The sequence below is a fragment of the Lepisosteus oculatus genome, chromosome 1 (assembly GCF_040954835.1).
Source record: "Lepisosteus oculatus isolate fLepOcu1 chromosome 1, fLepOcu1.hap2, whole genome shotgun sequence".
In the NCBI taxonomy this organism is placed as follows: Eukaryota; Metazoa; Chordata; class Actinopteri; order Semionotiformes; family Lepisosteidae; genus Lepisosteus; species Lepisosteus oculatus.
The window spans coordinates 75,056,909-75,588,607 of record NC_090696.1 but is presented as its reverse complement, the minus strand read 5'-3'; the positions used below and the strand labels follow the sequence as shown (position 1 = coordinate 75,588,607).

The 531,699-nt window shown below is 43.5% G+C and overlaps 17 protein-coding genes, 5 long non-coding RNA genes and 1 pseudogene across 65 annotated transcripts; 13 read left to right on the top strand and 10 right to left on the bottom strand.

The window, feature by feature from the left end:
* The first annotated feature begins 2,757 nt into the window (after positions 1 to 2,757).
* LOC102691794 (EF-hand calcium-binding domain-containing protein 6) lies at positions 2,758 to 36,477 on the top strand. 3 transcript variants are annotated; one of them, XM_015345902.2, is made up of 18 exons: positions 2,758 to 3,744; positions 7,505 to 7,614; positions 9,408 to 9,508; positions 10,460 to 10,537; positions 11,400 to 11,573; positions 12,687 to 12,824; positions 13,323 to 13,459; positions 14,391 to 14,533; positions 15,049 to 15,245; positions 16,986 to 17,093; positions 18,968 to 19,033; positions 19,579 to 19,689; positions 27,873 to 28,011; positions 29,048 to 29,172; positions 32,290 to 32,533; positions 33,936 to 34,108; positions 34,387 to 34,555; positions 34,834 to 36,477. In XM_015345902.2, the coding sequence occupies exons 1-18, from the start codon at positions 3,441 to 3,443 to the stop codon at positions 35,104 to 35,106; spliced, it is 2,790 nt and encodes a 929-aa protein (XP_015201388.2). In that variant the 5' UTR covers positions 2,758 to 3,440; the 3' UTR covers positions 35,107 to 36,477. The 3 variants fall into 3 exon arrangements, with proteins under 3 accessions (XP_015201388.2, XP_015201389.2, XP_015201390.2); XM_015345903.2 differs by having other exon boundaries at positions 2,762 to 3,744; positions 13,326 to 13,459; XM_015345904.2 differs by lacking the exon at positions 2,758 to 3,744 and adding an exon at positions 3,863 to 4,078.
* Positions 36,478 to 42,136: 5,659 nt separating this feature from the next.
* On the bottom strand, positions 42,137 to 45,050 carry helt (helt bHLH transcription factor). Its single transcript, XM_006630099.3, has 4 exons — positions 44,795 to 45,050; positions 44,037 to 44,141; positions 43,637 to 43,733; positions 42,137 to 43,040 (listed from the first exon to the last, which is right to left on the bottom strand). Exons 1-4 carry the CDS (start codon positions 44,819 to 44,821, stop codon positions 42,562 to 42,564), a joined length of 708 nt encoding a protein of 235 aa, XP_006630162.1. The 5' UTR covers positions 44,822 to 45,050; the 3' UTR covers positions 42,137 to 42,561.
* Positions 45,051 to 52,519: 7,469 nt separating this feature from the next.
* acsl1a (acyl-CoA synthetase long chain family member 1a) lies at positions 52,520 to 90,441 on the top strand. Of its 8 annotated transcripts, none has more exons than XM_069193099.1 (21): positions 52,520 to 52,622; positions 68,465 to 68,669; positions 74,109 to 74,223; positions 75,049 to 75,113; positions 76,002 to 76,103; positions 76,832 to 76,931; positions 77,598 to 77,773; positions 78,187 to 78,219; positions 78,350 to 78,401; positions 78,802 to 78,875; positions 80,121 to 80,198; positions 81,292 to 81,426; positions 81,651 to 81,785; positions 82,549 to 82,644; positions 83,511 to 83,583; positions 84,626 to 84,714; positions 85,169 to 85,285; positions 85,558 to 85,701; positions 86,741 to 86,842; positions 86,995 to 87,066; positions 87,915 to 90,441. In XM_069193099.1, the coding sequence occupies exons 2-21, from the start codon at positions 68,475 to 68,477 to the stop codon at positions 88,053 to 88,055; spliced, it is 2,094 nt and encodes a 697-aa protein (XP_069049200.1). In that variant the 5' UTR covers positions 52,520 to 52,622; positions 68,465 to 68,474; the 3' UTR covers positions 88,056 to 90,441. The 8 variants fall into 8 exon arrangements, with proteins under 8 accessions (XP_069049200.1, XP_069049202.1, XP_069049190.1 ...); XM_069193101.1 differs by lacking the exon at positions 52,520 to 52,622 and adding an exon at positions 63,287 to 63,397; XM_069193089.1 differs by lacking the exon at positions 52,520 to 52,622 and adding an exon at positions 63,779 to 63,924.
* Positions 90,442 to 91,455: 1,014 nt separating this feature from the next.
* Positions 91,456 to 102,324, top strand: cenpu (centromere protein U). 3 transcript variants are annotated; one of them, XM_069193154.1, is made up of 15 exons: positions 91,460 to 91,559; positions 91,747 to 91,823; positions 91,931 to 91,985; positions 92,899 to 93,016; positions 94,461 to 94,659; positions 95,562 to 95,682; positions 95,957 to 96,118; positions 97,252 to 97,506; positions 98,174 to 98,249; positions 98,741 to 98,837; positions 99,120 to 99,198; positions 99,728 to 99,775; positions 100,801 to 100,862; positions 101,233 to 101,389; positions 101,642 to 102,324. In XM_069193154.1, the coding sequence occupies exons 2-15, from the start codon at positions 91,819 to 91,821 to the stop codon at positions 101,765 to 101,767; spliced, it is 1,560 nt and encodes a 519-aa protein (XP_069049255.1). In that variant the 5' UTR covers positions 91,460 to 91,559; positions 91,747 to 91,818; the 3' UTR covers positions 101,768 to 102,324. The 3 variants fall into 3 exon arrangements, with proteins under 3 accessions (XP_015201150.2, XP_069049255.1, XP_069049260.1); XM_069193159.1 differs by having other exon boundaries at positions 91,462 to 91,559; positions 91,750 to 91,823; XM_015345664.2 differs by lacking the exon at positions 95,957 to 96,118 and having other exon boundaries at positions 91,456 to 91,823.
* On the bottom strand, positions 102,245 to 111,927 carry primpol (primase and polymerase (DNA-directed)). 7 transcript variants are annotated; one of them, XM_069193142.1, is made up of 14 exons: positions 111,646 to 111,927; positions 109,985 to 110,142; positions 109,378 to 109,593; positions 109,177 to 109,271; positions 108,342 to 108,531; positions 107,776 to 107,923; positions 107,129 to 107,419; positions 106,796 to 106,958; positions 106,169 to 106,254; positions 105,512 to 105,598; positions 105,309 to 105,417; positions 104,643 to 104,725; positions 104,513 to 104,559; positions 102,245 to 102,930 (listed from the first exon to the last, which is right to left on the bottom strand). In XM_069193142.1, exons 3-14 carry the CDS (start codon positions 109,558 to 109,560, stop codon positions 102,640 to 102,642), a joined length of 1,773 nt encoding a protein of 590 aa, XP_069049243.1. In that variant the 5' UTR covers positions 109,561 to 109,593; positions 109,985 to 110,142; positions 111,646 to 111,927; the 3' UTR covers positions 102,245 to 102,639. The 7 variants fall into 7 exon arrangements, with proteins under 7 accessions (XP_069049243.1, XP_069049246.1, XP_069049239.1 ...); XM_069193145.1 differs by having other exon boundaries at positions 109,985 to 110,012; XM_069193138.1 differs by lacking the exon at positions 111,646 to 111,927 and adding an exon at positions 110,472 to 110,641.
* LOC102691196 (caspase-3-like) lies at positions 110,804 to 120,388 on the top strand. Its single transcript, XM_069193166.1, has 7 exons — positions 110,804 to 111,018; positions 113,592 to 113,670; positions 115,129 to 115,262; positions 116,222 to 116,350; positions 116,806 to 116,981; positions 118,359 to 118,476; positions 119,427 to 120,388. Exons 2-7 carry the CDS (start codon positions 113,597 to 113,599, stop codon positions 119,651 to 119,653), a joined length of 858 nt encoding a protein of 285 aa, XP_069049267.1. The 5' UTR covers positions 110,804 to 111,018; positions 113,592 to 113,596; the 3' UTR covers positions 119,654 to 120,388.
* A 2,137-nt stretch (positions 120,389 to 122,525) lies between these two features.
* On the top strand, positions 122,526 to 128,124 carry LOC107077147 (caspase-7-like). Of its 4 annotated transcripts, none has more exons than XM_069193066.1 (6): positions 122,526 to 122,674; positions 124,523 to 124,611; positions 125,140 to 125,268; positions 126,104 to 126,279; positions 126,848 to 126,965; positions 127,459 to 128,124. In XM_069193066.1, the coding sequence occupies exons 1-6, from the start codon at positions 122,640 to 122,642 to the stop codon at positions 127,686 to 127,688; spliced, it is 777 nt and encodes a 258-aa protein (XP_069049167.1). In that variant the 5' UTR covers positions 122,526 to 122,639; the 3' UTR covers positions 127,689 to 128,124. The 4 variants fall into 4 exon arrangements, with proteins under 4 accessions (XP_069049167.1, XP_069049164.1, XP_069049179.1 ...); XM_069193063.1 differs by lacking the exon at positions 122,526 to 122,674 and adding an exon at positions 123,352 to 123,478; XM_069193078.1 differs by lacking the exon at positions 122,526 to 122,674 and adding an exon at positions 123,501 to 123,635.
* Positions 128,125 to 131,236: 3,112 nt separating this feature from the next.
* On the bottom strand, positions 131,237 to 131,813 carry LOC138241010 (uncharacterized). The gene is made up of 2 exons (XR_011190199.1): positions 131,531 to 131,813; positions 131,237 to 131,435 (listed from the first exon to the last, which is right to left on the bottom strand). It is a non-coding gene; the product is annotated as an uncharacterized lncRNA (long non-coding RNA).
* A 105-nt stretch (positions 131,814 to 131,918) lies between these two features.
* Positions 131,919 to 153,268, top strand: irf2b (interferon regulatory factor 2b). 5 transcript variants are annotated; one of them, XM_015345698.2, is made up of 10 exons: positions 132,221 to 133,234; positions 133,329 to 133,397; positions 140,632 to 140,724; positions 142,554 to 142,653; positions 144,487 to 144,663; positions 145,915 to 145,958; positions 146,636 to 146,732; positions 147,493 to 147,657; positions 148,836 to 148,879; positions 151,239 to 153,268. In XM_015345698.2, the coding sequence occupies exons 2-10, from the start codon at positions 133,392 to 133,394 to the stop codon at positions 151,551 to 151,553; spliced, it is 1,041 nt and encodes a 346-aa protein (XP_015201184.1). In that variant the 5' UTR covers positions 132,221 to 133,234; positions 133,329 to 133,391; the 3' UTR covers positions 151,554 to 153,268. The 5 variants fall into 5 exon arrangements, with proteins under 5 accessions (XP_006630159.1, XP_015201184.1, XP_015201185.1 ...); XM_006630096.3 differs by lacking the exons at positions 132,221 to 133,234; positions 133,329 to 133,397 and adding an exon at positions 131,919 to 132,189; XM_015345699.2 differs by lacking the exon at positions 133,329 to 133,397.
* Positions 153,269 to 153,441: 173 nt separating this feature from the next.
* On the bottom strand, positions 153,442 to 163,103 carry LOC107077184 (uncharacterized). The gene is made up of 3 exons (XR_001478268.2): positions 162,661 to 163,103; positions 161,882 to 162,419; positions 153,442 to 154,037 (listed from the first exon to the last, which is right to left on the bottom strand). It is a non-coding gene; the product is annotated as an uncharacterized lncRNA (long non-coding RNA).
* On the top strand, positions 156,785 to 163,831 carry LOC107077185 (uncharacterized). Of its 2 annotated transcripts, XR_011190197.1 has the most exons (4): positions 156,785 to 156,883; positions 157,530 to 160,950; positions 161,162 to 162,442; positions 163,097 to 163,831. It is a non-coding gene; the product is annotated as an uncharacterized lncRNA (long non-coding RNA). The 2 variants fall into 2 exon arrangements; XR_011190196.1 differs by having other exon boundaries at positions 157,530 to 162,442.
* Positions 163,832 to 170,953: 7,122 nt separating this feature from the next.
* enpp6 (ectonucleotide pyrophosphatase/phosphodiesterase 6) lies at positions 170,954 to 186,315 on the top strand. The gene is made up of 8 exons (XM_006630095.3): positions 170,954 to 171,271; positions 179,261 to 179,440; positions 180,138 to 180,249; positions 180,790 to 180,931; positions 181,837 to 182,016; positions 182,907 to 183,044; positions 183,907 to 184,030; positions 185,751 to 186,315. The coding sequence occupies exons 1-8, from the start codon at positions 171,022 to 171,024 to the stop codon at positions 185,954 to 185,956; spliced, it is 1,332 nt and encodes a 443-aa protein (XP_006630158.3). The 5' UTR covers positions 170,954 to 171,021; the 3' UTR covers positions 185,957 to 186,315.
* A 3,771-nt stretch (positions 186,316 to 190,086) lies between these two features.
* On the top strand, positions 190,087 to 199,676 carry LOC138241006 (uncharacterized). The gene is made up of 3 exons (XR_011190188.1): positions 190,087 to 190,363; positions 198,930 to 198,969; positions 199,424 to 199,676. It is a non-coding gene; the product is annotated as an uncharacterized lncRNA (long non-coding RNA).
* On the bottom strand, positions 195,133 to 293,128 carry stox2a (storkhead box 2a). 6 transcript variants are annotated; one of them, XM_069193023.1, is made up of 5 exons: positions 250,152 to 251,408; positions 248,852 to 249,101; positions 217,694 to 217,846; positions 205,990 to 208,270; positions 195,133 to 198,696 (listed from the first exon to the last, which is right to left on the bottom strand). In XM_069193023.1, exons 2-5 carry the CDS (start codon positions 249,015 to 249,017, stop codon positions 198,498 to 198,500), a joined length of 2,799 nt encoding a protein of 932 aa, XP_069049124.1. In that variant the 5' UTR covers positions 249,018 to 249,101; positions 250,152 to 251,408; the 3' UTR covers positions 195,133 to 198,497. The 6 variants fall into 6 exon arrangements, with proteins under 6 accessions (XP_069049124.1, XP_006630029.2, XP_069049135.1 ...); XM_006629966.3 differs by lacking the exons at positions 248,852 to 249,101; positions 250,152 to 251,408 and adding an exon at positions 292,018 to 293,128; XM_069193034.1 differs by lacking the exons at positions 248,852 to 249,101; positions 250,152 to 251,408 and adding an exon at positions 292,718 to 293,126.
* A 2,169-nt stretch (positions 293,129 to 295,297) lies between these two features.
* Positions 295,298 to 317,702, bottom strand: LOC102690591 (organic cation/carnitine transporter 2-like). Its single transcript, XM_006630094.3, has 10 exons — positions 316,878 to 317,702; positions 312,912 to 313,015; positions 312,285 to 312,439; positions 311,438 to 311,609; positions 310,538 to 310,679; positions 307,455 to 307,555; positions 305,731 to 305,945; positions 304,714 to 304,896; positions 302,048 to 302,183; positions 295,298 to 297,475 (listed from the first exon to the last, which is right to left on the bottom strand). The coding sequence occupies exons 1-10, from the start codon at positions 317,235 to 317,237 to the stop codon at positions 297,364 to 297,366; spliced, it is 1,680 nt and encodes a 559-aa protein (XP_006630157.3). The 5' UTR covers positions 317,238 to 317,702; the 3' UTR covers positions 295,298 to 297,363.
* On the top strand, positions 306,549 to 306,681 carry LOC138241458 (U4 spliceosomal RNA; annotated as a pseudogene).
* A 2,327-nt stretch (positions 317,703 to 320,029) lies between the features above and the next one.
* trappc11 (trafficking protein particle complex subunit 11) lies at positions 320,030 to 343,192 on the bottom strand. 3 transcript variants are annotated; one of them, XM_069193012.1, is made up of 30 exons: positions 343,121 to 343,192; positions 341,505 to 341,731; positions 339,675 to 339,844; positions 339,398 to 339,468; positions 338,574 to 338,688; positions 337,474 to 337,573; positions 337,134 to 337,207; positions 336,379 to 336,475; positions 336,103 to 336,236; positions 334,562 to 334,709; positions 333,813 to 333,906; positions 332,992 to 333,071; positions 332,280 to 332,358; positions 332,117 to 332,171; positions 331,612 to 331,757; positions 331,168 to 331,229; positions 330,732 to 330,864; positions 329,576 to 329,706; positions 328,930 to 329,085; positions 328,053 to 328,240; positions 327,461 to 327,609; positions 327,035 to 327,156; positions 326,330 to 326,449; positions 326,110 to 326,175; positions 325,159 to 325,315; positions 323,881 to 323,992; positions 323,090 to 323,181; positions 322,272 to 322,405; positions 321,400 to 321,567; positions 320,030 to 320,493 (listed from the first exon to the last, which is right to left on the bottom strand). In XM_069193012.1, exons 2-30 carry the CDS (start codon positions 341,706 to 341,708, stop codon positions 320,449 to 320,451), a joined length of 3,402 nt encoding a protein of 1,133 aa, XP_069049113.1. In that variant the 5' UTR covers positions 341,709 to 341,731; positions 343,121 to 343,192; the 3' UTR covers positions 320,030 to 320,448. The 3 variants fall into 3 exon arrangements, with proteins under 3 accessions (XP_069049113.1, XP_069049105.1, XP_069049110.1); XM_069193004.1 differs by lacking the exon at positions 343,121 to 343,192 and adding an exon at positions 342,545 to 342,696; XM_069193009.1 differs by lacking the exon at positions 343,121 to 343,192 and adding an exon at positions 342,567 to 342,696.
* Positions 343,104 to 350,802, top strand: rwdd (RWD domain containing 4). The gene is made up of 7 exons (XM_069193016.1): positions 343,104 to 343,380; positions 344,471 to 344,551; positions 344,693 to 344,802; positions 345,215 to 345,365; positions 346,574 to 346,691; positions 347,917 to 348,331; positions 349,064 to 350,802. The coding sequence occupies exons 1-6, from the start codon at positions 343,357 to 343,359 to the stop codon at positions 347,991 to 347,993; spliced, it is 561 nt and encodes a 186-aa protein (XP_069049117.1). The 5' UTR covers positions 343,104 to 343,356; the 3' UTR covers positions 347,994 to 348,331; positions 349,064 to 350,802.
* A 209-nt stretch (positions 350,803 to 351,011) lies between these two features.
* LOC107077192 (uncharacterized) lies at positions 351,012 to 383,509 on the top strand. 11 transcript variants are annotated; one of them, XM_015345841.2, is made up of 33 exons: positions 351,012 to 351,154; positions 351,444 to 351,496; positions 351,959 to 352,125; positions 353,493 to 353,558; positions 353,945 to 354,070; positions 354,485 to 354,562; positions 354,732 to 354,851; positions 355,961 to 356,381; positions 356,876 to 357,075; positions 357,589 to 357,992; positions 359,691 to 359,845; positions 360,149 to 360,357; positions 361,003 to 361,142; positions 362,017 to 362,127; positions 362,947 to 363,105; positions 364,388 to 364,511; positions 364,602 to 364,805; positions 365,504 to 366,384; positions 367,086 to 367,225; positions 367,809 to 367,937; positions 369,657 to 369,985; positions 370,650 to 370,783; positions 372,623 to 372,751; positions 373,503 to 373,750; positions 374,456 to 374,621; positions 374,991 to 375,192; positions 375,438 to 375,568; positions 376,443 to 376,603; positions 377,310 to 377,464; positions 378,348 to 378,554; positions 379,248 to 379,342; positions 381,154 to 381,278; positions 381,537 to 383,509. In XM_015345841.2, exons 3-33 carry the CDS (start codon positions 351,997 to 351,999, stop codon positions 381,797 to 381,799), a joined length of 6,141 nt encoding a protein of 2,046 aa, XP_015201327.2. In that variant the 5' UTR covers positions 351,012 to 351,154; positions 351,444 to 351,496; positions 351,959 to 351,996; the 3' UTR covers positions 381,800 to 383,509. The 11 variants fall into 11 exon arrangements, with proteins under 11 accessions (XP_015201327.2, XP_015201325.2, XP_069049073.1 ...); XM_015345839.2 differs by having other exon boundaries at positions 351,936 to 352,125; XM_015345843.2 differs by having other exon boundaries at positions 351,019 to 351,103.
* Positions 369,947 to 377,311, bottom strand: LOC138241002 (uncharacterized). Its single transcript, XR_011190180.1, has 4 exons — positions 377,000 to 377,311; positions 374,470 to 374,635; positions 373,513 to 373,695; positions 369,947 to 370,325 (listed from the first exon to the last, which is right to left on the bottom strand). It is a non-coding gene; the product is annotated as an uncharacterized lncRNA (long non-coding RNA).
* A 964-nt stretch (positions 383,510 to 384,473) lies between the features above and the next one.
* On the bottom strand, positions 384,474 to 389,309 carry ing2 (inhibitor of growth family, member 2). Its single transcript, XM_069192988.1, has 2 exons — positions 388,906 to 389,309; positions 384,474 to 385,765 (listed from the first exon to the last, which is right to left on the bottom strand). Exons 1-2 carry the CDS (start codon positions 389,042 to 389,044, stop codon positions 385,077 to 385,079), a joined length of 828 nt encoding a protein of 275 aa, XP_069049089.1. The 5' UTR covers positions 389,045 to 389,309; the 3' UTR covers positions 384,474 to 385,076.
* A 17,086-nt stretch (positions 389,310 to 406,395) lies between these two features.
* On the bottom strand, positions 406,396 to 478,466 carry LOC102689985 (protein WWC2). Its single transcript, XM_069192962.1, has 23 exons — positions 478,172 to 478,466; positions 447,103 to 447,212; positions 441,881 to 442,084; positions 441,171 to 441,247; positions 440,612 to 440,691; positions 437,764 to 437,893; positions 437,249 to 437,392; positions 435,896 to 435,969; positions 431,053 to 431,295; positions 429,133 to 429,222; positions 427,278 to 427,846; positions 423,898 to 424,021; positions 422,805 to 422,888; positions 421,863 to 421,949; positions 420,139 to 420,331; positions 419,776 to 419,943; positions 418,091 to 418,197; positions 416,428 to 416,626; positions 414,378 to 414,542; positions 413,821 to 413,913; positions 413,208 to 413,438; positions 411,308 to 411,435; positions 406,396 to 409,392 (listed from the first exon to the last, which is right to left on the bottom strand). Exons 1-23 carry the CDS (start codon positions 478,297 to 478,299, stop codon positions 409,326 to 409,328), a joined length of 3,495 nt encoding a protein of 1,164 aa, XP_069049063.1. The 5' UTR covers positions 478,300 to 478,466; the 3' UTR covers positions 406,396 to 409,325.
* Positions 478,467 to 489,878: 11,412 nt separating this feature from the next.
* dctd (dCMP deaminase) lies at positions 489,879 to 519,334 on the top strand. 2 transcript variants are annotated; one of them, XM_069192956.1, is made up of 6 exons: positions 489,879 to 490,048; positions 494,612 to 494,723; positions 500,771 to 500,906; positions 504,624 to 504,740; positions 512,448 to 512,544; positions 518,792 to 519,334. In XM_069192956.1, exons 1-6 carry the CDS (start codon positions 490,008 to 490,010, stop codon positions 518,871 to 518,873), a joined length of 585 nt encoding a protein of 194 aa, XP_069049057.1. In that variant the 5' UTR covers positions 489,879 to 490,007; the 3' UTR covers positions 518,874 to 519,334. The 2 variants fall into 2 exon arrangements, with proteins under 2 accessions (XP_069049057.1, XP_069049058.1); XM_069192957.1 differs by having other exon boundaries at positions 489,882 to 489,977.
* Positions 519,335 to 531,699: the final 12,365 nt, after the last annotated feature.

Genomic DNA, 531,699 nt, shown 5'->3' with positions numbered 1-531,699 from the left:
GCCGGAGAACTGCTCAGCCAGTGTGCCTGTGAAGTCAAACTAGATGTAAAGAAACACAGAAGTAAAGTAGAGCAGAGCCACTTGCACATTTGCCATTCGCTCTCCCGTGTGCATTTCGTGTTTAGAAGTCAGCTACTCAGCGTTGCTCTCTTACAATTTCAGAGCGGAGAATTTAAAGAAAAGAAATCAGGTATTGTATTCGATAAAAAGAAGAAGCATACAGTTCGAAAGGCGAAACGTTTATTTGCAATTATGAATTAATTCACTTCAGAAACACTCGAACATTTCCCGAGTAGAACATTTGGCGACACTGGTTATAAGATCATGTAACTGTCCACTTGCACATGACCCTGTTTTATATTGTGGCCGTATGAATGACATTCCAGGTTTGAATGTATCTCATATTATTTACAGCCTGCTTCAACTTTTTTTTTAATTATACCGGTGTGTTTTATGTTTAAGCAGACACCGGCAACAATACAAACATATAATCTCAGATCAACTCGATCCGGACATAAAGGTGACATTGACTTTTAGTACACCGTCATAGGGGTGGTCTTGTCTGGTGTCTGAGGCCCCTACAGTGTGAAAGAAAAAAAAAGTGAAAACGAAGAACCATTTATTTGCATTAATTGCTGGCAGTCTCTCAAGTTCTAGCATATCAAGGGAGTCTGGTGATCGAAAGCTCAGCAATGATATTGAAACGAATCCATCGGCCAACCCGAAGTTTGAATAGTGTGTCACAGGGGGGCGAATTGGAGAACACGCGTACAGGAAGAAAGGAGGGACATTTCATCACCCATCGTTTTTAAACTTGACCTCCTACCAATGTTGCCGTGGCGTCACGAAGGCCGGCGGACCACTTGCATAGTGATAACATTCGTTTACATCAATTTACGCATGTGAAGACTTTTACTGCGTAAACTTTTAGAACTTTTAGAATGTTGATCCGCCGTTTCTGAATGACTGAATTACTTTCAATAAGAATCTTTATGGGTCGATTTACAACATCAAGGAAAATCGCAACTCGAGTCCCCGCGAGGTTTAAGACGGTAATCTCTCACAGAAAAAAAAACAAAAGCATGACGTCCGGAGACGATCATGGCACACGGGCGCTTGGCGACATGGAGTTTCTTCTAATTGAACCTCGGGGCTGTTGCAAACATCCCAGGCTGTCTGGAGCCACAGCAGTGCCGGTCCTCCAACTGTTTACCTGACTGAATACACCTGATTTCCCTTTCCTGACAGGTCCCGTCACAAAGCAGAGATTTCACTTCCACGCACGCTCCATAGTGTTTTGTTGTATTTTAAGCAGAAGCCTGGCTGGGACATTCAGTCTTCCTCAGGAAAATAACAGAGGAGGGAACCCTGTCGTTCTGAGGCCGACCTGACTCGACTCTGCCCTCTCTGTTACTATACCCGTGTCAGACTCCTTGCTTTGAGAAAGAAAACCGCAAGATGGCCTTGCAGGCATCTTTGTCCCTGTAATTAAACTGCGAAGAGACGCTTGAAATGTTTCTCAGGATCTGATTTTAGCAGCCCAACCCCCTTGATTTATTTACCTGCTTTTTGGGTTTAATTTGCTGAGAGACATTTTGTAAGGTACTGCCACCTATAAAAGAAGGTTTACAAGCAAGAACATAAATCTATCTTCGCACAACGTCCTCTATTTATTGACCTTGGCGGAACAGAAATTCGATTGCTCTCTTTTCATGTTGAAGCAACCATGGACACAAACCCACCACACCTTGCGCTCTGACTGGGCAGGGTAGGATACGAATTAGGACGTTTTGTCTCTTGTCGTGTCCCATGTGAGAATACAGCACTGTCGGGAGATTGGTTCTGTCATTCTGGCTTTATAATCTGGTAATGCTGATTAAAAATAGTGCTGATGACAGCATGTTATTCTTGTTAAGCCTCTATAAAGTGCAATGTTATATATGTGCGTATTTTCCACAACTTTCAAAGGTAATTAAAAAACTAAAGCAATCATACATAAATGCTAAAAGATAGTTTAAGCATTATAAAACAGCTTACAAGAAAAAACACACTGATACATCATATCCAAAACCTAGTTACTTTTGCAGGCATTAAAGTAACAATCCAAAGTACTCCGTTCTCCTTTTTTATCGATTTCTCTCTTAATTATAGCCATTTCTAATCAATCCTATGAAGAAGAAAGCTTTCGGTTTGTGTGTGTTTTGCAATCTGAAGAATAAATTGAGTTTATTAGAATAACCAGACTCTGCCGAGTGTTGTAAGGCTGTAGTACCAACAGACCCTTTCCATAACTGACAAAAATAAGATTGCATGCACATTTGTGTGGTTGATTAAAATAACCAACTACAAGTTTTAGAAGCGAGTGAAGAAATACCACTCGGCCATTTCTCAAATGTTCTTGGTATTGCTGAACAGTCTGTTTCACAGCTGTTTGTGTATCAAGTGCTGCATAGCAACGGTAGAATTGAACATGTTTCTAAGGCTTCACTTTGAGAGTAACCTGATATTGCAGCAGTTCAAAAGAACAATTTAAAGAACGCCCTTCAATTACGGAGGCGGAGACATTTTCGTCAGGTGCTTACAAATGAAGATACTGTCAACAATTACTTCTTAAATAGAAAATCGTATCACCAGACAAGCGTGATTCTTTCTGTGCACTCACTGTTTATATGTTAACTTTCTTCACATCCCATTTTATATATTTTTTTGTGTTTTGTTGAAATATTATATTTCTAGGTTATGCAAAAAATAATGTATGGCATACATAGATTCTCCCAGTGACCGGACTGAAATGAAATTAATTAGAATCTGTAAAGTAGAATAGAAAATTCAGATATCTGTTTTTGACTGCAAGAATAATTGTAGTATCTGATATTCATACATCGGAACCGCTGTAAGAATGATCGGGAATGCACCGAGATTTATAACTGGCTAATGAAGGAATGTCAGTTTTTTTCATTTTTATGTATTTGTTTTAAATACATGCATATTAACCCAGAGCTTTTAGATGCAGGACTCTGCATATGTTAATTTTGAAAGATTTCTCAATCCAGCGTGGTCTGCATAGTTACTCCCCACGGCGCTAACTTCAGAGGGACCGGGCCGCTTTCCGTTGCCCGTAGCAACGTCATACTTATTCAGAGGAAGAAAACAGAAGGAAGAGGAAGAGTTTAAGGACAGCTTTCTTCGCTACTGGGATTACGTTCGGTCAATATTTACCTTAAGGCAACAGTAGCCGATCGATTGCACTTGAGCAATACTACTGTACACACGTTTGCGCAGAAGCCGAATCAGTTCTGCATAAACCAAACTTCCTACATAGAAAGCTGGACATTAGATCGTCCTTGACTGCAGTTTGGCGGCCTTTCACGGCATAAATATACGTAGAAAAAAAAGCTCCTAAATCTCTGAAGACCGTCAGAAGCTCTTTCCATGCGAATATGTCAGCGACGGAGATCTCCGCACGCCTCCCGGCTATCCAGCACCCGCTGTCCAGGCTGGGGGACCCCGACTCCATCTCGCTCCGAGGCGTCGCCGCGGACAGCGCCAGAGCCCCGCGGGAGACGGCGGGCGAAGGGGAGAGAGCCGAGGCGCTGTCCCGGAGCCAGAGCAGGAGCCTCCGGCCGAGACTCGAGAAGGGGCCGAGGCCGGAGAGGGACAGCCCCTTCCCCCTGCACCAGATCCCCGAAGGGGTGGAGGTGGCAGCGGCTCCGGCTCCGGAGAGGCCCCGGCTGCCCGTCTTTGGTGAGTTCCGCAGGGGCGAGGGCGACGAGGCAAGGTCTGTGGGAGGAGGTGCGAAACCGGCTGCAGGTTTCCCCCCTCGCAGGTGAGAGCGATTGAGATCCAGGTGAAAATGTGCGCACCGTGTTGAGGGTTTTTGTCAAGTCGTGCGGCTGTCGCTCAAAAATGGTTAAAAAAATCACAAGTTTGAAAACACACAACTGCATGCGAAGTTCCCTTGTTTCTTGGCTTTAGGGCCAAATGCAATGATACTGTTGGCCATACTGTAGGGGTAATTGTAATGCTGTCCCGCAAACGGCACAAGACTTGCTCGTTGTATACGCCACTTCAGGAGCAGGTGAGAAAAGGCAAAATACTGGAAATTTAAAACAGATTCAATGTACTGTAGATACATTGAAAGTACCGAAAAACGTTATTTTAGATGTTTCTGACTAGTTGGGAGACATTTGGGTGACGTTTTGAACACAGTATTTGTTGACGTGTTTGTTGAGACAGTATGTGTGTTCCAGACAGAAGTGCCCGCGCTAGGGTTAGGGTTTCAGTAAGAACTAGACTTTTTTTCTGATGCATTTGCTGTGCTTTAGGGGGTATTTGAGAGGCAGGAAAAGTCTCGTTTTGTTGTTTCCTCGAGAAAACACTTTGGCAAACGGAGTGGTCAGCAAGTTTTAAGGGGGAGTCCGTCGAGTGTCGCTTGTTTTCGTTCGGCGTTCGCGGACCCGGACGCCCAACGCTGGATAGATGTAGCTGGGCATTCTCTCGATTTCGCTTGACATGCCCAGGCAGTGTAGAATTCAGTCTGCCGCAATGTTCTCGGTCCTTTTTCCGAAGTCAGATCTTTATCGCGCTGCTTTCCTTTTCCAGCAACGACTTGGGAGCAAAATAGCGTTAAAACGGACACATTTTCCATGCCCACGAATCCTGTAATTCGGTGGGATTGCCGATATTTTATTTCCCGGTGTCACACTCATTTCAGCACCACAAACAGCTCCAGAAAGTAAATTCCTATGTCTCTCTGTTTTTCTGGAATGCATATTTATATTCTTAACTAAAATCCACCCTTAAATCTGTCACTAAACTAAATGCCTCCTTTGGTTTCTACGGGTGAATGAGGCTGTTTTCAGACACCTTGGTGTTGTGGGTAAGTACGCCATCTATAGGATGTTCATACTACAGTATAAACCGAGTAAATTAAGTGAAAGTATAGGAAAAGGAAGGATAGTTTGTTTCCTCCAAAATACTTTGGATGGGGATACGTGGATTTTTCATCCTTTAAAATATTGCAGACGTAGCCTAAACTCGAAATAGTGATTGTGTTACATTAGTACAGTCTATGATTACAGTTGCGAATTAAATTTGATTAATTATATGTAATGTCGACTCAGTGCATTACAGTCAGAGCGGTTTCGTTTACTAACCAAGACATAAAAATGAGTTTCGCGTAAATAATAACTACAAGGGTACAGTGGGAATGCCCTGATTTCGCGTCAGAAGTACTATTATTCTGAGCTGACGATGTATGTACCCGAGAGCAATCACCTGAGGGTCACCTGGTGTGAAAAACAGAATTTGAATGGAGTATGTTTAATGATTATGTACAATAAAGAAATACTTGGAACGAAATGTTCTCTTTCGAATAGTTATACGTTTGAAAGTCTGTTTGGTACCCATTCGCGTTTCAGGCAAAGTCTGTAGAATTAGTGCACTCTGGACCTAGCAGTGCATTAAGGAACTAGTCAAACTCATTTTGGGGAGCAAATTCTCAAATATTTTTTTTAAACGGGAAGTTAAGTTGCAAGTTTAAGATGCAATAAAAGTTTAATATTTCCTGGAATCATACTACAAATGGCAAATTATGAAATTATGATGAAATTTCCGAATTCCACTTCTGTCACTTCTGAGATGAGAAAAGAGAAATGTTGCTATTTCGGTTCGTCCTGTCTGCTTTTTGGATCTATGCATCCGAAGTAATAGTTGAAAGTATGGTTTAAAAGTTGTTTTAATAAATAAAATATTACAGGGAAAGTTATGTTTCCAGGAAATATTATGACCAGCAGCAATATACTCTATAAAGATATCCTCGGTCTGATTGGTTTGTTGTATTGGTAGCCTAGTGTGTCATTCCATTTTGATATGAAAGCTGTTAGTTGGAATATTTGTTTTGTTTAAATATTATTGCCGTAGTGGCAGAAAGGTGGGAGCGGTTTACCAGATGAAAACACAAGCGTTATAATTACAAGGGCTTTACACTCTAGTTTAAGCTATTTTAATGTTTGCCCCGTAATACTTCAATATAGCAAAATACACTGCAATTACAGATAATGGCCACAGGAGGACAGCGTTGTCCAATTGAATAAACCGAGTTGCCGCGTAACCGAAACACCGTGGAAAAAAAATCGAAAACCAAATGTTCTCGGCAGTTTAACAGGTCTATGCCTGAAATTTGGGAATCGATTTTCTAACTAGGGACAGTGGGGGGTAATCTGTTATAAACATGCCTGAAAGTCATGCCGCCTTCTGTGCACCCACCCCTGATCGGAGAGCGGCGTGTCCGGGTGGACAAACTGGATCACCCACACTGAGAGAAGAAGACCCGTTCCCCCTGCCTGTCCATCACAGAGGGGCAGAAGAATTGCACGGATTTATACATCACACACGGATTTATGTATGCAGGACATCAGGGTTAAGACCCCTAATATTTTGAGCGGTGCCAGGGGATAGATAGATATTTTATTAATCCCGTGAGGGAAATTGCAGTGCAACAGCAGCCTGGCACAATCAACACACACAGAACAGTACAACTTAATAATACAGAAAATACACAAATAAGCCACAATGTACAGTGCACAAAGAAGATGTATTGCACAGTATAGATATATTGTACCATCCACAAATGTAGATATACACAACACAATTATAGATGGACTGCAAATCCCTTAGATCTCTATTGAGGCAGGACCTCAGTGTTATGATCATCTGAAAAACTTCACCTCCTGGAGCACCCTAATATAGTGTTACTATACTGGGGCACAGGACTGGAAATTCTGGTCCAGAGAGGTAAGAGCGCCACCTACTGGCCCAACAGCACCATGTACAACAGGATCCTGGTTTTCCTTAGAGCTCTCCCATCCCAGAACCGGCCAGGTCCGGTCCGGCTGAGCTGCTGTGATCTGACCAGATCAGCTGTAGGTTGGCTCCCTCAGATTACAATGCATGTTCTTGCTCTGCGTCATGACATCACTTTCCAGCATCAAAACCAGGGGTCCCAGTTAAGCAATCGCTCAAAATGACCTCATAAGTTTTCAATGAAGGGAACACTTATCCTTGAGGGCTGAAGGATATTCTGTCTTTTCTTCTAAATGATTTGATTGAGCACGGGACCTGTTTAAGTGATCGCAGGGGAATTGTTCCAGGCCTCCAGAAACTGGTCATTTAAAGGCTGCCTGTGAAACCTGCTTTATGGCCGTCACTGGGATCACGGGGAGACCCCGAAACTAAATAAATGCACAAGTTCGTAACCGAGCTGTTTTGCAATGAACTTGCCGTCAGCGATTGTTTTTTCTTTATTCGAGTAAACTGTTTTTTCCGGTGCTGCAGAGAGCTACGTTGTGAACGGTCCTCTCGCTGGCCGCTGTGACGTTTAGCGTGCAGTGGATCCAGTCCGCGGCCTGTAGCTTCTCCTGCAGCTGAAGAGATGTGCAGGGGTGGGAACGCCCCTCCCCGCAGGGGGTCGCAGCTGGCTGACGGTGCCCCTTGCGTGCCGCAGGGCTGCGAGCGGAGATCGGGGGCCGAGCGGAGAGCCGGGGGAGCGCCTGCAGCAGCAGAGCCAGCACTGCCTCCCGCCCGGGGACCCAGCTGCAGGCTGAGGTGGACGAGGTGAGGCAGCTCGCCGCTGGCCTGGCGCAAGGGCGCCGTCTGTTCCGTCTGGGGTGCACCCGTGTCTAACCCTTAGTGGTGTCTCATTCTAACCCTAACCCTGTCACGGATGTCAGAAGGGCATGCCGTGGAACCACAAGGAGAGCAGCACAGCACTGGGGGGAGGAAAAACCTCATTTCACTGAAAGGAAACCTCTGGGAGTCCACGGCTAACCCCTCCTCTGGGGTAAAAAAACCTTTATTGAGGAAAGGAAGGGGGGGGGGTCGGACTGGGCTCCGGAGGAGAGAGACAAAAAAACAGACCGAACAGGTAAAAAAAATCACACACAACAAAAAATAAACCCTGATGGAACCGGGGAACCAACAACACATAAAAAAATGACCGACAACAGATAGGGAGACCAGCGGGCATGGGAGCCTGGGACAGACAAAACACGCAACAAATATAAACCGTGATGGAACAGGGGAACAAACGACAAGTAAAACATATCTCTCAACGGAGAGGGAGAGTAGGGGGCATGGAAGCCCGGTTCCAGGAGTAAAAAAAAAAATTCCCAAAACCAGGAAACAACACAAAAAAAAATCGCTCGCAGGGTCTGGTGTAGGCTCAGCATTCTGTTACTGATGGCAGAAAGGGCAAGCTGTGGAATGGCCAGGAGGGCAATAAAGACCCTATGCGTTGAGGTAAAAGGGGGCAACACAGAGGTTAGCCCAGGCTCAGGGGGTCAGACGATGTCAGTATAGAAACCTATGCCCTCAGGCCACAGACGTGGGGCGACCTGGTGCTAGGCGGGTGTCAGGACATTGTACCCTCAATGCTGAGCCAGGAACAGCGCAGACACAGGAAGTACATAGGCTACACAACAAGACACACCGGAAAGACATGAATAATCACAGGGAACTAGGAACAGGACAGAAGAGCAGCGCCCTCTAGGTGTACAGGGCGGGACAAACCCTAACCCTAATGCAAGGGTGCAGTCTGTCCGTCAGAGGGCGTGCCGTGCCCTTAGTGGTGTCTATCCCTAACCCTAATCCAAACCCTAACCCTAACCCTAAACCTAAGGCAAAGGTGCAGTCTGTTCCATCCAGAGAGCGTGGCATGCCCTTGGCGGTGTCTGTCCCCAACCCTAACCCTACACAAGGATAGCTTCCACCCAAAACATGCTTTCAAAGTACTGGTGAAATCATAATCCTGCATTTCCACAAAATCTGTACACAACAACAGGACTTTCAGGAAGCCAGACACACATTCGTCTAAGCAATACGCCTGAGAGGATACACATGAAGTTTCCGTAAAAATGTGGCAGAAACATTTCTAAATATTTTAGAATATAGTGTATATTTTGATTTATTCCGGATTAACACCTGAGGGAAATATGAAACAGAAAATTCTGTTTCATGATGGAGAAGTTCCTCATTATTATCCAAGATAATTATTTAGTTATAACAATGAACAAAAACTTAATCTTAACAAAATGTTTAATTTTATTTTAGCCACTGTTGTAATCTTGTGCGATGTTATTGTTAGAGTAACAGATTATTATATTGTTACCTGGTGTTATTACAGTACAAAAGCAGTAATAGTGGTGCCTATCTTGGATATATACAATCAGTGTTCAGTAATTAATTTAATGTAAACCTAGTAATGGAAGTGTGATCTCAACTTTATTTTATGCAAGCCTGAAGTTTCTCGTACCGTTTTTAGTTCTCACGCATGTTTAAGGAAAATGTTTTAATAACAGCCCAGTATGTTTTAATATTTAATACTTTGTGTTCTTTCTGGGAATCGGCAGCTGGAACATCTCCTCCGTGAGAAACTGCGAGCCGGTGGGTATTTCACCATGAGGCAGCTCTTCAAGAACAATGACCCTGAGGGCAAAGGACAGGTGAACAGGTACAGAACAAGTACAGGCGAAGAGGTACAGGTGAAGAGGTACAGGGGAACATAGACAGATGCAGAGGTAGAGGTGAGCAGGTACAGGTCAGCAGGTACAGGTGAAGAGGTAGGGGGGAACAGGTACAGGTGAGCAGGTACAGGAGTAGAGGCAGGGGGGAACAGGTACAGGTGAGCAGGTACAGGAGTAGAGGCAGGGGGGAACAGGTACAGGTGAGCAGGTACAGGAGTAGAGGTAGGGGGGAACAGGTACAGGTGAGCAGGTACAGGAGTAGAGGTAGGGGGGAACAGGTACAGGTGAGCAGGTACAGGTGAAGAGGTAGGGGGGAACAGGTACAGGTGAGCAGGTACAGGAGTAGAGGCAGGGGGGAACAGGTACAGGTGAGCAGGTACAGGTGAAGAGGTAGGGGGGAACAGGTACAGGTGAGCAGGTACAGGTGAAGAGGTAGGGGGGAACAGGTACAGGTGAGCAGGTACAGGAGTAGAGGCAGGGGGGAACAGGTACAGGTGAGCAGGTACAGGAGTAGAGGCAGGGGGGAACAGGTACAGGTGAGCAGGTACAGGTGAAGAGGTAGGGGGAAACAGGTACAGGTGAGCAGGTGCAGTAGAACAAGTACGAGTGAGCAGACAGGAGAGAGGATATAACACACCGACAGATCTGAAGACAGCAGTCTGATGTGGATTCAACATTGCATCATGTTTGTTCATTTATGTAATTTGAAAGGCAATTATTGATTCCATCTTAGAAAACACTAAACCAGAAGACATGAGTCCCTGGATGGGCATTGAAGAAAAAAATGTTAATACTTAAACCTGAAACATTTACGTTAAAGAAACCTGAGATCAGTAAAACTTAATCTTATTCAAGGATTTTATAATTTAAGTTGACCTACACATTGTTTACCTATTTCTTAAAGTTATCTTTTTAAGATCACCCTGTTGTCTTTGCAGGGATGTCCTGCTCATGATAATCACCAAGTTTCTGGGAAGATTCATAAGCACAAAACAGTACCAACAGCTGCTGTTAAGGTCAGTGTTCTTTCACTATAAGCACTCTTTCGGGTAGATGTGTGGAGTCAAGCATTTATAATGACGTACACAATCGCGAAGAAGAAGAAAATAAAGTCAGTTAAAGAAGATAGACTAGTACTGGCAAGCTTCTGTAGCTCCAGCTGATATTTGCCTGAATGTAATGTAACCAAAGGTATCTGCCCAGTAATTTGATAAGGCAGCTCACATCGCCAGTTCAAGAACATAATAAACATTGCCCACTCTGGTACATGTAGGACAGTGGAAGACCCATCCATGTCATTTTAGCAAGGTGCAAAAAATAGAAAAGGAAAAATAATGGTGAGAAAATGAAGGCAAATCCCAGTTCCATAAGATCAGCTGATCACTGAGGTCTAAATAAGGACAACAGACTTTCCTGCCCAGAGTTCCCTGCTTGACCATTCAGTGGGCTCTGTAGGGCCGCCCAACGGCCTCGTCCACACGGCCAGGCTGTCGTCCCTCGGGTCACGCAAGTTCAAGGCTAACCAAGGCCCCGCCTTCCCAACAGTAATTCAACTCTTATGTGAAATAAGCTTTTTACTTACTTCCCGGACTGTCCCACACAGGACATTTTCTGTGCGGGCAGAACAGCTGAAAAGACATGTATTCACAAAACATAACAATCTAGCACAACAGGAAACCATAACCAGATAAAAAATCTGGCCCGCATAAGATTAAAAAACGAGTCAGGAGCTTTAAATAAATACAATCACAGCTCCAAATAAACAAGACGCTGGGCAGGGGTTTGCCTGTGTCACCTGTTACCGGTTACCCTCATGTGATGTGTCAGCCTGGCCGCCTCTGATCCCTGCTGCTCTTGTGTCGGCTCGGGTCCCCGCAGGCTGCAGCTGTCCCAGAAGGCCATCGTGCGGTTCGAGGAGCTGCTCGGGGCGGTCCGAGAGCCGGCCGCCGACGGGGCGCCCGCCTGGCTCGGCCCGCTGCGCCGTCCCGGCGACGGAGGCCCGCTGACCGCCGCCCAGGTCCAGGCCCAGCTCCGGGGCAAGGCCGGACAGAGGTACCCGGGGGGTCTGAGTCACAGAGACGCTGGCGCCGTCAGAGACAGCCGCCTGGCGTTAAGACTCCCTCAGCTTTCGAGTGGAGACCCCTCCCCGAGACAGGCCTAGTCTCTTTTCGCTTTTAGCCGCAGCCCCACACACAGGTTCTGTGTGTATCTGTTGAAATCGGGGGTTTCATTCCCTGGGTGATTTTTTCTCCATAGCAACAGATAGCGAAACCTTGGAAATCGCACAGCAGTTCGCTAGAAATAACCCATCACCGCCGTGCCTAAATCATTGTTTTATTTGTTTCAGTCCAAGCCAGTTAAACACCATCTTACTGACGACCTCACATCAGTAATGGAAACTACCTGCAGTAGGTTTCCTATTTGGGGGGGGGGGAGTGGAATCGAGGAATTAGCATCTCATTGTGGAGCCATTTTTGAGTCACTAAAAGCAGACAAAGGGCCAACTGTACGTTAAAATCAAAAGAAAATAACTGCTGCTGTACACGGCCGGCTCCGCGGCGGACGAGGCTGCGACCGCAGGGGAGAGAGTGGCCTTAGCTCCCCACGTTCAGTCACAGCAGCCCGTACGAAATCCCCGTGACTAATCGGGAAGACCCGGACAAGCGCAGTAACGGAGTCAAAGAGAGCAGAGCCGAGCGGGCTGCCTGAAACCAGTGATTTCAGTTTCTGATCTAATCTCATTATCCCCAAAGATTTTTTTGGTAGATCCGAGGCTTTGAGGTCTGCTGTTTTTAAGACTCTTGAAGCAGCAGGTCCCCCAAGCCGTGAGAGCCGTTATCTTTTGAACTGCCAGGTCCTCACTTTGGACGCTTTTAACAGCAGGGGGCTGGGGTGGGGGCTGTGCTTCGTGGGGCAACCGAGTCAGATAACTGCACAAATGTCTGTTTTCACTGCCACTGTCAGGTATGACAGCAAGACGGGTTTATCTTCCTGTACATTTTAAACATGTATTTTTTAATATTAGGAACGTGAATCAAATATAGATTACTAGTAGTTGGTAGTCTATTATTATTATTATTATTATTATTATTATTATTATTATTATTATTATTATTATTATTATTATTATTGTCGCTATTATTATTTTGCATGTGCCCTCCTCAGGTTTGCAGATATGGCCGAACAGCTGGTTCTGAAGAGCCCAGACGGGCCCGGCAGGATTGTGGCCCCAAAACTGAGACACTTGCTGGAGGAGATGGGGTTGCACATGGAGGACGAGGAGTTCGAAAAGCTCTGGAAGAGGTACTCAAATACTCAAATACAGGATTGCAGAAATATGCCCCTTTGATCAAAAGCTAGAGAAAGTAGTCCGACAAACCCCAGGGTGAAGACCTCTGACCATTAAAGGCCTAATAATGCATGAACTACAGAACCTTATTCATAACCAGGCTCAGTGGGAGACACAGTATAAGAACAAAATTCGATTCTGTTATCCTATTTTTAACATTAGTTAACCCCTCTACAACCCTACTGGCCAGTCACAGTCATGGGTATTGCAGATCTTACTAGAAAAGAAACTGGATAATTTCATTCTGTTATCTCGGTGACAAGTAATAGTGATTTCAAACTTTCAAATGGATGTTGCGTCACACGTCACACGTGTCATTGAACTCTCGATATGTTTCTTGGCACCGTGACGCTGTGCTCTTCTTACTAACTGGCTTCTTACTGAGCTCTTGATAAGCTACACTACACGACGCCGTGGTCTTGATAAGGTAGAGCTCTGGGCTTTTGTTCCAGCAGATATGACCAGGACGGAACTGGGGCCATCAGAGTAGGTGCTCTACTCAAGAGGCTTGGGATCGATTTTGGAAAGGATCCCTTGGAAAATGTGGGCCGACAGTCAGCAGACTCTGTGAGCATGGAAGACTCACAGAGTAAGTGTCCGATTAAAATTGTTGGAAACGGTGATTAGGCGTAAAAATAAGTTGTTATTTTGGTGCGCTGTGACAGTTTTTTTTTTGTTTGACAGTTCTTTAATTTCTCACAGGCATTTGAGCAAACTGGCTTGTACCTACAGTATCTCCTACGCTGGGCACTCCCAGTCTAGGTTTTCTACAGTACGTCTTCTTAGATGATCAACCTCTTAAAGCTGTGGAGAAGGTTAAAACCCCCCTTTTAAAGTCTTCCTGTTAAGACCTTCAGGAGACACACAAAACCTGAGGGATTTGGGAACCCGTGCCTTACATTGTAGGGACTCAGGAATGTGTCATAATAACAATGATCTGCAGTTCTGCACTGCTGGTGAGACTCTGGATGCTCTTGCCTGAACTGGATACCTAAGGGATTCGTAAAAGAATACCTTGCCTTATTTTACATCTGCTCTGCCCTGGCCTTAAAACAAAATTTCTGGTGCTTTACTTTTTGGACAAGAAGCAACCATTCTCTCTGCCAATATGAAGTGTGGGTCCGTTCACGTCTTGCAGAAATCATGTAAAACTGTAATTACCGTAGCCCCCCACAGAGGGCGCTATTGTACAACAGCTTGTGTGAACCTCAAGGTTTCTGTTTATCCCTACAAGGCTTTCTGACGCTAACGTAATCAAATGAACCTGAAGATGAACCCTAGGTCTAATCGTTAAGTTTTAGGTTACTTTTATCAGTTTAATACACATTAATATCTAGAAATAAAAAAACAGGTTAAAAAGCCAGGTGTCGCCAAAGCTACAGTATGACTGTTTCTCTAGCATTGGCTGAAAGTAATGCTTGACAGTCTAAAGGTGTAGCACAGCGCCTCAGAAGAACGGAAGAGACGCTCCTCCACCTATGAGTCCCCTGACCCTGTCTTGTGTGTGTGTGTGTGTTCAGAGCAGTCCAGGATGCTGTCCAAGGCAGAGGAGGAGCGCAAAGCCTCCATCACCATAGAGCAGTGGCTGAAGGACAAGTTCAGAGAAGGCTTCCAGAGGATGAAGAGCGAATTTGAAAGAAGCAGCCCCGGAAAGGAGAACAAGGTACGAGCATGCCGGCGGGGGGAGGAGACGGCACTCGGGCTTTGGTCCTTCCTGGGGTGGTGAGGCGGGGGAAGAGGACAGGCAGCATGTGTCCACTTGGAAGCAGACGGGAAGTGAACATCAGCAGGACTGGGTTGCCATTCCCTTCTGAGATCGTCTTCCGTCACGTGACCCTATTACTCGTCTCCAGTCTCATCTTCAATCAGTCAACTTACTGTACGAGGTGGACTGAAAGCTGGAGGGCACAGTGAATCAGACACATCAGACACTGGAGCGGCTCGTTCCTGATCTAGATTATTAGTCAACGGATCAGAGCGTCTCGTCAACCGGTGGAGTGAAAATTAGAGTGAGCGGACAAATCAACTGCTTGTATTCATTCCAAACCCAAACGTCCATGGATTCAGTTAAAAAAAAAAGTGTTTCTCCTTTACACTGTGTGCATTTGACTCTGAGAAAAAAAACGGTTTTATTCTAAATGTTAATGTGATTTTCTCATGTCTTTTTCCCTCATAAAGGTTCCACTGGACGAGTTTCTGCGTGTTTTGGCGAAATTCGACTTGCACTTGAAGAAAGAGCACCTGAGTCTTTTCCTGGCTCGATGTGGTCTGGAAGGCAGCAAGGCTGGGATTGACTACATCAAATTCCTCGGGAGATTTCAGGACCGCAGTGAGGAAGGAGTCACCCACAAACTGCTGTCCAACCCACAGCACAAGTTAGTATCTCTGCATCCGCCTCAGAGGGATCTCAGAGCTCCAGACCTAACACTTCGAACAACAACCTGCTTTATTCCTATATTTCAAGCGAAATAATACCTCCTCATTTTGCAATTTAATTGAAAAAAACTATCAAGAATCTAATACTGTGCAATATTTACTCATCCCTCCTAAACCAACCCTTACTGTGTGAAAGGCCTGCTCTTGGTGTTTAGAATAATACAGTATATTTTTGGAAGCAGATGCCACAGGCTTTATAACTTTTGTGGACAGGGAACGCAAACAATATATAACAATGCTAATACACAAATGTTTATCCGTCCTTGGAGAAACAATAAAGTGGTGTTGTGAAAGTACAGATTTCACCATTTACAGCCTGCATCTGTTGGGAAAGAGAGACTGTTGCAGACTCTTTGGGCTTCCTGTCCCGGGCGCATGTTTTCATTTGTGACAGTCGTGTAAAGTGAGTGGGTACCCTGTGCCGGCCAGCAGCTTAAGTAGTGCTAATCACCCCGAAGAGGCTGAGAAAACACTATACAGTACAGTGAGTCCCAGGGGGCAGGGGGTCTAACACAAGGCCTGGCTGTGTACACAGCTTGCAGGACAATTGCCCTGTTTAACCCCAGAACCCAAAGAGGTCCTTGGTGATCTCTTGGCTGTTTTACAAATGGCAACAGGAAGACCGCTTAAGATGCAGACCCAGATGCCAGACCAAATTAGTGCAAAAGTTGAAGTCTTGCCAAATGTTACAGAACGTGTTCATTTTGGTAATGAAAACCTGCAACAGACATGATCAAGGTGGAGTGTGTGCAGTTTACACTGGAGCAGCTGCAAATGTTTCGGAAGTTAAGTCTTCGGGGTGGTTATGTGCTAGTGTGCAGCTCAGCAGCAGATACTCACCTCTGTACTCTCCACTGAAGGGGCCGAAAGAAAACGGCTCCTTCCTCTCGAGACAATTCTCACACTAATGGGACTGCAGATCAGAGGACTGAAAATACAGAAAAATGAGCAGATAAATGTCTGTGTGTGTCTCTCTGAGTGTGGGTAGCCATCGGAAATGCTCCACTAACACCATGTGAAATCAGCATTACCGGCCTCAACACGATGTGTTTTTCCTGACTATATAGCTGCTTGCAGCCTTTAATCAGAAATAATGTAGCCCAGGGATCACCAATCTGATCAATACTGGGGACAGAACTGCAAGTGCTGAATCATGACAGAAACACCAGGACAGCTCTTTCGTTCACCCTCCTGTGTGATGCTAAGGCTATTTCATTTCTGACTGTTTGTGTTGCTGAACACCACAATTTCAGCTGTGCTCTACCATCCCTGGATGTATCAGCACCTATTTTACAGAACAAAACATGAAACCTGGGATTTTAATGTGTTTGATTTTTGTATGCCTAGCAGACACCCATATCCAGCGTGACTTTAAATATAGAACACAACTTTGTTAAGTTTACGACACAAACGACGCTTCCAATAAATATTGCCTTGGATTTTATGAAATCCCAAAATATCTAACATGGGATTTCAGATTTAAAAAAAAAATATTCAGATGTATATCTAAGAATTGAGATTTGGTGAGTTCCCTGAGTAAATATGACAGTATTTCTGAAATCCCCGGTTTCGTGTTCTTACTGTAACATATACAGTGTCTGTGGTACAAACGTATCATAATAATTAGATTAGATTTCTGGAAAATTTGTTTTCTGACACTTCACACTGTTCTTTTTCAGATTCAATCGAGAGGAAAACATCAGCCTGGCCTCAACAGTCACAGCGATAGAGGCGAAACTTGCACACCTGTTTCAGTCTGATTTCCTAGCTCTTTTAGACACATTTCGGTAAGTAACACACTCCCTCAAACTGGCTTGTGTGTGAAGTAATAATCCCAACTGATACTGATGCACACTCTCAAATACTCAAATTAAAATGGCCAAACCCAGCAGGCACTTAGAACTGAGTCACAATTCTTCACAGAATGTTCACTAGAACGATAGGTAGTACAGGTGCACAGGTTTGAAGAAGATTTGAAGTTGTTCTGTTGACAATAAAATATATATTTTTTAATTTTTGAAACTGGTAATCTAATTACCGGTTATGGCAAAACTGACTGTAATATACCTTCATGGCTGTCCAGCTTTTTTTCTTATGATGCACATGAAACTAAACCCTTTTGTTTCTGAGAGCTCTGGGAGATAAGCGTGTTTTGTTACAGGGTGCCTGTTGGCAGGTCTATATTCTGTTCATACAGTATATATGATAACCATATATAATCTATAAATCCTTGACCTTCCTCTCGCTGTCTCATGCGAACAACTATACTTATTTTATCCCAGAGAGGTTTATGAGCCCCACAACTGCAGTGTAAACTAATACACTCTAAAACTAATACACAGCTCAGAGGGACAGCTGCTCCGTTACAGTGCCATATCGGTGAAAGTCTCGTAACCACAAATCTGCTGATATTAGTGCCGTAGTAAAACGGTGTTCATATATACTCAGGGTGGAACCTAAGAGAAACAAGTTGAAATGGTGAATGAAAAAAGATGAAGGTATTTTGGTATCAAACCATGCAAAAAGGAGGAATAATTGACTCTGGACTTTGAACTATTCCTTCACAAAAATAATGATGTCAGAACATGCCACTGAAAAATGCGAGGGATGTTTCGGAAGAATCTTTTACTACATGCAGAAGAATATTTATGAAGTGAAAGTCAAATACTGGCTGAGTGTCAGGTTGACTGTCATTAGCACACGAGAAATGCAGACTTGACTGTTGTGCCTGAGAGGCCGGTTTCAGCAGAGACTGTAGTTGAATTCCTCACAAAGATGAGCAGAAAGACTGAGAGGATGTTATGGGAGGGAGTGTTTGTGGCTAAGTCCAGGTACAGCAATGCTTCAAAACACACAAAGTTCTTCGCTACCGTAGCTCAACAGCAAACAGGACAAAAAGTGTTAACTTGTTCAGACAGACGTCAATCATACTAGAGAAAACACCGTGTGTGTCTTCCCTACAGTAAAGTCTGTGCTTGAAATCGAACTCCTCTGAACAGATGTGATCTGTCTTGTGCAGTGACTTGGTTGAAGCGGGAGAGGATATATGCCCTTACTTGAGACGAGTCAGCGATCTGCCAGGGTTAAAAACCTAAACCTTACGGTAGAGTGTAGAGGTGGCCCTGCTATTCTGTCCACCACTGAAACTGTCCAGAATGACCTCCTCAGCGTTAAACGTCGTGGTAATCGCTATCCGAGATTAGCGTGGACCTCTCTTAATTGGCAGCCACCAGTCCAACGTCACTACTTTTTGCAAGTCTTCTGTGTGTGTCTGTGCTCCTCCACAGACTTCAGAGGCATCTTTCCCCTTCCCGACAAAGACTGATCACATGGCGAGAACAAGACAGAAAAACACTATGCCATCCAGCAATCAGGATCTAGCACAGTGCAAGCGCCGGCCTTCAGTTTACCTGCTGTTAGCATGTAGCCTTGGGTGAACAGCTTGCCGCATAATCATACCAAACCAGCAGGGGGCGTCCAATTTCTTGGTGGAGGGAAGCATTGCGGTAGATGGGAATAATATTGAAACATAAACCCATGATTATGACGCTTGTCTGTTACAGTTTGAGAGGAATTGGTCACATACATTGAGTTTTGAGGCTTTATAACGATTCGTATGATTGTGTTACATCTTCATATGCCTTTTGTTTCTCTTTTCCAGAAAAATTGACAAATTTGACAGGAGAATCATAAGCCAACAGGAGTTCAGAGCTGCGATTGAAAGCAGGTATTATCTGTGGTGGCGCTTTTTCAATCTTTTTGTTGACTCGGATTATTTTTAAAAAGATCATTAATAATTTATAGCTGACTGCAGCGTTGCATACATAAGTATTGGAATTTGAAATTAATTTTCTGCCATGTGTATTGTAATTAATCTAAATCCTTTTTGAACTTGTTTGTATTGCACAAATTAATTTATAGCAAGACACGCGTTCGTTTTTTGTATTTATTTTTAAGAGTTTAGTTTAGAACTAGAATACTCTTGCTGAGACCGGAGAGGCAGCGGTTTGGCTGAGGTCCTGGACTGCAGGGCGCAGGGTAAATCCTTTGAGTGAGAGCTAGACGCTGTGCGTTTCGAGACGCTGTGGCCGGGGAAGCCCTGATTAACCTCTGACACTCATGTGTGGGGCATCCACTCTTGAGCTGCGAGGCCCTGACAAAGAGTTAATGACCGGCATATGCTGAGGGCATTGTTGTCCGTGTTGACCCAGCAGTGACCAGGCGGAACGGCCGAGCTCCTGGCTAGCGTGGCTGCCTCCCTCTGCCCCGCAGGTTCAGCATGGAGATCGACGATGACGAGTTTGAGCAGCTGCTGGACAGGCTGCCCCTCGACGAAGAAGGGAATGTCCAATACCTCCAGTTCATGGCCGCCTTCGACTCCCGGTAAAGAGCCCTGCTCGCCTTTCTCCCCCCTTCTTTCTTGTTTCCAGTTCTTGTTTCAGTTTGTAGCTTGGCCCGGGCCGTGTTTGAATCTTCCTCTGGCTGTTTAAGGGGACGACTCCTGCCATTCGCTTCTCGGCTTACGACATACAGTAGTCCAGTTCTGCTCAGAATCTTCTCTTCCATCAGTGTGATGAACTTTTCACCCCGCTGATCATCGAGCCTGTGAAAGCGTGTGGGTGTGAAAAAGAGTCTATCCTCCTTAGGAGCTCAGACTTTTCCCTGTCACGACCTCCCTCTGAAATCCAACTCGAACCTCAGGCTGTCCTCCTGGCCACATTCCTTTGAGCTCGCTCTTGGAAAGGTCAAGGGAGCAGCTGTGGCTGGGCTCGCCCTTCTCTGGGCAGTAAATCCTTGCATTTGCTTGTAGGTGTGAGAAAGAGTGTGGTTCCACAGGCAGAGCACTTTATATGTAGAAAGACGCTCCTTTGTCCTCCTCTGATCAGCAGTACACACCTCAGTGACGCTCAACACCCTGTCGGCGCCAGCGGCCCTTCTACACCACAGATTAGAAAGGAGAAATGACCTCACCTTTTGAATTTAGGGAATAAATGTATCAGTAACTTCACTAGAATGAGAAACCTCTTTATCAGACAGGAGCTGGAGTCTTTTCCCCAGCAGCTTGACAACAGCAGCACTGTGTAACATTACTCACATCTACAGTTACATACCCCTGACACCGATATTTTTAAACATCTCGGTAAGATATAACTTACCGAGGGGATAGTTCTGGATGTGCTTTTCCATCACAGTCTCCAGAGCTTGCATCCCAAGAAAATTGATTCCAAACTTAAAAAAAATACAGAGTAGTTTTAAACCTCTCTTTTCAGTTCCTAAATTTTTTAACGTTGATCTGTACTGGATACTGCTCAAAACCTGCTTTATCGTGATATCAGTTTACAATATGAGCACAGAAGTGGGAGTTAAGACACACAAACAGAACCAGATCGAGCAGCTCAAGTGTGAAAACAGACTGACACTACATCAGGAGCACTGCACGAGCCCAGAAGTGGCAACCAAGACAACATTTAACATTAGCAGCAGCGGTTAAATTAGGCTTCAATTAGGCTTAACCCAGCAGAGCCATGACCTGTCATGTGCCCATGACAGATCTGCAGAGGCTATCCACTTAGTTTGTGGCTCTGGGGCTGCCTTTTTATTAAGGTGCTCTTGCCTAATCCAACTAATCTTAATATAATCGGTGCAGAAGCAGAAATCTTCACTTTCTTTGCCCAAGTGCTCGTCGATCCACACGATTCTGGGGTGTGGACCTGACCCAGAAAGGAAGGACAGAGAGAACACAAAAAGAGAAAAGCAGTACAGCTGGATACCCTCATCATGCAGTATCGGCACTGAGTCACCGTGCAATACAGTCGTAGCCCCAGGCTTACACCCATTACACATTGAATAAAAAATGTACTCAACATTTGTTTTCTGTCTTTAACTTTAAAAACAACAGCGGCAGTGCAGCTGAGTCTAACCTTGACAGCCTCATTGGGTATCATGCCTAAATGGCTTGGGGGAGCTGACCGAGAAAGACACATGCAAACTCAGAACAACCCTTAACTATTGAATGAATGGTGACCAAAACAAACGGCTTGCAAATGGTTCTTAAACGACGCAGGGTAATGAATTTTAAAGTGCTTCAGCAGCAGATTCCAGACATGTGGTGCTGGATTGAGTGGGTGTGTGTGGACAGGGAGAACTCTGTGTGTGTGTATGGGATAAAGACCTATACAGCTAGCCTGGGCTTAGCTGACAGGTGACAAGAGTTACACTGAATAGGGATTTTGTAATAGCAACAGGCAGGAAAGCTAGGCTTCCAAAGACCCTCTGAAAGGAGAACAGTAACAGTTCTTACACCCTGAAACAAAATGACTGCAGAAAATAATGTAGTTAACATAGTTGTCATTTTGCAAATCAAAGTGCCCACTTGTCTCTTCTTCCGAAAGGTATGAAGGTTTAATGTATTAATTACGCACGTCACAATCTCAGTAGCTCCATACCCACAGACCCTGGGTGTAGGGGTTCTTCCTAGTGTGTTTTATGATAGAAGCAAGTTAAAAAAACAAGGATGTTTATTGCGTTTTCCTAAAAAAAAAAGTTACCTATTTCTAAAGCTTAAGACGTACAAAATGGGTCATAGTTACTCAGACTGGAACAAACGTCAGTTAACAAGCCTTATAGGACGTTTTCCTCTTCTAGAATAGGGGAAAATTTTGCATATATTAAATAACTTATCTGGGCAGACAAATATGGCAATATCTGAAGCTCTTGATATATAAGTTAATGAAAAGAGATAAGGAGAAGGAGAAAGAGATTAAAAAAAACAAAAGTCTGTGTACCACAGTAAAACTAGACAGAGAAAATGCCAGCTAAAATGTTTCAGCCTACAAGATAAATGTATTGGGAAAAGGTGCTATGTAGATTCAGCAGTAGCTATACCAATGAGAAATTGTACTGATGAATAGAAACAAGGGAACTGAAGCAATATAATGACACATTGTCTGTGGTGAAAAGCGGTGTTTTCCAAATAAGAAGAGCAGAAAGCAAGATTACCCTTCTAAGAGCTCTTTAAGCATTTGGGTGGACAGAAAAAATAATTTTAGAGACCCAAATATTCCTACTGTGAAAAGAAAATACAGTCTAACTGGGCCGTTGAGAGTGACGATAAAGTTCTTTTTTTTATTCAATCGATCTCTTCACAATATGGGCTCTGTGAGCGGGCAGAAACAAAAAGGGTGGCATGTTCTCATCCACGGGGGTGCTGAAACTCCCGGCCGTCAATTAAATCGTCTTCTGCCGGCCGCGGCAGCGGAGCCCGAGTTTGTGTGGTCCTCTCGGAGTCAGGCGGCGGAGTGGGAGCGACCGGCCGGGCGATGGGGTCCGTTCCTCCTGGGTGACGGAGACGCCGGGCTCTGTGTGGGAAATGCGAGGGGGAATCCCAATTCAGTCAGAATTCAGTCTGAGTTCTTCCATTTGTCCTTTAGTTTTTATTCCCAGGGTGGCAGCCGGAAAGGAGGAAAAAGGTGACGTTAGGGAGATACTAGTAAAAGTTAGTGCTGGTCAGACCTGGGGACAACAATAGCGCAGTGTTGTTGAGGGCTGCATCCAGGACTGGGATATTCTTCCCATGTCAGTATAATCACTACTGGGAGGTAGCTCGATTAAGGATTACCATATCATTAATAGTATCCATGACTTTTGTTCAAAGGCTACTTGTGTAATGTTGCCTTGTGGATGAAGCAGCCTAATCCTCTGAGCTGCAGCTGTAGAAGAGCAAGATTCTGAGAGCCGCCCACACTGACTTCCCCGTCCCTCCGGATCAGTGCTGAAACACAGATAGAAACAACAGTCATCTCAAAGCCAGGGGTGGGGAAAAAAAAGAGGAGACATCCATTCTACATTTCCACATTTATCCCCGAGTTCCAGGCTTTGCCAATGTCTCCCATTCATCCCTTTCTGACATTCGGATCACCGCTCAGATGGTGGGCCAGATTAAAAAAGAACAATACAGTTTTAAATGTAAAAAATGTGAATCTATTTATTCCCCCGCCACCACCACCACGGTCCCATGCATGAGAAAAAAAAACAGAAGCATTTACAAGTTATCTCTCTGGGTGTCTGGTCTGTATGGACTCTTATGATTTTTAACAAAGGTCACTGGGTTAAGCATCTCTTTTGTAGCCCTAACTGAACACAGATCACGTTCCTCTGAAGGATAATCAATTAATTACGTGCCATAAAGATACATAACATCCACAACTACCATAAAGCAGAGGATCATTTATCATCAAACTAGTTCAACAGAAATAGTTTCACGAAATCTGTCCGACAAAGAATCGACAGCAGAAATTGTTGTTTCTTCTTTCCGAATTTCAGCGTGGAATTGCTTGATCCTCTGCAGCCTTCACACACTGAGACAGCTCCCCAATCTGACAATCTTGCAATCTGACCAAACACCTTTGGGCTGAGATTAAAGAGTAGAATTTCTAGCATTACCATTACACTAGCGATTTGGTATTTGGTAAATATCTGATAGCTCATCTTGTCAGTTCAGCTCATTCCACAGACGGTTCAGAGAAATTGAAACACCCCAGAGAAAAGCCTGGTTCTGCAAGCACAAGGCGAAGGTTGAACCTTAACAACCTGCCAACAGCTTGCAGCAAAAAAAAAAAAAGTCAATAAGTATTTAGGCGGGGTTTCCTGCTAAAGCTGGGGTACTTGCGTTAAGGAGTGTTCTGCCCATGCAGGGTTAAAATCACGTCATTGGAGTTAGATGACAACTCGTGCATCAAGATGAGTAAAAACTTGACTTGAAAGAGGTATACGATCTCTGTGTCTGGCAATGGGTTCTCATGCTGCTGATAGAAAAGTGACAAAACGCAATTAAAAGAGAAGGCTTTTGGTGGAAACAGGTTTCTTAGAATGTGATGCCAAATAATTGTATAAAAATGGCTTTGGCATTTATCCTCTAATTCCTTTGATTTATTTAAAACAACTCTTCTGATACCAGAAGTATAAGGGTGACACTTTACTACGATATACACTTTGCAGTTAGATATGAGAGCAACCTAACAGTTCTTCATAAGCCTGCAGTTTGTCATGAGTAAAAGCTCGTATCAGGTTGTTGACACTCTGTTAATGCCCGAGAGCATAGATAATTGAACTTTGAAACCTACTGTATAACCTGATGTGTTTCCATCATGTCTATCTTCCTTTTGGTGAATACAGGACCCCCAGCTAGAGCCATGACTCGCATGTGTAGTATGTGACTTTAAAAGAGCTCCGCCAGAGCGTTCTTTTAGTGGCCAAATCCAACAATCTCTGCTGTCAAACAGCACTGCCATTCCACTCAGATCTACTCCTAAAGTCCCCTTTCCCATAGTGTGTGGGACCAGCCATCCCAGCTAGATCGTCTCCCAGAGCAAAGTGTTTTACAAGCTGCTCATACAGCAGATAAGCGGACCAGAATTCAGTGCAAGCCGGTCTTTAAATCCACTCCTTACCTTTTTTTTTGCCTGTATCTGGAAATCCGGAGAGGCAGTTCTGAGAGACTAAACTGGGTGGTTGGGCTCTGTCTGAAAATTAGGGTGAAATACAGTACAGTACAGACTCTCTCCTACCCAATTCTGACCCCCCAGAAAAGAATAGAAGCAATAAATGCTTGATTCTTATATATATATACTCTATATTCCTGGACTGTATTACTGTCATGCATAATACAACTGAAAGAAATAATCCAGTGATTCAAAACTTTTATTTCAAGGACTCAGATTCAGTTTTCTCCCTATCTGCTGTAGCTGAACTTAAAACAAAAAGGCCGATATCAAAATTGTTTTTAAAAAATCTGTGATCTTCAGTTCAGTTTTTACTCCAGCTTTGAAATGGAAATGGTTTTATTTCTTAAGCTGTGCATGCTTCAATTTTTAATTAAAACATATGTATTTTTAATTTGTAAGTAAAATAAGATATTAGTTTTCAACTTTTAAAAGGCGTAAAATTGTGTGTGTCAATTTTCTTGTTCGACTTATCCCTGACTCTTCCCAAGAGAGCAGGTAACATCTGTCCCAGGCCTCGTTTCCTCAATCTGTACTTGACTGTGCCTTACTGGCACATTGTATGAATGTGGATTTGGATTGACTTAAGGTGGATAAAGACTTTATCAATCTTGAGCTTGAGAAGTAAATCGACTCAAAATCAGAAGCAAAATTTGATTAAAAACGTAAAACGGTGACAGAAAAAAAACCACTTTGACAGCGTGAATCAGAGACCCAGAGGAGTCCAGATTCTGTAATGTTTTTCTAGGGGAGGAGAAAATCAGATGTTGAAAAACATTGTCAGAGAGGGGCCGCGTGTCTGGGGGTGTGATCCTCAGCACAGCGGTGGTACAGCTGTCCTCAGTGACTTGTGCCCCTCTCTAGTCCTGCTGTGCTGTTGTTTTCTCTGGCCATGTCAGACACAGAGATCCCACTGAGATGTCCACTCTTGGGTCAGCAGAAACATGGGCTCTGATTTTCCACCCGTTCTTTCATCACTGTTGCAAAAACACGCCCTCACCAGCTCCCTGTCTGTGTCTTCCGGCTGCTGAGCGCTTGACCTTCTTTCTGTCTTGTCACTGTTTATCTGAGACGTTCCCAAAGTACACATGGCAGAGCTCTTTTTCTCTGCTTCTTTCTCAGCTTAGTGAATTTCAATCTACTAGTCAGCTGTGGTGAATAACAGAAACCTGTATTCTCATTCAGTGCCCATATTTACGAATACCAAAACGCCGTCCGGAAAGCACTAGCTGTGTGGGCGGTGTTGAGATTGACTTACTAAAATCTCTTGTAATTTTTTGAAAGCAGTTCACTTGTGAACTGATGGCCGTCCAGGAGTTGTGCTGTTTGTCAAATGCGCGGCACCCACACTTACTGTAATAGCAGACATTGAAAATACAAGGATTCTGGAATACTGTGGCGGAGACAGAAAGAGCAGAGCTCTCAGGGGAAGAATAACACGAGCCTGATTTGCTGGGTATCGAAAAGGCTTTCTTTTCTGTTTGAACTAATCAGGGATTATTCACATGTTTCCTTTAGCATTCATTTGCTAATTTTTTTTTCTGAAACTTTGTGCCGTCGCCCTGATCTCCCTGGTGAATATTAAACGCCGGGACCCTGCCTCTCGTTAATCGAATGCACATGTTGCTCTCTTAGCTCTTTGCAGAAATGCAAACGAGAGAGTTGACAGTGCAGCGCTTTCGGGTCGGGCCTGGAAAGCACGCTGGTTTGCAAGCTCTGCAGCACCTGTGAGAAGATCTAGGAGCTGGGTGCTTGCATGGAGAAAGGCTCAGACGATGAACAATTTATTTCTGCCCCTTGCCAAAGCACCTTGCAGGTTTTATCCCTGCCCCGGTGACTGTGAATTTGACCGCTCCTGTCTCGTTTGGATAAAGTTCTCAACTGCTTGCCCGCTGTCAGGCTAATTTTCTTATTGTTTTCGCTTGATTGGTTCTGTATGACCCAGGGGGCAACCTTTAAAACCCACATCACTCTTCAGGCCTCACATGGCCCTCAGTTCCAAAGGGAGTGGAAAGTGGCTGCTGTTTCTCTGGACAAAAGCCTGGAGGTTTCCAGCTAATAGCAGCCCCAAGATCAGCAGCGCTGTCCACCCAAGCGCACCAGGAACACATTAGGGACACCTTTTTGTTTGGGACGTTTTATTTAGATATTATAAGGTTGACTGGGATGTCAAGTTTGTCAGGTGCTTGAGCTCTTTGCCGGTTCCATTTTTTTTTCCAAGCCGTCACAAGTATTTATGTGTTTTTCATTATCCTCGCCGTCAGCTTCCGTGAACGTGTGGCTCACCAGTGAAGCATGGTCTTTATGAAAGCGACAGGAGAGCAAACAGCACATCTCAGGTTTAGCCTGAAGCCGTGAGCTGTGTATCTTGTGAACCCAAGAGGAGTTTTTGCTCCTTTTTTAAGTCTGACCAGTACTGGACTCTAGAAACTGGTTTGATTTGACTTACTCAAACAGAGTTCACAAATGGCTGTGCGCATTCGGTGTGCACTTGTAGTACTCCCAGGTTCCCCCTTAAAAGAGTTTCCTTGCTTTTTGTTTGTATTTCAATTTCAAGCCATCAAATCTTAAATATGTGACTGTAGCACATTATAGAGTTTCTAGGTGTCATAAAATTGCTTTTACAGAAAAATATTTTTGTTAAATGAAGAAGTCGAATTTTAACAACACAGGGAGGTGAAAAACGCACTATTGATCTGTCCTTGCCGGAGAGAAATGACTTTATCCTCCTGAATATCCAGAACATGTACGTTTTTCATAAACGGTATGATAAAATGAAGATGATGTATGAATTTGAAGTACAACTACTGGTGTGAAAACATGACTGAGCTGAAAGATTTGTATCTTAAATACAAGTTAGAGTAACAGAATATTTAAAATGGAATCATGAGGGCAGCAACTGTGTTACACTGTGGACCCATACAATAAGACACAACATTACACAGCGTCATGAATCGATATAATAGTTTCAGAACGGCATCCTGATTTCATTTACAATACCAGGTGATGAGAACCCCAGTTAAGAAACGGGACAGAAAAAAAGTGAGCTCCTCTTTGTGTTTGCAGCAAAGGAGCCCCGAGCCTCTTCGAAGCGAGTTCGGAAGCCGCGTGCGAGTCCGTGGAGGGCGTCCCCAAGGAAGCGAGCGGGCTCCGAAGTCTACAGGAGGGAAAACCGGGACAGGAGTCTGGCAGGAGCGCAGGGCAGGTAAAGAGCTCCGCGCTGGTGGGCCTTGAGGAATCGTCTGTGGCTTTTCTCACTGCTGCACTGTGAGGTCTTACAGTTTTTGTAAACCATCTAATCTTGATTTGCTGAGCCCAGGTGTTGCATCTTTTTATTCAATTCCCCTGCTCCTGAACCAACAGCACAAAGAGCGTATCTGAGCACCCCCCCTCCATGTGACATGGAAGAATGTCAGCTTTCTCTGAGTGGTTCTCAATGTGCTACCATGCCTCATGCCTTTTGTTGGCCTGGCTAGCTGTGTGTTACTTCAGCTATAAATCATTTTTGTCTATACATAGATTTTCAAATGTGTAAACATTTGGAAATAAGAGATAAAAATACACATGGGGTGAAGTAGATGTAATATTTTATTAAATAATAGAAAGTTTTGAAAATAATTAGTGCATTATTGGAAAGCTTTCAATAATAATTATAGTTACGATTATACAGTATGTGAGTCATCTAAGGTCATTTTAGATACTGTTAAACCTTCAGAAAGTAGAACAGATGGTTATAGCGTGTGTTTTGATAGTCTTCCACTGATCTCAGCTTTTAATATTTTTCCCGTTTTGAAGACACATTCCATATGTCCCCTACAAAATAAATGAAAACAAATCAAAATGTGGTAAAAGTGCCTTATGAGACCTTGATCAATGTGTATCATTTCACACTTTACAGACTGTTACTTTTCACTGGGTGGTTGTGCCAGTCTCTTGGCTGCCCACGTCATCTACTGTGTGTTACAGGTGCATGCTGACAGTACTGCTTCAGTGCTTTAATGAAGCCATTGAAGGCGGATAGTTTGTATTTACTGCCACTTTTGACTTACTGACCAGTGAAGTTCAGGAATCGCCCAGAAAGTCACCTTGTATCTTTTATTCTCGGTCAGAATGTAGGGTGTCAACAGTCTGTCCAGTATCTCGGGGCGCGAGTGGAGAAGTTCGTTCTGTGTAGTTTCCTCCCGGCGAAGGAAGGTGTACTGTATTTGTGACCTGTGGCTTTCTGCCTCTCCTTCTTACAGCTCTTCCGAATGATCAAAGTGCTCCTGAATAAACAGTACCAGACAGTGGAGAAAGCATTTGAGCAGCTGGATGAAAAAAATACGAAACGCCTGACCCAAGAGACCATGTATCAGCTCTTGAAACGGTAACACTGCCTTCACACTAAAAACAGTTTCTGCCACTTTCCCTGTTCATGTGCTGCAACACACAGTGCATTATACACACACACACACATCTACATACTGTATATGTGTGGGTGTGCAGATAATGACTGTTTCTGCTTTGGAAAGCATTGTTGAAACTAGTGCTGCTGGAACATCAAATATTATTTTCAAGCCATCATTTTTTGCAGGCTGGTTCCAGGTTTCAGCTTCTGTACGTTGTCTGGGGGAGACTCTCGATCTCCTGGTCTCCTGTCAGCATGAGGCAGCATATGAAGGGGATGAGAAGTTACACAAACGCACACAGCCCTCTCTCGTGTCATGTGAAACGTTCTTCCAGAGTTTTCTGTTAACTGTGTACTCTAAACAGACTCTAAATCACTCAAACCCGCCGCGAACTTTGTGAGAAGGCTAGTAAAGAAGCTGGATTAGCACTAGTTTTTATACGATAACCCTTTAAAAGCATGCAGTGTTGTAATAGTCACATTGGTGGGAGTGTGGAACAGGCTGATCAGCCGTGCTTTCAGAGCTGATACCCTGGATTCTCCCAAGAAACAGGATGATCTGGACAAGATCATTGGATCAGTTAGCGATCCATAACCCAGTGAAGTAAATGGGCTGAGTGGCTTCCTCTCATCTTTGGCCCCTTTTTATAGTCTTTTAATGTACAGTGTTGCTGAACTGTAGCAGAGCTGCAGTACATCCACTCAGCTGACAGAGCGACTCTGACACGAGATCTGTGCTTGCAAACTGCAGATAAGGTTTGGAAGTCATTTTTAAATAGACACCACCTGTAAAATTTTACTTGTGCCTTTACTATAATGACAAAGATCTCCTCGTGAAAGCAGATCCAGGCGATACAGTCTAAATGGAGTTTATTTAACTAAAGTTCGGGAGGGATGACAACAACCACGCTCAGTCATTCCCAGCTGTCAGCGATCAGTGATCACTCCCTTCGCCTTCCTCCACCGAACACTATAAATACCATCCCACCTCCACCCCAGCTCCACCTGCAGCGGCCCCTTGGTCACCTCGCGGGGGGGGTCCTGGCCTCCTCGTCCTACGGCCCGGAGGTCGGCCCTCAGCCAAGCGGGTTAAGCCAAATATTCGCTCCACCATAGTTCGCCACGCTTCGATTTTGGGGCGTTGTCATTCCTCGTGAACTATTAAATGTCCGCGAGAGAGTTGAAGGAAGAGGTTTAGTCAACGGCAGAGCTACATCCCCCCAGAGGACAACCACAAAGACGTTTCCTCTGTCGAAGAAAGCGTCATCACATCCCCCCAGAGGACAACCACAAAGACCTTTCCTCTGTCGAAGAAAGCGTCATCACATCCCCCCAGAGGACAACCACAAAGACCTTTCCTCTGTCGAAGAAAGCGTCATCACATCCCCCCAGAGGACAACCACAAAGACTTTTCCTCTGTCGAAGAAAGCGTCATCACGTCCCCCCAGAGGACAACCACAAAGACTTTTCCTCTGTCGAAGAAAGCGCCATCACATTCCCACAGAACCTTTCAAGCCTTACAGGCTGGCACACCTGCAAGCGGAAAAAGGTTAAACACATAGAATATTGTAATCCGTTTACATATTCATTTCTATAAATGCATAAAAACAACCGACTAATCTTTGGAAAATTCGTTAGGAAAGATGCCCTTTTTAAGACGTGTGAACCTTATAAATGTGTTTTTGTTCCAGGACAACAGATCCAAAGAGCATTCTGTTTTTCGTGAGAATGGTGCTTTGCCCATGCAAGTTAACAAGCTGTTTTTTTTCTCATGATTAACAAAGCATTTACTGTGTTTTTTTTTCTCCAATCTTCCCACTAAGCTTCAGAACACGCTGCTTTTTTACATTTGCACGGCTATTTACGTTTTCCCAGGCGGTGCCTGCGCTGTGCAATCACTGGCTACCCAGTTACACTGCGGTAGACATTTAATAAGTGTGTTGGCAGCACAATAAGGTGTTATTTTTTAAAAAGCGGTGTTAAATGGGAAAGTGTGTGTCTTTGTGGGTGGGGGGGCTCTTCAAGAAATTTGTAAACCAATGATAAGTCTAAACTTTTCTCTCCTTTCATTCATCTGGGCTACTGTCTTTCTTTGACCCCCAATCTTTCCTTTTTATTCTTCTTTTATCTCTCTATTCATTTCTGGCTGGAATATGCTGGTCGCTGCCCTAAATAGAGTTTGAGATGAATAGGACATCTCTGGCGATTTGCATAATCAAAGCTGTGGCACTAGTTTTCAGGCTGGTGAGCACATCAGGACTGTGCCAACTTCAGGAAGGTAAGCCCCTGCAGGACAGCCTTCGAAAAGATTAGTGACACTAACAGGCTTAATCAAGCAAGTGCATGGAGGTTACCCAGTGTATCAGGGCTATCCATGCCTATTAGCCTTTGAAGCACGATTAGTTTTCACACATAATTTGATACTTGATATCCATTAGAAAAATCCACAGTAACAGTCCAGTGAATATTTTCATACCACCTAATATGAGGACAGTATTTACAGTTTTGTTTCGTCTTACCGAGCCTTGGAATTGTAATGAGCTAATCATTAACAAAAAAATATTTGCCAATTTTTTAAACTGGCATATAAAAAATATACCTTCATGTTCACATGGGAGTTGACTGTGCATATTTAAGAACCTGGTGTTCAACGATACTATCACGGCTCGCTCCTGTACAAATTCCTGATGCACCTTTGAGGAGAAACTCCTTCAAATAACACGGTTCAAATTTATCACATACTAATCTTTGCATTTTTGTGTTTTATTGAGCGTCTGCTTTTAAAATAATTGTGTCCGCTTCTGAAAGTGGATGTGTTTCATGCTTATCGATGGTATAATTTTTTTAAGATGAAAGCACACCAAATATTCCTCTCCCCCTTCTCCTCCATTGTGATTGGCTTACTTTTGCTATGGTCTAGATTGCTTCTACATTCATATGGGAAACAGTATATTGCAGGTTGTCTGCCAAGTTCTGGCATTGTCACTCTCAAGGGAAGGATGCAGACAGTCTCTGTCCCCTGCTTACTGTGAGACACTGGTGTCCGTCTGTCAGGAGTTTAACCCACTTTCTAAAGAGCTCCTTCTTATCTTGCAGATTTGACATCAACCCAGAGGTTAGCCGTGGGGAGATCCGAAAACTTTGGGGAACTTTGATTACAAACCAAGACAAAACACTCGATTTCTTCGAGTTTGTGAGACATTTTGGCTACTCTCCCAAATCGGCCTGCTTTCCCAATGCCAAGATAAGTCCCCCAAAGAAGGGGGACGATAATTTCAGGCTCCGCTCCAAGAAGCTCAACTGCGCCTCCGACATACTTGTTGATAGTGTGCGCGCCAAGGTAAGGGTCCTAGTAAAGAGAAAATTGCGCATTTCACGGGTTTTTGTTTGCTGGTCTCTTTGGGGTTTTTGTGATTAATTAAGTGCTTGTTAAATGTGGCAGAGTGACAACCCAGAGGACTGAAGCCTTTTGTTTATCAAGACCATTCCAGTCCTCCTCTGTACTTACTGTACCAGACCCCAGACGTCAAGGTAGCACACTGCTCAGGTTGGGGAGACTTGCACTGCTCGTGCAAAAACAACCAAGGCAGTGATCGCTTCCTAAAGTAAAGTAACATTCCTGTAAATACAGCCTTTGAAGTCATATCAGTTAATGGGAACATAATGACATCTGCTTATCTCAGCTAGGAAATGTACAAAATGCTTTAAAGTAAAGGTGGATGCAGCAAATGTTGGTACGTTGCTTGCTTCATTGCTGCTTTTGTTCAAATATATCCTCTCGAAACTACGTCAACACATTTTCATTTAACATGGTTTCTCCACTAATTTTGATTTTATGAGAAATCTGTAGCATTAGACTGCTTGAATAAAAAACATGTCCAAACTGGAATTAAACTGAACTCGAACGACAGCTTATATTTTGTGATTATCTGAACTTTTTAGCACAACCAAATTAAATATGAATTAGTGTAATTGAAAATGTGCCATCGCATTCTGTGAATTACATAAAAACATTAAACAACCTGCAGATTGGGTGTTTTTTTCACATAGGCTAAGCTCCAATGCCACATTTACAGCAATATCAAGAGAGTACCTGTACTGTGATTGTAAAATCAATCTCTCAGTTGGTCGTATATTGCAAACGGTGAGCAAGACAAGATCGCAAAGTCCAGATGGAAGAAGTAAGCGACTAGAGAAGAAACAGCTGAGAATTTCCCAAAGACTTTGCAGTCCTAAGCATTTTGGATTATCAAAGCTTGTCTAACACTTGGCTTACTCTCCCTGTGCTTTATCTGTAATTGCCAGTTAGTTTTATATTCCTACCTACCCAAACTGACTGGACTGCCTGGGTGTCGAGGGGATGGGAGAACATGCTCCTCTGACGCTCCCACAGACGGAGTCCATGTGCCCGAGAGAGCAGACGGCTCTTCCTGGAGGAGTGCTTGTCACTCCTCTTTCTTCACTGCACCACTGATGTTTTACTGTTGGCTGCAGCTAACGATATTGTTCATCTGCGATCCGCCGCTGATAAATATATCAGTGCTCTTCAACTTTATTCAGCTTCAGCTGAAGTCAGCTTTAGGACTTCAGATCACGGAGATAAGCGGTGCTCATCTCGAGTGCTGGCAGCAGCGCAGTTCAAGGGCCACATGCGCTCCCTTCAAACAGCCTTTCTCACGGCCTGCTCGTCCCTGCTTCTGCACACGTATCCGAGAAAACGAATCGTTTCATTTCCCTTCAAGGTCGAATTCCTGTTCGGCGACCTCCAGAAGGAGTTTGAGGACCTGGATCCATACCAAACCGGATTTGTGAGCAAGGAGGAATTTAAAGACATCCTGACCGAGCTCTGTGCGCATCTCAATGAGTACGAGTGCGACATCCTGGAAAAGAAATTTGAAATCCATGGAGATGGAAGGTGGGTTGAGCATCACATCCAGGATCCTCCAGAATCATCACCTGAATCCCCTGTTTAAAATGGGCTGTGGCAGGTCTGGGCTGTGAGGCAGTGGTGTTGCTAGCGTTGCTTCTATCCTACAAGACAGAAAGCTGGTGTAAGGCCACCTCCTGTCTGTGCGAGGCCCAGGGGTTGAAATGTTTAACAGGAAAAATACTGTGTTGGCGAGTTATTTTTTTCCTGATGAAAAGGATAAATAAATTGCACTTGCTAAATCACCACATCGCCTTTTCTTTCAGGGTATCTTACGTGGAGTTTCTGAAGCCGTTTGCGTTACAAAGGCAGATGCAGAGACATGGTGCCAGCAACATGGCGGCAGTCTTGCACCACATACCCAGACACGAGGCGGAGACACCAGAGAACAAGGCCACGGGGCTGGGTACTCTGACCTCCAGGCTCAGGAACAAGGTGCGAGGAAATCAGACTGAATACTGTTAAAGCCATATCAATCTGGCGTCCACACTGGCAGCTCTTGATCAGTTCTGTAATTGTGGTGTTAGCAATATCGGACGCGTCGTTGTTTGATGTCAAACCTGTGTGTAATAAGGATAGACGTGACCTGTGTCCCTGCAGACGTGTCTCAGGGAATTTGCCACTCCAGTCATGAGGTTCCTTCCACTGCGCCTCAGGAACATCAGCTGGCTTCTGGGCTGCTGATAAAACGGCGTGTCTGCGCTTCTCCGCAGCTCCAGGGCGAGAGCGGCAGCCTGCGCAGGGCCTTCAAGAAGCTGGACAGCGGCGGCAGTGGCTTCCTCTCCCTCGCAGAGTTCCGGTCGGTCCTCAAGCTCTGTAACCTCGTCCTGGACGAGGAGGAGGTCTACCACATCCTGGCCAAGTTCGACGAGAACATGAGCGGTCAGATCGACTACAAGAGATTCCTGAAGGAAACAGCCAAGAAGCAGGCGACAAAAACGGAGAATGTTAGTGCAAGAGCACAACTAATGTCCCACTTCCAATAATCATTCTTAATGATCTAACTGGTCCAAATGTCTTCCTCTTGTTTGTTACCTTTCTTTCCTTCTTTTTTCATATTATTACCTGCCTGGAGTCACACGGAAGGCAGCAGCGGATTTCCTGTTGACTCCAGTAAATGTTAAACCCATGAAACTCAGTCCATGAAAAACCTTGAGAAATAACTTAACTTGTAGTTGGCAGGCTGGCGTACACTAGGCACCCACAGAGGCTTATCACTTACAATTTACAGTTTACGATATACCAAGTGCGACTTAAAATCGCAACAGATACGCAAGGTTATCATGAAAATGACAAAACCAGCAGGTGCACTAACTTTTTGCAGCAGGTGCACTGGAATCTGTACTGAACAGACGTGAGACAAGTCGACTGAATATGACTGGAAAAGCCACAGGCTGGTCACTGGAGCAATGAGACCCACACATCTGTGACACATGCTTTTACACCACGTTGCAGTCTTGTGTGATTCCCATTACTGCTGTAGGAGACGTATACTGTGTGCCTGCACACTAGTCTCTGAGCCCTGGATGCCTAGGTATTCCCAGCTCTTCCCACACATGTTCATTGTGAAATCGAGTCAGGCAATTAGTACATCCACAATGTCTCCTATTCTCCCAAGAAAGCTGCTCTGATGGTTACTACACAAGCAGCATGAGAACGCGGGGTTGTTTCGTCAGGATGAGCTGGCAGGACAGATCGTGTCTGAGGTCCAAGGGCGTGATCAGTGCAGCGCCATGCGGTCAGGGTTACCGTCGAGCCCTGCAAGCGGAGCTCTGGAGAGGCAAGACTCTCCAGCCCAGACCATCACAATCAGTCTCTTGTCTGCCACAATTAGCATTTCTCTCGGCAAGTCTGAGCCACACTTACAGGGTGGTCAATGCGTCCCTACAGAGGGGAATTGTCTCCACTGCTGGGGAGAGCACCTGAGCTTTTTAGCACCACAGCCTCCAGCTCCCCGGTGGAATTAATGGCTTGTTCGCTTGATGAATCTTTTCTTTTGCCGGACTTGCAACAGGCTCAGCATTCAACAGGTGAAATCCCCTCACCACCTGTTCCACAGCTCTCGTTAGCTCTCTCACTAACGAGGTGATCTGGTACTTATGCAGCTCAAGGTCAACGCCACTGGAGTTTATTGTGGTCAGTTCACAAACGACCAATTAATCAAAGCTTGCAATTAATATCTAAAAGCCTTTGTTTAAAGCTTTCTTGCACATGTGATAAGTTTATTCTGATACTTAGTATTGATATAAAATAATACAGTAGGTGTTAATAAGAAGATCAGGTCAACCAGTTTGCAGATAATGATATGTTGTTATAATATTTCAAACACGTTTTAATAAATCAGTTTAGAAGCTGGATCACACTTTTGCAATCTCTGACTTAATGCAAAATGTTGTATAAGTTTTTCACCACATCATTAACAAACTGATCTTATAAGTGGGTTAGTTACAAAATATAGAATATAAAAATATATAATTTTCCTCTAAATGAACACCCCAAGTGGTCCTGGAAATTCACGTATGCTTGTAAAACAGAATTCTTAAGAAAGATTAAATCCACACTTGTTAACCTGCATCACTGCTGTTGAATCTAGGCGGTCTTGTATCAGTAACAGATCATCATCTACACCAGCTATGCGGCAGCTGCATGTTTTTGGCCCAGCCACAGAGTGTAAAACGAGGCTAATTCAGGGATAGCCAAGACAGTGGCTGTTCCTTCTGCAGTAGTGGTTTGGAACCCTGGTCCTGGAAGAACACTGTTTCTGCTGGTTTCCATTCAATCTGAGCTCTAAATCTCCAGTCCAAGTTGATGATGTAATAAATCTGACGGTTACAGTAACTTGTTTCTTCGGCCAGGCAGCCATTTCTCACTGAACAGCTGGCACTAGTTGATTAGGTGACGGTGAACAGACACAGGTGGGGCTGACACTATCGGAGAGGCTCAACGACGGTGTTTCGCCCTTCTGAAGAGGTCCAGTCAGTAATGCTTCACGCAGGACGAGTGGACGAGGGCAGCGCGGAACCTCGCAGCTCTGAAAGCAGGACAGGGTTGATACCAACTGCAAATCCCACCTGACCGTTTAAGAGCTTTAAAACCATTTTACAGATGGGAAGCGCAGATCGATTCCCCGGTAGCCAGAAGCCACTGGCTGAGGGCGTGAAGGCACAGCAGACCGGCCGTGTCGTGTGACCAGTGTTGCGGTTTCGCGGATTTTGCTGGGGAACCAAGCGCTGGGAGACGCGCGACAGCCCGAAATCCGACCGTGCACCTGGCGCTCACCTGCACTGCTCGACGGGGACAGGTCGTTTATGGCCGGCTATAGATCTGGTAGAGGGGAGAGGAAAATACGTTCCGGCGGACTTCCTCAGAATCAACAACGACATTTCAACCAGGGGGCGGAAGTGGAAACGACTGGGAAGGGCATTAAAACTGTGAACAGGAGCACCTCTTTACACAAAGGGTTGTAGAGGTCTGGAACAAGCTACCCAGTCCTGTTTGTGGATAGCCTAGCTTATTTCAAGAAACGGCCGGGCTGGGCGAGACCCTCAGCTTAGTTAGCTACTAATTACCAGATCAGCTACGTGGGGAGAAGGAGCCCCTCTCGTTCACAACCTTTGCCATGTTCTTATTTTTCCGTGATACACAGAACGTTTGCTGCGCAAGAAACGTTGTGGTGAAAGCGTGAAGGTAACACAAAGTTTCCCCACGTTTTCTCAAACCTTAGGTGCCTGTGTTTGGATGTACAGTAGATGACTGGTCGTCGTACGCTGTAGCGTCACCTGCACTCAGGCAAACAATGAACGCCGCATCCAGGAGGGGGAACTTGGTCAACCTTAGCAGAAATACCACTCTCCAGGAAGCCGTTTTGAATGTTTTGCAAATTGTCCTGGTTGTGCACACGTTCACAATCCCACTTCCCCTCGTGTTAACAGCAACACCACGGTCACACAAAAGTAAAGGCAGGGCCGTCGAAGCCAAAGCGCGCTTTCACGACCGGCTGCTTTTAGCTCCTTATCACTTTTCCGTCTGCATGCTCCTTTCTCCGGCCTTTGTTTTTTGCTTTTATTCCTAAGGTTTATATTGGTGTCTGGCGATCCGCTTAACGTGTCCATCCGCTGTTTTGTTTTGTTTTGGGTTTTTTTTTTCCTCCTCGGACACCTGCGTGTTCCGCCTTTACAATGGCGCGGCGCGCAGAGGGGGGCTCGGTGATTTGCGAGTGTATGGATGCGGCACCGCGGTTCTGTTTGCTCCTGACGCTCGGGAGCACAAGTGAGCTCTGTATTAGGGGAAAGCGCAGCCCAGGCAGACCCGCCTGAGGTCTCCTTCAGCCGGGCTGGAGGAACGAGCGCGGCCGGCCGCACCATCAAGCTGCTTTGTCCTTTCCTTCTACAGAGAGTCTTTGATTTGATGGGGGTGATTATTTTTATTCTTGCCCACTCAAGGATGAAGCCCAAGGAACCAGAGATTGTCCCCCTTTCAGGACCTGTACAATGGGGCACCCCCAGCAAAAACCACTATGAGTTTTTCTGTGTTTGTCGGCGCTCTCTTGGAAACCACATGCCATACAACTTACTTAAAGAAAGAGCGAAGGGAAGAGGAGAGATGAATTAATTCATTGTGGGAGAGGGAAAAACGCATTTAAGTCGCAAGCTGGACTGAATCAATTCCCTCCTGGTTTGAACGGGCATTTTTAATCTTTTGGAAAGTCAGACTATCCGGAGGTTCGACTTTTGGCCAAAGTTGGAATATGGAGTGAAAGATGTTAAAAAAAGAGACGGGAGGGAGATTTTATTTGAGTTAGAATTGTTGTTAATGCGGGTAAAGGGTTTGCCACTGCGAGGTTTGGGGAGGAGAAGCGCACGTACCAAAATTGGAGGAACAAAGGCAGTCATGGATGAGCGGAATTTTTGCAAAATTGTATGTAAATGTTCCGAGTTTTAACCACGGCGGCCCTTTATATTTAAAACTTTAATCCTACATACAATACGGTCTGCCTAATTTGCCTAAATATATGGAAATTACGGTGCTTGCCAAAAGTTGGGGCAAAAAATCTTTTTGGGGTCTACAAGCTAATTTTTTCCCCTTTCAGTCGTATACTGCAATCTTAATCCCCACGAATCCTATGCGACATGCAAATAAAACATTGCACGAACCTTTCTGCGGATAGTGTATTTCCACTTCATTATCAGCGAACGTCAATGGACTTAAATATTTGTTTCTGCCGGGATAAACGACAAGTTAACACCGGTATTACCAGAAATGCGCTCAAAAATGGGAAAATGAGGTATTTAAACATAGTGGAAGTCGAACTGTTGTCTTACACTTGGGTTAGAAAAAAATGTGTAATGTTACAAATCGGGGGTCGCTCTGGAAGAGACCTCGGTAAACAGTGTTGCAGACCTCTTTTATGTTGAAACACGGGGATTAACCCTTGCTGTCGATCCTCCTCTGTGTGAACGTATTTACAAACCTTATTTGTGTTATTTGCATTTTATTTAAATATAGGTGCCGGCAAGCAACTCGAGGAGCATACTGTGCACTTTCTGGAAAAGTGTTTCCACTCCGGAAGAAGCTGACGCCTTAATCGGCAGAACACGTATATTAAAAACTGACAAAACGACGCAATCAGCAGGTTGCGTGGTGTTCTTGCGTTGTGACGACTGATCCGAATAGAGGTGTTTCTAACAGCAGCCGTTTCTGGATGCTGCTGTCGTACAATTAGCGCAATGTTCTACAGCCGCGTTACAGTTCTTAGAAAAGCGCACGGAGCATTCATTTCTCGCTACACAATAGTTCAGTGCTTAAAAATACCACCTGTCAGTGAAGAAGCAATTAGACGCATTTTTAAATGGTTGGAAATTAAAATACAGGCACAAATTGTCTGTTTATTCCAAAATAAATCATTTGACTATTCTTTGGGGAATTCCCATTTAAAAGTAAAATTCGTTTCCCAGTTTTCACCGAAGCCTTTAAGATGGACCAGCAGCGATACAACATCCACACGTTGTTTCTTTCGGTACCTGCGTCTCGCTGCTTTCACTGTGCCGTCGGCTGCTTCTAACTGGAGCTTTGCGCGTCCGTCCCGCCTGGCTGTTAATGCAACACCATGAAGCTTGTTTAAAATCGGAATCGTTTTCATTAAAATGTAATTCTGTTCCACAAATAAGAGACGCGTTGTAAAATAAACGCAAATTGATTCAGCTGCGCTGAACCTGGCTATGTTATCGCTGCGTAAAAATAACGCCTTTTGACAAACGCAATGAGCAAATCTATGGCGTAAAACCTACCAAACTACAGGTTTTTGTACAAAGTTATGTGACGTTTGTTTATGGTGTAAGTTTACATAAGTGTTGCAATGTGTATGATATTTTTCATAAAGAAACCACAGCTTTAAGTAAAGACGCTAGCACCCATGACGAGAACTTCTCTATAGATCTGGCAGAGGGGAGAGGAAATACGTTATGAATAAAAACTTAATGAACTGAATGATAACGTTTTCTGAAACCTCTCTGGATTTCCAAAGTATAGAAACTGATCCACTCATTTTATAAATGCCGATCCGAGTTCACACTGGCGGACATGACCACACCAGGCAACTTAAAAGGTGGAAATGTGCACTGCGTCTTCCGGTGAGCCTGTTTCAGGGATGAACAAGGTGCAAAATCTCACACAGAGTCTGTTTCTTATTAATGTTACCACCTGGATTAGTGCATTATCCCCCAATATGAAATATATGTGTATTATATATAGTACGTGATGTGCCTCATCTGCTATATAAATGTTAGCTTATGTCATGTGTTATTGTTGTTCGATTCAGTTATGCAGTTTAAAATATTTTGAGTAATATAGAATTCTCTGAGGAACAAGCAACAGGTTTATTCCATTCTGAAAAGAGAAGAAAGAAAAAAAACGTTTCGGCTGTAGAGCCTTCTTCGGGTGTGATTCAGTTTGCAGATGGGTTTACGTTAAAATATATCGTGTACAATGTCTTTGTTTTCTGGTTGGTTATACGGGATAATGGGACTAGGAAAGAAAGAGATCGGAAAGAGAGAGTGAGAACGCAGCCGGTGGAAACATGACAATTAAGAAATAAACTGAAAAAAAAAACAGAATATCCGTCTCCCTTCAGTTCCTCTCAGGCATAACCACCACGCACGATCCCTGCGGTTACGTACAGTATATCATAACGTTTACGTTAGCTAAGTTGGAGGTGCGATCGCGTAGTTCGCCTTTCTTCTGACAGCATTGGGAAAGGGAGACGCTTTCTTGCGTGTAAACTATAGTCCGTTGTGAAACTGGTGTAAGTCTGGACATGTGAGGACATCTGCCCGCTGCTCTCCAGTCCTGCTCCACATGCGGCGGGCTCGTCGACAACCTCCCCAGACCTCCTGCACACGATTTCCACCCCCAGACAGATCACATTTTTCCAGAAAATGGGAGAATTTGATTTTTTTTTTAAAGAAAGTGCTGTGAAAGAAGGACGCGACGGAGCGTCGTGGGTGAGCTTGGGGTTTGGGTGTTTGGGGTGATGGCTTCAGCCTCCGCTCGGCCCCCTGTTGCTGTAACCTGAGTGAGGTACCGCACCCCCGTCCTTTCAGCCTGTCCTCAGCAAACCACAGACTGACAACGGGATAGTGGGTTGCTGCAGACACCCCTGGTTTTCTGATTGGTTTAGAAAGCGGAAATAGGTTCCCATCGTATTCGTAAAAAAAAAACATTCTCCAACGACACGCTGTTTTGTCAATTTCGAAGTTAATACAGAACTGTCATTAGAATCTGCAACAAATGAGTAAGACAGGGCTCGGTTTGACCACATACAGGCATTTGAACAAACTCAGCTGTACTACAGTAGATATTTAGGGTATTTTCTGCTAAAGCAGAAGTAAAAAAAATGTTTTAAAATAAAACTGTGGGGGGGTCGAAACGCACAAATACCAACGCGAATGTATTTTATTACCGTCTTTGGTAAATAAACAGAATTCTCGTGTTAGAAAAAATAATGCATTGTCCTTTAATGGTTTCAGCACACCATAACACCTGCTGCATCCGATGACAAAGTGTTTTGTTCTCATCACACCGGCAGAAACGAAAGACCAATGCTTATACTTTTTTAGGCATAAATGCCACAACAGTTTCATTTTCTCAATGCATTTGTCTTCGAACCTCTCCAGCGCTGTAGTGTTCGGGCCCCCGGTGCTGGAGTGCGGGGGCCTCTAACCCCCCCCCTCCACTACCTGCCCCTCTCCCCCTGTGAGAAGAGGGGGAGTCACCACGTACCTGTTGACTTTTAGGGACAAAAAACCTCAGTGAGCCCGCTTTCCTCTACACCCCACACAGATGCAGGGCCGCCACACCACAAGTGAGGGGTAAAAGATCATTTACAGTAGTTGCTCTCCTTTATAGACCCTTTGTATAAGTACTGTAAGCGACGAGCCTCTCGTTCACAAAGCGGCGTGCTGCGCGCCGTGCAGACTGAACGCGTTGGCGTGCGGGTGGCCGATGAAGTTGAGGTAGTGATGGTGGTCGAGACCCTGAACCGGCGACAGGTAGCCGCCGTGCTGCGGGGGGGAAGCGGATATCGGCACGGAGGGGTAAGGGAGAGAGGGGCTCCGCGCAGAGCTGTGCCAGGAGAAGTGTCCCGGGGCCGGCGGGAACACGGAGTCGGCGGGGCTGTGACTTTGATAGTCCACGGTCGAGTGCAGTTGACACAGGTAGTCTGAGGCGTCGGGCAAGGTCCCGATCGAGCCGAACACGGGCTCGGTTACGACGCGGGACTTCGACTGCAGGAAAGCCAGTATCCGCGCGTACTTGGTGTCCTTGGTTTCCATTCTTTCCACTGTGGTTAGGTAATGCACCAGGTTCTTCATGCATTCGTGATAACCGTAGTGAAAATAGTTAGCAAACTCTGCTAGAAGCTCCCCTGCAATAAAAAAAAAGAAAGAAATGGAGATCAGTGGTCCGATTGGCCGGGCATTTTTTTACACATCTAGTCCACGAGGAAGAGTCACGGGATTTGCCCGAACTTCCAACATAAAAATAAACGTGTTTTTTTTTTTCATTTCTGTGTGAACGTGGGGACAATGTTAGTCACCCTCATTCACAAGAACCAGCCCACGTGCAGCCATATTTAAAGCCACACACCGTTAAATACGGTATGTTGGTTTTTGGTGGCGCTCGGCACTAACGAAGCTTAACCCGTTCCCGGGGACCCACAAACGCACATTGGAGTCAAAAGAGAAATGCGTGCATTTTAAACAACATGATGGTGGTACCTTATAAACACACCAGGTGCCCTCTCGTACCACCTAAGGGGTCCCTCATTGCGGTCAAAACGCTTTTTTGGGGAGCGCGGTTCAGGATGGGTGCAAACTTGCGCGAGTGCGTGGATTTTCTCCACCCGAGGCGCCCAGCACTCAACCAACATCACACGCTTGTCTCGAACAAACATTGCCGAGTCCTGAGTCACTGGAGCGCCACAGGGACTGTGAACCCACGAGCATTTTCGAACAGCAGTACCTTTCTCTCTGCCTCTGGGGAAGTCGGCCGAGTGGAGCGCTCTGAGGTACTGGACAGTCATCTCCAGGATCTCCGCCTTCTCCAGCTTGCCGGAATTCTGCACCGCACAAGAAAAAAGGGAAATCAGATTACCACTAAGAAAACGAGTAAGGTATTCACTTCAGGAGATCTGAACCAAAATAAAATCGACATTTGCAGCAGGCCGACGTATATATCTTTTGTAGACTTGCTAACTCCGCCTATGATAACGAAATGTGACACAGGTGTAGGTGGTACTGTTATTAACAGCCAACAACAGTTTGACGACCGTAACTACCACATATTAAAGTCAAATGTCTTCAAACAGAGCGACGGAAGCGATGAGCGCTGTGACAAAAAGAGACCCGAGTCCTGATCTTACCTGCTTCGCTAGGGCCATCGGCACAGTTTTGCCCAGCTCGTTGAGACACCTGTTAATGCGGTCTCGTCTTCTTTTTTCTATCACCTTGTGAGAAACAGGAGTTTTCTGTGGAAAGGAATTCAGAGAGAAGGGGATAAGGATGTTTAATTCAATCGCTTTAAGCCAAAACTAATAATACGCGTGAGTTATTGCGCAAATCCCTCTGCATTAGCAGGACTCTCCAAGCCTGTAGTAAGAACTAGAATACAAGTCAAGCGAAACACGGATATATGGGGGGGAAAGGGGCATTTATCAATCATGACATTTTTACATGTAAAATGAAAAGGTGGAGTCTGAGAACGGGCAGATACCGTAGGCAAGGGGCTACACCGCCTCGGAAGGAGAAGAAAAGGTCAGGAAAATATCGCCGTGCCAGTGACGCAGTCCTAAATATAACATACGACCTAATCACACGAAGGTGAACGTCCCTAGGCATGTTCATTCTAAGAACAGTGCGACAGGCTGCCTAAATTAAAATTAAAACATCGGAATTAACATCGAAATGTACTCGCCCGCTTGGAGCGCAGATCTTAAGCGTACATTCATGTTTTTTTCCGTTTGTAGCGCTGCGTATGTTTTCCAGACTGGATAAAGGTGGGTGATAATTACAGCGCTGGTCCTGCATGAAGTAGTTAGATTAACGGTGATACCCCCCTTTTACACCACAACGTTTAGAGTTTATCTTCACACCCTGTGCGACGCATGCAGAATGTCCTTACCTTGCGCTCTTTCATCCTGGATGTCATCGTTTGGTTTGCTCAGTAAAGGACAAATGAGGGAAAAAAAAGATGTCGATAAGGAGACGGACAGTTAGTTCTGTGTTCTGTCCTAAGTGGAGCAAGATGGACTGGGGTTCTCTGGGCGAACGTTGCTCCTTATAAAGCGATCATTTAAGGGGACTAGGGCATTCATAGCGTAAATTATTCCACGGGATTAGAGGACGGCTTTTGGGAAATGTGTGCATTTAGGATCAGTTCAAGAAATAGCAAAAAAATCTGTAGCCACGGGCTGGCAGGGGGGCACAGCATCTTTGTTAATCCACGTGGCTCTTCAAAGGACACGTGATCGCTTGTAGAATAATATTTGCATAGTAACAACCCAGGCGGGAAATGCGAACTGAGCTGTGAGTCTGCCCTGATCCTCTGGAGCGCAGCGCGCAAAACACAACAAAGCACAACACACACAAAAAAACCTCTTTCTCCCCGCTCGCGTTTCTCACACGATCGCCTGTTTACAAATCCCAGCAAGCGATCTTAACTTCTATCCAAGCTCAGTCTGAGTTTTAAGGCCTGTCCAGAGTCATTAAAGTAATTAAGTAAGCCTTTAATAGGCTGTTCCGCCAAGTTCAAGGGAGATCTTTTGGAGATGGAGTCCCCCCGTTTGTTCTCGGCGTTTCTCACACGACTTGGTGACACGTCCATCTTTCATGAGAGATGGCTAGCTTTTTGTTTACATTCTTTATTTGTGAGAGACCCTCGGCAGGTGTGGGCCTGGGACTGGCACACGAGCCGTGCCTTGTCCCGACCAGCGGCTGCAGCAGCCTTTGGCACACGAGGGTTACCCACCACTGGATTCTCTATGGAGAGGCTCAATTTGTAGCCTATTATCCTATAAGAAAATGTCTATTGAAGTGAATGAATAGTTTCATTGGCCCAAATTTTAATAATGCTGTGAAAGAAAGGCAGAAATAAAGAGGAATGCAGCTGGTGCTAACGTGCATTATTCCCTGTCACCTGCACGAGGGATTGCCCGGGGAGCCCCATTCATTTGCTTAATTTTGGTCAACTTAACAAACTTTGGGAGAACTTATTCTGGCATTGTTAGGGAGGGTGAAGCTTTCTGATCGAATTAACAGCACGTTTTGATCCGGTAAATGTCATTAGAAAGAAAGAAACAATCGCGTTTAAAGGGGTCTGGGTAATGCGCCAAGTGGAGACGCCATAGCGCAAACATCACAAAGGAAGCAAGTAAATACCACAGGGGACTTTTGTACCGTCACATTGCTCAAGTTTTCCCAACAAAGGGCATTATTTTATACTTGAATACATTTCATACAACAATTGCCTATTTTCTTCAAACATATTTTCACAGCAAGGTTAACAACAGGTTTATTGTGTCCGCTCCCTCTCACAGTTTCAAACTTGGTTTCATGCGCCAAAACGGTTTGGTCGTCTGCTTTTCTTCCTTTTCTTTCTTTGCCACCAGCCACTGTTTTAAGCTTTAAAGACTCGCCGTGTTTTAAAATAAGAGATCGTGTGTGCGATGTTAAAGAAAAGACATAAAAGATGCGAAGAGTTTATGCAGCATAAAGGCTCCCCGGACTTCTAAGAGGATGGAGAGTTTGCTACCACCGCAGAAAGAAAGGCTCTTGGAGCCAGACAATAGGCTTAAATCCTGTTACTTTTATTGTTGCGTTTATCACAATTTTATAACAAACAGGGCTTTGGAACTGAACAGCAAACACGTTAAAAACGCTAAAACGTCTAAAAGTTTGTTATTTTTTTGTGTGGATTTTTTAAAGGGCATCATTTAAAGGGGAAATGGGTGGCGTGAACGGCGGTAAATAAATTTCTTTTATTGCATTGTCTTGTCAGAAAAACAACGTTAATGTTTGTTTTGGGGGGGAAATGTGTAAGTTACAAGTTTATAGTTGTAGATCCCGTTGATGATTGACATACAATAATGGGTTTTGTTCCTCGTATATCTTAATGCTTTTTCTTGAAAACAACATATTTAGAGAGAGAGAGTTTCGGTCTTGCAAAGAGAAGCAGTCATGCTTGTACAACATACAGGAAAGTCAATAAACAGAATGATCATCGAGATTCAGATATATAGATCTCTATTAATTAGTGACCCATTGTCCCTTTGCCTTCTACGTTTAAATGGGCTACGTTCTCTGTAATTCAAACAGTGTAACTGCTGTTCGCAACACGCCAAGATTAATTTCTTTAAATCGACACTTTCTACAGCTTACAACAACGTTACCTCATGCATCTTGAACCAAGTCCGAAAAGAAATACTATACATTTCAGTTTGTGTGTGTGATAACCATATTTGAATGTTTTTTAAATTATGCCTTCAAAACCTGTATATATATATATTTACTGTATACCATGACTGTTCTGTGCTGAGCTAAACTACCAGATCTTTGCACCACCAAGACTTTGTGATTTTTGTCATTTAGGTCCGTAGAAAAGCTTTTTAGATATAAAAACGACACTTTATTTAATTAAAATTTAATTTAATTAATTAAATCTTAATAAAGTAGCATCGAATTATACATATATGTACACTTATTTTCTATATATAAAATATATTTTTATGGAAATTGTGGAACGTAGAATTATATCACTTGAACAGAACCAATCAAATGAATTACATTTTTACTGTAAGTGTTTAAAAAAACAGTTGACACTATAAATTGAATTATTTATTCTGCATTTTAAATTACAATATTAAAGAAAAAAGTTTTGTTGTCTATACAAATAAACGCCATGGGATTAGGTATTTCCTTGGAATAAAACGTATTCGGATATTTTGAGAATGTTTTCAAGAAGACTTTATGAATTCAGAGACGAGATCCTTTAACAGTAATAGTATTTAATTTCATATTACTAAAAGCTGAAGTCTGCGTCATGTGTTTTTTAGAAAAAACATGGATGGTTTGAGATAGACCAAGTACGATTCGCTCTTCAGCATTTGGTTTATGCCTGTTATTTTTAACAAATATACGTGCAAATGATATACTGTATACTGTACCTACAGTATAACAGAAATATGCTTAAAACATGGTCAGAAATTTAACTCGACCTGCGCTACAGCAAGGACTCCTGGTTCCCGAGTTTTAGAAACTTGGACGAGAGCCTCGTGATTTAAGACTGAACGGATGTTTCTCTACCTGTGACACGAAGACAGAGTGTACAGTACTGTATGTAATGAAAATGACAGCAGCAACAATGCTGTCACGCACGCCACTCTGATTATATGGAAAGAACGCATTGCCTTACTTTCTGCGTAAAACTGTGTATGTTGGCGAGTCTCTACTGTAGGCGCTTTGATTGATTTTATTCTTTTGTTCAACACTACAACGTTGGAAATGCGTCAATAAAAGACTGGAATAATCAGATGTATGTCTGTGTACATTTATTTTTGACACTGTACTCGCATTTACACTTTCTTTAATTGATGCTTTTGGAGTACAAACTGCTTGGCCGCTAGACAGTTGTGCTCCACAATACACGTCGCTGTAATTGTAAATTTCACTCAAAACACACCCAACTAATTCAGAGCACAGTTCTGATGCACCGAAGAGTCTTATACTGTAGCGCGAATCTTGTAGACTGCCGATGTAATTCAAAACCAAGATCTTATGGGATTTTCGTTTTCCGTTTCCGTTTCTCTACATCAGTCTCGCTGAAGTTTTCTTTTTTTTTCATTTGCTGTTTATTGTCAAAAACAAACATTTACTTTTCTGAAAACAAATCAGTTGTTTTAAAACCCAGAACAAGTTCACTACTGGGGGCGCAAAGGTAATTCAGAGAGACGACGGCATCCGTTTACATTCGATGGTAACTACTGTGGATATACAGCAACCAGAACAGGCATACATATTCCTGAGCTCAAACTTTTGTTTAACTTTAGATTTTGGGGAAGATTCTACGCATAGTGCAATTAAACATTATGATTTAGGTTACAGGACAAGGGAGGTCATAAAAAACATAAAACGTTATCAATAAAATTTCGATAATTGATCAGAAACAGCAATGCAAGGCAATCTTTGGATAGTGTCTAATAAAGGAGAGCAATAAACCATCGTTAATAAAAGACAGCTATAACAAATCAAAGCGCGACTAAGAACATACACGTTATTCCAGCATCAGGTTTTCATTGTTTGAGATTAATAAACCTGCTCTGCGGGCAAATACACTGTCCTGGAGCAAGTACAGGTTTATTCCCCGCTGAAAAGAGAAGAAAGAAAACACAACGTTTCGGCTGTGGAGCCTTCTTCTTCGTCCTCACCCGAAGAAGGCTCCACAGCCGAAACGATGTGTTTCTTTTCTTCTCTTTTCAGCGGGGAATAAACCTGTACTTGTCCCTTTGCAGCCTACGCATGCTGACGCAGCTCCATGCTTGAAATGTATCTGTCCTGTTGATAAACTCCAACTTGTTTTCGTCCCTCTATCCTTGCGCCCCCTAGTGGCGATGTGTGGGGGTCAGGTTTGGAACATAATTGATACACGTAAAATTGTTATGGACATATTTTCTGAACAAAGATCGTTTAGTTATTACTGTCTGTTTAAAAATATCCATATCTTAATGGTATATAATACATGATAAAAACACACTTTTAGTCTATGTTTTTTTAGCTTATACGTATTTCATTTATTTTTTGCTTGTACGAATAGCATTAGATATTACGCATACGAATACAGTGAATTAATTTCTGGCTCGTCGGTTCCAGGCCGTTCCGTGATTCGGGATGAACGGGGAGGAGAGGCTGAACACAGTCGGTTCAGGACTCGCATCAGAGGAAAGTCATTTTGAGCCGTGAGCGCCACCGTGTGTCCAGTTTGCAGTACCACCGGCCTGCCAGACTCTCAGGGCCGACCCAGGCTGGGAATAACTGGGGAGTTGGGCATCTGAATACTGAACAAAGAGCCATTTCGCCTTTCCTGCTCTCGTGTTATTTGCAAGAGTTTGAAAAACAATAAGTGAGTTTTGGGGTCTGGGATATGTCAAGCAATGCCTGCATTTATTTATTAGGTTTTCTGTAGCGTATATGTTTCTGTATATACACTATACTATTAGTGACTATAGGATTCAGACAGTATTAGAGGGGAAAAGAGTACTTTACTTAAGCAAGCAAGGAGAAAATTGAACTATGATTATGGCTTTGTTTGGGGTTTGTGTCTTTTTCACTGCTTTTTGTTCAACATTACCCTTTGTGCCAAACATCAGATCTCCCACTTACAGCTCGGGTTACATTGGTTAAGCCTCGTCATACAGTCATACAGTGCTTTTCAAACGGCAGTATACAAATTCACAACACGTTTTAAACCATAAACAGTACAATTTCAGTAAAACCAAGAGCAATGCCAGAGTAAAAGAATATTGATAGAATTATAAAATTGTCCAGCGCTAACATTTAAAGTTCGAGGTGCATATGGTAGACCCATTGATCCGTAAATTCACGTAATTCCTTTTAAACCCTTCAAGTGTTGTTGACGTTTGTAGATTCTCTACCTTTCGAAAATGTAAAAGTAACCACTAGGGGGAGCACCTGTAATACACTCCCAAGTTCAGGGGCGCTGCAGTCCGTACGTCGCTGGATATCGGAAATTGTATTAAAAAGTCTAAATCGGGTCTTCAAAACATCAACAGATCAAAATGGTATTAAGTTTAACGCAGGTCCAGTCCATCGTTTATTTATGTGAATCTTTTTTTGGGGGGTGTCCTAAGTGATACTCTCTACTTCTGTAGCATGGTAGTGATTACTGGTAATGCTGATGAAGAAATAACCTGTTACAGGAGTGTGACCAAAATGTGTTGTAATGGCTTCACAAGAACAACTGAAGCAATCAATTTCCACAGTTTAATTCTGGTCATCATTTGCCAATAAGCAATGTTATGCATTTTAGGTTGCACTGAACCCATTGATGGAAAGAACTGTACCAGATATTTAGGATGGTTTTACATCATTGATTTAAATTTCAATTATGCATGCTGCACACTACAGGTAACAGGGCTGCTGGTAGATCTCAATAAGACCATTGGGATAAAGACGTCAAGCAGTCAATGGGGTTTCAGAATAGATAAAACGTGTAAAGATGCTGTCTTTGGTAGTCCTGGGCCAGGTTAAGTAATTCCCCTGCTCCTGAACATCTCTGTGATCTCACATGTGTAAGACCCCATACAAATCCCCTACAGAGATTTTGTGGTATCAGGAGGGTTTGCTGACAACCATTTTAAACCTTGTGTGTTTAGTCAGTGGGGCAATTCGCTTCGTATTGACAGCTGTGGGCATTTCACATACAGTACATGTGGGGGTTTGGGAACACGGAAGGTTTATACATCTCATTGCTTTCACGCATTTTGTATGTGAAGGTGCTGTAGGTCTCCTTAGAGCGATCTGTATGCTGTGACATGGAGCACAGAGCAGTATATCTAACATATCCGCACAGGATACCCCTGAACTCTAAAGAGTTACCGGACAGGAGAAAAGGCTTCACAAGAAAGGCCTTGTGTCTCACGGTGCTGTCTGTGCATTGAAAACAACAAGAGAAACCCTTTTCTTTTGCCTGCTGGGAGATTATTGGTCCCAGGATCAATAATCCATGTGAGGCCCAATCCATGCAGGTGACCAGAAAGTTCAGCTGCAAAACATTCAAACAGGCCTGCATGGAGTTTGTCCGAACTCCCACTGCGCTGTCCGAAGTTGCTCTTCCTGTTTTCTGCCTCACATAAACAAACTCCTGACATGCTCCAGCCCCTTCGAGTGGTCATCAGGCTCCGGGCTGGTCTTACGGAGGATATCGAAATTTTGACATGAAAGTATTTGGAAAACCCGCTTGAAGTCCCTGTGTCATGAAACCCCTTTTCTCTTCGGCGCCCACAGAAATGTGTCCAGGTCAAACGTTTTTGCACAACATTATTTTCTTGACTGAAATCTTTTTAATGCACAAATTCCGTCTTTTATTCCATCTCTGTCTCTTGAACCCTCCCACAAGCCTCACCTCATGTAAGTGTACGTATTTAAGTGATAGGGTCTGGAAATCTGGGTTTGTAAAAGATCAGATCAGCGAGTCAGACTCACGCCAGCTGCTGCAGACACGTGGCTCGTAAACTGCAGGGACAGGGGGTGGAGTCATCACCTAACTGTCAAGGTTAAATCTCGCATTTATACTTTTAAAGGCGGTGTTTGAAGCACGTTTGCCACTGTAGGTATATCCCCCAGAGCAAAATGCTTACTGTCTGACTCTACCGAGCTCACTTAAAATTAGCATTTCAAAAATAAGGCCTTGAAACCACGCGAGGTTCACTGACTTGGTTCAAAAGCGTGCTTCCCAACCTCCGGGGATAGGGAAATTTATATTACTAAATGGAAGATTGTTCCCTTTAAAAATTCATATATATATATATTTCTTATAACATTGCAGTCGTTACAATATTTTAAAAAAAACACACGCAAAAAGCCAACTCCAAAGACCTACAAAGAGAGGTTTGAACGTTTCTAGACCTGCCCCTGTATTTAAACCACAAAGGCTTCCATATCTACCCGGTCGATTGAGATAAAGTTTTGCTATGACCTACAGCCGTAGTAAGGAGTCTTTAAAAGCGTGTACAAAGGTCACGCCGAACCCTAAGCGTGTGTTGCACAGGCGACAGCCAATCGCGGCGCGCCTCTCATTGAGGCCGGGAGGGAAAGGGTGATACGGCGCCTCTGATTGGCCAAGGGCCCGGTTTACACGGCGAGCACCTCCCCCCGAAGCGCTGTGTCGCTGGCGGAGATGCACATGGTCCCCATCGCTAGCAGCTGCAGCTGGACAGGTTAGTGGTCGGACGCGAACGCCTCTGTCGCAGGTGTTGATTTTGAGCTCGGGTCCCCCGTGAATTTCGTGCCTCGTCCCCCCCGAGCGGCGCAGCAGTCTCGCGAGCGATGACATGTCGGGTGAGGGTTTTTTTTTTTTTTTGAGGTGCCGCTTTGTGGAGAGGTGGGGGGGGTGGGTCGATAGTGGATGTCCGCCCAGAACGGAGCTGATGGTCTTCAGGAACAATGTGCATTGCCGTTTGAGCATCCTGCCTCCCGGAATATCCCCACGCTAATGAATGAAACAAATGCAACGGTAAAAAAAACCGGGGTGCGCTGAGCAGTGATCGCTACAGGCGCTCACTCGGACGCGACACGCTCGGCTTTTCTGCGTCTTCATAAGTGGAGAAAGATGATCCCCACGGGGAGCGATCACAGCGGGTCAGCGGTGGGCGTCGATGGTTTGAACAGGCGGCGAGGTCTCGGCATGACTCTCCCTCTCGGTCCGGGGGCAGGATCAATGCAGTGTGGGCTGGGCTGGGCTGGGCGAGAGCTCTTCGGACAGAGGATGGCATGCCGAGCAGACAGCCGGCTTCCTTGAGCCGTGAGCTCGCCGGCGTGCAGGAGAGGAGCCGGGGCCTGGAGCCTGCCGGCCACGCAGCCCGCTGTAACGCAGAGGGTCCGGTTCACAGCTGCAGCTCGTCACTTCACAGTCAGTTTCATTTTAAAACGCTGCACGCAACGCAGGTCCATGCAACATCATACAGTGTTCCATATCTTGGGTTTTTGTCGGGAACATCGTACTTCATGATGAAACTGTCGTTTTCGTTGTCTTATCGTTTGCTGTTGAATTCTTCTAACTTAATACCTATATCTAGAATTACTGAGTTACATTGCTGGAACCAGAATGTGCCACAGCATATGCTATGTGAATGATTTATCATGAATGATCTTTTTTTTTCTCATAGCTTCTTTCTTTAAGGAGCCTCATGTGCACAACTGCACGTGTGTGCATATCGGCAGATCAGTCTGAGCCTGGAAGTACTGGTGTTTCCAAAACCTTAGCAAGGGCGAATGAACGTGAATCAGATGACTTTCCACTGCATGTCTTTCTTAAACGTGTTACAGAAGTCCTATTCTTTGTTTTTTCCATCTTAACATCTAAACTTACAGACAGCACAGCATGGTGTCCCTGATTTTCATATGAAAAGCTGATCAACACATTTGTATTCTCCCGAGTTGACTACTCGCTGGGGTATCTAAATCTACTCTGAACAAACTGCAGTATGTCCAAAATTCAGCAGCCAGAATCCTGAGCAGGTCTAGTGTTCACATTACTCCTGTCCTGGAGTCCTTGCACTGGCTTCCGGTCAAATTCCGTGTAGACTTTAAAATCCTCATGCTCACCTATAAGGCTCTGCATGGCTTGGCACCTCAGTACCTGTCTGAACTATTATCGCCCTACTCCCCACCTCGCAACCTCCGCTCTTCAAATTCTGCCCTCCTTACTGTCCCCCAAGCCCGTCTACATTGTATGGGCGACAGGGCCTTCTCCTGCTATGCCCCCAAGCTCTGGAACTCTCTGCCCAAGGATATCAGAGAGTCACCTTCTCTAAACTCCTTCAAATCCAGACTAAAAACCCTCTTCTTCAGAAGAGTCTTTACTGAACTGGTTCCATTCTTCACCCCTCTGCTCTTCTTAGTACCACCATCCACGGTCTCCTCTATATATTGTAGTTGTGTCTTATCTTGTGTATTCTCCTTATTTATTGTTGTATTCCTCTTATTTATTGTTGTTGTCATCCTGTAGAGTGCTTGAGAAGCCACCTTTAAAGGTGCTATATAAAATAAAGTTTATTATTTATTTATTATTATTATTATTATTATTATACGGGGGCTTTTGTTAGTGAATTCTTGTCAAGATGGAAGAGTGCCACCTACTGGTCACCGAACACCACTGCCACCCGCAGGCTGGTTTCCACTGAGGACTCCCATTGCAATACTGACCCTGCCCAGCCATGCTTAGCGTCTGAGAGCCGGAGAGAAGTGAATGGAAATTGGGCAGCGCTGTGGTGCCGTGGCTCAGGATCTGTGCCTGTGGCTGGAAGGTTGCCGGTTCAAAGCCCGTGGCCGGCAGAGGAATCCCACTCCGTTGGGCCCCTGAGCAAGGCCCTTAACCCCAGCTGCTCCAGGGGCACTGTATAAATGGCTGACCCTGTGCTCTGACTTCTCAGGCTTCTCTCTCCCCATCTGTGTGTTTCACAGAGAGCAAGTTGGGGTCTGTGAAAAGACACATTCCTAAGAGAAGATAAGTTGTCTTATCTGAATGACGTAGCACCATCTAGTACAGGCCAGCCAGGTGTGACTTAATAGCGTCTCAGAATTTCTTGATCCGTGTTTTTGGTTCCTTTCAGAACTGGAGTGCAGGCGAGGTGTGATGACACAGAAGTGAGTCATCAGCTGTCTATTCTTAAATGCGCCAGAAAACTCACAGAAAAAAAAACAACAACAACTCCCAGTATGCTTCTCTAAGTTGATATTTCGGGAGCTAACTCTTAGGGCCGTTTTGAGGATGACATACAGAGTGTCTCAAGTAAAGCCAGATTATCGCGGTTTAGAGCCATGTACTATGAAACTACAAACGCAAAAAAGTGAAATGTTGACAATACCACACAGCAATGTTTAGACAACTTTAGAAGACAGAAGGCGCTTTCTTCTAGAACACGTGGCCTTGGTTTTCAGATGGTCGGTACATCTTTTTTTCTCCTTCCTGCGTTACTGCTGATAGGACCCTACGCTTCATGAAGCACAGCCTGTCCTACCCTACATGACCATGGTGCTGTTTTCTGGCTGGGAGCATTAAAGGTTTGTTTCAGTAGCGGCTGCGAGAGACAGCCGTGGGGGGTGCGTTGAAACGCCGGGCAGTTACCTCCGTCAGGGCTGGTTCAGCTGCCCTGATCCGTCAGGGAACGTTGTTCGCTCAGGCGTAAGTGAACGGTTTTGTTGTTATCGTACGTGTGCCCGAATTGTACGGTGTGTCTTTTCAAAGAAATTAGAATCTCAGCCAGCTGAGAGCCTTCAGTGACGTACCCGCTCCGCGAGTGTGTCTGGTGGGTGTCGCTGACTGTGTGTTGACATCGATTTATTTTTATTTCTTTTTGGATCGGTTCCCTCGGGGCTGGAATGTCACGAACGCAGTGGCGGTGGCGTGGTGACGTGCACCCTTTCACTGTGCGCTTGGCGTTTTTTTTTTTGTTTTGTCTTTATTCAGTATGGCCAGCACTTCAATGGAATTGGAACTCTTGTAACTTTTCCCTTTTCCTGGGACCTATATCCCGCTTTGCATATTGTTATCGGAGAATTACAGTTCAAGTTGTGCGGAATTCTCTTATTGGGTGTGAAGAACAAAACTCTCAGATTCCAGGAACCAAGGCCCCCTGTGAAGTAACGCCTCAAAGTTCGAATTGCTTCCCAACTACTCGCCAGACTGACCTGGCCAGAGTCTTTTGCGGTTTTCGGGTGAAAGGTGACTGGCGCTCATTGGCTCACCACAGCACCACCCACCTGTAATTTGCTCTCCTCTTAATCCAGCTGTAACATAACCCCCCCACGGTGCTTTTTTATACACCACTTCTATGTGGTTCAGTTCTCTGAATTGCGGCTCAGTTCAATAGCCTTCAGGTGTGCATGTTCCTATTTTTAATTGTCTTTTGTCTCTTTTGATTACAAAGGCGATGAACAAAATAAAGCTTGTGCTAAGGTTTCAATCAGTTGCACATAGTGAAACCGCAACAGTGCCCCTTTTTTAAATCGCAGCAACAAAAGCTCTTCAGTGTCTCCCTTGATGCTGATACGACTTGTTACTGTCAGTGCTGTGTGAACGATCCATTAACGAACACGAGGGGAGTGCAGGGTTTTTCCTTGATCTGGCTGCACATCTAATGGGTTGAAGGAAGTGAAACTTAATATTAGTCTAATGTTTGTGCTGCAGGCATGGTTTTGGCTTGCCAAAGAATGCGTGTTATGCATAATACTTACAATCTGTGATGCCCATCAAGAACCCCGAGTGTTACAGGGAGAGGATGTGCTGGACGGTGAGAAGTTAGGAAATGGGCTCCACTCAGTTGTGAACCTGTCCAGCTCGTTCGGTAGTTAGTAGCTGACAGACAACTCCGGAGGGCTTTTCTGGTGCACAAATGTGTTTTTAATGATCTTTACTGGGTGTGATGGGCTGTCAGGCACCCGCACCATTAAATGAACTGAGCTCAGCCTTTCACAGGGTGAGCCAGAGGCCCGAAAGCTAATTCCGCTTCGGTGATTTCCGGATTCCCGCAGTGCCGAAAGCTGCGGTGCGACTGACCGTTAAAACGTCATTCCCAGACCCCTGCAGTTAGACGTTGTGGGATGAGCAAGAGCTGGTTCTGGTGAGCAGTGCAGTTCATGAGTCCACAGGAGGGAGGGGTTTACTGCAGTAAGGCCGTAACCTGCACGAGCAGTCGAGGAGGTGTGCGCGGCACTTGGGCAGTGGTGAGGTGGAGAGCAGAGCTTGGGTGACATGGCCACAGCGCAGAGCCCCAGAGCAGCTTGCAGGAGAAGAGCAGTCCTGCTGCTCACAGCCCCCGGCCTGACCGACGCGCAGCAGGACAGGCGCGCTGACGCACAGCTGAGCAGGAAGGTCTTCGCACATTTCCGAACAGCCCCGTCCACGTCAGGGTCACGGGCGAGCAGTGGGCACTCGGCAGGGTACGCTCTGGACAGGACGCCAGTCTGTCGCAGGACTCGCACGCAGACACACCCACTCGCGCCAGGGCCGGTTTTCCCAGAAGCCAGTGAGCGTGCCAGTGCGTCTGTGGACTGGGGGAGGAAAGCGGGGCACCCAGAGGAAACCCACACTCCATGCACATAGCACCTCGCGAGTCGCACCCATCTTCATGCCATGCTGGCATCTTTAATCCCCCATGCGAGACAAATTATAGTCACTTGTAATGAGCTCTAAGATTTCTTCAAAGTTGTACTGACAAAAGGGGTTTGCTCGTTTCTGATGGCCCAATTAATTTCTTTTGGCTTGTGATCCATGTGCCCTGGACTAATAATACTAATAAATGAGGTTAACTTATTTTGCTCATGCTTTTAGCCGGAGCGACTGACATTTGTACCCAGTTCTACAGCTGGGCAATTTACTGAAGCATTCCAGATCCCTGCTCCTGGGTACAACAGCAGTACCCCAGCTGGGATCTGGACCCAGGACCTGCCAGGTGTAGGTCTGGAGCAATCAGATCTTGTGCACTGCTGCCCCTGCCTGTTTTCATTACAGTTTTGAGCAATATTGTCCTCTGCTGTCTCATTCTGTAAAGCACTCCGTGGGAAAAACTATTGTAAAGGGCACTGTAGAAAATTAATTATGGGTTTTAAGTTCCCTCTTAATTTGTTTGTTGAATCCATTTAGGTCTCTTCTCTGCTTGTTCTGCTGTGTTATGGAACAGCTGTCACACAAGTGTAAAAAAAAAAGTGACGAATTATTCTAAAACCATTAACTGCTTTTAGATTCGCAGGTCATTTGCTTTAATTTGTTTGAACACTGTGTCGCTGTGTTTTTCGTGTTGTTTTTTTTTTTCCTCGAGGGTGCATGTTTTGAATCCCCATGGAAACACTCAACATGGGAAATAAAAACACAAATGGCATTTCTGGGCCTGCTGTGGCCTGATGAGCCGAGAATAGTTTCTCTGACACAGCCCACCTGGTGCTCAAACATACTCTAGTAGTGGCAGCCTGGAAACAACCCCGGTCATCTCAGTTGCTCATGTTGGTGTTTTTTTTCAAACCCCAACTCGAACGAAAAGGACGGGTTCTGGTCCATAAGGACCGTTCAGAATTGCACGGCCGCTTTCCAGGCATTCAGCGTCTATGCGAATATAATATTTGAGTCGATAACGGGCAAAGATCCTGAGCTACATCTGCGTTTTCTCTCTTGGCCGCTTCTCTGAAAGCCTCTGAAACCGGCGCGCATCTGTGTCTCCTTGCAGCTTCCCCATGTGTGAGATCTGGTTTGAGAAATTACAGCTGCTTGGCTCCTTCGTGCCACGTTGAAAAGACCCCTTTGTTTTTGCCTTGCGCTGACGGAGGCGCTGGTCCACGTTTTGGATACTGGGGGGAAATGTCATGTGAGCTCTTCGCCTCTGTGCGAGTTTTTCCGGAACTCTTTCGTTTTCTCGTCGCAAGGAAATCAAGAGGAGAAACGCACTAAAATAAAATACAATCTAAAGCGACATACTGTACTATGTGTCTATGGAGGCGTGCGTGCGGAGAATAATGCAGAGCCAACAGAATCCTGTATTTTGCGCAGCTCGAAAACGAAACGCCAATTGTTAAAAAAAAAAAACATTGTTCCGAATTCCAGACTGATAGTGCTTTTTTAATATAATCAAGAAAAGTCACCCCCCGCCCCCCCAGCACTGAACACAGTCTTCCTTCCCGTTCGCCCGGGCGCACGGCTCCTCGGAGAAGCCGGCGCGGCGCTTGCGGGTTCCTGTCCCGGGACGGCGGGGGTGTGGGCGGAGCGCCGAGCCGGCACACTCCGGAGCTGGACGGCGCCCAGTCTTGACCTCGCCGCTCCCGTCGTGGGGTTACTACAGGACAGACGCCTGGGTTTTTCCGCATGCTCCGAAGCTGTTGTTTTTTTTATTATAGAATTTATTATATATTGTTGTTTTATTATAGAGTTTTCCTCTTCTATAATAATAATAACAACTCCTCACACTTATATCGCGCTTTTCTGGACACTCCACTCAAAGCGCTTTACAGGTAATGGGGATCCCCTCCACCACCACCAGTGTGCAGCCCCACCTGGATGATGCGACGGCAGCCATAGTGCGCCAGAACGCTTAACACTCATCAGCTATCAGTGGGGAGGAGAGCAGAGTAATGAAGCCAATTCATAGAGGGGGATTACTAGGAGGCCATGATTGGGAAGGGCCAATGGGAAATTTGGCCATGACACTGGGGCTACACCCCCTACTCTTTTCCGAGAAACACCCTGGGATTTTTAATGACCACAGAGAGTCAGGACCTCAGTTTTATGTCTCATTCGAAGGACGGCACCTGTTTACAGTATAGTGTCCCCGTCACTATACTGGGGCACTAGGACCCACATGGACCGCAGGGTGAGCGCCCTCTGCTGGCCCCACTAACACCTCTTCCAGGGCCAGTCTTCCCATAAGCCAATTAACCTCCCAGTATGTCTCTGGACTGTGGGAGGAAACTGGAGCACCCAGGGGAAACCCACATGAACACGGGGGGAACATACAAACTCCACGCAGACAGTGCCTCAGCACTCTCAGGCAGCAGAGCCAATGACCGCTCTATCATGTAACCCTACTCTTAAATCATATTAAGCTGTATTTGTGAAGAGTTCAGTATTTCTAATCCTTTTCAGTTCTGTATGCCTTTGGCTGTTAGAAGGATATTGTAATAGCCTTTCGCAGCCTGGTTATTTTATTAAAATGGACTCAGCTGGGTGTTGGAAGGAATGGCGTTGCAAGTTCAGGAGGAAAGGATTTGGATTGTGTTCTTATCCAATTTAATTGGCGTGGGATTTAAATTCTGTAAACTGCCGTTCCAGTTTAAATGGTTAACTAAACCCTCCAAGCATCTGGATTGTGAGGAGTGGATTACGGCCATTATGCACTAATTAGGCTAAATGATCTCAGCTTTCCTGTATTGTTCGGAAATCAAGCTAAATCCAAGTGTGAAGCGAAAGCAGCTTGTTCCCTGTGTGACTTGCGGACCGAGAGAGCGCCGGGCCAGAGCTGCCGCTGAGGCAGTGCTGCTGGGGTTGTGTGGAAGAGCGCTGCTCCACACCGCGGGAGCGACGCTCGGCCGTCGCCGGGTGGCCAGCTGTCCGCTCGGCCCGTGGTGTTCGGCTGGACGTTGCCGCCAAAGCCTGGCTTTTTTCCACTCCAGCTGTCCTGCACTTCGGGGCGAGAGCCTGACGCCCCCTCAGAAACATGCTTTCTTTCTCTTCCGGGGTATAATTAACTGCAGGAACAGGCACAGCTTGGAAGTAGTTTATTTTCCTTTTAATTGTGCATATTCACAGACAGTGGTGGTTCTGTTGTCCTGCATGCATCCACATTCCTTATTTTTTCACACTCCTCATCGTGTTCCTTCAATGCACATGTGATTGCATGCTCATTGGCTCTGCGGCTCAGGATCTGTGCCTGTGGCTGAAAGGTTGCCGGTTCGTATCCCGCGGCCGGCAGAGGAATCCTACTCTGTTGGGCCCCTGAGCAAGGCCCTTAACCCCAACTGCTCCAGGGGCGCTGTATAAATGGCTGACCCTGCGCTCTGACCCCCAGCTTCTCTCCCCGTCTGTGTGTCTCACGGAGAGCAAGCTGGAGTCTGTGAAAAGACAAATTCCTAATGCAAGAAATTGTATAGGGCAATAAAGTGATCTTATCTTATTGGCTAAGACGTCTCCTGTCGCTTACCAACCTTTCATGAATGAGGCCTTCAAGCGATGTTGGCCGCCGAGATCTTCAGTGCCGGTTCACTCCTGGTCACACTCATACTGTACCTCAGCACAGGTACGCATTACACTTCGTTTATTGTAGAAGTGTTTTTAATTCCTCTTTTCCGCCAACCGTAGTGTGTCTTTCTGTTGTGTGGGCTTTGCTGTTGGTGTGATGCGACAAGAATGCGTTTGACCATCTATCTGAAACTGAGCTGCAGGGTCTTGTTGTGTGACACAGTGTGCTCTTAAGGTAGGATCTTCGGCTTCTGTGGCCAGAAGGGCTGAGACCTGCTGAAACACAGGTCTGTGCAGCTTTTCATTTATTGTGAGGAGCAAGCGAGCAGGAGTCCTCATGGTAGTAGATTGGTATCGTTGAGGTGAAGGCTAGGGTCAGTCGGCAAGGGCTGCCCTCTCTGGAGTCCAGGAGAAAGAGTGTCCCCTACGTTCTCCTGTGCGCCTGTAGGCTGACAGCAACATCATTAAGGTACACGATTCTTGTCCTGTCGGTGCTGAGCTTCCTGTCTGCCCCTGTGGAGCTTGTGAGCTTTTAAAAGATGATTGGTGAATGGGTGTGCATAGGGGGTCATCTGCGACACTCCGGTGGGGTTGGCGTGTAGTAAAAAGCTGTCAGCTCTGAATTCAGAAAACAACTTCAGCTTCCCTCTCCTAAAAATAGGGTAGTTTCCTACTGCCATGTGACTTTTTTTAGGAAAGTAGGTGAAAGGTCGTACCCAGTCCTCTATTTAAAATAAAAGATGGCACGTTGGCAAGGAACATTTTATTAAAGCAATTTAATCTTTTCAGCTCAGATTGTCCAGGCTGTGCTTCCGATTGGTTAAACAAAGTGCTCTACACTGCATAATCTTTCCATGTTCTCTATTCATAGGGTACTGCACGTCGTCTTTTTCACTGCGCTGTTAGGATGCGTGAGTGTCTGTGCACAGAGGCATTGTGGCCCCCTCTCTGTTTGCGTGTCTTTCCTGAGTGTGGAGTTTTGAGAATTCTTCATTCCGGATGTAATTATAGTTAATTATTGTCTTTGTAAAACCCGTTAGACATAAACATCCTTGATTCTGTGGAGAATGGTGGAGAGAATACATTCTGAAAAGATTTTTGTTTGTAAAACGCTCTCTGTCTTGAATGGTCCCCGCTAGATTCTTTACACAAGCATCTTAAACAAGAGTACTAGAGATGCACAAAAAGTTTATTTTTAATGTCGTACAAAGTGTATTTGAGAAGCTCTGGCCCACTGTTTAATATAGATGCTCAAGGCGGATGGTTTGTCTTTCCTGGTGTTGGGGTCATAGTTACAGAGACACCAGAACCAGGACTGTTCATTTAGTCCTGTTCATTTAGAAGGAATTAAAGGCTTCATTCCTCGTCAGTGTTCTTTCAGCTTGTTTAAAATACCAGGCTAGAAATCTTTCTATTCATTAATGCCATTAAGGTTTGCAAAATGCTGAAGTACTATGAGTTAATATGGTCAACAAGAGGGGATTTGAACAACATCAGTAATGTATAATTGCCATTATGAACCCTTTTTAAAGAATTACATACAGTACTTCAACATTTTAGAGGGATTAAAACGCTTCATTTACAAAGAATTCACTTCCACCTATCTTTGAGGAAAAAGTTCTTCTTTTATTGGGGAGGTTTGTGGTCAGCAAGCTGAATGTTGTGTCAGTTCTGTTCCTTTGGAGGCAGTTCTGCTGTGTGCTTTATGGTGAGAACCGTAAAAAATTAAACTTTTTGCCAACAATGTGCAGAAAACTCTTGGAAGAGTGGGCGAGTGCAGTTCTGTCTGTATCCTGTGGGAAGTGGTGCATGCTGGGATGTCTGCGATCTGTCATGCGGCGCAGCTGTCCGTCTGATTTTTTTTTTGGGCTCTTTTCTGACCCGTGCTGTCCATTTGTACGACATTGTGTTTCATAAAGCTGCCTCCCCCTTTCCACTCGCTGCTGGCCACTGTGGGGTGGGGTGACCGTTTGGCTGGCCTGTCATTGGTTCGTCCTCTTTGCAAGCCAAGTATGGCCTGTCGCTGGCTGTCATGTTACCTTTACCCTGGAAAGCAGTGGGACCAGTGAGGTGGTGGGGGGGGGGGGGGCTGGCCATGTGACTCCTGCCCCAGGAGGCCTTGACTGATGTGGATACGCCAGCTGACGGGCCTCACAGCCGATGGCTGGAGCAGCGTCGCGTGCCTGCCAGACTTCCTGTGTGCTCTCATGCTGGTGCGTGCTGCAGCAGGGAATATCTGCAGGGCCCGGGATCAGACGCCGGCTGTGGAAGGTGCTGTGAGAGAGTGCCTGTTTATTGTCATTAATGGAATTTTCCATAAGCGAGAGATTTGTGGCACTTTGCGTTTCGCTGTGGGTAACTGTTCTTAGATGGAATGGCATGTCAGAAACGGTCTGCAGATATCTCATTTACTTTGGCCTCCTAGTACGTTTTTTGTTTCAGCCATCTGCTTCCTAAGTACAACCCCCCATTCCCAGAGCTCTGGGAACACTCGACAGCAGCCAGAGATGGGACAGGGTCTTGGTGTTGTTTGTCCAAGATTATTTGGGTTGTACATTAACTGTGCTTAACGACTGTTGTGTTCTGGGGAATGGGGCAGGACCATACCTGGGTTGCTGGGTTTGTCTGACCTTTTAAAACAAACAGCACAGTCCAAGCTGAGGTGCCCCATGACTTCACAGGCTCCTTCTGCTGTCTTTTAAGCTCTGCTGCTCAGGCTGACAGAACATTTGGGTTCGGTTCTCACAGCGAGAGAGAAGCTGCCCACTGTGAGAGACAGGAAGCGAGTGCAGAATATTGTGAGTTCGTTGTGAATGCTTTCTGGGGCACTAAACAGATTTCATGTTGCTTTTCCTTTCTGTGCAAGTTATTTTAAACTGTTTTTTTTAGCTACGGACGGCGTCCTAAAGTGCTTTAAAGAGATTTTTAGTATCCAGTATGTTCTTATTTTGTGCGGATGTTGGGAAGGCTGTTGAATACAGTTTGAAGCATGCCTGGGTCTTTCCCTTTATAATCCTGAAAAAAGGAACCAGGGACATTGCTTCTGAGGACCATCAAGAATTAGCCAAATTTAGCATGAAACTGGAGCGCACTGATTGAAAAGAAGTTTCAGTTTCGCAGTGATGTATTTTAGAGCAAGAGCAAAAATTTGTCTTGTATGTTAAGGCTTTTGCAGATTGGTCTTTATAGTCTGCATGAAACATTTCTTGCCATTTTTACAAGGTGGGGGGAAGGAGTGTGTCACTGCCTTCATCCACTCGTGCCTGTAGTAAGAAATACGACCTCAAGGTAGGGGTGAGCTCTTGACTCATTCATGCATCGCAGAGTCTCTCTGCCTGGTCCTGGACAGCTCCGGTCTGACACTCTAGATCTACTAAAGATTTGGCCAGTTACGCAGAGAGCTGAAGGAGGCTTTGGCTCTTGAGGGCTGAAGAGTGTTTACAGATTTGCTCCAGGTAATCCCTAAATTTCTGAATGTAACAAACAGCTGGCTTGGCCAAACGCACAAAGACGATGAGTGGTTTCTAGAAACTGATATGCCCTGCCGACCTACAAAACCTGCTAGACTCATTAGCTGAATTTGAACAAGCTGTTACATTTTATTTCCACCATGTATGCGTCTTCTGTATCGATCTCAATCACTGACAGCCCAGCTTCTTCATTTATCTGTCTCCGGGTCGTGAGGATCATTTAAAGCTTCTGACGTGTTTGTTAATCCTATGCATGTGTAGCTCTCGCCCGTTAATGGATTCACGTAGTGTTAAATGCACTGTCTTGTGTTGCGTCTTTTACCTGCCTGTAAAGCAAATGTCCCATCAGGGGCCTTGAAGGGATCGCGACAGTGGCTCACCAGGACAGCGTTTAAAGATTCCTGGAGACTTGCCTGCTGCTGCACTCCAGACACTGAAAGGACACGCTGTACCTCGCACTCCAAGAGCAGCAGGGCATCAGTCACTGGAAGAAGCTAGAATGCAGTTGGTTGTACCCGTATTCGCAGACAAACAAGACCGCAGCGCGAATGCTGCAGTAAATATAGGCTAGCGGGCTGGACCCAGTGGAAAAGTAGGTGAGAAGTCAGCCGGTCAGTGTGTGCATGGGGTCGGTGGGCAGGGCAGGCGGAGGGGAGGAGTTGGTTAGCCTGAGAGCTGGTATTGTGTAACTGTGCAGTTCTTTCTTCACCTCCGCCCTCCCCTTGATGTCTCAAGGTGCCTCGGTAGGCTGGACCAGGGTCCAGCAGCTGCAGAGCTAGCCTAAGAAGTCCACCGCTGCCTGGTACTGTGCGTTTCGGTTTTTCTGTGCTGCCCAGTGTGGTCGTCCAGCGGGGCTCCTGCGCAAGGTCAGCAGCACTCAGCTTCTGTTGGGGGTCTCCTAAAGGTTCACGAGAAACGGGTCGCTCGCTGTGAAACACAGCTGAAACGCACTCTGTGCCCTGCTCATCCTGTTCAGTAAGTGCGATAGGCACTGAATTACAATCATCTTGTGGTAAATAGCAACCTGTGGACCACCATTTTAACCTGAACTTTCCCCTCTGGACAGGTGCTTTTTTGTTGAGGAGAGTGCAGGGCTCATTCTTGAACAAACAGGGTTTGAATTGGCTGCACATGTAGTGGGTTGAAGGAGGTGAAACTCAATGTTGGTCTGATGTCTGTGCTGCAGGCATGGTTTTGGCTTGCCAGGGAATGTGTGTTACGCATAATGCTTACAATCTGTGATGTTCATCAAGAGCACCGAGTGATAGAGGGAGAGGATGTGCTGGACAGTGAGAACTTGTCTTCGACATTGTGGCTGGGCTGCTTGTTCCCAACTGTTCCTTGTTAAATAACCAAATGAGTTGCTGTGGATAAAAACAGCAGCCGACTACGTGAGTATAGTTATGACTGTTACTGATTAGCTAGCTCATGTTTCCATATGAAATTGCTGCTGTTATAGTCAGTAACAGATCACAGCACTTTTATTGTCCATAAGTAGTTGTTGTTGATTTGTAAAGATAATTGTCGCTGTGTATGTGTGTTGTCAGTTTTAAATTAAAGTTGGTTGCAAAACTTTGTGTTGTGCACGTTAGTACATAACGGTACTTGAAAAAGCCAAATAGACAATCAAGGATTTTTTTTCTTCCCTCTAACACTATTGCTAAATGCATCGTTTTTGTGTAGTCTTAATATCCGTAATATTGAACTTGAACTGATATTCTATTAATATCCGTAATATTGAACTTGAACTGATATTCTATGTCATGATTACATTGTTTTAAATAGTCCATAAAGCTGTGTAAATGAGTATTGTTAAGGTCTGTTTAATGATATTTAATGATTATTTGTGGAAAACTAAAAACGGGGATTACTCTGGACATTCTGCTAAGAAATGTTTTTTTAAGTAATTATTAACCAGTGCTCACTGACAAGCTGTCTGCTTGAACATTGCTCATTTAGTAGGTTTCTAGCTGATGTGAATTTATTTTCCCCGGTGTTCAAAATACAAAGTTCAGGCACTTACGTGGCCTTTCTGATAGGCTGCACCTTGGCAGGGGAAAAAACGGTGATCTGTTCGTCTGAGTGTGCTGCCCTGGTATAACTGAATGGGACAGATGTGGTACTGTATTATTACATCTTCCATGAACCAGGTTTACCCCCCATCCCTGACCGTCACAGGAGAAAGCCTTAGGAATGTGACGGAGGCAAGATGACTTCACGCTTGACTGAGAGACTGAAAGGAAGCTGGTTCCTCAGTTTGCATTTTCAGTAACCGAATTCCCCTGTGGGGTTTCAATTGTGGGATGTTCTGGTGATCGTGCGGGCTTCCCGGTTCGCTCCCGGCGGCTTGTAAAAAAAAAAGAGCAACCTGGTTGAAACGCAGCCCTCACTCATGAGAAAATATCTGGGTTTCACGGTCACGTTGCCAGTTTTATTTTCTTTGAGGCGTCCCGGAGAGTCAGGAGCGGCCCTTCCGATGTGTAGAATCTGGCAGCCCACAGAAGCCATGAGCTGATTGCAGAAAACTCCTTCTCGATTTTGTAAGACGGCGGCGAAGAAAAAATGGAGTCAGAGTGGCTTCTGACCGAATGCCTCTGACGCCGGCTAAAGCAAAGACTGCCGTAACTGAAAGGGAGAATGTACACCTTAGAGTCTGTAGAATATACTGAGAATCCAAAGAATCTCATCATTCTGTGCCTGTATGTTTTTTAGAAAGACAAAGAACTTGTAGTTTTGACATCGGTGAATTGTTTTGATTTTTCTGCAGTGAGCGGTACACTTGAGACACGTTTGACCGTTTCGTAAGTCAAGTTAAGATCGCTTTATTGGCCCTGTACAATTTCTTGTATGAGGAATGTGTCTTTTCGCAGACCCCAGCTTGCTCTCCATGAGACACACAGACAGGAAGAGAAGCTGGGGGTCAGAGCGCAGGCTCAGCCATTTATACGGCGCCCCTGGAGCAGTTGGGGTGAAGGGCCTTGCTCAGGGGCCCGACAGAGTAGGATTCCTCTGCCGGCTGTGGGATTTGAACCGGCAACCTCCCAGCCACAGGCGCAGATCCTGAGCCACAGCGCCAATGAGCATGCGCTCTGGTGAAGACCAAGGAAAGGAGCCTCTGTGCTCCTGTTCTCAAGCCAGCAGCTCCCCCTTGCCAGGAGACGCCTTGTCTCTCGCCGCCTGGAGCGCTCCGCGTTGAGCTGCTGGCCGCGGGTCCCAGCATGATGCAGCGCCCGGTGGTGCTGGCCACAGTGGGTCTCCTGCAGGTCGGCACAGTGCGACCGCCCGGTGTGGTGTTGGTCAGGCCCTGAGACCTCACTTCCTGCCCTTGCTGAGGGCTCGTCCTGACGCGACGACCGCATCCCAGCAGGGCCTCGCCCCTCGCCTGGCTTGTGTGACCTCGGCTTGCTTGGAAGACGAGTGTGACCGGAGCCTCTGTCCCTAGAAAGATCTGTGGGATGAGCTGGGGTGACCAGGTGGCCTCTAGGGCTCTGAGCCCGGAGAACAGGCACGTGCTTGTCCAGACTCTGAGGAGAGGGACGGGGTCCCACCAGACCACCCCTGCAACCAGGCGCAAAGCATGAGCTGCAGATGTTGGTCTTGTTCCTCCCCGCGGGGGCGCAGCAGGCTAGGTGCATGCGTCTTTCACAACACATCGCTGATGCCTGGCGTCGGTCACCATAATCCATCGCCCAGGTCACGTCAGCCCGGCTGAAGGTCAGCGCGCCCTCAGCAGAAGTTTCAGGCCTCATCTTCCTGATGGTCACTCCGGTGCCGCCTTCGAACGGCAGGTTGCTTCTCGTCTCGTCGCGTGGTCTGTGGACTTTGAGGGCTGAAGGGCTGTTTTTCTGCTTCCCTCCCTCCATTGCAGACGGTGAACGATGCAAGCTCACGAGTTGCTGAGGCAGCTGCGCGTCCCGGAGCTGGGAGAGCTGAGGCAGTATGTCCGCAGCCTGCCGACAAACACCCTGATGGGCTTCGGGGCCTTCGCTGCCGTCACCACGTACTGGTATGCCACGCGCCCCAGAGCCCTGAAGCCGCCCTGCGACCTGTCCCTGCAGTCTGTGGAAATAGAGGTGAGTTTCCATCGGGGGCTGGGAACTCTGGTTTGAGCTGATCCCAGGTGTTGTGGAGTTTTACCGTCATTCCTTTTAGTCTCTTTTTCCATCTGCACCTAACGATCTCACGCTGTGTCCTCTCAAAATTCAAATTCAAATTTAATCTGGGGGATACATTGTTGTTTTTCTTGTGTGGCCCCGGCTTTAGAAACACTGAGCTGCTCCAAGCAACTTCTGTCAAGGAGTAATAAAAATGTTTCTGTTTGAAAGCAAAAGTACATTTTATAAAGCTCTTCTTCAGTTGTGCTGTGTTTGTAGCTCTTCTGACATGCAGGACGGGTGTCGGTACTACTGTAATTCCCTTTTCGTTTTTATTTCTCGTTTTCTATGTGGGTTTTCCGCTTCATCAAGCGTTGTTACACAATATCCCCAGTCATTTCATTAGTCCTATAAATTCAACTTCAGCTTTGAAGTTCGAGTCTGAAACCTCTCAGGATTGGTCTTACCTGTTCTTGATTAAGGCCTGTGTTTTCGCTGTGCCCTGAGGGACATGGTGTCTTTAATATAGTCTAGTAACCAGATGCGTTGCTGTCTACACTCGGTTTCAAAAACATCAAATTTTAAAGCACCTATTATTGTGTTGCAAACAAAGGTTGGATTTCAGACGTAAATCCCAGTGTGTGAGATTATTAGTGCTTTAAGAATATGAGCCCTGATCTAGATGCTTGCGGTATCCGAGTTCAGAACAAACCTGGAGATCTGTGTTGTCTGCTGTAGGAGTTCCTTAATGTTGGTGTGTCCGTGGTCTAGATTGTCAGGTTTACCTGCATCACAGAAAGCCTGTGCACACAGCTTGACTCAAGCCAAGCAGGTAAATCTGAACAGTTATCAGCAAAGCCTTTCCTTCAGAGTACCTCCCTCAGATACACACACACAGATTTTTTTTAGCCCTCCATTGTGGCGAAAAGATCCTACACGTTCTGAACCTGTGGACACCAGCTAACTGTGCATCAGCTGTCTATCACATTCGTCCACATGTACTTTCCTTGTCAGAAGGAAAATTAGCCAATTTCCCTAGAAGCTAAACTGGTGAGCCCCCATTTTTTTAGTTTGCTAAACAAATTACTTTGTACACAAATCTGTATACAAATACGGCAACTGTAAAGAACAGAGATGTCGCCGTCTGGGGGCTTTCTGCTCAGTGCGAGGCGAGGACAGCATTTGAATTTCACCAAACGAAGTTCAGATTTGTTGAAACAAACACGTTAACAGGTTGAAATAACATTTAACCTCGTGCGCTGAAAAACCAAAATGCATCTGTTCGGCTGTACCTGTTGGCATACCCAAAAATAAAAACAAAAACCCGCTACCACGAGCATTTAAACCGATTTTATTACAATTGCTTTGACTGTGTGTTCATGTCAGACCTACAGAAGGCCCGTGTAGGGCACTGTACCATCAGAGTTCGGGGCTTTGGTTAAAGACCCGGGAGGAAGTTCTTAACCACCACTGGAGGTGTGTAGTTACACCCATCGTTAGTGCAGCTTAGTTTTTCCACATTTCTGTTGTAAACTCTAATTGCAGGTTTGGAGGGGTGTTGGATTACCTTTTTATTTTTTGTGGCATTCCACAAGGTCGAACGAGCGGATATGTAAAACATGACGTTTCCCACACTGGGTGGGAGCGCTCCCCCTGCAGGGAGGCCAGTGGGAACAGAGGGCTTGGGCCTGGTGCGTGGCCATGGGGGGGGGGGGTGTCACATGTCGCTGGTGCTATTCTCAGTCTTCCTGAGGAACAGGCATGTGATTCACAGAAGGTTGAGCGAGTGCAGAGACGCGCGGTCTAACTTGGGTCGCTTTCTGTAGGGGGAGAGAAGAAGAAAAAAACTTGGCACGCGCTGGTAGCATACAGCTGTTCTTGTAATCCGTGAAATGTGCCACAGTCCCGGCTGCATAACAGGGCCTCTCCGAGCCCTGACGTTGCAGTAGTCTGTTTCCAGTTGCTTGCCTGTTCCTGCAAGTGTGACTGCTGCTCGTTTGGGTAGCCCAGCTCGCAGATAAAGGAGACGTGGCGTTCGAACCTACAGTTTCTTTTCATGTTGTAAAGCCGAGAGGTCTGTCGAGACGTAGTGAGGAATGTTGTTCATGCCTGCTTTTAGGTGGGTTAGACGTCTGTTTACCAGCAGGACATCCTGTACATGGTAATTGAATTGACCATAAAAAGGCGTTCTGAGCTCAGCTACCATAATTTTACGCATTTTGAAAGCGACTGCTGTGCTCTTTGTTTGAAGTAGCTGTTCAAGCCCTTCGTAAACTTGAGTCTTTCATAAAACAGGAGACAAAGCACCCCTTTGAGAAGTGACCCTATCCTCCAGATATAAAGGCAGGTAATTATCAGAATACCTGCGCGTCTGCGGGAGTTTTCACTAGTCAGTGTAGTCAACTGTATGTTGAATATCGCTAGGGTTGTCAGCGTGGTACACACACAGTATACAATAGCGGTGTTCCAGGTCAAACAGGACTCTGGCAGGATTATCCTCCCTCAACTGTTGTGGTGTGACACACCTGTTAGTAGTAAAACCAGTTAGCCGAATCCTAAAACCCTCTGTTGATGTGGGACACGCTCTCCCACCGGCAGCACTATAGTGCTACTGCCTTATAGCCTTACAGCTTAAACCCTTCAGTTCAGAAACCCTTGGAAACTGCTGTCTTCTGACTGGTTAAATCAGTCGTCGATTCTCTTTGATCCTCAGCCTCAGGGCCGTGGTTCTGTGTGAACAGGAAGGATCCCCCTCTTCCGCAGTGACGGTCAAAGCAAAATAAAAACCTTCATCCTATTTCCTTTTTATTCTTCATCCCATTTGTTTATTTGATGGTTTAGCACTCCCTCTAGTGGTAGGGTGTGGTTCCCAGGCTGTTGATCTTCTCAGTCAAGTGAAATGAAGATCCCCTCTTTGGTAGTGTGTCAAAGTGAGCTTGGGCTTTTCGGATACTTGGAAAGCCCGGACTTTGGAATTTCCCTCGAGCCTTTTCAGATCAGGGGTGTTGTGGAAAACAAGGGGAACACTCGGAAGATTGAAAAGTTTGGGATAATTAATGGTTCTTGACATGTTTTTTTTTTTTAAAGGCAGTGGCTCCAGCTGTTTCTCGGTTAGCCGTTACAGAGTCCCTGCACAGCCCCTGAGGCAGTGCAGTGCCAGCTCTCCCACGCACAGCTGGTGTAGACGAGGCCGCCGTGTCGCCCCTCCTGCACGGAGGGACAGAGCTCTTCTGAGAAGCGCACAGTGCTGACAGTGGGGATAGCCGCCTCAGCCACACCAGCCTGAAGGGGCTCTATTGTTTGCTGTTGGAGGGGGCGGCCTGGTTCGCATGGAGAGAAAGTTGCTCTGGCCGTCGGCATCATAAAACAGTCATTCCTAAGTGTCAACAGGCATTTTTCTGTTTCTGTCGGGGTTTTTTTTTCAGCCACGCGTCTCTTGTCTAGATTTAAACCCCTTGTCTTCCCATTTTGTTTGTTCTGAAGTCCTTCTTTGTCAGTGACTGCCTCCCCAGACCGCGCACTAGGTCCCGTTCCTGAATGCAAGCTCCGATATGCGCCTCGCGTTGATAATTCAGCCTTGCGCTGGAGCCGAATAAAGTAGTTCAAGTAGGGAGCTGCGTCAGCATGTGTAGGCTGCAAAGGAACAAGTAAGGCTTTCTTCCCTGCTGGAAAGAAACACAATGTTCCCGCTGTGGAGCCTGCTTCAGGTGTGTGTAGTTAAGTCATTTGTTTTCTCACAGAACCTGTTTAAGGGGTAACTTACTCAGATTTTGATGGTCTTCTCCAAAAAGCCCCAGTGTTAAAGGTTAAGTAGAAAGAGCTTTGGCATGATGACCTGCTTTCCTGTGCTTGTGGACTTGGGCTGTCGTAGTGTTATAGTCTTGTGATGTTTGAGCAGGAGGTATTTCTAGAAAAAAGGAGAAATGGTCTGGCTTTTCTGACTCGAGAGTCAGAACTGGGACAGACAGGTGTTCATTGATAGGATAAAGCAAGGAAACAAAACAAAACATTACACAACATACAGAAATCAACTTTTCACTACATAGAAAACAAGAGATGTGCGTCCTGCAGGTCTCCAAGACTGACCAGAACAAGGTCCTCTCGCATGACGCAAGCAGGGTGAAGGTGTTCCCTCTCTCTGGTTTCTCTGTTTCTCTCTGTTCCTCTCTCAGGTTTGTGCTGTGTTCTACAGCTCTTGAAGACTCAGAGGGTTTACCAAGAAGTTAATGAACCAGAGTAAATCTCCAGAAAAAAAAAAACGCCTTTGTTAATCTGTGTTGATCTGGCCTGTAAAATCAGCTTGCAGCTAAGCAAACAGCTCAGAGGAAACCCAGGGCTTCCCCAGAGTTTCTCTTGAAGCCATGAGTAGAGCCTGACTCCGGAGTCCCAGATCTGTCTGGGGACCAGCCCTGGAGCAAATGATTGATTGTAATACTTATGTACATCCCCTTTAAAAGTGTTACATTCAGGATTGCATCGATCTTCAGAATGAGTCTTCCTTGGAAAGGGAAGACTGTGATAGTATTTCCTCAAGCTCAGCTTTCCTTCACACACACACACACACACACACACACACACACACACAGCTGAAATCTCCGTTCGTTCAGACGGTCCTGCTGGGAGAGCCGCTCCGTTACTGTTGTGGTAACGGCCGCCTTGTAACCACAGCAGCCCACTTCTAGAGCGCTCTTCTGCTTCCAGTTAGGAGCCGAGTGGAGGGAGCGCTCCTTTTTCAACCCACTGATCCACTGGCATCCTCCGTCGCGTGACGTTTCTTACTGAGCTCGCCGCCCCAGCACTCTCGGCTGCCCGGGCAGGGGCTGTTACTCGGGATGGTTGTTTCCTGAAAACAGCTCCTCTGACCTGTTCTTCCCAAGTGCTAGAGGTGCCCTGCGTTCAGAACTCAGTACACGGCCCTGCTGCTGTACCAGATAAGCACTTTTCAGGCTTGTGGCCTCTAGGAATGTACATCACTGCTTTGGGTGTACAGGGCTTCTCCTGAACCTCATCCCTTACACCCTCCTCCTGTTACAAGTCCTGCTGCTGTTCAGCGATCTGGGCAGCAAGCAGTGTTAAAAGGCAGCACAAAAATAACACTGGACACCATCCGCTACAACACAGGATTCAGGTTCTGTCAAATAAGCAACAAACATCCAGATCATGTCTTGAATATAATGATGCACAATCTGTCCCTGACTTTAAAAGCACGAGACTGGGGGGTCTTGCAATATGTGGGTATAACTGTGCAGCCAAATGGGTTTCCACCAGTTTTCTAGTGACAAGCGAACGTCTGATTTTCAGCACAGCTGATTTTCGCACAGCAAAAACGTGACCTTTCTCATCTCAAACAGAGGTGTTGGATTCTGCTGTTGTTTGAGGGAAAGTTTGAGTGACCAGTTCCTCCTTTATTTGCCCCAGGGCGGTGAATATGCCCGAAGATCAGTGCTGAGTGACAGTGGGAAGCTCATGTCCTTCTTCTACAGTGAAGCCAAGACCATGTATGAGATCTTTCAGAGGGGCGTCCGTGTATCAAGTAAGTACCACAGCCACGTAATAATCCTGATTTATAGACTGCCTGTTGTATCGAAAATATCCCAAAGCGCTGTAGAGAAAGCATGGGTCAGTAATCATTAAGAAAGATATAAAACAAATATCTCACTGCAAATCCGCCAGTGGAAAATGAGTTTTAAGGTGAGGTTTGAAAACAGACTCGGGGTGGGATCAGGATGGGACAGACCTCTGTGACCATTTTGCCAGTATTACCCATAGTTCCTTATTTGGCAACTGGAACAAATTGGGGGAGTAGAGATGGTTTATACGTAGAAAAGAGGAGAGAGATCCTTCAGGGCCTTTAAAAATAATTTTAAGGTTAATCCTGACTTCTACAGGGAGTATGAATACCAGAATGATTTTTTTGGGGCTTTGTCAAGGAACTCTGCCTCGGCTCCATCCATACTTGATTGGATTGTGCTACCGAGTTTTCTACATTAATACATTGTTTTTGTTTTTTTTATTTGATGTGGAGAAAAATGTTGCGTTTCTTTTTTCCATCAGTGTATATATGTTTTGCATTAAACATTTAGTTACAGTCTAAAATGATTTCTGCACAAGGTAAATTTCAGCGGTGGGTCATTTGAACTTTGCAGATGGTGTCATCAGCTGCACTGTTCCTGTTCCAGACCCTCCCTTACAGGGAGCCCTGGCTCGTGGGTAACGGGGGTGTAGGTGTGTGTGGGCAGCTGGGAGCTCGGAGCAGACAACCCATTCCAACACCAGTTCTGGGGGGGGGGGGTTGTTAGGCAAATGCCTGTTTTTAAAAAAAGTGCATTTACCCCAAAAATGATCATTTTCTTCAAAGATAATGGCCCCTGCCTGGGATCGAGAAAACCCAACCAGCCTTACGAGTGGCTGTCCTACCAGGAGGTAAGGCTCTCCATCCTCGTCTCTACGGTGGTGCTGGGCTGGTCCCATCCCCCGCGCTGGGAAGGAGCTAATGCAACATTGCAACGTCGCGTGCTTTGGTTAAATCCCCGTCATAAAGGACACTCTTCTTCTGCGTCGTAATAAGGAGCGGTCTTTTTCGAAGAGTTTCAGAACGCACCCCAAATGAAATGTTAGACCGGACAAAGGCGCTCTGCAGCGTTTTGTCCGCCCTGCGGAGAGGCTCGTTGGCCGTCACCCGCCCTCCCATGATGAGCCGTGCTCTTCCAGGGCAGAGAAGCGGGCAAGAAAGATGGCTGATGACCCCCTCCCACCTAGGTTACCACTGGTTCCATAACATTCCCTAACCGAGACGCTGCCAGTCTGTTAAAACCAGAAGCACCTGGTACTTGACCAGCTTCTTTCCTGGGGCTGTCGTCTTGCTTCACCTAAAGTCCTAGTTCTATGTGGACTGTCTTAATGACGTCTGTTGTCTTTTGTCTCGGAGTAGAATGTCTTACTGTATATGTAGAATGTTCTTACAGCACCAAGTACACCAGAGTAAATTCCTTGTACATGAAATGCGTTTGGCGAGTAAAGGCGATTCTGAATCTGATGACATCGCATACAATACTTGCACTGTGAAACAAGATCCACCAAGACAGAATTGTTTCAGTATGGCCAGTGTGAGACACCTGCTTCGGCTCAGTGGCCTTGTCATTGCAGATCATACTGGAAACTCCGGGCGCCTGTTCGTCAGTGACTGGGACCAGTGTTTTGCTCTGGGAGCAGGGTGTTCTGCTTTAGCACATGTGACTAGTGCCCATGTCATGTGGCTCTCCTGTGAGAAGGAGATGAAAGAGCCTACCCTTTTTCTTTGTTGTATGTCAGGTAGCGGACAGAGCAGAATGGCTTGGGTCTGGGTTACTCCACAGAGGTCTGTCGCCTACACCTGACCAGTTCATCGGAATATTTGCACAGAACAGACCAGAGGTAACGCATTGTCACCTTCAGCAGGATTTCACTGCAGATATTGTCCCAGATCTTGATTAGGCTTTGTATTTTAAATTGGTAACTGCGTTCATGTAGTTAGTGACAGGGACACTCTGCTGTAAAAAGGCCCCATAAAAACCAAGTCCCTGACTCTCTGTGGTCATTAAAAAGCCCAGGGCGTTTCTTGAAAAGAGTAGGGGTGTTACCCCCAATTTGGTGTCCTGGCAAAATATCCCCCTGGCTCCTAATAATTCCTGTCTATGAACTGAACTGTCCTCTTCCTCACTGGTTTGGCTCCAGCCTGGACTAAAGGTCAGGACTGTAGTTTAACCTCTTATTCAAAAGGCGTCACTCCCTACAGCACAGTGTTCCCCAGCCATCACACTGTGACATTGCCTTGGAAATTCTGGTCCAGAAGGGAGGAGCTCCCCCTGCTGGTCCACCAGTATCACCTACAGCAGTGACCTGGTTTTCCTCAGAGGTCTCCCATCCCAGTGCCGATCAGGCCCAGTCCTGCTTATCTTCTGAGACCTGAGGTCACATCAGCTTACAAGTTGGCAGTTGCAGTCTGTTGGTACAGAAACAGGGCACAGAAGTGGTTTAATAGCTAAGTGTTGTCTTGCATAAAGAGCTGGTACACTTTATTCATCCTTGTGCACGTGAAAGCTGTGGAGGCTGTTTTTTTGCAGTTTGTTGTGTTAACGCCATGTGTGCTTCCCTCTGTACAGTGGCTGATAGCTGAGCTGGCGTGTTACACTTACTCGATGGTGTCGGTGCCCCTGTACGACACTCTGGGAACTGAAGCCATAAAATACATCATTGAGAAAGGTAGGCTTGTGTCTTCGAGAACCTCTCCTGCCGGTTATCGTGGGCTGGAAACGGGACTTCCTCAGCGGGGGGCCTCGCAGTGCTTTCACATGTTTCTCAAACATTTGACTGATCTACCTCACCCGAGCAGCTCATCGTTAGGAGCTGCCCAGTCGTCTGAAGCCACACAGGCATGCACCCGCAGGTTGAGCTCTGCGATCCTGGGTTCGAGCAGGTTGTGATCAGGGGTCCCCGAGTGGTAGTGTAGCGAGGTGGAATTAGGTGGCCAGGGTGACGCGGCGAACCTGCAGGCCCGACTCTCAGAAAAGAGTCAGTTTTCGCCTGAGTGATGTCCCCTCAGGCATTTTGTAGTATCTCTGGAGGTTCATACAGAAACCTTGCTTATGGCTTAAATTAAAGCTAACAAAGTCACTGCATGTCTAAATGAGCCATTTTTTAAGGACAGTTTGGTTACCTCAAACTGTATCCTTTCTCTGTTAAAAGATGTTTTGCCTGGATAAATTGGGTCTTATCCTTGTAATTTGTACATGCAAAAAGACTTGCTGTGAAAACGAGTGCCAGTGAATCTGCTGACATTCTAGTGATTTGTGTCTTTTGATTTGCTTTGTTTTTCGGCCTGAAAGCATCCAAACTAATCTGATAACCCCCCCCCTGCCCGATTTTCAGCGACTATCTCCACGGTGATTTGCGACGTTGCCGACAAAGCCAGGCTCCTTCTCGACTGTGTCTCTGGGGCCGAACACCCTTTGAAAACCGTCATCCTCATGGAGGCCTTCGACGCGGAGCTGGTGGCACGAGGCCGGCAGTGTGGGGTGGAGATCCTCAGTCTGAAGGACGTGGAGGTCAGCTCCTGTGAAACCTCTACTTATTTCCAGTAACCTGGCTGAAAGGCACTCCGAAACCGTTTCCTGTCCTCCCATTTAAATGAGCAGACCTTCGCTTTCTTTTCTGTTTATCAATGGCTGCGGGTTATCCAAACTTCACAGCCAGTTTTCTCTGCAGTCATGGTAAACGACTGGTTTCCTGTTCTTTGGCTGCTCTCTACATATGAAAGGCTTTTTACTGGGCTGCTCTCTTGTCCTGGGCTATTAGAGGACTGTTCGGAGGCCTCCAGTCTGTGCATCCTGTTGTCCTGAATCTCGCCCGTAGGACTGTGAAACATGCGGATTTGAGCTCGATTTGACGCTGCAGTAAGCTAAGCCCCTCCTGTCAGTCCCCTTGTCATGCATTGTTGTCCTCTCTTCGTGTGTCCTAGGCTCTTGGACGGGCAAACCTGAAGAAGCCAGTGGTGAGTAGCGTTTGAGTGAAGTGGTTACATTTTCTCTGGAACTCCTCCAGGAGCAGGAAGTTGAAACGCGGCGCAGTACGGCTCGCGACAAAGTGACAGCTTTGCTCTCTCGTTTTGCGGCTTCTTTCAGCCCCCGAAGCCCGATGACTTGGCGGTCATTTGCTTCACCAGCGGAACCACGGGTGAGAGATCTGTGTTGCACCTTGTCCGGTTAATACAGGATTGAATGGACAGCGATACTGAGAGAACATCACTCTGCGCAGGCGCGTGCGAGATTCTGGAGTGGGAAATGTGGGCATCGCGGCTGTCATTGCTCTCAAGTTTGGGGTCAAAGAAAAATCGTAGTTTATTTTCGAAGCTGTTCTTTAAAAACAAAATCTGTACGCCAGCTCGTTTACGAAAATGACCCAGCTTCATCTTCAAGGCACTGCTTAATTTGGTCATGTTTTGTGTGTGTATTCAGAAATGTCTTACAGAACTGTACCACCACAGAGCTAAGGCAGGTTCTAATTCAACAGCACGAGTATTGTAGTTGCCCAGGGCACAAGATAATATCTTCTTAAGCTTTTTTTTTCTTCACAGGAAACCCCAAGGGTGCAATGCTTACCCATGAAAATATTGTGTCCAATTGTTCTGCATTTACTAAAGTAACTGAGGTAAACCTACTTTCAAGGGCTTTGGCATTATTGAATTTCATATGCACATCAGCTACATTTATACTACACTGATCATCCCCATCCAAAACTTTCAAGGACTGATTTCATTTGTCCACATAATCCTTTTTGTAATCTTCTTAGACATTGAACATCCAGTTAGAACCTAATCTCTTTGTTTCCACAGAAAGTGCTGTAGCTTCTTATGGAAACTTTAGGAGAGGAAGTGCTGTGGGGACATTTAGAACTGTTACACATGCCTCTGCACAGCAACTTCCTGTTTATAATCCTGAACTTTCAACTGACTTTTTTCCCTAGAGAAGCCAGTTTGTACAACCAGCACTGTTATGTTAAACTGTAATGAAAAGAAACCGGATCACTAGCATGTTGAAGGGTATGCAGCTAGTAACAAACAGAGCATTCAGTTCAGCCAAAATTATTGCTCCCTTAAAGTCTTGACTTCAAAGTGAGCCATTTGTTTCAAGGCCAGTTTTAACAGTATTGTTTGGTCATCAAGAAAGCTCCACTCTATTATTTATATATGTAATTGTTAGTGAAAAAATGACACAACTGTGTGCATCTCATCTGCAGATGTTCATATTTTAGGACACGGAGCAAATGTTTGAAATGATAAATGTAGGTGCTTGTCTTTGCTATAAACTATAAAGCCCCCCTCAAGAGAGAGTATTACTAGAAACATCTTGATTTATGTTTATTTATCTTTTTCCATTTTCCGTTGATCAGTAGAATCAATGGCTAAACGTTGGAACATGTAGATATGTATTTGGAGAGCACCGACCCTAACACCTGCTTCCGAAGTGAAGTCATTACAGCCGGTTTTTAAAATAAATCTAAAAATCGAGCTGCACAGGACAAGCAAGACCCCCCACACGAACGAGTCCAGTGTGAGATTTCAGTTCTGTTCTGTACTGGTGTCGCGTAGAGAAGACACTCCAGCAGTTTATATCGGTGTGGTCTTACTGGGGTTGATCTCTCCTCTCCTTTATTTCCGGGACTTTTCTCACCTTGTACTTCCTCTCTTTTTCCGTCAACTTTCCTTTTTTTTCCCTGTCCTTCTCGCTGTCCCTGTCTTCCTCGGCCGTCTCCAGAGCACCTTCTTCCCCTGTCCTGACGATGTCCTTATCTCCTTCCTGCCTCTGGCGCACATGTTTGAGAGGGTGGTGGAGGTAAGAGCCCTGTTGCTCACCATCCCCCTCCCCTGTCTGTCTGCTGTTTTGTTTCTTTCAGATGATTTGTCGCTTAAACACCACCGACATTCATGTTTCCTACTTGCCTCTTGCCCACATGTTTGAGAGGGTGGTGCAGGTATGTGTTTAAAACGAGTCACCTGTAAAGCCATGTCCGTTTTGCCTGTCTTGTTATATCTGGGGAAAGTATTAAATCCTTGACGTAAGTGAAATGTCTCCGAGGTTTGAAAAAACAGACTTCTGCAATCAGAAGTAGCACTGGCATGTTCTCATTTACTGTGTGCAGGTATGTTGTTTGAAGTATAACCAGTCACACCTCTGCAAAAGGAAATACAAAGCACCTGTGAGAATGTCTGGTTCGTTGTCTTTTCCACCTGTAAATATTCATCATAAATTGATGTCATAGCAAGAGATGCTTTGTCAGAACTAGGCATGTTCAGCATGACGAAGGTGTTGGAGATTGTGCTCATGGAGTAAGGATATTTGTGAACTCAGAACTGAGTGCAGACACTAACCAAGTCTACAGAAGCAGATAAATTAAAGGTGTCAATCAGCATTGAAGATTGAAAGCTGGCACACTCACTGGCCCAGTGGTCCCTCAGGATCAGTTACCGAAGTCCCTAATCTTTAGAAAAAAACGAGAATGTGCTTAGCGGTTGGGGGATCCAACATCAGGTGGGGCACCAGTGTTGTACCTTGCTCGAGAAGGTACCAAATGCAGAAGATGACCCGTTGTTTCTACACGACTGATTTCTTCAGTCCAGTAGAAATGCCCTTCTTCTGTCCGTGTCAAATGTGCTTATGTATCTAGATACGTTAAGGACTGTTAATGTTACTGTTGCAGTTAATCCTACAACATGTTGCCCGTGTAGAAGCTATCTGCACGATTTAGAATCGGCACCTACAGTACCAGCTACATTCACCGTTTCTGAATATGCCACAAAGTAACTGCTTTAAATTTGACTGTACCGATTCTTCATTTCATCCAACCTTACCTGCTGCTTGTTACCTGGAACCTTGTTAACATTATGCAGCACCTTTTTAAAGGTCACGACGCCAGTCTCGCCATTAAGCTTGTGAGACTTAACAGGTGTGAAAAGTGCCTAACTCGTAACAAAACAGAACCACTAGAAACTAGAATTACTGCTCAGTTCCTGGACAAGAAATCGACAGCGCGGCAGCACGGACAGTAATGTCCCCTCTGCTTCCAGGCTGTGATCTTGTGTCATGGAGCCCGGATAGGATTCTTCCAGGGTGACATCAGGCTCCTCATGGACGACCTCAAGACCTTGCGCCCCACTTTGTTCCCTGTAGTACCTCGTCTGCTCAACCGGATGTTTGACAGGGTGAGTGATGTCCTCTTCGCTGACCGACGTTTTCAGCCTCAGCTCTTATGTTCTGTTCCGCTAATCTGCTGCATCCCTGAGCAGAATGCTGTTGATAACCTTCGGTTGGCCTTAGCATACCAAGAATCCACTTGGCAAGGAGGATCAGAAAGTGAACCCTCAGTATTGTGCTGTTGCTCCATTTCTTCCCACTTTTAATCGGTGATCTTGGCTCCCGTGTTCAGATTTTCGGCCAGGCCAATACTCCTGTGAAGCGATGGCTACTGGAGTTTGCCTCCAAGAGGAAGGAAGCGGAGCTCAGGAGTGGCATTGTGAGGAATGACAGCATGTGGGACAAGCTCATTTTCAGCAAAGTGCAGGTGGGGCCCGTGGTGGGGGTGCAACTGCTTGTGCTGCAAACGGGAGTCATGAACAGGAAAGGTTACCAGGGGGCAATATTCAGGCACTGAGGAAGTCATCCCAGAGGACTTCTTCAGACTTGACCGTGAAGCGTGAAGCAGAGGGATCCGGGTGGGAGCTTCAGGGAAGTTTCCCAGCCATTTCCTCAAAGCTTCTGGCTAGCTTCGTGAAGCAGCTCCACGGCTCATTAAGCCACAATCGGCCAAACAAGCTTGTTTGTAACCTTTCTTGTGTTCTTACAGCAACACAGATTTCTGTTGTTCCCTCTCACACCAATTTAACGCCTACATTTTACAGCAAATTGGTCAAACTTAGTTCACAGAGAGAGTAGCAGAGAAACATGTGGATGACAACAAATGACTGTATTTTGTTTTTTTTAATGGAGAACTGATTTGGTTTTATGACCGCAACCTACTTTCTCTCGCTGACGTTTTCACTTTGGAAGCAGTATCAATTAGTACAGTATATTAGTATCAATTAGTAATTGGTATAATTAGCAAATTCTTTACTTTACGTCCTAAAAACACACTCTTTGAAGGCCTTCACGCCGAGGATTGAAAGGGTGTGCTGCCGGTAATGTCATCAACGTTGGAGACACTAGTTCAGAATATCTGAGGATGCAGCTCTGTCCAGTACTAGAAGATACGGAAGTGATTTAAGTGGTGGAAGTGGTGACTGTGTAAGAGTGGTGCTGAGCTCCACCTTTCCCTGTGCCCCATGCAGGCCAGTCTGGGTGGCAGGGTGCGTCTGATGATCACGGGGGCCGCGCCAGTCTCTCCTGTGGTCCTGTCCTTCCTGAGGACTGCCCTGGGCTGCCAGGTGAGTGCGGCACAGGCAGGTGCCCTTCTGACTGGATCCCCAGCCGTTGGGCTCGGGCTTGACCTGGCCTCTCCTGGCAAGAACATGGTTTTAAAGAGGCTGAGGGACCTTAGTTCTGTTTGAGGGTGGTGGGGCCTTATTTGAATGAACTTTGCATGGGCAAAATGTTGATCGGCCAATCGTACAGTATATTTGGCTCAGTCCAGTGCAAGTTGTGTCGGGTTTTTGATTACGTCGGGCAGTCTGTGGCGTGCGTGCATTTCAAGCCTTGCACTGTGTGGGCAAACTGTTTGATTAAATGGGCGTTTTGGGCAATTAAGCTCCTTATTTATCATGCACCCAGTATAAAACACGAATTTGCTCTGCTGTTGAATGAAACTTCTCCTGCAAGCAGGGCTATGATATGAGGCAGAAACTCCTGAGCATGTTCTGATCGCCACTTTTGTAAAGGAAGCCCAAATGTGTCACAAACCTTGGTGTTCTGTGGATCTTGTACATAGCACAGTTAAATCTTAATTGTAAACAAGGGTGTGTTATTAACCAAAAACTAGGGCAATGGCCGAGATTATTCCAGATATGCATCTCCTGCATCAGCAGAGTGAAGGGGTGCATAAAAACCAGCTTCTCAGCAGACCTTAGGGAAGCTCTGGGAAGCTCCGAACTGCCCAAGGGCCTCCCTGCAGAGGATGAGAGGAGAAAGGAGGCAGTGTAGCTGGTTAAAAAAAAGTAGTCCCAACTTTTGCACCTTTGGCAGTTTTAAAACGAATTCAGCATTTAAAAGCAGGTTTTATGTTCTGTCACTCTCTCTCTCTGTCTCCTGAGTTGCTCACCGTGTCCCGCCTGCCTGTTCTCTCTCTCCCTGGCAGTTCTACGAGGGCTATGGCCAGACGGAGTGCACAGCAGGCATCACTCTGTCCATGCCAGGGGACTGGACCGCAGGTAAAGGCCGCGTCGCGCCCGTCTCCCTCCACTGGCTTGAACTTCACCAAATACACAAGGGGCTCTCTGTGCCCGAGTTCCTCGATGAGTTGTTGAAGCACAAACCTGATACTAGGCTCCGCCTCGGGTTATAGTTTAATTTTGGTTACTCGTTTGAGAGGAATGCCTTTAAGGAAAAGGTTTCAGATTTGCATTTCACTAGCCTAGGATGTGTTCCCAAACTTGTGTTTCTAGTTTAGAGCCCTAGAACATGTTTGATAAATTATGTAAAAGTTTGTGATGACTTGTTTGTTGTTGTAATATGCAGAAGGATGGGGCATTTTTCAAGCCGTGTTACATAGGTTTAATTAATCAAAAACAATGGTAAGACAAGTGCAGCTGTGTACAGCTGTGTTTTCAGTATTATAATATTATTTTGACAGTAGCATCTTGGCAAGGAAACAACTGGGGTTCATAAAGAAAGGGTTTCAGGTTTCAGTAACCTATGTGAAAGCCTCATAGCCTTGACGATACTCAGATATTGAAAAATTATTTTGGGGAGTATTTACATACTGTAGATGGAAGTATTTTTCTGTGAAGTGAAAATATTTTGTGTTAATATGCCTAAACTCTCATGCATGGCACATTCAGATAAAGAAGTACATGCTGAGCTGCGGGTTTTCCTGTCAGTGCGCTCGAACAATTTTGTGAAGAGGTGAGAGGGTTATCTGTTCAGACCCTGTGAGGAGCAAAACGGCAGCTGTGAGGCTCAGCAGTCAGGATTCTGGACTTGTAACTGTTGTTGTACCCTTGAGCACTGAAATTCCCCAGCTGTAAAAATGTGAGTCACCATGGATTAATTAAAACAGCGGTAAGCATGTTGACAAAGTGCTCTGAAGGCCCCGAGCTCTGAGCGGAGAGCCCCGGCTTGTTCGTGTGTGATTGGTGAGGTCTCCCGTGTGGGAGCTGTGCGTGGTTCAGCCCAAGACCAGGTCTCCTGGTTTCCAGAGCTTGTCAGCACGCCGCTCGCTTTTCCGTTGAGCTTGTATTCCTTGTTCCCTAGGACACGTTGGAGCCCCGCTGCCCTGCAATGTCGTAAAGCTGGTGGATGTGCCAGAAATGAATTATTTTGCTGTCAACGGAGAGGGCGAGGTGAGCGCGAGGGTGCTGTATTTCTATGTCCGTGTCTGTTACATTGTAAGTTTCACAGAGAGCTTAAAATAGTCCGTGCGGTTTCCGAGCCCTTGAATTTCCCGATCATGCACTCAGCTCCGAGAAGAGTCATGGGGTCTTGTCGTATTCCCCCTCTGGATGAGTGTTTACCCACGCCGTGTGTCCATGTTACAAATCGCATGGTTTATGATTCCTGCCGCTTTTTGGTCACACTCAAGTTGTCGGCACCCCAGCAGCTCCAGCATAATGGTCTCCCCTTGTTGGCTCATGCCCAGAATCGCAGCCGTGCTACTATACACCCGCATTGGAGAGAAGTGACATAGCTGGGCGTGGTCTTCGTCTCGGGTCCAGTTTCCCTCTTGGCAGCTGACGATGTCCTCCTGTCTTCTCTTCCGTGTGAATGTTCGTCCTGTCGGTGCGTGCCGGCGCGCAGGTGTGTGCGAAGGGACCAAACGTGTTCAAGGGCTACCTGAAAGACCCGGAGAAAACTGCCGAGGCCTTGGACCAGGATGGCTGGGTCCACACGGGGGACATCGGCAAGTGGCTGCCGGTAGGTTGGCGGTGCGGTCAGGCCAGTTTTCCGCCGAGCGCCAGTCCCCGCGTCCCTGCCATCGGTTCCGCCCGACCCGGAGGGGCACGGCTGCTGCGCGGTCTGGGCCATCACCCGTCCCGTTCGCGGCAGGAGGGCGGTGGATTGCCCAGTCCGAAAAACATCCGCCCGCCCCGATTGAGCTCCGTCTCGGTAACCCTGGGGACAGGAGTCTGCCCCTCGTCGGACTGGCACTGTGGCGCGGCGCGAATGTGCTTGTTTTCGCTTTGCAGAATGGCACGCTGAAGATCATCGACAGGAAGAAGCACATCTTCAAGCTGGCTCAAGGCGAGTACATCGCGCCAGAAAAGGTGGAGAACATCTACAACCGCAGCGAGCCGGTGGCTCAGGTGTTCGTTCATGGAGACAGCCTGCAGGTGAGACCGCGAAGAAAGAACAGGCTTTTCTGTTGCAGACTTTTGAGCAACGTTCCCTCTAATTGTTAATGGCCTGTGTGCACAAAAATGTCAAGTTGTGCATATTTTACCCCCGTGGCAAAAACTTGTGCGCACTAAATTGAGTGGTACAAAATTGTAAACCTGAATTTTTTTTTGTTCATATACTGTAGTCATCCTCATATAAGCATAGAGATCCAAAAGACCAGGACAGCAACTCAACAAGGCCAGTCATAGAGACTGAGTGCCGAGCGAGCATGAGCAGGGAGGTATGAGACTACAGGACCATAGATATTGATGATGGAGTAGCAGTAATAATGCACACAGCCCAGTTGGGCCTCTCGCGCCCTGTCTCATGTGGCCAATTTAGCATTTTTCAATTGACAACCACGTTTGTTTTATTATCATCATTTTTGGGGGGGATTTTTTTTTTGGCACAGTTCAATTTCCTATGTGTGCTGATTGTCATAACTGCGCACAGTTTAGAGGGAACATTGCTCGTAAGCCCTGTGGTGTTTTGGTTTTAATACCTGTGCAAGAGTAGCAGAGAGTGGTCCAAACCGGAAATATATTGTGTGTAATCTCTCTCTCTCTCTGTCATGCAGCAGACAATTAGAAATTGTATAAAACGTTTTTCATCTGTTATTTTGAATTTCCAAAGGTTTCCCCTTTTCTGTATTTTATGCTTCTGTATTCAGTAGATGTGAAAGGGGGGATAATGTTATTGTGTGTTTCAACACAAGTACAATAAAGTGTAAAAAAAGAGTGAGTGTCACAAGAATAACCAGGCTGCTTGCACAACATTGAGGTTTGTAAGATTAGTACTGAATGTCTCCAGTGACTCCAGTGAGATACACCCCAAGAGAGGAATGACATGTGCTGTTTGCACCTGGTCTGCAGCATTATTGGATAAGGATTAGGAGTGTCCATCAGAACCAGTGATCTGTGGGTGATTGATTATTGAATGCCCGAGATGCAGACAGAGTTTGTACCATGTTTGTAAGGGATCTGTCTTGTGCAGGCGTGTCTGGTGGCGATTGTAGTGCCTGATCCCGACGTATTGCCAAGCTGGGCCAGAAAGAGAGGGGTCGAAGGGTCGTATGCGGATCTCTGCAAAAGCAAGGTAAGCCTGTGTTTGGCCCCTGGTCATTCTCAGCAGCCTTTCCTGCTGGAAGCATACAAACAGATTAAGGGAAGAAAACAGAAAGGGATAACACAGAAAGTAGAACCGAAATCACTCTTAAATGTTTGCTCATTGGCCATTCCTCATGACAGGAGGTGAAGGGTGCAATCCTGGAAGATATGGTGAAGCGTGGGAAAGAGGCGGGACTGAAGTCTTTTGAGCAGGTGAGTGTTGCTCGTTGGCATCAGAGCAGCGGGATTTGTCACAGCACACCCAAACAAAGGTCCTTCTTGCATGGCGACTGATGGGAACCGCAAAGCATAGCAGTTCATTGGTGTGGACCAAGCAGAGCCCAGCGGCCTGACAGTGTAGTATGCTGAGGAGAGCCCCAGTCCTCCTGTGCCCTCTGCCCTCTGGCGGCTGGCCTTTCTGCCACTTCTGTCCTTCTCATGACGTGACCGGCAGTGTCCTGCTGGCACAAAACAGAGACTTGGGTGGGTCTCACTGTTCCATCTTCTGGATCCCGGAGCTTCTTTTCAGTGGGCAGATGCGGAAGAGTGTTCTCTGGTATCCCAGCAGGATAGCAAGGGATCTCGTTGCTGGATTTTCAACACACTTCACACAAATGACATGGTCTTTTTTTTTTCTTTTTTTTTTTTTGCACGGAGCACATGCTAATATGATGGGATTGTAAAATTATTTATGCATTATTTTTTGTTTTGCTTTTGAATGTGTTTTGTCTTGTAAGGAAAAGGACCACAAAAACAGGGCAACTTTAGCATTGAGCTCTTGGTCTTATCTATTAAAAGACGAGACAGCAGTGTGTGAGTCTCCTGCATGTCACTCGTCTGACATCCAGAGACCGGGAGCCATGCAGTGTAACCGATAGACGGACCTGAAGCAGATCTTATTTTTAATCTGCCTAAGCATAGGATTTACCTGGGCCTTGGTGTAGATATCAATTTACCAAGTGAGGTTGGAAAACCTCCCCATTGCTTTGTTTGAACTCTGTTGATATCCAGCATGTGTCTGTCTTTAATGAAGTTGCATGTTGTGTTTCTGTTTTGAGTAGGTGAGAGACATAGCCCTGCACCCAGAGATGTTTTCTGTCCAGAATGGCTTGCTCACCCCAACCTTGAAAGCAAAGAGAATGGATCTGAGGAGCCATTTCAGGGAACAGATAGAAGAAATGTATGCCAGGATCAAAATGTAACCAGGAGGGAGCTCAAGGGAAAGACCCGGCAGGCAATTGGGAGCTGGGGGGGAAATGCCTTCATACTGATCTTCAAGCTGTCAGGAAAATTTAACAAGCAAACCAGGCCTGGGTGTTCCTGCAACATTAAGCCTGTCTGTGGAACTGGATGTGTACGACATAGGAATTAATGAACTACAGGACTGCAAAAAAAAGGAAAAGCTGCCTTATTGCTTTAACGTTAATACCGTTTACCATCTGCTTCTTTAATCAATGCCTTACTCCTTCAGTCATGTTGTAGAAGAGCCCTACTAGGTCTGTTCTGTTACACAGTCGTGCATCAGTGAGTTACCATGACGGATTCCCTTTTATTGCTGTTTTTAAAGACTATCTCGTTCTTAGACAAAACATGTCTCCTAGGCACTGTGTTCTGTGACGTAAGAATAATTTGTGAAGTCCCATCATTGCACGAAGGGATATGCTTCTGAGGAATGTGAAATACTGCTTAAAAACTTGTTAAATAATTTTACAGTCATGAATCTTCCAGTTTTTAATTTTAGTATGTGTATAATATATCTATTGACAATGTCATTTCTTTTATAAAGATTTAATGACATCCTGAAAGTAAATTATACTACAGTATATATATGTAGTAGGAAGAAATCAGTTGTTCCAGGTTCTAGTAAATGCATTCCCTGTTTTTTATACGAAATCCTCAGGACCTGACATCAGAGCAGTGAGAGGAAGGGCTCCAGTATATTAGAGTGTGGTTTGGCACCTTTAATGCAGTACACTGAGAGTTTAGATGTCTTTCAGTAGAGTTAGGTCAATTTTGTTAACCTGAGTACATTTGGTGCCACTCTTCTTTTGTCCTGTTCATGATGTGAACACATTTTATCAAAGACAAGTGGGACTTGTTAAAGGGGGGGGGGTTCAGTTTTCCTGTAAAGACAGTGGCTTGAGCCAAGTGCCATTTGTTGTAATTTGGCACGTGAAGGGTTCTGCCGAATCGTGCTGGCTGTGGGTGAGCCGATTCTTCCAGAGGCCTTCCTTGCCTCCAGAGCAGGAGTCTCCAAGCTTCATCTCCGAGGACAGCCATGCAGAAGGGGTTTCTAGCCCTCTTGAAAATCAGCAGCTGCTTGAGACCTGTGGCAAACAATTCAAGTGAATCGAAGTCTTCAGAGGACCAGTTTAAACTTTGATTCTTTTGGCTCTTAGCAAAAGACCCTTCTGGATTACAGCTGTTGAGTGACCAGGGCCTGCAGTTCACTAATGTTGTAGGCTGAAGTCTCTGGTCCTGGGCTGCAGTCTAGTGATGGAAAAGCTGGCTGTGGTCTTCAGGCTAGTCCTGGCAGCTGACTCTGGTCACTTAACACTGACACAACTCCTACCAGTATATTCAGGCAGCTGCCGTTCTGCTTTTTCCTGGTAAACGTTGAAGCAAACGGAAGCTTACAGATCTGGGAGATCTCCCAGACAGAATCTTCTTTCCCTGTTCCACAGTTATCCACACCTCGTGCTTCTTTCCTTCTGCAATGTGATTAAGACCCCACACCTAAAATATGTTTTCACTGACCTTGGATGTGGAATGCCCAGAGGCATGTAAACAAACTCGAACAAATGAATGGGGGAACCAGTAGTATCAGTTGTGTTCTTGCCTGCCAGATTTTATTTTTGCGTAAATATGTTTGTGGAGCATTTAAAATTGAGACGGTAGTCGTACTGCAATCCGCAAGGTACGCAGTTTAAAAATCTTTGAAGAAGTAGGCTGCTCAATTTATGTAAAGCAGAAAGCTACTTTCAATATTTAACTCTCCAAGAAGTAGTTCAATGAAATGAACTTCTTCAATGAAATGGCATTAATTACATTTTTCCAAATAGTCATACTAAAAGTATGACCATTAAGTAACCACAGTAGATATGAGAGTCAAACCAGTAAAACTGTGTGTGACACCAAGCCAGTTGTAGCTTTAACCCTAGTGATTTTTGTTTAACAAGACCCATTTGTCAATTTGTTTTTAAATTTTCTGGTTACAGAACAAATGCATTATAGGAAAATAATTGATTTATCTGATCTTTGCATATTACACATTTTAAATGTAGGAATTATATATATACAGTTTTAATGAAGCACAACACAGGTTGCACTAGCAGAAGCAGTGTAGTTTTGGGACAAAGCACTAATGTGTGGAATTATCCTACGTGCACAATTGATGTATACTTGTGGTGTTAATGAAAATGTAACACTAAACATTGTGACTGAAGCCAAACTCTAATTTATATCTTCTTTCACGTGAAATGCCTGCTTTAATGTCCTGGCTTTGTACATGTTTTGTAAAGATAACAGATACATATATTTCCAAAAAACAAAAGCCAGCAATACCAAATAAACATTATTTTGTGTGCATTTCTGTGTCAGTGATCCTTCTACCGGTTCAATCAGGCTCATGCTGTATTGAACTTTTTTTGAACATTGAAAGAACAAAAAATGAAACTTCTCTCCCTCCCAGTTTTCACATTGCTATACATTTCCTGAGCGTTTCGACAACAAAGAACTGATGCATTCAAATCTGATGAAATGCGGACGGTTTCAAATTGTAATTACCAAGTGCAAAACCAAACCAATCAAAATAGTCTTAAAAGGTGAGTTAATAGCTTAATATGAGTCTTGATACAATTTGGAAATGATGTGACAACACTGTTTGTCTCTTTAATTCCGAGTACAGTAATACCATATAGTGTTCAGATTTTATTAAAATGTGTTGCGAAGCTCCAGAAGATATGGGTGGAGAGGTGTGTTTTTTTTTCATTCTTACAAAAAAGGATTGGGGGGCCAGAATATTGGAAACTACAACAGCGTCATTTCGGTTTACATCTGCATTGATGGAATCATATTATAAATTGACACAGTGCTGATATTTTAGGGATACGTGCTGATGTTTTAGATGTAAAGATGGGAGATCCGTGTGATTTTATAGGCTCTCAAAAGGGTCCTGTAAAAATTGTAATTGCTTTAATATAACAATGAAAGTGCTATTCAATGATGCATTGAAAATCCAGAGAGACCAATCCGCCCCCATGAGTTTTTTAAGCCAGAGCAGCGATGCTCCGCTCCGGTAGGTGGCGCTATGAATTTCTGGGAACCCTGTGGCGGAAAAATGGCGTCTAATTTCAAAATGGAACAGTCCATGTCCGGTGGGGGAATGGGGACGCTTGTAAACGAGCAGTTTTTTATTCGTCAACCGGACATTTACACTCCAGCACGCTTCTGCCGTGTTATTCTCGTCTAGTAATTACAGTTTATATTTTACACACGCCATGACCTTCACTTGCCTAACTCGCATTTTCTCTCATGGTACCCCAGCCCTCCCCCCCCCCCCCCCCCCCCCCGTTTTGAGCGGCGGGAAGTGAGGTTTCCCAGGCGATTCAGAAGTTTTCGCGGGAGAAAGATGAAAACATGAGCAGCTGAGTTGCCGTTTCCAGTTAACCTCAGCGTTAAAGGCGAGGTTGGATAAGACCAAGCCTGTACGTGTATAAACCGATATAAATGTCAGGCGGCCTTTCGTAGTCAAGCAATTTCGGTGATCGGAAGAGTTGAGTCGTTTCCGATTTGTGTAAAAAAAAAAATACAGATCAGTAAGGTCGATTTGTGTTGTATTGAAGCGAAACTAACGTCTCCACGACGATGTGATAAAACTGACTATTTATTCAGTAGACTTATTGCCGACGCTTGTTGGACCTCTCCAGCGCTGTGCTCTTTATGCTGTAGAAACGGTGGAGTAAAATGAGGTGAGATGATCGCCTACTGTGGGTTTTGGTGGGATGAGTTGTTTAGTTCACAGTGCGTCTGTCCGATGATGGTGACAGGACGGGTTTCCTTCTTGTGTCTGTGCCAGTGCGAGAAAGAGACGAGCTGGGAAGACGGTGAAAAACGCCCAGGATGGTTCTCCAGTAAGTTTTCTCTCGTCTGATACGTCGTTCCCGATTTGTTTTTTTGTTTTTTGTTTTTAACTCCATCGCCCAAGTGCTAGGCAGCGAGGAGGGACATGGAAAAATGAAGACCGATTTATTGAATGAAATGGTCAAATCGCCTCATGAGCTCTCTCGCGATGTGTTTTATAATAGTAATGATAAACTTCATTTTATAGAGCGCCTCTAACGGTGGATTCTCAAAGCGCTTTACAGGATGACAACAACAATAAATAAAAAAAGAATACACAAGATAAAACACGATTACAATATATAGAGGAGACCGTGGATGGTGGTACTTAGTATAGTAGGAGCAGAGGGGTGAAGAATGGAACCAGTTCAGTAAAGGCTCTTCTAAAGAAGAAGGTTCTGAGTCTGGATTTGAAGGAGTTTAGAGAAGGTGACTCTCTGATATCCTTGGGCAGAGAGTTCCAGAGCTTGGGGGCATAACAGGAGAAATTTGTTTTCCACAGATGTGCATAGGAAGTCTCTAGTCGGAAATGTGGGAGTCTTAGTACTGTTTCCAATCATTGTTTTTCGTGTGAATCTCTCCATCAGCGTCACCTACTATATGCTGTGTTAACAACCAGTCTACTAGGGCCGTATCCTTTGCCAGTACAGTTCTGCATAAAATGATTGGTGATCCTCAGTACTGTACTTCTGAAAATTAATTCATATTGCCAATGTCAGTAAATGCCGTAGTAACTTTTCTTCTGCAGCAGTTTTCTGTTCTTCAGCAATAACGGTATCTCTTATAATCTCATTAATCCGCGAATTCCCCGGCTCTGACCGAAGTACTCTTAAACCGTTGAGTGAGTGAATGTGTTTAACAAAGGCGCTTTATGACACCTTCAGACAGTCCTTTCTGGTGAATATTTGTATATCGTGTCTTCAGGTGAGCGACGATCCTGTTGATCTGCTTCCCACCCAGAAGTTTACATCTCCGAATATCTCCAACCTGTCGTTAATCCCCAGAACCAGCTTCTTCGATGAGGAAGAGAGCGTCCCTTCTGGTCTGTCTGTGTTTTGTACTACAGTAATGACACCCTGGTCATGTCACTGTCCGAAGTGTTGAATTCTGGGGTGGGGGAGGGGTTATAAATAATTCCGGACTGCAGTACCTGTGTGGAGTTTGTCTGCTCCCCTGTCATCCATGTAGGTTTCCTCCAGGTGTTAGGATTTTCTTCCACCTTCCCAGGGACAGGCAGGCTAAATGAATTGGAGTCTCTAAACTGTCCTGTCCGGGGTGTGCGTCTGTCTTGTATCCTGTGACGGACTGGTGTCCTGTCCAGGGTGTGCTTCTGTCTTGTGTCCTGTGACGGACTGGTGTCCTGTCCAGGGTGTGCTTCTGTCTTGTGTCCTGTGACGGACTGGTGTCCTGTCCAGGGTGTGCTTCTGTCTTGTGTCCTGTGACGGACTGGTGTCCTGTCCAGGGTGTGCTTCTGTCTTGTGTCCTGTGACGGACTGGTGTCCTGTCCGGGGTGTGCTTCTGTCTTGTGTCCTGTGACGGACTGGTGTCCTGTCCGGGGTGTGCGTCTGTCTTGTGTCCTGTGACGGACTGGTGTCCTGTCCGGGGTGTGCGTCTGTCTTGTGTCCTGTGACGGACTGGTGTCCTGTCCGGGGTGTGCTTCTGTCTTGTGTCCTGTGACGGACTGGTGTCCTGTCCGGGGTGTGCTTCTGTCTTGTGTCCTGTGACGGACTGGTGTCCTGTCCGGGGTGTGCTTCTGTCTTGTGTCCTGTGACGGACTGGTGTCCTGTCCGGGGTGTGCGTCTGTCTTGTGTCCTGTGACGGACTGGTGTCCTGTCCGGGGTGTGCTTCTGTCTTGTGTCCTGTGACGGACTGGTGTCCTGTCCGGGGTGTGCTTCTGTCTTGTGTCCTGTGACGGACTGGTGTCCTGTCCGGGGTGTGCTTCTGTCTTGTGTCCTGTGACGGACTGGTGTCCTATCCAGGGTGTGCGTCTGTCTTGTGTCCTGTGACGGACTGGTGTCCTATCCAGGGTGTGCGTCTGTCTTGTGTCCTGTGACGGACTGGTGTCCTGTCCAGGGTGTGCGTCTGTCTTGTGTCCTGTGACGGACTGGTGTCCTGTCCAGGGTGTGCTTCTGTCGGACTGGTGCACCTCCAAAGAAATAAGCCTCCATAATGGAAGGAATGGAAGAAAATGTGTGTGATGTTTAGTTCTGGAATAACATGTCTGGTTACTTTCTTTAAAATGAAATACTTATTTAAGTGTAAAATATTTTCACAATGCCGCCCTTAACACCTCCTCCCAGGCCAGGTGTGGGCTCTCCTGGTCTGGGAGGGCCGGTGTGTGTGCACACAGCTGCTGGGAGAAGCCCTTCTGGTCCCATTAAGCCAGCAGTGAGCAGCAGCTCCGGGCCCCCGGGGCCTCGGGCCCCTCAGTCGGCTCGTCAGCAGCGCGGTCAGCCTCCGGGTGACTGGGGACGTGTCTCGTGCAGGCGCTCCCCTCCACAGCACCGCGCTCGAGGAGGAGCTGAGGAAGGGGGGGAGAGGCCACAAGGGCCTGGCGAAGACTAAGGCGCCTGTGAAGAGACTCGCGGGGTCTCTGAAGAAGCGCGGGGCGGGCGCCAGGACAGGACCGCGCCCCGCCGCCAGCACCGGGGCCGGGCCTCCGAAGAGCCGGACGTCCAGCCAGCGGTGAGTCCGCTGCTAACGTGTGGTGCCCATTCAAGAACTAACAGCAGGGTCCTGGTGGAAAGCGATAGACTGTTGTCATTAGAAAAGGATGGCTAGGCAGGGCTGGGAGAGCCTTGGGCATCTTTATCTGGGTGTCAGATAATACGGAGTTGGTTATTACATCCTTATAAAAGAGCTCTGCTTTTTCGCGAGATGTTTGTGCATGCTCTGGGCACAGGGAGGACAGATGGATAGTTTCCCCCTGTAATCTGCACATTCCACTTCTGCAAGCTGGGGCCTGAACCTGGTCTTCTGCATTTTGAGGACCATTTCACATCCTGACAACATGCTTTTCAGAGAGTTTGAGTGCCCCTTACTTAGCTGAATTTTCCTGGATGTGCACTAGATTGTTCTCAAATCACCAACTTCAGGTTGTGTCTCCAGTTTAATTCTAAAATCAGTGCAGTGTGTCAGAAGTGATGGAGCTAACAATGGTGTGAATATGTTCTCACATTTATTCAGGATGGTGTTCAATTTTATGTGTCACAAAATCAGAACAGGCACACATGTATTGCAAGGTTTTTTCAATTACAGTATTCCTGTGAAATACACTACATTATAAATAGGTCCAAACATGAGTCACTATGGATAAAAGCATCAGCCAGATTAATAGTAATGTGCATGCAGTGAGTGGCACTTTAAGGTAGATCCAGACCCATGAAGCCTGGAGGTGTGCTCAGAGAGGAACAGGTGAGCAGTGCAGTGATGTGATCGCAGACAGGGTCCAGCACGCTGAGCAAGCCTGCGACCCGTCGGCGTCTGCTGACTGGCATTTCGGCAGATACTGGAGCATTCGAGTTGGGGACTGGCAAAACTGACTTGCAAAGCCGTGCTCTCTGTGGCGTTCATTCTGTCTTTCCTAGGTCACATCCACCAGCAGCAAAGCAGATCCCGGAGGAGGAAGACTCCAGCGGCGAGGAAGGTGGCTCAGCAGAGCAGAAGGGCAGATCGCCTCCTGTCGAGAGTGAAGCTTCAGAGAGCTGGGTATTGCTTTTACTCTCACCCTTCTGGTGATTAGTAACGTGTTTCTCGACAGAAACCAGAGCATCGGCCACAACCACGCGGCTGGGTAGCTTGTTCCAGAGGCCGTTCTTTCAGACTTCCTGTTCTTGCGCTCTATTTTTTTTTCTTAGTGGTTTTCTGTACTGGTGCATTCGGATGAAGACCAGGGACTGGTGTACACTAGTGTTGGTGTGCGACCTGCCCTGTGCCGGTGCTGGGGTGGGGGTGGTAATTGTGTGCGTGGCTGCCCCCCCAGGCCCCCAGGGCTGATGGCTCGGAAGCACGAGTGCTGCGCAGCAGGCGGTCGTCGGCGACGCCAGGGGGCAGGGGGCAGGAGCAGGCGCGAGCCAAACCAGGGCTGCGGCAGAGGAGACCACCTGGGGCTGCCGAGGAGCCCTCTGCCCCGCAGAGCCCGGAGGTACCCCGCAGAGACTCTCCCCCTTGCAGCGCAGGTGCACTCTTGCTTTCGCTGGGCCCAGCGTGCTTTGCTGCCGCATTCGGTCCCACCTGCGTGACAGTATGACGTGCTTTGATTTCCACGAAGAGCTCGTATAACTGTTGTGAAGTTACTGCTGTTCCCGTCCTTCGGTTTATGTTTGTGCGTTCTGAAGTCCTCTGGGTTAGTGGCTTTGAGGATTTTAAATACTTTGCAGCAGGTGCCCTCTCGATCAGAGAAGACGAAGCCTTGAAAGATCGAGCTTTTTCCGTGTAGGACTTTCATTTATGCCCTCGTTGCTCTTCTCTGGTCTGATTCCTCTGTATCTCACACGGTGACCACATTTGCCTTATGCCTGCCTGAAATAGGAGTTTTGTGCCTTTTCACTCTTGTATCAATGTGGAACGTTGCCCGATTAATTGTAATTGACCACGCACACAATAATGGCAAGTTAATTCACCATATTCGCACTTTTCCAAAACCTGATCCTTCCCTGGGCGTGAATTAAAAAACGATTTTTCTTCTCTGGTCTGATTCCTCTGTATCTCACACGGTGACCACATTTGTCCACCATATTTTACATGAGAGCATGCTAGTCCTTTCAACAAGTATAACACAACGTCCCTTGGTTTACATTCTTCTCCAAAGGGGCAGCTGGTGTATAAAGAGAGCTGCCAGGTAGGCTCTGTACTCCAGTGGTGTAAGAGGTGGGTCCCCCCCCAGACAGGGATCGCTCGTTCCAATCGGAACCGGACCTCCAGTTGTGTGAGCTGTCCCGGGCTGGGCAGTTCGAGTGTGGGTGTGGTATCCTCCTCTTGCTGCACAACAGGGCCCCCTGTGGCCTGTCTGGAAAGCAGGGCTCTGGTGCTCAAACTGATGTGGGAGCCGAGAGTCTGCAGAGGAAGGCCTGACAGGATGAGGGCTGTAGCAGTCCGTTTCTTTGGTTCTGAAAACTCCTAGTACATACATATATGCCCCTTCCCCCGGCTTATATAATAAATAAATGACTAAATATTCTTTTTAATCTACTGTAACTTATATCTATTCCTGTCTCTCTTGTGGTGCCCCTACAGAAATTCGGTGCCTTCTGCTTTTAACAAACCTGTGATTCCCAGGTCTCGGCAAGAACTAAATCCAGCGTCGCTGCCGAGTCCAGAAGTCGCACTGGAGGGATTTCAGAGGCCAGCCGGTCCAGAGCAACCAGTCGAACCCTGGACCAGTCTGGCCCTTCGCAGGCTTCCGTGAGCGAGGAGGAGGGGGCTGTGGGCGGCCAGTCTCCTGCAGCGAGGAAGGGCACGGGCCGGGGGCGGCAGAGAAGGCGCCTGTCCCCGTCTTCAGAGGACGACACAAATGATGAAGACTCCGACTGCGTACGCAGATCCCTTACCGTAACACGCCCGAGCCGGTTCAGTGCTGTTTGCAGGTTTTGATGCACACCACTGGTGTTGTACACCTTCTCGGCCAAGGACATGTCCCTCCGGACACCCTGCGCCTGCTGGTTTCCTTTGCACTCGAGCTCCGTTACATCCCTTAAGCCTTAATTGGGGAAAAATACTGTGAGTGAAAGGCTTTTAAAGGCTTTCACCTACTCTAAAAGGGGAGATTTATATTTACATGTATTTTTTACAGGTATTAAGTCATTACAAGAAAGTCTGCCAAGAACCGGGAACAGTGACTCCTGACTCGAATGGTCTTTTTGGTTCACATGCGTAGCCGAGACCTCCGCAGGAGTGGGGAGGGCTCGATGTGCAGGCAGTGGGAGCCCCAGCGCTGAGCAGGTCGTGCCTGGCTGGGGAGTCGTATACCAGGCGTTCCCCTGTGTGTCACACGCAGTGGTAATTGGCAGGTTGCTAAACCTCCGCAGCGTGCAGCCTGGGCGCTGACTTCGCTTTGAGTGTAAAATGGAAGAGGGTGGGCATCGCAGTCCGCACATTCAGGTGCTGCTTGAGTAGATTGAGTAGCGTTTCTGCGCCGGAGCCTCGGCCCTGTAGCTGGTGTAGCTGTAGCTGCCCTGTAACTTTGTCTGCCTTCGCGCAGGAGAACAAACCAAGTGGCAGCAGAAGATCGTGGCCGTCTGACGGTGCGCAGAAACGGAAGTCCTCCTCCTCCTCAGGTAACGAGGCCGGACTGTAGCGGGCTGTTAAAGCGAGTGAATGTGCTGGGGGGGCTTCAGGTCCACGGAGAGCCGGAGAAAGAGGGAGGCTGCACTAGTTCAGTGGAAGTGCATTTATAACCGAGAACAGGAGACACTTCTTTACACAAAGGTTTGTGGGAGTATGTAGCCCCCCGCCCAGCCATGTTGTTGAAGCCAGTAACTCGTTGAGAACAGCAGGGTGGGCATCCCTGGATCGGTGCGCTACTAGCTACCAAGTCCGTTCAGGGGGTTTTCAGGAAGGGTGGGAGAATCGCGATGCATGCAGTTGAAATAGAAATGAACCCCCTGAAGCTTTCCTGGTAGCGAAATGGCTGCACCAGCGCTGAACTGGGGAGTTGTCTAGGTGCCGGGGAGTCGGGGGAGTGCCTCTTGGACGTGCTGGTGCTGCGTTCGCGCGAGATGATGGGGCCCCAGGATAGAGTGGGACTAATTCAGCTGCTGTTTTTTAGGCAGCGACGGGCCCCCCCAATCCAAAAAACCCCCGAAGGACCTGACCGAACTGGACGTGGTGCTGGCTGCGTTTCAGGATTTTGTGTCAGAGTACAAGTGAGTGTATTTGTTTTCAGCTGCTTCCATCTGTGGCTGTAACAGGGGTACCTTGAGCCTGCCTGTGACGTGTCACGTCTCCTGCTCTGCTCTGACATATTGCCGGACAGCCGCTGGGTTTGCTTGCATCCTCTGCTGTGGTATCAGTGGTGATTGCAATTGCATGAGATGTCATAATGCTTCAGGTCCCAGTCCGTAAAATAATTGATCTGGAGCCCCTGCTCATAAACCTGCTGTTTGTCGCGTAAGCCATAGGCCTGATCTGCTCTTGTTCTGCTTCAGGGAGACTGGGGGAAGGGATGTGGCCAAACGAGCAATAGAAACCCTTTCTACGAAGTTTGTGGATCAACTTACCGACACGGTGAGTCCTCATAGAGCAGATGAAATTCAGTAACTAGTCTGAGATTTCCAAGTGTTGTGTGTTTTATGTAGTTGCTTGCTTGTATCCTGTGCCCTGGTATCAGCTGTGAGTGCAATTGCATGAGATGTCTTCACTGAAGTCTTAATGCTTCAGGTCCTGGTCCGTAAAATAATTAATCTGGAGCCCATGCACATCCAGGTGGGGCTGCACGGTGGTGGAGGGGATCCCCGTTACCTGTAAAGCACTTTGAGTGGATTTGTTTTCAGCTGCTTCCACTTTTCAGAAAAGTGCTATATAAGTGTAAGCAATTAATTAGAGTTTGGACAAAACCTATGTTAAACAATGTGAACAGCAACTGTTTAATCACAGCCCAATTAAATAACACCTTATACCGTACTCCTGTAATCGGCACCTCTCACCTCTCAGAGTGCAGAAGCTCGTAGAGATACTAGAACTGTCCAGTCATGTGTACATTACAGTTAATCTCTCTGGTTCATGCCTGCAAGACAATAAATCTTGTATTTTTTAGATACACATGACAAAGGAGCTGAAGCAGCTGAAAAGGGAAAACAGCAAGGTGATTTTCTTTTTATTTCATCTGGAAGGGGGAGGTACTTCTTAGTCATTCCTTGGGACTTTTCACACACAAAAAGAATTACAGATGTTGTGTCAGGGAAGGAAGACATCTTTTTACACTTGCAACTGTTGTAATAAATCAAGGTGGAGGTTCGATCAAAGATGTTCGGTGCCCTGTGGTGAACTGGTGTCCAGAGTGTTGTGACCCAGAGGGATGAGGTGTTTCTCATAATGGTGCTGTAGGTTGGCTTCATCTGCTCAGCCAGGCTCTTTTGCTGTTCTCAGCAGTACAGTCGTGAAGTTTTGTCTCTGACAGAGATGGAAAGCCAGCCTTTCCCTGTTTACTCTTTCAGATGTGGCCTGTGCTTACCCAGCTGTGCAGCCTGTATAACTGCAGGCTGAAAAAATACGATCTCACTGAAACTTTCGCACAACATAACTCGCTTGTTTATGCAGCTAGAAACACGTTTAAGATCAGATCTAAGATAAGATCACTTTATTAGCCCTATACAATTTCTTGCACTAGGAATGTGTCTTTTCGCATACCCCAGCTTGCTCTCCATGTACCCACTAAGACACACAGACAGGGAAAGAGAAGCCTGGTATCCGACTGGTATCCCTGAGCGGGAATCGAACCCAGGCCGCAGCAGTGAGAGCACCGAATCCTAACCACTAGACCACCAGGGAAAGTTTAGACTGGGGTAAAGCACTGTGCAGCAGTGGAATTTTTCAAATGAAGTTTCCATCTACACACAGGTATTGAAAATTAGATTCTAAATATTTGTGTATCTACTAAAGATGCCTCCATGACTTTCCAGATGCTTTCACGATGCTCATGGAACTGGTTCTTTTATGTTGCGTTTTGTGTACAGACGTTGACAGCCTAGATTACTCCAGTTCGGTCCTGTTAGAGTGATTTGCCTTCTGTGTTCCTCTTCTTTCAGTAGTCCGACTGTTAATGTAAGTGAAAGGTACAACTAACTATCCGTTGCTTTGTTCCAACATGTTCTTTTCCTCCGGATTTAGACCAACAGTGCTATTAATCGTAAAAGATCACGGCTGCTGGAGGTCAAACACGAACTAAGGAAGTAAGTAGAGTTTGCGCACCAGTGTTGGTTTTGCCACGAGTTGCCGTGTGTACGAGACTCGGCATTATTCCAGTTTCCCGCAGATTTCCGAAAGCAAAATTCCTGTTCTGTGAAAGAAATGAAGAACTTGGGGAAAACTAAGCCCATCTTCATTTGTATCAAGATCTCAAATTTCTCCGTTTAATTCCTCTAAAGTTTGTATGAAATAAAATACAAGGATGGATCAACTATATACTCTGAGTTTCCAGGAGCAGGGACTTTTATTTAAAGCACGCAAGTAGTAGTACTTAGCAGTTAAGTATCTGGCTGTAATTATTTCTTATAGTACATCAGACTTTAATTATATGGATGCCTTTGCCTGCTCCTGCAGGAGACAAACTGAGCTGCGCGAATTACAGAAGGAACACGCCCAGCTGAGCGAGAAACGGGCCAGCCTGGAGCAGGGCACAGCGCTGCTCGGGTCTCTGAAGGCCCTGCAGCGGGCCTACCTGCGGCACAGGCAGGCTCATCCTGCCGAGAGAGAGGAGGTGAGCGGCTGGGCTGGAGGGGCGCTTGCCAAGAGACTCGCCGTTCGCGACAAGAGCTAATCTGGCATGAATTTACACTGCTCTGGGGGGGGCACAGTGATGGGCATTTGTGCCTCACAGTGCTGGGGCCCTGGGTTCAAACATGCACAGCTGGTAGGACACATTGTACAAACTTAAGCCGTATCAGAAATGCATTGATCACCCTTAAGCTTGCTCTTGAGTTCTTCTCACTGGGCCTTTTCTGTTTCACAGTACGGCCCCTCCAGCCTCCCCTCTTTACTCCTGGAAATGCGGAGTGTGTTGGGAGTCGAGCACCAGCTGCTAAAAATCAATACGCAACTGCAGGACTCCCTCGAGCAACTGAGCAAGAAATCATGAAAGCCATACACTTGGATGCATCTCTACTGCAGATAGTGACTTAGTCTTTTTTTTTCATATGTTGATTCACACGGTTTTCTGTTTTGTTTTGGGCTCGTGTAAAATGAGTTTCTGTAGCTGGACTGATGACTGATGCGGTCTTGTGCTTTTAGAGGGATTCAGGGTGGGATACTGACAGCGAAAGGTTACAATGTTGGCTTTTATTGAGACACCTATTAATCTTAATGTGACAGCGAGCAAGCGGTCTTACAAATAAATTATGAATAAATGTTTAAATTTAGATATGAACTTAGATTTAAAGCTGAACATCCCAGTAAACAGCAGGAGGGGATATAAATAGAAATGGTGCAAAATCATCATCCAATGTGAAATTTTAACAGATGAAACAGAAGTGACCTTTGCAGTATCATATTCAGCAGTTAAATGTTGCAACTATACAGGAACAGAATTGAATAAAACCCACCATAACCTCTTCAACCTTGTATCGCCATGTAGTTAATTTAATAAAGTTTCTGTAATGGTTTAAAGAAAGGGGTGAAATCTGTTATTCATTCATTTTAGCCTGATTAAGGAGTGCCATTTTCTTTCAGATTGAGCGTGTAGTCCAGTTGTTACAGTGTGATAATCAGGTGGAAGGATGAGATAACAGATTCCAAAGGCTATACAGGTGTTTGTGTCCTCTCCTTGGTGATACACTTCCTCTGTTCAAGGTGAGGTGCCTGGGGAACAGCACTGGAATCAGTAATTATTAACAAGGTGCTCCTAGATAAAGGCAGGTGCCATATCTTTTACATGGTCAAAAGGTATGACCAAAGTGAAGGAGGCTCCTTTCTCCAAGCATGTGCGCACCCATCATATAACACATACTAATCTCACCGAGCCTGAGACTCGTATTCAATGAGGGTGTCCAGTAAAAGTTCGTCTGGGATTTCGTCGGCCAGTGTTGCTCCGGGGCGGGGCGGCTCGCCGGGCAGGAAGGCCCTCAGCTCCACCTCCTCCAGCGCCTGCAGGCAAGCCTGGTCGTCAGGGCCGGGCTCCCAGCCTGCGGCCCGGCCAGTGGGCTCCACCGACGCACACGGGCCGCCTGCCTCGGCGGCGTGACGCCCCTGGCTTGGCACGATGTTCCCAGCTTCGTCCATCGTGAACGCAAAATCATTTTCATCCTTGGGAAAAACAAAGAAAGGGGTCACTTACTTATACAAGCTGAAGAGCATGAGCTAGCCAGCACTCCATCCACTCTGTCACTTTGCTTTGATCCGCTCCCACAAAACATCCACAACCCCACTCCCCTGAAAGATTAGTCCGCTAGCATGGGGAGTGAGAAGGCTCTGGAGAGACTTGGAGAGTGGCGTTACCAGAAACAGTCACATAGGTGGCCTAGGATCCGATGCACATGCTCAGGTGACGTTCCTGAAATGATCGTTTTCTCAAGTGTGAGAAATAACCCAAACCCCAGCTCTAACCTGAGCTCATACTTCTGAGCTCATGTTACAACTGCTGGAGCCCAGATGACTTCGGTAACTATTATTCTGTTGTAACAATACGCACCACTGTTTTGTTTATGCATCACGTAGCCTAGATGAATGTTTTAAGGTTGCCACGTAAGACCCCCTTCACACAGCCTGAACTACGCTTCTGCGAAACTGTATTCTGAAACAGGCGTGGTAATAATGACAAAAGAGTGCATGTAACTTTGTGAGCTACTCCGCCACAGCGATCCTGACAGATCACACACACTGCAGTTTTCGCTTCCCCAATACTCCTTCTTTCAAACCTGAATTGAGGATTTAATACAAAGCAGTTCCCCTGAATTAACTTGCGCTCTTATGCCATTTCCCCTCCTTGTTTTCTGGATAAGAATGCAAAATGTCCAACCCAGAACATTATATGAAGCTTATGTGCAGTATTAGTGGTTCATTTCTTCATTTATATGGAGCTTTTCTGGGAGGAGTATATCCACCACTGAAGTACAGCACCCATCTGGGTGGCATACAGCAGCCCTACCACACAGCTGCTCAGGCGAAGTGAGAAATAAGAGAAGATCACTTCATTGGCCATATACAATTACTTGTAGTAGGAATTTATGGTGACTTTACCAACTGAATAAAGAGGGCACCGCAGGTAGACTAGATCAGACAAACGCAAAGTGGAATTGAACCACAACGCTGCAGTTAAACCCTACTCTTATGAACAGCAGAGATCATCAGTCAGGACCTCAGTTTAATGTCTCACCTGAAGAAAGACCCCAGACAGCGACCCCAGTCACCTACTGAAGCGTTGATTTGGAGATTCTGGGCTAAAGGGAGTTGCCACCACACCCAGTAAGCACTCTGGATTACAAGGTGTGTTTTAAAGGAAATAAAAATGGAAACTGTTCTGGAAATCGAGCTGGAATTTCCAATTCAGCTAAATTAATGAGAGGTTAAATAACCTAACTTCATCCTGTCTGCGCCTCTTCAGGCAAGGAAAGTATTCCACTATTACACCAACTGTAAAAATCACTGCAGCCCAACATTGCCATCTTATCAGCCGCCATTATGGCGCACACTGTGCCAATGAAAATGTAAACACTCAGGACACGTTTATTATGCGCGGACACTATGCGAGGCCAAAAACTAACGGTGGGATAATGAGCAGGCACTCACTTCATGCCAAAGTGAACAACGCCGGCGAGGTTGAATTCAACACGAGAGCAATCATTAACAGTGCAAGCGGGAAGGGAGAACGTTTTCACCATTTACTGACCTCCTTCACGAGGTAGCCGAGACACACCTCACGGGGCAAGGGCAAACCTGTGGGAGAGACAGCAATAAAAATCACATCTGGAACAGACAGCGCGGGGGCCGTAGAGGAGCCTCTGCTCGTGGGAACCTACTTGGAGATCTGTAATTCTCACTCCTGCACACAGGGTCGTGGCACTTCTGATACCAGACCTCCTCCTTCAGATCCACCAGGATCCTGGAAGGGAGACCAGATTTGGATGCATTAACCTAGAGACGCACAACATCCTTCGGAACGGTTTCCTCTCCAAACCGACCGCGGCCTCTCTGATCCGCCATCCAGTGAAACCCTCTTCAGAGACGAGCAGTGAAACCCGATATCCGGGCGGTGTTTTTTCATTTCCGATTCAAAGCTACACACGGGCGCTTGCAGTAGTTTCTTCGTAAGCGTGCGTGTTGGCGTCTGATGTAAATATGCATGGTGGGGGGGGGTGATTTTTGTCAAGTCCTTCTGAAGCCAGAGGCTGTATCGCTCAGAAGTCTCCCTGCGGCACAGACTGTTGCATTGTGGATGTTTTCCATTTCCTAAAGGTTTTTAGTCAAATTTGAAAGTTGTTCCTTGCTGGTGTAGAGGGGTAGAATGCTTCCATGCTCACAGTACAGCCAGTATTAACTACAGGATACAGAGACATGGAACTCAGTGGAGCACAGCAGGGTGAATGGCCTCCCCTTTCTGTATATTGCATGCAGAAGTGTGCTACAGACCCCTTCAGAAACAGAAATGTAAATGGTTGAAGAAAAACAACAGAGGTACCACTTACATGATATTGTTGCTTTTATGGAACCTGCCTACATTTTGGCACCAGCGATACTTGGAGATGTCATAAACCAGAAGTTCCTCAGAGGAAAAGTAATTCCACTGCCGTATGGCTGTTCAGGAGCAAAAACAAGACAACACTATCTCAGGTCTTGATCTCCTTACACCCATTGCAGTGTGAGTGTTTAAAGGATAAAGAGGCCTTACTGCCTTCAATGCCATCTTTGTTCACCAGAGAGAGCACAAAGTTGTCCACTTCTATGTAAGGAGAATACTGACATCCACCAACAGACCCTACAAACAAATTAAAAGAAATAATTCAGATAAGAAAGAATTCAAGTTCAAATCAATGAAAACACTAAATTTCTGTATGTTTACAGTTTTAAAAACATCTTTAAACAATTACTTTGGTACCATTTTGTACCTACATTAGTATGTTACATGGTTAAATGAAAATATAAATAATGCCATCACATTTGTGGTCTTTGTGGTCATTAAAAATCCCAGGGCGCTTCTCGAAAAGAGTAGGGGTGTAACCCCGGTGTCCTGGCCAAATTTCCAATTGGCCCTTACTAATCATGGCCTCCTAATAATCCCCTTCTATGAATTGGCTACATTACTCTGCTCTCCTTCCCACTGATAGCTGATGTGTGGTGAGCGTTCTGGCGCACTATGGCTGCCGTCGCATCATCCAGGTGGATGCTGCACATTGGTGGTGGTGGAGGGGAGTCCCCATTACCTGTAAAGCGCTTTGAGTGGAGTGTCCAGAAAAGCGCTATATAAGTGTAAGCAATTATTATTATTATTATTATTATTTCCATTTCTAAACATTAATTTCAAGTCCTCCAGACTAAGACACATTACCTGATTTGGGAACTGCTGTATGAATGCACTTTGTTTTTGTAGCCTCGGGAACATCACAAGTTAGAATAATCAGACCATCTGAGAACCTAGTGTAGAGACAATAAAACAAAGTTACATACTAATACTGTATATCCCATCTTCCAATAAAATCAGACTGAACCTTTTATTGTTTTCTACTTTAAAGTCATTTTCATATATTTCATATATGTAAGCAGACTTCTGAAAGAACTAGTTTATTCTTTTAGCTTGGCCAGTAGCTACACCATTGTGAAACCTGACATCACATTTTGAATGACACTGGGATTAGAGTTGCCTACAAACTATTTTGTACGCTTTTCAAAAACTTTACAAACAAAACATATCCTTTCACTCTGTGACACACAAAATCTTGTGGCACACTTAAAAAGAATGGTCAGAAATCCCTAATGATTTCTGACTGAACAGCCAGGATTAAAGCCGATTCCCTGGGAACTTTCAAGAAAGCAGCCGAAGGAGATCCTTGGATCAGTAAGCTACTAGAAACCACTGCCTGACTGGGACTGAATGGGATAAATGACTTCCTCTCATTTGTAACCCAACTGGATGCAAGTGTCTTTGATTTCACCAAAGAATTACGAAGAGCAGTACCGAACATTGCTGACGAGGGAGGCGAGAAATATTTGTTCTTCGTGAGACAGGTGCTTCTGAGGCCTGGGGACAAATGTGTTGTCCTCCGCTACACTGAAGGCAACGTTCTTCCCAGCTTTGGAAGATTTGTACAGGCGGAAATTTCTGTTCTTTGTGTACACTCCTAACAGGGAAGGAGGACAGCAATAGATGAGTAACTCTTCAAAGTGAGGGGTATGCAATTCATAAGGCAGTCACAGTCTGTAAACTGATAGATACTTCAGAGCGCCGCGTGTAAGACCCAGAAAAAGCCGTCGGTGTTTGCAAACGGAAGCCGAACAATGTTATTCATACCGACATCAACAAAGAGCTGATCCTGTCCATCTCTGTCTTTCACGAAGAGAAACAGCAGGCCCCCAGCCTGAGGAGATGGGGAGGTTGGACCCTCCCCGGTTCTCTGTCTCTTGGGATATGGATTCCTCAGCCTCTCAGCCTCCGGTTCCTGCCCAGGTCCAAAAGACGGAAGAGGGGATTGGCTGCTTGCAGGCTGTCCATTGCTCTCCAGGTGGGTTTCTGTCACCAGACGGTGTCTTCTCCTTCTCAGCTCCTCCAGCGCTGGCTTTAACACCTTGTGGACAAAATGGCCTTCAAGTGGAAAATGAGACCAGTAAGAACGTAATATCACACCGAGAAACGTCACACTGCTTTATAATTCAAAAACTAAAAAAAAAAAAAAAAAGGAGTTAAGTGATCTAAAGACCTAATGAGACAGGCAGACACACGACACCAGAGAATTAGCAGAATAATGGTGTAAGCTGGGCTTGTCTTGTTTTTTTAGAAGTTCACACAGCGCTACAATTCTTTACAGGTGTGACCCAAAACTTGAGGCGATTTTGCATTACATTTTCACAGAATTATAAGCCAAGTTAACAGGGTATTTGGTCATTAATTATCTGAGGCTGCAATACAAACAAATCACCAGAAATTATCTAAATACATACCAACGTGTATATTGTCTTTAAAAGCTGCATTCGGAACAAGGAATATTAGATGTCGACTGAACTTTTCTTCTGTGCTGGAATCCAAATTCAGAACATCATCCCTGGAGATTTTAATTCCATATTCCTCTTCCAATTTCAGACATACATACTAGGACACAAGATAAACCACAGATCAGTTTAAAATCAGTGCAAAGAAGGTCTTGTCTGGGACATGCTCACATCCAGGGTCCGGGAGCCCGCAGCCAAAGCCCTGGGGTGTCTTCTCTTGCCACTGCTGCTGCAGCTTCCCGCAAGGACTTCATCTCAATGGGGCTTTTTGACTTCACAAACATGCATGAAAATCAGGCACTCCTCATAGCTGCCAGAGTACCGTGGGCATCTTATTACCCTGTCTTCCTGTCTTTCCACACCATTTGCATACACTACAGCCCTAGTGAAGTGACTCTGCACAGCTCAGCGCAAGGGTTTCAGACCCTTCTCTCCTCGGTTAGAAACATAAGAGGATAATGAAACGCTGTAACTTTCGCTCACACACTCTGAATTAAGAAACCTTTTGTGAACTGGACCTGTAATACGTCTGTGCTGCTCCTACGCCGTGAAGACCGCTGGCTCCATACCTGAATAAAAAACGCCACCATCTGTTTTCCATCCCGACCTTCGTTCGAGGGCCTGTGGAACTCCAAATCGAAGTACAGCTTGCACACTGCACCTTCGGGGATGACCTCATAGCAGTGCATTAGAGACCGCCTGTAAGTCCTGGGGTGAAAACCAAAACACGCTGTGCTGGCAGCAGACCAATTTGTGCAAACAGCTCTGAGTGTGTAATGTGACATGAAAGCTTTTGAACAATAAGTTGTAGTCCCTTGAATTTATTTGCTATATATTCACACACTAGATACAGTACATGAAATAAAAGTAGGCCGCTTCACAAAATATTAGAACTTCGATCTACTGTATGTGGCTAACAAAGACTGCTCTTGAAAACAGTGTAGAGAATTTTTTTTACCAGCATCATGACTGTTTTAAGGGAATAATAATTAGGCATCTTTGTTTTTTCGGGACTTGATCATATTGCCCTCAAAGTTGTATTCATATCTGAGCAAGGTCCAGATCGTCACAGGTGTACAATTAGGCGTCTGGTTATACGACTACTTCTCCGCCATCAGTGAAACAAAGAGCGCAGGACACCAGCGGGAAGTACGCGGAAGGACATCCAGAACTCGGAGAAGGAGCCGCCAGTTTACACAGAGGGATGGGGCAGTCGGCAACACGCCAGCCCGTCGCGCTGATGAAGTCGCCACCCTGGCTTCATTCCCCGCCGTGCCTGGAGCAGTTATCCCACAGCAGCTACGCGGGCTCCCCAGACCGGACGCCCCCCCCCTCTCCCGTCACGGGACTCACCTGTAGTAGTGCCAGAGCTCGGCATACGTGGTCACCAGGTAGATCCTCTGCCCGGCCTCGGTGGGGCCGTTCTCCAGCGCGAACACGTGGACACCCTTCGGGGGGCAGAAGCACACGGAAGCTTCACGCCCTGTTTCACAGCAGATCGCGCTCCGACTCCCCCCCCCAGACGAAACGGCCCCGCCGACCCCGGCCCCTCACCTCCGCGCGGCTCTTGGCGAAAGCGAAGGCCAGGCCCTGGCGGGGGAAAACCCGCCACAGAGTAGACGGCTGCCAGGGCCTGGACAGCCTGGGCTTGTACGGCGAGGACAGGGGCCAGTGCTGGTACCACTCGGCCCGGCACGCCACCCTCCTCACCCTTTCGCCCCACTCCTGCCTGATCATCCCTCACCAGCAGGGCGGCGCCGGGGAGACACCCTGGAGAGCGGCCGAGAACAGGAGACGATCAGCTCCCGCGCAGCACATCAACCTGGGTGATAAACTCCTCCATCTGCCCTCTTCCCCAGGTCATGGGGATCCCCTCCACCCCCAGCAGTGTGCAGCCCCACCTGGATGAGGCGCCAGTCCGCTCCCCACACCCCAGCTCTCAGTGGGGAGGAGAGCAGAGTGAGGGAGCCAGTTCAGAGAGGGAGGTTATTAGGAGGCCATGAGGAGTAAACGCCAATGGGAAATTTGACAAGGACGCCGGGTAACTAATACTGGTCATAGAAATATTTTTTTTTCCCCACAGGGAGGAGAAAAAAAATGAATGATTTCCACCACTCCCATAGTATATAAACACAAACACTTCACAGATAGTTACACTGACCTGGATTAACAGCACAGGTCACCTTGACCTGGAAGAAAACGGCAAGACAGATGAAACGCAGGCGTGCCTCCTTTTACGTTTTGAAGATGTTTTGAAGATGGACGACAGCTCACAGTTAGGCTGGGTCGCACTGTAAACTCCTGTCCGCCTATTGAGCTCTGAAGAGGCATTATTTAAAAAACGGAAGCCTTACAATTCTTGCTTGAAGAATAAATAATGTCCAATTAAGCAATTCAAACAAGTTGGCTAAATACACTGTCAAATGCAAAGGGACCGATACAAGAATATAAAACACCCCGAAAAGACGACACCCGACTTTAAGGTTTATCTAGACCTCATCATAAGAAGATATCAAGCGTCTGACGATCATTTTTCCTTTACATTTATATCAATTATATCATTTTATATATAAATATTAGGTCTCCTCGTCACGTCTCGTATGTGCGTTCACAGAAAGGTATAGTAAATACACACATACTGTACTTACCGAGGGCCCAAGTTTTTTTTTTAATTTCGGCTATTATTATTAATAATAATAATAACACACTGCAAACTCTCTCTGGGTAACAAATTAACCCACAGACGCTGCCTGCAATGTTTGTGTCTCCTTTTCCTTAAAGTTGCCGCCCTTTTGCACAGTTTCCGTTTCGTGGCCCGGCGGCTGGGAGATGTAGTTTTTTTTTTTAATTCGTTTTTATATGTCGGTTTTTTTAAAAAATTTTACGTAAAAAAAAACGCGAAGGGTGGAGCTCAATACCACCACATCGTGGCTCTTAAAACTACACAAAAGAAACAAAAACTCGACGGTGCTTGTAGGGCGGTCCTTCTCCTTTGCGGTCTTTTGTTGTTGTATGTGTGTGTGTGTTAGTTTCACGGCCCGTTTCAAAAAGCGGGGAGGTGTTGTGAGCCATATAAAAAAAAAAACAGATATTCAAACTGCGACCCAACCTTTGAAACGGGGAAAAAAAAAGAAAGTGAACCCGCAGAAGATTTAAGTTTTTGACAAGAGCAGTGTGGAGCAGAGAGCCGCAAACGTAAGTCTTTCTTTATTTTGCTTATTACTAGCTGGAAATTGTGGTTCGTATTTTTATTATTTGTTTTTATTATTATTATTAACAACCACCCCGTGTCAGTTTAAGTTATATTCATTCCCTCGTCGTCCCGAGTTTTGATGTAAAACCATATGCACTTGTGATACAAGTTTCTTTCGTTACCGGAAAAAAAAAAGGTCTTCGGAAAAGTGATCGATTATTTTGTTTCATACCAAAACACGAGTTCGAGTCGCCTGGATGTGGACGGTGAAAATATTCAACTGTTGTTTACAAACTTGTCAAGATATAGACGGAGTCTCTGCCATGAAGCTGTTATTATATCGGCAGACTTGGGCTTGAAATTGCACAGGTATTTCATGTCGAGAATGAGCTGCTAACAGCTGGTATTGACTTGTTTGGTCAGTGTCATTCAGTGGACGTTTGGTCTTTCCTAACCGGAGCATTTAAAGGGTATTTCGGTCCTTTTTTTAAAAAAAAAAAATCTCCCTCACGTTCAAGATTGCAATATTTGATTTGTATTAAAGAATATACAGACCACAGACAAACAGCCGGACGCCTCTTGCTTTAATTGCACATCTGTCAAAACGAGAAAAAAATAAACTGGCTTACCAAGTAGAAAGATAAAGCCGTGATTTTGAATTATTTGACGTTTCCACTGTGTTTTGATGTGGCTGTTTTAAAGCACTTGATTCACTCGTGGGTGGGTACAATGTTTCCTGTAAGTTTTAGGTTTTCCTCGAACATATCGCTCACTTCCTGAACTTGTTTTTTTTTAAATAATAATTCCTCCATCGAAGGGGATATCTTGCTCGTGTTCAAAAACACTGTGTTCATCAGGGGACAAACTTTGGAAATAAAAAGAATTCTTCAGATTTGCAAGTAACGTTTTGTTCTGGCAGGATGTTTAAACTTGAAGTGAGCTTTTAGAGGAGTCAGTGTTTGAATAGGAAGATGACTGTTTTGCACTACCTTGCTGCTGACTAAGCTATGCCACGGCTGGTGTGTCAAGTAGGTTTTAATTCCAGCACAGCTTTTCACAGAGAAAATATCAGTATATTATTAGAATGATTTGGCTAGATCGGATCAATCAATCAAGCTGATCAGAGTTCTTCAGGTGCTTCTACACATACTATATAAACCCTCCCGAGTCCAGGCTGGACATCCCTGCTGTAGGCACTCAAATTTCAATGAGTCACGGTGCGATGTAATTCTACCTCAAGGGCAATACCTACCTCTGCCTATTAAACTAATGTCTAATGCTTTTGCTTAATTGTCAAGATGCCCAAATAATTCAAACAAAAGCAAACATAAACGAATAAATGTGCATCCTTCTGTTGAATTCTAAGAATTGTCTTCAAAATCCTTTCCTGGTGGAAATGTACGTTTTCCTTCTTGTCCCACACAAATATAAAAATTCCCTTGGATTTTAACATCTTTTTTTAGAAAAGCAGGATTTGACATCACAAAGTTGTAATTATATTATTTCTTTTTCGTTTAACTTTGAGTCTAATTTTTTTTTCTCTGGGTTTTTTTTTAAAGTTTTGAGGGAAATACCAATTTGTTGTCATGTGTGAAATGACGAGGCCATGGAAAACGTTTGTGTGTGCCCCGGTTCCTCATGAATTTCTGTTGGAACCCCTCTGGGACATTACAGTATCATCCTTCCTTAATTGTGATATTTTGCTGGAAAACGGGGCTTCTTTTCCCCCAGCTCAACCCGACCATGAACAGGCCCAGTAATGTGTGACAGTAAACCAGGCCATAATGCCTACATTGCATCTAGCATTATACTGTACAGTTAAGGAACAAGTAATAGGTTTATTCCATGCTGAAAAGAGAAGAAAGAAAACACAACGTTTCAGCTGTGGAGCCCTCTCTTGGTGTGAGCCTTCTTCCTTACACCTGAAGAAGGCTCCACGGCCGAAACGTTGTGTTCTCTTTCTTCTTTTTTTTCAGCATGGAATAAACCTATTACTTGTTCCTTTGCAGCCTACGCATGCTGACGCAGCTGCCCACCTGAACTACTATACAGTTATACTGTTCATAAATTCATCCTTTTTTGTCTTAAAGCCAAAACAGTTAGGATCCCTGCAGTAGTACACAAACTAATGGGGGGGGTGATATTTCTTCGTATTTCATCAGGCTGTGTAAATTTTTAAAACTCCTGGAGGGTGGGTGGAGGGGGTTCTTTTGTCCGCCGGCCGGCGTGTGTGAGGTCATCGCCTCGCGGGCTCGAGGGAGTTACGGGCTCCAGCCTGCTCTTGACAGGCGATGACGTCATCGAGCCCGGCCCTTGGCAGCGCGGGCTGCTATTGGCCGAGCAGGCGGTTAGCAACACAGAGCAGGCAGGCAGGCAGGCAGGCAGGCAGGCAGGCAGGCAGGCAGGCAGGCAGGCGTATGTGTATGTGTATGTGTATGTGTATGTGTATGCATGCATGCGTGTGTGTGTCTGTACAGTATGTATGTGTGTCTGTGTGTGAGCTGCCACTGGCGAAACCAGTGACTGAGCGGAGCCCCAGGTGAGCTTTGTGGTCCGCTTGTTTCCCTCGGTCTAGGGACGATGTCTGAGGCGACGGAACCCGTTCGAGGCGCCGGAGGAGATGCTGTGGACGCCAAGCCGGCCAGTGCCCCCCAGTAAGACTTTCTTCCGTCCAGTCTGCAAAGCCGTTGCGCTGCGTGAAACACCGGGTGCCCTTTGAACAGTACTGTCACGACTCTTGTCACGTGTGAAGAGACCCTTATACGCGAGTTATTTATGTAGTTCGGTGTTCTTTGAAGAGAGATTATTAAATAACGTTCGTATTATAGGCTGCGTGCTTTCAGTTTCTTTTGTGTTTGAACGTCGAAGACTTGTTGAATCAAGAAACAATATCTCTCTGCATTGATACCTGGATGTGGTCAGTTCTCTTCAACGAGAGAGTTTGTTTGTTTTTTTTAGATGGAAATGACTTCATTTAATTTGAGTTAGGCCGATCTGTGTTTATCTCCATGTGTGACACACATACCCCCCACACCATAGTAGCAGATAGATTCTCGAAATTGTATCATGTCGAATGTATTTTTGGCCATATGGAATCCTGTTCCATTAGACATGCAGGAGATTAATGTTATTGTACACTGAAAATAAAAACCATATCATGTATTTCAAAGCAAAATCAGCTCGCAGATAACAAAACACTTCTTTTCTTGGTATCTCTAAGAAAGAAAAGAGGAACATAAGGACACTTATAAATGAACTTGAACTTAATCGCCATATGTAACTGGTACATGTACTGGTACGATGGAATTCTTACTCACAGAAAGTCTCTGAAAGCACAAAAACACAAAGTGCAGAAAGTGCACAAAATGAGAGGCGGTCTTTCAGGCCAGACTACCGTTGGGTCGTTGGTAGTTTATTGATCTCAGGATCTCATCCACCAGGGAATTGGCTTCAATAACTCCATGTCCTATTCCCCCAGGTCCTTTGAGTGAAGAAGCTCCTCCTGTTCTTGCGTTTAAATGCCCTTTCCTGTACTGTAGTTTCCACTGGTGTCCTCTGGGCTGGGGCTTCACTGTTCATTCTGAGGTCGATTCTGAAGCCTTGTGTCGGGTCCCCACGTAGTGCTCTTCACCGTTCAGACATACAGAGTTCCCGTTCCCTCCGCCTGGTCAGTGCGGGACACTGCTTTAAGCCCCAGAACGTATCCAGGCTGTGCGGCCGACTGGTCCTTTTGGCTCTGGGTCCAGTGTTGATGGTGAAAAGGTCCCTGGTGTCTTTTCTAGAACCCTCTCTATGCGGAGGTTTCTGTTTTAAGACGCTGCACTCTTTCTAAAAAATAAGATCTGCTCATAGGAACTAACAGCGAATGTAAAGGAAGTTATTGGTATGTCTACGTTTTTCATGTCCGAGCTGCTGCTGCTGTGAAGTTCTATATCGGCTCTCCTGTGTGTGGCGTTCCGGTGAATTTACTTTTTTCAATGTTATGAATTTGAATGCCGTCATTATGAATGTAATTTGGGGTGGACGTATGCGGTGTTTGCTAGCAGGACGTAAACGCTGACTGAAAGAATCCTTTGTGCGAGTCATTAACGATGGATTCATGCTTTCTCCAGCCAGGGTCCCGCAGTTCCACCTAAGCAGGTGGACGCCAAGCAACATGACTCCCACACGTACAGATATAAAATGAACTACCCACACCTTGGCCAATGCATCATCATTAACAACAAGAACTTTGATAAAAAGACAGGTAACAACTGCATGGGGTTTGTGTTTTCTTTCTGCTGAGAAATTACAATTCAGCATTGTTCATTTGAACGAGAGCAAACAAGAGGTTTGCTACGAAGGGTGATGCTACAAGTGGATGGTTTTATGGAGCACTGCAGATTTCTGTGCTGTTAAAATAGAGGCATGTTTATCGTAAGCATGTCCAAACACTGTTTTTCTTCATTTTGAGCTGTATTACTAAGCTTTGTTTTCCAGCTGCACAGTGTTTTTAAGGTATTTATTTTGAAATAGAATAAAAGCTTTTGGATATTTGAATGGAAATATGAGTTAAACTCAAGGAAGTGAAGTTAAATTTTGTGCAGGGATCTTTGCAGGTTCCTTGGGTTTGGGTGCTTATTATATCTCGCCCATAGTATCCACTTCGCCGCTCCGGACTGATGAATAAATATATAACCAGACTCAGAATGTTTGCATGTGTTCTCAGGAAGAGGACATTAGTTATTCGAGATTGTGTGCGGTGCACTTGAGTGACTTTTGTTTCATAAGAGAGGGAATCTTTTCCTGCTGTTTCTTGGAAGGACCCAGGATGTTGGCTTCAACGCCGCAGTTGGGACCCTTGTGCCAGACCCCCCCAGTCCGTTGTGTAAAGAAGCTCTTCCTGTTCTCAGATTGAAATGGCCAGCTCCCTAGTTTCCACTTGCGTTCTCTGGCTCAGATTCGTTTCTGTGTCACTCTGATCAGTTGAAGGTAGATTCAGGTAGATTCCTTACAGTCTTATGCAGTTGGAAGTGTTATCATTCAGTACATTTCAATCTTGCGTGGTGTGGGATCCCTTTCTACATACAGTGAATGAATTTTTGTTAAGCTTGTTCTGACATGAATTGTAAATGTCTTGTCTCTTGATATTGGGTTGTGGTACGGGCCGACCCACTTGTATAGTGGAATCGCTGTAACAGCTTGCCTTGCTTTATTTCTTTACAGGAATGAATATCCGCAATGGAACGGACGTGGATGCTGGGAATATGATGAAGGTGTTTAAAATGCTGGGATACAGCGTCAGGGTTGTCAATGACCAGACTTGTGCACAGATGGAGACGTGCCTGCAGTCGAGTGAGTGCTGACCTCGCCGCTTCCCAGCGCAGTGCACGTAACAGCCACGGCTGTGCTCATCAGGCTTGCAGCTCTTTTTCTTCCTCTCTTCCCAGCAGCGTTCAGTCACTGAACTGCAAGCAGCCCCAGCTCTGTTTAGTCCCACGCAGTCGCTTTCGTTTCCGGACCGTGTTCAGGTTTAGTGCAGGTGAGCAGTCTGGGAGGAGAGAGGCAAGGTAACTGGGAGATCTCCCCCAGCCGAGCTTCTGTCTCGGAGCGCTGCTCTCGGCCGGGCGGGGTGGCGCGGGAAAACGGGGTTCAGAGCTTCTCCCACTGTGAAGCCCCCCGGGGGGGCCCGTTCTCAGGCTCGTGGTGGGATAGAAGCAGGGGTTAAAGGCCCGTGCGGCGGGCCGAGGGAGTTTCTCGGGCCGGGCCGGTGGCCGCGCTCTCACCCCGCCGTCTCTCCGCGGCTGCAGTCTCCAGGGAGGACCACAGCAAGGCGGCCTCCTTCGTGTGCGTGCTGCTGAGCCACGGTGACGAGGGCGTGCTGTTCGGGACGGACGGCTGCCTGGAGATCAAGAAGCTGGCGGGCTACTTCCGGGGGGACCGCTGCAGGACGCTGGTGGGCAAGCCCAAGCTGTTCTTCATCCAGGTACAGGGGGCCCGGCCCGGGGCCCGGCGGCTGCACCCGCAACACCGCCGAGTTTCGTTCTCTTCTTCTTCTTCCTACCTACCTACCTACCTACCTAAGACGCGGCTCGTGTTGGATGAAGTCTGCGCTGAATCGAAGCGGGCTCGAGCCTTGCGCTCCGTTTCTTGACCGTGCTGCCTAATCTGTCCCTGTGGAAATGGTCCGGGGAGGGGGGGTAGACTCAGTATCTCTCTTCGTCTGTCCTGAGCGAGTTACGCTGCCCTGAACCGTTTCCTAACGGGAGGTGGACACGGGCAGCGGTTTTGAAAGCCCTCCAGCGAAATGATGTTTTGATCGGTTTGTGCTTACCGGGTAGGTAGAGAGTGTTTGTTGCACTCTCTCCACAGCATAGATCTCCACAAAGCTGCTACCTAAGCAAACCACAGAGACGAATGCTGATCACTTGAGGGGTTGATATTTAAGTTGCGTTCTTCACCCCTTTCTTCTGCAGAAGAGTCTGTAATAGGTAACGTTATGTAGTTGTTTCTTTTTTAATTTAGAATTGCAAATTGCAGTTTCTGGGCTTGTATATTATTTCATAGTCGACATAGTCAATAGTTAAGTGCCAGACCTGGGGTGCCGTCTGCAGAGAGTTAGTGTGCTCTTTCCGTGTGTTCACATGAGTTTCCTCGGGGTGCTCTGGTTTCCTCCCACAGTCCGAAAAACATTCTGGTAGGTTACTTGCTTATGGGAACATTGGCCCTGGTGTGAGAGTGTGCGTGTCTGTGTGTCTGTCCGCCCTGTGATTGACCAGTGTCCAGTGCAGGGAGTATCCAGACTTGCACGCCCTATTTGCTGGTTTAGGCTCCGTCTGCCCTGTGGCCCTGTACTGGAAGAAGGAGTAGGAAAATGGATGAATGGGCGGATTATTTTGTTTATGCAAATTACAAGGGGGGTAAACAGACAGACATGCACACTCTCACACCAGGGCCAATGTTCCCCTAATGAATACCAGTCCACAGGCAAATGAATTCCATGGAAGTTATCTTTTATCAGAAAACCACTTATTCCTGTGGGAGTCACTATGTGGGACCCATACAGACCGCAGGGTGAGCGCCCCCTGCTGGGCCCACTAACACCACTTCCAGCAGCAGTTTTTAGCTTTTCCCAGGAGGTCTCCCACCAAGGATACTGACCAGGCTCACACCTGCTGAGCTTCAGTGGGCTGCCAGCTGGGAGTTGCAGGGTGACGTGGCTGCTGGCTACATGAATCAACAGGACTGCTGTCGAATACCTTGGCCTGCAGCACTGCAGAAGGAAATGGACGTACTTGTGCAGCCAGAGGCTGAAGATGAAGTGTAATGGTTGGTCTGTTCTGCGTTGTGTTGCTGTTGTCAGGCCTGCAGAGGTACCAGCCTGGATGGGGGCATTGAAACGGATGCCCTTGGTGATGATAACAGCTCAGAGAAGCTCCCCGTGGAGGCTGACTTCCTGTATGCGTACTCCACAGCCCCAGGTACACTTCCTGCTCTGATCACGGTCTCTTTTAGGCGCGGTGCAGACACGGCGCCGCTCCTCACACACCGGCAAACTCCTCTTGGCCAAAACACGGCCTCTCCCTCCACGGCAGAGATCCGCACTGTCGGGGCGTGAAGGGGGCTGTCTTGCTGTGAGCCCTGTTGCACAAGGGGGCAGTCGTTAATAATCACTTGTGACGGATCGCTTAAAGACACCTGTCAAGGTTTGGGATGGGCTGTACAGAATAGCATTTAACGAAGCACTGCTGAAGAGCCACTGCGGCTCCTAATCAAGAGTGCAGTGCTGTCGCTCTGCTGAAATGGGCCAAAGGGTCTCTGTCCTGCAGAACCTGTTTCTTAACCACATTAACAGGTTTGCGCTGCTGGTCAGTTTACATTCGATTTGTCTAGAACCTTATCAGTCCAGGTTCCCTGACATAACCACAGGCCTAAACGCTCGGCCTGTTACAAAGCAGAAAGTACAGACCGAAGACTTAATTCAGTGCTGCAACTTGATAATGGGTGATGTTTCAGAGTAGTACTGTAATAACAATAAGTGAAAAGTGTCTTTTATATCGTTTGAGATGGTCAGTTTAAGTCTTATATTCAAGTGAGAGGTTTATTCCGTGCTGAAAAGAGAAGAAAGAAAACGCAACGTTTCAGGCTCCACGGCCAAAATGTTGTTTTCTTTCTTCTTTTCAGTATGGAATAAACCTATTACTTGTTCCTTTGCAGCCTACGCATGCTGACGCAGCTACTCACCTGAACTTATATTTAAGTGTATCAGTGTCATTTATATACTGTACCTACATGTTATCTACAGTATACGCGTGCATAGCATTCAGGCTGATTTCTCCCTATGTAGTGTGTGTATATACTGCAACTACTTGTGTGTCTTACCTGTGTATGTGTATTATAAGGGAGTGCCATTGTTTCTTTGTCTTTGAAGGTTACTATTCATGGAGGAACACAATGAATGGCTCCTGGTTCATCCAGTCCCTGTGTCACATGCTGACAAAGTACGGCAGAGAGCTGGAGCTCATGCAGATCATGACTAGAGTGAACCACAGGGTGGCGCTGGATTTCGAGTCCATCTCAAACATTCCAGGCTTCGATGCAAAAAAGCAGATTCCTTGCATCGTTTCCATGCTGACCAAGGAACTGTATTTTCCCTGATGTATTTATTGTTGTACTGAAGAAATGGGATTTCAATTTTTTTAATGGCTTTTTGTGAAATTCTTTAGTAAGTCACCTGTTTAATGTCATTTTTAATAGTTGTGAGAATGAATGCCTAAACTAGGAGAATCCAACTGGAGAACCACAGTTCATTGATTTTATGTCGCCCTGACTCACTTGTTTCCGTTACTCGGACACCTTGTGCATTAAAGATCAGCAAATTCTTTGTTCAGTTATAGGAACTCTGATCTTTGACTGAAATTGAATACTTAAAGTCTAGATCACCCTTCTTCATCATTGCATAGACTTATACAACTGTTTATCAAGAGGGTGGAGAAAAAAACATTTAAATTAAGCAGCACAGGCCCTGACAGCTAGGGGATTCATTAGCCTCTCACAGTTGTTAAGTGTGTTTGTAGTAAATGACGAGGAGGATTAAAAACCACTTGACAGTGTCATTGACCATTTGGCAAATGACAGTCACAGCATCAGCTAGGGGGGAGAACCAGTTGAGCATTCATTTATAGATTTGAGGCACAAATGCTGTTAAATAGGAATAAAATGATTTGATTTTGGGAGGGGGTGCAGATTGTTAAATAATGGGGACCCACTGAAGACCATAGAACTTTTTTGCTAGTCATACAATACCTCAGGCAGCTCCTAAGAATGCATTATCCCGTGAACATTTCCTTGTGTACCACTAAGGATTGAAATAAACTTGTGTTTTCAAGTGAATTAATCGTTTCCAAGCTGAAATGAGTGTGGAGTGCTGCATGTATATTTTTCTTCATGATGGGTGCTTTGCATTTGAAGCAAAGCAATTCCTGGTGCAGAAATGTAGTAAGACAAAAGAAATGGGGCTCTATACTACATCAGATCTCTGTAACTGTCAAGACAATGTGACAGTGTGCTGCTGTTCTAACATTCTGGAACTGCTTTGTTGGTTAATACCACTGGCACAAAGAAGTGAAGTTCTCAAAGCCTGATTAATGCAACAGAATTGACGGCATTTTTTTCATAACAGCCTCTGTGGATTCCGGAAGTGACCTCATAAGTTCTTCGGGGAATTTCCAAGTTCAAGAAAACCTATTTCCTTTTGTGGTGTTAGGGATTACAAAAACTAAAGAATGCCACACAAATCACATAGTTTGTGAGGATGGCAGACTATTTTAAGGAAGTAACCAGAGGCTGTATGAAAAGGATAAAAGAATAAGATGCCAAACTGCATTAGACCTGAATGAAAACTTGAGCATGAAAAGGATTTTGAACGGGATTTGCAAAGTGTAAATGAATCTGAATGTTCAAGAATGAAGCATTGAATTCTATAAAATCCTGTGGATGAAGGGTGTATTCTCACCGTCTTCAATTGAATTGTATCGATAAACCTAATTAAACAGAATGAAAGCCTTGTGGATGGAGCTACACCTTGAAGTATCAGATGTCTGGTCTTTTAACAGAAGCCAGAAGCCATCAGCCTTTCTAATATACATATAATGTGACCAGGTTTTGTGGCCGTAAGCATTGCTGAGAGTGTAGGGTCCTGAGTTCAATATTGGCACAGTTAATTTCAAAATTAACAGGAAGTTAAATTTCATGTGGCACAGTGCCACTCTAGGGTCTTAGAGTTTGTACACTGTCCCTGTCTGTGTGGCTTCTCCTCCACATGCTCTGGTTCGCTCCCAGTTTCCAAACATGCTGGCTGGGTTCACTGGTGTCTCTATCCTGTGTGAGTGTCCACCATACAACAGACTGATGCCCAGTCCACAATCTACTCCTGCTTCGCACCATGTAGGCTTCTGGGAGTTTCAGCCCTTGACAGAACTGCAGTAAGTAGCTTTTCTGATGATGGACAGACAAACGGAAAACCTTTTATTCAAGGTAGCGAATGGAACTGCATCTTTCAGCTTAATTCACTGGTATGGATGTTGAACTGTTCTTTTTATAATCTTAGAATTGTCTGCAGTCCTATGTTGAGGTAAAAATGCCCATGGCTTCAGTTTCAATGTTACTGAGTTGCACGCAAGTGGCTGCTGTGGACACACCCTCACGCCTATCTGACCTTTGAACCTCAAACTATGAAGCAGAAATCAGCAGTTAGTACAGACTTTATACTATATACAGCAACCTGTGATGAAACCACATTATTAATCACAGACAGTATAACATTGACCAAATAGAGACACCCGTCACAGGTAATTTGTCAATTTTGAGATGCCAGGTGACCTTGACAGCATGTTTTAGGACTGTAGGAAGAAACCAAAGCACACGGAGAAAACCCACCCAGACACAGAGCGAACATGCGAAGCCCAACATTGAACCCAGGATCCTGGAGTGCCGACGTGCTACACGTAATGTAAATTTTGAAATTAACTGTCCCAAAACTTCATTTTTTCCTCAGACTGACATTCTCCTAATTATTTTTAAAAGGCAGTTACGGAAATCCTGAGAATTAGATTTCAACATTACCCCATCAGAACAAAACCCAGGGATTGTTGAGTTTGTGAGTTTTTTTATATTGTGCCGACCGTTATCTTTTTTTGTATTTTTATCAACCAAATCACTCTTATGGCCTTGTATCTGGATTCATGGATACCCTACTTTGCTACTTCTAAAGAAGGTAATCTGTCTCATCAGATCAAATCTATCAATATAACTATTTTGAACCGTGCCTGCTATCGTCATGTACATCTATTTCTACGTTTTCCTAATTAGACTGTTAAATCTCCACAAACAGGGGTGAGGACTCAAGGATTGTGTGCCTCGCCCCTGTTCTGTAAATCATTAACCAGAATTCAGACTCAGGGAGCCTGTAGCTTGCCATTGATAATATCTGCCATTGATTTCTCTTCCTTGTCTTCTGCAAGTAAGAGAACACAATCGCTTCTCAGAAAGAGCAAACTGTGTGCTCAGGTCTCTTAAGGGGGAAAAAGCTTTTCCGATTCAGAAGCACCCGACTCACAGAAACGGCCCTCTGCTCCACAGTTCTATGGACTCCACAAGGCCTAGCAGGGAAGATGGAAGGTAGGTTGTGTGACTCAGAGGAGAAAGAATAATAATAATAATTATTAATAATAATAATAATAATAATAATTTTACTAGTATTTAGAAAATACTCATACAGTATCCCAACGATGAATACTTTTGCTAAGAAAAATCCACATTCCTTCAATAGCAAATTGATCGAATTGCTCACTGACGTGTACAAAATGTCAAAACTGTCTTGACAGAAAATTCTTTTTTTTTATTTCGCAAAAAGAGATGCACAGAAAATTTTCAGTATATACAGTATGACTGATAAAAATTCCTAAGCAATTATGCATACATGTAATAATCTGACGTTGTGTCAGAACAATATAAAACCGTTTCAGCTCCTGAGAACACAATCTGAAGCAACTTGTCCAATGTCATTCAGATTCTGGTTTAGATTTTTATTTATTGCATACATTTACATCAATTGTAAAAACATAATGTTGTCATTTACTTAACTGTTGTATGAAGTCATTAAACCACTGACCCAAAGAGGTCGAGTGGACCTACTTCTGGAACAGAGGACGTTCTGTGCGCCGCGAGATCTGGTGAAAAGACGCTGGCCTTTAAGAGTCACTGCTGTGTGGAGGAGGCAGTGAAATATGATTCCCTGGGAGGTTTGGTTCACTAGTACGCAGACCCATATCCAATGACAGTGTGTGACAGTGAAGTCTTCGCTCCTCAAGGAAGAAAAGCCACTTCATTGCCATACATGGAGTTTGAGGGCACAAATGTACAGCAGGGACATGTCACCACAGCTACGGGTGTAATTATAGGTTTTGACACTGGAATGACAAGGTAGGTGACATCAGCTGCTCGAAGTTTCTTAGAGCACATCCATCACTTCACAAGCTTTGTAGATATTTGGAGGAGTTATCAGAAGGTTCGTCTGGTGGCAAGAGAACTGGACCTCAATGGAAATAGGAACCATGCCCGACAGATGAGTTTTTATCAGGTGAAAGTCCCCGACTGTAGTGGTGGTGATCTCATTGTCAGCGAAATGGCAAAACAAAAAGACAAAGGCATCTGAGGCACACAAAGCCACAGCTGTGTGCTCAAGAGCACAATGATCAACAGCTTCTGCTTATTGTTCACTTCACCCTCATGTGCGTGAATGTCTGGAAAAACAAACATTCAGAGGGTAGGTTTTCAAGCTTTATTTGACTTCTTATAATTCTCAGCCTCTCTGTCAGGGTTGGTTTGGTTAAGGTGTGTTTGTACCTTGGCATTTAGGGTATATAAACAATAAAGGTTAGAGTGCTGTCATGTGGACTGCAATGAAGTGGTGTGTTTATCTGGGACCCAGTGGCCTCCTCTAACTCCTGGCCTGTCTGACTGGAGGTGTTGCTGAAATCGAAATCACCGCCATCACTGTTCATCACGAGCACAGTGGTCTGGAAGCTACGCACTGAAATACAGAAGACGGTCATTCTCTCTGCTTGGCAAAACCGGAGAGCAGTCTGACTCCGGCTTGGACGCCTGTTACAGTAGGTGGCGGGTTGGGACACCTGAGAGTGACCCAACCAGCTCAGGCCAGGCAAGCACAACGTGCCACAGGCTGTAGAAAATGGCGCTGTGCTGTGCTTGTGAGGGTGGAGGGTTTTGAGGGGACGGGGTAGTGGCATCTTTCTGCAGATGAAGTGAGTGAGACCAGCTCCTCCCTGGACAGGTTTCTTCAGTGGCACACAAGGGCGACCGGCCCAGCGCAACGATGCCCATGCTCTGCTTCCTGCTCAAGCCCCTCTACTATTGCCAGGAAAGAGGCTGCTGAGGGCATCTGGTGGACATCAGCTAGTAGAAATAAATACTAATTGCAACCAATTACACATTTTATTTTGGCAGCGTTCAAGCACATTCTAGTATTTACAGATACAGCCTGAAGTACAAGAACATCGGCAAGTGTGTCATCATCAACAATGAAAATTTCTCAGGTAAGCTTCATGGTGTTTGTGTATCGGTTTCGTTTTTCTTTTGACCAAAATATTGTGTTTGCAGCAGCAGGAGCCCTAAAACTTTCATTTAGTTTCAACAAACAAGGTTCTTTGGAAAAGTCGGTTCCAGAGCAATGTGTAGATCTTGAATTGCTCTCTTCTGTTGTTCTGCTGCTTAATGGTCTACCTGCATGCCAGCAGCACTGTGCTGCATTATTTAATTCTAGGAATGCCCTTACTGTCCTAAATACTGTAGCACGGCAGAGCAAAGGCAATGCAGGATGACCACACCAGTACTTCGAGTAACCCTGGCTCTTCCAGGCTTGTTGTTGCAAGACTTCAGTTCAACCTGTACTGTAATTATGCAATGAACTCTTAATTACGTAATTGATTCTGCTGCTGAGGATCTATTAAATAATCAAATTGATTCAGGTTAGATCAGAATCTTGCAACAGATTGAAGAACAAGGAACCAAGATTGTCTGGCCTGGCAATCTACGCACCTCTCACAGTTTTCGTTGATTGTCAGGAATGAACAAGCGGATCGGCACCGAGGAGGATGGGAGGAAAGTGAGGGAAGCCTTTGGATCGTTGGGCTTCACAGTGCAGATGGAGAAAGACCTGTCATGCGCTGAAATGCGGCAGGTCTTAGACACAGGTACCGGCCTTCACAAAATGCAAAATATTCTCCATACGTATCGCTAAAATTAATGTTCAAATAAAATGAAGGGAAGCAGATGAGATGCAACTGTAGCTTTGTTTCCATTTCACTTACTCGCTAATCTGTAATAGTGTCATACACACAGTTTGAGAAACTAAATCTCTTTAGTGTCAAAGCACACAGCCGAGGTGCTGTGATCCAAGCTCTCACAATCCTCCGAGACGTTTATCACTTCTGAGGGGGCTTGTGAGCCTGTGGGCTTGTCAGCTGGGACCCGCTGGCGAATCTCCTGAGCAAACACTGCAGGACTCGCAGCTCAACAGCAGGTGGGAGCGTCGAACCACTGCAGCTGTGAGGAGGAGAGAGGAAGGGGCAGGAGGAACGTCTACATCTCCCCAAACTTCCAACACAGCACAGGAATGGTGAACCAAGTTATTAACAATCGGCAAGTCCGAAGAGGCATGGCGTAATTAAGACACTGAGAGGTTTTAAACAAACCACAGAACTGTATTGGAAAAGCATTTGTTGCATTCTCAAGGTCTTGCTGTGTGTATATATACAGCATACAGTACATTTAAACAGAACAACTGCGTTACGCAAAAAGAAGCACTTGGCATCTTCAACAGATGTGCTGTAGCTGACACTGTAGAATCCTTCCCTAAGCAGACGGAAGTGATTTGGGATCAATTAGCTGGCAGCAGTCAAACAAGGCCATGATGAAAAGCCTCCTGCCATTCACAGCTCTTTGTGTGTCTGATGTGTGCTGACTTGCTTTGTGGACAAGAATCTCCCTGCTGTGATATTAACACAGCTCTATTTTCTTTGTCTTCAGTTTCTAGAGAGGACCACGGTGAGATGGCATGTTTTGCTTGTGTAATTCTTAGCCATGGGTATAAAGGTCACATTTATGGGACAGACAGAGAAATTAAAATTAAGGAGCTGACTGCTCTATTCAGTGCACAGGACTGTCCAAGCCTAGCTGGGAAGCCCAAACTGTTCTTCATTCAGGTAAAGCATTTTAATTCCAGGGAAAGACAGAATGAAAGCAGGTGATGCAGAATATTAAAATACACCTCAAATTTTCTATATACAGTACAATGAAAGTAAAAAGGATCAATAGTCAATGTTCAAATTCTATATTACGTTTCTAATAACTTCATGAAAGGGAATATCTAAACTGTTTTTAAAGCGACCATAGTTTAAAAGCACAGAAATCAAGACTTCAGTTTCAATATTTTGAAACTTTAACAGCATTGCTGCTTTAAAAAGCATAAATATTTTTAAAGTACAGTACCAAGGACAATGTGCAAAATGTTCAATACGTTTTTATCAAAGGAAAAAAGTCATTGTAAATAATAATAATAATAATAATAATAATAATAATAATAATAATAATAATAATAATAATAATAATAATAACATATATTTACACATACTTTGACGTTTTATTATGTTTGTGTCTGTTGGAGAGTGTTTTGTTTCAGTTTTGTATCTTCCTTCCCGGTGTATTCATGGAAAATAACACAGAAAAAAAGCCGTGATCTGTCACTTAGGCTCCTCTCTCTCGCCCGCCCAGGCCTGCCGAGGAGAGGAGTACGACGGCGGCGTTGAGACAGACTCCACAGAAGCGGAGGACATTGACATCAGCGAGATCCCAGAAGAGGACTTCCTGTGCGCTCACTCCACCGCTGCAGGTACCGTCCCTGCGTCTCCTGTGCGGCCAACGCGGCGGAGCGCACACCTTCCTCTTTAGGCTGTGCACCTGCTCTGCGGCCTCAATAAAGGCAACTTTGATTGTCCTTGCCCGATTCATAGTGCTAGAAAGCCCAGGGTGTCATTAATGCAAGACCGAGAATGTCTCGTTTACATTAAAAGCAGGATACAACTTCTGGTTGACTTTTCGAAAGTTTTCTCTGCCATTTATCATAGCGGTATTACAGTCCATCAAAGTTCAGAAGTCTGTTTTGCCGGCTGGCTGCCCCAGATTGTGAAGAAGTGTGCAAGGTGCATCATCTTTCGTTTTCATCCTTATGTTTTTTTTTATTTTTTAATTAAAAATATAAAACATGTCTATTCCTGCTGTGATCCAGAAAAAAAAAGCCAGACATGAGAACTCTGGTTCGCTGCCGGTTTCTTTTTTCCCAGTCGTCTATAAGCAAGAAAGTCACGGTTGCTTTTTCTCGCCAGGATATTATTCATGGAGGAACCAGGTCCGGGGCTCGATTTTCATCAGAAGGCTGTGTGAAATGTTAGATCAACACGGCAGGGATCTGGACCTCGCTAGGATCCTGACACGGGTCAGTCACTGGGTGGCCCTCAGGTTTGAATCTGACACAGGTGCCTGGTTGTCTCATGGGAAAAAACAGATGCCATGCATCATCTCCAGACTGACAAGAGACCTTTACTTCAGCGAATAAATCACCACTGAATGTAATTCTTCCTGCCGGACATGCCTAAAGGAAACCAGATTGGATTTAACACAATTTATATGGACGAGGAATCATGTAGGGATTTTTTAAAGGTTACAGCTACACGCATTGAAAAAGCGCTTTTCTCTTGTTTTAGTTCTATCATATCCATCATATTTCTCTTCTGTACAGTATCTACAGGATCGAAATATTCTGCATATAGTCTTTCCATGACCTCATATGTTGTTTTTTTTATGACTGTTAGTTGTATTGCATCTTTAAAGACAAAATATTCCTTTCTTAAAAACGTTTGAAATTACAGCAGGGATTGTAAATAGTTCAAGTTTAAACCGCTATTGTGTGTTTACAACTGGATTTCTTTCTTAACTAAAATATCCTGAAAAATAAAATATTAAAATACTTACACTATAAAGTACATGAAAACGAGATGGACAATGCAATATCGTGTTTTTTTTAAAAAAAAACTGTATTTGGTGTGGTTGTGTACAGTATAAAGCACATAGCTTGAAAAATAGACTATACCCTAGACAATACACCCTTACTGAAAGTGAGAGACCTGAACACTACACAATGGCTTTATCATGAAACTCTCACGCAGTAAGATACATTTTCACGGCAGCAGACGTCACTGTGTCATCTTAGAAAATGTACTAGGGCAGGGTTTAGGGGTCTCTAGACAGGTGACTGGAAGGGTGTACAATAGGTTCAAATTACATGCTGAGCAAACAATGTCTTTTACTCAGAATGCTTCAGTCAAATGCCCAGCTGTATGAACAGGAACATATCCAAGTTTCTATTTTATAAAAGTGTCAGTCAGGTAAAATAACAACACTCACTGTGCTTTGAGCTCCCTCACACGTGGGTTTTTCGTGAAGAAAGCGCAAGCGGTATGCTGGCCTTGGTGTTTACGACGGCACACGTAACTGATTCATCGCTCCGACAGGTACGGCAGGAACAAAGTGCGATTCGCGCATTTCACAATCCGGCTGCGGAACACCTTGAACCCTGAAAGCTCAGGCAAGCGAGGCAGGCTTTACACCCTTATTGCTCCTGGTTGTAAAACCTGTCCCACCTCAGTCCTCGCCCCTTCCTGACTTTAGAAACCCAGGCGAATTCTTCGGTGGTAGAAAACATTATTGTACGACCAAGCCTGCCACACTGATAAGGCCAGAGCATGACTGGAGAACAAGAATCGGCTTGGAACAGGGAGATTGCTGCGCTGTTTTCCCTTAGAACTCTAACATTCATGTGGTTACACCCGAATCCATTAGATAACAATCACTATACATACACATTTATTTCTTACACTAAAATTCAGGATATAGTGCTGTTCAACAATTCAGTGAGATGGGATTTTAATATGGATTCACTGGGGGCCAGGTTTTTAAGGGTTACTTTCCGGACTTTTTCAGGAGCAAAATATTAAACTTTTTGTCGACGTCTTTTGATTCTTGAAAATACAAAGCACGTCTGCAGTTTCATATAAAAATGTTTAGAGGGGACAGATTTCAAAACTTAGAAAATATGTTACACAAATGTGATCAAATACGATCGTAAAACACAAACGGCTTGTAATGCTACATTTATAAACTTGTTTGTGTGTAAAAGACGTATATGTAAGTTTATATGTAAAAAGACTCTGAGAGTATCAGGATCGATTGTACAAATCTATTACTATACAATCATAATTACTATTTATATTAAGCACTATCATTTGCATGTTTGCACCATCAGACTGTTTGAAATAGTAACATACAAGACATCCCATAAAGTTGAACTTCCTTAAACTATCAAACAGGCTCTTCTTGTTTTTCGGATGTTCACACAGTGCTGCTGCTACAATTCTTTACAGTTGTGTAATGTGTCAGTCTCCAGTGTATTGACTGTTGTAGGGTGAAGTGCACACTATAGACTTTTGTTTTGCCAACTAGAACACAAAAATAATGTACGAAAGGGACACAGAAGTAACATTGAATCCTGTGCTAGTAATGGAAAAAAGAAGTCGCTTGATGACAACAGACTATATAAGGTTACAGTGTTTTTAAAAAAGCCTCTTTAGCCCAGAGCTCTAGAACTCAGGTCCTAGAGAGCCCCATTCCAGTTTATTTTATACAGCGGATCACCTGTTTGTATCATCTGGGAACACCTGTAAGTTACTGATCACCTAAACAGCTAATCTGTTCAATTAAGAACATCCTTTGCCCACACTGCCACTTGCCTCGGAATAGCCTCAGAAATGATTGGAAATGTTCGGTCGAGCACTACCCACAAGCCCCCTGCAACTGCTGCTCAACGGGCCTCCACTTTCTAACCACTTCATCCCACACCTTCCAACTGAATTACAGCCCCAGGGGCATCTGGGCACCCTGCTTCCACGCAACCTGAATCTCCATCTGATAGATCGATAGTCACGGGACACCATGGAACTGACTGGTGTCCCAAGAGCCCAAAAGAAGTGACCTTATTCCTTGTTAACCTGATGCCTTTGTATCCTCTTTGTTTGACAACGTTGGCAGATGTCACTACAATTTGTCTGGGTTGATTAAGGGTGGGGGCACGGACCCTACAGAACACATGCCGTATGCGGTCATACACGTTTTATGGAAAAGCCACGATTAGCAACTCCAGGTAATACACTGTCGCAGGGCCACTCCGAGGAAAAACAAGTTATGACACAATGTCCATCTGGAGCCCTTAACGGATTAATTGCATTTTTATTGCAGTTTCCACTCATGGGGGCCCAGCTTATTTCACACATACTGTACATGCGGACCCACAAAATGCTGCACGCAGAATATTCCTAGAGTGATGTTCTCAGAACAGAGAAAACAACGGGACACTACCAAGGAGAATCCCCAAGGCATTATCACAAAATCCCATAGAGAGAGAGAGAGGAATTCAGGGAAGACCTAGTTATGTGGGTGGTACAGTTTAAATAAAATTTCATGCCTTATTCTTGTTATTAAAATAAGAACACCCCCCCCCCCCAAAAAAAAAAAGAGCAATCAACAAACCATCGCAACACACATTTCATTCCTCTGTAAATGACAGAACTGTGTCGGATAAGGTGTTCATCTGCACCTCTCTCAGAACAGGAAGGAAAAACATCAGTCGTCTCAGGATCTGAAGAGAAAAAGTTCCAAAGTCCCTGTAATCTGTATGAGTTTATTAAACAGTTAACAGACTCCAGGCAATGTTGTCAGGGCATGCAGTTTTAAACCCGGAAGGCAATACATATAACTACGTCATTATTCTGATGATTTCTTTCCCCTATTTGGATTATTATGATTTTTTTGCTGTTACTATATTATATATACATACAATGATAATAAAGCTCCGAACAACCAGCGGCTCTGTCATTCTTAAGGTTGGAGGAGGGGTCTGCAGACCTACAGTAACAGCTGACCTTTGATCAAGGAAAGGCAGCGTCTGAAAACGAGCCCCAATAACGCAGCCCCGCGTAGCCATGGTCGTAAGCACGTGTAACACAACTTCCACCCTCTCAACTCGCTGAAGCCACGGGTTTTTCTTCTCTCTTTTTTTTCCCCTTCCGTTTTAATGTTTTACACCGTGGCTTCCGACTGCCTGCTGTGCGTTAACGCCGGGACCCGCACCTCTGCCGCTGAAGGCAAGCCGATTGCGAAACCAGCTTTGCGTGCGTCTGTCCCTCTGCCTCTGTAAATATTTAACTGGACGTCGGGCTCGGAGCACAAAGGGGGTCCGGTCCTGCAGCGCCTTTATGGACAATTAAAAGTGGGAGAGAAAAAAAAAATAAAAGAAAAGCGACTGACAAACACGCAGCGTGTGTGTGTGTGCGCGCACACCCGCACCGTCACAAAATACTCCGGTAAACAAAACGACGTGTCCGCCTCAACAAGCAACTCCCGAGAGCGGCCGGCCGGCCGGCCGGGGCCACCGCCCCCCTTTTCAAAAGCGCTGTTCGCCCAGGCAGCGCGCAATCTGGAGACGGCCACCAGCTACAAACCGGCACTTTGTAGCGCCAGGCCCGCTCAAGAGTGCGCAAGGCGGGGCGCCCCGGGAGGCACGGCGATGGCGAGTTTCCTGCCACACCGCCGGGCTTGCTCGCCTCCTTCCCCGGCGCGCTGCGCACACGCCAGCCGGGCCGGAGGGGAAGCGAAAATGAAATTTCAGTTTCCGAGAAATGATGACAGCGCCGCCGTGCACCAATGAGGGGGCGCCTCTGACTTCGCAGCTCCTCGGCTCGCTTCTGCACGACGCCCTCTAAAGGTTCAGGCGAAGGCGAAACAAACAGTCCGGGAGGGGATTTCCAGGCAGCTCGCTGTTTCCTCTACTTGTTTTGCTTTCGATCTGGACACTGAAAGCGGCCCCGAGTTAAGTTTTAGTTTTGTTACTGAGCGCCGCAAACTTTCACGACAAACTTTTCGGCCCCGGGGGAAGGACCTTTAAGGTTTGGACTGGGTCAGAAAGCGAGCAGGCGGGGTGTTTTTTTTAAAAAAAGAGAAATCAGGTAATGATGGTTCTTGTATATGTTTTTTTTTATTTATTAAGAATTATGTTTCCTTCTTGATATAAACAGGAAGTCCTGTCGCAAAAATGATAGACAATCAGATCAGGGATGTTCGGAGCATGTGAAGTTGGGAGAGGGACTGAGGTTTAATTTCACTTTTGGATTGAGAGACCGATTATCTCCGAGTACACAACTTGAACTTGCACAGCTGTCAGTGTACAGTATGACGCGCTCCAGCGAGGAATACGTGCTCGTCTTGAAATAATAACGTGCCCGATAACGATTGGCAAAACGTGTAACGTCGTACCACACCAGCCTGCTAATAATGCCAACAATCGTGTAGGGGTGATATTGATGGCTTTTGTCGAAATAAAATAAAAAAAAACGTTTCGTGTTTGCGAGAGGGTACGTTTCGTAAGAGAGTTTAGGGCGGTCGGTTACGGATGGCATATCTTTTATCTAGGCTGCAGTAGTAAGATCAGTGTCGTGAGCTGCAAGAAGCTAAATGTGCGGTTTATGTTTTAAAATGACATTTCTCCACATGCCCAGAAGCATACTGTACGCATTTTTTATTTTAGTTACGTGAAAGTGGTTGTATTTTTTTTACGGTATGGGTACGGCTGTTTTTATTCGGGGGGAAACCCTATATCGGACTTGCTGGGCGAGACGCCGCAGCGCCGTGGCTGGTGTCGGGCCTCCCGAGGCTGGGTGCCGTGCTGTCGGCAGGCTTGGGGCTCCGTAACTTGTCGCTTTAATCGGGCTTTCTCTCGGTTTCCTCCTCTCCTCTCCCCCCTCCCCGGCTGCGGCGAGCGGTGACGGTGCACGCTGGGCTCGCCGCCGCTGAAGTGACAGGCGGCGCAGCCAACGGCGGGGCGCTCCGGCCGGGGCTTGGCGTGAGAGGCCGCCGCCGCCGTGCCCCCATGTGCCGCACAGGCGTAAGCCTATCGATACATTGTAGTCTGCCAAGTCATACGACAGGCAACCCAAGTTGCACAGCAGGTGTCCTCTTCGGGCCTCGGTTCCGTCAACACATGCCGCCCTCTACGTAAGTTTGAACCGCTGTTAACAGTGCTTGGAAAAAAAAAGGGTTGAATTCGAGGCGTGCTGCTTTGGATACATAGCCCGTGTTTTTCTTGCAGACGTTGCAGTGAACGAAGGCATCGCTGTGGTCGTAGGTTAACTCCCATGTGAACGAGGCAGATATGCAGGTATAGGCGCTTGTTTTCCTAGAAAAAGAACTTGCCTTGGGATGAAGTTTTAATTTGACAGAATGCACATTTTAAACACAGTTGTCTTTATTCTAAAAGGGGGTTAAATACTGACGTTTGAATAAAGACTTGATCACGATCTGTGGTTTTAGTTGGTTTGTGTTTTGTCTTCCTTGGATCGACGCTGTGTTAATAACTAAAAAATGTACACCTAAAAGCAGATTCCTAGATATATAAAAAAAAGCTGATCAGGTTCAACTCCCACATCCCTGTTTTTTTTTTAAAGGTGAAGCAATCGCTCAGTAGAGAATTTCTTTCTCATGTTGCAGATGCAGTTTCTTAAAAGTTCTTGAAGGTGTGACAGCATAGCTAAAGTATGTATCCTCCCTGTGCTGTCATTCCTGATTAAACGTCCCAGGGGCACCTCCTAAAGATGTAGGATCTCTGTCTTCTGAAGCACACTGTAATCCAGCTTGGTCATAGTGTACAAGACTTCTAGCTATAGGGCAACTGTTTGTGATTTAGGGGGACATGCTGTGTGGTAATCGCTTAGATTTCAGGTTAGCATTATTCATTTTGAGGAGCCCAAATTAGAGAAGACATTTATGTGTTCGCTCTTATCTGCTTCTGGGTGACTAAGTTTCTTCTAATTGTGACTGTTGTTACCATATCTGCTCTGCTGCACATTGGGGGCTGAATAATCTACTTGCACATGCCTTGAAAGCATTTAGATATTAGATTGAAATCTCTGAGACCAGTACTATCTCACACGGGGGTAAGATGGAAATCAGATGTGTGTATCCCTCATTGTGGGTTACATTTAATCATCAACTGGCAAATGTTTATATAGCACTTAAATGGTACGTATCAGTGTCTGTGTCTGCTTGCCACATCGAGAGAGAAGTGTTCACAGATTAAATCAGACTGCTGTATATTGAGGAAGAAGTAGGTCTTTTCAGAGAGTACAGGAGAACGTAGATGTTTCTGTAGCTTTAATGCTCTCCAAGCTTGTTAGTGTTTAGTTTTTGACTCTTAAATGAGGTCACAATAGCATATTTTGGGGTTTCTGGTTGGTAGGCTACTCATTTCAGTTTATTTCCTTATAAGAGAAGCAGTTTTTTCGCTTTGTCCGTAAGAAGTTGTTTTATTTTAGTTGTTTTGCTCTGGAATTCCAAACAACAATAATGAGATGTGTGTGTGTTTAATGTCAAGGGTTAAAGTTAACTGTAGGATATAATCTGACCACCTGGCAAAATAAATCTGACCAATTAAATTACCTAGTGTGTGGTGGAACAGTAACTTGAAAAATAGCTGGCTTTTTTTATTTGTGAATTGCAAGGCAAAAATACGTTTTTTTAACTTGGCAGTTTTCCAAGTTTATCATTAGGTTTCCCTTCAGATAAATGTAACCCTCTGGGACTTTCAAAAAAAATATTAAATTCTCTGAGACTGTGTGTACAGTAAGTGAAAGATTCAAATATAACTGCGGTTTCAGGTGCCTCTGACATTTTCAAAAGGCAGTACATTTAGGCCGAAAGCTGTGTGTGTGTGCTTCTAATTACAGAACCTTTGAAGTGTTTCAGAATCAAGCTGAAATTGCAGTTTTAATAGTGACCAACGTGATCCGGAGTGTCACTAACGAACACGATGGCGTTATGGAGGGATTAAGTGTTCATCGTGAAATAATATTACCTATGAAAAAATAATGCTCATGCAGTTGCCAAGCAGGAGGTTGTTAATGTTTACAATGTTTTAATGTAGCATGGCATCCTTTAGGAGGAATGTAACCCATGGCCATCCAGTGAATGTGGAGATCGATGCTCTTCTGTTGTCTTCCACCAGATACCACTTGTACTTGTACTTGTACCTGAGACCATCTTTTCTGAGCTTCATTCAGTATGACCCCCACACGGTGATTCCTAAAAATAATAGCCTTTTAGTCATGAGATAGAAAATTGTCGGCATGCAGAAATGAAATAAGGGATGTTATTTTTTCCTCAGTTTCTGTCATTTACTTTCACATGGTGGGAAAGAAACTGCTTCATTTTGGATGCACTTCTGACAAGCCAGCATTCAAGGTTTGAGCTCCATTGCAGTGCTCTTATGTGGTGCTTGTAAAAAACCCAGCCCCAGTTCTGGCTTTGGTTTGGAGATTGTGGCTCACATTTCATTGAAGTCCATATCTTCACATAAATGCCACTGGAATTCGATTTCGGTGTGAGTGTCTTATTTAAAAGTGAGTTCATTTTTTTCACATTTGCAGAAGACAAGCAGGTGTGGTGTGCAAAACGAGCAAGTTTCAAATCTCAAACATTTACACTCGCCAACCACGCACACACACAAATGGCAACTCTTAAATCAAGAGATATTAACTTTGTGGTGTGTTGAATTTTACTGTTTATTTAAAAAATATTTCTATTATTGTGCTATCATGTTCTCTTAATAAATAATAAAGTTGTGAATTCTCTAAAAAAACAATTCCTGCAATATATTCCGTAGAATGCGTCTAGAAAAAAAATGTTCTAAAATTTGTGAAAACAGAGGAGGGGCAAAACATATTCCTTTTATTTGCTTTCCCTGATAAATTAAAGGTTTTAGAGTTCTGAGGCCAAAGATTTGGAGTTAGAGCTGGGCGGTAATTTGATAATGATAATTATCGCGATATAATTTTCCTCGATATAATTTTAACAAAAGTGCGATGAATGTTCGATATATATGTTTACGCTTTGCTCAAGATATGCGCATGCACACAAAATACTGCGCGAGTGCGCGTGTGTGTTGCAGACCGGGCAGCTGACAGATTTGTTTAAGGTTTCTGCTGTTTGGCAAGTGTTTGTTGTGTTCTTAAAATAAAAAGTTGTTTAATTTACCAGTTAACTGTCTGGTTTCTTCAACTTTCACTCAGGAGAAAAAATCTGCCTTTAAACTTGAAAGAAATAATGATTTGACAGTTATTGTGATAATTATCGATATCGACTGATATGAAATTTCTTGTCGTGATGTTTTTGGCCATATCGCCCAGCCCTATTTGGAATCACAGTTTTTTCTGTTTTGCCTCATGGTTCTCAGTGACAACTCCTGAACTGTAGGGGAAGAATGGAGAAAGGAGGCCGAGCTCCTCCATTAGGGTCTCTGTCGTCTTCTGACTCTCTGCAAGCTCCATAGCGACTGACATGAGAGCTAGCACTGATTGGAGGAATGGAGCATCTCTCTCACTGATGTCATTGAATGGTGCCTGGGTCTGGGAAGTTGTAGGAAGTTCATCTCGGAGAACCCTGGTTAAATAATTCCAGCGCTTTCCCTCACAGAACTGTATCAGTTGCACTTTACTGCTTAGCAAATCCCAACAGGACTCCACTAGGAAACCCTTGCTCTTTAACAAGTTTAAATTTAGTGATTACATTTTGTGATTAGATTCAGAGTGGCTCTGTGCAGTATAATAGCTACTAACGTAACATTTTGATTGTGCAGCGTGTGACATTTTGCGTTGCTTGAAATTATTTTCATGTTGTTATGTAAACATAAACATTTCCTTGTGCAGGGTGGGTTTTTAAAATTCCTTCTGAGGTATCTCAGTCAGTATCTTGTTAATTGAGATTTTGCCAAGAGTTTTTTGTCTTTTAATGTATCTTTGATGAGATAAGTAAGTTTACAATAAAAATACAATAATAACTAGATTATAATAAAACTAATGATAACGTAACATATTTTAGAGCTTTATTCATTTCTGAAAATCAAAGTTCTGTTGATCAAATTCCTGTCTGGAACCACAGGAGAGATAGGTTTCGTGTCTTTTTGTTTTTTCCTTGCACAACTGACTGCATTTCTATGGCAGGCTGATCTTTTATGGTGTTTTCTGAATATAATAGCAGGTCAGCCATTATGATCAAATATTAACCTTGTATGCAGTTTAGTGCCAGGGTCTTGAAACTGTCTGCTCTTTATAAACAAATCAGAGGACGTACTGTAAGTGGACACTACATGGAATTTTATTTAAACTGAGTACAGGAGGAACATCCTTACACATAGAGTTGATGGAGCATGGAACAAGCTTCCCAACCATGTTGTTGAAGCCGAAACCCATAGAAAATGAACTGGATGGGTGGAATGACCTCGGCCTCCTGTCTTAGATGCCCAAGGAGACATTTACCCAGGTAGCCAGAAAAGAGACAAAATTCAAGACACCATTACCCCTAGTTAAATCTGCTCTGATATGTTTTTGGTCATTGGCTGCATCGGTTAAGACTGATGGACTTTGACCCAGAGAAATGTTCCACTAGCAAGTGAATAGTAAATATTGCAATAAACCACCTGAGTCTGAATTTTTGTTCCTCCTCATCTTCTCACAGTCACAATAAAGCAAAGCGGAATCTGGGAACATTATAAATTAAGAATGTCTGCTCTTTGTCATCATGTTCCTTTGTTATGCAGTGTCCCAGCCTTCCTACTAACAGGGAAAGGTGATGGACTGAACTGGCCCACCTCACCCGCTCACTGTTCAGAGCAGCGGATGAAGACAGATCTGTGTCCAGCCTCCGAGGCGTTCCAGAGATGATTGTGGGGATTCAAATCGAGGGGCTGGAATTAGACACGCGTCTTTGGGCGAGCGCTGCTCAGTGCGGTCAGGAAGGTCGCCGGAGTTGTCCAGCCCTCTGTCCTTCTGCTTTCTGGGGCCGTGCAGAAGCGACACAGTGTCGCTGTGTGCATCTGTGTGGAGGGCGATTGCAGTCACGATGGTTGTACAGGAACAGCACACTGCATCTGTTCGCGGACACTTTCCACAGGTGCGGGATGCAGCCTGGGGTGCTCGCATCTGGAGTTTCGTTTTCTACGAGCAGGATGTCTGGGTAGGAAAGCAGCTGGTGCTTTTGCAAGTGCAGAAGAGCCCCCGTGCCCCTGTGTGGAGGTGATCGCGCCTTGTCCTTCTCTCTCCCTTGTGCCACTGCGGAGCTGGTCAGAGGACTGCTGTGGAAGTCCTGGTGTCACTGGCGAAGTGTAGGTGCCAGCTGTGCAGATTATTTTTGATTTTACAGTGGAGTTCGTGGGAAGGACAGGACACTGAATGAGAAGGGACATGATGACAAAATGCAAGGAATAATCATAATAAATTAACAAAAAATATTAATGTTGGCATTATTACATAATTTAATGTACAATGGGTTGTGTATTTAAATACATGTTTTCTTGGGGGCTGGCAGTGTGTGGCATTGGCTTGATACTTCAATCTGAGTGTGGATACTCTACACATTGCGAGAGGCATGTCTTCCAATATAGAAATCTTTCAGCACCCACCTTCAGGACAGCCAGTTATACTCCTGCTGTACTGACATTCAGCACTCCTGACTTTCTCTTCCTGGCCCAATAACAAGAGATGCTGTTACTAACGTGGTCTGAAGATAAACAAGGAGAATCTGCTTATGAACTGGATGTGAAGAGAGAGACCGGACATGTTTTAGATTTTAGAATGAAGGATAAAGAAGTCTATTGGTGATTGGAGTAATGTGTTTGAAAAGGAAAAAGGAGAGTTTCTATAAATTTGTATTAAGTTTAGTACGGCTTGTCAACTTCTGTTGGTGTCCTGCTTTCATTGTTATGGAAATTGTAAAACTTGAATCGCATTACTGTGCAAATTGGTTTTAAAATGTACTCTACTTTATATTGAAAGCTAGTTCAACCTCTTTACCTTTAAGCTGTAAATTGATTTAGTAAGAAATGTTAGAAACGATGAACAATGCATCCTAAAGTCAGCCCCAGCATGAGACTGAAACCTGTTGATAAGCTGTTGGTGTAATTTTCATGATTAATGACTGCAGACACACGGTCCCGTTTCGTAAGTAAACCATTCCAGAGTGCTTCATTTTGCCTGGCCGGTAGAGGAGGTGTGCTGGAAGTCAGATATTCTTTCGCTGTTCCTCAATGTGACAGTGGTTTCCTTAGTTCTGATGGATTTAATGGAGTTTCTGTGTCGTTAATCTAAAAAAAGGAAGTTCTTGTAGCCAAAAAGAGCCCCTTTCCAGCCATCTATTTAAAAGGCTGTGCAAAGTCTTTCCAGAGACAGGGGTAATAGGACTGATCAGGCTCAGAGCAAGAGTATAAATCTTAGATGTGCTGTTTGCCATTACTTACTGCTCCTGTGGTGTTTAGTGTGGTTTCTTACGAGGAACGTTTGCTTTGTGTTTTTCAGTGGTGTGTTTTCCAGGAAAATTAGGAGGAGGTCCCATAGTGGGTTTTAATTTTTTTACACATGATTTCTGAGCACCGTTATGCCATTATTTGTTCAATTATTCATACAGTGCTTTTGTTGAAGTAAAATGCTCTTGAATGCAGACATACTTAATTTTAATGGAGCAACTGCAGACTCACGGTCATTTTCAACTCCCAGGGCTGAGGGCTGTGGGTCCGAGGGTCCCAGACATGGGTCAGAGTGGACAGAGATCAGGGGAGGTTTCTGGAATGGACTGTGAATCTGTAAATCTGTGGGGGGAAAAAGAACCACAGGGCCATGATCACCACAAATAATTTACAGAATCAGTGAATATCATTTTGATAGATTTCTTTGTGCCCGAAGGCATGTTTTAGTACAGTTTGTGCACACTGCTGTTCTTGCTTCGTGTTCCATTGCAGAAGTGCTACAACACTTGTGGCTTTTTCTTGCCCGTACCTGGGAACGCGGTGTTCTCACTGTTGTGGTATTTCTGTAAATAACTGAAGACTGTCTTGCGTTTCAAGACTGTTGACATCTGCGCGGTTTACAAGGCTGGGGTTTCTGTCCTAGCCGAACACCAGTAAATGGGGCCTGTTTATGGCTGTCATGAACAGAGCGACTGTTCGAAGTCCAGAAGATAAAAGGTCAGCTCACTCGGCTTTGAAAGGATGACGAAAAAAATGATTTGCCTAAACTTTCCACTCTTAAAATATCTTCTTCTCGGCATGAATGTAGTAGTTGTAAACGCTGAGAAATACAGGAGATGTTCTTAAGGAGTCGGGTGGGCACTGAAAGCGTGGGGATGGAGTCTAATGTAAACAGTGTGGACACAACCTCTTCCTGAGAGTTGCCCGTTGACTGCGTGAGGGATGAGAAAGACGCCTCTCATCCCCGAAAGGCCGCGTCTCCGTCCCTGCAGTCAGCTTCCCAGATGGGTCGTGATCTCTTCCTGCCCCGCCGCGGCCTGTGGGCCTGCTTGTCAGCGGCGCAGGGTAACGCTCTCTCTCTCTCTCTCTCCCTCCCCCGCAGGGTACCATGCCAGTCGAAAGAATGCGGATGAGGCCGTGGCTGGAAGAGCAGATCAACTCCAGTAAAATCCCGGGACTGAAGTGGCTGAACAGGGTGAGTGAGGCCGGAGACGGGAGCAGGCGCCCCCCCGCCAGCGGCCTAGTTTCCCGCGCGGGCGGAAACCAGAGGTGAAAGCGTGTCGGCGCGCGCGTGATGGGTGCGCGGTGACCAGCCTCCTTCCCACCCGGGAATTTCGGAAGGGGGTTAAACGGACAGGATTGGCGTTTTCCAGATTCCGGCGTTTAGCACAGAAGCTCCGCCTGAGGCTCCCGTCACAGCAGCAGGCTCCGGCTCAAGGTCCTGTTTCAGCGCTACCGCCGCTGGTTTCAGTTTATATTTGCATGACGCCGCATCGCAATGAGCGTCCTGGAGGCCAGAGGCACTGCTGCACATACAGTAGCTCTATTTAAATCTCCCTGGGACTGGCCTGCCCCAGTATGAGTTTACTAACATGAAGTCAGGCTTTCTAGGCTACTAAATTCACCTTGTAGTTATCCCAGAGCTAGGAACAGGAGTATGCTGCAGTCATTCATAAATCCTTCCCAGAGATGAATAGCATTTGCATTTAAAATGTGTTGAATGTGGGTCTGTTTATTTAAGACGTGCTCGTTCCATAAACCAGTAAAACTAGCCGAAAGGCCATGAGTTCAGATTTCAGCCTGTGATTTTGGAGAAACTTGCTGAAGAACTTTCCACGTGCTGCTTGACTTTAAAACAAGCTGTTCAAGTTCCTGATTGCTGCATTACTATTAACTTTTGTGTATTCTTCTTGGCCAGAACAGAAATGCCATTTAATGATTGTTTGATAAAAGCCTGGACCCTGATTGTATTTAGTGTTGACTCAAGGCTGTTAAGACCTCGTTCCTATTCTTGTACTGTACCTGCAGAAAGCAAAGAGATCAGCTTTACTGAATAACACTCCCGTTGCTTGAAATACCCAAGATGTTTGCGGCATCTGCTCCCCTCCTCTCAGTAATTATTTTGGTCTCGGTGTATTTTTGGCTGACAGAAATGTTCTAGGATCTGGATTAAGCTCCAGATTCAGGTTTATCGTCGAATCTTTCTGTCCTCCACAGCCCTGTGCGGCGCTGTCTTAATGGAGGCAGAGTGCGAAGCAGGGAAAACTCCACTGACAAACGCCAGAGCTGGAGAGCTGCTTTAGTGTTCGGAGGGAAGAGAGAGGACACCAACTCAGTCCAGTCGGTAGCACAGGCCTCCTGCGCATACCGCGGTCTCTTTATTTGGGGTTCTTGCTGTTAAGGGGTGACACGGGTGCCCTTGTGGGTGTACTCTTGTGTTGTGCGGTCCGAAGGGGGGCGAAACGGAAGCAGGGAGCTCGAATCGAAACAAGGCAAGCAGTGCGTCCACCCCGATCAGCGGATCTCAGGAGCCACACGGGGCTGCGACCAGACAGTCCCGGGGCGAGAGGCCCTTCGCGGAAGGCTGCAGTTGCTGCCGTAAGCGTTGACGGCGCAGCGGGAGGGGGCGCCGGACCAGAGGCTCCCAAACGAAACCTCAGTAGGGTGGCTGGGGACACTGTGCTGTAGGAGATGCCATTCAGGGTCCCAGTCTGTCCGGGCAGAATTCCACTCTGGGCTTGTCCAGTCTGCCCTTCCGAAAGTCCCCCCCCCCTCAACGTCTCCCTCTGCTACCCCCGGCTCTGCTGTGCAGCTCCTGTGTAGCTGCCCTTGCGTCAGCCTGGAAGGGGCTGCGCTGAGCCAAAGGATGGGGGGCGGGGGGCGCTCCCCCAGTTAACAGCACTTTAGGATCATCTGTGAGAGGAAGGGCTGTGTAAGTGCAAGGGGATACTGTAGTGACAGGGCTGGATGGGGGTGAACTTTAAACCCAAATAACAAGTTGTCCTCCGTGTGCTTCACTAACAGGACAAGAAGATTTTCCAGATTCCATGGATGCATGCAGCTCGGCATGGGTGGGATGTGGAGAAAGACGCCCCTTTATTTAGAAACTGGGCCATTCATACAGGTAAAGGCCTGAAGGCGTGGAAGAGTGTGGCGTGCTGGTTAACTGGCTGTAGGGTAAGACAGACGGGCGGATCTGTTTCTCAGGGTGCGAGGAAGGAAGTCACTGCCAGATGGCTGAAAGCAGCTTGTTTTCTTCTCTGAGCCATTACCAAGTGAAATGTGAGTGCAGAGTCTCCCCCTCGATTGGTTCGCGTGCGGTGCTCAGCAGTGTGATGAGACCTGTAAATAGCGTTGTCCTCTAGGGTAGGATGAGGCTGCTGGTAATTGACATTTTCCATTTCTAGTTCTGGGATTGTGAGACCTAGCCTTGATCTTCAGCAAAATATGACCTCGCAACCCGCCCTTTGTTATCGTCTCTGAGTAGAAAAACTGAATGGTAGTATTCTTGCATAAATGTTAGCTTTTTTACGTAGCCCTTCATTGTAGACTACGTTGTAATGAGTTGTGTGATGTCGCGTTGTGAAAGGAAGTATAGAAGACTTCTGCAATTGTGGTCAAAATGCCTTGGCTGAATGATGTGAGGTATTAGCTCTGATGTCTCACTACGCTTGGGCTCGGGGTGCACATGGAGGGCTTTCGTGTGTGTGGGGATTAGTCACCCTCACAGGGGTGCAGTCCGAGCTGTGTGCCCTGTGATTCCAGTCCAGGGGAGGTTCTGGGACCATGTGATCCTCAGTAGGAATAAATGTCTGTGATGATGGATAATGGATGGATGGAGCAGAAAGGGATAAAAAATATATTAGTACTGAAAATGCCCAAAGCGCTCTTGTCTACGTAATGCCCTCAGGTGGTAGAGAGATGTCCTCTGGGAGGCACACAGAGGTGTCCACAAACACCACAAGTAGAGAGGGCAAACGCACGAGGCTCTGGGAAAGAATCGGCAGGAGTGTACTGGACGTGGTGGCAGGACTCCTGACTTTCCTTGCCAGCTGAGGGAAGAGTGGAGGTCTCGGCGACTGACAGGGTGAACCCCTCGTTCTGAGGCCCAGTTAAATCTAAGCTTCAGCCCGATTTACTGGCAGGGCTTGATTAAGAAAATAGAACAGTCCTTGGCAGTGAGTTTCCATTCAATAGAAACAAGAAGACTCTGTTGCAAGAAGCGGGATAAAGCCACTGTAAAGAACTGAATTTAGATTTCCATTTGCGATAGAAAAAAATAATCTGTGATTTCCAGGTGGGTTTAAGGTTTGATTTCATCCAGGCCCAGTGCTGAATTAAGACACAGCTGCTGGCCTGTAGGGAAGAGCTCAGAATGGTGGTGGCCCTGTTACGTGAGGGTTGTAGGTTCAAGACTCCCATCGCACACCCTGCAATGAGTGAGGTGTTATACCCCTTCATTGTCTCAGTGACCACCAGTCTGCATGATGGAAGCAGAGATCCACCATTGCAGGGAGATCAATTGGCCTCTTGTGGCCTGGTATCCAGAATAGCAGAGTTCTGTACTGGAGAAACAACACTGGCTTCTGGCTCCTCTGTGATTCATGAAGGACTTTTACCTTTACCTATAGGGGTAAACCACACAGGGGTAAAAAAAAGTGCTGCCTTGTTTTCTGAATACAGTGCATCCTGGCAAACAGCTTGAAGAAGGGTTTTCAGATGCTGTTTGTCAGGGGTAGTCGGTGTTCTTGTTTTTATGTTATTATCCCTCGAAAAACATAAATGGATAAATCTAAGAGCTCATAGCAGAGATACACAGAGAGGGCTGTAGAACACATTAGAAAATGAATATCTGTAACCTGCGGGCTGTAAAGTCTCCACCTTTCAGGGAACAGGGGCCTGACCTCTCCTACGAGCAACTGGAATGAATGTAATTCCTACTGTGTGACCTCTTTAGGGAAATATCAACCCGGAGTGGACAAACCAGACCCAAAGACATGGAAAGCCAACTTCCGGTGTGCGATGAATTCCCTGCCTGACATCGAGGAGGTCAAGGACAAGAGCATTAAGAAGGGGAGCAATGCCTTCAGGGTCTACAAAATGTTGTCACCGACTGAAAGACCCACAAAGAAAGGTGACCCGTCATTCATCCATCTTTAGCTGAATTCAATTCTGTAACGCGGAGCTGTAGACATTGAAAAACGGAGACAGAAGCGCTCCTTCTTTTCAGAAGGTAGGAAATGTTCTCCTTTAGTACGGGAGTGCAGGCGTATTTGTCTTGGAGTTGTTGTTAAGGTCAGCTCCTGGCTTTTAACTTCCAGTCCAAACAAGGTTTCAGTTTCTATAGAAATACAGGAGATTGCATCAGCAGTTGCTGTGTAAACATAGGAAGAGTTTTGTGCTCTTTGTGGTGCATCCAGAAGTAATCTTTCTTTGAGTCTTGCAGACAAAGGTGACGGAGGGGTCGGTTTTGGTAGGTTTGTTGTTTTAATCCACGGTAGACCTTACAGTTTAAAGCTTGTTTATTATTGCTGAAGCTCGTTACAGCGTTAACCCATTAAGAAAGTGCTGAGCAGGTACGGGATGTGGCCCAGGCTTTCAGTGTTTGTGAGACTTAAATAAACAGAGTCAGGGCCCGGATAATTTGATTTGCCATGGAAACAATATAAACAGTGTTGCCTGAAGCAAAGCAGATACACAGCTGTGTAGTAATCGCGTTACAAGCCTTGGTGGCATTCTCATTCAGTCTTGTAGGCCTTCACCTTGGCAAAGAGCGCAGTGCCATGGACAGGGGTGCCAGGCACTTCCTGTGATGGGCACAGAACCGCCGGCTCAGTGTAATGTCCTGTGGCTTTCACTGTGGTTTGTATTTCCATGCTGAGTCTGGACTGTCTTGTTTCCAGCCGAACAGCACCACATATCGACTTCTTTTCCTGCTTTGATGTTTACTAAATATACACTCTACGAACAGCGTGATCTGAAACGCAGTCTTTTGTTCACTAAGTGAGGATTAAAGGATGTTTGTAACATGTTGTGCACGGAGGGCACCACGGGACAAATGTAATGGTAGACACACAAGCTCAACCTTACATGTTACATTTTTCTTGGTTCTCGATTGTGTGTTTTTGGACAAATCTGCAGTTTGTATTTCAAAACTTTTAGTTTTGATATTTTTATTGTATATTTTATGTTCTGAAGTGACACCATTTGAGCTGGTAGTGAAGTACCTCTTTTGTTGAGAAGAAGAAAGGAAGGAAAAAGATCTTAAAAGCCCCACTTTATCCAGATGGTTTCCATTTGCCGTCTGATGTCGTTTGGGTTGGGGTCTGGTTCATCCGCTGGCATCTTCTCTTCCCGTTGTTACTACTGTCGCCTTTTCTTTCAGGAAAGAAAAAAACTGAAAAAGAAGAAAAGCCCAAAAGAATAAAGGTAATCAACTGCGTGTGGGAGAGCTGATTTTGTCTCCGAATGTGTGCTTGAAGCATGTACTGTACAGGGTAGAGGACGGGGCCCAGTTCCCTTTCCTCGGGAATGATTGCGAGCATGATCCGAGCTTCATTTGCTGTGTCTTAAGAGAGCAGCGTCTGAGGAGCCATTAGCCTGAGATGGAATGAAATTTCTGAGTGTGAGCTCGCTGTGCGAAACAGCTGCCACCACAGTCCTCCACAATTGCTCCATTTATTCCCGTTATCAGCAGTCACAGCATGTAGACAAGGAAAAAGTTTGTTTTTTCCCCCCCCTGTACGGCTGAGTCTAGTGCGGCTCGATAACAGAAACCTCCTGTCATGTGGGTTTGCGTTCCTGACGGGCCTGGATCACGAGTTGAGCAGCGGTCCGGGCGGGAAGGCCTCTGGCAGTTGGGGACAGTGAGGTATAAAACGGCGCTTGTCGGGGCCGACCAGTACGAGCCCTCCCGGCGCGGCAGACAAGGCCGTTCGCGGCTGTATCCCCGCGGGCGTCTTTGCGTCGGGGAGAGGGCTCTGATCCTGCCGGCGGACGGCCGACGCGTGGGGGGGGGGAGCGAGTCTCCCCGCGGGCCCTGTGAAGGCTCTGAACGGGCGCCCCCTCTCTCTCTCTCTCTCTCTCGCGCGCGCGCGCGTCCGCAGGTGGAGGAGCTCGTGCCCGCCTCCGAGGACCCCAACACGGCCGCCGTGGCCCTGAAGGTGGAGGAGCTGGTGGACAGCACTGTCGTAGGCCTCACCGGTGAGACTGCTGGCGCCCTCGCGCCCACAGCCGCCGCCGGTCACCTCCAGGTGGCTTGGGAATCGCACACGAAGGAGAGCAGGAACTGAGCTGGGTGAAAATGGGCCGTGTGTTGTTGCTGTGGCCCCCTGACCGTCACGTACAGTATGTATACAGTCCCCTCCCAGTGTGTGGGGACAGCAAGGTCAAGAGCTTTATTTTTGCTCTCCGCAAGCAAAAAGTGAGGTTAATATGAGTGAGGAGGACAGTATTACATATGCTGTGTTTTATTCTTGGGTATTTCCTCGGTTGGCCTTACATCTAGGAGCTTCCAGGGAGGTTGAAAAGAAAAAAAAGTGCATTTTATGGCGCACAGAGCAGCCTAATTTAGGCAGGAAAAGTACATCTGATCAATAAATGAATATTACGGGTGGCACTCGCAGTGTTAGAAGAAGGGCCTTGTTGTCCCTCTTGGTGTCGCGAGGCCCTGTGAGCGGAGGAGGGACTGTTGGAGAAAACGGGGAGCACTGGCAAACCCCATCTCTAAACACCACTGTCGGATGGGGATTTTTAGGGTCCCCAGTGTTCGGGGAGGGAGGGATCAGTGACCACCCAGGGGGGTTTGGGGGATGGGGAGAGGGTGATGGGAGAGACAGTAGGAATGCATTTCTCAGTGAAATTGCTTTTCCTTTCCTAAAAATCGCAGCAAGGGCAATGGGGCTTTCACGTTTCATTCAACTCTCACCTTAACCCTACTCCCCCAAAACCCTTTTAATTGAAGAGCCCCAGAGCGCACTGCCCCGCAGTCACCTGGAGGAGCAGCTGATCATCAGCAACCCCCCGGACGTGTGCCAGGTCATCGAGGTGACCACGGAGAACGAAGACCAGTCCGTGAGCTCCAGCCACGCCTACCCGCTGCAGATCTCGCCCGTGTCTTCCTATGGAGGTCAGTAGTAAGAAGTAAGGGGGCATCACGTTACACTGAGGGATTCTCTCGCTGGAATCGACGTGGAGGTGTTAACTGGAGCATTTTAACCCCCACAGTGAAGCAGGTCATTATTGTGAGCTGAAGCTCGAGGCATTTTTTAATTGCTTGTGGTGAACACCATGTGTTAATATTTGATACCCCTATTCCTTTACCTGTTCAGCATTATCTGGGTAGCTGTTCTGCGTTGTTTTCATCTCCACACACACTGGCACAGGTCTGAAGAGAGCTAGTCATTGCATCTCTTAAGTAAGCCCGCAGTAGAGAAGTTGGAAGTCTGTGCCGCCTCTTCCTCTTTTAAAGAGACATATTTCTGCGCGGCAGACGGTGCAGTGCCTGTGTCTCTTCACCAGGAAGAAAGAAAAGAAAGGCCATGCTTTACAAATGTGCGTCATACGTAAAAGATGTTCCAGTTTCTCTGAGCAGAATCTAAAAATTTAAAATGTTTTGTGGAGTCAGAAAAACATACATCTGGAAAATTGTGTTTACAAGCTGGGAAGTACATTTCTCAGGCAAACTACCTGATATGATCTGTACTCGGTACTGTGATCAGTGATGGTCAGATGGTCAGGGATTTGCTGTGTCAGCACTATTGTAAGAGGAATGAACATACTGTACTCCGATTTAAGCCAGACACTTCAGATTTTAGGGGGTAACTTGTCTTAAGTTGTTGGGTCTGAACATTATAAAATGTATTTTTAAAATACATTTCTAGTATCTTTATTTGAAAAGCTACCAGTTTCCAGCATAACAAAGTTATTAACCTCTGTGAGTGCTGAATTTCAGAATTTATACATTCAAAATAATCATCCTCAAAATAACCTCATGTGTTCTCTCCTCAGTGGAGAATGTGGTTTAGGTGTGAGAATTACATTCAGGGACTGGAGTTTTAAATAACTCGGCTGAAATAACTGACACAGTTACAAATAGCGAATTCCATGACGTGGTAAAACAAAGATTTAAACAACCGTTTGTTTTATTAACGTTAAGAAGAATTTTTGGCTGCTGGTTTCTCTCTTTCTGTTCTTCAAAAGAGGAAGTCCTGTCTTCTCCATTCTTAGGTTATTCTGCCATAACCTGCTAAACTGGAGACTGCAGTTTTTTTTTCTAGTTTCATTGTTCTTCTGTTCTCCCCACAGAAAGCGATACTGACAGTGTGCACAGTGATGAAGACACTAAAAAGGTAAGCAGCTCTGTAATGGTCACTGTTTTCACAGATCCACAGCTGCAGGCTGTAAACAGCAGTGTGTTTGCGAATGGGCGTGTTTAAAATCAGCCGTTTTTCATCTGCATAGCTGTGGCACTCAAATAAGAATGCTAATTGGGCCAGTTTGAAGGTGGCACACTGTACTTTGAAGTGTATGTCAGATATATTTTGATACAGTTTGTGAGAAACCAGTTGACCCCCAACATTTCTGGTTCATTTTATGTGCCTACTCAATTGGCTTTGCTCACTAATTCTGGTCAGGGCTTCTGCATACAGACTTAATTGATTGCTTACTTATGGACATCTTGTCCTTTCAATAGCAGCAGCTCAGGAGTACAATAAATAAATTATTTGGGGTTTGCAACGCTCTAAAATGATATTAGCTCCAAACATTAGTTCTTAAAGATAATTGCAAAGACTTGCTTTCAACCTGAAGAGAAACATGCTGTACAAGGCTGTGTAATAAAAGTGCAGAACATAAAACTGACCATTCTTGGCAATTGTATGTTGTGCTATCACATCAACATCATCAGTGCTATTTTTCACAAAGTCTTACACTTAATCCATACACAATAATAAGCCCCTTGTATCGATTGTTAGAATAGCAGTTTTGTACTAGGTTATTTTGAAAGGCTGTGGAATACAGAAAGGGATTTAAAACCTTCAAAATTGAAGGTTGCATTTTTTTCCCCTTCTGCTTTGTATACCAAACATAACATGTTGTACAAAACACAGGAAAAGGCAGGAAATATCTAACATTAGTCATATTGAAACACTTGAAAATCATTGATTTGTCTTATGGCTGGGGCAAATTGGCACTCCTGTCCTGCTGGCCCACACCTGTGAGTTTTTATTCCAGCTCAGTTGAACTACTTAATTAAAGCCTTAATTGAAGTTGTTTGATTGGAAGTTTTTTTTTTCAACTCCAATGTTAGGGATTTTATTTTACTTCTGAATTGCAACAGTTAAAAAGCAACCTCCTACATGTTTAGTCACTAAAAACAGTTCAAATGAATCCTCTTATTCAGTTAACAGATGAACTGAGTAACAGACAGGACCAGGATTGGAAACCCCTGTCTAATGGGACAGTGATTTCCCTCTTTTGCTAGTGCAGAGTAGATATTTTACACACTGCTGTGAATCTGAGTGTCATTAGAACAGTTAATGTTCACTGCAGTCTAAAAAACTGAACCGCAAGCATAGTTGGAGAGGTTAATGTGTAACCCCATGACCTCTCTGATATCTGAGGGAGGGACACCAGCTTTGACATGAACTTCTGCGTATCTTCTCCTTCTGGACTATGGCTGGCTGTGTCATATATCCGGGGCTCACTGAACTGCTGATTCTTGGCTGCTTTTTTGTCAGACAGCCTGTAGATTCACATCAGGCCTTACAGTGAGCTAAAAACAGGTGTACTCAAAACAGGCCTTGTCTTTAGAGAAAGCTGGGAATCAGGAATGCTTTGTCATCTTATCTTCAACACCCTGGTTGAGACTTGACATCCAGTTCAAACCTGGGAGCTCAGGGAGACAAACGGGTGACTGAAAACCAGAGGAAAGTGTATGTTTGTAAGAGGTTTATACTGCTCACGAGGCAGATCAAGTTAGACAGCAAAACTCGGGATAGCTCACACTGTGAACAGTGCTAAAACACGTGCACGCAGAAGAAACCAGCACTACACAAGCTGTGTTTGTATTTGATTTTCTCCATCTGCAGAAAATGCACCATTAATTGAGTCTTTGTGATACCCGAGACGGACAAATTGAAAGGGGAAATGGGATGACGAGTGTGGGTGGAGGTCTGTGGTTGTTTTAAATTCCACTGTGTTGGTGAACCATTCACTGCAGGGCTGGCTTTCTCCCATACTGTGTGCATGGGTGTGTGCTGTTCCACTAGAGATGTGTGTGTATACTTCATCTCCACTCTACTTCATTCATCGAAGTTCTAGCTCATTAATGTAGCCGTTTCTGGTTTCATGCTCATTCGCCCAGCGCTGCTTTGTTAAAGGAAGTGGGACGGGAGACTCCTGGAGGGTTGGCGTCGCTCTATAAATTGGAGCCAAGCTCCCTTGGCAAACCGCAGACATGCAGCGCAACAGCGTGAAACCATCGGTTGTGACGTAAAGTCCAAACACGATACAGAATTCATCCAACGAATCCATGCTTTGGCTGTAGATTTTGAATCTTCACCTGGTGTGAAATTTAAGAGGGATACGGTTAAGCCGAATTCAGCTTTTGGCCTACGTTAAGCTCCTGCGCACTTGGTTGCGCCCGTATGGAAAGGCGGGCTCTCTGTCCTGGCGCTCCTCGCTAACGCCCGCTGCTCTGCCCGACAGGACACGCGGCTGTGGCCGCCGGCGCCGGCGGAGGGGAAGCCGCTCTTCATCGGCGCGGGCGCGAAGGCCACCACCTGCCAGCTCCCCAGCATGGCCACCTTCGTGACGTCGGGGAAGGCCAACTTCAAGGTCATCAGCAGCCGGGAGGAGTCGCCCCTGATCGCCTACACCAACAGCCCGTGGGCGGCCCTGTCTCAGGCCATCCCGCCCCCCGCCCTGCCCGCGGCCTCCAGCAGCCGGCCCGGCCACGAGACGCGGGCCAGCGTCATCATGAAGACCTCGGACGTCTCCAAGTCCACGGTCAAGACCTGCTGAGCGCCTCTTCGGCTGGGGACCGACGCCGTGAAACCAGGAGCTCCAGGAGCAGGAGGCACGGGCCCGGGGGAGCCGGCGCCACGCAGCCCTGATCCGACCGGGCGAGGAGCCCCCCCCGCCGACTCTGAAGCTCCGGGCGAGCTCGGGGCCGAAGCACCGGTCGTAGGAATGCCACTCTTCACCCTCCTTCGGCCTGCCGGGGCATGTATCCTCAAGAGGACCAATGCAAACCTGAAGGGGAGGGAAGCTCAGATTTCTGAAGAAACTGTGAACTACTAACTACTACAGTACATCAAACTGCGCTTGTTGTTTCTCTGTTGTGAATATGTACATAGTGAGATATCGGCCTAAATGCGTCCAGCTTCTGCACCTTACAGAAAGCGCCTGCGCCGTTTGTGGTATCGAAGGCACTCCCAGGACTTTCAGGCTTCCCAGAGGCCTCTGCTCATCGCATGGCCCTGCAGAGAACGTAATGCGGCTGTACTCGGTTCAGAATCGCTCGGCTCCACCCCTCCTTACAGGGCAGGTGAAGAAGTGATTTAACGCAGTCACACACACACACAAAAAAAAAAAACTGCTTGAAGCCTTTTCCTGAAGCAAGCTTTTGTATTTTTATAAAGGGAATATTTTATTCAAGATAAATTCTAAGTAGATGTTTTATCTTTTTTACCAAAAAAATGTAATTTTATGATTTTAATTTTGGAATTTCAACATTGTGTTGCTTCGCGTGGCACATTTCCTTCACAATTTTTTGCAACGATGTACAGATATTGTGAGGCCTCTGATAGCGTGTAGATATAAATATATATGTGTGTGTGCGTGCGTGTGTGTGCATATTAATGTATACACACATATAAGCAGCTGTTAATCCTGTGGATCAATAAATATGCAACTATTAAAGATTTTCTAGGATCATTTATAAAATGACATCTTTATTGGCTCTGTACAGGGGTGCTTGTCTACCTTTACCTCGCCTAGGAGCTGGCTGGCCTGCTGAATAAGATACTAACCCAGGACTCTATGGATGATTCCTACTGGATAGCATACAAGTCACCAGGAGGCACAGTCAAGTAATGTGCACTGGAGGCTTTGATTTAATGTAAGAGTCTTTGTGAAAAGATTTGTGAAGTCAAGGGAGGCAAAAGTTCAGTGGTCTGTTTGTTGTTGGTCTGTTAGTTATGAGGATTCCTTGCACATGCAAAATGACAGTTCTGGCCTGAACTACATTCCTCAGAAAACGGTGGGGAAATGTCCCGCCACCCTCAGTCACCTGACCAGTTGCTGGAAGGCGATTGGTCAGGTGATGCTTGAAAACCAGGAAGTCCTGTTTTACAGAAGTTACCACGCTTCTGTCTTTGTAGATACAGCCCCCAGCTGTACCGTCAAATGTTGTGTGTTTACAGCTGGGAGCTGGTACTGCTTTCATTAAAAGGGTGAGGATACATCCAGAAATCCTCCGCCATTGCATGAACAGAAGCACCACTGATGCGTTATGTGTAGGGAGAGAAGGAGGGAGGTACTTCCTGGGGGAGGAGGTGGTTCCCAGAATCCTCTGCTCTTACGTTAACTGATGCACTACTGGTTCATTAAGCGGAGAGTAGCATTACCTTGGCACTCCATCATGTATCCCCCTTGATAGCACTCTGATCCCTCTTTATTCAAGACTGGCTGATAAAATAGCTAATTTGCTTAATAAATTAATCTGTTTAGCACTTGCTGTTGTGTTTCGCTTCCCTCTCTCTCCTTCTTAAAAACTTTCTTTCTAAAACTCGACTGGAGCAGGGTCTTCCACCAGTAAATAGCAAAGTTCTAGGGGCGCATTCAGTGTTTCTACTCGTGTTAACAGATAGTTGGTCTGGTGGCAGAAAGGGACACTCGAGGACCAAGGTCTTGAACCACATTTTTATTGAATGGCAACTCTGTTGCTCATGAATTTTTGTTTTTATAGAATATTACAGTACAATATACAAGTTGGAGCTTGCCGTTATGTTTTTTTTATTGATAATTAAGCTAATGCCCGAAAGCTGTTGGATCCTGAATATATAAGAAGCAAGTCTAAACTAGAAGAACGTGGGATTTCAACAGGAAGTTTGCATCGTATCACATATGAAGTAACACAAACAAATATATTTGGCTCTTGAAGCATATACTGTTTACTTATGAAGTTTTATACAGTTTGAAAGTTTAACATTATTCTAAATGTCTACTGTTTTTTAAATATACAGCGATCTACACTTCGGTGTTTCACGGACAAGTATTCAACATCTTATTTAATTACAAATCTTTACATTGCTTGTCAGCTGGAGTTTTTTTTTCATTTAACACCTGTCAATGGCAGGTCTGGTGATTAGCTTTCATACTCCTCCCCCCCCCCTGACTTTGGTGAAGTTTTCTTTCTCGAGCACGAAACCCAGCTTTCAGAGCGAGAACTGGAAGTGGCCCAAAGGTACGCTGCTCTCTCGGCTTTCGTCAACGGAAACAGAACTGTGAACGAGAGGAGGAAGAGCTGAGATGAAAGAAGAACCGAAAAAAAGTCAGCAGCCTTGCAGAAGAGTGTGGACCAGGCTCTCTGTCTGACACTCTTTCAAACAGACCCTGACCTGCCCGGCTGACCAGCCCTTCGGCATTTTAGGAATCATATATGATTGTTTATAATCGTTACATTACTTCAGTCTGATTCTATGGTGGGATTGGAAGCCCTTCTTAAGAAGAAGGATTCGTTTGGAAGACCACGAGTCCCAAGTTTGAGAGACCCCTGATCTGAAGTCGTGTGTCCCCAGTTAATGTTCAAGCCAACAACTGTGTACGTGCAGTACAAATCCACCCGTACAAAAGACAAGTACACCAACGTAAGAGAGAAAAAACAAGCTCCATCAACTCCCACCTGTCCTTGGGTCAGCAATGAGGAATTTCCAAGTCTGGATTCCTAGGGAATAATACTGCTATAACTTCTGAACTTCTTATTTTGCATACCTGACAGCATCAGCACCTGAGAAGATGTAATGGTGATTTATTTTCTCAGGTACTGTAATTGCAAAAGCTTTTATTTCTAAAAACAGGTTGTCACAGCGTCCTAGTCTTAGTTAATAAGTCTTGCAATAACACTTTACAAAGCTTTTTCGTTACAAGGATGCAGAAACATTGGAAGTCTGGACTTCATTGCTGTATCTTCTGTTTTTTTTTTAAGTGCTGTTGGTGGACCAGTGAGAGGCCATCCTCCATCTGGCCCAGTTTTTCTACACCAGTGCCCCAGAATAGTGCCCTGAGACCTTGTGCTCTATAATGTACTAGGATGTGGATGAAATGTGAATGCAAGGTCCCGTTTCCATGCTCTTTTTCTGTTAATAAGAGTAGGGATCATAACCAGCTAAACCGCATCCTAGGCACAATGTGGTCTTGCCAAATTTCCCCTTGAACTCAACTGGTGAAGCAGATTCTAACTGATTTGTAACCTCATCTGCTATGCAATGAGGCACCGGTGCAATCTGGCTTCAGAATATCGTTGACAGGGCTCCGACACTTCAGTGGAGGATGAAAAGCACTATACAAATGACAACAAGGAATTTCAGTTCTTCCAGAAGTGGAAATGAAAAATCAAAACACCCCAGACATTCTGTGTTTTTTTTTTCATGTTGTAGCAGGAGACGTTACAAGAAATTAGATTTAAGACTGTATTTTTTCATAAGGAGGAAAAATATAAAGACCTATCATCAAACAAATCCAAATAGTTAATGGACTTTTTTTCTGTGTGGAAATTTCACCCAGAATATAACCAGGTGTTCCAGTACAGGGAAGTGGGGGAGCCAGACCCTATCCCAGCAAGCAATGGGCACCAATCAGGATGCACCCCGGACGGCACACCAGTCCATGGCAGGGTACCCACAGACAAACACACTCACACCAGGGCCAGTTTCCCAGACGCCAGTGCCTTTGGACTGCAGGAGGAAACCTACACCCTGCAACTCACAGCTGGCAGCCCACTGAAGCTCAGCAGGTGTGCAGGACCTGGAGGGGAGACTCCCAGGAAAAACGAAGGCTGCTGCTGGAAGGGGTGTTAGTGGGGCCAGCAGGGGGCGCTCACCCTGCAGTCTGAGCGGGTCCTAATGCCCCAGTATAGTGACGGGGACAGTAAAATGTAAACAGGCGCCGTCCTTCAGCTGAGACGTAAAACCGAGGTCCTGACTCTCTGTGGTCATTAAAAATCCCAGGGAGTTTCTCAAAAAGAGTAGGGGGTGTAGCCCCAGTGTCATGGCCAAATTTCCCATTGGCCCTTCCCAATCATGGCCTCCTAATAATCTCTATCTATGAACTGGCTTCATCACTCTGCTCTCCTCCCCACTGAGAGCTGGTGTGTGGGAGAGAACTGGTGCACTCTGGCTGCTGTCACATCATCCAGTTGGGGCTGCACACTGGTGGTGGTGGAGAGGATCCCCATTACCTCTAAAGCAGTTTGAGTGGAGCAGTTTAAGTGTAAGGATTATTATTATTATTATTATTATTATTATTATTATTATTATTATTATTATTATTATTATTATTATTAACACGGGGGCACCCCAGGACCAGAAGACTCTTTAAAAAGAATCTTCTGGAAAACAATTTCTTGTGTATTGTGCACTGTAACTTAAAGACGCACTAGCATCTCCTTGGAAGGAAGAAAAAACAGGTTTCTTTTCTACATATCCTAAAAAAATATGACTAAAAAGAATTCAAAGTTAACATTCATTTTTGGACTGACGTTAAGACACAACACAGTTTCCTGACAGAATCTCAGTGTGAATGAAGACAGAAAACCAGCAGTTTCGTTTCTGAGAGAACCTCCTCTGTTAATTTCAGTTCTTTAAAAATATTTTGGTTTGAAATGCAGTTCAGTTTACGTTTGTGTAGATCAACCAGAAAAAAAAACTTATTAAAAATAGACATCACCACCTGTTACTCAATAATGGTAAAAAAAAACTAACCACATCAGTATTTCATAGGGAATGAGAAGATGGAAAATGCATACAATATGAATCGGAATCTGTTGTCACAGAAGTGCTTAGGAAAGGCTCTCTCATCTGATAGGGAAAATTTGAATTTACACTGCTCTGGATGTGCACACAACCATATGAGAAAACTCCACTGTGTAATCGCCTTGCCCTTTTAAAAATATATACCACAAGCATCATATACAATTCAGAACTACATATATAGTAAATTCTCAGTTGCGACGCTAATGTGGGTTACAATGTCTTTCGGGTTTTACAATGTCAGAAGCAGAGTTCTAGCCACAGGATACAGATGAATGAAAGTGAGAAACGAGCCTGTCATTCCAGTACGTTTTTTTCTCGGTAAGAAATGTTGATCATATCATTTTTGGTTTTGAAGAAATAACTGTTTCAACGATTCTACAGAATCAGGGTGTAGTGTGTACGGCTCACATGTAACACAATTCTCAAATTTGTGTCTGTGCACTCACGGGGACATAAGAGATGCTTTTGCTACAGGTTGTTATTATTTAAAACGAAAAATTGCGGTTGAAAGTCATCCTTTTGCCATCGACGACCCCGGACATGGAAGAAAGATCAGCTTCCCCAACCTTTTAAAAGCGGTTTGGTGTTTCTGCGAAGTGGAAAGGTGAATAAATTAAGCTTCTTGCAGTGAGATCTACTGCATGATAATGTATGACACAACTGCACGCTGTCGCATTTCCTTGTCGAGGAAGTCAGGCCCAGCCCCTCCCCCCTTGCTTGTTAAAATAAAGATCCTCCGCTACATTGCTGCTTTCTTTCACATTTTCTAAGAAACGTCAATAACGCCGAGGACAAAGAGCACGTAACTTCACTTTCCAACTGCTCAGCGTCTGGAGGTGAACTTGAATTCTTGCATTAGGGATCTCTCAGGACTCAGGTTCCACAGCACGTGTGACTAGCTGCAACTTCAAGGTAAACATTAGGCCATACCTTAAAAAAAAGCTATTCAAGTGTTTTTTTTTAGTGCAAAGGACCATTACTGGCATGCCGTGTGCAAAACATCACACCACATGATGCTACAAGCAAAGGTTACAGACCACCAGCAACCACCCAGCCTTACCAACAATGAAGCATTTATTGACACAGTCCAACAGATAAGTAAAAACTTCTGATTTGAATATAAAAGCATGCTGTTTGGCACACAGGACAGGCTCTAGTATTATATAGTAGGGTCTGTGTCTGCACGAGACAGATGTCCTCCAGTCTCCAAGCTGTGTCACAATGTGTGATTGCTTCTCAAAAGTTTCAGTTCATGAGTCTGAGAGAGAAAAGTCCCTGATTTCCATAGCAAATGAGTAAGTTCAGAAATCAATGATTTTCACAGCACAGCCTCTTCCTGAGTTTCCACAGCATGTTTTTCAAGAATGGCTGGCTTGGAGCATACTTGCATTATGTTTAACGCCAAAGAGGATGATAACAAAATCGTAAAATTTGAACAGCCAACTGATCTTCATCAACCTGAATGCAATTGCACTCTGTGAATATAACCAGGTGTTTCAAAGGTTAAACTTTGTTATGTTTACATAAGTCACTTATTAAAATGCACCACTTTGCATGTCTATTTCAGTAGTATAAAGCTTCTTGCTTGGAATTGAGAAGCACCAGCATCTGAAACACTGGAGATATCGACAAAGATTTAAAGCAAAGAAAAACAGAAGCACTGCTTGGGTCCTACTATTTTTCTGTGCCTTCAAATGTAGTTAAATCCAGTGTTGTTACTCATTTAAATAACAGGAAAAGACACAAAGTACTTTGGTGTTGCTGTCCTGTGGCCGTTGGGTTCAGGACTCAATTGGTTCATCCTCATGTGCCTTCTGTTGGGAGTGTGCATGTTTTCCTCATGTTCATATTGTTTCCTGCAAAGGGGATCTCTAACAATCCCTGTGTGCCATAGACCTACAGTGGACTGACATCTCTGCTTTTTTTTGTTTCAGGGATAAATGTAACAGAGATGTTCAGAATTACTAACAATTAGTATTTCTTTTCAAGGCTCTTGTAGGATGTTGTTCTCGTCGTTTGAAATGCACTCTGGACCCGTGCCAGGTTTCTGCTCTGGGATTCCTCGGAAAGCTGTTCTCCATTCACAGTAATAACTGCTGCCTAACGAGGCGTTGCTGTGGTTTCTGGGCTCTGTCTCCCAGCCGCTCGGCCCCAGGGAGACACAAGAAAGCCCCCAGAGAGGGAAGAACTGGTGGAGCTCTCATTTCTATCAATTACACAACCAAAGGTGTCACCCCAAGACACCACCACAGGGCTCTCTGCACTACTGCACTCTCTGTGGTAACCTCACTCCCTCACAAAACCTGGGCTGTCTGTGATGAGGGAACACTCTTCTAAATTCAGTTGGAAAGTCAGTCGATAAGTTTCCCCTGGCTATGTTTTCATGACCCAGCCTGTTTGTGCGCCTGGTTAATACAGCCTGAAAATACGTAATTGCAGTGTTTTAATAAGATTATAGAAATCAAACCGGAAAGAGAAAGCAGGAGAACAGTGGATAAATAGATTTTGTTTGATCAGGCAGGCAGAGTTTTTCTTACCAACTGCACTTTCTCAAACATTGACACATGGGCATGCGTCGTCATATTTATTTTTGCTATTTCAAGGTTCTGAGTGTTCTGTCGTACACTATTCTTGCCAACTCACTTTATGTCCCAGAAACTTTACTGTCAGCAGGCACTGCACCAGACTGCAGTGGTTAGGGATCTGCACTCATACTGTACTTTTCCAGTAAGATACCCGACAATATGTACCATATGGAGGCAAATGTAAGTCACTTTGGATAAAGCATCAGCCAAATAAGTTGGTACGTTCAACTCCCTGATATACTTGTGTGCTAAAGCTGTTTAATCAAATTTAGAAATATTCCTTACAAACAATAGCTTGGCAGATCTGGTCATGAGGAAATGCTGGGAAGAATGGTACTTTGCAGTGCCTTGGAGATAGGACACAGGGTCTGCTTGGAATCTCAGCTGATACCTGTTATTTGCTCGTACAGCTGTTCACATGTCAGCGGTTATGTCCTGTGAGATCTAGTGCTCAGTTGCTCTGTATTTCTTTCTCCTTATACCACAGTCCCTGGGAATACAGGGTAACCATGACCGCAGTCCACCTGCACATGTGAACTCCGTACTCGCCCTGTAGAAGCACTGTCCACTGAGCCCTGGGCAGGACTGTCTTTCCCTACACACCTTCACATGGGATGGGGTTTCTCGGGAAATACAGGTGTCGGAAGAGCGCGTTCACAGCGACAGCCTGAACATTCAGAAACATGGACAGCAGGAGCAATACAATTTGAAAGACAAGAAAACCCCTGTCCATGCAACGTTTTTCTGCCATCTTTAATATAGTCATTGTGGCGAGTTTTTCAGTTCTCAGCAGGTCTCAACAGTCAGTCACAATGTCTTTGTTGTTATTTTTTTGAGTCCTCAATTTCAGCTTTGTTTTAGCTCTTTTTTCTTCTTTATTTGTTCATAATGAATATACATATGTGCAGCTACATTTTGTAGGTATATTTTGAAATCGTTTGTATCCCCTATTGCTAGTGCAGGTGTAAATCTGAAATACTGTGTGTTCAGCTGTGACTTGATTGTTACGATCTGGTCTGACCTGACTAGTAGCATTGCAGAGCTGTGCACAAAATATAGGATTGTTTTCTTTCATTCTTGATATTCTAGTTCACAACTGAAATGGGTGTGTTTGTTCATGTTGCAGCAGGTCAGATTTAAACACAAAGTAGAAGCTTTAGAAGATATTATTCCCTATTCCTATACCAATGGTTATTAAAATAGCTGAAGAACATTTTTGTGCGCCAATTTGCCAGTCACAGCACATACAGTATAATCTAGTATGTGTATTTACGCATTATTATTTTAAATGTTGTTATTTAAAAAGTAAACTCTTATCTGCTGCCAAATGTAGCAATACTTCCACAGTGCTTTACAGAAGGAAACTAGGACAGTGTACCAGCACTTTCATGCATTTAAACCAAAACACAAGCCCTTAAAACATTCACAGCAGTAGGTTTAAACTGTTGTGATGTTGCATTTATGCTATTCTTATCTCTGTGGGAAGATGTTCCACTTGTTTGTCTGAATCCAGAGCAACAGTCCCCAAGGAGTGTATGGCCAGCAGGTTTGCTCTGTGTGGGAGACGACCAGTCTTTTGGTTTCACTTGTTGTTTTCAGCTAGTGGACTTCCTGTTACTCCGAAGGCCTGCATTTCACAGTGCATAACAGTAGCCTTGACAACAGCACTGTAGATAAGCGATTACACAAGGGAAAGCAGAATTAACCCTGTACTGCCTGTTTTTTTCTTTCCCGCAATGGAAGTCTGAAAAAACGATGATGTGAGAATGGGCGCAATTGATTCAACGAAGATGACACCAGGTTAATTTTTTTTTGTACTTAGGTACAACTATGGAAGTAAAAATGAGGACACACTAGACATATTTAAAAATAGACACAATTGTTACAAAGGGAACATGTTGATGAAGTTTAAATTGGAAAATGCCATTTTTTTCATGGTTTGCTCCCACTTATTTTTTTTGTTGTGCTTCATTTCTAACGCCACCCTGTTTGTCTTGTTCTCCCATGGCAGGACAGGACATGTTGGGCCTTTCAGAGTTTACTTTGCACGTGGTTCGTATTCCATCATGTGTGTGTTTATACACTGCTGTGCAAATGTTTTACCGTTCAAAACGTGTATGTTACGAGGACATTACTGACTCAATGTCCATGAGTAATCAGTTGTTATTGATTATAACAAGTAAAACGAGTTTTGTACGGTTGAAGCAACTTTGATACAGTAGTTAATAATTCTGCTTGGTTTGAGTGAGAATAAAACAAAGCCCGTTGTTCAGCTGTTTTTAATTCAAACTGAACAGAACCTTCCAAAACCTAATCACAATACATTGAGGGAAAATATACATTAGCAGTCAAAATCCAATTGACTGAGACATATTCATTGCAAAAACATTGCAAAAAACAAGTCTGTCAGGTTTACTTGCCGCTCCAAACAAAAGAGCAGATGTTTCAGTAGAAGATCAACATATATAGTGTTTCTCTATAAAGAAAAGAAAAGAGTTGAAAACAGAAGAATAATGAAAAATGTCCGAGAAGCATTCATCAGAAGAGTGAATAAAGAAGAGAATGGAAGAATGTCAATTTGAATGAATGGGTGGATTCACTGCATTTAGTGAATGAATGAAATAATTGGTGATCGAATGAGTGAAATGATTAACTAGTGGATGAATGCCTAATTAACCTCCTATAAGCCTCTGACAGTTTGCACATAAAAAAACGAATAAGCGACCCTTACCTTTATTTCCACATCTCTTGTCATCGCATAACGTCATACTCCGAAAGCTGTGTGCAGGCCTCTGGCTCAGGGGGTAATGTGGACAGCTTTGCTAGGGTGTAAAACTTTCTGACAGTAGCTGAAGCACAATAACAGCCTCCGTGTCTTCTAAAATGGATGATAAACGCTTGTGCAGACGAGTGGCTTGTGTGTATAGCCTACTTTCTACGGAGGGCTTCCTACGTCTTATAAAAAAGCTATATACCATTGTACAATATAAGGTTAGTAATAAAGCACAGTGACATCATAGTAAAAGTATGGCCAAGCACAGGCAGCACCGCCATTGGAAAACGCTGTTGTTTACAAGAGCTCTTGTAAAGTATTCACCGTTCATCTATAAAACGCATGGCTTCCGTAGCTGTCGTAATACTTTACAAAGAGCCTTGACGTCCAACAGGATTTAAACTGTGATGAATGCCCCCACCTAGTGTCCTCACAGGGTAATTCACGAATTTCCTACAACCAACACTGAATTCCGGAGGAGGCTGTCGAGGGACGTCTGCAAACGACAGGATATGAACCGTAAGTAATGCTAATTATTCTGAGGAAGTCGAAATTGAAAACATAAGACAGTAGAAATACAACGTTTCGGCTTTTCCTAGCTGCTACAGTGTGTTCAGCCTGATGTTTTCTTGGAATGACCACTTCTTAGAAGGGTTTTGGTTGAAGTAGCTCCTTAATATATATATATATTTTTAATTATTCCCCGAACTAGAGACTTTCTCTCTCGGTGTTTTTACCTTGTCTGAAATGTCCTGTTTTCATTCTTGTTGTACGGTATGTGCACTGCAGTCTAATACATATTTCTATATTTCATCTTCTCCGTTCTCCACTTCTTTCTTATTGCTGTGTTTACTCATATAATCGTTCAAAAACCTCCTCTGAGTTACTTTATCAGCTCCTTCCGAGAATGTTATGGTTTCCTAATGCATTATCTAATTCCAGGTACAGGAAGCCAATACAACCTGCAGTACGATATAATAACACGATTATAGATGTGCTAATACCGGGTTTCACCACAGCATTTTTGTTTTGTACTTTTAAATATTTGTTTTTAAGACACGCTTATCTGAAGCTGGCCCTGCCTCTGTGTGTTAATTGAACTTTCTCTTAAAGCCTGCGCTTGACAGCAGTTTTTTTTCTTCTTTTTTTTTTCGTCTCTAAATCTGGGATCAGCCGTTGTTAATGACTGTGGTGCAGCTCGGGGATTGAAAATCCGGTGTATTACGGAGTAATAAAGACGACGTGCGCCGTCTGAAGCACTGCTGAGCGACTGCTGCTATTCCTAGAGACGGCCGCAGAAGAGCTAAACTCAGGAAACTACCTATTCATGACCTACAGGGGGCGCACGATGGCGCACTAGTTCGCAATTGCTGGCTCAGCCTCAGCAGATACTGTAGGCTGTGGGACCTCTAGTGTTGTTTACGAATCGGAAATCAAAGAATAGTATTTTTGCCTGAAATTTACAGACACAAAGCACGCTTCAATGTAAGCTACTTACAGTATGTCGTGCTTTAAATACGTAAACTGGCTTATACATTTTAAGGCAGTTATACATCATACTTCACGTATAATTTTGCTTTGACCTAAGAAACCTTTAGTTTATTGACGTTATATAAGTTTATTTTAATAATACTGTGCTTTCAAAGTATTTCGTGAGTTACATTTTATGACTTGCTTCAACATGATTTAAGTACAGTGTGTTTATATTGTTTCTATATGTAGATTTGGAACCATCTACCTTGACTCTTTCCCTACAAACCTGTACGAAAATCATGCTATATGTAATGTCAATGTACATGATGATTCGGAAAACGTGTCATTTTTTATATAGCTGGATATTTGATATACTTCTCTATAAACTATTTGTGTACACTTGGTGGTCTTGGATTGTAATAAAACATGGTGAATAAAGGTTTCTTGACAGACTTCAACAGTGAAGATGCTTGTTATAGTTCAGGCGTCAGAGATTCGGGTCCGACTGTCCCCTTAGCCGAGGACAAGAAGAGACTGAAGCAGCATGTAAGGGCTTTTGTACACGAGGGTTAAACGTCTACATGGTATTTTCGAGACCTTGTGTGTTGTAAAAATAACATTGAAAAATCGCTGAGGTGAGAAAAGTCGGGAGCGGCCCAGGAAGAAGACAGAAACAAAATGAGGGGGAGTTGTATTCAAGGCCCTTGAAGCAGTGGTATCTTCTTGCAACTGAGACTGCGTGACAGATAAACCATACCAACTGAAAACGTCTGGCTCCTGGAGCGGTCCTGGAGAGGTGGCGCCGAATCATCGCAGGGCTGTCAGGTTTGGAGGCAGCTTGCCGAGTCCTTATCGCCCTGAGAGAAGCTGAGGGAGGGGCTGAAAGCCAGTTAAGCTGTCTCTACATCAGCTGCAGTGCGGCAGTTTGGAGATCTCTGAATCCCTGCTTCCCTAAAGTCACCACGACACTGCGAGAGTGTCTTTAATATCCCTAAGGGACAATGTCTTAACCCACTGATCTGGTGCAAGCACAGGCCCGGCCCAAAGGTCCCGACAGGCCTGTGGGTCAAGCCCACAGCGTCTCAAGCGGGCGATCTCCCTGCCTTTGTTTCAGACGGACATGGGACTCCAAAACGAAGCAATTTTTTTTGTTTTCTGTATTTTATGCTACCTGCGTTTTTCACGTGAGGGGTCGCAGTCACTTTGTTTTCCGGTCCCTCATCTGCAGGTGGTTTCTGCACATGAGTGATCATGCATACAGGGCTCTTCCTTTCGACAGCACCTTCGTGTGGGGGCTGCGGTACCCCAGACCTGCTCTCCGGGCTCATACTTCCTCTGCTGCCACTCAAAGAGCTGGCTCTCCCCCTAGGGGCAGCAGCAGGTTCGCCAGGCACTCAGGACCCTGCCGCCTGCTGATGAGCCCCAGGATAATCCAGTCGCCTCGTGATATTTGAACAATCACCAGCAGGACGGCAGCACTGGGGGACCCCGGTTTCCTGGCAGAGCTCCCGAAATGGCAGGGCCTCAGAACTGGGCCCCTGGGCACGGTGAGTCCCCGTGGGATGTTCGGGTCCCCCTGCCTCTGGGTCCACAGCCGGGCAGCATGGCAGATGCTCTCGGGTCAACCCAGGTCTGGTCTGGCCCTGTTCCTGGCAGCTGTGTCCGCAGCAACAACAGCGACCACACCCCTGCTCCGCACAGAACTCTGGGACACCGTTCAGGCTCTTGACTCCAGCCAGGTGCACATTAACAAAGCTGTGCCCCCAGACTGCCTCAGTCCATCCCGCCTGGAGCTGAAGGAGCAGTGGAAGGAAGCACGACCATCCATACTGCATATATAATAATACTAATAATAATAATAATAATAATAATTGCTTACACTTATATAGCGCTTTTCTGGACACTCCACTCAAAGCGCTTTACAGGTAATGGGGATCCCCTCCACCACCACCAGTGTGCAGCCCCACCTGGATGATGCGACGGCAGCCATAGTGCGCCAGAACGCTTAACACTCATCAGCTCTCAGTGGGGAGGAGAGCAGAGTAATGAAGCCAATTCGTAGATGGGGATTATTAGGAGGCCATGATTGGGAAGGGCCATTGGGAAATGTGGCCAGGACGCTGGGGTTACACCCCTACTCTTTTCGAGAAACACCCTGGGATTTTTAATGACCACAGAGAGTCAGGACCTCGGTTTTACGTCTCATCCGAAGGACAGCGCCTGTTTACAGTATAGTGTTTCCGTCACTATACTGGGGCATTAGGACCCACACAGACCACAGGGTGAGCGCCCCCTGCTGGCCCCACTAACACCTCTTCCAGCAGCAACCTTAGTTTTTTCCCAGGAGGTCTCCCATCCAGGTACTGACCAGGCTCACACCATGTATGCTGTGAAGCACTTTCTAGCTTTCACTGTTATTAACAGTCGTACCTCTCTGGTTTGCTGAGTGCCTGACTGGAGTGACCTTCTACTCGCCCTTCCACAGGGCCAGCCTGTGATGTCCCGGGAGCCAGTGTCCACCACCAGCTTTAGAAAAGCCAGGTTGTGGGGAGAGGGTCAGTGCTGCCTTAAGGTCCCCAAAGCTTCCTTTGCGAGCTTCAGTCCTCCTGAAGTGAGCCCGCGCAGCGGAGCAGCTGTCTCAGAAAAATCCCTTCTGCAGGAACCATCAGCAGAAGAGCGCTACCCCTGGAATCTTCCGCAGCAGGCCCGAGCTCCAGGTGCATACGCTTGGAGGCTCAGAGGAATTCGGTGGGGTGGGGAAGTTTGCCTGAGTGTCTGAGGCAGGTAGAAAGGTAGACACCCCATTTTTTACTCATATATACCCTTTCTGTCGTAGATACTTTAAACAAGTGTCTGGGGTCATCTTTCCCCCCCCTGGGGACACTGCATACCCACAAGGGCTCAGGACTCTGGGACCTCTGGCCAAGCCGTGAGGACAACCTCAACAGTGACACCTTCACAAAAATAAAAGAGTCTGAAACGTCCTAAACCGACAGTTCGTGACAATTGTGTTTGCAAACTCGGCTCCCTCCCAGAGTTCATGTTTCAGTTAGGAGAAGCAAAGTTAAAATGTTAGAGATGACAAAATGTGCAGCTCAGATGGTGATTTAAAGTGAGTAGAAACTGATCCGTTTACCTGCAGTTTATTTGCAACCTATTTTCCAAAAGCATAGAAGCCAAATCATACTGAACGTTTCTCTATGGAAAAGTTAATCAGAAACAGACTTTGTTACACAATCCTTAGAGCTGAGTAGGGGGTGTGCAATGTTTTGTTGCTCTTCTGAAGATGAGTGCTTGGTTTTGCACTGAGAAAACAATGCTCTGGCAGTGGATCGTTGGTCAGAAGGCAAACAGGCCTGTATTTGATTCTGGAAAGTGTTGGTTTAGGTAAAAAGTTGTTTGCAGTGTCAGTCTGATAAATGCAAGGTACCAGTTCGCACAGGCTGGTAGTTACTGTGGTTTTGAAGGGTGAATGAGGGACTTTTAAACCCCCAACAGATCTTTAAACTGAAGTGAAGTGACTGTGAAAGGGGTGACAGACTTCTGTATGAATGAGACTCGCTGAAGCAGACTCACAGCTGCAATGAAGTGCAGGGAGCCTGGGGGAAACAGGAGAGGCTGCAGTGTGTTAGAACACAAGACATGTTGCTAACGATTAGGCTGTTTGGTTCATCCAGTCGAGTTAGTCGCTAATTGATCCCAGGATCTTATCCAGCCATAGCTTGAAGTGAACCAGGGTTTTGGCTTCAGAAACGTGGCTGGGGAGCTTGTTTTGTAGCCCACCGTGTGAGAAGGATATTTCTGTTAATCCCCAGAATGTATCCGGTTACTCTTCCCTGAACCGATTCTTTAACGTGGTGACCAAAAATAAAAGTTATTGTGGTGTGAGGGACCCGCGGACCTGTGAGACTGACCAACACCTCTGAGGTGAGTCTTTAGATTGTACATCAAAGCTCAACAACACTTTTGCACCGAGGCTGGTGTTTCCGGGTTCCTGAATGACACTTAGGGTTTTCTTCAGACTATGTCTGAGGGAGGGGCTGCTGGAAGAGAGTGGCCACTTGTGCGGTCAAGAAAGGACATGAGCAAAAAGCACTACTTACAGCACCAGGTCACACATCAAGCCCACAGGCCAGCAGGGGAAGAAGCTTTATTTACAACAACCTGTAATTACAGCAGACTCGGGCCTTTTTAGAAGGACCAGTGTTGGGAAAGATATTTCCAGCAGCCATATCACCCTGCAACTCACAACTGGCAACCCACTGAAGCTAAGCAGGGGTGAGCCTGGTCAGTACCTGGATGGGGGACCTCCTGGGAAAAAAAACTAAGGTTGCTGCTGGAAGAGGTGTTAGTGGGGCCAGCAGGGGGCGCTCACCCTGCGGTCCATGTGGGTCCTAATCCCCCAGTATAGTGATGGGGACACTATACTGTAAACAGGCGCCGTCCTTAGGATGAGACGTAAAACCGAGGTCCTGACTCTCTCTGGTCATTAAAAATCCCAGGGCGCTTCTCGAAAGGAGTAGGGGTGTAACCCCGGTGTCCTGGCCAAATTTCCAATTGGCCCTTACCAATCTTGGCCTCCTAGTAATCCCCCTCTATGAATTGGCTACATTACTCTGCTCTCCTCCCCACTGAGAGCTGATGTGTGATGAGCGTTCTGGCGCACTATGGCTGCTGTTGCATCATCCAGGTGGATGCTGCACACTGGTGGTGGTGGAGGGGATCCCCATTACCTGTAAAGCGCTTTGAGTGGAGTGTCCAGAAAAGCGCTATATAAGTGTAAGCAATTATTATTATTATTATAAGTGGCATAAAGGCTGCCTCTCGGCACCAGCCGAAGAGTACAGAGAGAAGGTGTGCTGAGCCCCGCTGGGTTCGGCTCCCTGAGGGCGGGACACAGCACAGCCAGGGAGCAGCTGGGAGGCAGGAGGTGAGGCAGCCGGGGTAAGAGACACTGCGACAGGGGAGCCGAGCAGCTGCTGGAGAGGGCAGGGGAACTGCATGTCGGGTGAGCCGTGCCCTTCCCCAGCTTGGAGACAAGCCAGGCTCCGCAGCAGGTTGCTGGAAACAGGAGAGAGACTTGTGTGACTTGGAAGGCATCCAGCCTACCGAGGTGCGCCCGGCCTGTCAGAGGGTTCGTGGAGAGAGGCCGGGGCTGAAGCGGGGGAGAAGACTCCGGCCGTGAGGAAGGGCTCTTCTTCGACACCCCTGAGGCACAGTACGAGCCTCGGTGTTCTCGTGTGGCCTGCCACAGCTGCCTGTCCGGGATGTTTCATTCGGGGAAGCCTCGGGGGCCTGAAAGGTTCGCTCTCGGTGCTGTGCGTCCGTTTCAAGCCTGTAATCACACTGTGTCAGTGGCCCTTTCCCTGGACTGGATTTTGTTGCACCACTGATAGGCTGCTGCTTTCAGTTTAGTCAATCAGTCTTTCCACAATACGAGCTTTGTTTTGTTAGTGTGCTCTGAGGCAGATCAGACAAAGAAAAACAAATATCCCCCAGATCTCATTGTTCTGGGGGGCGTTGTGAAGTCTTTCTGATTTGATGACCTCCGTCTGAAGGTCTGGTGTGCGCATGCTGGCAGCCGCAGAATGACGTGTGCCAGTGGGGGAACATGGAGCAGCACTTTGGCAAGAGTTTCGCACCCTTTGCCCCACTGCCCCCAGTGCAGCAGGGCATCGCCTCACGAAAGCCTGCACGCTCTCGGACTCAGGGTCATGACAGAGCTTTCAGTGACCAGGCAGGGTGCCGGCGCTGGAGATGTACCAGGCAGTCTGGAAAAGCGTGGGGGCGCTATAGGAGATCATCTGTACTCCATCTGCTGCAGCAGCAGAGCGAGAACGGTCTTGTGGTGTATTAATCTGAACCAGAGGACAATTTAAGAAGCGATCTCCTTACAGAGGAATTTAGACTTCAGACTGGTCTGTGGCAGTAAATGCCAGCAAAAAAACAAAACAAAACCCAATCACGTAAGAATCAAGAGGAGGGATATTGTTGAATCCCCTTTTCTGCACATTTTATATTTAATGCAATGTGCTGTGGGCTTAGTCAACTTGCTACAGTCAAACATTATTAAGAGAAGGTGAGCTGAACAGAGATCAACTGACAGGGAATATATAGCTATGAAAGACAGCACGGGGGAGTGTGAAGGTTATATCCTACTAAATGATGGATTTTGTGCAGCTCTTATTGTCCACAGACTGTAAGGAGTACTTGTAAAGGGAAATCGAAAATTATAACGCCTTGTAAAATTGAGGGACCATCTTTATGTCGCTATGTCTCTATGTAAAACACATAGTTACAACGTGGAATATGTTTAGTCTTCTTATCATGACGCATTACGCGCCACAGAGACTGTCCCGTCACAGACACAGGCGCTGTGCCTTCCTGCGGATAAGGAGAAAAGACCCCCCGGTGGTGCATTAGTCCTCACTAATGGAATACGGTGCTTGTTGTTGGGTTTTTTTCCAGTCTTTGGGACCTTGAATGCGGAGGCGCTGCAATAGCTCTGCGTTCTGCGATAACGCCTCGCCTGATTCGTTCAATGAGGTCGCGAAATTATTCTGCTTCCCGGCGTGCGTCAGTGGGCGCCAGGAGAGCGAGCGAGTGCGCTTGAAAACAGCCGAGTTTATAGGCGTGTTAGGTATTTAATTATTTTGTAACAAAAAATAGTCCACATTTTTATTCACTTTCAATATTTTGTTAATATTTCTGTGTTAATTTGCTCCGGGAATTTTCCCTCCTTAGAATCCAAGTGCTGCACCGGGCGCTAAACTGAGTAGATGCTGACCTGCAGATCATGGCGATGCAACAATATTTTTAGTAACAATATCGACTATGTTTAAATGCTATTTCACTTGTTTAACTTTTTGCCTCTAACTCTCCTTTTTTGGTTGTGGCTAACAATGATATCCAAGTGGATGCTGCACATTGGTGGTGGTGGAGGGGAGTCCCCATTACCTGTAAAGCGCTTTGAGTGGAGTGTCCAGAAAAGCGCTATATAAGTGAGAGCAATTATTATTATTATTATAATATGTCATGACTCTCCCTATCAAATCAGTTACTATGACACAGTTTTAATTGGTGGAAAGGTCAAAGAACAGCCTTTATTTTTGTGACACAAGTCTGGAATGGTATGTTTTTACGTCAACGTTTTAAAGCACTAACATACTGTTGTATTATTTGAAACGTGCCCTAACTTCGTGTACTGTAGTTTCCGTGCGGGAAATCATATTGCTCGCTCGAATATTCTGCCCAAACGTTTGTAGACCCCGAGTGGCCCATATAAAAGCTTTCATTTTGGTTTCACCCCCAGTGTCCCAGGTGTTAATGCGCTAGAAGTTTTTAATTGACAGAGGAGCCGTGGACAAGCAGCCGACTCTGTTAACGGGGCTGCATAGATTATTCTGCCTGCGGGCGGGCGGGGGTAATAAATATATACAAAACATTAATGTACACATTAGGACAATGAAGGATGTAGGAGGACTTCCAAAGGCCAGATGTTCCCATAATAACCCCAGAGATCAGGCGAAGTGCAGGGACCCCGCCCCTGCCTGGATCGGGATGGACCGCTGCCTCCTCCGGCGCTTTCAAATCCGTCGGCAGTCGGCGGCGAGCGGGGAGGCGTGATGAGCTCAAGAGCCATGGCTCACCACACCGTCGCCTGTGCCGTCGTCTTCGTCGCCTGTGCCCTGGGACCCGGCTTGGCAAGCCGAAAACTGCTGGTTTTCCTGATTGACGGATTCCGCTACGATTATATCAACCAGCTGGACGCCCTGCCCGGGTTCAAAGAAATCGTGGACAGTGGGGTCAAAGCGGACTACATGACACCTGATTTTCCCAGCCTTTCCTACCCGAATTACTATTCTCTCATGACGGGTAAGGTTTTCTTTCTGCGAAGGCGAGCGGAGTTTTGCCGAAAGTTTTGGCTGCTGTGTGGGTAGTGTTACCCTTAATGCGCAGTAGAAAGAAATTGTTGTTAACCTAGGCAGCAGTGTTTTTCTTGCGGTCAGAAAGTTAAACTTTTTCTCATCTTGATGGCGTTACGATCAGGACTAACGTCATTAACAGGTATGAATGGTAAAATTCGTGGAAACACATTTTTTTTTCTCAGTGTTGATGTGGGGATCGGGACTCCAACTCTGCATTTTGTCGTCACATAAAAAGGAATTAGCGAGGACTGTACAGAACTGAAGTTTTTAAAGAATCTAAGGCATTATAGTTTGTGTTACTGTGATGTTGCAAGAGGTCTGCAAAATGTATTCCATTTCTGTTTACGAGAGTGCGTTTAAAATTAGCCTTATTGTGTAACCAACTTTGCAACTATGACCTTTTAACAGGCTGGTAGTAATCCAGACTTTGACTAGTATTTAAATAACTTTTCTTTCGTTTTGGCATGCTTCTGGATAAGGAGCAGGTCCTGATACTGGGCACAGAGATGTTTTACTCGGAGTGTAATCTGATTTTCTCCTTGGTGTGTAATGTATCATACAAGGGGTTGGTGTACTGTAGGTGCAGGTAATTACAGCAGCGCAGACAGGGCATGTGACCATCCTACTAAATCTTTAGTGAAACATTAACCAAGGCCCCGTCGTTTCATCCGGAAAGCTGAGTGTGATACATGCGCCCGCGCACAGTACACAGTTCTACGCGCTCTATGCTGCGACACTCATCGACAAACCTTTGTCCCATCTTTGCTGTTTGAATGACTTCATTTGAAACAAACACAAACACGACCGCCATTATAAACGTGTGGATCTGTACGAGGCACATCAGTGACAACGTCCAGTCCTTTTGTGGAAGGCGCTATACAAGTTGCTCGCGGATAGTCACTCTTTGTGCTCGTTTCCAAACACAGCCGCTGTGGGCTAGTCCGCAGGTCTGGACTCGCCACGTTCTGCAGGTCACATAATTGAGCTGCACAGTGATCTGCAGGTCTCTCTGAAACACATGTCTTCTTATCCTGCAAATAGCTCTGTATCCTGTACTGGGAATCAGTAACAGGTCCTCTGGGATCCCTACCAGACAGCAGTGTCTTTGAGCAAGAAGCTGTCTGTCCAACGGAGCTCACACACAGGGCACAGCCTGCCTTTGTCACATGAGTAGCCACTGGACTGAAGTGCAGAGATTTCATTCATTTGGCCCTCGTTACCAAAAGCATCCCCTTCAGATGAGGTTTAACACACCCTGGATTAACCCTTTCTGCCCTGAAGAATATGAATAAAATTGAAACCTGATACCTTGCAAGCTTCATGCTGTGCCCTTTCTCAGAGTCACGATAGTTGAATTTCATAAAATAAATTGATAATAATCATGACTTCCTGAGGGTGGGCATGGATCCAGCCTATTTTCTAGCCAGTGCTTTGTGCATTTGGTGGTTTCAGTCCAGATTTCACACAAGACGTTTCAAGGGTCTTGAATATACGTGCCATATACTGTAAATCAGTTTTTTACATTTCTGTCAAATGAAGCTCATTGATAAGGATCAGTACAGTATGTCATCAGCAGATCTGGCGGGCTTATTATATGTGATTCAGGTGGGTAGCTGCGTTAGCATGCGTACTGTAGGCTGCAAAGGAACAGGTAATAGGTTTATTCCTGCTGAAAAAAAAGAAGAAAGAAAACACAACGTTTCGGCAGTGGATCCTTCTTCAGGTGTTACCTTACACCTCACACCTGAAGAAGGCTCCACGGCCGAAACATTGTGTTTTCTTTCTTCTTTTTTTCAGCAGGGAATAAACCTGTTACTTGTTCCTAATTATATGTGATACAGAAGCAAAGCTTATGAGTGCTGTACGGAATGATGATTTTGTATTTTAATATCTGAGATCTCTCTCCACCCAGTTCAAGCCAATCTGTCACTGTGTGGAAGTGCTGTCGGACAAAATCCCAGCCTCTACCAGACTAGTTTAGCCTGACGTTGAACAGCACAGCCTTACATGTTTACAATCTATGGTGCCTTACCTTATAAAGACATCCCAAGGGGTTGTGTGAAACAAGTGTGCAATAGTCTTAATAAAAGTCATGTAAAATACACTCAGCATTCCTGAGGTGTGCTGGTAATGAGCTGCCAGAGCCCCAGAGCTGCCACCCAGTCACGAGTGTTTGGCCACTGATCATAATTTTCACTTCCCTACGTGAGGGATCAGAAGGTCACGCACACACCTAAGGGTAAAAGACCTCTAAGATCTAAGAGGCCAGCAAAGCGTACTTGAGATTCTGCGAGAAGCCGAGAAATCTGCGTGCGGTTTCTGCGAGCCAACGTGACTGAAGGTTCAAGCCGTCTTTGCTGGACACTCGGGAACCCCGGTGTAGACTGTAGCAGCTTCAGTAAGAGTCCCGGTAGGCTTTCCTTTCTGCCATTTCGGATGCCACACAAGAGCTGAAATCGCCCCTCTCAACATGCAGCTTAGCAGGGTAAGGTGCTGCCCGGCCTTTGTGTCAAGAACAGCTTTTGGAAAGACGAAGGGACCGAGAGCGTGGTTTATTTGTGCGCTGGTGCGCTGCCTGGCTCGCTCTTTCCTCGTGCAGCCCTGCTGCTTGTCGTCCACACTGTTGGAAGACACCCCTGGGACGTGGACCCCGAACTGCAACCAGAGCGAACTCCTGGCTCCGCCACCTCTCATCCGCCACTGGCGGGGTGACTCGGACAGCCGCTGCCTGCCGCGGCCAAGGAACCTGTGACGTGAGCCCCTCTCCTCTGCTGCCCTCGGCCGTGCCCTCTGCCTGCCTGTCTCTGGCCGGGGTCACGGCTGGGTCATGGCGCCGCCCTGGCTGGGGGCTCACGCGGTGCAGTCCCCCCTGCCCTCCCTCTCATCGGAGCAGCAGGAGCAGCTCCTTCCCTGCTGCCTGGCCTCCGGTGCTACGCGGCCAGGCCAGTCCCCCCACCCGGCGGTGCCAGCACAGGCCAGTCGCGTATCCCCCCTCGAGACTTGGCACCGACACCTGCCCACAGGCAGCGACAGCGGAAGGGGAAGGGCTACAGCTTCCTCCCACGCTCACAGGGAAAGAGGAGAAGAGAAACGCCCTGTTTGAGCGGTGGAGCCCTCTTTGGGCGCGAGGGAGGGAGGGGAAAGTTGCAAAGAGACAGAGTGGGTAAGAAGGGGCAGGGAGCAGAGGAAATGGGCTGTTAGACAGTAGCCAGTGGGAATAAGTGTTCAGACCCTAGAAGACTTCGCTCTTTACAGCCCCGACCTGAAGCGCTGGACTGCACAAAAACGCCAAGGTGTCAAGACTGCGTCTCGAATCCTGTCTGCCCCCAGTGAAAAGTTTGATTTCAGGACACACCACATAAAACACGTTGTTGAACCGGAGAAGTACAGTACAAAGCAATCCATAACCTCAGCAGTCGTTCATGCTTACATAATTACACCACAAAGCAGATATCTCATCTTCATTTGATCACAGTGCACAGGATGAGTAGGGTATTTAATATACCATGTGGTGGGTAATGGGATTTAGTACAAGTTAATTACTTGAACATTACAATCTGTCGTCTGCCCGCACAGTTTCATCGGAAGCCATGCTAGTATTGTTGACAATAAAGAGAGAAATAGCGGAGAAGATGAGGAGCCTGTTTGAGTTGTGCATTAGGCCTTAGATCTGAATCTGCAGCGGAGACACTGATCATGCTCTTCGCCTTCCAGTGAGCTGTCAGTCACCCAGCTGTTTAAGGGAGTCTGTGGGAGGGAGGTTTTCCCCGTCACAAAAAATGCGGAATAGAAAAAAGCCAACGAGAATGACCCAGAGGGAGGCCAGTTTCTCATCTGTGTTATCTCGACAGCTGAATATGTCCATTGACCGACGGGAGCCTGGCACAGATGCCCCTCACAAGTCAATGCATCATGGCACAACATGCCAGGAGTCATCCTCATTGTAATCCCCAACTGGCGATACATATCTGCTGCAAAAGACCCGCACTGTGCTGCCCAGACGCCACAGTACCACCATTGTCAATCGCAAAACATTTGCCTGCTTATTCACCCTCAGCCCAGCTAACGGTCTCCTTGAAGAGCCCTTATGACGTCATAGAGAATCTTTATTTCTGTTGGAACAGAAGACTCTTCTTTTCCATAGCCGAGGGCGTCCCAGCTGCTGAAGACGAGGCCTTCCTTCACCTGGAGAGAAAACCCTGGCAGTTCTATGTCAACGAGACCTGATGAGCCGTGATGAGAAGCTCACATGGAAGGCCCTGAGTGGGCCAGCTCCAGGTTGCTCTGAGGATGTACGGCACGAGTGATGTTCAGGTTGTAATCGGAGCTGCGCTGATTGAGGAGTTATGACTCGGCCAAAGACCAGACTTCACACGTGGGCGGTAGAGGCTTCTGGTGCTTTAGAGCAGCACATCATCTGTGAATCTTGCTGTAAGGATCCACTACAGACACTGCTTCTCTTGAGATTTACAAAACCCACTCACAAGCCATGTCTTTTCTCTAACACTATTAATGTGTCATTTGCACTAAGTCAACTTGCCTTGCTTTCAAGTGTTCTGCTGTTCTTTAGCATATTCAACTTCCTGAAAAGTGCTCATAGACAAAATGATCCCCTTGTACGGAAAATGGGACGTGTACCTGGACTTTAAAATGTTTGTTTTGAATACAACTGAAGCACATTTTAAATTAATTTATTGTTAAGCAGACTCCTAAATGGTGTGGTCTGTTATCCAAGATATGGTACAAACCTTCTAACACGTGTGACTGTAGTTTGAAAAGTAAATGAAGTTACTGTAGTTCTCTTGTTAAACTTTTAACATTCAGATAAAGAATGCTGCCAGGATTATAGCCCCAGTCAGAGTGATTTGCAAGGCACTGTGTTTTTAAATGAGCTTCCTAAACTCTGAAAGTGAGAGTTTAAATATGCACCTCTAGCTAGAGACAACAGATAAGGAAAAGATCAGTTTAATATATACCAACATGTTCATGTTAATGTCCTCAGTTTGAGAATTGAGAATTGCCAGATTTCCATGGAATAGAGTATGTCCTTTAAATGCTTATATAATTCTTCTCCTGCATTAAACTTTCAGAAGACAAGATAAGCCATTCTTGTCTTGAAGTTTTAGTACTTCAGACAGTTTTCCTCTTTGTTTAAAAACAGAGAACATGTTTTCATGCTTCGATAGAAGTACTCGTGAATCCTTGACATTTGAATTGATGGGCCCTTTTAAGGTACATAATAGTTCTTCAAAGTTTTGGTAGCTGCAGAGGAGAAACTAACTTGTGGGCACATGAAATCCTAAAAATTATTTTTAATCACCTCCAGGTCGATTTGGATTTTCATGCTTGTTGGAAAACATTTTAGACCAGCCTCTATTCCAAAGCCATTTTTTCTGTTCCCAGCCCTTCGGCTAAACTCCTGGTTCTCATGATCAACCTACTGGACGAGGCGTTTGCTGTTTTCACAGTGCACATTCCCACTGCAGTGAGGGAGCGTAGCTGGCAGTGATAACGCCTGACATGCACTGTGTTATGTGATGGAAAGGCCTAATCCAGTGGACCTGCTGCGGGTGTCAAAGCGTGCTCATGCAGAAATGAACGCTGCTAAATGTGAACTCCCAGTTCTGCAGCAGGTGCAAAAGGCATGGCAGATCTGTTGAGATTTTATTGCAGTTATAGGTTAAACCATCCTTGGCAAAAAAATACTTGTTATCTAGTCAAGCAAACCAGAGTGCTTAAGAATTTACCTTGAAAGCTCAGGTAATGATATTAATGGCTCATTAAGGACAGGCTGGATAAGCACGCCCTAAATTTTGTCATTTAACTTTGTGTAAGTACCATAATACGCACCTCTTTGTACTTGAATGTGTTATTATTCATCTAGAGACAGGGGTAATACCCACTGATGGGACAATTGCCATCCACCAAGTCAAGTCTTACGTCTCTTACATCAGATGTTATTGAAATAATTGGAAGTAAACTGAATGATTTTCTGGATGGAAGGAGGATCCTGGGGGTAGAGGGACAGAATGGGTGCAGCTTCTGCAGGTCTTGCTCACCTGCTGTTCAAACGGGCAGGTAACAAGGGGTAACAACAGAGTATACAGCAGCATGATTAGCCAGCAGCCATATCACCCTGCAACTCACAACTGGCAACCCACTGAAGCTCAGCAGGTGTGAGCCTGGTCAGTACCTGGATGGGAGACCTCCTGGGAAAAACTAAGGTTGCTGCTGGAAGAGGTGCTAGTGGGGCCAGCAGGGGGCGCTCACCCTGTGGTCCATGTGGGTCCTAATGCCCCAGTATAGTGACGGGGACACTATACTGTAAACAGGCACCGTCCTTTGGATGAGACGTAAAACCGAGGTCCTGACTCTCTGTGGTCATTAAAAATCCCAGGGTGTTTCTCGAAAAGAGTAGGGGTGTAACCCCGGCATCCTGGCCAAATTTCCCCATTGGTCCTTACCAATCATGGCCTCCTAATAATCCCCCTCTATGAATTGGCTTCATTACTCTGCTCTCCTCCCCACTGAGAGATGTTAAGCGTTCTGGCGCACTATGGCTGCCGTCGCATCATCCAGGTGGGGCTGCACATTGGTGGTGGTGGAGGGGATCCCCATTACATGTAAAGCACTTTGAGTGGAGTGTCCAGAAAAGCGCTATATAAGTGTAAGCAATTATTATTATAAGTTTTACTTACCATATGTTTTCAGAAGGCTTTATGATAAGGTCCCTCGTAAAATTTGAATATATAAAATTGTAAAAGTTGAATATATAAAATTGCAAACGGATAATGCTCGTACTGGGACTAAGAACTGATTACCGGTTTTTAAAAGACTTTCACAAAGTGTTTTCTAAGACGTGCATGCCGAATGTTTTTAACTGAGCTGATCACACAAGTGGCAGCCAGGTAAACTTTCAACAGTCCTCATAGGTAATCTTCCCTCATCTCCCTGTGACCACTGTAAGCACCCTGTTGGAACTCAGTGAATAATGCTCAGTGTTGTGTGGCATAACACAGTTGTGTAATCCTTGCCAGAACGTGTAGCTCATGATAGACAATGGGCTCTTCATCAGCTCTCTAGAACCTCTAGCTCTGCTGCCTTTGTTGGTACAGTAATGGTTGTTAGTGCACTGTATCTTTATATGGAATGAATGTTCTTTGCTTATTTAAAAAAAAAGAACACTTGCAGTATGTTCCAAGACAGGATGTATTGTATCAAGTATTATTTGAATAAAGCAAAGGAAAACGAGGGTGAAATTGCACATGAGGGATATAGCTTACTGCTATTTTAATGGGTAATCTATCCACAATTTATTGTAGGAGTGGTTTTGCAGTTTTTGCAGTATTCTTCATTCAGGATGTTGTGTAAATCACACTTGTATACTCACAAACTAAACTAGACTGAGCCCCCGCCTAGATCTGTGTATTATTTGTACTAATGCCTATCAAGGACTAACGTAAAAAGGCAAATGTGTTTTCCACAAGCTGGAGTTTTGTGACTTGTGAGGTGAGGTTTATAGCCGTTCACTTTCAAAAAGATGGTTGCAAATACTTGTTTACAGTATGTAAAATCTGCAGTTTTTATGTACAGTAAATCAGGAGTGTCAAACACAATTTCTGGAGGGCCTAGTGTCTTGTTTTTTGTTCCAAGCAGTCAATGAGTTATGAGTAGTCAATTAAATTGTTCATATTCGTATATACACTGTACAGGATTTTTCTAAATGTCTTTTACTATAGTTTACTATAGAAACATACACTAAGGATGCAGTTAACGTACATATGAATCATCCTGAAGCATTCTTAGAACTATTCCAGTTCTGTAGTTAGTTAACTAACACAAACCAGAACACTAGGCGCCAGGAACTGAGTTTGAGAGCCCTGATATAAAGGGATAAAAGAATGTGTGATTTATGCAGAATTGTGTTGTTTTTTAGGCCGGCACTGCGAAGTGCACCAGATGACTGGTAATTACATGTGGGATCGAGCTGCAGGCAAAGAATTTCTCATTGGCACCAACCCAGACAGCCGCTTACCTCTGTGGTGGGATGGATCAGAGCCACTCTGGGTAACGATGCAGAAACAGAAGAAGAAGGTTTACATGTACTACTGGCCTGGTTTGTGTCATAAACTAGTATTTCCATATCATGCTGATGGTTTTAATTGTAACCTCTTGTGCTGAAAAATTATATGAATCTCAGAAATCCCTGGGAAAAATTAAAGTGAGAGAGCTGCTCTTATGTTTGTACTAGAATTGTTTTAAATTTAATTTTAAATTGTTCAAATGTCAAAGAAGTGGCGACAACAAAAACAACATTAGAAAAATTGATGGAAAAAACTCAGAAATCTCTAAATCAGGGATCTCCAGTTGCTTTCCTGCAGAACTTCATTTTAGCAGATGTTACAGGTAGCTTGTAAACCTTCTCTTCCTGAAGGCCTGAAACAGTTTAAATATGATCAGTTAAAGAGGCGGTTTGTTTTATTAACATAAAGATCACAAGGATCATCAGGGACCAGTGTTGGCTTCTTTGACATTACTCGATCAATGGATCAGTTGCTCAGACAGGTGTTCCTAATCTTGAATTAACAGGGGATTTGGAGTGACCTGTAGGAATAACTGGACTGAGGGAGCTCTCCCTTTCAGCACAGGACAGCTTTTAAATAGATGTTAAAATGCTATAAATCATAATGTGTTTTTATAATGTGTTGTAGCTCATGAGGACTAATTTCCTTGTGTTCTGTTAACACACGGGCAGGATGCTGTTGATAGTCATGCAAGTCGCCTGATGTGACATTTGTTGAAATCATTCCTAGGCTGCGAAGTGGAGATTTTGGGCGTGAGACCAGAGTACTGCCGAGAGTATTTCTACAGTCCTTCGGAGTCCAACCTGACACAAGCTATAGACAGTGCTCTTGAAACTCTGCGGTAAGCGACCAAAATGCCCTTCCTTGCGTGAGAGCTACAAGACCCAGTCATTCCGGTTCCCATGTTGTGTTTTGACATATTGTCCATCCGTTCTCGGCAAGCAGCTCTTTCAAGTAAGGACCTTGGCAAGACCGAGCCCACCCTGGATCTGGGAATCGGAGTTTGCGTGTTTTCCCCTTCATCTGCACAGGGTCTCCTGTTCTCGCCCACTGGAGTGTTGTCAGTCCTGTTGTCCGGGTTTTTGACACACCAAGGTGGGGGTGAGCGAATGCATATCTATGTGTGTCCCACGGTAGACTGGTGCTCTGTCCAGGGTGAGGCCTTGTGAGCCTGGCTAGGCTCCAGCTCACCCAGTCCTCTAAGCTCTAGCACAGCTGAAAGTGGCTGGATGTCCCTGGGGGATTTATTCTGGTACTTGGACAACTTCATGCAAATCGTCTATTGTAACTCACCTGGACAAGGGTGTCGCCTCTTGTGGCACAGCACGTTTAAGAGCCTGGTGGGTTTTGCGAGTTGGGGTTCTGTCCTGTTCCCCTCTAGCAACGGCAGTGCCGACATGGCAGCGGTGTACTATGAGAAGATCGACGTGGTGGGCCACCACAATGGACCCCTGTCCCCAGAGCGGGAGGACGCCACCAAAAAGCTGGATGACATCTTTAAAGCGATGAACCGCAAGATCAAGGTCGGTGATTTGTTCCATATTCCATGAGTCCTAATGGATGAATAAATTCATCAGTCGGGCTCTGGCCGGCTGCGACGGATGATTTGGTTTGTGGGCAGGAGAAGATTGACCGTCGCTCAAGAGTTCCCGCCTTTTGGCGTAAAAGAAAAAGAGCCGCTACAAAGCACGTGCCAGTGCAGATTATCGGTGGTTTTGTAAGCCCTCTGTCGTTGTGCAGGTCTGCGAGGTGCACCTTGATTCATATGCCAGAGTTAAAGGAGTCAATTGCAGATGAAGGCCAAAGTCCGATGCTTCAGTGACAACTCCTGTTTAAATCAGCACTCAGCTGTGGCCTCTGATACACTGACATTTATTGTTGCAGCTCAGTGAAAAGGCCTGTGCATGCCCTCCATTATCTGAGTACTGTCGGCATGCGTGAAACACTTGTTTCTCCCCAGCGTGTGATAAACTATTACTATAGTAAAAAGTCAGAAGCTGTCTGCTCCAGCCATCCATCCCCTACAGATTTTCTGTAACAACAAAGTAGCTTCTTTTCTGTTTTTATTATGAAGATCTGTGCCTAGAAGTCATCAGTGTGGGAGTTTAACTTTGGATTTATGTTCTGTGAGGTTTTCATTCACATATTCAGGTATTTCTTGTGGGCACGTTTACCTCATCGGGAGTAATTTTCCTTTTTCAAAACATTGTATTTTTTAAAGTATAAGCCCACATCCCTGAATTGGAAGAAGCAGTTAGAAAATGGATGGATAGGATAGTATAAAGTATGTTTCACACTTTCTTCTAATATTATTAGTCAGATGGTGAATTTGAATGTCAATTTTCATTTCCCATGGCTAAATATCCCCCAAGCCAGCAAGGCGTTTGTTAAGGTAAGGCTTTTCTTTACTTTAACTGGTTCCTTTCAGGAAAGCAGCCTGCACAACGAGCTCAATGTCATTATGTTCTCGGATCACGGCATGACCGACATTGAATGGATGGAGAAAGTCATCGAACTTACCAGATATATAAACATGTCGGATGTCATGAAGATGATGGACAGGGGCCCTGTTGTGAGCCTGTGGCCAAAGGAGGAAAAGATTGACGAGGTGAGCAGTCTGCTTTGCTGCAGCTGGGACTGACATTGAGTTAAGAAACCCCCATTTTCTTTTATGCCTCCTGGCATTTAGGTTTGCTTTCCACTGTTCCATACCTTTCTTTTTTATTCCTTGACTACGGGGGGAACAGCTGTTTTATATGTGTGTTTAAAATATCCACAGACTTGTCTGCCAATTCTTCGTGACCTGATCACAGGAGTTAAATAATTAGGCCAGCCCAGCCCAGCTCAGCTCATTCCCTGAACTGAACTGCAGGAGCCTAGGCACCTGCCTGCTAGTATACCAATCAAATCAGTTCTTCCTCCTCCAGTGGCATTGCAGTCACACAGGATACTAATATGGCAATTATGCCTGGTGGGACAGAAGTGCCTCCTGTCCTGATCGGAGGATCTTATCCAGTCATTTCATGGAAAAAGAAAAGGTATCGAACGGCTAAGCTAAGTTAACTCTAGCTTAGCGGCAAGTGTCGAAGAGGCTTAATTGAATGAAGTGGCCCTTCAGTGGGCAGTACTGTACGTTCAGATCCCACACTGTGTCAGATAAACCCTCATGCAGCGAGATAGTGCTGGGCAAACAAAGGCGCATTGTAGAGCATCGACATCCAGCAAACACTGAAAGTTACATCCTGGTTTTACGGAAAAGGGGCCTGGGAAAAAATGAAATATTCTCAATTTATATATTTGGCTGTTGAATGACATTTCGTCGTAGCAGCATTGGGGTACAAAATCGCACTTCTCTGACTTCTGAAAACCAGGAGGGTGGTGAGCTGCAACTGTATGTCAAATCCAGCAGAAACTGGATTGTGTCGATCCTGGATGTCTCCTTCGACTGCCAGTGTCTTCAGAAACGGACCTGATTGTGTGCATTCCTGTACCCTGCAGGTTTACAACAAACTGAAAGTGGTGAAAAATATGAAGGTGTTTAAAAAAGAGGAGATCCCAGATCGGTTTTACTACAAGCGTGGGAAGTTCGTGTCCTCATTAACACTGGTAGCTGAGCCAGGCTGGTTCATTACTGAGGTAAGCCACACAGCTGTTCCTGTTTTTATTTGACTTAATGTATATTCATACCCCGTTTTACCCTGATGACTAGGGCCCAGCTCCCCTAGGCACTGACTGACCGCGAAGGCCTGTACCATTCTCGCGGCCCGTTTAAACTGGGGAAGGTCTAAGGAGGTAGTCTGACAGAGCCAGAGGAACTCTCACAAGGGCCCAGAACGCAAACGCGGGAGAGCCAGGACGGGCCGCAGCGTGTTATCGTGGCTGACGGATGCCATGTGGCATTTTCAGATGCCACATGGACGTCTCGTCCTTCGGCTGAGACGTAAAACCGAGGTCCTGACTCTCTGTGGTCATTAAAAATCCCAGGGTGTTTCTCGAAAAGAGTAGAGGTGTAACCCCGGCGTCCTGGCCAAATTTCCCCATCGGCCTTTATCAATCATGGCCTCCTAACAATCCCCCTCTGTGAATTGGCTTCATTACTCTGCTCTCCTCCCCACTGAGAGCTGTTAAGCGTTCTGGCGCACTATGGCTGCCGTCGCATCATCCAGGTGGGGCTGCACACTGGTGGTGGTGGAGGGGATCCCCATTACCTGTAAAGCGCTTTGAGTGGAGTGTCCAGAAAAAGCGCTCTATAAGTGTCAGCAATTATTAATTATTAAATAAATAAAAATAGCTGACCATTACTCAGGGGTGTGAATAGGATGACAGCATCCCCAAACGGCACGATAACGCCATGAGGTCCTGTCCGGCCAAGGGAGGCCTCCTGGGAGGCGCAGTGGGCCAGGGGGCCGCCATCGCGCGGGGGTGTGTCCGAGCGCCGAGCCGCGCTGCCGGAGGCCTCCGCGCGGCCCCGGCTGACGGCAGTGTCTGTCCCCCCCAGAGCATAGACAAGCTGCCCTACTGGGACAACGGCACGGGGCAGGCGCAGGCCTGGCAGCACGGCTGGCACGGCTACGACAACGAGCTCATGGACATGAGGGGCTTCTTCTTGGCTTACGGACCAGGTACGGCACGGGGGAGAGAACTCCCTCCGACCTCCGCTGATCTCTTTCGGAAAAAGGGCAGAAGATGTTGTCTTTAACGGCTGGAAGTTTGCCCCCGTGTTCATTTTTATTAAATTAGCATTTGATTTAAAAATGTATCCTGAAAACCGTTACTCTTCTCTGATGATCTTCACCGTGTGTCACTGACAGAATTATAGCGCTACACCACCTTAGAGCTTTTTTTTTTCCTAAAAATGATTTGTTTTCCGCCCACTGGCCCCCCCAGCTGGGCAGGTGTCCACCTGAGTCTCTGGCTTTCACCTGTGCTACAGCCTTGAGTCTGTGCCGGAGCGATTCATGCAGGTCAGATCTGTTGCTCTTCTGCCGGTTCCTGTTTTTTTCAGGATGTTCATTTCCAGAGCCACCGAGATGCAAAATGCTGCATAAATCTGTAACTGGTGGCAGAACCTTTATCCCTAGTATTTTATCCCCACACTTAACATTAAAATGAATCGTGCATTATGTACTGTATTACAAATAAGGTTGTTTTCAATACAGGTGCATAACCTACCCCAAGTATAAATGAGATGGAGAGTGTGCCTGGTGATAAAAGCGAGTGTTTGGAAATGTTTACAGCGCTCTCAACAGGCTTGGGCTAAACGAGAGAGAGAATACAGAAACAGAAATATTTTAATTCTCATTTCAAATATTAGTAGAAGGTCCATGTAAAATGTACAGTCAAACCTACAGAACCTGTAACATCAAGATGTTACCATATAAATCTGTTGCCTCACATAGTTTTAAAGAGTATGTGAGTGAGACATAAGAGCACAAGAAACATTACAAATGAGTAGGGCCATTCAGCTTGGCTAGCTTGTTTTGTGGTTAATTGTTAAAACTAATACTTGTCACATGACATGGGTTTATAGGTCATAAGGTAGGGACACAAGGGCTCTCTTGATTGCTCTGTTATTTGATAAGATTTAGATAGCTTAAGAGTGAGGACCTTATTATTATTATAGTTCAAGAAGCAGTTGTAAAAGTCAGTTATTTACCCTGGGTGATTTAAGATGAGCCGTTAACGAGGTCAATCAGTCTGCTGATGTTTGGTAATTGTGATAATATCAGAACTGATTATCGATCAAGTTGAATTACTTGTGTTGAGAGGAGAATATCACTTAGGAAAAGATACCCACAGTAATACAGTTAGACTTTGTCATAGTACAGTTTTTCTTGAAACTCTGCCCAAACATCTACATCATTTGGAATGGACATTTGTTGGGGGAATTGTTTCAGCTATAACATTTGACTATTTGAATTGTAAAAAAAATGTTTAGTTTAATTGAAATTCATCTAGTTATCCTACTGTAGGTCTAGTGTCTTCTCTAGAAACAAAGCCAGTTAAAGTGATCTGAATAGTGAGTAAAACTGAAAAACTAGATGCAGGCACTGGAAGCATTTTCATTTTTGCAGATGACTAGCAATGAAGCTTTTTAGATAAGCGCTTTGAGTTCTGTATTCTTATCAGTTTTTTTCCCACTCGTTTCCTTTTTTGCAGTTTGTAGGGGATCAAAGTGCAACTTAATCATTTTCGACGCAGAATAAGAATGTGTGGTTTTTATGGGAGTGAAGTAAACTGGGGGTACATCTTGAGAGCTTCAGATAAGGGCTTAAGATACTTGTCGTACTGTACCCTCCCCCCGATTTGTGATCCATCTCCTCTTTGTTATGTGCTCCACAGATTTCAAAAAGAACTTCAGAGCAGCCCCCATCAGATCTGTCGATGTTTACAATTTGATGTGTGGCGCCCTTGGGATCGAGGCTCTGCCAAACAATGGCTCTTGGTCCAGAGTGCAGTGTATGCTCAGCAGTGATGCCAGCTTGGCACGGCTCTCTCTGCTCGTCAGCTGTGCGATGGCACTCGTGTCTCTCCTCCTCCTGACATAGCGCTGACCTTGTTCCCCTCAACGCGAAGCGGACTTCCCACACGCAGCGTGACTTTTCATAACGTGCATTTTTTTTCCTTTTTTATTTTACACCGCGGGTACTTTATTCGACGTATTGTTTTTTCTTTTTAATCTTAGGGGCGAGATGCAGATTTTTAATGTTAGACGAGCAGTTGGCGATCACCCCCAGCTGCTGCTGTATATTGGGGGGAAAAGTGGCTAAATATGACCACAGTGGCAAGACGGTTATCCTTGTTTTGCTGCAGCTGAGATTCCACTTTCGACTACTTCAACGGAATGTTTTTTTATTTAAAATAATGGAAACAATTTTCTAAATATAATAAATGTTTACAACATGTGGTTGCCTTTTCCCTATATTTTTTGTCGGTGTTATAATGTGGCTGAAAATGCGACTGGAGTCCATCGTCTGAAGATGGTAATGGCGTAGTGTGTACAGAATGCTAAGCTTCCTGTTTTTAGGGTGGCTCTTACTGTATTTTTCAATCTGTTGTTTGTCATGCCAAGTAGTCATCAAGCCAAGTGCGGTGTTCCTAATTCTCCTGTACCTCACTCTACATACAGTTTTGACCTAGAAAAGCTCACCACCCTGTGGGTTAGAAATGGATGCATTCATGGCCAAGGTAATATTGCCAAGTAGTTTTACTGTTGACTCATTTCAATAAAACACATAAAATCGAGAGCAATGGTAATTTTAATGCAGGTCTGTTCAATTTCCTCCTTCTGTACCATGGCATAGTTTCAATTTCACTGGCTCCTGTCAGGCTCTTTATCAGAGGAAATTGTTCCTCTCTTTGCCTGAATTTTACACAAAGTCACATGTCCGAGTTATATCGAGTGTATACTGAGAGGCATTACTATAGTTACAAATACTCCTGGCTCTAATATTCATTGTGATTTCAATGCCACTCTGTATAATGTATAACAAGATTGAAATTGTCTGTGGGTCTAAACAGTTAATAACACTCTTCAAAACCTTTGTCACAACTTCTCTTGGCCAGCTGCACAAGAGCAGCCACTATGAGGTCTTGCTGGCAATACTGTAATTCATCACACCACTCAAATGTAGCTGAATAAATGTTGAGTGCACCTCATTCTCAACAGCTCAGTTCACACGTGGTCCCCCGTGCACAGTCATATTGAAGCTGAAATGCTTCTGTCTTACAAAATACATCTGTTGGGACTACCTGTTTGCCAAAATGGCTACAGTTGCAGTCAGTGTTTGCCACAGAATTGTTTCTGCAGGCTAAAAGGCAGCAGAACAGTGCAGAACGCCTTTTGTACAGTGGTGTAGAGAAGCACAAGTTCACACACATACAGTACATGCGGACTGAGCGTTGTTTGTGCTGTGTAAGTCTGAGGGTAATGAGATGTGCACATATCCTTCAGAGTGAAAAAAGAATGGGTTACAGAATGATTAATCCACTGGCTCAAGTTTTGTTCATTATTCATTATTTGTTCATTTGTTCATTACAGAACATACCCCTCTTTGGTTGTGAAAAACTGGATGTTGCCAACAACCACTACCCCATCCTTTGAATGACTGCAGGGTATCCCATGTTTTAAACTGATTTCCCTACCCCACCATCAGCCTTGTGTGAAAGTAATACAACTTTGTGCGCTGGCACTGTTAAAACATTTCGCTTTGGGAATGTAATGAAAACCTTGAATGGGACCGTGAAAATTGCTACAAGCCACTAACCCTCTGTTCTCTAATACCCTCTAGCTGGGACGAATCTGAAAAAGAAAAGTTGAAGAAGGTCTGGAATACTTGTGCTCTTGTGTTTGTGGAATCTCCCACAATTGAAAATGTTGTAAATTATTTAGAAATTAATTCTGGGAAGCTGATATTTTATATTTGGACTTTATCACCAGTGCTGATGGAATTGGTGTACTAAATCACATGGACCTTTAATGAATTGTTTATCAGCAAAGCTTTTGTACACACTACCACACAGTCACAGTATCGTGAGGGGTTCTGTTTCCAAGCAGGACTGTGATGAGCACTCATGCTTGCATTTCGAGTGGGAACAGTGGAGATGACAACACGAGCCTTGTTTTAAATTTTAAAAAACATTATTCCGCTCTCCGTTTGATTGGATTTCCAAAACGTGTGAATTCAGGTGACTTGATCCCCATGAATAATGGGCAAGGAAAAGTCCCAGGTATGCAAGAATTCAACGAGCAGTTGAAATTCATTATTATTATTAGATTGATCAGTAATATAATTATTATAATGATGATGATTTTTGATGATGTTGGAGGCACTGCTAGCAATGAGTTTTTGGCCGGTTGTCTGAGAAAAGCATGTAGGGAAATAGCGAAAAACAGTGCTGTAGTCACAGTGAGGATCAGTCCAGAAAATGTTACAGCGCTGCCGTTTACTGGGAAGAAGAGGAATTGCAGCCATTTGAACTTCCCGGTTTAGAGCTGCTTACTGCAAGCAATTAAGGTAGGAGATGAGATTTACCAGCTTGTATTTTCTATACTTTGTAGCGTTACCGTGAGTATTCAAATACAATAAAAAGCTCGTATTTATAGAGTGCAATCCTTAGAAGACATATATGCCTAAATATGGTGAGCAGACGTCCTCTTTTTGAAACCTAAAATATCGGTCCGACCGGCATTAATAAAATTCCCAAAACTGTCAGGGATTTTGTTTGTTTTTTGCTCGTTGCTCGAACTGCGTAAACAAACAGGCCTAAACTTTAGGCTAAAGATTGTCCTTCGTTCCACGCATTACCGGTAGATGTTTTGAATTTACGTGCAGCGTAGCTTGAAATGGGTTTTTGTGTGTGGGGCTGTATTTATGGCCATGAGAAATAATGTTGAACTTTTTTACTTTTATTTTATTTCAAAATGTCTCGTTAAAATCGATAAAGTTTGCAACCAAAGAAGACTTCTACTAAGTTATGATGTCTTCATTTTTCCCCAGATGTCAAGACTTTTGTTGTGTTAAAATGGGAAAAAAAGGTTAGAATAGGGCTATATATTTTTCCCTTGTTTGCCATTATGGAAGAGAAAAATAGCAACCCTGTATTCTGTATTAATCAGAATTTTTAACAGGCACAATAAATGTGTCTGTATGAAAAAGATTTGAGCATTATTTCACATTTTTTCCTCCTACATTTCATGCATTACTGTTTCAGAGAGAGGATGTCTCACTGTGCCCTACCCACAACTGAAAAGTTTCAGAACTAAGCACTAACTAAGCTGCTGCCCTGACCGCACCTGTTCTTAAAGTTTTGCAATTTCCATTAAAAAAACAAGCTTTTGTCTCTCACTGTGCACCGCTAGCTCCTGTATTTGAGTGGGATATTATTTAATCTATCCACTTTTAGTCAGTTCTGGTGAGGGTCACAGATATGGTCTTTAAAAAGCCTCTCAAGGGGCGCGTTATTTTTGTAATGCAGTACTTTACAAACTCGGTAAACAGCTCATGTATATTTTTATATGTAGGAATACAAAGGCCCAGAAAGAGCTGGGAGCACAGATACCGCAGCTCTGCAGCTGTTACTGCGAAAAACCATTTCTCACCCTTATCCTAGAGCTCCCCCTGGCGGGCATGTATCAGTATTGCGGTATCTATTCTCTTTCTCCGCTGTGCACTGCAATCATTCTGCGCCGATTCTCAATACGGGACGGATGCTGGCAGTTTTTGTCATTGCCCTAGTCCTTAGCTGTGGGTGACATAAGAGATCAATTGACCCTTTTAGAAATTTAGGGTTAACACACGCCCGCATGTAAGGCGGGGCTGCACATTGGAGGTGGTGGAGGGGAGTCCCCTTGACCTGTAAAACGCTTTGAATGGAATCCAGAAAAGCGCTATATAAGTGTAAGGAATTTTGTATTATTACTATTATTAAGGAGAATTGTGACCTGCCATTCCAATACTTCTTTCTCTCGGGTGAGGTAGTGGTGAATTTATTTGTATTGTAAACCAGGGGTGTCCAATCGTGGTCCTGCTTGCTCTTTCTAAATCTCTTTAAAGCATCAGCACCTGGAAGGAATTGATTGGTGCAGTCATGCTAAGTAAGGGGCTGATGTAGGCCATGAATTGCTGAGATGGCCTGCAAATGGATTTGTTGCTCTCTTTCAATCATGTGCAGGAGGATTGAACACGTCTTCTGAGTGTCTCAACCACGAAGGCGCTTGCTGAGAGTGCTGTTTCAGCTCTAAGATCCAGAAGCACTCTCGTTCCGGCCCGGGTCACGTCACCAGTGGCCTGTGGTGTGGATTACAGGCAAGAGAAGGTGCCTCTCCTTCAGTAGGAACTGTTTCTCCTGCGAGCGAGCCGGGAGCTCTGGAGTGAGACCAAAGATGAACAGCACGGTGGGCGATGAGTCAGAGGAGCTCGACTGGTGTGAGGCGAAACCTGAAGGCAGATCCGGTGAGTATAGGACAAAAAGATGTTTAACTGTTTCAATTAGTGCATGGTCTCACTGTGTTCGTATGGGTTTTCCTGTGAGTGCTCCAGTTTACACTCATCTTCCAAAGACGTACTGGGTTGGTATTTGGTGTCTTTGTGCACCTCTTCAAGGACTGAGGACTGAATAGGATCCATGATGACTACAGTATGAAATCTGCTATGAGAAAGATTTCTTCTTGAAGTCCTGTGCTGCTGATATTGACTGTACAAACCCTGCTGGCCTGTTAACCTCAATGACCACACATAATTTGAAGAGTGATGTTTTTACCTACCGGAGAAACTAACTTATTAATTAAATAGGCTGATGAGACTGTCTTATTTTATATCTCAAGAGGAAACACCAGTCCATCATGTATAACTCAGCTATTTAATGAATTTTTTTGAGGTACAGTATGTTAAAATGCCTGTGTGCTTTTAGTGTCTAGCTAAATCAAAAAATGATCCGCTTGACTATATCTGGACAGTACAGGGTTTTGTAACTGATGGTTAATGAAACACAATGGCAGAAAATCATCCTTTCGCTTTTAAAATCCTGGCTTTTAAGCTGCATTTGTTCCTACTTGAATTCGATAGTGTTCCTGCTCATGACAGAGACCAGCCCCAGGATTTCAGAAACACAATGACACCAATATTTCTTTGAAACTAACAACTTGCTTTTGTGCAGTAACAATTTAACTGTCTTGTTTTACTGTCTTGCTCAGCATTATTCATTTTCAATTGGCTGTCACTCTTATCTAAAACCCTCTTACATTTGGATCGGATTATACAGCTTTTTATTTTTACTACACCCATTTGGGTGAAGTATCTTACTTAAGGTTACAATGGCAAGGTTTCACCTGGGATCTGAACCCACACACGTCTCGTCACAAACCCAGAACCCTACAAAATGTACAGCCCAGTAAGGGTTAAGTATTTTATCAAGCTATAGGTAAGGTTAAAAGGACAAATATTTCTGAGGCAACAAAAGCTAAGGTGTTATGGGTTAATTTCTTAACTTTGAAGCACATAATCTTCACTTTTACTCCACTCAACTCAATAAATTGTGTGCAATTTCTGACTTAGTATTGATGACTAAACTTTTCCTGATGTTTCAAAAGAATCAAAGGTTCATGTTCAAAGCTGCAGATTAGGCTCTAGAGGTCTCCTCCCTTCCATCTGTTCACAAGGCATAGGCGTCCCACCACCTGGCTCGCAGAGTCTCAGGTAGCTTTGAGCTCAGTCATGTCTGAGAGCCACACCCCTTTGTCTTAACACCTTGAAGGCAAACTTCAGCAAGGCTATACAATACATTCATTTCCGACCAGAATATTTACATCAAAGCATGTTTCATCCATGTAGATTTGCTTTGAGCTGGGAGATGGAAGATTGGTAGACAGGCACTGCCGTTTTAGCTGACGACGAAGAACTGAAGGATTATTACTGTTTCTGAACCAGGGCGCTTGTTAGGAGTGACTGAGCTGGCAGATTAATCCACCGGCTTCTTGGCTTTTCTCTTCCCAGCACTACTGGATATAAATTTAATCCAATTCATGCATTTTAGTAAATTTACTTTGCACAAGCTACAATCATCCTAAATTGTCTAAGGGACTAATAATTCCTTTGAATTCCTCTATTCCTTTCAAGCATTAAAAAGAAAGTCATTAAAAAACATTCACTTTTGAAATGAATAGTTTTTGAATTGATTTTTATTTCTGTGTATGGCCTAAAGTTCTCTAGTTACATTTTTATTCCTTAACATTTAAATGTTTTATTTTGAGGGGTTGCTGTGGTGTGTATATCTGTTAAAATTGATTTTTCTAGGTTGAATGGATAGGTTAAAAGGTTTTAAAAATGTTTTCACTCTGAGATCTTAAAAGGCTTTGTCTGGGCAAGCCAGTGTCTGTGGTCTTGACAATTAGCAAATAAGCTTCACAATAATTTTGTGGGTGTAGATGGTGTATACACATGAATATAAGAAGTGAATGATTTCAAGTGAGTGAAAGTTTGCTTTGTGATGCCAGTTTTGAATCTTCTGCTGCAACCTGATATTGGATATTATCCCTGGTTATTAAAATGTTTTTGTTTCCTGTATGTTCCATCTGTGTGTTTTGGACACAGTGCCTAAAGAGCTAGTCCTGGTTTCACCTTATTATTCTATAAAAACGAGGAGTGGCCTTTCAGATCTTACATTTGTAAAGTGTATTCTTTAGTCCCTCATTTGATAAACTGCCATGTATACTTTTTTTAAAAGTTAAATAAATTGTTGTGAGATAAATTTTTCTAAAAATCTTGGATTTAAGAATTGAAATACGCTATTATATGGTTAAGAAAATGACAAGCATACTGCTATCTTCTCACACGGGTTTACCAAGAGTAAACAGAGAAGGAGGGTTCACCTACACACCCCACTTTGTTGAAACTGTTCAGCACAGCTCGATGCACACCATCTCTGGGCTTGAGCCCTGTCAACTGTCCACACAGACTTCAGATAAATTTGGATCTGGGCTCAGAGCAACCCAGTCCAAAGAAGTGGTAACATTACCGTATATATATTCTTAAAAATATTCTTTACTCCTGTAATAGATTTTGTCACACCCGAGGTTTCCTGGATCTTTCCAAGCAAAGAGTTTGAAATTTGCACATGGAGGATGTGGGTCTCATTTCAGATTTAAATCAGGGTTTAGCAGGGTATTGATTGTTTTGACATGTCTTTTCCAGCAGAATTTATTCTTAGATTCTTTTGAGTGCTTCACAAATAACTGAAGCATGATTTACCAGCCACAAGATTTCTAGTTTTCAGAAAAACCACAATATAATATTTATTTTTCCAACCGTAGTGCACACATTAAGCCCGAGTGCTTCAGTAGGGACCGAAGCCCAACAGCCTTTCCATCTCTTGCAGTTGGCAAGTAACCCTACAATTTCCTCTGTTTCCGATCAAACGCCTGCTGTAGGCCTGGGACATGGTGTTCGCTGGATGCTCTTGCAAGAGGTGGGGAAGAGGGAGCAACACATACTCGATATTTTCCTCAATAGGGAACACTGCGACACAAGTATTCAGAATCCTTGGTTACAAAGTCAACCCAGCAGGTTTCTTCGGAATGATCAAACCAGGGGATACAAGGAACTACGTGGAAGTGCATTTTGTACTGAGAACAGGAGGCACTTCTCTACCCAAAGGGTTGTGGGAGTCTGGAACAAGGTAGCCCATCCATGTGGTGGAAGCCGATACATAAAAAAAAAACAACAACAAACCATTAACGCTACCTAAATGGCTAGATGGACCAAACAGTTGCCTCTCGTTTGTATCCTTTCCTATCTTCTTCGCTTGGTTGGGTCTCGGTGCTGTACACACGGTCCAATCTAAACGAACTGTGTTAAGGCGTCAGTTACTGTAAACCAACTGGATTTTCCTAAAGAGCCAGGCAGAAAGTAATAAAGAAAATAAAAGGTGGGATTCAGCACCAAGCCCATCACCTTTTTGCGCTTGAGGTCCACTTTTATAGTGGATGCATCACTTATTCATCTCGCCCATATTTTGTTAGATACAGTAACTCCTACTGTTTAAGTTGGACTTCTTTTAGACCAGCTAGCTGATTCTTGTATCTCAGTACTAAAAAAATCCTAATCATATTTGTTGTTTTAGAGTATGCGCGATTTAACATGCATCATCACTTACATCCACAGCTTGATTTCTCTTGTACAGTATGACAGTATATAGAAAAAGACCAGACTTCTGAGGCACTGAGTGTTACACTAAACCTTAGAAAAACAACTCAACATTGTGCACAATACACATGTGAAAATATTGTTTATACTGGAAAGTAAAAACATTATCTTAACCTTTTGATTTAATTAACACCTGCAATCTTTTGTTTGCAAAACAAGAAAAATTGTGCAAGTTGCATCTCATAAGTAAAATGAGTCAATGCAAATTGCAAAAGGGTGATTATAATAGATGATGATTAATTTGCATGCTACAAAATGCATGGAAAGAGTAAAAAGCACTCTCAAGTTGGTTAAACAGCTGTGCACACATTTATTCTCTTTATGCTGAGTAATAAGACAAATGTTGCTTTAAATTGACCTCATCCTTTGTTTTCTGGATTGGAAAACAGATATGCAGCAGATGTTTTCTGGTTCAACAGCTGAAGAAAACAAATGTTAAGTAGTGTTTAGGGCTCTGGGATCATAACTAGGTGGTGGTAGGTTCTATTCCCACGCAGGGTACTGCTGTTGTACACGTGAGCAAGGTACTTCATCAAGATTGCTTCAGTAACGTGCCCAGCTGTATAAACTAAATGGGTACAAACTGAAGAAGGCTCCATGGCTGAAACGTTGTGTTGTTTTTCTTCTCTATTCAGCATGGAATAAACCTATTACTTGTTCCTTTACTGTACAAATTAATGAAATGGACAACTACATAAAAAAAATATTAAATGAGGTTCCTTCATCAGTTATCGAATCTTGAACATAACCAATACTGTACATACTTGAGGTTTTAACAGTGGAAGCAGTGTATGAACTGAATACAGATTTATAGTTTTCATGTGTTTAGGCATCTTCGTTTTCATCCATCCGTTAGCAGAAAGCATCTTAAACCTGGCTGAGGTTAGGAATTCCAAACCTGTCTCGCAGTCACAGAGCCCAAGGCAGGAAAACATCCCTGATGACAGAAGAAGACGACCATTCCTATTCCTGATTATTCGCCATTTCTGAGACTACAAATTAACCAATCCATTCAAAAGATATAACCAAACGTTATTTTATTGTCTTAAAAAGTTAACACAATCCCCAAAGGGTATATCACATACACTACAACAGTAAACACCATATTACTACACAAAAGGGACTTTCAAATATTATAGACATTACAAAAAAAATCCCTCATTTCTCTTAAGTTATTATACTAAGCATGACAGATAAACATCATTTACAGTATGATACACTGTCACAATTAAAAACAATGTTATAGTACGCTGTTAGAAATCAGTAATGTTAAGGGAAGACATTTCATGGACTGTCATTATTTCATATGAAATATTATACAGTATAAACAGAGCATCCTTCTGGATGGGCTTTACAGCTACCAGGAACCAGGCAATTCAGTGCAAACGTGTTTATACAAGGCAGGCTCGGCTGCAGTACTCCCTTCTGACTTTCAAAGGAAAACAAAAAACAACATTTTGAAGTGGTACACGAAGTGCAACCGTTAAATTCATCCTCAGAAAAGACCTCTTTCTCCGAGCTGGCTCTCAGATTTTGATTATGCTTTCACATTGATTGAAGAATAATGAAAACATAACAATGGCGCAAACAGATTTCAGACAGAAACAGAAGTGCAGTGCTGTCTGGGTCTTGAAAGTGGAAAAATTCACAAAGTGCAGGTTCTGACTCACTGCACTTCTGGCCTCAGCAGGTTTAACGAACTCCGATACTGACAGCAATTAAAACTTTTCCTACGTTCCATTTTAAAGAATCACTGATGTGGTCAATCATTGTCATTTTATTAAGCTTGTCTGACAGCACAAAGCCTCATTTCAAGTTTCTAATTTAGAATTCATTAAAAAAAAAAATCTGTAATGCCCGACAGGAAAAAAAAAACCTATAAAGGGTTTACCAATATGGAAATGTTTCACAAACTCACTGAGAAAGTATTAGCATTGTTGTTTCTCTACTAAAACAAACTATTTCAACATATGCAATACAATTTTAGTTTTACATTATTATGTTTTGTTAAAATGCAGTACACCCATACTTGCAATTAAATTTCACAGTTTTACCATTTTTAAAACAAATTCCTTTTGAAACATCTTGCAAGTTGCAACCTTTAGTCGGGAAGTTTGGGTCTGTGTGTGCATACATTAGTCTATTTTTGACAACCTAGGCTGGTGAACATAGTTTTTAGACAATTGCTTTAATATTCTACAACAACCACCTTTTTATTTAGAATGAAACAGAAGCAGATTTATCAGACCTATTTCTGAGCAAAGGCAAGGCATTATTAACGTAAGAGAAGAATTTTGTTTTCAATCCCATTTTAAGTACAACTATTCAATGATGCTAAACCCTGATGGTCTGACAATAGGTGTGTTGGATAACAGTCCAGAGGCAAGTTGTTTTTTATTACAGAAAACCCAAACAGCAGAAAAGTCCCAAACCAAGTTTAAGGGAAGATCTAAGATGGGTCACGGCTTCAGGTGTGAAACAAGAGGATTGTCCAAGTCCAGTGTCCAGCAGGTGGAGAGCAACCTTTGCATTTCAGCTCTAAATCCACCTTTACAAAGGGACAGAAGATGTAAGCAAAGCAAAATGATAAATCTGGAGTTTATTATTCAGTGGGACTCAAAATACAAATTTAAGAGCCCAAAGCAGATCAAACATGGCTGGGAACAGAGAAACTGGTTAACTACAGCACTTCATTAAAAACTGAATCTCAGTTAGTCCTCTTGAAAAAGATCCATGACTGTACAACAACATTCACAGAAAACAGCGTGATATTGTCTTATAAAGAATCTAAGCTTTTAAGTTTCATCTTCTTGCGGTCACGAACGCTGTGGAGGTAGTTATGCATGTGTGTATGTACTATATAACACAAAAACACCATATGGTCATTTCATCCAAAGGGGATTGCGTGGAGTCTGGCTCAAAGAGCAACGGGGGGTTTAAAACATTTCCATGCCAGCTGCAGTTCCTGCACACGATAACCGCCTACAGGAGATACTACCGTAAATTTTAACACTGTGAGTTTTAGCACCTGAAAAACGTCAATTCAGTCACCTTGTTAGAAACAAATGCTGCCTGGGCAGCTGCGATTGTCAGAAACGAAGAGGGCACTGGGCCTTTTTCTTGAGACTGGTGGCAGTCCTGTGCCTGCCTGGGGTGGGGTGTGTGGGGGGGGTGAGGGTGACAGGAAGGGCTCAGTTCATGACATGCCATTTGCTTTAATCAATCAATCCCCCTCCCCTGGAAGATGGAATCAAACGAGGCCTCCTGTGGGGGAGCGGCCTGCTCCAGCTGTACAAGCAGCAGGCAGACAAGAGGCGCTCCTCCCCAGCTGGTCCTTGAGAGGAGCTGTGTCCACGTGTCCCGTGGTTGGACACCCAGTTGTCATTTGGGCTTGTGGGCCGACGGAAAGAAAAAAAAAAAAGAAAAAAAGAAAGAATGGGACAAGCAGACGACAGGAGGGGGGTGGTGGAGAAAAACCCCACCGAGTTAGCAGAGGAAAAACTAGCTGCGTGGAAGAGGAATCCTTCATATTTGCTGGTTTTGAACCCACAGCCTTCCCTGTTCTTCCGCTATCCCTTTACAAATAAACATGGCGCCAAAAAGACCAGATTCCCTTGTAAACACAAGTTCCTCAAAGGCAGTTCGCTCGACCGGATGTAGACCAAAAGACGCAGAAAATCTTAGCAGCTGGACTGTTTCTAGTAACATTAAGCAGACCCGTAAATGTATTTGCCCCTAGTAGTAATTTTGACTTTCGTTGATGTATACAGATCTGGAACTTTGCGTCTGCTGCCTGTTGTTGTGTTGCCATACAGCGACACCAAGGAGCACCTGTATCAGCGCTTCAGAAGAGTGCGCCTGTGTTGGTCACAGACCCATCTGGTGAACTGTTGCAAACCCTGAATAGTGACACGAGGCAAAGAAAAAAAAAAAAGCATGTGTTAAGAGTATAACCACCCGTGACCTGAGATTCTCCAAGAACAGGAAAAAAAAAAAACGGAACTTAAAACGTCAAGGTCACAAACAATCAAAACACGGTCCTGTATGTGAATGAAAATGACATGCTGTCTATAGGCAAACAAATTACTGGTCCATAGTGAGCGAGAAATATGAAAAAGCTGCACTTTCATTTTTATGGTCAGCTCAGATGAAGGGAATGAAGAGCCTTTTTTAAGGGGGGAAAAAGCTTCCATCTAGCTTTTTATTTTGCTACTTTTCAAGTCAGCAACCACAATCAGCTTTAGGTTTTTGTTTTTAAAGTTTTACATATGCTGTACATCTCACATCCATTTAGACAGTCTGGAATCGATCCCTCTTTTACGGCCCAATTCTAACAGTCCCGGTGCGGTTTATGGTTTAAGAGAGAACCCTTGACAGCGGATGGCTTTCAAACACTGGTAATGGAAGCTAAGCAGTTTGATGGTTTTTGCAGTTTCTCGGGTTCGGCGGCGGGGGTGTCTGCAGCTGTTCGGAAGCTGAAGGACGGAGTGCTGCTCATTCCCACATGGCCTGGGCTTAAAGCTGGGTTCTGACGCCTGTTGCTTTCGACAATGCTGGAGGTGTTGGAGGCCAGACTCTCTCGAGTGCTACAGGAGGGAGAAAGAGAGGGAAAACAAGAAAGCAAAACAAAAAACAAGAGGAAAGAAAACAACATTTTATAATGGGCTTCCTGTGTTTGCATGTGATGTCATATGAGTAAGACTTCTGGCTTTGATTGTTCACATATGGCTGCAGTAATGCTTCCCAGACACTGGCCGTAGTTAAGTTGTTTCAGTGCTCCCCTCTTGTAAAAACAAAAACATCTCCCTTTTCTTTTCAGCCACAAGATGTCAAAACTACACCGTGTGAGGAAGTGAGAGGTAGGTATGTATGATCAGTGTACATCATACAGTACGTTATATAAAACCCAACGTGGATGGACGTCTTGGTCTTGGTGGAACTTTTCCGAAGGACAGAGGGGTTAGTGATTGGTAGACCTGCAAAGGGTGCAGAAGCATACAGCAGGGAGCGATGCTTTTTGAACAAAAGGAACCTCAGAATAACAAGGAACATGCAAAGACACACAGGAACACGTCAGGGCACATCTAACCAGAGATAAATACAAATCAGGAGTGTAGCCTCCTGTTCCTTTGGGTCACAAGGTGTTTTTCTGACGGCGCACTCCATTTCAAAACAAGACTACTTGTAAAACACCAAGAATTTTCAAAGATTGACACAGAAAAGCCCAGTTTTTCTATACAAGCACACACATACAGTAGACGACTGTGATTCTGAATTTATGAGATTAAGTTTTCTTTTCATCCTTGCACACAGAAGTAAAGGACTAATGCCATCTGAAGAAAAGCTCCTCTGGCTCTCCTAGCACAAGTGTGTGCAAACCCAGCATCAGTAAATTCATTTTTAAACTAAAGCCAAAGGGGTTGAGACTTTAACTGCGACACTGCTTTGGCTAAAGCAGTTAGAAGAGGGATGGATGAGGAACCTCCAACAGTGGGGACTGCCATGGGATTAACACAAATTCAGTATTTTGTAACATAAACCAAGAAACCAAATAAAATTATCAAGACCAACAACAGAAAAGCTACATTTCAAGACCTTTTGTTCTGGAACAAATATAATAAGGAATAAGGAAATACATTTTCCCGTTTTTCATGTTTTTAGGTAGATGTCAGAGGACACAAAATGTGGACGTCAAATAGATAAGACTAAGCAATAAGATTTCTTTTATCGCTTTTGTCTAAAGTTGCCACACGTGATGCCTATTATATCAGCAAAGAGAACATTGAACTGTGCCAGCTGCCTCACTCTGAAAGCTAGAATGTCACACATGCCAAATTGAAATCAAAGTCATACTTTCCTAACACTAACACTACAATTTCCCTCCTTTCCCAGCTGAAAATCAAGATGACTGTGACGAACTTTCATGTGGTTACTGCAAGCTACAGACAAGTGGGTGCAAGCAATGTTCAATGGCATGCAAACCTACTGAAATTAAAGAAATAACCATCCTTTATCTCACATCGAAAATTAATCCAGGGATACTTGTCAGACTGATAGCAAAAGGCAAAAGGCACCAGCACAGCCCCCTTTTAACCTAGAAGCTGAATAAATCGGGCCCTGGCCAGAGCGAGGTTGGGACACCTCTAAGAAACACCAGGTGGCTGCTCTAAGTGGCTTTGTGAGTAGTGAACAAGATCAGTTATTCCCAGCACAGTGTTAATGCTGTTCGAGGTGCTGTCCTTCAGAAAAGATGTCGAACCAGACTGACTTAATCAGTATAGACCCTATAGAGCTGTTGTTAAAAGAGTTTGGCTGTTGATTTCAGTGTCCTGGCTAAATTCCTGTCTGGTCTTGGGGAATCTGGCCATTCTGACGTTTCCTCTGAATTCAGCTGAAGCCATTTCTCATTTCTTCACCTGAGCTGCTCTTTGCTGGGCTTGCTGGTGCAGAATGGGTGCTGTGTGTCCACCCACTAGGTGTTGCACCTCAGTGGTGGGTGGAAGAGGGTCCTATCCTATCCTTAAAAGTGCTTTAGGATGCTTTGGTGATGAAAAGCACATTTTCCTATATTTTGTTCTGCTAGGAACTGGAAAACCCCCAATTTACAGTGACAAACTAAAGCCCCATTTTCCCAGCAGGTCATTGTCTAGATCAACATTGTGCGAAATACCTCAGTCAAGGACACCCCTCAGGATTTGGACCCACAAACTTCCAGTTTTGCATTCAGAGCCCTGACCTCTAATCCACCCCAGCATATCTGGAGTCATAAATACAGAGGGGAACCACTGTGAGGACAAGCATGAGATTCTTTTTAACAGGAAGATAATCAACCTGCGGTGACCATTTTTCGGGCAATAGGTTTTAAAAAAGGCTGACAAATTACCCACATGAGGGAAAAGAATTAAAACCTGCTGTTGTAACTCGGTGAGGTACATCGTTCAGATCTCCTGTCGAGGCAAGAGCTAACAGGTCCATTTTCAGAAACAATGACATCACTGCTAATTTCATGAGTCATCTAGAAAACTGCATGGCTCTGTAAGGCTAAAATTAGAAGCTGATTGCAGTCTGTTCATAAGTCATCTTGGTTTATTAATTTTTTTTGCACCATTTGGAACCTAAAGCTCATGGCATTAGCAATGATGTCTTTTGATTTATAACTCCGTAGAAAAGTACACCAGGTTTTCATTACATTGCAGTAAGGAAGTGAAATGGATTAATTCTAGAACAACTGTAAATTATATGTGGAAACCAATGTCTCCCACTTTGAACAGCCTAGTTTGGGAACCACCAACATGCCAGTTTAGCCTTCCAATGACTGAGTGGAAGCATTCACACTGCATTTCTTCACCACATTTCAAAGAAAGCTGGGAATTTGGCTGAAAGATGGGAAATTTAGGAATGACGGCAACAGCAGATATTGTTGCTCTGCCAATTTGCACTTCCCAAGAAGGAACAGGCAATTGCTTACGAGAATATGGGATTTTTCTCACAGTATGAGACAGTGGCTACTGTACCACTATGTCTTCAGATATGCTGGAGTTTTAACAGCATGCAATACTTTTTAAAACACATAAAACATTGTAAAAGGAGAAACAGCTTTTCCATCATAAGACTAGAGAATATGACCAAAAAACAAAAGCCTAAAACGTGAACTTGTAGTGTCATGTTGTTTTATGATTAAAAGGTAGTGAACTGTGGGATCTTTGAGACTGCTTGTTTAGTCCTGAAATTAACGAGCAGAGATTAGATGTGATGTCCCATTACAAAGCTTTCCATCAACGTGAAATGTATAGTATATTATTAGAACTAATCTCTAATTTCATCCAGTGTTGGCAGTGCAGCCGAATGAATGAGCCCTTGGATTCACTGACAGGCTGTGGGTTCGAGTCCCTGCTGCAGACACTGCTGTTGTCCTTGAGTGAGGTACTTTAGCCCAGCTGCTCCAGGACCAGTGTTGCTGGAGAGTCAGGTCTTTGATGAAATGGGTTAGGATTCTGGGGTGGAGTGGGGAGTCACCGAACACCACAGAAACCTGAATGAGCTCTGGACACATGAGCCGCTGAGGCTCAGAAATGGACCTGACCTCATTTCATCCAGCTTTCAGAACCTTCTGTACCCCCTGCCAGGCCAGCTGAAAACACTACCACAACTACAACCATGACTTATGACTTCTTCTACGGCCCAAGCAAACAGCAAAACATTCAACGGAATTTAACGTGTAAACAGGAACGCTGCCCACCAGACTTACCAAAGTGCCTATACAGTAACCACACCCACAATGTGCCAAAGAAAACCGTGCATGGACAGGGCTGTCTCTGTTACACGCTCAATTTCTCGTCAATCTCTTCCTTTAAAGACGTTGTACATATCTGAACATCAACATTAAGTCTATGTAACTGTTTTTTTTTTACAAAACACACAAACACTGCAATTCAGTTACTTGACAAAAAAAATGCAATTTCTTCTAACAATTTAAGCAAATGATATATCTCAGGTTTTCCCGATACCTAAACACGAGAAGTGTGGGGGACGAGGAAGGGGGCATTTACAGTCAGGGCACATTTCTGTCACAGACAAGGAACTGAGGCACGCGCAGACCGTCCAATGCTTTCAACAGCATCGCCAGTGTGTGGCAATCTGGGACAGCGAATTCTCCGCTACGAATCCAGTACGTTCTTCACATCGTTATACTAGTTTAGAATTTGTAAGGTGCTTTGCATTAAAAAGTGAACAATGATATAGGAGTTCAAAAAAGATACCAACTATGCCAAGGTGATTTAAAGGAAAGTAAAAATGGCAAGGAGATGGACAAAAGGCAACATCCACAAATGTACCAAGTGCTTGAAAAACGGATCAGTCGTGGACCAAATCTGGTTACAAAGATGTCTCTGAGAAGATGGACAATTGCAGTGGGTATCTCATCATAGTTAAAGACTACTTTTAAGCAGCTGTTATTGGAAACATCAAACCTGAGACTGAGCTTTAGGGGGTCAATTACTCAGGCTTTTCAAGTTTCTTTAAAATGAAGAATATCACCAAAACTCAAAACAGGTGCGAGGTTTCTAAAGTGGTTGGACTTTACATGACGTCATACACCTCCTGAGGTAATCACAGCTGCACTGGTCTGTGCTGCTCTCTGACAACACGAAAGACATTTACTTCGTGGTGTCTTGTTACTTTTAGTTCCAAATAAATCCTAAACTCAAGATATTACTTCGCTCATGTACGACACCTTGTCTTTTAGAATTAAGCCAAGAAACAAGGTTAGAATGTAAGTTGGCTGTGGTAAAGATGATAAGAAAAAAAAATGTGTAAGATATGTGCATTTCAAAATGAGAACAAACATTGCTGCCATTGTTTTCATTATTAAAGCTGAGCTTTTACGGACGAACAACATTGTAGCACAAAAGCACAATTTTAGAACTGTGTTTATTTACTACTAGAAAAACATGACTAGAAAATAATTCAGTTGTGTCACCAGCAGTAACCGAAATTCTTCCAAGCAAAAGGTCTTGACCCCTCTCTCTTCCAAAACCCTCGACGCGACACTGAAACCCGTCTCTCAGAACCACAGCTGCACCCACACAGTGTGAGTTTGAACTCTAAGGATGCAGTACCTGTCAGTTTCGGGCTCTGACCTGTCTTGTCCCATTTCCAATCAGAGCTTCTACTACGACGCTGTTCCTTTACCTCCACTACCCTCTAGCTTGGACTCACAGAGCTGCCAAACAAAGAAAAGGCTCTAAAACTTTCTCAGAACCTCGGACAGATCCTTCAGGGGGAAGGTCCTGAGGTACAGAGCGGATTCTGTGTGATCGAATCCATTTACAGAAAAGCCAAACACATTACCGAAACGATGCATGCTTTTGTTCTATCACAGAGTGCTGCTTTCATTGAGGGGTGGCAACTGAGCTGTCATTAAAATTCCATTTGGGGAGCAGGGCTCACATGCAGAAGAGCAGCTCGACATGAAGACCGTGGACTGACAGTGGTCAAGTACTGTCAGAAAGGGACTGAGCTGGGGCAGGCACACGGGGTGAGGGCCAGTGCAGGGAGGAGCTCGGATACAGAAAGGATGGCTATATACAGTAGGTGAGACAAACAATACAGGTACAGTAAGATGCTATATGTAAAAACATTTTTTTTTAATAGGCAGAATTTAAACACACCAATAATTGAACAGTTCACACAGTCACAAAAGACAAAGAAAGGTTTCTTGGATACATGCTAGATCTAGAAAATTAATTACAATGAAACAGGTCCTTTTTTACAATTCAGAACAAACGTCTCTTTAGTTGATCTCATTTCACCTCCTTTTCAGCAGCAAACATCCAGATTCATTTTCTTCAGCATATTGATCTCACAACAAACCTTCATACAGTTCCCGAACCACACAGGACTGAAAGCATCTGTTGGGGCTCATGTCAGTACAAGGCAATTCATTAATTTACCTGAAGGGTGGATCATAAAGACCCAGGATTCTTCTGTAACAGAGACATTCACAACATGTGCAACCTTAACTCAAGAGAGGGGAGAACAAAACAACTGTGTCTACAGCAGAAAAACAGCTTGACGTCTTTTTAGTTTATAGCCTGCCTTGATAGATTTCATGCAACAGCATTCAATTAAACAGGTAGGACCCAAGTTTTTTGCTGCAGTAGGCTGGGATGGACATTGTGGGCTATGTTGCATGGTGTAAGCCAAAGGGAACAAATTGTGCATCTATTGTGATAGATTGTGCTCACCTCACAATTAAAACACTAGTAATACAGTTTATATTAGTAAAAAGGGTCATTAAGATAAAAAAAAGATACAAGCAATCTTTGGAGAACAACTGAAGAACGTGTGGTCAAACTTTTCCTGTAGGTGTAACTCGAAAGTTTACAACTGAGTGCTATGATCAAGCTATAAAGCTACTGTGGAAGATTTATCAAGGACACTACACCAGGTAAGTTACAGTATAGCATTTTTTCTGAGAGGATACCTTTAAATATTTCCGTGAGGCAAACAAAAAATGCACTTGGTTAAATTGTCAATAAACCTCCATGTTCAAATTATTCAACGTTATGGGTATAACACTGTGATGAAAGTTATAGCAAGTACCTTCAGGGACCATCTCTCTAAAAGCTGGTCACAGTGAAGAAATACAATAACGATTCACAACAGAGCATTTGGATCACATTTTAACCCTGTGTGTGCTGAACACAATGCAACATAGAAGGTAAAGGTTGGTATGAGGACAAAGAATACAACAATTTCAATAAGTCTTTCAAGACTGATTGTAAATCCACTGTAACAAAAACCTTTATGTTGTGCATTTGCTCTGGATCTCCAAATAAACAATGGATATCACCTTATTAGAGATAAAACAGTTTACAGTAAAAAAAAAACATTTCTATGTTTACATGAATGGAAGGGGTTCATTTGGGATTGGCCTGTGAAATAAACCTGGCTGCTGTCACCTGAAAAGAACTGTTTAAGTTCTTCTGTAGCAATAAAGACAACCACAGCATGTGCCTGCCTCTACATTTCTCAACTGGTAAAAAATAAATCCCCTCCCAAGGAGGAGTCATCTTTCCTACATCAACTTCCAGAGGGAAAAGCGGAGCACTGTCCGGAAAAGCCGTGCAGGTGAGGTGCTGGATACTTCTTTTGTTTCTGCAGAAGGGCTGCAGTTTCTCAAAAATAACCTGAGGGGTTTGTTTTTTTGTTTTTGTTTTTTTGGGGGGGGGGAAGGGACAAAAGTAATCAACCTTAAATGCCGATTTTTCACTGTGAACGAAGGGGACAGCTCCTCTATTGACAGACTGGTTCAATGAGCCCACCCCTCCCAAAACAACCTCCTTCCATGTAAACATAGCTGGCTGTCCTCTGCTTACCGTGGAGAGTTAAATCCACTGTCTACCGTAATGCTGCTGCTGTCCATACTGTCGAGGCGGGCGGAGTGGGCAGATTTTTGGCTGTTATTATTCTCGCTTTCCTTCGGGCTGAGGAGGGTGAGGTTCTTCTCGAACTTGCGCTGCAAATCCCTCTCCTTCTCCCGCTCCAGCAGCCACTGCATCGTCCCGCTGCCCTCCCGGCTCTTCTCCTCCTCCGCGTTCTTGTGCGCCCCCTCGTCCGAGTCGTCGTCCGACACGTTGTAGTAGTCGAACGCGGCCTCCGCCCCGGAGGACTGGTCCGGGCCCTGCGGCGCCGACGGGCCCGGCGAGCCCGAGAGCAGGCCCGGCTGCTCGAAGTGTTCGCAGCCGCCGAGGACCTCCGCCGATTTCCCGTGTTGGGCTTTCCGCAACGTGCCGGATTTCTGGTAGGGGTTCTCTACGTAACCAACCGCCAGTGGGTTGTGAGGAGGCTTAAACAAAGTGTCCTTGCTAAATATTTCTTTTCTTTTGTCAGCGCTGCAAGGGTCAGCATTGTGTTGGTGTATCAAGCGTCCATTTGGTATTGGTTCTGGCGTCGGGCTTGGTGCCGGCACACTGATGCCATTCTGCCCCTTAGTAGCATCCTCTTTATACTCACAGGAATCCCTGTTGAGGAGTGGGGTCTGCCGGTCACCTGGCGATACCTTTTTGACACCGTCTGACAACGTTAAAGTATCATGATCGTTTTTTACTAGCGGGGAGGGAGCCGTCAGGACGGTTTCATTTGATGTATTGCACTGAAAGTAATCATCTGCTGTGGGCTTGGGCGAGCAAGGTTTCAGCTCACTAAAGGACGACAAACTGTCTCTCGTTCTGTTCGGTTCCAGTGGGCTGCAGACCTTGGAGTCGTCAAAACCCCCCTTCCCCACGTCAGGCACGCAGACTTCAGCATTAAAGTTAGCAGCAGAAAGCAAGATTCTTTGATAGTGGTGCGTCTGAGAGGGCCTCAGTGTCCCATCGTCCACATAGTAGCGGCCCTGTCCCCTGTCATCGGGGCTGCAGCCTTCAAAGTCCTCTGCTGTTCCAACAGAGGCAGCCCCAAGCGGGCCCTTCGAGTTGTCCATTGAGCGGGACCTCTCCTTGGCCTTGCCAGACCTCTCATTGCGGGACTTCCTGTCCTGCGTGTGGCTGTGGCTGCGGTGCACCTTGGAGTGAGAGGTCCCCCTGGAGGGTTCTGGGAAGGGCATCTCTGTCCTCCTTTTGGCAAGCTCCCCGGACACGTCCCACTCGGGGGTGACCGGGAAGTGGGACTCCACGACACTGGGGTTACTGTGCAAGACGAAGTTCCCCCCGTTGTGCGCCGCCGAGAACGTCCCGTCGCGCGGCGACCGGACGAGGGAGGAGCTGTAGAAGTCGTAATCGCGCTCGCCGGCGAGGTCAAGATGAGAGCCCTCCGAGGGGTCCCCCTTGGATGCCCGAGTCTTACTGTGAGACCGGGACTTCCCATGGCTTTTCCTGTGGCCCCTGCTCCTCTTGCTTCTCGCGCTGTGCTGGGCCGAGGAGCCCGCTTTGCTCCTCTGGGCCTTCTCCTCCTCCAGCCTCTTCATCAGCGCCGTGTGCCTCATGACGTTCTCCACCGTCAGGTCGGGGTTGATGCGCCGGATGATCTCCATCTCCACCTCCCTGGGGATCGTCGTCGGCGTGTCCTCGTCCCTCAGGGGCCACTCCTCCGGGGGGAACTGCGCCGAGAAGGTGGCCAGGTGTTTCGTCTTGTCCTTCTTGAAGCTCAGCCTGAACAGCTTCAGCCCGAACTTCTTCGGCTGCTTCTCCCCGCCGCTGCCCCCTTCCTTGTGCTTGGTCAGGGTGTCCGCCTTGTAGGAGAAGTTCACCGTGCTCTTGCTCTTCTCTGTGGCGGCCGCTTGGTAGAGGGAAGGGGGGCAGTAGGGATCTTTGAGGTCCTTCGGGGACTTCCTCTGGAGGGTGGAGGCGTGGAGGCTGTGCATGTCGTCCCGGTAGCAGTTGTAGGAGTCGCAGTGGTTTTTGTGGTGGGCTCGTTCCCTCACGCAGCCCGAGGCGGAAGGGGTGATGGTCCCGGACTGGGGGGAAGTACATTGCTGCGGTCGGTCGGGTATCCTCTCGTCCAGGTGATACCATTTACTATTGGTCCGAATAAGGGAGGGGGTTATAAAATAGGTCTGTGGGGTAACAATGAAGTAACCCTCAGGGGTGGGGTAGATCTTCCTCTCCCGGACAAGCATGTTGAGAGTATGGCGCAGAATTTCAGGGCTTGGCGTTGGAACGCCTAAAAAAATAAAGAAGAAACTATTTTAATGGCTAGCATGGCATTGCTTGCTCTACATGAGGCACCTCTTGTTAAATTAGGCACCAGAAGCACTCTGTCGACGCACATTCTACCGTTAGCGATATTAGGAATATTTTGTGAACGAGGCTAACTTTTTAAGGACGTGAACTTGGAGTAATGCACAAATACAGACCTTTCCAAAAGATGAACATGGCACTTTGCCTGATTATTCTTGCTACTATTACAGAAATCAGCCAATAGCATTACATTAAGATGAATTCTTACCCAACTGTGAAAATAAAAGCATTCTGAAGTGTATTAGATGTGGCATCCTTCTGTCACAGAATGTAGGAAAAAACAACTTTTAATATCACAATAGTCTTGGCTGCTGAGATCCTGAGTGCAAAAACAAGGGAAGCCAACAATATTATTAAGATGATACGTTTTACGTACAGATTTCAATGGCTTTTCAAGTACGGTTTGGAAGAAAGAAGCCTCTCTCACTGTCCCACAAAGCAAAACACTTCACCACATTTCCAAGTCATCCATTCCGAACACATTCTTGTCCTGCGACCAAGAACTCAAGTGTCTGAGAGATGAGAAAATCATTTTCTCCCTGCAACAGGGCTTTCCAAGTTGTCCCTGAAGGTGGATCTTTGGCAGAACTGCCCTCTGACACAGAGGCAGCCCTCCCCCTGCTCCAGAGCTGTGTCCTGTCCTGTAGATGGAACCCCCCTCTTTCTGCTAATCCGGCATTTCAGCACTTGAGGCATTTCTTGACGTTACATCATGATGTCCTGTTAGCCACTCCAGTGTGATGCAATACTTAAAAGTCAAGCATAGGATTTCAGCCAAAGCCTCTGTTCTCATCACTTTTATACATCATATAAAATACAGTAAAAATACTATTTTGCAAGATGATGTGTGGTGAGACACACTGATATAATTTATTTTTGGGTTTAAATGAAGCAAGTGGGTTGGATGAGTGCTTCAGTGGTGCTGTTTTTTTTTTGTTATTTTCTTAAGCATCACAGTTCAAGAAGGCTTGAAACATTTTGGCTGCTTGAACTGAGGTCTGTGTTGGTTTAATGACATTTTCCTGCTTATTAAATTCTGGTCTTTAAAAATAGCAATCATAATCTTACAAAGATAACACATTTACTGATCTTATGTTAGGCACTCGTGACACTGATGTGTTTTGAAAAAGACTACCCTATATCCAATTTCAAAAAGTACCGAGAGTGTTATAATGGATTGTTTTGTCTGTTCCAAACTAGTGTGCAAGTAGCCACATGCAGACTTGCAGACAGAAAGTGTAGCAGTGGTCTAAAGCTATAAAAGCTTTCTCAAACAAAAAATCTGAGCTGAAATCAGTCAGCCTGTCAACACACCTATAGAAAGAGTACAAACATGAGGGGGCCAATTGACCCATTTAGCCTGTGTATTTGCAAGCAGCTTAAGCATTTTGAGGATCTCATCCAGCTGTTTCTTCAAAGGAGCCTCCACACAAATGGAGTGATTCCAGAACAGCAACAAATGTTTTACAACTCGGTGACTACATCTGTAAACAATATTTTTAAAGTGAAGTCTCTGTAGTGCATTGTAAAATTTTAAGATAACATACCTAACATACAGACCAGAGCAAAATAACTGTATCCTAACATTGTTTACCTTTTATTGCTTCTCCACATTATCTAGAAACTGAAAATAATATGTCAACATAAATAATAAAGTCTTTTACTAGACAGCTTCTTGAAGCCCAGAGTTTCCCCATCTTTACATTTTTCCTACCTGCAAACAGTTTGTTTACAATGGATGTCATCTGCCTACTGTTTGCACAGTCTTTAAATTTTGCTTTCTTGAATTTCCTTTGTGCCTTCAACTGTTTGCTTATCCTGCTAATTCGCTATTTTCTGCAAACCGACTGTACCAAAATTTAGTTGATGTTAAATCAGGAACAAATACAGTTTTAATAGAGCTTTCAGGTGCTCCAATAATTACATCACCTTAATCTGAAAATGCTTTTCTCAATTTCAGAAAGCTATCCTGCACTTTATCAAGGCAGTGAACAATAAACATCTTTAAGAATACAAAAAACATTTTTAACTTCATCTATTAAAAATGTAAAGAACTAAACTAAGCTAGACCAGTATTTCATCACTCTCATCAACAGCAAGAAGGCAGGAGGCAGTTTTTAAGTGCCATTTTAAAAGATTTAAAAGAAGTAAGTATAAGATGATCCACAAAGTGCATTTAAATCCCACTTTAGAGTAGGAACATTTCTTAGAAAAAATGTGGCATGAATGGAACACTTAAAAAAAACCTTGGAACTTCATAATCAAAGGTTTTTAAAAGTTATACTTTGCAACCAGAATCTATAAAGCTGTGTTTCAGAAATATAAAGACCTAATGACAGACGTTGGTCTGCGACACTGATCAGAAACATCTGTAACGAAATGTACAAGAAGTGGAACATAATACTCTGAAAAAATGTTTCACATCAATTAAAATGTTGGAAGCAAATCCATAATTTGCTGGCACAAAACTACATTTAAAAAATGCACTACTGTGTGCAATTTTTGTAGCACTCAAATTACATATCATTCACAAACATAAGTAGAATCTACCAATACTACAAAATAAAATACAACAGGAATTAGGAAATAGAAAGAGCCATTTGGCCCATCTAGACCTGTTCTCGAAAGAAGCCTGGTTTCAGACTGAAATACACTTCCATGTAGCATGAGAACTTTTTTTGTAAGAAAGTTACACATTTTACATTGGTGTCTCCTCAAGTCATGTAAGTCTGGTTTGAAAATAATGGGCACTTCTGACAGGCTCAACTCCATGTTAATAATTCTTACCATTTTAAGATAAAACTCTAAACTAATAAATAATTTTACAGCAGTTAAGTTTAATAACTTTTAACAACTTTTAATGAGAAGAAAAGAAACGTGTCTCATGATGGTAGACTAGTTCATTTTTGCGGAATCTTTTTTGGTGGATAACGCAATCCTTTTTTAAGTTGAACACGGTTAACTTGAAACCTGTGTGCAACCAAAGCTACTGTCCAATCTCTGCAACGGAGAGTAGCTTCACATTTTGGGTACGTACAGATGCACCTTCTTTCAAATGCTGCTAGTAGCTCTCTTCAAGGTTGCAGAGAGCCTGCCCTGACCTTAACGACCTGAACCAGATTTCTTGAATGCCTGCAGGGTTGTCACCACCAGCACAGCAACCCCGGGCTCTGTGTAGTTCACAAATGACAAGGGACCGATTTTTTTTAAGGAGATGGTCAAAACAAATAGACTTACAGCAAAGCCCAAAGAAGCACAGCAAAGCATGTTGGATGCTCAATTAACAAATATGAATTGTTACAAATATGAAGACAAAATCAAAGGACAGGCCAAATATGGTTTCCATGTACTGTAAATTTAGGAAATGCTGAGACTGCATGCATCATAATGAAAAGCTGCACTAAAACACAATACAATCACAGACAAAAGGCGTGTATCCTTTCATTGGCTGATATGTTAAAATAAGGTCCTTGGTACCTGATAATTAAAGATCCCACAGAGCAGCCCACAAGAGCAAGGGTGTTTACCCAAAGTGTCCTGGCTCTGGGGTTGGAGAGTCTGACCTCCCCAAAGTTTCCCTTCCATTAAACTGAAGGCATTCCTCACCTCTCTGCCTGATCTGTTGTGCAGAGGCGCCTGCAATTCAGTGGTGGATGAAGAGAGCCCTCCTACATACTGTATAAACCACATTGGGCTAAAAATGCCTCATCCTCTTCTTCATCACCACCACTGATTCAGTGGATCAATAGATCCTTATTGCATTTATTAAGCCATATTTGCAAGCTGAAATTGAAACAGTTTTAATTGAAGATATTGGGACGTTTATGGTTTCAATGAAGTACATAAACTGTGAGGGGAGCATTTTTGTTTAAAGAGAGACCTCTCCAACCTATTACTTCCTGTTCTGTTGGTTCTTACTGGGTTCATGGCCTTTCTGTGCACCCAGTGTCACGTGGATAAGGAGAGCAGGGAGCAAGGAGACAGAGAGGAATCTCGAGAGGGAACGCCCGCTCTTTAACAGAGAAGAAGTGGAACGCATTCAAGAATTTTCCTCTGCAGCCCAAACCTTGTTATAATCAACAGCCAATTCAATCTTTAGGACACAGGTTAAGACAATGAAAACAAAAACCCCATTAGGTACTGCACAGCTTTCAGACATGGAAAAGGAATATATTCAGCATTTACTGTAAACTCATTCAAAAGTCAATTTTCTTATGGTTAATTTCCCCCCACAGTCTTCAGTATCATGTTTTTACTCGGAGACGTTTTTAATGCTTCCCTTGATGAAATGTGGCGTTGGGACTAAATATGTACTTGCTTATTGCTTTTAAATACTGCTGCATGCTCTGCAGGAAGAAAGAAACTAAAAGGTAAAGGAAAACTTCAGCTTCTGAAGAAGCAAACCCAGCAGGTTCATTGTTGCATCGTGTTGGCATGGCAACTAAACTGGAATGATGTAATAGCAGGCAACATTTAACCCTCTGTAGTTAAGACTTATCAAGGGAGCGGGTGTTTGTGCGGTCATGGTAGGAGCCACAGAGAGCCCGAGACGGACCGATACTGTAAGCAGGACCACTGCAGCCTCAGCATTCCAACAGAAGCCAAGCCTGTGCTTGCTGGTCCCCGTGGGGGGCTCCCGCCTGCAGCTGGAGGGGTACTGCTGGGGGTTTTGAGGCAGAGCTGTCATGCAGCTGAAAGCATACATGTGCTTCCACTTGACAGACTAAGGTGACTGATGCAATAAAGCTTTGTCAGACTCTAGCGATGAGACACAATACATTTGACCGAGTGCATTCTAAAAGTCTTTCTTTTGTCCTCTTTAATTTCATCCTCAGTGCATCCATCTATAATGCATGTGCAGAATCTCTCCTTTCGCGTCTTGCTCCATGCAAGTGACTAAAATTCAAATAAAAAAAACTGCTTATATTTGCTGGTTTTCTTCCTTAGCCCGGCCCAGTTCATTAGCTCTGCAAGCCGCGGGTTAAGAAAGTAAACGGTATAATGACACTCTTCAAACACTATACAAAAAACAAACAATGGATACACATCGATATAGTGGCGAAAAAACCTAACATAAGGACTGGCAAAACATCAAACAATGGAACCCTACCAGAATTAATAGCTACAGAAATGGGGAGGTAAAGCAAATTCCTGGTACATTTCTGAAAGTCACTGAACCCTGTCCTCACATTAAACTTATATCTGGTGTATCGGATTACCATCATAAACAGCACATGGTTTTAATTGTGCAATAAACCTAGGGGGAGGTTTGCCAAATGTAACTTTATATTCCAGCATTTTCAGGATAATGTAAAAAGCACAAATAGTTTGCAAAGTAGCTGAAATGTTCTCCCACATCTGGAGAAGGAGCACATCGAAATCAGCCCTTAACTCAGGATGAGCGCAGCAGCCTGCAGGCGACTGTGCAGGATGTGCTGCCAATGTTCTGATCTTACTTGATGTGAGGGAAAACAGCTCAGGTTTCAATGAACCCTTTTCACTGCAGTGTTAGTATCGTCAGGTGAGACAGCAATGATTAAACCGCGTGTGAATGGGATCATATGAGAGAGATGGACAGAGCCTGCAGTTCCTTCGTCGACTGTAGAGTGAGGCAGAGAGAGAAATCATTGACCCACAGTCTATGTGTGGTCTCCAGGTAGGGGATTCCACTAACTACACTGTACATACGTCCTCATACGGCCAGGACTGCTGTTCTCATACACACAAGTTGTAAGTGATTGATGGCATACTGTATTTACGGAAAATGGAAACACCACAAAGCATTGACATGTGTATGACAAGAAATCACTGTAAATAGCTCCATAAAACTTGTATTTATTTATGTCATTATTTATAAAGGTAAAACAAATATTATCACGCCTGAGTGCTTGTAATTGTGCTGTATGTCTTTTGCGTTTTTTTTCACATGATTTTCAACCAACCAATCTAGAGAACGTAATAGTATTATTTGCCAATTTAAGAAGAAAACAAAAGAGACAGATACATTAACGTTAAAAAATGCTTGCCTGGAAAGCTTTGAAGAGAGAATAGTTTATCTGGCTACACTCCCATTATCCTTACATTCTGAGAGTTTAAACCCTAAAGGAAATCATGTGGAGTAATCTGACTTGGCAAAATATTTCCACCAACAGAAGTGTCTCATCTTTAACTGTGAAAGCAGCCAGAACCCAACTCCACCCTGCCAGTCTCTGCTGTTAAATAAACTCCAGCCGCCAACAGCCAGTTTGGCGATTTTAAACTGGATCTTAAATTACTGTAACAAAGACGCAGACGAAAAGCGAGACTTGTCCAGAAGCGTTTAGCTGTGCTGGGCTGTTCCCTGGGTAAGGGAGGGGCGGTACCTTAATTAAAGTCTTTTAGAAAGCTGATCAGGCGAGAAGACAGAAGACACTTGTTTACATGGCAGCAAGGTCAGAAATGCCAGGCAGAGTCCTCAAGTCTAGGACCAAAAGAATTGTCTGGGAAAACCTGTAATTTTATCAGAACTCTGCCTCAAGGCTAGGACCATGCTCCTAATGAGAAGCTAGCACTAGGAACTGCATACATGAAAAGATGTATCCAGATACACCCAGAGACGGATGGAATCCTAAAGCAATAAAATAATTAAATTCCGCCATATTGGTCGTCACACATCTTAATCATAGAACAGCTCCCGTTATGTAGTATCCATCTCTAATTCTAGGTTACACTATCAGCACACACCTCTGCGATGAGTACAGAATTGTTGTTAAGTAAGGTTCCACAAAACTGAACAGTATACAGTTATCAAAGAAGTAAACCTACCAAGAAAAACAATGTGCGTTAGGAAGGTACACTTTTCCAGGAGAAAGAATCAATCGGAAATAAATTAAAGAGCCTCCTGTCTCAAGCACATATGCTGCATACTACCTTTACAAATTTACGACTACCAGATTTCTGAGCCCCACGTCAGAGCTGTTGCCCGAGAAAGATCTTTTTAATGCTGGTGTTAAGCTGACACCTTGGATTCTTTCAAGAAATGGCTGGATGAGATCCTTAAATCGATTAACTGCCAATACGTAATTAACTATCCAAGAAGGCTAGATGCGCCAGAAGGCCTGGTCTCATGATGCTCTGTGATCTGTGGATGCAGCTTCTAACTGTGAATGTGTTTGGTGTGCCCTTTAATTTCCTGTAAGGCTTCCTCGGAACAGTCCAGGGACATTTTCATGCCTCACTTTCTAGATTCTTTTTCCGATTGCGGATTGAACATGAACAAGGTTTGGTGAGGGATTTTGGAATTCTGTGCTGTTAGACATATTCAGCTCCATCTAATAGTAAAAACCACTTTGTATTGTACACAATGTACACCTTTGCATGGGTTTTCCTTACTTTGTTGTACAAACGCATTTATTAAGAGTATTCATTTATATTGAATACTGCAACTCACAACTGGCAACCCACTGAAGCTCAGCAGGTGTGAGCCTGGTCAGTACCTGGATGGGAGACCTCCTGGGAAAAACTAAGGCTGCTGCTGGAAGAGGTGTTAGTGGGGCCAGCAGGGGGCGCTCACCCTGTGGTCCACGTGGGTCCTAATGACCCAGTATAGTGATGGGGACACTATACTGTAAACAGGTGCCATCCTTCGGATGAGATGTAAAACCGAGGTCCTGACTCTCTGTGGTCATTAAAAATCCCAGGGTGTTTCTCGAAAAGAGTAGGGGTGTAACCCCGGCCTCCTGGCCAAATTTGCCATTGGCCCTTACCAATCATGGCCTCCTAATAATCTCCTTTATGAATTGGCTTCATTACTCTGCTCTCCTCCCTCCTGAGAGCTGGTGTGTGGGGAGCGTTCTGGCGCACTATGGCTGCCGTCGCATCATCCAGGTGGGGCTGCACACTGGTGGTGGTGGAGGGGATCCCCATTACCTGTAAAGCGCTTTGAGTGGAGTGTCCAGAAAAGCGCTATATAAGTGTAAGCAATTATTATTATTATTATTATATTGTAATAAACAAAACCAAAGGCCTTTTTCATGTGAAATACACATTTTATGTGCCAAACATTGAATTTGGAGCTACTCTTCTACCGTGCTGTAATCGAGAGCGTTATCAGGTATGGTATTTCAGTGTGGGTTGGTCATCTATCAGTTCATTTTAAATCGCAAATTACCTGCCTCATCCAGACAGCTTTGAAAGTCATGGGAGTGAAACAGCACCCCTCCCTGCAAACAATCTTTGAAAAATCCCTAATCAAACAGGCAGCAAAAATTATGTCAGATCCTTCCCACATCCTCAACTCTGAATATCAACTTCTTCCTTCTGGCAAACGTTTTAGGGTTCCCAAATGTAAGTCAAACAGATACAAACATTCCTTTGTTCCACTATCCATTAAAGCTGTCAACGCAAGTGTCAAGGATAAACATAAATTTGACTCTTACAACCCACTTGAGTGCAATATGTTTTTGTGATGTGTTATAAATGTTACATGTTGTAATGTGTTATACTGTACATGTGCAATAGAATGATGTGCAATGTTTTTCCTATTTTTTTGTAATAGTACAATGTGCAATGTTTTTCTTCTCTCTTTGTTTTGCATTCTATTCTATTTAAATGTACAGGAGTGCTGGGTGCCCATAAAAAATTTCCCTCAGGGGACAATAAAATCTATTCTTATCTTAGATGACAGGTGATATGTGTATAAAGCCACAGAATCCATCACTGAGGTCTAGCCCCACGACACAACAGATGAGGCGGAGAAGTGAGAAATGAACTTTAGGCAGAGTTTTTGGTAGGTCTGACAGCGGAGGCCCAGGGTGGAATTCAGACACTCAGTTCTTTCAAACGGTGCGCTGGGATCTTTACTACGCCAGACGTCAGGACTCATCTGAACGACGGCGCCTCCTGTCCCCTGTGGGAAATTCAGGTGCAGAGGGAGGACTGCCACCTACTGGTCCCCCGACACCACTTCCACCGACAGCCTGGTTTTCCGTGGAGTTCGGCCATCCAGGGAAGTGCGCGGGCCCAACTTTGCTTAGTTCCTAAACTTTAACACGATCGGGCTCTGAGGTGGCAGCACTACTGTCATTAATCCCTGATCAACAATTGACCCAAGCTCATTCGTCTGCATCTTACAAAGTTTCCCAGCTAATACATTTCAATCCCCACCAAAGTATCGTGTTTGTCGTGATATACGTAAAATCCTGCTCATTATTATTATTATTATTATTATTATTATTATTATTAATTTAATCCAGGTGATGTTTTCATCCCCAAGTCACTTTGATTTGCTCCGGAGGCCATCATCCTGGAATGAGCCGTGCCCCAGCTGGGATGCGGACCCAGAGCAGACACCCACACCACTCTGTACCTGGAAAGCAGGTGGCCAGGTGCTCCATCAGCGCCTCCTGGGTGACAGGCTTGCGTGCCGAGTTCATAGCCGAGATGGCCAAGCAAAGGATCTCCCCCAGCGGGATGAACTGTGACTGGCTGATCGGAGACATGCTGATGGGCGACACATCACCTGCGAGGGAAGGGAAGAGAGAGGGCGGTCAGCACACCAGCCAGGTCATGCCCTGAGGGTCTTCATCTCCCCCTGCCAGAGAGACGCCACCCTTCTCACCGAAAAGACTGGCATTCCTCAGCCTCCTCACTGCTGTGCTGTTTCCTGTACATAGAAACTTGCAAAGTCCCACCCCCCCCAACAGTCTTGGGGAAAAAAAATCAATCAAAATAAAGCAGCAAATGTTTTTTCATAGGTCTCAAGATAAAAATGTATTTTTAAAGATGTGCAGAGCATTCCTAATAAATCTGCATGAATTCCTACAGCATTCTGCAAAAATGCCTGGAAACATCAATGGCAAGATTCATGTCCATGGGAAAGAACTGCACTTCTTTTGTGAAATATACAGAAAGAGAAATCTATGAGAAACCAAGATGACCCACAAGAGCTGTATTAAAATAAGCTTGTCATGAAGTTGTCCTCTTTTTCGAGTTTTGCCTTAAATATAAGAGGCGAGTCAAGGAAAGACATTTGAAAATGATCCACAACAGATTTTTGGGACCACTGAATGATGATTTCAAATAAAAGACTAACTTATAAAGCATAGAGGATACAAAACTTAATGTTTTGTTATTAATCAACAACAATAAGAGACATTTCTTTAATATTGCAGTGTAGCATTCTTAAGTTGTCACGGGCAGAAAAACAAGAGTGCTATTCATTCCAGTTCTGATAACGCTGAGCGAGTTTATACTGACACATCTTACTCTTCAGTATTATTTGCGAGCTCCTAAGACCATTAATAGGAAGATGGATTACAGTCTGTAACCAAACACTGGCAATTCAGTTATAAAATGTAGGGCAGTCTGCCCAGAAATATGTTTTGTATACCTGTAACATATTAATAAAAGTGACTTTGCCATGCATCAGCCTGTAGCACAAAGTTTTGACAGCCCACAAGTCATCTCCCGTACAGTAGTTTCTCGCTGGACAAGGATTGTCAGCTTTGATTAATGGTCTCCAGCAAGAGATATTTAATCTCTAGTATAAATAGTTTCATTACTTCAGCACCCATTCTTCAGTCTGAAATTTCTCAGAAGCGGATGTGATTTTCTACAGGGCTGCGATTTCTCCTCAGTAGCCTGCCTTGTGCCTGGGGAGCTTCAGTCAGTGTTGTTTACACAAGGCGCAAGTCCTCCACTACTTCTTTTCCACAGAACAATTCCACGGATTTGTTTCTTCCCGCATTAGCAAGCCACTGGAAAGGTGAAGGGTCAGGAGGGTCATGTAGCCTCATTATAATTACCAGGGGTACGCGGATGCAAATATACATTGAAGGGCATTGAAAATGCAATTCAAGAGTATTGTAACCAACAGCATCTGGTGTGTTTTTAAACCCTGTCAGTATATAACAAAGTGTTTTTGTAATCTTCTCTTGTGGGAAACTTATTTGTTCTATTCCAATAATGACGTATGAACCGGAGGTGAGAGCAAACACAGTTTACTTTTTTATTGCCTGAACAATTGCACATGCACAACGCACCTTGACCGCTCTGTTTTTTTAAATTCCCGGTCGATTCTTCCTGAAGTACAGAAAGTCCGATGGCCAAACGGTTTTAAACAAGTGAACAAGTGAATACGACAGAAGGTTATTTGAATGTTTCTTCTTCAGCATACGTCCTGAAACAACTTCTCAAAACCTGAAGAGGCTACGGCAGGGGGCACTGCACCTGTGCTGAACCACTCTGCTTAAACCATGGCGTTTCCTCAGCAGCTGTCCTGGTGATAAGATTTCGGAAGCTCCGAGTAGCAGCATTTCCTTGAACTGTAACAACTAGTCCCAGCACAAAGAGCAACTGAACTTTACACAGAGCACACAAACCCAGGACCGAAACAAGAGCAACTGGAAGTAGCAGCACACATGACTAAAAGTGTTGAATTTAAACCAAGGGATGTGAAATTGTCATGCCTTGTTAAGAATATTGTGGACGAATATAGAAAAGATCCCGCTGCTCTGGGATCAGCTCAGAGGAGAGCAACCGGATACACGCCAGGGCTTAAGGGAAAGTCCTGTTCTGTCAGGCTGAACCTTTTTACTCTTGGAACAGAGAAGATGAGCAGGGGACGACCTTGTGCAAGTATTCAAAATCCTCAGAAGCACTGACAGTCAACCTAGAGGACTTCAGAATGAAGTGAGAACCAAAAGCCAGAGGACACAAGCAGAAACCGAAAACTGAGAACAGGAGGCATTTAGTAAATGCAATACTTTCATGTTCTACCTTGCAGCTATATTATACTGTATATTAATGCTATTAATTTATATGTTCTGAATGGTCCTTGGTAGTAACTTTACATAAAACAATAATGAAAGCAAAGAGAGAGAGAAAGGTTGCAAAGCTCAAGTGAGCAAAGAGCCCAGAGCAACGGCTGTGGGTTTGTGGTAAAAGAAGGGTTTCCCAGACTCACAAACGTGCACTCAGGCAGTACCTTCCAAAGCTGCAATAAAAAATAAAAAAGGTCCGAATTATTCATGCACTTCTAGATTTCTGTTAAGAAGAAGAGGTACCAGTATCTTAAAAATAAAGGCTGAAAAGCTGTCTTAAATTGCATCTATAGAGTATCAGTATTTCATAATCTCTTCTGTGATTCTCCAGTTTCTCATGTAATCCGCTATTTGGGCAAAGTCCGGTTGCCTACTCGATCTTTCTGAAGTAAATGCTTAAAGCCAAACGTGAGGAAATGTGCTCTCACACTCTTCCAGGGCACATGTTTTGCACAACAAGATTTAACAAAAGGCTTCAAGGCATGGCTCAATGCCTTCATCATGAAATGCTAAATGTGACTCAGTAATAAAAAAAAACAGTTAATTATATACTTATGAGAATAAGAAAATGGGGTAAATTTGCCATCTGCTGTTTCACCTTAAAAGCTATTCCCTTTCATTTAAAAAACATTTGCAGATGTCAACAATGCAAGACTTACTATAGCTAAAGTTTGGAAACGACCCAAATGTAACATTTTTTAAAACCTTCAGCCAAAAAGTGATTAAATGTTGTACAGTGCTTTTCTATATCTTCACTGTCATGTAAACAAATAATCCTGGTATTTCTCATTTATGTTTGCTAGGATTCGATTATTGATGGCCTTGATCAAACCATTTTCTGTTCATCAGCAGATGTACAACTGGTTTACCGGGGTAAATGTCTGTCTTCCATGTCTGTGAAGTATATCATACTCTCTTTTTCACGCTCTCCAGTTACATGAATATAATGGCACTCCAATAATTCTTGGATTTAAAACACTGGCACGTGAAAGGATTAGATGCCAAAGAAAGTTGAGAACATGAATCAACAGCACTGATACCTATAGAACAGGAATGGGTGCTGATGTTCTGTACGCCTACTGTACAACTGTTGTATATCTGTGTCTCACGGAGAGCAAGCTGGGGTCTGCGAAAAGATGAATTCCTAATGCAAGAAATTGTATAGGGCTAATAAAGTGATCTTATCTTATCAGAAAACATTTACTTATACTTGTCCAAAGCTCAACACAAACAGCAGAGGAACATCATTAGAATCGTCTAGGCTCCGCTGCTTCTGTTGACTGGTTGTACTGGAACCCGTGAGAAGCTGGGTGACAAAAACCTGAAAAAAACAGCTTCACGCCACACTCAGAGACCTTGAGGTAACGCCACCCCCCCTCCAGGGAATACAAGTGAGCAAAAAGCCAAATTCTTCAGCTAATTAAAACAGATTAGTGAAGTTCTGTCCTCGTTGTGACACAGGTCAGGGTATAGGATGCAGAAGTACAGCAATATCTTCTGCTATTTTCCCCTAGGCTCCCCTTAGCTGGGATCCATGCCACTGGTGTTTTCAAGATAAGCCCTGAAATTCCTGCATTTATTACAGCTTCAAAACTAAGGTCAGATAGCAACTGTCTTTCTCCACTGCCCTTTCACTTAAGAAAACAGGTTTTTACTTTCCTTGCAACCTCTGTGGCTTTTAGACCAGTATGAGCCTGTACGCAAAGCTTTAAGAACCACATATCAACACCTAAGGTTCACACAAAATAACCTGGGCCTTTACAGTTTGTCAGGTGTAAACAGAATTAGTATCTTTTCTGACAAGCTGAAGCAATTTTCTTTTTACATGATGGCACAATCTTGGATTTTCAGACATTTCCAACATGTCATTACACTGTTGATCACTTCGGTGCTTTGATCTGTGCATGATAAAAACTGTACCACACAGGAAAAGCAAAACAAAGTCACTGACTGAAGTAAAAAGGTGTAAGATTCTGGGAACTTTACAAGTGTAAACAAGCTGTAGATGCTCACATGATTGAAAAGAAATATTGAAAAATAAATATTTTAATAGAAGAGTAATTAAGGTTTACTATAGGCTCAAAAAAGCAGTTTGTCTCCAGATTTGTACTGCATGAAAAAACAGCCCCTCTGCTATAGACCGTTATCATGAATAACATGCATGAGATTTCAACACTGGTAATCTGAAGACAAAAACATGGATGCTGAAAAACTGAACTCTAACCAAACCTTTAAAACCCAGACTCTCCTGTGAACAGCTGTGTACAGCAGGTAAAACTGCTTCCTGTGAGTCAAGTGCCTCTGATCTAGAGTATCAAGGGAGGATATCCATGCACTTGGGAATTTTAGAGAGATGCAGTCTGTAGGAAATTGTCTGATTTTAATAAGAATTTTAGGGTTCAGAATACGAGATCTCAGTTATTTAAAGTTTGATATAATTTTACCTACTTTTTCCCCCCCAAACACAGGTCACTTCTTCAGGAAGAAGAACAATATGCACCTATTAATATCTACAATATGTTCTCCAGCTTATTTCAAAAGGTATCACACTTCCTGATCTCTATCTTAAGGCATTTCTCTGTGCACAACCTTCACTGCAGAACATCCATGTGATATGGCTGTCGCTATCTGATTTTCTGTCACCCTTCTCACTCATAACCTTTCATATCTCAATCTTAGTGAAGGAAGGAAGCGTTACTTACAGTTTATCAGCAATGGTAATGCAATACGTCCAGCAGGTTTTCGGCTCTCTTTAATACCTCTGTCGGTAAGGACTTGGTAAGAAGTACAGTCACTTGGTTCCGTAAAGCCTGAGATCTAGAGCTACCCATCACCTGGCACCAGGGTCTGCCCGGCAGCACTGGGAATAATCCCTGATTGGCTGCTTCGAAAAAGGCCAGGTTTTTGGCTTTCAGTTCATCTGAGCTCGCAGTTTCTTAATTAAACTAATTATGTGATCAATCAGTTGCCTTTTTCCCCCCGCCAAGACTTCAAATGACGGAGGAGTTAAAGATAAGAAGGAAACCTGCAGGTGCTGTGAAACGCCAAGCCGGGACTTGACCTCAACTGGTATATGACACCAGGCTGGGCTCTTGGAGGCACTCAAAGCCCACCTCAAATGGGTAAATGTGCAAAAGAAGTGAGCTCTGGTACTTTGTCTACAGTATTTACTACTGCTTTATGCCTGTGTTCCATGGCTTCAAGAACCAGTTTCCAATCTTCTCCTTTACTAAGCCCCAGGAAAAAAGGCAGAAATAGGATACCAGGCCTCATTTAAACATGCTGAATTCCTCAACCTTAACATGAAACCAAACACAAAAAGATCATGAGATCATTTTATCATTCATGCAACCATGCTGCGTTTCCTGTGTTTAGGAAACGATGGTGTTTCAGTCCTGAGCCCTTCGAAGCTTCACAGATTAAATGCGTATGAAGCCCCCACCCGAAAAAAAACCTCCCCCATCTAACAGCATTTGGAGGGAATCCCTCATAGCAGCTGCCTCTGTGCTGCTGTGTGAAGGAGGGAACAACTGTAATCCAAGTCACGCTGCTGCGCTTGGGAATTGGAAGCTAAGTTTTGGGGAACCTGTCTGTCGATTCGAGAATCAACCACTGGGCAGTGTTGTCATCAGTGTTCATGGTTTTCAGTCACACAAACTCAAATCCTCCCATACCTGCTGGATACCACAACCAAATCCGCCAGTGAAAAAAGACTACTGTCCCACAGACACTTACAATTAAAGACACTTACAGGATACAGATATTGAAATGAGTTCAAACGTCCGAAAGCTCTTTTCTATAATCTTCTGCTGCTGTACTCTTCTGTCTGCAGTTTTTTTGTTTCCCCTCAAATTGTGACAAAAGCTGGAAACCGTTGCTGGTTTGGACTATTTCTTTCCACTTCAAAGCACGGCGAGTAATTAAAGAAATACAGTGGAAATTCAATTCACTTTTAAAGGCTTTGCAGTCAAAACGGCTGCCACTGGAAAGGGACTGTTTTTCCTTTTTCTTCCAGTACAAATCCAATTTTGTTGGAATATCAAAAATTGGGAATAAGGAACTAATGCTTAAATACAGTCTTCTGAGTAGAGTGTACCATAAAAGTCTCTGATCTGTTGGCAGGATGCATGAAAAAGTGAAGGACCTCGGGTTTGAATCCAGGCTATGCCACCAGCCGATAGTAGCTGGGATTTCCAATAAGAACTGGGTAGATGACAATTACGTAGGGAATATACATTGCCAAGAACGCACTTGTGATCTAGATGGCTGATTAATGATGACTTTACTGGGTTAGCCTTTTCGAACCAGTCAATTGGGGATTATTCCCAGTACTGCTGGACACATCCTGTTGGCTAACGATGGGTAGCTCCAGACCTCAGGGTTTACTTAACCAAAGACTGTAATTCTTACCAAGTCCTTACCAACAGAGGTATTAAAGAGAGCCGAAAACTGGCTGGAGATATTGCATTAGCATTGCTGATAAACTGCAAGTAAGATTTCCTTCCTTCACTAAGATTGTGAAGGAACTGTACTGTATGTGGACAGTGTGAAAAGAGGCGACATGTTTAATAACAGATATATTTTGGACTGGGAGTATCCTGCCTTCACCTCTGCAGGGCCAGGAAACTGCTTATGGAATAGAAAAGGCTTGAATTGTAATTGGCAATTGCAAAATGGGAGTTAAAAAAAATGGTAGCACGCTACAAGGGGACCTGATACAAGTATTCAAGATTCTCCAAGGCACGACAGCCACAGTCAACCCAAAGGACACCTTCCGAACAAACAGCGAAAGGAACCGGAGGGCAGGAGTCAAAACTACACGTTAGAACAGGAGGCACTTCTTCACCCAGAGCTTCAGCCACGAGACTGAAGCCGACAATTTGATTTGATTTAATTCAAGTAAAGACTGGACTGGAGGTCCTTGGACCGATTAACTACTAACCACCCTTATGTTCTTGAAAGCCTTATCAGGGAACGTCCAAGTTCAAGCCATAGCAGTGATCCTCTGATAAAATTGTAAAGGTCCTTCATTCCATCCCTCAGATGCCATGAGGAGCACAACCAAGTTCATTAAGCTCACCTTACAGCAGGCTCTCAGACTTCATTCCAGGAGAGCCTAGTGCCTTGAAGTTTCTAACCTATTCAGTCATTAAAACAACGGATCTCACAATTTCCATAAGTAGTTTAAGTACAGTATTAAGTTACTTAAGGTCTTTTATCGAGAACCTTTTTACTCAAACCATTTACTTCGTAAAAAAGCTACTGAGGTCTATGAAACGCTTTAGCTCTTGGTTAGAATTGTTACAATTGTGCAGCCAATTAAAAAATTCGACCAACTACTTAACTGGGAACTTAGGCAAAAACCAGGAGACACTGAGCCATCCAGGAATTGAGTTTGAGACTTTTGTCTTGCAGTGTCTGTAAAGAAAGTCAATCTGATTAAAAATTTGACTGAATATGCCTCATTTTCTTAATCTGCTCCTATACCCCGATAACAATAAGATTAGCAGTAAAATAATTATATAAAAAGTTTTTTTCTACTGAATTTATGTTGTATGCTTCATCTATATGAGAAAACCCCCCAAAACAACTTAACACTGAAAAATATCTTGTTACAAAGATCAGCAAAGTGAAATTACTTCCCAAAACCGCTTCTCTATGTTTCCACTAAAACTGAAATCGACACACGTGAAAAAATAGACAGCAGATCTAATTTGGAGCTGCTATTATCATCTCAGGACTGTAATGCCCCCTTGAAGAAGCTTAATGTCCAATTATACAACTTTACAACGGTCTCATACACAACTCCAAACTTTAAAGCATAACATTTCACCTTCCTGAGGCATTTCTTTGACATGTTACCTCGATCTTAACCCAAATTTGATCACCTTCCTAAAAGCAGCACCAAGGCTTCGGTGAAAAACAAATCAAGTAGCTTACTTCCTACTGAAGAACTGCCTTCTCAGCGAAGAAGTGCTATTTAGTGAAAATTAGGGACAATAAAATACTTACGCGTGTTCAGATACAAACACCTAACAATAAATATGGATTGTTTATACGCAGGGAGAGTGACGTCATTCACATGGGACCATACCCAGTGCAGAAAGAAGGTGGAGAAGCTAGTTTTTCCCCCAGCGAACAACAGGGGCTCGCAGACATTTTTCCTGAGCAGCCGGGCAAGAGGTGTCGCACCCTCCATGCTACAGTTCTCACTCCTGCTGGAAACCGGAGCAGCAAACAGTGGAGAGAAGACAGCTGAGGTTCTCAAAGTGAATCAGAAGCTGAGCACACAGGCAGCAGCTCGGCCTGCCCTGGGACTCTGACTGCCCTGTGCACCTTCCACCCATCTACTGTATACTTCTCTTTTCATGCTGGAGTGCATTCACTCTTGCTCCTGTTAGACGGAGGGGGGAGAGAATCCTCGAAATAGAACATAAACCATGATCACTGTCGGAGGAGGAGGAGGGCTGAAGGAACCCAATATCAATCAAAAAGAGAGCAGCAAGGTAATTGTTTAAAACAGCAATTGCGTATGGGAGCTAATGACTGTTTTACTGTCCAAACATTTGCCCTAAAGCAGCAGGTTAACTCCCGCCGAGATGCTGTAACTAGTAAACAATCCCACAGCCTGTCTTTGTCCACACACCTTCACTACAACACCACCCCCTACGCCGTATAATGTATTCCGATAACTCTACGTTACAGCTGCTAATGAATGCACAGGGCGGGGAGGGGGGGGGAGAAAGAAATGAAATAAGATATTCAGTACCTTGGCCTTTTCTCAGACTCCTCTGCCTAATCCCAGTAGATTCAAAAGCAGTTCTTCAGCTGCAGCCTTCAGACAAATGAGCATTCACTCTGGGGTCTTACCCAGCATGCTCTAGCGCACACAAAGGCAAGAGAGGTGTGACCAATCACATTGTGGCTTGCTATGCACTGTTTTTGAAAGCTCCCTCCTCGTAATGCCCACTGACACACTAGCTAGTGGGCGTCCTGCTGAACCTGTTGTTATGGCAACGCATCCCGGTTGCTTTCTGCGGCTGTTTGCTACACTCGTTGGCCTGCCCTCCCCACTCGCTCAGCTAATTAAAAATTAAGGACAAGCGGCCTGCATAGTAGACTCAGCAAAAGCACCTCCTGTCATGTGTCAAGCAGCACGTCTGTGCAGCACACGGTGGCTGAGGGCTTAAGAGAGTGTGCGTATCTGTGGGGGTGGGGCAGGCCGGATCCTTTTGTTATTTAATTAGGAAAAGACTCAACAGGGGCCTGCTGTTTATACAGGGGGGGGTGGGGGGTGGCAGAAAAATAAAAGCACCTCAAATTCTTAGTGACGTAAGGCTGTTTGTTGCTTTGCTGGCCTAATCTTTTTTTGCCGAGCGGTGTCTTTTGTCTCAACCTGAGTTTTTTTTCTTCCCGAGACGACACTGCGCAGGACTGGGTACAGTGTTTTGCCGGCGACCGTGCTGCGAGGAGCTTGTGGGCCAAGCTGGTAACGTGGCCCAGTGTGTGTGTGTGTGTGAGAGGGAGGCAGAGGCTGATGGGGGGCTGGGGGGTTGGTGGGGCAGGGGGGCATTTCTCAGCACTGCTACAGAAGCCGTAATGCTTGCTCAATTACATGGAGTTTATGTAGCTCACAAAGGCTTTTAATGAGCCTATACACAGAGAGCAGGGTGAAGGCTCTCACATCACTGTGAAAAGCGCTGCCTGCAAGTCGTGACTCAACAGACTGGCGGCTGGAGTATCAGCACCGGCCGTTCTCCAGCACCACACTTCCCTAGCAAGGCAGTCAAGGCTGCGTTTTCTGGGGGACGGATGTTCAGATCGCCAATTTTATCAGCCGGACCCTCTTTTCTGCTGTGTTTTGTGGGAGCAAACGGCACGTTTCTATGACTCAACGTATGCTGGCTGTGCCAGGCAAGTTGGGAGCTATGCAGTCTCTTCAGCACATACTCCGTGTTCACGAGGTTACTGAGAAAGAAGGACCCCTACAGGAAGCTGTAGAATACCGTCTGCGGCGCAGCAGCAGCAGGTGAGCGAAGAAGACCTAGGTGGGTGAACCGTGAATAGGCAAAAATATTTGAATTTGAAGACTATTATTCTGCCATTAAAAACAAATCAGTATTCCCATTTCCAAGCCCAAACGACAGTTTCTGATCAGTGTCAACAGGGCCTCTATACTTCCTTCTATTTCCTTAATCCTGATAAATTCAGAAAAAAAACATCTGGGATTGGAGTAATCCAAGTCACCCATTGTGACCAGAGATATTGAAACAAAAGAAGAGACAAAGAATAACAGGTGATAAGATCACTGGCTCCTACAATGGGAAGCTAAACCACCAAACCTCTCCTATTGTGGGCTGTTTATCACCAATCTCAATCTTAACCTTTAAGACTACATAAACTTTGCCCTAATCAACTGGGACAAAGGTGTCTGAATTAAACGTTCAAAACAATTTACAGTATAATGATGGAAACTCAGTATGATGAATTTTCTTATGGCTGCTGTTGAGAGATATAAGACATTTATTTGAAGACTTTCATTGTAACAGGCACTTTTCTATAATGAGAGGAAAAGTAAAGGAAAACTAGCATGTGTAGATGGTCAAACAGAAGCATAGTTTAATAATAAACGTTACAGGAAGCAGTCTGTTAACTCTGCCAACATTCATCTGCACCTCCACCTAGATATTACAAGGTATAAACAGTGTGACAAAAGCTAAAAAAATCATCTTTCTTCGGATTTGTGTTGGAATCTTTTTGAAACGTGACTGATCCACTGGACCTCCAGCAATGGGGTTTTAAAAACAGTTGCTGTTCCACCAACAATTCCCTGTACATACTGTACAAGAAGTTCCAAGTAAAACACTACTACTACTACCTTTCAGCATGATTACAGAAATAATCTAAGCTGCCACACATATTATCGTACTCATTCTGTGACTCCTGGATGGATGGAACGGATGAGATGCTCATATCAGGTAGCTTCCATCTACCAACAGACCTAGATGGCTCAAATGGCCTCTTCTCGTTTATAATTTATGTTAATAAGTCCAGCTTCCACAGAGATTGGACATAGCACATCAGACAACATCCCCTACAAATGACTACAACCATTTAATTACACTTCCCAACCTCTCTTGCTCAGTGGAGACCACAAAGATCAAACAGCCATAACGGATTCAATTTGAAGCTATAAAAATTAAAAGCTTGAAAATAAAATAAAGTAAAAAATCTCCAAAAGGGTTTAGTTATTGTTGGGAAAAAATAGAGATGGAAATAGCTCATCGAAAATGGAATTTAATTAGTTAAAAAACGCCTACAGAAAAACAAGTTCTATAGTTATATTTATATTTAGCTTGATTGCCAAAGTGTGAATGATGTCATGCTCATGACTCCTCATTAAATTGGTTTAAAAGCAGTATTTCTTGAGACGGAACACTAGATGGTGGTAAGAAACTAATCTCCTTATACTGTATCTACCAAGGAAGGTAATTATTTTAAAATTTTAAAAAATCAAAAACGTGCAAAGTCATTTGTCTTGCAAAGACCTTTTCACATTTTCCAAGGGTTCACCTACAGAACTCTTGAATGGGCACCAGTCCTCTCTACACAGCAAAAGATGGATACAAGACGAAGTATGAGCAGGAGCAGCCTTCTGAAACTACAATCAATACATTTTTCTGTATAGAACCGATCAGTGTGGGTGGCATGGCTTCAGTGTCCTGGGTTTGACTCTGGCCTCAAGTGGAGTTACGCAATTTCCCCACATTCCTGTGTGTTTCATGCCACAGGAGCTACTGAGTCCTCCTGACTCGGGAACGCATGCAGGCTTGACTGGCAACGAGACCTCAAACTGTCCCGGAGGCTTTGCCACCCAAATTATAATTATAATAATTAATCATAATTGCTTACACTTATAGAGCGCTTTTCTGGACACGCCACTCAAAGTGCTTTACAGGTAATGGGGACTCCCCTCCACCACCACCAGTGTGCAGCCCCACCTGGATTCCCATGAGGAAGGATGTCGGACTCCCCCCCTGCCTTGACAGGCATGACTCTGGGCCTCTCTGCATGGTGCTCAAATTTCACATAACAACGTAAACCGTACAGATGGCTATCAATTGCAAAATTATTCCAGCACGACAGTCATTACGTGCTCACGTCAGCAATGTTATATTAAGAACTGGTGGAGTAACTGTTTAGTTCTGGCTAGAATAACCTCCCTGTTGGTGCTGACAAAGCTGTGCAGGGTGGTCAGAACGGCTATCGTTTGTTGCAGGAGGGAGACCCACAGTCTTCCAGCACTGAGGCTGGGAAAATACCTGTTCCCTTAAAATTGCGTTCCCCGGTTTAGAACACCCAAAAATGTGACCCCAGCTCTCCAAACATCTCCCTGCTAACCCTTTGGGCTTTTACCTGGTGGGTCCCCTAACAAAACGAGCCCTGGAAGCCAACTGGAACTCGGATTCCCAGAACGTTCGGGATTTAAACAACGAAGAAGTGAAGCTTTTCAAAGCACATCGCAAATCTTGCAAACAGCTTTCGCGTCCTCATTTTGACATCACAAGGAATGTGCGACAAAGTGCAAGAAATTGCGCCCAGTGGACCAGGAAATGAAGATAAGAAATGAAGGGATAGAGAAGCATTATTAAATTGCAACCTTTTTTTAGAGGACTGTAAGACCAGCTTGAACGTGAGTGTTGTGTAACAGCTTGTGATTAAGACCACAATAATTGGCTTGGGGAGGTGTTTGGAAAAAATTCATTGCTAAAAAGCTTTAGAAGCATGTTGGGAAGTTGTAGATCTTAATAAAAAATATCTATCTGCAGAATAAATGACAAAGACGGGCATTAAGCACAGGAGAAAGAACGGACCTAAATCATCTCACGAAGCAGTTTCCAGATCTGGATCTGTGCAAGATCCTACAGATCCAAGCATTATCTTTGACAATCTTTTGGCACGAACTTGTAGTCTTCCTTCCAGGTCAAACTGTAAAAGCAGCACACACTACACTTACACCATCACTGAAACCGTGCTAGAATACATACTGAGATGTACTGTATGCAATTTCACTGGGTCCGAGTCAAACGGCAGCCTCACAGGTAGAAGGCAGCTCATATACAATACAAATTCTGCACTCTGCTGCAATGAATCGGGCACTTTTCAGAGGCAGTGTGGAGCCGTGGCTTGAACTCAGACTCAGGGGGTCATGGGTACAAATCCTGGGGAGGCTGCCGTTGTATCCCTGAGCAAGGCGCTCAATTCAGAAAAAAAAAAACTGGATCATAAAAAAGTCATTCACCTTGCAAAGACTGGTGAGGCTGACCACACTGCCTGATTCTCAGGAGTCACAGCACTACCTTTATAAAGGACATTTTCTCACATTTGGTCCTGAGAAATATACTATTTGTACACCAACAATCACATATGCTCACAAATACACCGCAACAAAAACAATTGCTAATCGCTATTGCTAAACAAGTGCCTTAGCCTAGTTTTTAAAATAATCTCGCACTCAGATATCCCTGTAGGCATGACAACCTTTCCTTCAGGGTACACACAATCGGTAAGTGGACTTTTCAGTACCAGGCTCTCCACGAAGGCGTTCTCCTGTGTGTTAGTCTAAGCCTCTGTGTCTCCGAATGGAGAGGTGGATTCTACAACCCAATGGGCTCTGGAGTCTTGCAATACTGGTTTCCTAAAACCAACCATTATCCATCCATCTCTAGAGCTGTATCCTTTCATTTTTTTCAAAGGTACATAAACCCACCTGGTTCGGACAATGTAACCAAACTGAAAAATGTCGGGAACCCACAGATGGGCATTGAACAGGTGCAGTTCTACAGCAGACACAAGCAGGAGGAGCTTAAAATAAAATAAAAGGTACAGTTGAGGTACAGTAAGCTCTGAAGCTTGCCTATACAGACTGACACTCCACTCCTTGGGAAGCAGTTATTTTTAATGTGGATCCTCAGCAGCATTTCTACAAAATCAAGTATTGTACTTTTATTTAACTTTTTAAAAATATGTATTGCATTGTTGCATATTCTGAAGATTTAGCCCTGCCCTGAGCGTTGCAAAAAGGAGCATGTTAACAAAAGATGATTCAAAACCAGGGTTCTGCAATGAAAAATGGGTTATTCTCGCGCAGGTTTATAAATTCATTTCCAGAGCTTTGAAAAGTTGTTTTTTTTTTAAAAAGGAGTCTTAACCCACATTAACCACAATCTTCCCTTTAAGTATCCTTCAAAACTGGAATTCCTGTAATCACAACTTACAACCATCAAAGGTTCAAAAGGCGAGAGCCAGCATCTGGCGCTGCTCTTTCTGCCAACTGCTGAGATAAATAACTTTTTTCCCCGATATAACTTTTCAGGGAGATAAAACCTGCATGAGTTATGTAGGACAGATTAAAAAAAAAAACATGCTCTTTGAGTAAATGGGGGGAAAAGGTAATGTAATAAATATTTCTTGAGTTTCTGAAGGCTTGTTAACATTTTGCACCTCCTGCTAAGCACATACAGTACCATCCCACAGAGACCACTGCCACCAGGGCATTCCATAGCAGACTGTGTGCACTTTTCTGCCTAGAGTAAGTATTGGTGACAAGGCTGGCCTCCACTTACAAATTAGGCTATGATTTCAAAGTCATAAAACAATCTTAACATACGAAAGGTTACAAATCAGAGGAGGTCATCTGGCCTGTTTAGTTGCGAGTAGCAGATAGATCCAAAGATCGCATTTCGCCTTGCCTGGGTAGAGAAGTGCCAGGTGTTCTTGGCTTTAAATGCACTTGCAGTCTCTGGTTCGCGTTTCCCTGTTCATTCGGGAACTGGCTGGGTTGACTTTATCAGTGCCTTTGAGGACTTGGAATACTTCCATCAGGTCATAGTCTCCCCTACAAGGGGACTCGAGTGACAAATTTTAACTTTCATAACCGAGCGAGCAGGGCTAGACAAGAAAATACCTGCACCGGGCTCAGTCTTTGCCCCCTGACATGCAAGGGGAATTGTACTCCAGTGGTTGCCTTTTTCTATTTGTCAAATTGATTTCCCGCATTTGTTAAACTAAAAGCCAACACTTTGCATCTTGCTTCTTCTTTCTCAACAGGCTTGAGAAAGATTTTGCCTTTGGTTCAGCTCTTAACAGCAACAAAACGCTGGGTGAAATGGTTCATCCAAACCCAACACAGACCGCACTGGTTGCCAGAATCGATTCTCCCCCTGGTTTGGTGGCCTGTATACCAAGCAGAAATCATCCACTCTCCTTTCATTTATTTCCAACGAGGCAGTGCTTATATGGTATATGCTTTTATTCCTTTGTTAACTTTGAAACGGAGACTAAATTAATCTTTACTCCAGTGCTTCCTGGCTCGCAGCAAAATAATTCCAGTAAGTCGTTAGCATATCATCTGAAGAGCTTTCTGCCAAAAAGTAACTCGGGGTCCTTGACTTTACATAACAAGAAACTACGACACAGATGGCTATGATACTGCTAGCCCATACTGTCAAACCAATTAAAGAACATGCTGAAATAATAAACAGTCTAGTAATGAAAAACTGCACCCTGTCAAACAAAGCTCAACAGCAGTGTGGAGTAGTAGACGGAGATCAGGAAAGTTAAGAGTTCAAATCCCAGGTCAGGCTCTACTGCTGTACTGTCGAGCAAGGTACTGTAATTCAGATTGCTTTAGGAAATTGCCTGGCTGTACAAAAGGGCACAAATGTAAATTGCTTGAAGTAAAACTGACAGCCAAATTAATCCATAATGAAAGAAGGAGGTGCAGTACTGGAAATGAAAAAAAAAGCGATTGATGAACAACAAATAATACATTCCCACAGAAAACTACTTTGTGAAATCTGCTGAAGCCTAAATTTACACATTTCAGGTCTTAGTCAAGACTGAGGATCACTTTGCCTGTTGACTATTTCTAATGCATCTTCTTAAGCATCAGATTTCAATGTGACAGCATGGCACACAGTCATACAGTATGTCATATATATACTGTATGTCACACAGTAAAATAATTGAGGCTAACAAAGAGTCAAAAACTTTTTAGTGGAATAAAAAGTGAACTTGTTCATTGCTGCAGAGACTAATAAGTTCTTTTTATTTCGCAACTGTGCATTAAAGATATGCTGTGATTTGTTTTTCACAAAATAACACTTGAAAGCCACTGGGACTACTTTATATCTGGGACACTCGCAATACAGATATGTTTCCAAGACAGAGCGTGATGCTAAGTCGTTTTTACAGGGTCAGAACTAAAACAGTAACCAAAAGATCAAAACCTTAGAAACCCATCTTTTTAAATGATATTTAAAAAAATTGTCATTTTTACTAAGTAAAAATGTAAAACTAAAAAGTTTTACTTATATAAAGAGATAGGATAGCAACCACATGAGAATCCCTTTTAATAAATAGCAAAAGAAGTTGCAGAACAGGCAGTGTATTTACACACATTGGTGAGACGGGTCAGACAAGCAAAAGTGCCCCCAGGACTCGAGGCACCACGTCTGACCACACACTTCTCCCTGATTCCTGATTACCACGTGCTCTGATTATCACTGCTCACCCTGACATCACAGCCCCTTGTGACATCACGGCCCCTTGTGACATCACGGCCCCTTCCTTTGCTTGGAAAGCAGGGCTTCGCCTAAATGGTCTGGGAAAACACCCACTGCATTTGCTTTGTAATCACACTGGGTATCTAGGAATGGAGCAGATGCATGTCTTTAAAACATTTCTCTTCCCTACTCCCACACCGAAGCTTCAGACAAAAGACAACTAGCCTAAAACCATCAGAGTGATTAGTTTTTCACAGGTAAGCCACAATAAGCAAAATCTGAGCTTTAACTGAACTCTGCCCACTGACCACGATACAATCGGCAAACTGCATATTATTATTAGGATGACATTTAATCAATACGCAGAATTAATTTTCCTGCTTTTCTTCCCATTTCTTTTTCTCAGACTGCAGTTGAAAACCAAAACAAGTGGGAAACATCGTCAGTATAGTGCCAGACTCAAGGCCGCTAGAAAGCATAATAAAAGAGTTTCTGTTGTTAACACAGTTCCCTGTTGCTGTATTTATATAATATTACTTAGACACAAAAGTGACTAAATTTACTAGTGGAAAAAAGGTAAGTTTATAGTCTAAATGTTTCAAAAGCAGTAGTCTAAAGACACTATCATCTAACCATTTGGATGTTTCTCAGAAGCAGCTATTGCTTGTGAAAATGAAAGCTGTTACTTGCTTTCCTAAAATTCTGAATGACATTTTGTTGTCATTAAAATCACAAATATACGGACTTGAAACTCCCTGGCGCGTATCCTGCCTTGCGCCCACTGTATCCTGGGTTGTGCACTAGGTCACGGTGTGTAGTGTCATCACTAATGTTTAGCTTCCAAGCTGCATCAGATTAAGTGCTATAAAAGTCACTTTTTACTGAAGAATCCAATCTATTGCAGTTAAATGTGACAAACGGAGGAAGAAGAGGTTGGGCTAAATTGTACTTAAGAGGTTGTAACTTTTACAAGTAACTGTACACTTCATAGATCAGTGGGACCAGTGGCCTTTAAATGTGTTAACGCTGAAAAGTAATACCTAAAACAAGTCTCTTGTAACTGCAATGGATTACCTTTAACAAGTAACTTTCCCCAACTCGGACTCAATCGAATGCCATTTGTTTCCTGCAGCCAAAGGAGGGGAATGTTTTAGAACAAACAGCACCTTGTGTGAGGACCCGTGTGATGAACCTGCTCTTGTAGGAGCGTTGCCTACTGTAAAAATACTCTGTTCTGAACTGGGATGAGATGTGTTTCGGGCCACTTGCTTTCCTTTTACTTACAGTATGTTGGACATAAACATTTATACAATTCAACGACTGAACAAAGTGCAAAGATCTGCTAGCCCCGACTTTCCTGTAAGTGGCTTTAATCAACTACTCTTAAATGCCCCACTCGCATCCTCCTGAAAAGGGAGGACTCCGCTTTCTTTTAAAGGCGAACTATTTTCCACACTAGGCACCAACAGAATGACACTTGAGATTTTCTTTCCTTCCAGTGCAAAATTAGCTCCTTCTTTAGCACCACTATTACAGATACTTCCCCCCAAAAAAACCCAAACAGCTCAGGTGAAAAGGAAACGTCGCTACATTACTGGGAGCTGCCTATTCCTGGCGAGTGTGGCAGAAGCCTGCAGTCTGTCCTGGAATCATGTGTTCTCACGTGCGCGTCTGTGTGTGCATGCACCTGCTCTGTGCTTCCAGGGTTCGGGTTCGAGTTTGACCCCGGCCCACGGGATGCAGGGCCATTGCAGGGTGTATGCACAACATGCAACACAGCTTGGAATTGATAACTGACCACACAGATGCAGGAAGAACAGGCAAACTCCTCACCCAAGGTCTCCAGGTGCACTCAAGCCCAGGACAGCCAGACGTGTGCGGTAACCATGTTTATGGCCAACACCCACCCAACACTGCTCTTCACACGCTCGCGTTTTCATACGGCAGACAGGAAGCTTAAACCCTCCACCACTGTCTCCAGAAACATGCAAGTGCATTGCGACTCTGGAGCACGGCAAATCCCCCTGCCAATCACCTGTTAACAACGGGCCACAATTTCTCAAGACGAGGGCAGCTGAGCAAACTATTATTTAATACACAAAGTTTCTCCTCTATCAAATCATTCACACTTGAGTCCTGCATGAACACAATACCACTTCGTCTGCAAGGTTTCTGAATGCTACAGCACAGCAGAGGAGTGAAGTAGAGTACTCGGGAAACCCCACCGAATTCAAAACTCATAACTTCTGATTGACTGGGACCTGTATGAGGCAGCAGGATATTTTAAAAGAAAACGTAAGGAGAGTTATTCAGAAAGAGGTCATGCAGAAATCTGTGATAATGCTTTTTACGCAACCAGAAGAAATATCTTCAACTAAAACAACGCACAATAATGATCATATAAGCTTGCCATTTTTATTCAGTCTTAGGTCTTTAAAGCAGGGGAAACTTCCTATAAGAAATAAAAAAACTCTCTAGGTTGTCACTATAATCTTATGTATACAAATGCAAGATAAGATAATATCACTCTATTGGCCATATACAATTTCTTGCATTAGGAATTTGTCTTTTCACAGACCCCAGCTTGCTCTCCATGAGACACACAGACAGAGAGAGAAGCTGGGGGTCAGAGCGCAGGGTCAGCCATTTATACAGCACCCCTGGAGCAGTTGGGGTTAAGGGCCTTGCTCTGGGGCCCAACAGAGCAGGACTCCTCTGCCGGCCTCGGGATTTGAACCGGCAACCTTCCAGCCACAGGCACAGATCCTGAGCCACAGAGCCACCGCTCCACAAAATGTAGTTTATTCCTACTTTAATACGGAAGGAAACAGAGTCCATTGCCGATAAACTTGCATACAGTTTATGCTTAGCAGCTTCAACAACCTGTATTATGTCCTTGTTTATGCTTCATCTGTTTCAGGGATTGTACAAATGCCAAACAAACAATGTTTTGAAAGGTCATTTGGTTTCGGTGTCTGAGTCTGACATGCATGGAGCAACCTTTAGCCATAGCGGTGCCACGTTTGAATGACAACTGATAAAGTACACCACTTTTAGAAATGATGTCACATGTGAAGAGCCTGAAACTCACCAAATCTTTCCTGATATAATCAACACACAGTCGAGCATGAAGAAAATGTTCAAAGTTATAAAATATAACTCGGCGTACATTCACAAATTAATAGTGATCTAGTGTGATAAGGCCTTGCACAATCCAGGAGTTGGGGAACAGGCAGGTTTGGGAATTTTGAGGAGTGCTGGTTTTGCAAAGTATCTTATTATAGCAGGCTGAAAGGTTTTTTATAAAGTTAATTCCTTCCATTTGATGTAGCACTTTTCAAAATTCCCGCAAATATGTTGAAATATAGGGTCTGACCTCCAACTAGTACAGTATGTTTAAGATTAGGGCTTGCTGATTATGTCAGACTCCAACCAACATTCATTCAGCTGATTATGTCAGACTCCAACCAACATTCGTTCACAGACTGAGGTAACAGAACTTCATCCATCCAGACATAACCAGATTCTACATTAAGAAGGTATAATGTACTACAGTGGTGAGCTTTATTTGTCAGTTGCTTTTATGTTTTCTCAATATTTAAGTCTGGATACTCTGTGCTTCAGGCTTTATTTAAAAATCTTAAATTTCAAAGATTTCCACAGACGGAAAACCTAATATAAAGGATTTCAAATATTTACCCATTGAGGTCAAATAATCACAGCTACAGTACATACATATGATCCTTAAAAAGTAACATCCAGGGAACCTTTGAAATTTAGGATTTGAAAACAAAGCCTGTAGTACAAGGAATACAAACATACTGTATATACAGCAATAAAAGTACTTAAAAATTCAATAGAGAAAAAATAAAGAGAACATGTATTTGAACACGGAAAAAAACCTTCTGCTTTAGAATTTCAAACCCCTGTAAATGCACTGCCCCAGCAGCAAAACCGCGATGACTACGTTCAAAAGAAAAAAGGTCAATTTACCTCTTTTCTTGCCACTGAAAACAAGTTATCAGGGTCATACTTTCTCAGCCACATACAAAATCAGAACAAGCTGCAGAATAGCTTAAAGTACCCTAAAATTAACAAGAGAGCCCACGCAAACACAACTCTTATGAAACACCAGCATAGAGCTAAATTACTGTCCTTCCTTAACACTCCCAAGAGACTCCTCTGTGTGTCTGTCAAGACATTCGAGAAGGGCAAACCTACAGCGTGTCATTAGGACTGCAGTCATAGTGAAAAGCTGAAGAAAACAAAACGAATTAAAAAAATGTTTAAGTTGGTACAGTAAATGCCCACCAAGGCAAAAAAAAATAAAAAATAAACCTGCTTTGAAGTAGAAAGCAGTCTTTAAAATACTGCAGTCCATAAACAAATCAATAAACCAATGCGAATTGCTTATCAGTATTATTCCAGAACACAACAGGCACATTTTAAGAAAAGCAACAGTAAAAGAAAAAAAAACATCACAACATCCAATATCTCAAATAAAAGATGTAACGCACGTAAATTCAGGCTGGAATTTACCCCTGAAGCTACTAATGCCTGTTTACACTATACAAGGTTTTACTCTATTACTGTGATCCAGAATTAACAGACTAATAATGGAGTTAAGCCTCTTCCTCTCCCAGTTTATTAGGTAAGCAAAGCTAAGGTTCTTTACACTGGAGAGAATAATCCACTGTATGGAATCAGATTCAGAATCCAAAGAGCTGTTATTTTAATCGGCAGCCATACCTTTTGATTTACGGTATAATAAAACACCATCAGCAAACACCGTTCTGCGAAAAACCTGAAGTTCGTAGATAAAATACAGAGTGACGCCATCCCAATAAAACAAAAGCCTACAAGTGCTACGAAAATCCTCCTAAAAATAATTTGCCAGGTACTCTGGACTATTTTTACCGCCGCTGCCTTTGAACAAAAGCCTCCCGCTCCAGTGTCTTCCTTGATCACGCTGAGGGCTTCCTGCACAGAAACGTTTCAAGGGATGGGATCCGATTCCCTTCACAATAATCAGGTAAAGTGCACAATGCGGGGAAAACCCAGGCAAATTACACTTCTGTAAAGCAATACTTACTTGGAGGCAATTATTCTGGCATTCCAGTTTCCTTCGGCCAACTGTAATGCAGAGCCTGAGCTATGCTTTGTAATTGCGAAAACAGGTTTGAGTACAGCAATACAGTGTACCCCACTAGTACTAGTACCCTACTAGTACACTAGTACCCCACTGTGACAGGGAAAACCCGCCTCGAGTTCATGTGTCCGTGCGTGCGCTCTCGAACGCAATCCAGAAAAATAACTACCGAATTAACTTGTTAAAATAATAAACTGCAAAATACTTAAACAAAATCTCACATCAGCATTTTGCATAAACATTTTCTCCGTTCAACACATTCTGAAAAATGTAATAACAGATTTAATAATCATCTCCTCTGTTAGCTTTTCACACATGAAGACAATCCTTGTGTTTTTAGGTCAATAAGTTATCAATCAGTTATCTTAATATTTATTCCACAATCACTGTATATTTCTTACTGGTATAGACAGCAACACACAAGGCACTGCAGATTTAGACATTTCAGCAATTACGTCACAGGGCAAGCAACTGAAATTCGCAGATGCCTTCTTGATATAATAAACACCCAAACATTAAAATATGTTATAAAATACAGCTCAGATAATTTAATAGTGATCTGATATGATTAAGGCACTGCAGGATTTATGAGTTAGGCCAAACAACAGCTAAGGCTTGTTATTTCCATTTCACCAGTCGAAAAGCTCCAAATTCAAAACAACCCACGCATACAAACTCCTTTATATTAAAATTAAGTTGATCCACTTGCATAAGTTCCATAGTTGGTGCAGATATATATCTAAGAAGTTACTATTAGAATGAAAATTAATCAGGTTTTAGAATCGGGGTGACAAGTACTTATTCTTGAAGCGTTAAAAAAAAATCCCCAGTTATAATGTACAGTATATAAGGATGTCTTAAAGGAAGCTGGTGTCCACATACATCAAAGAACTGCACACAGTGATTAAAATGAAAGATGTTCTGGTCAAAAGCCAAGATGAGATCATCTCCTGAAACGCAAAGTGATTTGTATAAGAAAATAAAACATTCGTTCAAAGCAAAGCTCTGTCCTGTTCTTCGGAATGCACCATGGTTTGATGAAACCAAGCCAGAAGCTTTCAGGTTGATCGGAGATGAAAGCTTATTTCCCATAGTGCAAGCCAGAGATTGATCTTCGACAATGGTCTCCGATGCTGGTAACTGTCTGCAGTTTTCAATATAAAGCACCAGCATCTGAAGAGCCAGATGAAGTCCTTAAACTGATCCATCAATACTGAGCCGATGTACTGTAAATTAACAGTTGTGCTGGAAAGAATGTCTGCAGATACACCAAAAGATCTGCAGAATATCTGCAAAAGATACACCCTCACATTTTATTTTTCTAACAGCAATAACTATTAATCACTGGCATTTTTAAATCTGAATACAAACTCATGCATTATCTTCTCAAACATAAGTGTACACACAGAGTGGACTCACAAAACATGTAATGCTCAATAGCAGTTTTGGTTTTGCTGCTCAGGCAGCAAAACCAAAAACGATATGTTGCAGCCTGGAATTGAAATTGATGGGCAGACCAGGTTTTCATTTAATCTGAACTATTTTTGCTTTAAAAACATTTTTTGATGCTGTTTCATTCAGTTTGTTCACTGATATTTTTTTGATCATTTTGTAAGAACCATCACATATTACTTGCAGAAGACTGCATTAGTCTGAGACTGTTCATATTCGTATCACAAAGAAATGAGAAGAGGGAATCAAAGGGTGTAATGGTGGTATTTATCTACAGTATATCTGAAACCGTATTTACTTCGCATCTGAGAGAGGTCAGGCAGAGCTCTAACAAACCAGGTTGCCTTCCACTCCTTGTCGCCTGAACTCCTTGTTTGCAGTAAGAATGAACAAAAGCCCGAATCAAAACTTTTCTGTGTGTGCAGTGTGTGTACAGTAAGTGTTTTGTAGAGGCGTTCAGTGTTCACCACGAAATGAGTGGATACACGTACTGTAGGAGAGAGAGGTACTTTTGTTTTGAAAACCCAGGCGTTGATCAATGATCACCTGATCATTTTAACTTTCATTAAACGTGGCGAATTTATGAAGCTAATGTAAAGGCAATCGTCCACATCCACCCACTATTCGTCACGTTGCTCTTCCTCTTTATCAGAACAGGACTTAAGCACAACCTGAGCAGGACATGACATCTGAACAGGACAGGATATGACATCATAAACGGCACAAACATCCCATTCCTCTAGTTCAGCACTTCAGCATTCAGCTGAGGTGGTGATGATGGCACCTGGGCAAGGATTCAATCTGCTCAATTCACTGGTTGCAAGAGTTTTCAGCTAGATCAGATCAGGGAACTGACTAGGCCAGGGGAGGCGACCAAAATCCGTCTGGCCAGCCCACTTTTCCCACGGCTGACAGTATCTGCTGGTCTGAATGGGGGAGGAGGGACTGGGGGAGATTCCCAATATCTTGGAAAGCAAGTACATATCACTGTAAAAAAAAAAAAAAAACAACAGTCTGAAAATTTCCATTTCAGCAGAGAGACAACTAGGACAAGAGACACAGGAAAAAACTACTACTCACTGCCTGTGTAGTGGCCATGTGATCAGTGTTACTATTTTTTCAATCATCTCGAGTAAATCCTGTATGCAGAGAAGGCTTAATGATGTCAGCAGGCTGGACACCCAGAAGGTCTGCCGCTATTTTTAGCCGATACCGAAGAGGACGCAGCTCTGTGGCTTTAACTGCCCTGTCATAGTGGCTGGTGGGTTCTGCGACCGAATCAGCCGATCAGAGAAATACAGCAGGGCCTCGTGCCACCTCAAGTCAGGCAGGGAGCCACCACACCCAGCCACCCACAAACTATCCAATGCGTTGCCCTGCGACCAAAGGTTTCGCATTCGTATTTGTTTCCATGGCTACCTTAGATTTACTGTCCTGTGTGACTGATGTTCTGTACTACCTGTTGGATGTTCTGGTGCTTTGCTGTACTGTCACTGTTGATTATCTCCTGTCCTGCAATGCACTATGTAGCTCCCGTTTACAATGAGTGATTTCTCTCACTCCTCACTTGCCGTCAGATGCTGTGCCCTTTGAAACACTCGGATGAAGTTTTTAATACATAAGAAAAACACATCAAACATTTGAGCCGTCGTCTGGACAGCACCACACCCGCAAGTCCCCTAGGCATTAAAGAATTGAAGAGACTCTGTGACACCAGTCTTTTGCTCTCAAGGGAAACAGTTCCTTTAAACAAAGTCTCTTCTCAACTGATCGATTTTTAACAAGTGTTCCCTATAGATGTTAGAAACAGATGACGTACAGTAGGATGTCTTACAAGAGTTAGCAGATCAGGGCCAGGGAAGCAGACTGCTAATACGAGGGACTTCTGAATGCCTCCACCAGCTCTCTCTTTTTAACCGCCTGAGGATTGTTTGCTGTGAGGTGCAGAATTTGCAGAGTTTAACTTGCTCAGGGTTTCCTTTGGCCTACCTATGTGACAGCGACTCCAGGGACTGGCTGAGAACCTGCCAGTTTGCAGATTTGTCAGCAAGAGAAATTTCACTCCTCCAGCTGAAGGAATGCAGTGCTGAGCTCGCAGTGCACCAGGCAAGGAGAGGTTCTGACAAGGAGGCACGTCAAAGGTCAAAGGAAAGCTCATTGAGTCGAGCTGTCCATTCCAAATCGTGGGGAGAGAGGGTAGGACAATAGCTCTGCATCCCAGATTTCTTAAACAAAATAGAAACATGCAAACACTTTGGCAGCGCTAAAATGTTTCAGCTTCATAAGAGGGCAGACTTCAACTTAAACGTATGATGCAATTTCCACTTCAACAAAGCACCAAGAGCAAAACGAAAAACCAGATTAATTTTTCAAATACTTGGTAATGTTATAGCATAATATTAATATCAGTACCATAACCTTCCTTCAAAACACTGGTTAAATGTGTTATGTTATACATTACACACTGTTAAGGCCTACTGTACATGAATGACCGCTTGACCTCCGATCATTCTGCTCACACACAATATTAAATATTTAGTATGTACTCATAAATATTTCAGTTTAGATTTACAATTATGGCACTCGTACTTACATTTGCAAGTCTCGATCTCTAACATGGATTCTAAGCCTACCAGAAGACTTGTATATTTAACACAATCATCAGAACGTTGCCTTAAATGAGGAGCTTTTTACTGGTTTTACTCTGATGATACTCAAGCTTGACTTCCTAAAACAATAATTTGACAGGCTCTCTGCACAAAGTTTACAATGACGCTAAACCATCCTACAAAAACCTATATAAATGTGTTAGTATATTTTCTACATGTCAGTTTTGTGAAAGTCAGGGGGGGCTCTAGTGCTACTCCTCATGGGAAGGGGAGTTTGTTTTAGCCCATCGACCTGTCAGCATGTCTTCAGGAAGTGGGAGGAAGCCAGAGTGGACATGGGGAGCATGCAGTCTCCACACACTTCAGGCAACTGTGCCTGGAATTAAGGAGCTGAGCTGCAACACTAGTGTCCCTGCAAACAAGCTGACATTCTTCTACATAAAGGTCCTGCAAGCAGCTCAGCCAGGGCAGTCAGAAAACGCCATGAACACAATACTGTCCTTTCGTCTGCACTGCACTTCCTGCCATCAGTGACACGCGGGCATCCCAGAAAGGAGAACGCTGTCCTCTTTTCTTGAACACAGCACTGTGGATGCTGTCTGCGGCTGCAGAGTGTGCCCTCCCTCGACTCAGAAAGCGTGGTCCCCGAGAAATTAGCCGAGGGTACTTGCACGCGACAGGCTTCTCCAGACACACTTCTTACCTGGAGGAGAAGGAAGCCACCATGTACAGACAGAGAGAGGAGTTGCTGGCTCGTACCTCTGACTGCTGGATTAACAAAGAAGAGATGCTTCCTCTTTAAAGCACAGTACTAGAACTAGTGCACAGCACTGCACTCGTAGAGCACCCAGCCCAGCAAGGGGAAGGGTGCATACTGTTCCTGTTGAATAATGTTAGGGTCCGTACATATTTGAACTTGTGCTTAAATCTCGGGAAAGATGACATTTAAAACCTTTGCTAAAATTAGAAAGCAGTATTGCATATTTAATAAGTGAGTGTTCTGAGATGCTATGTCACGCTCCCCAGTTGTACAGCTGTCCTAGTAAAGAGGACACATCTGGGTTGCCATCACACAGGGTGCAAGGATGTCCCAGGTACCTTCGTGTAACATGTGCAAAGAGAACAGTTCACATGTTATTATGTACTATATGGGCCTTTTACTTCAAGGAACACAATTTCAATGTGTCACGTCATAAGGGATTACAGGCATGACATGACATGACATGAATGTAAATAACATCCGTATAAATATAGATAAGGGATGATTCAACACGAGTTAAAAATGGAAAACAAAAATACCACCAACAGTTATAAGTATCGCTGCTGATGCACTTATAAGGCTTTTATTTGACTAAGTAGTACAGTACGTAAACCACAGACAGCATATAAAGCTTTATTTAACCTCCATTAAACAAATTCATAAATACTGTAAATCCCCTCACATTCCCAAATCTTAATTTTATTTAATATTGCATTTCATATTAGCACACATGAATTATGAATACCTTACACGTAATGCAGCTTAAAAGCATTTAAAAAAGGCTATCTTTCCCGAAAGTGCTTCTTGAACATTTCATAAAAGTTGCTAAAATCCTCTGCGTTAGCATCAGTTATATTTCTAGCAAAAGAACAAGTTGTGAATACAAGACTAAATACTGTATTTTATCTGAAATAAATCACTTCTTAAGAATAACATAATGATATGTTTCTCTGCTTTGAAAGAATAAAAGTAAAAATATACACAGCCCTTTGTCTCAAGTCATTTATTTTCACGAATAAGCTTTGTGCTCTAATTTATATTCACCCCCTCACAATGGCCACATCATTTAACCTCTGAACCCCACGTTGCTAGGAAGCATGAAGAAGCTCTGAACCAATGCAGATTTGGCTGCACTTACTGTGGAGCCATTCAGCACCCTCTATATGGGCTTCTTCAGGCTTAAACCATTCAGAATTTCTCTTCTGTTCCTAAGCAAACCGATTGTCCCTTTTCTAATCTGTTCTTGCATGTATTTAAACTTTGAGGAAGTAAAAGCCTGGTTTTTAATTCATTTTCGAAATAAATGTATTTCAAGTAATAGGAGGCAAACCACTGCAGACTATTAACGGATATAGCAGTTATGCACAAACCAAATATATGTGCATTCCTGAAATTACAATTAGGCTTGCAACTCCAGAGTCAGAGAGAAAACATGGATCCAACTTTATGACATTCACTGATAAGCCTTGCCCCTTAAAGAAAAACATTACCAATTCAGAACAGCCTTTTATTTCACAAAAATGCTAATTCCAGGAAAGGGTTTCATTAGGGCCAACTGACTGTACAAAGACAATTATGTTTAATGTATTAGGGAAACGGAGACCCCCAAGTCAAAGGACACATCATGCCTTCTGAGAGGCCGTCTCCTTTTCAAAACTCACTGAACTGACAAAGACTGCATTTGTACTCTTACACACTGGGAACTCATACACGAAGAACAAACTTTAAGATTTCAGAAAGAAAAGCTCCCATCCTTCAAAAGAAAGTTGCTTAAATGGCACATAAAGAAATGACCCTGTTCTCCCAGACACGCTCAAATAAAAAGCCCTTGCCAACACTCAAATGCCGCTGACTGCTGTTAAGTGAATGTATTGATTCTCTGAAACCACACTGAAGCTAACTTATAGAATGCCCTCAATAAATGTAGACCGACCATCTAAACACAGTTCTGTTAATATACTGCTCTCTCTTTGTGCGTGCACACAAAAACTGTCTCAGAGCCTGCATTTCCCCAGGTAAACCTTTACACAAGAGTGAGATTATGAAAAGACAAAAGGATCTAAACATTAAAAGTCTGCAAAGTGAAGCTCATTCTCTTGGAACACAATGGCTTCAGTCTTTAAAGGAAAGGAGGCACCTCAACGCTGAAGAAACAAGTCTGTCCTAAAGACAATTCAGCACCCGGTCAAGTGACAGCGTAGGTACAAGATACCGGTGCTGCATCTGATTTAGCGTGTCGGAACAAAAACTACTGGATACTGTTGTTACAATTCGAAACGCACATCTCCCAAGGGCCTTGCAAAGGTGTTAGAAAAACAAAATGCAAATTCCAGAGAAACAGCTGGGGTGGGGGGGGGAGACAGAGCCAGCCACCCCATTATTACAATGAGCACTGCCTTACATAGAGAGTGAGGAAATTGGGGAAATCAAGAAACACTGCATAAAACTCACTTTTGAGGAGCAGAACCTCCTGTCCAAAACAGATATTAGTCTTCCGCATAAAGGATCTATGTAACTGATGGCTTGAAAAGTACCACTGGAGTTAAAAACGCTGACCTCTGAGCATCCTGACTAACTAATCCATCCCCCTGTCGGGTGATAAATGAATTTTTAAAACATCAGTATGTGTACTGTGCACTGTGCAGATATTTTCTTCATCTCACCTGCCCTGACCTCAGACGATTAAATCTAGTTCAAGCAGAAACAGTGCTACTTAGAGGTACGATTTCACTGCTGGCATTAAATACTAAAAACAAGCATACCTGCCGCATGTTTATTGCTCATCTGGGGTAAGAGGGTGGGAGTTTTCTTTACAGTGAGGAGTGGGGGGGCAGAGACTGTGCATTTTGGTGCAGCAGCACTGGCTACAGCAATATTTCAAACGCTGCCTTCCCACCTCGCTGTCCTACTCCAGACCCCACGGCGGCTACCCCTGACCAGGCCGCCTCGCCTGCTCGGGAGCATTGCAGTGGGGAAGGAAGCCCTTTTTCTGCCTTCCTTGAGACCATCTGCTAGCAGTTTATAAAAGGGCATAAACAAAGGCGGAGAAGAAAAGATATCCAAATTGACAACCCCCCCCAAAAAATAAACCAGGCTGATATCTGACACCAGGTAAACTCAAGGAAATAAACAGAGATTGTTCATTGGAAGGAATGACAGTAAAACTCTTACTTAAAACTCATCGCATTATTTGATACTTTGGCCAAATAATGCGATGACAGGATTCACTGGAGAAGACACTGATGTTGGGAAAGATTGAAGGGAAAAGAAGAAAGGGGTGGCAGAGGTTAAGAAGGAGAGACAGTATTACTGAAGTAATGAATTTGAATTGGTAGGAGCTCAGGGAAGCAGTTGCTGACAGACAGGCCTGGCCTGCTAAAGCCAGTGAGGTCACAAGGAGTCGGGACTCAACTAAACACACACAAACAAATATCTCACTCATGTGTAGCATGGCCTGTGAGCTGGGAGTAGGCGACCATAGACACGATGTTTTTTTAAGTGGAAACATGCAGGTGAGCTGAAAGCCCTCCCGAGCCAGCTCAGTTCACACAGCCTCCAGCCCCTCCGGTTTCAGCTACAGGACACTACACAAGAGTGGGGAGCCGCTATTCCTTTGCCAACCCAACGGAGCTGCAGGCTGCACAACGTCTTGAGACGCCCTGTCACCAATTACAAGGCTTCTGACATCAAGTAAGGCAGACTCCAGCAGCCTTCTGCTTGCTCGCTCCAGCTAATGACTAGCAGATAAATTAACAGAGAGAGGAAGGAATGGACATGCCACAGAATTGATACTGGGACCTCACAAACACCAATTAGGGCACATTCTTGCCAGAGGAACGAATGCCTGACGCTTGAGTGAAAAACCTTACCGACAACATGGTACAAGCGCATCACTGGAAGGTCCTACCGGAATGCTCGCTAGGTTCAAAATGGTGAATGCATGCCAATTTTGTTTTGCATCGTGCATGAAAACTAAGGCTTTCAGCCCCATTTCGCCACAATGAACCCAAGACTTTCACTTGCGTCTCTAAAGCCAGCAGATGACAACAATTTATCTCACAAACAACCCCTCCTCCCCCCCCCCCGCCCGCCCCCAAACACATGCACACACACACACCCGGCCCAGGCTTTTCGGCTTCCCCACTAACAAAGAACATCCCACCAACCTGATGTCATATATCCTCGAGCGGCCTGGGAGATGAAAGCAGGCGGAAAGTGTTTGTGCACACGGTAGTCCTTCTCGCTGCGGGACCTCATGCGGTCCGAGGCCCGGTCGGAGAAATCCGAGCTAGGCCAGGCCCGGCGCAGGGTCGTGCTCCTCGTCTTCTTCATTGTGCGTGGCAGCGCGGGGGGTTACCTGCAGATTAATCCCTCCGCGGCATCAGCCGGGCCCCACAGTTTTGCCCTGTGTGTGCCCTGGAATATCAGAACGGAGGCATGGTGGGGAGAAATGGAACCGGCTCTCTCTCGCGCACATACACACACGCACGCAGACGCGCGCGCATACACACACCACACACACGCTCACAAATACTACCGACACGCTACTGCCCCTGGTGCTGCAGCTGCCTTCGATCCAGACAGAGCCGACTTTGGGTCCCCTTCCTCTTCCTCAACTGATCCAATTTTACACACGTCCCACAATGCATTACACTTCATTTGCAATCAGTCCGGCTTATAGTTTCCAGATTCATGTGCAGGAGAGGCACATAATGTCGCTTCTCAGCCGATGGGGGGGGTTGGTGAATAGTGGAGGGGGGGGGGGGTTGGTTGGTTGGGGAAGCCAGAGATTTGCAGCAAGAAAAGTGCTGGGATTCAAACAATAGCTCGATTCAGCACGGGAGCGCTTAGCCAACTGTGAGCGGTGAACACAAAAGGCCCAAACAAATGAGAAAACCCACGGCCTTTCGGTTTTGACCTGAAACCAGGCTCTGCAGGCTGCTGAAGAGAGGCAGCGTCAATCTCCGCCGCCTTGGGATCAAGGATGAGGCTTCGCTGTTGATACAGCAAAGGGGGAGGAGGAGGGAAAAAACGAGTGGGGGAGAAAAAACAGCCACAGTGGGGGGGTGGGGTTGGGGAAAAAACAGATCCTCTTTCTTCTTCGCCTATCAGAATCCAATCAAAGAACCAACGAAGCCCGCTGAGCAAAGGATGCATTAATCAGGAAGGCAATCTCCATTTAACCGTTCTGCAGCTGCTGCTCCTCGTGCGAGTGTGCGTCTGCGTGTGCGTGGCTGCGTGAACGAGCCGGCGCGCGCCCGCGTGTGTGCGAGACAGGGCGAGAGGGTGCCACAGAAAAACACAGCGGCCCCAAAGGTCCTGGAAGCAATTTATTCCTGCGAGACCCAGATCCTAATGAAGTCCGAGAGCCACGGCGGAGCGTCTTCTCCGTTCGCCCTTTTCAGCAGCCCCCCTCCTCCTCCTCCTCCTCCTCCTATCCCCCCACCACGACTCGCACGCACACACCTCTCCTTTCAAGTTAGTCCACAGACGCCGCCTCTGTCCTCTCAGTCCTGCAGGCGCGGGGAGCGCGGGGCTGGGAGAGGGAGAAGGCGCTGGGCTCCGCTCAGCCAGCCGGGTCTCCCACCACTCGGCTTCCTCCGCGGCTCCTTTTCCTGAAAGGCTCCCCGCTCACGGAGACGGCAGGAAGCGAGTCAGCCACCCAGTCCCCTGCTAATCAGGGAGCTGTCTTGTGTTAGACGCGCTGATCCTGTCAGGCTTTGCATTTTAATGTAAAACACCCCCCTCGGGCTCCCTCAACCTTTGGCTCGGATCCCAGCCTCCGTGCAGCACCGGCAATATTTACATACAAGGCTGCACAATTTTTAGAACAGCCCTGCCTCTCCTGTTTCAGAAGGCAACCCTCTTATCCCCTGCCGCAAGAGATCACAGTGCAGCCTCTGCTTTCCTTTGTGAGCTCCTCTCTTTCTCTCTCTCTCTCGCGCTGCTTTCAGTTTCCCCTACATGCACACAGTCCCATTTCCACCCGGTTCCAATCCAGAAAGGCAAGAAAGGGTCAACCAGTGTAACAGCTGCGAAAGAATTCCACTGGAAGGCAATTCAACTGCTCCCTCCACGATGGCGGAACAGAAATAGCAGGCAAACTGGTTCACTGGCTACTACCAAGCAGCTCCGCTCCGGCTTCAGCCAAGAAACGCTGCGCTGTAGCTCAAGTCTCCATACAGCTGTTGCAGCCCTTGCAGCCAATCATGCCTTGACAACAATCCCCCCTGGTGGGAAAGTGGGAACAGACGCGCTCCAGCCCTGTCACACACGCACGGGCTGCTCCTCTGGGCGAAACGGGGAGTGAACCGGGGGAGGAACGGGGAGGGGAGGCACACGGACAGTTCTCCGGCCGCGGCGGCAAGGCGAAGCACAGATGGCAGGAAGGCTCGTCTCCTCCTTGTGAGCCGGGCACCTCTCCCGACCCGCCCTCGCTTCCAGGAGTCGAACTCGTGCATCTGCACAGGAACACAGGACCGGATCGAGTGTCAGCCCCGCGGAGCGAGACAGAAACTCTGGCTGGCCGAAGGCCGTGCAGAGCTGAGAACGAATGCCTTGCGTGCTGCCATCACTTTCAAAGCAGAAAACCCTATTTCCCTCAAAAAGCTGCCCTGTCGTAAAACAGACTGCCACACAAAACCACAAACGTAAACATCTTTAGCATTACTACATCTACAGCGAAAGTTTATTCAGCTCCCTATTTCCCACAGAATTTCACCAAAGGTTTTCTCCGTGTAATAAAAAACAGCCGTATGTTGTACTTTGCTCTTTGCTGTTTTCGGCCATGAAACACAATGATTAACTACTCTTCAAAGACTAGTCTCTTACTGAGCAGGCCTGAGTACAGCGCACGGTGTCTCGTTTCACAGAAATAACCAAAACCCCCTTAAGTCATTTTTTTTTACAAGGAGCCTGTCTTCTTCAGATATTTTAGCAAGCAAGCAAAAGAACGGCTGCAAACACAGGGGAACCAAAGCAAAAATAGTCATCACTTGTAACATTCACAATATGTTACCTACAATAGGTTTATCTGTATCTTAGAAGCATCACTCCCTGTAAGGACACATACAGATCAATCTAATTATCATAAGGCCCATCAGAGATCAGATGTTACTGTTTTAGGTGCCGATCTGATTATTAATTGCACATAGTGAAGTCTCCTTTTGTCTTTTTGTCCAACTGCATTGATTAACATAAGATGTCAGGGAGCAGTGAGCACGTTTTCAGGGTTCACCGAGCTGCGATAATGCAGACCTCCCCGCTCGCTCTTCCCACCATTTCTTTTCTATTCTTCACAATGGGCAAAGTTTGACCACGTTTTTCTTTTGTCTGAACTGGGTGGTTAAAAAAAAGCGAAACATTTCAGCACCAGAGGGGGAGCAAACAAAGCGAAGACCGGATTTACAAACGGTCTCGAAAGGCAGTAGAGAAGCCCAGGCAGAGGAGGCACTAAAGCAAAGCCGAAACCAGAAACAGACAACTCTTGACAAAGCATATATTAGACTTAGTCCCTCACGTAAAAAGCAGTAACAATGGGCATATATTCTCTTAAGCGCTTTGCATGACAAGAAAAAACGCATCATAAATGTATTTCTGATGAAACAGTGCCACCTAACATAAGCAGAGCAAAAGAGCTTTTGTTTCGGTGTTGCATTTCAATCAGATAGATATGAGTGGAAATGATGTATATCAGCATAAACGTACAAAACATTCAGATATGTTTAATGCCTGCAATTCTGGCCAACTAAACTTGAGCACAAAGTCAGCTCCCGTTATGAGAAAACTGAACCCACACCCAGCCTGAAGCACACGAGCTCGGATCAATGTTACATTTTACACTACGGACCAGATTAAATCATAACTTCAACCTGCCAGCCAACCCAAAACAGCCCCACCTCTCGGTGAGTTTGCAGGGGGACGAAGCCACAGGGAAACAACAAGCCACTATCAAGAGGATTTTTAATTTGCAAACTTATTCCTCCTAGAAACTTTGACCCACCCTATATTTTTAAGAAGATATGCGGCTCATATCGGTCAGGTCGCCTTCGGAATGGTTTGAGTTTTTTCATCGCTTTTGAAAAGCCTCTATATCGATGCAGAGATTAAATCAGAAAACAATGTAGAATTAGCAGCTTTGAGAAAACTGAGGGGTGGAATCGACAGCATTGGAAGGCATGAACAAGTCCAAGCATTTTGCTGAACTGGGACAAAAGGTTTTGCGAAACCAATTCAGCACAAAAGCACCTGATCATACCCATGGCCAAAAAATGCCTTATATTAAAACTAATGCAGACTGCAATCCTGCTCAAATGTAATTTCCCACCTGGGCCCCAGTATGGGTAAAATAACTTTTTCTGTCTTTCATAACTCTGATCTAAAAAGTACTGTACTATAGAGAAGCACGGAAAATGTGTCCTCAACTAGAATGATAACAATTAAACATTACATTTCATGCTGGCTGTGTGAACTGTTCGTTCACCCATGTCAAGATTTACACTATTGCAATCATTAACAAGGAAGTGCTTTATCTGGCTCAATTAGGCAGAATGGAGGACTTGCATGGTCATTTGCTCAATAAAAGGTACTTATCTTTATGATAAAGAACTAAATGCACAGATTCTAGGTCAGCTGCACTGTGTTTTATTTGTTTTAGGAAACGTTCCAAACCAAAATGTTTATGAAAGTTGCTTAAATTACAGAGAAATATAATGTAAGAAACACTGTTGGAAAAACACCAAAACGGGGACTTTTTAAATTACTTATCACACTAAATACAAATTTCCTGAAAAGGAAATGTAAAAGCCTGGATTATATATCAGTAGCTCAGTAGGTGCAAACATACATGGGGTTTACATTTTAAACAGTGAACAGATGCTGTAGGTGTGTTGATTGTTTTGAGTAGTATTGTTCCTTGGGCTAAGAAAATGCTGAGCTTAAGTGATGGGAATTCATAAAGGTATTAGGTGTTTTAATATCAGAGGTGTGTTAAATTCGCCAAAAAATAAATTATTGGAATGATCTAATTTAATAATGGGAAGGACAGAAAGTGATATGTCCATGCCCTGTCTGAATAATGAAGATGGCTGGGCTGCCACTGGCTTCACTGAAGGTGAACCGTCTGTGAGAAAAGTTGCGGAGAGAATGAAATGTTCTGCTTCATCGGTAAGCTGACTCATCTCGAGAAACCAGGAAACCAGCTCAGAGAGGGACAGGTCACATCCTGGAAGGCAGAGAGGGTCACGGCACCAGACCGGGACCCTCGCCTCTATCTGATCCATCCGCAGAACTGCTTTCACACTCCTCTGGCTGCAGCAGGAGGGACGCGAGGAGGAAGCAACTCGCCTGTCTGCAGATCGACTGTCAGTTGCCGTCGGTTCGAAAATGAGTTGGACGCACCGAGGCCGTCCAGGGGTAAACTTTACAGCTATGAGATGAAACCGTTGTTTTGAAGCGCACCAGCTGCAGGATTTTTAGAGCACCTTCTTCCTTTGCCCTCGACTGACCCTGACTTGTGTGGAGACATACTTCCGACTGTGACCACATGGAAAAGAATCTCCTTGGAGACAAAGGAATCCCACTTGCACACACAGAGGGTGACCTTACTCCTCAGTGATACACTGAGGTGTCCTTGAGCCAACAGCTGAGGAAGAGTTGATTTGCCAGTAGGGGTTGCATCACCACTGGGTGCCACGATGGCAATGGTATAAAATCAAGAAACCAGAGAGGTCTTGCCGACTTGTACTTTGTTTCCTCATTCATGTCCAAAAGAGCATTTTGGGGACAACTTGCCCAAACCACCAATAGGTGACAACTGAGACTGACCAACCTTCACCAGCTGTCTGCAACATCTGTCATCCATCCCACAGCAGCCTGTACAGAGGCTGATCAGGTCTGTGTGTCAACACTGCCAGGAGTGTGTTGTTCATGTTCATTGCTTAGTTGGTAATGTTTCCATTCAGACAGTGCAGTCATTTCATAGTGAAGGTGTACAGTAGCTTGGTTTGATGTGCATTTCTGTTTACATCTTCTGAGATCCTGTTTGATATCTATATAAAGCCATTAGAAATGAGTCTTTTTTTCGGGCATCAGGAAACCTATAATGATCAGTAACTCCCAGTAGAACACTGTAAGACAAAGAACTTCAAAGATACTTCATACAGAATACTACAAACTGAATACTTGACAAAGGCCGAAGTTGCGCCACCTACTGACAGGCTGTGCAAATCAGCCGGACTTTGCCATCTTTCAAAGATTAATTAACTGTTTTCCGATACGAGACAGATGCACTGATCCCATTTGCCAGCCACTTCTATCACAGCACAGCACCGAACTGCTCTGTTACTGGATGCTTTGCTTTCCTTGAAAAGTGTTCCGTGTAAAAAAACAATTAAAAAGTAAAAAAAATAGAAAAGCCCTCTGTGTGCTGCACTCTAGCCTCGCTTCCAAGATCTCCTAGCCTGAAAAAAGACAGCTCGGAGTGCTAATGTTCAGGTTGGACCCCAGTGCCTCTTAAGCTAGTTTCAGATCAAATTTCTCACTGCAGCCGTGTCAAGGCTGTACGTGACGACAGGAATGCAGAACTACGGCACACATGGTTCTTTTCCCAGACAAAGCTCTCCACGTGACCTTCTGTACGGAGCACTGAGTCTGCAGACTCCACAGCCCCTCTCAGGGGGATCTCACGGGCTCCAGGGGACTCCACCACTCACCAGCCATGGCCCTGTCTCACTGATAGCTATCGCACTGGAAACGTATCAGTCCTGCAAATGGATGGTTGTTTTTTTTTTTGGACGGCGTTCATCGAGTCGCAAAAAAAAAAATCAACTATTAAAAGACACCCCACTCCCACAGAATTGCACGATGCAGACTGCAAATTATTTCACCTCCCTTTTTTCCCCAACCGCATACTAAATAAAATAAAAAAAAATTCCAGTCAAACTTGCAAATATGACCAAAATTCCATTTCAAAACCCCAAGAGTATTTAAGGCACTATTAGCCAATTCCTATTGAAAAAAACTCAACACGATACCACACTTACCAGACTCTTAAATTATCTCATATTCGCTGCTTCAAATGTTGGTACAGTTGCTACACATTTTGAAACCCAGGAACAGGCCGAGCTCAGGATTTCCTTTCTGCTATTGCCAACCCGTTATACAAAACCCAACTGTAATAACACTGGCGAGCCTCTCAAGGGACAGCTCTGTGGGTATGCAGGTATTTAGCTCTGTGGCTAACCCCACTGTGCACTCTGTGGTGAAGGGTGCATTTCTTTCTGCAATTGCACATTTTTTTGTTAGCACAAAGTAATTACAGTCCTCAGTGAAGTAAACATACAGTACATCTCAAGTGTTGCTAAGTTAGGATCCAATTCTGATGCTCAGCCTATGCCTAGTCTAACCTGCAGTAAGGAGCCAACCCATATAGCAGCTATAGACACACAGCATGAGACTTCATTTGCACTCACACAAACAAGCACGCATTTTGTGCTACTCAGGTTATAGAATTATTAATACATTCTTGATTAATGTTTGCTTAACTTCGTGATTAATGTATTCACTTGTGTTGGGTTTTAAACACATTTTACACTTTTAAGGAGTTCAGAAATGTAAATTCTCCAAAGGCCACACTGAATGCATTCTATCAGTTTTTGGCAACAACAAGCCTCACTTTCTTGATATGAAGATACTAAGATATGAAGTTTGCAGAGAACCCAGTCATTTTGCTTGTACAAAAATATTAACTCCCGTACAGAAAATCATTTTTTTTTTACATACAACAGTAATGAAAATGATGTGCTCAACATATACCCAAGTTTAAAAAAATAATTCCACAAACACATGTATTACTTTGAGAGTCTGAAACTGGAATGTGCAATGAATTTTTACGGCTGCCCTGAAAAACAAACCAAAGATTTCAAGAGGCAGAACTGAGGCAGAATTTGGACGAATGGCTCAGCAGGTGGAGAACTGGAGCAGCCCCTCAGCCCCTTCTCATGGAGATGAGCGTTTTCCCACATCGGAAACTCGGGTCATGTGATCCTACAACTCCAATGTTATCAATGTGCTAGAATGCTAACCTGAACTTACCAAAAGAAAGAAAAAAATGTAAGAAAAATCCTGCATGGAAATAGCACAGAAATAGAGAGGAAGTGATCATCTACAGTACAAGTTATTCTGCCATCAGCAACTTAAGAACTCACTTTTTTAACAACCCCTCCATATCAACAGTGCCTATATTGTACTTAAGAATAGGATCATAATTAGAAGCTCTGAGTGTTTTTACAGTGTACATCCTGTTAAGATGTTTCAATTTTGTTTTCATTCTCCTAGGATTCATTTAAGAGCTCCTTTATTCCATAAGGAGGTGACCAGAACGCTGCCTCCGTTGTATTCTGCCTTCAGTGTATTAACTTCCAGCCGTGCATGTGCAGCGAATTTAGACGACAGTTTAGATTAACCTTTGGTGAAAAGCTGGGAGGCAAATAAGAAAAAATGTAAGAAGACCTGTTTTAAGGTAACTTCATTCTGCTGCAGAGTAGACAACAATAATCAAAGCATATGCTGCAATCTCATTGGCCAGCAACTTTGCATGCAGTAAATGGGAGTTTTTAAGCTCGTCTTCACCTTGGCTGATCTCTAACTGGCCTTAGTGACAGACTCATTATGATTATAATTCCTTGCATTGATTTAATGCTTTTTCATCTGACGAGATATGATATAGATACTGGAAACCCCCCCCAATTATACACAGCAGCTTCACTGTGCAGCAGATCAGCTGGAGACGTTGGAAATAACTTGAGACGGTTTACCTAACCCCTCCCTTTGGCAAAAACGTGTCATCTCTGGTTTTGATTTGACTAAAAAAAAATAAACATTTTACTTAAGAGGAAGTGTGTCAACCTTTTAGGCTTTTACCTTATTATTTATATCACGTAGGCTTAGTAGAAAGAGGTAGCAGAAATAAGCTTTTTGACATGAAAATGCTCTGAACGAGATACAAGATGACCAGTGGTGAGCTTGTGTCATTCACCTGCTTAAAGAAAGAAATTTTCAACTAAACCACTATAAATTGTAAGGTTCATTTAACCAGCTCAGCTGAGCACAGCTATGAAACTGCAGGGAAGTTGCGGATAACTTTGTGAGGTGATACTCCCTACAGGTCAGCTATTATAGGCTTCCTCTCACTTCCTGGAAAAACAAACAGGACAGATGTGACTGGTGACCTTAGGCCTTCTCTCCCAAGACGGGCAGAGCGGTGGCTCTGTGGCTCAGGATCTGCGCCTGTGGCTGGAAGGTTGCCGGTTCAAGTCCCGCGGCCGGCAGAGGAATCCTACTCCGTTGGGCTCCTGAGCAAGGCCCTGAACCCCAGCTGCTCCAGGGGCGCTGTACAATGGCTGACCCTGCGCTCTGACCCCAAGCTTCTCTCTCCCTGCCTGTGTGCCTCATGGAGAGCAAGCTGGGGTCTGTGAAAAGACTAATTCCTAATGCAAGAAATTGTATAGGGCTAATAAAGTGATAAAGTAAAGTGAAAAGATCCCCAAAAGAGAGCCAGGCACCCCAATTCATTGTACTCTCAGACCCCCCTGGCTTACATGTGGATAAACAATTCATTTAAGTTGTGTAAATGTACTGTAGTGGCATAATAAATATAATACAATACAAACAGTTTTTTATGACCCCAAACGTAAACGTCGTTATTCCACACTACAACTACGCACTGCTAATATTATAGACTAGACAGGCGTTGCCCTGTTTTTTTTAAATAGAAAGAGATCAAGTTCACAACAAAGAAGAGCTTGAATGTTCCTAAAAATAAATGTGCACAGGCAAGACACTCAGGAGAGCGCGTGCAGGGGAGCTGCAATGGGATTTCAAAGGGAAGCTCTGATCCAATATTGATTGAGATCTTGGCTTGGTTACAGTCAAGCCATCAGGAAGACATGCTTTTAATGTGCTGGGATGTACTACTGGGATGACTTTATTATCAATCAGTCACTTAGACAAATTCTAGGTTATTATAAGATGAGCAAGTATTATGGGTAAGTATGTTGTCAGCCCGATACAGAAAACAAGGGGAAAGTGTGTTTGTTTAGTCTTCAAGTGCTTCCGTAAAACGGTGCCTAACCTTGTGTTCAGCCTTGTTAAATTATGCTTCACCAGAATTAGATTCATTTTGAAACCAATTTGAAGCACAATCAAACTAATGCTATATCGCTTAACGTGAAGGAAGCTAGGTTTACAAATTAACTTAAGGAGAATTTTTTTCCCCACTTAAATGTACAACTCCATTTGGATTTTCTGCACTGATTGTCAATAAGGTATGCATGTTGTTTTCATTCACAAAGCAAACATAATGACTGCATCAATCTAATTTAAAGCACACTTGTGTGAAACAAGTTTGCAATATTTCACATAACTGGTGTTATATTCCAGCTCTGTTTCCTGTACAAACATTGCTGATTCAGTTATGAAAAGCCCAGACAGCTAAATTAAGTCTTTACTTGAAAGATGTAAACAAATGACATTTCTCAAGTGTACCAGCAGGCCAAAAATCAGACCGCACTCGTAAATTGGCCATTTTTGTTTTCAAGCACATGGATCACATTCTACAAGTAATCTGAAAGATCATATAGAAAACACAACTCCAAAACAAAAAAGAGAACATGACAATTCATATAAATACTACCAAATATCCACCAAACCCAGTGAAGGTGTATTAGGTGTGGAGCATTAGTTAAAGGTCTGAGACTCAGGGGTTGAAACCCCCAGTGAGATGCTGCTGCTGCACCCCTGACTTTGCTCAGACTGCTCCTGCAGAAAACCCCGCTGTGTAAGACTGTACTCTCGCTCTCTGCATGCTTACTGAATGGGCAACTCTAAAGAAATCAACTCAGTACAAAGCTTAAGTTCAAAACAAATTATGACCCCACCCCCAGACAAAAAAGAAGCCGTGAAAGATACAGTAGATGACAGACCAGAGAAAACCTGAGTGCAACTTTTTTTGCTGGACAGCACCTCTGAGGTCTTTGGACATGTGGGGTGACCACTCTGTCAATGCTGGGCTGAGAAACATTGCACATCACCACATACTGTACCGTCTTTAGACTCATGTGTGGTTCCTGATAAAAAAAACAAATGCATATAAGCACCACGTCACTTTTACATGGGTTACTTTGAGCTGTGTCAGCATTGCCAGTTCAACAACCATGCTGGGTATGAAGAAAGTTAGCGCAACTGCAAAAGCACACAGTCATTTAAAGATGATGTGTTAAAAGCCAGTTCATGCACCACGTGAAAATAAGACAGAGGAGGAATAACTTCTTTAGCTTCACGTCAATAGCAAAAAAGGCACATGTGAGGATGGTCCGTCTCTATACAGGTCCGAGGCCCCAAGACTTAAGGCGTCTTGAGATCTATGGTTTGTTGTGCACGTTGTAAGCTGTTCCCGTGCAAGAAGGCTCTGACTGCGAGTTGCACTGCAGGCTTGATAGTGGGGCTCATTCTTTGGGGTTTGCACAACCTACACTTCCCAAGTTGCCGATGGTTAATCATAAAAATAACAGCTACTTTGACTTTACAAACAGGAATTACGCTAAATGAGAGAACTGAAAAAAAAAGTCACCGCACAATTCCAAGTGATTGCAGCTGTTAATACCTGGTGATGTTGCAAATTGTTCACTATAAATGTCTTCTGTTGAAAAGGTGCCTGGGGCAGAAGGAAATGAGTACTAGGAGCTCTTAAAGGAAGTCGACCAGCACAAAGTCAAAAAAGCAGGAACACACTTTTACATTAGACCCGTCAAATGCTGTTAGACACAGAGGTTTAGCTCTTCCAGGTGGAAATGTGCTGAACGTGGCATACTGTAAGCCCCCTTTCAGTCTACTTGGACATGTTGCAGGTGCTGAGACCTAGATCTGGCATTTTCACTTCAGCCGCCAGACACAGCACACGAACTTGGCCACGATCCATTTCAAATGGCTCCGTCTTTGCCTCAAAGACACGTTTTCCCACTTTGGGTCTCAAACATCCAAGTAGGCGGTGGGAGATTTTGACAAAGCAAGGCTTCAAATGGGTTTCAAAAGCCCCAATAAGCCAAACTTCGGGACATACACCTTATGTGTATCGGTGTATATCACTGAATTCTCCGAAATCCAGAGCAGACTACCTGCAGCCTTGAATAAAGGTAACACTGTTACTGTAAGTGGGACTCCACAGCTCTTAGCCATTTGCCACATGTAAAGCAACAATCTAAAGCAATACCATAAAACACAGGATGTACAAAACCCTCCTTTACAGATTCAAGTATACACAGGGTAAGAGTCTGTTTTTGGATATACCTGCTACAATGAAATCAACATTGTCTATAAATAAGGAATACATTTAGGTGATTGCAAATACTGTGGTAGAGACATACTTTTTACAGTAATTTAAAATAATAGCTACTATCCATTACTGAAGAAAAGTGCAGAAACTCAGCTTGAAGACATATTTCACAGAAGTAAAATGCCAGATGTGCGTTAACAATGGTGGTGTAATTTGTTTTAGTGAAGTCTTCTTTTACTGCTGTCGGTTTTTCATAAACATAATTCACGGTCAAAAGGTACAGAGGTTACTGCAACGACAGCAGAGACAAGTTTTATTTCCACAGAAGAATTTCAGGTCTTAAGTGCACCAGTGAAATACTTTTTCTACATATTTCTATCACATGGTTAGGAATCTTTTATTCTAGTTTTTTAATAGAAACTTCGCTCTCCAGGTGGATGCTGCACATTGGTGGTGGTGGAGGGGATCCCCATTACCTGTAAAGCGCTTTGAGTGGAGTGTCTAGAAAAGCGCTATATAAGTGTAAGCAATTATTATTATTATTATTATTATTATTGTGACTTCTTATTATCTTACCGTACATGCACTATTTACATAAGTGCATCAGTGAGTTTCAGGCTAGGTACTGTATGGGATCCGTATCTATAGAGGAGCTGATCCAGTGGTAGTCTCAAGTCAGAAACAAAAAGACCAAAGCAAGACAAAGAGCTGGAGCGAACGTATTCACTTTCAGAATTAGAGGCCATGCGTTCTTCTTTGATCTCTCCTGGCTTCCCAGGCTGGGTGAAGTGACTTGATACACTGCACCTACCCCTCGAGCCCGACAGAGCTGAACACAGAATCCATCCTAAAACACGCCCACAGGTCCGCAGAGAAAACAGCAGAGGTGAATCACAGAGGAGTGGAGTGGTGGCTGTGTGGCTCAGGATCTGCGCCTGTGACTGGAAGGTTGCCGGTTCAAATCCCGTGGCCGGCAGAGGAATCCTACTCCGTTGGCCCCCTGAGCAAGGCCCTTAACCCCAACTGCTCCAGGGGTCCTGTACAATGGCTGACCCTGCGCTCTGACCCCAGGCCTCTCTCCCTGTCTGTGTGTCTGTGTCTCATGGAGAGCAAGCTGGGGTATGCAAAAAGACGAATTCCTAATGCAAAAAATTGTATAGGGCTAATAAAGCAACATTATCATTATCAAGAGACAGTGCAGGTCTCCCCGAAATTCCTGCAACCTCAGGGCGGACACAAGGGGTCGCTGTTTCACAGGAAGCCAAGGAAACACTGAATTCATTCCGATTTCGAGTCCTTCAGTCACGGTCCTACGGACCGTGGTTTTGCACTGTCTCCTCAGCCAAGCACAGGCACCAAATGGCTGAGCCTGCGGTTCCTCTCGTACTGAGCAGGACTACTACCGCAACAAGACTTCACCGCTAGGGCAAAACTCACCTGCCCCACTGTTGCCCGTTGAGGCCGCCCAGGTGTCAGTCACTTAAGACTGACAGAGTCCCGAGGCTTGCTCAAACCTCTGCCTGCTCGGGGGGGGCTGGCTTTTTGTAATCCAGCTTTGTTGCGTGACATGCTTAGTGCAATCTTTAAAACGGATTGGTTTTCCCCCACTAGTTGTCCAAGTACTCACGGGTTAATTATGTCAAAAATTCCATATGCGTGACCAAAGTCTTCGTATTGAAACAAATGTTTAATTTCACAATAATAAACCATATTCTCTTTCCCTTTTCCGTCTAATTTAACCGGGCTTGACGTCTGTGGGGATGGCTGAATTTACAAACTATAGTCAATGTTCTTTCCAGCAATCAACCAGAAACCTATAAACATATTCGAAATGCACAATTGTCTCCACAGTTTACCAGTGAAATTGCCTTGACAGGAGTTAACTCAACCAACGTTTTTTTAAAGCAGCTTACAATAGAGTCCCACAAGAGTGGGTAAGAAAAAAAACAGAAATGGGCGACTAGCTCTCAGGTTGCCAAGTTCCAGCATCTGGCAAAAAATGTATTAAATCAAACAATTATTTTCTAATCAGTTACCACAACACCTCCAATCACAGATTCTGCTCAACAGCTCTTGCTTTTTAAAGGAGTGGATATTTACTGTACCTCACAGCACCTGAGCAGCTAACAAACACTAAAGGGCAGATAAGGAGGGGACGTCTTGGAGTGTGACCTATGTAAAACACAAACTTTATTCAAACTGGGCAGCATTGTGAAGCAGATTTTAACGGAGCTGAGGTGCAATCACATGGGAAGCACGAAGAAAGAGAATTAAAATCCACAGGGATCAGTGATCTTGCTGGGGTTTTTCAGGAGCAAGAGCTACACAGGAGGGATTTTTAGAGAGTTTAGAAATTGTATTGTACGTGCAGCTGTTTCACAAGCTCTCTTCCTTTCTCTACTCTTCCCTTTCCCTGACCATGGGCTCTTCCCAATCTCTTGATCCCCATCACTCCTGCCTCATGCCTGGGTGTATTAACACCACCACATCCTGCTAAACTCTGCAGCTGAATATTTCACATTCCCTTGACTGATCTCTTCTTTCTCCCACTACTTCGTGGTCTGTGTGCAGCCTTCTGTGAGCGCCTCTTGGCCAGGCCGTCACTGCAAATGAGGAGGTGCTCTTAATTGCCTTGCCTCCTTAAATAAAGGATTAATGAAAGAAAAGCACAGTGAGCTGATGCTTTGCTGTCCTGTGTTTGCTGTTGTATTTTGTCATCTTCATGTTTCTTAAGATATCAACGACAAAAAAAACACAAAGCAAACAACTGTTAAAGTCTACTAATGAAAGAAACAAACTTCATATACCTTTGTCCTCAACCTCAACCGATGTTAATGTTATATACATTTCTCAGATTAATATTTGAAAAGGTGCAAACAAGTTTGGAAAAAAATGAGAAAGAAGAAGGCATAACATTTTTACAGAATGTGAAAGAAGTCCTTACCATTTGGTTTAGAGTCAGAAGTACTTAAGACAAATCAGTTTATGTCCTGGAGATGGTCTCTTTACTTTGTTTCTGCATTTGCAAGCAGTGCGGCGTACAGTGTAGTCCCTGAAAGCACGTTTAACAACAATAATGCAGCAGGACAACAAACACTCACAGCAACCATTAACTGTAAAATATTAACAGTGTACAAAAATCCATAACACAAGGTGGTAGAAAATGAAATAAATCAGTAAATGAGAACAATTGAGTCATGACAGATATATAGATACAAGGTATAAGATACTACAGACTGAAGTATTGCCTATGACCAAACTGGGGTTCACTTTTCCTGTAAAATAGCCAATGCAATCAATGCCCAGCATTACCACATGCTGCATGAGAGAATGCTCAAAACAGTATAGTCTTCTACTCTCAAGGTGTATGTAAAAAATCTTCAAAACTGATGCCAAAGCCACATTATCACATTTATTTATAAAACCATAAGACCACCTCAAATGATTCAAGGGCGTGTCATGTTTTCTAGCAAAACAAATGGGAACTGCTTGTCCTGAGTCGTTTGCAATATTGGTGTGAACAAATGAAGTACTCACTGGTGTAAGAGGGTACAGCTCTCCAGGAGGAACTGTAGTGCAGTAATGCCAAAGCACAAGACAAGCTGGCATCTTGTCGAAGGGTAAGTTTGAGGTAAATGACATTAGTTTAACTCCCCTACAGATGCTAAACTGGAAAATAAACTGGTACTGGCAGCTACCGTTGTATTGGGTCAGAGAAAATAATACTTTCTTTCGCAGTTTTTTTTTAAACACAAGGCTGACATTATGCCTGGGATACATGACAATCTTCTCAATTCTAACACCCTTGGAGCAAAGAAAAGAAGCTACAGAAAACTCCAGATACGACCGGTGGGGGAGTGTTGATTATGAGCGTCACAAGCAGACTGTTTTCAGCGCACAGCTGACAGAAAGATAACGATTCTGGAGAAAATGTGTCAACATATGTAGTGTTAAAGCAATACCAACCACACTCAAGACTCCAAATGCTTCACATGCTTTCAACAGCCAAGCAAATGCTCCTGCAGTTCTGTGGTGTTCAAACCATAAGAACACATGGAAAACACAATATCGGTTCTTCTCCTTGTGGAATCTGATTCGAGCTGATAAAACAAGAACTGCTTATTGGGGCTTCAGTACAGTAGGGGTGTAAACCCCACTGCAGAATGGGCAGGACTCTTTAAATATCTAGCAATTTCTTCGAATCGATGAGAGAAAAGTCCTTAGCTGGTCAAATTAAGCCAATAATTAGTGAGACCGAACAGTTCAAGGAGGACTGTAATGCTATGTGAACTGAGTAGAGTTTTATTCTATGTAGGAACCAAAATAAATCACAATCAGAGGGAATGACTTAAGGAAATGTATCGACTGTTCATTCGCTTTGGTGAATACTTGTTTACCACTAGACTTCCTTTCTGCTCTCTTCAGCATGGAAACCTTACTTCCTACACTTCCTAAAGGACAGTTATTCCCCTAATTCACGTCCTTCTTAAAGGTACTGAAGTCCACTCAGAGGCAGTTTTGCCTGAACAAACAGGCTGCATGACAAACATCTAAGAACAGATAACTATATATACATAAACACATAACTGCACGTGTGACTTCTAATGTGGACTATGTCCTATGTTAAATCAAAGCTCCAAACCACAAACTACAGACCACACTTGATGATGGGATTCCAGTGGGTGGACAGACTGGCTGGCAAACAAAACACTCGTTGGTTTGTAAACATGTTATATTGTGAAAATAGACCCCAGACGTATACTTAAATGCATGAACAGTTCTCAGCAAGTAACAAGAACAAGTGAAGCTATGGACAAATGGCAAGACCACATCTCTTCCTCTTTGCAACATACAGTATATACTAAAGTCCCCTCTACAGAAACAAAATCATGCAAAACCACAAATCGCCTGTACTTGAGTTGTTGTTTTCACAAAAATCTGCACATGTTAAGTGCAGGTAGGCAAAGCTTAACATAAAAGTCATAAACAAGAGGATGCCATATGTCCCATCTAGACTGTGTGGTAGTTAACTGATCCAAAGATTTAATCCAGCTGTTTCCTGAAAGGAGCCCGAGTGTCAACTTTAACACCTTGGTTGGGCAGCCTGTTCCTCACTCCTACAAGCCTAAGAATTAAGAAGTGATTCCTTTTCTCAGACTTAGTTTCTATCTATGACCTTGGATTAATTCTTACATGCTAACTGCAAAGGCTTCAGATTCTGTTTCTGGATTTTATTGTTCCGTTAGGAAAAAGTGTCAAATTTCTGAGCCATGCCAGACTGAGGCAGCCGCCATGTAAAGACTTCTGAAGGGTCTGGAAATTGCTAATAGGTTTAAGACCACCTAGGACCTTCAGGCTCCGCACAAACGAAAGGTTTCTCATTCGGCAAATATATTTAATTGTTCATGGATGGGGGGAAGGAGCCAGGAAGCAGAGCTTTTAATGACTGGGGTCACATGAAACCACAAAAAAAACAAACAAACAGATTAAACAAAGACTGGAGACTCACTGTCCTCAACTTTACACGGTGTAAAAACTTTTTTAACATGCGGTGTTGGTTTCTATCCGAATTCATATGCAACTTTCACATCATGGTGGTCACGTAAACATGACTAAAAAGATCATAGAACCCCTGTGACTAGATCCATGGCTGATCTGATCTTTTTTTTTAATTCCGCAATTCTACAATGAATACTCTAGAACGCCTGAAGCGTGTCAACAAACAGCTTCCAACCATTTCTAATCTCAAGGGGTCAGGCTGCTCAACCTGGAGCCCTTCCAGTGACCTCCATTCCAGAACTGCTGTACTGATCCTGCTGGTTGCAGCAAAACGCTGAAATGGAGCAGACTGGAAGGGATGCATGATGAGTAATAATAATTAATAATAATTGCTTACACTTACAGTATATAGCGCTTTTCTGGACCCTCCACTCAAAGCGCTTTACAGGTAATGGGGACTCCTCTCCACCACCACCAGTGTGCAGCAGTTACTGTAAGCAAGTTCCTTGTTTGATTGACCTTTTAAATTATGTCTTTACCAAAGGCCCTGTTGTGTGGAGACACAGTACATATTCTAGTCTTTTGGTTGAATTTCACTTTTCTTTTGAAAAAATCCACAGATTATATAACTCCACGAAACCGCAGGCCAAAGTCTAGAATGAAACTGCTGTGGCTGAAGTGATCCCCTCCTGTACGCAAAGTTATTAGAGACCTTTTCAGGTGAAAATTGCCGAATTAATGCAATGATTCCTATTATACTAGAATTCCAAAGCAGCAAACATGCTGAAAACTATTTAAAACATTAAATGAATGGTTACAATGAAAACCTTTGCAATGGGAAACTTGAAAATTATCAAAAGGTTGTTGTAGAGTTACATATTTGTTACGAGTTATCATATTGTAGTACAGTATATCAAACGCTGATATCACAGTGCAAAAGGTTGTTGCAGTTGCCAGCAGGTGGCAGCAGAGTGTCACTTTTCAAAACTGGTGCAGTTATAACTCCAGTAAAACCAAGAAGACACTCTGTTAAACAGCTGCTGTTAAACTATCAGATGTGTAACATATTTCCTTATGATTCTGCTAGTAAGCAAAATGTAAACTAATGCACAGGAGAGTCGACCTTTGAGAGTAGGCCGGTGTGGAAATTCCGGGATCAGATGTGTTAATTTAGGGAAGAATGTCTGCCTAATCTGACTCTTTCTCTCAGTGCCTAACTAAACTTAACCAGAGATATTCGTTAAAACCCAAGAGGTTTAGTCCTCTGCTTACAGCTGATGGCAAACAACTGTAAAACACGGTCAACTGTTACAGCTTAGCATAACCGTTACAAACAAGATGAGGGACAAAACGCCCCATCCCTGATAGACCTTCACAATTCAGTATGCACGGCCTCAGGAAATCAACTGAGCTTTACCTGTGCTAGTTAGTGAGGAACAGTTACAGACGCTCCAGACGGGAGGGTTCAGTGATTTGCTCAAACAACCTGCTTCTTTTATACTGCCCAGAGTTTCGGAAACCCATTCTTGGAAAGTTAAGTAGTTGATCAGGTTTCCAGTCGAAATGATCTAACCGATCCCTCCGATTACCTGCAGCAGTTTGGAAAAGGGTCAGATGTAGGGCTGTTTTCAGGAAACCTACACACCTGTTTAAGGCAATACTGAAATATCAACATAGGGCGGTGCAGCAAAACCTCCCCCCCACCCCCCATCAGCCTTCGGGTACAATCATTTATACTGCTGTAACATGTCTGGGAAACATGCTGAAACAAAGTGACATTTAGGACTAATTATTACATACAGTTGTCCCCTCTGGTGTTTTGAACCTGCTTCGGGAGAGAGACCGCTAATTAAAACCTGAGAACACCTCCGTATTTTTTTCTGCTGACAGTAGCACTTGTGTATTCCTGTGCCCATCGGTGCAGCTGGAGGTGACAACCGGAGCGGAGGAGAGAGCACTGCGGTTTTCCCCGAGTGACATCACCCCTCCCAGTTCACGACTCCGGAATGCTGGAAAGCAGGGGGAAAGTTATTTCCCTTCTTACGCCAAGAGCAAAGGGACCTGCCGGTCTGGGATCATTTGATACGCAGGGTATTAGAATACAGCTCTTAACAAGATGAAGCAGCTTCTGGATCCTGATAAGAGGATCAAAGGTAAGCTGGCTTTAATGGCCCAATTAAGAACAGCTTGAACTCCTGGAGATGACATGATAATCTTCAAACATTCATATTCTAAGATATCAGAGACACTTACTGGGCCCTTATAGTCACTGAGGCAAGGGGGAGGGGAATTGAGCAGCCCGTAAGGATCAGAACACTACTGATTCACAAGTGTGTGTTGATCTGAATTTCCATAAAAGGGATTCTCCACAAAAAAAGCCCTTCTGAAAAAATATACAGTATACTCTTAGTCCAGGTGACTTGATTAAATATCCAATTAACATACTATGTAATTTAGAGTCTTTTAAATGTATCCTGGTGCCATGTTAACAGGTACTGTAACCCAAGCTATCTGCTGCAACGTCTGCAATAAACGGCAGACAATCCCATACAAAAATAAGAAAGATGGACAGGAATAGGTGTCATTTATGCCTTCTCTCCATCATCATTTATTTTAAAACATCAAAAAAACGTTGATATGAAGACGAGAGATCCTCTCTTTGCAAGCCAGTAGGTTTGTGCTCTCCTTGTGGCAGTGACCACAGTAAGCATACTGCCCAGACTTCATGCACACTTCCTGAACTCATGTAGATGTGAGGGATCTCCCACATAATAGTCCTTACAACCAGTCCGGCAATCTGTATGTGAAACCAAGGCTTTTTGCAATAAAAAATATTTGCTTGCAGTCAGTGTTCGCTGGCAAAATGGTGAATCAACAATATTTTTAGGTTTGAGATATTCTGCAACTTTGACACCCTCTGTCTCTAACCTCAGTACAGCAATGTTATCTGACAGCGATACGTCACCAGCTGTACAACAGGACTCACCTTTGTGAACTACTAGGAGGTATGCGTTTCTGGTGGACTAACTTTCTAAAGATGCGGACAGCTTAATTTTCAAAAAGACAAGCTAAGAACATGCTGAAACATTTTAAATATGAACATAGCACTAAAATAACTACAGAAATCTACTTGAGGTTACAGGTCTTTAATTGCATGTAAACAAATAAATTAGTGTACCTATCCTTTGCTAAAGGTACACTCTTGCTTACTTGCCAAGAGCAGTGGTAAAATACAAGTCTTTTATGAATTAAGCAGCAAAAACAAAAGCCATTTTGCACGTTTGGATTTTCACATACATACTTTGCAGTTATCCATTTTATTAATGTAACTACAAATCAGAAATGTCAAATTCTGTTCCGGGAGTATAATATAAAAAATAACCAAATTATTTTATTACTTATACATACTGCATAGAGAATTTTTTCCTAAATTATTTTCAGTTCATCACTTAAAACTGACCTCAATAAAGGGACCAATAAAACACAGAAGCCTAGTTACAAGTACTATAATTGTCCAGTTAATTAAATAATGAACTACGTAACAGGGATCGGGTGGCACAAAAACCAGAAGGGACAATATCCTCCAAGAGCTGAGATTAAATCCCTGCTGTACATGAGCACATTTCTCACCAGTGAGACATTCTGCCTATAGCGACTGGCAGAAGTGTCTCTAGGTAAAGTAAGCAAGTTAAGTTGTCTTAATAATAACGCTCAGATTACACCTGAATGTACTGTAGTGCAAAATACTTTTTGAAGCAAGGCACATCTTTAAGTGGCACATTGAACTGAGGCCACAATTGTATTCACCCACAATTATCTGTTTATCTGTCTATGGCTGATCAGCCCCTCACTGTGGACAGCTGCTCAACCTGATGCTAACATACTGTAGAAGGAAAGGGCAAAACAGAATTTTAAACATTTGAGTCCGGTCACCCTTAGAAGTTAACATACTTTGTGAAGGCGACTGTGTGACTAGGTCACAGGATCTCAAACCAAGCTGCCTTGGAGAACTCCAGAATTCTGCGATCGGATCAGAACACAAACCTCTGAAAACCTAAGAATACCGAATCGAGAAAAGGGTGGGAATGTCCGTCAGATGCAACAAGAAACAGCTCGTCTTAGCCCACCTGAATCTTAAAAAGATTGTTTTATGATGGAATTGTAATCCTTTCTTTGTTGCCAGGTCTAGTTCAAAATAATGAACAAGTCCCATTCCTGAGAAATAGAAAACAAATATTAGCAAAAGAGAAACATTACAATTGTACCAATAGCTATATCCTGAATTTGATTTTTTTTTAAATTCTGGTTTCCTGTGTGACAGAGACATTTAATGGTTTCAGTTATGAAAAAGTTAAATCCGAGCAGTTAGCACAGCTCTGCTCACTCAGCTAAAAAAAACATTTTGCTGAAATGTGCACTCTCACTTGACTGGAATGTACTGTGCTATGGCATTAGAATATGAGCTGAAACTGAGCCGTTGTTAGAACCCTATGCCAGAAAGCATTTCCCAGACATATAGTTATGGAAATGCAAAATCTCACGATCTAGTGGTTAGAATACCATGCAGTTTACAATTTACGGTAAAATGGGAGTCAACATTGCTGGAATTGTCTTTAAAGAGAAACTGAGAACTAAGACAGTGACAGTGATTATATCAGCAAATGATACTGCTTTTTTCACGTAAATGTGTAAAGGTTTAATTGGAAAGCATAGGTGGCTTTGTTAGTTTACTCTCAGCCTGTTGTGGGTCTTCTGTGAGTGCTACACAGTAATCCCGACCGTCTCAAGATCCTCGCTCGTAGTACAGCTTCTTCGCAGACAGAGGGCAGCAGCAAGCTAAGCCAGTCTACTGGACAGTTATTCTCCGCACACTGTTGTCAATGCTGTTGGATTCCAAAGCTCTTAACCTCAAGCATTTATCTTTGTTTAACATTTTAACAATAGTCATGATAATATGGGAAACTTAAGACTGGGTTACATCTGACTGTGCAGGGAAACCCAATCAATCTACACGTATTTGCCACTGGCGCCCTTTGAAGGCTTGCCACAGAGAGCTTCACGGAAATATGCAGCAGGCAACAATACTGTAGTGCAACAGCTGACCATGTGGGTTGAGGGGAGAGGAAAACTACACCCAGGTGGTGAGAAGAAACCTCTGGGGGTCCCAAGCCCAATGGATGCCACCCATCCCAGGAAAGAAGTTAATTTAATCAGCCTATAACAAGTGTTATTATACTGTTAGAAATAAAAGCAAAAAGAAACATTTTCCTTTACAAAAACTGCATTACATGCATTTACTTCAATTTTACACTAGATGGGAAATGAAAGCAGAGCATCAATGCTAAGGACTGAGTGTCAATGCAGAATCTATGGCAACAGTAAAGTATTACATTCAGCATGAGAGCTTCACATTTTACACTGAGATTATTACCTGGGTTTTAATCCATTTTGAAGTTACTGGATGCAGTTACTCATTGGTTAGGCATCATCCTATGCAAAGTGATTCTGTCACAACTTTAAAGAAAAAGTCAACAACGTGCAGAACTAACCCTGAACATTTTTAGGAATCTCTGTCACTGCGACTTGTGTAGAAGCTGGGTGTTGTCTCAATGTAGGCAGAATACCAACGAAATACCTACTAACAGAGTGCTAATCCTAAAAGGAATTCAATTAGCTAGAAAATGCACTCATTCAACAGTATTGTATTAAGAGAAAAGCAAAGTACCAGAGTTGAAAAATTCCAGGCTTCCTGGGGATTCTTAAAACAACACTTGACAACCTGAAACTCAAAGTCTTGCATCAATGACAATGCAAACACAAAGCTGTAGTACTTTTTAGAAGAAAAAAAATGAATGTTAAAAGATAAAATGGCCTTTGAATTCTGCTTTACTTAACTACCAAATCCAGGTATTTTGAGCTCTGTACTACTGGACAATTAAAGATTATCCTACATTTTAAAGTTCAACAGCATGTTAAACAGGGATATACTGTATAAAAGCAAAAATCAGAACTTTCTAATAGTTTGTAGTTATTTTAACAAAGGCCTAAAGTGGCCACTACATAGAAGTTAAGTATTAATAAACAAAATATAATTTTAAGGAATAAACATGTGGAAAAACTTTCAACCAAAAACAACACTTAAGGGTACACATTGAAAACTAGCTATGCCAGCAATCCTGTTACTAATACCTTGCAGTATAATAGTGCTCCAGGACCCTTTGGTGAACTTAAGACATTAAATTCTAATTCACATTATGGCCTGAAATAATAATTCAGCCACTGGAGCCAGAAACGGAATAGTATCCAAAAGAGAAATAAGTATTTTCAGGTTCATCAGACACTGCCCTGCGAACAAATACCATTTGCAACACATTATAAAAGGGTTTGAGAAAATGCACAAATTCCTCTTATTTTTTTACAGAGGTCTTTTGTAAAGAACTGTTGCGAGAGTGAAAAGAGGGAGAGGAAGGGAGAGAGATGGATTGGGTGATAAAGCAATAAAAACGTGTGAACTGAATGAATGTTGCAGACAGCTGAGGAAGATTCTAAGCTTCTGTTTGTAGCAAACAATGCAGCTTTAACATTTAAGGGTTAAAAGTAAGGTCAACTGAACAATTCAGTCAATCGTAGTACAATGGCAGACAGTGAATCAAAACACTGTCATTAAACCATCAGTTGAAAACCTTTGCGCAATCTGACCGCCTTATCTTTCTCAAGTGGACAGCAGCACTGACCCACCTAACAGCAGCTTTATCCACCCGTACGACTGATTATCCTGGATCGCATATTTACAGATTACCCCCAACCTTCTGGGCACGTGCCATATCAAATGAAAACAAATCGAAAAAGTTATGAAAAGGTTTCTTGCAATGGTTTTTACTGAAGAGAAAAGTTTGTTCAGAGGGATAAAGTAGACTTTACTTTTACTTTAAGTAGTCCTACTGGCTTCACATATTTTTACTAAGAGGATATATGAAGGATGTTGTAGATATGACACTGAACCTTTAAGCAGATCGGTGCACGTTTGCATGTGGCCTATGCAATTTTTTTTTTTACAGGAAAAAAAAAATCACACATCTGCCATTATGAATACACTCATGCTTAAAGTACGGCAAATCTGGAGAGACACACTGTAGGTGAGTATCTTAACAACTGCAATTTCACCTGAGGGAGTGTAGCACGAAGCTGTTCAGAGCACAACCACACCTTAAACAAAACTGCTCTTGGCTTCAGCTGCCAGGCCATTGTCACGGCAACAGTGGCGTTATCAACACATCACCAAGGTCCATTTAAAACTGTTGTTCCTCCCTCTCAGGCCTCGGACCTCCAGCTTGGACCCACACCTCACCAAGAACATTTCTGCTTCAAAATGTCTAGCAGTACAGTAAAGCAATGGCCTTTAGGTCGTTCTTAATCTTTTTGTTTGGCGTACGAGCACACGAGAGGGTGCACACATTTTTGTTATGGGGTTCTTGGTTTCTTTAATAAGACTTTAACGATTTTTCCCCAAAATGAAAAGAGTTTGAAGAGATTCAGGTAATCCTAGGATTTACAGCAAAGTGCTGAATTAGTTAACATTTGAACAACCCCACAAACTCTAAACACAGTCTCTTGAAGTATAGTTGACCAAACATTCCTTTGAATTATAGCAACATTGCCTTCGGTTCCAAAGGAAATGCAAGATGAAATACACAGGAGCATTCTGAACCTATTCTAATTAATGTAAAGACAAGAGCAGAACCCAGGTAAATAATAAAATTCAGTGGATTTCACACTGTAGGTGCTGTACATCTGTTCCTTAAAAACCTTATCTTTCTTGACATGACATTTCCACAAGGAGTAATAAAATTCACGATGGTCTTTCAGGCTTTACTGGCATTGCCTTAGTTTTAGGTGAAAAAGATTATCAGGACGACTGAAAGAATCTGCAGGAACAAGGCAGCTAGCAAGAGGAAAGCTGACAGCTTGTGACTTTGTTGCTTCATACGACACGTGCGCGGACAGTACCGGACGCGCAACAGAGAATCACACTGCTGCTCCTCCTGTGAGCTCAGGCTCCAGCACAACACCAGCACTGTGAGAGACGAGGAAGACAAAGCACTTGACAGTGCCATTAGTAAAATACATGGGTTTTATTCACAAAACTGAGGACAGCCATCCTGTTAACAATACATTAAGGTATGCTAGCGTTAGAGAAGTCTGCACTTCAGGCATCTGCAGCTCCAAGAGCCTTTGGCGTAAAGAGATTAGATTACTTAATCTCTTTAAACTATTTTCATTTTGGAAAAATTGCCAAAGTCCGATTAAAGAAAAACAAGATCCCCATGACAAAAAGGTATATACTTCATCTTGTGCACGTAGGTTTAGGTTTCTCAAGGAAAAAAATGGATTAATACTGAAGATTATCATCTCCTCATAAGATCTGAATCCTCCCTCCAAGAGGATTCAAGCATATCATGTTAGTTTTATGTGCTGAATTTGGCTGATTCATCCTTGCCCCACCCCAGTCAGCTCATGTTCCCCTGAGAAATACCAGTGAGTTTGAGAAAAGCACAGCCCCCAGACCTCCAACAGCACAGCTGCTCTTTCCCCCAAAGAGAGAAAGTACAAGGTAAAGGTTTTGCTTCTTCATGGCTCACCACAGCTCCACAGCCTGTGCAGAGCAAACGGGTGCCGAACGTCTATTCCAAAGTCACCGGTTTTCCATGGATTCAGGCCTGTGAATTAAACTGCCCCTGTCGCACATTTTAAACTTTTGTTTAAAAATTTATATCTCAAAGGCATACACAATTTATACTCATATCACAGCACAGATATGTTAATGTGCTTCAAGCCCAGCGTTCTTAGACTTCTGCTTTTCACAGGGCCTCTGAAACACTAAGTTTTATACAGGTAAGTGTCAATGAAAATAGATGTATTTTAAACAACATATAGACGGTATCTACAGTATATAACAACACCTAACAGGAAGGACTAGAAAAAACAGCATTAGCCAAGATAGATTAAAGTAGTAGTACTCATGATATCCCAACCCTTGGATAAAGACAAGCCTCTTAAATTTTGATTATTTAGTTCACTTACCAAAGTCTATCAAGTACAAATGCCTGGATATTAACAGACCACAGAAAGATAGGTTGCTTATTAGTAGATTTAATGGTCTAAGTTAATATTAAGTACTGGTAATGTGACAAAATTACATCTTCACGTACTGTTGTGCATCCATAGAGCAGACTGCGTGTATTCAGATCAATTTAAATGTAAATAAATATGTATTTTGTTTCCATTTGGAATGTGGTTTCTCCCTGGTAAAACATTTGGGACTTTGAAGCTGATATTCTGGGGTCCTTCAAGAAACATCTGGTTCAGATTCTGACTGCTTGCAATCCTCTTGGGTTTTTCGTGTTCAATCAATATCAGGAAAATGTCAATGAAAGACAAAGCTACTTCTTAAATACTTAAGAATGCTTTAGTCTAATGTGAAAGCAACTGGGGACATTATCCTTCAACAATATTTTTATTAAAATCTGTAAACAAAAACGATGAGATAGATACGAGGCAGATAACCTTTTTGAGACCCCTGAGCCAGCACAAAAGAAGACAGGGGAAAAAATAAGAATGCCACAGCCATCATCAGATTTGTTATAAAACATGGCGTTATATAACAAAATATTTCCTCACTCCTCCTTTACTGATCTCTGAATGCAACAAGACACTAGCATTCCTCTTCTGTAAAGTGAGATCAGCACCGAGCTTGCTTATGAAGACTTGGTAAACCTGTTTCCGGACAAAAAGATAATGGATAAAACAGGGAGAAATCCTGAAAAAGAACAGCAAACCGACTGGTTGGGGGGGGGGGTTAACATATAAACTGTACTAAATGTGACTTTTCACAGACCTAAAAGCAATAAAGGCAAGACGAAACCTTTCCAAACTGCTGTAAATCTACGCTCACCTACAGTAGATACCACCTTACTCACTAGACTGGAATGTACTTTATGATGGGATAAGGGAAATATGTTTTTAAGTATTTTACAGTCATGTTGTCCCTCCCATGAAAACAGCAGCAGATTTTTGACTCTTCTCCTGGCTTCTCATTTGTCCTCCATAGTAGAAGGACTTCAAAAAATATTTAGATCTTTGTCCTTCGTTTCCCTTGCTTTTTCCATTTTTCTTTAGTAAACGTGAAGCATCAACACTGTACTATACTAATACTGATGTTAACTGTTGTAGTTCAGACTTTATCACCTTTTTTTTTCCCCCAGTATGGTTGATAGCTAGAGGACCATAAACAGGTCTCTTCTTGAACTCTTGTCTGGATGCCTCAAAAAAGTGGCAGGGCTGGAAAGAACAAGTATTCAAGTCTGAAGGGGAGCTATGTGCTGGAATAGGACCTTACCACGATCATGTCTGACTGCTGCCCTGACTGTTCCTCACATTACCTGTATATCACACACACACACACAAAAAGACTGGAGACAGTCTCAATGCCTAAGCCTGCTCATAACATACAGTATTGAGAGGTTCAACACAAGAGTATTAAAACCAGGACCCAAAACTTTATAGATCTTCTTTGCAAAACTGTTAATTCTGGCACATGCATGAAATCTCTCCCCGTTTGCGAAGTTCGAGTTTCCGAAGAACAAGAGAATAAGGCGTCTCTCCTTGCAAGCGGCTACATTTGACTGGCAAGCCCTAAGCATCATCCCACCATGTGAGTCGCTGTCTGGCTCCAGCCTGAAGCAGGTGCAGAGCCTGGCTTATCCCTGTCCACACGAGTGAGAGAAGGGGCTAAAAAACTTGCCGTGAATTCAGCCCCCTCCAGTCTCGGGATTCATGCTCCTGCAGGGCTGGGAGGGAACTTCTCTTGGATGTGGGGACACCACCATGGAATTCTCAAACCACAGTGACCCTGAACGGCAGCACTGCTATATAGAATAAATATGCACTATCCATTCTTTGCAAGGGATACATTTTTGGAACAAGTAACCATGTTAAACATAAAATCACTGCTCTTAAAAACATTCATCGTGTTACTGAGCAATGGTGTCGCTCGAAAAACACAAAGTGAAGACGCTGAAAATCATTTGCTTTGAAATGCTGGACGGCATGACCTGTCCATCTTAAAAAAACAGGCGAGTACATCAGCCAACACCCGTGTCTTCTTTAAAAGTGAACGTACTCATTTTGCATTTCTGAAGGACAGGAGAAAAGGACAGTTAAGTCTCTCAGACTATGTGCAGTGCCTGAAGCTGCAGGGAAGGCTTTTTCATAAGGCAGACCTTGTACGCGTTTGCCCTGACCTGTTGATCCTGTCAGTCATTCCTGAGTATCTCTCATGCGGAAGAGACTGCACAAACACGTCCGGAAACATGGAACGTGGCCTTATGTCCAGAGGCAGGGGAGTTAGAAGATCCCAAAATGTTGTGCCACAGAAATACAATGGGAATTAAACAATAGCAATAGGAAAGACTAAGTTAAGTTTAAAAAGATTTGAGAGCAAGTCTTGTTCTCTTTTACAGGGCCTTGATTTGGGGACACAGAGCAATTAAAGTTCATAGGCCATGAGCTGTGTGGTGGGAGACGTGAGTGAGAAAACTGCAGCTCAGGGATTTGTATGTCAGCAGCAGAATGTTGAAAACAACACTGAATTAGACAGGACACCCGAACAAGGACGTTACATAGCCACTGAGTTTTGTTCTATGACCTATTTAGATGAACTAACTTCTGCAAAACAATAGTTTTGGGTTGCATTTCTCACCTGGCCAGCTGACAATTCCTAGATTCAATAACAAGAGATTGCTCATTTACAGTGTTTCTGACATCAGGCAAAGCAGGACACTATTAAATACTGGATGTGGCATTTATAACGTTGTCAGTTTTGTCTTTCTGTGAATCTACTCCGATTCGAATAGGGAAAAATCAGTTATCCACCATTGGATTGTGGGAGTACGGAACAAACCACACAGCCTTGGTCTTCCTGGGTAGATGAGATCCTTACATCAAGCTCCTCACCACCAAACACCAAACAGCTTAGATGGGATAAATGTATCATATACTGTTCAACTGTTTAAAATGGCAACCTTTCTCGTGTCTCAATCACATGACCATAAGATACGATGCAAACGAAACCAGATCATTAGCTGCTTGCAGCTACCAATCCAGTCATTGCTTCAAAGAAGCCGGTCTTCAACTACAAGGCTAGGTATCTTGTCCCACACTCCCACAAGACTTTGTGTTAAAATCGCATCCTGTTCTTGGTTTTTAACGTACGTCCCTGTAGTTTCCACTCATATCCCCCGTTTCCTGTCTCTGTTGATTCTGAAGAGTAACACGATTGGGTTTGTCAGTACTCTTGAGGTTGGGGATACTAGAGGTAGGTTCCCCATAAATCTTCTCTGTACATCACTAAAATTATTCATATCTTATAGTCTCACTGCAGGGCACTCCTTCAAACCCACAAAAGTACCTGGTTGCTCTTTTCTGGACTCATCCCAGTACTGCTGTGTCTCTTCTGTAATGTCACCAAACCCGGACAACTTTTTTTTTTAAAGGGACGACTGCCTTACTACTATATCGTATCATTCTGACACAGCAACCCTCGATTTGGATTTTGCATTTTTAGTTCGATATCTTATTCTGTGCACCATTGCAATTTCTTCTCCACGTTGTCTCTATCAGATGAAAATGAGGTGTCAGCATGCAAGGTGCTGTCGGGGGTAAAACCAGATCAAACGAAAGAAGAAGACCTCTGAAACGGCACGGCTCCCAGACTTCAGCCACTTATTCAGAAATGAAGCCTCAGGTGCTCGTCTTCCAACACCGAAAAAAAGTCACAACAGGACCCTCCTGGCTGGAGAGAATAAAAGCTGAGAGTAATAGTGTCCCCTGCACTTACTGTCTGTGAACAAAGCCAGTTATCTGGTGGCCGGTGGGGAGTGCCTCACCTGCAACAGCAGACAAGTAGACACTTCCACAGGCCTGTCAGTGGAGGACTCATTACTGCACTGCCTCCGTTCACACACCACACACACTGTGAGCTCCAACAGTTGAGCTACGAAACGCAGCAGACCCAGTCCAAAGAAATGACTTTTTTTTCTCCAAAACGAGACAGTAGGTGGTCCCCCATTAACAAGAACATAGTCTGTTTCCCCCAATTATCTGCGGACCCCACACCCTTTCCTCTGTTTGCAGAGAAAAGCTTTATGCTGGATTTTGCTTGACGACAAAACTTTCCTGAACAGACAATCCACTTCCTTCCTTCCTTCGCAGAACCTTTCCCAAGGTCTTGACCTGCATTCAAAAGCCTGAGAGCTACATAAAGCACACTGCTCTAGAGTGTGCGATTACCAGTTGGCTGTGCAGTACAAACTAAAAATGAAAAAAGTCACAATAACAGAATATATTTAAAGAATATCTTTATATGGCAAGAGTATCTCTTAGAAAATCTTTGTGGCACTCACGAAAATTGCATTTTGGAATTTGCCTTGTTCCATTTTTAACTCAGTAAAACTAGTGCATGATTCATTGAATTGAAGCAAACACGCAAGATTTTTATTCCCGCGAATAAAAAGAGGTAAAAATAACTAAGACCATTGAAAAACTGGGGTCTGCATTCATTTGTGATCTAGTTATCAAATAAACAACCAGTGCACACCCGTCTCCCAGAAAGAATTATTTAAGAGAATTATAAAATATTTCAGGTGAGCGTCTCAGGAGGTGGCCTGTTTTCAGGCCTGAGGTGATTCCCTGTAATCCACTAGCTCAAATATTCACTAGATAAGGGTTTGAGCACAGCTGTCTGAGCCCCACAAGGACTGAAAGAGGTTGAAACCCAGCCAGGTATCTGAACTGAAGGGTTCTTCAGTTTGCTATATCGCAGGAAACCCTGAAGCTGCAAAGAGGCCTATGAGCTTGCTGTGTTGTCAAGTGTGAAGTCACAAGTGCAAAGAAGTTTGCCCTGCAGGCTTTAGAATTTATGAGCGTAGGGGAATCATAAAAGGCTTTTTTTTTTAAAAGTACTAAAGACAATAAGTATAAACTAAAAGGTGATTATGGGAGTCCAAATGATCACCTTATGTAAGGGTTCAGAATTAGACGGTATTACAGGATGTGTGTAGGACATACTCTTAAAATTCTTAAAATAAAATTTTCTTAAAATTTGGAGTCATTACAGGGTTACAAGATGAATGAGAGTGCTGTCGCCTGATCCGCATCTTGTCCAAACCCGCCTCCGTTTTCTACACGGACAAGAGTATGCCTTGATGGGAGAGCAGGGGGGAGGCCACACAGGAACCCAGAGGGGGCGCTGGTGAGCGGAGAACGAGGGTGCTGGGCTGGACTAAAGCACACGTTGTTCAGGCCACTATATTCTGTGGCCGACGAAGCTCCCACTTAAACCTGGACTGATCTACCGCTCCAGCCTGAACTCCGAACCAGATCACACACACACACACACCACTGTGTGGAAACGTTTAAATCACTTGCTTAGCATTTATTTTAAAGTGCTTGGGACGATATAAAAATGCAAGATTGACTTGGAAACTTGAAAGGTAGGAAAGTAAGTTTTATCATCTCGCTTCTTGGCTATACAGCGCGTGAACACTAAAACAACTAAAAGAAAAAAAAATGTTATTCATACCACAGGGCAAACAGTGACTGTTTAAACCACAGCTTCTGAATTTTTACGTTTTCAGACTGTTTATTTGATTCCCAAAGAAAACAAAATCTGGTGCCTTTACCGCACAAATGAAGGGGAGGAGTCAGTTACGTTAGCCAATGGTACTCCCTGGCTTTTCCTCAGACCTCGGACTCCTCACCTCATCTCAACCTCCCTAAACTTATCAAAGATAAACAGCAGCAGGACACAGATCCCTGAACGAGTGCAGCAATGACTCCACATCTACAGAGCCTCGCTGGTGCACGACAGCTGTTTTAGAACACCGAAGCAAAGAATGCGATGACTTCAACATCATGCTGTTAATTACAAACGATCAACCAAAGCAAGGAAATCCATTCCAGCCTCTGAATTACAAGGCCTTTGTGCCTGTGCCAGCTTTCTTCCCCAATACAGGTTTAAATCGGCTCAAGCTTCATCATTACCTTACTGGTATAAGAGTCTTGGTCATTAATCAAAGTCACCATTTCTCTGGTATGCCTTAATAATGACCTTCCCCCACCAAAGCCTGTGTATGAATTTTAAAAAAGTGGCATGACAACCCGAGTGGCAGAACAAACAACCCTTTCTCTGCTGGAATGCAGTTTGATCCCACCGTAAAGGTGGGAGGTGATTAGCAAACAAACTGGCAGGTTTACAACAGGCTAGTTAGTCAATGGCTCTTCTGTGAAACACTTGACTGGTAAGCTCAAATGCAACACCTGCCCAAACTAAAACCATTCATAAAGAAATGTGAGAGCAAAAAAAGTCAAAAAAGAATATTAAGAGCAGTAATTCTGAACTGCCGGCCCTTTCCACTGTATTTGTAAATAACAGAGATGCAGTATAGGAGCTGTTGTTTTTTTTTAAAGACAGACAAAAAACAAATCATCATATTCTAGATACACAGCTGCTTGTGTTATTTCAGGGCACTCTGTCCTACCCTTATTTGTCCCCGAGTCAAAAGGCATTCTCAAATAATCTTTAAAACCATTTAAAACCAACAGCTGCTCTTTAATGAATACCTCCCCGTTTTGCTCAGCACTTCTCAGCGACATGTGTGGGCAGTGCCAGCCTCCTGCTGGCAGGGAAGCCGAGGTGGACTTGAAAGAAATAAGCGATCACTCCAGCACTGACGCTTTGTGTAGTTTCCTTAACCCAGGGGGTAAGCTCCCTAAGCATTATGGGAAAAGTGCCCCCCTGGTACTGGCAGGACCATTTGTTTCTATTGTAGTAATAAGAGCACTTAAATTATTGATGGAAACCACGGTGGGTTTTACTGCAGTTATTACGAGCTCCAAGTTTTCTGTTGTTTTTTTTGGGGGGGGGGGGGGGTCGTTAGCAGATGAACAGAGGTCTCTCCCGTTTCCCTGCGCATGAGGGACGTTCCTTCTACTGAGCTAGCTCATTCATTCAAGCCTACCCCTCGCCACCATGATTGTGTGCCAGAAATTGTGAGCCTGAAATTCGAATGTTTTTCTGTTTCAGGGATCAGCCCTGCCTTAAGAACCTTAAACAATATCCATCCGTCAACAGTAAACTTGTGTCAATCCGGGGCCACAGAGGTCACATTCCACTGATTAGGCTTGCTTGCATGCAGGTGCTGATGCACCCTTCAGTGCTCTCTGATGGGGGGGGTGGCTGACTCAGCAGGCCTTCACACAATCAGCAGGATCTCTTATGATTTTCACATCACCAGGCTGCTGTTCTGTGGGGTGGAAAGCGCAAATTTAACTAAAAGGAAAGAAACAGAAATGTAATTATCTGTCCACTTTCTAAACCTCTTTATCCAGGAGAGGGCCGTGGGGGGAAGTCTGAACCTAAAAATGATCAGAATGCATGACCTAGATCTAAATGACATCTTCTGAATTATGAGCTGCCATTGTTATGCAAGATGCCAGCAGAATGTAGCCCAGTGTGACAGTAGGACACAGTGGACACAGCAGGACACACAAGCCGTGTTGCAGCACCAGCTGAGATCAGAGCCAACCCAAGTGGAGTTCTGATGAACTGGATGAACAAGCTCATGCTGCTCTTCAGAATCGCTGGCAAGGTGTTCGTGAAATCTTTCATCCTACATTGCAAGTTGCTAATATTCTGTTGCTAAATATGTTGAAGGCACTTCAATGGCATTCAGGGTGATTTCATTTTATTTTCCATGTCTGATTTATGGAGTTTGCCCTTTGACAAATATAATAAGCATGCCCCTACAAGACACCTGTCAGTGATGCATATATTACTGGGCACAACTGTTCTTGGTATAAATTACTCACATGCTTAAAGGTCTTGTGAAACACGTAAGAGTTCCAAGGGCACACACTCATTGTACCAGGCTAGACTATCGGCAGACATCAGCTCATCATCAGTAGCGCACAAACTGAGTCATGCAAAGGTTTAGAGAAGCAAAGGTGGGCAGAGTGAAAGACTCCTGGCCTTGAATGCAGCACACTTTGTTATACAAGCGTCTTCAAATCAAAAACTTCTCAGCCTTGGTTAGTTCAGCCATGAAGGAATCCCAAAATTTTCACGGGCATTCAATTCATATATACAGCAAGCCATGCCCCAAAAATACCAAACCGTACCTCCTCCTACAACTTGAGCCCTCGGCAAATGTAACGCACACTGAAATTAAGTGCAGATCCAAAGCTCTTTGCAAATTACAGCTGTTGTTTAAAAACACAAAGGCATTAAAACTAATAGCAGTTTAGGCATGCCAGCATACTTGACGCGCTGCTTAATCACAAAGGGAGCTTGCATTCCTCGTAATTAAATGTCTATGCGAGATGCATTTTTGCTATTAGTGCTTCTGCCTTGTCTGGCTCCTCCAAATTTCAATTACGAACACCTTTTTTTAATTTTGTGCACAGCTTAGGTGGAAATGTGAAATAAGTGCAAAACAACGAACAGGAATGGGTAAAAGTTTTGTGTCACTTGGGTTAGCTTCCTTTGCGTCTCCATGACAGCTCAGAGATAACTTGAAGGTCCACATAGAAAGGTCAACTAGCATTATTGTGAACACAGAAACATTCCTTGATCCTACTTTCTGCACTTCTGAGCCTCCACACTGTGTTTATTGTGGAGTCTTGAATTTCAATAACTGTTGTGCGTTACTTCTTGATTCTGTGCCAACATAAGCACCAACAGCGACAAGTGATCATCAGCTGGCAACATCCATGGGGAAAGACCAGCTTGGCTTCCATCAGCTCCTGATTTGAAACCATGAGATTCAGACTTGTGGGGAAAACGAAAGATCAAGAATTCTTCGCTGACCCACGTGCTGCAGAGGAATTACAGGGAGTAGTTGAATAAATGTATTTCATTTTGCCCGACACGCTCCAGAGTGCCTCGCAGAATTTATCTGCAGGCTTGTGGACTGTAAACCGAACATCGAGAGGAAGAAACGCTGAACGCATTCAGGGACGGCATCTGAATTTTCACCGCGCACTGACACTTTACATTCTAATTTGACACTGTGGTACAAGCCTATGCAATGGTTGTAACCACGAGTATCGCTCGGGAGAACACAAAAACAAACCCCGGTATAGAATGTCATGATGATAGCAGGGTGCTGAGGGGACTGTCAATTACCGGCACACACACACAGCTCTGCATCACAACACCAGGACCTCGCACGGAAAACCATGTAGTCAGATGTCTCAGAACTGGGAGCATGACTGAGAGTGTAAACTACAGTAAAAAAACAATTCAACATTGTTATTAATAACCCGGTTTCTGTTCAGGGAGCTGTTCCATGGTATTGCCCCATCATGGCTGTCTAAATGTTCTTCATAAAAACAGCACGCGTGGGGAAAACCTGGTCACTGACCACTCCATTCACTGTTGCTGCATACAGCTTTTTCACAAAGGAGCCCACATGCTTACATTTGCTTATTTGGAACACCAAAGCAAAAGTAACCTTTATCGTTTTTGATTAAGGCCAATGCTTGGCAACGTGCTTTTTGAAGTTAAAAAACCGTACAGCTGTAAGAAATGCCGTAGAGCTTTCTGTAAAACAAAAAGGGGGGAAAAAAATGTTCATTCCTGGGACATCCCAGTCCAAATTAACAGCAGAATCTGTTGCCAAGACCTCTAGGTTACCATAGCAAAGAAAGAGGTCAAAAAAAGGTATATATGAGTGTGGTTAACTCTTCTTGGGAGGTTTTAGTGCCACAAAAGCCAAAACACATTCGCGCCAAAGGAATGAAAAAAAACCTGCTTTCTCCTCCCTAGGGAATCAGGACAAGTTATTCTGATTGGGAGACAAGAGGCAATTTATAAGCAGTCGTAAATTAATTAAAGAGCCCATGAAAAAAGTATTTCTACACAAATGTCCAGACCATTTAAGAGAATACACAACAGGAACAGGCATGCTAAGAATACTGAAGCAGTTTCTGATTCACCTCCCTGCTTCTGAGGAGGCGGCCTCCATGTGGTTACACTTGGCATGGTACACACAATGGACAGCGCTTGAGCAGAGCCATTTAACCTCAACCAAAATACAAGGTTTAAACCTCGCCTCACCCTTGCTTGGACAGCAGTGGCACAGTTGGGCTCAGGCCCTGTGGGCACAAACTTCAAGTGGACGTATTTGCCGGCGAGTGGCAGTGCCTTCACTTTAATACTGTACCTGCCGCTGTGCTTCCAGAGGAAAGCCGTCTTCCAAAGGAGCACAAGGCTTGCAAGAGAAAACCCTTTTGAAAAGTAAAGATAATAAATACACTTTAATGAGACATGACTATTTTTAGAAAAGTCCCCAGAGGTTTTATAGGACAAAACACTGAAACAAATCATGTTTGAAGATAACCCTTTCTGCTCTAAAAGGTACGAACATGTCCTGTGACGAGCAGGGGCGCTCAGGAAGAATGTGGGTACAGGGAACTTGTGTGGCCGATTCTCAGAGGAAGCAGTGTGGAGGGGAGAGTGGGGCGCCGAACTTCAAATCCCAGACGACACACTGCTGCTGCAGCCTTTCATGCAGGTGAGCTCATTGAAATACACATCAGAGCAAAAGGCTGCAAAAGTAAAGTCGCTTTGGATAAGAGAGTCAAACAATAAGGCGAGGTCTTTGCACAACCTCTGGCAAAAACAGACAGAAAGCCTCAGATCCTGATGTAAACTCAGACACTGGAAAGGAGGTCACCAGTGCACTGCACACTGAAACATCGCATTTGCACTTTTGTGAAACAGCTAATGGCATGCCTGACTCAGTGCACTTCGCAGCTTGTGATGACAAACGTCACAGCGTTGAAGAGTTACTTGAAAAAGTAACCCCACACCCAGTTGCAAGCTATATGTACAGTATAAAGTTTTATGAACCCCTTTCTTGATGTTGCTTCTAGTTTCATTATATAACACAAATCCTAGCCCAGTCCCAGTCATTTCCAGTTAGCATATAGGAAGGACTGAGAAACAGGAAACAAAAGTTCAGAAGAATTCAGTCATTCCCCTGGTTCTAAAAGAAAAGGACTAACTGCTGCACAAACAACAATACAGTATCCACATATTAAAGAACCACTGCTTGGCATCACATTTACAAACTTACATTTATATTAACATTTACTTTCTTTAAACATATCGATGTTTTCTCTCTCAAAAGTTAGATAAGAGCATATGAAGGTGTAAGGATCGCTTGTGTCAACATTTTAAAGCCAACATCAGAAACAAGCTTTTCAAGCAGGGTGCCAGTTTCTGGCCTACCAACGCACAGAACATTCTGCTGTGTACATAGGACTACTTCAAAGGAGGTAAAGAAATGAATAAATAAATAAAATGAATGTGATTTTCCTTGTGCAATTTTCAGCAAGCACTGAGCCACACTAATGTTTTTAGAAGCGCTAACAATACATGTGGAAGTGCAAATATGCACACCTGAAAAAAATACCTTCAAAATCATGCAAGACACTTCAACAAAACCGCTTCGTCCAACACAGGGTCGCAGGGGAGCCAGAGCCTAAACCCAGAAAGTAACAGGTGCAAAGACGGGCGCCCCAGTCAACTCCAGGGCCACACACAGACACTCACACCGTGCCCAGTTTCCCCCTGGAGACCGTTAACATACAGGTACGCCTGCGGTCTGCAGGAGCAAACTGGAGCCCCAGGTACAAACCCACACAAACATGGGGAGAACATACAAACTCCACACAGACAGCACCCCAGGCACTGACAGCCACTCCGCCTGTCCCTCAAGGACTCATGCATTTATAACTTATTGCTTTATCTCCAACAAAGTAAAAAAGTTACCCATGACACAGCCGAGATCAAATTAGGCCTACATTTTAGAGCCCGTATCGATTTTCTAGATATTGTAGCATCAGTACTATATAAAAGAAAGCTGGTTAATCAGGTGTTATGGGACACAAAACAGCTCTAAATTTCTGCCTAATGTAGTACCTGTTTGGTTAAGCAACTCTTTATTTACCAACCTGGATAAAAGCACATACTGTATGTGGAATTTAAACTAAAACTACAGCCAAAGGAAGAGGCAGTGAAAACTCTCACAGTTCCAGACTCCGAGCTCATTGCAACATGTACTGTATAAGCTCATTTATCAATACCAGCAGCCTGCTTGATATCGGTATCAAGAAAATATCTCGATCTCACTGAAGCACAATTCTTACAGAGCGAGCAGGAAGACAACCTGATCAGACAGAACAGACTTCTGTCTGATTGGGCAGACAGAAGTCTTTGATGTAGAAGTGCAAAATTAATGTTTATCTTCAGGTTGACCCCCGAGCACGTCCGTTTACATAACCCGGCGCTTACACAAAGACCTCAAGAGCTGGGCTGTGCATGAACTCTGTAGCATCTTTAGGCAATATTGCCGGAACTTTTATTTTCAACCAAGGTGCTGCTTCTTGACTGACTGTCATTCATGACACCCTTTTCAGTCCTAAAGGGCCGTTTCCTGCTCACGTTCATTAGACAGCATAACTAAAATATCCAGTTATACACTCCAGCGACTCTCCTTCCCACATGTTGGTTTTCCCCCTTTTGGCTGCAATTACTCAGGAATGTAATGCCTGCACATTTCAGCAAGTACGACCGACAGAGACATCACAAATGACCACTCTGAAAGCACAGGCAGCAGGGGACAGTGCTATTGTGATTTCCGCATGGCAGTCAAACACGCAGGTTGTTCCTCAAGACCACAGCAGCAAATGAGCCATGGAATTGTTTTTCAGAAGGTGAGGCAGACGGGGCTCATTTCCATCTCCAAGGGATACTGAAGAAAAAAGGAATTTGCACTGGACCAGAAATCCCCATCATGCTGTTAGCAAAGAGAACCTCACAGCTAAGAGTCTATTACAACAAGAACAGTGTATTTTCTAAACAGATACGCAAACTGTACATATTGAAGACCTTGCTTACAGTATGTATTCGCTAGCCTGGCTGCTAATTACCTTGTACTCTGCCTTGGTAGAAAGCATTGCTGTGGAGTCCTGTTTTTCATAGCAACACCCCACAGAACTGAACACACAACGAAAACATTTTCAGCTAAGAAGTGTGACGTTCCCAGCCACGCAATGTGGTTTGTAGTGTTTAAGTCCCGAGTATTTGAACACCAGCATTTAATAAAGTTTTTCTTTCAAACAGCATGACAAAAATATCTGTATGAAACAGACCATCGTTGTGGAAATAGGGGTGAGAAAAATAGAAGCAAAATAAGAATGTAACAACTGGAGGTTGAGTAATTTGTCTGAAACACGTGCACTTTCGACAGCCTGCTCTGGCCTGCACTACGAGAACCTGCTCTGCCTGCAGCTTTTACTTTACTGCCATTAGCTAACTCTACCAGCGAGGTAAGACGGAGCTCTTCTTTTACCACACTGATTCTTCCACTAATGTGTAAATAACAAGCACAATTTAGTGACCTGGAGATCTTATCTGTTGTGGTTGCTCATTTAATTGGGTCACAGAAGGGTACAGCAGGAATACTCAATCAGTGGAACTTGTAGCACGTGAACAGTTGCCAAACACCTGAGGAAGAGGGAAGAGCAGTAGCACTACTGGAAGGACACGATCAGAGTCACGAAACGCACCGGCGACGGCCGCAGAGTCGCGTCCCGTTCGAGACCACGCGTGCAACGCAGGCGAAAACGTCTCCTTCCAGCTAACTGACACTGAACCGTTTCGAACAAAAACTAAAGAGAAATCACACCCCAGAACCTAAAAGCTGAAAGCGAACTGGGTGCTTCAAGCAAGGATGGGGACTTGAAAGAAGACGTTTCTCGGCTCTTGGTTTGCTTGTGAAACGTGCTCTGTGATGGCCTGCTTAGCAACGGGTCACATTGTCTCCAGTCGCGTTCACTAAACGAACGCAAGAAGTAAACAGAATGACCCTACTTAGTGGTACACAAGCTAGCTGTCCAAAACTCCAATTTGCAGGTGAACTCAATAACAAGACTCCTTTTGTACTCCTTCTCTTTCATCTCTGAAGAACCTTTAAAACCTGTAAAACATTTTTTCGAAAGGAATTGAAATTTAGAAATAACAGAATTTGGCATGTTAACACTGTGTTTACAACAGGTCACAGAAATACAACATTAGAAATAGTTAAATCACCTCAACTCAAAAATAAGAAATAGGCCTAAGACTTTTTAAAATGGGGGAAACGAGATCTGTAGCTTGAAATGAATACTTGACTGTGCTGGAATGCGATTTTATACAAGAAACAAGGCTACCACAACTTGGGATAAGATGAACGCAGGCGCAGAACTGATCTCATTCGCAAAATGAAGAGATTCCGTTATCAGGAAAAGAAAACTACTGGGAAGGTCTCCAGGCTTCACAGCCAGCTCTAAAAAGCTGAATTTAAAGCTTAACAGATTGTTTCAAACTTTTGAAAGAACCTAAACACAGTAAAACACTCTCAGGTGTGAATGTTTGGCTGAGTTTAAGGAGTGGAAAGATAGGTTTAACTGGAATGCTTTTTCCTGACATGGGTGAAGTACTGTACAGCACTAGTGACCTTGTTGCTGCAGTATACTTCCAACTCCACTGGTCTAATTTTGATGAAGTCCCCACCAGCAGATTCGATAAAAAAAACATCACTCAAGACTTCTCACTCCCTGATGATCAGAAAATGTTTCTCATAACTGCTCAACACTGTAGGCCCTGGCAGTGAACTTGTCTTTCCATGCAAGTTAACCTGCCTCTTAGCCAAGCCTTCACATCCTCAAACTGGGCGAGACGCAAAGGGCTTCATTTAAACACTTGGATCGTGCAGGAAAACAGGAAGACCTGCAGTGCTCCACGGCTCAACAACATTTGCTCTAATTTACCTTGGCAGAAGCACAGCTATTGTGTAGCCTGATCTCATATGACAAGTAAAATCTGGCCTGGTCAATACCAGTTCCTAAGAGCAAGGGTGTTGACCCTGGTGTTCTGGTTAATTTCATCTGCACAATCTGGCTTTTCTAAAGTTCCGCCTTAATTTATCTGCTGAAGGAGTTTCTCTGTTCACTACCCAATGGTAAGGATGCAAAATGTCGTACTGTATGTACAGTATATGAAATGCTTTAAGAATCTTTGTAATGCAGAGCGCTACACATAGGAATGAAATAAAAATGTTAAACACGTACATTATTCATAACCGCCACCACGAGAAATACTCCCACCAATTCAACTACTTCTCTGTATCAAATGTAAGATCTCTAGCTCTAAAATTAAGAACTGCGCCGAACAGGCAACACTGAACCGCCTACCTGCATGCACATAAGCACATACTGTAACAGCAGGCACTTGTGAAGCCCTTATGAAGAAGCACAGGCAAGGTTTAAAAAAAAAGTTACTTCATTTGTTAATTCGCGATCACTTGCTGGAACCGAAGGAGTGTCTAAAAACGGACCTTGGTTACCGACAGGTGATAAACACAAATAGGCCCAATCAACACATTGGTTTGTTTTGGTCAGTGCACTATATTGTTTAGTTGTTGTGTTGCTGTGTTTAGTGAAACATTTTGACTTTGGCTTTTGCTCATTTCGGATAGTTCAAGCGGGTAAGCGTTTTTAATTGTGTTTTTTTTTTTTTTACAAGACATCTTGGGCCAGAGATGAACCAAAACTTAACGTTGCCCTGTTCAAGCAGTTAATTTATCTTCCTTATCCACACTTTAAAAACCGCAGTGGACTTCAGTAAATCTAAAAGCAAAATGCAAAAAAAACAACAACACGTGGATTTATCCCTACAGCTATTCATTTCATCAACTGTTTTGTAAAAAAGTGCAACATACTTCATTTTGTATCATAAACATTACACAAAACACACAGTACAGAGCGAAACCCAAGCACTTGCACGTTACTGGTGTTTTCCAAATAGTTACTGTACATGTTTGCGAGGGATCTCTGCGTGTGGTTAAACACACACCTTCGCTCGCTAGCGTGGTGCGCCTACAGAAACTGGTAACGGACACACGGCAACAGCAGGGCACTACAGGCGGCCAAACCCCGTGGTTACACCACAAACAACGAAAAGCAAACAATCTCAACGTCGATTTAACATCACCTATTACTGCTGTTGAGCTGTCCGAATTACAGTTTGTTTACATTCATTTCTCAACCAGTACCTGCGACAATGTTAGTTCAATGATACAAGCAGCGCCCAGAGGGAAATCTTAATGATCAAATGAGTAGAGTTAGCCTATTTTTTTTCTTCCTCTAAAAAAAGCATGCAATTCATCTTGTTTTGAACATTTGGGGGAAACGGGGTTCTAACACTTCTGTTACACAAACATTGGAAAACCGCGATACGTGTCGTTGTTCCCGAATACAGAGCAATCGCTTTTGAGATGCCAGCTTGTTCATGCGGTTTTTTTTTTTTGTGGGTGCCGGATGAAAACCTTGCGCACTAACCAAGGTACTTGATCTCAAAGCCCCGGGGCGGTTTCAGAGACCTCCTCATCCAGCCTTCCCTCAGCACCTCCAGGTGGTCCTCTCGGCCCTGGATCAGCAGGACGTGCTCGTCAATCCAGCCCAGGAAAAAAGTCTCCGAGATCGCGTCGGTGACTTTCTTGTTCCAGAAATGCTGCATGTTCTCGGCTTTGAAGTCCGCGAAGATCTCGTAGCCCGTGTGGTGGTGCTGGAGTCTGTCCGTCACCGCGGGCGCGTCCTCGGCGCCGGCCCGGGACAGCACGATGGCCAAGGAGTGGGGAGCGATCTGCAGGAACCTCTCCATGTTCTGGCGCCTCACGGACATGGGGGCCCTCCGTGAAATTAAAAATCAATCCACTTCCCCGTCTGTTGCGGGAGACTTCTCGTGCAACGTTTTATTCCGCCCTTTGTTAAATTTCCAAAACGAACGCATGACGCCAAGAAGGAGTTCAGATAGGGCGACTTTATAAACACTGAAAGCAATACATTATGCCATGTGGGTTAGGTCATGTCCATTTTGGTCCACACGAATCCCTTCATTGTTTTTGTTCCCCCACCATAAACTGACCAAAATCTTTAACCAATCCCCGCAAAATCATCCAATAAAGTGTGATAATCTTCGGCCAACTACAGAGTATCCTTTAAATCCCCGGGCTACCGGCAGGCACTTCTCTTTGCTCACCTTCTCGCCGTGCAGCACGAACTGCGTAGCAGTGACCTACTTCTCGGGCATCGGTTCGCCGAGCGCTTTGTGCTTAAAAGCATGTCGTTTGGCATCTGGGGGAAAATGATTTTAGCCGGCGATGACTTCATCAAACCATGTGAAGGTCTGACTGCGGACTTCACCTCCTCCCCGGTTCAGCGCTCCGGCGTGGATGACAACATGCGCAGCGCCGAGCTGCAAGTGCTCCGAGCCGAATGGCATACTTTCGCGGGTGCTGGGTGGGTGTGTGGGAGGAGGGGGGTCAATTACCTGCCCACGCCTCCTCGTCCACCGCCGGGGCTGAAGGGTCCACCGCCGCACAAGCGGACGCCGAGCTGTTGCGCTGGCGCAGGTTCACCCAGCGAGCGAGACGCGCAGCCCGGCCGCCCGAGCAAACTCCACCTACAGGCAGCTGCAAACATCGCGAGCTCACAGCTGGCAACAGGTGAGAGGGAGACGACGGCTGTCCCTACCCTCGTCCTCTGCGGTGACACTTGCGGGGTTTAATTAACGACATTTCCCTTGTTTGGTTTTGTTTTTTTAAATATATGTTTTGAGCAATCCAGCGAAACCGTTGCGGGGGGGAATGACTGCTCCGCTAGACTTTTTTTTTTTTACTTTTTGGATCCCAGTTATTTTTTTTTAAGATAGTCCCACTCCACCCCCCCCCCCCCCGTTAAATTAAAAATTAAATTAAAATGCAGCTCGTTGCCATTGCTCATAAACAATAAAGTTGGGCTCAGATACTAATAAAGGCGTCAGGTGGATGCTGCACATTGGTGGTGGTGGAGGGGATCCCCTTTACCTGTAAAGCACTTTGAGTGGAGTGTCCAGAAAAGCGCTATATAAGTGTAAGAAATTATAATTATTATTATTATTATTATTATTATTATTATTATTATTATTATTATTATTATTATTATTCAGAAGGCAGACTGGACTCTACTGTTCAGTGATAAGGTATGAGACGGGGGTGGGGGGTGTTATCGGCTGAATGGTCTCCCGACCTCCTGACCGACAGGACGGGACTAGGGGCGCGTTTACAGACTTACACCCTTGGCTTTGCCAGCGATCTCCGAGCTCAAAGCCGTACCGACGACAGCCGCCTGTTCTTGCTCCTCGGCCGTTTTTTTATGAAAAAAGCTGGGGTTGGATATTTTGCTTCGGCTGTTCTCAGAATAACAGGCTGCACACAGGGAGCTACGCAAAAAAACAAATGATTGCCAACTGTATCAAGACAATAAAACGGCAAAACATATTAAAAAGGCATTGATAATCGAGCAGGTAATAATGCAATCCATTCAGGAATATTGGGAAATAGTCGCAGGATGATCCGAGCGCTCCACACTGTACCTGAGTTACAGGGATTTCAGTCAACCAGATCGTTCACACTGCCCACCAAGTTGAGGGTACATGCAGGAACATATTCTTGACATTTATTAATTCATCCATCTAAAGTTATAAAATTATATTTTTATTATACAGTTTTATTTTCCGTATTCCTGTTGTTGTTATCTGGAATTCAGACAAGTTATTCAGCATGGAGAATGAAGTGCTGCTCAACAATAATGTTACTCTTTCTTATAGGATTAAAGTGTCCAGCAATTTGCTGCAGCTACCACAGTTGAAAATGTGAGTTACAGTATAGGCCTTGTACACAGTGTGCATTCTATAAATGATTACCAAACTCTTTGCATGACCTAGGGCCTTCAGTGCATAGTTTCCCTATCTTATTTTACATAACTGAATGACAAATAATGAATTACTCTTAATACTGAGTATTTGTAGTTTCCCATAAAAAACTTTGTCAATCTTTTATAAAATCCAGTTTTCTTTTTTCATAGTTTTGTACTTTAAAGTTTGCCTCCTACCACCATTAATAAAGGAATGTGCGTTAACATATTACTGTATCTCAATCAGTAGAGTTGAAAACTTTCTGAAATCTGGAAAAAAAAGATTTCAACGACATGCAAGCCTTTCACTGTTCAGAGACTGGCTGTGTAAATCCAGGTCTTTAGTGCAGTGCTTTCCAAAATGGGGTCCTTCTAAAAAGTCTCCCCAGATAACATTTGTAGAGTTTGCCACAGATAAGTTGAGTTTTTTCATGTGCTGTGCTGAATCAACATAATCACCCTAGAAATAATTTTGTATTTCGCAACTGGAGTGAATGGACAGGTTCAACGTGAACCTGTTGCTTTCACAACTATTACAGGTACATTGCCCTCTGTTCAGACAGGAGGTAAAGTATCTCTTAGACCATAGCTTGTTCATGCCCACTTTAGTGTCAATGATTTGAAGTGTGCAAATAATGTTGTGCATTATGGTGCATGTTCAAATTCTGAACTATACCACTGATTCGTTCGTATGTGATAATAGGGGAACACTACTGCTCTTCTGATCACTATGTCAGTGTCCCTTCGCTAAAGCCTCTGGGAAATTTTAAAGTTAAGAAAAAAGGCCTATCAATGATTTACACCCTCTTTAGTGTAAACTCTTTAGTTCACTGCCATCCATCACATTATACTGCAAACCTGCCCTTGAAATATACAGAAGACTCAGTTACCGAAACATTTTTTTATTTTGAAAATAAAAATGTTAAAAGGACGCAAGATACGCGGCACTCCAAAAGTTGACTGTTGCGCATATTTTAAAAACCAGTGGACATTCTTGTCTTGCAAACTTAACTGCACCTTCAGATAGAATCAATTATACAGAACTGTAGAAATTACAGATGCAGTGAAATATATTTTGTAAAAAAAGTACATTTGGTACTTAGTAGTTAATGGATCCAAGCATCTCATTCAGTGATTTAAAAAAAGAGCCAATGATCAGTTTTGATACCATAGGTAGTTTGATCCTGTCTTCCACAGCCCATGGGGTAAGGAACCTCCTTCTGTTCTTGGTTATATAGAAATGTACTTCCACATCTTCTCTGGACTGAATCGACAGCATCCGTATCTTTTGTAAAGTATAAAGTTCCAACATTTACTTACAAGAATCTATAAAGGGGAGCGGTGGCTCTGTGGCTCAGGATCTGTGCCTGTGACTGGAAGGTTGCCGGTTCAAATCCTGTGACCGGCAGAGGAATCCTACTCCGTTGGGCCCCTGAGCAAGGCCCTGAACCCCAACTGCTCCAGGGGTGCTGTACAATGGCAGACCCTGCGCTCTGACCCCAGGCTTCTCTCCCTGTCTGTGTGTCTGTGTCTCCATGGAGAAAAGCTGGGGTAAGCCGGGGTAAACCTAATGCAAGAAACTGTATAGGACTAATAAAGAAATATTATTATTAATAATAAAATATTTAGAGATAATTGTCACTTCAAAGAGTTAAATTTGTGGTTAAATACAACTCTGAAGTAAACTTTATTCAAGATAAGTCCTAAGAAATAATCTAAAAGTGTGTTACAATATGTAAAAAGCCCACAAAGTAAAGTTAAAAAGTAAAAACCGTAAAGTACAAAGTAAAAAACAAAGTAAGGAAGAAATGATAAATCAGGAACAGATGCGGAGGTTTTGTGAAGGGGAAAGTGTGATGGCACACTAGCCACAACGCTAAGGAGCTCTGAACACATGCAGGTTACGACAGTGGTTTTACTGTACAGTATACAGTATATATATGTTGGCAGGAACCCATTAAACAGACATCAGGCTATCACAAATGAGACAGGAAAAGGCTTGTGTCAACCAAACATTTATAGCTGAAATACTGTACATTCAATAAAAATAGATTCTCATCCTCCTGCTCTCCAGTTCTTTAATATTGTATACTTTCTCACTGTGATCTGGTCCTCATTCGAGAAATGTTATTTTTTCCCAAATTCTTACACTGAAACATTTTGAAATTTTGACAGAGCCTGAGTAAGAGATCTATATTTATAATGCAACACGGTTCAGCTATTAGTCACACTTTTGTACTTTGTTTTGAAAGCACAAACTATAAAATGCCAGTTTAAATGCAAAAAAGTCGCATATGACTTATTGTACAGATGCTGTTGATGTAATGAAATAAGTTATCAGCATTATTCACTCACTTTTTGACTGATGTGAATATTGACAGCCTTCACAAAAAATCATGCCAACACTGAACATGTGGGAACCAGGGAACATGTGTGTCTAAGCTCCACAGGAAAATCAGATGGCATTTACACAATACACACCAAAACACTCCTTAGTTTTTCATGTTAAAATCCAGAAATATACACAGAGGGACTTCTTATATCTGGAGAACGTAGGCCTCACTTGACTTCAACATTAACCTAGAAGCATGCAGCCTGTGCTGGGGTTTTAAATGTAGTGATGGGGACAAATTCCCCCTGTTCAGCCAGCTTGTGTGCTGCCTCCTGGGAGCCTCAGATCACAATCTGCTAGTGTTGTGGCCTGAATTCTTACTGCCTGCCTTCAGGCTAAAAGATGCATCCTTTGCTCCAGACCGTTAGAAACCCCATACCAAGAATTTACCATCATGTAATGAATTAAAACACAAATGTGTCCATCACCGATCTTTAGCTATAGTAGATCAGGCTAATTGCAAGAAGAAAAGAATATCAATGGATTTCAAGTAAATGGAGTTATTCAGGTAAGAAAGGATGTGATTCTTAGACAACTAGTATTTGAATGGTTTAAATAGTTTAACAGCTAGTTGACTGTAAAGAATTAATCTGAGCTGAAGCTCTTTTGTGGTTTATCTTATATGAATCTTTTAAAACGAGGCCAGAAGTTGGGTCTCTTCTGCTGCAGCAGCTGTAAAACAAACAGATTAATCAATGAATAAATTAAATATTAGCGTTCACACATGCAAATTATAATATACTCAATGATTGATTGGCAAACAAAAAGTTATCAGATCTTCGTAACACTCCTAACAGCATGAACAAGGTTTTAACACATATCATATCCTATTACTGATCAATGTAGCACAAACTGAATTTCTGCACAATGTTAATAAGGAATCTAAAGATACATATTAGTGTTCATACTAACCCTATTGAATATCCAAGGATGTTTTTTTAATATGCTTTAGAATTGAGAATTTACAGTACATTGATGATTAATAGAACATCTACAGTATGAAACCTATACAGCAATAACTAAAGCAGATCCCCTAGTTTTATTCTGTGGTGTTGGTGTTCCTTGGTTATACAAGATAGAGTGAAAAACAATTTCTCTGTGATGTATGTACCCTGAAGAAGATAATAAAATATGCTGTAATATAGAACAACAAGGACTACGAGTTCCAATCTATGATTTGTGTTAGATTATAATGGAAATCAATATTTCAATATTGGTCTTTTTCAGTATTTCCTGTGCTTCACAATATCTCATGATTAAGTTAAATGCACAGTAAATACACATGGAGAAAAGACATAACTACTGTAATAGCCTGCAGACAGCAACAGCAAGGATAACAACCATTCGTTCATGTCGGGTTCAATACAGGCTGATTTTTGCCCAGTTCACCAATCCATTCACTATTACTAATTGAGGATAGTTCTCTTTTTACACACATCGCAATAGACAGGAAATTTCTAAACATTAATGCACAGATACAACAAATAGATGTTTTGTAAATACTGGATATTTCATATACATTTATTTGATGAATGCCCATTAAACCCATAAAAGTGAAAGTCTTTCTCATTTTGACTATTCTATCTTTAATATTGCATTGGAATAGTAAATATCACTAACGCAAAAAATAACAAGGCTTTTATCTCGGATTGATCCGAAAGAACAATCATTCTTTATGCTTTCACCGTGATGGGGTTCGGTCACTGAGCATAATGTCCCAGGTGAGAATCTGCCCCAAACTTTTCTTTGGATCTACTTCAACCCAGACATGTTTAGTGGATGCTCATGATCCACTTAACGGAGTAAAAGAGCCTCGTGAAAACATAGGGTTATTTCAGATATCCATTGTCTGGGCCTTGTTTGCAAATTGGTTGCGTGAATGAATACATTTAAGAAATCAATCTTGTGTCCGACTGTTCTTCCTCACCATCACGTGTATGCAGCTCATTCTGCTACAAAGAGATGGCTGTTCCTGTATGTGAAGCGAAGCTGAGATTGCAGATGATTTACTTTATCTTTGATTCCCTACTACGGGGTGTTTCTGTTCTGAATGAAACGCTCTCCCGCTGCCCCTAGCATGAGCTGTTGGGCCTCTCCACACTGCTATGAACGTTGCCATCCAACAGGCCAGTGAAGTGCTGTCTTTCCCCTTTTGGGGTCTTTATTAGCTGGGACTTGTGCCTGAAGACAGATTTGTCAGCCAGTATTAATATTTCTCTTAACCACCAGCTACAATCCGAGCTTTGGTCTTGGATGCATGTAAGGTGATCCTGTCAGAGTTACAATAGTAAAATGCTAGAGATCATAAGAAAGCAACAACACATTGAGTCTTCAGAGTTTGTGAGGACTAGATGTGTTCTTCACTGGCAGGCACAGCTTTGAAGTGAAACGGAATAAACAGTTCTTTATGTTAACGGTACACAGTACAACACAGAAAAGCTCCCATGATTTTAAATTGAGTGCTATGAATAGACTCTTCTCACAATGGGGCTATGTGAAATTGAAAACTGAGAGTGTGGCTAGGCAGGCAGGAGCACTTTGGTGTAAACTCTTACATATATGACTAGTCCTGGAAGACAGGTTTTTAGAAATGTTGTGGAGAGCTGATAAAAGAAATATGCCAGGTATATTTTTAAGTGAAAGGCAAGCAGATGTTAAGTTGTGAAAAACAGTGACGCCATTTGGGTTAAACAGTCTTGGAAATGGCTGAATAGGTCATTGCGTAAAAAGCAGACACACTGCGGACAGGACAGCAGTCCATCACAGGGCACAAGACAGGACCACACCCTGGACAGGACACCAATCCATCACAGGACACAGGTCAGGACACACCCCGGACAGGACACCAGTCCATCACATGACACAAGACAGGACACACCCCGGACAGGACACAAGACAGAACCACACTGCGGACAGGACACCGGTCCATCACAGGACACAAGACAGGACCACAAACTAGACGAGACTCCCGTCTTGACTGAAGGCAAGCTCACTTGCAAGCAAACATCTTAACCGGCTCAGTGAACTCAGAACCATGCTGAGTGTAACCTTGTAATCTCCACCGTAACCTTGTGCTTATCCCAATGGAAATTTCCAGAAAACTACGTGTGTTGGCTGGCATGGTTGGTTTGAATCAGGGTGATTATAAAGCAGGTAAGATTTCACTTCCTAAAACAAATGACAAACTGGCTGTAATACATGTGATGCAGGTTACAAATGGGAGGAGCCAATCTGCCATGTCTCTAAGCCGGTTGCCAATAAGTCACTGAGAGAAGTGCCAACTCAACCTGTCTCTTCAGAACTACCTCAGTGAATGGGCTCCTGCAATGCCACATGGTCACTGGTTGCACGCGCGTTTCATTTTACATTGAAGATGTTCCTGTTCTCCACTTCTCCACGTCTACTACACATATACTCGATCTCTTCCTTCCTCGCTCACGCCAGCTCGAAACGCGAGGTCCAGTTCGGTGTTCTCTAGGATCTCGGAGTGGCAGGTGAGGGAAGATAACCAGCGGCATCCAGGCGAGTGCTGGCGACGGTGTGTAATACTGGACTGGCATATAAACGGTCTGCCAGCGTCCGCTGCACTCCATGAAGGGCTGCTTGCGCTGGATGGCATATGGTGTCACAAGCAAAGCAGCTGGTGCAATGTCAGGACGATGCTGCAGGAAAGCTGCTCGGCCAAATCCTTCACCACAGATTCAGAAAGATCCCAGAAGTTCGGAAAGTGTAAGGTTGTAAGGCTTTGCAAAAGCTCTTATTTAATTTGCCCCGTAAGCAACATTAATGAGGGCAGGCAACAAAGCACTCCTTGCACTGAATTACCTTCCTACGTATTTTCTCTATTCTGGTGGTGGAGCCCTTGCGGTACGCAATTACAGGGCCAAGAAGGGACTCCCAGACAGCTTGAACGAAGAGCCACTGCGCCGTTTGTGGAATTATTATTTCAATCTTGAACAGATGTCAAGTATTAAAAATGTTTCAGACCTTCTGGAAAACAGCTTCTTTGGAATATATTATGGCAAAATAGGAGTGGCTTTGCAGGTTTTTTTCTTAACGTCTAAGTTCCCTTATCTAATAAAACACTTATCCAGAATAAATCACTCAAAGCAAAGATTATGCTGGCGGTATTCTCACGTGTCAGGCAGGGCAGGTATCTGCCTGCTCCGAGGTGGAGACAGTGATATTGAGGACAAAAGGAATTAAAGTACAGAACAGCGACTGGAGAAGGACAGGGACAGGATATATGATGCCTTCCAGGTACTAACACACCCAGCTCTTAGCTTGCTAGATCTATTGTCTCACATGTTTGACGAATGCAACTTTAGGGAACCCAGGATGAAAGTGATGAACACCAATCTGACAGATGGCTAATGAGACACTTTGACCTGGTGGCTTTTTAGCCTCCTGTCCTGCTTTCCTGCATCATTCAAAAGCCAAAACAAGGCAAGGGAGACCATGCAGAACAACCCAAGGAAGGCAGGCTTTTAAGTGAAAAGGACAGGATGCATGATGATGGAATTGTGTGAAAGACAGATGTCAAACAAACACTTTGCTATCAGTGGAGATGGTAACCCATGTGTGAGTATCCCTTCTAGCAAAGTCTGAAGACAACATGTTGCACAGGTCTTTAAGAAAACAGTGCTGGTACAAAATGAATATTAAGATTTCAGGATAATGTCAAATGACATTGACATGTTTCCAAGAAACTGCAAAGTGTTGCAAATTGTAACATAGAAATCAATTGTCATGATACAATAGGTGTTAATTTACAGTACCAGTAATCTGGAAAGCACAAGGGTTAGGGTTAGGTTCAGAGGTAGCTGATAAAAACCTGGTGAACTACATAATGCAGAAGGCATCTTTGTGTTGTGCACAAGTGATAAAAACAATCAAATTTAACTGAAATAGCTTAATAATCTTTTAAACATTTTCCTTTTTCAGACCTTTGTCCAAGCTTCACTAAGACATCAGAACACAATGAATTTCTACAGCCACCAATGAAACACAAGAGGCAGCCTTAAGTCATCTGAGGGGGAATTGTCGGGTTGGAAAATCTTTTTTTTTCTGAAGGCAATCCTAAAAGTTTCAATATGTGAGATTATTAAGGAAGAATGCTCATATGAAATAACTGCTCAAAGGTACATCTCGGAAATGTAGCTTCGGACTATTTGAAGGAATAGTCAACTTTAAACTTTTAGAAAATCTTTGTAAAGGGTTCTGGGAGAGTATTATGAAACAGACCAGACAATCTTCTGCACTTGAGTGAGGTCCTCTGGGAGATCGGTGCCTCTTGTTTCGGGCAGCAGAAGACTCAGAAGGCCCGCGGAGACTGTAAGGATTCCCATCAATATATATGGCAGGACTTGGTTATATGCTCCTAAAAAACACAAGCAGTAAAGAATCATTTAAATGCATACATAATGCAGTTCTTCAAAATGCATACAATTTATTGAAACACTGTTTTTGTCTATATTTTCTAAACAAGACATTAATTTAGTCTCAGACTAAAAGAATAAAGAGTCTCAACCACCTTTGCTGATACTTCAGAAAATCAGCCGTGTCTTTGCAGTGTGTCTCTTCAATGATATTTATGTTTTATTGCAAAGAAAGGGCCAATAACACAGAAACACTGAACACTGCAATGAGAATAAACAGCAAGATTTGCAGACAAAAAAAGTAAATTTTAGGCCGGTGCAGTTTTAAAAATATAACATCTCAAGTACACTCAGTTTTAATGTTTAAAAATGAATCAGTCATCCAGCCTCTCACTGTGAAATGAAACAGATAAATTACCTTTGAAAGAAACACATGATTATCTACTAACATCTTATCTTCTTTCCTTGACACTGTTTGAACTATGTCATTCTTTGCCACAAACCACTGGGGTAAAACCAAGGACAAATAGTAAGCACTCTTTTATGGTGGTTAAAAAGGTCTCGTGTTACAGACCAGCTAAGTTAGGAACTTTGATGTGAAAAGACAAAGCCGACATGTTGTAACTCACATGTCCTGCATGTCTTATCTAAAAAATAACGGATATTTAATACCTTGAAGGTGAATTCATCTGAATGCCAAGTACCCTGTTACATTTTATCCTTTTTTTCCGCTGAGTACACCACTGTCACGCTCCAAAGAATTTATTTTGGAAACAATAAAGGTAAATACTGGCTTTAGAAGGAACTTTACACAAGACTTTGAGAAAACAAAATTTTAATATACAGTATAAACACATACCACATTGTCATATTCAAGGAAGGAGTATATTGTACTTATTTAAGGTATTTACTGTACCTTGAACTGAAGTTCTTGTTTGTATTGCCAGCATTTATGCGTTTCATTATTGTATCACAGTTTTGTCATGAAAAAGATAGATTATATATGCCAGAAAATTGAGTGAGAAGGCTTGTCACCACTCCCTGATCTGAGTCACATATAAAAAGAAAAACAAGTCCCTGATGTATGTCTAGCTGAAAGTGTGAACATGAATGGTTGATTAATAAAAAAAAACATTTGACTTTTTCTTACTCATAAGGTTACAACAATGACAATTCAGTTTAACAGTCAAATCATTAAAATTCCTGATATGAAATGGCAGGTATCAATTCCAGCACAAACACTTGAATGCACCTGTAAATTATTTTGTTGCAGTAAGTCAAGCTGAAACCATGCACACAAGCCTTCACTGCACACCGGTCAGGAAAACCCTGCGGAGCTACAGTACTAGTTCAGACAGAAGTGCACACACTGTATTAGGCAGGAGTGTGGGATCTGGGCCTGATGATTGTACCGAGAGTCGAACATTGCAGATGTCACCTAAGGCTCTTCACTCCTGTTCTTCTAGTATATACCTGGCCCTCTATACCTGGTCTCTAGGTTGTCATTGTAAAAGAGAACTTGTTCTCAAATGCTCTATCTCGTAAAATTAAGGGATAGACTTTTATTGCACTCCCTAGAAACTCAGTAACTGTAGCCCTACCTGAGCACCTAAACAATTTCAAAAGGTTTGAATCGGAATCAGACATGTTTCAGTCACAAAGTATAAATACATTTATATCCGTGCTCCTCCACCCAGGCATAAATCTCGTGTGTCAAGGGAGGTTTAAATATTTTGTAATAGCTGCTTCCATTTTAATTATACCGTATACAGGAAAATGTCTTCGACTGGCCAAGTACTTACAAGTTGTTGCCTATAGCTCTGTCAATAGTCAATTTCACCCAAATATTTCCGGTCATCTGTTACTTGTGTATCCTGTTTGATGCATGCTTATCGTCAGGTACTATCCATTACAAATCTGGCAAGCACCACAAATCTCTGTAGATAGCACCACAAGTCTGGAATTGCACCCAGAGCCCCAGCACTGTGAGACAGCAATGCTAAACGCTGAGCCACTGTGCCTCTCCCATCCAATATACAATATACCATATGAGTGGTATATACTGTATATCATTATATTTACTATATATACGGATCACTACATAGTTGGAGTAGAATACCTCCCACTGACTGGGCCTAAAGCCAAATCACTCTCATAATTTATGGTTCTGATTTGTACTCAGTGTTGATTTGATGCATCAGCTTAGCCCCGCCTTGGCGACTGAAATGGACCAGGAATCTTCCTCCGATTTCGCAGACGTACATGAAAAAGAGAACCATGCACTGACGCTTTTGACTTTGCCACAACAGCCGGCTGAGAGGTGCAGAAGTTAATCTTCGCTGTCAGGAGGAGTGAGGAATTCGTCTCTAAGGGCTCTACACTCCTCCGCCGGCCGAGGAATTAAAACAATTCAAGACCTCCTACTCCCCTCACACAGTGTCGTTTGCCGGACTGGACTGAAATACTCGGAATTCCTCGGCGGCGGAGCTCCCAGTTTAATGCTCCCCAGGTGAGCAGGGAGCTGGCACTTACCCATGTAGGCGAAAAAGGGAGAGATCATGCTGCCGATCTTGGATGCCATGGAACAGATTCCCACTCCCATGCTCCGCACTACCGTGGGAAAGAGCTCCACCGCCGACACATAAATCACCGAAAACGCCGCCGTGATCCCAAATTTCCCAACCATTGCCAGGACACTGGCGAGAATGCCGAGATCTGGGGAAAAACACATCCACGGACTGCTTACATCGCACGTCCTGAAGTGAGCGAGCACTCCATCACGCTGAAAATCATTGCGTTGTCAAGAGAGAATGATTGTACTGCCTAACACTTCTGACTTAAAGATCTTAAAAGAATCTTGACACAGAAGAAGAAGAACGCTGAAATTTCGGTGTGATATTTCACTTGTTGAGTTGTAAACTGACACAACTTTAGACGTGTGTGTTTAAACACAGTCTGGGCAGCGCTATTTTCCAGTACTTCCCCAAAAAATTTGTATCAGAAATGAATATGGAATAAAGTACTGAATGAACGGCTAAGAAACACCCCTTTCTTCATAACTCCTTTTCTGTTTTTTTAAAAGGAGGCTTTTCCCCTCAGAATTAGAAAAATACGGACCTTTGTAATAATTACTTTATCGCTGTTACCTTTTTTTAATAGACATACATCTCATACTGCATAGTTATTGCTAAACATTTTAACCCACTGTTAGCTGCCCTGACAGAAACCCCCAACTGGAGCGCGAGATTAGACATGACTATCCACCATTTCCAGCCCTGTAATTCAACACACACCACGCACATGCGATTGTCAAGACCCACATCAGATCTGAGCTGAGGGAGGTCGGAGAGAAGAAACAAATGTCACATCCCCATAGGCTAAGCCACCACTTGAAGCCACCTGCGCAAATCCAGATCAAGCCCCGAGCGAGCAGGGGCTGTTAACGTTCCTGTGCAGGCCACACCCATACGCTCGACAGCTGCATTTCGTTTGTAGGATCTGTGGGGCTGGAGAGGTTCAGTGACACACGGAGACCAAGTAAAACCTTACTGGAGGGAACCAGCTGGATGAGCAGGAGTAAGGTGCCACCGGACAGAAGAGTACTTGAAATGATCGTGCGTCGTGGGGCAACCCTTAGCAACAGCCAGGCTGCGACGTAGGCCACAATCTCCATGGCCGCGGAGGCAAAGCAGTTGATGTAGGGATCCCCATTCATATTGGGGGTGTTCAACGACAGCCCAAAGTAGCTGATTGTTATGACAAACCTGAAAATGGACAAAAACAGGATTCTTTCAAAAGATCCTGTATTTTCTTTAACAATATCAAAATTGCATCTTCAATAAAACCGATAAGGATTCAAAACAGGCATTCAAACTTAATATACAGTTACTGCAAGGAACCTTCTTTTAAACGTATGAGATTCTTTGACTGAAATACCAAAGATAATTGGGAAACATGCCGCTTGAAAGAGACTAAAACTCATCGTCATAACTCTTTCATAAACCCCCTACACACTACGATAAAACAACAGGCACAAAATCCAAATAGAAAAGAATATTTCACATGAATACACTAGGACTACCATTACTGAGCTGCACCTACACTGACAGGATATTCATTTCTCAGCTTAAGCTCCAGAGGGGCTGCTGGGAACAGACTAATTGCTGCTGTACACGTGTGGCTGCATGCATGCCTGATGTCTTTGTGTGGTTGTTCCCTCCTGTAGTTGACCTCTCCGTTTAGATTTCTCTCTGGGTCAGTATTTGTAATTCTGTCAGCACCAGAACCACCAGTCACTCCAAACACTGCACCGGACTGGAGGTGAGCGCCCGTGTGGGAGAGAGTTGGGGGTGGGGCTACTGATACTCTGCTCTGTACAGTGGCAGTATCGTAGCCTGTGAGGTTTGGCCGAGGCAGGATTATTGCTAGCTGAAAACTTTCTCTTCATATCCTCTTGTATCGTTTCGTTACACTGTGCTGTGCTGACTGTGCTAAGCTGCTGTTGCACCTCACGGGATCAAGAAAGTATCTATCTCCAGTCTAAGTCTTTTGCCTTTTACCAGTAAAGCAGAGGAAAGTGCTCCACCTTGTGGTCATCCAAGGCAGTGTCTTTTCCTACTCGGCAAAAATTCCGTAACAGATAATTAACCCAACGGCACTTTTAAGTGCTATTATAGAAACATCTTCGTTGTGTCATCCTTCATTCTCATCTACCTTCATGAATATTCGTGTGCCATGTCATTTGCACAAGTGTTTCTAAATGCTGTTGTAATGTCGTGTTGTGTTTATGTAAGAGTTATGACAGGGTTTCTCAGTCTCATTCAAGTAAAGTGTTACTATTAATTGTTTCATAGTCACACGGCCATCAGAGAAGAGCCTTCCCTCAACTGTGAGATGTGCTACAATGACACTGCAGATTCTTGAATGTTTCTTTTTACTACTTTCTTGATAACAGCTGTTATAGTAATGATTCATTTAGATGTTGGTTCAGGATGAGTTTAAAAACTCTCTAGCAGCATTTGTTTGGGGAAAAACAAAACCGTTAAATACAAAAATCACACAGAACCGACATGCTAACAATAACGTATATGCCTGCTGTTCAAGAAAAATACACAGTTAAACATCGGTGGCTTTATAAAAAACATGGAAAATTAGAAACATTTCCCCCTAAAAATGATAGCACATAAAGTGCATTTTTAAAAATCTTATGATCATGTTTTATTTGATCCAAAAATGATGTATATATTAAGTCATCTGAAACAGACTTGACTTACCAGATCAGGATATTGAGAATGGTTATATTCCTCATGTCAGTTGTTTTAACGAGATCAAAGTACGTATATGAGTGCTGGTTCACCTCTGTGTCATTCTGTCGCTAGAAATTAAGATTTTAAGAAATGTGTATTACAATTACTACATTATTCTAAACCCAGAATATAAATGAAATGACATTTGGCCGACATGTGACAACAGACTTTGGGATCTGCTTGCTGTAATTCCCATACAAAAACATGACTCCAACAGGATTTGAAGAAGGTTGTGGTTTTAGTTCTTCTGCATGATGATGAGTGTTTAGAGCTACCAGTGAGGCCGTGTGCTCTTACACACCCCTTTCTTTCCACCCCTGCAGAAAAGATTTCCTCCCAATTGCAAGTTTTCTTCTACCCCGAAACAAGGACTTAATGAAAGAGGTCTTCTAACTTCTACTCAAGGATACCCAAATCCAGGAAAGGTCACACTGTATGGAGCTTCAGCTCAGAGGAAAGAGTGCCCTCTGCTGAAACTGTACCCCTACAACACATGACATAGCTCAACCCACTCTTGCCTAAATGAGACTGTTTTCTCTTGCTGTGGCAGTACAGTACGCTGTCGCACAATTCACCAAAACCTATGATCGTGATAATAACAATAAGAACAACAACAACAACAACAAGAATAATTAAAAATGATGATAATAATAATAATTGTTGCCAGGTTAGCCTTAACCATGTCCCAACTATGCCCTGTGCTCAGCAGTTATTTAAAAAAATAACTAATGCAGGGTTTTAATATAATTTATATTTAGTTTAAACAGTTACCAATATACAACACATGATCATGCCAGTTTTAGATAGATGACCAGAGTCTGTAACTCTTTTGGATGTAACAGCCTAATTAGTTACTCTTTACTATCCATGGAGGGGGTAATCAGAGAAATAATCAGGTAACTAGCTATTTAAAAGAGGACACAAACATCTGTGTGATGTGGAGCTGCAGTTTGCTCACAGTTCCCTTCACTTCTTGCAGTTCCCTTACTTCATAGTCATGGCTACATTTTCACTTTTTCCCATGCAAGCACCGAGTGTCAAAATACATTTTCACTATGCATTCATCTTTGAAGACAAAGGATAACAAATGTGCACATTGATTAATTGTCTTTGGTGTCATTTCGATGAACTGGTCATGCGCGACTGACCACGATAGCTTTGACTTTGGGTAGCACGAGCAGTCAATCGCCGTGTCAAACCTGGTGACGGCCGCAGGTGAAAAACACAGAAAGGGACGAGGGTGCCTCGCTCATCAAGTCATCGATCCCTTCGCGCCTTCGGCATGCCGGAGGCTGCACTAAATCGCCTCGGGTGCAGTCGCCCACAGAGGAGACCCCTCTGATGGGCGAAGGGTCCCTAGATGAGAGGGTCCCAGTGTGCTGGTCTGGGCAGGGGTGTCTAATCCATACAGAGCTCCGCTTGTAGCCATTGGTGGCGATCGGCCTAGAAGTGTCACGCCCTCTGCAGCCAGAGGGCGCTCCTTCTCTGTCCTGTCCCTAGTTTCCGGTCTGCTGTCCTTCCTGTCCCACTCTTTCCCTTGGGCTATATATTTCCGGGTCTTGCACTCGGTCCTCGCTCAGCATTGACGTTCGGATGTCCTGAGACCCGCCTAGCACCAGGACGCCCCATGTCCGCTCCCTGAGGGCATAGGTTTCTATACGGCTTTCCTGAACTCTTTGCACTATGAGCCCGGGCCTTTTTCCCGTCTCGCCGCTACGCATATGGGTCTTTTTCCGCTCTCCTACTCCGCACAGTTAGCCCCTTTGGACGTCCGTGACAAGAAGGTGCTACTCTGATCCCGGTCAGCCCTGAGACCTCACGTCCTGCCCCTCCTGGCCCCACAGGATGGCCTGTACGGCCTGGCGCTGCTCATGTAACATGTACTGTATGGCGGGTGTGGACAGGGTCTCTGTGAGCTTTGCACACACTTTCCCTCCTGACGCTGCAGTGTTTTATTAGGTGGCATACAGAGCTGCTCTGAACTGGAACGGGAGAACGCTGGACACAAGGGCCACTATGTAATTCTACACTGGGTTATGTATGAAACTAAGTAACCAATTGCGGTAAAAAGAAGTTATGGTTGGCAAAGAGGGAAGAGGAAGAGGAACGTGATCCCGGAATGCTGCCAATCTGATCAGCACAGGAAAGCGGGAGAGATAACAGAACAATATTTAAGGACTGTTCTAGTTAAATCGCTTGGAGGAAAATGCACCGAGCATGTCTGTGTGTTTTGCTCCCATGTGCATGAAATAATAACTTCTTTTAACTTCTGAGATGGACTCCTCACTGTCTTTTACAGGGAAGCAGGAAAATTTCTCCAACAAGGGTATGCCACAGACGCTGCCCTGCTCTCTGGGCTTGAACCCCATTGAACAGCTGTGGAGGAGCTGGGAGGACAAGTGGCATCGAAGGCTCTCTGAGCAGAACGGGACAGAATCTGCAACCTTTTACTTCCAGTGGTGGTGAACCCCCTGTCGATCAGTCCTGTCGATAATAAATGTTAACTGGCACAACGAATAGACCTGTATCACGACATAGTCATTTTCACAGTAATGACATTGTGACTTTGCTACAGTTCATTACCAGGTTTCTTTTGATGCTCAGTCTACGTAGAGTTAAAGATCATTTTTACATGAGTACCTTTTCATCTTTTGATTTCGTTTAAAAAAAATTCAATTAAACTTTCACTTGTAAGATGTTGGATGGCAAATTTTAATCCTACTGAGTGCGCGTTAAAGCACGGCCTCTCGCAATCTGTGCCCTGCATTTTTCATCCGAGCTCAACTGGCTTCAGCTAACTGGGTAACATGTCTGGGAACATTTTTGTGTCATGGAAGTTTCACAGTCTGTGGGTAACAAGGATAAGTGTAATTGTACACCACATTCCTCTGTGTGGTGTAACACAATTAAACAGCAAAAAGAAATAACGCACTTAAGACAGATCTGCAGCACTACATACCCAAAGTCCACTATAAAGAACGTTGGACATTTACAGTCCCTCACATGTCCCCCTAGTGACCACGCTTCTGAATGCAACAGGCATTAATTACCATGAGTCTGATGGAGTCCTCCGCCTTAAATATAACCTCCGGAGGCGTGACGCTGTTTTTCTTGGCAGCGGATCGGATGATGGCTTCTGCTTCCTTAATCCGGCCCTGAGCCAGCAGCCATCTTGGAGATTCCGGAATGAGCCTGTGGGCCAAACAGCCAAACGGGACATAAATGGGAAACGGTTCACCACTTGGTTTAATTTTTAACAAAAACTTTTTTTTTTTTAATGTAGCAAGATTAGTACAGGTCCGACTGAGAGAATAATGCTGAGACACATAAAAAACGGACACAAAACATACCGTATGTATGCAGCTGAACTAAAAAAAAAATCATTCAAAATAATGCATGACCATCTGAAATGCAATTACAAATACTGATTCTGAAAGCAGTCGTTCACTAAATCTGCTCTGGCTTGCTGATGCATAAACCTTTCAAAAGCCTGCCCCGACGCCTGTACCCACAAAAAATAAGTCATCATTAAAGACAATGCTGTTGGTTGCTGTTGATATTGTTTGGAAATACACGTTTTTGGTAGCCCTTTCAATGCCTCGATTCAATACCGAGGATGGCGAAACCGCGAGTCTCGTAGCTCAGCCTCAGCAACTGCCGAAGACTCTTTTTGTATTTGTTTGATCATTGGTATAAGGCGCTTAGGAGGTGGATACTATCCAATACCTGATAACACAAGAGATACAGAAAAAGCCCAACAAGTTTTGCATCTGCATTACATGAGTAAAGATTTGGTATTTTTTTGGCTTACAACCCGATTTGGCGGAGGCTTAGGAAACGCAGGAAAGGGCTGCCTGAGCAAAGCATGCTGGGAAGGAATCCCGTCATTGGCGAGAGCTGGGGTGCGCTGCAGACACCGCTCAGGGAGAGGGAGGGCCTGCTGCACTCACCACCAGAGCGGTATGTAGAGAAATCCAGGCAGGGCGAGGGCGAAGAGGAGGGCCTTCCAGCTCCTGATGAAGTACGCACACAGGGGCAGAATGGCGTACCCCAGCCCATAGAACACACACACCCCGACAGTGGAGAAGGCGATGCGTGCCGACTTGCCCAGGAGCTCCGTACCTGAGGCAGAAAACGAACACAACCGTTGCCCAACACCCTGTGATCTCACCTTCCACCTATTGTCATGGCCCATATATTCAGTCCAGTACTGGCCGCGCTGAGCCACAGACAGCGGGCGCAGGGCCGGACAGAGTTCGTGCTCGACAGGCTCGTCTGGCTGACTGTAGCTACATGTGAAGAGGCTGTGCACTGTCCCCTGGAATGCTGCAGCAGAAATGTTTGCTCAGACTGGAGTGTCCCTAAGTGTTGCACTGGTGAGTCAATATTTGCACTGAGAACCTGGTCAGTTTTCTCATATTTTTTTCCCATTGTTGCCCGAAAAACATTCGGAGCTTTAACAGCAACAGAAAATCAATTATTTGCAGAGTTAATACTAATTCAGCAACATTTTGTCTCTTGGTTTTCACAAGTCCATTTTCCTTGGAAGAGCTACACACTCCTACCTCAGCATTATTCTGGATATCAGCAGAAGAGGATCTTTAAGGCATCCCACCAAAACCAAGGAGATCTGTGTCTACTCATCTGTTGCAGGTTGCAGGATTATGTATCACATGCAAGATTTTGCTGTTATTTTTAATGAAATGCAGAACCACAATCAAGAGGGAGTTTATTATGAACTCAAACTGCAGAAAAAACAACCTCGTAGCCGAAGCCCCCTCCCAGAGCCCAATATACCTAAGACAAAAGCCGCAACGTAATTAGAAATCTGTCCGATTCCAACAATGAAGAAGAGAATGCAGAACATCTCCCAGCTGGTGGAGGCGATTTGTATCAGACTGAACACAGTCTGCAACGCCATGGTGATGAAGAGAATGACTTTCCTGCCATACCTGAAAAAGAAGATACACAGAAACATTTACAGAAGCATGCAGCTGTGAGGGCTTGGACTAGGAATGTAACTCAAAGGAAAACTCCACAGTCCGTCTACAACATATGCAACTGAAGCCTATTTTTTAAACAGTCAAATCAAAGTTTCTGCAGTTGTCCAATCTTCAACAGAAAAGGTAAAGACTCATAAAACAGACTTTTTTTTCAACCAATAAAAATACAGATAATTTGTTTTTTTTCTCTCTGTCAGAGCAAAGGTGTTTGGTTGGGTTGGTTGTGGATATAAATTTTATGTTCTTTGCACTTCTGAAAAGAAGATTTACGGATGGGGGGATGTCTGATGTTGCCTAACTGTGTTTACAGACAATCAATCAGTCAAGCAGAATAATGCAGATTCTGCACATGTGATCACTTAAACCACATTAGCCTTCACCAGGGAAGAGTATCACCTCCAGTGATTTGCTGCAGACGCACCTGTCTGAGATTTGGCCGGACATGAAGGAGCCCATCAACACCCCCATGAAGAAGACGGAGAGACTGAATGGCACCTTCCAGCCCTCTTCACACACTAGATTCCACTGGCGGGAGCAAAAACCCAGAACACACAAAACTCAAAACACACGGAACCAATTACACCTCCCTCTGAGGAGCTATTTCACCCATTTCTAAACAGACCGGGTTCACGCTTGACGTCACGTTTCATGTAACTAAAGCAGAAACGCGTCCTGATACATGGTAAGGAAAACAGCCAGCGTATTGTAACTGAGGGAATCATGAGAAATGTATTATTGAGACAGGTGTATAATGAAAGGGTAAATTTACTCATTGACAACTGTCTATTTAAAATTCCCTTTCACAACTGCATGGGATACAGAATTACAATAAATCATTCACGAGTTACAACCGTGCTCATTTTCATTTTTTTGAAACACACCCTCACGATTTCTTTACCACAGCCTATTTTTGTAAAACAAAAATGTTCTGGAACACCTTTCTCCTGCTTACATAAAACATGGCTCAACTAAGTTTCTCCAGACATGGATACCCGAACACTAAATGCCATCCTGATGAAGGATAAAAAGATGCAAATAATCTGAATTTTTTTAATGTTCCGCAATTGTAAGAGCTGGGAAGGCAAGAACAAAAGACAGGATGTTTTCCACCGCTCCCTTACTTGACCCATGTTGTGAAGAGGCTAGATTAAGGAGAATATCTCAGTAATTTTAAAAATATAAAAAAGATACCAGCAGTAACCACTGTCAAGCCTCAAGGGGCTGAGTTCCTGAGGGACATGGACACCGACTTTTTTCTGAAGCTTTTCCCCCCTGCCCAAGATGGCGGCACACAGATCACAGTCATTTTGACAGGGCAGCAGCAATCACTGCTGCAGGCATCGGCTATGCATCCTTCTCCAGACAGGATAAATGGAGGGCCAAGCAGGGAACGAATTAGTGATGACCAGCATGAAGGAAACTAAATTCAAAAGAAATTCCCACCTTTGTGGCCTTCTGACTGCCCAGTGATGACTCTGAAGTCACTGCCCAACCTACCACTTTATCCTGTGATCTGAAGAGCTCTCTTGAGAAAATGGATCAGACAAGGGTGCATCTGGGACCTGGGAAAAAACTGTCTCATTTGATTTAATTAGTCCTTACTAATAATATTTATCACTCAGCTGTTTTTCCGTCTCATGCTACACCCAGTGAGTGTCATGACACAACACAAAATGTTAGCAATTATGCAAAATAATTAGCTATGGCAGAGACTACAGCAAATGTTACTAATATGGTACAATTAAAGCACAAGGCACCAACTTCCCATCAGCTGCCAGATTAATAATAATAATAATAATTGCTTACACTTATATAGCGCTTTTCTGGACACTCCACTCAAAGCGCTTTACAGGTAATGGGGATCCCCTCCACCACCACCAATGTGCAGCATCCACCTGGATGATGCGACGGCAGCCATAGTGCGCCAGAACGCTCACCACACACCAGCTCTCAGTGGGGAGGACAGCAGAGTAATGTAGCCAATTCATAGAAGGGGATTATTAGGAGGCCATGATTGGTAAGGGCCAATGGGAAATTTGGCCAGGACACCTGGGTTACACCCCTACTCTTTTCGAGAAGCACCCTGGGATTTTTAATGACCACTGATTACTGAACTCCACCCCTACCCCTGGCTCACACTGATGTGTTTTTTTCTCACACTGTTTGTCTGGCTTTTGTTGTATGTTATTTAACTTGTTGTTGCTGCTGCTGCTGCTCTGTGTTTATTTTTTTGGTGATTCCTTTAATATATTTGTTTTGGAGCAAACATGCAAATAAGCACTTCATTGCCCTTGTGCATATGACAAATAAAATGAACTGAACTATTACGATTTCTAAGACAGAACCTTTCTCTTTTCCCAACCTATATTTAATGACACAAATTATCTGCAATACTATCAGGATGAACGTCATCAGATTTCTCCACCTCTTAATTCACATACCGCCACACCCCCAACTTCATCTTACCACAAGTGAGTCTAATTGCTATTTCTTTTTCAGTTTCTCCTCCTAATTTTGGTCAAAAGCTCTTTCAGGGCTGACTGATAGACTGACACCTGTCACTAGTCTGATATGTGTATATCATATCTGGAGTACACCGAAGTAAAATACTTTTTCAGGACAGAGCTCAATACCGATGATGTCATACCCCTTGGGACTTTCATGGTTTGAATTCTACAACAGCAGGAGGCCCTGCCTTTTGGCATAGGGGACCATCCCTTCCTTGGCCTTCAGCTTCTGTGATCGAATCCTTGCAGTGGCCTTGGCCACACTGGTCACGCCGACACAGAGGAGGTTCCTGCCGTTCCAAAAGAGCAATTTGCCTGATAACATACCACATGTCCTTTATGGCTTATGGAAATTGCATTTTAATTACTGCTGCTGAAATTTGCATCTGTTTTATTGGGGCCTTTGAATCTTGGCTTAGCTTTATTAAGCGTAACGTCACGATTTTCGATCCACTGGAAGAACAAAAAAGGCTTAAAATATGCTTTGGAAAAGGCATTTTTAAATATACGAACACGAATGGGTTAATCAGCCCTTTGCCTAAACATTGTTGCTGAAGTTGAAAACGTATTGATGTTTGAATGCTACTCCATGTACTCTACAAGCACATCACTAATAGACCTGGGAATAACATGTCATGGCTTTGATTTACAGTAACGTGCCTTTACAATGGCCATCTGGTGGAAGGTGAAATTTCCTCAGCAAGGTTAGAAGATCAGAAAGTGTTTTATCCAGGTGGATGCTGCACACTGGTGGTGGTGGAGGGAGTCCCCATTACCTGTAAAGCGCTTTGAGTGGAGTGTCCAGAAAAGCGCTATATAAGTGTAAGCAATTATTATTATTATTATTATTATTATTATCATATGTCAAATGCTTCCCATTTTAACAGGTCTGTTCCTCATACTGTATAAGGCCTGAAGGAGGAAGTGGGGGAAAATTCTGTTGCCCAGAAAGTGAAAAGGCCATTACCCCATACCATGAAGACAGATGAAGTATAAAAATAAAACTTACTCACAGAATGACAGGGGGTCATCTACGCAATTCCAGGAAGGCAACACGAACACCTCTTGTAATTACGCGCTGTAATTCCACACAAACCCCTCTGTCATTCTGCTTCTAGAGCGTATATATTAAAAAACCTCACAGCTAAGGCAGGGATAGAAAATATTTTCATTCGATTATTAAAATCTGTGCCCTAGTGAATTGCCAATTACGGACAATTCAAATATCAAAAGAAAAATGCGCTCATGCTTCAACTTACAGTAGGTGACAACCTAACACATTTGTCTAGCCTATAAACACGTTCTTCCTGATGAGTCGTGTATAATTTATTTGAAACTTGGCAAGTATAACCCGTAATTAGACCTATTTTGCCACACAGCATTACCTCCTGTGATGTAATGACAGATATTTTTTCAGATTTGACATCTATTCAATACAATTTCACTGCGGGAAAAAAAAAGAAAACTTTCTGCTCGTGAATGTGTGATAACATAACACGTATGACATTCAAATTAATTTAACACAACCTTTCCTTTATGTTTGAAACGTGCGCGATAAATCCGAAATACTGGCAATCAAAAAACGCGTCTGCGTCAACATCCGTGGTTGTGCGTGTGCGTGTGTGTGTGTTTTTTTAGCAGCCCCAATGGGCTTCATACAAAAAAGACATAACAACGTCAACACACACAAAAAAAAATAAAAAATAAACATAACGGAATTATAACACGGACCAGGAGAAAACGAACAACAGATCAACGAGAAGGAAACAAAAGAGTACCCATGGTTTAGCCGAAATCTCTTGACCTCTAACCAAGCAGGGCAGCGGTAAATCCCGCAAGCGATCCAGAAGGCGCAGTAAAAAATAAATCGCCAGTCTCACCTCTGTCACTATAGTGGAGGTGTATCTTTCTGTGCTGAACTCCCAGCCGTCAATGCAGCCTTCAGTGTTGTTTCCTATACCCGCTCCGGGGCCGCCGGGCACTTTGTAGCGAGAGCACCTGCTGTAGCGCAGCTCTCCGTTCACCGATTCCACCGGCAGGGACCGGTTCAGGTCCACGACCACGGGGGTGCCGTTGCTGGGGGCCACCGTGCAGTGGTGCGGCGGGGTGTCCGAGATGAACACCATGGCCAGCCCGGCGTAACCGTTTGGGACCGTGCTGAGGCTGAGCAGGATGAACACGCTCTTCTGGAAGGGACCCCATTCCCCCAGGAAAGAAGTGATTTCGTCATAGTCTCTCATGGCCGTTGAAATAATAATAAAAAAAACAACTAAACTAAACAAACGGAAAACTCCAAAAGGAAAACGATGCTGTATCTTCTTCTTCAAGCGATGCAAGGCTTGAAATAAAATATCAAGTACCTTACCCGAGGCGCAAAGCACACCTAATTATCCTGTTTTACGACAAAAGCCGAAGTACATTTATTGGCTAAACAGTTTCCCCCCCGTTACTTTCTTCCTCTCCGATCTTTACAATATTTGCAATTAAACAAGTTTGAAGTATTGGGGTCGGGGAATGCTGAAGAAATTCCTCCTTTTCTATCAATGCCCGTACACTCTCAGCTGAGCTGGCTGCCCTGTAGTCCAGACTCACTCAGGTCCAAGGAAATTCGGCGCATAATTTTATTGAACACGCCTCTGCATTAGTCACCAGAGAAGAAACTTATGAAACAGATCTGAAAACTAAACATGGCGCCACACACGATTGCTAAACAAGGTACTGTACTGTATGTGCACTATATCATCATCACCATCATCATCATCATCATCATGTTGATATACAGTGTAGGGGTGTTTTTTAAACGTTTTATTTGTAAGTCTGCGCACGTTTTTGAGAGATGCAGAGGGGGTGCAGAGACATTGCTTCACTCCTGCCACTGGGATGATGAGAACTAAAAATCATTTCGATTTTTAGGAAGAGAGTCGGTGATTTTATGTACGCTTCCAGTCTGACTTATTACCAGTACCATAGATTTGAACCATCATACATATATTTACTCCAAGCTGACTGTTTTTTAACCTTTACAGCTTCCTGTTGTTGAACGTTGTTTCATTACTCTCCTTTGTAGAAACATGCTTTAAAATTAAAAATAAAATCCCTGAAGCACAAAAAAGGGAGCAGTGTAGTAGCGCTTTATCTTTCAGTAATGAACTTCATGGTATCAAGACGTTCCCGTCTGGTTTCCAAACTCTTTATCAGGAGCGCCTCCCCTCAGCCTGTCTGTTCTGCTTGCAAAGACTCGTTCAGGGCAGCTCTGGAGGTGGCACCAGTCATGGCCTGCCAACACGGGCATTAGCAGTATTAAAACAATACTAGTATTTGAAAAGACTCTTCTTCCCCCCGGAAAACATTAATTTCTTCCGTTTCTCTGATTTTTTTTAACAAAAGCAGGCTGTATAGGGAATATAACTGTTAGAAAATCAACAGAAAATCATACTATTCATTTTTGCATAATTAACACCCATAAAAAGGGAACCGTTTTAAATGAGGTGTCAATCAATCGATCGAGGTTTATTTATCAATGCAGGAACAGGACAGCATACAGCGGAGTTCTCGGCATTGTCCGTGAGCTCGTTAAAACGGATAGGAGCAGAAGGACAGGAATTTATAGGGATTAGATTAACGAAAAAAATTAGGATACAATAAATGACACAATTGCAAATTACAATACACTTGACAGATTGCGCGAAAGTAACACAAGGATAGGAGGTTATTTAGCGCTCTCCGTACAGTCTGTGTCCCGAGAGTACAGGAGTTGCAGGCGTCTGCTGTGGTTGGCTGTTGAGCAGTCTTACTGCCTGAAGGAAGAGGCTGTTACGAAGCCTGGTGTCTTGGGCTGTATACTTCGGGACCGTTTTCCGGGTGGTAGCAGAGAGGACAAGCGCACAGCTCATATGTCCCGGAACGGGCGTGTGGAATGTCATCTTTGTCTTCACTGCGCTTGGACAAGGGATTGTACTGGATGCTGGGTGTGTTCAAATCCGACATTTTTTTTTTTTAAAAGTAAATGAAGTAGGCAGTGCGGGGGCCGTCCGTTCCCATGGGCTCAAAGTCAGGTCTCTTCAATCGCCATTGTTTTTGAGTTCTCTCTAAACGGCCAACACCTTAAGAACATTCTTGGAAACCATGTTATAGATACAGTGGATATAAAAAGTCTACACACCCTTATTGTAGGTTTTTTAATTGCAATTATTTTCCCTAATAATTATCTACCGTATGTGTCTCTCTCTTGAATTGTGATGGTTGCAAGGTCACATTAAAGATGGGAAAAATGTCTGACATGATTTATATTGATTTCTGGCTTTACATCACAAAAACCTGCAATTTCAATAAGAGTGTGGAGACGTTTTATATCCACTGTATCTAAGGCAATAACTAGTGTAATAAGTTATGAATGAGATGGAATGAAGAGCTGCAGACACAGCAATGCCCCAGGGCCTTGTCTCTTGATGCAGGCTTAATTTTACCAGAGAGGTGGATGTTCATACTGTACATGTTCATTTTGTGTTGGTGATTCTCCAGCATGCTGTAGGTTCTGCAGTAATCTGGGGCAGAGTTGGCTGACAATTTAAAATCCTTGTATTAGATCCTGAACAACGTTCAGGACATTTTTTCATCACGAGCAGCAGAATAGAGAAGCCTGACAGTTTTTGTCAATGATGTTGTGATCAAAAACTTAATGGGGGTGGGTGCTGGGGATCTTATGCAAAACATACAAAACAAAAAGATGCATAAACATTAAGCTGTAACCTGCAATGTGGAAGAATGGTATTTTAAAAGAAAGCTTGCTTGCGCATTCAGTCACTAGACACAGAGGGTTTGTTCTCAATCCACTCAGATCTGAAATAACTAAAGAGACTTTTCTATGTTCTCCTCAAAACGGAAACTTTCTTCTGATTTAGTGTTTATCGTGTTCGGGAGTTCTGAAATTGTAATGACTACAAATTAAAATGTCCCTTTCTGCACACTTCCCTTGCACTCAAAAAACATTCATGCTATATTCTAAGAATAAACTGAAAGCTCAGAAGCAAACTACAACAAAACCATTTAATAACGTGAAATTTAATAATTCATGCCAAATACCAGTGGACATACAAGTGTTACTGTACAGATTAACACAGAAGTAAGCCTACAAAGCACCCACTCTTTGTTAACAAAACACGAGCAGTGATCCTTTTAAAATGATGTCTAAGAAGCCGGACTCAGCCGCAGTAATTGTGTCTGAGAAAGCCTACTAGACTGCAATTGAAAAGAAAAATTACAAAAATATTTTAATTCACATCCCATCACGCACACACTGAATGACAGAAAAAAAAAGAGATTTACTTAAATCCAGTTCTCGATCATTGAAAAAGAGATATCTGCTTAACATCTTCCTCAAATTCGAAGACACGTCTAGAACTGGATGTGCATAATATCCCACATTTGTACACCTTCAGTTCTCTTAACTAATCAAGCCGCGGCAATGAAGGAGTCATCAGCTTGTCGTCCTTGTGGCTAAAAAAAGCAAGAAGACAAATCAACACAAAACACCGACATTACTAACATGTTCTATGCCTATTTAGTACTTGAGAACAAAACACTCATTTTGTCCGGATATTGGGGATGGTTAGCATACGTGGCAATGAGCACTAAACACACACGCGGGATCATATTTCACAGGACGGATCTCCGAAACACATTGGAAACTCTCATCGAAATATTCTGTTAGGCTAAAAAAAAAAAAGAACTTGTAAATGGGCTGGACTGGCAGATCTCTTAAAAATGGGAAAGGAAGATTTTTAGAACAAGCTAACAAATACAAATCTGAATTATGCAGGAGATGTGGATTACTGCAGAGTTTCATTAACATGCTCTTAGACACGATACTGTATACATATTACTGTACATTCCCAAAATGCCCTTAAATAATTAAACATGAAATAATCCCACAACAACAAAAAGTGCCAATAAAGCATATTTTAGATAAGTATACCGTAAGAACCAATTAACTGAAGAGGTACATTTATCTAGATGACCACTGAGCACAATAACATTTAATTTCTCTAAATTACGTCTTATTTGTTAAATCGTATTTTGCTATTAAGAAGGCTTTAAAAAGGATGCTGGCTTCTGCGTGTGATGGCTCGACTCAGTGGATGATACGTTCAGGGGGCAAAGTATCAACACAAGGAAAAAGCAGGTAGAATTATGTTGTAGGAGGTACCTAAACAGATATTTTAAGACCTTGTTGTGAGCCTTTCTGAACTATGCGCAGGGTTTAGGCTCATGCTGGGACAGACGGACAGATGGAAGATGATTCCCGATGCGACCGATTCCATAAATAACAGCGAGCGGGCCCGGCTGTCATGGAGTAAAGTCAACCCCCCCTCCTCCCCCCCCCGGGGGGGGACCTTTTCATACCTTGACGAAGATGCGAGCGGGCAGGAAGCGGCGCAGGAGCTGGCTGGTGAACCCTGGGAAACGCACCAGGTTGATGTTGAGCAGGGGCAGGTTCTGGTACCCGGCCATGAGAGGGTAGAAGTTATACAGCATCTCCTGCTCGGCGCCAGGCAGAATCCGCAGTCGCACCTGGAAGCGACACCCCAGATTACACACTCCGTCCCCACCCTGTGCCGTCAAGCGTCCGAGCCACCCAGGAAGTGCTCACAGCCCCCTCCAGGACCGACAGCGTGAAGCAATTCCGCGTTCTTCCACGCAACCGCCTCTAGGAAACCGATTTAGAAAACGCAAGGAGAAATCATTTTGTGGTTTTATAGGTGCTCCGTGACGAAGCACATCGTGCCAATGCTGTTCTGCGTTGCAGAAATGTCAGCTGTAAAAGTGGAAGGAGGCGTCAAAGCTGAACTGCGTAAAACAGCAGTGAAACAATACACCTGACGAGGTTTTTTTAAATAGCCTGTTTGCCAAGCTCTTAAAATGTTTAGGTTGTCTTGCCATTTCTTAAACCGGATAGCATTCTGCCACTCTCTTTCCCACCCCCAGCCGTGATAAAAGACGATTTTAAATTCATAACAGCTTAGCAGCTGGAGTTAAGGGCCTTGCTCAGGGGCCCAACGGAGTAGGATTCCTCTGCCAGCTGCGGAGTTCGAACCGGCAACCTTCCAGCCACAGGAGCAGATCCTTAGCCACAGAGCCACCACTATAAATGATACAGACACCACTAGCCGAGCAGTGACGAGGCCTAGGAGCATCTTTAAGGGGAGGGGACCAGAGCGGATTCAGTGCGGCAGGCCGAGCCGCAGCAGGTGGCCGTGGACAGGACTCAGTCCCACCTGCTTGAGGCCGGAGAACATGAAGGCTTCGCTGGGCTCCACAGACATGTCCACCTCCTGCACCAGACTGGTGCGGTTCTGGATGTGGTATTTCACCGGCAGTGACTCCCGCACTCGTCCAAACGACGGCAGATCTTCGGGTACAAAGAACATCGGATTCGCCAGCAGCGTTACATTTCAGAACAGGCGGCAAAACGGGACGGGTCCGTGCACATTTCATTTTACTTACTCGCGCATTAAGTACAGAAAAAAAAACATAAGACACAAAGGGGTAACTAACACTAACTTCTTTTGGGGGACTTGTACCCTTCTCCTGGGATTAACTTCTTGAACGAGCAATTTGATATCGTTTTGTTCTCTCATATGTGAAGGACTTCAATTAATATATTTAATTAGTTTATTCACGCCCTACCACAGGTTAATTTTGAGCTAAGACAAATCGTGAGATGCCATTCCTACATGTCAAGGTCCTATATAAAATGAATATCAGAATATTAATGCATGATTCTGATGTCAGATCATACACCTAAGGCTGGCTTGAGAAGTCTCATTTTTTGTCAAAAGAACCTGTCAAAGGTTTGCATCTTGTCAGATTGCGAATATAGGCAAATATCCATTCAGTATGTGAACCTTTCACAAATGCTTAACAGAGCTCAAACAGACTAACACCGACACTGAAATCAACAAACCACTGAGGCAGAAATTGCTAGACGTACAATTAATATATAAAAAGTAAAACGGTGCATTTAAATGAAAGCATCCAACAAGATTAAAAGCTCGGTCAATATGCACTTATGACCAGCAATTTGCTGTCTTACCTGCATGTACATACAGTGGAATGGTTTCTACAATAACATGAGGCAGAGTGATCACAGTTCTCACAACAGGTACATTTTCACCTGCAGATTTTCTGAAATACAAAAACAATACAATATGTACTGTATATACGAGGATCCAATCCTAGGTACACATTCAGAAACCACCGTGAACCCAAACAACAATGGCAAAAGCAAAATGATTTTTCCGCTTTCACCCCTGTTATTAGTGGTGACCAATTTCTAACAGAATGGATAAGGGAATGAAAAGCTACTGGGAGCACGGATAACTTGCATTCAAAAAATACCATATAAATAAAAAACTGGTGATACATATTTTTTTCCTCCAAAAATAGGAATAATTACAACCAAGCAAAACCCAGTTTACACAGGTGTACCAATTGCATTTGACTTGACCAGTCCTCGATGATAAACTGACTAGTTTCTAGAGTGAGACCTGGGTTTAAGATATCACTCCATTGAATAGTGAACGATCATGCATTTGCATTTTAAAAAGATGATTGATATTACAACAATATACACAATCACAACCTGTAAAATCTCAATCACTCCACGTGTTTCAAAGTAGCTACGCAATCCAACTGTATAAAATACTCTACATAACCCATCTACTTAGCAGTAACCCCTTAATTCTTTACACTATCCTCCCTTAAAGTCTCATGTATTCCTCAGTCAAATTACCCCCCTAAGGCTTATTGACAGATCTCTGGCAAAAACACACACAGCAACAGTTTGCCGATGGCGGTCAGATCCATCAAGAAGAGAGCGCTGACCTTTTCCAGGATATAACATAACGCCCTGACGCCACTCCACTTGTCCCGTTGGCCACTGGGGGGCACTTCAGGCAGAAACACTCGCTGGCACACTCCCCGGTCTGTAGCACCACTGCAGGAACAGCAGACAGAAACAGGCCTTCCCTGTCAGAAACACCACGTCCTGCTCCCACACCAACAGCGTTTGGGGGAGAGTCACAACGTGAGCACTGAGCTAAGGGTGATCAAACATGTTGCTGAACTCCAAAGCACTTACGGAACAATAGATAAATCTGGGGATTACACCTATGCCTTAATGACCAGGTCTAGTGCAAGTGTTCACATTACTCCTATCCTGGTGTCCTTGCACTGGCTTCCGGTCCTATTCCGCGTAGACTTTAAAATCCTCATGCTCACCTATAAGGCTTTACATGGCTTGGCACCTCAATACCTGTCTGAACTTTTACCGCCCTACTCCCCACCTCGCAACCTCCGCTCTTCAAACTCTGCCCTCCAAGCCCGTCTACATTGTATGGGCGACAGGGCCTTCTCCTGCTATGCCCCCAAGCTCTGGGACTCTTTGCCCAAGGATATTAGAGAGTCACCTTCTCTAAACTCCTTCAAATCTTGACTCAAAACCTTCTTCTTCAGAAAAGCCTTTACTTAACTGGTTCCATTCTTCACCTCTCTGCTCTTCTTAATACCATCTTCCACGGTCTCCTCTATTGTTATTGTTGTATTGTTGTAATTATAATTGTGTCCTATCTTGTGAAATCTTCTTAATTATTGTTGTAGTCTTCTTATTTATTGTTATTGTCATCCTGTAAAGCACTTTGAGAAGCTACCTTTAAAGGCGCTATATAAAATAAAGTTTATTATTATTATTATTATTATTATTAATGCATTTTTAAACGTCCTCCACTCTCATTTGTGACCCACATTTAGGCATTTAGATATTTAGAACTTTTAATGTGACGCACAATACTCAGATGGGGTGTAAAAGCCAGGAGAGGTACGCTGATGTTGTATGTAACCTTGTATCAGTGTGTTCATTACTCTTTAAAGTTCTGTGTAAGACACCTAACCTAATATTTTCGACCTGCCGTTACTGCTGTGTCCCATAAGCCAGCCACTTCCTTTGTGCCGGGGGGGTAACACAAGGAAAACATACCGGATTCCCAACACACCTTGAGGGACGCAACCGCGAGCCCTGTAAACCATAAAGGAGGCAGAATTTTACACGGCTTTTCTCCGGCGCTTCGTTTCACACGAGCTGCTGTGGCTCAGCGCGGAACGCACCCTGTTCCAGGGGGGACTCCAGCTGACCCACGGCGGCCATGGGGGCGGCCAGCTGCAGCTCGCTGGTCGCCAGGTGCAGGGGCCAGGGAGAGGCGCTGAGCACGTCGGCCATCAGGAGGAAGGGGATCTCCGCGTAGACGCGGTCCAAGTGCTCGAACTGGGAAAGCAAATACAGATCGACCGCTAGCGCGCTTTGCCATGGGTGTGCCTCTGTCCGCAAAAGCCACGGGGCCACAACAGCAAGCAGATGTAGAAAAGCACTGGCTCTAAATCAGAGGAAAAGACATGGGGAGTGCTGCTGGCCGGCCGCGGTCTCCACGCAGTATGTACTGACCTCTGGGTAGCTGAAGGCGACGCGCTACACGGCGCAAACATGAACAATGCAAGAAGAACAAATTCTAAAGAAATTATATTCATTCACAGTAACAGACATAAGATGGAAGGTAACAGAGGAAGAGGCAGTGCCGAGAAAGAGATGTATAGATCGTGTGAGAAAAGATATGGAGGTGTGTGAAGTGAGTGAGGGAGATGTGCTCGACAGAGACAAGTGGAGAAGAGCAACCAAAGCAGCTGACCCCAGGACAGGCTGGGACTAAGGCTGTGAAGAAGAAGAAGAAGTAACAGACATGAGATGCATCCTTCACGGGACCCGAAAATGAGGAAAAGAAGGGCAGCACTGTGGAACAAATAATTGTTGCTGTTCAAACATCCAATTGTAATGTGGAAGCCAAGATTTGATACGGGTTTTGAGAATACTGTTGTAAGCTACCAGCGCCCAAACAGGTAGCTTCTTTTGGAACTGCTTTTTATGTGATTTTAACATCAGCGTGGCTCATGTCAATAAATTACTCACAGCAATTATTTTTTCCTAAAACAACCACTTACATTTTCTACACTTCTTCACAACACTGAAGAATACAGGGATCATTTTCAGTGCTGAATCGCACCTACCTTTGTGGAGACAAGCTTAATAGCAACTTCAAAAGGGACCACAGTTTCAACAGTCACAGTTTCATCCTGAAAATAAAAGGACAATGTTAAACATGGCGTGCATCACCTAAAAAGAGCATACCTTCAGAACCAAAGCACTGTAGCAAGAAATATTCCCACTAGCAGCTCTTTTGGATTCTTAAAAAAAAAACAGAAATACAAATATGTGACAAAAACTTACTTTATGGCACTTGCAAACAATTTCTTTATCTTCAACTGTTGTGTGTACAGCATACGAAACATGGACTAGGAATATCCTTGATCCTATTGTACCACAGCGGATGTACAGTGGCTTCTCTATCTGTAATAAAAACAGGACAAAGGGCTTATACTTAACATGAAAGAAGCACAGCAAAACATAGTCTGATAATTTTGTTCTTCCCCATTTAACAACCAGATAGACGTTTGTCTTTCTTTCCAGAGATGTATCAATGTCAGAACAATCTAGTGTGAGAGAATGCCAGACCACGTTTTTATGGGCAGTCATCACAGCACAAGCACTTATGCCTTCTAAACTCACAGTTTATTTTCATGATTTTATCATCCTTTTATAAGTTTGGCAAAATCTCCAGTGTCAACGTAAGAGGAAGTTGTAATTGTCATGGCGTAGTTATATCACTTTTTCACTGTGCAGTCTGGATTATCTGGAAAAGCCAGACAAACATCACATATTGTTTTGTGAATATACAGACAGTAAGACTTACTCATTTACCAATTCATTGGTATTTATTAATTAAAGTTTATTAATTATTTATTAAAGTATTTTCTGATTTACCTACAGGCTGCTCTAGGATTTTCAGCATTCTTCAGTCCCTCTCCTGCGTACAACTTTGAACATGTTTTTTTTCTTTCCACTGCAAGTAAGAGGCTACTTGTGTTACTGTACCTTCTGTCCTGGCTGCAAATCTCCAAGGGAGATATCAGGCAGCAAAGCAGGGTGGGAGTCATCACACATTTCAGAGCTGCTCAAGGTGACATGAGTCGTCTGCGAGAGGTTAGCATCTTGACCTAAACAGACACAGTTTGCCCGTTTTTTGTCATTTAAATAAAACAATAATTGCAAAAAGACAGCTCGACTTACAGCTTCCTTAAGTTTTAAGACTTGCATTTGCGATGCTTTCTATTTTTAACAAAGACCGTAACCAATGAATGTCTTGGAAGGAGACCAGAAGAGGGAGAGGGAGGTGTTGCCATTGACCTAGTCTTTTTAGGTGTTTTGCCAATACTTCCAGTTAACAATCCAGTGTTCTACGGAGAACTCAATTCATTGTGCAACGACAGTGCAGAGCTTCACATGAAGGCCCAGGCTGACCTGGCTTGAGTCCAGCTGTCAGCTTGACGTCTTTGGCAACAGCGTCCTCTTGAGAGTGGATGGTGACCACCATGCAGTACATCTCATTGTTCAAAGCCGGAGGTTCGTGACGGAGCTGCACAGAAATCCTTGGAACTCGGGAGATAATCCTTAAAAAACAGTGGGGATTGGATTTGGCACTTGGTCACTCAAATAGGGATGATTAAAGGTATTTATTTCAGAATATCTGACCTACAAATGTGTGGTAATACCGAGAAACAGATCATTCCAGATGAAGAACTATAAACATAATAATTATAGACATCCTGACTTAGTGATAAAAAATGCTCTCAAGTACTTGTCTACATTCTTTGATTTCGAACATTAATATTACACCCGAGATAAGCTGTCAAAATACAGTACAAAATATCAAAAGGAGTATATGGACATCTGGTTGGACAGCACCAATCATTTTATTTGTTAGAAAAATTATTAATTAAAACATTAAATGTCACGTAAACAAATAGCAAAGTAAACTAAGGCCTCATTTCTGCAACTAGGCAGATATAGTATGCATTCTTCCTTGTCAGGAGTCAGAACAGTGAGCACTCACATGGTGTTGGCCTGTATAGAGATCGTGTCCCAGTCCAGCTGGTTGTCAGGGCGACTGGGCCTTCTCCTGAAGGAGCGGCTTGCCTGCAAAGCCTCATGGGAAGACGCTGCATCTCCGCCTCCCCCTCTCCAGTTTAGGAACACGCATCTTCCACTCTCACTGCCCAGCATCAGGTCAACAGCTGTAATCTGGGACACAGAGAAACCAACAGCCTAGGAATGAGCGGGCGTCAGGTAAGCAACCTTTCACCATACAGCTATGCATTAATGGAAATAAACTGCAAAATACACCTGAAATAAAAACATAAAAAGGACATACAGTATGTTTCTCTAGTGCAACAACCAGGAAAGGCACTTACAAACCACTGATTATTGCTGTGAATAGAATTGATTTAAAAGGCTATTTACCGTCATATTACAAAACAATGCTTAGAAAAAGCAGTTTGGAGCAGTGGTTCAAATCCACTGTGAGCTCTGCTGTTGTACCCTTGAGCAAGACGTGACCTGACCTGCTCTAGTAGAATAACCAGCTGTAAAAATTGGAAATGAGTGCAAATGTAAGTCTCTTTGGGGAAAAAGCATCAGCCCAATAAATCAGTAATTTTGCAATAAAATCTCTGGGCCCAGGGTGACTTGAGAAAAGTGTTACACACTGATATTTATAAATCTTAACTCATAGATAATGGGATGACGATCATGATGAAAGAGAAAGAGACCAGCGATTATGAACAACCTCATCACAAGCAATGAGAGATGAGGTCACGCCACTGCTCTTTATCACCCTTAGATAAATCCAGACTATATATTTGCCATAACAGCCGATACAGAAGAATCAGACCTTGCTTTCAAGATTCTTAGATGTGGTGGGAAGCGGTTACCTCGATCTTCTTCCCCACATCTTCAGTCCTGGCCACAAATTTGAAGGAATATTTTCTCATCTTCCCAGGGACCAGACACATGTTCTCCTGAGTGGAGGGTTCAAGGATGTCATTTGACTGGCAGGATTCCTCGATGACACAATACTGGCTGTATTCCTGAAAGCAGAAAGGATCCGTTTATGAACTCATTTTGATTCTTTCAGGGATGGCTAAATCAGATGCAGAAGTAATGATAACCAGTTAAACGTAACATTATGGAGATAAACACATCTGATCCTTCTGAAAGCATTCTTCAGAGTCAATTACGTAAATCTCTCATACTGGGAAATGGGGTTTGGGAAGTGAAAAGAGATCTCATTTGAAATTATTTGACTTGCAGTGGGGGACACAGATAAAAATATTTGTCAAAGTCATCCCATCTGAATAAATTCCCCTTTCCACCAGAGGAAGCAACAGAAAGCACCACTGGAAAATCTGTCACTAATGCAGGAACACACATGGTTAACATTAGCTTAAAGCTAATATAAAATATTAACTGAAATTCTTTTCTAGTTTATCAGGAGCAATTATCCTTTAGGAGCAATATTTCTGCTCAGGCAGAAGACAGTTGTTAGATCAAACGAAAGAGACTAAGAAACCAAATCACCTTATTACTTAAGCTGACACAGAGCTTGGAGAATCTGATTGGGTGAGGGCAGTCTGCCTTCAGGTAAACATGAAGCTGAACAGGAACATCCACATGGAAGCTGGGAGACAGGAACTTGGCTTTGCACTGCACTGTAATTAGGACGAAAAGACCAGATATATTTCAGCCATGCTGTGACAAATTCATAATGGGAATCTCATAATATTCATATATTATATAAATATATGAATCATCATATTATTCAGATTACATAAATACAATAGGTCTGATATATTTATTGTCGTTTAAAGAGAATACAAGCAAAAAACTCAAAGAGAGAACATTTTGCACAGCTGTATGTTTGGCTGTTTCCCTTAGTGTCAAGCCCTTCCGAACAAGGTTCAGTTACAGTAAGGGTAAATTTGTCACAATCAAATTTTGTTTTTATAATCACATTTGCCAGCACAGAAAAATAATAACCAACCAACCACTTTTGTACCGAATTAAAATAACGTGCTTTTCTGCTGCTCAAATGCTCCTATAGCAAAGTCTAATGAGCTTGGGGGAAAGACGCTTTTATGCTTTTTAAAGGTTTCTTTGTTGTCCCATATCCTACAACTGCTTTGTGGGAAAGAGGGGCTTCAAAGTCTCCCCGCTCACAGTAGCTCTTTTTCTTATCAGGAGGGCTTAAAACAGCCAGTCAGCCTAACCACCATGGCTGGGAAGAGCCGGAGAGCCTGGCATAAACTCAAGCAAACAAGAGACGGAATGCAAATTCCTCGGACTCCGAGATATGGTGTTAGAATCAGTTCATGGACCAGGGAGCAGTGAGGAAAAACTCCTCCTATGACACCATGCTGCCTCTTGAAAGTAAATGATGCTCCCCTTGCAGTCAAGTTGAATACTACAGCTGAGTATAATACATAATAAGTATAATATATAATGTATAATGAATAATACAACTTCAATGTCCTCCTGCTTTAACACGGAACACACTTAACACTGTATGTGACAGGCTGCTTGCAAAGCTGTATTTTCACAGTATAGCATATAGACTCGTAAAGAACTGAATTGTGGGACAGGCCTGTTTGACAGAGAAAACGTTTACCTGCACATAGTGGAGGATGATTTCTTGAAAGCGCCTATACAAAGATTAAACTGTGACCAAGTGAATTACCGAAAGGAACGTAGTCCTGCACTTCGATAGCCAATTCATTGCTGCCGGCAAGCGAGACGCGGGCAGCCCACAGGTCGTGTGCAGCTCTCGCTGCCGCCTGGTCGCAGTCCGGCTCGGCCTCAGGGACTTCGTTCTGGGCAGAAAGAAAGCAGGGCAAATGTGGAGCCAACTTCGGACTGAATAAGATACGTTTTAAATCGGACTACACAAACATGAAAAGCACATAAGTGTCTCTGGTCCGTATTATCTACAGACGGATGAAAAAGAAAAATTCTGGCATTTCTGACAATTACAGAGGCAGATTTTCAGGCATTTGCAGAGGCAAGTGGAACGCTACCATGAGACCGCCCATGTGGAATTTTCTCATCGAGATTCTCACCGAATCCGAGCCTGCAGGCTTCTCTTAAAAAACGAACGGCCGAACTACCAAGCTCACCATCAACACTTTGATTAAATTCTTCTCAATCCTGGACTTCTGATCGTCTCGCAGAGTGGAAGCTGGAGCTTGAATTAAGGCTGCAAAAATGCGAACACAAGAAACACTCCCCAACTTTCCACCCATTCAAGCTGCATTAAGCCATAATAAGCCCTTGATACTGCCAGTAAAAAGAACAAGAATGGTAACCAGTAATTACTTTTTTAATTCTTTACAGACATCCTTTAGAATATCCTTTATAGAAACACATGGTAGAGCTGCATGAGAGCTCGGACCTGTCCCACCCGTTTCTCGTGTGATGGGACGAAGGATAACCTCTGCCTTGCGCTTCTGGCTGAAGTGAAGCCAGTGTTTGGCGTGTCCTGTAATCAATAGAAAGTGATCGGCCCGCGTGGCGACTGCAGGGGAAGCCTGCGCTCCCGCTCGGCCTGCTGGGAAGGATACCCCTGCCGATGAGCTCCAGCGCGTACGTGACGTAGTCCTTCACCTGGCCCATCAGGTAGGAGCACCTGAGCGCCGTGGAGAGGATGGAGGTGAGCAGGGTCCACCAGCGCTCCATGCGGTAGTCACACGTCACGTAGTCCAGCAGCCTGCGGGGCGAGAGTCATGCGGTCACACCGCCGCCGTCAACACAACACGAACAAGCCACGCGCCCGCTCACAGCCGAGTGCGGACAGCAGCAGAGCATGATGCTAACTGGAAGGCGGTGCGCTAGGATGCCAGGCGGGGGGGTGCCACTGTGGCCCCCTTTGAGCTTTGATTAAAACGCGCGTCTGTAAAATGCAAGATGCTCTGGACAACAGCGTTAGCCAGAAGAAAAAAAAAAACACATGCAGAAAGTGAAAGCAATGGCCAGAATTCCCACTCTGTAACTATGAGTAGCAAATCGTGAGGGTTCTCCCTGACCAATTCGGTAAAGTCTGCTACCCAGAGACAAAAAGCCACTTACTTTAAGGCTTTAGTGTAGTCCTTTGCATGGTAATATTGTTCACCCATCTGCACCACTGCAAAACATTTATAAATGATAAAGCATTTGTCCATTTTTTACAAAGGGGAAAAAAAAAAGCTGTACCGTATTTTGTACAAGATTTTTCACAAGGTGATAAACTTACTCAGGTGGCTCTTCATCCTTGGGCACTTGTACTTCTTGAACTGAGCCACAGCATTGCTTAAGAGAGCAATGATGAGTTCCTGAAACACATCAGCAGGAAATCACAAAGGCACAGTGGGCCAACATGCCTTTGGGTTTTCAACCAGTGGAAGAGACGGACAAAAATATCTGATACTTTTCATGAAAAAAAGCCAAAGTTGAAGGGCACTGTGAGCTGACTCCTGCTTCTAGTGACAAAGCACTGAGTCATCAAACTCTTCCTCCAGTCTGGCGGTACGTTTTATACCTGGAGATTATGCAGTTGTGCAAAATAATGTTCATTTGGGATGGCCTCTTGAAGTGATTAATACCTTTGGCGTCAAATATCTATAGCTACACGTCTCAATTTTAGACATGTCTGCAAATTTAAGAGAAGGATGGAATCACAGCATATGTTTCACACCAGTTAATTCATTAGACATCTTCGGTATCACTTGTTAGAATGAGTACTTCAGTAAATGTCAGGGAGATACTCATGGCAAATAAGATGTGTTTAACAGACTATTACACTCCTATCACTGCTGGAGATGGCAGGAGGTAATACCTGTGCCTGTGACTGCATCAGTCCGATACTGCCATCTGCATTACCCCAAGATAAAAAACAGATGACTCAAGGTGCATTTGACTTGCTGCTTAAATACCGCACATTGCTCTGGTTTTAGAAATATACTAACCGAGTGAAGAACTCCTCTCTCTCGCCTCTGGAGAGCCAGGATTCCTACTTTTTCCTTCTCAGGATCCGGGGGATCAATACCTGCAAATGTAAGGTTTAAAATGTAAAAAAAAAAAAATGGGACTATGCCAGAAACAGAAGTCTCTAGACATTTTCCTTCTAATTCCTTTTCTTCATAGATATATGTTAATTTAGAGGCATACGCTTTTAAAAACAGAGGAATCTGCTGTTTTATTATAGAAGTATAGAAATGCCAATTGTGTCAAGACTAGGCTATCTGTCAGCCCTTCTTCATGTGACAGGCTGGGAGCTCTGCAGTACCCAATGGGAGGAGTGTGGTGTCTCTCACTGACAGTACTGAATGCCTGCAATGGCAGGTTCCCTCTCTTAGGGAAGTGAGCACTAGATGACTATTCCCAACCATAGCCTACTCTGCCAGGTCTGTGATACTGCTTGGGGAATCCAGGTCACACAAGGTTAGTGACACTACACGGAAAACAGTCCGGAGCCACAAAACACCAAGAGCTGTCTTTTAGCTTGAAAACTTAAAATGGCCCTGAGATGAATAATTAATTTCCTCAATTAAGGCGACACCTAGTGGAACATGGGAGATAAAAGATATTTTATTCTAATGCAGCTAAAGCCACTGTACTGGTCCATTTTATAGAGTTCTAAGTACCTTTTTATGTTTTTTTTAGAAAACATTAATTATTTAATCACTGGTCAGGCTTTAACTAAGCTAACTGTGTTTTCTTACATATTGTTCAACAATGATAAACAGCTTTGCAGTGAAATCTTACACATCCTTAAACCTTCACTCACTTTGGTGTCCCTGTCTCCAGGGTCTCTGTCCGTAGAAATCGAGAGTTCCAGTGGGAGTCTCTAGCGGATCAGGGCCGGTGGAATTTGCAGAACCCTAAAAACATCGGAATCTCAGACTATAACAAAGGTGGTATCTTTAGTCCTGGAGAGCCAGGGCTACATGTGTCACCGTTAAAATAATTTGTAATATCTGGGAACAACCTTTGTTGAGAACAACTACATTTTAAACTCAAGAGCAGGAATTTTTGTTGCAAAGTATAGATCATTGACCTGCAGGACTGGGATGGCCACATCTTCTCTGTAATCAAAGTCAACAAGTGCTCTTTGGCAAGCAATTACATCACAACTTCATATTACTGTACTTCATGTTATCAAGTGTGCAAAGCTGCAGCTGTAAATCAGCGTTTAGGGAGACTGGTTTTCTTAATGCTTATATGTGATGCCTCCGGGCTCTGCACCGATCTGAGCAGCAGCTCATTTTAATTGTTACATTTCAGTGCCTAGTCTTACTGAATGAATCCGTACTGATGAGATGTGAAACGCATCCGTAATATAACTGAAATACAAGGTTTCTAATTTCCCGAAAGTCAGATGTGAGATGCTATGCAATCGTTTGGGCAAAGCTTGGCCCTGGCACTTGATATCGCTGTCTCAGCTTTTTGTATTGCTACAGCAGATTCGAGTTACAATGACTGACCTTGTCTAGGCTCTGGTATCTCGCACAGGCTGGGGGAACGTGGGCCACATACCTCCTGAGGGCAGAGCTGGCTGGCCAGCTGTTTGCGCTCCTGTGCGTAGCAGGCTGCCTGCTGGTAGTAAAACCCCGGGTTTTGAGTCTGGATGGCTGTCAAACCCAGCTTAATAGCTTCATCAAATAGGTCGCCGAAGGACTGAAACCTAAAAGAGCCAAATCAACAGCTGAAACGAGCGCAATAATCACTTTATTGGCCATATACAATTTTTTGTATGAGGAATTTTGTCTTTTTGCAGACCCCAGCTTGCTCTCCATGAGCACACACAGACAGGGAGAGAAGCTGGGGGTCAGAGCAAAGGGTCGGCCATTTATATGGCACCCCTGGAGCAGCTGGGGTTAAGGGCCTTGCGCAGGGGCCCAACGGAGTAGGATTCCTCTACCGGCCGCGGGATACACACCAGCAACCTTCCAGCCACAGGCGCAGATCCTGAGCCACAGTGCCACCCCTCCGCCCTGTCTGATAGGGCAGAGTAACACCTATCTGATCCTGCCTACCAGCCACACTGTGGTTTTATAAAAATTCAGTGGTTGATTCGTTGTACAAAGCAGCAAGAAAAAAGCTTAAATAATAGTGGTCAAGAGGGGATAAGGATAATTACTTTTTTAAATCCTTTTCAAAATTTTTAAATTGATTTTGCCTTCATCTTTTCTACATCATCAAAACCTCCAATCCGTAGTTTTAGCTTACCATCCAAGTCCTATAATTTTAACGTTCATCAGATGGTGTAAAATGGTGGTTAGGGATGTTTTACATAACACATTCAATTATTCTAAATGTTAAATGGATACATAAAGAACGCTAATCATTTTGTCACCCTCAATATGTGAGATATATTTTACCTGTATATTCTGTAGTTCTGTCATATTCACTGTTACTTCCGCACCTTCCTATTGCACTACAGTTGTTGTGTTACCTGCATTTTAAAGTGCACTGGGGTGAAAATTCCCTCTCACTTTTCACTAGATATAATGCATCACTCATCCACAGACTGATCTATCCTTTACCAGGTGTTTAGTGTCTATGAATATACATTGTACTTCCACATCAGATGCATGAGAAAATGTCGAGACATGAAACTGAGCTATGCAGGATTAAAGTTGATCATAAAGTTATACACCCATGTTGTAAAACAGAGGAAAGCTGTGCAATAGTTCTGAGCAGAACAACAAATGTATTTTTAAGTTCTGAATTTTTTTGAAAATGTAATTTTCAATGAGGAATAACACAAAGTAGGTGGTGAATAGGTCAATCGACAAAAAAGAAAACCATGCATTAAGCCAGTTATTCCAGTTCAAGGGATGGTACATTAGTTACTTGCTGTACAGTGGAATCCTGAAGCAGGAAACAAAATAATAGCATTTTCACTGCCTGTAACTTTCTTTTTTTCAAGGTGCAACTGCGCCAACTGGAAGGAAACTCGAATGTCTCCTGGGTTCCCTGAGCACACGGGGAGGTATTTTTATTAAGCAGAGCACTGGCATTCATTTCACTTCTGGGTCGCTCTGCAGCGCTTCCACACTGAGGAAAAGCCTTACTGTTTGGACATCCAGGCAGCGTGCTCGAAGGCCAGCTCGGCGCTGCCTATCTTCTTCTTACACAGGTCGATGTGCTTCCTGAACTGCGCAATGGCATCCAGGGGTGTATTGTGCTGGAAACACAGCCGGCATATCTGTCAAAGCAGAACCAGAAGAGATCAGAACCGGTCCTTATGAAAACAAAATGTGTGTATTTTAGCCCAAAATGAAGACGCAGCCTCTTTCAGAGGCAGTACAAGGTAACACCATTAACCGATTTCTTCTCTTTTCATGCACCTTGTAGTTGATAAATCCGGCCATGGTCTTGATCTCCAGCATGTTGGTCTCGTGGGCTCTCAGCTCGTGCACGAGGTTGTAAGCAGTCCTGTAATACCTATTTCATACACAGCAGAGAAGATATGGTCAGACAGCGGACGCAGGGTGGCCAGTTCTAGTCTTGCACCATCCAGTCACCCTTAAATCATCAATACAGATAAAACATGGGACACGTATGAGTCTCGATCAATTTAGAAGCTCACCAATTCAGTCAGCAATGGTTAACTGTGGTCTGCGAGAACTACATGATATCGGCATTTTCACTACAGTTAACCTCTAAACAGTTTAAAGGGAGAAATCGTTGGACATGCAGAGACAGATGAACTGTGGCTCTTCAGGCCCAGAGTTGGCCATCGCTGAGCAAGAACATTATTCATTATTAGTCGTATTTTCTTACTCTTACTTTGATTCACATCGCAATAGGATAAAGAATCAGAAACTACTTAAAAATGGTGTTTTTAAAAAGGCAGCAAAGGTGTCTTTCACTTAAAAAATCTCTATTTCTCAATCAGAAACATATTTTATTATGTAATACACTTCTTTTCTGCACTACATGTTTTTCAGAAATATAAACAAAAGTTCTTCTTAACGTGAATTAAAGTTTGAGGTGTGGCACAATGTATTTCTCACAAATTAACATAAACAGCAACTTTGCCAGGCCTTTAACAATCCTATTTTGTAGTAAATAGCTAGAATCTCAATAAAGAGAGCCTTACTTCAGAGCATTTTGTGTGTCCTGCTTCAATTCACTGAAGAACGCTGTCTTAAACTGATGTCTCACAAACAAAAGCTGCAACAAATGAGGGTTAAATCACTTATAACACTTATTTAAACTGATTTAATAATTACATAAAGAAAAGAGCATCTTGAACATCAATAATGTTATTATAATTAGTTGAAACAAAAAAAACAAGACTAGAAGAATGCAGTTTACTAACATCTGCATATGAAATAAAACCAAATTCAAACTTTTGTTTTCAAGAGCACATCATACCTCATTACTGACTTGCAATTTCTGACCTGTAACAAAATAAACCACCCATTCATGTAGCTCACCTGATGGGTTGTTTTGTTCAGAAATTCTTTATGAGATTTCACCCTCCTTATTTCTGTGTAGTAATAGGTCTGAGCGTGCTCATAGAAGGCGTTCTCCAACCTGCAGAGACACAAGCCACCAGCAGTAAGCCACATTCAATGCCTTCCACCAGTGCCACCAAGCTCTGAGCGCTCCGCACAGTACTGGGCAATTGTCCACCGGCTGAACTGTTGAGCTGAGCTAAACCCAACTGGTGCAACTGCAGTGTTAAAAACCGATCCATTGCTGGATCATTAGTAAGCAGGTCAGGTGACAGTGTTACCAACTTCCATCGCTGCCTTACTTTAGTCAACGGACAAGAGAAACAAGAGGAGGAGGAATCTGGTAGCATTACAACTTAGGATAAAAAAGGAAAGGTTGATGACAAATGAGAGGGGCCATTCAGCCCATCAGGCTTTGGGAGTTAGTAGTTCATTGGTCCAAGGATCTCAACCAACTGTTTCTTAAAGGATGCCAAAGTATCAGCTTCAAATACATGGCTGAGTTGCTTGTTGCAGACTTCCACACGCCTTTGGGAAAAGAAGTGCCTCCTATTTTCCACCTCCATTTTATTTGGACAGATTCAGGCATTCAAGAAACGCTGGAATCTTGAGAATTCCGAACGAAAAGGGGACAGTTCGAAGGTTCAGATGTTAAAATGAATAACAATGGGCTGAAAAGGGGCCGTGCCACCAAAAATAAAGCAAGCAAGAGTACAAAACACATTGTCACCGGCAATGTATTTTGTGTTTCGCAGTGCAGTTTTGCACAAGATGTAAACTGGTGCTCTAGTGAAGGACTGTTTCTCTCCTGCGACCCTACACATCATGTATCGCAGCTGGCCATCAGCTCAACGTAGGTCCACCAGTGAAAAGGGCGTCTCATAGATAAGATTAAGGCTCTAACCCACCTGCTCCTCACAAATTACAAGCAAAACGAAAGCCTTCAGAGACAAATAGCGAAATGACAAATGCGGAGGCGTGTTATCTGCGATTGGCTGATGTTAGGATGAAATAATAATGTAGATATTTACTGTGCTCACATCAAAGGCTGAAGAGATTTCAAGTTACAGCTTTCTCACCTGATAATGTATCCCACCAGGTGATCGGTGTGCGGAAGCACAAAGAGGGATTTTCCTGAAAGGTCACAGGCGTTGCACAGAGCTGCGGCTCTCTCCGAAGCGATCAAGTCTTCTCCTACAGACGCCAACACAGGGAGACAATCCAGAATGGATGCCTGGGCTGAAAGACTAGTCAAGGAGAATCTCTCCAACAATAGCCAGGTCCTCTAGACTTCACTTATCACTCCTTGCCTTCCCTCTGCAGACGACGGCATCTCTATTACCACAAAACCCACCCCTTCAGGGAAAATAACAGGTGTAACCCACATAGATTATAGAAATAAAAACTTCCCGGTATGGGGGATGCAGAAATGTCAAAGCAAGAAGGGATTAAGAAAAAACAGATGACAAAAATGAAAAAGTACAGTAAGTGCAAATAATTGTCATTGTTTTGGAATCACATCTCTCCTTTCACCCTAAAACACAATTACGCTTTTAATCGAACAAACAGGTGAAACTGTTTTTGATGAGCACATATATCATTAATGTACCTAAAATATTATCAATGGTAGGCACTTACACAAAAAAAAGCTGGCATTTGATTAAAACATTTCACAAAGAAAATGATGATGCCATCTGTAGCCAATCCAAATGAAACTGCTGTTCTTTCTCACACCAGATGATCTTGTTTCTCTCCCAGATCTGTTTATTTCACCAGATTGTAGTTCACCTATAAGCGATACCTTAATTCAACACAGCTTGCAACCTGTCAAAAACACCTTTAAAATATGTGTATCAAAATTAAAAAACAAACAAACAAGGAAACCAAAAGACACTGCGATTACCTGGGGGAAGAGGTGTTTTCTTCTGAATTAAAACAACTGCCACCTTTGTGTTCCTTCCTTGTAAACTAGTCCTAAAAAACAATGACAATTAGAAATGTGACAAGAGTGAGAGACTGTGTCAAAAACATTTGTTTTAAAATGTCATTAGTAAACTGCACTACTAAATTCCATCTTCACACACAGAAACCAGACAAAAAAAAACTACATACTAGATGCCAGACTGGAGAGATGTTATTCTTTTTTTTTATTTTAAGTCTCTCAATGTCGGTGTACGTACCTCACAATTTCCACCCTGGTCGCGCACTCTGACTGCTTCTCCTTCCACTGAACCTCATCCCAGTCCAGCTCATAGAACACCACGACCAGAGCAGGCACCAGATTCAAGTGCTTGTTCATCCAGCCAGTTTTGAGGATTCCCTTGGGAATGTACCACTCGTAGGAGGTCCTCTGAAATCACAAAGTTATGGAGGAATACAAACTAGCTAAATAAAAACTGTGAGGAGGCTTTAAAAACAGCCAAACAACTGCAATACGGGAATTGTCTGATCCATGGAGGTTACAGAACATGGATGCACACTGTAAACATACTCATTGACAGAAATGACCTTCTTCTGCAGGCTCTGACTAAGCACCTCCAAGCCTGGCAGTGTGTTCCATGTCGTTTTCAGAAACGAAAAGACTACATGCACTATGGTGTCCATGTACCACATTGCGTCTCCTCAAAACGATCAAGCATGTCGCACAGAACACCACGTTTAAAACAAGAGAAAACACTGAAAAATAAAAAAGGTTCAATTTTTGGATGAAACATTGCCACAGTGGATGGAACAGCATTTTTGATTGTACTTTGTCAGAGCTGTAGTTTACTACTTGGTTGCTAACCTGACGCACGAGATAAAGGGACAGCAACACCAATTAACATCAGGGCTATTGCATGAGCTCCATTTACACTAGTTAAAACAGAGTATAGAAAAAAGCAGCATGCTAGCTGAAAACATTCCCAAAACACAGAGACCTCATGTTAAAGTAGATAGCATTTCCTCTGATTAGTCATGGACTTTATGTATAAACCCTTCATTTGGAACCAAAAACTAAAAGCAGACCTTGCTATTTTGATTTTTTTTTACACTCTCAGTGGTGAACCCTCTATTTGTTGTTTTGGCAAGGCAAAGTCTCACCTGACAGTCCAAAGTAAAGCATTTTTGATAAGCAGCAAAGAACAGGGCATTGATTTTTTTTTTGCTTTGCAAAAGAGACACTACAAGCTTCTCTCTTTCTTATAGTGCAACTCAATAACTGTGTTTAACTGAGAATTAATCCAGTGAGCCATAGTTTTATTACAAAATCTGTTTACCAGGACATGTCTACTTGGAGACTAAAGCCTTACAACAAAGCTGTTGATAGTTTCTCACCTTTTCATAGCACAAATTAAATAGTCAAACTATCTTCTTTTGTAAATCGACATTTAAACGGTAAAAAAAGGATCTCATCACAGTCTTAATGAAGATAGCCCTCAGCACTGCCCAAACAACACAAGAACAGGTGACTGACACTACAAGCCCAGCTAGACAACCAGAAAGAAACCATGTGACTGCTTGAACCGCACTCAGATCTGGGCAATATGGCTACATAACCAAAACACCTCCTACAATCAGCGCACTGTGTTGAGAAACAAATGACATTAGAATTCCTTCTATTCCTTCTGCTGGGACTGTGAAATTTAATAAGTCGGCTACAGTTCATCTCAGCGTTCCTGCTCTTACTTGTTAGTTTCTGCTGTGCTAAAAAAGACAGGCCAATTAAACTGTAAATTCTGACTGGGGGTTTAAGTGAACATTTCAGAAATAAACAAATCATGTAGCGATGATAACAAGCACATTGTTTTCAACATTCTTACCCCTAGGCAGACACTCCTTCAGTTTTCTCGTTCCAAACAAAAAATACTCCAAACACAAATAAAAGAAATCTGTCCTGATGTGGATGTGCACAAGCTGACTCTCTTGGTGCTGGCTAGGTAGGTGTCTAGGCTGCTCCTTATCCCAGGAATAATGAGAAAACAACATGAAGAAAACAAAGCCACAGCTGGTATTTTAAAAGCAAATCTTACCTTGGTCCTGCATTTTGGGTACTCATGGTCCCCAGGCAGTACTTTAAAAGAAATGGGAACTCGGTCAGCCCTTCTGTTGGCACAGAAAGCATCCCAGATCGCCCTGTGGACAGCGTTGTACACCACGTCCAGTCCCGTCAGGGCCACAAAGGCCATAGGGCGGCAGCACAGCTCTGGCGGCAGATCCCATTGTGGGGCACTCATCTTCCCTAGGCCAGGAGCAGGAGCTGAAGAAGAAACATCCGTCACTCCAAGCAGACTTCCAGGCAGAGGGTTAGCCCTGCAGGTATCTACAGCTCTCGGCTCCTGGGCTCGAGTCTGGATGCCAGGGGGTGTTCTGTGTGGAGTTAGTTTGTTCTGAATGCACTTTACTGGGGAGAGAAGGTATTTTCCCTGGTGATGGACTGACGTCCAGACCAGTATGTGGTGCCCCCTGAGCCCCCCACACAGCGGCAAGCTGAAGGTTTGGCAAAAACGCCGTTCAGCCGGAAACAGGGTGAGGAAGCTAAAGAGACAGACCGTTCAAAATAGTTCTGTCAGCTGAGGATGCTGGTACACAAAACACCTGACAGAAGAGTACTTCTGCAACTCGGGACTAGGTTAGAAACAAGCAGACCCAAAGCCTGAACAAAGTAAAATGATGGATTAAGGCATCGGCTATCACTGGGAGGGAGAACACGCACACTCTACACACAGAGACAACCCCAATCCAGGATCGAACAGGGGCTCCGAGGTTTCGAGGAGGCAACGTCAAACAGCTGTCATCTTTGTAAATAATTCATTTGGGGGGGAAAAAAATAGTGTTGTCATCATATCTGCTTCCTGCGACTCTCCGAACCCCAGAATTATAACGAAAAACAGGGCGGCAAGGTTTGCAGAGTGCTATGCTGTATTAAGATCCGCTTTGTATCAAACCAGATCTCACAGAACAGGCAGAATCAAGTTTCATTTTCAACCCTCCCGAATCCTTAAGTACTACGATCGCTTCGTCTGCGGGGCATTTCAATAATGTGCATCAAAGCGTCCACAGGTACTGTCACCTTCACTGCCAACTTCACGAACCCTTCTTTCACCGTGCTGGTACTGACGGACTCCGTCACCTCATCTCTCAACAACACCGTCCACAGCTGCTCGACCCAGGAAACTGAAACGCCAAACGCGTTGATTGACAGCGCTAAGGACCAATCAGAGAGCCACAGCCTGGAGATGGGCCGCGACCGACACCAGTTACCAACGGCGACGAAAGGGGCCGTAAGTGGATGCCGAATTATCGTCACGTAACTGTTATTGTCGTAAAAAAAAGGCGTGGCCTAGGGTTTAAAGATTAAATACCGTAATGGTCTATAGCCCTAATGGCAAAAATTGTTTCGTTCCCTTTACACATACATGTCCAAATACCATAGCTAATAATGACAATGGGAGCAGCAGCTGTTATTAAGGAATACGGGTATTAGAAAGCGTCAGGTTATCATTAACATAGCTTGGGATGTAACATAGCTTAGAAGCGAAGATGGGCTTTTACTTTAACTGTTCAGGCCGTATATCCGCATTTGTTACGCTAAAGCGCGATGTGTTATTTAGATCACGTCCAGGTTACTGAGTCATTCGCAAAGTACCAGCTCCTGAAGTGTGCGCGAGGAGCGACGCGGCGGGCGAGGGTCAGAGGTCGGGTGTCGGAGGTCAGGGGTGAAAGTTGACGGAGCATGCAGACTGCCGAGGGAGGCAGAGACGCTATAGGCAGCTCTCCTGACGTGTGTGAGATCATGGTAGTCTTGCTTGCGCTGTTGTAGTGTTCAGGCGTAGACGGTATTTACTGTATTTACACTTTGTGCTTACGGGGATAAGGCAAAACATGACCGCCAATGAAGATCAGGAGGTAAGATGGAGGGGTGTCTGTGTGACGGCGCACATGCATAGGCGTGGGGAGTTTAGTTTAGTACTGTATTTCGTAACTGTAATTAATGCGATGTAGTGAGCCGAAATGTATTTCAGCTTGTTCCCAGCTCAATCGTCTACCGCGCCTCTGTCCGGTTCTTTAATCACCCGTTAACCCTGTTGTTTAGGGTTTAAATTGTTTTCACTCACGATGAATTATTTAACTTGCATTCAGACTACTTAACGACAGGCGTGTCGGTTACGTTGGACCCAGAAAATAACCCGTATTCGTCACTGACATCTATCTGCAGAAGAAGTGAAATTGTTATCACCCTCTGGCTTCAGACGTGAACACAGACCTGCAGCTTCAGATTGGCTGCTTAGTGAAGATGCGTTACTAAAACAGGTTCAAACAGCAACGACATTTAAACTGTTTGGGGGATTTGGAAAGAAAACATCCTAGCTGTTTTACAGTAAATGTAGAAAATGTTTTATATCTTCCGAAGTTCAACAAGTAGTTGCTTGATACATTCATGCCAGTAACAGGGTGCTTGAAAAATTGAAATGTATGCCTGGCCTCAATACAAAACAAGTGTTATATAAATATAAACTTTTCTTTGACTAGTGGCGACAACAATGAATAATGGACAGGCACAGTGATGTAGTCAAGTAGGAAAACCCGCAGGAGTGATATGATTTTGTCAGGATGCAAGCACGTACTGTAGCTAGTATTTAGTATTACAAGCTATTGGGTCCCTTAACGATTGAGATATTAACAAGTTTTATGTATGGAAAAGCCACTTTTAAAGGAAAAAGTCAGCCCATGATCAAACAGTATTTACCTTGACATTTTGTGCTAATATAATATTTTGGAGAGTTGTCTGAACAAAGCATGTTCTTGGGTTAAGTCAAGACTGTATTTGTGGTGCTACAATAAGGCCTGCACTGCTGAATTCAGGTCAGTTCTTTTGGTTCCTGAAGGAGTCTGGCCTCTGCTGGGAAGTGTCAGTTGTTTGAGTGAGCGTGTGCTTTTTTGTGCCATGCAGATGTGTGAACTAACACGACGCTGCCCTTTGTGTGTCTCGTTATAGATGGAGCTGGAGGCTTTACGTTCCATTTATGAAGGAGATGAGTGTTTTAAAGAATTGAGTCCTGTTTCTTTTCAGTACAGGGTGAGTTACTATTATTTTCTTTGTTGTTGTTTTTTTTTTGTTTATAAGTTCCACATGTGTAGAGATGTAAGTGGCTAGTTTCAGCCAATGTGTGGGCATGGGAATTTAATTATAAACTGCCTGACCCGAATGCTTTTACAGATAGGAGATCATGAAGATCCTAAAGCTTTCCTACTAGAGATCTCCTGGCCTGAAACATATCCAGAAATTGCCCCCAATATATCGCTGGATGCCTTTTTCAACAACAGAATGTGAGTATGGCCTATGGAATTAAAAGATAACTTCTTCAAATCCAGTTCACTGGTAAAGGGCTCATACTGCTTTTGTAAGGGAATCAGTTACTGCCAGAAGATCCTAAGAAAAAAAAGTGTCCTCCTAGCGTGGCCATTAAATACGTAGTGAAAGGTATGCTTTTAAAATTGAGTGATGCATTTGCAAAAACAAATGATCTTTTCAGCCTTAAAGCCATCAGAATAGGGTGGCAGCTGGAAGAGAACAGTAGTTGCACTTTGTCTAGAAGACACAGTCCTAGGATCAGTACTGACACTGTGCAAAGAGAAATGTATAAGATGCTCACTTTAAGTGTCTGTTTTGGTGCTACAGTAAATCTGTGAATATGTATACTGATACTGTCTGTTCAGATTCTGATTTTCCTTTTTTAAGTTCCCCAGAAGTGAAGAAAAGTATTATTGCCCAACTAGAAGAGCAGGTTGAAGCAAATCTGGGAACTGCCATGATGTACACGCTGTTTGAATGGGCCAAAGAAAATCAAGATTTGCTTATGGAGAACCATCAGCCTGTGATCAATGCAGTGGTATGTTATCCTGTTCTTGGCACCTGTTTATTCTTTATTCCGGAACAGTGTCACTGCTTAATTTGTGAAGATGTTGTAGATATAAATGTGCCACAGCTATTATTTTATTTTACTACATACAGTAGAACACAATAGCTACTTTGCAAATGGTCTCAACACAAACACAAATTGCAGTGTTTGCAATGTGACAGGTCTTAGCACATCTGGGCCTGTCTGTTCTTCATGAACCCGTCTTCTCAAGTTTTGTCTTTTAAATAAATTTATTTACAATTGGTACTGATTGTATGACTGAAAGTGTACTGCACTTATACAGGAATGAAGACCCTTAAAGGGAGGAGTTTTCCCTCCACACCTTAAAAATTGACTTTTTCTTAAGCAATCTGTGCTGTCTGCCATTATTAATGACCCATTTTTAGAGTGGAATTCTGTGTTAATTTGGAAACACTAGAAAGAAAGATTTGCCTTGCCTGCTAGGTGTATCCTTTCCCTAGATGCAAATGGTATTTATCTCTTTTCTTGTTTTTTTTCACATTTGTATTACATTCTAATACACTCTTTTAGAAATTCCAAGTTTTTATTTCTGAAAAGCTTACCAAACTTAAGATGTTTTTTGTTATGCCATCTTTTAAAAGTGATCCCAGGAGGAGGTTAAGTGTTAGTCTCCCTACACTAAAGAGGCGTTTCCTGCTCTACGCCACCAGCATTGCTTTGTGTCCTTGCTTACATTTTTAATAGCACACTTTCAAATTGGTTAGTGACCAGTCAGATGTATTGTTTGCCATGTGTCTTATGTTTTTAAGAGTGATAGAGTTTGTTCTGTGAGGTATAAATACTCCGCTTAGTCACTGAGATTGTGATGATAACAGTTTTTGTGCTGTAACATTACTAGCAAAATATTGGAGGTAATTCATTTGTTTTTTGGGACTTTAAGAAGTCAAAGTCATGATATGATCTTAAGTCACTCCTTTGAATGAACGGTGGGCAGAGAGATCCGAAATAAGTCAAAATTCAACCTCCTTCCACACGTTTTCAAACCCAATAAATAGATCCATTCAGTGTTTGATCAATTTAAACCAGCAGTGCTTAGGTTGGCTCTCCCATAAATTACTGCTTAAAATACTGCATTTGGAAACATCCTGCAAAGAAGGTGTGGTACCTCGGAGAATGATTCTTTTTTTTCTAAACGCTCATTGATTTGGTATTTCCAGACCCTGACCTCCAACACGGAAAATTCCCTGGCCACCAACCTGAGCTCTTCGAACAAGAAAAGAGAGAAGAAAGAACAGTTAACAAAAGCTCAGAAGCGGAAGCTAACGGGGAGAACAGGTGGGAAATCGCACAGCAGTTCTCTTCATCGGCACTTAGTTTACACAGATTTGTTCAAAGTAGTGCTGTGTTAAAAGGTGGCTGCAGCCTCAGACTGCCCAGAATTTGCACAATGGCTCATTTGTGTATAAGAGAAATATTTTGAGTGTTTTTTTTCATTTGGAAAGTGTCTGTCTTAAACTAGTTCCTGCAACACTTCCCTGCTGTGAAGGTGTGGTGTACGAATTAGCAGATGACAGTTACTTTCCCGAAAGACATGCGTGATCTTTATTTATTTCAAGATGAGAGCACTGGTCCTCTCCAGGACTGACCAATCAGGGGACAGCGTTTCTCTCTTGGTTTGGTACAATGCTAAGTCTTCTTAAGCCTTGTAATTTTTACCAGTGACAAATTTGTAATCACTGAGGATTTGGATGGAAGTACAATCCTGCCATTCATATGCAAAAGTCAAGAGAACTTAACTTACATTTAAAATTTCTGTTGGCATTTTTGAAATTCTTCCCTTGGTACAGATTGCAACAAGGACTTGTATGTGCTGTGTCTTAAGTGCACAAAAAAAGCTCCTTTACTGATTCTACAATGCCGTAGTGCTTGAAGATGTTAATGTCTCGGACAATTGAATTAAACCTACATAGGATTACAGATCCTTACGGACATGTTATTTCATTTTTGTTTTATTAAAAAATGAGATTTTTCTAATTTGGTGTTACTATTACTATTTTTTTCCATTTGTGCGCTAACTGGTCTGCTGACTACTGTTGTGTCATGCAAATGACGAAGTCCAGGTGTCTGTGAAGCAGAAGTCTCTTTATTTCATATGCATATGGAAGTCCGGCTTGCAACCACCAGACTTAAAAAAAATAAGTAGCTGAAGATGATCCTTTTTACCTTAAAACAAAAAGAGTTACTATGACACATTCTAAACAAATGATAAGACAGCAACACATGCCAATTAATTATATCTATTTGCAGACTGGACAACAGTTAGTTCTTTTCATGTTCTGGGCGTGCAGCCAGCTTACCAAATACATGCCCCTTATCTTACTGACCAAGGACAGGCGGCATCTTTATATATTTGAGCGCAAAGCTAACTTCAAGACACTGGACTGCATAGTTTGCAAAAATACAAAAAACAAGAAATTATATTATCTTCCCAGGTGGCTCTCTTATCTCATCACTACTGACAGACCATCACAATGCTGACTTATTCGTCTTTTGTTAACAGATAACAGGGGTGAACTTCCACGAGGCTGGAACTGGGTGGATGTAATCAAGGTACAGCAGTGTTCTTTCTTCATGTGAAGTGTTTTAATTTCAGGGTAAAGAGGTTATGCCCGGGTGTGATGGGCAGTGTGTTCTTGAGCAAACTTTTCTTTTGCAAGAGAATATATATATAGTATATATTTAAGGAATAGAATCAGTTAATAGAATACATGTTAGAATTCATGTAGTTAGTACAATGTTCAACATATTAAAAGAAGTTGTAAAATACTAATTATTTAGTCTTGCCTGCTGTTGCATAACTAGGCTGTGAAATTCTTGGCAGGGCTGTTTCAGTAACTATGTCGTTGTTTCACTTTCTTTCCTCTCAACCAACCTTGACCGAATTTGTAAATCATGACAATACCTCCATGAAGCATGTAAGTGTTCATTTTTTGAAAAAATGCCTATTTTTACCGTTCGCTTCATTTTGTCTTTAACTTCATTTTGGGTCTCCTCAAAGTTTTACCAGGGTTTGCTGTTCTTGTAGAGCACACGGCTATAAGTATAAACTTCACTTATGACAGACGGTATCTATTGGTGAGAAGTGGTGATGTGTTTCAGTGCCGAGCTCTTTCTATGGGAATGCCGTTGTTTGAAGTCAGTCAAGAGCGTTTTCCTCTCGGGCTGGAGAGGCACAGACCGCTGGAAATGAGCGCCGTTATATTTTAAAGACATGCAAAGCAAAAAAAGATAGGCATAGGTATCTGTTTGGGCTTTACTTAAGTGTTCTTTAGTAAAGTAAAGCTTTGATGAACAGTACAACATTCATAGTATAAGATTTTTAAGCGGTGCCCACAGACACTTGAGTGCTCTGTGAAGATGCCTGTTTCTGGCCACACCAAACTGTGATAGCTCATCTGTTCTACATTAACAAGTGGTGTATATTCTTGAGATGCATCAAACCAAAAACATGCAAATGAATGGCGCATGAATTGAGAAGGACCTATTATTTAAGATTAATAACTTGTATAAATTTATATCTATAAATTAAGAGCCAGGTTAAATATGAACTAAGATGGAATAGTCCTGGTAAACCTGTGTACTTGTGCTTGATGTTGTCTTCACTGAAAGACGTAAATTCCCCTAAACCTGTTCTTTTTTCTTTCAAGCTTAGCAAAACAGGTGGTAAGGAGGAAGACTAGCAGCTGCTCTGGCGAACTGGATGTCCAGGGGTTTTAAAATCAAGTGCAATGAAAACACACGACCTCACAGACCTGCGCGACACCATGCTGCTCGACAGGAGCCAGAATCCTCGCGGACCTGAGAGTCTATCAGAATTAGAAAACATTTTGAAAGGAGTTTTTTTTAAAGAATAAGACAGGTTTCATGGACTTTAGATGGATGGAGCACTCCTAGAAGAGTGGTGTTTGTCTTTGTAAAGCAACATAAAATGACACCTCGTTGTTAGTGCTCAGTAACTTGTTTCCTGATATTTCCTGCAATTAGGTACAGGTTGAAGTATTTATTTCAGTTCAGTGTACATTAAACATTTTGCTCAGCTCCAGTCCTGGAGGAACTGGTCACTCTGTATCTCCAGCACCTAAAGACCTGTACACAGGCGTTAGGTTAATCCAGTTAGGTCCGTAATTGAATCGCTCTGTTGGTGAAGAGAGACACCAGTAGGAAAACTTGTAGAAACAGCAACCCCCCCTGCACTGAGGTTAACGCAGTACGTTTCTCTAGAGCCTGTCTGCGCCGTTACCTCGGAGTGAAAACACGGTGGTCAGGGCGCTGGTAAAAGTCCAATCTTTGGCACGGACTAGTAGAGACCACCATTCATCTGTCTTCTTACACACGGCTTGCTGTGTAGCTGAGGCAGGTTTTGGTTGCGATCCACAAATCGTAACAGAAGACATTTACTGTTCCATCAGCCCAATTGGAACGTTTTTGTTCGCGGAGTTTTCATATCTAAATGCAAGCTGCACAAAGGACAGATCACAAGATGACCTAGACTTTTTGCAAATTTTTTGGCACTGTGGCTAAGGGTCTGCGCCTGTGGCTGGAAGGTTGCCGGTTCAAATCCCACGGCCGGCAGAGGAATCCTACTACGTTGGGCCCCTCAGCAAGGCTCTTAAGGGCTCCAGGGGTGCTATAAAAATGGCTTCTCTCTCCCCATCTGTGTGTCTCATGGAGAGCAAGCTGGGGTCTGCGAAAAGACAAATTCCTAATGCAAGAAATCGCGTATGGCTAATAAAGTGATCTTATCTTAGCTTAACATAATGTAAAGCAGAAGCCGTCTGTTTTCAGTAACAGCTTACTCCAGGACTGGGTTGGCAGTGAGCTGGAGCCCATCCAGCAGACAGTGGGTACAGGGCTTCACAGGACAATGGACGTGCAACCATTAAAGATGCCACTTAACCTAATCTAACAAAGGCCGGGCCTGTCTTGGGGCTGTGGAAGGAAACCAGAGCCCCTCTAGTGAAAACCATTGTGGCCACAGTGGGTGCTTGCACGCTCCACACACAGTTCCACAGTGGTGGAACCCGGGGCCAGACTTCAATCCAGGGCCATAGAGCGCTGAGGCACAATCCTCGTGAAGATGTTCTGCAGGTGTGTCGTCATGGGGAGGACGGTACCTCAACCCGCATATGTGGCCTAGCAATGTGGCAACTGCAACCACTTTTTTTTAATGGCAAATGGATTGAAAAAAATGTAAACAAAATCTACACCCAAAACCCTCTAATGCTGTGATTCAGTGTGAAGTGGGGGGAAACGTTCATGAGGCATATCTAAGGGGGGATGCTTGTGGAGGCTCTGCTGACTTTTGAGGCCTGTCTTTTTCACAAGATATTCATCTTTTAAAACAACTTCTTTTTTAAAAAAAATAAATAAACGTTATTTATCAGTATTCTGGTGCACTGTTCTTATGTTACCCTCAAATCTTTGCATTTACCGTGGGCATTACATTGTATGTTAATTTCTTGCACATTACAATTTTAATAAACTTTTTTTTTTGCTATTGATGCTGCCTGAAAGGCGCTCTTGTCAACAGTCCAGTGTTCACTTGTCCGAGCCAGTTGTCCGTCTAAATGCAGTTTCCATGGTAATATATTTGAATGGATGAGAGGGCCACAAAACTCTGCGCCTCATAAAAGGAGGCTCTGTTAGGTGCAGGATCCTCAAAACAGCCTCAAGCCTCTGCAGCCAGTGTATTTGTTTATTCTTTTCATTTGTCTTCTACAAAAAAACGTCAACGTACAGTAGGTCGCGTATAATTTAATTCGAAAGCAACAAAGCTGATTTCAGCGTTGGACAAAAATGACGGTGGAGCAGAGGATCGTGCTCGGCTGAGCTGGTCGGAAGCACCCCGAGTTTTGACTTGAGAAGGGGGTGTCGGGTGCTCCTTATTCCATGATTTATTCCAGTACCCCTTTCCGTTGTTTTCCGGGGACTGACTTTATTCCCGACTGGATATTTGGATTCTGAGTGCTGTACTTCACATCTTGACAATTACACATTTGATGAATGTCTCGGTTTCTTTAACTCCAGGTAAAACTGTCGAGACCCTACTGGTAATTAACCGGTATTTCTTTTCTCAGAAGGTAATTGCTTTTTTAACACTTAAAATAGCACGCAAAAACAAAAAATAGCTGTTTTCAGCTTTCGGTTACAACTGACTTTCTACAGCTTTCATAATTGGGACGAGGGGGGGTGTTTCTCGATGTTTATATGTGCCATGTTTTGGAAGAGTGCATTAAAATAAACACTTTTTTGCTGTTGTCACGGAACCTAAAATCTAAAGCGCAGTTATGTGTCTGATGACTTGTAGACCGTTTAGGAAAGTAAAGGATATTAAACTCGACACAGGCGGGGATGTTGTAAGAATGAAGAAGGTTTCTACTCGTTATTTTAATAGTGTGTCGGGTTACGGGTATTTCACTTACGAACACTTTAAAAAAAACATTTAAAAAATGAATGGAAGTCTACCAGAGAAAGGCAATGTGTCAAGAGAACTCAAAGCCGCCTTCTGCGGTATTTCAGTATCCAGTCGACCTGTTACACAGGTGTGCCGGGAGCCCGGACGGAGCCGCACAGCGCAGACATGTCCTGCGTCCGGAGAAGCCAAACGGCCCGTGTTCCCACCAGAAGAAGACAAGACGTGAGAATGACACCGTTTCGGAAACAGGCCGCAAGTGCACCGGCGAGATGCTCGGCTGAAGGGACGAGAAAGGTGAGATCGGCTACTGTACGCGTCGCGGAACGAACACCGCCGCCTCTGTCGCTGCGTATTACGGTTCGTTTACGTTTCCTTCCGCTAGATGGCGCAAAAAAAACGCTTTTCAACGGTGATAAGCCGAAGGTAAAGATTAACGTCACCTTTATTTCCAAATCAGACCTTCGGGTTTTTAGTGTTTTTTTTTTCCTGCTTATAAAAATAAGTAACGACGTGAAACCTTCAAAGATCTGTTGCGATTTTCACCTTGTGTGCCAAAAGGCCTAGGCCGGGGTTTTCTCTATAAACTCCTTTAAATGGTGTTTAGTTGTGTGGAATGAAACGTCTTTAAAGGACTCGTTTCTAGAAGAAGAAAAAACTCTCTTCTGCTATTGAAATAAGTGTATTGAAAACACGGTTTTCGGAAAAAGGAGTATTTAAAAAAAAAACAGCTTTAGGCGCAGCGTCCTGTAAACGCTGTTAAGCAAATTCGGACTTTCCTGTCATTGGAGGTTTGTGGTTTTGGGGGTGTAGTTCGTAGGAGGGGACGACCAATTCACTCCCACCAGTCACCATAAAATTACATCCAGAGCTGTTTTGGATGGAAGCGGTCCGGAGCCATATACAGTAGGCGTCGGCAGATGCGTTTCAGTGCGAGATCTGTTCCCTTGAGCTCAAGCGTTGGAGCTCTTTGCTTTCCAACACAAACACGCACCGCGTTACAGAGATGAAGGATTCACAAAGCATCTGGAGAAAATAATTGTTCCCGCGAAGGCAATGCGCTGATCTTAAAAGAATGTGGACGTATTACGCGCACAGCAACATTTCTCCCAAGAAACAGAGCAAAGTAAGCGCAGTTGCATTTCATTCACGTCCCGTTGTTTTGCGAGTGAAGTTTCAATGTATCTGCATTGTGCATCACACGGATATGAATATATATGCATGAAAACGTGTTATTTAATGCATTCATTGCCGGCCTTTCCATATCAGCATACCATTTTCTTAGCGACACACTTTTAATTCATCAAGGTACAGATTTATAAAGAAACCGGATTAATTAACCAGCCTACTGAAAGTCAGCCGCTTTAACGCGGGGCTTCACAAACGTCCATTTCATTCTTTTTTAGCGTCATAACTTTTTTTAAAATTAATTGAATCATAAATAAGGCCAATGCTCCTTTCAAGAAATACACGGTTAACTTTATTTTATAACTCTTTATCGATTAAGAGTATCTTGAGTGCGCTCTTTGGAATCAAAAGCTAAACGTTGTGAGCAGCGCGACTACTTATAACTGTTGACAAGGCACTCATGAAGACTCGAGTCTCCAAAAGAATGTATCGGGAGCGGTAGAAAAGCCACTGAAACCATTTATTCTTTCTTTCAGGGATACAGAGAAGTTGTAGCCCTCCCTCCGCTCGTCAAGGTCTCGTCCTCCCTCCCTGTGTCTCAGGTAAGCCTTTCCGGGCGCAGCCTCTGCGAAGCTACCTGCCAGACGTACAGGATCCTAAGAGCCACACCGCCATAGCTTTGCACAATCAGTGAGTCTTCACACATGCATTGAAACACGAATTTACATTTACATCCCCATGGAAATGTTACGTTTGTTTTTGCGATTCTCGTCGACTTATGCTAGATGTGCTTCACGCGCGTAATCGGCTTATCGATTTTTTTTTCTATCAGAGAGCTGGGCCATTCGAATCATATTCGAATTCAAGTCATTATGATATTAGTTTTTCTCCCAGCAGTATCGTACAGTCCACCCAGGGAGCTATTTAAACGGCTGTTAGATCTCCACTAGACACGCCGTCTAAGAATGTGGTTTTTGTTTTTTCTTAGCAGGACGTTAGCAACAGTATTCAAAATTCATCCCAGAAACTTCAAGATCTGTTCTTCGCTCCTCACCTTATTAAGCCCCACAGGGCATTTCACAGACCACCGGACTCCAAGGCCGTGGGGGACAGGGTAGGGACTGCCGTGCCTCCGAGTTCCTCTTAAATTGAAATTCCTATTTTAAAGAACGGGACTTTACTGATGATCAAAATACGGTATAACTACCCCCCCCACAGAACGGCAAATTCAGTATTCAACACTTGACCTAAACTGCGCTCTGCGATTAATCGAAACGCGGAGTCGAATCTTGTTCTTTGCTAACGAAGCTACGGTACTCTTGTCGTAAGTACCGTGGTAATAATGTCGCGAGTGGATTGTATTTTTTGACGTGGATGTTTGTCACTGCAGTGAATGAGGCCTCTGGAAGTGTCCTGGTATAGAAAGACATGTACCATACGCTCGTTCAGACCTTTAAGAGTAGAAAACCCCAGCTAGTGGGTCTCAGTAAGTTTGATCCAAGTAGATGGACTTTATTTTCTACTGCAGAAGCTGAACAGCCACTGGAATGTGCCTTATAAAAAAGTCAGTGTGGAAGCACAGTCGCAGATCAAAGCTCACCTACGGGTAAGTGCAAGGATGCACCTAATTAAACGAAGTAAATCATTCTTTCTCATCAATTATTTCTACTTGTTTTTTATTATGGGAGTTGTATTTCGTTCAAAATCAAAATAAGCACATGCTGTTGTCAGGTTAGACTCTGCCCAAACTAAGTTTACGATTTGTTCATTTTTAGCACCATTTCCACAATCGACATGGAAAAAGAGGTGACCAGCGAGGAGACACCTTTACAACAGCAGCAGACAATGGCAATGAAACGCTATATGTACTGAAAACTGAAAGCTTTTTATTAAAGGTGAGGCAGTGAAATTGGACGTTCTTTATATTTTCACTATTTGAAATTGAAGGGAAAGTACTTTTCAAGTATGTGAACAGGAGATCACCCCCCCCCAAAATAATCTGGTTGCTGCAGGAAGTAGCGTTGGTGGACCGGTAGGTGGTGCTCTTCCATCTGTCTGAGGAATTCCAAAGCAAAGCCCTGGTATGATGACAAGGGTGGCCATCAAGCTCCCGAAATACTGCACACCTTAGGACAGAACAAGAAATACTGAAACAGTCGGGACTGAAAGCAACAACTGTTACAACTGTTCTAAATAGAGTCAAGGCAAATAAAAAAAACTATTATAATCAGTCATTATCTGTAGGATTTTCATTATTGTTTTACATTTCCCACGACTTATATATCTTTTATTATTTTGACTCCTTTATCATCTATGTATTGGCTTACGTGATCAGCTGTTCACAGATCCTGTCATTGATCTTCAGCAGAAAGTCATGTTTTGTCACAAGGTGTCTCTTCTGGATCTTGACGGCTCTGGCCATCCTTCTGATGAGGTGTGTGGAGAGTCTGACTGCTTGCAGTCAAGAACGATCATTGTCTGTCAGAGAAACTGACTAAATTCCTGTTCAGGTTTGTTCAATCTCACCTGCCTGAATTGCCGCTCTGTTGGATGGGTGAGGCCAGTCCTGACTTCGCCACCTGATCTGACTAACTGACTCCTCCACCTGACAGGAGGTCGCTGTGCAGAGACTGACAGGTGTGGAGCAGCAGCTGCAGAACATCTTCCTCATACTGTGAATCTGTACTTGAATCCTGTCTTGAATTCACAGTCTTATGGAGGGAAAAAAGTTTTGGAATTTTCATCCAAAATAAAAACATATTAATAAAGTCGCAGAGATGGTGGTGTTGTGCTCTACCTTCAACTGGGAGTCCCATCTGTAGTATAGCCCTTCATTCTGTTTCTTAATATATGAAAATCAAACTCCATTATTTGGGGTTTACAACTTTCTAATTAATCAATATTCTTTTGAAAGGAATTTGCACATAAGAAAAAGTTGCAAAGTGGAAGCCATTCAGCTACTGTAGTTAGGTGCACATTTTGATGGCATTCTGCCCTTTTACAGGACAGGGGTTTAAAAACGTTGCTAGATGAAGAGGACCAGCAGGCTGTTGTTGAGATTCCTTGCAAGTTATTCCAGAGCCTCACAATGCTGCAGGATCACAGAGAGCTGTTGGAGAGCTGCTACGCTGGATCCCCGGGAACAAGCAGTGACTGGACTGTCAGCTCGGAGTCACTGCATCCAGAGGCTTCATCACACACCCCACTGCCCAGCCTCAAAGGTCTCCATAAAGCAACTTTACCAAACGCAGACAATGCTAACTCCAGCCGCGAGGCCAAAGGGAGGCAGTTATCGAGTGAGTGCAAGACTGACCTCCTGCTCTCCGACGATGACAAAATCAGAGACATAATCAGAGGAAATGTCAGGTTACCTTATTCTGCGAAGAAGAAGAGATTCATGATCTACATTTGCGGGGGATATAGAGGTGAGTTGGCTGTGATCTGGACAGAACGTAATATTTTTGTGCTACAAGCAACACTGAGGCAGAACCTGAGTCAATGAGAATCAGTTTCTACACATGTGATACCCCTGCTCAAATTTTGGCTCTGTGGTTTTTTCCAAGTTTGTCTACTGATAAGATAGTCAAAGTGGTATGATGCATCTAGTCATAATTTGGCCCAACAGGTACACATAAGCATGTCTGTACTGCATCCTTTTACAATCTTGTACAGGTTTGATTAGTATTATTGATAATTAAACAATACAATGACTGTTCGTGTCCAAATTCCCAAGGATGTATTCAAAATAGGAATGGTTCCCACAAGAACGTGAAGATGTTTTCAAGCGTATGCCTTTGCTTTGAAGAAGAAGATGACAGATTCACAGATTTATTTGTAGCTTTACTGCAGTTCTTATCTTTTACAAAATAAAAAGTTGGCATGGTTTTGACAAGGGTGCTGCGTCTTGTGGTTTTGACAGATACGGTGGCAGAGAGAGAGGCGTTGATGGCCAGTGTCTATCCTCAGCTTTACCTCTACTGCAAGCAGCGGGGCTATGACTTCAAGATGATCGACCTGCGCTGGGGAGTGGAAGATGCCGTCAGCGACTCTCACAACACCGTGGCCCTGCACTTTGAAATGCTCAGGCAGTGCCAGGAGTCCGAAGGGCCACATTTTTTTGTGAGGAGAAATTCTCTTTCTTAGTTAATTCATATACTGTATCTCTCAATGACCAAGTACTCTGGCCAAGTTGTAATAGTGAAGCGTGTCCCTATTGCTTATGGTCATTTGAAATCACTGTTCACTTGAAATCAAAAAGAATGTTTTTGATCTAATATTATGAAATGGAAGCATGAAATTACCCAAACATAAATTATACAGGACATTTTGCTTAGCATTATTGATATCAATCTCACAATCACAAACAGAAATTGCTTGACTGAAAAGCTACTGTTACATTTCCCAAAACGTTTGGAGGGCTCTGGATGTATCAAGGAACTCAAATCAGTCTTATTGTTTTATACTGTCTGTGATGATTTGGCAATTCAGAAACAAAATTTTTAATAGCCGATACTACTGTAGAAGCTCAACATTAATACCTAACTCATGCTTTCCTCAAACAAATTTATCTTACTGTTTTGAAATCTTGTGTCAGGATCAGCGCTTTTCTATAATTTCTCTTATGTTTTCAAGTTATTCACAGGTCAGAAGCATGATGCGCAAATATTGCCTACCAGGATCTCCAAGACAGCCTTTGAAGCCGTTCTCAATGTTATCGAAAGAAAGAGGCTGGAGATGTCACGAAGGAGGCTCTCGAAAGAAGACAGGGAGCTGAGCTCTCGAACCAGTGTCCCACAAAGCAGTGTAGAAAGTCTTTCCACTGATACAGATCACACAAGGCAACAAGAAAACAACTCACAGCTTTTAGACAAGGACAGCCTTTCTCAGACTTCCTTGCCTAACCAGGACAAGTTAATCTTTTCTCAGATGGGAGCAAAATCTGTCTCTGATTTTGAAAAGGAAATAAGCCTCCTTCTTCACTGGTACAAGCTTGATGAGAACTGTAAACCTGCTATGTACTGTCTTCTGCCAGTCAGGTGAGCAACTGTCTGCTTTAAGTCTGAACTTACTCATCACAGCTCAAGACACATTTTTACATTTCTACACAGAACTGAGAGACGTTAAAGCTTCCAAGTAAAATGTTCCAAATTGTAATGATGCCAGCTGCTATTACAACTGTATTTAAGAAGCTCTCAACTGAGATCTGTGATCATTCACAGTCTTCAAAAAGCCAGTTAACCCCCCAGTATGTCTTTGCGCTGTGGGAGGAAACTGGAGCACCCAGGGAAAGCCCACTCAAACACAGAGAGAACATACAAACTCCACACAGACAGCACCCCAGGGCTGGCATTGACGCCAGGGCTCCCATGCTGACCACTATGGTCATTTGCAGATATCATGGAAATAGTGCTACAGGCAAGTCAGAAGTGCTAGTAAGTGGAGATGGGCATTTGCAGACTCATAAATCAATGCAGATTAAAAAAGAGACTGTAAATCCCATGGAATGACACAGTCTGCAAAGACGAGCAAAACATCATGCTCTCCAAGGGTTGCAGCTTTAAGAACACCATTGGCATAGTCTATTTCAAAATCTCATGTGGCTTGCATAACTGGTTTGAGGTTATTGACAAACGTCTGCTGCTAGTGTTATAGGATATCTCTTGCTCACGGAACATGGATGTTTTGCTTGGTTGCCATGAGTCCAAGTACAGTGAGATCTCCCAGAGTGAATAAGGGTTCAGACAGGTTAACGTGTATAAATTTACAACAATGGACCCTGAAGAGACTTTTGAAAGATTGATAGTGATTACAAGGCTGCTAATACACAACAAAATGTTACATGGAATTTGATACTGAGTGACAGTCTCTTTGAAAGTGCACAACTAAGTATAATAAAGTAGTTCAGGTGGGGAGCTGTGTCAGCAGGTGTAGGCTTTAAAGGAACAAGGAAAGGTTTATTCCCTGCTGAAAAGAAAAGAAAGAAAACACCACAGCCGAAACTTTGTGTTTTCTTTCTTCTCCATTCAGCATGGAATAAACCTATTACTTGTTACTTAACTGTGGCTTATGGATGTGGTGGTACTTCAGAAATGCAAACCATTCCGGTTATGCAGTTCTTTTTATGTTATCAAGGATTTTTAAAAAATCAAAGGTGCCTCTACATTTTTAGTGGGTAAAACATCTGATTTATTGAATACAGGTTGTTATTCTAAAGGTATTAAAGCCTATTAAAATATGTAAAAATTCATACCATGTTAATGTGGGTTGTGACTCACACTTATATTCATCATTGAGGCACATGCTAGAACAATTTCTGATTATTCAAAGAAATTCATTTGGAGATTTCTGCTGACTCACATTCACTGTATTCAGTTATGGAGTGAGGTGGACAGTATCAAATCTAGATCAATTTGTGCCTGTAAAGTCACTTAACAAAGGCATTGTGATCCCAAGTAATTTCAAAGTTTGGAAAGTGCAAAAGCAGAAGCTAATATGTGAAATTAATTAAAAATGACACAAGATTTTTTTTTCTGTGGGAGATGGTAATTGCAAGACTTTTAAGAGTTTTTCATCAGAAATAAATGCAAGTACGAATCTAAAAAATGTGAAAAACTCTATAGTAATAATATATAATAATAGTTCTAAAATCTGTTTCACTTTACTGTGCTGAATTTAGTTGAAAACCCTGTGTTTTAAAGACGTCTTCTTTGCGTGTCTTTATTGTGGACGCACAGCACTCACTACAAAGACTTTGTCAGTAAAGACCCATCGAGAAGACAGCAGGCGAAGAAGACTTGGCTGCACACGTCTCAGAAGCTCTGCAAGGCCCTCCAGGAGAACAGCCCTGCATCTGGGGGAGAGAGCAGCACCTCCTCTCTCCTGAGGACAGGTCAGGGCCCAAAGTATTTGAAGATTCGCTCAAGTTTTCCAGAGCAGTAATTGGAGTTACTTTATGGAGTTTACAAGGACGGTTCAATTTCATCTCGGGTCCCTAACTCATAATCATTCCTGAAGCGGTCACCTAATTTAAAAACAAAACTATAAATATCCGTCCTCCACCTCTGCAGCTACCTACACTCCCTTGGCCAGGTTGAGCCAGATCTTGAAACACTTTCAGTACATCTAGTTCTGCTGCGTTGTCATCCCCAGTCCCGATTCCTGAGATCCATTTCTGTTTCTGTTTCTTTCTCAGTTGTGGACGTTGAAGTTGCACAGGGGCTTCAAACAGCTGGTCCCCCTGAAGAACACTGCCACTGGTATAAGAGAACCATAACGGACATCAAGTACAACCTGGGAAGTGAGAAGGCATCGGACTACATCGATATCTTAACAAGCCAACCAGAAATAAATGAAACTCTGTATGCGGCCCACCAGAAATTTATGGACAGCATACATGCAAAGGTCAGATTTTTCTCTTTCCTTCGACTCTCTCAGACCTCCTGTTCTGCTGATTTTTAATCAGCACATTAATGCAAGGTGTTTGTGAGCGACGGTGGTCGGTGAAGAAGAGGAGAAGAGAGATTAATGGGGGCGCAGACGCAATGTGCTTAACACCTGTCTTCTCCAGACTAACTGTACCATTAAGAAGGGAGCAACTTTGGAACCAGTAAACAGTCAGTCACTTCTGTTCAACAGTGGCGGTGAGCTGGTGCCAGTAATAAGGGAGATTTATATACACTGCAGATATAGCCAGAGGGAGATGTGGAGGTAGAGGAATGAGATCTGAAATGCACCAAGCAACAGAGCACACATATAATGTTCCATCAGCTTCTCTGACAACTACAGCAACTGTAAACTAATCCACTGTAGATCCAAGATTGGCATCTGGTTCTTACACAATCTGTCATTTTTCTGCTACAGATTTAATACTGCAGTTGTTGTGTACTGTAAGGGTGCATATCAATGAATAGGGCTGATAAAAAACCACATTGCATCTGTAGGACAGTTATCCCATTGGTTTTCCAAACTCGGCTCAGTTTCCAAACACAGTATGTTCAGCTGAATGAAAAAACAATTGCACTGTGCGTCTTTCTTCTTTGACAACAGCTACGTCATACGAACATCTACGAGTACAGTGTTGGCTGGGGCCGAGCTGGGATCAGCCCCCAGCTCAACAGGTCCCACCTCTACTACACCCAGAGCATCTGCAGCCACTTCCAGAGAACTGTCCTTGCTCACCTGAACAGGTAAAGCAAATTTCGTTTCGTCACAGTGTGTCTGAGGACCTCCCCAGGGCTGAAGGTGAAGCATTCTTAGACAGCTCTTCTGATTTTAACTTCAGTTTTGTGATTTTAAGGTTCGTAACAGCAGGGATATATGTACATTATCCACAATCCCGATTGGAGAGCTGATTTTCAGTTGTAGCTGACCTCTGTTGCTGTACCTATGAAGGTCGGTCCATTCATTGTGGAAGAGATTTCTAAAACAAAGAATGTCTACTACAGCCTTGACAACAGCTGCTGAGAAGGCAACTTGTTGTTGTGTGCTTGGCCACTTTGTTTGCTCATACCTGATGTATGCCTGCAGGGTCCTGCATACATGATACCTTTTCTTTTTAGAGATCACGTTACTCTTTCTCACCCCCCTTAAGAAACAGAGTTTGCGCTTGGTGCTTTCATAAAAAAAGAGAAGGATAATTGTTTCACCACTGGAGTAAACCTTTCAGATACACTTATTACTTAGGCCGTGTTCCTTAATCGAGTCTGGTGTAAAAGACAACGTGCCAAAACGTTAATCAGACAGAGTAATAAGTGTCTCTGACTTTCAGTCTAAACACATGTAAGGCACAGCTTTAATGTAATGTGTAATGTTCCTCCTGTAATCAGTCAGTCATCTTACTCAGGAGAAAGTATCAGCAGACCAGATGATTAATGCTTAACCTTCAAATACCACATAGACAAAATCTGGTCCAAATCATTAACTTTTATCATGTACATTGGTTTTGGACATCTAAGTCTTAATTAATTGTATTGTATGCTCTTTAATGTGCACTTCAAACCCTGGTTTGATTTATTTTAAAAATCATTTCACTTCGAGTGTGATCTTTTTAAATTCTTTCAGGCTTATAAGGTCTAAGACATCCAGGGAATCCCCTGATGTCAGGAGAGGAGAAATGTTTAGAAGACAGACTGAGGAAGAAATTCTACTGCATATTCACCACAGACATGCTCTGTGAGTTCCAACAATCTTTTATTCTTGCTGTTCTGATCCGATTTGTAAACCGCAGTATTGAATTATTGCCAATGGGAGATATGTAATACACCTCAATGCAGTATATTATCCAGTATATAAATGCACTTATGCACATTTCAAGCAATTAATAACAAATTTGCAATATTAACTTTAAGGGTATCTATTTATGCAGCAGGTATTTACTAGGGCAGTCTGAATGAAGAGCAATATGTCAAGTATTCAATGTATGCCTGTCCAACTGGAATACACAAACTCTGGTCCAGAGTCCTTACCGCTGCTCCACACTGCTGCCTTATATGTTAGGAGACATTCATAATGTTAGACCTGCCCCAGTGATTCAAAAATCTCTTGCTTTCCCTGTCTTACTTCTAATTAACTGCATAACTGAAATAATCCTAACCAGACAATTGTACCTTCAAACAATGTTTCACAATGTGAATGTTTTGAGTAATCAACTGTAAAAGGCCTTAGGAAAACACCAGGCTAATTAAGAAGATAATTAGGTTAATTGTTTAATTGGCTGAAGTTGGAAAACACCAATGGGCACAAGGTAACACTTTAGGAAGGCTGTGAGGAGCACCGGTATTCAGAGACTGGTGAGTCCCATTGCTACAGTAAGTGTTCCTGCAGGCCCCATTTGTATGTGAACCAGCTGGTCCACGCAGCATCATCACACTGCAGCGAATAGGCCAGCTTAGCTTTCTAAGCATCCTGTAGATACTGATACAACCTGAAGCAAGCAGGTTGCTCGTTTTGCAGTTAACCTGTTCTGCTGCATTTATCCCCTTTCTTGTCCAGAGACGGACGTTGCGCGCCAGGGGAGTCCGTTCTGGTGGGGTTGAGAGAGGTGGTGCAGAGTGCCAGCTGGGAGCCGGTGGTCCTGCTGGGGGATCCAGGATCTGGGAAAAGCACGATCATGGCCAGAGTGGCCTCTCTGGCCTCCAGCTGGGTGCCAGGGTGGGTGTCCAGTCTTCTCTCTTGAATGTTTGCCTTCCCAGTTGGTGAAATTAGAAAGGTAGACTGTATGGCTGAAGGGCTGCTTGCTGTTGTCCTGTATTAAAAGCTTGTTTTTCCACCAGAGGAGACAGACAGATTCAGGATATAGATCATCCAAGCACGGACCCAAAATATCAGGAAAATTCAGACCATTAAGTTTTTTTGAGCTAACTAGAGCAGAATCCTATCACCAAAGCTTCATGTTTTGTTTTCCATTTTCTTCAGCCTTAAAAATACAAGTTTTCTTAATGCTGCAATTTGGAATTTCTCATTGTTAATGAACTCAACTCACTGCTACAGAACGTGTGCAGAGTGGATGTGAAGGCAACATCAAAACTTCCTCTACAGCCTGTCTCTGGCTACACACTCCTGATTATTTGCACCTGTAAACCCACATTTAATTCACATGGAGATGTTAATCCATGGGCAAATGAATCCAGACAGATCATGAACTTCAGACTTAGATGGCAGGGTTAGGGTTAGTGACCTGCTGTACAGTAACCTAAGATGTCTCTTGTTCACTTGGGCCTCACATGTTCATCGTGATTATATGCATACCACTCCATGGGGAATCCTGGTTATATTTAGTAAATATATGCAGTATAGGTACTGTATGTAAAGAGGCATAAGGTAAAATAGTACAGTGTGCTAGCCAGCCTTCGCAGTAGTGAGAACATCTCAATATTTAGTATGTAGTATATTGTCTACAACTGTGATCACCATGTTGCAAAAAAGGTATTGGCATTTTAGAATCATTCCTTAGAAAAGCAACTAGGTACTGTACATTCCTGAAGGAATGTCCATTGCTGACAAGGTAGAACTGAATCTTTTGAGTCTTGAATAGCTTGAAAAGGGCACCCAATAAAAAATAATTCAGAATCCTCAAGGACTCTTACAACGTCAACCAGTTGGATTCTTCTGAGTCAAGAGTTAAACACAAATCAGATGACACTAGTGAACACTACTGAGATGTGCATTAAAAGTCAAAACGGGAGACAGAAAGGGTAATGAGAGTCTGTAACAAGCTACCCAGCCAGGTTGTTGAAACCGATCTCATCACTTCTTTCAGGAAACAGCTGGATGAGATCTACAAGTCAATTAGCTACTAGTAATCAACTAGATCTAGACTGGCTTTCTCTCGTTTATAACCTTACTTAGCTCTTACGCATAGATTCACCCTGAAAATATCTTGTCCCCCATTGAAAGAAAGTGCTGTCTATTAACTGTGAGTTCTTTTTTACAGAAATGTGAGGGTTCTTGTCCGTTTCATTGGAATCACTGGAGAGAGCAGAAATGTGCGTTTGTTGCTTCAGAGCCTGTGTTTCCAGCTATGTGAGGTGCACAATGTGCCCGCCAGTTTCTCCCAGGTATTGTCTCACTTATTTAACACTGAATTCCCTGACCGCCTCCTCGGTGTGTTTGTAAATGGTACTGGTTTGTACACCTCTTTCTTTCAGAGTTTGGAGGAGCTCTCGAACAAGTTTCTGTCCCTGCTCGAGTCTGTGACCCAAGACAGCCCTGTCGTGATTGTTCTGGATGGACTTGATGAGCTCTCTGAGGAGCACAACTCGGACATCTCCTGGCTCCCAGCTTGCCTTCCAGAGCATGTGTATCTCATATTATCCGCATCAACAGAGTCCAGCTGTGCAGAACTACTGAAGGTGTGTAGAACCAGGTGTACTGTAGTTCCACAGCTACCTTAACTGGGGCTATTTTAAATAGGGCTTTTTAACAAGGGCTATTAACTACTCAACACAGAACAAGAAAATGCAACAAATTGAATAATGAAATGAAAAATCATTACATGGAATAGGATGAAATTGAAAAATAGATACTATTTATTTTTAGTAAATAACAAATAATATTTGGTCTTAAAAATCCTTAAACCCATATTAAACAAAAGGATTTTGAGAATTAACTTGGTTGATATGCCATTTATCCATATAAATTATATGCATTATTTTTTCATAGGACATGGATCATACTTATAGTAAATAGGGAGTGTTTTAGAAATAATGGGTACCTAAAAAGATAAGGCTTCCTTCACATCTCTTTAATATGCTTTTTGTGAATAATCTCACCTCTCAATGTCCGAACTGAGCAATGTTTGATATTACATTATGTACATGGTTAAAACAGGCTTCATTTTTGTTTGGTTATTTATGTAACATCCTTGTTTTAGTGTATAAAATTAAGTGACATTCATGAACACTGAAAACTGAAATTAAAATCTATTGGCAATAAAAAGAACTGGGGGGGGGCTGTAGAAATGACCTGTGTGAGCTACATTTTTTAGGCTCTACAAAGACAGCGCCTCCCCTTCATTTTGTTTTTAAACAGTAATCGTCTTGTTTCCCAGAGCCAGGCCACAAAGCCGCACTTCCTGGTTGTGACCCCTCTAAGCCAAGCAGACATCCACCGGACGCTCCTGAGGAAGCTGGAGAGGGACGGCCGAAGTGTCCGAGCTGACCAGTGGAAGCTCCTAACGGAGGCCTGCGAGTCCTGCCCCTGCCCCCTGTATCTTGAGATCGCCTACGCGGAGAGCCGGCTGTGGACCTCCTTCGCCGCGCCGTCGGGCACGCGTCTGCCGGGGGACCTCCCCGGGCTGTACCAGGCCGTCTTAGCCAGGCTGGAGAAGGCCCACGGCGAGCAGCTTGTGAGGAAGTCCGCGTCTCTCATCACGCTGTCCCGGAACGGGCTCCCGGAGGAGGAGCTGATAGACCTGCTGTCCCTGGACCAGGCAGCCATGCGGGAGGTGGAGCTGTCCCACAGGCCCTCTGCTCCCAGGCTGCCTTATGTCCTGTGGGCGAAGCTGAGGCTGGACTTCGGGAGTCACCTGACGGAGCAGAACACAGACAACACGTACGTGCTCAACTGGGCACACTCCGCCCTGAGGCAAGCATGCGAGCAGAGATACCTGAAATCCAAGGAAGTCCGGCTCTCCATTCATGCCGAGTACGCGAACTATTTCTTAGGGAAGAAATCGCCCCATCCTGGCAACAGTGCAACCACACATGTCTTCCAGCCTCTGGCGTGGGTGCTGGAAAAAGACTCGGTAAAGAACTACTTCTTCAACCTCCGGAAACTTCATGGAGTGCCGTACCACCTAATTAAGTCTGGGCAGGTCCCAACGCTGTTGACCGAGTGCCTATTCAACTATGAATTTCTGCTGCACAAACTGTGGGGCTTGTCCATTATTGATGTCGAAGAGGATCTGAAGGCAGCCGTTACTCCAGAGAAGTATGCATACTGAATATGTTTTCCCATACTTTTAGTATACTGTACTACTATACAGTTGCAGTACACTGGGATCCAGTATGATAATCGTTGTGCAGAGAACCTATTGTGCCCCTGTTGCTTTTAAATCTTGGCTCTACATTTTTATTTTTTTACAGATTAAATTGTCTGTTCAGTAGTCTATAGCTGAATACATGCAGCTTTTTATAAACCAGAAACCATAAAACAGCAGGTCACAAACAGAAACGAAATAAGCTCCTTAAGATAGACTGAACTTCACAATAGTGTTCATAGTAGTGTTTTAAATATTTCTCTGGTGACTGCCTTAACCTTTTCTCCATAGCGAAGCTTTTCATGAATAAGATGTGTTCTTTGAACACAACTTTAGTAATGGTTGGAGGAGTTAAGAGTGGATAACGATACATGAGCTCAATTCGTATGAATGAGAGATTCGTATGACTTACAGGACATCAGAAAAGAGGAGCTGGATTTGATTCCACCATGGAGCCACCTCCTGGTCCGTGTTGAGTGTTCTCCCTGTGTTTGTGCTGGCTACTCTAAAACTGGATACTGAGAACAGTATCTGAGTACATGTTTCTAGACAAAAAAGACTTATGAGCATGATGGCCTTTCATTTTTGCCGTGCATGCAGAATGCGTGGTGTGACTGCGTAGTTTCCTGCCTGAGCTGTCGTGTTGTATCAGGGAACTGGCCGACGTGTGTGTGCTGAGCGAGGCTCTGGAGCTGTCCCAGCAGACCCTGCTTCAGGACCCGTGCCAGCTGGCCTCCCAGCTTGTGGGGCGTCTGCATGAGGTCCTCTCCACTGACCGCCCAGTGGCGCCCGGTACTCCGTCGCTTCGGAAGAATGTTTGTCTACCTCCCCGATATTCACTCCTGGTCCTGGAGGGCGGCTGGGTTTTCTGCTTTTCGTTCCCCCCTGGACTTCATGAACTTACTGAGTCACCTGTTCTGGTAGATGGTCAATGTTACCACTGTCTCCAGGTCTTGACTCATTGAGTGTCCTGCAAAACCTTGGTGGACAGTTGCCTTCTAGGTCCACGAGTGAATATCACTGATCTGTATTGACTCTGGTCCTAAAAAGGTTTTCTCTTCAAATGATAAATTTATTTATAGATTTCACTACAAAAAAAACAATGTGTGACCTGCCTTTTAAAGTATTTAATACTCTTTTCACAAAATGTAGTCTTTTGACCTTTTTTGCATGTAATATTAGGAGCTCTAAAAAAATCATAACCTTTTCTTATGTTTAATTTATTTAAAAAGTGTCTTTACTCATATTTCAGTAAACACCTAACTGCTGCAATCACAGTTTACTAATATCACAGGTTCAAATGCGTTAAGGGCTGTGTAGACTTGCAGTTCTAGGCTGTTTTTTTAAGTGGGCGGTCTGGTTTGAATGCCCCCAGGTGATCCCAGGAAGTTCTCGCACCTTCACTCCCTGCTGTCCCAGTGCTATAGCTCCTCAGTGCCTGTCCTCCTGCCCTCGTTCACCTGCCTCCTGCCCCCAGGAGGACTGGGCCACCGCCTGCTGGCAGGTAGGGGAACTGCAGCTCACAGCGCCGGCCGGACGCTTCAGGAGTACCAGCCACAGTTAATAGAGGGTGGGGGTTAATATGCCTTTTCTCTTACAACATCTGTTTAGGAATTCCTCAGGGATGAGTTAGGTGTCCCATGTGTATGTGACCTGCTGTCTATATTCTAGATCACCAACAACAGCAATAAAAGCCCAAGAGTATCACCATTTCGAAATACATGTCAGAAACAGAAATTTAGTTACAACTAACAGGAATTCATTTACTAAGGAAAGAGCAGATGTCTGTCTGCGTGATGTCTGTGGAACCAAACTGAGTTCAAACACTTCACTGAACCTTCAAAACGATGGCTCTCAGGTGTTTTTAAAGTACACTGAACTCCTGGATTCAACCGAAGCAGATGTACATTAGGACTTAGCATGTCGTTTAAAACCACAATGCACAGTAATAATCAATTTGAGAAGGTGTGGACAGTCACAGCCTTCACATGATTCATGTTCAGTTATGAATTCTTCTGATGTGTGTTTGATGTGCAGTTTCCTGACTTTGTTTCAAAATTGCTAGGAGATCCTAATTTCCTTCAAGCTTCAAACAGCAGCAGTTTCTCAGGGGAAGTGCTGTCAGCTCCACTCCCTGTTTTTCCTTCACAGCCACTAGAAAAGCTCTTTTGTCTGTGCTGCATAGATACTGTAGGAATAGAAACACCTGGAAGAGCTGCTTCAGAAAATGCCGTATTTACTAAAGTTGTCTTTATAAAGAATATTAAAGTCACCCTGAGTTGCAGCAGTGTGCTACGCTTTTCATGTTCTTCTGCATTCTGGCTAAAAACATGAACTAAACTGTTGTTAAGTAAACTGAAGACACGGTATTAGGGCACCTCCTTTGCAACAATTCACAACATTTGCCTTGATCGTCTGTGCTCTGTGCCGAAAAGAAAATGCTGCGTGTCGCCCATCCTCACCATTCGTTAGCAACAACGAATGCACTTCTGAAGTCACCTTGGAGCACAATTTCAATAAATCCATCTGAACAGCATGTCTTCAAGGGAGTGTGGGAGGATAATGAGAAACAGGAACAAGAGTTGTTAGGTGCATGTTCAAAGACGTCTTTTAATTATGGTGCTGCTGGGGAAATTAAAAAAATGTTGAGCCTGACTGAGGACCTTGATACTGCTGTACCTGCTCCTCTGGCTGACTTCCAGACCTGTCTTGGGCTGGGATCTGGCTTTGCCCAGTTGTGAATATCATTATATTATTGGTTTACTGTAGATTTAAGAAATTCATTAGACTGCTGACTATAATAGCTAATTAAAGTTAACCAGTGTGCATCTTATGTGACTCACTTCACAAAGAACGTCATGGAGTTCACAAAACACATACTTTTAGTGATTTATTAGCGCAATAAATAAATACATTATCACTTCATTTAAATGTCTCTATCCCAGGCAACGTCCATTCAAAGAAAGCAATGAACTATAAAAACATAACAGTGAGAAAATTCGTGACACAGACGAGAGTGGTACAAAGTAATCATTTATTACCATTATGCAATATTTTCCCTCGGTGCACCTTGCGCAAACTGTGGCCTCGGTGCTGTATTCTTTGAGCTTGAAAGGGAAAACGCGGTTAGTGTAAAGAGCGATAAACAACAGACGTGACTGCACTCTTGAGTGTGCTTCCAGGGCAGCAGTGTTCACCACTGGCTGGTCTGTCCCGCTGGCAGGCCACGCCGGCGGGATCACTGCAGTCGCCGGAGCAAAGGAGGAGCCTGTGGTCGCCACAGCTTCCCGAGACCGGACGCTGAAGATATGGGACCTGAACTCCGGCCGAGCAGTGAGAACCCTCCGGGGCGTCGGGAGCGGCGTCGACTCCCTCACTCTGTGCCTGGGCAACACTCTGGTGGCACTGACGGAGAGGAGGACCCTGCAGGTGTGGCACATCGCTTCCGGGCAGATGGTCTTCTCGGAGAACTCCCTTGACGTCCCAGTGGCCACGTCTGCTTCCGACGGGCAGCTGCTCGTGGTGTTCTATGACGGAAGTCAGTCCCTGAAGGTGAGCACTGGTGTGTGTGTGTGTTCCTGTCTGAACCTCTTGGCCAGTCCCATCACAGGGTGGATCCGGCAAACACCTGCACCTGTTGTTCGCGTGACAGTCCCGTTGCTTTCGAATTACCCTCTGCAAAGGCTCCCCGCTGCTGGTTTCAGAATGCAGAGAATAACTGGCAAATCTTCTACACAAGAGGAGCTGATGTGCTGGGACCTGGCACTGTTGTGTCAGCTCAGGTTTGCCATTTTGTCCAGCTGACCTCTCGGCTATAAGCAACACCTTTGAGTTTCTCCTGTAGCTTTTCTGACAGAGTGATTGAATGATGCTGCTAACATGAACAGGCCACCTGTACAGAAGATATTCAAAGAGTGAGCCTAATAAGATGTACAGTTATTTCAAGCTTATTATTTACAAAATTCAATTCATTACAAAATTCTATAATTTCCTTACAAAAGAAACATGCAAAAAATGTTTATTGCCATGTACACTACTTTCATAAATAAAAAAACAATACTTTTTTTTCTCCATTTTGTCCTTTGAATTGCAGGTATTAAAAGTAACAACAATTGAAGACAGAAGAGTGTGAGAAGAACTCTCTATGATGCTTTACCAGTTGCTTTTTTCCCTTGTTCTCCAGATGGTGACAATAAACAGCCCCTGTCTCTTGTAGGTGTTTGATCTGGCAGCCTCCTGCAGATTGCTCTATGATGTGACCATCACTCCCGATGACAACCCTATTCACAAAGACCGCTCCATCCTGGTTTCTCGCGGCTCTGTGAAAGATTATGTCCTGTTTGCCTATAGGTCAGTATCAAAATTAAACATGGGAGCGTGTCTTATCACAAATATTAAGCCTAATATTTTTCTTTGATCTTTTTTTCTTAAGATTGGAATGTGTTGTTTAGAATTTCATTCATTTGAAACTTAAACAATTGCAATAATAACCCCTTGACAGAATATCAGGATAGTTATTGTAGCCCTTTACAGAGTTTCATACACTTAGTGTGACAAGTGTTTATTTCACTAACATGACTTGCAAATGAACACTAGTTTAAAATTCATATGAGAGCAAAGTTAATTATAAAATGGAAATGTTTCTGTATCCTTCTTGTCTGAAATATTAAGCTAGGAAAATAAAAATGATCTCATTTAACATTATTTTGTATTGTTCTATCTATTCTCTGAAGGAAATAATCTATAATTGTGGGGTATATTTGCTTGCTTGCTGTTAAGTAAACTAGAAAATTACTCTTAGTCATTCAGTATATCCAACACTCAGTTACAGTGTTGTTTTAGATTTTTGCTACATAAACAGCATACAGTAAGTCATACTGCTACCCTTAATAAAGTCTGCAATTTTGAACAATATTTGAGACGTATCATAGATAAACTTCCAGAAGCCAATATTTTTGGGCAGTTTTATCTGCATTTACATGAAGTTAGTTCAAAGATTTTATGTATATACAGTGTTATTAAATAACGTACAAATTCAGGAACAGCGTTAGTTCTCCATTTTGTAAACAACTTGTCAAACCAGGTAAACACAATTCCAAGACATACAGTATTACATACAGCAGCTGAAAAGAGTTCCTTAATTGTTAATGTAGGATAGTTCTGAGATGCCAAAAGGTGTAATTCAATATTAAAGATACTCTTTTTGCTTGGGCGATGTTTCTATTTAGTAACAGACGGGTATTTGAATTTATGCTCCTGAACTGATGTAGCAATAAGAGACACATTTTATCTTTTGTCTTCAACTATCAGCTTTCAGCACTTTATATGATTAAAGTGACGGATCACATCCTCCAGTGGTAACTGAAACTGTACCTGGCTGATAAGTTATTTTAAAATTAAAAGTGTCTTCTCTCTCTCAGAGGCAGCAGTGTGTCACACACATGCTATTCAATTGCTATAAGGAAAGCAAAACCTAGAAGGATGTTTCTCCTTCTTCCATGTGTGACATACCTGTAGAAAAAACTAAACAGTTGTCTTTTTCTAGCACATCATTTTTTAAAAGGAGGAATGCACATTACAAAAATTAGGGTAAAAGCATGGAATTGTCCAATTCATTAAATGAAAAAAGAAGGTTTAGAACTGAGTTGCTAAGGAGAAACGGGGAAAATTAGGTGTTACCACTGAGTGTTCATGTGCCGTATGCAGATGTAAATGTATTTTTTTTATTATTTAAATTTAAAGTACTCTTCCATTCACTGCCTGGGACTGTTAACCCTGCAGTGAAAGACTTTATAAGAGCAATGCTTTTTTAAGCTTTGTATACAAAAACAAAAGCCAGAGCAGTGTAAATATTGATGTTTCTGTATCTATACACTGTGCTCCTTAAATGTACTGTATAGACTCTTAAACTCCGAAGGCAGGTGAAATGGTGGAGCATCTTCCTTCTTCTATTCAAGCTCTGCTGCCGGTTAGAAAAGAGTTAAAAGAGAAGCCCTAGGCTGCCGCTATGGTGAGCAGGGAAAACGAGGCACCCTGCTCTCTGTTAAACCATTTACACACAGCCTCCACCATTTTCGCCTTGTCAGATGCTGTAACAGCTGATATACGGCGGGCCGCTTTTAATAGGAGTCTCTTTCAAGTGCGGAGAGGTGTTCTCTGACAGGCTCTCTTCATGGCTTTGTCGTCTAGGAGTGCCAAGGGGGCCATGGTGCTCAGCGCCAGGAAGGCAGAGGTCGTGACAAAGCTGGTTGCCCAGCAGACAGCGGCCTCTGTCCAAGGAGTCGAAGTGACTGCAGACTACTTCCTGCTCTTTTGCAGGTAAAGTTTCCCAGTATTTGCCACCTTCTGAAACCAACACTTTTTTTTCTGGTCTCTCTACTTGTTATTTTAAAGGGTTAGCAATTACGCCTTTATGCATTTGACTTGGAGTCAGGAAAAGAGACTTCTTCATCAATTGTTCAATTGATTTCGTGATGGTAGGAAAAAAGATGTACACCAAAACACTTTACATTTTAGGCATCATTGATTTTCATCACAATGAAATTCAGTTTGAGAAGGGTTTTGAGGTATTTCCTCTATTATGTAAGATGAGATAAGATCACTTTAGTGGCCATATACAATTTCTTGCATTAGGAATTTGTCTTTTTGCATACCCCAGCTTTCTCTCCATGAGACACACAGGCACACAGACGGGGATGTAGCTTTGACGCTTTTAATTTCTTTGTGGCATTCGTTTTTTCACTTTTGTCTTGCTGACAAAACTGAAAGGAGTTACTCTGGTGTATTGTTTCATAATAAGAAAGTCATCTTGTCCAGCCCCTCACACTGCTCATTTGCTTCGAGGTAATACGATTCCATGAGATAAGGTTCAGAAGAGATGCTATGACAACACGCAACTTCATACTGATCTATACACGTTATTATTTAGATTAAGCCGCACAGCCTTCTTTTTAACATACCTTTAAAACAATCTATATTGTCTTTGGGAGGTAAGATCTGTAATTCAAGTACAACGTGCCAGTGGAACATTAACTTTCACTTTTAAGACAATGAAGTGATCCTTTTTCAGGTACCCGTACCTGAGGCAGAATGAAATCGTACACATCGAGCTGTTCAGCACCAAGAGTTTTGCATATCTGCGCTCCATCAAGGGGTGCAGTAGCGACCCTTTCTCTGACCTCAATGTGAACAGACTTGGCTCCCACGTTGTGGCGTTCTGCCCTTCAGCCGCTACTGGGACCAGCGAGATTGTCACCTGGAACCTGGAGACAGAGGACCACAAGCACATGGTGAAATCTCCTGGCTTGGTTATGGCAGGTCAGTGTATCAGGCAGTGTGCAAAGTTAAATGCGTGTGCATATTTCAGCTTAAGGGGCTACTGAACACAGTATTACAAACTTGGATTATCAATGGATAATCAATGGACATTGGAATATCAAAGACACCAACCACTCCCTTTCCTCATTAGTAAAATAATCCTGGTTGTTTTTTTCCAAAATAATGCCCCCTATTTTTCGTGATCATAGGCAATGCATGATCAACTGTTTAGATTTTGACTTGATCACACAACTTCCTATGTGATTTTTGTTTTGAAACTGTCCAAATCAAAAGGTTGCACTTGCAGGAAATAGTCTGTAAAGGAATGGGACAGAGGATCTGAGAAGTTTAATGGGAAAGTATAGATAAGTAAATAGTAGAGAATGGATGACAACAGCTTAAAGATATTCTGCCTGAAGCACAGTTACGATTCATACCAAGAATAAACAAATCAAAGGCTGGAAACTAGTGTCCTGTGTGCTTTAGTCAATTAATGAATACAATTTTAAGGAGAAAGAAAGCACTTTATAAAGCTATATAATCACAGCAACCACATACTGTACATTCTGGGGCTTCTAGGAAACTTAAGACTAGGATGGCGGCCTCTTACTATAGCATTTGCATATTCTTAATGGCTTGATTGCTTACGGCAATGCACCGATGCCTCAGACGTGTTAAACTGAACTTCTGCTTTTTGACTTGAAGGTACTTGCTCTGACCTTCGGTTCTGTCTGGGAGTGTGCAGCAACGAAAGCTACATCCGAGTGTGGAATTTAGCCTCTAGAATCAACGATCAGTCTCTCTGCTACAATGTGTACAAAGTGAAAAGTGATGGGGCCGAGGATGTTGTTCCCATGAAGAAATATCCCCGGTGAGCCTTAAAGTCTGTTGAATTAAAAGAGAGAGGGAGAAGGATAAACATGAAGAGGCAGGAGATGCAGAAGGTGTTTTCAGTCTCTTCTTCTCTACTTGTCTTACAAGCAGATGTCAAGTCACTGCACACGAGCTGTGCTATGTGGGCCTAATGCCAACATAAGGAATATTATGTTCAAAACTGAAAGTTTAATGGGAAATTAAGAATGAAAGAAGGCAAATTGTGAAGTTAAAAAGAACCCTTATTATTCCTCTTACACATATTGCAGTCTTTGCTGCATGCAACATGTTGTATTCATTTTGTACGACGCGTGCGTTGGTCCATGCGTGTCTGACAAATAAGTAAAAAGACACATTTCTTTGACAGGTACGTTGTGTGGAGAAGCGTGACGCCTGGCACGGTGAGCGTGTGGAAGCTGGCGGAGTCGGGCTGCCGGGTCAAGCGGTTGAGCTTGGAGCGCGGGCTGTACGAAAGCGCCGACATCGCCCTGGTCAGGGACAGGAGGCTGTTCATCCTCACGGACAGGGGCACGGCCAGCTTCACAGACACCCCAAGGCCCATCTTTCAGGTACGCGCCGCCGCTGACAGCACGGGCCCGCTCCTCGCTCATTCCACATCGCACGGGAGCTTTTCAGAAACTGAGGTGTCAGACGCCCCCAAGAATACCTCAGAGAGGAGCACATTGAATTTGCACCGAAGTGTTGAGCTGATAATAGGTCTTCAACTAGGACATCATTCGAGGTAATAACGGCTGTGCTTTTATTTAAGTGCATGTACCTTAAACACCACGCACTTTGCTTTGTGTTTCATTAGACACTCTTGATCTATGACCTGCTAAAGAAGAAGTACATTAAAAAGCAGACTGGTCTGTACATCATCCCCTGTCAAAAGCATGAATACAGGATTTTAGACGGAGACCTACTGCTGGGACTTTCTGAGAACAGGTGAGGATGCTTTTACTTGTAATGAATACTTGAGGGAAAAAAATATAAGTAAGATGAAACTCAAAAGGGCTGGAGCCTTCAGGTCAGAGATCCTGACCCTTCATCGTGTTAGCAGTTGTGCTGGACATGCACCAGTTACAATAATAATGTTGTTATGATGAAAAATAATAGACTACTATAAAGATAATGGTCTTTGCTCTATTTTATCATCTCTTTTACTAAACGTCAGGAACATTTTTGTAGGTTTTTGTCAACTGCCATTTCTAGGAAGTGTTCAGGATCACAACAGCTGACCCTGTTGTTTCTTTGTCCTCTGTTGGAAAATTTGGGATAATTTTTTTGTCTAGGAACTTCAGATTTTGAGAATATTAATAGAATAACATGACAAACTGTCAGTTAAGAGACCTAGACTTCAGAATTATAAAAGAGCATTCCTTCATTGCAAATAAGGTTAATACAAGGGAGGCTCTTACTGTACTTTTGATACTGCTGTAAAGGTGTTAACATATAAAATGTGTAAATATATACAGCATTATTTTTATTTACTTATACAGTAAAAAGTGCAGAATCTGTAACGGTGAAACTGGAAATTATGTTCCATAAAATATAAACAAAAATGTCTGAAACTGAAAAAATAGTGATCAAAGCATCAGAACTAAAAATGCTGATCTAGTGGGTAAAGCCTACATTTTGAACTTTAAAATCATTAAGAGAGAAAAATGTATTCAAATTCATTATCATTTTTCCTTTTAAAGCAGCAGTAGGTTTTATAGTCCTGTAGTTTTACTTTTGTTTAAAGTCTTTATAAAGGGTCATCTTTTAGCCCACTGAACATTCAGATGCTGATGGAAACAATCATCAATTTTAATTGCAGAGACCATCTGATCATCTGGGACCTTGAAACAGGATTTATCAAAAGCCGTTTAAAACCATTTCACAAGGAGCAGTCACTTGTCTCCTATGCAGCAAACACTGTGTTCGGCTCTCAGGACAGAGACAGCGAAGAGCTCCTGTCCAAAGTGAAGAGAACAAAAGGTTCTTAAGGCGTCGAACTCTGCTGAGTCATGGGTCTCAGCACACCGATGGGGGCTAGCTGCCAGCAACAATTGTGTTTAGAAGGAATAAGGGTTCATTTGCTCTTGTACGATGTTCATTAACACCTGCCTTTCCACGTTTTCACACCTAAGTGCATGAAGTAAAAAAGATAGAAATGCATTTGCCTGATGGTTTTGTCCCGGTCAACTTAAATATCTACATATTTATACAGCAGGGGATTTAGCTAAAGCCACCTGAGTGATATACCTTGCACTTGGCTATAACAGCTGTGCCCCACAACCTTGGATTTGAACCCACAACCTTCCCCTGACAAGTCCAGTACCCCGGGCACTACTCCACACTACTGCCTGGTCCCACCTTTCTCCTCTACTGTACCTAGGAGAGGGAACTGTAGACATCCGGACATCTGTGCTTGGAGCAGGTTAGGAGGTGTGAAGACCGGAGCAGACTTAAAGAAAACAGAATCCATAGCGTTTCTATAGCAGAACTGCAGTAGAGATTGTTTAATTTAGAGCTGGCCTGTGCCATTGTTGAAGGTCATTCAGAGGCAGCTGTCAGAGACGCGTTTCTGTACACACGCAGTGTTATTGTGCATCTGATGTCGCAAATACACAGCTGTTGGCGGCTCTTCAGCCGCTGCGCTTTTCTTTGGCTCGGGTGACTCATTCTCTTGTGCTGTTTCCAGCCCGCATGACTCCCTGGGAACGTCGGAACGAGACCCAAACAGCGAAGCAGAGGAGGCTGGAGAAGGAGCTGGAAAGGGAAAGAGGAGAGCTCCAGCAGCTCTCCAATGAGAAGCACAATGCCATTGATCTGTACCTCCTCAGCGGGGACGAGCAGGTAGGCGGCGAGGGAGGGGCTGCTGTGAAGTTCTGGCGCATCGTGAGAGACCACAAGGACACCCACAGCAGCCACGGCATCAATAATGCAGCACACTAGCGTCTCTTGAGGGATGACGCCGTTCTTGCTTCTTATTTTAGTATTGATTTCCTTCTTGAAAAACAGTAGCAGCAAAAATTTAAGAAGGAAAAAAAAGACAGGGTGCAAAGGAGAGGAGACCATTTGGCCCAGCTAGCCATTTTACAGTACCTGCATTCTGAATGGCATGAGAGGTTAGATCTGAGGCAATGAAGGGTTTATCTGTGCCTGTATAGCATCACATGCCTTCGCCAGTTTCTCCCAAGGTTAAGGAGCCCCGTTTGTAGTTTTGAATGTTTAAAACAACAAAAAGTTTTATTTGCTTGAATAAAACACCAATGTTGGTTTTTTTCTCTCGCATAAATCTGCACTCGCCATTTTTCTGGCACCTCTCCGACTTTTCGGTCTCCTCTTGTCAGCCATCTTGGTTCACCTCTATACCTCCTGTGACCGTGCTGCTGAAAGTCAAGTTGTTTTCACCGCCAGCCCTGCAGACTCCCCGAGTGAGTGACCTGGCAAGGCAAGGGCATACTGACTGACACAGGCTTGCCCAGTTTCCCACAGCCTGTGCATCTCTGTACAGGGTCACAGCTGGGCGAGAATATGGCACAGAGCCCAGGCCCTGTCTGAACTACAGCGCTCAACCGGCAGTCCCTTCTCTCATCCTCAGTACTGTTGTAAAATAGTGTCTAGGAGCCAGTGTGCTTTACAACCAGTTTCCTTCATGTGTGTCAGTGTGCTCTGGTCTGAACTGCAGGTGCGGCGATGGCTGACTGTGTGCGTGTCTCTGACTCTCTTTGTGCAGATTTTGGTGTGCTCCTATTTCGCGCACCACCTGAACGTGTTCAGCCTGGCCACGCGGACCCACACCCACACGCTGGAGGACCGGGCCTCCCTGCTGTTCCTCCACAGTGCCGCCCTCACTTACAGCGGCAGCTACCTGGCCATCTCGAACTACAGCGACACAGAGAAAACCAGCTACGTGACACTGTGGGACTTACAGACCGGAAAGGTAGGAGAAAGTCAAGGCATCCAGCACACACATTTCCCAGAGTAATAGGATTCCATATCAGGACCACAGACTTTATGTTGGATTGCTGGATTACTGGATTGTTGGATGGATGGAGGGATGGATTGATGGATTGATTGATTGATTGGTTGTTGGCTGCTTGGTTGCTTGGTTGGTTGTTTAGCAAATGCAACTGCAATGCATACTGTACGTTAAACTTACAATAGGCAAGTAACACCCATTTCCATTCTACATATTAAGAAAATGAAAAAAACAAGCTGGAATTGAAAGGCAAAACAGTGTATTACGCAAAGTAAAAGAATATACAGTACAGACAGTGAGGATCCTAGGCAGCAGTGAAGCCTGGTGGGATGAGGCAGGAACGGGGTATTACACACATCACTAGCAGGCTCTGAGATTCGTCGCACGTATCGTATTCTTGTATTTATACCACGTCCAACTAAATGTCCCTAAAACGTAAAAATACATGTAGTGTTATAAATAAAAAAGACAAGAATAATCCAGACAAATGGTTATATATATATATGAAGAAATCAGATTCGGTTATCTAATTAGGAGATCAGATTGAACTAGTTCAGGCTCTTTATGTAGTTAGATTAAACTACGTGGGGTTTTTGTTCTGAAAACGGGCCTGAACTGCGCTGTGTGAGCAGCTGGAACGCTGTGCCCTTCCAGGTGCGGAAGCGCTTGAAGAACGAGCCCAGGGTGGGCTGCCTGGCGGTCACGGACGACGCGAGCAGGCTTGTCTTCGGCGTCATGGAGGCCAACAAGTAAGTTCCCGACGCTAAGCCCCGGGAACTCTGACAGGGAGTCCGACCCCAGGGGTCCCTTTCCCCCGCCCGGGGGGTCTGGGAGAGCGCTCTGGGGGGGGAGCCATCCGTCACACCTGGAGATGAAAAGACGATGGGGAGCCTTTGCTGGACTTCGGTCTGGGCCGGAAAGGCAAGGAAACCTGCAGCAACACGGAAAAATCCCTTCTTCCTTAAACGGGAACTGCTTTTCTATGGATAGGGAAGGTCGAGGAGAGAGATACAGAGAGTCGAAAATGTTGATGCATACTTTGCCAGTGTTGTCTTTGAATAGAAAATGCCCCCTGTGAGGGAAGTGGGGCAGGACTTGATGGTTTACAATTTTTAGAATTTGCATATTAAAATTATAACATAATTAATGCAACATTATCCATTGTTAAGCAAATGACACTGAATTCGATTATTTTCCTCCCAATCTCCTACCATTAACCTACCATTTATTTGAATTTGGATTCTTTTATTTCTTAGGTACACTTATTTCATGTTCAGACAGTGGAGGGATAAATCTGTTGATGCTGCTCTAAGTTAGGACCAACAATTAATGCATTTCAAAAGACAAGATGTGTCCGCTGAATTTCAATTTGTAGAAAAAAATCATTTTAAAGATCTTTATATTGCTTTTCAGATGCACCATGTGTTCTCATTGTGTCCCAGAACAGTTTTTTTTTCTGAGGTTAAGCTAGGGATGGGGTGAGGGTTACCCTTGGTGAGCCCCAACGGTACCATTTTTTGCAGGCGAAAATCGGGTTCTGGGTGAAGGTTGCTGTGCAGTTGTGCCATTGGTCATGGCAGAGTAATTAAAAAAACTAAAACCGTGCATGTTTGTGTTTGCCCCGAGATGGGGCTGGTATCCCACCCAGCGTGCACCCTGCCTTGCTCCCTTTGCTAGCTGGGATAGACTCCAGCTCTCCTGAGACCCTGATGTTGATGGAGCAGTTAGAAAATGGATGGACGGAATTATTAAGAATATATTATAGATTATATAAGTTCTTTTACTTTTAGTTTTGAAGATTTACAGCTTAAGAAGTTCTGGTCACAAAGCACATTTTATTTCTTAGCATAAAAAAAAAATCCTGAGCGTCACGTTAAAGTTAGATGTGGTACTCTTCTGCCCTCTGCTGTCGAGTTTGTGAATCACTGCTATGATAACGCTGTAAAGTATTGGGAGCATCAAAAAACATATCTGTGCATGTTTTTAGAAAATAATAAGTATATCGTTTTTTTTTACATTGATTAAATGCTTTTGGGTGTAATTATGGTTAATTTACCATTTATGACAAAGCATGATACACCCTAAGAGTCACTAAATCACCACTCTAGTGAGAGCTGATTACAGACAGGTAATTTTAACCTATTGAATGTCAAGTCTGGTGAAGATCAAGGGCCAAATAAGTCCTGCTTATCAAGAGAATCATGCCTTCATTCCAACAGTATGTTCGAAACTGGACTAAGGACCTGACGTTAACCGCATCCTCTTTGTTGACAAGGCTAAGATTTGTACAGACCTCCCTGCTGGATGTCAGAAGGTCCCCTAATTGTTGTGCACAACAGACCAAAGGAATGTCCATATCATGATGATCGCAACAGGAGTCTAATCTCTACAGATCTCTTACAGTGATTTACAGCACATGTATATAGAAAAGCATGTACAGCACCTTTGTTTATATAGTCTTATAATAATGTCTGGTAAAATATCATTTCTGAAACGGAGGCAAAAACCTGTTATAAGTGAGCATGCTGCATAGAACAATATATCTTCTTCATCCATCCAGGGTTAAAGTTTGGGATCCTTTCCGAAAAGCACACAAAACCATTCCTGGTTACGAAACCCTGGAAATGGGAGTGAACAGTAAACTGCATGTTATAGACGAAGGAGCAAAAGCAATTTTACTAGCAGGTGAGTGAAGAGCTGAAGGGATCTGGGTGTCATCGTCTCAGTGTCGCTTATTCCGCTGGACTGTGGGAAAGGGGAAACTGGAATGATGAGATTTACTCAGTTATTCAGATTTTCCCCTTCTGCTCACCTCTTGTGCTCAAGAGGTTTGGGAAACCTGTCCTATTGAACAAGAGAGCAGAAAATAATTGAACGCAAGCTGTCGAACCAGGGGGCCGGATCCTGGTCGTCATGTGTACTGTGTGCCGTTTCTTCACACAGGGGACGTCAGCACGTGGGACCTCGACGCCGGCACGGTTCTGTCCGTCTTCACGCCCGACAGCAACATCCGGTGCCTCTCGCTGGCCCAGGACCGCAAAACCATGCTCCTGGGGCTGAGCGACAGCCCGGCGCTCATCGCCATGGCACTCGTGTCCAAGGAGATCGCAGAAAAATCCTCCTGCGCGGGAGCAGGCCTCTTCGCGGAGCAGTCGAGCACCAGCGAGGAGGAGGAGGAGGAGGAGGATGGCAAAGACGCATGCTGAATTGTGTACATGAAAAACAGCAAACCACACAGAGCCCATCACTCCAGCCTCTGTCACAGCGGGATGGGGATGACATTTTCATCCAACAGAGGAGCAGTTCTACTGTATCCTACTCTCTGCTGTCCTGCTAGAAGGCACAGTTCACTTTATCAGCTTACATTTTTTCCCAAATGATGATGAAATATACGCTAAAAATCCTCCCTTAACTTTACTGGAAAGTATCTGTACAATCAGGGTTTTTATTGCAGTTCACTTACCTTCTAAGATGTATTTTCTAAAATGAGAAATCTTCCAGTTTAAAGTAGATCTCACACACACACACACGGCAGCAGGATGGCGCAGTGGCAAGCACTGCTGCCTCGCAGCACTCCAAACATGGGGTGCTCTCTGTGTGTGTGAGAGTGTGTGTTCTCCCCCTGTTCTTGTGGGGTTCCTCTGGTTGCTCCCGTTTTCTTCCAACTCGCAACCATACCGGTGGGCGGATGAGCTTCAGGGAGACTCGGCCGTGGTGCCCCGTGATGGACAGGCGTGTACCCCGTCTTGGGCCTGCTGCGTGCCAGGATAGGCTCCAGCTCCCCCGTGACCCTAGATTGGAAGAAGGGTTAGGAGACGGACGGATGGACAGTTTGTCAAGTGTCGCAGCAATAAAAAGCCTTTTTTTCATGCTCGAATTAATTAAATCATTCTAACTCTTCAGAATTTGGGTTTCAAAGCCTCTTGCTTTTCACTGGGTACCATATCAAACAGTTAAGTTGTTGCAGGGTGTCCTGAGTCATGGGGTTTAATTTAACAGTCTAAAATGAAAATCAAATTAGGTGTAATATTTCTTACCACATGAAGTCACTCAACAGAATAGAATCAATTGCGGTCTTCAATAGAAAACGGCTTTGCTCCTGTCCAAAACTATTTAGCCATCCGTTCTTCAGTCCTTCCGTACATTTTCATCCAATACAGGGTCACAAGGGAGCTGCTGCCTATCCCAGCAAGCAACAGGGGCAAGGCAGGAGAACCTCTGGCTGGGACATCACAGGACAGCCTCCTAGTCTTGGACTCGATGCAGCACAGCTCACTTTTAAAGCACTGATTACTAAATGACACTTAAAATACATCTTTAAAAATACTATTGGATATGAAAATTCTTTCATACTAAGAAATGAAACAGTTAAGGAAATGTAACCAATTAAAGGTGTCCTCGGGAAGCTTTTCTATTCTAAATTAGACATTTCTCAACAAAAGAGTTTTAGTTACAGCCTTAGCCACAGTCCAGCGAATTGAGTCCTAAGTTTCATAAGAGAATGTTCCAGTCAAAGACTAAAGACAGCTTCTTCATTATTCAAAATCAATGAATGATCTGGCTTTGCCAAGGAGCTGTGTTTTGCTGAGAACCCATTTAAACCACTAATGCCTCTCACAGGAGTGGCCTGGATTGATTTAAGCATTGACAGACAACAGAATTCACTCTTGGTTGCTAATTAAATAGACCTAATATTGGGACGCCTAGATGGGTACATATCCGAACACAGTGAGATATTCCAGCTGAGACTAATCGACAACATAAGACATGAAGAGCACTTGTGAAAAATGAGATGAGGCCGTTTGCATTCTTGAGGATTACTACACTATCCTTCCTGAATTTACTTTGCTTATTTTTTTATTATTTCTTAATCATGAGTCATAAAATACAATAAATATAAATGATGATAGACTTTATCATTTCTGGTTGCTGTGAAATGTCGGGATTGGTTTGTTTGGGTTGACTACTACAAATCAACCCTGCTCACTGCTGTGACCTTTGACCCACGATGGCAGGGATACAGCCTGTATGCCTGTATTGTACAGCACTGTGTCCCTGACTGTCATAATGAAAACCACAGGAAAGAGTGCCAAGGGTGGTCGGTGTATGGCCACATTCGCAAAAATTGAATTATGATTTTGAATACAGACCACACCCCTCTTCATTACAGCACTAGGAAAAAGATGTGCCACAGGTCCCAGCAATTGTACGTTATAGATTTCAGTGATCATCCAAAAAGTAGTTGGAATGTTCCACTGTTTCAAAGCACCATGGATTATTCTTTACTTGGAAATTAGTCTTTGCATCCCTAACAACGATGGAAATAGACATGAAATAAATTAGCAGATGCATGAAGAATTCAAACAACCCACTTCTAAAAAAGTAAAGAACTGGCATGAACCCAACATGCTAAAAAAAGCATGAAGTATATTTACACTTCATAAACATACGTTGAAAGTTAAGAGATTCATCCTAGTGGAAATAAAGTTACTTTCCTCTTGGGCGCAGTATGAATTTACAGTCAGTTTTGCTTTGGGAAACAATGGGTTCTGGGGTCTTCTTTTTGAGGTTCGGAGATACAGTACAAACGTGACTCGTCAGTAGAATGCTTTGGATTGCTTCTACTGTGTTTGCAATGTCTGTGCCAGTACTGGAGGAGGACTTTCAGAAAAAAAAAACTTCAGAAGATTAAACGTATTCTTCTGAGAACCTAGAGTGTTATACCATCTCGTATGCAAGCAAATGGAATGATAATTCTTAACGTAACTCAATGACATTTACCAAGCTTATCGCTTTCAGCTACAGTATGATAATCATAAACAATATACAGCCATCCCCCAATTCTTGTTTCTTCTGCATTAAAATAAATCTACATAGACAATCGCTGGCACAGGTTTATTTAAATACTGAAAAACTTAAGAAAATTAAATTAGAAATACCAAATATTATTGAACAGTGAAATCAGTGAAAGTTTGCCACTGGTTTTGGAAGACTTTTAAAAAAAAAAGGCCAGAATTTTTAATTTGACTAAAAAAAAGTTACAAGATATCTTTTCAACATCACCTACAAATACTGTGTATCCCAGTTACATGTAGTCTTGTGCCTTGTTCTATCAATGCTCGAAGTTGTATATACTTTTACAATTTTTACCTGTAATCTTTTTATGTTCAGTTCCTCAATATAGCCCCATTTATAAAGTCACAAGTCACATAATAATGCACCTATACAGAGCAGTTATGGCAGTGTCACCTGCAGTAATCTTAAGGAAACATGGAGAGGTCTCTGCAGTATTCCGCTCAGTGGCCACACTGTTTCTGTCCTGCGTACTACCCTCTCGGCTAAGTGCAGCAACAGATGAATTGAAAACAGGTGTTCGGCAGCTTCGATGTATCGTTCATACCCAGGGTTCAAAATGAACGCCGCTTAGTCTCCAGAAGGATTGTTTCATCAGCAACATGACAACAAGAAGGCCGACGCGGGTCACTACCTAGACCTTCTGTCCTTTTTAGCCTTCTCGATGCTCTTGTCCATCGTCTTTTCGCTGTCGCCCCTGCACTTGGGGCAGTACCACTTGCCCTTGGGCTTGTAGGTGAGTCCGACGCAGGAGAAGTGGAACCACTCGATGGGGCACTCCTCGTTGTCGCAGCCGATCATCTCGCCGTAGGACACTTGGTTGCACAGGCAGTAGGTGGGCTCGTTGGGGTCGATGGCGAACTCCACGGGGGACACCTCCCGCTCCTGCTTGGCCTTGGAGCGCTTCTTCTTCTTGGAGGACTTGGACTTCTTCTCCCTGGGCGCCGGCTCCTCGCCCGCTTCCTCCACGCCGTTGGCCGGGTGGCAGGGGTCGCGGCTCTCGCTGTTGCGCTGGCGGCGCGGCCGCCGGGCGGAGGCCCTCTCGGGCGGCGCTGCCGCCGCCGCCTCCGGCCTGCCCTTCTCCGCGCCCTTCTCGGCGGCCTCGGCCGGCTCCTGGAAGCAGGGCGCGTGCGACTCCATCTGCCGGGCGCGGTTCTCCACCAGCTCCAGCATCTGCGCGACCACGGTCAGCTTCTCGTCGCCCAGCTCCTGGCTGCCGATCAGCGCGCGCTGGAGCTGGCTCTGCAGGCGCCGCCGCTGCCCCGGCTCCGGCTCGCGTCTGAACCTCTCGTACACCTCATCCACCTCCTTCAGCACTTCTGCATGGGACAACAAACAGGGGGATTATCTTGAGCACACTGGCCGGTATATGTGCAAAGCAGGGATGCGCCAATCACTCCATTCTCCATCGTTCGACCCCTGAGAACGCAGCCGAACAGGCTCCTGCAACTCTCTGAGGGCCTCCCAGTTGGGCACTTCCAAAATCGGCAGCTGTAATAAGAAATGGTCCATTACCAGCCAGCAGCCATATCACCCTGCAACTCACAACTGGCAACCCACTGAAGCTCAGCAGGTGTGAGCCTGGCCAGTACCTGGATGGGAGACCTCCTGGGAAAAACTAAGGTTGCTGCTGGAAGAGGTGTTAGTGAGGCCAGCAGGGGGCGCTCACCCTGCAGTCTGTGTGGGTCCTAATGCCCCAGTATAGTGATGGGGACACTATACTGTAAACAGGCGCTGTCCTTCGGATGAGACGTAAAACCGAGGTCCTGACTCTCTGTGGTCATTAAAAATCCCAGGGCGTTTCTCGTAAAGAGTAGGGGTGTAACCCCGGCGTCCTGGCCACATTTCCCATTGGCCCTTACCAATCATGGCCTCCTAATAATCCCCCTCTATGAATTGGCTTCATTACTCTGCTCTCCTCCCTCCTGAGAGCTGGTGTGTGGGGAGCGTTCTGGCGCACTGTGGCTGCCGTCGCATCATCCAGGTGGGGCTGCACACTGGTGGTGGTGGAGGGGATCCCCATTACCTGTAAAGCGCTTTGAGTGGAGTGTCCAGAAAAGCGCTATATAAATGTAAGCAATTATTATTATTACCACATTTAAAAAAACATGTGCATAACTTGGAATTAGTTTTTTTGGCACCCTGCCCCCCCCCCCCCCCCGATAGTCTCCAGCTGCTAATCCGCTCTTCTCATGGCTAGGACCTTTGACCCTGCAAGGCAGAGATAAAGCCTGTGCATGCTTTCCCAACGCACGCTTGTCCGAGCCTGCCCCTTTTCACACCACGAGTCCTACAGTAACAACTGCCTTTATACAGGCCACCTAAAGCACTTTACACACAGGAGGGGCCCAATTTCAAGAGCAGCACCCAACTGGATGACGTCCAGCAGTTACATGAGGCAAACGTGACCACGCTCAGACCAGATGTAAATTCTGACACCTTTTACAAATTTCATTTACCACCAGCGGTACTTGTCAAACCAGATGTAAAATCTGCTACCACTACACTTGAAAACTGGACTGCAAAACCAACAACGGCCGTGTAAGTTAGACAGAGCCCGCTTTAGTCTGGTATTTGTAACAATACACACCTAGGATGTTAAAAACTACATTAAATATGAAGACTGGGTTTGTTCCTAAAGGACCTTTGATGCATTAAAATAAAAGTAGGACTTCTTTCTTTGCCTGAGCTTTCTAAAAAGCCTAAAATGCTTCTACAACTGCTGACAGCTCTTCTCCTGTTCTTAAGCAGGAACAGAGATTAAGTGCACCCAGGTTACACCCCTAAGTTGCTTTCTCCCAAGTCAGGTGTGGGTATATCCTTATTTATACTAGATCTCGAAAAGGCAGTGCTTTAAAACACTACAAATTGAGTCAATATCCCCAACTTACATATTTTAAACGTTCTTTGCCCAAACGCCCAACTTAGTATCTGACCTGAAGGCACAGACACTAGATTTGCTAATGCTACATACTGAAATGGCAATAAAATGGATGCACAGTTAGATCTGCGAGCTCATACACTTTCTTCGTATCGAAACGAACGGTATTACCGTGGGCTTGGTAACAGCAGCATGGACTCCGTGTAGCTGATAAAATACAAAATTATCACATACATCGAAAGGTAAACCTGGAGAATTATGGGAAAACACTGATGCATCCAGTTTTTCGTTCGCATCAACTGTTTTTTAAAGTAATTTACTGCTGTGAATACGCTTATTTTAACCTGCCTATTGGAGTAATTTCTGCAGAGTTGACATGAGCGCCTGGGCTCGTAACGAATAAAGTGTGCTCATTTCTTCCGATAATGGGTGGGGTATTTTGGCGGAAGCAGCAGCAGCTTGAAAATGTAATACTGACCGATACGTGAATGAAGATCATTGTAATACCCTGAACTCTGGTTAACTGGAAATCTACTGAATGTACTGAAACCTAAAAAATAAAGAGCGAAACATGTCTTTGCAGCAGCACTTCCGCGTTCAAGCCGTGTGCTGATATCCAGGAAGTGACGACACTTCTGATCTGCGAGTAAAATGTATTCATAGACGTCTTAATACACACAAAAAAAAAACAGCACAAAAGGACGAAAACGCGCGGTTCAACACGTCTTGGCGTTTCCCCGTCTTCCACGGATCGAGAGCGTTTTGCAATAAATTGTGGGCCAAATAAAAAAAAAACTTTTCTTAAACAGAAGGAAACTGTTCACTACTGTGAGGTGCCAACCCCGGAGACTGACACACCACATACAGAGCTGCGTGTACCCCCGGACCCGGCGTCTCTTGCAAACCGTACCTCGGCAATGGTGTCAAGGATATTTAAGAGGCATGACATTTGCAGATACTCGGTCTAGGGAAGGGGAGAAAAGCGCTCTCCCTTCAACTGGGGAGGCTGGACTGTGGCCGTCGAGCCAAACACGGCCACGGCAGCCCCCGATACTGACGCCGAGCAGAACCGCTGCACACCGGGGGTGCAGTCCCTGGCCAACACACCGCCACGACGGACCCCCTCTTTAAAAGTGCGGTGCACAGCGCCGGCCGGCCGGCCGGGCGAGTTTTCTCACCCCATCCGCTGCCAAAATGGCTGATTCCCAGAAGTCAGTCTCGACTTGGGGGAGCGCACGTCCGCGGTCGCCCCTCGGGCTGGTGCTGGTGGTCGGTACTGGGCATCGGGGAGAGAGAGGAGACAACCGCGCAGGGTCCATTGCGATCCGTCCCCGGCAGCCCAACGAGGTCACACACCCGCGACGCGTGGGGAGTGAGCGAAATACACACACGCACACACACACACACGCGTAGAAAAGCACACAACAAAGATCAGCCCGTGTCGTCCTGCAGCCGCATCGAGAGGAGACGGGGCAGGAGGGGGAAATCAGGGTCGCCCTTTCGGGGCAGATCGCACGCCGAGGGGGGAGCTCGCTCGCCCAAAAAAAAAAAAGAAAAAGTGCCGAAAACGTGACCTACCCTGGTACTTCGTATCGATCTCTCTCAACAAGGAGACGTTCCTCTGCAGGTCCAAAGGCAGCGACTCCACACACTCGAGATACTCCTCCACATAGCTGACCAGCTGGGTCTTCTCCACGCTCGGGTAATGCCCCAGCATCGTGGTGGCGATGCATGAAAGCGCGGAGGATTGGGGGAAGAAAGAAAGAAAGAAAGAAAAAAAACACCACCACCACCACCAACAAAAATAAAGGCGAGCGGGCAACTTCAGGAGAGGGGCATTTGGTAGGTGGGGAAGGGGGGGGGGAGGGAGGAGGAAGAGGAGGATAATGTAGCTACTGTGTTGCCTCTTGAGCGGCTCGGTCCGCTGGACCAACTGCAGCTCCACTTCAAACAGAACACCCCCCCCTCCGTCTGCGCATGCGCCCCGGTGCGGCCCCATAAGGCAGCGCGCCGCGGTTTTGCATGTTCCCGGGACGAGGCGCGCGAGGGCGGCCGCCTTAAAGCGGTATCCACAGTTTTTGGGGTATCCAACGTCCCCCTGCACAAGAAAAGGGAAGTGTTTATCCCACCCACCCCCCTCCTTTCAATTTCATTCAATGCAATTCAAGGTGCTTTATTAGCATGACCGGTGGGTACACAATCAGTGCTGCCACAGCAAATAAAATGAACATGAAACCCAAAATCCAACAAAATCTACAGACCTATGGCAGACATTTACAACAACAACAACAACAACAACAAAAACATATCCTAAAATATTGACATATAGTGTAAACAGTGCTCCCTCTCTCCTTTCCTTTTTCTTGGTGGTGTCGGATAAACTGACGTTTTAGCGTTTAGCAGACGTTTAGTTTGGTTTGTACATTGTTTTGTGGGGGGAATCCCGAATTTGTGACTTAACAGGAAGTGTAGATTAAATTAAAGCACCTTTTAAATAACCGCTAAAAAAATCCATATCGAATTGACGAATGGAAGTTTGTTTAAGGCGCAGTTTACTGTCGCTGGAGTCTAAACGACTCGTAATTGCTCGTGGGTTTCAAAATGACTTAATTTCTTATTTGCTACGGTGATTGACACTATCGTTTTGATTGTATTCAGCAATTTAACAAAGCACCATAATCACGTAATTAGGCGCAACCAGTTTGTGTCGTCCATGTTATTAATTAACGTAAAATAGTCTCGTATTAACCTGGAGTCCTAAACGCTCTTCTAACTAAAAGTTTTATCCGTTTATTTTTTTATTGCACTGTTTTTCTAACAGAGGAAATATAACATAATCGAATTGAAAAACTTAGTAAAGACATGGCATGGTTATTTCGTATTTTCCTTTCGGCAGACCAAACACCGCGTTGTGTGCTTCGTCAGGGTGTGATGGGGGGGGTCTTTATTTTTTGCGTCAGCTCGCTGCACGCTGTATTGTTGTGCATTTGATAAGTAAACTTTGAGTGCAAGTGCAATTAGATAACCCAAAATTTAAAAGAACCGGCATTCTGGGAATGAGCCCCGTTCTGTTGATGCACTGGAAGTACACACCACCTGCGTTACTACACCGCTATGACGAGTGCAGCCTGACGTCACCCAGCTCGGTCCGAGGACGTCTTAGCTGAGGCGTGGTGACGTGCAGACCGCAGGCTGCTTCACGCAAAGGCACTCTCTGCCACGGGTCCGGGGACTTTCCCCTAGGCGCACGGAGGAGAAACTGGGTTCCCAGCTTGTAGCCTAGTAGACAGGTCTCCAGAATGCCTACACGTCAGAGTGGCCACGCCCGCCGTTATATACCGCCGAAGCGCAGCAGGCGCACCCACTCATGGTGTGAATATAACTTTTTTTTTTTTTTTTTTTTTTTTTTTATTCCGCCTTCTTGCCCAAGGCGTCTTTCCCATTAGTGCGCGCCCGCTTCGGGGGTCATGAGCCCCCAGTGTTCAGGTATGGACGCGGACGAGAGCTTTTAAAGCAACGCTGCAGCTGGAAAACATACTTTATACAAATGAGGACCATGCCAGACACGCCCCCTTTGGGGTTTTTTTCCCCCTGATTGCTCGCGTACAGTTATTTCTTTGGGAAGAGGGTTACAACGCCGTATGTCTCGGGACATAGGAATAGGAAACCCTTCTTCTTAATTGAGTGTTTGTCCGTATTGACATTCTGGAAAATAATTTCAAGAGCGATGCTTTTTTTTTTCCTGGGGGATCATGGGAAAGTATTTTTAAAGCAATAGGGCCGGGCTTCGCTCTTCATCTGAGCGACAGATATTTACTATTCATTATTATTATTTTATTCAAGTTACATTCACCCCCCAAATACTTTACTTTTCTGTTAGAATGGAGAAACAAGGTGAAAGAGAAAAGAAGAAACTCGTCGAATTTAGCTGAAATTAAAAACCATAGGTTATTTCACTGAGGACAGCACAGGGCATTTTTAAAATAAACAGAACTTCTCTAAAAGGAATAAAAAAACCTATAAATGCGTGGAAAGAACCGAAGTATCCATTTGTAAAGTAATGCTTTGAGCAAAAATAAAGACTTCCCATTAGTCGGACACTTTTGATAACGGAATAACCGAACCCGATACTTGCTTAATTGCGTGTTAAGACAAAGGAAATCGGTGTAATGAAATTAGCTGAATTTATGACAATAAAGAAATCAAAAGAAAATATGAATTGTTACAACGGTCAGGTGGAAGAAAAAATATTTGATTACTTTCGACTTTAGGTTCACAATATTCAATTACTGTAACTAACTGAAGATACTGCATTGCGAGTAACGATGGTGATCACACATGTGATCTTCGTTTGCATCATATATTTTCGACTACATCATAGCCACAAACGTTATAGCTTCATAGATGCAATAAACATTTTCATTTTTATGAACCTCCTCAATTTATTCGGTGATGTGGAAACGTAAATACAGTACAAACGATTCCCCATCTCATCTCCTCCACAGCAGACATAAAAATGAAAGACAAACATGGTTGAGTTTTACATATGCTCAGTCCAGAGTTTGCAACTGTGGATACTTCTAAATTCTCTTACAGTTCATCTTTTAACTATAGCATTTGATATTTTAAACTTATAATTATAACTTTTTTTTCTTAGTCTTGTCTTACTTTGGTCCATTTAATGTACTGTGCATTTTTATATACGTATTGTATAGTTTTTATTACTATATAATTATAATATAATTCTTATGACTGTATTATTTTCTATCACTCAGTTATATATGTTTATATTGTAGTGACCCCCCGTAGATTCCCTGGCAGAGTCGGCGGTGCACGAAGAGAGGCAGGAGAGGGCAACTGCAGTTCACAGCCTTTATTATCCTTTTCACTTACACGGATGTGCTATGTACTGTAGTTTCGTGAAACGCAAAAATAAAGATAGAGGGTGTCGTTATCAACCATGCAGCGTCAGCTGTTGTTGTACATGGATTCGTATCCAGAAGACAGACCTCATAGAGTTCGTTCCTTAGAGGAAACGTAACGTGTTTGATCCCGCTCCTGTCGCGATTGGATAAAAAGTATTTATTATTGTCCTCCGGCGTTCAAAGCCGCACCAGAATTAAAATCTTTGACGACTGCGACCCCGACCTCTTCATTTACTGCAGTGTTTTCCTTGAATTTGAAAGCTACCTAGAGTATTACGAGCAAGGCGTCTCTGTACTAATTTGGTTTCTTTAAGAAGTAGGACAGTTAGGCAATTTGTACAACATCTAAACATTTTTAAAAGACTGCCTGCCCTACATTTTCTTTGATATTTTTATGTTGCCTCGTTTGAAGAACAGTTTAGTTGATCAGTTCTACATTTAGAATAATCCCCAGAGCATCAGTGTTACGATTTTGAAGAATTTTGTTCTTAAAATCACTGCCTATCCTCATTCTCACATTTTTAATTGCTTGTGTAAAAAAAACAACGTTTTACATGAATCTCTCTAAATATAAAAAGTGGTCTGTGTCAATACTAAAGTCACATTTTCAGAAGACTTATTTCAGCATAAACCAAGACAGACAGCTGATCTCAATTTCCCCTGAGCAGAAGGAATTTAAATGGCTTACCTGGCAGACATCATTTAGGGAAAACCAGGATTCAGGCTATGAGAAAGGGGGTTCCTTCACTAAACAAGATATCCAACCTGTTCTTTTTGCTTTTTAGACTGCTTTTTGCTTCTGAATTCATAGTTAACTGAACATCGAGCTTGGCAGAGAGGGTGGAATTTAGCCCTTACGAAACGCTGTGCTTGTGTGAGCAAAGATGACCAATGACCTCCATTCCATTCTCTCACAGATAACGTTCCTAACAAGACAAGATGGTCTTCAGTCAAGCTGTGTGTGTGTCCTATACATTCCTTCATTGCAACCAACATCCAAACCATAGCAACCTTCCTGGTGTTGAGTTTGGTTAAATCATTTCATGACATGTAATCTGCCTTGGACGTTTTTTCTTCTGTCCTGATACTGTCAGAAGCTCTGTCTGTAGCAGACAGAAGGCAGCGATTAGACCTTGATAGAGTTCTAGCGCATTTCACTTTTCCCTGAGAAAATTTGCATTTTGAGCTCAGCTGAAAAAGAGTCTCTTCATTTTTTTCCACTTTCCACTCCTAACACCCAAACAAACTAATGAACATTTCACACTGGACCTCTGAATATGGGTTCATCTTCATTCCCATAACTTACCATGGTACGACAAGAGTCAAAGTGTTGCTGAGTATTCAGATAATCAAAGAATAATTTAATCACACCATTAAAACAAAATCATACTTTATTGGCCATATACAATTTCTTGTATGAGGAATGTGTCTTTTCGCAGACCCCAGCTTGCTCTCCATGAGACACACAGACAGAGAGAGAAGCTTGGGGTCAGAGCGCAGGGTCAGCCATTCATACGGCACCCCTGGAGCAGCTGGGGTTAAGGGCCTTGCGCAGGGGCCCAACGGAGTAGGATTCCTCTGCCAGCTGGGGAATACGAACCAGCAACCTTCCAGCCACAGGCACAGATCCTGAGCCACAGAGACACCACACCACCCATGTGGTTTTTATGTGGTCTAGTCTTTGATAACCTTAAACAATTTTGCAGCTTGTTTTCTTAACAGTCTTTGTTAATTCAAGTGGCTGAGGCCAGATAGCCATTTCAAATTTCCCACCACTCACATATGCTGTTGTCCTTCATTCATGCTTCCTCAGAATCAATAAGAGCTGGCTGAAGTCAGTATACAGTGCCCCTACCCAGCCCCATCCCAAATCTCCCTTGCACTAGCATGGGGCAGTCATCTCATGTAGAGATGCATCACTCCATCTGGTCATCAGCTGTAAGTTAGCTGAGTATCACTTGTGTACTTGTGTGACATGTAACCGTGTCTCCTATCTGCTGGGAAGTCTTTTCTGCCTAAGTGTCCCAGGAACGCCCAAGGGCTGGTTTTGCCCTGTGCTCTAAGTGGGTGTGAAAGTAGTTCACTGTGCACAGATTATCATGCTGTTCATCGATAGCTTTCCAGTACAAAAGTGGGTGGCTACGGATGCTGGGTTAGGAATAACTCAGGTCTAATCCTTTAGCTGTAAATCTTAGAAAATAGGCTATAAGCAATGTCTCAAAAGCATTTTAGAATGTTTTCATATTCAGCTCTTTAACAGCACACAATAGCAAACTAGCTCAATCATGGGAAACTTGTGGATTCTTACATTTTGGACCAAAAAAGAGCACTAAAATGCATAACAATGATTTAAGCACATGTAGAAATATAGTTTTGTACAACTTAGAGTGTAATAATCTTTTGTTATTAGCTTTGTCAGCATTAACATTGCATTATTTTCGGGTTTCTTGTTTATTTAATATACATTTTGCATTGCAATCCTGTAATTATTGGTAAACAAAGCAATAATAATTGCTGTATGGCACATTTCATAAATACCCCCCACCCCCCATGGCTGTAATAAGATTGTGTTATTCAGTCTCCAACAATCACAAATTCAGTTTGGCTTGCCTACTGAGCCTTTGACAGCATGCCACGACATTCGCATTTCCTGAGCTGGGAGGTAACAGAATCAGCACAAATCAAAACATTTCTCGATGAAAAGACATGACAAAACAGACATCTCTCCCCAGCTCTATCAATGCAGCCGAATGCATTGCTAGTATATTCACGAATCACAGAATGTATGATCATATTGTTTTGTTTTTCTGTGGCTCGTTTCAGGATGTACACGTAAATCCCCGTGCCTGGCAATCTTTTCGACAGATATACTGTACGTGCATTTTACTCTCCTCTGTACTCTCTCTGGTAGCTGTATTTTGGGACTACTCTAGCAGCAGCATGTAACTCTTTCCTTCTGGATTTTTTCAGTGAGTCATTTGATTCTGCAGGAAAAATTACAGTACCTGTTTAATATTTGCTGCACTTTAATGTTGTGTTTGTTGTTTTAAAAAAAGGTTTCAGACATTCAAGGTCACAATTGTTTGTTAACCTGTTCACAATATGCTGCTTAGAGAGAAATCTATTCGTCCGATATCCTCTTTTAGAGCCAGAGCCCAGCCTGACACACACAGAGCATGAGATGGGATTTCACCTTGGACATCATCCTTTGATGACTGGCAAAAAGATGCCCTGGAAGAAACCCACAAAGACACAGGGGAACACGCATATTCCACACAGAAGGCACCTTAGTCTGTAATAAAAGCCAAGAAGAAAGAGCTGTGAGGTAGCAGCCTCTTGCTTAGAGAAAAATGAAATACTGTACTGTACATATTCGGTTATTGCATTGACATGACTGATAATATGCCACTGCCTGGGAATACATGGCAGCATTGTCCATATTTGTGCTTTTGTCTTAAATGATCACCAGAATAATTAATAAGTAAGTTTTCTTGAGAAGCAAATGTAATAGTTTGCTGCCAAGATTTTATAATCTGATTATGGCAATTATGTTACTTGCAATCTTTTGTCATTTTCAAAAACGTCTCATTTTCTGCCAGGAATTACTTTAAAAATGTTTTTACTATCTTCTTTTCAGAGTAAACAAAAATCAATTCCGTATTCACCATAATTACATCTTCCCCTGAATGTGAGGTGTACTTACAGAGCAGACATTGTAAGAACGTCTCTTTATGCTGAGAAGACGAACGGATTTTAGTAGGTATTTTGCTGCTGTCATTATTTCTCTGGAGTATAGATGCAATTCTAAAGTAACAATTGAACTAAAGCCCCTTTTCATTTATAGATCTGTCATTTGTCACATCTGTCTTTTCAAGATGAGGTTTACAAGCACAGTGATGACACCTATGGAGAAGGGTAAAAGGGTTCATTTGTCAGGCTGTTGGTATGTGATTGTGAACATGATTCATTACAGAACAAAGACAGAGAGCAGGGAGTATATGCATTACACAATATCTCCTGAACCTCAAACAGCAAGACGTCTGTACCATAGCCTGGGGAAGAAGTAACTATCCTTGTGTTTTAAAAGGAATTAAAAAAAACTCTCTGAACTAAGTCTAATTATAGTAGTGCCGCCTGTCTGATGGTTGACCTTGTGCTTGCATTGGGTTGTTTTGGAGGATCTGATTGGAGGAGCAGTTTGTAGAGTTTAGAGATCATAATAATAATTCCTTGCCTTTTCTGTAGCAGTTTGCATCGCAAAACACATCAAAGCCCTTTCCATACAGGAGAACACCTGCTTCTTCCCCCACTACAGACCAGTGCCCACCTGGGTGATGCACGGCACTCATTATTCAGCAGAAGACCCACTGCACAGCAGGTCAGGATCAAATATACAATATTCAAAGCAAACAGCTTGAAATAACTCTTTGATACTGGTAGGCCATGTCCATGTTGCTCTCCACTGCTCTAATTGTGTTGTGATTGGCCATGGCCAGCTCTCACTCAGAGTAAATGCTCAGAGTTAGGCCCTAGAGATTGATCCCAGTTGCCTGAGGGGTCTTGTTTTCGCCAAGCGCTGGGCTGCAGGCGCAGTTAAAGTCAAGGTGCAGAGCTTTGGCAAGCACAGTTTCAAACTGCCTTCTGCGATCAGCACGTCGTTTTGAAAGAGACAGTTTGGGGGGCTGTAAACTGCACAAGTGCTTAAATAAAATAATTGACCACTTGGGAGTCACGTCAGTATGAATCTGGTCAACGACAACAACAACAACAACAACAACAACAAAAAGAGCATCAAAAAAATACTGAGCACCAGGGCGCATTGTTACTGAGCTTATTCAGGCTGCTCCTTTTGTCCACTTCATGCACAGTGAGCATGAAGCAGACATCCTCCTAACAGCGTCTCCCACGCTGTGTACCGAACAGCACGGACCAAGGCAGTACCATGCTGCCCTGGCAGCAGCTCCTGCCTTGTGAGCTGGAGAATGGTTTCGAGCAGCAGTGCACCGCATTCACCTCCACACAATTTACTGCAGTTGGCTTTCCACACCTGGGCAGCAAGCCAACATCAACTAGACCAGTGACTGAGGTTTGCTGGGCACCGCCTCGGTACAGGTGGTGCATATTCTCGCATACATCCCTTGCAAAAACCATCAACCCTTAGAAAAACCATCAATACAGGATCGATAACCTGAGAGTAAATGGCTCTTCCTACTAATGCAGCAGACGTTAGTAGTAGAAATGTAGACATGTCTCAGTCATAACAAGTTTATTAAGGGCTACAGTACGTCAGTGTTAGCGACTAGTGCGAGGTACAGTACCCAAAGTCAAGAGCTGTTGCTGCCTTGTGCATCATGTGCTCTTCAATCAGCGGTGCCGGGTGTGAAGGACGAAGCCTGAGTGTTGCTGGCAAGACTCGTGAGCACCGAGCACCGCTTTGCATGATGCGTTAATGGTATGATTTTATCAAAGACCCCGATGAAGGCACGGGGGGCACAGCCATCGTTACACCACGAGCAAGGTGTGATCTATTTTCTGTAGTTCTAAACAACAGAAGCAACATCTTTTTTTTAAATCAATTCCTCAGACTTTGAGTTAGTTCAAAGCCACTTAAAAACCTCAAATTTTGCAATATTGATTTCATCGTGCAACATGCAGGCTTTTTATTCCCCTCAGAGCGAAAATCAGCGGAACTGTAAATCTAGACCGAGATTATTTTGAGGCTCTAGGGCTGTGGAATTGAATTAGCTCCATTTATTTTGTTAATTGTAGCCAGTGAACGACCTTTTTTTTTTTAAAAAAAAATCAAATCGCGTTCAGATGAACCTGACTAAGTTTAATTTTAATTAGGGAATTATTGGTACAACGATGGAAGCACAGTTTCTAAATTTAACATATTTTCGTTTTTGTTTTTCTTAATTATTTGTATGTATTTGTACATATATATTTATATTTTTTTTAAACGTGTTCTCATTACGTTCCAAGACTGAAATCTACGTTGTTCTGGTGAGCCGCTTGCAGAAAAAGGACCAGGCTCCGGGTGGGCACTGCTACATTAATAGATGTGAAAAATCGCGATTCTAACTAGCACCCCTGTCTGATTTGTCAAAGGCGCCTGTGTGAACTCGTTTTCAGTTCTGAACAGTTTGTGCCACATGTTGAGAGGCGTGTAGGCGGATTGTGCTTTACAGAGCGGCTTCAACCGTTACATTTTCTATTTAATATGTTGTATCATCAACTTCGTAACTAAATGTTGTGTTCTGCTGTTTTTTTTTTAACAAGACATACTGTAGCAGGGCTGTGACTAATTATTGGGAAAGTTCAAACTTGAGAGACGTGAAACGGGCCCGTCATGTCTTCTCATTACTGCTAACCTGCTAAGAATGCAACTAATTATCAATGTTTGGAAAAACGCTCATTTAAGAATTGTTGAACGCAGACACGTTGTACTGCGGGTTAATGTCCACTAGGTGGCAGAGTAACTCAATGTATCGCGCACGCACAGCCCACTTCATCATGAACGGATTAGGCACGTTGAAGCGCAAATTTGTGGATAGAGAATTACGATAAATCCAATGAAAAAAAATGTTTTTTTCAGTCACTGTACGCTTGGCATTTTTTGAAGATATAAGCACTGCCAAGAATAAAGGTAGACCCTTTGAATAAGCTTGTTCACTATGAATAGCATTACTATAGATTACTGTCGCAAGCGCAAGCTTCAGTACCTCCTCACATTTACAGTCTTAGAAAAGGTCATAAGGCATGTCTTAAAAACTTGAAAAGGCTGGAAGCGTGAACAGTAATAATCCACTTCTCTTATGGGATTGAGATCGCTAACCTAAAAAAGGCAGCTGGCGATGTTATTTCCCTTAAGGACAGGGTCTGGCATACTGTATAACAAAACCACAAAACTGAGTCTGATGGGAGTGCAAAATAAGCTCAGGAGAATCATCTGGTCCCCTATACGACGTGTTATAAAGGCATATTGAGTTCAATAGTTTCAATGGTAATGGCCATATGCTTTCGGAGAAACGAATACAAATTAAGTAAGGATAGCAGAGATTTTGCTTACTTTCATTTTGCCTTACTTTCCTTCGTGAGTTTCAACCACACGGGAAAGCAGGGATAACACACGTTTTACTGGCACCAAAACTACTGCGGTGCACAGAGACCTACCGTTTAGTGAAAAATCTAGAAATGTCTTAGATAATGTTAGTGTTAAGATAATTCCAATGTACTTAATTGCAGAATTCACAGACGTTCTGTGGGCTCAATGAGCTCTAAGAGGACAGGATTTGAAAGGACTGAAAGATAGGAGTCTAAGATTCGGGAGACTTTAAATCTTAGTTAAGACTCAGAGTGGCTAGATCATACGAGGTTTCATGTGCTATCAGCAGCCCACTTTGATCAAGAGCGAACTTTACCATGACATCTCTTTGAAGAGCTTTGAGAGAATCTCTCTCTCTCCAGAGAGGTTGTCACAAAGGCTTGGATGACTGATTGCCAGTGTCTGTTTGAAAGCGAATATCTGTTCATTTTAACTCCACAAACCCATTTCCCTTACCTATATCCTGCTCCCTAATGGCATTGTAATTTGTGCACGCCGAAATTTAAGCCTTATACTACGTTGGTGGTGTGTAAAATCTCTGTCTTGTGTTTCCCCATATTCACTGTATATAAGAGCATTTGAACTGAAAGAGACATCATCTGGGTGAAAAAAAAAATGCTTAAAACTCAGAAAAATAATTGAGATGTATAAAGATCTCAGTTGACAGAAATTACCAAAGAACTCAATCATTTTTCTATTATTTGCTTTGAGATAAAATTAAACACCAGGGTTCACACCCCTACATTCATTAGCAGGGTCACGAGATCTTTATTGACCAGGAAGTCCAGATCTCAGTTTACTGCCTCATCTGAAGGACAGAACCTACTATATTGCAGGCTCCTGGTCACCATATGGGCAGAATAGTTTGGAAACTCTAAAATGAATGATCATTTGTGAATGGTCCAAAGGGGTGCTGTCACGAACAGTTCTTTCCGGGCCCTATGCGGACGACGCAATCCAGAATAGTGAAGACACAAGGGGAAAAATATCATGCAGGAGTCGGTCAGGAGACAGGGGGGCGTGTCCATGCAGTGCTAGTGTCCGGGGGGAGTGAATCCAGGGCGAACAATCCAAGGGTAAATCCAGAGGAGGAATCCAAGACGAGAGGTTTAGTCCAAGACCAAGGGATCCATCCGTAGTTAAAACCAGAACCGGGTCAGGACCGGCGGGGCAGGGAATCAGGACCAGGAAACTAAAACCATAACGGAGCCAGACGCAGCAGGACCCCGGGCTCTCACGACACGGAAATCAATGAGAAGCCAGGAGTGAGGTCAGCGTCTGGCTTTTAAAGGGGAACGGGAATAGGGAACAGGTGCAGACAATGGGAAGGAACGAGGAAGGGCTGGAGCTCCCTTAAGAGGAGGGGTTAGCGATCGTGACAGGTGCGTCCCTCCTACTGGTCCACACCATTTAAAACAGCATCCTGGCTTTCCCAAGAGGTCTCCCATCTCACCTTGCTTGGCCCCTCAGAGTTGACAAGAGCAAAGAGCAATGGAGCGGCGGGAAGCCTTCTTCATGCCCGTCATCCCTGGCCAATTGCACAATGTTGTGTGGGGATTACAGGGTGGGCAGTCAGCCACCAGCATGGCACAGAGGCAGACCTGCTCCAGTTCTACTCCGCTAAGTGTCTTTACTGCCTGCTTGAAGCTATTTTCATGTTTAAAAATGACCCAATAACACATTTTGCCCACAGCTGTAATTAAGAGGCTGAATTCGCTAGTCACTGATTTAGCACATGGTTGTTTCTATCTCTGTTTGTTTTTCCTGACACTGTATCACTGTATATCAATTTGTTTCTTGACAATAATAGGGATGGGACAGTGTCTGCTGTCTTGCAATCCAGCTTTGCTGGAACTGCAGTAACACAAATGGTAGTCAACAGTTTTGTTATCTTCTTTCTATTTTTCCTGATAGTTTCAGTTTCAACTTAAAATCTGTGACCATATTTCTTTCACCATCATCTCGATTTGCATTAAATCACTCTGACTACAAGTACTGTACAACAGCTGAAAACAGATCAGTTCACTTGGTTTCTAATGCAGAACTTTCTTACACCGGATGTAGAAACAGAACAAACAACAGAAGACAAACATGTTACACCGGATGTCTGTATAACAGTATATATTTTTATGTTAGGCCTCATAAGTGTGATTTCTCGGAAGTACTGCATCTGGTCTCACTCAGTTACAAACAGTGCAAGAGCAGTTAAACCAAAACCTGTACCACCGATCACAAAGTTATTAATATGCCTGGACTTTGCCTTTTAGATTTGCTACAGACACACACAGATTTGGTGTTATGCAGCGATTAGGAAGTGAACTATTTTTGTTGTTTACTGCTTGTTGCTGCTGCTTGAAGAGTGTTATACCTGCTTCCACGTAAAACTCCTTGTGACAGGTATCTGAGTTTCAACTGTACTGGCAGAAGAAAGATCTTGCGTTGATTGCACAAATGATTTTCCCTTCCTCTGCAAACGATTACACTTTTGGAGAGAAACATGCCATTAGAACAACAATAAAGCTTCAGTCTCATTACAAGCAGCAACAGTGGGTTTCGCAAACACAAAGCGGCTTCAGTAATCTCGCTTTGGGACTACGGACCGATTCATGAAAGCGTTGGTTCAATCTGCATGGCTACAGAGGCCACATTAGCTGCAGAACAATTCCACCAAGCGCTTCTGCTCTTCAGCTGAGAAATAATTTGATCAACCCTTCTCCCCACCCTGGCAGTTACTGGAGTCAGATAAGACAACACTCTTGCTGGGGCAAAAGCTTTAATGCGGAGCAGACTTAACAGTTTTAATTTTCAACTCCATTTCTTTCAAAAGAGAGAGATGTGGTTGGAAATCCAGGATTGTGTTTCTGTAATCCTCTGGCTGTTCTGCGCGGGGTCTTTCTCTGTTCTTGTTCACTGGTGGATGCTGATATAAACAACAATCGTCTTTGCCTTTCCAAAGAACACTTCTCACAGATATCCGTGTGTAATGCCGGTAAGTCAAAATACGAATACATTTTTATTATTATTTTGAGATTAGTTGCGAGAGCTTAGAACATTAGAATGAGAAAGAAAGGAAGTGTGACGTTCACAATGGGGTTTTCCTGTCTGAATGCAATGGGAAAGTTTGACTTTTATGTCCAAAATGCGCTATTAATCAGTGAAAGGGGATCAGCCGCCCATCACTTATGGAACAAGAGGTTGGAGCCATTGTTTCTCAACGCTAACAAGGGAAGTGGAATCCAGTGGTAATCATGTATAGTACAAAAGTCGCATTTAAATGTTAAAATAAAGTGTTCCCAATTAGAATATAGGAGCACTTCCTACTTTTAAAGTTTCATCCTCTCCTCTATCATCAAGTGTAAAACTGCAGGACACTTTCTAGCACAAAACTTTGAGATGGGATTAATTTTCCTCATTAAGAATGCACTTTCTTTCTCATTCCACTTCAGTAGCTTCACATACCCAAGACCTCTATGGTTAACCAGAGCGAGGCCGCACAATGCCGGGCTGACCCCACTCCCTTTGGGAGCTAGGGGAAAAGTTACAGTAGTTCATCTCAGACCTTTCTCCCCATGTGCAGACCTGGTTCAGCTGGTAACCCTGTGATCACGGGTCCGAGCCTGGGCCATTGTCGTCAGCTGACCGTCACTGGGTCTTCCCCAACAGGTGAGCATCACAGCCAGTGGAGCTTCACCGAGGATAGTGTGGGATTAGTCAGCCAGGGCTCTCTGGGCTCTGCACAGTGGCCCCTGTAGCCTCCCGGGCGCTCGCAGGCATGCGGTCCTGTCAATCAGGGGATTTCATAGCCTTAGACCATGAACCAGGACCTGCATCCAGAATATTAGTGCTGTGCTGTTGTCATGCAATATAAAAATGTTCCAATCCACACTCCTGAAAAAAATGAAATTGTGCTCATAACTAAATTGGTGGACTACTGTATATCCTCTAGACTGGTATTCCGCAGTTCTGTCTGATGGCTGGGATGTACTCAATGTAGAGAACTAATGTAGAATGCAGATATAAAGGCACAGGATCTCCTTTTCTGTATAAGCATCAATGACCGAAGGTCTCATCCTGTCTAACACACACACACATACATCTAAGGCTGCATTGCGATTACACACCTGTGAATTTGTCAGGCTGCAGAAAAATGCCAACATGCAACATTTTGTTTTGGCGAAGACACTGACATTTTAAACTAAGGCACGATAAATCAATTTCTCTTTTAGATATGCAATCACATTTATCACAGACACCCTGCGATAGTATGTAAATGCTGTATTTAAATAAATGAATTAACCATCCCTGTTGTATCACTTTAAATGCATTTTAAAAAGCTGACCCCAGCAGCACACTTTTCCAAATTAGGGTAAAATAATTTCTTCTCCGTCTTCATTCAAGGTTGGTTATAAATAAAAAACTCCAGACCTCCACAGTGACAGCAATCCAATCTTCTCCACCCCTGAAAGTTTTGATTGATTTGATCAGCTCAGTGGGTCTATTAACATGTCAGCCTTTCCTTTCACGGCAGCCACACAACCTAACATACTGTATATACAGAAAGGAGAACCTGCTTAGCTGTACTCACAATTATTGCCAGCAGGCACATCACCCTTCATCTTACAGCTGGAAACCCACTGAAGCTCAGCAGGTGTGACTGTGGCCAGTACCTGGATGGGAGACCTCCTGGGACAGCTGAGGCTGCTGTTGTTAGTGGGATCAGTGGGGAGTGCTCACCATGTGGTTTGTGTGGGTCCTAATGCCCCAGTATACTGATGGGGATACTATACTGTAAAACATGCCCTGTCCTTTAGATGAGACACAAAGCTGAGGTCCTGAGTCCCCATGGTCATTAAAAATCCCAGAGCGTTTCTCATAAAGAGTAGGGGCCAGTGTCCAAATTTCCCATTGGCCTTTACCAATTATGGTCTCCTAATAACCCCCATTACTGAACTGGCTTCATTACTCTGCTCTCCTCCCCACTGAGAGTTGATGAGTGTTAAGCGTTCTGGTGCACTAAGGCTGCCGTCGCATCATACAGGTGGGGCTGCGCACTGGTGGTGGTGGAGGGGATCCCCATTACCTGTAAAGAGCTTTGAGTGGAGTGCCCAGGGATGTGCTATATACGTGTCAGGAATTATTACAATTATTTAGTGCATTTTAAATTAGATGGAATCTGCCAGCCTAACTAACCTAGCTATCGCAACTGGGTGTGCCTGTAACCTTACCGGATGTAAGCTAGATGGAGGCTGCCTGAATTAAAAAATATTTGAACGAGACAAATATAAATGTTATCACAATGTAACTTTTTGTTGAAAAAAGCATTTGGCAAATTTGATTTATTTACTCCTATGGACAAAATTATTTCAAGGCTGCAATAAAAATGTGATGAAGAATTTAGTGATGATTAAAATGCATTTTACACTTACTGTAGATGTGCACCCTGAATGCATGGAGAACAGGAGGGCCTGCTGATTGAATTCTTCCCCTCATACATTTATAAAAATCTATACAAGAATATTGCCGCTGATAAATGACACTGTCCGTGTCACTGACACTGTCCGTGGATATGATTTGCCTCGTATTGTTTTTTTTTTCCAGTTACCGTATTCTTTTGAATTTTTATGTTAATTGCCTCACTTTGAACCGATCTGCACTGAACTATTTCAGTTTCCTCATTTCCAGTGCAAGCTGGTGTGGATAAAAAGCTGTTTAGCTGTTGCAGATGATTGCAGGCTTTTATTCGGGCTTGGAACACAACAAAGCTATACAGAATCTTGGCTGATGCAATTGATGCTGCATGCTTGTACGGACAGCAGTATGCCTGCAAGTTCAAAAGGAGAACATGAGAGTGGAACTCAGTATTTCCAGGACAGGCAGTGATTCCTGTTTTCATACAGGCATTCATCCACCCTCATTAGCAAACACTAACATAATGCATTCCCTTTGCTTTGCTTAGGCCGTCTTTTTCCCATCTCACCTGCTGTGTGTGCTTGTGGCGTTAGATTCTCCACAAGGTCTGTGCAAGAAGGCATGGGGCTCCTCATGTCTGCACTACTTACTCCACTCAGCTGGTTTTGTGAACCTGAAAATTCACCGAGACGCGTCAACACAGCTGACCTAAAGTACATTCTAAGGGAGACATTTCCACGGCGTGTCTGAAGATGTAAAGCTTACCGCTCTGTTTTCTACTCAAGGAACGATGGGTTCGTTTCTGATCGCACACCCGTGTTGATCAAGTGAAGGAACGTCAATGCCGCTCCTCTTCAACCTTATATTTCTCCATCGTTCTCTTCCTCGAGCGACTAATAACGGAGTCAAGGATCGAACATTCAGCCACTTAAGACGCAAGGCTTTCTTCTTACAGAGGTGTCTTTCAGAACGTCAGGCTCAATTTGAACCGCAGAAGCGCAGATAACTACTTCAAAAACTGCTCAATTAATAGAAAGAAAATTTCTCTGCAGCAGTTCAGCTGAAGTGACCTCCTCCGAGCTGGCTTGACATATTTCAAGTAATTGATTAGTAAGTTGTTGTACGAGCTTTAGGCAGTATTGAACAAGGCATTGGAATGATGGAAAACATTGGAGACTGCATCCCAGGGAAGATATTAACATGGGCAAATTCAAGCAGGCATAGCAGAACAGCAGACCCCAGGGGGCTGTTTAGGACATGACTGAGGATATTGTTTTTATTAGCAGCCTCATTTGCTTGTTTGCTTAGAATCTTCTATTTTAATCTTTTTTTACTTCACCTTCTGCCACCTCTTCGCCTCTGACAACTGTCATGCCTCCGAGCAGTAAACTAATTCGAGAGGCTAAATCATCACAAGCGTCTACCTGTCAATTATGACTGCTAATGGCTCAATCAATCAGCCCACAATGGAAACAGCTGAAGGCTCCTCTGCGATTTCAAAATAGGAAAGGGACTGAGGGTCATTATTTTTTTCTAAGCTCATGTGAATGGGGCAATTCTTCACCCGTTATGAGGAAAATGCCGATTTATAAAGCTGTGATTTAAATGAGAACTCCCAACTCCATGTGGTTTGTTTAAAAATGGTATATATTTTTTACCAATCACTGGAACACATGAAAAGTGCAGAGAAGAGGATAAACATTGTGTTCTAACATTTGTACAGCACATTCCAGACTGCAACAAAACTGGACCACAAACATACATGCTGACATTACGTTTCATAACCTAGTTCAGTTCTGAGCATTTCATATTCCGTTATTTGAAAACCTTGCAAACCATGTAAGAAACATTTTAACCATACAAGGTCGAGCTTTCCTTTTGGGTTAAATTATTCCCAGGCTTTTATCCTGTTACAACATGATTAGGTGCAACAATTTCAACATGTTCTAAAAAGTAGTAAAACTGTGATTCTCCTAAAGATATGTTAAATTCATGCATGTACAAAATAGTTACAAAAACTGAAACTTCTGTTGGCATTTATGTCTGATGTAGATATACAACCTTTTATCATAACTACTGACATCAATTACACTTTTGCAGTGGTCAGCTCATGAAAACATTTTCATGCATATAAAATTCAATTGTAAAATAAGCTCTTTAGTGATGAAAGCTGAAAAATAATGCATGTCAAGGCTATAATATTTAACAAAAACAAGGCTGGAATACTATAATGGGAGATATACACAATTCTGTGCGCCACTAATACTTTCAATGTTATGATTTAGGATTTCAAAATATGGAGGCTGTAGCTCTCTCTACTGTTAATACAATAACTTTTAAATGTCCAGAACTGAACTGTACATAACTGAACATAAATACAGTAAATAAATAAATGGAAAATAAATCAAAAGGAACAGTTCTACCAAAATATCTCTACATACATTTTACAACTCATGCTGTCTGGCAAGCTTAAACAGCAACCTTCATTTCATTTGAATCGCACATCTGAAGAAGGCTCCACAGCCAAAATCCTTGTTTTTATTTCCTTATACTTTTAAGTGTGGAATTAACTTACACTTGATCATTTGCAAATGGTAAAGATTATTGAACTAAGCCAATGCTTAACTTTACACACTCTCAAGAGGATGCTCCCTGATAAAATGTGCTGAATGTGGAATTTAATGGATTGTAGTAGTTCTGCATTTTGCCCTGCAATGATCAATGTCTGCGACAATTGTCTGCGACATGTTGACCATACTAGACTCCTGCATGGTAACTCCTAAATGGGAGATTCAAATGTAGAGATCACTAAGTCCGCACACTGTAGTTCTTACAAATAGTTCAAGTTCATTAATTTTTTTACACTGATATTAGACAAAGGCCACTTACAGAATTCCTACACTTTCTGATTGAAAGTTTTAGATATGTTTTGTTCTTTTAAAAAAAAAAATAATAATTTTGCTCCACAGCATTCAATGTCCTATTCAGCTGAATAAAACATAAACAGTACTTGCCAGGTATGTAAAACAACAGCAGTTAAGATCATAAGTGGATGCCTCAACCTCGGTTAACTGTTCTTGATAAAAAAAAAAACATTTAACCAATGTATCCTGGTTCTGAAAAGAACTATTTATAATGACAAGTAGAACATCATGTGTGCATTTCCCTCAATCTGCAGAGCCAAGCGTACACAACAGATCTGCTGCAGCAGTGTCCTGACAGCAGTGAGAAATAGTGGCTAGAGATCTGGGCTCATAATTGGGAGGCTGTGGGTTTAAATCTCAGGTGAGTATGGGGCACAGCTTTTGCACCCTTGAGCAAGGTGCCTCCCTGAGATTCCTCCAGGAGAATACCCAGCCTCATACACGAGTGTAACTGAAAAGGGGAATAAAAATGTCAGCCTATTAAGTTAGCAAAAGACTGGGATAGTAATGAAAAATTGACAAGAACTGTTTGGACTTTTGTTCTCAAGGCTGGAGTTCCAGCACACCATGAAGGTACTTGCTGGTTTTATAGAAAAAACAACATTACATACACATATATATGCAGAATAAATGGGTTTGATAAAAAAACTCACTCCTTACGCTGTGCTATTATGTTAAACTAAACCACTGCAAAACTGAAATCCTTCATTTCACAAGGGTATGATGTTTATTTTAGGTTTATTTAATTACTTAAGGTTTTTTCGTTTTAAAGACATAGACATGAACAAAGGCAGCGAATGATTTTTTTAAAAAGCGCGGTAACATCGCGGGTCATGGAAGAAGGCTTTTCCGTTTTTACTGGCGCTGTGTCTGCCGCTATAGAACAGGAAATCGAACCCCCATCCCGAACGATAGATACACAGTGGGGGCTTATTAAAGGTGCAGAACATAATTTAAAAAAAAAAAGACAAAAAAGATCAATGGAAATGCAAATCAGTGCAGTAACAAAAAAAAAAACAGAAAATAACACTATACATTCACAACATTTGCTTTTTGTTCGAAACACGGTTTCTGCACTTGGACTGGAAAGGCCTTTAAGATGACGCTGAACAGCTGAGCACCAAGTCTGAAGGACAGGAAGGGCGGGAACTACAACAGGAAGTGCTTGCTGATATTGTACTTAACACTGAGACGCACACCCTCAGTCGACAACACTGTGTGGCCACTGGCCCGGTTTCACAATCTACACACAGGAAAACGGTGAAGACAACAGAACACCATTCTGTCAAACGGAATATTATTTCTGAAAGCAGTGCTGTTCAACAGAAGGCATAATCTGCCCTGCACATCGTTCGTGTAACCCAACTTTACAAAATAAACCCATGTCAGGTATACATACAAACTGTACAAACATTATTAGCCATAAATGTCAGAATTACTCTACTTTGGTTTTCTCTGAAAAAAGAAACCCATTTTTTACATAATGGTATTCAATTACAACTTATTATACAAATACATTATCGCTATGGTATTTAACTATTTAAAATATATATTTTAATCCACATAGCTACTCTATCAAAATATTCAGCTATAAAGTTGAGCTGGAAAAATACTTCATTGTTTTCTATAAAACAATCATACATCATCAGCTGGTAGAGTTGGTATATTTATCTTTGCTCTCGTGAAATAGGCCATCTTCTCCCTGAAGACAGAAGAAGAAAGCGTGGTTAGGACATATACAGATTTTAATGTCAGGTCTACATTTCCCTAAGAAAGTAGAAATCCCCCCAAGAGATTATGAAAAAAACCTTTTATGTTGGGGAAATTAAATATCAAGAGTCAAAATCAAGTTTCTAAAATAAGCAGCATGTTGAAATTTTGGGAGGAAAATATGCACCGCGTCATCATAAATGTGAAGGCTTCACATTTAAAGAAGCTACCTGATTGAATACATAAACAAATAGGGATGGAGTTGAATACAAATCTAAGAATAGCGTCCTGAAGATGTGTCAGTTCCAGTTTTACGAACCTGTTAAATATTACAGCAGCTTTATGAATTCACAAAGCTAAGTTTCATTTTTAGCCTCACCTGTCCAGCTTTCTCCTTCCTTCATTCACTCCGGAAAACCTGGAGCCGGAAGGAGCTAATTATGTTTTTTTAAGAGCCGAGAAGTCAGCAGACGGAGAGCACAAACACAACTTCATCTTCCCGCGACGCATTTTAGGTCGTGCTTTTCGAGCGAGGAGAGAGCCACATCGATAAGACAAAGAAGACCAAAGGACAGACCTACGTCTCGTCTGAGAGGAAAAAGCCGCCGAAGGTGCAGGTACTGGGCTTCGCTCACTGAACTCGATCAGAACAGAGGGTGCAGTCCCTGTGCGAACTGTCGCGCCTGGTTCTGCAAGTCTCTCCATGACACATCTAGTTTCTGCCACGCAGCTGTGGTACAGAAGGGGCTGTAACAAAATGACGCCCCCGCACACTCACAATTTTTCCACTGCCCAGGGTCACGAAAGAACAAATATGGACAAAGCGCCCCAGTCCCGGTGAGGAAAAACAGACAAACGAAAGCTGCCTTATTATTATTTTCTTCTATTTTTTTACTCATTAAATACATTCCAATCATTTCCATTCCAATTCACCTGGGTGCTGACAAAGGGGAGAGCTGGAAGGCTGCTGAAACGAGATATATATTTTTCATAAGCCTGTAACCTACCTACTATCGGAGGCTCAATTTATCACCATGACATTTAATATAAAAGGCACAACAATGACAGCTTTGAGCTTTGCATTTAATATTAAACAGCAATGTAGGCTTAAAATACGACAGAGTCAAACCACGAATGCCAAGACAATCCCCAATCATGCTTAATTAGCCCCGTTAATTAGCGCACAGAACAGCTGTATCTGTAGGTTTCATTTTGGTTTCCTTAGCTGGGAAAAGCAGTATGAAAAAAAGACGTTCAGCCTCCATCCTGCCCTTTCCACTCTCAAGACCAGCCTGACTTTCTCCAAAGGAAACAGCAGAAGGAAGAGCGTGAGAAATCCCCCATCACCACGGGCTGCAAGCGCTGGCCGCTTGAAACCGAAACACCTGTTGGTGCACTGCGCAAGGGTGAGGAAGCTTCCTTGTGTTTAAGGCAAATTTACCAGTAGAACTTCTAACTGTATCTTCAGTTATTCCTGAAACCCAGCAAAAAGGTCAGAGGAGCCCTCCCTGTCAGCGCAGAAGAGCTGGGTGACGCGCTCTCCTCGAACGCAACGCGGGTCTCACAGGAAGGATGTCCAGGACAATCCCCTGGCTGAAGTCCTACCCAAGATCTACAGATGCTTCACAAATGAAAGCTTTAAAACGTCCCCCTCCCCCCACTCGATGAAACAGATGAGGCTTTAACCGGAGGTCCTGGCGTCCTACAATCCCCTTAATTCCACTGGTGAAGAAATCTCTCCGTTCTGCACACGTGCTGCTATGTGGTGGGGGCTGCTGACTCACAATGTGAGCTGCACTTTGTTAGCGGACTAATGGGGGTCCCTCCTACACACGAAGCCGTGTCGGACCCTTTCGGATGCAGAGCGCCACAGAAATTCAGAGAACCAGCATCACTCTCCAGCTCACCTGAACGACTGCACCTGGAGGGGGACTTTCTGAGACTGCTCTCGGAGCCTGCACACGTCCTTCGAGGCTTTTCTCATCAGCTTCTCTGCTTTCAGCCCCTGCTTTAGTTCTTCTTTTGATTGCTCAGCCTGTTCGGAAAGGAATTAAATTCAACTTAATGACCGAAAACGTGTCTCACAACTCAGTCCTACAAGTAGGGGCCGTCTCTTGCAGTACACGTCTTGAAGATTGAAGATTTTGTCTATAAAAAACAGAAGCTACAGCATTATTGTGAAGTCTTACCCCATTACTACACTGCTCATCATTGGCCCTGTTTACTAGCCTAGTACACTCCGATTCCAGTGCAGCTGGCACAAGGCAGATGGTAAGTTGTTAAGTGACAATCGGTTACTGTCATTCTCCACTTCATTTCTGGGTGTTTTAAAAGTAGCCTTTTAATTAAGCCTCTGATTAACTGCTCTCTGTGCAAAAAAATCAAGTTTATAAAGGCTCTATACCAACATTTGTAAGTATCTTTTCACATTATGTGAGTGTTGCGTTCCAATTTCCATACTCAAACTACCTGCGATCCAGACAGGATTCTCCAGGTCTGTCTGCAGTCCAGTTCTATTGCAAAACTGGCACTGATGAGGTCATGGTGAAAAACTGTGTGATTGGGAACTCTAGTACCTAATCAACCATCACCCAGTACCCCTAGGGCACTATACTCAGCCCAAGGTTTTGCTGTTCACTTTAAAGGCCTCACCAGCACACATTCACAGTCACGGCTGGGCTCTTCAAGTGTGATCACTGCCAGCGGGTGCTGTTCAAGAGCTCTGCATCTCTGTTTCATAACTTAACCCAAGATATAGGAGAAATCTATGCCTTACCCTGACAGAAGGCACTTGAACCCCCCTACTAAGTGCTCAGAATCTTGGTAAGTTCAATTAGCTTCCTGCAAAATGCACAGCTGAGCTTCCAGATTGAGGATGCAGTGGAAATGAGGTGAACATTATTAGTGCAAATAAGGTGATCGACAAGCACTATTTTATAACACTTAACAGACAAACCAGTCACTTTTAAGGTATCAGACAATTACATACACCCCTCAAATGCCTGTCTAGTCTCCAGCTGTTAGCAGTCTCAGGGCTGTCTGCTGAGCACTGTTAATGCTGCAGAAAGATTTAAAAACTACCTTTCATTCAGATCGAAAAAGTGATAATGTTCACCAAAAACCTCGTTGTATCTGGGTGAGCTACTGCAGAATTATATACGGCAGGGGTCCCTTAACTCTTAATGCAAAAAAAAAATGGTTATAGTTTTCCCCCAACCCTCTCAGTCTTGTAAAGGGTTGTTAAAGTCCAGTTTCTGCTCTTTCTTGGAAGGAACTGCTCCAAAATCCAGCATGTCGTCCGCTGGCTTGCAGCCGAGAGGAATTTTGGACAAAGAGCTCAAACCCGGCTGGAATTGTAAAACAGTTCCTTTCTCGCAACATCGCCAAGACGCAGCCCTGACCGGGGGAGAGAGGGTGGGAGGGCAGACCAAGACGCGAGAGATGCTGCCCACCCTGGTCCTCCCCAACAACACTTAGGGGGCCATCCCTGCACCCCCAGCCTGTAGGGAGTCATCCCCTGCCGCCCTGATTGGGACTGTCCCCTGCCCGCTAAAGGGGGGGGCTATCCCCCCACATACCCCACACTGCGAGGAGGCCGCCCCCAGCGGGGCCTGCCCCCATCCAACCCCACCCCCGCCCACCCCAGCCCAGCCCAGCCCGCCAGGGGATATCCCCGCCCCCAACCCCACCCCGCAAGGAGCCTGCCCCCCCCCAGCCCCTGCTAGGGGGGGCGCCCCTCCCCCCCCACGCCTTACCCCAGCCCCGCCCCGTCCAGCTAGGGGCCCACCCCCCCAGCCCCACACTTGCCTGCCTCAGCAGCCTGTGGAAGCGCTCGTCCTCCAGCATGTACGGCGGCAGCTCCGTCTCCCCCTGCGCCCTCAGGGCCTCCAGCCTCTCCTGCAGGCCCCGCAGCGCCTGCAGCTCGTCGTCCAGGCGGCTGTGCAGGGCGCGCGAGGCCTGCAGGTCCAGCTCCAGGTCCAGGGAGGTGCGCCCGGGCTGGTCCTGGGCCGCGCGGCGAACCACCGGCTGGCAGAAGGTCTGCCGTTCGGGGAGAGAGGAGTCAGGCAAGCGGGTAGCAACCTTCCCAGCCTCATTCTCACAACAACAACAACAACAACAACACCACCACCACCACCACCACCACCACCACCACCACCACCACCACAAAGGGGTTCATGGACCCCTCTCCCCCTTCTCAGACGAAGCGTCTCACAGAACATTATTTCTATTTTAAGGCCTGTAGCTCCTTCAGGGGGTAGTGGTGGCGGTTTCTCGAGCAGTCATCGCCGTTCGCAAGGATGTCAGTGTTAGGCACCGCTGCTCAGACCACAACGAACTGAAGCAAAATGTTAAAAAAAAAAAAAAAAAAAACCTGAAAAATGGCCATCCCATTGGACGGGAACGGATACGACCGACTTACCCTCTTCGCTCGCAGGCTGCGCCTTTCGGAAGCATTCCGGACGAAAGGCGACCTTTTGGCCAACGTGGAGCTGTCGCTGTCACTACGGTTCAACTGTCAAAGAAGGGAGCAGAAGAGTCTTGTTTGGTAAGCTTTTTTTTAAAAAAAAAAAGTTTACTCGATTTATATTAAATTTGTGATTCACGGAACCGCTGTCACCCTTCTGGAAAATTAATTTAGAACACACTCCGGATACAGTTTATGGAGCAGGTCTGTCAAGAAGCCATCATGTACTTCATCTAAAAAATAATAATCTGAGATGTAATACGAATGTTTGGAAGTCTGTCACTTACATCTAGCAATCAATTTTTTTTTTGGGGGGAGGTAGGTTATTGAGGCATAAAGTCTCATGTATAAGGGCATCCCAGAGGATAGCCGGCTTTCACTCTGCAGCACTGATGAAATATGTCTTAAAGCAGGTGCTGCTTAAGAAACGGCATCTCAGGCTGCTCTACACTGGAAGGGTGTCAGGACGAGAGAGAGCAGTATGTATATACGGAATTAAAATCTCGACTCACCCTGCAGATGTACTGGTTGCGTTCTCCAGGTGAGAAGGTCTGCGATCGCACAATCATGCTATTCCGGACAAAGGGCCTCTGCCTGCAGCTGAGGTTATTCCTGTCTTTGGGTCTGACAGCCACATTCTCAGGAGCAGAATCCTCTGTGTTCGTCTCTTTGTCAACCTGAAAAAAAAAACTTAAATTAAATGCTACTATTTGCAAAAGCAAAGCTTCAGCAGGCCGACAATATAACCTAGATGGTGGGAACATGTCTGTGCTCTACTGTGAATGAAAAGAAACCACTTATAGCTGCAACAAATTCACAAGTTTATAATCAGGAAAATGACTGTCTTTTTGTATAGTGGATTCATCGTTATTTCATGCAAACAGACAATTAAAATAGGTAACACTCCTTCTGCAGATTAATTTGCAATGAAAAGAGCTGATCAACAAGAGTTCTGTGAATTGTGTCTTGAGTGTAGTCATGAATGACCAATTAATCAAAATGAGCACAATTTTTTTCTTCTGAAATCACCCATGAATAGATATCATGGAATGTTTCATTTGATATTCAGTATATTTTCAAAATATAAAACACTTTGTTAAAGTACACAAAATTTCAAGGCTTAAATTAATCATTTATACAATCTTAATTTGTAGTACCAAAAATGATTAAATCATCACCTGTAACCTGAAGTGATGATTTGTGAGTACCATTACCTAAAAGTATGTTTTTTTTGCTTGCAACACTGTCTACTAAAGATCTAAATTTTACTTTTTAATAAAGATATTTATCTATTATGTGATGAATCTCTGCAGGCCAAGAAGATAACATTTTATTTTTGTTCTAATAAACTTTTTCAGCTTTGCTTTACAAATGGTTCCAGGAATAGAGGGACTGAAGGTCAGTCTTTGAAGAAATGTGACACTTTTGCCTGAAGGATCTTGAGATTTAGTAAAGAAAGACTCCCAGGGGCTGATTTTTTGATTTATCAGGTAAAGGATTTGACTGGACATTGAGATCAAAGTAGACATTTGATTTTCAATTCTCAGCACAGCACTGAGACTCTCATAAAGAAAGGTTTTTTTTTAGCATAGTGGAGAGTAAAAGATAAGGCCCCATTGACAATATATCAGGACTGCAAAAAGATACTGGATGATTCAGGACTGCAAAAAGATACTGGATGATTTCAACAGCAAGTCTGTAGTCTAATTGTTCAAAAGCAGTCTTTCTGATATGTTTTATGTACAGATGATATTGCATATTTAGGCTTTTTCCATGTATCTCTTATACATTGGAAAGAAGCACAGTACCAGTACACAGTATTTTTAATTTTCATGTAGTTTTAGCATATTCGGTCACTAATCGTTTACCTTAATTGTGATCCATTGCATGATATGAAATAGTCACAATACCTACAAAAGCGATCCTTTCCTGATTCCTCTTACCTCCATGAAATCTGAGAGACTAAAAGTGATCCAGCCTTAGAAACAGAACCAGAGCATTACTAGGATGCAGGAAGACCCACTGAAATCTATGGAAAAGAAATGTCTAAAGAGAGCAAAAGGCCAGAATGAAGGACAACAAGCATCCCAGGCTGCAGTGTCGTCAGAGTTCAGAGGTACAGTTGTCTGTCAAAAGCCTTTATCATTTGTAAATAGACACATCGGGGGGCAATCAGTTAATGAATCAGACTGGAGAGGGTGCTACAGAGACTGCTGTTGGAATGAATGTCATGACCAGTTCATACAATGGGAAGTACAATCAGATACAGTAAATAAAGGTGCCACAGTATTAACTGGTAACTCCTGCCTAGAGAGGCAAACGCCACCAGCATGCTGTGGTGTAGGTAACAGTAGATCCCACCCGGAGAATCCAAAGCTCTGAACGTGAACAATTCTTGATCCGAAAGTCACCCAGAAAACCCTGGGTGTCGATCCTTCACTACCGGGATTGATAGCGCTGAGGTCTGGCGTTAGAGGCCGGAGGGAAGCTGGGAGATGGTTCCTCTCTCCCGCTACGTTAAACGCCGTTAAGCAAAGCCGAGAGGATGCCAGCGGTACTCACCAGCGTTGGTCCCGCGGCCCTCCAAGAGCCGCTTTCTGCGCCGTTGCTCCCCTGACCCCGTGGCGGCGGCGTCGCCTCGTCGCCGTCTTCTCCTTCCCTCCCCTGGCACGGGTGGACGCAGCCAGCGCGGTCCTCGTCTTCCTCCGCCAGCTCCTCCCCCGCCTCCAGCTCATCACCGTCCTCGACCAGGATCTCCAGCCTGACCGGTGGGGGGGAAGCGGGATTCCCGCTGTTAGGGCCGAGCATGGAGGGCTCCCCGCTCAAACACTCTGACATGGTGTAGGAACCACCACGAACAGGAGGCACGTCTGTATCCAGAGGGTTGTGGGACAAGGGTTGTGGCTGAAGCCAACACACCGGCTTCTCTCAAGAAACAGCCGGATGAGATCCTTGGATCAGCTAACTACTGACTACCTAATGGGCTAGAGGGGCCCACTGGCCTCCTAGCGTTTGTCACCTTTCTTAAGTTCTTACGTTCTTATTCCACAAAGATATGTGAAGTAGTTCAAGCGGGGAGCTGCGTCAGCATGCGTAGGCTGCAAAGGAACAAGTAAAGGTTTATTCCCCGCTGAAAAGAGAAGAAAGGTAACAACAGCGTTTCAGCTGTGGAGCTTTCTTCGGGTGCGAGAGCGAGAGGAAAACGGGAACTTCATCCTCTTTCTCACACCCAAAGAAGGCTCCACAGCTGAAATGTTGCGTTTCTTTTCTTCTCTTTTCAGCAGGGAATAAACCTTTACTTGTTCCTACTGTAACTGTGTAAAGCTATTCCTTCCAGCAAAGGAAAGACTAAATTCCTACTTAGTTCTTCACTACTTGAGCAGTAGCAGAGATTAGTTGGGAGGGCTCTGGACTGAAGGGGTCATGAGTTCAAGACGCAAGCGACTTCACTCAGGTTTCTCCAGTAAAAGGCACTGGTGTATAAACAGGGTACTCTCCTGATAGACACTATCATTGACAACCTGTTCTCAATCGACTTGTCTGGTAAATAAAAGTAAAAAATAATGTAGTCCTATCTAAATATCTCTTGCACTCTTTTGGTTGGTTTCCTTAATTTAATCTTTCATTTGATCCACTACTAACACACCTTAACACCACTCCTAAGAACCCCTGTTTACTTGATCAATCTGCTAGGTAAAAAACTTGGCAGGAAGAATACATCTATAATTTCTTTTCTGAAAGCCAGGATAATAATTATAATAATAATGTCACGGCCTAGAAACTGCCCTGGCTCAATAAAATGACTAAATGTCCAAAAATTCGATTGGCTTAAATGACGGTACTAGAAAACAGAAAGGAATAACCCAAGAACATTTCCTTCACAACCTCAAATATGTCTTTACATTATATTTGCTTTGTTGCTTAAACAGTGTTGAAATTCTACTTTTGTATTCTAAATAAAGGGTCACTGTTTCTGAAGGAACGTGTCAAATGAAAAAAATGAAAGTAGAGAGATTTCTTCTTCAGCCATACCAGAATTATACTAGGATGCACAAATTCAGGAAAAATGTGTCGCAGGGAAAAACTCTTTCCCCCCCGGGAAAGGAAAATGAACAACAAACGAATCTTTCTACACCGTTATTCAGGCTATGAGACGCAAAACCAATTTCTGTACCGAAGTTGGTCTAAAACTTTGATGTCCTTCTTGCAGTAAAAAGGGGATTACCATTCCTCTCCTGGCGCCAGCTGGCCTTCCTGTTCCTCTTGCTCAAGCTCCTGCTCGACAGCCTCCAGCTCAGCCGAGGTCTTCTCGAGCAAGGCCGACACGGCGTCCTGCGTGCGAGTCACACATCGCGGGGGTTAGCTCAGCCCGCCGACACCCCCCACGGCCCGCCACCGAGATCGACCCGCGCCACACGCCAACTCATCCGCGCTCCGCAGGAAAAAAAAAAGATTGTTTGGATTGATGAAGACTTCTGGAAGGATTTCCAGGATACCGATTTTTGTGGGGGTGCTTTTATCACTCCTGTCAGCGATGCCTAGAGATTCCAGGCGCATGGTGGCAGGATACAAAGGCTACATAAATAATTCGAACTGCTTTTTCTTCTCTTTCTTATTGCTGTCTATTAAAAGTCACATCCAGCATCTTGAGAGCTCGTCTCAAAATGTAACTTCTATGGGGGGGGGTGTCGGCCAAGGGGGAGGATCCCATCCATCACTGAGAACCAAGCTTTTTCACCAGTACTTCTCACCACATCGAGCCACAATAAATCCAAATTTCAGCAGCTGTTCTTCCGTCTGAAGTGTTAATTTCTCCCAGCAGGCGGTATTTAACTCTTTGCACATGGCCCTAGCGGAACAGTTGGTGCGGCACATACCAGGACGAGGGTTAGTGTGTGGGGTAAGAGGCCACCAGCACAACACAATCTGTGCTCGCCCGCGCCCTCGGTCATCCTCGGCCCACGTGGCGACACTAACCACTTGCTGCTCAAACCCAGACCCACTTGTCAGAATTCAACGACAGCAAAAAAAACACAGTCAGAAATGAGAGCACAAAGCTTAGACGTACTTCACGTACTGAAATAAGAAAGACATCTGAGTCCAGGTTTCTACCTCAGCTGTGTCTCACAGACTCGTGACCGGTTCTCAAGTTTTATTCTGAATTCATCGCTGGTAAGGTCACGGGGAACATGGGCTTAGATTAATGTGAATTACATGCTGTCACCGTTCATCTGAGTTCCGTTTTGAAGTAATACAATCCTAAAAAGGTCACACACTCACTATTTTACATTTCCTGGACTTTATTCAAGTCCCACACTATAGCTACTGTTCCCTACTCTCCTGAATTCAAACTGGACAAAGATACAATCAAATATTATTGGCACTTGTAGAGACTTTGTATGGTTTGTGAGAAAGAAAAAATTGCCTGTCACGAACTGGCTTGCTGGTCCTTGTCACGCCTGCTTTTCAGGAGTTACTTATCCTTTGTAAGAGCATATTCTCAAATATAGTCCTCACAGAAATAGTAATACCTGTGTGCGCACACACACACATACAGAGTTGGCTGTTACCGTCAAGATCAGAAGCACCAGCTGCTGCTTTTTCACACCCACAGACCTTGGCCCCCATTTAAGAGAAATCTTGTGATGGGCACAGGTGCTATCGCACAGCATGGAGGCAAGTCTAGGTTTGAATCCTGGACAGGTCTAGGTGTTAATGAGAGATTCTCTTCTTCCCAGGTTCAAAAGTGGTTCACTATGCCTACAAGCTACCATTTGTACTGAAACCCTGGAAATCCAAACTTGAAAAGCAACAACAAATTAAAAAAAAAACAAACGAAAATAAGGTGTAGATTTTGGGGGAAAAACAGTGAAGTACAGCACTTATAGCTGAACTGAAAGACTAACTTACCAAATCCACAATAATGCTGGGGCGCTGATCAGGAGGCGAAAATGACGTTTCTTCATTTTCATCCTGGCTCTTCTGATGGCTGGTTTTCTTACAAATCAGTAGATTATACCAGTGAGTGGAGATCTCGCCACTCAGCGGGACGTCCGCCAAACTGATCTGTGTTCCTGCCTGCCAAGACAATTGGGAACATGGTGGATGACACAGGCTGAGATCAGCAGAAACCTACAACAGCTGAACGCTTCTGAACGATCCGCACGGACCGGCTTACAGATTAAAAAAGCCATCTGAAAGGTTGACTATTTCAGAACCAACACACACGAACACACAGGTGTGCAGGGGTAAAGGATTTCTAGCGCGGCTTACCAGACGCTCCTCATGGCGTGCTTTGCCAACAGTGCACACGTCGATCCTCAGGGTCTTTTGCCGGAGAATAAGCTGAGGCACGGTGGCTCTGAAGATTTCGTTAAACGCGATGCCGTCAGCGAAAGAGTGGACCTTAGTGCGGAACAAGCAGCTTATTTCACTTGAAGACGGAAGTAAGGCGGCCCTGACGTACCTGTAGTGAAAACGAATAGTGTTTACAACCGAGTGCAGGCCTTTCTATCAGGGTCTGAATTCACCGAAAAAAGGCAAAGACGTGACTAGCCCGGCCTTGAGGCTGACCTAAACCTGTACTTTCAAGAACATATTAAAAGGGCCACGCCTACATACCCATACCTGAGGCAATCACTCCTGGAATACGACACACAGAATCGCCCCAAAAAAAACGAAGCACAGTATACACATAACGAGGCCACAAATTAGTTTGCAAGTTTTTTACTTTTTATATCAGGAAGTGTGTTTTGTCACATCCTTCAAACCTCTATGGCAGCAGCTCCTGTGAGAACTGAGCATAAAATAAAAACAACAAATAAATTTAGTTTCTATAGCGCCTTTAATCCCAAAGCACTTGATATGGAGGAGGGACATGCTTCAGCCCCCACTGCACAGTGTAGCAGCAGCCAGACGGCCATGAGGCGGCCCTGCGTCCTTCAACACTCCTGTTTCTTTCTCTAGCGCTCAGCTTCTCCAATCAGAACGGAGGAGGAGGAGAGACGCAGGGGGTTAAACCAGATTGGGCAGAGACTTCATTAAATTGTATGAACTTACACTACACAGGTGTAAACTCCCAACATTATTCGAGCATTTTACACAATCAAAGGATTCCTGTGGTTTGCGTCAAGCCGAGTTCTGCAGTATTTCACACAACCCTGAGGGAATGCTCCGTGCTTTAATGTGACACCACCACGTCCAGCTGTGCCACTACACGCTGGTCCAATCAACACCTCCGGTCCTGCAGTCTGTGTTCGACACCCTACTGCCTCGGCTCACATCTCTGTGCCTGAGAAAAGCTCCAGGTACAACTGCAACCACTAATCCTTCCCAAACACGCCTCGGACATTTTAAGAGGAGCATCATTAAACAAAAAAAAAACATGAATTCCTGAGTTTTAGTTTTCAAAACCCAACGTCTCTCTATTTGCCTTTTGCCGTCTTTGTAAACACACACAAATAAGTGGAGGGATCCAGAGGGGCACTTTGCAAAGCACCGATGGCCTCCTTCGGCTGTCAAGGCAGGGAACGCACACAGACCACGCCAGCTAGAAACAGCACCGCGGGGAGAGCAGGGGATGAATAAAGAAGTCTTGATGGAGACAAACGCCTGAGCTGACATGGCACCTGTCTCGGGTCCAGAAGAAATGGAACCGGGCAACGCAAAATGGGAATCCATCCAGTTTTTTAATGGCGAGTCCTGCTGCGCTTGAGAATGGATATGCTCATGGAAGATGGCAAGGGTATAAATCCCGCAACAGCTTCCCTTTGCACCCCCAGTGGCACTAATCTTTGTCCTTTCCTTGAGTACAACACCCTGTATCACCTGCCTCCAGGGCTCCCTCTGGCCAAACAGCCATTTATATCTGTCTGAGCTATTGGGTCTGTTGATGGTGGCTGGTGTCACTTAAGGACGAAGCTACGGCGCGCAGAACTGCCAAATTATAATTATGGTGAATAAAATCAAAGTGGGACAACCGTCTATCCCATACTTACACTTTTGTACCATGTGGCAGCAGAAGAGCAGCCTGGTTTCGGAGCTGCAACACAATTATTACAAAACTGGAGCTGCTGGCATCATATCTTCAACAGAGGAAGAGAGCAATTAGATATCTGAAAACAGCCTGAGTTGACATTGTGATAAAAACGTTTACAAGTACAGTTTGCAAGTGACTCTGTCCTGAAAGGCACCTTAATTATAATCTTTAATTAAAGGGAAGGATGCCGAAATCAAAGATAAAGGCATCTCGTCTTTCTAGATGTTTGAAGGCTACAGTCAAACATACGAAATCTTTTTGAAGGATACTTCAAGGCCAATTTGAGGTACAATCAATCAAACTATTTGATAAAGCGCCTTTCAAGCAAAGTGTTCTTCACAATGCATCTTTCACAAATCATTTTTTAAAAAAGTCACATTTTAATCCACAGCAGTTTACCTTACTTATACAAAAAAAAAATCAAATTCAGAAAAGACAAGATGATTCCCCTTGCCTTTTGTCCAACCACAAAATATTTAGTTACACATGATTTGGAAATGATCTCAAAAGTCCTTCAAACCTTTCAGCTACCTCTTTTTAAATATGACCGTGAGAAAATAAGTCTCCGATTAAGATTTCTAAAAATGTGCTGTTTTACAATTCTGATGAAAACATGACAGCTTTCCCAGGTCAGTGCTTGTTCCTACTCTACATAGCCTCCCTTTCTTGTAGAAGAACACACGGAGGGTTAGGAACACAAGACGCACAGTCTGGCTTGCAAGATTGCACATACAGTAGGAAATCAAAATCCCCAAATTCCTACAGCTGCTTCTTGTTTTTATAGGATACACAAAAGTACAGGAAATAAAAAAAGACTGCCCATTAATATTCTCTTTATAAAGAGCAACAGATTCCGCCTCCTGGCATAAAAGGCATGACGTTTCTTCTAGGGGTATCTTACTTAAATCCAATCTGGACCTGAGAAGCCTCTGCAGCAGCAGCTGGGTCATCTTCAATGTATGCCACATCTTCAATTTCAACAGACCTGCAGAGGGGGAACAGTTCAATCACAGCCTTCTTCTCCCACACAGACCAAACAAACCACTGGCACTGAGGACGTTTCACTTCCGTAAAGTTCCAACGAAACTTCGGCAAAGTTTTCAGTCATTTCTTGCTGAAGAAAAGGGGATACGGGCAGATTTACTTAGACTCCATTGTCTGAAAGGAGGGAAGTAATTGCACAGTGAAAGTGTCCTTCTGGTGTGGCACAGTGGGGAGGCTGATTTCTGGCCTGTGCAGCAAATTCTAATTAAAACAGATTATGAACAAACGGGACGAGGGCTGAACGCGAAACCAAATGCTTCTGAAAAAAAGTTTTTTAGGAAGGAGAAATAGATGATGAAGGTTGCTGGTTTTAAAATGGGTTGAAGGCAAAAGCAGATGAAAGCCATCCAGCCTTAAGGAGAACAGATGAATGAGCTTCCCGAGCATTCAGAAAGGTTCCGATTTAAAAAAAGTATTTTATCACAAATTTCAAACCATATTCACCTTTTTTTGTTTAATCACGTTTGAGTCAACTGAACAGTAAGAGATTAAGCACGCTGGTTCTTCGTGGTGTACACTGTTACACAAACGAAGCAAAATAGATCTAACAACAATATTTTCTTGAGAAAGACTGGTCTCAGACGAACACAGGTTAGTGTTTAATAACATTCTGAAAGACACCCTCCCTTTAAAATCAGGGAGGGGGTCTTAGGTCTGAATTTAGCTTTAAGACTTGTCAGCTTTAACTTGTTCATTGATGGGGCCTCGGGTGTTCTGTTAAATTGATTCTAAAAAGTCTCATCTCTGCTTTTCAGCCAGGTGTCCAAATTAATTTGAAAATAAATTCCAGCTTACTGGTAATAAGCATCCTGTTCCATTTATGTTCACAATAAGGTCGATTTTAATGAACTGGAAACTAGCCCAATGTCTGGGGACCGGAGAGGAGTTAAAGATCAGAGGAACGCTGGACGACATTCTTCTGCGTTTTTCGTTGATCAAAGGAGACGTACCTCTTGACTGACGCCTCGTACACGCCGCTGTCTCCAGCGACCGACTCGTCCGACACGGCGGCGGAGACGCACGCCGTCTTCTCTTCAAGTAGGCGACCCGTCGGCCTTTTTTGCAAATCGTCATCTGCAAAGACAGAACCCCCACAAAACAGCTTTTCTTTTGCCTGCCTTTCTTTCAGGCTTCTAAATGCCGCAGAACTCAAGACTAAAAACTCCTATGAAAGCGTGCAGGGTGAAGGCAAAGCCACTGCACACCCACAGCAACATGGCGAAGCAAGGCAAGCACAGCTACTGCATCACAACAGCTCTGTACACAGGAAATCAAAGGCCTGACAGTCTTCAGGCATTTCAAACTTATTCGTGTCCACAAGGGGCTTTCAGAATACAGGAGGACTAGAGGTGGTAACCGTACATAGTTTGGAGCTCAGAAGACTTCACTGGAGATTTTATAAACTGTGTTTTTCTTACTACATAAAGACGAGGCTCTTATAAACCTTATGCTTAAAAAAAGAAACAGTCCAAATCCTGGTGCACACTTAAATGGGAGCCTATCACCATCAGTGCCGAACGCTAACATAACATTAGAGATCTGTTAGAAATTGGTCATTTTCGTTTTCTCTGGGATCAGAGTGTATTTGGTAAAAGGATCAGATGACTTTGCTCCACTGTGCAGTTTTCAAGCTGTATGGGTGTCTGTATGGAGTTGGGCCAGCCAGCTTTATAACCTACTTGTACAAAAATACCTTCCAATCTGAACTGTCTGCAGTAACATTGATCTTGCGACAATATAATTTTGAAAGAGGGGAGTTAGGCTGACTAGGGAGGTTTAAAGCAAACAGTGCTCAGCTTCAGATTTTCCACTACTCGATCAGGTGTGTCTGTTAAAGGTCACTGGATAGTTCCCAATTCCAGAAACAACTCACAAGGAAAGGTCGGCAGTTGAACTGCAGTGAAGAAATTAGCCAGTAGATGGCAGGAGAGCATAAAATAAAACTGAATAACGGGTTCCTCTATCATGGGGGAAAAAAAGCCCGCTTCCCAGAGAATTAAATCATTACTGAATAAAAGGATAAACACAGGGGTGCCAAAGAAATTCATGGATAATGGGAAATCTTCGGTTTTCAAATACAAGCCCACAAATCTTCACTGCATTACGTTAAATCACACAAGAAGGTTTAAGGATTTTGCCTAATAAACAGGGCTGTAGATATGGTTTCAGTCGGAATTCATTTTGACAAAAACATTCATTTAGAAAGAAACAATTTCGCTTCCAATAAGAACTATGGGGCTGATAACATTTTAAAAAGATTATGGTCTCTTTTAATGTTCCCTAAAGCTATAATTCACAGTTATATTAATGTGCACATACTATATACATGTACGGTACACATTAGGAGGGTCAATACAAAAACAATGCCAGCTATAGTAAAGTAAAGTACAGTACTTTTCTACTGACCCTGAAACATATCTATGACCCTACTGCTCCTCTATTGGAATTGGTCCTTTACAGGAAGGTAAATCTTTTCTTGTTGGCGTTTAAGAAAATTATTTTAATTTTCGGACAATTTTCCAATCTAAAAGATGAAAGGAAGGCTGGCTGTCTGGCGTGAAACAAAAAGCAATTTTTCCCACTAAGTCTCTTCCAGCTCCTTATGAATAAATTCCCTGCACACATCATGGACTAATCAGGGATGTGCAACACAAGGATACATATCACATTCAGCTAAACTGCAGAACGCAACAGGAAAAAAACACATACTTAAAACAAACATTTTAAAAAAATACATAATCCCATTATCATCCAATTAATTGTTTAAATGAAATTGAAGCTATTAGAACTTGTTCTAACCAAAGGGAATACTTTAATCTGGACTTGATGTGTTGCAGGATTTGAGGTGTCTCAAGTTTCAGGAATGTAACATTTCTTCAGAAGTTTCTCTTACATCTTATTAATGGATTGCTTGTTATCTGGTAGAGCTAGAATCCTACACACAGGGCTACATTCCTAGAATCATCCCACTTCTGCTTGAAGTCCCAACCTTTCCTCCATGTTTTATTCATATTTTAATAGAGACGTGACTTTTGTTTATAAGAAAATGGCCTCCATTTCACTTTTCTTGGAATAAAATGTCTGCGCAAAGCAGAGTTAAAACAAACAATGTTCAGCTGAAGTACTAGATTTTGCCAAAATGTATTGAAAATACTTTTCCAAATATTAAGTTCTACATAAAACCGCTGGTAAAACGGGTAGAATTTAATAAGGCAACAACCCCTTTCGGTTTTATGTGAATTTAAGTGTAAAACTGCAATAAACCTACAGCTGAGAGAGATGCTTCAGTCATTGTACCGATTGATCACTATTAAAAGTCAAGACTGTGCATGAGTTTTAAGCAGAGAATTGTCTGAGCTCAGCAATTACCCACAACCTTCAAATTCAATGAGCAAATGAGAATAAAACAGGTGCCACTTCTTGTATGAGCAAACTGGTTTAACCCTTTATGGCGTGAAGTTGTATTTTTTGTGTAAATAAAAGTAAGAGGTGCTCATGTATTTTTATAGGCTGCTGTGAACATCTGGTTGTTTGCGAGATGAACTCTGTGGCCTGTGTTCACCTCTGTTCTGTAGTCTAATGTCATTGTTCACTGAAAATCCTCCCTTCCTCCTCTCTGAAGCCCAGAGTCAGAGACTTTTTCTACTGGCAGGGACTATCACCTCCTGCCAGTACATGAAGGGTTGAGTCACTTTTAGTGCTGTATTCCTGTAGTAGCCATATCACACATTAATACACACCCAAGATTCATTTTCTTTTCTGACCCAATTCCAAAGTGAGTTAACTGATGCATCAGATTTTTCTTTTTAAACGATACACAATCGATAGAAAAAAAAACACTAGGCTCCCTAGACAGAACTGAAACAGAATGGATCCGTTTGCGCACATTCATCAAAAATCAACGTCTGTGGCGTGGAAAAGGCTGACGACGCCGTTTTATCTCTAACTGGTGCATATGAAATGAAATGCCTCTGTAATGAAAATCAGGAAACGCGGATACTCCCAAAGGTTTGTCAAGGCAATGGTGTGAACTGCTTAACCTGATCATTCATAATGATGCAAGCACACCATGGGGATCAGAGGGGATCTCGAAGGGAAGAGCTAAATTACAGAAGATTGTAGCTTATGGTAGCTTATGGCTTATTTTCTCCCCCCACACCACAAGGAAAAGGGTGCTTGCTCACCAAGGGGGCTTCATTTTTTTGCATCCAGAGACCAATACGGCACTACTGAGTCGGCGAGTTTCAGAAGAACTGCCGCCGCCCCTTTTAAGATGTGCTTGCCGCCCAGCAAAAAAAAGTACAATTTCAGCCCCGAGGGCCGCCCTTACCCCTCACTCCTTCCTGCAGGGCTGTCAGGGGGGGGTGGACGCCGTCGCCGTCCTCCTTGTCTGCGGCATCGCAGTCCAGCAGCATCTGGTCCTCACAGAAGCTCAGGCCCGCGAGGTCCCCGGCGACGCCGCCGTCCTCGAGCTCCGCGGCCAAGTCCCGCGGGGGGGAGTCCTGGGAGGAAGGGAGCGAGGGCCCGTCGGAGACCAGGGGGGAGCCGGGGGGCGAGAGCGAGGACAGGGAGGACCTGGAGGACAGCGACGCCACCGACTTGGGGGGCTCGGGGGCGCGGGCGGGCGAGCGGGGGGCGCCGGCGGGGGGCTTGATCACCTCGTTCTCGTGGATGGTGGTGATGGGCCCGGAGGGGGCGTAGGCGGGCTTCTCCTGCAGCAGCAGGTCCAGCTTGTACTGGTAGTCCAGGTCCACGGGCTGGTCGGCCTGACCGTAGTAGAGGTCGGTGGAGCTCAGGGAGTTGAGGGACCCCCGGCTGGAGGTGTTCAGAGACCCCCGGCTGGAGGCCAGGGAACCCAGGCTGCTTCCCGAGGATACAGACAGCGTGCTGGCGGAGAGGCTGCAGGCAGGGACAGCGACAGACGGACATGGCTTTACATTTCTAGACCGGGCTGCCTCTCACTAAAACACCCTCCAGGACACGTGCCCAGAAGCTTTATACGTCTGATGAAATGTTGTATCACACTAATTGTTACTACAGAACCGATGGTTTTAGGCTTTAACTTCATATCAGCGTGTGAAACTTCCAAAGAACCCGTTTTGGAAATGCAGAAGTGCCTTTTAGAATTGCAAAAAGAACATTTGCAAATAAAAAAAAATGGACAAAAAAAATAGTTAACGTGTTCCATTGTAAATGCTTTTTCTGGATCAACATTGGACAAAGAAGCATGAAATTCTGAAACAACTATGAAAGATCTAGTTAATTATGACATTATTGTAATATGTGCTTGCTACCGATACAGTGAAACATTTTAGGATTAAAAGTTTCTTGCTATTCGAGTTTAAACGTGGATTAAAATGCATCTCGCTGTGTCCTTCCAGCATTGCAAAGATATTCTTCCTCATTTTGAAGCTGGACAAAAGGCTGATCTTTGCAATAGAATAGTGGGGGGTTTCTTATTGTCTATTAAAGGATTTTGAATGGATGACAATTAAAGTGTATTGCTGAAAGTCACTGTGAAAGCCATAGCCAACAAGAAATAATTACATTTTGGGTTTGTTTTTCATATGCTATCTCACTTTGTAAGTTTTTAAAGAAGAACTGACCATATGCATTATGCATACATGGGACTTTTGATAAAAAAAACCTCCTCTCAGGTGGCCTGCTGCATAAAGGTCTCGAAACACAACACAAAATGAGCCCTTTAAAAACAGGCTAAAACAACACTGACTCTTAAATTACTGTGTGGCCCAATAATGGGGAATATATGAAATGTGCTGTGGAATCTAAGAAAATCAATGTCATAGGAGGAGCAGAAACCAAAAAGTAGGCTGTGTGTTTTAAAAAAAAATATAAAAATAGCCCCTCCTAAATGATAGCAGGAATTCAAAGTTTCTGACATCAGTTGAAATCCAACACAAAATTCGACGCTGCCTATTAGATCTCCACAAATCTAGCAGTGGGCTGTGTGTGACATATTGGTTTGCAGAACCACACAGGCAGCTCACGGTGGCTGACAGATGCTGGCAATTTAGTCATCTCCCTTCGGAAGCTAAACCTCGCAACGGGATTTCAGGTTTCAGTTCGGGTTCATTCACAGCTTCCGGCTCCACTGGCCCCCTAGCTCCTTCTCCCCTTTACCTTTACAGGTAGCCCAACCCCCGGTCACAGAAGGCCACGGTCACCTTTTCAGCTGCGAATGCAGCCGAGTCGCCAGCCTGGTGGACTCCTCCAGCTTCAGCAGCAGCAGCCTCCTCTTCTCCTGCACTTTCAACCTGAAGCAACAAGACCGCCGTCAGCTTGCAGCGGAACCGAGGTGCACACCACGTCCCCCCCGCTTTGAGCACGAGCCAAGTCCTTCATCTTCCCAGCCTGCACGCCACGTTGCAGGTGGGTACTGCCCAGCTCCCGCCAAACAAATGGTCTCGCAGGCCGCGATTTGAAGTTTAGCGACACTTACGGCGAGAGTTTCCGTCAGCTGTTGGACGCAGTCTTGCAAAAGAAAAAAAAATCCTCCAAATACAAATGTGGATTCAATTAAACAATGAAACTAATGCAGGTAAGAGCAAACATTTCCAGAGCACCCTTCGACCTAAAGGATCCTAAAGAGCTTAATGTAAAAGCAAGGGATCCACTTCATCCATCAGTTAAGTACAGCGCCCACTGGACCATTATGTAGACCCACTGCACAGAGTATCAAGTGAAGAAGTGAGAAATTGCTTCATCGACTGAAACAAGTGGAAGGAGGCCCAGGGTTGGCACCCCTCCTGTTACAAACAGTGCCATGGCTTTAATGGCCGAGAGGTCAAAACCATTGTTTTAACGCTCATCCGAAAAACTGTAGCACAATGTCACCATTTTTCCATATGAGAGTGTTCCTTTCAGTAAACACCGGTCCTCCAACTGTGCTGACATCAGCCCAAGTAAAGCAGAACAGATACTGCTGTATTGCACCAATTTATAAAAAACAGTTTTTTAAAAACTGCAGTACACAATATTTAGTGCACTGAGAGACGGAGACATCTTTCCTTGATTCCTTGAGACAGTTTAAATGCATCTGCAAACCCTGCTCCGACGTACACTGTAAAACCCCTTATTTGGCTGAAGTACCCGATTCTTTTTTAATGCAAGTTTGTGTTCATTAGATGAATACATGGTAATTTACTACGTTATAGGTTTCATCTTCTGCAGTCAGAGCAAAAGAGTTTTCTCTTTCCTGAAAATGACTACCCTGTGCATTCCCATCACCACAGGGAAAATTTGGGCTGGCTTGAAGTCGCTTGGTTTCTGTGGTAGAGCCATATTGGCTGTAAATTACAGCGTAGAGTTAAGTGAAAGTCCTAATTTGGTATGTGCTCTGACTTAGAACAACACACTAGATCACAAATATCTAATACAAATGTCTACCTGGGAGAAAGAGAGCAAACATGAAAATATCAGCCAAGGAAAACACGATACATTTTCACCAAGCGCTAAGATGTTGGGGAGGTAGAAATTTGAATTTCACAACTTCTCTCTGCCAGAAACAAACCCCTTCCCGTCTGTATTACACGGGTCCAAGACCATGGGGTTTTTGCTCTCACTTCGTCTAGCATCATACAACCACCCGAGTTTTTTACAGTTTGCTGGTGAGCGACAGCATTTTAATAATAATAATGAATAATAATTGCTTACACTTATAGAGCGCTTTTCTGGACACTCCACTCAAAGCGCTTTACCGGTAATGGGGAATCCCACTACCACCACCAATGTGCAGCCCCACCTGGATGATGCGACGGCAACCATAGTGCGCCAGAACGCTCACCACACACCAGCTCTCAGTGGGGAGGAGAGCAGAGTAATGAAGCCAATTTTTATAGATGGGGATGATTAGGAGGCCATGATTGGTAAGGGCCAACGGGAAATTTGGTCAGGACGCCGGGATAACACCCCTACTCTTTTCGAGAAACGCCCAAATTTTGAATTGAACACATCATCGTCTGCAATAAACCACAGCGGCGACAGGATCGCTTCAGCAGATTTCACTTGTGCCGCTACGGCTGCAACGGGCAGTGATCTGGCGTCATGTAGAACAGGAGTCCCTCGCCCCCGGCGGGTGCCCCTACCTCTCCGCCAGCGCCGGGCTGGGCGTGCTCCGCACCGCCTGCAGCTCCTCCTCCAGCCGGCGGCGCTCGGCCTCCAGCCGCTCCAGCTCGCCCGGCGTGCGCCGCCGCGGCGTCACGAACTGCAGCTCCTTCAGCAGCTCCTCCTTCTCGTTGATCAGCACCAGCCGCTCCCTCTCCACGTCCAGCGCCCCCGGCCACGCCTCGCTCTCCAGCTTCGCCAGCTCGATCTTCACGTTGGCCATGCTGCAGGGCGGACACACACACAGACCGCCGCGCGTCAGCCCGGACCCCGAAACCCAACACAGGCGCCATTTAAGGGCTCCTTTAAGTATGGGGCTGGATTGTTCAAGTCAAACAGCAGTTTCCCATAAAAGTGCTGGGAGCACAAGCTAACACTGCCCAGGACAATTCCTGCTGTTGACTACAGGGCAGCTGAGGCTCCCCACTGTGCTGAAGAATAATAATAATAATAATAATAATAATCGCTCACACTTATATAGCGCTTTTCTGGACTCTCCACTCAAAGCGCTTTACAGGTAATGGGGACTCCCTTCCACCACCACCAATGTGCAGCCCCACCTGGATGATGCGACGGCAGCCATAGTGCGCCAGAACGTTCACCACACACCAGCTCTCAGTGGGGAGGAGAGCAGAGTAATGTAGCCAATTCATAGAGGGGGATTATTAGGAGGCCATGATTGGTAAGGGCAAATGGGGAAATTTGGCCAGGACACCGGGGTAACACCCCTACTCTTTTCGAGAAGCGCCCTGGGATTTTTAATGACCACAGAGAGTCAGGACCTCGGTTTTACGTCTCATCCGAAGGACGGCGCCTGTTTACAGTATAGTGTCCCCGTCGCTATACTGGGTCATTAGGACCCACATGGACCGCAGGATGAGCGCCCCCTGCTGGCCCCACTAACACCTCTTCCAGCAGCAACCTTAGTTTTTCCCAGGAGGTCTCCCATCCAGGTACTGACCAGGCTCACACCTGCTGAGCTTCAGTGGGTTCCAGTTGTGAGTTGCAGGGTGATATGGCTGCTGGTGTGGAAGGTATGTCAACCGAGTCTTACTGCAGACAGCAAGAAGCACCTTTCTTGTCTGAGCCGTATTCACACGGAAGGCTCAGGCTACTGAAATCGCACAGTTGGGGCTTACAGCACTGGCGATACCTTACCATTTAAAACTTCCCTTTAGCGCAAATCTTCTAAAAAGTAAATACATAGTATACGACCTGCGTTATCAGTGCCCAGGCCTGTTCTAAATGCTAATTATCTACTCGGGGAAAAAAAAGGCACAAGAAAACTTGAAAGAAGTTAGTGGCATTTCACCAAGAATAAATGCGATACGACATGCTGTTGCAGATAATTAGTAAAGGTAACAATTACAAGATCACAAAAGCTGAAAGCATAAACTGAATAATAAGCGTGCATTAGGGTTTCATTATGAGAACTCTTAATAGCTCAACATTTAGCACTGTCTCGGCTGTAAAAGAACATGTGAAATTACTCTTGTTGATGCGGACGGCATGAGAAAGAAATTAACAACACAACTGGACAAGCCTGGATACTTATTACACGAATATCAGCAGAAGTGTCAACACATTCCTACAACGCCCCTTGGGAAGAATAGATTGAGCTCAGTGCAGAGAAGAATGGAAGGGGAGGGGGGGGGGGTTGGGGCTATGAAATTCCAAATGCTTCCAGCAGGTGGTGCTATTGTTACAAGATTCCCAAAAGGTATTCTCTGCTGCAAGCAAGCAGATGTTACTTCATAGCTAAAAACTGAGAAAGAAGGAGGGAGCAGAAGCAGGGGTCGAAGGGGAACAGTGGGAAAGCCAAAACCACTTGGGCAGAGTGAACCGAAATAAGCTAGAGAGACGGACCTCTGCAGGAGGAGCAGCAAGGGAATCGTAGAAGGCCATCGTGTGCAAACGAATAGAGAGAAGAAAAAAGCAGGGGATGGCCAAGTACTGGGTGGCTGCGTGGACCCAGTCGAATGATGACTTTGGCTCCCGGTGTTTTTGTGTTGGCTGTGAATCCCGGAGAAAAGATGTCGACAGAAAGCCGACTGGGAGAAATCCTGGGTAATCTTGGCTGGGGGGAAGCGAACGGAGAGATCTCGGATCCTCACTGCTCTGACACGTCCCCGGCAATATTTGTCCACCTTCTTCCCTTTTCTCCGGTGAGAAGGCGTCTGCATTTTCTGCGAGAGCTGCAGATTTCAAGTATTTTGCGGTTTTAGAAGAGCAAAGCTCCACTAATTATGATTGCTTTCCGTCGGGAGAAGGAACAAAAAAAGGTATCGGCATCATTAGCAGAGGTCACACGGCACGTGTCAATGTGCAGAAATACTGTTTGGTTCTAATTTTATGAGTCACAAAGTGTAGCCAGGAAAAGTCACTCCATTAAATCAAATCAAGTGTAATTTCACATGCACAGCATGTATCATGTACATGCAAAACCTTTATATTTCAACAACAAACATTACACAGTATAAAGGTGGAAATAACTCCTTACGTTTTGAATCATATTAATATTTTGCAAACCAGCTGCTGGTTAGAAAGTTTGAAAGGGTTATACTCAAGTCAATACCAAAGTGATCAATACCTGCTGCCAAGTAACCAACATAAAACTTCAAACTGTCACAAACATTTCATCTCCAGGGGGTATAGAAAGTATTGACTCTCATTGTATTTTGCCTCATTTGAGTTACAATCAGACAACTTGGTAGACTGATATTGTTTTCCCTTTTGATCCATACAAATTCTCTGATAAATAATATCAATTTATTGATATCGATATCACGTATCAATGTCAATGCGTTGAAATTGCATGATATGTCGTTTGGAAACCAGTGGTTGAAGTGGTTATCCATTCAGATTGAAGACACCTGTGAGCTCCTACTGTTGCTAAAAAACATTTACATTGCTAAAAAAATAATATGAAGCCAAAGGAGCTTCTGCAACAACTAAGGAAAAGAGTTGTGGATAGACATGAGTCAGGCAAGGGATATAAAAAGATTTCAAAGGCACTGAGTATCCCACAGAGCACTGTTGAATCAATTATCTGGAAGTGAAAACAACTACTCAGAATCTTGAACAACCGTCTTCCAAAAGTCAGCAGCCAGATAAGAAGGACACTGGTCAGAGAAGCAGACGAGAGGCTGGAAACAACCCTCCAAGACCTACAATGTCTTATAACTGAGATGGGAGAAACTGTGAGTAAGTCAACAACAGCTCAGGTTCTCCACAAAAATGGACTGTATGGTCCAGTGGTGAGGAGGAAGTCAAATTCGAAACAAACTCACAGGAAGTCTTTCTTCTGAAACGATGAGGTAGAAAATGTTATGGGCTGATGACACAAAAAGTGAGTTATTTAGCCTCAATGTCAAGCATTATATCTGAGAAAAAGAAGAGCATCGCTTATGACTCACAAAACACTATCCTCAACTGAAGTATGGCAGTGGCAGCAGACTTCTGTGGGGGGGGGGCTTTTCATCTGCAAGGACTGGTAGGCTTGTCAAAGCAGAGGGCAGAATGGATAGAGGGAAATATAGGCAGATCCTGGAGCATCTTCAGAAGAACTGAAACTGGGACGGAAATTCATATTTTAAAAGGACGATGACCCCAAACACAAAGCCGAAGCAACCCTCGAGTGGCTTGAAAAGAAGACGGTGGACGTCCTGGAGTGGCCCGGGCAATGTCCAGACTTCAATCCCACAGAAGATCTGTGGCACTAACTGGAGATTGCTGTACACCACCAGCTCCCCCAGTAACCTGCAACAGCTGGAGCAATTTTCCCCAAGAAAGAGTGGGCGAAAATCAAACCCGCAAGATGTGAAAAGGTGGTGATGATACTGCAAAAACTTGAGGCACACCATTAGGGCTTGAGCAAACGGCTCAGAACTTCTGCGACATGAACAAGCTGTTTGCGATTTTTCCTGCTGTTATTGCCGAGTTTCCTGGAAACAATTTGGATTTCCTCTATAGGTCCAATAACGTTCAGCACATTTGGAGTGAACCTACTGGGCCGCTATCACCTTCTGAAGCAGTGAGGGTGCTCCAGATCAGCCAGCTGTGTGGCTCAGAGGATTTGTTTTTGCCTGTCTGTCCTCTGAGAAGCTCCGGAAATTTGGAGATGCCCGAGAAAGAGCAAATTCCACCCAGGGATGAACTGCACAACCCAAATAAGCAAATAATTTCACAGTGTACGATAAACAGTTAACCCTTTCCCACACAGAAACTCTTGCTTGGCACAGTACATAAGGCGTGTGTCACATACTCCTTAAGTCCAAAAAGAATCAAACCTTAAAGTACGTGAGTATCTCTGTGATCTGATCATACTTTTACATTTCAAAACATTAACAAAACAGATGCAGACATTACTGCAAGAAATGATGGTGTTATGTTTATCCAGTTTGTCTTTAAAGTAAAAACAACCTTCAAAAATATATATTTTGGAAGCCAATGTCAGGGGCTGTATATCCTTTGGTCATATCAAAGGTGTTGTTTTGGCTGTGAAAGACTAAGCTTGGTTCCAACTGATGCCAAGAGAGGGAACAGCAGTCACTGCTGCATTTATATGGTTGTGAGCTTTGATAAAGATGGTTTTTGCTCATCTTTGAAGTCAGACACTTTCCAGCTGGGCTAGCTGGCACCGTGAGCTGCAGTTAACCCCTTCAGATGGAGATCCATCAAGCCCTCACCCCTCAGCCCCCAGCCTGGAAGCTGGAATGAAACCTGTCAAAGTGAAAAGCTGGCCGCCTGTGACCAGGAAAGAAGAAAGCCTGTACGTGCAAGAGAGATTTGTTCGTTATGTCTGAGAGAAGAAAATGTCGGCACCTTCTTTTAGCTTCTTCGTACTGCAGACTGAGTCGGACCTTCTCAGCCAGCGTGGCTCTGCTCATCAGACCAGCCTGTAACACAGAAAAGGGACAGAAAAGCAGAGAGCTCACACAACCGTCTGATCTTCTCTAACGCATATCTCCTGCAAATACTGTTAGTGCAAGTCTCTCATTAGGCACGTTTTCCCTGTAAAACAACACATGCTTCTTCCTTTAGGCCATTACTACCCTGTTCCGCCCCAGAACCCAGTTTTCCACTTCCACAGGATCAGGCTGGATCACAGAAAAACATCACATGTAACGACTTCAAGTGACTGGTTTTAATATCATTAGTAACTCTAACTCCCTCCCCCCCGTAAGCATTCCATCTGGTCAAAATCAGAGCGGTTTGTGCAAAACTGTGCCCTGTAAGCAGCTTATTTTCTAGGTTGACCTGTACTTGACTTGGATTTCTATCATACGCTTTAAGTGCTGTGGAAAAAAAATGTTTTTTTAGAAAAAGAGAAAACACTTGTTCATTAGAGAGATAAAAAAAATCCCGTACGATAGCATGGATGGATGGAATACATTTTTCTAGCAAGAATCCTGCATGTTTTTGCAAGTTGTCTCTGCGAAGGCTCTGATTTCCCGCCTCCTTACACGTGACGTGCGGGCTACATCAGAGATGCCTCTAGATTGATTCTGGGCACGCATGGGGTCCCGCACTCTTTGGTGCCCCGTGTAGATTGGGGTGCCCTGCACCCCCTGTCTGCAGGTTCAGGCTGGCTCCCCGGAGCTCTGCAGGACAAGGCCGCTTTGTGTAACGGATGCGCGGGTCCTTGCAATGTCAAGGAGCTCATTAAAAGTAAAGTGGACTTCAGGATTGCCCGGCAGCTACTTTTTTGCTGGTGTATTTCCAGTGCATTCCCCTTGCCCTTCCACCCACTTCGGCCACCACTGCACAGGCTTCTCCCAGCTGCACGGCGGGGCTTCCCGTGAAATAACAACGCTACGGGCGTGCCGGGGAGCCGGCCGCGCGCCGCTGGGTTCTCGCCTGCGTGGCGCGAGGGAGGGAGCTTGCCGGGGTCGGGTATCCAGGAGAGGACGACGGCGAGGGGGGCTTGTGGACCCTGTTTTACCACGAGGGCCGTCCCTGACCTAGCGAAGTGCGGGGGTGAAAGGGGGCTGCTGGGAAACAAGACCGCCCCCACGGGAGAGGCTATTTGACCATCTTACATATTTAAATCAACTTCTGAGGCGCGAACGAGAGACGCGAACGTTTCGTCACAAACGCGCTCCGCAACAAGCCGCCGACAGAAGCAGGCGAGCTCAGGACACACGCAGGCTGGTTCCGCTCCGGATTACGGCTCACCTCCCCCGAGACGTCGGTCTGCGAGCCGGCGTCCAGCACGTGCCGGGACAGGAGGAGCTGGGAGCTGGAGGTGTCCCGCAGGTCGGGCTCGGATCGGCGCATGCTCTGGTCCGAGTGGAACCGTTCCTTCAGTCTGGCCAGGCTCTGCGGCACCCGGGAAAGAGGAGAGACACTCTTTCGTTCCTTTCGGAAACACACTTGTCGGCACTCAGTGACCGTAAACCGTGTTCCCCCAAAACATCCCTGCTGATGCAGTATAGTTTCACCACACTGCTAAACCCATCAACAGCTCTTTCCTTTGCTGTTCAGAAAAATGTCTTCAATTAAAAGCAACAATCTGACAAAACACCACAACATCTGAAACACAATGCTAGACAAATTAGGTCACTTATTTAATGGCTTTTAGGGGAATACTTCCTTTTAACCCCACTATCATACAAACAGAAACAATTACTCTGTAGTCCCTGGATAATTCATTGCACCCACAGAGCATTCTCTGTATTCAATTACAATACCTGCATCAGGTCCTGTTTCTCTTTTTCTCCCGAGCTGATTGCTTTCCGAATGGATTTGAGCTCACTCAGAATAGCTTTCGCCTCCTTAAGCTTATAGCCACTCTGGCCTCCAGACATTTTTTGGTCAATTCTAAAAAGGAAAAAGAGAAAGTAGTCAAAAAGTTTTTTTTAATTCATATTTGACTATCTATATGCAGCACTCCTCCTTCACACAATTCACTACCACAGTTGGTCAGCAAGGTGAAACACATGGGTTGTTGAAAGCAAGCAATAACAAAAAAATACCCTTGAGATAAATAACCGTTAACTAGGCCTGAACTGTAAAAACATTTTCATTGAAAACAAAAGCAGAAGACCAGCAAATCTTCCCTATGAAAACAAACTAATCTTTATTGCAGGAGAAAAGTTTTAAAAAGTTTTTAGTGTAAAGGAAACGATTTTCAAACAAGTAAAATACATGCCCTGTGCTATATTTACCAGTGGAGTTTCATAAGCAAATCAACTGTTTTTCTCCAATAAGTAACATAACCATGCATGCTGTGCACTGATGGCACTTAAAAACAGAAAAAAAAACAGCCGTGAGATGTTTAAACCAATGGGATCTGCTTTCCTAATGTCCTTCCTTAATCAGTTCAATGACTTGCGCTATAAATACTGAAATAAAAACATTTAGACTTTGTGATAAATCGTCCTTTCAAGCGTCAATTTACAAAGTTACTGTCACAAACATTTGGTGCCAATAAATCGTATGTATACTAGATTCTTTGTTTCCTCAGACATGCAATTTAGCATCTTAAATAACAAAAATTGGATCTCTTTTTAAACAAAATTGCTTGCAAACAGGTCAAGCTCAAACAACGCTTCATTGTTTAATTAATATAATAAAAACTGGCTTGCAGGCTAACCTTTAATCCATGCATAGCCATGTGAGTATTGCTTCAGTCCCATGATTCACAGCCTGGCGAAGACTGTGTAGCAATACTGATCGTTTCAGGTGGTCATTTTCAACCCCAAATATGAATTTTTGAATTACTACTATTAGTGAATACTGCTGGGAGGGAAAATAGGATCTCTAACCCATGTACATTTGTATCAAAATCAATCACTAAGGGTCTAATGAATAATAATTTGTTCAGATACTAAATAAAAATGAAAAATACCACAATTTAAATATACTGCACATGTTATATTGTCTTGCAAAATATTTTCCTGTCCTGCTAACTTTCCACATTTTCTGGCCATTTGTGCTTGCAATAACAACACTTTGAAAAAGAACTTTATATTTAGACCCGACAATTTTCTTTTCAAATTGCCAAAGCTAAAACTGCTGCTCAATAAATACATAAATACCACCCATGCTACCTTAGTCACTTCAGGTGCAAAATATTTGATTGAAAGGTCACAAAAGTAGTGTAAAGGTCTCTGTGTGTAATCAAAGTTGTTCAATGTGATTTCAGAGTAAGGCTTCACAGACGCCCAATTTCAAGTCACAACACACACAGTGGACGATATGGCACTGCAACCACAAAGACCAAAGAGTTTCTGAAGCAAGTCAGGGATAAAGTGGTTGAGAAGCACAGGTCAGGAGAAGTCTAAATATCCCTCTCAGTATGGGGAAACTCATCATTAAGATTTGGAATGTGAACATGCCACCCAGACACACACTACCAAGGGCACCAAGGTGGCCAGGCCACCCTACTGAACTGAGCAGCTTCGAAACATTTCTAAATTCTGAGATGGAAGTCACTTCTGTGAACGATTAGTAAGAAAGAAGCCATAACCGGAAAAAAAAAAACTTGGCAAACAGTTTTGAAGAAAAAGTTAGTTGAATAAAACTGCATACATTAGCTGTAATTCACTAAAATGTATTATTATGGGTAAAATATTATACTTTTGCAGGGACACGGTAGATGTGGGACGCAGAATAATCTCTTTCAAGCCTTTTCCGCTCCTCAAAGTTATTAATATGCTTGAAATGCCCGCATTCTTCTTTATCTGCCAAATGTTTCAACAAATAACAGATAGTCCCCAAAGTAATACAGCAGAAACAGTGCCTTTGAAATCCTGATGTCCACTGCTTCTGTAGCAGAGCTAATCTCGGCCAAGGGGCAAAGATCACTGCCTTCGCACTACTGCTGTGCAATCGCACACGCAGGCTGAAAAAGCCTAGGGAAGCAACGGCCTACACAATGAATCATTCATTAAAGCACAGACAGGTGGTCGACACTCTCAAGTCAGCGGAAATCTAGGTTTACTGGAGAGTTTATAAGAGAGGAGACCCAGGATGTGAGGCAACCAAAACCCTCTCCTTAAAGCCCCGGGAGTCCCACGAGCCTGAAGCCCCTTTAATAATTATCGAGAGCCTTCAAGGCTCATGTTACAGCTGATTTTTCTATGAATTTCTTGTCTGACTTAGCCTTCCACCCTTCATTTTTAGGTTTCAATTGCAATACCCCTCTCCCATCTCTACAGCAGTGGGATGAATTTTTCACAGATGCTTTGCATCCTTGTCCAGCTGGATATCAAGGTCATGGAAAAACCCTACAGTTCACTCCCCCAAGCTACAGAGAGCAGGAACGCAAGACCGAGCCGGGAACTCCTAAGACTATTAAACCCACGCTCCTGGGTATGTGCTTGCTCAGAGGTGAGGCGAGTTATCCCAGTACGCGTTTTATCGACTGCAGACATCGATTTGGTGCCAATCAAGTACAGTACCTGTACCAGTGCCACCTTGCCCTCAGATCTCACCCTGCAAACCCAGAGACATATTAAGGCCTTTGTCTGAACTCCACCGCAGTAACAGAGAAGTGTACGACAGGCAGACTGCCACTCGCACAAACAAACTTACTGTTGTAAGGTTTCAAAGCCTTGTTCTTTGTACATAAGCTCTTGCTTCATTTGTGAGAGTTCCCGCTTCAGTTTATTCACCTATTGAATGAAAGCAGAGATGTTAGTTCAATCTGTTTTTATATGTACTCATGGGGAATAAAAATGGCTTAAATACCCATGGAAAGCTACACGCCAATTATTTCAATTAGTCATTTCAATCTCGCTCGGCTGATGTTTTTCACCCTCCTTCAAATTTAGTTAATAGTATTTCATAACCAACTTTAAAAACACTTGGCTTCTTCCTCTATGCACAAGCTTGCTAATAGCTTTAAGACAAAAACTGGCATTACCAAAGAATTTAAATAGTTAATTTTGAAGGATATTCTTTGTTGCTTACTTCATACATTAACTACAAATTACTTAAAAGCAAATATTCCACAAGCAGATTTTGTTCAAAACTTTATATTTCACCAAAAGTTTTTAGCCTTCAACAACCAATGGGCTTTCTTCATTCGCACTGCAACAAACACAATTATGCACATGAAGCCAAAAAGAAATTTGATCTAAAAAATCCTTACTCTGACTTTCGTAGTGGATATTTCAGCTTTTAGTATGTCAGGGTCGTATTTTGTGCTTGATGAAGATCCTGAGAATACTACAAATAAGAAAAAAAACACAAAATTAGTTTCTTCTGAGATAAGAAAACCCGAAGAACACAAACAAATTTGCACTTAACATCGCACTTAAAATTTCCCTCTACTGTATCAGTTCCAACATTTTGGTCTTGTGGTAGCCGCCCAAAAAAATGAAACCAGTGGGTTAAAGAGCTCAACCTCCACTGGCTCAGGGCTCCTCTTATGTCGCAGTGACTCAGGGCCCCCATGTCTTTCCGTGTGCTTGTGCCTCTCCTCCAATCAACGCTAATCCTCCTGCATGGGGTGGCGTAGCCTGGGATGTTAAAAAGCAAGCGGCACTCAGGGGAATGCACAGGAGGTTCATGCCCGCTCTTCCTCATTCTCCCGTGTGCGGCTGCAGGGTTTGTCCTTACGAGCCCCCCCGGTGAAAAACATAGTGGGCTGTCCCAGAGCTGGCGGACTGAACCAAAGTAAATGAGGGGAGTCAAATTTGGGAAAAAATGGTCAGAAATGTGGAGAAATTCAAGCACTGCAATGTAAAACAGGAGCACAAGAACTCGACGGGCCACGCTGAGGAGCAACAATTTTGTGAAATTCACCTGCCTTCGTCAAAAACGCTGATTAGCTGAAATACTTTCAACGTCAGTACTCACAGCTGGTCCTGGAGCTGGACTTCTCCTTGTAGGCATCGTTGAGGCGCACGTACTCGTCCAGGGCGAGCGCCAGCCTCTGCTCCTTCACCTGGTACAGCTCCTTCTGCGTGCTGAGGGCATCCTGCGCCACAGTCAGGTACTCCTTCAGCATCCGCTCCTGCTCCTTCCTCCACTCCTTCCGGGGGTCCTCCAGCTGGGTCGTTTCTGAGCGTTCGCGCGCACACACAGAGAGACGCACACACACACACACATACACACACACGGTCAGTTCAGCATTCCCACACCTGAAGGGTCTTTTTGAACGGGCAACCGACAAGAGGCCGGGGAGGCCGGAACGAGGTACCACGGAAACACGCCGGTGGATGGACCGGGGTCAGACCGCGACGTGCACGCGGGAGAAAACGAGAAGCTGTGGATTCTGTGCGGGGGGTGGGGGGGGTTGGGGTGAGGGTCTGGGGGACTTTACTTGATCATGCAATACCACAATAAGAGACAAAATACACAAGCTGTAATGAAGTGACGCCCAAGTGTGCTCATAACCAAGACTTTAACCAGTCATTTTGCTTTGTATCATGAAAGAAGACAACAGCTCCTAATCTGAAAGTTTCTTGCGTACAGCACATGACAATACAGAGCAAACTGTATCTTAATCCAAAATCCTTGATGAATCCAGCTGAAAATATCCTGTTTTCTTGGAACAGAAACAATTAAGCAAACATTTTGTTTTGTGCGTCCTAGAGTGGTGGGAGAAAAGTTAAATCATCCAGTAATGGGACACCAAAAAATGGTATAAAAGGAGACCTGTTTATTCTACTTAAGATCACACAATTACCAAAAAGGGACTGGCTCACAAGAGACAAAATCACTTACAGCAGACATGCCTTATAGGAGGTGGCTCTGAAGAACACACATTCATATCTTTATTTGTGCTTCATACAGCAAAGGACATAAAGATCAGAAGATGACACCTAGCCTCTGTCAAACCTGATAAACCTTTGCTTTAATTATTTTTTTTTTTAGTTAGCTGTAGAAGATTCACTTCATACTCCAACAATGCAAAGGTGGCATGGTGAAGTGAGCAAAATATTTTCAAAAGATGTCATTCACTTAAGCAGAAGGAAATTTAAACCAACTGCACACTTTGCTGTCAAAAATATCTATTTTATTGTTGCTTGCAAGCAATATATGATTCTTCTTTTGCTTTTGTCAAATTATGCCAGCCTAGGCCAGTTGGTTAGTCAGAGGCAAACACCCAAAATTCTAAGATCTACTTAACACCAGTAACTAAGAAAACAGGAAGTTATTAAGCTCTGAACTATGTGACAGACATAATGAAGAACTTTTACATAGAACTGCATTGTGCAGTTCCAAACACTGTCAAAACGCCTTGTACCAAACCAGTTTTCAGCTTAAAGAGCCTGAAGTTGTTTGCACATAAGAATGAAGAAAGAAACTTGAGGACACTTTCTTTTGAAATGCTTCTGAAGGGAGAGCGCTACAAATTAAAATTAAGTTCCTCTTTTTGCAAAACGATTTTAAAAAAGTCTCAGCCCTTCTGTGCCACCTTAAGTATGTCAGCAATGCAGAGACTGTTGACTATGAGGAATAACCAGATTTTCCCCAGGGCACCTCTGCTTTCATCCACATAATTACTTCAATAAAACCAGTCATTTACCTCCAGCAATTTTCAACCTCATTTAGCCCACTACTGTAATATATTTTTTGTTTCTGATCTTTTTTTATAAGATCCCCTTTATTTTTGGCTTTACAGTGAGCACTGGAAACTTTAATACTTCAGCGATATGGGAGAAATTCACTCATCTCCATCAATGGCTTTGATTATGACCCGAGGAAGCACCTTGAGATGCTGCATCATGAAAGATACCACAGAAAAGAAAGCTTATTATTTTCTATTATAAAGCTATTTATTATAGAAAGTGGTTGAGGATAATTGACTTACATGAGTCCCTGGGTAACGAACAAAGCCAATATGTTATACACAAACTCTCTGGTGGATTGTACAGGTGTTGTCTCAGGAGATAACTTGTGTATGTTACTTTCGTCCATGTTTTAAGTACTCTTTTATTGCTAACAAAGCCTTCATGAACAGTAAAACATGTTGAATTTTCTGTTTCCTTGTGTTACAAGGTACAAGACCGGAGTCATAACTACAATGCCGCATTGCTGATGAATGGTTTCTAGAATAACATCTGCCCTGCGACTCATTATGTTCACAGTTCACAGGGCAAACACACACACAAATATAATCCCTGAGCACTGGCTATCCCCGCCAGCATGTCTTTGGAAGGTGGGACGAAACCAGAACACCTGGCAAAAACACATGGAAACACGCATGCATGTCCTGACAGCCAGACACAGGAAACCACAGCTACCTCACTCGGCTAACCACGATGAGCGTCCAAGGACGGCAGGGCTTCAGATATAGACTTTCTTGAGCCTGCTTACGATTTATAACAACTAGTGTACCCAATACTTTGTCTGTTGGACCTGGGACCCACAGAGGTTTCTCTCACGGTGGGGGGGGGGGGGGGGTGTTTTCCTCTCCTCCAGAAGAAAGAGTGAGCCAATCCATTCATGCTGTTCCAATAAGTGTAGGGTATGCTCCTTCAATGAGAATGTCCTTCTGAAGGCTCGCTAGTTATGTGGGTTATGACACCTTAAGAGACTGCTGGGGATAATGAATTTTAACAGGAATAAAACATATGACAATTAAGTTAATAGAGCAGACCCCAAATCCCTCAGGAAAATACTCCTTGGGCAAATATAAGCATAATCATTTTTACTTCTCTCTTCTGAAACATGATAAAAGCTGGATGTCACTGAAGTTAGTACAACAGCGCAGATATAGGGCCTGACCCAGAGGAATCTTTTAGTTACACCGGTGATCTCATAATTCACACCGAATGTTCCATAGGTCTGCACTGTGTAACCCTTAAGAAAGGCAGCAAAGCTAAGCTACTGCTACTACAGTATACAAGGACAGAGACAGACAATTCGTGAAAGTACAGCATGTTCATTACTTGTAATCAGTTCAGTGCGAAAGAGAGCACCTGCTAAAAACTCACATCAGTCAACAATGTGGTGTGAAATGCCTAACTGCCAACAACAGTTTTAAGGTGCAACCTGTAACAATGAAAAGAAAAGAAGACAGCACTTGAACTGATATAGTATTGAGCAATCACTCTGAGTATGTTGCCTACCCAGTAGTTAGGGTATGATTCAACTTTCATCATGGACACATACAGTACAAGAGGTAAAAACCAACAGCAATGCCAAGCCACATACCTGTCCTCTAACGAGAGGGCATCAGTATTGGGGATACAGAATGATACAGCTGAAATGTGACATGTGACACATTGCTACAGATCATGCCCTGAATTCAAAGATAGGAAAGTCACAGCCTTCAATATTGCTAAACTGCATGATTTTGTGAATGCAGACCAGTCTTCACCTTTTCGATTAGTATTTGAAGTCCCTGTATCAACAGGTGAAATAGCACAAACTGAAAAGCACTAACAGCATTAAATTCCCAAAAGGTGTCAAACATTTAATTCAGAGCACTGAAAATTTACTTTGGTTAAATGTACCAGATGCGTCCCTGTAGTAAATGTTAGCGTCCATGGTGTATGTTAAAAGCAAAACAATTTTCCAAATGAATACACTTTAAAACCTGTCTTGCGGAATAAATAAAAAAATAGCCTTTTAGCGTGATGGAAATTCAACAACGTTTTGCCTAAAGCTTTTCAATTATTAGAAAAATCATTACCACCGTGACGAAAAAGAAATGTTGCGTAACAAGCCCCCGGAGGTGTTCAAGCCAAAACCAAAAATAAGAAACAAACTCTTCTCTCCATTCATGTCTTAGCATCAGTTCCCCAAACTATAGTTTAGACCCACAAGCAAAAATGTATTAAAACTCAAAGCTGCCGAAGTGAGAGGTCTGTCGTGGACAAGCCTACAGGTACGAAAGGATGTGGGGTCATGAGTGGGCAGAACAGGACTGGAGTCAGAGAACCAGCCCCACAAAGATGTGAACATCTAACCCCATCTCCCAGTCAGGTGGACATAATCACAAACAAGCGGCCCAGTGCAGCAGGCTGGAAAGACACACTTGACCTCCTTTCGAACTTGCTCAGCGGCAGGTTGCCTCCCAGTGATTTGAACAAAAAGTGCCCCTTCAGAAGAGAACGTCAGCGGGCGAAGTTGCAATCAAATAAACACAAAGAGGGGAAAACAGGTACGTGACTGGAGGCCGAGCTGTATCGCAGGGGTTGAGGGCAGCAGCAGCAGCGGACGACGATGCTCAGAACACCTTCTCGCCCCTGTGAAATTGAACTCTCTAGGCGAACAAACCATAGAATCTGCTGAATGTGAAGAATGTGCAGATATCCTTATTTTAAGGTTTCGGCAAACCTGCGTAATTTTCTGACACTAATTTGCAGATTGTGCTGCATTGAAAAACAAAAGAGCCAGTGACTGCGAGTTCCTGAAACATACTGTACTTAATCTTGTGTTTGCCATGTAGAGGGCAACCACATTTTTCACTACCCCGTTACAAACTGTGGCGCTATACTGATGGGGCACTGTGATGACTAGCGCCAGTCCGCATCTTCTAAATGGGGAAAACACTCTGGGACAGACACATGGGGCAGCAGGCAAAATCCTGCATTCGGAATTAAAAGCTCTCTTTCTCTGGAAAAAAAAACCAAAGTGCTTGAGGCAAATGTATGTCTGTGAGCATAACTCTCTTACTGGGAACTCAGATTAAAGAATAATGCACAGAGCTGGCAAGTTAATATGAAACGGGCCACACAGGGAGATAATCACCTTTTTATCTTGAGCTTAAAAGACTAGTGATGTCCCTGCATAGCTTATCCAATAAATTCAGAAACATCCTTGAATAATGTTCATTTACAGTACATCCCCACACCCTGTAAGAAGTATCACTGCAGGTGCAAACTGATATTCCCTCAAACACATTTCTTAATAACGACTGGGTTTCATCCTTGATCAGTCCCAAGATCTGGCTAAGAAGCATTTTTCACGTATGGAAGGGCCACTGGATGAGTGTTCTGTATTCGTGGAGGTAAGAGCACATCACTGTTCCAAAATGAAGAAACTTCCCGGCGGGATCCAACCAAAACAAAGCGCTGGCCGTGTCGTGGGGATAAATCTACCGCTGTACACTCAGCGGGACTTACTGTTTATGTGGTCAATGTAGTAGATCCCAATCTGTGGATCGTAAGCCGCCTCCCAGCCCCATGGCAGCTCATCGCCTACGCAGTCCGCAAACGACAAGGGCTTCGTCAACCTGGAAAGAGAAAGGGGGAAGTAAACATACAGAAGTGGACTGTAGGCATAACCCACCTCACTTCTCTCCCCCAGCCCTCGTCACAGCGCAGTGTACAACGCCCTCGCGGTTAACTGCACTTACGGCCTCCTGTGGCTTGACCCTTGCTTTATCCAGCTGTGACCTGCCGCCTTCACATCTCGACGGCACCTAACTGCAAGTCGCTTTGCAATAAAAGCGTCCGCCAAGCGAGCCGACGGAAACGGCGACGTAAACCCCCCCCCCCACCCCGTCGCGTGCTGCTGTGCCCTGCCACTGCGGCCAGCCAGTGGCCTTTCCGCTACAAGGGGGCTGCGCGAGGGGCTCGTGTCGGCGCTGATCCGGATGGGGGTGACGGCACCTGACGGCCCGGTGAAGTGTACCCCGATGAGATCATCGAAGGGTTCCGGGTTTAAGTCCGGAACGCAGCAGCTGCAGGGTTCTGGAGTTGTTTCTGCTCAGGCTTAACGATCATGAATAAAGTTTGCTTGAAAGACATTTACAGGACATACAGTAACCATAAAGGGGAATGGGAAACTGCACTTCCTCTTATCTCTGGAGAAACCTGTACATGTGTCATATTGCACTTAAGTTCCCTGGGCTAAAAGCCTCCTATTTTTCCGATATTCTTGGGAGAAGACCTCTTTAGAAGGTTTAAGTTTTCCTAGAAGACAAAATCAAATGGACAAAGGAAAAATCCCTTCCTAAGGTAACGTCCCAGAAACGTTAACTTATAAAATACATGTGAAAATCTGACTCTTGATGTCAGAGCGCCACAATCGCACTCGTCATAAAAGCAGGTGGTTAAAGTTACAGTTGACTTGTTTCCATCAGGTGCTATAACCTAAGGACTGTTCAAGGTTTTAGTGTTCCAAGAATCAAACAATACTCTTTCATCAGTAAGCCTTTATTCCCCATTATCGCTACATAATAAGGCTGTAAAAATTTCCTCTTCTGAGATTTGAGCTCCTGGCCCCGTGGCTCTCAGCATAATAATCCATCACCAGCTTCTAATTCTAGAGCCGCAACTCAGCGTATAAGCCAGTGGCTTCACAAGGCATGATGCACGCTTTTATTTAGAGAAGATGAAGCACTTCAGATGATTGCAGTGTACACAAACAAAGGCTTCTTCTTTATACTGTATTGTGAGAAGCTCAAAGCGTATAAAATAAGTCAGCTGCAGACAGAGGCTTCAAATATCTCTTCATCTTGTAGATCATATTCATCATTTTATGAATAATGCTACTTCAGATATATAGGGGTTTGATTATTTCAGCTTTTACCCGAGGAGTAAAAACATTTTATCCTGGCCTTCACTAAACTTAAAACTTTTTTTAAAGTTTGATTTTAGTTGAAGATTGGATTAAAATGGTTTTACTACTCAGCGCAAGAGTGAACCGGTACACCTCAATGGACTATTTTATATTTTCTACAAAACCAGCATTGCCTGTGTAACTTCAGACACTCACTGGCATCCTGAGAAACCGAAAGGTACAGGTTTCCTACAGTAAGCCTAATTTGGCTTTTCCAGAGTGATGGACTGAATCAAACTTCATGTTGCGGTCTTCTTCTGTCTTCTTGGTTGTTTAATATGCCTCTGTGGTCTGTCAGGACTTGAAAGTCCCACCAGTAGAAAATGTCTATGAACTCTGAATCTAGGCTTCAAAGAGCAGGAAGGGAAGATTTTCCCTTGAGCAGTAATTTTAAGAAGGCAGAATTGAGCTGGACAGAGATCTTGTCTCCCATAGAGCTAGATGTGAATACTGGCCTCTAATATACCCGTGCTTTTTTACACGAAAACACAAATTCAGACCATAAAGACATAGCTGTCAAAGGAAAAGGAATCTTAGAAAAAATAACACTGGGCACTGTGATCTGTATTAAGCAAATCAGCAAGTGAAAAATTGGAAACCGATTTATAAACTTGCAATCTTTTTGGTAATTCAACTTTTATATTAACTCCAAGGGAACACTGCCTATAAAGTTATAAAGGGAGTCCTACAGGCAAAACACAGGGAACTCAAATTTCCAGCAGGTAGGTGATCAGTGACAGAGGCTGAATTTTCAAAAGATAAGAAAAAATGATAACGCCAAATAAAAATGTAACTTCTGTAGTGTAGGGAACAGGGATATATACAAGGATAATCTTTTTTCACTTGGTGAAATTAATTGGGTGTTCGTAAAGGCTTGGAGAAAAGCTTGCAAGTGTACAGAAATCAATCCCGAATGTGGACCTTGGTAAAGACCATAGGACATTCAGAGAATCTGCTCTGTGGAGAGCACGGCCCTGCTGAACTACTTGGAATGAGAAACAAACCTAAACAGAGTGTACACAACCCTCAGTTAATACTCAACAGTACTGCCACACGCTGAGGGAACGTCAACTGAGCTAAAGCCATGAACTTTAGTGTTAGTAAACACTCTGCTCTTTATTTATACCACAAGAAAGCAAACACTGTCCTTATTTGAAACCCAGAAAGACCAATACCTTAATGAAGGAGAAACAATGAAGAAATACCACATTCTGTGAATGCACTGCATAGACTGCAAGTGAGGAATTAAAGGGCTGGAGGAGAATCCTGCACATGCATTTGCTTGTTTTGCAACTCTGAAAGAATGAGCAACTGACAGTGAGTGGTCATGATCAAATGGTGAATACACTCAAGAGCTCTGCAAGCACAGTACATTAGTCAGCCTGCTCCCCACAGGGAAAAACAATCACCCCATGAACACACACACTCTGCAGGATGGGAGCTAAAAGTAGAGACAATAGAAACAGGAACTCCAGGCAAACAAAGACGAAACATTTAAAAATTAAAATAAAGATGACCAGGGAACATTCAACCTTTTTCATAGTTTTCTTAAAAAGTTATAGGCTATAAACTAATGCACCACTGGCACCATAAAAAAAACTGACAGACCTTATCAGTAAAAAGGCATTTTAATAATCACATACACCATCGGCATTTGACAACTAGTCCATAGACTTTTGGAGGTATAGTGTTTTCTTGTGAAGGGCTGTCAAGTCAGGTATGTATACTCACTCATAATTAACTACAATAAATGTTAAAAATTAGACAAGTGGAATGTGAGGAATGTTGGGTCACATAAGCAACATATGCTTTCTCCATGGTAATAAATAAAATACAACCTTTGCACTTTCCAAGCAGAAACATGACTGGACTCAATTGTGGGCAATACACAGACCCATAAAAAAGGTTTTTTTTTAAATCAGTATGGTATATAAAGGACTGTTACTTTGGAAACAATGGGGAAGCTACTTGAATATGTACTTAAATTGTGCAGTTGCTTGTACACAATCAGATTCGCTTGCACTGAAGCCAAGAAATACAGGCTACCATCTAAGCAACTGTGGACCCGAAGAGCCCCAGTTCAACATGTTTTATAGATCACAATTAAATCACCAATTTCTAAAGACCTGGAAATGTGTTCAGTTAAAGAGGTAATTCATTAAGTAATTTAAATATTATTTCGCACCAACATCTTAGTAACCTACTTCAATTCAGTTAATTGAACAGAATGCTTGCTTAATTCATGAATAAGTTAAACTGTTTGCTATTTTTAGAAATGGGTAATATAAGACTAGATGGAATGGCTCTTCAGGAACAGAGATGGAGACCCCTGATCAAAAAGGTTGCACTACAAGTGTATCAGATATCTTGGGAAACAATAGTTAAAGAATCTGAGTTTCTGCATTTCGACCCAGTATGTCAGGGCACTGCAGCAAACATTCCTCTGCATTGCTCTTTCCTGGAAAACCATCACATGGTTAGCCAGCAGCCACATCACCCTGCAACTCACAGCTGGCAGCCCACTGAAGCTCAGCAGGTGTGAGCCTGGTCAGTACCTGGATGGGAGACCTCCTGGGAAAAACTAAGGTTGCTGCTGGAAGAGGTGCTAGTGGGGCCAGCAGGGGGCGCTCACCCTGTGGTCTGTGTGGGTCCTAATGCCCCAGTATAGTGACGGAAACACTATACTGTAAACAGGCGCCGTCCTTCGGATGAGACGTAAAACTGAGGTCCTGACTCTCTGTGGTCATTAACAATCCCAGGGTGTTTCCCGAAAAGAGTAGGGGTGTAACCCCGGCGTCCTGGCCAAATTTCCCATTGGCCCTTACCAATCATGGCATCCTAATAATCCCCCTCTATGAATTGGCTACATTACTCTGCTCTCCTCCCCACTGAGAGCTGATGAGTGTTAAGCGTTCTGGTGCACTGTGGCTGCCGTTGCATCATCCAGGTGGGGCTGCACATTGGTGGTGGTGGAGGGGATCCCCATTACCTGTAAAGCGCTTTGAGTGGAGTGTCCAGAAAAGCGCTATATAAGTGTGAGCAATTATTATTATTATTATTATTATTATTATTATTACTTTCTAGGGGGTATTGGAAGCTCATATTCTTCGCAAAGCACACTCTGGTTAGAGCGAGAGGACGCTGCAACTTCATGTTCTACATCACATCCTTCAAGTCAGAACTGGCCAGGACATATCTCTGGAATCAGGCCCAACCTGCACAAGAGGCACAGCAGCTCCTGTTGCGGCACTCTCTCGTCATGCCCTGGTCTGGGCTCCTGGCAGATGTTGCTGTTTGAAAGCCATGCCATGGCACCTCCGCCATTTACACTCCTTTTTTGCCCCGTTCAGAAATGATATCCCCAACTCTGACAGCTGGACTGGACTTTGCCCTTTCAATTGGCAAGAAGCCTTGTCTTATTCAATTTGAAGGCCACTACCCCCCACAACCTCACCATTCACTGGAGCAAAGAGGATATGGAATTTCTCAAGCTGAAAAAAAAAACACAGATAAGCCTCCAACAAGTGTGTGCACAAACAGCCATTTTACAAAGCATGCAAGCCTTTCATTCTTCACATTGACCAGGTTTCTCCGTCAGCTCCACTTGAAATGTCTGTTCGCCTTGTTTCTTCTTGTCCTCTCCCTTTTCCTACTTACTCCTCTCCCTTCATTCAGCTTAGCTGAGTAGATACTGAAATCTCCTACTTTGGAAATCCAGCATGGTTCAAATAAAACAGCTTACCTGTCCACGTGCCACAGTTAATAAAGCCCTGCTAAAAACACAGTTCAACAGTAAAAACAATTAGCATACACATGTAATGCACATGATGTTATTCTCAATTTTACCAAGTAACGTCAAACAACATGCTTCCCATAAGAGGTGACAAGCACCTGTTAGGAGTTGGTACAAAACTGAAGTATGATTTTTTCTCAAGTGCCCACAGAAGCAATTTGCCTCCAAGCTAGTCTTGCAAATTATACCCCCAAAATACAATTCTCAGGGTAGGAAACACGCATAACAAAAAGAGGGAAAAAATGCACAGCCCAAAACTGCAGAGGTGCCGAGCAGAACAAAATATACATAAACGGAAACGGTCCATATTTTTACTGATCAAGCCTTGTTTAACCAAAACACTAACAACTGCAAAAAAGAACATGAGTATACAGTGTGTGTCCAGGTGACTATACTATTCAGGACATACACAATAAGAAAGAGTTAAATTCTGGTGTCTACATACTTACAGGATTTAAAAATGTTAATCTGTGTAAGCACACAGGTTTGCTAAAATCCACAATATAATGTGAAACTAAGGGTATTAAAAACACTTTTGTTTTTGACACATTTTTAACTACAGCTATAGTTTCATTCCAGTTGTGTTAGAATCTTATTTCTTCTACAAAACAGATATGAGCTGGCGGGTCAGGTGCTACGTGTCTCCTAGCATGCCCACTGACTGATTACCTTCTTAATCGGGTGGGTCAGAGCTGGTTCAAATATTACTGGGAAAAAACTGTTTATTGCAACTGTTGCAACTTTAAAAAGCTTCCATTCTTTAAAAAAAATCACCTTTGTGTATGTATTTGTAAAAAACCAACAGATACAATTTTAAACACTTCAAAAAGCCTCAGTAAACATCAAAACATAAAAGGTAAATTCACACGAGCAATGTGGAAGTTGCAGCATACATAAAATGTCGACAAAAAAACAAGAAATGGCAAAGAAAAGATGCATTTCTTACCCTGGAAAAAGATTTCCGAGACTTATTCACATAAAGCGGTCAAGTAAATACAGCAAAATAACCCCGCAAAAGAAAGGCAACACTCTATTTTTAATATTTGTGGAGAGCCACATCAGCAGCACACCTTTGCTGAAAAGGATCAGCTACAGGTTAATTCCACGCTGAGAAAGCAAAGGGAGAAACACAGGGTGTCACCTGAAGAAGGCCCAACAGCCAAAACACTGCAATTCTCCTTTCCAGGGTGGAATTAACCTTTTCTTGATCCTTCACAACACAACGTTCCTGAATTCACAGGACAAATTATAATCAACCGTGCTACGGGCAGCTGAGAAGGCCAAGGACACAAATGTTAATCTCTCTTCTAAAGCCAGCAGAAGACGAAGCTACTGCAGGTCTTAAAGGAGTGATCAGATGTTCACTGACCACTCTAGGTGGTCAAATGGTCACTTTGGCATGATTCTCCAATTCATTGGAGTAAGGAGTTCCCGAATTCAGGCTCCATGATAGGTCTTGTAATCTAACAATTAATATATTTTTATTTCTTTCAGACGGACAATGTCACATGACCAGAGGGGAGCGAGGAGTTAAATAATTCGGAAAGTGCACATGCTCTTCATGGGATGGATGTATTTCACTAGCGATTTCCTGATGGCCTTTTTGCATACTTTTGCAAGTTGTGGTGCCTGTGAACTGGGCAGATCTTACTGAATAATTTAGTGCTGTCGTTCGTATCTCTCCCCATTTTCCCCCATTACATACAATATTCCATCTTGAATCAGGCGTTTGTTATTGTAAGGTGCTGATGCAACACTAAGCCCCACCTGGTAACAGAATAGTGGTCATTTGGCCAGATTTGTTGTTCAATATATGTACATAAAATGCTGCTTTGATTTTGTTTGTACATTTTCAGAGGAGACACCCTGCCACCCTGGGAGACTGTCTGGTGATCTGGACAGACCTCAGACCCCGAGTGGAAAGAGGCACATACGTCATATACTACGAGGCCACAAACGCCTCATGAGTGAAGCTTACTGACAGTGTCTTTAGTTTCGCTGCTTGTGATCTCTCACCTGTCTGTTTCCAACAGCATAGCCCTTTGCTACGGCTTCACAAAACCCGGCAGCAACTGCCTTGGTCAGAAGCTGCTGCCTTAACGCCCCTCCGGTGTCCGTGACCGTGAGCAAAGACTGCCAGCCCAGGAATCGATCTGTGGGCAGCAGGGGGACGAGGGCCTTCACTTGGATCATAGCCCAATTCAGCATGGGCTACACACTAAAACTTGGGGTTTTAAGGGGGCACAGACTGCAGAAAACATCTACAGCATGTCTGAGGAGCCAAAGTCTCAGGCATGGATGACAAAAAGCCACAGGCGCAACTACTCACATCCCTGCTTATGAATTTCCAAGCTAGCAACAGACACCCATGTGAGGCTGTTACTGTTAAAGTGGGTAATTTTCAAGACAACTTTCCACCTCAGCACTGGCCTCGCTTTGCCGCCACTCCACAGCTGTCTGGAGCACGCTGGTCCTTGAAGGAAGAGAAACACAATCCCGCCTCCCCTATTTGACCTGAAAGGCTTTTCTACGTGATCGAGCTTGAATAGATGGGAGTTGTATATTCCTCATCCCATCGAAGATGGCTCGAACCATTTGAAAACATGATTTAAGGAATATGGTCAACTCACCTATTATGCGATTGAAAATGATTCAATTACTATAGCCTTTGGTTATGCTCTGAGCCATCAACTTTAATTAAGCAAAAGAATCTAAGCTGGTGTACTGCTTGTGCCTCACAGAATCCTACTGACTGGCCTTCCTACAGACAAATTAGAAATGAGTGCCTAAAGCCCACTGGAAGGTTGAAAATGAGTTATTGCAACCATCAATTTTCTAATCCCTTAAATAATCCACAAACGTATTTGAAGGGTGTCACATTTAAACACAACAAATTATCATTCGTCAGTTTTAATTACCTACAAAATTACAGTTGTGTCTGACACAAGAAAAACAAATGCAAATTTAAGTCAATGAACATTAAATGATGATAACCGTGCTTATAATAGGTTGTTCCTGAATTATTTTGATCTAGCTAAACTTAAGCAGTCAGGTTTTGCAATTCAGCCTCTTACTGAATGGGAACATCTGGCTGAGATCTTTTACAGAGGTCTTCTGGTCACAATGGTAATGAACCTTTTTGTAAAAAAAGCTAATTTAATACAAATTCTGCCGATTTCCTTTCTTTTATAAAACAGTTGAAATTCAGGCAGCCCTTGTTGGGCGCGGTTTTAAAGTGGGAGTCCTGTCCAACCCTAAGGCCAGCAGAGATATAGTAGCCATATCACCCTGCAACTCCCAGCTGGCAGCCCACAGGAGCTCAGCAGGTGTGAGCCTGGTCAGTACCTGGATGGGAGACCTCCTGGGAAAAACTACGGTTCAGCAGCTGAAGATCTTTAATTATGTGCACAATCACACAATGGTCACAGTTTCATTATTGGTGGAGTCGGGTGCAGAATGATGGGGTTGCTATGTGCTTCTGTTTGACTCGTTTGGTATCATTAAGAATTTTGAAATGAGTTCACGTCTGTGGTTGAACCTGACCATCTAATTCTGCTTCGCTCAAGTATTTGGGGACTCCACTGCCACCTTTCATTGAAGGATCTTATTAAATTCACCACCTTCCTAAATAAGTTTAGTAGAGCAGTGGATCAGTTACGGTCTGAGATTCTTGGAAAGAAAAGGCTGCAAATTAAAAGAAAAAAGCAACACAGATATATTTTTCCCACTTAAAGTAAAATTAAAGATGCAAAATCTTTAAAGCAAATAAAATTTGGTCCCACTGTTTGTTAGGTTACCTCTAGATGTACAGAACAGCAGGAGGATAATTAATTGAATAGAACACCAGCAATTTGCAGCTCTCAGGCAGGAAGTTTGAAACTTATCAAAACAAGAGGGAAACCTAACTTTTCCAGCATTAAAAGAAAAAGACTACACAGCGAGATCCTTCAGTTTGAGGTTGTTGTACCTCACAAGAGAAAACATCTGTTGGATTTACAGGACAGCTAGTTTATTGTCGACACTTAAAAATGAGAAGCCGCAAAATCGGTGTGATCAGTTTGCTTTCAGGAGTAAAAATCTGTAGCTGCTTCCACCTGACTGTTTAACTTAGATAACTGCCCCTATGCTGTTGTTTCAGCAGTGACATTCTTTCCAATCATATTTTTCAAAGTCTACCCTTCCCATATTTTATCCATTATCTGTTTCAGAACAATAGAACAGAGCTCTAAAAGTCACTCCTGCAAATAACAAAGATGCAAAAAATCAATTTTCTTATCACCACCCCTCACATGAATTAGTATGACATGCACTAAACAAGCTTGGGGTTTGAGCACCGATAGGGTGTCCTTTGATAGTATTATAAAGGGAAAACTGCAGATTTGCTCTCACAAATGTTCAGGTCCGCAGCATGTTTAAGGAAGATAAGAATTTCAAGCACAGGACACATCCTTCATTATGATCTCCGGTTTTCAAAACAGCCAGGGCCACTTCGTTTTCAGTGTTTAGCGGTGGACAGGAAGGAAAACCCTACATTTTTCACGAATCTTCCGAAAACACATCATGCAACATGAATCAGGCATCCACAAATGGGCTGATACTGATCAGCAGATAAATTAAATACAACACCGCTGTAACAGGATTTTTAGAAGATCCTGCAATGGCCTTTATTTATTTACAACCTCTCTTGTGAAAGTTTTATTAACCAATTATGTGTGATACAGTTATTTAAACAGCTCTCTCTTTGGACCATTGTGAGACTGCATTAAAAAACAAAGGAAACCACTTACAGCCAGCTAAAGGCATGATATTGTTCTTGATGAGATTAGTGAATTATTAATAATGAGTCTCTGAAAGGGAACTGTAATTATTAGACAACATGAACACCACATGTTGTACTAGGTTTTCTAGGCCACAACCAACCCTCTTTTCATCTCTTTCTTTTTTTCCCCATCACTCCCTCTACTTGCAGATGCTTATGTTTGAAAACGCAGTGCTTTACATCGCATTTAGATAATAACGATAAAGATCTTTTGTACAGACGTGGGACTTTTTTTCTGTTGAGCCCATGAAACAGTGAAAGAGGAAATGAATTCTCAGGATCCAGAAGAAAATTTTTGCATCAAAACTTCTGGTTCCAACATCGAGTTACACTCAATGGAGATCCATAAATCTTGCCCATTCGTTGCAGCTCAGACGGCGCAGAGCACAAAATGAAAAATCCCAAATGTACCCAGATATTTTCTCAGCGCGTGAGAGTTTAGAAAACTGTTATTTTAGGTGTTTAAAATTTTGGTGAAGATTTAGCAAAGTGCGTTTCTAATTCCTAGCAAAAAAGACCGTTCACACTAGCCAGGATGCCTCTGGCTCATTAAGCAGGTTGTGGTTGCTATAGTGAGAACGCAGGGATGGAGAAGAACTACACATCAGCAAGATCTGGCTCCCTGCTACGGATATGAAGAGCCTGCTTGGTTTTAAATGTACATCTATATTCAGAGATTAGGAACACCACATACACAGGACTACAAAATTATTTTCCCGTCATGTTCACTACTGCGGATGATTTGTATTTACACAGCGACCAGCCACCTGTCAGACAGCCCTGGTTTCCATGGCAATTAATTTGACAGGAGTGCTGTACCACCTGGAGGCAATTATCCGCCACGCCAGCCTCAGGTGGCTCAAGACTTCATAAACCGTGATCTGCAGTTGTGCCCCGTAATTCTGAGTTTCTGGACTGCTTCACTCTGACTTCCCTCTCTGGATTATCCTCTGGTGCTTTCCGCTGTGGCTCCTGGGTCTCCTGGGTTTGAATTTTGCTTGTCCCCGTTTTCGGCTCTGGAAAACTCTTGCCTGTGCTCGCCTGTGATGTGCCAGCCGGTCTCTGCTGCCTGCTGCAAGCAGCGTGCTGTGCGCTCACACAGCTGCATACCCCTGTTTATCAGTATGTTCTTGGGTTTACTTCACAAGAACGTGTTGTTGTGTTATTATCTCCAGCAGTGACATTTTGCAGTTCCAAGTTAAATTTAACTCTGCAAATGCTCCAGTGTGACATCACAGAAGCTTAAGTCCTACAGTAAAAAAACATATAAGAGGTACAGGAAAGGCTTCCTATAAAAAAAGAGGTTTTCACACACACATGAATAGGGTTCTGACAAAACTTGCTCTTCTCTAAATGTCTCAGTTAGATGCATGTCCCCCTGTCTGTGGAAGATAACATCAGGCACTCCCATCAACAGCTTGAAACCCAAACTACTATTTGTATGACATTTAAAAAAAAGTGTTGGCTGATGTGGTTTTTCTTATTTTCTTCAGTGCAGGCCTGACTAGGAAAGTACGAATGCCCTTTTGTAACTCAAGATTTTGCTGGAGGTTGTGTCAAAGTGACCCTCTCCAGTCTAGCAGGTTGTTGATGCTTCCATTGAAACTGCTCAGCTAGGGATCCTGGGCGAAGGAGTACTTGGCCTGTTGACTCAAACTGCAGGCCCGATGCTTCTTGATGCATCCAGGACTGTATTCAATAAGCAGAGTTTCTGTGTAGCATTGTGAGACAGTTCAGGTCTCACCAAATGGTGTCAGAACAGAATGTGCTGTTTGTGAAGTGTTATCATAAAATAAGTGGTTCCAATGACATTAGCAGCAGTGAATAATGTAATACATATAAAATTGATTAAAACAGGATTATAGAATATTGTAAGAGATGAGAAACAGGTTTATATTTAAGGATTTTATTTATACTTTTGTACTGTATACACATTTACTGATCTAAAAATAGATGTTTTCTGTACACACAAAAGCACTGCTGGTGGACCTATCACATCTCTTCTCTCACAGACATATCCAGCTTCTTGGTAAGCTAGCCTCTCTGCTACTGGGGCTCTCAAAACAAACATCATGAAGCCGAATGCCTAATGATAGCCCCCCCAGGATCGACACCTAAAAAAATAGAATTTCAGTCAGCATTGAGGCACTATTGCCATTTGAATGGCCTCCTTATACTAGGGGTGCCTGTCTTCTTGTATGAGATCTCATTCATGTCATGCCAAACTCGAGCACAAAACTGCAAGAATAACAGTGGTGTCTACGGTGGTGAGTGAACAAATTTTAACATCATACAAGTCTCCGTTTTTATCTGTCATTTAACATTCATTTTTGAGCATGCTAAAACAGCCAGGGCCTCAGAAGAGGAATGGTTTAACAACCAGAAATGATTTTTTCTTACCTTTATTTACTTCAATATACATCTTATAGAAACATTAGATGCCATTATCATTATCGGAGAGTTCGCCACAATGAAAGGACCCATCTATAAAATAAATCTTCTCATTTTTTTCCCATGAGGTCAGTTGTGGGCACCTCTGGTACTGACGAGCCCTACAGATTTTGCGATTGCCAAACACTCTTGAGAAAATGCGTATTTAATCTTTACAGAGCTCAGGACGCACAGAAACAGGGAGGCTGTGAAGACCTCAGTTGCCAGAGTTGGTCATGACTGCCCTAAGCCTTGGCAGATACCTGGAGCGAGGCCTGCACAACCCTGAGGCACCTGTGTCCACAGTGATGGAATCAGTCAAGTCTTAAACTGAAACACAAAAAGAGCCCCAACTGTCTGGCAAACACAAAACAACAAATAATATCAAGGACAAGTTCATTATCCATTGCAGTACAATGATCTATTGTCAAACCAACAGCAAATGATCTTCAACCAAGTGAGAGAGTGTAGGCGATCTCTGAAGAAGAAAATGGAAATTGTCCATCAGCTAGAAATGCAAAGCAACCCTGCTGAAGCTGTAACGAGTGAAGCCGATTCTTGTGCTATGAGCTCCCTGCTATTTCTGGGCAAAGGCTATCAGTTGTAAAGAGGTGAAAAGGGATCTCCCCCCTCTACTTAAGAATTAAATCAGCTTCAGATTCTAAGGAGGTACGACAGAGGTTTTTAAAACAAAGACTAATATCACAGACTGGATATTTAATCTAATAATTAATTCTAGAAACTATGCTCACATAATCTCTAATCTATTCCAGCTACAAACAAATAGCCCAATGAAGACAATGTTTCCAACTGATTTTTTTAAAGTAAATTTCAAATCTGGAGGGGGAAAAAAAACTTCAAAAGGCATTTGCCATTTCCACTTCAAAGAAACATGAATGTAGTTCAGAAAAGAATTCCTGTGACATTTCTGCCACAAATTTTTATTCTGAATCAAAGGTATGGTAACAGGAATAACAGGCTGACAGTCGAAAAAAACAACCCCGTTTACCCCAGGCCATGAGTCACAGCACTCAAGAGCCCTTCTATTAGTCCTCGAACAGCACAGAGGAAAAATCTGTAAAGCCCTTGGGATCGTCAATGTATCGCAGGCCTGAAACACACTTATATCTTTAAGAAAGTCTTATGAAAAAATAACCTTAACCTGATTAAATGTGTAAAAAACTATATATATATATTTGGATTATTTAAGTTCCCAAATGAACGAGCTGTTAATATCCTTGAGTGGGCATGTAAACCATTAGATTCAGTAGCTGGGGCAGCTGCTAAAGCTGCACTGCTGTTTACTAGACTAGATGTTGAACTCTTTATCTGTCCAACACATGGGCTTTTAGGAATTTTGTCCCTTTCTTCCCAACAGAACTGCTTAAAACAAGTGACATTTGAGGGTTTTTCTGACATGGACTTGTTTCAGGTCCAAGAATTACATTTCAATGGAGTTCAGGTCCGGAATTTGACTTAGCTGACGCAAAATACAAATTATTTAGATTCTACAAATTATTGATGGATTAATTATCCTTCAGATGTTCTGTTGTAATCCTGCTTACATGTTCAGGTGCTAAAAAATCTTCCAAATTAATATGAGAATGATCTTTTCAATCACTCCTGTCTAATACAAATTACAAAAATCCCTTTCCAACATGAAGCAGCGATTTTTTTTATTCATGATTATCTTGGAAGATGCTTATGGGTTCTGATGTTATAATGTGGAGTGAGAAGACCTGAAGCCAAGTCTAGGAAATGGGCATTTATCTGTACAGGCAATTAGCACCTTTTGATGTTAAATATGGACATTGGCCTCTGTGAAGGCATGATGCACTAGATCATGCTGTCGAAGATGATCATCTTTTGTACCAGGGAGTTTTTAGGTCTCTTTAGAGCAGCAGCATCTGAAGAGCTGGGAAAAGCTGCCCATTTAAACCAGTAATGAGTTGACTTAGCCCACTAAGAACTGAGCTGGAATGAAAAGCTATAGAAACACAGGCGAAGACTGGGCAGATCTCGCTTAAAGACAGTCCAAGCGCTTGCTTCTGGTGTATCCCGCTTTTCTTCTAACTTTTACACAGTTCTTTGAATTGATTTTCAATGTATCGATGCCTACAGTTCCACAGGTAGGTAAAACACCGATTAAAGCCGGAGAACAAGCATAAAACACATTTATACATCTCTGTGACTTTCTGATGAAACCTCCTGATGTGACAAATGCAAAATGCATAAACATCTGTAAATTGAAATGAGAGTTAGTCACAGAATTTCACCAGCAAAATTTTGCATATCGAAGTTTTCATAACCAATTACTGATGTCCACAGTAGTTTACAACTGAAACCGCATTGTCTAGGAATCTTGCTTGTTAAAAGATGGCTGTTCATATCTTTATGAGCATCTGTATATAGTTGTTTTTTTTTTACAGAGATTCCTCACAATCTGCCCAGCCTCTTGGAACACCTGCTCATCGACATCACTACGCTGCTGAATGGTGCTACAAGCCAAAGGAGGTCAAGAGGTTGACTGCTAGGGTCCCCAGCTCTAGTTCTGGAGAGCCTCCAGCCTAATGACTGCAATAGGGCACCTGCTTTTTAAAGACTGGCCACACCTGCAAGCTGCTGATGAATCAAGCAAGTGATCTGTTCAGTTAATAGAATTCTGTTCCTTTAGGGCTCAAGAGTACTTACATTTTACTGCTTGAACGATCCCTAAAATACTTAAATTACCTGTTTATTGGTCAAAATGGGAATGTTCCATCTCTTTAGAAATGGATGATTTATTGGTGACCTATGAATCCTGCAGGACTTGAAATCACCGTCCTGGACAAAGGGTCTTTATTTAGTTCTCATGAATAGTTTAAATTAATAAATGGTGATCCTGTGCTTTTTGCAACATTGCTTTCTGAAAAAATCAAAACCCATTTCTTTTTCAGCCTTCTTAAGATTACTGCATGCATTCGCGATACCTGTTCGTTTCTACAGCGAAGTACACGTGAAGACACCTTCACAGGCCTCTTGCACGGTTTTGCCTATTCTCAGCCATTTCCACTAAAAAAGGGATGGGCCACCAACTCTCCAGATGTTGGGGAAGGAAAATTCACCCCGCTGTGGCTGAAACAAGTCAGTTCGCCCCCAAACTCCTCTCTACTGATGCTCAGCATGGTGAATGGCAGACAGGGACTATTTGTGTCAACACCAGAGGTCTCATTCAGCTTTCTTTCCCCCTCCCAGCAGTGTGACAACAAGGTAACACACAAGTGCCAATGGCGGATCTCTCAGCTCAGTTACAGTGCTGTAGCCAGTTCAAACCTCCTCAGCAGCCAGCCTCTCTGGTCATTTCCAGTGCACAGAGCTCTTGTCTGTGGCAACTATAACTGGTGCTTTTCCTTCTGGAGCTCCTGGCTTTGACAAAACGGGCACCACACACCAACCCCCAAAGTAACATGCCACGCGCTAGGTTCCACCTTCATGGTGTGGTGTCAGAAATGTTTTTAAAGCAGCCGTTTTGGGCTGCAGGATGTCGTTTTCTAAAATGACAGACAAGTCACTTTTTCAGGCCTTCCCTGGGATAAACAGTGTGTCCTGTATAGCCCACAGCACCAGCATCAGCCCCTCCACATCAGCAACACTCAAGAAAAGAAGTTGGCCACCTTGCCACGTAAACATTAATTAAAACCTGCACCTAATGAGCTGTTCATTTTCTTATTTACTCAAATGGACCACCAAGTACCTTCTATAACCAAATCCTGTGTCGAGTTCGCACTGTGGCAGGAAATGAACTGTAATAACTGATTGGTGTGCACACACACGAGGAGGGAATCTTGCCAGCAAGACAAATCCTTCAGAAGCATCATGCTTGCGAGTACAGGTTTTAAAAGTTACCAATGTGAACTGCTTTTGATCAAGCTATGCCGTAACTGGGGACACGATTCGATTCGATCAACAGCACAGACGGGGCTTACTGTAAGTCTTGTGTCACATCAAGGACCATTATACCAACCACAACCCGAATCTACTCTGAAATGGAAAGAGATTTGGTGCTATTTTTCTTAAAATTGTTTAAGTTTTTTTTTGCTATGAGCTTCGCCAAGTCAGGCAAAAGATATCTCAACAGTTAATGCTGAATCCTAAGGACTTATGCATAAATGCAACACATTCGATACAGTTACACAAAACCCTTCAAACTTGAAGAGGAGACAGAGCATGAAAAAGCTCATTGCTCAATGAGGGACATAGCACTCTGCAATCAGGCAAGGGGCTGTGGAGCTTACAGACTGAGAGAAGATGAACGGCTCATTAGAGAAGTTCATCTGCCCCTCCTTAACACAGGACTTGAACCAAGATGTGAAGTGAAAATTCAACATTGGCGAATCAAAATACATTTGATAAAAAAAAACCATCACCCACACATTAATGTTTAACATTACTGGTGATACAGCAGCCAGCTATGCAGGTAGACTTCAGCACTTAATAACAATTACATTTTGTTGGCATTTGGGAGGAGAGCCTGTTACATTTGCATCCAGCTTACTCTTAACAGCCCTGAATACAAGCTCAGGTGCACATACTGTATGGTTGCTGGATACACACCTACTCTGCACTCAGAGTTGGATTATGCCCAGAACTTCAGAAAAGTAATAGAAGTTGTAATATGTTTGATTGTTTGGCATTTACTTACTTAAAAGAGTTTATTCCTACAGCTTCAGCAATGTCATGAGTGCACTATTTTTCAAGTAAACATGGGATAACTGTTCTGAAGAAAGGACGATGGAGTGGTAAATGACCTTTTTTTAGTACCATGCCCAAGTCTGATGGTGGGTAGTGTAACAGTGCCAAACCGGGGTCCTCGGTGTAGTTCTCACAGTGTGCCGTCATGTTGCAAAGTAAAGTTCTTTGCCTTTGACAGCCATCTTCTTCCCCAAGAGCAGACACCAGTCAGTGAAGAGATTGCTCACAGTGAGATTCAGGTGACTGTACAGGAAGTGGGTAAGGAACCAGCTCACATCCTCTTGGTATGGGGACATTCATAACTCTGAAGCAGTGGCAGGAGATCAACTGGTCAAATCAACCACTTCTCTCCCTTCTTTACAGGTTGGTACTTTAGTGTGATCTAGAAAAACCTGCAGATACTGTAAACAGGCCAGCCAGTTCCAGGACTGGAGACTCCTGGGAGAGAATCACCTCTACAATTCTCAGCATGCTCCTCAGACAGTGAGCACATGATGCAAATTGACATACCGGCCTCATGCCCTCCACACCCCCTGACTCCTCTAGACAAGCTAGCAGAGCTCAATGCATGAACAGTCTTATTTAAATGATAGCCATACTTAAGTCATTTGTATTCATTGAAGAAAATCTTTTCACAGAACTGCTCTCCATAACTTAATAACCTAATTTGTTTTATTAAAATAAGCTCCATGACGGATTCAAAATCAACTAAAAGGCACTGCAACACAAGCAGGGAACTATCCAAAAAAAATATTTCACATGAAATTCAAGATAGCAATAATCTTACTTTCTTATCTTATGAATATAATGTAAGTGCAGGATATTTCTCATGTAAAAATCTGTAGGAACTGAAAAACCAAATTAAGTTATGCTTCTTGTCCAAACCAGTTGTGAAAGGTTAAACGCTAAGAGGATATATCAAACCTCCAAGAAAATAGGTACCAAAAACTCAAATCATAAAACTTATATAATTCAAGTGAGCAACTGAATGCTGAGCTAAATTGTGCTATAAGTCATTAGATCTGGAAACTGCATCAAACTATCATAAAGAATAACAAAAATATTGAAGCAATATTGAAGTTATTTACAAGGTAAATGCTAAAGGTAAACTAAATATTCTCCTTAACATGTGGTTAAGAATTTTGCTTCTAGGTCTGTTTCTGTTTTCCAGACCATTTTCAAACACATTTCTAGACATACTGCTGAATAATCTGACTCTGACCTTTTTCCCCCAGATGTACTACAATATAAAGGTGACTGCTCCACAATGTGTATGATCACCTGCCTGTACTTTATAAAAAAAGCCTTGCGTAGAAAATAGCAGATTTGTTATTGCAAGAACAGATCGAGCAGCTTTTTAAAATGGTTTCTGAAACTTGAATTGTCAAAAGCAAGGTCTCTAAGGTTCTACAAAATAAGGCAAGAACAATCCTGTAAATGAATTTCTGAAATATCCTTTTTGATAACCAGGAAACATCAAATGAGGGTTAGAGAATTCTTATCAGCAGGCTCGGAAGTGCAGAAGACAGGTTTCCGCAGTTTAAAAACTGCAAAATGTTACCTTTGTTTAGAAACCTGGGAGTGCTGATGCCTTACTTTTAACAAGCTCGACTGCTGGGAAATCCTGCTCCCACCTCTTCTAAAACATTGGTAGGAACAGCCACTCCTCCCTCCTGTGCTCAAGTGTTTTACTAATGGGCACAAGCAGGGTCCACCTCATACAGAGCAGTCAGACCTGGGACAATTTCACTTGGTGTGTCCATACTGGTGACCCATCATGTTTTTAAGTGCACTGAAAAACCACTCTAAACCTAATGAGCCCATTACCGTTTTGCCCCTTATCTCACTGGTCTCCTGGAACCACAAATCTCTCTGCATCTAGCCTGCTTGTAACTCCTATGAGATATCAATCACCTTGTCTGGTGAATGTTCAAATCTAACCTGAAATTATGTTTTCTTCTTAGCTTTCAATAACATCTTCACCATCACTGTGGCATTTCTCCATCTACCTGCTAAAATCCAACTAATGTCCCTACTTATACAGTATCTCGCTGAAAGTACAGCAGTTGGGTCCACAAACATAAGACAAGAGTCTTACTCACTGGCCCAGCACGCAGTGGTTCACAGACTAAACAAAACAACAGAAGCAAGAAACTAAAGTTCTGTGTTGTTACAGAACATGCAATGTGCCATTACATTACACAGACTGCTGAGTGAACTATTGACTGCAAAGTCAGTTGACACAATGAAAGACGAAAGCTACAGATTTTGATATTACACTGCACAGCTGAGACAAAACCTGTAAAGCAGGATGTAAAGATCATATTGTGTTCTTCCAAAAAAACTATTTGTCTTAATTTCTCTTGCTCTGTAGACAAAGTCCAGCAAACTCAGCCTATGGTAAGAATCTTTTAAGAAGTGAGAATCAACTGAAGGAAAGAACTGCATCTTATGTAGCCAACAATGAACACCATAATAAAATACTGAATCAGGTAATCAAAACTTCACATTAATGAGCTTGCAAAGGGAAAACCTAGCAAAGCAGAAGTAAGCATAGTTTGAAAGAAAGATTCCCCATTGCAGAGATGGTAGAAAAACTGCAAAACATTTTACAAGTAAATGGCTTGATACAGATTCTCCCAGTGTTAGGGTCCAAACACTTTAGAAAGTAGATGAAATGTACAGCTAAGCAATCCTGAAGTCTTCAGTGATATCCATTTTTTTATTGAGCTTGTTGTCATTCCAAAACAGTAAACACTTTACCAGCTGTAAAAAGATTTCATGCAGCCAAGAGACAATGCACGTTAAACTGCACTCAAGATTTCATTAAAAATGTATTCTCAAGGCCAAAGGTTGCTAACAAGTGACCACACAGCACCTCTCAATGAATCTTTGTTGATTTGACTAGTTAGCAAATGCACACTGTAATCTAATTAGGCAATAACAATAATAAGCACAGTAATGCAATCAATCGCTTCATGGAGCAAGGCCAAGACTAATCTTTCAAAAGGGCTAAAAAACAGGCCATTGTGCACAAATATTAATAAAAAGTCCTTTACTGGGTATTAATCTTTATCACATTTTTGTTCTTGAAAACGAAGCTGAATAATAAAGGGCTAGATATTCTCTTCCGTTTTTTGTTTAATTTTCAAATAATACTGTAAGGTACTTAGGGCACTCAACAAATACTGCATTCTTGAACAAATGCCAGCATTATGAAAGAAACTGAATTAATTTCCTTCTCTAGTACAAAGAGGAGGTCCAGATTGAATTCTTTTGCAGAAAGTACTTCAGCACATACCTGTAGCTGATACAGTACGCATTACTTTACTGTCAAGACAATCAATTCAGCTAGAAAAAGATTAATCCGCATTCCATACTAATTTAGCAGGCAGTGCAAACAGCTACAATACAGACATTACCCTGTAATTTATTACATTAATCTTGACAGCCTGTCAACAATAATGTAAATCATTTACCAGCAACCATGTGCTAAACATTGGAGATACCGAGACAAAACCATTCATTCTGTCCCCCACTGCCAGCATGTCAGTCAGGGAGCTCCTGGAGCCACATGAACACGGCCTGTCCTGCAGCAGCCTTCACAGCACGGCCGAGACCACCTTCTCCACCGGTCCCGGGACCCGCCACCCGACGAGGCAACATGTCTCCTTCAGTCACCATTGCGTTAGAGCAGCTCCTTGTCGTCTTCCACCAAAGAGCAAAAAAAAAAGTCACGTTCGTGTTTACAGGACAGGTGTCTCTTTATTATTCCGGCAGGGGGGATGGGACTGCAACACCCGCTCGCCGAGCACTCATGAGGCACGGGGAAGCCTATGACAACGCATGTCCAACAATCGGCCGCCCAAACAAGCAGATACCCGGCTTTGCAGAATCCGCTTCAAGGTGGGGCAAAGCAGCCTGCGACAGACTGCAGGTCTTCAGCTGGAATACAGGAGCACAAACATACAGCTGTGTTTCGGAGGGTAGGCACAGCCGTTAGCGCTGTTCCCTGGGATCACTTCGGGACTGGGGCGCCTTGTGTGTGGATAACGCACATTCGCTCCATGTTTGCACGCGCGTTTTCTGCGGTGTGCTCACGTTTCCTCCCACCTTGCTGACTGGGGTATCTGGTGCCTCTCTGTTATCCCAGCTTGTGTGCATGTCCTGCAGCGAACTAACTAGCTTCCCACCTAGGGTGTGTTGTCAGCCTGCTCCCTCCAGGACAGACCTTGGCTTGCTGTGACCCTTGCCTGGATCAAGCAGCAGTCTGACCACACATAGGTGGATCAGTTTTAGAAGGAAACACCTGCAAAATAGAACCATGCAAAAATCCAGACTAGGTGCAAGGTAAATGAATACTGCATGGCAGCAGGTCACAATATGATCCAGCACTGGAAGGAGGGGTAATATCTTAGTGACTCAGGAAACTGCTGAGCTTCAAACATGGAGGAAACGCCCGTCTGTCATCAGCAGAACTTCAGCGGGACTATCGGCTGAGTATCGGAAACTGGCCAGAGCTGCATTTCAGAACGCCAAGGCAACTCGCCCCAGACATCCACAGTGGCGGCTGCTCAACCGCATTCCTCCAAGGAGAAAGAAAAAGTCACAAGATGAAACAAAGGCTTTACAAACCCGCTGTCAAACTAGTTAATAAAACATCCACAACAAAGGTATTGTCCTACAATACTAAATACAAGATCAGGGTTTTCTAATGAACAGACAAGAATCCCTGGAGCACACCATTTCCTGTCGGATGTGAATGAATAGTAGTGAAAAGCATTTTTAATGGCACAAAAGCCTCTTGGCAAGGCACTTTGGGACAAAATGCCTGCGTTTGTGAGTCAACAATAATTTAATCAATGTACTCCAAGATGGAATTCAAGCCTGCTATATCAGAAGCTTGCATTTTAGTTTTTCCCACACCTGCCCCCCCAAAAAAACTTGCCTTTTCCACAATGGGTAAAATCATATTGAGATTAATGGCTTTACCAAAGAAAGTCATTATCCATGAAAATTGCTGGTGTTGTACGCAGTGCTAAACAAAGCAATCAATTCAAACTGGTGCAGTATGTAGTATAATAATACTGTACTGTATTACAGATATGTTCACAGTTCCAAAGATGATCCTTGAGTGCGACTTACAGAAGGTCAAATGGCTTTCAGTTAAGAATTATGAACAAAACTATTCAAACAGAACCAAATGAATCTTGATTTTACGTAGATAATCAAAGAAACAGAAAAACAGGCAGCCCTGCTTTAGAAACACAAAGGAAATGCAAGTCTGAACTTTTACTTTGTGATAAAGGCAACTCAAGATGCATATACACTGTATGTAGGTAAAGCACTGTCATTGGATAATTCTGTATGTTTTTCTGAATGTCAATATACCATGAAACAATATTGATAAGATCCTTGCTAGAGCTACCGATGGCACGATTAGGTGTACCTCTGAGAAAAAGCATCCAGGAATAACCTGAATATATGTAAAACAAAAGATCCACAGTCATTTCAGGACATTACAAAAGACATGCTGGTTGCAAGAGACAGTATGTACAGATAAAAAAAAATACGCCTAGTTTTGCACATACCAAAAATTGAACAGCTTATAAAACACCTCCAGAATAAATAGGATTTGTGAATTCTCTGAAAATACTTTACACTTGAGTGTGGTATGTAGATTTCCCATGATAACACAAAGCAGCTCTTGCCTCATTCATACACCTTTAAGAAATAAAGGGGGAATTCCAAACAACAGTATGACAAAGCAAAGAGAACAAATGAGAAAAGTTTCAAGATGTACAACAGACTTTCAAGCCAGTTGAATTGAGGGTGTTTACAGCTTTTACATGTAAATGACTGATTGCAGGCAAGAGTGTTGAAGTGTTGACTTGCTCTCTGCAAACTGACAGAATTAATGATTTGCTGTAACAACCGATTGCCAGTCTCTAGACCCAGCCAGGCCGACAGGGGGAAAAAAAAAGGTGTGAACGCCTTTCACCAAATTAAATACGAGACGCAAAGACTGGTTTGTCAAAGAATGCATTCTTTCGTAACTTTTGTCAGATTAAGAATCGTGCCGGTCTTTGTATAAAGATAGCTGGGGTCTCCTAGTGAAAGCCAAGCATCACTTGAAGAGTCCACTCAGCTGAAAAATAAAGACAGGCAAGAGCTGCACTCTGGCAAGGTATGCTCAAGAACTGCCTCATTAGTACAAGTGCTCATCAGCGACAGTTAACCCCCGACCTGCCGGACAATGAGCAAAAACAGGGCTGAAATACCAAAATAATTCAGATGGACCTATGCTGCGTTTAGGGAGAAATGGGGGAAAAAAAATAGTTTGGGGTTGTTTGTCTCTGTTAGCAGCAGAATCAATGCTCTTTGATTTCCACTTGTTGCTTGTTAACAGTTTTTCATTCATGATTAATTCTAAAGATTAATGTAGCATTTATCACACAGAGCACAATAAATTCAGGTCTTGTACACAATTATTTAAATGACTACGGTACGCTCAACGGTACGACAGACAATTGCCTTTAAATGCCCCGTGATCAATGAACATGACAAAAACAAATCATTTGGGAGACTGCCGAGGCCTTCCGGAAAACCTTGAGTATGAATTTGACATTTAGCAGCTCTCATCGGTCCCCCCCCCCCACCCCAAACACTGCACGTTCGTTTGCCACCCCATTTCGAGCAAGAAAAAAAAAAAGCGAGGCAAGCTGGGATTGAGAATTCAGCATTCTGGTGGAGTAAGCAGGTCACGTTCGTGCAGAAGTGAGGCCTTTAGGTATAAATAAATCAGAGCAGATTACATCAAACAGAACCAGTCGGCAATGACGGGCCTGGAGCAGTGGTACCGAGACGCTGCGGTGTATACCCTCCTCTGCTTGGCTCACCTACAGAGGGCTGTGTGTCCAAGGTTATCGGGCGAGTCCTCGTTCACAGGAGTTTACTGCAGCCTGCACATTCCTCCACCCGCTCCCTGCCTGCAGCCCGGGATTCCACTCATAGTTCCCTGACAGGGCTCTCCAAGACACAGAGCGGCCTGATCTTAACTCTTCACGACCAGATCCAACCAAAACACAAACAGGGCAAGCGCCCCTTCAGAGAAGCGGAGGCACTCCACTCACAAAGAACGCCCCGTTCACCTTGTCTGGTAGAAGGAAACCTCACGGAGCTACGGAGACACAAAGCAGCTCGGTTAACGGACACACGACAGGTTAACTGCTGTTTGCATGCGTGAGGTCCTAGTTAAAAAGGCGTCTGTCTGCTAGTTCTCACATACAGCCCAATGCTTGTGTACCAGAGCTGCAGAGGGAAAACGTACTTGAAGCAAGGTCTAGTCTAGGAGGGCACATCAACCTGGAGCTCTCGTGATTTGGGCTGAAATCCAGCTGACGAGCACAGACCTGGAAACGCCTGTACTGGAAGCATGGTGATGCACTGGGGAGCACTTCTGCGTTACAGCTCCAGGGCAAGGGGTTCATATCCACCCTTTGGAGTCTATGTAGAGTTTGCATGTTCTTCCACGTGATCCGGTTTCCCCTCACCTCCCCAAGACATCCCAGCTATTCTAAACTGCCCCTTTCAAGAGTCCGTCTGGGAAAAGGCAGCCCCATGCTCCCAGGATAGGCTCCAGGTATGCAACAGCACTTGCTAAAATAATTACAGATTTCCCAAAACGGATGCAAATGATGGGGATGCAAATTTTGATCTACAAATGAAATGAGAAAGTACCTTAAATTTCAAGTATCAGTAGTTTACTTTCTACACTTTTAATAATGCAAGAAGCATTATTAAATACTACAGTTACAGTATGTTCTAACTTGATATTTCCCTTTTTGTACTTTTCATTTGCAGATTACTCGCACGGTGAAGGGTGAGGGGGTTAATTTGGCCCCGACACCATGATAACTCCCTACTCTTATCTAGAAATGCCCGGGAATCTTTCATTACCACAGAGTCAGGACCTCGGTTTAACGTCTCATCTGAAAGATGGCGCCCACTACAGTATAGTGTCCCCGCCACTATACTGTGGCATTAGGACCCACACAGACCAAGTCGCATGCATATCAAGTGGTAGAGATGTTACCAAAATTGTCTCATTCTAAATTTTTCATTTTAAAACGCTGTTTTGAACTCTTAATTTGCATTCAGTCAGTCATTTAAAGTTTAAGGTCCCAGCTTTGTCCAAATTCCAAACTTGACAATTGTACAATAAATGAAAACTCCTGCATTTTCTCTACTCTAGTGTAACACGTTTAACTGAAAGGTGCTTTAAACATTTGATCACCATTAAGAAGGCATTGACACTTGTACCACCAGTCTTGGCTACCTGCTGCTGTTAAAACTGATTACTTTTAGAGAGCCAAAGCTTTCTGTAATGCACTGAATATATTAAAACATCTCTACCACAGCATAGGAGGTATTCTGCCCTTTTAGATTAAACAATAGCAGAGATTTTTTTCATGTGCAACCCAGTAGCGAACAAGCTGTCTGCGGTAGAACAGAACACGTCACACAATGGTGAAGGTCACAGCTATTAGGAAACATCCTGACAGGTGGTCCCGATACAAAACTCACAAATCCCAGTTATGACACAGACAGCTCAATCACAATAAAAAAAAAACTTGTACTATGACCACAAAGAGAGACACTAGCTCATTTTTATAACAGAAAGTGATTGTTTCCTGAAACATCAGGCGTCACAGCTAAGAGCAGAAAATTCAAAAGGCGAACGCCTGAAGACTTTCAGCTTTATTAATAAACAATGGTATATCTGACATTAGAGAAGAGAAAGGCACTTCTTTCTTAACCACAATTTTCTAAGTCTTTGTTTTTGCAATTCTCCCACAAAAAGGACAGAATTTATTTGCCCTTCCGTTACTGCATTATCATACTTAAGACACGTGTTTATTAATCTGTTAATGGTTTATTTTTCAAAAACTGGATTTTTTCACACCTTGCAAAGTTTTTTACATCCTACTGTTTATGAGATGTACAGTTTAACCCATGGGTCTCCTGGTCCTGGAAAGCCCCAGACTAAATCTTATACAGTAGGTCACAGTACGTCTAATGGTTGGGGACATTCAGACGTTATTGATCACCTATACCAAAGTAATTTCATTAAGGAGGATCCCAGGAGGGATCAAATACTTGCTGCAAATGATCTCTAAATTGCTTCATTCAACAAACCGCCCGAGAGCTTGCTTACAGTTAAATTATGTGAAGTTGTTTCAAACTGACGACTGAGAGGTTACATACTAAGAACTACAGTGCCAGAATTCTCCAAGATTAGGTTGGAAACCTCTGGTATAACAGGCTTCTCCGATTAAAATAATCCCAAACTCCGAAGTGGGAATTACCCACTTACACCACATGACTTCTACAACAGCAATGCAAATATTAGCATGCACTGTGTATCCACGACAGGCATGACACAACACAGACAAGCTACCAGACACTTGCCTGATTCATGGGTTTAGTTCACAGTTCTGCATCGAGGCCAGAGGCAGTTTTTAAGTCTGCATTCCTACCTATAAAGAAGAGTGAGACCTGCGGGCCAGACACCATCAAGTGACTCAAACTCCCCAGCTCATGAGCGTCTAACACCTCAAAGGAGAGGTGGTGAAGAAGGCCTGGAAACAGGCAACGTGTGAGGAAGCTGAATGGTGAGCTGTATGGCGATTTGACCCACTTTTTGGGCACGGCCTTCCGTTTTGACTATGGCTGGGCTGACGACTATAAAAGCAAATGACTGCACACCGGGGTGTCATGGTGGCAGAGTGGTCAGCATTCCCGCCATGCAGCGCTGAGGCCCTGGGTTCAACTCCAGTGGGACACCATCTGTGTGGAGTCTGCATGTTCTCCCCATTTTTGCGTGGGCTTGCTCCGGGGTACTCCGGCTTCCTTCTGCAGTCCAAAGACACGAGGGTTGATTAACTTGCCTCCTGGAAAACTCTCACTGGTGTAAGTGTGTGTGCCCTGTGACTGTTGGCCAGTCCAGAGTGTACCTTGTGCCCCCTGATGCCAAGAAAGGCTTCTGCTCCCCTGCGGTCGTGAACTGGAACACCAAATAGGAAACGGCTGGATGTAGGACACTATTTTAGACCTGTACAATAACATCGATGAATTCTGAAATGGAATAAGGAGAAAAATTAACTAATGCTATGAGGGGGAAAAAACGAATAGAAAATGAGATGCAGCAGGGTGTCAAATTTGTAAAAACAGCAACATTTTAATGGAAATTTTCTTACCAACCCGTAACAAGATGTGTCTTTGTACACAAACACCAGACAGCTTTTTCTTGGGTTTCAGAATTGACATTTTAAAAGAGCTCCTAAACGAGCACACACTCCATAACGAGCTCACTGGACTACGTAATAAATGCAAGGAAAACCTCATGAAATGGTATCTTTACCACAGCTAGGATTATCATTATGGTCTGGATTGCTTGCATCTGTGTATTTGGAAGGATCGCTGGCTCTTCTGACGATAATACAAGATAATTCATGAGAGAAAATTCCTACAAGTGCTGTGAGTAAAGATACCCTGGGCTCCAGGGCAGCATTTCCTTTCCTCCCCTCATAAATCAGTGCTCAGTCCCAGACCACTTTTCACTGTCTCCTAAAAACTCATCTGTTTAGATGGCTCCTGTAATCTGTCTCACACTGTCGAGAACAGTTACCACTAATTGATACAACTCCCTGCTCAAATGCTCAAAAGGCATGGTGCTTTTAACATGTGCTCATTCCCGCGTTTGTCTTTTATACTTTTTTCAACAATTAGAGTGAGTTCTTATATTTCTTGGTATATTATTGTCTATTTTGCAAGCCGCCCTGGAGAAGCAAATCTGCTAGGCAAATGACGATAAATCACAACACCGAGCGCCTCAACTCCAGCTCTCAAAGGCCACAATACAGAAGGTTTTATAGGTTCAAGATTAAATCAAGACTTTAAACGGTCCAGGCGAGTGCAAAAGCCAAAGTTAGTAGTTGATAGCGACTTCCTGTTTGGTAAGAGGCAAGAGTACCCCGGCAAGCATAAAGGTGACTCTGGAATTTGTAGTTGACTGGGGAGTCACACAGCTCTCCTCGATAAATCAGTGCGTCCTGACTTACGCGCAGGTAGACACAAGCGGCTGTATCACATTTTATGAAACGCACCTTGGCATATTTTTTAATCCTGTAAAAACATGGGGCATCACTTGCTCAATTTGAAATTCACCCACAGAGCCACAGCAAACTCTTACAAACATTTTCAGATAAAGACTTCTAATGCTGCCTAAATTTTTTACCCTCAATACATGCTTCCTGGGACAGACTGCCTTGGTCAGACAATTCCTAACTGTCCAGCTCTTCTGAAGACATGTAGGCACTACTGCCCGCGAGACCAATGAAAGTAATGGGACTCTAAAAGGATGATTTCTGATCTGAAGAGGACTGTACTGATGAGATAACAGCAACTAGAAAAGGCAATTCTACAGTGCTGGGGACGGACACGTTAGTGTAAAACGTATCTAATACACTAATGATCAAACTTACTCCACATTCTGTGCTGTATCTGCCTTTTCAGCAACACACCTGTGTAAATGAAGACTGACAGCCCTCTTGTGCAACACCACAAGACTCCACGGTGAAAGTAAATGTTTGTTTAAATGTTTGGTAATCAGGGGACGAGTGTGCCTCAGAACACTTTTATTACCTTATCCATCAGATGTGATGGCATCTTTCAATAATGAACTGACAAAAGACGGTGTTGATCTTGACTAATGAAGCAGATAAACAGTTTAATTAAATAACAGAACTCTCGTTTTTTTCCCGACTAAAGAATCTCAGAAGCGGAATTAGAGAACCCGTTCTTAAAGATGTTTGATGGTCTTGTTGTACAACAAGACTTTATGTATATTTAGCATAAAGTAGTGCTAAACTGGATCAATTAAGAAAGCAGTTAGCAAAATTAGCTAATTAGGAGCTCAAATGGAAGGAACGGAGCCTGTGGCTCTCAGCTGCTGGAGCTGAAAACACCTGTGCGACTCCACTGCTGGTGTTGTCACATTATCAGTCTAGTCGTGTCCTACAACCGCTAAAACGGACCTTAACACATTACACGGAGACATAACTTTCAGACAACACCTATTTTCCTGAAAAACACTTGGCGTGCTACTCAAAAAAGCTACATCATCTCAGCTTTCAAGCTGTTACAGATCATCTACAAACTGATTTTAGAAACAACGGACTCCTCGTGTTTTGAAAATATCTGGCAATTCAAAACAAAACATCGTTTCGGAAAACACGTTAAAAAAGACCAGGTTGTAACAGCCATGACGTTTGTGTGATGAAAAGCCTTCAGTTAATATTAACAAAACAAAAACTCAAAACTTTAGAGTGGATTACATTTTCCACAAAGGGCTACTAACATCCATTAACAAATACACAGTACAAGGGCTGTTTACTTTGGTGCACTTTCAATCTTAAGATCACAAGTTTCAGAGTCGAGCATTTCAGAGTTGTTTAGGAGTTGTGCTTTAGGAATTTAAGGAAATATGATCACTTCAACTTCTACACGACTTTTACATGTTTTACTTGCTCCTGGCAGTTAAACCGTTACTAGGTATTTGCTCATCATCTGTTTAGTTTACTGACGCCCCGTAAAGTGCGCAGTTCATTTTCTCCTTCTTCAACGCTGCAGGTCATGCTATTCGGGAGCAGGGTCTTCCTTCTGTAGCTCACCCAGTCACGATTTCATTTAAATTCTGATAAGATGAGGCCTAGACAAGGCCTGAGCCCCAACACTCAAAACACAGCGGTTTATTGTGTGCCGCAGACAACAAATACACTAGATCGCAGGAAAACGAATAGAACGACTCATAGGTAGCAGTAGTTTTAAACGTTGAAATCATGGATCAGCCCAGCATCGAAACGCAAGGTAAAGCGATAGAAGATCCAACTTCTCTAACTCGGGCACGGATTCTCCACAGGGGCGAAAAACTAAGAAATAGATATGCCATCCCAAAGATGGGGGAAAAAAGAGACTTCGGGACATATTCGATATTCTCCAACAAAGCGCCGCTTGAAATCCTGAAATGAGAAAACGGTCGCAGCCACCCCACACCCAAACAAAAAAAAGCAACTTAAAAACTCGGGAAAAACTTCAGTACAACTATCCGTTGCAGTTCCGGCACAGAGAGTCTTTTCCAACAGTCCTATCAACGCCACGATTTCAGTATTCAATCACTGCGACTCCGGGATCCTCCCGGCTAACCAAAAACTATCGGCGAAGTTCAAGGCTTGGAAAGATAACACTGTAACACGCTGCACAGGAGACCCGCACCCCGCTGTAACGAGTGGATGTAACTGCGCGCACGAACTGCCATTGAGAGGCGACAGCAGCGCGTTATGAGCAGGCAAATACAGATGGTACGGTTTATCATCCAAATTCGCTCCCACAAGCCCTCCTATTGTGCGCCTCGGACAGCGTTTCCAAAAGGTTCTTTCTAGTCATTTGCTGCTCAGTGTCACAAGTTGGCGGTGCGCTTTTCTAGGACGTTCAGATAACTGTTTAAACGCATTTGAGCTGACAGCGTATGGCGAGGGGGCATGCCTCTCCCCCGCAAGACAAAAGTCACAAAGTTTTTTTTTTTTGAGGGGGGGGGTTAACGCCGGCCAACTTGCTTTTATCACTTTTCGCCCACTGACCGAGCCTCTCTCGTAACACTTCTCATTTTCTTATACCACAGGAATCCCCGGTTGTTTTGTTGTTGTTGTTGTTGGGTTTTTTTTTGTGTGTGTGCCTTCCTTGTAGCCGTGCACGTCGGCTTTCAAGTTTGGGGATACCCAGCTCATGCACCTACCTGTCCCTGGGGTCGATCCAGCTGGTCTGCTTGGTGTTATGGTCGATGTAAAACACTTTGCCATCGTAATCCCTCGCCTCTTCCCAGCCATCCGGTAACGGTAGCTGTCCATTCCCTTTTCTAGGCATGTTCAGCTTCCAAACGTTCCTCCATATGTACGGGGGAGGGGAGGGGAACACGGACGAAATCCTAAGGGCTATAGTGCTCAGTACATATCCACAGTTCGCCTTCTCCAGTCCTCCATCTTAGCTCCAAACAGTCTGGATAGACATGACTGTGTTCCCAGCCAACACCTCATTAGCATACCATTAGCATAAATCTATTTGTATGCACATTCCTCGGCGCAGCATTCCACAGGCTTAACCCCTGCAGCCCTCCTCGGCGGCAAACTTTGACAAGACAACCTGTAGCACGGGTTTTTCTGCTGGCATTTCCACGATTGTGGTGGGTTTTTTTTTTTTTGCCGCTGCTGCCTCTCTGAAGTAAACAGCAACTTTTAATTGCCGGTGACGCGAAACGCGGAGGAAGAACAGACAGCCGTCTTTTGCAATACTCGGTTTTTCTTTTTTAAGTTTTAAAATTTCCTTTCTGTGTTCAATTGGGAACGTGTTTTGTTGTTGTTGTTGTTGTTGTTGTTGTTGTTATGGTGGGCATCATCAACATTTGACATAAATCAAATGTAAGCGAAAACTTCAAAATAATAGTGAACGCGTTTATGTGCATTATGTCTCTCTCTCTCTCGTGCAAACTAACGTGCCTCACAAATTCTTGGCGCCTGAGCTCATAACAAAAACCCCATAAACGCGTGAAACAAATCTGACCAGGATTTCACATACACATACAGTATTTGCTTTACCAGTCTTAAAAGGGCTGGTTTAATTTGCATCCTACAGTTCCTAATTTTTTTTACATAAGCCAAGTGTGAACAAAATATTGTACGTTCTTCATAGAGAAATGAGAATCCACCCAAAATACTTTTCTTCTACTAATTAGCTGATGCTATTACCCAAAGTAGCTTATGTTTGCAGCCACTTAAAATGGCTGAGCATTGTACCAGAGTAGTCTTGAGTACACTAAAAGTACCACACCCAGTGATTTGAACTCACAACCTCCTAGTTGTAAAGCCAGAGCCTGAACTGCTGTACCATGCTATGTAACTCGTCACTGTGGATTAAAAGTCATAGGCCAGCATCATTAGAAAAGAATGTGTCCCATAGAATTCCAGGAATGGTTGCAGGTTATTTTAGTTCAGGAAGTCAAAATGGCAAAGGCCGTGTCGTCACCGTACAAGCATCTATTGAGCGCTTGAATTTAGAATTTAAGAATAAAATATAAACGTGTATTGCTACGCAGGAATCGGTCCAAAAAAGAGTGACCAGGTGATTCCTGAGCTCTAGGCAACGTCCTGCACTAAGAGGGTTAAGGGACCTTTTTAGTCCTGAATAGAAAAGATTATATGGGGTCTTGGGCTGAGGTATTCTGAATCCTCAAAGTCAACCACCTGACCTGTACCCTAAGCCAGGATCAACAGGGAACTTCAATCCCGAGCGCACAAGAGGAAAGTACAGAGAAGCTCCTTTCAAGTGGAGAAAATGGAGCATGTGTTTCCACAAAGGGTTGTGGAAGATGGGAACAAGCTGCCAATCTGTGTTATTAAAGCCGATACCTCTGGCTTCTATCAAGAAACAGCTGGATCCTTGGCTCAATTAACTACTGACTACCAGATGGGCCCAATGGCCCCCTCTTGCGGGTAATTGTTCTAATGTTATTAATATTTATTAATAGCTATAAACATAACAATACGTCTTTCAAAAAGATTGAAAAACACTGGCCAAAACCTTAGTCCCCACCCACTCCTCTGCTTAAATGAACAGTGCACTGTGGATTTTAGGAGCGTAAGACGAATTGCCACCATCTTCCTTGGCCAGAAGAGCCCCCAGGGTCCTGTCGAAATCAAATGAATCTGGCGAGACACAAGGCCCAGTCTCACACCATTACCCCCACGACAACACTGGGCTGTATCTCAAAAGACAGAGCACAAAAGGAGAAAACCTCCTGGGATTGTTAACTTTAGAAGAATAAGCTGGAAGAGGATAGCCAAACAGATGTTCATGGAAGGAATCAAAACAGCAGCAGGTTAGTAAAGACCGAACAGTGTGGAATCTTAAAGTGCGTGTTCTGTGTAACTGCGTTTCATATCACAGAGCTTCTATTTGACAAAAAAATGCCTTCTAGATAATTTGGCTACACAAACATATTATAGGCAAGTATGATGTATTTTTATAACTTTTTTGTTATTCATTTATCTCCATGTTTCTTTGTAATTTATGTGCCATTATATTGACAATACATTTTTGTATTATTCTTTTTAATAAGTGCAATATAATTTAAATTCATTTTAACTATCAGGACTGATACTACAGGTAAGGCAGTTTGCCCACAGATGTATACGTCATTCTCCGAAGCACTCACATCTGGGCCCTTGTCTCTGAAAAAACACACCCTGCTGTGTTTCGCCTTATGTGAATCCATACACATGGGTATGATCTGGCATCTTTGTGCAAATGCATCCTTATAAAGATTAATTAATTTACAGGTTTTCAAAATAAATTACGCTGAGCTAACCAACCATTGATAAAAATACGCAATTCAAAGTATTTCAAAGATCGGCAGCCCAAAGTGAGCTTCGGAAGTTACAAGGAGCAAACAATTTCTAAGTCATGTTACACCAGTAAAGAGACAGGGTGTCTCATTAAATTCCAATCAGAACGGCTCTGAATGAAGCACTCATGTGAGACTACATCCAGCAGTGGATAGGAGAAAGGCGCAAAGCTTAATGAAACTAAGAGAAACCAGATGTGTTCTGTTTACGTTTAAACAAGCAGAAGCAGGGGCTTTTAACGCCTCTAGTTCAGTGCACTCCAAGAAGAGAGAATAGTTGTTCGCTCTTCTGAGTTGCCAACAAGCACAGTTCTTGTGAAGATGAACTGAAAAGGAAGGAGGACAAAAGTACTGTATATGCTGGCATAGCAGCTGGAGACAGAAAGGTGGCAGGTCCCGTGCCCACTACACCGTCCCAGCTCAGGTGCCCGCTGTCACCTGACCAGTAAAGCCTCCGTGACTGGTTGGGTGACAGTGTTAAACAAGAAGGGTGGTCACCCTAGGGACTCTTCACAATCTGCTGTCTCGCGCGGGGAGCAGAGTGTCAGCAGAGCCCGGCAATGGCAGGAGAAGAGCTCTGCTTAGAGCTTGGATAGAACCCCTGTGTTTTTGTTTCTCTTTGGGTTTTCAGCGTGGAAAGTAAAAAGTTCAACTGTCCCCGTATGGCGGCATCTGTTTCTCCGTTTTCCTAAAGAGCCTGTGTCACAGTGACACCTCACCTGCAAACCTTGCCGCACCGATGAAGAGGATGGTGAAGTTTTGGCTTTATCCTGAAAGAAAGAGGGTGGAGGAGGTCATATCCTGCTGTCACTCGGGTCCAGTATCGCAAATCTTTAGCCAGAACCTTAACATCGCAAATTGTTATTGTTATATCAACTTAGTTACTGTGAAAACCTTCTGCACTGCTGAAGAGCTGCTGCACCTCTGAAGCTCAGCTGTGCCTTTTGAGGTGGAAGTTAAGATTCACGGCTCCTCACTGCACATGTGCCAAAGTAAGACTTTGAATTAAAACTAACACAAAGCGCTTCCTTGCAGGAGACAAAACAGAGGCCAGCCTTAGAAGACCTAGCCTTGAGGTCTTACAGAAGATGGCATTGTGATCTTCATGTACCTAATGCTATTTGTTGTGTGGTAGCTATGATCAGAATGCCGTCTTACAACTGATGAAGATGGTTTTGATGTTTTCATTCATCTGGGTCATAAACTTTGGAATGGAAATGAACAGCAAACAATACAAAACAATAATTCTTCTGTGAACCCAAGCACCATAAGGATGACATCATACTTTTGGAATGTGTATCACAAGAACTGTCTATCCTTGCTGCAATGCAAATATTCTGGTTCCATTTTAACAGCTCTCACTATGCCAACACCACAGTGTATTTACATAATGACTGGCTCTCACCCTACACACTCCTGAATTAGTTTACACAGCATTCCCTGTGCTAGAATCATTGGAAACTGTATGAAACAGAAACAGCCCAATAAATCCACACTGTGCACGTGTTGCTGAATCACAGGAAAGTAGAGTCAGACTTTTAAAAAAGCCCTGGCAGTTCTCAATGCAAAAGAAGGCAAACAGCACATTCAACAAGTGGAAATTTCAACCCAAGAACGACTGATATCTGGCGACTCTGAAGATTTGAGACTAAACCTTTCTTAAAGCACTCAGTCATATAATTTCATTGATCATAAAAGTGATCCCCAATGATGAGCTAAACACTGTAAGCAAAAAAGCCAGAGGATAAACATACCTAAATATTAAATGTATAATCCAGAATCGAAAGCATACAAGAAGTCCACAAGATTGACTCAATACTTCATGAATGACCCATTGGCAAATGCCCAAAATAACATATCCTGCAGCTTGAGCTTCATTTCTCTGCTCATTATGCTCTAGTTCCTCAGGAACATGCTGTATTCTCCTATTCCCTACCCTGCTTCCTCCGAGAGATGCCCCAGTACACAATATATGTATAAACTGCATTACGAGTGGCGGGGCCATTGTCTGAGAAGACAGCTTTCTTAGAGTAATTCTCAAGGGCCTTGACTGGTAATAGCTTGTTGAATCACGGTTGAGTGTCACACAGTGAGATCACGGTCAATGCGTTGTGAAGCATCTACAGTATACAGGTGTCGTAAAGCTACGCAAAGATGAACAGTATAGTATAAGAGTAGTAAAAACGGAAACATCGAAAAAATGGTGTCAAGTTTTCATGAGGTAGGTGCAGGAGCTAGGAGATTATCACCCTTACTAATGCCGTTGAGGTAGATATTTTTGCAGTTTTCTTGGCAGTGCAGTACAGAGCTTAAGTATGTCCATTGCTACAGGGTGGATCAGAGAAAGCCTGGATCGCTGTGCCTTCTGTTGGCACTCAGAATACAGGAGGGCAGAGTCCCTGAGTCACAGTGCCAGTGGAGACTCCCTGTTGACTCCCCCTGAGGTTTGGAGACCACATGATCCACACAGCCACAAACATCTAGGCATTCCCAAAGCATGTGAAAGCAAGTGGCCCGTGACAGAGGTGGATCAGATGGAAAATAGTCTTCGTGTGCCTCTGAGTTACAAGGTTTCTTGTTGCAAGCGCTGGGAAGTCCAGCCCCTGAAAATAAAATGTGTTGCACCCAGGCTGTTTGCTAACCTTTTCTTTACTGCTTTATTAACCTATCTTATGAAACATTTCAAATTATTAATATTCGGACACACCTTCATTAAAGCAATTAGTGAACTACAATGCTTTAGTGACAGCTGTGCAATTAAAACATTTTTCCTTTCTCAGTCTCTGTCAAATTAGGATAGCCAAATTAACATCCCACAAATTATTGGCTTGTGCTTATGATTATGGACATATTAAATCACAGGTGTCTCTTGTCTTCACTCTTGCTTTATACTGTTTAATAAGCTTTCTTGCATAATCAGTAACTGTATGAGTACTTTTTAAATATTTATATTTTTCCTAAAGTGTCAGTTTCTACCAGGAAGGATTTGACTTTTTCATGATTAATGGAATCTGTGCAGTGGAGCAGCTCATTTAAAGTCTATTGATAATAATTTTCTATTATTTGGCTTTTGATATGAGACCTTCAACAGTTCCAGGGCAGCGATAATATCCTTCAGATATTATGCAGCTAAATGAAGGAAGCATGACAGATAGCAGATGAACAATGCATCTCTGTCAATACAGATTCCTAAAGCAGCTGTCTAGGAATGCTTTCTCTAACGGACTTTGAGGACTAGCAGTAAATTAAAAGTGAATTCTAGATAATGTCCAGATTTGCACTCTCTCTTTCAGCTCTATGCTACCTAAGTATTGAAGAACTGGGTGTTTTCCAATCCAAAGATGACTAGCTTAATGAAAACAGAGACAGATGATTAAATGAAGGTACGTTTCTTAAAAAATACTGACAAAAAAAAGTCTGACAATTGACTGCAACACTCTCATGACAGCAAGAAGCACAATATAAATGGATTACAGTGTGAGGCGAAAACACGTCAATGTTTTAGACACATTTCCTAGTTAAAGAGAAGATAACAATGTGCGGGAGAGAGGACCAAAGATATATATATATATTGGAATTGTAGGAATCTGGAGTCTACTAATTCCCAGGACACAGATGATATCCTTCAGATTTGGCAGAGTCTTTTGCTTTCTTCCTTTTATTCCTATTCAAATTATATTTAAAATATGTTCCCCTTGATAGCAGGCAAATTTAATATTTGGACAAATACTGGCTTTTCTAAGATTTTCTTGGAAAACATTTCTACTGCGCGGCAATTTTTGAAAATTGAATTCTTATGTAGCAATTCTGACAGGAATGAAGAATTAAGCTATATCTTCCAAAAAATCATACTTAAGAGTTTACAAATAAGAGTTTTGATCCTGAAGCTGACAATGTGATCCTGTGTTTGGATGCAAACAGTGTTTAATAATGCACAGTTAATTTTACTAAGTACAGGCCTGGACATACTGTAACAGCAGTTTTAACTATCTGCCCATGGTTTTAAGAGTGTTAAAAAGATTCTCACCTGGCTATCAACATTTGTTGTGAGTTTCCAAAAAGCACTGTTTCTCAGATTTAGATCTTTGGAAAGGCTCCATGCAGTGTAGGCACAATAACACAGCACTTTTTATAAGAGGGCAATGTTGCCCAAATAATTGCATCACAAAAATGCTGTTATATCAGTTAATTTGTGTATTGGTACCTTATATTTCTCAAAGCAAATGTAGTAAGGTTGGAGTTACAGTAATATTCAAAGATCCAATATGGAAATCAAGTACACTTATTGACTTATTGATTGAGTTAATTACATCATTAACTGTAAATACACTAGATTCAATTTTGTTTGGTATTTTTCACCTTACTGTACATCAGAGGGAATATGCTCATCAAAATATACCCACATATTTTAACTTAAAACAACCATATTGCTGTGTGGGGTTTCCTTGTTTGCAAAAGCTGAGAAATTGGATATCTGGAGACAGTATTTAACATGTACTGTCCTGAGCATCTCAATACTTTGTTTACTCTGTCACTTCTTTAACCTGCCCCCTGTTCTACATTTTATAGCAATTTTGACTCTCAGTTCATCTTAAATGCCTCATTTGTTTATGTATTTGTTTATAACACCATGTGCATGCCATTCCTGTAAATTCATACACTGCAAATGAGACACCCTTGTTCAATTGAATGTTTTGTTCTCACTGCTCCCTAATTCTCTTAAAAAATCCCAGCAATTGTAGATGTGAGTTTAAAGCAGATGGGAGCTGTTTGCCTGATTTTCAGTTGGCATTTAATGCAAAGTCAAAAGATGATGGTGCTGACTTAAGAAAAAAAAGCATTGCTGCCTTTTTTTACATCAAACCTCCCTAGCACTAATTATCTGAAATAAAATACAAAAATGAACTAACCTACTGAGACTTTCAGAAGGCCACGTTTCAATCAACATAGGCCATTATCCAAGTTTTAAAAGCAAAACTTTTGCTTATATTCAGTATTTGTACTGAACAAATGTAATTCAGGGAGAGCAATCAACACCTGTTCCAGAGTCCTTAAAGCTTTGAACACACACTGGATAAAACAAAGCCTTAATTTGTTACCAGTGATGGAATCATTTTGCATGATTGCAAACATGCAGGCAAAAATGTATCTTTTGTACAAATTCAATTTCTAACAATTGAAGACTACTGTAAAATTCCTGATAACCACTTCTTTAAGGTATATGATTGCTATCTCCCAATGAAAATGCTTTAACCAGCAACCCACAAATACTGAATACTGCCCTGTGGTGTTAGGTGCCTGAAATGTCCACACATATTTTAGAATCGTATCCTTACTTGGGTGTTTACAAGGCAGTAACATTTTAGTTTAGATAAATATTTGTGTCCTTGTACGATTTGAAAGCCTCTCAGCAGAGCAGCTAAGGCAGGAATAATGACAAGGAAAATTAATATTTGTGCATGCCTAGAATTATATGATTTGAGTAATAGCTTGCAGAATAAAAGACTTTTTGGAAGCGTGCCTTGAGGACAGATGAGATATAACTCAGCTTTCAGTTGCTCTGTGGGAAGGTCTGGATTCATTGGTGCATGACAGAGGTCATGAATCATTGCAGCGAAAATATGAAGTTATATGGTTGTTGTACAACTATTACTGAGATGGAAAAAACACTTTATTGAGATGTTTATGGATCCATAATGGGACCGAGTATTACATTTTAAAAGTGTAAAAATTCCTCTTGAATCATCCATTATATCCAGTGCCTCCAAGCATTCCTCCGAAGTGGTAACAGTACATTGGAATAAAACATCCATTTATTGACTTAGTGACTCATCTAATATCAGCAATACTCTGCTCTAATTTCCTGAAATGATTGCCCATCGAAGTCTGCACTGCTACAGTTAAAGGGAAAAAAAACTTTAATAAGCATGCTGCTGAGGGGATCACTCTCAGACTATGAGGAGCTGTAAAGGTGCTAATTAGTTTTACAATGGGCAGCATCTGCTTCATATCTTTTCAAGTTATTCTCCAGTTGTGGCAGTTACTGTCTGCTGCTTCACAATTGAATTCGGAACAGTGCGTATCCATTATGACAACAGGAACATACTGTAGATGGGATGCTCATTAGTAATGCTTTATCCCCATTAAAACAAAGTGGGTTTGCGGCACCACAGTTTGTGACAGAAACTCAAGGACGGATCCTGTTTATCACATTTTAAACAGCATGGTCAATACAAGCCTTGCTGGATGGCAGTGAAGATATTATAGCGCATATCCCCTTGTTTGATGAAAGGAATAAAACAAAAGAGCCCAGCGCCCAGCCATATTTACTGTATCTTAAAGAGACAATCTGGACGAATTAACCGTACGTTTGTAAACGATAAGAATAATTGACCACCCTGAGTTCAGAGACAATATGAAAGAGAAAAAATAAAGTACAATCGCTCTGTCTTTAAACTGATTGTGAATAGCAGTGGAAAGTCAAGCAACATAAGATGGAAGGTCAGGTTAATGAAGAGAACAGCACCTTTTAAACCAAAATATGCAAAGAGATGAGCCAGTAATGGTAGAAAAGGACACTCCATTGAAGCAGGCAGCAATGGACAACACCAAAGGTTACGAATGCAAAGAGGCAAGCACGTATTTGCTTTGTTGTTCCGATTGTTTGGTTGCTAAGCCCTTAATAATCGAAGAATTCCATCTATTCGTTTCTTAACGCATCCTGTGGAGTTAACTCTAACGACATGACTGAGGTGGCGGTTCTGGGACTCCCAAGCCCTCTGTGTAGGGACAGATGGACAGACTGGTCCCCAGGTGAATTGACCAATGCCTTTTTAAGATTTTAAACACCTGAAAGAATGCGAAAGTTTGGAAAAGGCTACCTAGCCATGCTGTTGAAGGTGTTAACCCTGTTTTTGTTTTTTCAAGAAAGGGCTAAATGAGATCCTTGGATGGATTAACCACTAGCAGCTAGCACTGGCCACAATTAACGTCTGATTTCTGAGACCGATACTGTCGGCCATTGTCATCCTGAAAACTACTTGTATTATTCGTGTTAGCTGCAAAGATCCTTGTTGTTTTCCCAACCTTTTGTTGTATTGGATAAGTGGAAATTTGCTATGTGATTCCATTTTATACAGTAGACAGCAGTAATGGTAAAAAATAACTATGCAGAATACTTTGTGTGTGCTGTAAAAATAAAAAAGTGCACAGTGTTAATATCACTTTTTATTAATAGTATTAGATTTACTTGTATAATATGGCATGCATATGCTAGTATATAACAGCAGTATTTTCCTTCTGCAGTTAAATAAAATTATAAATTAAAAACAGGGTGCTATAAAATACGTTACATACCTAACCCCCCAACCCTGTATTGGATAAAGTGGTTGGAAAATGGATGGATTGATAGAGTGAAATACAGTTTTACCTTGTTTGGTCTGAAGCACTCACTGAAATATTTAAAGGTCCACATCTTAATTTTGCTTTGTTGTATAGTCCCTCTGTGAAAGGAAACCGCTCTGAGAGGCATTAAAAAACTAGTACTATATCTACTGGAAAGAATTCAATTACTGTGTGTGTTGTATTATTTGACCCTAGAGACCTAAATTGCAAATTAGGTAACGCGTAAGACCAAAATGCTGATCTCATCACAGGCCCTAGTGGGTGTGCATCCACAAAGTAATGAAAAATGAAACAATCTTCTCTGCACAATTTTCGGGATCTTCGAGAAAACAACTGGTCTCTCTTATCAATCTCTGTCTTGTGAAAACTAAAAGTAACCTACAGTTACAGGCAGTTTTAAAAGGAATGAATGGGGCTAAAACCTGATATTTCAAAACGTTTTTTTAAACGTTATTGAACGTGAACTACTGGAATGTATTACGTTTGTCTTTAAACAAAAACTGGTGCCCATGCACTTTCCTGATTACAACAAAACAGATCATTCTTTCATTCCCTGCCTCTAACTGTTTTTGTTTGATATTAAATTAAAAAAAATTGAAGAATTAAATATTTCCTGAAAGACACCAAATTGGATTTCAATGAATATATATTTCCACTCCGTTCTGGTCCCTTCTATAAAACCATACCCATATGCAGCTATTCTGAATTAATCTAATACAGTAATTCTGCATTTATCAATCCATAGCCATTCTGGAATAGCTTCGATTCTCAAGCATTTCATTTGGACCGTTTTTATTTCTGCAAATATCCTTTATTTCATTCTGTTGATGTATGATTTTGCACATCTGGTGTTGCGTTGCACATTACCTGTTACCTGTTGTTGTTTTGCACACTGCCTGTTGTCTCTATCTTTCTTTTCTTTTATAATTGTATTGTTTTTTTTTGTACCGCTTGCTTCCTAAGAGCTAGCTAAATAGCATTTCGTTATACCATATACCTGTGTATGAGTATAATGACAATAAACTTGAACTTGAAACTCGAAATTGAAATAGTCATGCATTCAATAATACGGCTGCATTTTAAACGGCATTATTTTAATGGGTTGAAGGGGACGTGCAATTAATAAAGGCGCTGTGTGCATGCACAGCCGAATAGAGATTCACAGCACGGTTTTTTCTAAGGGGGATGCCAGGTTTTTTTTTCTGTTCGCTGCCTTGTCCGGATGTCCCTAATGACAGCTGCAGCACCGCCCCACAGTGGACACGCCGGAGTGCTGCACGTTTTCACGGGCTGCCCGAGCAGACCCTGCCGAAAAGTCCCGCATAGCACAAGAAGGAGGTTTTAAAACGTAAATGAAAGTTGTTGTCTTTTTTCTTATAAGATCACCCCACCTTTCCCCTGGGCAATTGCACCCTACGACTTGCAGGTTTCCCTAAACGAGTCTAAACGGTCATTCTCTTCTTCAATATCAGTCCATGCCTCAATGCGTGCTTTGCACTGGGGGAACGTCCCATTTAATACCCTCATTGAAATGCACATGTCCGTCTATTTTTATTATATATATATATTATTGCTTTACGTTATTGTTACGGGCGCTATTGGTTTCTGGGACTTGTAGTGCTTTCTCTGGTGCAGCTCACTTTGAATCACTTCCTGACTAAGCCCTGCCAAAGCGGGAAAGTACTTCAGAAGTTACTTTTCCAAGTCCTGCAAGACAAGAGGCTATTTTAAGAGGTTGGAGGTGCGTTTATTTCGGCCAGAAAATTGAGTTATGGAGCAAGACCGCTGCAACGCAGCTCCCGTGCAGAATGGGTAATGTTTGATTTCGGTTTATCGTGAGCTGATTTGAGACGTGAAAAAGCGTTTGTTTTCCTGTTTTGTGACATTTTAAAACAATCGCCTTTTATACCCAGCGAACGCTGTTTTTTTAAAACAAAACTGCCTGTTGCGATGTTCATTTTTAAAGCGGGTTTTCTTTTAAAAAAAAAACATTAAAAGGTTTTTGAATGTGTTTGCATTTAGAAATCCTTCAGATCTGCCCGTTGTAGGATCAGCGCTCAGCACAAAGCGATGTGTAAATCTACAATCGCAAAAACGCAGGTATCCTCGACTGCTGAGATGAAACGAAAGGAAGTTTATATAGCGAGCAGGACTAGGGGATTGTTAAATAACTAATCCCTGTTGCAGATGCGTGAAGAAACCGGTCATGGTCACTAGGAATATTGGCTGGAGGATCAAACCAACATTTTATTTGTTCGTTCATTAATTATTTTAATTAATTTTTATCCCCCGTTGTATGCAGAACGACACCTAAGGGTTCTCCGTAGTAAACCCTATCCTTCTTTATCTACAAGCGGACGGGGTTGTCAATGTCCGGACCTGAATGGAATTAAATAGGGAAATAATTTAGTTTCAGAAATTCAGTTCTTCACAATGACAACGTGCTCTGAGATTTCCAAAAGTAGCTAATGCAGTAGCTGACAGGGTGGGATTTTATACGTCTTTTAAGTGAATTCTACATCTTAGTTGTGCTAGGGATATTTTTTGCTTCAAGATTTAAAGTCAAAATACTGCTTCGACCTCTGCGCATCGACGCTGCAGGTTAAGTGTGCTTGGACTGTGATTCTTAAGGAATCTGTGCTTACTGGAAATTATTGAAGTGTGGGGGGAAAAGGTTTGTTGCCTTCAGCGCAATTTCTGCATGGACTGCTTAGAATTTAAGGTCAATAAGAAAAGAAATACTTAGCACCTTGAAAGACTATCAGTCCGCAGAGGAGTGAAAAGCCTACAGTCAAACAGGGGCTGTCTAGTTTCATGCTCTGCAAACAGGTTGTAAGGGGAAAAAGGCAACATAATCTGTCCACTTATCCCGGACAGGACGGCCCTTTTCTGGATGGGGACGGTTCAGAGATGGCAGTCTACCTAATCAGCATATTCTTGGGAGGTGAGAGGGAAGCAAGACCACCTGGTTTAATGCCAACTGAACTCCACAAAGAAAGTCCAAAATCAGATTCAGCGCCAGGATTCTGGAGCTGTGAGGTAGCAGTATTAACCAGCATGCCAGTGTCTGCATTGCGTTGGAAATTTGTTTGATTTGTATTTCAAAACAAATTAACGAAAATAATTGAGGTGGTAGGCTTGATTAATTAGCATTGCTTTTAAATTGGGGGAGCAAATAGATTTATTTACAACCCGGGCAGACGTAATGAGGAAGCGAAATAATGAGCTTGAGGATTTTTCGTATTAAAAACGAGTGAACAGCAGTGTCCAAAAAGTGAGCGCTGAGTTTGTTTGCAGGTTCTTTGTTTTTGTAACTGAGAGGGGCTTTGCTCAGGACCCTCCAGGAGGGAGTTAATTGTTTTGTGTGAGACCGTCCCCTGTGAGAGCTGTTCCATCAGCTTGTTTCTCTGCTATGCTGCCCCTGCTGTGTAGCAGAGCAGGCCAGAGGTTAATCGGGGAAGTAATGCAGAAGGAGATGCTGCAGTTCCAAGAGGACATGAGGAAGCCTCTATAAGACTAGGAGCATGCTAGCCAAATACTTGATGTTACGCAACATACCTGCCTGGTGTGCCTGTGAAGGACTTGTACTCATACCAGTCATACTTGGCCAGTGGCCATTGGTGGTTTCTGCCTGTCAGCTGCCCAGTACTGCTTTTCACCCCCTTGAAGAGATTTCATTAGGTGGTGCAGTGGTGCTGGGGCAGCTATCAGTTTGAACCACTTGGTAAACTGATTTTCCTCTCTAGAGCCTTGCCTGTGTTCTCTGTCAAGACCATAACCTGGACTGGGTGACTGGCAATTTTAAGTGACTGACACACACACACACACGACTGCATGTCTTTGAACTGTGGGGGAAAACCAACCCTGGACTCCACTTCAGATGGAATCGAACACAGGTGCTGAGCGAACCACAAAACCACCATACTGTCTAACAAAATAAATTACTTGACCAAGTATAAGCCTGACTTTTAAATGTACTGGCCTATCTCTCTGTAACCACTGTATGGGCCATCCCATACCAAAACATGAAGCATTATAAAGTAGAAAGATAACAGTTTTGTGAAAGGTACTAGGCTTAGATTGCTCCCAAATAAAAAGTGCCCAGCTGTTTGAATGGTTGCATATATGATTCACTCTGGATAAAAGTGACAGCAAAATTAATTAGCAATAATAACAGAGCATTCAGGCTCCCGTTGAGTGCAGTTGTGGTTTTGGGATATAAAATGGTCTGTAGTCTGTGCCAGGTACACAAGAGTGAGGCTGTGCAAGCCCTGTCATGCTAACCTTTTAAAATGTGTGCAGTATTTCAGCTATATAAAACAGAAGATGTATGCAGGGAGCATACAGGGAAAGAGAGCTGTAGCTGGATGATTCACAGTCGTCAGATGATTGTGAAAGAAGGGAAGGCGGGAGACTGTGTACTCACTAGCCAGTCACTGAGAATGTCAGAAGTTGCATGATCATTCTGCCAATAAACATGTTGGTGCGAGGTGAAGGGACGGTAGGACGCCTGGGACCCAAGGCTGAAGGGACAGTAGGGCACCTGTGACACGTGACCCAAGGTAGAGGGACGGTAGGACGCCTGGGACCCAAGGCTGAAGGGACAGTAGGGCACCTGTGACACGTGACCCAAGGCTGAAGGGACAGTAGGACGCCTGGGACCCAAGGCTGAAGGGACAGTAGGGCACCTGTGACACGTGACCCAAGGTTGAAGGGACGGTAGGACGCCTGGGACCCAAGGCTGAAGGGACAGTAGGGCACCTGTGACACGTGACCCAAGGCTGAAGGGACGGTAGGACGCCTGGGACCCAAGGCTGAAGGGACGGTAGGACGCCTGGGACCCAAGGCTGAAGGGACAGTAGGGCACCTGTGACACGTGACCCAAGGTTGAAGGGACGGTAGGACGCCTGGGACCCAAGGCTGAAGGGACAGTAGGACACCTGTGACACGTGACCCAAGGCTGAAGGGACGGTAGGACGCCTGGGACCCAAGGCTGAAGGGACAGTAGGGCACCTGTGACACGTGACCCAGAGCTGAAGGGACGGTAGGATGCCTGGGACCCAAGGCTGAAGGGACAGTAGGGCACCTGTGACACGTGACCCAGAGCTGAAGGGACAGTAGGACGCCTGGAACCCAAGGCTGAAGGGACGGTAGGACGCCTGGAACCCAAGGCTGAAGGGACGGACGTTCGGCTTATTTGTCATGTGCACAAGTGTAATGAAATGGTCACCAGCTTTTCTGTAAGAAAAAAACTGAATGGCACTTTGAACTTGGGGGAGAGCCATGAAGCTGTGAGGATTGAGGTGGGTTTACCTCACAGTCTTTTTAAGTAGCTCATTATTTTTATATAACACAATTAAATAAGTAATAAACACTTATTATACTGTTACAATGAAGTAATACTATAATTTGTGATACTAAGCAATAATAAATTTGAACATATCACTGTTGGAAATATATATTCTCTCACAGTTATTTAAAATATATTTATCCAGTGGGGAAAATCCCACTAAGATGAAGCTGGAATTAAGTTTAAAAATGTCTTGTCTCTCTTACCACATTGTGTTTAGTGCTTTGTGTACAAGTGATATAGAATGCTCTGTATTATCTTAGTAGTTATTTTGAATAAAGAAAGACTGTTTTTAAGCAAGCCATTGGTAAATTCCGAACTAAAATTCATTCCAAGTAAAGATTTCATCTTAATAATAACAAGCACCATGATGTCGAAAGAGAAAATGTTCAAAGAGTCTTCGCTACTGCTTTTTGCGCTTGTATTTCAATTGAGGGGACTGAACTGCTGGATGAAAGATTTCTCCTGCAAGCCCGTTTTTCTTTTTAGGTTCCAAGATAGACGGATACTTAACAGATCAGCTTTCTCATTCCAATTCATTTACAGGCAGGTGGTCCTGCTTTTAAATTTCATGTTCTGGACTCTGTTCACACAGCAAGGAGCTCCATAGGATATTATCTATTACATGCCTAGTTGGTGCCATTACTGTTACGCTGGTGATTAAGCACAGTGCTCCATAAGCACTCTGGAGCAGCGAGTTTAGTGCAGAATAGTAATAATGGAGTAATTGCTGATGTGGGCCCTAAAAATCCAGACGCTGCTGTTTGATATGATTATGAGTGTTAGAAGCCGACCAGTGCATAATGGGATTTTTCCCTTGCAATCATGGGGTAGCAGCTGACAAGTCGGGCAGCTACGTTTTAATCTGATTATCGGCTCGGGATTTTTCCTGTTTTGGGCGAGGGGCGACGCTCAGGATAAAGGGCTTCCCTCTTAGATGGAGGACCGTCGGTTGTTGTTAATGAGGGGGCATCGGTGTTAAACAGTTACCCACCGATGTGTCTGTGCTTTTCCGTGCTCTGTAGGTCTGAGGCTGCAGCCCCCTGCACGAAAAGAGACGACTACCTGGAGTGGCCTGAATATTTCATGGCTGTTGCATTCCTGTCAGCTCAAAGAAGCAAGGATCCAAGCTCTCAGGTAGGGCTGAGGCCAGGGGGCTTAAGGCTGATCAATATCGACTCCCTTCTTCCTTACCACCCTGTGTGCTGCCTGCTGGCTGGGTTTTTAATGTGAACTGAACCATTAAATATTAACCAACCTGACACACTCGAATCAAGTCTTTCAATCTGGTAGCTGGCTCTTTTGGAAGCGAAACCAATAAATCATCAGCTGGCTTTTTAGGCTTGGCTGGCAAGTTGAGATGTGGGGATTAATGAGCAGTGTAGTGAGTAAGCATGTCTAGGAGTCAGTTTTCATTTACTGCGGCACCCTGTCGGATTTAGTTTTTAATTTCATGTTTGAATTTGGGATGTTACCGTGTAGAGCAGATGGGTTTTCGAGAAAAAACGAATTTACAAAGGAGAGAAGAGCAGTTCAGACTTTTGAAGTAGTAGGAGTTTGGGGATGTAACAAATGCTGTCACTGAACTGATTGTGAGGAATATTTTTTTTTGCTGCTCAGAGAAATCAAACGGGTTCCGTGATGCGGTTTGGTTAGTAGAAAGCCCCAGGCTGGAAAAGACAAAAAAATTCGGTCAATTTAGAGCCAGGTTTCTCTTAAACCAGATTTTTACTGAGATTCCTGGAAGGGGCAGATGACAAAAAAGAAAGCACACATCCATCTGTGGCTGGGAACTTTTTATATTAAAACCATCTTCGCCTATGCAGAAGCATACATATTAAATATTGCTTAGCCAAAATAAAAAACTTAAGGAAGCTGTCATGCTTTCATGCTCTTTTTTTAGTTGTTTTTTTCACACGTTAGTGTCTAGAATGCCTATTTTTGCACATTTGTCTTCTGTAAAATTATACCCCTCGTATTGCAGATGGGAGGGAGGCTGGTATTGCTTATTTACGAGAAGCCTAAACCCGAGAGAGAGGGAGAAAACTCAGTGTGAGAGTCTCGCAGCAGGGTGTCTGTGGCTCCTGTAATCCATTCTGGTTTCAGCATGTCTTTCTCTCAGGCAGTGGGGTACAGAGCACCTGCTATGGGGAGTTAGGGGACTTGCAGTGCCTGCCAACTGCCAGAAAACTTAAAGTCTTTTAAAAGGAGAGAATTGAAAAAAGGGTTAATGACTCATGTGTGGTGGAAGATCTCTACGTTATCTGGATCTTAGGAAAGCAGGGTGGCGAAAAAAGGAGTTTGAGTCAGCTTGATCAAAACTAGCAAGGATAAAAAGGGCTCCTTTCTTTTTTTATGAAGAAAGGAAATTGGTATCTGTTTCATGTTGCTGTGAAGCTTGATTGTTTATGCAGCACAGTGGGAGTCCAAGGCAGGTTTTTATTCACTACAACGTTACTACAACAATGTATCTGACGACCTTGAGGAAGAAATTTGCCCCCAGAAGACAAGAAAACGAAATGCAGGTTATTATTCATAAAAGAGCGAGGCATACTCTTTTCTGTATCTATGGTTTTATGGAAAAGTTTGATTAAAAATGACTTTTTTATGCTGGAGTGAGTCACACTTGCCTTCAAATGTGTAGCATATTCCCTTCTGAAATTGAAGATCAAAAGCTACATTAAGTCTGAAGTACTCTTTGCTGAATATTGAGCACGGGAAGAGCATCAACAAAAGCAGATTAGTAATTTATCCTGACCTTGACTTACAAATGCCAATTTACAGTCATGTCAGGTGTTGTAGTATTTATGTGGAGAATCTGAGTAATCATTTAATTAAACATGTATTTGAGTAATCCTTCAATTAAACATTTTAAACAGTTTTTAATTTAAAACAAACTGTTTTTGTCTTGTAACCGTCTCTTCAAATTATCTTCTATCCTTCAGTCCCCAATAAAACATCAGTAGCCAACGCAGTTTATTTATTGTCAAAATAGTAACCTCCACAAAAGAGGTGTCATAATTTTTGATTTAATAGAAGAAAGCAACATGCTTTGATAAACATCAATCAGACAAAATGTCATTATGTTTTGACATTGAGAGTCATTGTAATTTTATTTTTAGGTTTCTTTTTCCTGAGAACTTTTAAGTGAAATATTTTAAACAGATCAGGGTAGTTTAAAAAATTTTAATATGTATTTTAATACAGAAAATAGACAAAGGATATATACTGCATTGTTAAAGCACTGGTAATTTTAGGTTTATGGCAAGAGACTCTCTTAAAGAATTGCTTTCCCAGTTTTACATAGCATGGAACCTGCTCTTTACTGATGTCCTCTGATGTGATCATTTTTGACTTGCATCAACAAACCAGGCATTGATATATAGCAAGCTTGTAGCTCTGAAGTTAGGTTGAGTTCTTAGATAATCCACTGTATTGACATGACACCATATTGACATCACTTATTTTTAACAGGAGTTTTGAGATTGGTTTTCAGTCTCGTCCTGTCCAGTATAATATCAAGTCATTTTAGAGTTTGAGAAAAGTATGATTTGATGAGGCCGATGCCATGTGCTATGGTGGCTTACAGTTTGGCTGAAGTATCAGCTAAATCCTGTCATATTTCGGTTAAACAGTTCCACTTTATTTGAGGGGTAATAACCCTGTTGTTAATATATTTCTAATACATTTTAGATGGAACAAACTACTGATCAGTTGCGTTTGTAACAAAACCCTAACCTTTACCGCAGCCTGAGCCATTTCCTTAAAATGCAACTATTTTCAGATGGTACCTAATAAAAGGTAGAGGCTAAATAGCTTTTGCAAGTTACTGGTGCTACACATTACATTATTACAAAGCTCTGCTCTCTACCGTGTTTGTAAACGTTAGGATTTTTGTATGCCTGCCTTTAAAAAGATGAATCATTCCACAAGGCTTTACCACTAAAAATAAATTTGTAAATATGCTCAATTGCTTACTGCGCGCTGTGGTAAATGGCATGTGATGTAAAATAAATATAATTTGTGACCAAATCATGAGGCAGATTTGATAAAATGTGCAATGGTGTATTCAGATCGTTAACGATAATTTGCCATTAGCGTTGAGCAACTGCGAACTGAAACTCTGTGGAACTCCAGCAGCTTTTATCGTATAATTAGCATATTTTTATCACATTCCTTCCATTCTAAATGATGCCTATCATTGTCAAACATTTTGACAGAGGACCTTCGGGGGGGGGCAGTAATATTCAGAGCATTATTTAAAGGGGATAACTGGTTATTTTCCAGTTCGTGAGGTCTGGACCTGTGATCTTGTCCTGGGAGATTGTCAGTGACCTGTGCTTTCTCTTCTTTTAAGTGAGGTGGTCTGCTTGAGGTAAACATCTGTTTAGCAAATGAACAAGACCGGAAAGACTTGTTTGGTTTTCGGACAAGAGCCCTCGCTGGCCGGGATCATAGAAACTCCATCCCGTCACTCGGTGGTGGGAGATGTGTGGTTTCTCCTGAAGGAGCACCAGACAGACCTCCGTCCCCTTCCCTGGCCGGAGCAATCTCCGACCTCAAGCCCGCCGAACACCAGGGACGCGGGCCGAGGGCACGGCTCAGACTCGCTCTCCGCTGCCCTCGTCCCAGCCTCAGCCGAAAGAAACCGATCCTGCCGGAAGAAGGGGATGAGTTCGGACTGCAAGCACTTCAGAAACCGCACAGAATAAACACCCAGTTTGAGCTGTTCTTGCTGGTCTTGGTGGTTACCCCTTTATATACTGCGTGTGTGGGAGGGTCTTCGTATTTTGCCCAGCGAGTGTAAAAATGAGCAAAGGTAAGGATTATCTGCTTTGTCAGCGCCGGTGGGACGGTCAAGTCACATATCAGTAGGTTGTATATTAGAATTTGTATGCTTGAGAATCTGGTGGTGCGCTTGTTTGTTAGCTGTGGTTAGACTCTGACAGTACACAAGGAGGAGGGGGGAGATGTTTTTGAAAGTTTGCCAGTCTGCTCACCCCCTCCTCCCTCAAGTATCCAGTTCTGCTGTAAGGGTTTTCGCTTATTCTAATTTGTATGTTGCACATAACTGCTCTGTAATCAAGAGTGCTTTCCACTCTCCTTTCTTTTTTCATTTTTCCACCCTCACAGAATCCAGGTCCTGACTGCCTGTGTAATGGGTGTCATTTTTCATGATCAAAAGCATGGCTTTGGATTTGTTGTAATTGTCTCCGACTTCATGCAAGTTTGTTTAGTCAGATAGGACTGAAAATCATGTGATATTGCTGCTAAGAGATCAGAATGTGTGTATGCCCGACAGGAGCCTAAGTCGCATGAGAATTTTGGTGTCACTCATACTTTTAGTGTGAATTTTTTTTTAGTTAAGGTTCTGCTTTGAATATTTTACTTGCTCATTTAAAATAAGCGTGTGGGATACAGTGGGAAACTTTTTTTTTTACTTTAAATTCTACATAGTTCCAACTTTGTTTTTGTGTTTGAAATGAAATGATTTCTGGAATGTTAACTGCAGCCCACCTTCTCAGTTTCTAAGTCCGCCTTCACTGGTGTCCTGTTGCTCTGAAACTAAACTGCCAGATTGCAGACTGCAGGTGCTATGTACTGTTTTGAACTTTAGTAAAAAAAGAAGTAAAATGAATGGTTGAAATGGAAGTGAGGGGATTCCTGGCACAAGTCAGACAGTTTTTGGCAATGAGATCTGCTTTGTTGACTATTGAACCATCACAGCTTGTTTTTTTTTGTCAGAGATGAATTTGGGCAGTTGTGTTCCTGTTGTCTACCCTTCAAAATAGGAACTGAGCTGCCAGCATACAACATTTCCTGTTGAGTGCCTTCTATGCCAAAATATCTTCCATTTTACAAAGCGGGCCATGTTCTTCTGTGTTTAGAGCCAAGCTATTTTGATAAAAGCTGAAGTATTCAGAGAAACGATTACTTCTTACCATGACTGACATGGTGATTTTCCCAGGAGCTCTGTGTTTCTTGGCAAATTTCTGTAGCAAAAGAAAGCAGTTGAACGAACTGTCGTAACTACTTTTTAGAAGCCTCTTTTTTCTTAGTTCACGGAGTGTTCTTAAAAAGCAAACTGGGGCATCCTGAGTGGCTCAATCTGTATAATGGCACTTGCCTGAGCCCGCGCAGATCTCTGTGATCACGGGTTCAAGCCTGGTTCATGTAACTAGCCGACTGTGACTGGGATTCCCCAACTAGAAGAAAAGCTGACCAAAATTTCACAGTGCAGCTTAGGCTTAGACTGTGAACAATTCCGTCTTGCATTCACACAGCCGGGGAAGATTCAGTGGCTGTTTTACTACAGCTATGGGAAAAGTGGGGCGAGACTGAGCCCAGATTGCTTATTCCATCATGCCAAACCTCAGCAGTCCAGCCCTGTGATACTGGGCTTGGCAGCTGCATTTCTGAACCTGTGTCAAGTAGATGTGAATAATAGGTGGCTAAAATTACAGCCTTCATAACATTTGTATTATATTACATATTTGTTTTTTTTTAGCTCCACAGCACAAACCGTTTTATTTTGATTTTGGTCTCCCTGTCCATGACTAAACTGTAGCATAATTGCAGATGCAAATATCGTCTGACTGAAAGCTTCTGTTGTAACCAAGTTTAAACAAAGCGATGAGCAGTATCTTCTTATGACGGGACAGCAGGTCAGGACTTTTTCAACAAGGCAGGCAGTTAAATCCGGGCCGATAAAGATTTCGGCACCAGGAGGAGAAGAGGGAAGTTTTTTGCGTTGTTTTACCATTGGTTCAGACGTACAAGCTTTTTATTCTCAACAAGTAAAAGTTTGTTGCACGAGGTGTATCCATGTGGTGATTTTGTTCCTACGACGCTGTATTTTGCAGTAGTAGAATATACAGGGCTGTCACTAGTTCTGCTGCTCCTTTGTACTTTGACTTGAATAATTTAATCAAAACTTTCAGTACTCTAAATAATTTGATTGTGTCAAAACGTACATGTTGCAGATAAACTCTTGAGGTATAAAACCTGACCTGAAGCACAAGACATTGAGGGTTTACTGCACTTGAGGATAACTAACAATGTACATGCTCCGTGTTGTGTGAAACTCCAAGACTTAGCATATTTTAAGGCTGTGGCCACCATGACACAGAATTTGTGGCATTTGGTCTGTTTGACTGTCTGACTGTGTCCCGCTCTGTGTGTAGGTCGGGGCCTGCATTGTGAGCCCCGAAAACAAAATTGTGGGCATCGGCTATAATGGAATGCCTAATGGATGCAACGATGACCTGCTTCCCTGGAATCGGACCGCGGCGAACAGGCTGGATACCAAATACCCTTACGGTAAGGAGTTCTGACTGAGGCCCGTCAAGCTGGCTGCTCGTGTGTGCTGAAGTGGCTTTGATAGCAGTCTGGTTGTATGAAGGATGAATGTTTTTGGACAGAAGCTGGCCGTTTTGTTTTCTTCTAACTGTGCCTACGGACAGGTTGGTCAGGTTGGGCTGATGCCCGAGCTGTGATTTAGAGAAGATGTAAGAACCATGTAGGAGGGAAGAAAGAAAACCCCACAGGGGCTGGTATTTCGTTTGCTTGCATGAAAGCTCTGGCCTTGGTGGATCATTTTGAAGAAGCTCCTGCCTTTTCCGGTGGAAACGGAGAAAAGTGTTTGACAGTGAGCTGTTCCTGTCCCGCACCTCGCCTCTGGGGAAAGGCAAAACCAGCTCTGAAACAGAACCACCGAAAGAAGGAGATTGAACCTGCTGTGTCAAGGGGGTCCTTTTAGTTTTTAAACATCTCCCATCAAGTTTTGTGATTCCGCTTTCCTCTTCTCCCCCTGTTTCCTCCTCTGCTTGCGTGCCGTCAGTTATCGGGTTTGAGACCCGGTTGGACAGGTAGACTTCTGGAGTGCAGAGCAACGTGAGCCATAGCAAAGCTTTTAACAGAGTCTATTCTTTTACCATAAAAACCCAGTCGTGCTAATCCACCACAAATCTTTAGGTAAACCCAGGTGTCTTATGGAATTATAAGTGGGGTGTATGGATAAATGAAAGGCCTGCTTTGCACATCAGCTCTGATGCTTTTAAAAAACGTCTACAGATCTATATTTTACGAATCTGTAGATGAGACTCCTCTCCATAAATATTCTGCATACTACCAGAAACAAGAAGCTTTTACCCTGCTGCGCGTTTTAGCATGATCAGTGACTTTGGCCTGTAGCATGCCGTCTTTTCATGCCTGTTCTAGATTGTAGGTTCTTGTATGTGAATCTTTGCTGTGATATCTTACGAGATGTCAGCATGTACACTCATTAAAAAGCAGTTGGGTTTGTAGGTCTCTTTCAAACTTAAATCTCACAGAACTGTATTAATTCTTGTTCTACACCAGACACCTAATTCCAGTGAAGTAGGATGTTTTAACCTGAAGAGGGCACCAGTTCCTAATACTTCCCAATCTGCAACATTAAAAGCACGTTGTTTTTGGCTTTTCCGTTGCAGAGGAGGGTTATTCAGGTAACAACAACGTGCAGTAAAACAGTTTTTGACAACGCTTAAAAGGATTTTAGGGAGACCGGCAGCTTGGAATTTGAAGCTGTTTTTTTTTTTGGTGTGAGATTGTTTGCATGTTCTGAGTTGGCAGGGTTCAGTGTAGTTTATAGAGCTCTGCCAGCGCTCATTTCGCAAGAAAATAAACCAGTCCAATAGCAGCCCAGAAGCTGAATTTGGCACATTCTTTAGGTAGCAGATGCCTCTTTGGAAGAATCCTTTAGGACAGAGAGTTCAGCCGCTGTGAGAATCTGAGGAAGTAAGATGTAAGAGGATTTGTTTGGCTGTTATTCGGCTGCTCCTTTTAACCCTTCTGTGCAGTTGTGAAGCCTTGCCGACTAAATTAGCAAAAGGACATGAACCAGCCTGTGTTCTGGGCTCTTCCACTCTAATATAAAACCTTGAAGAACATTTACATAGAAATTATACACTTTAGTCAGCATGGTCCAGATTTATGAAAAACAGATTTTTATTGGGTAGGTAAATATGAAAAATATCACAGTAATATTCCCTATAGATCGTGCAGTGTAAGCTTCATCCGTCCTAAGTAGTGCACCCTTCGTATTTTACTGCAATATTATAATTTTTCAACATTTCTGTACTGACATAAAAAAAAAACATTTTAAAAAGACCTCCGTTCTGTATATTCTCCTTCTGGTCCAACACTCTTAACACAGACAGTAGAAAGTGAGTCAGTCTTTCAGCTGTGTCTGAAAATTGTCTCAATTGTTTGTGCAGCACTTTCATCCTAAAAGATTTTTGCAAACGGATTTCATCTTCGCGGTGTCGAGCTTCTTGCGTGAGGCGCGGCTTGGCTTGGAATAATTCTTTTTTTTTGTTGTTGAGACTTGGGGGGGTAAGGCTTCACAGTTGGCTGAGATAAAGCTGTGGCTCCTTCTCTGCCATCCTTTCACCCGCAGCTCATCTAATTAGTGAAGTTTGGCTGAATTTGAAGGACACGCCACAGCTTTTAGCCCACGCTGGCTGGGCACCTCGCTGGTGGCTGCACAGCACACCTGCACACGCACAACTTGAAGCAATGCTGCGTTTAAATCGAGCGGTTGATTACAGACGGCCAGCTGCACTTCCTTTTTAGACGTGGATAAGCAGGTGAAAAAAAACTTTTTATCGAACCTAAAAGCGACAGTTCAGAATTAAATCGGTCTTGGGCTGTCTGTCCTTTTTGTGAATTACCTTTGGATTGTGGAAATATAGGACGATCACAAAACGGCAGGCTTCTGAAGGTAATTGAAAACAGTTTGCGTCACTATCTGGAGCACAAGGGTGTTTTCTTTTAATGGTATTCAAGTACAAATCTGACAGAAACCACAGGGAATGCACACACAGCTGTCAAGAATACATCAACTAGAAACCAGTCCCCTATTAGTAGGAAACATTGTTCTCTTTGAAAACAGCCGTCATGATTAAAAGTGTGAATGTTACGAGATTTCTTTTCTTCTCAAAAGATCATAACCTTGTGAAAAGGACTGGTTCCTTTTTCGACAGAATAAATATCAATTTTGTGTTAAAGGCTGCCATTTGAAACAAAATGTGTTTTGTCAGGCCCATGTGGTGTTGATGCTTTCAGTCATTTAGTAGTGATGTTAACTCCTTTTCACAAGAAGAAACCAAACATCAGATAAGCATCATTGCAGGTAAACGGTGCTAATTTAATACCAAATTAAATGGGTGTTTAATAGTATGCACGTTCTCATTCATAAATGAACACAGTCTGTCTGTTTTGTGATGAAACAACTTTGAATGTCTCATACAATGACTGTTAATATTACTAAAATAAAAAACCCAAATAATAAAGATCACATTTAAAACCAATCTGCCCAGATAACTGACAGTTCCACGCTGTGGAAACGTGCTGGGAATGCGAATACAATGGAGTGAAGTTTGCTGGCAGTTTGTTGCGGAGCTGGTTACGGGTTTTACTCCATTTAAAGCACTTGGTCAATAACTGTTACCACAACAGTAACTTAATTACTGTATGATGAAATAAAGTGGAATTTATCAGTCCCCAAACATTGGGAATATGAACTGCTGAGCTCTTTCTGCGACAGTGGCAGCCGTCTCCAGTTGGTCACGACGGGTCAGATTCAGTGAGAAGGGTGGGCTGCTTACCCGCTGCCTGAATACCTGACCAGATTTGGGTCTGCAGCGCGAGCTTCTTGTCCGACGTAAAGGACAAAAAGCCCTACAGTATGTTGATGAATGCTCTTGCTCACAAGGGCATGGTGGCGCCCTGACCTCAAGGACTCTGCCCTTCGGTGTCTGGCTCTGTGGAGTTGGTGTGTCCTCCCAGGGAATGTAGGGCCTTTCTTGCCGGGTGCAGTGGTTGCCTCCCATCATTATTTCATTCCTTTTGTCTTTCAATATTTTGATGGAAAGAGACCACCCATCTCTTCACTCCGTCTTCTCGCCGACTTTCTGATAAGAACTTGTATGTGCTGCGGATGGAGGGCGTTGGTTTTAAATAGCACTGACCATGCTGCCGTCGTCTTTCTCTCAGTGTGCCACGCGGAGCTGAATGCAATTATGAACAAGAACTCGGCTGACGTGAAGGGGTGCACGATGTACGTTGCCTTGTTCCCCTGTAACGAATGCGCAAAACTCATCATCCAAGCAGGTGAGGAACTGACTGTGTCAGCTTTGGCAGATTTCTAATGCAGCGTGATTTTAAGCATCTAAATATAAATTCGCAATAAGCTCAAATATCCACTTCGGTATTTTTTTTTTCCCCTGTGTGTTTGAATGATACCGAGGTGTGTCTCCTCTCTTAGCTTAATTGCTTTGACTAATGATTCTGAGGATATCCTTTCTTTTAGAAGTGCTTCTAGATGGGGTGTAGGGTACAGGAGAAACATGTCTAGTGAATCTAATTACTGTCGGTTTTGTTCTTTTCAAAGGTTCCTTGTTTACTTTGAACAGATTTAAATTAGCAGGGGGAGCTGGAGTGCACATGAACTGACCCCCAGAGGGAATGAGATCTGAAAACTTCATGCCCGTGGGGTGAAAGCTAAAAACAAATGCAGTCGGAGATACCACGGAATTTTGTCATCCGTACTTTCTGTGTAGCTCAGGAACAAATCCCAGGGTTAGCTTTTCTCTCCGCAAATTTATTTTTTTTCTTCATTTTCTCTATAGGAGCCCCTGCTGTTGGTGTTGGGATGCAGAGTCTCTGTAGGCTTAACTTAAGCTGCATATTGAAATGGGATCGAAGTTTCACCCTCTAATCATTAAGAGGGTTGTCGAGCCTCCTTCCCACTGCACAGTGGGGGTATAAGCTACATCTCCAGGCTGTCACGTCATTAGGAAGCATCTTGCCTCTTTCTTTAATGCGTTCATGTTTATTTCACCTCCACTTCTCATTTCTCCATCAAAGAAAAAAACAGCTGATTGCAGATACATTTCATAAATCTTGTTAGTATACACATACCAAGATGAAATCTGATCACGGCTTGCTCCCAGTAAAATCGCAGTTTACTCCCTGAAATAGCTAGATATCAGCAAAAGGATTGAGACAACAGCTGCTGTGCATGTGTGGGTGTCCTACTGTACTTTTAATCACTTACTGTATATGCATTTTGTTTTTTTTTATTAAGAAGCGAATACAAATAAGAAGCTCAATTCGTATTTATATCTAAATTTATTACCGTGTTTAATACGATTTTTTTGCCTTTTCCCAGCACGCCTCATAGTTCTTACAACTCAAACTTACACTGTGCTTAATTGTGCAAAACATTATTTGTCAAAACAAGGACTCTTAAATTATAGCATTTTGGAAAGACCATGGATCCGAGCTTTTACGTTGTATGAACAGGTAAAATCCTTTAAATACAGCTTTAGGAATTAAATGGGAGCTCATATCTAGAGTGAAAAAGTAGTAGAAAGCTATAGTTGATGGAAAACACAGGAGCACAAGCTTCCTGAACTAAAGAGTACATTCAAACTGAGCTCCGTGTAACTCATTTTATGGGTGCATTTCCTTCAGATGTATAAATCTTTTTGAATCAACTGTTGCTTTAAACATTCTCGGCTTCTAAACTTCACAAGGGAAGCTTGAGGGTTACGTCTGTGGGTACAGAAAAGGAGGGTAGGTGGCGCTCTTGGCTCATTCGTAAGTCAGGAGCTGCTGGTCTTCACCTCGGCGTGTGGAGTTCTTCAGCGAGCCAGATTGAACTGATTTAGAAAAAGGCAGAGGGGAGAAGCCTTTCAAATGACTTGTTTGGAACCGAAGTAAAATGAGTAATGCTGCGTTCAGCCAAGTAAAAAAAAAAACAACAAACCCTTTTCAAGTTCCCATTTATTTGTCATTCCAGCCATATACAAATATATAGTGGAACGAAATATCATTATTTCTGGTCCACGGTGCAAATACAGACAGGACAGACAGGATAGACATTATAGACAGGATACACATAGTGCAAATTACAAGACAAATACATCATACAATATACACAACACACTGGGGGGGGGTTTAAACCCTGTTTCTGGAATTGGAGTGGGTGCAAGTAGATTCCAGGGTGTTGAGGAGCTAAAGCCCAATTCTAGACTTATTTTATTTGTTAATAATAAAATGGTTAGACTCTGAAATGAACACCTATTTTCAGTGGTGATAACAATGTCAGAAATGGGAAGTCTTTGCCAAAATGCAGATCGTTGCCATATTTAGCTTTTGTCATTTTATAGATCAAATCAGGTTTGTTTAGGGTATTTGCTACCTCGTTACTTGGCCTTAATTATTTAAATGCTGTATTTATTTGGACAGATATGATAGGACAGACATTCATTTGAACTTGAACAGGATAAAAGTCACGAACTGTCTAAATATGTCAGGGAACGTGTGTTTCTAATGGGCAGGAAAATGATTGGAGTGGCAGATTAATAAGAGTCCCAATAGCCTCATTGAGTTCAGGAGCAGGGTCTGTAGGAGTCAGTTTTGTTCAGTTGATATGAGCTCTTGCTGTAGGTTAGGAGAATAAATTGAGTGAAATTACAGGCCTGTGTGCAGGCAGGAAAAGTATGTGAAATGGTGATTGCATTTTAATGTTGTTTAATTATGCTGTAGTTGCTTTCTCTTCTAATTTAGTGGCTCTCTGGTCCTTTTTTCTCACCCCTCTCCTGATTTCATCCAACACCTCCTATTGTGTTCCCATTAGCTCCTCTGCTCCCTTTGTTTTCCTTAATCCCCTCCTATTGAAATGCTAACAGTGGATCTCTCAACTGTTTACAGCTCTGGCAGTATCTTCCATTGTTGGTGGGGCACGCCTGAACGCAGTGCGTCAACCCTAGAGCTGGGGGATGAGCGAAAGGATGAGAGAGTTTTACCCTGAGAAGTTTTTCTCTCGCCTTTTCAGAAACCAGGGAGCGTAAATCACCCCCCCCCCTCGTTTGCGATGGCAGTTTATGGTGCAATTCATACTTTCTATTAGATTGAGAGGACTTTATCCTACTTTTCTCTGCGCTAGATCCCCTGCTGCTAAAAGAACTGCATTTTTTATTCCTGGGAACAAGAGTTTGGCATCCCCTGTTATTTCAGAATAAAAAATGGAAATCTTTTGAGAATCCTAAGTGGCCCATTATTAAAAAGCCCATTTAGGGAACATTATGTCCCTGCTGTTCTGTTCTCATCCAAAGGACAGGTGACTGCAGAACGGCAGAGTCGCAGACGAAAGTGAGTCAACCTCCGCCGTTATCTGGCGAGAGATGGACCCCCGAGAGAGAGGGGAGGAATGGGGGGATAGGCAGGTATTTCATCAGCTCGGCCAGCGGGTCCTGCCGTTAATCGATCAGCGAACGCGTGCTGTCTCTCACTTCCACCCTCTTCTTATATCAGCGCTGGACATTTCTTCCTCCTGAAAACCTCTTTCCGAGAATGATGCTTGCTCAAGTGTTTCTTAAAACGCTGGAGTCTCTAGTCTCGTAGTTTTACTAAATTAAGTGTGGTTCACATTTTGTGATGGTGAGGGAGAAAAACCTTTCTGGTGGAGATTTAAACTCTTCTCGAGGGGAAACCATACACAAAAGCAAACGTAGGAAAACTCGGCCTTTAGGAATTAGTACAAATTAAGAAACAAAGTCTTTGAAAGTTCAACATTTCTTTTTAGAGACCTTTTTTAAATGCGATTCGTTTTATGGAAGATAATCATTATTTTGTAGTGTTGCTTGTTTTTACAGAATCTTTGTGACTTCTGTTGGACTTGGACCACTATATGCTGACTTTAAAAGAGGCGTTCTGGATGAAAGTCTGGCTATAAGAAAATCCTGCTGTCTTCCACTCCTAAAAGCTTGTAGTTTTTGTCAGGTGAAGTGTGTCATTTCATTCACTGGGGAAAAATGAGACTTGCATAAATAATCATCCATATTCATAAGAATTATGGAAATTCTTTATGACTTCACAAAGGTCAAAACAGTTGTCTCCCAGTGCCTTCAGCTTGTCACTTATCGTAGTAGTGCCTGTCAGCATTCGCCTCTCGAGGACTTGTAGAAAGGCAACATTTTCGGAGTACTATCATCTAAAAGCACACATCTTGTCACAAGCAGGTCATGAACATCGGGCACAATGAGATATACAAGCATTTGTGACAAGCAGTTGATAACCACAGTGGCCTGAATTCCGGTGGTCTTCTTCAAAGAACAAGATGTATCTGATTAGACCGGGAAAGCACTCTGCATATCAGACGTCTTGACGTCTTTGGAAAAAAAAAAGTTTTCTGCATTTTCACAAACGTTATCAAGGACATACTTTAGGAGCCATTCAGTTAGTCATTTTTGTTTCACGATAGTGGTTTCATACAGTTAGAATATTGATATCCTAGTGTTTAATTTAATTAAAATTCCTGATCTGTTGATGGCACTAAGGATGATGGTCGGGACATTGAATCAATTGTAGCCTGCATCTAAACATACGCAGTAGAAGGAGAATATACGTATTGCGAACAGAACAAGCAAATATAATGGTATAGCAAACAAAGAATTTTTAAATTGTAAATTACAGATATAGCTTTTTTGTGAGCTCTAAAATTAAGAAGCAAGGTTTGCAGTCAGTACTTTTGAGGATGAATATGTGACTCGGGTCCCCTCGTAGTCTACTGTGTTCAGAAGACTCAGTTGTTTTAGTGTCAGAGTAGGGTGGATTTATTCAATGTGATTGTTCTTTAATTGCGAAAGATCATACACTTTAACGTACAGATGTATTTTATAATGTGTTCTGTTATCTTTTATTTTGTTGTGGATTATACTTTGGTTCAGTTTTTTTGTGCAATGTTTTTTCATTGCCTGCATTGGATGTGCTGAGGCTGACCCTATAGTACCTTCGCACAGATCGTTTTCATAGACACACCCAGCGGAAGTTATGGGAAAGAAATGCAAGCAAAATTGTATGTTGAGTTATATTTGTTATTTTGTATATTGTGAAAGGTGTCCTGTCTTGTGTCCTGTCCGGGGTGTGGTCCTGCCTTGTGTCCTGTGATGGACTGGTGTCCTGTCTGGGGTGTGGTCCTGTCTCGTGTCCTGTGCTTCTGGGATAGGGTTTGGGTTGCTGCAACCTGGACCAGGAATGATCAGCTTTGACACGAATTGATGTTTATTTTGACTTTGTTTATGACTATCTTAGAAACCTACTGCTGCCACCCTTAAACACACACACACAAGTTTGAATATGCTGCATAAAACTGTAAAGTGTTTTTGTATTTAAAAAGTATGTTATGGTTTTTGCTTAAGCCCCATGAGGAATTGGTCTCCCATAGCAACAGCTCTCACCCCTCAGTGCTCATGCTGAGGGCTTGCCTTTCTCGTTACAACTTTTTTTGTTCAATTAATTACTTGTATCTCCCTACAAGGTTGGGCTGAGAAGGTTGCTGCCCTGTGCTTTCCCTTCAGTACAGCCATTACAAAGTTTCCCCACACACAAGGGTTTCCAGATGCCTGCCTGGCAAAGGAGACACCCATCATCTTTATAAATTGTCTTTCATCGTTGGGGCTTTTAGTTAGCCTCTCAATAGACAAAGGGTCCCGCTACACAACTGTAGTGCAAAATCACTTCATAGTTGTCATCGGCACAAAGGAGCATAGAGTCCTACAAGCCAGATCTACACAAATCACCCAGATCATTTTAATGCAGCTCAGAATCACTCAACGTGTTCTGTGTTGTGTGAGTCCCTGCCTCTCGTGTGGATCAGTATGCTTATTAATGTTAAGTTGCATGTGCAGGGTGCACAGTTCAACATGGCTTTTTCTAATTTGCTTGCTGTTGTCTCTGTGTAAAAGCTCCTCTCCCTCCTGTATCGGCTGCAAATCGGACTCGTGTGCTAACTGTGCCGGAATCGAAGTCGTGGATATAGATCTGGAAGAGCGATGGATCTAAAAGGGGTCCCTGCCACACACCACTGCCTACACACGCCCAATTAGTGGCTGTGCCCCTCAGGATGAAGTGCTGCTTCCTGTTCGTGGAGCAGCTCTTGACCCATGTGCATCCATTACCCAAGTTTCCTACGGCTTCTTAATTGGAGAATCTTTTATGGGGCTTCTTAACAAACGCTTTCTTGTTGCTCATTCGAAGGTTTTTAGAAAGTGACGTCAAACCAGACCTGATCTAAGCCCAAGTTGGCTGTTTGCTGAAACAAGATGGTTTTGTCACTAGTGTTCAAGGAGCGGTAAACATAAAGACTGATTGGGCTGCAGCTTCCTGGTTCAGTTTTATCTCCGTCTCTCTTAATTGGTATTAAGTTTGCAGCTCTCCAGTATTTGGGTCCGGCTCCTGGCAGAGGTCGGTGTTGAGGTGTTCTAGCTGGGACCTTTGTTCCTTATTTCCATGAGTGTGACTGAGAAAATGCCAACAGGGCCTGGTGATTCATTAGTGTTCAGCAGCCTCAGCCCCTGTAGAGGCTCATAGTTTGTCAGTTGTGGTGAAATTCCTCAAGACTGATGGAGCTCCTTCTATAAACATAGACTGTTATTGCTGTCATTTTTTATCCAGTCCAACACTTTACACAGTAAAATATTCTGTTAGCATGTTAGCATGTTAGCATTTCTTCTTCATCTTTTAAGCCCATATTATCTCATAAACCGTTTTTGCTTTTACAATTCTTTTGCTGTTGTACTATAGAAATGAAAGTTTTGCATTATTTTGTACTCTCATTTTCTCTTAAGGTCTCTGTAGCCTGTTTTCAGTAATACTGTTGTGTACCATAATATTACTAATACAGTTTTTGTACTAAGCAATGGATTTTATTTGCAAAGCTTAAAAAATGATGTACATGCCTTTGATGCAAGCAGTATATGCATCGCACAGTTGCTCCAGTCTGATTTGGATTTTCGCATTTTTGTGTTGATTACAAAAACAAACCCCAGTATACTGTGGATTGAAATAGTTTCTTTTTCTGCAGAAAAAAATGAAAAATCCAAATGACAAATAGAGCAAACTACAGGCTACTTTCATCGTGTTTTCCTTTGGTTATATAAAAGGCAATGTCTTAACCTGTGTTTAAAGCTGTATTCAGCAGGTATTATTAGCTTGTAGCTTTATGTCACTCAACACAATAGGACAGTTTTTGCAATTGAAATGAATGAATGTAGGCTGCTGTAGCTTAATATGGGTACCTACAAGCATTCATTTGGCTGCTGCCTTTATAACATAACTAGGCTGAACAAATGTGTGGTTAAGGTTGACTGTATAACATTACTTGGCAGAGCAAATGTGTGGTTAAAAAGGAGTGCTTGACTCTGCAGTTTGTAATCCCAGCGCAGGAAGTGACCTTGTGTTTGACCTTTGCTACATTTGCTGTTTCCCTGTTGTCTCTTTGGACCCAGTGGGGGGAACGGCGCACTTGACTGTACGTTTCATAGACGGAGAGCTTTATGCACCAGTTACCCCCTGATTGGGTCAGGCCCTGTGATTAAAAGATAACCACTGCACTTCCACACTATCTTCTTGTTTTGAATGCTTGACATTTAATTACTTTCTTGGCTGGCTTCTAGCCTCTTTCCCCACTGGGCAGTGGCATGGAATTGTGGTGAGCTTGGGGTGATGGGCCGGAGGGCCGTGGGTTCAAATCCGGGTGGGTGGGAAGATGCCTCTGTTGTACCCTTGAGAAAGGCTCTTCACTCGTACTGCTCCAGTAAATGCCCTGCTCTAGGAAAGGGTGCACTCCAGCTCATCACTGCAAATGAGAATTTGTTCTCAATGGGCTTATCTGGTTAAATAAAGAATTGAATTAAAAAAGATAATGGCTGAAGAAAGCCATTGCCACTCTGTGTACACTGCCTGGAAGCTTCTGCTCTCGGCTTTGTGGCTTGTCAGATAATAATTTACTTCTCTTCTGTTTACCTACAGGTATAAAGGATGTGATTTATTTGTCAGACAAGTATCACGATACTCCAGAAATGACTGCCTCCAGACGCCTGTTTAACTTGGCGGGAATTAAATACACGTAAGTCTCCGAAGCTCCATAAATGACTTAATTTACATCTGTCAGAGCCCAGCGCATCGACTGCCGGCACAAACAAGCTTGACACCGTGGCTCTGACAAAGTGTAAAAAAAAAAAAAAAAAAAAAAAGCTCAACTTGAGGTTTTAATTGAAGTTCGCCTTGCAAGATTTCTTTATTTTGGGGGGGGGGGTTCAGATCCATCGATAGTCCTTTTTTTTTTCCAGAGAGACTTAGGATATCGGCAATAGGAGACAGGTTTTTGTGACCCTTGCTGTGCGGTCGAGCAGCCGGAGGGTGGCTCGGTATTTCGGCACGCCCAGCTGTCTTCGTGTGCCACGGAGGAGGGCGGGTGCAGTTCAGGTGATGCAGTGGCAGTTCTGGACGCTGCGGTTTACGGCACAGAGCACCGATCCAGACTGGAACAAAGGCTTGTGTGCACAGACCTCATTTCGGTCTTCCTTTGGGGGGGGGTTGTTTCCGATGTGTGGATTTTTCCCCTTTTTTTTTTCCCTCGCCCATTCTCTTTGGGTCCTTCTCAATGGGTTGCGCTCCAGTCTTGAGTGCTGTGTTCTCTCTCTTTCTCTTTTCTTCCCCCACCCCCCCCCCCCTCCGCTCTCCGATGATGGGGCAGCGCGCAGCGGCTTCCAAGCGTGTTATTTCCACTTTCCGGGGGACGAGAGCCGCGTACCCTCGAGATGAGACGCAGAAGATTTTGCCTTCCTTCTCATCACAGCACCTCCTCCTGCAAATTAATAATAGCCTTTGTTATTACATCCAAGAGGAAAAAGTCCCGTTGAGACTCCCGTTTCATTTCCATGGGAGACGAGGGAGATGGCTATTAAAATTAGAAGCAAAAACATTCAATTCGAGCCCCCTCCTGCCTTCACAAGCTGTCTAGGATCCTGACAGTACACAGCTCACAGCAGACAGCGAACTGCTGTTGAATCCACTCCGCCTCTCTGCCTGGAATTTCTAATAATGCAAACCTGGGAGCTGCAGATATTTTATAAGATTCTAGACCGAATGTGGAAGTCCAACTTTTATAATTGATTTATTTATTTTTTTTGTTGTTCCCAATAACGACCTGCATGAGTGAATTCAACTAATTGTAGCTGGCGCTTGTGAGAAGTGTTGTGTTTCACATACCTTCGATTATCCGCTTAGAAGAAGCACCGATTCTTTCTGGGTTCTTTAATTAACACGTTTATGCTAATATTTCTGCATTTCTACTTCACACAAAATAAAACAGATAGACTTTATTCAGGATTAATGATGTACTGAAATTCACAAGCAATACAATTCAACACACTTCAGATTCACACATTACTGTTTTTTTCCATGCATGCTTTCTTTCTCATTGCTTCTAGTGATATTTAATGGCTTGCAGACCTCCACGTTCTTGGCACCACAAAAACTGTTTTCTCTTGTATGAGAGAGAAAACTGAAGTTGTGAACAACAGCTGGCTGTGTATAGTTTAAAATAACTTCAGTTTGTCCCTCAAGGCTTCTGAGCTGACTCAAGGTTGGTATGAGTAGCTTTCACAACTAACTGAATAATTAACATCTGACTGCTGAATATGAACTCCTGTCACCTGTGTACAGTATAATGCAAACTGGTTCACAGTATTTGAGCTAGTTGTTTCAGAGCTTTAGCAGGTCGTAGCCAATTCTAGCCAAGAAATCAAAGGTAGTTTGTCCTCTGAAAACTGTCCTGATCTTTTCAAACACAACATCACCTTTTTTTATTGCTCTGTTAACTGTGATTTATAACATTAACAACTTTCCAAGCACAAACTTAAGTCTCTTCCCTGCTGAAGTTCAGTGTTTGACTTCCACGGCTATTAGGTAAAGATATATTTATGTATACTGTACACAGTCAGAGTGCTGATGGAGTGGAGGCTAGGACTATATCCGATAGGGCACTAAAATACTCACATAAAACTTGGTATGCAAGATATAGAGGTGGCCTTAAGGACACATAGTTGAAATATATAATCGGAATTTTTAAACAACCTTGCCTTGAAAATTTTTTAACCTTGGCTTCATCAGAGACCCACTTCCTATGGTATTATCTGGGGGAAGTTCTTGAATTCTCAATACCACAAGTGGCATCACTTATTGCTAGATAAGAGTATACATTGCATAATCGGACATTACAAGGGATTTATATTAAAGGTCATTATGGTTCCACGTTTAGTCATTTTAAAGGATATGTGAGCTCCACAGAGTGCAAGCAGCAGTAAAATATACAGTTTTTACTGCCCAAGGGTGGAGGCTCTGTTTGGAGTTGTGATCTAGACCTTTGAAGATTAACATGAACCCATTGGAATAGCACTTAATAGTGGGAGTCATTTAAAACGCAGAGTGGACAAGCTGGTTGGCAATTCAGAAGCAAAGGAAATGGGAGCGCACTTAAATTTCAGAGGTGCATCCATACTTTTTGCCTAATTACAAAAAGGACTGTAGGGTCAGCCTTGAATTTTGAGGAAGTGTGGCTCTGAATGAGAAGGTATGCAGTAGTTAATCGAAAGGCAAGATCAAGTGATAGAATTGGAGACCAGAAAAGGACTTCCAGTCAGATGACATATCCGGGCACCGACCCCAGTTTAATCTGAATGCAAATCTGTATTTTTATAAATGTGTTACACTAGCGGCCTCCCAGGTGACTCGGCCAGTAACATTTGCCCAATGAGTATTGAGCTCGGTGATGGCGGGCTCGAGCCTGGGTCGTGTCACTAGCTGACTGTGACTGGGGTGCTCCAAACGGAGGAGCGCAATTGGCCGAGCACCGCCGAGGAGAGGGTGGCGTGGGAGAAGCAGCGCCCCCTGTGGCCTCCGAGGTGCTGGCAGGGGTGCGGTCCTGCAGTCAGCACCAAACCTCTTTGTACGGGGCTGTGGCATGTGAAAAGACTAATGGCGCACTTCCTGTGTCTCACCTGTGCTCGGCCAGGGGGTGCGTAGACGAGAGACGCACATGGCTGTTCCTAATCTGCTGGGAATAACAAAAAATAATTGCCAGTTCTAAATCTGAAAAAATAGTGTAACGCTTTGTTCTGTACTACTACCACTACTACTGTCACACCTGACAGCTTTGACAGAATGATAATATAGTAGTTAACATCTGAAATGTTTGTTCAGTACAACTGCCTTCAGTATGCTGCACCGCTGTTTTGTACAGAACCTGTCTTGCTGTTACAGTTATTAGTGTGTGTATGTCTCAAAATTAGCTGCTTTGTCTGTAATTGCTGTACAGATACCATTCAGGTTATTGAATGAAAATAAGAGAGTGAACATCACAGAATCGCAGCACATTGTACCGCACGGTCACAGAGTGTAGTGATGGGTATGCTGTAGCCCCCATTTCCAGATGTTGGTTTACAGAAACCTCCACAGAGCACATCTGTTTTGCAATGTGAATGGTGCCCTTGTGCCAGATACAACGCAGAGTCTATGCAGCGAGCGACAGAAAGCATGTCTGTTCTTGCAGTATGAATTCTGACAAGCATATTCGTAGGTGGAATCTTGTAATTTGTGCACACAAAGAAGCAGTCGGAAATGCACTTCATCTTGTTCATTCCTTTCAGTCATAAAGTCAATAGAAGTGTAAAAAAAAATCTCACAGCTTTGTTTTGAAAAAACCAAGAACAATAGTGTATCTGTATTGCGGTAGGTAATTGTACAGCAAACCGTTTTGAACACTGAGCTATTTTGAATCATTATTTCTACCTGCAGACAGTGCTCAAACGAAAATCCCTTTGGAAGATGTTGAAAAAGAATCTACCTGATGACTGAAATGAATGTGATTTATTTACCCTCTTTTATAGAAAGATTTGAAAGCCAACGGTAATGTAATCTTAGGAAATTGAACTGTTCACTGCATTCTAAACTGAACCTTATGAATTACTTGCTGTGTAGTGTGCAGTTTTAGCTTCCTTGTCTAGAAACCACTAATATTGTTTATTTTAGGTCTCAGGCTGCTTCTCCCACCTACATAATGTATATTCACTACTTTAAAACGGCACTGCACGTGTGTTGAGACCTTTTCACTTCCAGCGTTTGACACTGAAATCTGGCAGTCTGTCAATATCTATTTTTTTTTCTTCCTTTAGGTACTCATATAGGTCAGCTTATTTTGTGTATAAAAAAGACATGTTCTCAGGTCAGGAGGGAGCCACCTGAGGTGACGCCCTGTGGAAACGTCACTCACAGTTGTTCTGTGCTGCAGTGAAGTCGCTTCAAATGTCTGGATTTGAAAAATACATCCTGGCCAAATAAAATATGGAATGTGGTAGTTTTTACGCTGGCTTGTGAACAGGAGACTGGAGCAAATGCTATGCTGTTTTGTTAGCTGTATATTGTTTGACATTAAATGGGGGTGTATTTTTTTTTTCCCTGAAACATGTCTGTTAATTTCCAAACCGAAAAAAAGGTGATTAAAGAGAGTTCAGGTTGCTAAAATACCTTGCAAAGGAACAGTATTTTTTCATTTTACTGTAGTATATTGCTCATTTCTGTACATTTAACAGAAATATATAAATACTTGACATTCAGTATGAGCTTCAGTATAGGATGAAGAAAAGTTTAATGCCGTGCTGGAAAGCTGAAAGAAAACATTTTGCCCGTTAAGCTTTCTTCAGGTGTGAGCTCGCACAAAAGGGGGTTTTCTTTCTTCTAGTGTTCAGTGTGGGACTAACCTTTACTTGTTGCTGTGGAGTCGACGCTCACTGACGGTGCTCCCCACTCAAACATCTTGAGCGTACAGAAGAAAGCACATACTTAGGGTTCTGAAAGATTTACAGTTATTTAAGATTCTTCAGGCACCCCCCTCATAACTGCAGATGGTCCTGATGAGACTGCAGCTTGGCTCATTGCAGACACCGATTCCACTGAGCGATCTGTAAATTTCATTGCTTAAAGGGACAATTTGCACAATGCAGTTGTTTCAGTAGGTCAGCTTTCTTAATGAGCTCCCTGATCACAGCTTCCTTTCAGATGGTAATGAAATGTTTACAGCATTGTGAATGAGGAATCCTACCAGTTCCTAATTGGATTTAGATTGGACCACATGTTCAGCGGTTGCAGAGTATTGAGTTTACAGCTATCGAGCAGACTCTGTGACATTAAAATTGCCGTCGTACAGTATATCTCGGTGTGGCTTTGGTCTGAAAGGAGTAGAGGAGAAAGAAATAGTTACATTTGTCAACATGCAGTTACGAAATACAACAATCATCAGTTTTCTGCAGAAAACTGAATTTTCATCCCTCTATAACTTCTCAACCTTTAGTGCAGTCAAACTGAAATTTTATAGTTTTCCTAGTAAAAACACCACAAGATGAAAATTGAATTCTGTGACCATGGCTGTATTAGTAATGACACCTTGATGTCTTTTGATGATATTTTTGAGTTATCTACTGAAGAAAGTGTGTCAGTACTGCAAATTACTTAAATTTTTATTTTGTGTTACCAGTTCTTAGATTGAATGATACAGAGTTAGATTTTCTCTCTGATAAAATGTATATGTGCACATTTTTCACTTGCACGTAACTTGATGTTTTCTGCAATGGAAAAGGAGTATGAAGTTTTGCTGTTAAATAAGAATTTTATATAGTATAATGGTAATTCCTTGCATTTATACAGCACTTTTCATCACGGGTGATACCAAAGCACTTTACATATGGAGAGGGACCCACTTCATCCACCACTGGAGTGCAGCCCCACTTCACCAGTTGAATATTGGGGAAAATTAAGCCTGCAGTGGAGTTTAGCCAAGACTCCATGATTAACACCCTTACTCTTGTGAACCACGCCACTGGATCTTTCATTATTATTTCAAATTCCACTATTCTCTCACTGCTTATAAAGAAATCACTCTGTTGTGCATTACCCACCTGTTTATTTCACTGTGTGTAGATGACACACCTGCTTTGCTGTCCACTGATGAATTGAAAAGCATCTCCGACAGTGAGGGTCTCGAGTACCGACGCAGCAGTGCTTAATAGTGCTGACTGATGCTCAACACGGTGACCTAGGTGATTAATTCCAGAAGAATGCATGTCCAGACTCCTTCCTTTTCCCACTGCCGTGCACGGGAATCGCTTCCTTCGCGAGTCCAATGCGCTAGAAGAGATTTCGGTGACAGCTTGTGAATTCAGAAGTGATATTTCTTCAGGCTTGACAGGGGAACTGATTGTAAATTGATAAACAAAAACAAAAATTACTTTTTAATTTTTTTCCCCTTTGTTTTGCAGGCAATTTGTGCCAAAGCGCAAGAAGATTGTCATTGATTTTAATTCAATTAACCACACTGGAACCATCCAAATGACTGAATAAATTATTTCGACTTGATCCGAGGGAGCTGTAATTTATTTTCCCTTTTCTGAGGCTGCTGAAGGCATCATTTCCAGTTTTTTTCACGATAAAAGGACAACGTTTCTGATATATTTTCGTTTTTGCAAGGAGAAAGCTCCTTTTGCACGTACTGTAATTGTACTGGTTAGGGCTTATTTTTCATATTTGCTGGCACGTTTTGAAAATCAGATTTTGTTCTGTATAATATAACCAATTGTGCTGATTTTAGTTTCGTGTATTGAGCACAACTTTTAAAGCCTACAACTTCTGGTGAATGATGCAAGTGAGAGTCTGTTTGTAAATATAATTTGAATAGAAAAATAACTTTTAGAAAAAATTGAGGCAACTTTTTAGGACTGGTAAATTTTTGTTGTTTGAAGGGGTGTTTGCCCAATGTATTAGCTGTTGACTGTAAAAATAAATGTCATGTCTTGTGCAATATATTTTCTGGCACAGTGTATTCATTCTTTATTGCTCCCTTGGAGAAATTTGTTGAATGGCACAGTCCAGTATAACAAAGACAGTAAACATTACCAACGAAGAAGACTGTACAGCAGTGTTTCCGGAGATATATTGTTGCTTTACATTAAGAATGAGACTGCAGAGTGAATGAAAGTCCTGAGTCTATTACCGTTATATCATGGCACACGGAGGTGTCCCCCACATGGGAGGAGTGTAAATTCACAGTGGAAGGGGTGAGTCTCAAACTCTAAAATTCGCTTAGCTTTCTTTACAACCCCCTGTAGAGGATATGTAGGTTTATTTGATTTGTCCCATTGGTTTCGCTGTTGATCTTCACTAATTTTCCCAATTATAGGTACTAATCTCGCCAAATCAACAAGTGAGACGGTATGCTAAGACACTTTCAATAAATGATTTGTAAAAAAAAGTGTAAAAATAGTTCTATCTTCCTTAAAATAGCTGAGTTTCCTAAGAAAATGGTCTGTTGGCAGTTTACGCATGCTGACGCAGCTCCCTACTTGAACTACTTCCCAATGTGTCTACAGTCTGACCATTAATGACAGTAGGTTAGAGAGATGTTGCATTTATCCTAAAAACAATGATTGTTTGCTTTGTTTATAAAGATGTTCTTTGTTTCCACAGATGTTCTTAAAATCAAAGAGAACTCTTCGTACCATTTAGTAAAATCATTCGGAATGGGCCTGTGACGATGCTCATGGTCCTTTCATTATCTGGCCAGGGCTGTGTCTTCAGCAAACGTTACTCTTGGACTCGTTACTGTACAACAGGGGACAAGACTAAGGCTTGTGGTGATCCAGGAGAGGTGGAGCGGGACGTCTTTTACTTGGAAGAAGATGGTTTCAAAAGTTTTAATATTTCAGTCTTAAATGAAGGGGACAATTGAGTAAACTAAATGTTGAAGACTTTGTCAGTTTTTGTTATAAAATTTTGCTGTGTGCTTGTATAAATGTGTTTTTTTTAATTCAGGAAAGCTTCACAATCTGTTCATCTTTCCTGAAGTGTTTTTTTCACACAGCATGGCGAGGATCCAGAAACAGCTAAGGTTTGCTGGCAAAAACTGTTTTTCTGTTAGTATAAATTATACAGTTGTGCTTTTAAAACAGGTTTGTGTCTATAGCCAGCAAGAGGTATGAATATTCACTAATCTGTATTTTCTTATCACATTAATAAAAAGTTAAATGGATAGTCTGGGAATGAAAGGAAAAATGATCACGCAGTCTCTTCAGTTTTAAAAAGTATTTCTTTGTGAGACCAGGTAATGCTCATAAGTTGTTCAGACTTAAAAGTTCCTTAACCTTGACCTTAAACCTTTACTCAGAAGCTGTTTGGATTTTACATTCCTTAACCTTAAATTTAGGAGCCTTAACCTCATCTTTTATACCTTAATTTTGCTCACTTTTGCTGAACTTTTTCTGACCTTAAAGTTCCTTAACGTTAACATTAACCTTAACTGATCCTCCCAGTTCAATCCCTTTTATTTAGAAAACTGGGAAGGTCCTGGTTGTAGTTCAACCTGCTTGCATCATTAGTGAGATGTAGTTACCTTTCAAAACTCTTATGTCTCTGTTCTGCATCCTCAGCCATCATCGTTCTGGGAGAATGGTCTTTGCAAGTGCTCTATAGTTTGGATTAAATTATCATCTTATTGGAAGTGGAAGTATTGCTGGGAAAATAAAGTATTTGACTTGATGTGCTCTGCTGATGTAATTTAAATTAGGGAGATTACTGGTAAGAACAAATAATGGGGAATGAGGATTTTTTTCTACATATTGGAGTTGGCATCTGAGTTAGCCTGTGATTAATTCACCCATCATATTGTCAGGGTTCAGGGCTTTGGAAGAGGTGAGAGGAATGTGGTTGTACTCAGCCAGCTGGAGCCTAAATGAAATCTGAAACAACATCAGGACCAGAGGAGATTGTTCTTGGCTTGCAGGGTCTGGATATTGGCCAGGCTGACACTGATAAGGAGTTCAAGGAAACAGAGATGTACACTGTCCCCATTATGAGCCCAGCAGCAACTGAGTTTCCAGCTTAATGGTCAGCTCGTTTAAACAGACAGTGCACTATGAAGCGTGCCTTTTTTCTTGATTTCAACATTATCCTAAGGTTTTTGTTTTGTAAGGATATTCTAATGCCTACCGTATGTGGACCACAACAAAAACATTACATGTACTGTACATTTTCAGGCATTAATCAGCCAGGAAAATATAATGTATCTAATTTTAGATTTATTAGAAATAATCTGCTTAGTTATATTTGCATTCAGTGATCTTGCTCATCTGTCACATTGTGTGGCTTGGTTACAAGCTGGGAGAATTGCAATTAAATTCACTTCATTCTTGCTTTTGTAATTTGTACGAATTAGATATGATGTTCCTATGCAGTTCTGATTTTAAGTCCTTATGTGGCTGAAGCTTCCCCTCCGCTGTGATTTTAGTGGTAGAGCAATTGTAAAAGGGAGCTGCAGAATGTCACGAGCGATGACACATTTCTCACAGGCAACCTTATTTAATCGCAGGTGTCATGTTTTGTAATGCTTTAGCTGATGACATCAGAAGCGTTCATGAGCTATTAATATTAATGTTGAAAAGAGTGACAAATTTTTAATCACTCATTTGGTTCACACACATTTTTCAAGAAAGGATGCATTAGGATGAGGCAGTAGCAATTTGTAATCACACCCTAATTAATGTTTAAAACTGCACTTTTCTGTTTAAATAAATGCAAACTTACAAAAAGTGACAAAGGCAAAACTCTCACAATTTATTTCTAAGCTCAGGCAATTCTGTGACTCACATGCTGATTATATGATCGGCTGGGCTAAGAATGGTGGCGCAGAGCTCATAGGGCAAAGTGAAAGCAGTCTCTCAAGAAATATAAAGTCGGTAAAGAATTCCGCAATGTAAATAGAAAACCCTGAAAAGCCTTTTGGCAACACAATGCGGTCTGATGAGATAAAAAATTGAATTGCTGCCCGACCGGGGACCGCTGTGCGTATAGGTGTGAAAAGGAGAGGTCTACAATGAAATTTTCATCATAGTTCCTGTCGATCATGGTGGCAGTGCCACAATGGAGTGGGCCTGCTTCGAGTCCTTGGGGGAAAGGAAGTGTTTTCAGGAAATGCGAAACGCACTGAGGTGCCAAGCCGCACGTTTGACTGAAATGGTACCTTTGTCTTTGTAGGGTTAGGGGACGTGGACGTAGGGTCGAATTTCCAAACTAGTACCAACCTTTCTGAATAGGAAAAGGATTGAAGGGCTGGATTGACTATTTACAGAACATGGAAGAAATTTTCAGGATGGATGAAGACCGCTCATCCAAGGCAGATTTTTTCAACATTTTGACACTTCAATAAGAATCAAAGGAGGACAGGAGGAGCTAGAAGCGCTCACACATGGGATGTGTGGATAATTCGGCATATACAAGCGTTTTTTATGTTGTCACTAAACTAGATCGTATTTATGTAAATTTGCAGGACATAATGTTGAATGAAAATCCAGTATTTATTAATCAAACAGCTTTACAGAGGAATCAGTTTCCACCTGGGATTTGAACCTGCGAAACTGAGACCATTGTCCCAGTGACTGCTTAACAATCACAGTCTAGGAATTCTTTTCAATTTGATAAAAATGCTAATTTAATTATTGCTGGGGTGAAATATGGTACTGCTGATAACAGATATTCAATCGGGAACTGAATTTTTGATGCCAGAAATTTAGGATTAAATGCTATGTAAAACAGAAATGAGCCATACACAAATAGAGCTGAGCATGGAACTCTGTCGGCACTTACTGAGGTGATGAAAGTCAACACACAAATCAGGAGCAAAGTAGCAGGAGATGATGGAATTCCTGTTTATTTTCTTCCAAGTGTAGTGGGCAGGACCCACCACCACGTATCCGAGTTCTTACAATACGGATCTGGAATGAAGAGGTCATCCCAAATTATTTCAAGGATACCCAGATCTTCAGGAAAGAGGACTAATCTGACAGTGGAAATTTCAGAGCTGTCCATTGCGGACAAAATCATTCCAAGAATTCTCCCTTCTTTTTCCTCTTTCTGAGGCGTGGCCAAGAAGACTTTTACAGAATGCCAATTGCTAGAGAACTAGCTTCTGCTTAGTATTCTTTGACGTGACAAAGGCGTTTGAGCTCCTCGGAGCTCCTGAATATGCTTGAAGTCCCTGTCCAGACAGGCTGACAAGCTACACTGCTTACCAGACTCCTCGAGGAAAGTATCCAAAACTCAGTTTCTCTGACTTCGGTCACCGGTGATTGGACAGTCCTACTTCCTTTAAAGAGTCGCCTGTCCAATTGGCTTCCTGCCTCTGGTCATGTGACAGAGCAGCAGCCTCTACAGGGCTGTGCTCTCACAGAGGAGAGATACACCAATATCAGTGTTCTCTCTCAAGCTGCACCGTGGGTATCAGAGCTCTAATGACAAACATCAGCTCTGTTGGGTTGGTCACATTGTCTGAGGGTGAGACTCCATCCTGACAAAGTAGGTCCTGTTATCCTGTGGTAGTCGAGGCAAACACACAGAAACAGTAGAACACTGGTGAAGGTTTTCAGAGATATGGTAAAAACATGAAGACTGACCGCAAGATTGTCTGGGAAGGAGCTAGCATGTTGAAACCCAAAGATATCAGAATGAAGAATCAGAGTGTGAGAGTCAAAGTGAGCTCACTGTATTTGGATTGTCCATTTCACGACCGGATGCTTTATCTCTCATGGATACTGCTGCTCAACCCGCCAAGGAAAGTGTGAATAATATTTCTCAACAGTGAGGGACAGTAGATGAATGATACATGAGTAATATTTTTTTTAAGTGTTGGTAAAGTGACAGCAACGCTTTTAACATATATTGAGAGGCATTGCAAAACAACAAATTCTATTGTTTTCACAAGCACCCTTAAGCAGATATGGTAAATGTATTTTTTTAAAAGCAAGAGCAATGTCTTTGGGTTTCGATTTGTGGGTGACACTTGTTTTGATCTGTGATGTCTGAGAACAGCTTATCGTGCTTTTCTAGCAAAAAAAAGGAACAAAATCTGCAGACTCTGGAAACAAGCAAAGGATACTTCATTTTCTGTATGTCTTGAGGGGATTTATATAGGGAATCTTTTGAATTGTACAAACCCTCAGAAGCTACCTTAGAGCCCTCTATTCTCCAGTGGCTACCTCACTCATTGCTTTCTGGATGATGTCCTTCAGTCACTTTTCCTTTAAACATCTGAGCATTCCTCCCGTTGTGTCACACACAAAGAACACATGCAGACCTGTGCTGCAGTCTGAGGCCTTTCTGTGTTTACCGCAGTTTCCCTGGGAGATTTGTCAGTATTTCACCTCGCAGTTGTTAAATCATTGTAATGGCACCCAAAGGCAAAGCCTGAGATGGTTAAGGTAAGTTAGCTATAAAGTCTGGATGTCAATGGCGCAGTGCTCAGTGGCACAAGACCTGTTACAGAGGCTGGGGTCTGGATGTCAATGGCACAGTGCTCAGTGGCACAGGACCTGTTGCAGAGGCTGGGGTCTGGATGTCAGTGGCACAGTGCTCAGTGGCACAGGACCTGTTGCAGAGGCTGGGGTCTGGATGTCAATGGCACAGTGCTCAGTGGCACAGGACCTGTTACAGAGGCTGGGGTCTGGATGTCAATGGCACAGTGCTCAGTGGCACAGAACCTGTTGCAGAGGCTGGGGTCTGGAATTCCAGGACAGGACAGTGCTTTGGTGTAGTTGAATTCTTCACTGTCCGAGATGTGGCATTGTGTTGCCTAGGACTGAATCCCAGTGAGGGGTACAACCTGTAAACCATGTGGAAATGCTTTAGAATAGTTTAACTTTGCCCCTTACACTTTTAATAATACTGCTTTCTCTATTGAATTATGCAAGGAGCACCTGTATAATAAATGCTGTGTGACATGAATGAGCATTCTTTTTCATCCGTCGCCTAATTTAGTTTGTTTTTGATAACTTGTCATTTATTTGAGAAGTAGTTCTACATTCTAAACCCTTGCACACCTCTGTTGTGTTTATCAATGTTTGGATAAGGACGTGGACATGAGTAATCAAAAATGTTTCCAGGACAACAGACCATCACTATAAATTTAAGTCTGTGTGTATACTTTCTTTGGGACATTTTGTTCTCAGGTCTTGGTGCGCGTGCCAGTTGTCCTTCCTTTCTTCCGGCTGTTAAATAATTCTCCTTTGAGCCATATAATTCAGGAGTACAGGAACATTTCGAAGCACACTTTTACTGCTTATAAGCTGATGACACATTGTAAGTCTCTTGAAATACAGACTTCCCTGAACAATAAGCACTCGTTCTGTACCATCCAGATGGACACTCTTTGTTGGAAAGGTAACCTTAAAGAATACGTATGTTTTCAATAAGTGCTTAGTCCTGTCAGGCTCACAGGGAGCTGCAGCCTAGCCCAGCAGACAGGATACCTTGCAGAAAAACAGGCCATTGCACACAGGGGGCAATTTTGAGACGCCAGTTGACCTAAAAAACATGTCTCTGGACTGTGGGAGTTAGCCCACACAGCCACAGGTAGAAATTCTAACTTCCATACATTAGTCACATCAAGCCGTAATCGAACCCTGAACCGAGTGGTGTGAGGCAGCAATGCTACTCTGCACTCCACAGTGCTGGCCATAGGCCTAAATTTACATGTGAATCTGAATAAAGTGCAATTGATATTTCAAGTTTTGAAAGGTATTATGAACACAGATCAACACCATTTTTGGTGTTAGTAAAAATACAAGGAAAGCTTTTGTGAATCAAAAATCCAAATGAGTTTTCTTGGACCTAATTATTTTTCAAATGTAATCATATAACCATTGTACAACATACTTGTACCTTATTAAAACGAATTATAAGAATCAAACGGTCACTAGTACGTGTAATCAAGACGTACTTCACAGCGTGAAGGAAGATTTCCTGTAAAATGATGTTCAAGTGTGTGTCCATACTTTTCACACAAAGGCAGACTAAAGTTTTCACTTTGCATTTGCGTTTCATTATCACGTTTCAGGAATGTAAAAAAAAAAATCACGCGGCACACAGCCAGCTGGAGGGGACAGAAGATGATGTGATTATATCCCATGTTTCTTGTCTCACACAGTAGCAAAATGGCTCAAGGGCGGTGGAAAAGCTGTACCTATTCACAACTATTCTGACGGAACTAGTGCGTTACATATAACAAAGACACCGTTATTAAACACAAACATGACAGAAAAAGTAATAAGAACAAGAGTGGGCTTTTATTAAAAATAAAACTCAATCATCTTGGCCGTCTCTGTCCATCTTCATTATAATCCAGTATCAGACACTTTTCTCAGTTTCATTATTTCCAGCCGACGTTCCAAGCTCTTGCTTGTTTGAGCCGCTGTTGTGGTTGTGAGTTCGGTGTGGTGGCTCCTGCCTCTCCAGTAGGGAAGTGCTGAAGGCTGTTCAGATTCACAGCAGCCTGGCCAGTGGGATAAACGTGGACGTTTTTCCTAAAGCTTTAAATATCATTTCCTGCTTCACAGGGCTTATGTTTCTGTGATCTGAACTTTGGATTTGGTAAACTGCAGAAATATGGTGGTTTCTCGAGTAATGTAGTGAAATTTCAGCTTGAGTCGTGTTGTAAGAGTCCCTTCGACTCTTACAGGTGATTGGCTTCTCTGACAGGAAATTCCCTCCTGCTTCACCTGCTTGCAGAAGTCAGTGACCTCATTTGGTTCGTGTTGCAACCCGTTCTGTGTGGGCCATGTGCATTTTCTTATTTATAATCAGCTGAAAACTGAAAAGCTGCAAAAACATATAGTACATAAGCATAATTTCACAGAATGAGATTGTCAAGGTTCTCCGTTCTCTCTAAAATGTGTGTAGTGTTTCAGGAAAGACCACCATAACCCAACCAAACTTAAAAACTGCTAAAGGATGAGCAATACTTAAGTGTCATGCATGACAAAAGCTATTACCTTGCATATATCTAGTGTGTCTCTGTAGTCAAAATCTTCATTTTCACATGTTATTTCTGAACAATAGTACACAATAAAAACCGGTCACTTACGAAATCAGGTTACATTTATCCCTATCTCACTCCATGTCACATTTTTTTTTTACTTTTGCTGAAGTGATTTCTTTGAAGTGTTTTCATGTGTTTCTTAAACTTTCAAGCATTATCTCATGGTTAAAAAAACAATAAAGAGTTACACACACAGTTGTGGCATTTTTATGTTAGAATTATTGTGCAACTTTTATTTTTCATGTAACTGAAGATTCAGTTTTACAGTTTTATCTCAGTCTTGTTAAATTGTTGACGAAGAAGAGCTTCCAACATTTCTGCATTTACATTAGTTTTATTACATAACCCTCTCCATTAATGAACCTTTATAGAAAACCCATTTGCTGTGAAGCTGTCAATAATAAGGACAGAAACATCTACCAGTACTGTAATAATAACTCATCTAAAGCAATACCTGAGATCAACTTGGAGAAGAAAATACAAGAAATGTGTTTGTTTCAGTAGAGCCATATGAACAGGTCTTGTGATTGAAACATTGCATTCATTGGCAAGATAAAAAGGAATCTTAGTTCTGCTTGAATACGATGATGGTGGTGAAAAGGTCTAACAGAGTTGATTGCTGCTTTGACTGCAGAGAATATAACCACACATTATTATGTGGTAGAGCATTTATTATGCATGCCACAGTTAATATGTTAGTTACCAGGATGTGAGAGGGTTTCTTAAAAGAAATAAAGTAACTTAAAAAATGTACTGCTTCCCTCCTGTCCTTAAAGCAATGTTACAAAGTTTTAGAATAAAATACATGGAAAAAACAGAGGAAAAAAAAACATTGATTTAAACATATACTGTAGTTTGCTTTTTCATATAGGGACAAAAATACTGCCTTTCCTGTTTGGATAAATTACTTTGTGATCACTCTTCTGCTTTTAGTGTGTGTTCATTGATGAACTATTCATAACTATATTTATAAACAATGTTTAATTAACGTTGCTTAATGAATTAAATACGCAGTTTCAAGAAGCAAGGAGATTTAACAGGGTAATTAACACAAGTACGCAGAACTAAACAAAGCGGGCAACTCTTTGAAAATGTTTTTACCTATGTCCCAGCCGAAGAAAAATATCAGCAACATAGGAAACATAGCAGTTCTAAACCCTCAGGTGAAGTTCAGCACCTCATCCATTTGGATATGAGGCCTACAGTACATGGAGTCTGCCATGTTGATAAGCCTTCTCTTTCCTTGTGGACTGTTACATATTAAAAATAAAACATTGCTGAGCTCTGTCCCAGGTGCTTAAGTTGTACTGTAAGTGGGCCATTGCTCATTCTAATGACCCTGCCATTGTTAAGCCTTTCTACAAAAGCTATTTCTTCACACAGCTCAGTCAGTATTTGTAAAGCCTGCAACAGGGCAAATCTTTTCCATGGTGGATTCATTCTGCCTTTGATCTTAATTACATAATTGAACTAATTATTTGGTTAAGAAGTTACATCACGTGTTTTTTGAAGCCTCAATTTAGTTGTGTATTGACTTTGGAAACCTGTTTTACCCCAGGCTCTCCGGAGCTGGAGCTCCTCATCCCCGTAACATTGATTAGCATTGAAAAAGTCCCACCAAGGAAAACTCTAGTTTTGTGTTGTGACTCAGTTCTTGAAAGCTCATTGTCCGATCCTGCTGTTTCTGCAATCATGGGGGAATCTCTCACAGCTTCCCTTTAGACAAGAGTTTCCAAACACCTTAAGGTTCTCTGGGATCTACTAAGGGCAGGGTCTGACAATCGCATGAAATATGTAACATTAGTTTTTCTCATCCAAAATATTTTATTTTTGTTTTTTGTTATCAGTTGCAAGAATAAGTACGTTTGTTAACTTTCGTTAGCACCTGTGTTGACTCCTGCCAAATTTCACTGCCTGCCTCCTTTTTAAGAAAAGGGTTGGATTAGATTCTCGGCTCAATTAATTTAAATGAAATGAGCTAGACTGGCCAAATAGTTTCCTCTCATTCTTACTTTATGTTCTAACACTAGTCTGTGAAACACCCCAGATGTTATGATTATTATTGTTCTGAGGTACCATAACTTCGGCCTATAATCTTCTCCATTTCTATTCCTCACGCCGTATCAGTTAGTGGAGTTGCCAAATCTTTTTTAAAGAATGTTCTAGCAAATGCATTACTTACAGGACAGCTATAACCATCCCTCCTAACTGGGGGATAATGTGCAATTGCCCAGTAGCAGATGTGATGATTAGTTATAGTAATTACTATTTAGATAAGTTTCATTGGATTTGCATGATTGCAGATTTGAGGTTTAAGTGGATTTCCTGTGTACCCAAGGGGTTTGCCTCTATAATCTTACACACACATTTTATGTACATAAGCTAGCCAAAATGTTACATACTGTATATATTATATATATGACACCTGAAGAAGGCTCCACGGCCGAAACATTGTGTTCTCTTTCTTCTTTTTTTCAGCATGGAATAAACCTATTACTTGTTCCTTTGCAGCCTACGCATGCTGAAGCAGCTCCCCACCTGAACTATATATTATATATTTTATATACATGAGATGATGTTATGATGTTATGCAGCACTGATTACATAGGTAAACTCATCTCGATTGCCACATAGTGTGGCAAAATTAGGATGATCAAAATGATATTGTGAAAATGACAGTGAAATATACGTTGGATCAATGCCGGCTCAGTGCTGATTGTCATCTTAGGTTTAACGCCTCTCTCCCCTCTGGCAAAATTACTTTTTTCCCCTCCGGCACCTACTTTTCAAGGTATAGGACCAACAGTCTCAATGGGTTTGTGTCCCCTTGTCCCTGAAAGCTGCACCATCGACTTGTGATGAACTGCAGATAAATCCATTTCCCTTTCCACTTCCTTTCTCCTGTTCAAATGATGCAGACACTTCTCCCCACAGAACAACCTCCAGGGGCCTGATGCAAAGCGATGTCAGGAGGCAGGTGTCTGTGCCATGCTCTTCGTGGAACAGCATGTTCTTTCGATTCGGTTCCACCTGGGCTCCAGAGCACATGGTGACATAACTCAACCCTTTCAGTAACCTGTTTACGATGTTTTAGCCTTACTTCAGATTTTAACAGGGTAATTTGGGTTTCGAAATTGGAATTAACTCTGTGTCGTGTTCGGGGTGTCCAGTGGCCAGGCATCTGGCATTTAAGCAACAAAACTCCTGTAGGATTAAAAAAATGTCCATTGTCGATGTGTCTGGCATGATATAATTTCCACCTGTGTCTGCAAATCATTAATTAGCAACTTAATAAAAGTTTTTTTAGACAGGTATAAGAGAACAACAGCTCATTAAAAAAATTGGGGGACAGAATTCCTGAGTACTGCTGACACAATGTCTTGGCAACAGCACAACTCAAAGAAGGGTATTTCTGAAACTAATGACTGAGGAGGCAACACTGTTAAAAGTGCTCATTTATAAAGCAGTTCAATTAAGATTCAGTACATAAGTGCACAGCTAGAGCAAAACCCAGAACAGAGAGAGGATTGAGAAGCTGTGCTGTAATGGCTGTTAGCTGTTAATGGTGTGTGCCTGTCTATCCAAGTTGGCCACTGATATTTTTCAGGACCAAAAATTGACAACCAGCAACAGCAAATGGTCAACCACTGACAATCTCAGTGAAAGGTTAAGGGCGTTTGCAAAGTGAATTCTTTAATATTTCGGCCAGTGATTGAAAACTTGCTTTCGAGTGTCCAGCTGGGCAGTCTGTTCTAGGGAATGACCGAGTTGACCTTGCAATGTTCACATTGAGCCTCTCCAATTCAGTTCATTGCGGGCCTGGGGTGGCTTGAAGATCTCTCAGAGTGGTACTTTGTACAAATGGCTCAGAAAAACCGAAACAATATTTTGATAAACAATACCTAAACAATATTTAGTTCAAAATTCCTGTGCATTATTATTTAAAACATTTAATAATGCGTTACATAAAGAATTATAGCTTGATGTACATTCTTGCAAATGATGTTAAACATTTCATTAAGAAATGTTAAATTATATTAAAGGACCATTAAATTGTAAAATGTATTACTTAGATAATAATTACAGTAATTACTCTATTATATTAAAACTTCTACTAAAACTTTAAAAAAAAGTCTGGGCTTTATGTACAGTAGCTTCCTGTAAACCTAATACAGTAATAGAGGTACATTGTACTTGTTGTTGTCTCTTTGCACACTTATAGCAAATGCTGATGCTAATAATTTATGTCTTCTTGTTTCAGATGTGTGAAGTGGGAATTTATCAGTTTGTCAGCTCTGTAACACTGCC

Excerpts from the sequence above, each read along its gene's own strand:
- LOC102691794 (XM_015345902.2), top strand. The coding sequence starts at position 3,441 with ATGTCAGCGACGGAGATCTCCGCACGCCTCCCGGCTATCCAGCACCCG. Across the intron at positions 7,615-9,407 it reads TGCAGGCTGAGGTGGACGAG|CTGGAACATCTCCTCCGTGA; the intron begins GTGAGGCAGCTC and ends GGGAATCGGCAG. Across the intron at positions 10,538-11,399 it reads TACCAACAGCTGCTGTTAAG|GCTGCAGCTGTCCCAGAAGG; the intron begins GTCAGTGTTCTT and ends GGGTCCCCGCAG.
- helt (XM_006630099.3), bottom strand. The coding sequence starts at position 44,821 with ATGACATCCAGGATGAAAGAGCGCAAG. Across the intron at positions 43,734-44,036 it reads CGATGGCCCTAGCGAAGCAG|AATTCCGGCAAGCTGGAGAA; the intron begins GTAAGATCAGGA and ends TGTGCGGTGCAG. Across the intron at positions 43,041-43,636 it reads CCCCAGAGGCAGAGAGAAAG|GGGAGCTTCTAGCAGAGTTT; the intron begins GTACTGCTGTTC and ends TTTTTATTGCAG.
- acsl1a (XM_069193099.1), top strand. The coding sequence starts at position 68,475 with ATGCAAGCTCACGAGTTGCTGAGGCAGCTGCGCGTCCCGGAGCTGGGA. Across the intron at positions 74,224-75,048 it reads GAGGGGCGTCCGTGTATCAA|ATAATGGCCCCTGCCTGGGA; the intron begins GTAAGTACCACA and ends TTTTCTTCAAAG. Across the intron at positions 75,114-76,001 it reads AGTGGCTGTCCTACCAGGAG|GTAGCGGACAGAGCAGAATG; the intron begins GTAAGGCTCTCC and ends GTTGTATGTCAG.
- cenpu (XM_069193154.1), top strand. Across the intron at positions 98,838-99,119 it reads GATTTTGTGTCAGAGTACAA|GGAGACTGGGGGAAGGGATG; the intron begins GTGAGTGTATTT and ends GTTCTGCTTCAG. Across the intron at positions 99,199-99,727 it reads TGGATCAACTTACCGACACG|ATACACATGACAAAGGAGCT; the intron begins GTGAGTCCTCAT and ends TGTATTTTTTAG.
- primpol (XM_069193142.1), bottom strand. The coding sequence starts at position 109,560 with ATGATCAGGCAGGAGTGGGGCGAAAGGGTGAGGAGGGTGGCGTGCCGG. Across the intron at positions 109,272-109,377 it reads TCGCCAAGAGCCGCGCGGAG|GGTGTCCACGTGTTCGCGCT; the intron begins GTGAGGGGCCGG and ends TGCCCCCCGAAG. Across the intron at positions 105,418-105,511 it reads CAAAGATGGCATTGAAGGCA|CCATACGGCAGTGGAATTAC; the intron begins GTAAGGCCTCTT and ends GCTCCTGAACAG.
- LOC102691196 (XM_069193166.1), top strand. The coding sequence starts at position 113,597 with ATGTCTGAGGCGACGGAACCCGTTCGAGGCGCCGGAGGAGATGCTGTG. Across the intron at positions 113,671-115,128 it reads AAGCCGGCCAGTGCCCCCCA|CCAGGGTCCCGCAGTTCCAC; the intron begins GTAAGACTTTCT and ends TGCTTTCTCCAG. Across the intron at positions 116,982-118,358 it reads CCAAGCTGTTCTTCATCCAG|GCCTGCAGAGGTACCAGCCT; the intron begins GTACAGGGGGCC and ends TGCTGTTGTCAG.
- LOC107077147 (XM_069193063.1), top strand. The coding sequence starts at position 123,393 with ATGGAGTTTGAGGGCACAAATGTACAGCAGGGACATGTCACCACAGCT. Across the intron at positions 123,479-124,522 it reads TTTGACACTGGAATGACAAG|CGTTCAAGCACATTCTAGTA; the intron begins GTAGGTGACATC and ends TTATTTTGGCAG. Across the intron at positions 125,269-126,103 it reads GCGGCAGGTCTTAGACACAG|TTTCTAGAGAGGACCACGGT; the intron begins GTACCGGCCTTC and ends CTTTGTCTTCAG.
- irf2b (XM_015345698.2), top strand. Across the intron at positions 147,658-148,835 it reads GCCCGTGTCTTCCTATGGAG|AAAGCGATACTGACAGTGTG; the intron begins GTCAGTAGTAAG and ends TTCTCCCCACAG. Across the intron at positions 148,880-151,238 it reads GTGATGAAGACACTAAAAAG|GACACGCGGCTGTGGCCGCC; the intron begins GTAAGCAGCTCT and ends TCTGCCCGACAG.
- enpp6 (XM_006630095.3), top strand. The coding sequence starts at position 171,022 with ATGAGCTCAAGAGCCATGGCTCACCACACCGTCGCCTGTGCCGTCGTC. Across the intron at positions 180,932-181,836 it reads CGATGAACCGCAAGATCAAG|GAAAGCAGCCTGCACAACGA; the intron begins GTCGGTGATTTG and ends GGTTCCTTTCAG. Across the intron at positions 182,017-182,906 it reads AGGAGGAAAAGATTGACGAG|GTTTACAACAAACTGAAAGT; the intron begins GTGAGCAGTCTG and ends TGTACCCTGCAG.
- stox2a (XM_006629966.3), bottom strand. The coding sequence starts at position 292,360 with ATGTCCGTGAGGCGCCAGAACATGGAGAGGTTCCTGCAGATCGCTCCC. Across the intron at positions 217,847-292,017 it reads CTTTGAGATCAAGTACCTTG|GTGATGTGTCGCCCATCAGC; the intron begins GTTAGTGCGCAA and ends CTTCCCTCGCAG. Across the intron at positions 208,271-217,693 it reads CCTGGCCACCTGCTTTCCAG|GCGTTCCAACGCCAAGCCCT; the intron begins GTACAGAGTGGT and ends TTATTTTTTTAG.
- LOC102690591 (XM_006630094.3), bottom strand. The coding sequence starts at position 317,237 with ATGAGAGACTATGACGAAATCACTTCTTTCCTGGGGGAATGGGGTCCC. Across the intron at positions 311,610-312,284 it reads CGTTGCGGCTTTTGTCTTAG|GTACGGAGCTCCTGGGCAAG; the intron begins GTATATTGGGCT and ends TTTCTGCCTCAG. Across the intron at positions 310,680-311,437 it reads CTCTACATACCGCTCTGGTG|GCTCATTCCGGAATCTCCAA; the intron begins GTGAGTGCAGCA and ends TTTGGCCCACAG.
- trappc11 (XM_069193012.1), bottom strand. The coding sequence starts at position 341,708 with ATGAGTGCCCCACAATGGGATCTGCCGCCAGAGCTGTGCTGCCGCCCT. Across the intron at positions 333,072-333,812 it reads CTGGAGACAGGGACACCAAA|GTATTGATCCCCCGGATCCT; the intron begins GTGAGTGAAGGT and ends TTACATTTGCAG. Across the intron at positions 325,316-326,109 it reads TTAAGCTTGTCTCCACAAAG|TTCGAGCACTTGGACCGCGT; the intron begins GTAGGTGCGATT and ends TTGCTTTCCCAG.
- rwdd (XM_069193016.1), top strand. The coding sequence starts at position 343,357 with ATGACCGCCAATGAAGATCAGGAG. Across the intron at positions 344,552-344,692 it reads CTGTTTCTTTTCAGTACAGG|ATAGGAGATCATGAAGATCC; the intron begins GTGAGTTACTAT and ends ATGCTTTTACAG. Across the intron at positions 344,803-345,214 it reads GCCTTTTTCAACAACAGAAT|TTCCCCAGAAGTGAAGAAAA; the intron begins GTGAGTATGGCC and ends TCCTTTTTTAAG.
- LOC107077192 (XM_069192964.1), top strand. The coding sequence starts at position 351,416 with ATGAATGTCTCGGTTTCTTTAACTCCAG. Across the intron at positions 357,993-359,690 it reads TACTGTCTTCTGCCAGTCAG|CACTCACTACAAAGACTTTG; the intron begins GTGAGCAACTGT and ends GTGGACGCACAG. Across the intron at positions 378,555-379,247 it reads GGGACTTACAGACCGGAAAG|GTGCGGAAGCGCTTGAAGAA; the intron begins GTAGGAGAAAGT and ends GTGCCCTTCCAG.
- ing2 (XM_069192988.1), bottom strand. The coding sequence starts at position 389,044 with ATGCTGGGGCATTACCCGAGCGTGGAGAAGACCCAGCTGGTCAGCTAT. Across the intron at positions 385,766-388,905 it reads GATCGATACGAAGTACCAGG|AAGTGCTGAAGGAGGTGGAT; the intron begins GTAGGTCACGTT and ends TGTCCCATGCAG.
- LOC102689985 (XM_069192962.1), bottom strand. The coding sequence starts at position 478,299 with ATGCCTAGAAAAGGGAATGGACAGCTACCGTTACCGGATGGCTGGGAA. Across the intron at positions 413,439-413,820 it reads GCAGCCTGCGAGCGAAGAGG|ACCTTCTGCCAGCCGGTGGT; the intron begins GTAAGTCGGTCG and ends CCCGAACGGCAG. Across the intron at positions 409,393-411,307 it reads CTCCAGGTGCAGTCGTTCAG|GGAGAAGATGGCCTATTTCA; the intron begins GTGAGCTGGAGA and ends TTCTGTCTTCAG.
- dctd (XM_069192956.1), top strand. The coding sequence starts at position 490,008 with ATGGAGCAAGACCGCTGCAACGCAGCTCCCGTGCAGAATGG. Across the intron at positions 494,724-500,770 it reads GCAAGGATCCAAGCTCTCAG|GTCGGGGCCTGCATTGTGAG; the intron begins GTAGGGCTGAGG and ends CTCTGTGTGTAG. Across the intron at positions 512,545-518,791 it reads TTGGCGGGAATTAAATACAC|GCAATTTGTGCCAAAGCGCA; the intron begins GTAAGTCTCCGA and ends TTTGTTTTGCAG.